This window comes from Aythya fuligula, chromosome 1, assembly GCF_009819795.1.
Source record: "Aythya fuligula isolate bAytFul2 chromosome 1, bAytFul2.pri, whole genome shotgun sequence".
NCBI classification, from domain to species: Eukaryota; Metazoa; Chordata; class Aves; order Anseriformes; family Anatidae; genus Aythya; species Aythya fuligula.
Genome location: NC_045559.1, coordinates 160,477,250 through 161,053,965, shown reverse-complemented (window position 1 = coordinate 161,053,965; position 576,716 = coordinate 160,477,250).

The following is a 576,716-nucleotide window of genomic DNA, read 5'->3' as shown; positions in this document are numbered from 1 at the left end:
TGTTGTTTTGTTTTGTTTTTAATTTGCCTGCAAATTGGAAAATTAATGTTAACTCATATTACTAGTGTCTTTGCATATTAATACATTTCAGAAAGATTTTAAGTCATGTTACTGTGTACTCAAGTCTCATAATACTTGTGTAGTAGAAAGCTATGGAATATAAAACAGCTTTTGTATTTCATAGGAAATAGTCTGGAAACTTTGTAAACACTGAAACCTAAGTTAAAACCAAAGTGATTCTGTTTAATACTGTAGGGTACTTATCAATTACATATGCAAACAGAAAATGTTTTTTACAGAATTCACTTCTAAATGAGCTTCTGTTTCTGGTTGAAAAGGAAATCTTTGTAAGCATTGGTGTTGCAGAAATCAGAGAGAGTAAGCTGATATTTTCTAGCTTAAATCATTAGTGCTTTGAGCTTGTCTTACCTTTTGTCACCCCCACTGGTTTGCTTTATCAACCAGCTCTTCATGTGAGGGGTCAGTTCTTCAGGGGCTTATTGTGGAGTTCTATTTCCTACCTCCCTCATTGTGTTTATAGTGTATGTACTGTTTGTATATAGAGAGAGGACATCAGAAACTCCACAACTTACTGGAGTTTAGTCTATGAAGAGCTGGTTGTAAACAAAAATGAGAAAAGATCAATTTGCTTTGCACAGGAATGCTGTGTGGTGGGTAGATGTGTTGGGTTTTTGGCTTTAGATATTCTTCTTGCAGTTTATTGCTGCTTTCTTAACCATTCAAACAATCCATAAATACTGTCTCTATGAGATATGATGGCTCATAAATAATCATTCACATTTTTAGCTTCCACTGTAACTATTCTAATGAAAACATACCTTTTTGTAACACTTTTTTTTTTTTTTTTTTCCAAACATACCTACTTGTCTCAGCACAGAAGCGCAAAAGACTACAAGATAGTCCAGATGCTCCAAAGTACTACTCTGTGCCCTGACAATAGTACAAATCGTCAACTGACAACACTGCAAAGAAGGTGTATAGACGCACTTGGGGCTCATATGTCCATGACAGTGTCTTAGCATCTTATTTAGTTCCAAATTGCTGCTGTCAAGGGACTGTGTTGCTGAAGAAAAATAGCTGTTCGGAATTAGAATAGGAAAGTACTTAGTGCAGAAATTATGATTAATTTCTTGTCTTTTGTTTTAAATGTTAATGGATTAAATTCAAAGTGTTTTTATTTTTGATAATCAGGGTATAAACTGTTATGTAAAAATTAAGTAAATAGTATTACTATTAAGCAAAATAAAACTGTTTAAAAGCACTTTAATCTTGGGGTCCTCTTGTAGAGTCAGTTAAGTTTTGTTTTGTGGTGATCACTGTTGATCTATTTAAAACAAACAAAAAACTTTTAGTATGTTTAAACTTTTCTCTGCAGTAGATTATTTCATAAAGTTTTAAATGAGGGAAATCAGAATTTTCCTGTTTTAGAAACCTTTCTCTAAATTTTGAAGAGCAATTTATAGTTGTCCTAAATTAATTCTTCAACTATTGAGTTCAATGCAGAAGAAAAAATTCAGTCTTCATATACTCTGAATACCTCTGGAGGCTTCCTCTCTTTTTTCATTGACTGTGAAGGAAGCTTTGGATGACAGTATTCTTAAAAGAAGCATTCAAGATGTATAAATTATAATTCTTACAAATTAAAATGTTAGCATTAGCTAATTTTGGAGCTCATAATCTCCAGAGAGATTTCCACATTGTAAATATAATCTCTACAATGTATGGAAAAACAAAAACAACAACAACAACAACAAAAGCAACAAACAAACAAACAAAAAAAACCACTGAACATGTTTGTTTCTTTTTGAGTTACTAAAATATTTAGCAGACATCACCAGAATACACAGACTTTAGGACTTACAGCATCAACATGGGACAAAGGTATAGCTGGCCTATGCAAGAGGTTAATGGATATGGTCTACTCTGGCCTGATTTGTATGTTTCGTGCACCATGCTGGGGAGATGGTGCAGATAAGACTGTTCTGGCAGCAAGAGCAACCTCATCTCCACCTCTGTCTTCTTCAGTCATTTTCCAAGTCATGAGGCCATCTGCTGTGTGTGTACTCCATCTGCACAGCAGAACTGCCCTATGCATGCTCAGAAAGCCAGAGACATCTTGGCAAGCAGTTGTCTTCCTGTTCATTTGTTTGTGGCATGCATGGGAAATACAGCATTTTCTGAAGATGCATAGAAAGAATGAGTCTATATATACTGGAGGGATACCTCCACATTTTTCCTCCTAATTTTTTTATTTCTATTGAGAAAGTTTCTAGTAAAATTTTCTGGTTTCAACAGACTGCCTTGGAAGAGGTACATTTTGATATATGGATGTTATAATAAAGAGCAGTGAAACCGCTGGAAGATTCCAGGGACTTTTCATTATACAGCCTGTGTTACAGGAAGAATTAGATTTACCTCAACCTGGTCCATTAAAAAAATACAACTGTAGAACCAACAGAGTTTGCAGATAAATCAATTTATTTAAAAGTTACCTTTTAAGATAGAATGAATCAGACCTAAGGTCGGGCTTTTAGGAAAATTCAAAATATCATATTACTTGACTCATAGTCTTTGAGAGTTCATCGTTTCTGGAGATGAGTATTTAGTCCTTTCTGAGGAAAGGACTCAGAGATAAGTACAATAAAATAGTTTAATTTGGGTCAGATTATCAGCTGTGAAGACAAGCTATGTCTCTGGATATTTCCTGTGCATAGTTTTAACAGTGACTGGTTATATATTTCAAAATATCTATTAACAATAAAAGTCCATCAGAGAAGCAGAGAAAACATTTTTTTCTAAAATAAGTAATATCTCTGGAATTAAACATATACATATAAACACACACAGCAAAAACAAACAGTTTGCTGACTTTAACGGAAAAATCTCATATTTAAAGGCAAGGAACTTGAGAAGATTACGTAAATTAGATAAAAGGTATGTGCCTTGATTGTCTGGGAATACTGATGTCTGAATTTCTGCAAAACAGGTTGATAATTTGAAAGATCTGTGCAGCTAAACCAAGAGATTGAAGGAGAAACAACAGTAATGAAATAAAAAATGGTAATAGGCATGAAAATAGACATGCAAGAAATGGCTGGTTACTTCAGGCATCTGAGAGAAATGTAATAATGCTAAGAAAAGTATCCTTTCCATGCTGTGTAATGGAGGCTTTGGCATTCTTGTATATGCTTTTACATGGACTTTAAATTCCAGTCAAAATAGGTCTGTGATTTGCCTTAGAAGTGAAAATGTCTAAGATGCATATTTTAAAATGTTCTTTCAATTCCACCCTTCACAATTCATGTAGTCTCTGCTTTAGTTTGCAAAGCTGAGACAGAGGTTATTAGCATCATAGGTATGAAAGGAAGATTACTCGTTTATCCCAGTGCCTATAAATAGATAAAGATCCTTTAGTAGCCTCTTCCTTTCCTTCTAGTATATTAATAATAATAATAATAATAATAAAACTGTAAACAAGGCATATCTCCACCCAAAAAAGTTAAAACAGATTCTGACAGATGTGATCAGGTGCTTCATTTTAACATTTGGCTGCTTAGCTATTTCTTTGAAGTCACTCCTGCTTCAGGTAGTGAAAGCTGAGTGCATGTTATTTTAGCTATTTTAGCTCCCAAACAGGAAGCAGTTCTTTTATAATGTGCATTTTTTATCTTCTGATTTATAGGTTTTGTTTGTATTCCGTATTGTACTTTCTTTGCAGAAAAATAATAAAATAAAAAATCTACTGCATACCTTTGTCTAAGTTGTTTCCTATTCTTTACGAGATCTGCAACACTTTTATTTATTTATTTATTTTTAAAAAGTTCAGACTTCATTGAACTGTAAGCCAGATATTTAACCAAGTATATTTTTATTTCACCTTTGAAACAGATAGCTGTATGTTTTATTTTTATTTTTTCCCCTTGGCAAACTTAGAATATAAATTTTCAGGAAATTTGAAAGGAATGGGGGAGAAAGCACCTTTAAAAATGATACTAGTTTATTAATTTCAAGGATTATTTCTTGTATTATTTCATAATGAAAGTATCTCTAATTTTCTTTTACCCACTGAAAACAATGTATCTCCTCAGATACAACACATCCCATCCCATTCAAGGAGTGAAATAAACAATATTATAAGAGAAAGAGAAAGAAAATGATCTATAAAAGTACAGGTTTTAGGATCATTTTGCATATACTTATGTGTCCTGATTTATTGTATATTTTAAAAGGTAATGTAAAAAACATTCTTTCAAACAGCAATCTGATAACTGTGCATTTTCTGTTTAGCATATTTGTGTTGTGTCATGTCTGTTTACTCAAAGACTACAAAATCATTGTCTAATTTCAGGAGGCTGTTGGATAAAGTCACGACAGCAGTTTGGTTCTGTTCCCTGGCACAGATATATTTGTGGGTTTGTTGTATTGTTTTAACAGAAGATGAAGTCTATCAAATTAGGGAAATATATCTTTAATATTAATCTTTTTTATATTATTATATTAATATTAATATGTAGGTTGAGCAAATCATTTTTTCTCATTGGAGTCAACTTTTTTCTATTCTTAGAAGAAATGTACATTACCTTATGGCTGCATATCGATAGCCTACACTTCATTGCTCCCAAGTTGCTTTTTTTTTTTTTTTTTTTTTTTTTAATCTCAAAATAACTTCAGGCATTTTAAAACATCTGTTATTGACTGTGTCTTTTGGGGGAAAAACTATGTTAACCTCTGGTCACTGAGAACTTAGTGTGCTAAAACAGTATAAAAGCAGATGTACAGTAACAGCCAGAAGGATGGAATATTTTGGCTACTGCCTCTTCCTTGGTAACAGAAAATGCTCATGGCATAATCTAAATATTTTTTGTCATTCTTTGCCTGATTCCAGCATAAATTCAATATGGCAACACTTTGTTCTCCTAAAACATCCATGTTCCACCTAACTTTCAATGATTTTGTAGACAAACAGTGCTTTTGTACTGAGTTAATGAAGGGAAATATTTCCTTTTGTGTTTGAATGTTTTTCTTTTTTTTTTTTTTTTTTCATTGTTTCTATAGTTTCCAAGAGTGCTTAAGCTAATACTAAAGTTCTGCTTTGTGTTTATTGTTTATGACCTTTATGAATGTAAGATTAAAAATAAATAAATAAATAAAATGTATCTGTCTAGCCTTAACATCTTTTTAAAAGTCATTCTTCTCCCTCACAAGGAAGTATACTTATTTGTTTAAAATAAATCAATAGAATTTCCTTATTTTCTTGACACTCTATTTTTCCATCACTTCGCCAATAATATTATATTTTTATGTCTTTTCAAGCAGATGGTTGAACTGAATAGAACCAGACTAATCCAATTTTATATAAAGAAGTTTTGGATCTGTGTATTTGAAGAAGAGACTATTTAGTCCAGTTGTAGTCAGATTCATAACAAATGCAGGGAAATTTAGAAAGAAATACACAGGTAAAATACTCCTGAAGAGAACACAATGAAAAACTTATCAGACATTTTTACAAAATTTTGAATTGATCTAATTGATCTTCTACTATCCAGAGTGTGTTTGGACATGACCATAAATTAAAAGGAAATTTTTTTGTCTTTTTTTCTCCAACCATCAAGAAAACATATTTGGTTCAGGTGGTATTTCTGCTATTAAACAATGATAATGGCACATGCTATCAATTGATAAAAGCAGATTCCATTTTATGGGAAGAAATGATACTAGTCCCTTGAACATCTCTTTATTTCTTCCCCTTTCTTCTCTCTTCCTTTTTTCCTTTCTTCTTTCTTCCTTTTTCCTTTTTCATTTTGTTCTTTCTTTCTCCCTTTTTCCCTTTTTCTTATTCTCTTCTCCTCCAAGCTCCACCCCCTATAGTACTAGTACATTCTCTTTGTTATACTAGAAATTCTTCAAATGCAATCTCCCACATTATGGAGCAACAGACAAAGACTTGTCTCAGGTATGCACGTTTGACATTTCAATTTCCCCAGCTTCCAGCTGTGTAGTTTATTTTATCTGGCTGTACAGAATGATTTGGGATATCTGTTATCTGACTTAGCATAAAAGAGTAAAACTCAGTATAGTTGGATCTCTGTGAGTTTTGCTTTGACACTGAATACCTGAAGGAAAACTATGCATCATGACTGAGATGCAAACTCCTGTAAGTTGCAAAACTTCTGTAATTATATAGCATATATATATATATATATATAATTATTTTTTTTTCCTAACAATGCTGTTTTAAACCCTCAAGAGCTGATTTTTAGTATTTCTGATTGTATAGTCAGGTATAATAGCCTGAAACATTGCAATGCCTCAGTAGAAAAATTATCCATAAATTTCCAAGTTACTTTGTCAATTCATACAGTGCTTCAACTAGTTTGACTAGTATGGAAAATATTAGGTATAGTATGTATATAAATGTATAGCATGTATAGCATGTATACATTTATACGTCTGTGCGATATGCTTTAATTCAGTGGCAGAACTCACAAACAGCTTTGTCTTTCCCAAATTATTTTTTTCTGAATAACTTAATTGCATTATCCAAACAGGAATTTGTTCTACAGCTAAGATAAGTGATACTTCCTGGCATTTATTTTACATGAGCAGCCTTCTTTTTACAATAGTGTATGGTGTTCATTCAAATCAAGTTTTCCCTACCCCATATGATGGCAAACGTTTACACGGGTAGTCTGAGTAGGAGATGGTGTTAATTATATGTTGTGTATTTCTGCAGCTACCTTAGCAGCTACCGCTTTCCCTTGCAACAACTTTTGCTACCCTTTTTTAGATGCAGCAGAACTTAACTTCAGGTTTCCCAAAGAAGAATGTATTGAGAAGATGTCAAAAATGTCAAGGCTAATATTTGGTATTTTCTTTTGATTAGCCAAAGGGACTTGGCTGATCTTTGTTGCAGAGTGTCATACAGGTACAGATTGTTATATAAACTTTATAGAACTTTCTGAAAACTTCTTAAAAGTTGTCCCTTCATCACTTTTTATAATTAGTGCTTTCTGTATAGTTGTATAATAATCATGTTGCATCCCAACTTGGAAGGAACCCACAAGGATCATTGAGTCCATCTCCCATCTCCACACAATGCTGCCTCCAAATCCAACCACATGTCTGACTGTGTTGTACAAATGCTTCTTGAACTCTGACAGGCTCGGTGCCATGATGACTTCCCTGGGGAGTCTGGAAGGGTGCCAAACCCTCTCAATGAAGAACCTTTTCTTAATATCCAGCCTGAATCTTCCCTGTTGCAGGTTCATGCCATTTCCTTGGGTCCTGTTGCTGGTCACAAGAGAGAAGAGATCAGCATCTCCCCTTCCTCTCCTTCTTGTGAGGAAGTGATGAGGACTCCCCTCAGTCTCCTCTTCTCTAGAAAGAAACTGAAAAAAACAAGTCAGCTCAGCTGATCCTCATACGTCATCTCCTTCTGGCCCTTCACCATCTTCTTAGACCTTCTCTGGACACTCTCCACTAGTTTTATGTCCTTCTTATACTGTGTCACCAAAACTACACACGGTGCAGTGAGGCCACACCAGCACAGAATATAGGGGGAAATAAGTAGATACGATGTTTGCCCATTTTCTTCTGTATGTCAAATCAAAACTCTCAGAAGAGGCATGCAGTTTAAGAGCAGTCATATATGGAGATATCATGGTCCAGTACTGATGTTTTACAAAGTCGTTGCTTTACCATATTTGTTTCTCAGAATTTTCTATGCCAAATCAATAGTAATTTTGGGTCAACAATTGCAATTACAAACTTTTTATGCAAATTCAGCCATTTTTGATTGTCAAAAAAAGTTCAAAAAGTATCAGCAAACTTGCAATTGCATATACATGGTAATAACAGTATTTGTAACATAGAGCTAAAAGTACGATGTATGTTGTACTTTCCATTCCATTCACAAAATCTGTGTCATGCATCAGCATTTATTCATCTAACATTTATAAGGAATGCAGTAAGGATATCCACACAATGAATACTTTTGATAAATTCTAAACCAAACAAGGAGAATCAAGAATGCATTCAAGGTAATTAGAACAAACAGTATACCAAACTTCTTATAGATGAAGTATTCCCATATGCATCTATTTATATCTTCAGGACAGTTGTTTATTTAAACTTTCTTTTTTTCTATTAAATTTAAATGAAAATAATAAATAATTAAAAAAAAAAAAAGCAAAAATACTTACAATGTTGGAAAATAAACTTTTTTTAAAGCTAATTCACAGTGTTACATGACAAACATGGTGTTGACAAACATCTAACAAGATTTTCATGCCAAAAATTTTGCCTAGAATTATAAAAGCTCAGAGATATATCCAAGCTTATTTAATTTATTTGCCACAATAGAAAGTAACTGAAAGTACTGTCACATATACAGTATAACATAGTAAAGTTTGGCCAAAATCAGTTCACTATGCTTTAGCAAAAACCCTACTTATTAAAATCAAACTACCTGCCCTACTGTGCTCAATGTGAGAAAGGGCTTACGGGCTTACAGGTCATTTTGCTTTCAGTTCTCTGGTGACTATTCTGGATTCCTTTTTACTGTACATGCTAATTTATTTTATTTTTATTATGCTATTAACTTTGATTTCTATTGGTAAAAAATAAGTGCTCAGAACAAATTATCGTCACTGGGACAAGACCTGGAAAGACCTAGTAAGACCTAGTGGTATAAAATCATTGCAGCATGGGGGAACTTCTAAGAATTAAAGTAACCTGCTGAGTTTATATATCTCCTCTATCCTATAACTTCATAAAGAGAAGCAAAGTGGAAAAAAAATGGACAGAAATTAAAACCAAAGGTATCTTGAAGAAAGACTTTCTCCATGGGTTCTTCTTTTTTTTTAAAAAAAAAAAAAAAATGGATTTGTAAACACTAACATTTTCATATGCTTTTTTTGCAAGATGGAGTGTATGTACTTTTTACAACGTGCTTTAATATTACTGTTTCAAAAAGTCATTTTATTTTAGAAAGGCAAGTGATTTACAGGAAATTCCAAACTAAAATCAATAATTTAGGAATATTTTGTCAAACATGTTTAGTGTTAAAAACATTAAAAGATAAGCAGACACATAAAAAGAGCTCAAAGAAAGTAAATACATCTGAACTTTTTACTTTAAATACCTTAAACGTCTCCATTTAGAAGTTTAAAAGTCATTTTGGGATGATTTCCATTTAAGTAATAATTTCAGTCAGAATGTCTGAAATGTCTGTATCTGAGAAAGGAGATTTGACACAATTAAACACAGCCTGGAAGACAAGAGTAAGAGACAGTGAACCATATACGGAAGATGTTACAATAGTCTGTAAAATTTGGTTGCAAATCTGACTTTTATTTTATTATTTTATTTTTTTTTGGTTGTTTTCACAGTTCTAAATCAACACTGGGCATCAACCCACTTGCCGAAATATATGGCTTGAATGTGGAAGATTCAAAATCAAGCTCTAGATCAGGGTTATGCAGCTCAGGGACATCATTAATGCTGAAGCATAATACAACTATAACAGTGTCAGAGATGTGTATTTATATGCAATGCTCATGAAAATCACAAACAACACTAATTCTGTTTTATTTGAGAGTCTTTGATGTTAGTAAGAGATAGGCTTATGCCAAGTCTGGCACATCAGAGTCTGAATTGTATAAAGGCAGCAGCCACAGCAGCTTTGTTCTGCATGAAGGCTTACATGTTGAGAGATTGTGCTTACAATTGTGAACAGTGTAATAACATTTGCAGAGGCTGTAATGCTGTTTCATGTCAATTATTTGTTGAACAGGTCTGACAATCGACCAGCTGACAGTTTTCAAACTAGTGGGAAATGAAGCAATGGATTTCAGGCTTCAACAATGAATTCTGGTTTTATGTCAGAGACTTTAGTTAGTTATTTGTTTGAATTGGAAAGAGTTCTTTGAAATTGTTCTAATTTATGATCTAGTTAGAGATAAATATTCATAGCTTCCATCTTATTTTGGTTTCACTTGGAAAAAAATCTTATTTTCCAACTAGATATATTAAACATTACTTTTGTTTTGAAGAGGAGGATGTTAGAAAACCTAGTCATATCTGTAAAACTTTTCAGCCACTCATAAGTATAATTTGTCCAGAACTTTAAGTATGGCAGTTACTGATGCATTTTTTTAAATATATATATATATGTATTATATATATGCATATGCATATATGTATAAACTGTGTATGTATGTGTGTGTGTGTATATATATATATATATATATAACTTTAATTTGAAACAGCTTGAAACAGCTATCATTACCTATCAGACTGAAATATATCAATGTTTGGGGGATTTTTCCAACCCAAAGCATTTCTATTTTTAGGTCTATTTAAATTTCTGTAATAATGTTTGGAGTCAGCATCACTATACACTTACCTAAGTTTAGGCATCTAAAACTTAGTGGTCAGCACTTTGATTTAGTGTTTAATTAAGGTCTAATTTGACATTATTTTTAATGGAAGTCTAGGGCTTGATTCAGTTCCTTGTGCACTGACACCCATTAGAACTACAGATGTACCTGGGTACAGAAGATATCTGGCAGTTACAGTACAAGACCTGTGGGAGATCCACACACTTCTAGACCCTACTGAAAGCAAAGAAACAAGAGCACATCAACATCATACACTTAGGTGCGGGCAGCTGAATTGATGATCCTCATGGAGCTGAGAGAGGTATCCAGATGCCTCTGCACACAGAATGTGTGCAGTTTAGAGTGATCTCAGTAGCTTTCTAAATCTGTGTTGCTGAGATCCCCACTGATTATAATAGGAATGTAGGTGACTACCTCACATGTAAAAATCTGCATTTTGACAGTAGAGCTCAACCTAATCCATCTTTCCAATGTATGTATTCAGTTGTCTAAACAGGCAACTTATCCCATTTGATTCATTAGAACATTCAAGGTTTCTGCACAGGTCTGGCATGACACCTACAGGAGAGACACCTCTTTTCTACATGCAGTTGGAGATGAGGCACAATGTTGGACATCCAAATTAGTAGAAGTGCCTTTGTTTTTATAAATTATCTGAAACCAAAAAGTCTGCAGCTTTCCTGTATATTTTCTCTTTTAGGAGCAGTTTTGAGGACAGCCTCTGAATAATGTTATGCTCTTTATTTCTTTTTCTGTTTTGCAAAAAGGACATTCAATATTTAATGATATCTCATTTCAAGATAAACATTTTCACTAACTTGGTGTACACTTTAAATATTTAAATAAATATAAATATAAACAATAGCAAAATTATTATATAAATTAATATTAATTATATAAATATACTATATATAATTATATAGTATATATTATATAGTATATAGTATATACTATAGTATATACTATATATACTATATATAGTATACTATATATATACTATACAGTATACTATACTATACAGTATACTATACTATATCTATATCTATAGTATATATATACTATACTATATTATATACTATATATTATATACTATACTATAGTATATACTATATATTATATAGTATATATAATTATATAAATTAATTTATGTAATTATATAAATATAAATAATAGCAAAAATAAAATGACATTGGGAAGTAGGAAATGATGAACCTGATATTAATAATATATTTTGGAGGCAAAGAAAAAAAATAAATTTTCATTTAACTGTACTAATTCAGTTGAGTTCTGTGGCTTTGAATAAAATTCCTCAATATGAAATGATACATCTTCATTATTGTGTCAGTCCTTACAGTATTATTGCAATTTATCATTGTGAGCATTCTTATAAAAGAACCAGTTTTACACATGGTATTGAGCATAGTGGGAAAGTTTATCAACTTATATTGTGATCCAAACGTCATCCTTTTTCATATCAGAGATGTTTGACAGAGATCTAACAGGACAAAATCTGAGAGTATTCTCCACCATTTGTGTTCATGCTGTCACAAACACCATTTTTTTTTTTTTTTGTCTAGCCATCTCACTTAGAGATCATTTGTTTTTTACATATCATTATTCCATTCCCTGCTTTTTCCAGTTTCTATTTCTCCTTTCTCTCCTCATTTTTCATGGCCTCATGACTTTCAGCTGTCTTTCACACTCTCTATGGTCAGGTAATTCCAAATAAATGATTAGCTCTGTTCTCATTACAAGCAGTTTTTTGTCTCCTTTTTATAGTAGCCTTGCTATAACTTTCCTGCCTCTATTTTCCATGTCCTTCTCCTCCTTTTCATGTTGTCTGCCATCTCCATCTTCTGAGTTAACTTCCACAGGCTCTTTATTTTTGATTCTAATGTCTTCTTTTGAGAAACTGTCTATACTATTAACCTATATCTGTTTAAGTGGGGACACTGAAACTAAGTAATGAGGAATAGTCGAACTCCTCTTACTTGTCTTATTCTACAAAACACAAAGCCTGCATACAAACAGTCTGCTGTCAGTCTTTCTTGAACTAAAGTCATGAAAGAAACTCTTCTAACAATTTATCTTAGCCAAGACTGAAATGCTTGGGAGCTATTCAGTTTACTAGTGTAGACTTAGTCTCTCTGTTCTGAACTTAATTTCTGGGGTTCTTTTCTATTGACTGTCACTCAAAAAAACTTTCTCCCTAAGTCTGTAAGCATATCAAGCCCAAATCAAAGCTCACGCTCTCCAGTGGTTAAGCACAAGATCTCTTTATTAATATTGTATTAATATGCTGAGAGTATTACAGCATATGCCACAAAAGGGTATATTGGATTCAACCTTTGGGGAATACTAGGGGAAGACTGGCGTAACTCTTAGTGCACATTCAGGCATGCATACACCTACACTATAAGCAAGACAAGTAAACCATGCCTGGGTGAATGTCTTTTGTATAAGCTGTCTGTCCTGCTCATTAAGAGTGCTGGCAAGTGTGTAACAGGAGAATAGGCAGAACTAAATTCTTCATTCACAGAAATCCTACCTGGAAACTCAGTAAAACTCAGTTTAAATTCAGACAATTCCAATGTTGTCTGGAGAACAAAATTTCTAGCTATTAGAAATAAAAACATTCTGAAAGTATGTATGATTTGAATTTTTAATGAGCCCAAAAGGTTCACCTTTAAAATTTCATGCATAATAAGATTATCTATGTAGTCTGTTCTTAGAAGGAAAGAATTTAGATACTTCAGAATATATCATCTCAAATACAAAACATTTGGATAACAATGAAGAGTTACATAAAATATTAAATACAATATTAAAATTTAAAATTATAACATCATTACATAAAAGTTAAAATTAAACCAATCACATTATTTAATGTAAAAGTTGTATCTTTCCCCAAAGAAAGTGTTTTTATACTAGCAAAATAACATCAAGTCTGAATGCTCTGATTCAGTTTGCATTTTATCCCAAAGTCGACATATTACCCCAAACCCACAAATTCTTATAGAACTAGTTTTGCCAATGAGATGCATTTTATACAGTCCTAGCATTTAAACTTCTAACCAGAGATGCTTTTCAGCTCTTCTAACCAATTTGAACTGGTGAAATTATTAAAATCTGAGAGACACAATGCACTCATGCCCTGGGTAGAGAACCAGTACTTACTTCATTGTAACACATATATTCTTCTGGAAATAATTAAAAGAAGCAGAAAACCTGCAAATATTTAGAAAGGGTGAATAAGATTACTGATGAAAATTATTTTCCTTCAAACACAGCTTTTAAGAAAAGCAGTATCTAGAAGCACTGTGAAGTAATTCAAACTGTATAATAATAATGGTATAATAATGAAAGTATGGTATAAATATTAAGTTAGTTCTTAGTTTTATTCCTATTACATTGTTTATATCAACTCTTTTTTATTTTTATTTTTAAGAACTGACAATTAAGATGTGATTTTTTGATCCAATTCAAGATTAAAAAGCCTAGCTCATAATGCTAATGACTGAACATCGTTAAGTTATGCTATGGTTTAACACAGCAGGTACCTAAGTACCACACAGCTGCTTGCTCATTCTCCTCAGGTGAGTTGGGGAAGGTAATCAGAAGGGTAAATGTGAGAGAACTCATAGGTTGAGATAAGGATGGTTTATTAGGTAAAGCAAAAGTTGCATGCACAAAGCAAAACAAGGAATTCATTCACTACTTCCCATCAGCAGGGAGGTGCTCAGCTACATCCAAGAAATCAGGGCTCATCATGAGTAACATTTTCTTGGGAAGACAAATACCATCACTCAAAATGTCCTCCCCTGCCCTTTTTCCTTCTTTTACCCAGCTTTTATTGCTGATGCCATGTGCTATGAAATATCCATAGTTCAGTCTGGTCACCTGTCCTGTCAGTGTTCCCTCCAATATTATTGTGCACCCCCAGCCTCCTTGCTGGCAGGACAACATGAGAAGTAGAAAATTTCTTGATTCTGTGTAAGCACTGTTCTGCAGAAACTAAAACGTTGGTCTGTTATCACCACTATTTTAATCAGAAATCCAAAATACAACTTCATACAAGCCTTCATGAAGAAAATTAACTCTATCGCAGCCAAAACCATAACATGGTAAAAACACGGTAGTTTAGATAATAGCATAAAATATTAGATAATAGGATAGAACATTAGGATAGAATAATGTGGAAATTAGGGTAGAATAAAGGAATCAAGATTCCTTTTAAAGTTTCCTGAGTTTGGTTCTAATGACATTTTTAGCAACAGTATTGAAGTCCTGCTTCATCACCATGGACCATGGCTATTTGATATAGTTTAGTTGCCCACTTTGGTAGTTTTTGTATCTGGGAGGAGCTTGGTCCATAGGCAAAACAGAGTTTATTATTGAGTCATGTTTAAGGTTTGGTTTCAATCAATTATGCTGAAACTACGCTCTTGAGGTTATAGATATATTTCAATGCAAGTCCTGGAACAGACATTACCAAAGGTGATGACTTGGAGTTTAAATATTAAGTCTGTAAATGGAAATGTAAATTTCATCATGATAAATACACAAACAAATTAATTCTTGTTGCTTTTTTTTTTTTCTTTTTATTCTTCCTTTTAATTTAATACTGAGATAATTTTTTGCTAAATACATTGGGGAAGAGGTGGGTGAAACTATTAATTTTTGAGTCTTCTGGCCATGGAGTCTTTATTATATACACACTCTATTGGTATTCTATTTCACAGGCTTCTAGAAATTTTTCACTGTTCAGCAGAAATAACCACTCTGAACAGCCAGAAGTTATAATACCATATGGAGATGCATCTTAGCACATAAAAATGCATCCTCCAAGTGAGATATATACTGTGTGAAAACTACATTCCTACTATAAAATTTCCTTCCTTCCTTCCTTCCTTCCTTCCTTCCTTCCTTCCTTCCTTCCTTCCTTCCTTCCTTCCTTCCCTCCTTCCTTCCTTTCTTCCTTCCTTCTCTTTCATGAATGGGTGATATTTCGCTATTCAACACTCACCTAAAATGTGTAGTGTTTCTTGCAATCCTCACTTTTCCATTCTCATGCTTAACTGGTAAGGTAAAGGTTAGAGACACCAGAGTGAAACACTACGGTAGGGAGGCAGGAGGCGTTATTTATCCTGATGTGCGGAACGTGTTTCTATGCCATAGCCATAAAAGCACTTTTTGCAAGATGGCAATGCTCAGCAGTTGGAAGACAACATAACTAATCCAGACACGTTCAGCATGTAGAACTACAGAATCTCCCAGTCTTGGCCTTTCCTTATGAGAAACTGGAGCGAGATCCATTTTTTCCCCAAAGACAAATGAAAGATTATAAGTTATATCCAGGCTAGATAGCATTCTTGCTTCAAACAGCTTCTCTCTTTTGAACTCAGGGAGAAAAGAAATCATTTTACAGTGTCAAAAAAAAAAAAAATCAGGAACCTTGTTGTTGCAGGGAAGTTTTGCAAGAGCAAAACAAAAATCTAAGCTCTTCATTTTTCTCCATATTATTCATTTTTCTCTGAACTTCAGCCAAACTGTCAATTTGAAACTTGTATCATGGCTTAGCAAATAAACTTACAATGTGAAATAATAGAAATGCTGTCAACTGCCTTATTAAAAGTTATACTTCTCAATAACAATGATTTTTTCTAGGCTACTCACAGATCAAAATTTTTGAAAGAATATCCTGAAGAAAGTCTAAAGAATATTTCCAGTCCAAATAAGATTACGCAAAACAAAAAACCAAAAATACTGGCCTGTTATGTTAATGGAAATTAAAGCTAGGTTACATTAAATATCCTTTGCAATTTAAAAGAAAATTGATATAAATACATTTTAAATATCATTTAGTCTGCCAATATTTAGAAATCAAAATAATTAAGAGAATTAACTCCTGTTGTAGTGTTGTAGTCAGTATATATGTACGTATTTTTGAGAGGAGTTAATTTATGAATTTTTCAAATGTATTTTTTTCTTCAGGCAGTAATTGAGTTTTGTGTATGTCTCCAAATCCAATAGTAAATATATTCAATAGAAGTCTTTATTTATTTTTTTTTTCTCTTTTTTTTTTTTTCTCCTTTTGAATATTTTACTCTGAATGGTTCTTGGTTTCTTTATTCCTGGTCTCTTGGAACATGTAAAAAAAAAAAAAATCCTACTGAGTGACTGTGTGCGCTCTTTTGTGTTGCAAAGAACAAAGTGTATACCTTATGGTGAAGAATTTCCTTTTTTTTTTTTTTTTTTTTTTTTTTTTTAGTATTTGGTTTAACTGTTTAGGATGTACAGCTACTGTGGAAGTTTTCTAAAACAATGTAAAAGATATAATTCCCAGTAACACAATTCACAGTATAATTCTCTAGAATTTTATCAGAAACATTAAAATAGATGGTTATCATCTTTCCGTGATGGTACATCACATAAAAATGCACCACATGAAAATGCTTCAGCATCATTTCCATTTCATGCACATATGCATGTACACAGAGATGAACTGGCACTCTTCTTGTGACCAGCATTGTTTCTGGTGTCTTATAATTTAAACTAATACTGCATTTTTGTGGCCTTCTCTTGAGGACATTTTTTTATACTTGTGTTTAAAAGGAAATCTTAAAGGGCAAACTAGAAGCATTTGTGATTTTAATCATATGCTTTTAAGAGACAACAATCAAAGCAGTCTGATTTGATAGAATACAAAAACATAAATAAATACCTGCTAATGCTGAAATTTGCAACTAAAAAGTTAATACTTCATATATTGCTAAGTCAGGTAGTATATGTGGGGAATTGCAAGAAATGCTTTTTAAATTACAAATGACTTCCCTGGTACCATTTGTCATTTAAAAAACATTTCTTTCTACTCCCTGTTTCTGCCTTAGGCACAGGAGTGTGAGTTGACTGGTGGAAAAACCAACCTTGAAGTTATCATAGCATATCTAGCATTTTCCTTCTACCTTCCCTATGAACACTCAGCCTGCTCTGTTTCTTGATAAGGAGTTTCCTGAAATAATTGCATGAATTTATGTAGCAGAAACTCCTTGTCTTACAAGCTTTTTCTCTTGCTTGGGTAATGCTGCTGTGAGTAATTGATTAAAAAATTACAAACATTATCTCACAAACCCAAGCACTGATTTGGGTACCTACCTTTAGGGACTGATAAGAAGCAGTGTGTATTTCTTCCTTTTCCTGCCATCTTAGTAGCATGACAGAATTTTATTTTGCTTTCCACTCTGAAGCAGGATGGGAAGCACCCTCTACAAAGGATGAGTGGAGAAAACTGAAGTTCTTGTTGCAATTTAGCAAATTCTTGCCACAATGTTCCTGTACTGGAGTGCCTTGGTTGATGCTGTTCTAAACTTAAAGTGAAGATCACAGGACAACTTTCTGGGTAACTCTGGAAAGAGTGATGGGGAGATGTCAGGTTCAGTACAATTTGTTTCACCTAAATTTAGACATGTATAAAGTATATGTATACACCCGAACTAGCAGACAGATGAGAAAAAAGGGTAAAATGTGAAGTTTGTTATTTTATGTTTTTGCTTTACGATCACATAAATCAGTCCACACTAGCCTCTGCTGCTGATAATGATTAACATGGATATAATTATCCTGCTTCAGATACCTAAAGTTACATCAAATGAATTGTGTCTGATGTCTGATTTAGAAAGGCTCAAACTCTTTTCTTCACTTTTACCATCAGAGGACATAGGAACACTGCATCACTTCTGGGATGACCAGGGAGACTGTGGTGAAAAGGAGAGCACTCTCAGAAGCAGCATAATCTCCATTACTAGATTCTTTCCCAAGTAGACAAGTAAAGCTGTACAGGCATCATGACTTGTATCTCCCCTGTATTAAGACAATGAGTAGTAAAGAAAGAAAACTAATTTCTCTTGTAATTTTTCCTGTTTGCTTTTTATAACTGCAAAATTCTGTATTTTTAAGAGTGATCTTGAAATTTTAACATGAAGGCACATCAGATTTTGGTAGTCCATGCAAGATGATAAAATCTTTTGGGGTTGTGCCTTTGCTTCAAACAGAGCTCAATATACAGATAATTTTCAGTAATTAATAAAAATGAATAATTTGAATGATTAATAAAAACAAATAATGAATAAAAATGAAAAAATGAATATCAAAAGATCATGCTTTCTGCCTACTTTGTTTCTTCCTCATTTCTTTTTCTTTGTCTTTTTTTTTTTTTTTTTTTTTTTTTTTTTTTTGGTTTAGTTTAGTTTGTATAATTATATTCTATTATTCCTCCTGGAAGCAGTAAGCTCAGCCACAAAAATTGATCTTGAAGAGGCCTGATATACACTAGGTTTTTCATTCATTCAGTTGTCTTGTGTTTAATTTGCTCCTCCTAGTTAGTTTTAGATGGAAATTAACATAGTAGAAATATGTGTGCTTCCCATCCCAGAAAACTGCTTATGAAATTATTATTTTAGAGCTCACTTTTTATTTTCCTATGTATTCTTCTATCCCAGGTGAGCAGCTGACTTCTAGTCACGGAAGACAGTAGTTTCTCCCTGGCAAGCTGTAGATTCCCCAGTAAAGAAATAGGAAAAGTTAATTACTGCATATATTCCTTTTTCTTTCCTGCCATCTGCTTCTAATGCCTTTTCTTCTAAACTTGCCTTTCTACTGCTAGATCTTTATTTGATTCTCCAAGGGAGTTCATCTAACATCAAATGTCTTTGTAAATTGAAATTACAGTAAGCTAATGTAGAAGAGAATTAGAATGCTCATCCAGGCTATCTGTTCATTCTTATATCTGTGAAACTACTTCCTTGAATCTTTTCTCCCAAAGCCCAAAAGCTACTGTTATATCACTAGTAGTTGCCACAGGGCCAGATGTTGGTAATAACATGCCCCACAGCTCCAAATACAAGTATTGACCCTAAGTGTTGATTGTGCCAAATCCTTTAATATTATAAAAGACATAAAATCTAAGGAGCTAGTGTCAGGACTGGATAAGACAATGTTTTATTACTGTACTAAGACCAGAATTTCCAAGAACTTCATAATCCTGAAAGGAGCACAGTCTAAATGCAGGATATGGAAAAGGATGTGGTATTTTTTTTCCTCTTACACACACAAAAATGTACATACAGATGCTTCTTGAGTATTACAGAAAATCCTCTTAGGACACACAGGACTTCTGATCTTATCTGGCTTTGAGTTTCACCCTGTCTATACCATGAATACAGAGATTTCCAAAGAAGATAAGGAGCAGTGAAAACTGGAGCCTAAATTATATTTTATCAAACATCATTTTGTTTCCACTCTTTTTATTTTCAGATCAGATCCAGAGAAAAATGAGGATTTCACTATTTGAAAGACATCCCCCCGCTCCCTTTAAAGATAATTCTCTGGGAGGAAGAGATAAGTACCAGAATATTTTCAGCATCCACAGATTCTAGAGGCAAGTACACATAACTTCATTTTAAAACAATATTAAGTAATGTATTTATTAATAATATATATCAATACATTTTATTAATAATTATTAATAAAATTTATTAATAATATTTTAAACGATATTTAATAAAATATACTAGTTCATCAACAAGGAAAAAAATACAAAGTAATAAATATTATCTTCAATAAATGCTCAGATGAGCTCAACTTCTGGCATAGTTTCTTAGTGAAGAAAGCCAACAAGTCCCATTCACAAAATTATTTACATTTCTTGTGAAAGAATTACCGTTTCTAATTTCTAATGACTTTTGAAAAACAGGTCAGATTCACTGTCTTCAGTGCTAGTTCTTTAATCTTGCATGTGCTAAGCTAATTACCCATCAGAGCTGAGAGTATTCAGCATTAGGACCTTTCCCAGGCTCTGGGCTGCGCTCTTTCAATGTACACTGCCAGTCTATCAGCTGTTCACTGGGCCTTGAACAGCAGTTGCCAGCAACTGCAAACATCCGGCCTCTACTGAGAGGCATAAAGAACCAATTGATAGGAACAAACTTCAGGATGCATAGGAATGCCTGCGCAATTCTAATTAATTCTTTGAATTTTAGTAGTCTGAATGGAATGAGAGAAAGATAATTTATTATTATTATTATTATTTTAAAAGGGAGCTGATGTAAAGCTAAGTGAAAGGGTGTTATATTGATACTATGTTCCTGGTTGGCCTGAGATGATTGCAGTAATTTTAAAACGTTACTGGAGTTTACATGGATTTAAACCTTCCTGACCTTCATTTCCTATGCATCTACCCTTACATGCAAGTTTCTGCAATACTCTGATAAGCTGCTTAGCCAAACATCTTTTGGCTCTAACACAGGGCTGATTTGTTTCCTTGTCAAAGGAAGCTAACCCAGTTATTCTGCCTCCAAAGCATCAGGTGATAGAATTTATAGATCTGTTGCTCTTACATGATTGTGAACTGATGCCCCTGCCAAACTAACTTTTTTGTTATACTACTATTACTAATTTTAAAAATAACTTAATGACAGCTTAGACATCTGAGCAAATGAGTGTTGTTTTGTCAGGAGAGATCTCTGCTGACTGAATTAACAGTTTCAGTAACTGTTTCAGATAAATTAACAATTCTATCAGATAGAATTTCTTAGTAAAATACTTCCACAGTTGAGATGATTGCCTTTTCAAAAAATGAAAAGAAGAAGAAGAAGAAGAAGAAGAAGAAGAAGAAGAAGAAGAAGAAGAAGAAGAAGAAGAAGAAGAAGAAGAAGAAGAAGAAGAAGAAGAAGAAGAAGAAGAAGAAGAAGAAGAAGAGCAAGAACAAGAACAAGGACACTAGAAAAACCCTTTTAGTCCAATAGTGCTAAATATGAGTAAGTGGCTAATGGTCATTTATTGTGACAAACTGGCTCTTCCTACAGTTAATGCAACATTTCAAAATGGGTTTTTATAAATTATTAGCCTTGAGTTCATGAATGAAATATGTTCAAATAGAGGAAAGACACATTTAAATAGTTACATTAGGAACTCTGGTGGACAAAACGAAGACAATTCAGACTATACATTTTTCACCAATGCCTATGAGAACTTAGAGACGAGAAACAGCATGAGCTTGTAATGGAATGTCATCCTTGACTCTGAGTTGCCTGGCAGACATTTATCTAAGTCACAGTTTTAACTTGGATTAGGTTTCTTCCCCTTCCCCTTCCCCTTCCCCTTCCCCTTCCCCTTCCCCTTCCCCTTCCCCTTCCCCTTCCCCTTCCCCTTCCCCTTCCCCTTCCCCTTCCCCTTCCCCTTCCCCTTCCCCTTCCCCTTCCCCTTCCCCTTCCCCTTCCCCTTCCCCTTCCCCTTCCCCTTCCCCTTCCCCTTTTTATTTGTCTTTGTCTACTTTTTTCTATAGGTCAATCTTCATTAATATACAAGTCCAATCAACTCCTCTTTATCCACATATGGGCTCTTGGCAGGCAACCTAATGTCTTCTTGCTTTGTATCTGCAGACAAGGAGGAGAAGCATACAGGGTTAATACTCCCAGCAGGGCATAAATCCCAGCTTTATGCAATCTGCCTATATAGGAGCAGAAAGGCATTGGAAAAGGCCAAATGGGCCAAGACTAATTTGGGGCCAGAAAATCTAATACTGAAAAAACATTTCCACCCTGCCTGTCTATACAAAGGGATGAAAAAATCTAGCAAAGATAACTCCAGATGCCAGTCTTTGGTGGATTCTTTGGAACAGATTTTCTCCTCCCCTTTTCCAGCTGTGCATTTAACAGCTTTTAGCCATAGATTCACATTAACAGTTATATCGTCTGTTTTTCAAAAGAGTGGGAGTCCACATCTTATCAGTTACAGTAAGTCAGGCTATTTCTCGTCTAACTCTGTTCTTCCTGTTAGCAGGAAAAGATTCCAAAATGTGGCCTTCAGCCAAATTTTGACGGCTGTGAAGAAAAAATTCAGGATGTGTTCTTGGGGTTTTCACATTATCAGTAAAATTATTGTGGTCAGAACTTCACTGATTGTTTTGCTGTTCAGCTAACATGAAGACCTGACACTGAGCACACTACTCTTATGCAGGCAAACCTTCTCTTGAAACAGGAGGTGTTGTTGCTAACTTGATTTTGGGTATCTAAAAAGTAGATATTTGCATCCAAGTACCTATTTAGACTACTTTTTATTCAACAGAAGGAAATAGACCTTTCTGTAGTATAAGTCATTGAACTTTACTTAGGTAATTAATCCACGATAAAAAGATTTTCTTCTCAAAATTATGTTCTTTACCTATAAAAGAACTCCAGGTGAATAGCTAAGGTAAATCAGTTTGCATTGTAGTAGGGGGGTGACTTCTATCTACATATAAGAACTCTGGCTGTAAAAGAGGTCCTGGAAGTGATCAGAGCTGGTAGAGACCCTTTAGCGTACTGGACAGAAAACTCAGACAGAATTTGTTTGTATTTTTTCCCTAAGATGGAAATTTTATTATGTGAAGTCAGTGGAAACTGTAGGAATTCAGCCTCCTCAGAGATTCAGTGGAAAGAATAAGGCAATTTTTATTAGTACTTTGGGGCAGGTCCCTGCTTGCCTTTTTCTCCCTTTTCTTCCTGCATTCTTGTTCTTGCTATTAAGATTAAAGCATTTTATGCAATGATTCTTAAATGTTGTAAGTATAAGGTCTCTGAATGAGGAAATGGAACTTAAGACCCCCTTCTTCTGCCAAAGGAATGCAGGTGTATTAACAACTGGGCAATTCTTAAGCTCTCTTTTGTTTATTTTATCAATCTAGTTTGGCACAGCAGGCCAATATTTAACAGTCTTACAACTGCAGTACCACTTTTGCACACAGACTGGTGATTAGACCAGTCTTCTTCTCTGGAAGAAGAAATGAACACAAACAGTCCAGGGCAAACACTCTTTCTCTACCCTCATTCTCTTTCTCTCAGTGCTGTAAAATGGCTGTCTATGGCTGTACATTATTTGATAAGTGGTTGTGCATTATTTGGTGCTGTGAATATTCTCTAGGTATGGTCTAATTCTCTTCCTCTTGCCTCCCTCACCTCCTCCTCCCACAGCCCACAAGCATAGGCACAGGTAAGTCTCTTTTGCCTGATCCAAACAGCTTGAAGAATGAGATAGACACCAAGATCCTAGGCTCAGACACAATGACAATATTTCTAAATGAGTATCAAATTATGCAAACATGAATTGATTCCACACCTGTTGTCAATGACTTTTTAGGCAGCTAAGCTAACTGGTGCCCTAAATAAGTCATAAATTCTGTGTACTCCTCAGTTGCTCAGTTGCCTTTTGCTTTTTTTTTTTTTTTCTTTTTTTTTTTTTTTTTTTTTTTTTTCTTTTTTTTTAATCCTTATTCATCAAACTAGTAGACTTTAGCAAAATCCTTTAATGTTTAGGAAACAGACTGTAGTTATTGTTGAAACATGTATAAATGTATTTGGCTTTAAAGGAGCAAAATACATATAAAGAAAGATTTTTTTTTTCCCTGTTTGTTTTTAATATAACTTCTTACTTTAGTATGGCCCATTAAGTTTTCTAAACTGAGGTTTGTGGTATTTGGCATTCTCTGTTCTTTTGATAAGTACCTAAGCAGGATGTCCTTGCAAATTAAATGAAAAACAGTCTTGGAAGTTTTCCTCCCTCAGGAATAAGTGTTAAGACTGGCAGATGGTTTAAGTGGAAATACACAGGAATTTATTTTAGCCAGTACTTGAAAATAATTCCAGTAGATATTACTAAGGTAGACTCATGAAGCTCCATCAGAAATCCTGTGTTGAATCAATTTTTAATGGCCTAGAGCAAGACATTTAATTTATTCCACCCAAATTGTTGCAAAACAGCCTCACTCTAAAAAAGAACAATACATAAATATCCTAAAGTAGTAGTATTTTCAACCAATTTTATACCACAGGAATGTCCTTACAATTTCTTGGTAAGGAAGGTTGTGGATATACCCTAACTAGTAATCATCTCTGAAAACCTGATGCAAGCTGTCTTAAGTCTTCAGGGAAACTTGCAGCTGAGTTCAAATGCACTCGTGGTCATTCATACAAGCATCGAGTTTAACATATCAATGTGTGTGGAGAAGGTATTTGTGTGGAGAGTGTCTTTGTGTTATAAACTGCAAGGAGCAGATTCTTACATATTTACTTGGGCATATCTGATCCCATCACCAGAATTGTGCATTTCAAATCTATGCTCCATAAGAACTCATTTAGATCCTCTGAGCAGTGTCCAGTGGCAAACAAGCAAAACAAAGCAATGACAAACTGCCAGAAATAATACTTGTTCTTTCCTGCTCCAAATTCTTCTAGCATTAGCCATACAATTGGCAAGTAAAAGAAACATAGTATCTACCGGCCCTCTAGTGGTAAAATATGAGCTTTTGGGAAGATGGGAATTAGGGCAGAAAATACAGCTCCTCTGATCGTGGAAGAAGGGAAAATAAAAGATAAAATATTGCAGTTTTTTATATATGATGGATGGATGTATAGATAAATGAAAGTCATAGCTAACTGAAGTCATTTTAAGAGACTTACTGGATTGGATCTTAGATGGTTTGAGGGTCACCACATTCCATTGGACAATACTAAAATGCCCAATGACAGTACTACCATTGTTTTCACAACAAATAAAGTCTGGATTTCCTTGGTTGAAGCATAAGAAGAAAAATGACTGTGCTGAATAATTTAACACTGCAAACAAACAAGCAAAAATGTACTTTCTTCTTCTTCTTCTTCTTCTTCTTCTTCTTCTTCTTCTTCTTCTTCTTCTTCTTCTTCTTCTTCTTCTTCTTCTTCTTCTTCTTCTTCTTCTTCTTCTTCTTCTTCTTCTTCTTCTTCTTCTTCTTCTTCTTCTTCTTCTTCTTCTTCTTATTTTAATAGATGTATTTAAGCAAAGAGTTGTATATCCGTTTGTCCCCAGCAGAGAAAGAAGAGATGAAAGTAGGGTTTGGAATTTTGCTCATAACCTTGCAATACTTCTTTTAACTCACTGTGATTAACTCGCAGGAGTAAACAGAGAGGCTGGAGATTTCTGTTTACCTCTAAGTTTCTTTAAAAGGAAAGGGATACTCTTGATCTGGTAAACAGGAATTGTGCTTTTTGTTGTAGTTAACTTCATGTAGTTGAAGGGATTAATTTATTTATTTATTTATTAATTTTTTTTTGGTAAAGGATCTAGTGGCAGTATGATGAGACATTGTGCTATTCATTCCAAAGCACTTCTCTGTAGTAAATGAGACTGAATTGCTGTATCATCTGCATGAAGTTCAACAAGGCCAAGTGCCAGGTCCTGCACCTGGGGCGCAATAACCCCAAGCAGAGCTACAGGCTGGGAGAGGAATGGTTGGAAAGCTGCCTGGCAGAGAAGGACCTGGGAGTATTGGTTGATAGTCAGCTGAATATGAGCCAGCAGTGTGCTCAGGTGGCCAAGAAGGCCAACAGCATCCTGGCTTGCATAAGCAGCAGTGTGGCCAGCAGGGCTAGGGAAGTGATCGCCCCCCTGTACTCGGCTCTGGTGAGGCCGCACCTCGAGTACTGTGTTCAGTTTTGGGCCCCTCGCTACAAGAAGGACATCAAGGTGCTCGAGCGACTCCAGAGAAGGGCGACGAAGCTGGTGAGGGGTCTGGAGAACAAGTCCTATGAGGAGTGGCTGAGGGAGCTGGGCTTGTTCAGCCTGGAGAAGAGGAGGCTCAGGGGCAACCTTATTGCTCTCTACAGGTACCTCAAAGGAGGCTGTAGTGAGGTGGGGGTTGGTCTGTTCTCCCACGTGCCTGGTGACAGGACGAGGGGGAATGGGTTTAAGTTGCGCCAGGGGAGTTTTAGGTTGGATGTTAGGAAGAACTTCTTTACTGAAAGGGTTGTTAGACACTGGAACAGGCTGCCCAGGGAAGTGGTGGAGTCACCATCCTGGAAGTCTTTAAAAGACGTTAGATGTAGAGCTTAGTGATATGGTTTAGTGGGGATTGTTAGTGTTAGGTCAGAGGTTGGACTCGATGATCTTGAGGTCTCTTCCAGCCTAGAAATTCTGTGATTCTGTGATCATCTGTTCCATGCCATCTGGAAACTGTGATGTGAAATAAAACAGTAAACACAGGTGCTACAATTTACAGTCTAATTACTACCATACAACAGAGTATATAAAGAAGATAATATTAAATGGTTTAACTCTTGCAAATGTAGTTCAAAGGGTAAATTAGACGATGGTGTGAATGAAGCTACTTATGGAAACACTGACAATGGGCTTAGTGTTATGATAGTGCTAGGATTTTCCTTTTCAAAGAGTCGAGGAGGATTTGGTATTCCATGTCAAAACTCTTTTGTATAAAACCCAGTTTGACTTGCATTTTATACAGAGACAAAATTCTGACTGACTCTCTAAACAGTAAGATAGGAACTGTATTTAATCATATGCAGTACTTTTCATCAAGGTTTCTCATTTAATATATTAAAATATATTCACTTACTAAAGCTTCATGAAAGTATACTAGAAAATATTAAATGTTACAGGCTAAACTTTATGGATGTGCATAACAGTGTAGTCAAAGAATTTTAGTTTATATTACATACTTGGAAAAAAAAAAAAAAAGTAAAACTGTAAGTTTTTATACTATTAACTAGATAATATGTCATGATTATGTTTTGTCCTGATCTTTAAGACTCATGACTACATATTAAGGAAGGTGGGCACATTTTAGAGGAAAACTTACCCTTTTAGTACCTTTCAGAACCAATATGAAAGAAATCCACTAAACTAATTCAGATAGGTTTAGGTGACATTGCATATCAGGTTTTAGTGTATAGAGCCCATATCATTTATGACATTGACATACAGTTAAGATAATAGGATCCTTGGTTCTGATGTAACTAGTACTTGATCCCAGCCTTGAGTAATTAAGCTATACCATTAAGTTTAAATTACAAGTGAGGTTACTGGGTATGTTAACATGTTTATGGTCAAGTACTTGCTCAAAAACCTTACAAGATCAAGATAAATCAAATATTTTATCATGGCTATTAATTTGACACTGACTTAAAAAAATCATCACTATCTTCAAAATTTCTAGTTCTCTTCATATGGGACATTTCTCCCTTTATTTTAGGCTTGTAAATGTTAAACATTCAGCCTGGACACTTCACAATAGTTTTCTTAAAGTCAGTGGAGAGAAACAGACAATTGACCTGAAATTGTCTCAGATCTCTGATGATGAGAGAAAATGGACTCTACTGACAGTACAGTGAACACAATGTCATTGTCATAGATGTTGATGTCCAGTCTTAGACTTTTATGTGAGCTGAGTCCTATCCCTGGAAGTCCAACTTTTAGCCAACTTTTAGCATTTTCACCTATTAGTGAAAAACAAAAGGTATCCCTGTCTATCTCTAGCTTTTTTTTTTTTTTTTAATCTATATTTTTATATTTTTCTTTTTAAAAAAAAAAAAAAGTTGTTTCTTGATGTCTTTTTTTTTTTTTTACTAATTAAAAGTCATGTTTTAATTTATGTACGTTTGGTTATACATACAAACACATACACAAAAACACATATATGCATGCTGTTCAATTCTCAGTTCAATTCATGAACTTTTTTTTTTTTGTATGCTAAAATATTAAGACTGAACTTTAAAACTGTTGCTTAACTGAACTATAAGAATACATTGTAATTCATATTTTGATTTATTATGGTGTTTTGCTGCCAGTATTACTTTCCAATTAAAACAGCAAATACCCTGAGCTCAGCTGAAATTGCTTCCTGCCATATGAAATTTCATCAGTGTATATATCTGTCAACATATCAAAAATAGTGTATGATGCATAGAATAATAACTATAGTGCCACAGTGTAGTAAGTGTTTAACAGTGAAGGCCAAGTCTTTGCTGTTGAAACATTTCCTCATAGGAAGAAGCCTGAAGGCTTTCTTAAGTCCCCGATATTCCACTAGGATTCAACAATCTATTCAGAACAAGCAGCTGAAGCCTTTCCCCAAAGGACTTAAATGCAGGGAAAATTTTGTTAAATGAAGTTGGTGATTTCAGTGAGTGCTGGATCAAGCTCATAATATGGTGAAGATAAAACAGGTATGTATGAATTGGCAGATAGGCTTATTTTTATATTGTGAGACCTGAAATTATCATTGCATAAGCAATTTAAATATCTTTCCACTATCATATCTACACAATGCATGTAAACATTCTTCAGAACAAAAGGTGTTTTGTGTCCTACACAATAAACCAGGAACCCAGATGAGAACAAGTATGCAAAAAGTGTTTCAGTGCAGCTGTGTGCTTTCCAAACTGAAGGTATAGCATAAAATTGATTGTGATAAAACTGTTAAGATGAAACACTATTGAAAGACTGGTTTTAAAATATTTATCCTGTAACAATATGTTAAGTCTTCTACAGCTTGATTCTGATGTTTGTACCTATTTTATAACTATTATCTGGAAAGTAACAGAACTACATAATTGATTCAAAGAATGGTGCTTAAAAAACATGTCTTGTGATATTTTACCATCCCACCTAATAGATTGTATAGCAGAACTGGAAAAAGTACACAAAGGTCAACCGGCTAATCCATGGTATGGAAAGACTTCCATATGAAGACAATGTAAACAGAAGAGGAATCTTCAGCAAGAACCAAGTATGAAAGATATACAACAGATCTTTATAATCCTAATTGGACTGAAGCATGACCATTGATAAACTGAAGAACTGGACCAGAGTTCAACATAATCTTGATTTTTGAGTGAAATTAACTAAGAACTGAGGGTGATATTTAGAAAAGCCTCTGAGATTATAGTGGACCAGAATTTCACTATGGCATACTTTTGTGAAAAAGGCAACAAAATGGAGATGTATAAATGGCTGCAAGATATGTAATGTTTCATCTGCTGTATTGAGAATTATTAAAGTATCAGCTGGAATACTGAGTTCAAGATTGGGTACTACAGAACCACGATGTGTGGCCTATGGTCTTAATGAGAGCAACAAAAATATGCACAAGTGTGGGAAATGTCATGTGTGAGGAATGAATGAAAGAAATACTATTGCTTACCTTAGGAATATTTGGAGAGTTCATGATAACTGCCTTCAAATATGTAAAACAATTTTCTGAACAATGAAAGAATAATCTGTTTTCCATTGACCATGGCAGATAAGAGCAGTAATAAGCTGCTATTGTTTCATAGGAGTTATTTTTTTTAGCAAAATTAGGTTAGATATCAGGAAAGTTTTATAAAAGTAAAAGAAGTAAAGCCCCAGTTGTATGTTGTCGTAGAAGGCTGGGTTGTCTATATCACTGGAATACTGTCAGAAATAGATATACATGATCATGCCAGGTCAAAATTAGATAGACATGATTTCTGAAGTCATGGCAACCTTATTTTCTTATTATTCTTTCTCACAAAAATCTAGTGATGTACATCAGTAACGTACATCCAGTAATGTGATAATTTAAAAAAATACAATAAAATAATAGAGCTCAGAATTACAGGTAACAACAATCCGAAAGTATGAATAGCTTGAAGAAATGACAAAACCCTATGATAGTCAGTTAGTAACTAGAACAAGCTGTGGTATAATGCTTTAATGTTTGTCTAGAGTTGCTGCATCACCCAAATATACTGGAAAGATTAGGGAAATGATCATACCATTGTATTCTGCTCTGGTGAGGCCACAGCTTGAGTACTGTGTTCAGTTTTGGGTCCCTCACTGCAAGAAGGACATAGAGGCCCTGGAACCTGTACAGAGAAGGCCTATGAAACTGTTGAAGGGCCTGGAACACAAGTCCTATGAGGAGCAGCTGAGGGAACTGTGGTTGTTTAGTCTAGAGAAGAGAAAGCTCAGGGGAGACCTTATTGTTCTCTATAACTACCTGAAAGGAAGTTGTGGGGAGCTGGAGGTCAGCCTCTTCTCACAGGTTAACTAGCGACAGGACAAGTTACACTAAGGGAAGTTTAGGTTAGAAATTAGGAGACATTTCTTCTCAGAAAGAGTGAGGAACCAATTGGAATTGGTTGCCCAGGAAGGTGGTGGAGTTACCGCCCCTGGGGGTGTTTAAGGAAAGGTTGGATGTGGTATCTTCCATGGAAGATATCTTCCTAAAGATACCTTCTGGAAAAATATCTTAAATATCTTCAATATCCTAGTGTGTACCCTGGTTTTAATTTTTATTTTTATTATTTTTATTTATTTTTCCCTGTCCTTCTGTTATTGACTCACACTATTCATGTATTTATTAAAAAAAAAAAAAAAAAAGAGTTTTCTGTATGTATTCTATATGTATAATATAACAATATGCATTCTGCTGAGTCCTTTAAATAATGTTTACTGCAGAAGATCAGTTGATGTTTCAAGTACAGGTTATTAACAGTATTTGAGGCAGCAACTCCAGTTCAGCCTCCTCTTTTGGAATGGGCAAAATGTAGGACACCTACAAAACCAAACAAACAAAAAACAACACAAAACCACAAGATAAATAGCTACTCATTTGGTTTTTGATAGTGGTACAGACATTTTATTCCTTGAGGGAGAAAAGAGGAGGGAAAGAGAATAAAAGCTATTGTATCATATCTTGTCAACAGATATCTAAAGGATGTTGTTCCTTCCCAGGGAACTGAAAGAATGATTCTCTGTCATCATAGGAGTTTGGAGATTATGTGATTGGAAATGCCTCTCCTCACAAAGTAGAGACCTAGGAAGTTGGTGAAAAGAAAACACACACTATATCTGCAAATTGAAATGTAGGGTACAGTTACCAAGAAACTAAGAAGAAAAACGTATGAGTTAATTAAATATTTTTTGTAAGTAAATTTGTTTATAAGAACTTTTTTTTTGTCATTATTGTTTTTGATTTTGTTTAAACTTCTGAAAACCTGCTGGATCCAGAAGCAGTAAATCATTTTTGTAAAATGGCCTGGAAAATAATATTTGAATATAAGGAAAATTTAAAGTAAATATCAAAGTCTTATAATGAAAGAAGTTGTACTTTATTAGTGCACAAAAGGAAAGCTAGAAGCAGGGTGTAAATTTTAGAAAGAAGTGAAAATTGAACAGTGGATGTTTCTGAGATGACTGAAAAACTTTAAATGTAGGGTGGCTGGAAGAATTTAAAGATATGAAGTTCACCATTTTCATACAATTGAGACACGATTTTCATACAATTGAGACACAATTGTTTGGTGTGCTCCCAAATGTAGTAGCTGAAAATACTGCTGCAACTTAGCAAATACATTGAAAAGCAGCTCCAATTCTTTGTTTCCTTCAGTGACTCAATCTGAATACAATTAAAAGCTATTGTTCAGATTAGAGGCACTTGCAATTAATGCACATAATTATAAAAAAAGAACACATCTTTATATCAGAGTTTTGTGTATATTCTTTTCTGGGCTCTTATGACAGAGTGGTCCTGGGAGACCTCAGGGAGACAACTCTTTTCAGAATATTTAAGAGACTTGTCAGGAAATGAAAACTTAGGGAATTTCTGTATGGGTGGGCGAATATGAGTTCCTGTTTCTTGAGGTTCCAGTTGAAGTGGCAGGACAGTGGAAATTTGTTTTAGATACCTTTGAGATCTATTAATGTGGTACAGTGCCACAATAGGTATATCTCATGTTACTCCAAAACAGTCAAATATATCAAGGAATTGTGTTTACGTAGAAACAACACAAGGCCAAAATAGCTTTGCAGTCTGTTGATTAGAGTTGTCTATCATTAGTCCAGGTAGCAGAACAAGAAAAAGAGATCATGTGTTTCCATTAAGATAATATCTGTGTAGACCTCATGCTATTATCCAGCTATATGAGTGAGGAGCACTATGTTTACTCATGTTTATTCATCTCAGCTAATATGCTAATATATTATTGATATATAGGTATGTGCATGATAATTTTAATATACTATTTATGTGTATTCATATATATGAATATGAATTCAAGGATATGTCAGCAGATAAGTAAATGATCTTTATTAAGATCTCTTCCAACCAAAGATTATGATTTGACAATATATTTCATTCTAAGATAAACATTTAAGAACAGTCACATGAATCACTGCCTGTGAAAGTTTCCTACAGAATCTTTTTGTACTCAACAAGCTTAGACAGCTATCTTAAACTAGATGCCCATTTCTGGACAGTTTAACATGACATGGAGTAAATGTATTTTACACTGGAAGCATGAATTTTGAGCTTACTTCAACATACAGAACTTCACTGGTTTTTTTTTGTTTCTAATTATTATTTTTTATTTTTTAATTTTTTACCAGTTTACCTTTATTCCCCCCCCCCCCCCCCCCCAACACACACACACTTTACCAGGGAATTGCTTTGTTATGCTCAATTTCTTTTTTTCATACTAATTGAACAACTCATAAGCAATTGATAGAGAAAGACTATCTGTCAATTCAAAGAAAAACAAGAGTTGGTAAGCCTAGACAGAGAGAATTAGTCTAAAGTGTATCTGTTGCTCATCCAACGCACACATGTTAAGTCACATTAGAAAGACTGGAACACAATGATCTGCAGAAGGAAACAGATGGTACTGAGGACCTGGTATGTCAACACTATATGCATGCCAGGAGATTTCACTAACTCTGGGTTGGTCCCAGGGGTTAGATGTCCATTAATGGTTGGAATAAAATAAGTTTCCCCTTAGAGCACATCTTCCATTTTACTTTCAGATAAATTAAATTAATTTAGTACTCTTTAAGATTATATTGTGAGGAGATGACTCCACAATAAACAAGTGATTTAGTTTCAAAAGTGTATTTCTGATCTGAACTAAAACTCAATTTTAATTACACTCAGTATATTTTGCACCAACCGTTTAGGCCTTTTGGCATATGTGTTATGGAATTTAAGCACACTTTTTAAAACTGTCTAAAATCTAACGAAGTTGAAGCTGTAGTCAATTGGCTGAAAGAACTGTATTTGTCAGTGTTCTAAAAACTGCTGCAAAACTTTATTAAAATGGCAAAATATAAACTTGGGGGGTTGTATGAGTATTACATCAACGTGCTTTCAATCATCTAAGTGCACATGATGATGTGTCTGTTTATCCCATCACTCTCCACTCCCAAATAAATAATAATAATAATAAAAAGGAAAGGAAAATAGGGAATATAATAATAATAATAATAATAATAATAATAATAAATATTAATTAATAAAATGCAGTCCTGTCTCAAACATATATATGTGTGTGTGTGTGTTTATGTATATTCATATATATCATTTGTTCATGTCACTTCTAATCTTTAAAAAAAAAAAAAAAAAAAACCTTTCAATTGTGGAATTACATTCCAGATATTTTCTTCTATTTCTTGTCTACATTAATAGTTGATAGCTGCTCATGCACATGTATTTTACTTTACTTTTTCACAGGAGATCTAGCAATGACCTTCTATGTCCCCTTTCCCCATCCCCTCCCCCCAATAATTGCTGGACAGGCGGCAGAAGGCATCTGCTTCTTGCTGCAATTACCAGGTTTCCCTAGGCTTGGACTTGAACAGTCCAATCCCCTTCAGGGCAAGTTCACTGAAGTGCAATGGCCCACTTTGAGAGGGCTGTGTTTTCTAACACCTGGGTGTTGAATGGAGTTTCCAGCTAGTAATTAGACACTTCTTGCAGGCTGCAGAAGAGTCCCTTTTTGTACATTGTTTTCAAAGGTGGGGGTGGGGATGGGGAGCTTAAAAAGTAGAAAAAAGAAAGCTTCCTATATGGTGTTTCATGTTAGGTTGCACTCTCAGGAAGAACACTCTGGGACTGAAATTAGTTTCATATTAAGTTTCATAAGGGGGCATTCCTTCTGAATTCTTGACTGATTTTTCAATCTCTTAAAACTCAACATCATATTACAGGTATTGAAAATAAATGTATCTTGCAAGGTAGTGGGTAATGAGGCACTTAAGAGAAATCCCTGGACCCCTACATCTCTCTGGAGCCCAGAGAAGTTAGCATTCATTGACAACTCAAAGGGGATTTATTTAAGCCTAAAACAAGTATTTCTTTGGATTTAATAATAGGAAGTGCTTAAGCTGCTGAATTCAAATGCCAAAAGGGATTCATTTAGTCTGAAGTGAATCTTTTCCTGCTCTGAAATTAAATCTCTCAGAACAGTTTGAAACTAGGAAAAAAAACAAACAAACAAACAAACAAAAAAACAACCAAAAACAACCAAAAACAAACAAACAAACAACGACAACAACAACAAAAAACAGCATCAAAAAACTTTATCCCTGTATGCAAAAAAATCTTTCTCTGGGAAGCAGTTTCTGTTCACCTCCCTGATGGCTTCTGATATTGATATGGCATACCTTTTTTTACAGTAATAATCAGTAAACCACTGACAGTTCAAAGAATTTAATTGTTTGAAAAATAGTGTCTTTTATGGCTTCTCTTTGTTTTCATGTGTATTTACTTTCCATGATTAACACAGGAATGATTGATTATTGGTTGTTAAATTGCATTTCTCTTTCACTCTCTCATATAACTCTCTCATTAGAACTTGTATGTCAGAAGTTCTGACAAAGTGCAGTTTCAGGGAGTGGAATGAAACTCACTGAAACCAGGTATCTGGCCCTGTTCTGTTAGCAGATAGAAAGTTGAGATAGATTATAATAGCCTAAAGATCCAGTATCACTTGCATACACAAAGATCTACATTGTAAGTCCCCTTAACTGTACGAGAACATAGGTATGCTTACTTGGAGTAGTTATATTTGGGGCATGTTTCTGTTCAGTTGGACCCATGTAACTACATTAAAGAACCGTTGCTGTTTACTTACTTGTCTTAAAGCATTTTGTATGGAAAATAGAGACTTGTACATTTGTGTATTTGTTTGCCCTACCTAAATATATAACCAATTGTCCTCTCCTGGTAGAATAAATGGAGGTAGCAAATACTGCATCTCTGGATTTTTTTCTCAGCCATTTTTTCTACTGTTTTGACAATGCGATTAGTTACCTGTTAGCTTTGCCCAATGTACCCAGAGTTGCCTAACCCTTCCAGTCTATGCCACCTTGTGTATCCAAGTCCATCTCTCCCAGAACTTGTTAATAGTGTAACAGCTGTGAAAATCTTCTAACAATAGCATAAAGAATTTCATATACATGTTTTTGTGTGGTGAAATAGAATCCTTTTATTTTGCTCTGTTTCGAAAGTAAAAATGTTTTATGTTCATGGTGAGTCCTGATGTAGGAACTGATGTTGCTGACATGCAATCTTCTGAATTTCTCTGAATTCTCTGAAACCACTTGTATCAAATTGCTCTGTACAGCCAGACATACCTTAGCCATGTGGAAATCAATGTAACCAAAATGGCATCAGTTAAATGAGCTACTTCGTTCCTTATATTTCTTATGATGTTTACCTCTCTCCACTTCAGTTTTCTATTTATTTATTTATTTATTCTGTCACTGGAAAGCATGGTTTCAGAGAAGAGGGGATGAGGGAAAAATAAGGAATTTTGCATTGCAGTAAGACCTCGAACCCTTCTTCTTAACCACCTTTGACAGAATGAGATGAGTACTGTGACAGAATGGAGAAGGGGTTCTTCTTGTGCATAGGCAGTTACTATCTGGCAGTTTACACATACACATACATATTTTCCTCATTTGACTGGAAATCTAAGGGTTATACTGTAGTCAAAACAAGCATATATATATAAATAACATCTGACGTAAGGAAGAGCTGCTCCCTTTTTATACTAGTATTTACTTCTGCTTCATTAGAGCAGAGAACATTTGCTGAATGGACATATGAAAATTCAAAACTACTGATAAGAAACAAAAAATAACTCAAGCAGATTGAGCTACATTATGTATGCTGCTCAAACGTATAAGAGCTTTGCTATATTTTATCCAGAATTTTCATTGTTAATAATAAGATCATAGAATCTTAGAATATCTGAGTTGGAAGCTTCCATTAAATATCAGCATTATCTACTGTTATAATATTTAATATTGTTAACTCTTTGATATCATACACATCTTTACATACATAAACACTATGTTTTATTATTAATTAAATTTTTAAAAGCTGAGTCAAAAATACTTGGGCAATATTTTTTTCCAAAGTCAAGTGAAAAAGTTTTTCAATGTATTGTTGTGCCTTTTGATCTTAGTATGATTTTAACCTGATTTTAAGCTTACTTTTATATTGTGTGCCTAAAAGGGAGAAAGATTTCTTAAATTTCTTGTTTGCATACTTTTTAGTACTGACACAGCATCATACAATAACTAAGAATTTCAAAGAACAAAAGAAGGAAAGAAGCACATAAAGCTAGATGGCAGTAATCATTAGAGTTCATGTTTGAAAAGATTGCTGTTCTTTTTTGAACTTCAGAAAAGATCTGTTTTTTCAGGATCTGAGGTGCATTACTTTGCACATTTGTAATATATCAGAAAGATAAATTGTGTCAAACAGTATATATCTGAGCTTTTTTTTTTTTTTTTTTTTTTAAAATAAAAAAATTAGAACATATGCAGGAAGATTATAAGTAAGTACAAATGTATCCATTTCAGGATTTTGTTTCCTTTCTTTCTCAGGTAGTGAACTGCAGATGTTACTCCTAGGCATTCCTTCTCTCCTACTTGAGGACTGGTATTTAATAATGACATAAACTGGAATTAGCAATGGAATAATTTCAACTCGTAACATTAGGAGAAGCAGAGGCACAAATAAGGGGAACACCTTGGAAGAATACCACAGCAGCTGCACACTGTGTAAATGAATTTGTAAAAAAGGGAAAGATCAATTGTCTGATCTTTGGTGCTCTTCATAAAATACAGTATGTACCCTTTCAGTAAGAGGGGCTAGATGTACATCTTAAGATAAATTTGACCCTGTTCAAGGAGGTTGCAGCAAATCCTTTATAGAATTCATGTTTAAAACATGATTTAAATACGCATTCTAATATAGGTAGACGGCTATTTGCAGATTTAATTTTAATTACACTGATCTAGCTGGATCAGAAAACCAGATATTCTAAGTAGTTATGTAGCAGACAAGTTGAATAAAAAAAAAAAAAAAAAAAAAAAAAAAAAAAAGATAAATTATCAAATTCTCCAGTTCTTTATGTGACAAAATCTATAAAACCATCTTATCATCTTATGTATGTGTTCTTCAAAGACAGACTTAAGCAGAATCTCAGTTTTCATTAGAGTAAGTGTAATATTTGTCTAAATCTTTGAAATATGTTTCATTTTTAAATGTCAACTCCCTGAACTCCACCCAGAGATTTAACATTTGTAGGCCTGCTTAGTTTTCTTCATGAAATACAACTTGCAAAAATGAAGCATAAACAACTAAATTCTGTTTCTAGAGGGTCTTGTAATGTATTTTATATTTAAAATAGAAATAGAAAAATGTGAGTGAAAGTAATAGCAAAATAAAAAGTCATGTTATTACTTTCAGTAACTTACAGATAAGTACTTCAACGTTCAGCGTGGAAAAATAAACCACGATTCAGTACTGAAACACTGTAATGAATGATGGATGTAATATCATAGTTGTGGATATGGACAAATCTTGTCAAGTCCTTCCAGATTTCACAGAATCACAGAATTGTCTAGGTTGGAAGAGACCTCAAGATCATTGAGTTCAACCTCTGACCTAACACTAACAATCCCCACTAAACCATATCACTAAGCTCTACGTCTAAATGTCTTTTAAAGACCTTCAGGGATGGTGACTCCACCACTTCCCTGGGCAGCCTATTCCAATGCCTCACAACCCTCTCAGTAAAGAAGTTCTTCCTAATATCCAACCTAAAACGCCCCTGGCGCTACTTTAGCCCATTCCCCCTCGTCCTGTGACCAGGCACATGGGAGAATAGACCAACCCCCACCTCACTACAGCCTCCTTTAAGGTACCTGTACAGTCTTCCCTGAGCCTCCTTTTCTCCAGGCTGAACAAGCCCAGCTCCCTCAGCCGCTCCTCGTAGGACTTGTTCTCCAGACCCCTCACCAGCTTCGTCGCCCTTCTCTGGACCCGCTCAAGCACCTTGATGTCCTTCTTGTAGCGAGGGGCCCAAAACTGAACACAGTACTCGAGGTGCGGCCTCACCAGAGCCGAGTACAGGGGGGCGATCACTTCCCTAGCCCTGCTGGCCACACTGCTGCTTATGCAAGCCAGGATGATGTTGGCCTTCTTGGCCACCTGAGCACACTGCTGGCTCATATTCAGCCAACTATCAACCAATACTCCCAGGTCCTTCTCCGCCAGGCAGCTTTCCAACCATTCATCTCCCAGCCTGTAGCTCTGTGCCCCAGGTGCAGGACCCGGCACTTAGCCTTACTGAACTTCATACAGTTCATGCATTTCACTTCAGGCTTCCTAAATCAAGTGGTTGATACTCAACATTCACCCAGTTTAATTCATATTTTGACTCAATGTACACTGCGTACTTTAGTATTTTATGAAGTAAGAACAATTAAACAACATGGTGCATCTAGAAATTTGTGTAGTATGTCAGTTATTATTAAATGTCAGAAAATAATGAAGATATTCAGTACATTTTAGCTACACTGAAATCAATTTTATGCTGTGATACTTTTGCCTTAGAGCTTTAGAAATATTTTTATTTGAGGGCATAGTGGAATGTGTTTGTATCTTACAAAAAGTCTGAGTTGCATAAGTGTAAAATATTCATGTGGTAAGTCATAAAGTTAACTTTAATTAGTACATATCTTTCCAGGTCAAAACTTACTGAGAAACCTTCAGTTCCAAAAACTTGCTGAGAAACCTTCAATTCCAAACCTACTTTTACTTCACAGAGTGAGATTTTCCCAATGTCTCCGATCTTGTTTCTTTTCATTCCTTAGCCAGGTTTTCAAGGAAAGATTGTTTTAACTATATAAATAAAGATCAGTGTCAAAGACAGATTCTTGGGGAAAGATTTTCAAACAGTTTTGCCCATCATTCCAAAGTCAACCCTTTGATTGTCTGATACTTCCACACTAACTTTTGCTGATCAGGAATGGCATCCTTAATGCTTTCTGATCCTTAATTATACACTGATTGTAAATACAAGCTGTTTAACTGTCTAATGCTGTGTTGTGGTTCTAGTAAAATAATTAACAGCAGGGTATTAAATCTGTATTTGAAACAGTAAAAGTCTGTTGTATCTTGTCTCTGGTCATCTTCCCTAATCCTAAAAAATAAATAAATAAGTGTAAATATATATATATATATACTTATATATATATATATAATGTGTATATTATATATATATATACTTATATATATTTATATATATAAAAATAGTTCTTAATAACTATTCAGAACAAAAGTGAATAATTGTAGTCAATCTTATTAACCACATTCTATCTAGCTGTGATCATGACCTGTGCATTTTGTAAGCAATGTAATCAAGTGTTGTTGTTGTTATTTTCTTGATTGCTTTGGGGTTTTATTTTTATTTATTCTTGTCCAGAATAATCACTTCAGGATTTCACACAAGAAGCCTGGGACACGAAAGATGATCTATCAGGAAATGGAAACTTATATGTCCCCAAGGAAAACTCATTTCATTAGGGGATTTAGAGCAGATGTTTACATTGTTGCTGCTTTTGAGGAAAAACGTATGTCTGTTGCACTGATTTGTTTATCAAATACTGGTATTGAATAAGTTTGTTCCTGTAGTTCATACTGAGAAACAAAACAATGGTTTAGAAACCAGAAGAAAAGGAAATAAGAAAATCCACTACAAACTTTGGAATAAAGACTTTTTTTAATTTATATGTTTGCTTTTTGAGAATAGTCCTTAATTTGTAAAAATAAAAAAATAAAAAAATAATTTTATATTTAGCTTATGTATGTATCTCTATATATTTCTATATATAGATAAATATACAATCTATATAATATATGATATATACAAGTATGTATCTAGTAGATCTGTAGGTGCTTGTATACGTCTAGTAAAGCCTAGACAAGGAGTAAATCTTCATGACCTTTGCTGGTTGTATCATCAAGGATGGAGATTTGCTTCTTTATTGAACAGACAGCTAAAGAAATTCATCAGATCAACTAGAGACCTGGGCTGTTACATAGACTATTTCTGTGTCAGATGCCATTGGTACAAATCTGTCTTTTGCTGAAATTATTGTTAAATGCTTAGTGCAGCATAAGGTTATACTAATGTTGAGGAACCTAAACTTATACAAATTTTGAGGAACCTTTGTGAGAACAGCAAACACAACAGAAAACAATGACACAGGTACTGTACGTTTTCATGTTCTGTGTCCCTTTCCTTACTTATAAGTCAACACAGACTGCTCTGCAAAGGTCAAGATACTATATACTGCACAGGTACATAACCCTTACCTCCGTTCCCCAGGGGAAATGGTGATTTATGTGTTGGGAGTACCCAGGCCCTCCTATGTAATGTTTTTGTTGTTGCTGTTTTTTTTTTTTTTTTCCCCTGATATGGGGAAGAAAGTGTATAGTGGCTCATGACTTTTTTGTTGTATTTATTCTAAGCATTCATCCTATTTTTCTGTCATTCATAACTAAAAGGCTATCAGTAAAAGTAGTGCAACTTCTTGGCCTTCATTAACCATATTGTAGGTTATCCATCTTGAAAAATCTCCCTTTTTTGTCTTATTCTGTGTCACTTCATGGGTTAAGTACTTCAGGAAGAAGTAGATTATCCATTCATGGCTGCTTGTGTGTTTCCCTCCCTCCTCCCCCCCCCCCCCCCCCCCCCCCCCCCCCCCCCCTTCTGTTCCTTTCTTTGCTCTGCCTTTTCAATTTAAGATGGAAAAGAACAAAGAGATTTGGACAAAAGTCAAGCTAATCAGGTTGAATCCCCTTCGTCTCAGATATGCAGGAGTTAAGTTCTGCAGTTCAGGCTCTGAAGCTGTTCAATAATTTGAGAAGTGTATGTTGGGGAAGGGCGGCGGGGGGGGGGGAGGGAGGAGGGGGAGCTGGGCTGAGATGGGGTGAAGCCAAGGAGAGCATTCTTTTATGGCGTTTTGTAGCCTCTGGGAAAGGAAAGCATTGCTCTTTCAGAAGAGTCAGTTTAGTGCTCTCCTTCAGGCACCTCATCTGGAGAAACTTTTCCATGGCTGACTATAATCACTGTCATCTGGAAAAGAAGGGAAATGCTGCTTTTATAATGAAGTATATGATTAATTTGGAGCTGTCCAGCAGGGTGTGGGCTCATTGACAGATTTTCATATTGTTGCAGCCACTCTTCCTTCAGTAATAAACCTATTGAGAGGGCATGGAAAGGCTGGAGTTTTGTATAGTTCATGTAAAATATGAATATGATATCAAAGATAAGATTGCTGCATCAGTACAGAGGGAGGAAAGGACACGGGCTTTTGTTTCTAAGAGATTATATATAATTGTGTTTATGGGCTTTAGGCATAGAAGCAAATGCACTGAATTCATCCTGACTATTCATCTATTGTAAAGATAGGAGTGTACCTATTACTGTATTGGGTTTTGGTTTTACTGTTGTTACTTAACCATTATTTTTATGAACAACTTAGAGGATACTATTGCCTTAATATTCCTCAAATCTCTAAGGTTTTACACTCAGCTAATTCCAATCTCTTTATCAGTTGCCTAGTGAAAGAGGGGGGAAAGTTCAAATAAATCTGTTATTCAAGTCAGTCAGGATCAGATTTTTTTGCCCTTGTACACAAAGAAAAATGTCTTCCACTACAATTGCCCAAATGCAACAGATCATAAATAATGCAAACACAAGTCAGCAAAGTTTTGTACTGTAACATTGTTTTAGTACCTTTCTTCTGAAGATGAACAAGATTTTAACATATATCCAGAATCACTGCAATGGATTCAATATTTCTATAACTGTAGGAGAGCATTCTTCTCTGACAGTATCCTGATATGGTAACATTAACTTGTAAATACACCATTTTTCAATAATATTTTTAATAATCCTGTGTTATATAGTGTTATAAAAAAGCAAGACATTTTATGTTCCACAGACTAGGTGTTTTTGAAAGAGAGAAGAATAGATAGTATACTGCTATAATGAAAAATGAATTTTTGTTCATTTTATAGCTGAGTGAAGTCTCCCAGTTTCTGCTACAGTGTTTTACTAATTTTCTGGTCATTTATTTAATTTCTCAGTCTAAAACAAACAAAAACTAATTCTTCAAACAATGAAAAAAAATGCACACAATATGCATCTACAGTATACCATAAACTGATCTTGCAACTTAGTGCGGAGTCATAGACAAGTATGCATTTAAAATAAATGTGATTTATTATCCAATGATCTTTTAGAAACCATGTTTAAATGACATAAGTTTTATGCACAGAATCTAGTTTTTGTAACTTTCTTTTTCTTTCTTTCTCTCTTCCTTTTCTACAAAAAGTAATTGTGAAATTTAACAACTTATTTTAACTGAAGGATGCCTGTAATGAAGTGTAGAGTCTGAACATGTAGCAGGCTACGTAGGCATATCTCTGCACCTGCCCAGGTCTCTGATGAAGTTATTACACATAAGCACAACTGGTGTATTAGTGACTGAAATGGTGATAGAGCTCTCTCTTAACATCATAGGCTGTATTACACAACATGGCTCCACTCTTGCTCTTTCAAGATTGGTTCTGAATGGACATTTAGGACTCTAGAAGTGTTTTTAGATATGTGAATTATGATGAGGAAATACGTGAATTATGCATGAGGAAAACAATTTGTGACCATGTCAGTTTTCTCATATTGATCACAATTTCCAGAAATTTTCAAATCAGAATTTCTGTATTGTAACATTGTAATCTAGATTTGTGAACGGCCATTATCAATGTCTGACCAAATAAAGGAAAATAAGTTTGCATTTAGAAAAAGTGTATTAGTATCACTGAAACTAAGATCTTTTAATGGCAGTTGTGTAGATTATTTTTATTGGATCTCTGCTGGGTTTTTGAAGATGTCTGAGTTTTAACTGACATGAACCTGAATGTCAGATTCTTAACACTTACCCAATGATATGATCCTATGATTTAGCCCTGAGATTGCCATCAAAAACAAATTAGGCAAAAATACTTTTACTACTTTCCTAATATTGATAGTATTATCAAGGACAGAAATTTTCTAAAGAAAAATAAAAAGAAAATCCATGATTATTTAAATATAATTCATGTGAAGACAAATCTTTCCTATGTCTTTTCCTATCTCATAAAAATGATCTAGATTTTTGATCTGAAACTATGTAATCTTTCTAGAGATTTGCAGAGTATCTTCTATTTGGTATGACTTTTTTCCTCAATTTGTTTCCTAATCATAAGGCTGCCTTGTTGTGATACTACCACTACGTATGCACGTAGTGGGTTTATGTGGCAAGGTTTTGGTAGCAGGGGGCCACAGGGGTGGTTTCTGTGAGAAGGATCTAGAAGCTGCCCCATGTTTGGTAAGGGCCCCACTGCTGACCAGAGCCGAGCCAATAAGCAATGTTGTTTTGCGCCTCTGTGAGAGCATATTTAAGACAGGGAAAAAAAAAAAAAAAAACGCTGCACCACACAGCAGCTGGGAGAGTGAGAGGAGTGAGGAACAGCCTTGCAGGTGCCAAGGTCAGTGAAGAAGGAGGGGGAGAGGTGCTCCAGGCGCCGGAGCAGAAGTTCCCGACGGCCTGTGGTGACGACCATGGTGAAGCAGGATGTCCCCCTGCAGCCCATGGAGTACCACGGTGGAGCAGGTGGCTCTGCACCAATGGAGGCTGTGGCCTGTGGAAGACCCCTGCCTGAGCAGATGCAAGGCAGGACCTGTAGCCCATGGAGAGGAGACCATGCAGGAGCAGGTGACCTGGCAGGAGCTGCTGCCTGTGGGGGACCCAGTTTGGAGCAGTTTTCTCCTGAGGGATGGACCCCGTGGTACGGACCCATATCTGGAGCAGCTCTGGAAGAGCTGCTGCCTGTGGGAAGCCGATGCCAGATCAGTTCATCAAGGACTGTATCCCATGGGAGGGACCCCACAGCACAGGGGACGAGAGTGATCGAGAAGGAGTGGCAGAGAAGAAGTGCTGTAGACTGACCATAACCCCCATTCCCCCGTTCCTCTGTGCCACTTCGGGGGGGGGGACGTGGAAGAGGGTGGATGGGGGGATAAGGTGCTTTTGGTTTCTTTCCTTTGTTTCTCACTTCTCTAGCTTGTTAGTAGTAAGCAATAAATCTTACTATCTCCCTATGCTGAGTCTGTTTTGCCTGTTACAATAGTTACTGCGTGATCTGCTTGTCCTTATCTCAAACTTTGATCCCTTTTCATCTTATTTTCTCCCCGTTCCTCTTTGAGAAGGGGAGTGAGAGAGCGGCTGTGGTGGAGCTTGGCTGCCCACTCGAGCGGAACCACGACAATGCATAGTGTCAATATTTTAGGCTTCTGAGTAATTTTTGCTGGATAATTTCAACAAATACATAAACTCAGGAGTTGATAGTCCTAAGAGGAGAGTTAGATGTTTCATTTTGTGTATGATTTTCTTTAAATATAGGTGAGTTATTTTATATTTGAGCATATTGAATTTAGTCAAGAGATGCAAGGAGGCACAGGGGGAGATAATCCAAACTCTTGTAGTAGATGACTTTTACAGACAAAGTAGTTGACAGTTTCTCCATGTCACTATCACTGTCTTCCAGGGTTACCATTGCTTTCAGAGAGGTGATGACATCTCCAATGCAATACACATAAGCAAAGATTTCTGTAATTATTTTGCAGAAGTAATTTAAGAAATATTGAGGGAGAAATACTCCAGGCAACAAGAAACTTCGTTAGTTAATGCCTGATTGTTTCTCATAAAATTTAGGCGTCTTTAAGAACATCTGTAAAACTTAATCCAAAACCAGTAAGGCTTGTGAGTCCACCTATTATATGGTATTTTATTTTCCACCTGTCACCTATTAGTGCTGACTGCTATTTATTCATAGAGTGGTATCTAAACTTCTTAGTAGGTTCTATGGGAAGGCAGAAGCTTTTGGTCTTTAGGTTTATTGTGCTTTGAATGTCAGTTAGAATAGATTTATTTTAATTTGTGGCTTTACAACTTAGAGAAAGTTGGGGATAACAACTGAAAGGAAAAATTAGCACAAAAAATGGACAAAATATGATCATGTTCAACACTTGAAATGATATAATGCTCATAATAGCTCAAGTACTTCGGCATGGAACTTCATTTTTGAGGATAGATATATACTAAGAACTACCTAACACCAGTTTGTCGCCTATTCTGCTGTTATACAGCTACTAATACTACTGGAATTTTTATCTTTTTATATTCTGCTCTCAATTTGCATTAGAACCAGAACTCCTTTTTTCATTCTCTTAAGAGAATGGTGCTTAAAACTGTATTTGCAACCTTTTTACAATTACTAAATTGGAAGACATCTGTTAGAGTTAATCTAGGTCATCTCTCTACTGCCCTTGAAGGATTTGGAGAATCTGAAACTTCAAAGAATCTAAAAAATTTTAATTACTCCTTTATTGTCCTTCTGCTTCATCTTTAATAAAGCTTTCAGTCTAAATCATTTCTCTCTTATAAATTTAGCTACAGTATCCAGACCTTGATTAATTGTACAATTTTCCATGTTTTAGTATTTCCTATAAGTGTTAGGTGATATAGGTGATACCTATATATTTTATATATGCAGAGAAAGGCGAAGAACTTACAGTCTGAAAAATATATATATAAATATATATAAATAATTCAATTAATGATAGGATTTAGATACCTATTAATAACGCTAAGACAGTATTTGAAATAATGGGCCTATGAACATTTTCAGAACTCATTTGCACCCTCTAGCTAACCAGGGAAACATTCAAAATCCATAGAAAACTGCATTTCTGGTACTGGCAGTGCACAGAGCTGCTCAGCTCTTGGCATAGTCTTTCTGACCCATAACTTTCTGACCGATACCTGCACTTGCAGTGGGATTCTCACATTGCTTATTTAATTCTAGCAGTAGAGCTGATAGACCATTCAAAACAGTCAAAACAGGGTCAGAAAAAAAAAAAAAAAGCAGGGAGATGAGGAATATAGCTACTCCCTCTTGTCTGAGGGCCTTTTGCCTAGGCTACCAAAGTACTAGTAAAGGTTCAAAATAGCTCATCTGCCCATGTCACAAATGTTTTGCAGGCGAGTTTTAAAGTTTGAAAGATAGAAGCATTCTCTAAGGTTGAAATTATTCCATTCAGAAACAAACAAACAAAAAGACCAGGGGAGCATGAAGACCCTTTTTAGATATAGCACACCCTAAGTACCACAAGACTTAGGTTTTCTGAATGTCCATTAGCTTATCTGTGATATACAAAGACAAAAACGTAAAATTCCTTACACTCCATGTCCATCTTTCTAACCTATCTTCTACAATTCTCACTTGATTATTTCTTTTCCTATCTTCCTTTTGCTCACAGTCTTTATTGTGTTTCTCTTTTCTTTTTTTTTTTTTTTTTTTTAACAGTTCTATACTGTCTTTTTCAACATCTGTTTCTGATAGTCGCTTTAATAAATTCAGTTTTTGCATCTCTTACTTAAAATATTCTCACCATTATAGTACAAAATTAGCCCTTTACTAAATGGCTCATGGTTCTGTTTTATGTTATAAATTCTTCACCTGCTGAGACAGTTGGGATTATTCAGCCTGGAGAAGAGAAAGCTCCAGGGAGAACTTACTAGCAGCCTTCCAAGACCTAAAGGAGGCCTACAGGAAAGCTGAGGAGGGACTCTTTGTCAAGGAATGTACTGACAGGACAAGGGGAAATGGATTTAAACTAAAAGAAAGTAGATTTAGATTAGATATAAGGAAGAAATTCTTTACTCTGAAGATGGTGAGACAGCAGAACAGGTTGCCCAGAGAAGCTGTGGATGTCCCATCCCTGTGAGTGTTTAAGGCCAGGTTCGATGGGCTTTTGAGCAGTCTGGTCTAGTGGGAGGTGTCCTTGCCCATGGCAGGGAGGTTGGAACTAGATGATCTTTAAGGTCCCTTCCAACCCAAGCCATTCCATGATTCTATGGGAAAGCTTAAACTACATGCTGTGGGATGTTCTGATTAACAAATTTTCATTGCTTTGAAAATACCTTGTTATAATTAAGGTCCCTTTATTATAAGGTCCCTTCCAACCCAAATCATCTGTGATTCTATGATTCAATGTGATGCGAGCCTGTCTCATAGTTCCTGGTAGCTCTTGTATGTGTACCGTCTCTTGATTGAATGTTGAGATAGTAATTTGTAGTGTATCATTAGAAAGGAACCTGTGAACTTAGGTGGGGATATAGAATCATAGAATATCCTGAGTTGGAAGGGACCCTTAAGGATCATCAAGTCCAACTCTCGACACCGCACAGGTCTACCCAAAAGTTCAGACCATGTGCCTAAGTTCACAGTCCAATCTCTTCTTAAATTCAGACAGGCTCGGTGCAGTGACCACTTCCCTGGGGAGCCTGTTCCAGTGTGCAACCACCCTCTCTGTGAAGAACCCCCTCCTGACGTCCAGCCTAAATTTCCCCTGCCTCAGCTTAACCCCGTTCCCGCGGGTCCTGTCACTAGTGTTAATGGAGAAAAGGTCTCCTGCCTCTTGACAACCCCTTACGAGGAAGTTGTAGACTGCGATGAGGTCTCCCCTCAGCCTCCTCTTCTCCAGGCTGAACAGGCCCAGTGACCTCAGCCGTTCCTCGTACGTCTTCCCCTCAAGGCCTTTCACCATCTTCGTAGCCCTCCTCTGGACACTTTCCAACAGTTTCATGTCCTTTTATACTGTGGTGCCCAGAACTGCACACAGTACTCGAGGTGAGGCCGCACCAGCGCAGAGTAGAGCGGGACAATCACCTCCCTTGACCTACTAGCAATGCCGTTCTTGATGCACCCCAGGATACGATTGGCCCTCCTGGCTGCCAGGGCACACTGCTGGCTCATATTCAACTTGCTGTCTACCACGACCCCCAGATCCCTCTCTTCTAGGCTGCTCTCCAGCGTCTCATCGCCCAGTCTGTACGTGCAGCCAGGGTTTCCCCGTCCCAGGTGCAGGACCCGGCACTTGCTCTTATTGAACTTCATGCGGTTGGTGATCGCCCAGCTCTCCAACCTGTCCAGATCCCTCTGCAAGGCCTTTACGCCCTCATTTGAGTCCACAACTCCTCCAAGTTTGGTGTCATCAGCAAACTTGCTCAAAATACCCTCTATTCCTACATCCAGATCATTTATAAAAATATTGAAAAGTACCGGCCCTAAAATGGAGCCTTGAGGGACCCCACTGGTGACCGCCCGCCAGCCTGACGCAGCTCCATTTACCATAACCCTTTGGGCCCTGCCCGTTAGCCAATTGCTCACCCATCGTATGATTTTTTTATTTAGCTGTATGGTGGACATTTTGTCCAGTAGGATCCTATGGGAAACCGTGTCAAAAGCCTTGCTGATGTCCAAAAAAATCACATCAGCTGGTTTCCCTTGGTCCACCATACGGGTGATCTTATCATAAAAGGAAATCAGGTTAGTTAGGCAGGACCTACCCTTCACAAACCCATGCTGGCTGGGACCAATGACTGCTTTGTCCCCCAGGTGCGCCTCAATGAGTCCGAGAACCAAGAGTTGTGATGTGAATAAGTTAAGGACCAGTACTAATTAAAAAGTTGTTACTCCTCAAGTAGAGTTACCACCCTTTGAAATGGCTTGCAGTAATTTACTTTATGGGTGCCAAGCTTTTGTGTAAATATGAGGCACAAATGCTATGTGCTTTTTGGTTTTGTTTTTTGAAGGAAGGTTACCTCCTTCAGGAAATAGTTCACAACACCCAATGGTTAAAAGAGTCTTTGGTAGACCCATTAAGGTTCTTGATCTCTGGGGAAGTTCAGAATTTGAGGTTTCCTTTTGTACACATTTAGGTCTGCAGTTTCCTACCCAACACATCCAAGTTTTCAGTATTTCCTTTTTAAAGTGCCTAAGCCTTAATTTTGGATTTGCTTCAGAGTACCAGGTGTCTAGAAAACAGAACCTGCATGTTTTAACTATAAGGCATCTAAGGTGCTTTTTAATAATTAATAATAAAATAAGCATGCTGACATAATTATAATAATAATTATTATTACGTCAGCATGTTTAGCCTTTAAACTCAGTCTTGAAAACTTTTAGATAATTTTATGTATGTGTGCACATATTTGCATAACCAGGGTATTTTGATACACATGACGTATAATAGAAAGTAATTTTCAGGTATTAAGGTATCAAATAAAAGTAATGTAAGCATTTATCTTGACTGCCTTTACAACAGGAAAGACCATGAGGGCATACATTTTCCTGAAGTCTGAGACTATTTATCATATAATTCTTGCATGCAATAAATAAATAAATAAATAAATAAATAAATAAAAAGACAAATTCTAAAGTTGTACATTTAGGTTGGAAACAATTTTCTGGCAAGTTAGGAAATCTGGAAAGCACCACAAAAAGAAACAAACGGTGCTGAGATCTCTTAGGGATCTTCTGTTATTTATTTAAATCTGAATCAAATCCCATTGTAATTCTTCTGAGAGTAATCATTTTCAATGTGCAAATCAGATAATAATAAATCAACCAATATGCCATACAGAGCCCCTTAAAATAGCAATGTGGATCCCATGAAAATGGTTTTATTGAAGCCAGGACCCAATAAAAGAGCTAAGACCAGAGAAAACACTGTATTTACTTCTAATTTGATGTAACTCTATGTCTTAAATTACCCAGACTACAGAATTTCATGAAGTTATGAATCATTTATGGTTTCCTCTGGTTCAGGTCACCAACTGCTCATCAAAATACATAACTGCATTCTTCTGTCACTTCCATGACATTTTAACTTACTAATATCCCTTTTTCAGATTATCACTTCAGGAGAGATTCAATTTTATCTTATGATAAAACTTATCCAACTTAATGATAAACAAAGTGTGTAAGAATATTTTCAATAATACAAAGGTCATTGCAGATATTTTTTTTTTTTTTTCAGGAATGCTGAACACAAAAGTGAGGTAGAATTCTTATAACAGATGTGTTCTTGGCTCCAGCTAACTAGTCACAAAGGAGAAATATATTTTAATTTTAAATGCAGGAGATTAGGTTGTTTCTGCTTAAGGTACATTTAGGATTTAAGAATATGCAGGATTCTCTTAAGCTGTATTTTGCCTCAGCACTTGTTTTCTGCTGTTTTCTCAACAGAAGACTACAGTGAAAATTAATGCATTCTACAAAGTAATAGTATGAGACATAAAATCAGTAGAATTTTTAATTATTTTGTCTGTCCAAGGATGCTCAGTCCATATGTAAATGTATTTGTGTATTTGGATTTTTTTTTTTTCAGATGACATCCACAGATAAGAGACATTTAGAGTCTGACACATTTGAAAAAAATGCATCCTATTGTACTGAACAGATTTCAGACATGCGACTTCAGTCCTCTGCTATATTGCAGACCCCTCAGACACATTGGAAAAAAAAAAAAAAAAAAAGTATAAATTTGAACCTTAATCAGAAAAATAGAGTTTCCATGACGCCAGGGGGATCCTCGTATTTCATAAAACTGATGTGACATGCTGCCTAATTTATTATTTGTGTGCATAGGGAATTTTACTGTGACAAAAAATAATATGACTAGCTCCTCCTAACATTTTTACTAAGCACTCAGACATTGTGAAGACTTAGGAGTCTTTAGGAGTCTTAGGACTCTTTTGTTAGTTTTACACCAATACTATACCATGAGATAAACTGTTCAATCCTCAGCTGCAGTCAATCTGCTACTGGACAGTGAGTTTCATTAACTGTTGAGTCAAACCCCAAAGGATGTGTGAGGTTCCTCTTTGTGGACCAAGGGCTCTTAGCAGTGACAGTAGTAAGTCATTTGAGCAACTCACCAGTAGCTGCCATGGGTTCAATATTCTCTCAGTCTTCAAGACTTCATTTCCCTTTCATAATTGTGGGTACCAGCTGGAGGAAGGAAGCCCTGAATACTCTGCAAGTATTTGTATTTCATGTACTGTGAATATGGCTTTACTTACATTCAACTGCAATATATTCTAGCATACAAGTTAGTATTTCATAATATACTTGGGGAATGCAGAAATTTCCTAAGAATTATATGATTTACTCTTTGTAGTCCAGCAACACTTTGAAAGTTGCCTATAAGTTTCTTTGAGGCTAAGGAAGCAGAATGCATTTGTGAATTACTGTAATAATTAATCTTCTCTGGTATTTGATATGCATTTAAATAGCCAAAGATTAAAAGTTCAGTAGTCTAGCTAAAGGATTGAACTCTAAGAACCAACATTCATTCAGATATATTACTGCATGTGGTGATTAATATTTGACAAGGCACGGAAGAGTTATATAAAGGACAAAGTAGAAGCCCATTACAAGTGCTGCAAGTCATTTGTCAATTGCTTCATATTACGCTCATAGTCAAATCTTCAAATTTATTTGCATTATTCCAGATAATATATAAAGTGTCTGTCTTGATTTTAATAATATCAGAAAGAACAAGAAGAGTAATTACTATCACTGATTCTGAAAGATGATACCTACAAATAAGGTAACTGCACTTTTACTCTCAAATTGCAACCAAAATACTTATGTCAAGTATGTCAATTATCATATTTAAAAAATTGCAAAACTATTCTCTGCAGGGTTCAGGTTGGCAATCATGGAATTTAAAAATCCTTTACCTTCCTCTAAAAATATTTTTGACTTGACATAAATAAAATAAATACCCATGATGTATAATCAATAACCTTGATATTGTCTGACAAAAAATAATTAAGATGAATTGAATTAAAAAATACGGAATGTAGAGAATGCCAATACTAATAGGGAAACCAATATTTATTTATTTTTTTGCTTTTCCAATTGATTATGTTGACTTTTATTACTGTCCTGTAAGTAGTATAAGTAGAATATGCTTAAATTCAAAATGTCATCCATCAACCTCTCCTTGTGTCTTCCTAGCTGTATCTGAGCTCTGGATTACTTTTTGTTATAATAATTACGAAGGCCTTTGGGACATATGATTAAAAGAGAGTGTTGCATCCAGTTCTTGGCTACTACAGGCCATTGCATAATCCTGTTAGTAAACGCATCCAAGTTCATCTGAAAGTTCCATGTATCTTGGTGAAAGGCTGTTCAAGAATCTTGTTCCTTTAACAGTTAGAATTGCTGTTCTAATTTCTAGCCATAAGTTAGGTATGGTTATTTTGTACTAATTTATTCTCTTTTTTGCTATTATTCCTTTACCCTTGATATATTCACAGAAATTAACAGTGTCATTTCTCAGACAAATTCTCCTCCATTCTGTTATTATCTGTTCTTCAAGGTGAGCCATTTTGCAAAATCACAGCAACTCATTTGCAAGGCACAAACTGTGTTTTATTTTAACAGTGGCACAGGTTCCTACAATGCCTACAATGTCAATCTTGACTTTTTTATTTTCATTTTTATTTTTATTTTTATTTTCTTATGTCAATCAATGTAAATTGGGTAGGGAGTTAAACTTTACCATCACAACATCAAAAAAGTTACAGTTCTACAGGGATAACTCAGGAGCAGGTACATGGAAAAGTGATTTAAGTTGAAGCTAATGCAGTTTAGGTTCAGGTTCTTTTGAAAATTTAATCTCAGTTGTTGTGTATCCATACATGTAGGTGCATCCCATAGTCTTGATTAGAGAAGTGTTACAGAGCATGATAGCAATTTAAATGGAGTTGTGATGGCTGAAAACCTACTGGACAATATGGCTTCTTGTACAGAATCTTCCTTGTGAGATGATTCTCATTCTTTGGCTACTTTTCTCTAGAACACCTGGGTGCTCTTGTAGGATCAGTTTGTTGCTCTTGAAGTCTTAGAGTGATCTGAAAGACTTTATTTACTTCTATGTCACAAGAATGTGTGTTTTCTGACAGTATTTTTCTGCTTGTGCTTTATGCAGTGGTGCTTACAGGAGAAAAGTGATTTTGTATACTCTGTTATACAGAAAACAGCACTGAAGTGAAAGCTCTGGGAAAAAAAAAAAAAAAAAAAAAGTGTTTACAAGTTCATAAAATGGACTTCTGGTGCACATATTGTGGAAGATGGAAATGATGGATAGGGAGTTCCAAAGTTTCCTTTCCCCTTCCCCTTCCCCTTCCCCTTCCCCTTCCCCTTCCCCTTCCCCTTTCCCCTTCCCCTTCCCCTTCCCCTTCCCCTTCCCCTTCCCCTTCCCCTTCCCCTTCTCCCCTTCCCTTCCCCTTCCCCTTCCCCTTTCCCCTTCCCCTTTCCCCTCATACAATAATTTCTCAGCCTGTACCATAGATTTAAATCTTTATACATTAGGCAAAATTTTCAAAATTAGTATCTTGAGCACCAGAGGTGAAAACAGTGATCCATCTAGCCAGTATTCTTGTGGTTTTGAAAGCAGTCTGCATTCTCCTGAGTTAAGTATGCTTACCATATAAGAGGAAAATATCCAGACATTGACAGTCCAAGTAGAACTGGTAAAACAAAGGAAAAACTAGAAATTCATGATAATTTAGTTTATTTCCATCTCTAACTGGACAGCTACTTCAAGGACATTTCATGTCTCTTTTCTGTCAATTGCTGACAATGACAGAAAAATAACAATTGTGTTACATTCATAATTAGGCAAAATTGAAACTAAAATAATCTTTCAATTAGACCTCCAAAACCTGCTTTTCTTGAAAAAATGTGTTGAACTTCAGTATATCTAATCTCATTGCCTTTAGTGAACTTGAAATGTGTACATTGGGACCTCGCTTTCTGAGTTAATGAGTATCTGCATCTATTTTTACATAATTTGTGTACTCATTTCAACAAAAGTCTTTCTGATTGATATGTAGAGACTATAAGGAACTGTATACAGTTCATATACCCAATGCATTTCATTATAAGCATGCATCTCTTCGAGGTCTCCTCAAAGTTCAGATACTACATTTGAATATTTAATTTTGTTGTAATTTTTATCTTTAAAAGTTGTTATTTTGCATCACATTCAGCTAACACTTCGACACTAAATGTTGAATAGTCACAGCTTTCTATAATTGCTGTAGTATTTTCAGGAATTTAAACAAAATACAGATTAAAAACCTTTCAGCAATCAATTTTTCTCATGTTTAGTTCTCATGACAAAGCTGCTTTTAGTTGGCTGTTTTGGGAAATGTTGTATGTTTCTCCTTATGATCTTAGGATTTTGTGTACTTTTCCAGGAATTATCCAATGTTTCTTAAGATCTAGTTTCTGCAACTGAAGCTTTTGTCCATTTGCAGGACATGCATATGCTTAGAAGGTAATGCGATCGTTCAAAAACTGACATTTGTTTTTCTCAAGTTTAAACCATTACTCCGTAAAAAGCTTTAGAAGGCTTTCCCACTCCTGCCAGAATGTTCTTCCTATGTTTTATGGAAATAAATGAAGTCATCTAAATACATGAGTATATCTTAAAATTCTCAAAATGTGGCTTAGATCATTTAGTTCTTTTTGAAAATTCCCTCATGAACTCACCATCTGAAAGGCATTCTGGAGAACTGAAATAATTGGAAAGGGTGTCATATTTTTTTTCCTTGATCTTCTCCTATTATTTCATTTTGTTTTCATGTTACTTATTTTTTGTTTGTTTCTTAGTCAAAACCTGTGCATAATTTTTTCTCTTCACATGATATACATGAAGTTTAGCATGCAAGAAGGTCAGAGGTTGGACTCGATGATCTTGAGGTCTCTTCCAACCTTGAGATTCTGTGATTCCTGTGAAGAAGTCAGTAACTATCCTGAGCTATTTGAGCATTCTGTTTTGTTAGGTCACTACATAAGACTGCTTTTTTAAAAAACCCAAACAAAACAAGACAAAACAAAACAAAACAAAAACAAACAAACAAACAAACAAAAACACACACAAAAACAAACAAACAAACAAACAAACAAAAAAAAAAACAAGGTATTTTCAAAGCAATGAAAATTTGTTAATCAGAACATCCCACAGCATGTAGTTTAAGCTTTCCCATAGAATCATGGAATGGCTTGGGTTGGAAGGGACCTTAAAGATCATCTAGTTCCAACCTCCCTGCCATGGGCAAGGACACCTCCCACTAGACCAGACTGCTCAAAAGCCCATCGAACCTGGCCTTAAACACTCACAGGGATGGGACATCCACAGCTTCTCTGGGCAACCTGTTCTGCTGTCTCACCATCTTCAGAGTTAAAGAATTTCTTCCTTATATCTAATCTAAATCTACTTTCTTTAGTTTAAATCCATTTCCCCTTGTCCTGTCAGTACATTCCTTGACAAAGAGGTCCCTCCTCAGCTTTCCTGTAGGCCTCCTTAGGTCTTGGAAGGCTGCTAGTAAGTTCTCCCTGGAGCTTTCTCTTCTCCAGCTGAATAATCCCAACTGTCTCAGCCTGTCTTTGTAGGACAGGTGTTCCAGCTCTTTAATCATCCTTGTGGCCCTCCTCTGGACTCGTTCTTATACTTCCATGTCCTTGTTGTGCTGGGGGCCCCAAAGCTGAATACAGCCCTACAGGTGGGGTCTCACAAAAGCAGAGTAGAAGGGGAGAATCCCCTCCCTCGACCTGCTGGTCACACTTCTTTTGATGCAGCCCAGGATACATTTCTCTGTTGCAAGTACACATTGATAGCTCATGTCGAGCCATCAACCAACAGTCCCAGATCCTTCTCACCAGTGTTGCTTTCACTTCATTCTCTGCCCAGCCTGTATTTGTGTTTGGGATTGCCCTGGCCTACATGCAGCAGCAAGCCTGCTAGACCTCATGAAGCAGGTGGACAATGCTCTCAGACACAGGGTCTGATTTTTGGGTGGTCCTCTGTGGAGGCGGAAGTTGGACTAGAAGGGACCTTGTGGGTCCCTTCGAACTTGGGAAATTCTATGATTCTGTGATTCTATGGGAATGCTGTGAATATCCTATACTCAAATATCTTTGGTTAGCATCTTCACTATGAAACGGCTACTAATTATTGCTGTGTGAACTCTTTGTTTCGTTGACCAAAGTGCTAATAACAGTTTTGCTTAAAACAATACTATGAAGGGTTGTCCTAGGAGCTTACTTAAAAAATTTGTCTGTCACTAAATTTGTCTGTTAGTAACTACTATTCAAGTATTTTTTCAACTAGTATTATATCTGTCATCATTCATCTGACAGCGAATCCTAAACAAGGCTTTGTGAGCTATGCCAGGTCTACTGATTCACCCATGTACAGTAGGCCCATTAACATATACAGAATGCAAAGTATACACATTATACACAGCTGTTGATTGGTGTCCATGACATCAATTTCTGGTCACCTTATTATTACTATTGTATTAATGAAGTGACTGTTCATGAACTTTGTCCTTTGTTTTTGTACATTCTGGATTTGGGATGACTTTATTTATTTTTAGTGTATATAATATATCAAAATAATTAAATAATTATTATATAATTATTCCTATTAATAATATGAAATAATATAATTATTTTCACTTATATGAAAATAACAGCATATTCTTTGAATTTTTTTAAATATCATTAATTTCCATTAGTTTCCTACTACTATTCTGGAGGTTGTGTTAGCAGATTCATAGTTCCAGAGGATGAATTTCTCCGATTCTTATCTACAGAGAAAGAACTAAGTTGTCTAGATATTCTACAGTCCATTTTTTCCTCAGTAAGTCACTTGTTGTAACTTACTTTGGAAATTTAGTCTTTTTTATTATATTATTATTTTAAGAATCTTTCAGTTCCCATTCTATTCCTTTATGCTCATCCTTAGATACATATGTTTATTAACTTTTTAAATTTTCAGATAATTAAAAGGGTTACTGGTGCTGTTTCCTATACATTTACATTTGTGCTTGTAACTGAGAATTTGATCATAAGAATTACAGAATCATTAAGGTTGGAAAGGCTGCCAAGATCATTTGGTCCCACCATCATCCTGCTACCAAAGTCACCCAATAAACCATGTCCAAGTGCCAGGTGCAACCTTCCTAAATATCGCTAGGGATGGTGACTCCTCCACCTTCCTGGGCAACCAATTCCAATGCCTGACTGTTCTTTCTGAGAAGAAATGTCTCCTCATTTCCAACCTAAACCTCGCCTGGTGCAACTTGAGGCCATTCCCTCTAGTCCTATCACTAGTTATCTGTGAGAAGAGGCCAACCCCCAGCTCCCCACCAAATATAGCAGCACCAGTAATCCTTTTAATTATCTGAAAATTGAAGAACTTAAGAAATGTGCTTTTACTACTGTCTGCTTTAGAAATTTGGGGAAAATTATAAACCAGCAAAATTTCTAAGTTCTGAAGTTCTATATAGAACTAATTGGCATCTGACTTGTTTCAAACAATCCTTCCTTAAGCTTCTTATGCTTTGTTTCTATGAAACACTACACTATCTGATTACTCCTGTAATTGCAAATTTGACCGCAGACAAGAATTAATAGTCAGAAGAATGCAATTTTAGAGCAAAGCTTGTTGCCTTATAAGTAAATTGGAGCAGCATAAATACAAAAATAGAAAGTGGTTATATATTGGCTGCTTTTTTTTTTTTTTAATTTCTTTTTCTTTTTTTTTTTTTTTTTTTTTCTTGCAAACAGACTGAGACAGGTACCTTCATCTGTGCTTAAAACAGTGCTGACAATTATTCATTATTCACTGTGGCAGGATTAATTTTCTTCCTAATAGCTGGTATGGTGCTGTGTTTTGTATTTAGGATGAGAATAATGTTGACAATGATGAAACTGATGTTTTACTGGTTGCAGAGCAGTGCTTACTTAGTCAAGGACTTTTCAACTCCTCATATGGACCTGTCAGCAAGGAATGAGGGGACAGGTGACCCAAACTGGCCAAAGGAATATCCCATACCACCTGGCAGCATGCTCAGCAATAAAACAACTGGGCAGGTAGGCCAGGAAGGGTGCTGCTGCTCACAGACAGTGTGGGTATCAGTCATCTGATAGTCTTACACACCATTGCATTGTGCGTCACTTGTTTTGTATATTCATTTATCATGATAACAGTAATTATTTTCCTTTTGTTTTCTGATGTATTAAACTGTCTTTATCTCAAACATGAGTTTTATGTTTTTAGTTTTTTTTTTTTTTCCTGATTCTGTCCCTCATCACGCTGTGGGTGGTGGTGGAGTGAGTGAATGGCTATGTGGTGCTTTGCTGCCTGCCAGGTTAAAACACAATATACACGATCTTATTACAGATTGGGTTTGAACTGTTTTTAAACAGTGACTCTTAAAAATGTGTTGTAGGAAGCAAGTTGACTAGTTTTATTGCTTTTAAACTGAAGCACTATTAAAATATGTGAAGGGCACTAATAATTTTCAGACGCTGTTACTGTTAAACTGTTTGTACTCAGAAATGTGGTGACTTCCAAATGGAATAATTCAGGGCACTTCAGTCTGCATGTCAGTAGTATTGAAAATATACAGCCTTACATTTAGAAAAAAGAGGAACATGTTCTTTAAGTACACCTTTATTAATTTTGGCATAACAAAATATTGTGTAGTTCAAAAATTTCTTTACTTACACACAACCTATTATTGAAAACATTGAAAAAATATTCACTGCTGTTAAATGTGTTATGATACATTTATGTATCATAATGGAAAGCAATAATACGTTTTTCTTCTTTTTTATTTTCTCTCAAGTCTTTCATTTTCTTCAGAGTAATTTCACTCCGTGTACCAAAAACATGCTTATTTTTTTCTGTTTCCTTTAAATTTTTTTTTCAAATAAATTTTTAATGAAATAATTCCTGTTGCATAAATATGCAACCTTGTTGAAACCATGCTGAACTGCTATGCTTTTAATGGTATTGTGCTTGGTTAGAGGGATATTAGGGAAAGGGTAATGGTGTAAAGGTGAAAGAAATCTATTAATACAGTTAAATCCCTACTTTATGTGCATGGATAGGTGGGTTCAGGATAAGTGAATATCAGTGAATTCAATAGCGCCAATATGCACGCACACACATACACAAACAAAGTAATAATTGCTTCTAAAATTCTTAAATTCTTCTTGCTTCACAGTAAGCATCTGGCATGCCTATGAATGAAGGTCCATCCAGCCATCAGTGGGTTTATGACCTAAATTATGACTTGGTAGGTTATTTCTGAAATTTGACACCATTGTGTCCTTTTAACAAAAGCAAAAATAAAATTTTCTTTCTCTTTACTAGGCCATTATGTTTTCTATCACATCAAATGTGATTTCTCAGGCTCAGATGAGTATTTTTGGAAAAAAATTAGTCTCTCACATGCTGCTGTGTCAGCAGTGTAACTCTACATATGCAGGGAGATGCACATTCCAGGAGATGTCATGAACAATTCATACCTTGATTTTTCTTTATTCTTGCTTTAACAAATTACAAATTCCTTGCATATGTATTTTTTATTTTATTTTTATTTTTTTAGAAAACATGCTACTCTGATGACTCAGACATCACCAATGCTATGCAAACTTTCTGAATATAGTTTTCTCACTCTTTTTTTCTAAAGATAGCAACAAATTAAACCCACTAGAAAACTTGAGGAGTAGATATCTGTTTGAATAAAGTCTTTTAATTTTGTAAAAGAGTCTTGTAGACAGGAGACACTGTCTCTGCTTTGGTGGAGAGACAAAACCTTCAGGAGAGAGACGAACATACAGCTTGGGACATTTATTCCACAAATCACATTCCCAGAAAGATCCGTGTCTATGCTTACAGGATTTCAGAATATGTTCAGACTGCTTCAGGTGATCAAGTTACTTCTGTTTATCAAATTATCTGCTGTGAAATGAGCCAAGACAATTAACATATGTGTACCTTCTTTTCTCTGAACTTTCATGACTCTCCACAAGTGAAATGAAATACTTTTTTTTTTTTTTTTAAGAAGATATAAGCACATTAAACTGTTTCAAGGTTACATATCATGATTAAACTAATCAATTGACAAATAGTAACTTGTTAAATTACAATAAATATAGTGATTGCAATCATGTGAACAAACATTTAAAGTAATAAATAGGAGCTAACATTACGAAGTTAGACAGAAACCAAACTAGCAAAGACAGTTTTTAAATGGTAAGGGAGAACTGAAAACACAATCATATGACATTAGCTTAGCAAATTGCTGTGTCAGTTTAGCTGGGGCAATTGCCTGTAAATGCAAGGGCAAGTTAATCAGCAATGATGGAGAGCTATGTTGGGTTTCATTGCTAGTAATTTAATCTATAAATGCAGATATAGACAATAGCTGTGCTCAGCAGTCTCTAGGTGCCGTGTTTGTTTAAGGCAATTTGATTTTAGTTGAATGATTTGTGATTTCATTTGCCATATACTTATACAAACAATAAAAATAAGTTGTGTTTCACAGTTGTGATGTCACCAGAGTTATTTTGGCTATGCCAAACTCGGTTGTGCTTACCACTTCCCAGGTCTGGATATTGCAGTGCTACAGCCTTTGTTAGGATGAAGACTTTGACAGCAGCAAACTTCTTACAGTGTGTCATCTTTTATATGCAAAGGACCTTTTGGATGTTCTCTGAATATCAGTTTGCATATATTACAACAGGGAATGTATGAAAGATGCTCCCACTGAAAAACATGCTGCATCACATTACAAAAGGTAAGTTTAGATTACTTGGCTCCTAGTTTCATGAAATAAAATAAATTTTATTTTAACACTTACAAGAAACTTATGACTTTACTCACAGTTAGACAACCGGTGTTCTTTGAGATGATTTAGCATATGGGGTCCAACCACCACTCTAGAAGGGCACTGGTCTCTTTGTGTGTCCTATTGTATCTGCAAGATCTGTACAGAAATCCTGGATATCTACAGGTTTTTATGTGACACTGAGTGTATTATGTGTGAGCAGTTAAGCCCATAATATTATTTCCTATCTTAAATTAGACAGGTTAAGACAATATTTTCTTCTTAACACACTAAAAAGAGTTCAGGCTCTGACTGTAAATACATGACTGTATGTATGTATTTTGGGATGTCTAACTCCCAGAGTGGTCAAAATGAAACTCTAAGAAGCCAGTGCCATCTGGAGAAATATTCTGCTCTCCTTACAAAGACACCTATATTTTCTAAAATGAGTATCTGTCTGATATTCTGTATTAGCTAGATCTCTATGAAGATGATAAAGACATAGATTACTAGATGATTAACTTAGATAACTAATTTATCCCTTCAGTATTTCTTGTAATGTTATTTATATTACCTTAGGTTTGTATGCATAAAAAAAGATGCAGACAAAAACAATTAGACATAATTGTGGGTTTAATTTTTTATTTTTTATTTTTTTTTTCATTTAAATTAATACTCATTACACTACAACCTGTTTTACTATGGTAATTAATGAATGAATACTTCAGGGGTCTTTATTCAACATGAGTTTTAAATGCAACGTGATATTGTTATTATTAGAAGAATGTAATACATTGGCTAAATGTGGTATGTTTTGAGTTCTACCATTTCCCCCAGTACTTCTTAAAGCATCCCCTTTACTGCTAGAGTTGTTCTGAATGTAAGAGAACCTTCTGAGGTTGATCTTTAGTTGATCTGTAAAGAGAAGTTGATCTCAGTTTTAAGAGGTACCCCCAGAACCCTTATTACACTTATTACCCAGACAGAAAAACAAATCTCTGGCATATTGTATAATAAATTTGAATAAAAGTAATACTGTGGAATATGTAGTTTGATATCTTTTACTTTAATAAAAACAAAAAAAAAATGTGTAAATCTATATTATTATTATTATCATTTACTTTGGTTTGAGACTATGCAAAAAAGGTATCCACAAATAAGTGTATAAACAAATAGAATTTATTTTCATGAATATTGTTTATATGCAGCTTAAGAATTTTGAAACATTTATATCTGCTAATGGATAGGCAAAAAAAAAACGATAATATTACATATCCTCCTAGTAGAGGAAGATTGAAAGTTTAAAGCCTTCATATAGTGAAAGTTTAATGTTCTGAATCTTAATATTCTGAATAAATTCCTCTACCTAAAATAGCAGCAATCAAAAAAGGCCCTTGAAGTTTGGCCTGTTAGCCTAATATATATATGTTAAACTATTTAGGACTTCTACATAATAGGAGGGCAAGGGAACCCCCTAGTGCATAAAGTAAGAATTAAACATGGAATTTACCTGAAGCTGTATCCATCAAATGTGTATATTATAGTAATCAAACTAGGTTTTATAATATAACGTAAATCACACGTGTATGTTTTTCACTTAAAAAATAAAAAAATATTTTAGTTTTGAAACAATCTAAAAGCATAAAAATTAGAGAGATTAATGGTGATTAATTTGATTTGTCTTTGTGGACAACTATATATATATATAGTTATATAAATACATGTTATTTATATATATGTATGTTTGTATGTGTTTTGCTCTTTATCAGAAATTTTCACCAGGCTTAGTTAACATTAAAATAAACATTACTTATTAGATCCAGCATGAACTCCAAAGTCATAAAAATTATGTAGAACATGATATTTTGTGTCTCTTCATATTTCTCATTATTGTCGACTTCACAAATTTTGAAAGACCACAAGCTCTGGTGTGGGTCCTTATGTTCATTCCTACTTCTGTTTCCTTCATTCCTCATGCTCTTTGTCCCTTTTAGTAACACTCTTTTTGCTTTTCTGTTTTTAAAGAAAAAAAAAATCTTTCTGATAAAAATTCTGCTATAGAAAAACTGTGGATGTACCAAAAACTTATATCTGGAATTATTATCAAACAATATTATCCCTTCACAAATGAGTGAAGATTTCTAATTCAATAGTTGATGCATACAGCATGGACCGCTGTCAAAGATAGCACCAGACTCCAGCACTGAAGAATCATTCACCCTTAATAAATATTCTAGATTAATCTGAGTTATATTTTTACCACAATTTTATACAGGGACTTTCTTTACTGACTTCACTAAAGTGACCCCTCATCCCAACAGTCTTTGAGATCTAAATTAGCTTCTGTGTTTCTGTCTGGATTAGATCCATGACAAAAAATAAATCCAAACCCAATCCAGTTTGCTTCTGTCCTGGTTTCAGCTAGGATAGAGTTAATTTTCCTCCTAGTAGCTGGTATGGTGCTGTGTTTGGATTTAGGATGAGAATAATGTAGATATCATGGCCGATGTTTTAATTGTTACAGAGCTCGTGCATACACAGAACCAAGGACTTTCACACCTCACAGCCAGCAAAGCAGGCTGGGTGTACACAAGAAGCTAGGAGGGAACAGAACCAGAAGAGTTGACCCAGATTGGCCAAAGGGATGCCTCATACCATGTAATGTCATGATGAGCAGTTATATGGGGTGGCTGGCTGGAGAAACACTGCTCAGGGACAGGCTGGGCATTGGTCAGCAGGTGCTGAGCAATTGCATTGTACATTGCTTGCTTGTACATATTATTATTACTATTATTATCTTTATATATATATTTTATTATATCTTTCTGTTCTTTCCTATTAAATTGCCTTTATTTTAGCCCACAGGCTTGTACTTTTTTTCATCCCACTTCTCTCCCTCATCCTACTGGGGGACTTGGGGGGGGGGGGGGGGGGGGGCAATGAGTGAATGTCTATGTGGTGTTTAGCTGCCTGCTGGGTTAAACCACACTTTCCAAGGGTGCAGCTGCATTCTGTTTGCTTTCCAGGTTGCTAATAGGATTTTCAAAGGCTTTGGTGGTTTTAGCCCAGTTCATAACCTATCTCATTGTGTTGATTTTTAGATCTTTTATGCACTCACATTTTTATTATCACTGATCTCAATTCAGAATCTGATACTTGGACAATTTTGCCACTTGTAAAGATGACCTTAAGTGACTGGAAGCTGTAACATAACTCAGTGTATATCCTAAGTAAAATCTTAAAGAAACACATTTATTGATAGATTTTTTTTTTTTTTTTGAATATGTATCAGCTTTTCTTATATGGTTTTGTCTTTAGCATCCTGATATACACTATAATGGTTTTTCTTGTATGAGTCTTTTTTTTTTTTTCATTTTTTTTCATGTATGAGTCTTTTTTTTTTTTTTTTTCAGAGACCTCTATTTTTATTTCACTTCCACTTCCCTCACAGTTCTGCTAGTTATCCTTCCCTCTCCTCAATTTTTTCAAAGTTCAGGAAGACTGACAGTAAATATTTTGCTGCCACATTTTAGTGCTGGGCCAGCTAAGAATACTGCATACTTCTCTCAATGTATTCATTTCACCCTTCAGCTGCACCCTGTCAAGGGACATGCTGAGCAGGAGCTGAAATAAATAATTATACTCAGTCATCAGTTTCGGAAAGAGAACTAGGGGGAAGTTTTAGAAATAGGTCTCCTGCCCACTCAGCAGAGAAAAGAACATTGTAAAGCAGCAAATAGAGGTGAAACAGAGAAAAAAAACACTGAGGGCAGACAGCCAAGACAACCCAGTGATGAAGGAGGCCAACCAGAGAGCTGGAGAACTTAGAGTAAAGCCTGAGCATCCAGCCAGAAACCATGACTTAACCAGTTCTTGTGGGAAAGCCTGACTGTTGGATTGTAGCACTCATCAGGAGCCCAACAAAAAAAAGGAAAGACAGACAGGTGTAGAACACTGAACCTCATAAGTCATTCTGTAACCACAGTCCAAAGAAAATAAAAACCTCATTAGTACTGGAAAGTTTGACTTTTGCTGTGCTCACTTGACCAAATTAAGTACTCATACCAAAAAAATATCAAGCTGTACTGGTCAAATGCATTGCATAACCTCATTCTGTGTCAGGTCTCAATTGGTGTAAACTTTGAAAACTCCATTAACTCCAGAGAAATTTTGTTTACACAAGCCAGCTGAAATTCTAGCTCTCAAAATGCAAAATTAATTTGTTTTATTACTTTTAAGCTGCATGTTCATGGAGTAGCAATAGGAAAAAAAAAAAAAAAAGAAAAAAGATTTCATAAGAACTAAATAATGTAACCACATAATGAGGAAACATATTTCTAGCATGTATGAACAATCACTTATAGAGTATTTTGTTAATAGGCGTTATGTTTGTTAATGGGCATATTATTACTAAAGATGATTAGTAAGGGTGCAAATTAATGGCTATTTCATAGCAACAGATTTTCCCCTGGTAGTGGTGAAACACAACTTTCAAGTTTTTATTTCCTGTTGGCATGTATTTTTTTTGGCATGACCAGGGACAATGTTTGTGTGTGAAGGGAGGAATGCTCTGCAGAGAGTTTAAAATGCCTCAGTTCCATAGACAAATAATATTCAAAACTTAAATAAGTTTAAATAATGTTTAAAATCAAGAGTTAACAAAGAGAATTGTTAACAATAAGAAAAAAGATGTAATTATTATTATATTAAGATAATGACATTATTATGACATAATTTGCTGTTGTCCTGGCTTTGGCTGAGACAGAGTTAATTTTCTTCATGGTGGCTGTTATGTTGCCATGTTCTGGATTTAGGAGAAAAAATAATGCTGATAACACAACAATGTTTTGGTTGTTGCTGAGCACTACTTATACTGAGCCAAGGACTTCTCAGCTACTCATGCTGCCCTACCAGTGAAGAGGCTGGGAATGTACTGGGAGGGGATAGAACCAGAACAGGTGACCCAAACTGGACAAAGGGATGTCCTGTGCCATGTGATGTCATTCTGAGTAATAAAAACTGGGATGAGTTGGCCAGAGAAGCATAGCAACTGCTCAGAGGCTGATGGGCCATTGGTCTGTAGGTGGTGAGCAATTACAGTGTGCATCATTTGTTTTATATATTATTATTGTTTATTATTATTACTACCCTTTATTTTCTGTCCTATTAAGGTGTCTTCACCTCAGCCTGTGAGTTTTATTTTTATTTATTTATTTTTTTTTCCGATTATCTCCCCCATTCTACTGTATGGTAATGAGTGAGCAGCTGTGTGATACCTTGCTGCCTGCTAGGGTTAAATCACAATAATTGTTAATAAAATAAGGATCCTCAAGATCATGAAACTATTTCAGAAATACTACTATTTAACCTAAATAAATGTTTAGGAAAATTATCTAAATTGCCATGGACTGACATTTATTCCAGAAAATAAAATAAAATAAAATAAAATAAAATAAAATCATCTGATATTGTATTTTATTGCCAACTTGATGAGCCAAAATAAAAATGTTAAGTTTCTCCACAAAACTGGAAGGGACAACAGCTCTGTGATCACAGTATTTGTGACAACAGTTAGTTGTTTGCTGTTTATTAATATGGATTTTTATGTTAGGCCTACACCAATATTTAATGAAACAGAGATCAGTTTCATGATACCTGTAAAGTCAAAGAACCATGTGAAAATTTTCAAAAATGTGTGCCTCTGGTTATTTATTTTTTGTGTGTGTGCTCACACACTTGTTATCTGATTTTATAATGTAACACTGAGTGCGGCTGTTGAAAATTATTAGTTCCTCAAGAGCTCTAGCTCCTCAGAGTTCTAGCTCAGCTTCTCTATAAACAAATATTACTTGAATAAATAGATTTTTGAATGGGACCCCAGCTATCTATTTGTATTATTAAAAGTGTAAGCTTGCAGCCTGATCAAGGCTGTACCTGGAGGGAGACTGATGCCTCTTTAATCTCACCTAGGCATTTATCTCAAGAAGATATGAATTTATTTTGGGAGATGCCTCCTTGAGAGACATCTCCCAAACATCTCAAGAGAGACATCTCAAGAGAGTTGACAATTGGGGGAATCAAAATTACTAGACCTCTAATTTTTAGATGGTTGATACTGATGAAATGCATCCCAACTCAGATGAATGCATGGTTCAAAACTGCTAAATTTATGACACATATAATTTTGTAAGATGAAGATTGTATGTTTGTAATTATTGTTCTTTCCTCTTGGTGAAGGAGATATAATAATTGTCATCAAACTGCAGTTCTTATTTTATAAATTATTTCTCTGTACATTTCTAAATTTTCTAAGAGAATAAAAGAATAACAGCATTTATGAAAATACTAGCTGTTTAAGTGTTTTAAAAAGTAAGATTTAAAAAATTGTTTGATTTCCTGTCAAATAAGATAAGTCATTTCAAGTGATGAGATCTAACTTTATTCAACACATACTCATTCATTAATGTATTCTTATAAAGATAAAGCCACTGCATTAGGAACAATCAAAAGCTATCAAAGACAGAAAGGGTAAGTTGGTGTACAGAAGATGGGCATCTCTGTGACAGATTTGTCTTTGGAAACTTCTTTGTGTAAAATCAACTCCCCAGTCTCTTCTAACTATGAAAGAAACAGCAGGTGTATTTGTTTGACGTAGAAAGTTTTTACTTGGAGTTTGCATGCATTTGTGAAAACCCTGAACTTTTCTGCAGACATTTTGCTGCAGGAATCAGCATTCCTGCTGCATGGAATGTTCAAAATGAGCTACTAAGCTATTAGGTAAAATGGATTAAGTTGTTAAAAAAATATATATATATTTTTAACTGGAATTTTTATTTTCTTTACCCTTTTTCCAGCTGTAAGCAAGTGACCAGTTGTTCCTTAGAGCAATAAAAGTGAACAGATGAGAAACAGGTGAGTCTAGTCAAACTTAATTTCATCTCATCAAGAGGCTTCAGTCACATGAAGGAGTCACATTAGAGCATATGAGTAAGTGTTTCACTGTACTTTTCCATTTGAAATTTCAGTGATGAAAAGAGAGATTTTGGATTAAAACAGAAATTGTAGGTTTGTTTAGCTTATTTTGTAAAAAATGTGTGGTCTTATCTGCTTTTTTATTTTTTAATTTTATTTTGTAAGGACAATCTATCTTTTGGTGCCATTTATTCTAGTTCGTCATTTGATCCAAGAGTTTTGTTTTGTAACTAAGTTGTATGCCATTCTGAAGTTCTTTTATTTTAATTAATTATTATCTCTTATTCCAAACAATAGATTTAAAAAGATAGAATTAGGACTCATCCAGACATAGCTTGTTTATTTTCCAAGGACTCTTAGGTCCTCCAGGCTAAACATCTATGAAGCCTACACACTCTGCTACGGAGTTACTTCCTCTTCAGAAGCAGCCATGTAATATTGAATTGACATTACAGCCTTTGAAGCCTGCACCATTGCCAGATGTGAAATCCACCCAAGTGTATACTTGAGTGGCTCAGAAGTGCTTGTTCACAGGGATGCTGTAGAAGGATGGTTTATGTCAATGTAATAGAGATACAAACCTCTTAAAGTTTTGATACCTGGTCATTTCAGTGGATATTACACCTTTCTTGGATATGCTCCTTTAATTTGTTGAAACCTTCTAAAAGCTTCAATGTAAAGGAGATGCTAAATAATGAACATATCTCAAAGCAATCAAAATTCACAGTCCCTTAGTGCTGCTCTGTATCTTAAACTTTGTAAAACTAAACTGCATTGTTTAAATTTTACTTTTGTACGGATTCTATAACTGTTTTAATCAGTGAAATTTAACACTTCATGCTGTCTAAGGTACCCAGCAAAATAACCTTCAGCTTCTTCATACATGGGACCACAGTAATATCTGAAAATGAAATTATATAGACTGCAACTTCAAATAACCTTCCAAAACCTAGACAAATAATAGTAATAATAAGCTGATATGAGCAAATATTTAAGATACCTGTATATCAGCTCCAGTGACTCTCTGAAAATTGAATAAATATTTGTATTTTTGTTGAGAGTGGTGACAAATAAAACATCCCATACAAAGGACCCCTTTGCTATTCAAAATCTGTGATCCAAGAGTATCTAAAAATGTGTTGTCTGCCAAGTAACCATAAAGCAGAATCACTGATTTAAAGTTATGGAACAATGTGAAATCACAAAAGTTGTAAGGATAAATGAGGGAGAAATAATGAATTAAATGGTAGGACAAGACAGCTGTTCAATCCCTTCTATCTATTCTAAATTTTAATCAGCTATCTGGCACTGAGTTTCTCTGGTACCTTAATCAGCTTCAGAAGGTACTAATTGAAGGGCAGAATGGGCAGCAGCAGGCAGGAAGAACTAGCAGTAAGCTAAAAAGGTTGAGTCAAGAAAAACAGAGTAACTGAGAAAGTGATAGGAAACAGGAACAGATTAGAAGGGGTCAGTAATTGGAAAGTGTAACAGTGGAGAGGAAACTTGATTTGAGTGGTGTGTGCAGACAAAGAATTGTAAAAGAACTACTGTAAACTTTTTTATTATTATTATTTTTATTTTTTAAACACAGACATTTCCTGACACACAATTAAAGTAGATTTGGGGGATTAAGAAATAAATGTCTTGGAGCCTGTGGGAATAGAGTTGTTAGATCTAGTGTCTTGGCCACATTCCAGTTTGGATATTGCCCCAGTTTTTTAAAGCTGTATATGGTAACTCTCTGTGCTTCCTGTCTGAACTGCCAAGTCACTTCACTTTATGTTGTCGAACAGCTGCTTATTCTTAAGTATTTTATGAGCGTTTGGTATGAATGATGGTATATGCAGCAGTTCAGGTCAAATAAATTGCTTGAAGTTGCCAATAGGAAGTTTTCCATGGCAAAACTAATAAAGGTAAAAACTTCCCAGAGCTCCTGTTACAATGGGTGTGTCCAGGGCAGGAAAGACAAACAGCACAAGTAACACAAGTATTTAACATTTTGATTCTGGCAATTTGACTTCTATTTTAGTTCTGGTTGGATTTAACAAACTTCTTTTTGAGAGAAGGCAAGGGATTTGGAGTCCTTCTGATGACTGCAAGAGGTGGCATTCACACGTGTTGTGCGTGAATTTGGATAGACCAACTTTCATCCACTCAACAACATAAGAATTCTGATTTTACAGATCTGAATAAAGTAATGTTTATATATAAATTTTAATCATGAAGCTGAACACTGACCTCCTTAAGTCTTTTCCCAGGCAGCAATCTGGGTAATGAATTTTGTTATCATCTTTACAAATGTCATTAATGGGAAATTAATCCTTCCCTTAGGAAATAAGACCTTCTGGTTGCCATTAGTCAAAGCTGATAGACTTGCTTGCCAGGACAAATTTCTTCTGGCTATATTTGCAGAAGCACAGACATCTTGACTTTTATGACTACTTGGCCAGTGCAATAATATATAATTATAATATCAGGAACTAAAAGGGACGAAAGGGAGTAATCAAATAATTACTTCTTTTCTGTTTGTGCCTGAGGCCCTTTTACAGTTTTTTTTTTTTTCCTCCTATCTCTACTTAGCACTGTTTCCATTATGATGATTTTCAGACTCCGTATTTTTTTCTGCACTTAATTATTATTAATATTTATTTATTTAGTGAAGTGAAAAAATAAAATCCTACCAAGAATGCTGTTGCAAACTTTACTTTCATTGCAATTTTTGTGTTTGCTAAATAGCTCTCTCTGCTGTTTCATTCCTCCCCAGGTTGATGAGTGTTATAATGGATAGTTTGGAGGGTTACTGGGTGAAGGTAAAGCTCAGGCAGGTTGCCTTCTGAATGACCCTCAGTGACAGCTGTAAATGGGGCAAACAGTTCTAAAAAGCATTACAATGGTCCACTTCACCATTTGGGGGGTTGGGAAGGGAGGAATGGCCTTTATTAGCTGAAGAGATTGTGCAGCCAAGCAGTTCACATATTAATAGTTAATTTTAATGGACAGGTTGTGACATTATTTTGAAAGAAGTTAAAATAACATTTTCACAGCCTGAGGAAATATAAAGAGACCTACTGTAAAAATAAATAAATAAATAAAAAATCAGTACGATATCAGCAGAAAAGTAACTTTTTACCTGGTAGAAATTTAGCAATTGGTATACAGAAATAAAAGAATTAATTCTCACATTTTGCAGTTTGCATTTATTAGAGATATTCTAAAACTTTTTGTAATATAAATGACACATCATTCTATGGGCAAAGTCTGACACTATTTAGTGTTATAGAGGCACTAGTTAGAATACTGTTGTCCTTGGGACACAAATACTAACATCCTCTAAGATATTGTATTATTATTTTTCTTCTTCTTAAGATGTTTTTCTATGTTGTAATAAGTGTTTAAATTGAAAGGGATTATTCATTGTTCATATCTGTTTTTGCTAAACTGTGTGGAAATATGAGGTTATTTGAAAATTGCATGAAAAGGGAGGCTGTAGCGAGGTGGGGGTTGGCCTGTTCTCCCACGTGCCTGGTGACAGGACGAGGGGGAATGGGCTTAAGTTGAGCCAGGGGAGTTTTAGGTTAGATGTTAGGAAGAATTTCTTCACTGAAAGGGTTGTGAGGCACTGGAACAGGCTGCCCAGGGAAGTGGTGGAGTCACCATCCCTGGAAGTCTTCAAAAGATGCTTAGATGTAGAGCTTAGGGATATGGTTTAGTGGAGGGCTGTTAGTGTTAGGTTGGAGGTTGGACTCGATGACCTTGAGGTCTCTTCCAACCTAGAAATTCTGTGATTCTGTGATTCTGTGAAAATGATGAAGTGTGAATGTTGATGTCTGCCCCACTGGGATTTCAGCAATTTCTTATGTGGATTGTTCCTGGTGATGAATATAAAATATCAGGACCTATGTTATACAAAAAGGTATGTGATGGAAGCATGGATAAAAATGAGAGTGCACTGTGATTTAACATTCCAGTAGGAAAAATCCTAAAGGGAATACTTTTTTCCCCCTTCCCTTCCCCCCCCCCCCCCAGTGTAATTCAAAAACTGAATTTGTCTCTGTGAAAACTGTGTCTCTCCATACAAGATACACAACTCTACCCTTATAACAACATAATTAATTATCTTATGTCCTCATTTTATGGCAGAGGTAGGATTGTCTGAATGACCTAAATGATTATTTTGATGCCTACACATATATGGATTTATTTAAACAGATTCTTTAGCAGGTATTGTGTCAATGCAATCTTATTTCTCTTGTTTATTGTATTTATTTAATCCTAAACTCAGCTCAGTCTAATTTCAGTCTGCAACAATTGTGCAGGCATTGTCCCAAAAATGTACATAGTCTACATTCAGTGAGAATCATAAACACATGCAAAGTATCAAAATTGACTCAGAAAAAAATATATATTTTACTGTATTTATAAATTTAGGAGTAATATAAGCAAGTTTGTGGGAGATATATCATTACCTGTTCTGTTACCAGAAGACTGCACAGAATAATTATCTGTATTGATTCAGGTAGAAGTGCACAGGCAATATATTTAAGAAAGATACACTATTTTGTAATCTAAGTTGCTGAGGAGGCGATGCATACAAGCCATAAAATAAAAATTGGCACGATTTGTTTTCTCAGCCAACTGCATGTTGTTTAGCAAGTTAACTGGGGAGAATTACATGGGTTATATATAATGGAATGTCTGAACAGCTGCTGTCGTGAGAGCAGTTGACAGGTCTGTCGGCTTTTAGAGTAATTAACCCAGCAGTAAATAGATTCCCAGGTGACTACTGGAAGGAATCGAGTTTGGTGAAGCAATGATGGGTGAGAAAATGACAGTGGAGATGTATGGAAACATCTCTCTCTTTTTATAGAAAAAGTCACTTTCCTGAAGTTTATGGGGTTGAAATATAGGAACAAGGGTTCTTATGGGAGGATGGATGACCTCTGGATAACCTCCAGAGGATTCTTAGGCCACCAGGCTGGTCAGACATAATTTGGCCTTAGTGAAGTCATGCTGGCTGTCTTGGTTCACCTCCTTGTCCTGCATGTGCCTTGACATTGCTTCCAGGAGGATCTTTTCCATGATCTTGTCAGACACAAAGGTGAGGCTCACCAATCTATAGTTCCCCATTTCCTCCTTTCTACCCTTTTGAAAAATGGGAGTGATGTTTCCTTTTTTTCCAGTCACCAGGATTTTCACCTGACTGCCAGGACTTTTCAGATATGATGGAGGGAGGCTTGGCAACTACATCAGCCAGTTCCCTTAGGACACTGGGATGCACATCATCTGGCCCCATAAACTTGTACTTGTTAAGTTTCATCAGATTGTCTCAAACCTGCTCTTTGGTTACAGTGGCAGAGACTTTGCTCTCCCAGCCCTCATATGCATGTTCAGGCAAATGACATTTAGTAATACTAATGAAATACTAATACTAATGAAACACTAATACTATGAAATAATAGCCATTTTTGTGTTGATCAATATGAAATGTTATTTCACAGGAAACACATATTTTAAAAATAAATTAAGGGAATAAAATAAATAAGATCAACCAAACCTATTGGTTCATTGAGGAGAAGCTCAACATGAGCTGGCTGCACTTGCAACTTAGAAAGCCAACTGTATCCTGGGCTGTATCAAAAGAAGTGTGGAAAGAGTTTGTGGATGTCCCATCCCTGCAAGTGTTCAAGGCCAGTTTGGATGGGGCTTTGAGCAACCTGGTCTACTGGGAGATGTCATGGCAGGGTGGTTGAAATTAGATGATTCTTAAAGTCCTTTCCAACCCAAACCGTTCAATGAATCTCTGAGTCCAGTTTTGGGCCCCTCACTGCAAGAAAGATATTGAGTTGCTGGAATGTGTTCAGAGAAGAGCAACAAATCTGGTGAAGGGATTTCATAAGAAGATGTATGAGGAGTGGTTGAAGGAACTGGGGTTGTTTAGTCTTGGGTAAAGAAGGCTGAGGGGAGATCTCATTGCTCTCAAAAACTACCTGAAAGGAGAATGTAGCAAAGAGACTGTTGGTCTGTTTTCTCAGGTGACAAGCAATAAGATGCAAAGAAATAGCCTCAAGTTGCATCAAGAGAGGTTTAGATTAGATGTAAGGAAGAATTTCTTCATGGAAAGAGTGGTTAGGCATTGGAACAGGTTACCCAGGGAAGTGGTACAGTCACCATCCCTGAAGGTATTTAAGAGATGTGTGGATGTGGTGCTTACAGACATAGTTTAGTGGCAGACTTGATAGAGTTAAGTAATGGTTGGACCTGATGATCTTAGGAGTCTTTTCAACCTAAATTATTCTACGATTCTATGATTATACTGAAGAAGGCACAAGTTAAAACATATTATTTGGAGGTAAGGACTAACTGCAGGCAATTCTTATGCTTCACAGATTTTACATTTGAGCTGGGCCTTGTGATGTTCAGTTTCTTGAAGTTTCCCTCAGTTTTTATAAAAGAATGCAGTGAGGCATGTACAGAAAACCAAAGGCTGGAGAGTGGGATAGGTGCTATTCCACTTTTGCTTTAACTGTGATTCCAAATGGATAGATTTCTAAGAAAAAGTGTTTCGAATTCTTCTCAGGCAGATTTCCTTTACACATCAGAAAAATCTCTAAACCAAGAAGGGATATGGTTACTGCAATACTAGATATTGGAAAACCTAACTTTCTGTTTCCCATCCCATTGCCACATCCGTATTTTAAATTAGGTGCATAAGCTGCTTTTAAAATATATAGAGAGAATTAGATGCCTCAGAAATGGATCAAATAGAGCAATCAAAATGCTAGAAAAACAGTTTTGGGCCACAGGATTCAGGCAACAACTTTAAACTACATATTTTACAGACTGTTAGCCAACTTTCATATAAGGTATTCCTTTATATTTTTCTATTGTGACATTAAGAATAGCATGGTATCTAGATATTTCACTGTTACATCATGTAAATTCACTTCATGCGCCAAATCAGAACTAACTGTGTTCAATTTTTAAATAAAAAGAAAAAGAAGACCCATAGCCATCCACTTGTAGAAAACAATATATGACTAAGAGGAGACTTAAAGTATTTATGAACAGAAAATAGAGATATTGAATCATACTGAATCATCATCTCATTCATACTGAATGAGTATCACATTATTTTCTTCTGTGTCTGTAGTCTATTTTAATACACATTACCAAATACCCAGTGCAGAAATGAAGCAGAAAGGCTTATAATACTCTACATCTTCCTGCTGGCTTGGCATTCCTGGCTGAAAAGTTGAAAAAGTCATTACATTCTGTGCTTGAAAAGTACTTTAGGACCCTGGAACCCTGATTTATTATATTATTTTGGGACCTTTGTTTTCTTACTAATTTTTCTATTAGCAGCTCAGCCACTTTTGGAAAAAAACTTTCTCACGTTATGGATGTATTGATTGTCACTTTACATGAAAAATATCCTCTTTTCTGTTACCACCTTAACCCTGTGGGACCAGGCAATCTTTAGCAAGCTGTATTAAATTTCTATTTTCTGATCTATGTTGTGCCATATTTTATTCACACTTCATTCTCTTACTACATATATATATTTCTATATCTATATTTCTATGCATATTACTATATATATAATATTTTATTTATATTTACCTTTAATTAAGACAGATTAGCTCTTCCCAAAATCTACATTTCTTTAAGTTATGTTATGATTTGGACCAAAATACTTGTACAGAGCCTATGAGGATGTGGGTAATTGAAATGCGAAAAGGAACATACAGATGGCTTGAGAGCAAGATACTTTTCTCTCTACTATATGCTTCATCTCATCGTGTTCCAGTTGTAATCCAATTCAGTACTGGGCCAACAGCAGTTTAAGAGGGTGTGTAAACCACTGTTTAAATAAGTCAGTGCTGGAAAGATAAGCCAAATATGATAATAGGGTAATTATTTCTTGTTAATATTTTAAACGAGAAACAAACAAAAAATACCCTAGAATTCTTAACATTGTTCACAATGATTTAAAAACAAAAATGCGCCATGGTAACAATTATTTTGGAAAGAATTAACAATGTTTTCAAAAAAAAAAATAAAAATGAGCATACCATGTAATAAGGAAAACAGTTACTTAGAAGTTTAAAATAGAATAAGGTACAAGATTCATCAAAGAAGTTATCAGTACTTGAGTTGTATCTTTACAATATTTTTAGAAATGCTAAGTAATGTTATAAAGGTATGATCTACATTATCTACAAACCAGTGAAATTTATGTGGTTTCACATTCAAATATTTGAAAAATAACTATTTGGATTCGTATTGTAATACATGTACTTTTTGCCTTACTCTTACTGGACTCTATTTGATATATATATATGTGTGTGTTAGTTATGTTTTATGTTTATATATATATGTTAGTTATGTTTTATGGAACTTTCCCCATAAAATTAGTTAGATATGATAAAACAAGGATAAAAAAGTGAACATCTAGTCTTTCTGTTTAAATCTGCAATTCCCATCCCTGGTTATCAGTAGAGGAAGGGGAAAAGTAGAGCTACTTTATAGATCATACTGATAGAAAGACATTATAGAGATAAAGCGAGTGCATGGATCTTTTCTGGAGTTTAAAATTTTATTTGCAAAGTAGTCTGATGCCATGTTTTAACAGCTCTCACTAATCTGTTTGTCAACAGCAAAATTGGAGGAACTTCTATTTTATAAAGAATATTTTGTTTCCTTAGACTTTGGTTTCAGCTCAAATTTGGCTGGAAGTTTCTAGGGACGTGCACCTGCAAGGGACTGTCTGATTCCCATTTCACTAAAGAAATGCAGGAAGGCTGCCAGGCTCTGCAGCAGCTGGAGTAAAGTCAGACTTCCCTTACATTACAAGTCCTGAAAGATCTTTTCAAGAATCCTAGCAACCATGCCCCAAGCTCTTTGAGACATAACCCCAAAATTCAAAACCTTAAGAAGGCTATCCAGATTTCAGGATAATTGTTGAGGACTCAAAAGCTGAGTCTGAGTCAATTTCTGTATTCCACAGAATATAATACAAAAGCTTTTATTTTAATTTCTCCTAAATCAGATTCTAGAATTGCTGTATCTAGGTGGAAGGTGTGATCCAGGGTAGGAAGTGCATTTCAGTGTTCCCAGCCCTATGATGGACAAACCATCAGTCCAGCAGATGCTTTATTTGGAAACTTAGTTTGGATTTAGTGAGACTATCAAAGAGCTTCAATGAAATTCTTTTGGTCTAGAACACACAAGAAAATCTTTAGTTTTGTAAGTCTAACAGTTTTGCATTATGCACTGTTTTTGCTGCAATTGTAACTTACAGTTTTTAACTTGATATGTTAAAAGTGATGCTTTATGTTAAATGAGATCTGGTAAGCAGAGGACATTGACCTGAAACGGTCCATCTTTTTTTCTGTCAGTAGAAACACATAGCGCATCATAGTGCATTTTTGGTTGTGTGCTTTTTTTTTTTTTTCCTCCTCTATAAAAGATTCTAGTTGTGTGGAAGTGAACCCCATCCTGGAAATCATTGGTCTTCTTTTCTACCTCTGTAATTTTAAGTTTAAATATTCCTCTTTTATGTTAGAAAGATAGCTGTGCATTCACACGTTCACTTTCAGCTGAAAACACATCTGTAGTCTGAAGCATATATATATATACATATATATACATATATATATATATATAATTTGCAACTATCTTTTCAGATAAATTGGGCTGGCTACCCCATATGATGACTGCATTGTGACCATCTTTGTTCCAACAGAAAAGATTTATAGGACACAGAATAGAGCAAAAGGTATAGTTTCTGCAGCAAGTTTCCTTCCCTAGTAGGTTGCGTCTGTGAAGTTTTCTTTCTTCCTCTCTCTTTTTTTTTTTTTTTCTTCTCTCTCTTTCTCTCTTTACAACAGATAACGCCTGTTCAAAACTTTGTCCTGAAAAAAAATACATGAACTGGCAGGAAAAAAAAAAAAAGAAAGCACAGTTTTCTGGCTTTTTTGACCTTCATAAACACCAGATTCATTACAGCTGGAGCCTAGAAAAGTTATCACATCCTGTTAAGTTCCGGATCTAAGTCTGGTATCATTGTCAGAGCAGAATTAGAGTAGAAGCCTCCTGATTTCAAGATTTCAATTTGAATGTCTGTGCATTTGTCCAAATAAAAGCCCAGTGGACAAGTGCTTTCTCATATCATTATTTGCATTAGTAAACTTTGTATGATGGAGAGCCTTTTTAATGAGAAAGTATCACTTCATTAGTATCCTGTGATTACGTCTATGGAATTAGAAAACTATCAGAACATTTCTGTCACCTGCTTCTGAATGCACAGCTCTGTCCCACTAGTGTGCTGTTTCTACACAGGTGTGACATAGCAAGTGTGACAATCACTGAACCCCAGCTAAGATAAAGCTTTAGATTGGAAACAAACTTAAAAAACAAGCTGTGTGCAATTCATACACAGATCTAATTTTAATAGACATTTAATACTCAAGTAGGCATAAACACACAAATTAACTGTGTATGCAATTTTTCACAGGGAAAAAAATGTAAGGGATAGTTCTTCACTGTAAAAATATATGCTAGGTCCTCCTGCTCAGATGACATTGTTGGAAAAAGTGGTTCCAACATGCTGCCCTGCTCCTGGCTGGGGTGATGGGACATGCCCTTGATGCCAGGCCCTGCCCTGACGACCCCATGTGGAAGCCTCTAGGTCCCTGGACCACAGGAAGCTGTTGGCCTGTGTAGCACCCAGACAGTCACTGGTGGGCCATCCTACCCACAGGAAAATAATATAATAATGTTGTGACTGATTTGTACCAGACAGAGACTTCTGAGAATATTATGCAGGAAAAATGTTTAATAGTTTGGCTAATATATCTGTGATCTACAGTCACAGAAATTGTAACTGGAATTAACCTTGATAGTTATATAAATGATTTCTTTGCTTTCAGATTAACTATGTCCAAACTGTTCCTACCAAATATTTGTCAAATCTGTCCTTAAAAACCTGTGATGGATTTTTTTTTTTTTGGTATTCCCTGTGGACACTAAGAATAAATTATTCCATTCGTTATAACAATCCTTATTCATAAAAAGGCTATGCCCTCAGTCTTTCACAGACTGAACTGTCTTCATACCTACAGTTATTCCTTGTAGTCATGTTTCCTGTACTTCTGCACATTCTTGTTCTCTGGATTCCAAGCACAGAGAATATATTTATTTTTTTCAAGTACTACAAAGAACACTCATACATTTTGGCTTTCCACCCCCCTTTCTTCTTTTTTTTTTTTTTTTCTTCAACTTGACAGGAACTGACTTAGGATTGGAGTCCGTCAAAGACAGACTGAAGATCCCTGCTCAAACAGTCTATCATTTTGATAATTAACCTGTGATTTAATCATCCTGTGCAGTTTTCCAGCAAGCTTTTCTTTCACACTATGATTTTGTCTTTGTTTTGCACCATGTCCTAAGTGTTGCTATAAGATCATCTGTGCCAATGGTAAAAGGTAGTAACAGACAACGACTTATTTCTCTCTTCTTGTAGGGCCTGTTTATTTTTCATACCCGTCTCCCCCTCCCCGCAAATTACATTCCTCTTAGCTGATCTGTTCTTAGACTGTCCGGAGAGGTTGTGGAGTCTCCTGCCTTGGAGAGAGCTTCAAAAGCTGCCTGGAGATGGTCTTGGGCAAGCAGCTCTAGATGTCCTTGCTTGATGTCCTTGGGTTGGACCAAATGACCAGAAGAGGCCCCTTCCAACTTTAGCCATTCTGTGTTTCTATTATTATTATTATTATTATTATTGTACATCAGTGGAAGAATAGAAAGTACTGTCAGTATTTTCTTGCACATCCCAGTGAAGAAAAACCCTGAAGCCACAGGAGTTATTTGTGGAGGGAAAGGTGCTCTGTAATGTCTCAGTGAGCAGTTCATTAAGATCTTGGCCTTCTACTGTTCAAAGTTAGCTTTCACTAAATAGACCCTAATATTTCATGCAAAGCTTTCAAAATAGTTCTGCTCAATCCCATTCATTTGAATAATTTATAAGAAGCCCTAGGACACTGTCTCAAATGTTTGGATAGAGTTAGTCAGAAACAAAATTCACCAATATGTCAGGTGTTCATTAATCAAAGTACAAATGGACAGTGGGACAATACTGCTTAACTCAAGCAGTAGTTCTGACTGTTGTGCCTCTTACATGTTTCCACTAGATGGCATTCCGTACTTCAAAACTGATTTTATTTTTATTTTTTTTTAACATTGTGTTTATGTAACTAGGCTTGAATGATATTTTTTTTCATGAACACCTCTAAAGATTTGGAGTAGCAGAAATAATATAGTAGCATATTTATAGCTGGCTATTAGAGAATCAGAAGTAGAAGCCATGAAGCTATCACTATCGTCTAAGTTTATACAGATGCACTGATTCAAGATCATTCTCTGTACCACTTTAGTATTGAGATGGTACCACTGAACTCAATGAGGTAAGAATTATACTATTCTGTTACTGCAGTAGTTCTAAAGATTTCTTAGTCAAATTATTAGCATTGATCTGTTTAGACTTTATTAGTTTATCTTTATTTAATATGACACCTAACCCCCCCAAACATGAAATTCCTCTGATTAATCTACCTTGAATTCTACATTCTGCTTTATTCCTGAACTACTTATTCCTAATTGTTTCGTAATTCTATCCTAAAAAAAAAAAAAAAAAAAAAAAAAAGCTAGTAAATTGATTTTAATTTTTAAACCGTCGATTAAATCAAAATGATTATTTACTTTCCTAATACATCCAAAGATAAGCTTTTGTTTTCTCAGTTTTCTCATAAGTCTTGGAACCCAAATCATTACCGCTTAACATCTTACTATTTAAATTACGTAGTTATATCATAACTGTAAAATAGCTAAGATGATTCCTGGTTGTTACTGTGCAGACAGGTTTGGTATGCGTTGCAGAAAACATCGGTGATACTAGGGGCACTCCTCTGAGGCATGGTCTGCTCATATTGGGAGGATACTTCAACACAATGGGGAAGTGACTGGATAAACTGTAGCACAGGAGGAAGAGGGTAAGATTAAATCAAACTGTTAATGTAGGAAGATGAGGATCATGAAACCCTGAACGTTTGTGTTAGAGGAAAGGAATATACAACGACGTCAGAAAAAATAACAAGGAAGGAAAGGAAGTGTATAAGATAAAACTAAAGATGGCAATGAAAGTTTATGGAAAGTGAGAAAGAAAAATAAAACTAAGGACTGAAAAATAAACATGTAATTCAGAAGCCCCTCCCAAATTGTCAAAAACATCTTAGTTTGAGATGAAATTGTCCTGTTAAATACTTTTCAGCTTTGTCTATGTGAGATTTGTCTCACATAGCTTCCAATTGGGAGCTTCCAATTAACCCTGGCCTTTCTTTCCCTTTCCCTTTCCCTTTCCCTTTCCCTTTCCCTTTCCCTTTCCCTTTCCCTTTCCCTTTCCCTTTCCCTTTCCCTTTCCCTTTCCCTTTCCCTTTCCCTTTCCCTTTCCCTTTCCCTTTCCCTTTATTTATTTATTTATTATTCTGATGCTGCATTTAAAGTTAGCGATGATTTTAGTTCCATACAAAAGGTAAATTCATAGGAAATAAAAAATATCTACCATACTAGGTCTTTGTTCAGATGACATTTTTCTTTCAATAAGTTTATAATTTAAAGAGTTTCATCTTAAAAATAAAATAAAATAAAAATTTACATTAATAAAATGAAATAAGATAAATAAAATGAAATAAAATTAACAAACAAAGCAAGCAAACAAAATAAACTCTCTAAAGGAAAAGAGAAAAATGACAACAAAACAACAAAACAATATATAGATTTCTATATGAAGTGTAGTTTGTCTTTTGGAACAACAAAAAATATCTACACTTCAAAATGCAATTTAAATTTAAAAATATGAAATTAAATTTGGATTAGATTTTTGGAATAAAGTGCTTACAGTGAGGCACTGGAACAGGTTGCAAAGACAAGATGCGAATGCCCCATCCTTGGAAGTGTTCAAGGCCAGGTTGCTTTGGGCAACCTGATCTAGTGAGAAGGCAGGTTTGAATTAGACGATCTTTAAAGCCCCTTCTATGATTCTCTGATTCTATAATTCCAGTAGCTTCAATATTTTTACACAGATATTTTGAATTCAACTTTCCTAAAAAATTGGTTCTGAAAGTGAATAAGTGAAATTCTGGTTCTTTACCAGATCTAGGAAAACAAGCAAACAAACAAAAACTAACAACAACAGCAATGACAAAAAGCTAATTTTAAAAATAACTGGAAAATTCTATAGAGGTCATCCTTATACTTGTATAGAAAACAAACAAACAAACAAACAAACAAAAAACAGTGTATCAGTAAGACTCAGGTAAACAATATCTGAAAATATAAATCACTTGATATAGCACACCTTTTAGGCACATGCTGATCTTTTATTCTTTTAAGCATTTCTTTTCTTTTTTTTTTTTTTTATTTTTTTTGAATTTTTTTGCACAAGTAATCTTGGAAGGAAACCAAAAAACCAACAACTTATTTCTGCACAGTCAGCTACTGTGAGATAAACAGACCTGTGCTACAGTGGGTGATGAACTGGCTCAGTGGTAGAGCTAAAAGAGTTGTAGTGAATGCGACAACATCTGTCTGGCAGCCAGTCATTAGTGACATTCCTCAGAGCTTTGTTCTAATGCCAGAATCAACATTTTCATCAATGGTCTGAATGAAGAGGTTGAAATCTGCTGATGATACTAAACTGGAAGGTGCTGTTAACACCTTGGAGGGGCAAGAGACCTTGCAGAGGAATCTAGATAGATTGGCACATTGAGAAATCACCCATTGTTGAGCATGAAGCTCAACAAAGGAAAATGCCACATTCTGCACCTGGTATAATGACAGATAAAAAAAGAAAAGTGGCTAGTGAGGAGCTCTGCAGAAAGGGAACTGGTCAACTCAATGTGAGCCAGGACTCATTTCCCTTATTAGATTATTGTTGTTGCTCCTCTGTGATCCTTCTTGTCTGTGGAGATGAACATAACCTAACAGTGTCAGTACAGTCCTTCCTTCAAGGAAGAAATAAAAATATTAGTCAGCTTAGAACATTATGTCAAATATACAGTTTTCAGTGCATCTGGACTGGTATGCCCTGAATGCGTGTATGGAATCAACAAAACAAAACAAAACAAACAGAAATAAAAAACAATCTGGAACAGATTTACTAGAAATGTGGTTGATGCCCCAGGCCTGTCAGTGTTCAAGAGACATTTGGACAATGCCAATAATATTCTTAAGCTTTTGGTTAGCCCTGAAGAAGTCAGCCAGTTGGACTAGATGATCTTTGTAGGCCCCTTCCAACTGAACTATTCTATTCTATTCTATTCTATTCTATTCTATTCTATTCTATTCTATTCTATTCTATTCTATTCTATTCTATTCTATTCTATTCTATTCTATTCTATACAAAACAATGAAACAAGAGCAACAACAAAAACATAGCAATGTATACATTTTAATATCTCAGTCTACTCTTTTTTAGTGTTTTGAAAATCTGTACTCATTCAGAATTTCAGCCAGGTTAGATTTTTATTGCAAATGCTAACTGCAGTCTTTTTCAACGATTCCTTAATTAATAAAATTTCCTAATTTTGATGTTGAAATTATGTTTTAATTTAACCATTTAACATTTAAGCTGCACTTTCATTAGAGTGCTTTATGGATTCCAGTGTATTTAACATACTCCAGGTTTTTACATGAACCATAATCTCCAGAGTATTTTATACTTTATAAGATCAGAAGACCTTAAACATTCACCATCACCTAGCATTTTATTACACTAAGTCTGTTTCCTAAGGTGATTTCTCTGGTTGCCACTGTTACAACTGATAGTTATTCATTGAACAGTAGAGGAGTAGACTTACTCTACCCTGAAATGCTTAAATGCTGCTTTAGTTAGTGACAGTAAAATGAATATAATGGTTGAACTGTGAAGGAAACTGAAAGCTGACTAATCAAAAGTCGTTTTATTTTATTTTATTTTATTTTATTTTATTTTATTTTATTTTATTTTATTTTATTTTATTTTAATTTTATTTTATTTTAATTTTATTTTATTTTATTTTTAAACAAGGGCATTCCTACTTCTCTGAAGTTTCTTTTCATTTTATATATAACTCATCTGAATATCCACTGTGTTCTTCTACATTTCATTATCTTTGCTTTTGTGGATAGGATTTTCTGCTTTTCTACTTAAGCCTTGTTTCTCTTTCCACATGTTAGAAACTAACCCTTTAGTCAGATTGCACAGCTATAACAAATACTTCAACTTCCTTTTTCTTAAGGTAACTGAGATGTTGTTAAATACTTCCTATTTCTTGATTTTAATACCTTCTTTGCAACTATTTAAAAAAAAAAAAAAAAGAAAAAAAGAAAAAAAAATCTTTTGTGGAGTTTGAAAACAAAATTCATTTTACAAGGTGTTCTTCAGGGATGGAGAAATAACACATGGACACCCTTGAACTCATTTCCAGGACACTGCACATCTTATTCTGTCTCATTCTTTTGACTAATTACCATGCAGTAAGAAAGCAGTATTTCTTATTGCAAAATTTTGGAAAGAAAGTTGTCAGTTATGAAAAATGTGAAAAAAGCTATCCTGGTGACATGAAGCTTTTTCAGTCAAATTTGGGTTTGAAATAAATTTTTCCTAATACAATGGAGAAATCATGTTGCAAGATAAATAAAAGATGCAATGACATTATGGTCAAGGATTTAGGACCTGAAGAACACAGTAGGTGAGTTTCTGTTTCTTGCCCAGCTTACATTTGGACTGGTATAGTATAGCATAGTTATCCCATATGGCTGAATGGAGCTGAAATGAAGATTTGAGGAGAAAGAAGGGATGGAGAAAGAAAAGGAACTGCAAAGACCTACAGTTTATCTCTGTTGAACATGAGACAACAGGACTAAGTGATAGAGTACACAAATAATTTTAAGAAATCTAAGACCTCATAGTATGCCTGAACATAATAAAAAACAAACAAATGTTTTTTATTTTTTATTATTATTATTTTTAATTTTTACTCCTTATTTCCACAACTTTGAGATTAATGGAAAAGAAAGTCATGAAAAGTCAGATTCTCCCCTCTCCCCTAAATTACCTGAATTCTAATATCTGAAATGACTATGCTGAAAGGGTGACAGATGCTAAATGCTTTATATTATTAAACTAGTCATGCTTCTTTCTAGTATTTTTAAATTATTTTTATTACTTTTTTTTTTGTTAATTTTTATATGCAGTATAAACAATATTTAAAAGAGAAAATAAATAAATAAGCTTCAAATCTGTTCTTGACTTTCCCATATTTTGTGAGTGAATTATGGATAAATCCATACGATAGGTTTCTTTGGAAGAGAAAACTAAAGAAGGCAGATGCAGATACATTTTTTTACATTAAGTAGATCAGAGAAAGAATGTATGAAGACAGCTCTGGCTATCTGAAATTATCTACCTTTGGTTAAAGCTGGTTGACCATAAAGTGAATATTCAGAACAGTATATTTCATGGCTGGCATTTTTTCTTCCAGTCAGGAATCAACAGTCTCATGTCTCTTCAAAATACAGAAATAAATTTCACTATGCAGCTGAAGCTTGCTTTACAGACATTCAAAGGCATCTGTCTCTCTCCATTAATTCTGATGGGAATTTTATGAAACTGTCTCACTCTCATTAAAATTTTGGAATGACTATGTCTAAAAGTTAAGCAGACTGGATCATAGTCGGTATTGGTATTTTACAATCTTTAAGCCCTATGCTTTCTTCTGTATTCTAAATCTTCCTTCTGAAAACCTCAGGGGAAAGAATGGATTCCTTTTCTCCTGTGTAAAGTAACAGTTTTATTTAAACTGAGGGAGAACAATTTGGCATGGATCAGAAAACCAATCTCTGAGTCACTGATTTTCTCCAGTTGAAATATTTTTACATTAATATTGGTTACTTTCTTTTGATCTTTGAAAGTAAGCTTCACTGAAGGATAAGTCATTTTGACTTTTTGTTTCATAGATTTTTGTTTAGCCTTCAACCTGTTAAGGACACATTAACTTTCACAGAATCACAGAATCATTGTAGCTCATTTAATTTAGCCACCATGCTCAGACCATGATCAACTACTGCAGGTTGCTCAGCATCATGTCCAGTAAGCTTCTCCAAGGATGAAGACTCCACAACTTCTCTACACAATCTTTTCCAGTATTTGACCACTGTCACAGAAAAAAAAAAAAAAAAAAAAAAAAAAAAAAAAGTGATTTTTTGTATGTTTAAGCAGAATTTGTGTCCATTGTGTTGTCACTGGATACCACTGAGAAAAGTCTGAGTCCATCTTCTTTAGTTTCCTACATCAGGTATCTATATGCATTGATAACCTCCCCCTGAACCTTCTCTTCTCCAAGCTGAACAGTCCCCTCTCCTCAGTCTCTCCTCAAAGGACAGATGCTCCAGTCCTTTAATTATCTTTGTGATTCTTTATTGGACTTACTTTACCTCACTTATCTACTTACCTAATCTGTATTTCTTCAGTTAGTCAATGAGAATGTACTAAATTCAAGATAAACTTTTCCCTCATCCACTGAGCTAGTCCTTTCTTTTTTTCTTTTTCTTCTATTTTTTTTCTCTTTTGTTTTCTTCCCATAAAAGGCTAATCAGGCATGATCAGGTTAATCAGGCATGATTTCCACTTCATAAATACATGTTTACTTCTGACAATCACCTGCATCTAAATGGTTTCTAGAAAGATTTCCTTCATTGATTTCCCATGGACTGAGGTTAGGCTTGACTGGCTTGTATTTCCCTGAATCCTCCCTCCTGAATACAGGAGTGACATTTCCTTTCTTCTGGTTCTCAGAAATCTGCCACAACCACCACGATCTTTAAAACATAATCAAGAGTGCCACTGAAATGGCATCAGCCACCTCTCTCTGCACCTGAGATTCATGAAGGCCAGTCTTACCAAGAAAGACCAAGACAAAGAAGGTAATTGTCACTAGGCTCCTTGCTCCCCTCATCTAACTTTTGCTGCTCGTACACCTATAGAAACCTTTCTCATTGCCCTTCCCATCCTTTGCCAGACACAATTCCAGGAGAGCTTTGGCTTTGTTAACCCCATTTCTGAATGCTAAAGAGTGCCTCTATAGTTTTACTGGGTTACCTGACTCTCCTTCCACATCTTATGTTTTCTTTTTGTTTTGTCAGGAGCCCTTTGTTCATCCATGCAAGCCTCTGGCCACCTTTGCTTGAATTTCTGCATGTGGGACTAGACTTGAACTTAAAGGATGTGATACTTGCATATAAACAGCTCTCCTTCTGAGACCCTCTTCCCTCTAGAACCATCTCCTCTGGGTTCTTTCCTGAACAAATGGAAGTTTGTTCTCCTGAAATTCAGAATTTTGATCATCATTTTTACCTTCTACCTTCCTCTCAGGATCCTGAATGACACTATTTCATGGTCACTGTGGCTTCCTCAGTCTTCACAGTCATAACTAATTCTTACTCTTTTGTAAGTATCAGGTCTAGCAGAGTGCCTATCCTTGTCATTTCCTTGATCTTCTGCATCAGAAAGTTGCCCTTAATGCACTCCAGAAACCTTCTGCATTGCTTGTGCCATTGTGATTTTCCTTCCAGCAGCTATTAAGTTCAAGTTCCCCTTGAGGAACTGAAAATATGAAGCTTCTTCCATTTTTCTAAAGAAGACCCCATTTACTTCTTCCTATCAGGCAATCTAGAGCAGACACCCATCCCAACATCCCAACCATTGGTTTGCCCTTTAATCTGGTGTGTATGTTTGCTATAGTTGCTTCCTTCAAATGCCCCTTGCAATAACTGACTGTTAAACAGCATTTTGCCTTGAGGCTACCTTTTTTTTTTTTTTTTTTTTCCTACCCCCCCAATTCTCTCTAAAGACCAAATATTCAATACAATGGATGTTTTGATGGACACAACTTTTAAAATATTTTTAATTCTACCTGTAGATTACACTCCAGAGCTCTACTCTTTTCATCTGATTCCTAAGAAAGAGAGAGAAAAAGAAAAACAATCTCTTTCAAAAAGCTAAAGCACAGCACAAATTTCTAAAGACTACTTTTCAATGTTATCCAAAATACAATGAATGGATGAATAAATAAATAAAAATTCTATCAAATGTTAATTCATTATGAAACCACTCTTTTCTTTGTGTACATATCCATTGGTAACATACATCCTATTACCAACTATCTGTGACGAATTGTAGCCCTGCATGTTTCCTCCCATGTTTTATTGTGCCAAAATCTCCAATTCTGAAAACATAGCTTTATCAAACAGGGTACGTTGTTGTCTGCCAGTATTTCCCACTTTTTATTGTCTATATTATAGACTACTCCATTCAGAAAGATAGTCTGTTCCCTTTTGTTAACTAATTCCATGTTTCTAAATCAGCTGTGGTTCACCTGGAAACTTGTTTATCATTTTCTTTCAAAGCAGAAACTTCTATTATCTGTGCAGATAGAAATATTCCAGGCAGGAATATGTTTTAATAAGTCTTGATTAGAATGTTCAAGATTAATATTTCAGATTCTGACTGAAAATCAGTAGGAAGAATAACACTGAAAAACTGTAGGTGTTGGTTTGGAGCTAAAGAAAATATGAGAATGTTGAACAAGCATCAGACAACCTCAACATTTGAGATCCCTTTGTTCATTCACAATACCACATCAAAAAGCACATTGCCCAGACTCGGTTAGAAACCCCTTTGGGTATGTGTGAAACAAAAGTCTGCAGCAACAATGCAGTAAGTGGACCATCCTACAGCCTTGCAGCAAAGTAACATGGCATATGCTAAAAAAGCTAGTCAGGTCATGTGCCTGCACAGCCATTGATACACAGGAGCAATTTTGTGCAGAAGATAAATGATCCCCTGTTTTGTGTATATTCTAGTGCTGGCATGCTGGTCAGTGAATTACATAATCATTACACAGATATATTTGCTGGTGTTGGTACTTTGTTACCTGTAAGTGCCCTGGGACTCTATCCTAGCATTTGCTGGGACAATATTGGAGGACTACACCAAAGACAGCATGCCAAAATAGTGTATCTTCTTTTATGTATTTATTTATTTATGGTGCCTGTTGTTTACATGATTTTGCTTACTGCAATTACTCAAACATTGTTCATATATCGTTTGGAAAAATGAAATTTGAAATAGGCCCAAACTATGCTAAAGAATGCAATTATTTGACAGTATGGAAAGCAATATCCCAGAACCTGAGCATACATGTATTGCCCAGAACTGATTAATGTAGATCTAGCCTCTCTAACCAGAAAAGGCTCAGATCACTCACCCTTAGAAGTAACCAAGTATTTATGTAATTTTTTTTTAGAGTGGCTACACTTTGGATCATGGTTTTATCATCACTGATATTAGATTTTTGTGAAATAAAGCAGTACAATGGAAGCTGACACCAGATTATTTGCTAATATACTTCTATCAATATGCATACACATGCACAAGTGGCAATTGAAAACACAAATGTGGTATCTTGTTCATTATCTCAGTGATACTATGTGCTGCTTTTCATTCATCCACACTGTGCAATATGAGATGACAGTCCTGCACCACAACAGCTTTTGGTTCTCAAGGTCAGGAAAGGCTCCAGAGAGGGTTCTTTGAAATTCTTTGTAGTTCTACTATAACACTGCTTGCACACTACAGCATCATCTGTTTATCTGCAATCTGTTCTGGGGATTGGTAGTATTTTACTAGTAGCAGCACAGAGAATTCCAAATAATAAACATGCGGTTAACAAGGTAAAAATGATAGTAAATATGTGCTAGCCAAAAACTGTAAGTCCCAGTTGTGGAAGACATTTAGCTGGTTTGAATAAATCACTTAGTCAATGCCTTCATGCTGATTTTTTTTTTTTTCCCTGTGTTGAGAATTTAATGCAGCTCTTTTGCAAAGAAACGTTAAGTGTTCACAACAACAGTTGTACTCTATTCTGTATTCAACTTTCAATATGTTTTGATATTCTGCAATAAGCGTTCTGAAGAAACAGCTAAGGGATTGTAAAGTAGGTGCCAAAGTTGACATTTCTGGCTTAAATCTCTCTGGATAGTCACAAGTCAGTATGATAAGACAGTCCAACACATGTTTTAGTGTTTATGAAATCTTTGTGTGTTATAGTTATGAGCAGCATAGAACTCAGGAAAAAATGAATAATTGTCACTCTCTGGAGTTATGATGGTGTATAACAATAAGAAAATATAAGAAAAAAAAAAATAAAAAGGATGTCAACATTTAACTGCTGTCTATCCTACTTACTGAAATCAGTTAGGATTCTCCTGGGAGGCAAAAAATTTCCTGACAGTAATAATGTAATTTGCATCATTGTGCATATATACATTGGATATAAGGAACAATTTATTTACTTCTTTATTTTTTACAGTGAGGACAGTTAAGACACTGGTGCAGGTTGGCCAGAGAAATTGTGGATGCCTCATCACTGGAAGTGTTCAACATCATGTTGGACAGGGCTTTTAGCAATTTTTATCTAACAAATAGACGTCTCTGCTCAATTCTGCTCAGCTTTTGGCTAACACAGCACTCGTGATAAATTCTAATATAAGCTGTGAGCAGGACCTTTGGATCAAAGTGAGAGCAACACATGCCCAGGGAGGTGGTGGAATTCCCGTCCCTAGAGCTGTTTAAGGAAAGGTTGGATGCGGTACTTAGGGACATGGTTTAGTGGGTGATATTGGTGGTAGGGGGATGGTTGGACTGTATGATCTAGAAGGTTTTTTCCAAACTTAATGCTTCTATGATTCTATAGGCAGGACAAAATGGACAGGAAGGTCAACATCCATCCACTAAATTTTCTAAAATTAAGCCTTAAATTTTATCTGAAGTGAACAACAAAAAAGTGTTGATTCTCACTAATTACTAGTATTGTTCATTGCCTCTATACTAATGTGTTTTTCTTTATGTGAAGCATAAAATGTTGATCTATCTTTGACTGTCCATTGCCATAAGTTTCATTCAGAGTCTGTGCCTCAAAATGTGAGCAATATCCTTCACTTTTGAACTGGATCATTATATTGCAGTAGTACTGTTCCCCAGTCAAGTATCTTCAATAGGTTTAAATTAATTTTAATCTATTTTTCAACAGTTTATGTAAATCTTAAGGGTGACTGAATCTAAAGTGTGACTAAAAGGTGTAAAAATAGAAGATACAATATAGAATGCAACAAAACAGACTTAGGTAGTTCAGAACTTGAACTTATTAAACATTTTCAGCACTAAATTCATATAACATGTAGAGTGAGTACCATTAAAATCTTGACACTTAACACTGATGGCAGTTAAACTTCATATGGTATTTGCAGTAGTCCCCATTCCAAGCATAGGGGAACTGCAAATACCTCAATAATGGTAAATACCACAGGGTGTTAAATGTCAAGACTTTAATGGTTCACTATAATTATTATGGGATAGATTCTGATAACTTTTCTCTGAATAGGTAGAATCTTCCTCCTCTGAAGAATGTCAACAGGAGTATTTTTGATAATGTTTACTACAAGAAAGAACTCATCTTTGTAGGCTCGTTACGATGTATTTGCAAATCGAATATAGAATAATGGTGCCATGTTATGTTCTCATATGCCATTTAGCTTTTCTTTAAACTGTTTTTGTAGATCCATTTCCCAAACAGGAAAGGCCACTACAGCATAGTTTAACGTAATGCCTGCTTGATATATTGCAGCAGGTTATGAACATGCATGAAATACATAAACACAGCATGGAACTTTGAGCAAAATAAATAAATAAATAAAAATCTCCTGGGGGGAACATATATTTGTTTGGTCTTGAGCGTTGGGTTATACAAGCCATGTAGAATTTTATTAGTGTATTAGTTGTAAATAGTAAGATTTCAGTAGTGACTGGGGAAGGCAGGGCTGCACGTGGGGCTTCTGCAGGGCCATTGCCCATCACAGCCAGTTCCTGACAGCTCAGGCTAGCCCAACTCAGGCCCAAACTGAGCTTGTTGGAGGAGTTTATGGCACCTTAGTGAAAACGCATTAAAAAAAAAAAGGCAGAAAATGCTGGAGAAAGAGAGGAGAAAGAGACAAGGCAACGGAAAGAACAAGGTCAGAGGAGTAGGAGGTGCTCCATGGATGCACCATCAAAGGGGCTGCATACTCTAGAGGGTCCATGCAAGGGTATATCCACAAAAGGTTTTGGAAGACCCACACCATAGCATAGAAAGAAGGAAGGAACAGCAGAAGAAAAAAAAAAAAAAAAAAAAGAGTGAGAAACGGTGCAGCAGGAAAAAAAAAGGTCAGTCACTGACCCCAGTATCCTGTGTCACTTGCTTTACTGAAGGCACTGGGTATAATCTACAGTCTACAATCTATAATCTAATCTACAGTCTACAGAAGGAGAGAGGTATCTGGAGGTTAGGAAGCGGGATGAGGAGAGCTGCTAACCAGGGCCAACTGGCTAGTATTTTCCTAGTTTATGCTTGCTCCTCATATAGTATGAATGCATACATTAAGTAAAGCAAAGGAGTATTGAATTCTTGTATTTCTGTTTGACCCCCAGAGGTTATTGGGGTTGTCTCTAAGATCGCTTGGTGGGTAGTGCATCTATCCACTTAGAATCACAGAGTCACAGAATCACAGAACTGTATGGGTTGGAAGGGACCTCGAAAGATCCAGAAGGTCCAACCCCCCTGCCAAAGCAGGTTCCTCAGAGCAGGCTGCCCAGGTAGGCGCCCAGACAGGCCTTGAATATCTCCAGAGAAGGAGACTCCACAACCTCCCTAGGCAGCCTGTTCCAATGCTCTGTCACTCTCACCGTGAAGAGGTTCTTTCGCATGTCAGTGCAGAACTTCCTGTGCTCTAACTTGCAGCCATTGCCCCTTGTCCTAACCCCACAAACCACCGAGAAGAGGTTGGCTACATCCTTCTGTCCCCCACCCCTCAGATATTTATATACACTGAGGAGATCCCCTCTCAGTCTTCTCTTCTCCAGGCTGAACAGACCCAGGTCTCTCAGCTCTTCTTCAGCTCATCTCTTCATAGGGAAGATACTCCAGGCCCCGTATCATCTTTGTGGCCCTCCGCTGGACTCTTTCCAGGAGATCCCTGTCTTTCTTGTACTGGGGAGCCCAGAACTGGACACAGTACTCCAGATGGGGCCTGACCAGGGCAGAGTTGAGGGGGAGGATCACCTCCCTTGACCTGCTGGCCATGCTCCTTTTAATGCTGGCTCATGGCCAACCTGTTGTCCACCAGGACCCCCAGGTCCTTTTCATCAGAGCTCCTCTCCAGCAGGTCGTTCCCCAGCCTGTACTGATACTTTGGGTTGTTCCTTCCCAAGTGCAGGACTCTACACTTGCTCTTATTAAATCTCATTTGGTTTCTTCCTGCCCATCTCTCCAGCCGGTCCACGTCTCGCTGAATGGCAGCACAGCCTTCTGGCGTGTCAGCTGCTCCTCCCAGCTTTGTGTCATCAGCGTACTTGCTGAGGGCAGACACTATTCCCTCATCAAGGTCATCAATGAAGATGTTGAACAAGACTGGACCCAGCACCGACCCCTGCGGAACACCGCTAGTCACAGGCCTCCAGCCAGACTCTGCTCCGCCAATCTGAGCCCTCTCAGGTCTCTGGCCCTCTGAGCTCGGTCAGTCAGCCAGTTCTCAACCCATCTTGCCATCCACCTTGCCATCGACCTTGCCGTCCACTCATCTATTCCACACTTTCTCAGCTTTGCTAGTAGGATGTCATGGGAGACAGTATCGAAAGCCTTGCTAAAGTCAAGGTAGATGACATCCACTGCTCTCCCCCCATCTACCCAGCTGGTGATGCCATCATAGAAGGCAATGAGGTTGGTCAAGCACAACTTTCCCTTGGTGGATCCATGCTGACTAACTCCTCATAACCTAGATTTAGCAGAAGTTCTGAAATTCATCATCTGGATGATCATATTAACAATATGGAAATATAGAAATGTAGAAATATAGTTGCTTCTTTTCTTTGCTAGTACTTTTATTGCCATGGTAAAAAGGTACATAATTTTCATAGTGGACAATTGGCTTGCCACTTCATTTGCCAGTCACAAACTTTTGTATTAGAAATTGATTCCACAGAAGAAATAGCTTTCACTACACCCTGTAAGGAGATATGGTCCATTCATTTGGAGCATTTGAAAAGTAAATCTTTTGCCTTTTTGTTGTTTTGACATCTTTTTATCACTTTGCTTTTAAATACAACTGAATCTGAAGGTAAATCTTCTAATGAGCTTTTAGACTATTTGTATAGTGAAGAGAAGGCTACTTGCTAAATATACAGGCTTTGTTAAAATCTTGTTTAGATGTTATGATGTAAAATAAGCGTTATGTAATTTTGAAGCTATTTATTTTCAGTCAAAAAAAAAAGCTTAACTCTCACTAGTTCAAGGATATTGAAACGATTCCTTTCTGGCCCTCTGCACCTCTAATTTTTTCCATCTATATAGAAGATGAAAACTAACAGTGTAAGGCTTCAGGGTAGATTCTGTTGTGTAGTGGTTTTACTAGTGAATTCTGTAAAGTGATTGTGGCCATACAGTTGTGCAGATCTGTAAGTAGAAATATCTTTCAACTCCATGCTTTCCACATGAGTGAACAACCTTGTAAGAGTGGAGACTTGAAATCTAGGCTCTCATTACCATCTTCTGTCTTATCTCCAGCTTGAAAGTATTACAAAATGTCCTTTCATTATACCACCATGCAGCATGCTATTCAGCAAATACAATACAATGAAGAAAGTAAAAGACATATCAATACAAAATAGCAGTTGACATCTGGAACACACAAAAGTCAGTAGAGTCAAAGTTATGGTTCCCAAAGAAATCATATCTCGCTCACATAAACATATTCAATATATGTGCACAAATTGGCTGAATTATGGTATCTATGGGAACAATATCTCTGGATATAAAAATGTCATTTCTCTATGTAGAGCACTCAAGTAGGAATTGTCTTTATTAATAACCAAAGTTTCTTGGATCCCAGAAATGCATCCATAAAAGTGGCATGAGCACCATGAACCCATAAGTAGTTTCCCTGATTCTTCTATTTAAGATTTCTATGACTGTTAGTTTAAACTTTTCCCTTTGGTCTTAACTGATGAGCTTTATGTCATTCTATGGAATTTGCCTATCATTCACATCAGAACAGGGAGTTTTTATTGCTCAAATGTTCCAAGACTCTACATCTGTATGACAACATTAATGGATGCAATAAGCTAGACAACAGAGGCATTCAGAGGTTTTATAACTGTTAAAATTTAAACTCTGGTACTTAATGTGTGATTTGAAAAGTACAAAAAATCATGAATTTTCTAGCACTGATTTTGCAGATTGAAGATGACATGGTCTAACAATTTGTGTGAAACAAAAAAAAAAAACAACAATGAAATGTAGGGTGCTAATTAGCTGTTGGCACAAAACAAGTAATGCACTTTCAACAATAACAAGGAATTGCAATTTCAGGTTTGTAGAATACATTAGAGAAAATATAAATGGTGAATCAGTATTCATATCAAAACTCGATAATTAAAAACTTTATTTTAGATGTTCAGGTTTTATTCTTGTTTGTTAGTTTTCTGAGTATCATTGAAATTTCCCTTTTGCTCATGTTGTGGGCTTTTTGTTATTTTTATACTTTTGTGTATGAAAATTAACAAAGACAGCTCTGTATAACCTACTTCAAAATTGTCTTTCAAAATTCTGTTTCTAGAGGATGGAAGTATCAGTAGAGGATATAGTAAAAAGCAAAGTTGTCTTACATACTTTGTTTATGATCTGTATTGCTCTAATACAACTCTGAAAATTCCTTCACAGATTGTTCTGTTTACATAGCATTGGTTTTTCTTTCAGAAGTTGGTATAAAAGGAGAGATTTGAAGTTAAAAGTTTAATATTTCATTCTCCCTTTCATATAGTTATCGTATAGGATGCAGTATTGAATATGAAGAATTTATTACAAGTTTTCAAATGCTTTTTTTTCTTCTGGAAGAAGACAGAGTAGAATATTGCAGTGTCCTACTTTAAATTTTATCCAAAGCTTTGTTTTTTACTTACAAAATTATATTAAGTGAACACATTCTGATTAAATAAAAGATCTCATCAAACTGATGATAATGTATCATCAAACATGATATGAATAGTTTCCAGACTTATTTATTTATTTATTTATTTATTTATTTATAATTCTGGCCCTGGGCCATTTTTCTATTTTGTTTTCAGTATCCAAAAATAACTTATCAGGCGACTCCAAATACTTTAAATGTTCATATTATGATGCTAAATCTGATTGTTAAATTTTAATAGTTTTGACTATTATCTTTTTAATTTATGTTTGAGGTTTGGTACCTCAGAAAGTGTATACTATCTCTAAAAATAAAGGATGATAACCAGAACATTCCAATGCCCACTAAGATCAGTGAGATTAATTCAGCTGAGTTTATGTCTGGTTTCTTGCGAAAAGAAAACAAACAAACAAACAAACAATACAACACAAAAAAAAAATGGGGATCCATTATGTTTCAAAGAGATGCACTGCTCAAGACCAAGTACCAAACCTAGAAAAACTCAAAGTAATGCATTTTCTGATTTCATGTGTTCAGTTTATGAGTCCTCTGTCAGAAGACTGATCACAATAGGATCAAAATATTAGAGATTAGATATGAAATAAAAAAAATGGCAGACTTCTTCTTGGGTTTCATGCTCAGCACCTAGTACAACAGAATGGAGAGAGAGAAAAACTTTTGACTAAATTAGGTATCCAAGCTCCAACATATTTGTGTTGATTGATACAGTAATTTTGTAAATGGGGTTAGTATGATATGTAGATTGCTAAATATGCATTATTGTTTTCAAAATGTTGAATACGAATAGGAATCTGTAGGACAGAATTTATCTAACCTTAATAAAAATATTAAAATTTTCAGGCAAATTGTTTCCTAAAAGTGCCTATTTGTATTCACTGACAATAAACATAGTTTAGCTTAGACGCAGGTGTAGACCTGTAGGCCTCCAAAACCAAGTGACACTAATCCTGCTTGCTATGTTTGTTCTTATTTTTTTTTCCCTTGTTTTGACCTTTCCCTTGATTTGACCTTTCCCAAATCAGCAGGGTAATCAGGAGATTTTTTTATTAGAATTTGTTTGCTTGTTTTTGTTTTTTTTTTCTTCTGTTATGTTACTTTGAATCTCTTCATGTTTAGAAAATTGCTGGTAGTGCCATCCTTGAGAAAGCAAGGGAGGTATGAATAGGCAAAATATTATGTATTTATTTTATACAATCGCTTGACTTTCTTTACTATTTTAAGATCTTAGTAGAACAGCAATGTAAAGAGTAGAGGAATAGATACCAGAGGCATTAAAAAAATTACCAGATTTAACATCTGCTGTAATGAAATGGAGTATGGGTAAAATGATAAAAGCTGTAGCCTGTTTTTATACAGAAAGATTAAGGAAGATTTGTGATCTTGAAACAGAAAGTGATTTTTATTAATTAAAGAACAGTCTATTACAACAACATTTTTTGTTTGTTTTCCAGTGGAAAAAGGACTGTGGTGGTTTTACTCAGGTGGGCAGCTGAGCTCCACCACAACCACTCTTTCACTCCCCCTCTCCTCAAAGAGGAAGGGGGAGAAAATACAACACAGAGAACTCGAGGTTTGAGATAAGAAAGGTTTAATTAAAGGGAAAGGGAATGGGGAGGAAAAAACAGAGACAAAAGAAGCAATCAGTCCGCGCGGAAGCACAGAGAGAGAAAAGATTATTCTCTACTTCCCATCAGCGAGCAGTGTTCGGCCACGTCCTGGGAAGCAGGGCCTCAAACGCGTAGTGGTTGTTCAGGAGGAACAGCCCCCTCCCCTACGAGAGCCCCCCCTTTTATTGCTGAGTGTGACATCAGGTGTTATGGAATATCCCTTTGGTTGGTTTAGGTCAGCTGCCCTAGCAATGTCCCCTCCCCATCACTTGCCCACCCCCAGCCTACTGGCTCTTGGGGGCTTGGAAGGAGTCCTGATGCTGTGCCAGCACTATGCAACAATAGACACAACACTGGAGTGATATCAGTGCTGTTCCAGCTACGAGTGCAGAGTACAGCACTGTGCGGGCTGCTGCAGGGAAAAGGTGACTCCAGCTCAGACAGACCCAATACAAATGTACATGCTCTGATTCCCAGTTTTAATCTGGTACAGGATTTAGTGATAATGTGCAACATATGGTATAGAGGCAAAATATCAATGCTGACATAATGACAGTTCCATAATAAAGTAAAGGAGTATCAGTGTATATGATATTGGATACTCAGTTCATCATATGAAGACTCAAAGGTATGAAAAATAGAGAACAAACCTCCTCTGTCACATATATAGATGGATATATCTAGCTTATATATATATAATATATATGGATATATCTAGCTTATATATATATATATATAAGCTAGATATATCTATCTATATAGATATAGATAGATATATCTATATCTATCTATATAGATATAGATATAGATATAGATATAGATATAGATATAGATAGATATAGATATAGATATAGATATAGATATAGATATAGATATAGATATAGATATAGATATAGATAGATATAGATATATTCATATTCTTCAACCTCAAACACTGTTAGAACCTTTTGAACCTTTTAAAGTCCTGGAAAGCAGGCCATGAGTATTTGGATCACCCTATTACATGATTGCATCATGTACCAACTTAATTGAGCTAGAAGGTTTTTCTTTATATCCTTTAGCTGTTTATGGAATTCTCAGAATGATCCTAGATACTAGAAATAGATTGATAAGACACCTTTTATTCAGAACCACCCACAATGTCAACAAAACAACCAAAAAAAAACCACCAAAACTGTACATCCATTACATAGTTATTATATTTTCTTATGGAGTATATGTAAGTGCAGTACATAAGTGCATGCCATCTGAAGCCTCTTACATCATAACATCATCTTATAAAGGAAACCATTGGGTTATGCTTCTAATTTTCTTTCTCGTACCGTTTTCAGGATATTTTTTATTTTTTTTTATTTCAGCAAGGCACAACAAACCCATGGCACGCTACAGGCTGGGGGAAGAGTGTCTGGAAAGATGCCTGGCAGAAAGGGACCTGGGGTGTAGGTTGACAGCTGCCTGAATACGAGCAGTGTGCTCAGGTAGCCAAGAAGGCCAGTAGCATCCTGGCTTGTATCAAGAATAGTGTTGCCAGCAGGGGGTCCCACCAGGGGGTCCCCATGTACTCAGCTCTGGTGAGGCCATACCTCAAATACTATGCTCAGTTTTGGGTCCCTCAGGAAGGGACCTCATCGAGGCCCTGGATCATGTCCAATAAGGGCAATAAAGCTGGCGAAGGGTTTAGAAATCTAGTCTTACAAGGAGTGGCTGAGGGAACTTAGGTTTGGCCTAGAGTAAAGGAGGCTCAGGGGAGACCTTATCACCCTCTACAATTACCTTGAAGTGAGCTATATCAAGATGTGGATTGGGCACTTCTCCCAAGCACCAAGTGATAAGATAAGGGGAAATGGACTAAGTTTTCAGGGGAGGTTTAGGTTGGATATTAGGATAAATTTATTTACTGCAAGGGTTGTGTGGCATTGGAATACACTACCCAGGGAAGTACCTGAATGATTCTATGACATTTATTTATTAAATTACAAAGTGGTTAAGGCACAGAAGGCATGTGTCCTTCAGTTGCTGATGGTGTAGCTAAGCAGACATAAATATACAAAAAAAGCTTAATTACATAACTAAATGATTTGAAATTGGCATCTCTGCCAATTTTGTACAAGTTGTTAGTCATGGAAAATGCCTTTTTTATCATAATCAAATGAATTCATAGAATGCATCCCAGAAAACCAACATAAATGCTATTTACTTTTGTACAATTGCTTACATAATTTATGGAAATGGCAGACAGGTTGACAGCAAATTGGTGCTAAGACAAATCTGCTTCACACAACTGCAGTTAATCAAGTTGTCTTCTGGATGTACTGAATGGAATGTTAGCTGATATAATCCCCAAAGAAATTAAGAAACTAAAATTATTTGAAAAAATGTTTATCCAAAACATGCAACCTCTTTCAAATCTTGTTTGTCTGAATACTAAAAGTGAATAAACTTCCCTCTAACTATTATGTAACAATAATATATTCTTTCTTCTACTCTGTTTGGAGGAAAATACATCTCATTTATCTATCTATGCTCTTAATTCTAATTTTGTCTTTCCTTGGAGAAACATGCTTTTAAAGTATATCTTAAAGTCCCAGGGTCTTTCTTATTTATACAAAATCACAGGTTCATAGAAAGTTTTGGAACAAATAAAAAATTTTCTTGGTGCTCTTCTGAGTTAATAAACTCCTGTTTATATTCTGTTAAAATGTCTTCTTGCCCTGTCTTTTTTTTCAGTTAATGAGTATAAAAACACATACAAATCATAGAATGTCATATAAGAAAACAAATACTAAAATGTTTTATCTCCAATTCCATATCTGAGCTATGATTTAAATGATTTTTAAATACATACTTTTGTAAGTAATATGAATACAAATTTTAAAATGTAAGTTTGTTAGCTTGTCAAGTGTGGAGATCATGGAATCATAGAATCATAGTTTATCCTGAACTGAAAGGGACCTACAAGGGTCATCAAGTACAACTCCTGTCTTTGCACAGTACTACCTAAAAATTAAACCATATGTCTAAGAGTGTTGTCCAAAAGCTTCTTGAACTCTAGCAGTTTTGCTGCTGTATCCACTTTCTTGGGGATCCTTTTCCAGTGCCTGACCATCCTCTCAGTAAAGAACCTTTTTCCTAATATCCAACCTGAATCTCCCCAGTGCCACTTCATGCCATTCCCTTAGGTCACCAGAGAGAAGAGATCAGCGCCTGCCCCTCAGCTCCTGTCCATGATGAAACTGTGGGCCATGATAAGGTTGCTCCCTTAGTCTATATTTTCAAAGCTGAACAAAACAAGTGATTTCAGCTGCTCCTCATACATCTTGACCTCTAGACACTTCACCATTTTCATTGCTTTCCTTTGGATACTCTCTGATAATGTCCTTTATATACTATTGTGCCCAAAACTGCACACAGTACCCGATGTGATGTTGCACCAGTTCAGAGTAGAGACAATCATTTCCCTTGACTGGCCAACCATGCTGTGCTAGATGCACCACAAAATACGGTTGGCCCTTTGGGCTGCCATGACAGACTGTTGATTCATAGTCAATTTACCAATGGAGAATACTCCCAGATACTTTTCATAAGGGCTTCTCTCCGACCTCGTGTACTTCATACTGTATGCATATCCATGATTACTGTGTCCCAGTCACAGAATCCTGTGACTTGGTCTCATTAAATTTCATGCAGTTATTGATTGCCCACCACTCTAATTTTTCAAGATTTCTTTGTAAGGCCTCTCTGCCCTTGAGGAAGTCAACAATTCCTCCTAATTTAGTATAATCTTCAATCTTACTCAGTGTGCACTCGAGTCCTGCATCTAGATCATTTAGAAAAAATCATTAAAGAGAACTGGCCCTAAAACAGAGCTCTGGGGTTCCCCACTAGTGACTAGCCAGCAGCCTACAATCCTTTGAGCCCAACCTTGCAGCCAATTGTTAGCTGTATGCTAGACATTTTGTCTAGAAGGATTAGTGTGAGAGAATATCAAAAGCTTTGCTGAAATCCAAAAGATTACATATGTTGGCTTCCTTTAATCAACTAGTTGTGGCAATCTTGTCAAAAAAAATAAAAAACAAAAAAAATAAAAGCAAGCAAAAAAGCAAGTTAGTCAAGCAGGACTTTCCCCTGTTGACTCTGTGTTGACTGTGAGCAATGACTCCATTGTCTTTCCAGTGTTTTTCAATAACTCCCAGGATAATTTCTCCAAAATAGGACTAGGTGATCAAAATTGGACTAGGTGATCTTGTCATCAATCTAGTCCTCAAAATTGGACTAGGTGATCTTGGAGGTGTCTTCCAACCTAGATGACTCTGTGATTCTGTAAAAATTTTAACAGGCACTGAAGTGAAGCTGGCAGGCTTGTAATTACCAGGGTATTCTTTCTTGCCCTTCTTGAAAATTGGATAATGTTTGCCAATATCCAGTTGACTGTGACATCTCCAGATTCTCCAAACCATTGAAAAACATGAGAGATGTCACGTGATGACATCAGTCAGCTCTTTGAGTACCCTGGAATGAATCCCATCAGGCCCCATAGACTTATGTGTGTCCAGATAGAGCAGCAAATCCTACACAAGTTAGGGGTTGGCTTGGAATTTATCGTTCCTGCAGTCTCAGTCCTTCTTGGGCCAGGCACCATCAGGTGCCATCATGGTTCCAGGCACCATCATGGTTCCAGGCACCATCATCAGTGTTAAAGATAGAGATGAAGAAGGCATTACATGCCTTTGCTTTATTTATGACCCTCTGTGCTGTGGCCTCACCAAGTAACAGACCAAGGTTATCTCTGGTCCTTCTTTTTGCTGTTAATAAATGAACTCCAGGTCTGGAGTCCCCAGCACAAGAAGGACATGGAACTGTTCAAGTGGGTACAGTGGAGGGCCACAAAGATGATCAAGGGGCTGAAGCTCCTCTCCTATGAAGATAGGCTGAGAGAGCTGGGAGCGTTCAGCCTGGAGAAGAGAAGGCTCCATGGTGACCTTATTGCAACTTTTCAGTACTTGAAGGGGACTTATGAAAAATATGAAGATCAACTCTTTGCTCAATCAGATATTGACAGGACAAGAGGGAATGGTTTTATGTTAAAAGATTTAGATTAGAGGTTAGGAAATTTTTCACTCAGGGTGGTGAGGCACTGGAACAGGTTGGCAAGTGAGGCTGCAGATGCCCCATCCATGGAGGTGTTCAAGACCAGGTTAGATAAGGCCCTGAGCAACCTGATCTAGTGGGTGGCATCCCTGCCTATGGCAGAGGTATTGGAACTAGATGATCTTTGAGGTCCCTTCCAACACGAGCTATTCTATGACTCTATGATTCTATGAACTCCTCCACTTGCCTTTGGCCTGGCTAGAAGCAAGGGCTTCCTACTACAGTACTTCCTATAACATGCAACTGAAATCATGGATTATACTGGTTTAAAGGCCTATCCCTATCCTTGTCCTTTTGGACCAGGCCATAGTGTTTAACATTGCAATGAACTCCTCCCTTCACCATGCCCCAGACTGGGCAGGACATAAATAAACTTTCTATGCCAGATTCACCAATAAAATAATGCTAATTCGTAAAAAGAAAATGGACAAATCATTCCAGTTTAGCTGAGAAAAATACTACGTACAACTGTGGTGGTTTTACCTTGCTGGACCTTCACCACAAAGCTTGCTGAGCTTCACTACACTCTCTCAATCTCCCTCCTCAGAAGAAAAGGGGAAGAAAATACAATGCAAAGGTCTCAAGGGTTGAGACAAGGACAGGAAAATCACTCAACAGTTATTGTCACTAGCAAAACAGAATCAGCACAGGGAGATTAATATAATTTATTACCTATTACTAACAAGATAGAGCAGTGAGAAACAAAAGAAATAAACTAAACACACCTTCCCCCCACCCACCCTCTTTTACCTCCTCCCCCAAGCAGTGCAGGGGAACAGGGAATGGGGGCTGCAGTCAGTCCCTAATGTGTCATCTCCACCACTCCTTCACAGTCACTCTCAGCCCCTGCTCCAACTGGGGGTCCCTCCCACAGGACAACAATCTGCTTCACCGTGGCACCCATGGGCTGCAGGGAGACAGCCTGCTCCACCAGGGGCCTCTGCACAGACAACAGGGGAACCTCTGCTCCATGGCTGGAGCACCTCCTGCACTCCTGCTGCACTGACCTGGGGGTCTTCAGGACTGGTTCTCACTCCTCCCTCTCCCAGCTGCTGTTGCACAGCAGGTTTTTGTTTGTTTGTTTGTTTGTTTGTTTTTTCCAATCTGCTTTCCCAGAGGCCCAACCAGCATTGCTCACTGGCTCAACTTTGGCCAGCAGCAGGTCTCTTCTGGAGCCAAATGGAGCTGGCTCTGATCTGACATGGAGCAGCTGCTGGGCTCTCCTCACAGAGGTCACTCCTGCAGGCCCCCCTGCTACCAAACCCTCACCAATACACTCTTTGAACTTTTCTAAAATTTAATCTCTTGTTTCCTAACTGGACCAGCAGGAAGACTCCTTTAACCAGAGAAGCATGTTCATCTCTGTTTACTTCCTTGTTTTCCAAATTGCACCCCTGTAGAACCTGGCTAAAATAAAAGGATTAACTGAAACTGAGCCAATATAGCAGATGAAAACTGCAAGAATGCTGGCAGAAATGGTACCCAGCTTCTTGTTTTTGACAATATAAATAATGTTAACTGCTATGCAAATTTTGTCATGAAACTGCTGCTTATCCTACAAAAATTTGTACAATCCATGAAGGTAGCAGCTGGTAACTGTAGTTAAAGCTATTCAAAACCAAACTGGGAGTATTAAAAGAAACTGGACTTAATGCGTGCACTGATTTGTGGATTTAATTACTTGTTTGCTTTCCTTAAACGTGTATTGTATAACCAGATAGTGAATAAAGTGACACTGATGAGTTTCTGGGAAAACATTTCAAACATTTGGAAGGCTGAAGACTTATAAGCCTTAACATATATTGGAATAATATAGGCATTATCAGATATTTGCTATCACTAATGATGCTCACACTAATGTATTTTAGGCAAAATCAGAACAGGGTAAATGGTGGCCTACCTCAGATAATTATCTGACATTTGAGGAAGAGTTATTTTCCCAGTTTCTTAATTCGCTAGTGGCCCGTTTCATAATACAAGGTCTGTCCTACTTTTCCACTAATTTACTTTTTTTTTTTTTTAATCTAATTGATACGTAGTTTCTAAGCTTTGGAGGTATGTGTATATGTGTATAATGTGTATATGTATATTTGTACTTGTGCTACATACTTGTGTTACAAATATATATATTTGTAAGTGTTACTTCTGGGAATACACTGTCATACATTCTATAATAGGATTTTCATATATTGCAAAACATTCCATGTATAGAGAAGGGAAAGGATAAGCTGGCTGGTTTTCCCTTTAGCTTTCTTCTTGAAATGAACCCAAGCTTCAGCTAGGAAATGTATTTCAACCCAAGATACTTCAAGGTTCTTCAGTTTAAATTGCATGTCTCAAAAATTATATATACATATATATATGTACACACACATGTATTTCTAATTTATTATTTTACTATATAAAAGAGGAGATTGTAATGAGGTAGACAGCTAGTATGAATTATTTACTCTATGCTGTGTGGTGATACTACTGACCTTGTACATAAAATAAATAAATAAATATATTAGGTGCTCCTTCTACCATTTATAACACACTGAATGCATGTTCGATAAAGATTTTGCAGTATTGGCTTTCAAGTAACTCCAGAAATAGCTTTCCATAGCTTTCCAAGAATTTCTAATAATGTTAAGAAGTTCAAACAATTATTATTATTTTAAGTTGATGTGAGACAGCATAGCATTTTCAGGGATTATGGCTATTTCAACTAAAAATGAGTGAATCAACTCAGATAAAACAAGAGCTAACCTAGCCTTTGTCCATTCTTTGAATTAAACTCCTGTTGACATTTGTAAATGTCATAACATTTACATTTTTTCAAACCATTTTTTATGTCTTGACTACTGCTTTGGAATGATGAGACCAAGATATTGTAAATGAATCTGACTTTAAAAAGGACTGTGTTCCTATATCCTGAAAAAATCTATTGTCTCAAAAAGACACAAGAAGAACTGGGCAAGAAAAAGATTTTTTTTTTTTTTTTTGGCATCCTGCAAGTGTTTCCTGCTGTGTATCAAGATGGATCTCACAACTTTCAAGGTTTGAAAAAACAACAACAGCAAAACAAACAGAGCTATAAGGCAGCCTAGCACACTTACCTGGGTAAAAAGAGGTTGGCTTCTCATCCAAGAAGCTGTCTATTTGAACTTTATTATTTATTTATTTTTTTTAATCCCTTACAATCTATTTCAAATGCTGAGGATACTATTTCCTCTCATTTTCTTTGAATAGAAATACTGTCTGTGTCATACTTGTGGAAGGTTCTAGTACCAGCTTCTTAAAAATATTTCAATTTGATAAATTTATATTTTAGATTAAAAATTATTTATTGAAATCATTGCAGTCATAGCCTATCGCAAGATGAATTTTGAAATCTGAGGAACATAAACCATCAATTGTAGCCAGATTTTTTCATTATTTAAAGAAAAAAAAGGAAAAGGACCGAACCTCTATGTCTTTATTAATTAATTATTATTATTATTTTTCTCAAGAAATGAAACTGTAACCAACAACGAGAAAAAAAAAATAAGAAAGGAACGGTCCATTCAAACTCTCCGTATAAATACATGTGTGTGTCTAGATTTACTATGATCTCCACCAATGAGATCTAAATCTTGGCTATATTATAGATATGATGTATGACGAACTCAAAGTAAACCATATATCTAATCTCAGTTTGTTTTAAGAACGTCTGTCATCTTTTCTTTACTTTAAATGCTAAACTGTTTTTCCTTGGTAGCTGGGAAGCTAGCCTCTACTTTAAATAAAGTTTGAAACCTAAGTAATCTTTGAATAGATTCCATTTCCCTTATATCCAGAGTATTTTATTTAATTTATTTATTTATTTGGAAGCAAGAAAGGAGTCAAGAATAAATAGGAGAAAGATAAAACTATCAATTTTTATTTTTTCCCCTCTGTTACTTTTGAAGTATATAAATGAAATTGCTTTCTGCCAAGTGTAAAGGAAGAGAAAGAATATACTGAACCCCAAGCAGAAATAGGAAAGAAAGTTTTCCACCATTATTTTAGCTTCTGGATGAAAACCAATGATAATATAATTTGAAAACACAATATGGCATAAGGACATTGAGGCCCTGGAACCTGTCCAGAGAAGGGCTATGAAGCTGATGAAGGACCTGGAAAATCCTTTGAGGAGTGCCTGAGGGAATGGGGTTGTTTAGCCTGGAGAAGAGGAGGCTCGGGAAATGTTATTGCTCTCTACAACTACCTGAAAGGAAGTAGTGGGGAGCTGGGGGTTGGCCTCATCTCTCAGGTAACTGGTGGTTGAACTAGAGGGAATGGCCTCAAGTTGTGCCAGGAGAGGTTTAGATTAGAAATTAGGTGACATTTCTTCTCAGAAAGAGCAGTCAGGCATTAGAATGGTTTGCCCAGGGAAGTGGTGTCATCACCATCCCCGGGATGTTTAAGGTTCAAGGAAAAGTTGCACCTGGTGCTTAATGGACATGGTTTAGTGTGTTACATTGGTAGTAGGGTGATTTTTTGGACCAGATGATCTTGGAGGTGTTTTTCAACCTGAATGATTCTATGATTCTATGATATTGAAAAATTAAATATTTATTTTCCACAAATGGAATACAATGGCTACTAAAAAGGAACAGTGAGTTGAAAAATTGTTTCTGTCAACAATTAAATTAAAGGTCTTTTTCAGTGGAAGTTTTTATTGTCTGAAACAAGCATCATTCTGAATTTGATTTTTACCTCTAATTCTGTAAAAAGAGCATTGGTTTTGTTCCAGGGAAACTGTGCTGCTAGAGGTCGAAGAAAAAGAATGTCCCCTTCTGAAAACAAACAAACAAACAAACAAACAAACAACAACAACAACAACAACCAAAACGTACAAATCGTTTATTTTTACATAAAGAATTTACACTTGCATACCAATATGAAGATTCTGAAAGAGGTTTATTTTCTCATAGCCTTCCATGCACATTTGAAAAAATACAGGAGTATCCCATGGTATTCAGGGACTAAAGATATCTGAAAGAACACAGACTAACTGCCTCCCACTATTGAGAGAGAAAAGGCTATTTACATCCATAAATGTTACCTGTTTTAGTCTATAGGAACAGCTTCAATACCTGAATATGGAAGGATTGAAAGTGATGAGCATTTCCACTGTAATGTCACTAGATTTTAATTATATTATGTATTTCTATTTCTAATTATAATTATACATTTCTATTATAGGGTCTCTTTTCCATCCATATAAACCATCTCTAAACCATCCATCTTTCTTCATTTAATCTTACAAATTTATCACTCCTCAGTGATTTCTGCAGTAGACAATCTTATACTCAGTAACAAAAACCATAACAACTTAGATAACAGAAAAAAAGGAAAAAAAAAAAAAAATCTCCCGTTTGTATTTTGCTTGTCTGATTAAAAAGGAATTAACCATTCAGAGAGCATCAGAGAGCAGTGTAAGTGATTAGTCCAGGACAGAAGCAAGCTGGACTACAGAATTTGGAGAATTTCACTGCAGTGGTATTCCTACCTACTCTTGTCTTTGTACAGCAATAAGCTCAATTATGAGAGAGGGACAGGGCTTTTCAGAGCCATTCTTCCATAGAAATGAGATTGTAAATGGAATAAATTGATAAAAATGTTTCAGTTTTATTTCATCTCTTTAATCTGCCTAGAGTAAGTTTTTTTTTTAAATATTATTATACTGAATTTCTACTTTCATAGTCAGGAATGTGTTCATAATTTTTCAGTGCGTATTTATTATGATTTTTTATATTTGGTTTCTAATTTGAGCTTTGAGCTTTGAGCAAGACACGCCCATGATTTTGGTGTTATTGTTTCCATGGCTTTACTGAAATAGATCATTGCAGATATTTTATAAAGCAAGCTTTGAGGTGTCTGGACTCCTGGTGTTTAGCATCCCTTTTGTGTTTCCCAGTTCTGGAAAAAATAAACAAACTAATTTGGATCTGTTTCATTGCAGATTTAGACTGCAATCGGTTATATTTCTGTGGCTGCTGCTGTGCCAGAATGAAATAGTTTTGACCTCCACTTGCACTCAGTTATTAATCACTGTCCACTGACACCTGCTATTTTAACTGTACACCTCAAACTTTTCATTTCTAAGACAATCTGGGTTAAACAGAATACTTTCAGTAGCAGAGTTTTAGACAGAAATATGTATCAAGTAGGACACAGTGGAAGATTTTAAATGGTGTATGTAAGGATAATTGTTTGGTGGTAGATTTTAAACAGGGTATGTATGGATGACATTTTGCAAGGGGTGAAAAGCAGACGTCAGAGCAGCAAAAGTCACCTTCAAGTTTGGTTCAGCTGGAACCGCAGTGACAAGACTGTCAGGAATGGCATTGAGCTAAACAAAGCACCTCTAAAAACTGATCATGAGCTTAGAAAAACCTGAGACCTCTACTACTGCTGAAAACAGATGTAGGTTCCTGCAAGTGCTTGTAGCAGCTATTTCACAAAATTTCATGATAATCAGTAGAAACTACTAGCAGAGTGAAAACTGAACCTAGAAAAAGCTACATTTGGGGGGAAATTTAACATTGCCTTCTGAGTGATGGAATGGATATTTTGTTTTTTATCTTTATTTATTTTTTTTAAACTCAACTGAAGTTTTAATAATTAAATTGTCATATGAATTAAGGAATGTAAGAATGTTAGATCAAAAACAAAACAAAACAAATCACGTCTTTTTTAATATAATTTAAAAAAAAAATCAGAAAATCATCAGAATGAGAAACTGAGAGAACAGATTACATTAATGGAAATTGTTATATATTTTTAAAAAATCTGTAGTATTGCCTTCTTATGTTTTAGCTTAAACAGTTTTCATGAACAATGCAGAGTATCCTTTACTTCCTGTTTAAATACAGGAGATGAAAATATTCTTTATATGGTAAACTTTTTTTCAGTAACTCATTGAAAAATTTTCTCATGGTCCAGGGCTGGGATGTCCACAGCTTCTCTGGGCAACCTGTTCCAGTGCCTCACTACCCTCAGAGTAAAGACTGTCCTTATATATAACCAAAACCTACCCTCTTTTACTTTAAAGCCATTACCCCTTGTCCCATCACTTCACTCCCTTACAAAGAGTCCCTTCCCAGCATTTCTGTAGGCACCCTGTAGGTATTGGAAGTGCACTATAAGGTCTCCCCAGAGGCTTCTCTTCTCCAGGCTGAAAAACCCCAATTCCCTCAGCCTGTCTTCATAGACATTTAGATTAGAGGTTAGAAGGAAATTTTTCACTCAGAGGGTGGTGAGGCACTGGAACAGGTTGCCCAGTGAGGTTGTGGATGCCCCATCCCTGGAGGTGTTCAAGACCAGATTGGATAAGGCCCTGGACAACATGGTTTAGTGGGTGGCATCCCTGTCCATGGCGGCGGGGTGGATCTTTAAGGTCCCTTCACAGTCAAGCCATTCTATGATTCTATGATATCCTACTTTTTTTTTTTTTTTTTTTTTTCAATAAAAATCTTTTTAATCAAGAACACATTTATTTGAGGAAGAAACAATGAAGTGGAATATCAGAATGTTTTCAACATGCAATTATTTAAATCGTAAATGCAATATCTTTTCATTAAAACTAGGTAGTAAGACTATATGTCTGATAGTCTTTATACTTGCAGTTAAATGTTTTCTAGAAAAATGTAAGAAGTATATTTATTATGAATAGGCTTTCCTCAAGATTTTAACAGCAACAACGAATAGCAGCAACAAAAAGTATAAACTTTTTAAGACTACAGAATTTGCTCTCATGAAGATAAGCTAATTCACAAGAAATTTTATGAGAGGAAATTTATAGAATGAAAATCTATGGTCTGTCTCTTCCATTTCTGCCTTCCAGAAGGTGACTATTTCAGTCCGTGCTAGCTGTTATGGTGAACAGAAGAAAATATAAGCACGGTAACACTCCAACAATCTAGGGCACTGTATTCATAGGAGATACCTTCATTCTAATTATCTCAAAGGAAATCTAGATAACTTTCTTGAGTTTTTAACAGTTAAGTTCGCCACATAAAACTTTCCCAAAAACGGACAGGACATGGAGCAAAGACTGGATGATACTAACAGTGACAGCAATGGACATTACAATTAAGTGATCTGTTTTTCTTCAAGAATGAACAAAAAGAAATATCAGTAGATACGCATACAAAATCATGCATAAGGGTTAAAGATTTTGTAAGACACAGGAAGAATGAACCAATGGTTGCACTGTGACTTTGTTCATCTTATAGCTGGGTGAACAGATAAGTAATGTGTGAAGACCTGAGGTTACCAAAATCCTTTGAAAACTTGTTGAGGAAGAAAAGTCAGGTAATTCCCAGGAGAGCTGAGGATGAAGCAAAAGCTGGGCAATAAGCTACTTCTGGAATGTGAAACCAAGCAATTAAATAGAGGCAGTCAGACTAGAGGTTAACTGTGATCTTTTTGTCTCGAAAGTGATGAATTGGATAAAGCCTGGGTCAGACATTCTCTCAGTGATCAACATACTTATGAGATTAAAAGGTGTTGTGTTTATTTAAGGGAGAAAATACTTTCGGAAAGACAAAGGGTCAAATACGTCAACTTGCAGTAACTCAAAATTAAACAAATATTTAAGTTTTGTGCTTTTGAATATATCTTACAGAGCAACATGAAAAAATGTACATTAATAAAAAATGTAAAAAAAAATGTACACTAAAAATGCGCATTAATAACATTTGGATAATCATCCACTATGTTACACAAATAAATAAATAATAAATAAATAAACTACTAGAAAACCATAACAAGGGAAGGGAAGGGAAGGGAAGGGAAGGGAAGGGAAGGGAAGGGAAGGGAAGGGAAGGGAAGGGAAGGGAAGGGAAGGGAAGGGAAGGGAAGGGAAGGGAAGGGAAGGGAAGGGAAGGGAAGGGAAGGGAAGGGAAGGGAAGGGAAGGGAAGGGAAGGGAAGGGAAGGGAAGGGATTTATCTCTCTCTTTTCTCTCTTTCTCTCTTTTTTCTCTCTTTTATTTCTCTCTCTCTCTCTTTCTTTCTTTCTTTGTTGCTTGCTTTCTTTCTCTCTCCCTCTCTTTCCTTCATTTCTTTCTTATGCAATATACATAGACAAAGCTGAAATGAAATGGAGGATGTTATGAGTAAGGAAAATATCACTGATATAAAACAGTTGCTGATATAAAACAGTTGCTGACAGCCTGTGGTCTGCCAGGTACATCAGCTGATTCCTGGTTCATTTCTCCAATTTGTGATATGATGACATTGGTGATGGTTGGACCAGATGGTCTTGAAGGTCTTTTCTAACTTTAATGATTCTATGGTTCTATGATATGGCTGATATTTCTGGGTCTGAGTAAGAACTGCCTGTGTCATTTCACTTCATTTTGCAGTAGAATCTCACAAGATGGTGAAAAGCAAAAAAAAAAAAAAAAAAAGCAAAAAAAAAAAACAACATGGGAGTTGGGAAGGAATACATAGAAAATGTATAAGAAAGCACTCAGGATTTGTTAGGCTGATTCTTATGATTAGTGAATGGGCAATTGCTAGTAACTCCCACTCATGAACTAAATTCAAGACATTTCAATAAGTCTGATGGTGTAAAAATGTACAAATGAAGAAGAGAGTCACAGGAAAGCTAAGCCATCCTCTTTTTACTCCTCCTGGAACTTTCAATTCTCCACTTTCTATTTTTTTTTTTTCCTTTCCTGAGAATACCCCAATGCATGGGAGACAGAATAAGATACCCCACTTTTCCCCTCTTTGGTTCTGCTGTAGACCTAATTTTTCATTAATGGATTTCCAGAGTTAGACTCTTTGTATTTATTAAGAGCACTCTAGATATAGAGTCTAGAGATAGAATCAATGTATGTTTAGATATTTAGATTTTAAATCAACAGCCTTAGGTTGCTTCTAGGTCTACCTGAGGTAATCAGATGTACTGTCAGTTTTGCTCTCTCTATAGATTTTGTTTTTCAGCTTTCTGATTAGCATCTATCATTATGGGCAACTATGACATTTTAAAAGATTCCATTTTTGTTTACACAGTCATCTTTGATATACACTGACTCTTCATGAACACAACAGTGACCTACATCTTTCATCCATCTGTGAGAGCAAGGTACTAAGAAAATTTTATTTATTTATTTATTTATTTACACACATAAAAGAAAATCTAGTTCATTGGACCTCCTAAATTTCTTCAGTATGGAATTAAAAAAATAGGTTAGAGGAATTAGAAAACTAAGACTCTACTGTGTAAGTACCAGGGTTATGCATGTTCTTTGAAGTTCCTAGATGAACTAAACCGAAGTGCTGTCATGCTCTAGTAACATTCAGATGAACAAAAGCACTCCAGCTGTTCCCCTTGCCCTTTCAAACATTTACTTTTAGCTGTCATCTAATTTATTGCAGAATAGAAAAAATACTTCCCTCTTCTCTTGGTGAAATGTAACACATTGCGGCACCTTTTCATGGATTATACTGTTCACAATTGCAATTTGAGATATGGTATTTGTATTCAGACACAGCCTTATTTAAGCCTAGTAGCAGAAGCCTAAGAGTTAATCAAGTTTTTTCTTTAGAACAAAATAAAACAAAACAAAAGTAAAAAAGGAAGCCTGAAAAGAGATAATCTCTCTCTTGACATTTAGTAGATAACAGCAAGATAGTTGATATGTGGCAATTGGTAAGTTCATATTTTTTGTTATGTTTCAAAAATAATGTTTAAAAATAATGTTTTAGGAAGATTAGAGTGCATACCAGTCTCTACCAACTAACTATTCCTATCTGTAACTTGAGTTAGTAGTCTCTAGTCCTACACAATATCTTTTAGATTTGGAGTGTAAAAGTTTTAATCTGAAGTAATAAGGAAGTTGAGAGATTGACGAAGTCATGAATATACTGTGAAGCGTGAAACGTATTTGCGAATCTCTTCTATGCAGGACTGTTGGTGCCCTACACTACATGTACTCTGCCTAAATGGAAGATGCTAAAAAAGCTGTAGCGTGGGAATGGGTAGCAAAGACTGAGCAGCATAAAACACAAAATCCATGGCTACCATTGCAAGATTGACGACCACAATATGTAAGTCAAGTGTCAAAGTAGGAACAGCTGGCCTCAGAACTGCCTCATCAAAGGAGAAGACTGTTAATGTTAGTTATATTTTAGGAATTAAATATGGTCTGTTACTTTGTCTACTTTTTTTTTTTTTTTTCCTCACTCTCCTCCATGAAATATTGTTTGCTTGTATAACTGACCTATGTTTGCAATACAAGAAAACTGAGTATCACAAGGTATAGCTTAATCATCTGATGTCTCTGGGTGGAGGCTTGAATCAATGCTTTGTTAGCTATCCAAATTGCATGAACATTTCCCTCACTGTTGCCAACCAACACTTGACAGAATGATTACAAGAACAGACATTATTTCTAATAATTTTATTTATTAGACACATTTTTGTTAAGACCAAACAGAGCGTGGCCTTAAGGGAAAACAAACAAACAAACAAAGAAAAAAACATACAAATAACAACGACAAAAACCCAAACCAACCAACCCAAAACAAACAAACAAAAAAACAAATAACAGAGCACACTAGTGATAATCTATATTAATTAAAATTCCTTTAGCAACATTCCTACTGATCCTTTTATTAGTAATTTATAGGGAAAAAAAATAATCTCTGGTTTAAGCTACAGATCAGCAGAGATATGAGAAGAATGGACCAAAGTATAAAAGACAAATAATTCAAAAAGTTCAAATGCTGTGCTAATTACTTGAGAAACAGAATACCATCAGGCCAACTGCTTGCTCCCTGTTGTTGCAGGAAATGGCAATAGTGATTGTATCAAAAATGAGGAAGAATCTGTAAATGAGGAGAAACACAGGTGGTGAAATGATTAATGTTGGATCTAAACAGTACAGGTGTCTGGCAGTTCTTGAAATGCCCAGGAAATAAATGGGATATTTATTCTCCCTGACAGGAAGAGGAAAAGCCTGTGCTTGATTCTCCTTTTCAGCAAATGAAGTGTTGAGTAAACTGTTCTGTTGATTTATTATAGCGGTATCAGCTAAGACTCCTACTGAAAATTTTCCATTGGTATTTTCTGTATAAACCACTATTTCAAGAATCTTCCCTCTAATCTAGAATATTAACAATAAAAATATGCTGCAGTAATTTTGGTAAAAAGGATAGACATGAGAAACGTCTGATACAACTACTATTGCTCTCTCTTTATATGTATCTATCTAAGGAAAAATAATATTCCAATGCCTGAATATTTTCTCAGTTGTTTGATCTAGTTAGTCTTGGACCTGTCCCTCTGCTGTATATGCTTGTTGCACCAGCATTTATTTGTTCTGAGTTCAGTCCATGTTCATCCTCTAATGACTTATCCCTATGAATAGTTTCCCATCTGAGGTTGTTTCATTATAAAGGGTCTGGGACTTTGTCACATGGAATTCCATTATGGAGCTTTAATCTCCATGTCACTTTGTAAATGGAGATCAGGGATCTTTCATCCCTATTTTATCAAAAGAGAAGGCAAATGAAGTATAACTTACTTTGAAACTAAGATTTTACTGATGACATCAGTAATTACACTTTTTTTTTTTTTTTTTTTGTGTGGTATAGAAGAATAATATTATATATGCTTTTTAGATAGAGTATTTATTTCTCATATATATTTTGAAAGTTCTTATTTTTTGTCTTCAGATTAAAACTTTAGTACAAAACCTAAAAGGGATAGGTAGTCACTTTAATACTGTGTTTGGTAAAGCTTTTGAAATACTGACCTCTTTGTGTAGGTAAACCACAAGATAATTGGAAAGTAGTAGGGGAGGGGGAAGTTGTCCAGAATCTTAGGAGGAGGAAGACCACATTGGATCATAGGCTATACAGAAACAAATATATTACCTGGATTGATATTCTTCTAACTATGCATTACAGATTCAACTTAGAATCACAGAGTCATAGTATATTTTGAGTTAGAAGGGATCCACAAGGATCAGCAAGTCCAACTCCTGCGTCCACACAGAACCACACAAAAATAAATCATATGTCTCAGAGCATAATCCAAATGCTTCTTGATCTCTGACAGGCTCAGAGCCGTGACCATTTCCCTGTGGAACCTCTTGCAGTGACCAACCACTATCTCAGCAAAGAACCATTTCCTAACACCCAGCATGAACTTCCCCTATCACAGCTCCAATCATTCCCTCAGGTCCTGTCACTGGGCACCACAAAGCAGAGACCAGCACCCCCGCCTTCTGCTCCTCTTCATGAGGAAGGGGATGAGGTCACCCCTTGGTCTCTTCTTTAGGCTGAACAAAATAAGTGACCTCAGCTGCTTCTCATACAGTTTCCTCTCGAGACCCTTCACTATCTTAGTAGCCCTCCTTTAGACACTCCCCAATAGTTTTATGTCCTTCTTATATTGTGGCACTGAAAACTAGTACCTTAGGTGAGGCCACACCAGCATAGAGTAGAGCAGGAAAATCACTTCCCTCATCTGGTTACAATGCTGTACTTGTTGCACCCCAGGATGCACCTGGCCTTCCTGGCAGCCAGGGCACACTGCTGACTCATGTTCAATTCACCATTAACCAGAACCCAGATCCCTTTCCGCAAAGCTGCTCTTCGAGCTCTAGTCTCCCAGCCTGTACATATATTCAGGGTTGTCTGGTATAGGCACAAGTTGGATTATTAGTGCCATCTGTTTGATGAAATTGCTTATATTTATAATGGTAAACCTGAGTGAGACAGTAGTAGATGGGAATATAGTTGCTCCTAGAGAAGAATTTGTTGGCATACATCCATAAAGTTTATCTTTGCAGCCTTTACTAAATTGAGTTCTTTTCATTTCCCCTTCAGTCTGTAATGTCAAAAAAAAATAATAATAAAATAAAATAAAAAAATAAATTAATGTTAACTTGTAACTTGTTTACTTTGAACATTTTTTTTGGAAATAAGCAATAGAACAGAAGTTACTATGAATGTACCCTGTAATGGCATTGCAAGATGATGAATGAATATGTTTAAAAAAAAAAAAAAGTTTATAATTAAGATAAAATATGTTATTTTCATATTCTTCCTTTCTTTATGATAAATGATTCCTGGAAAGATTAAAGTTGTTATTTACAAAATGAAATGAAGCAATAACCTCAACTACAATTTTTGAAGTTTCATATATATATAATTTTTAGAAATAGCTATATTAGAAGTGGATACTTTCCACATTCAACCCTTTCCAACTGCCCCACCCAAACCCCCACCCCTGCAGGGAAATCTGGGAGATTCATCTCCAAAATGAGTTTGCAAGCAATACTTTCTAAATAAGAAGAAAAATAAAATAATATTAATTAATTTGTTCAGGAAATTCTTCTGAAAATAGGCTCTTTTTGAAAACTACAGGTAGAAATATTAAGGAAAAAGTTTAAGAGGAAAAAAACCTATGATTCCTCAAAACTTTATGAAATAGCCTGACATTGCATACATTCATAAATTCCTATGCTTGTGGGAAAATACTTCAATTCGTTATTTCAGTACTGTATTTTTGAAAAACTAACAAGATAACAACCCTCAGAACTTTCTTATCTGATGTAAAGCTGCTTAACATTTAACTTTCTGAGAAATAAGATACTTTAAAACCATATGCATATATTCTGTTGTAAACTTACAAAAAGTGTGCATTACTTTTTTTTTTTTTAATATTATTATTATTTTAGTTGACCACATAGAAACATTGGTTAGAAGCTTAAAAACAGTATTGAAAAAATAAAGTTTATTAAGAATGCTAAAAACTATTGAAATTCTTGGAATTAGTCATTCAATAGTCTTCTACACTATCGCTATTTGCGCTATTTATAAGTTTTGTAAATGTTTCAGGTAATTAGTATTACAAACAAAAGCTACTAACTTTAAGTATTCCAAGCACAAATACAGCCTGGGTGGAGAATGGATTCAAAGCAGCCCTGGTGAGGGGCTGTGGGTGTTGGTTGACAAGAAGCTCAACATGAGCTAGCAATGAGAGATTACAGCACAGAAATCCAACTGTATCCTGGGCCACATCAAAAGAAGCGTGGCCAGCAGGTCTAGGGAGGTGATTCTTCCCCCTCTGCTCTCATGAGACCCCAGCTGGAACACTGCATTCAGCCCTGGAGTCACTAATGGAAGGACATGGAAGTATTAGAACAAGTCCAGAAGAAGGCCACAAAGATGATCAAAGGGCTGGTGCGCCTCTCCTACAAAGACAGACAGAGGGAGTTTTGGTTGTTCAGCCTGGAGAAGCGAAGGCTCTGGGGAGACCTTAGAGTGCAATTCCAATACCTAAAGGAGGCCTACAGAAAAGCTGAGGAAGGACTCTTTACAGGGAGTGTAGTGATAGGATAAGGAGTAATGTCTTTAAACTAAAAGACGGTAGGCTTAGGTTAGATATAAGGAAGAAATTCTTTATTCTGAGGATGGTGAAGCACTGGACCAGGTTACCCAGAGAAGCTGTGGATGCCCCATGCCTGGAAGGATTCAAGGCTGGGTTGGGTGAGGCTTTGAGCAACCTACTCTAGTGGGAGGTGTCCCTCCTTATGGCAGGGGGGTTGGAACTAGGTGTACTTTAAGGTCCCTTCCATCTTGAGCCATTCTGTGTTTCTATGATTCTATTTAAGACTTTTTTGATACAGCATCTTCTCTCTTTTTAGTTAAATAAAATTTTGCAATGGAGATTAATAAAGACAGTTAGGAGCTATTTTATGTATTCCTGGAGATTTGTTTTCTATTTGTGTTCTGTTGATTTATGTACAGAAGAAAATAAATAAATAATCAGGATTTTGCACTGTATGCTATATTATGAAACATCTTTTTCTGAACTCATCACAATTCTTTGGTATAAAGTTAAGACACTTCATTTAGAAAGAAAGGAAAGAAAGGAAAGAAAGAAAGGAAAGGAATGTAGGAAGGTAGGAAGGAAGGAAGGAAGGAAGGATGGATGGAAGGAAGGAAGGAAGGAAGGAAGGAAGGAAGGAAGGAAGGAAGGAAGGAAGGAAGGAAGGAAGGAAGGAAAGAAATAAATCTGTTTTCATTTTATTAAGCAAAGTAGATGACATTCCTTATAAATATACCAGATGACATAAATATGTTTTCACAAAATGCTGTTTTAATCCAGTCAGCGTTTTCCAATCACAAAACTTTCCACTCAAGCTTCTTATAATGTTTAATAGCATTTATTTATTGTTATTAAGAACAAATTGTTGTTGAGTGTATAATTTTTCTCTATTTATCAACACAGAAACTGTGTTCTCTGGATATCACCTGTTTCTCTAAAATATATTGAAATAAAGTAAGGGTAATTTGAATGATAATGTAATGCTTCTTATTTAAAAGGCATCTCTATCACTTAAGGCACCATGCCACGTACTCCTTGTTTAGAGCAGTCCTGTAAAACACCTATTAGTGTCATTTATTTTTAAGGATGATGAAATTATCATCTCATTATATAGTTATATAATTATATAAGTAGGAAGCTCTTCACAATGTTTCTGTTGCTAGTCTGATTATCATGAAAAAGCTTTAAATACGATGATTGACAAAGGAAAACTTGTAAGAAAATGACAGATGCCAACAAGATTTTCAATTAATACCATTACAGAATACTAGTGCACTGTCTTTTCTAGAATTTTCTCTTCCTGGCTTTGATGTTTGATTTCAGTCTTCTTTCAATCCCTTATTGCCCCCACAACCAACACCACACCTCAGTCCTGTTATGACCCACTTATTTTGTTGTCACTTATCTTAGCTGCTTGTTGTTTGTGACAAAGTTAACTGAATAGTCTTCCTCCCTCCTCCAACCTTCTTCCAACCCACAGAGCAGATGGTCTCACTCTAGCTTTGTCTAACATTCTCAGCTTAAAACCCAAACATTACAGAAAACATAAGGGTCTAGTATTCCTCCCCCCTTCCTCGTCACTGATGCCATGATGCAGAAGCAGCACAAAATAGAGAAAATCTTTTACTGTATTTCATACAAAACTTCTTATACTTAGAGATTATAGGCTACTGTGCAAAATTAACTCCATCAGCTAGAAATACCGATCTGGAACATAACCTCGTGGTTATGACATGCAGGCTCACATCATTCTTGGTTATCCATACATCAGGAAAAGCAACTTGAGGAAACTGTGTAGAGCTGACATCCAGGGACAATGATCTTACCCCCAACACTCCTCACAATATTCATCGAAGCTTGTCTGCAGGATCAAAAGAAAAAATATTTTATCAAAACAACAGTGAGTCAACTCTGAACACAAGGTAACAGATAGACTCAGTAACTTTAAATCTTTCTTGTTTTGTCCTGTGAAAGGTAAGATGTTTTAGGTTCTGGATTGAAAGGTTTTGACATAACCAGAGGAAGACAGAAGCAGACACCATTTGAGGGAGATATGGTGTCATTAACATATTTACTAAACTGTGAAGTTATTTACCATTGAGTATATGGTAAGGTTTTGGTAGTGGGGGGTCTGCAGAGTGGGGTGGCAGAGGGAACATCAGTGTCAGAGGTGGAAGAGGTTCTTCAATGCACAGGAGATACTCACTGAAGGAAGAGCCAACATCAAGGAGAGCCAACAATGGTGCAGATTTTTCCTGACAAGAGCTACAGTCCATGCAAAAATCCATGAAAGAGCAGCCTTTTTTAGACTTTTTTTTTTTTCCTTTTTTTTCCTTAAGAAAAAAAAAAAAGTTTGTGGATAGCCCAGTTTGGAACAGAAGAAAAATGTGAGGAGGAAGGAGCATCAAAGAGAAACTCCTTTGAAGGACTGACTGAAACCCACCATTGCCCCTCAGGGCAAGGGTACAGAACTCAGGAGTGGAGGAGTGGTATTGAACTTGGGAAAGGAGGGAAGAAAGATGTTTTTTAATGTTTTTATTTTGTTTTCCACTACCCAAATTAGTAATTACATTTTTATTTTAATTGGCAATAAATAAATTCTTCCCAAGTAGTCTATTTTGCTGCAGTGTTAGCAATCTACCTGTCTTTATTTTCACCTAAGAGCTTTTCCTTCTTTTTCTTTCTATTTTCTAACCCCATCCTACTGAAGGTGGGATGGAACAAGCAGCCAAGTGAACATTTGGCTGCTTGCCAATGCTAACCCGCCATGATACTCTAAGGATGTCTGCCTCATTCTTGCCTCCTAAACATTTAGTTGTTATATATCTCTACTAAAATAACACAAACAACAACAACAATACAAACAAAAACACACCACCACCACCAAAAACAAAACCAACAACAAATAAACAAATGCAGAAACAATGAATCTGGTTGGAAATAGCAATATATCAGAAGAGCTCAATGTTTTCACCTTGGACATGTAAATTATCCTCCAAAGTACAACTGTATTGTAAATAAATTTAAATATGTTCTAAGAGATTTTGAAAACTTTGAATTTAAAGAGACTTTTTTTAGTGTAGGTAGACTGGATAATTGTTGCTCAGAAGGTTTTGTCTAGGTTTATAATCTTTAGAGACACCACTACCCATTTTACCCATTTTCTTCTCTTCCCTTTGTGTCACACTTTAATTTTCATCAGTCTTAATATAATGAATAAAAACCCCACCAATAGTATTAGATATTATAACAATATCTGTCTAAGAATTCCCAGTTATGAAGCAGTTGATGTGATATGTGCAAAATGTATTTTGCTTTGGTCTAATGGAGATGTGTCTCTGATTTGGAATGTATTGTCTTGCTACTTGTGCAAAAAAAATACAAATAATTGCTTGTAAACTCTAAGAATAATAACACATTAATATCATTAATATTGTTACTTGTGTGATAAAAAACAATCAAACAACAACAACAACAACAACAAAAAACACTAAACTAGTTTACAATCTAGGGAAACATATTGAGTTCAGCAAGTTAATATTTTATTTTAGTTTTATTAAAATATCAATATTTTTATAGCAACATGTTCATGCCAATGTACTTGAGATGGTGTCAGCATTACCATTACAAATAATTTAAGGATTTATAACTCAGTAAAAGAAGAACACTAGTTTGGCCACAATTTAAATGAGTTATTTTCTCAATGTATCTTCAAGGATTAAGGAAGTATAATATTAAACTTACATTTTAATCTGAGAGCATTCATAAAGATGTTAGATGTTCAGCTTTAACCAGATAAATTAATTTTAAAAAGGTTCCTCAATGCTACTTTGAATGCACAGCTGGTGTAAATATGATGTAGCTACACTCAGGATAGGATGATTTGGGGATGTGTTCCAAGAACAGACTCAGCAGTGACTACCACTATTATTCAAATACAAAATAATAAGAATGCTGTTACATAATACAGAGGATAAGTGAGAGGCCACAGGAAGGAAAAAATATTTTTTGTTAACAGATTATCCAGGAATTCTGTGTTAGCATTAGAAAGGAGAAAATATATGATGTTGGTCCAGGCCCCTTTCCAAAAAAAGCACTTAAACATTTAATTTGTTTGTGTGTTAATGATAAGTCTTGCTGATTGCATATGAAATACATGGCTAAACTGAAGCCCACATTTAAAGAATTGCTGAATTGTTGCTGAGATGTGGGCATAATTAGGAAGCAAAAGAGCACTAGTTAGGTTGAAGCTAGCAATGATGTTCATTAACTCGGTCAGAATGCTACAATCATTCCCAAAGTTTTGCAACATTCAATTCTGTTTTTCTGAAGGACTAGATCCACACAGGAGATCGTAATCAGAGGAAAGTGGAGAATGAGTGAAGTAGTCATATGTGAAGCAGGATTCACCAGGTTTATTTTTGAATAAAAAGAGTTTTGATGTAGCAGGTTTTTTTCGTTAATGGCTGTAGAAACATTCTGAGGTATAAGTTACTCTGTTATGGTTATCTGAAGTTTGGTGATATGAATACTAAATGGCATTTTTTGTTACTCTCACTTTCTTTTGTCAAAGTGTAGGTGAGGAAGTAGAATTAATGGAGTTAGGATTAACATAAGAATTTGATGATAACTGTTGTGAAACAAAGGGATAGTGTTTTGCAGTGGATGAGTTACTCCTGGCCAAATGCTACATGCATCGTTTAACAAAAATGTACACTGAATGCATGACATCATTCCTAGTCTTTTTTTTTTTTTTTTTTTTTTTTTTTAATTGCTATTGCTAGGGCAATAATTATTACACACATATGCAAATATATATATATAGTGTTCTGAAGGAGCAGAGGACATTTTGACTAACCTTGGAATTAAGTAAATGCTAGGCAAAAAAGAAAGGTGTGTAGTAGGCGCACCTGATGATTTACAAAGTTGTTTTTTTTTTTTGTCTCCTTCCCTAATGAGGTACTGGGGAAAAAAAAAATAAAAAATCATTCCTTTTGTGTTAAAGCACAGCCTGTTTTGTCTACATGGTATGTCCATATCACTTGAAGTACTATTCTAAATATCCAAATTATTCCAATCCCTTGAAATCAGCATGAACAGATAGAAAGCTTTCATTCGCAAAACTGATGAAGAGCCATTAGGTAGCCTCAGAAAAGATTCTGAAGGGATAAACTATTGTTGTTTTAGTAAATTGTCAGGTTTAAAGTTCCAATTTCTGTTTCACATGGTGCAGGCAGATCACCTGGGGAGCTGAAGAGGCTGATACTCTTTAATTAAGAGAAAGACTTTATTTTCTTTAACTCATAGTTTTTCTATCAATTCATAGGAAAGAAGCTTTGAAACTGCAGCTCACAGGGCTTTTAACATTTTGTAGAGACTGCCTGATGAGGTTATGCAGAGATGCCTTTATAGAATGATGTGATAGTCTCCCAGAATACTCAAATAATCCTTCAGAAATAGCTGCTGAAGCTGTTTTACTTCTTGCTGTTGCACTTTATCCCACTGTAGTTTTCGACTTCTCCACAAATTTTGAAAATCTCTAACCATATTTCTTGTTTGTAAGCTAATCATTTGTGAGCTGGACAGGGTTCTATTTCAGCACTTTGCTTTGGTACCTTGAAAACAGTACTTTGAAATGTATCTCATTTATAATCATAGTACATAGAGCTTTAATTTACAAATCTATTCTCCATATAGGGAGATTACGCTACTAGAATGTTAAATTACGCTATTAGAATGTTCAATGCAGAGGTTGCTTTAAAACATGGAGATGCAGATTTTAATACTATTCCATTTCCCCTGGCTGATGTTTCAGAAGATTTTTACCTGTTCTTCACAGACTTTTGGAACACAGGTTTTTCCATCTCAGGAAGAGTGTTCCCATCTATTTCTGAGTTTGGGAGCATGGCAGTTAATTTGTAATAGTGCTCTTTACTTTTTAACTGACCTTAGTCATTACTGTTGAACCTTAAATCTCTACAGAAAGGTTAGAAGATTATTATCATGAGACAGGACTGTGCCAATAAAACTAATAGAATGAAGCTGTCTTGCAGATGCACCCTCCCACACTGTTGCCTCCACCCCTCCATGCAAAATAAAAAAAAAAAAAAAAAAAAAAAAAAGGAAAAGAAAAAGAAAGAAGGAAAAAAAAAAAAAAGAGAGAGAGAGAGAATATTAATCAGTAGATGGCAGTATGAGCAAGCAAAAATCCTAAAGGCTAGTCTCAGAGACATTTTGCACATTAATCATACATATAGCACATTCCACAAAGTACAAGCTGACAAAGACCTTGCTTTACCACAATCAATCTTTATTCACCACTAGATTACAGTGGTTAGATATATTTGATTGCCAGAGGTCCAGGACAAAGCTTATTTATAACTATATATGTAATCAGCTTAAATCTTTGTCATTGTATTTTTGGTTTTGTTTTTGTTTAAAACTGAGATTGGGGTGCAATCTGTTTATTCTTAGCTTTGCTATATGAAAACCCAGCCCATCTGTCACCTTGACTGCAAAGCTGTAATTTTAATGTTTGGCTCTGTAAATGTTTAAAATATCATTCTATTATTTACAAAGGGAAGGATACATCTAATAGAGTGCAGTTGAAAGAGAACTGTCTCAGCTCACTTGTCTTTACTCCAAGACTTTTGCTGCTGTGTGGCTCTGTTTTCAACTGAAATGGTATCACAACAGTGGAGTAAATGCTGCATTACACTGCAGGATCCATTTTGGACAGCTCTATTCTCTTGCTCGCTTTGCTTTTCAGAAACTCAGAATGTACAAAGGATGTTGTCTTCATTCCCTTGGGAAAGGTATCAATGCAAATATTTTCTTAATATGCACTTAACAATACAAACTCTGTAAGGATAAATAAAGAGAAAATAAAATAATGATGTGGAATTATTTTCCAGCTCACTATATATAGATATTTAGGAATGCATGTTTAAGTTTCTGTAAATCTGCAGTCTTTTTTAATGGCTTAATTAACATGAAGTATCAAGTCCACACTGTATTTCTCTATTTATTTGTCCAATCTATGTATTCATGTACCAATTGCTCCTGTTTTTTTTTTTTTGTTTGTTTGTTTGTTTGTTTTGTTTTGTTTTGTTTTTCTTAATTTACCTTATCATCCCTTTCTCTGTGAAAATAAAATCGCCATTTTTCTGCTTCCCATTCAATCATACAAATGCGCAAGAATTTTGTAGCAATCCTAAAATTTATTGCTAAATAAAAATATTTTCACAGCATGATAATACAATAGCATTATGTAAGGTCAAAAGTAAATATATATGTATATATATATATATATAAATGCCAGATGAAAGAGAAATTATTTGTGGACATATTTTCCATAGGATATATAAAACATTTCCACAGGAAGTGAGTAGGGTCAGAGCACTGGTTCTGAAGAACACATAAACCTGGGAAAAGAGTAGTTAATAAAGAAAATAGGTAGCAAGAGTAAGAGATGCATATGCATGCACAAAGACATATATATTATATATGAACATATATGAATGTAGTTACAGGTTTTAACAGGATAATTAATTTCTGTCAGTTCTTCAATATTAGGAACCATTACATGGCTTCTGAGTAGCTACATTTGCTGTGGGGTGCTTACATTAATAAATTCAAATACTATGGCTCAAACATAGATACAGAAATGAATTCCACACAGTAAGTGACCCTATTCTCTTCACACAGGCTATACTGATGTTTTATATTCTGTTGAAATCAACTGAAGTGTATCACATTGGCATCCAAAGAAACAACAGGTGGTGATTTCATATTTCCCAGGTGAAGACTGTAATCAGTTGATCAAACTTCAATTGCTTTTTTACTCTGGGGTAAATACAAATATGCATGGATTGTTTTTTGTGGTCATGCTTCACTGGTATTCAGCTAGCTTCTGACATCATCAGCTTCAAGTGCATATCCTTTACAGGCAGATAATTTTATCCTTTTGCCAAGGACATTCACATTAGTCACAGCATTTTGTATCTGCCTTGGCTCTTTTAACTTTGAGAAATAAATATATTTTACTGACAATTTCGATTCTAATATTTTTTGCATCATTCATATTTCTTTATTATTTTATGTGTTCTCTTCTCTTTAAAGCTAAAACAGAGTATTCCTTAATAAATAAATAAATAAATATTTCCTTTAAGAATCTTGTGCCAAAGACTGCACAATAGACTTTAGTAAAAGCTGAGATTCATTCATTGCAAGTATAAAACATTTGAGGAGCCTGCAATGTAATCTCACCCCCACCCCCCTTAGTAAGCAATTGGTAGGCTGTAGAAAGCTCTATCCATTTTCTTGATTAATACAGTACAATATTACCTTTGGTTCTCTATCAACATGAAGTTTAAAAAACATAGTAGCATTCATGACATGGACAATATCTCAAACAGAAGACAAGAATGTTAAATATGTATACTTTTTTTCACAAAACTGTTGATGCAGGACTAAAGAGGAGGAATAAAATACCCTCCTGATATTATACTTTGTGGGGGGACACCACCATCTTTGTACTTGAATTTTTGTTTGTTTAGTTGTTTGTTTTTATTTTTTTATTTATATATATATATATCGTTTATATTCTGGCAGAATATCTGGAGCATTGATCTATTTTAAAAATAAATAAATAAATAAATAAATAAATAAACCAAACAGAATTTCACTAATATTTCTTTTTATTTCATGTTCACAGACTGAAGCTTGTTGCTGTTGTGAAGATGATCAGCAGGTCAGAGTGAATTTTGTTAAGTTTTATGTGAAAAGTAATAACTGCTGGGATCAAAGTCTATTCCACCTTATTCATTCAGAATATAATCAGATAAATATGGGCTTAACAGCTTCTCTCTTTAAGCACAAATTCAAAAGTTTCATGTGAGTTCTACTATCTTGTCAGTATGGAAATATTGAGAATCACCTTCCTTGCTGTTGCAAGTTTTATACTGGAATATTATAATGCGCTAATATCTATCTTGGGAAACAGGTGTTTATTATATTAATTCAATTCTCATTAGTATCATAACTTTAGAACTAATGGCAAAATGATGTAACAAGATAATGCAGTCTGAAAGTGAACAATAGAAATTATGTTCTCCACTCCAGACAATATTAATATTTTTAAAAATTAGACAATTTGGAGAAAGGCAATGAGAATCTGCAAGCCATTATCAGTATTTGATGATGAGGAGAAATACAGAGGAAAAGAGAGAGTACTGGAGATGAAAAAAATAGAGTACTGACTGTACAAAAGTGATTCTCATGTAGCACTCTGAATTAAGGAATTAACCTTGATTTACCTTGTTACTTCAAAATATTGATATTTAAAACAACCACTCTGCTATGAAAATAAGTTTTATTCAAAAGGTTGCAGTATCAGCAGTATTAAATTACAAAATTATTTTATGAAACAGAAAAGATTTGAAGCTTTATTAGTTGTTCAATTAACAAACACATTTTATTAAAAAGATTCATGTAAGACATGTTCATCTTATATTTACTGGCCTGCAACACCGTTGTGTGATCTAACTGTCCTTTGTATACACAGTTCTTTCTGCTAATTGCCATTCAAAAGACAGGTAGCAGAAAATATCTTTATCTGTCTGTCAGCATACTCAATCATCTGAAAAACATGCCGTCTTCACTTGAAACAGTATAAGTCAATGTAAAAACATACTGAAACTGTCATTACTTCCTAGATTTTTATCAAACTTAGAGTCACAAGACAATGCATTTTGAGACCAATTATTTTTGCATGTGGCTATTATTGTATTGTCTACATCAACAGGCTGTCTGTTGGCAAACCAGTTCACTCTAGAAAAACTGCATGCTGTTATCCAAGACATTATGGGCTTGGTATAGACATAAATGGATTATAAAATGGGTGGGAAAATGACAATTCAAAGGTCTGACAGTGCAAAAACCGTTTGGTGGTCAGCTACTTAGAATCAGAGTAACAGGGTCAGTACTATTCAATAGTTTTGTTAACAGTTTCAGTGATGACATATTATGTACTGTCAGTGAGCTTAATGAAAACACCAAACTGAGAGTAGTTGCTGGAGTAGTCCCTGTAGTCCCTGTAGGGTAGGGCTGTTATCCGGGAGAAATGGTCTGACACAAAGGTCCTGAAGTTCACCAAACATGAATACAACATCCTGCACCAGGGAAGGAAGAATCATATGTGATAGCGTAGGCTGGGGACTGGTTGTCTGGAGAGCGGCTTTTCTGAAAAAAAGACAAGAGGTCAACAAAATTTGAGTGAGTCAGGAAGATGCCTTTCAATAAAGAAGGCCAACAGTACCATGAGCATAAATAGCAAAAAATGCGTCTATCAGGTCACAGAAAGTCATTATTCCCTTCTAGCACTCATGAAACAGCATCTCAAGTACTTAGTCTGCCTTTGAGCTCCCCTCAAGATGGACATTGGCATACAGCAGGAGGCTACAAAGGTCAGGAGCTAGATGGAGCTGGATGGAAGGTATTTGTTTTGTTTGGCCTTAAGAAGAGAAAGCTAAAAAGGGAATATTATTTTCTTCACCCAACTAGGGTGAAGGGTATGAAGAAGTCAGTTCTACTTTTCCCAGCGTCTCAGTCTGGAAGGAAGACAGGCAACAGATACAGAAGGAAACATGGAAAAATCTCAGTATAGGAAAAAATGGTTTTACTGTAACAGTGATAAAACATTTGCCTGTGCTGCCTAGAGAATATCTGTCCTTATCTGTCTTTCCTTTCAGAAAGTGAAATTTTGCATTTGTTGGTTGTCTACATGAAAACTTATAATGGGGGTTGAGGGGGGAGGGAAGAGAGATTTATTCTCAGAATACGAAAAGTTATCTTAATAAGAGATGTGGTTTTAGAGAATGTAGGACAACAAAGTTCATTTCACCCCCCTCTCCCCCCAAAATAAATAAATAAACAAATAAATAAATAAAAGTACAGTTACTGTAAACAGGAACCAGTTTCTGCTGTGCTGAGACAACATATTTATGAACTGTAAATGACCCAGTGTGTCATGGGATATTTTGATTTGTCTTTAAGTTTCATTTAAAGGATTGTCTGTAAAAAACACACTTTTTCTTTGTATTACTAGCATGCATTCTTAACAACGCCTTCCTTCAGAGTGACTCTCTTGCCATTTACAATTACTGCAAATATTCTGAGGACACATCTGTCTTACATAAAGCAGTACCATGTCTACACACCTAATATACTGCTTGATATAGTGTGTTCATTAATAACTAGTCTTCACATAACTCCAGATTCACATAGCAGTACTGTTTCAAGACAACAGTTCGTTGGACAGTGAGTGATATTCTAAAGAATGTCACTTAGTCTAGTCTGATGCTATGGAGCATGTACTCACCAAATCTCCCTCTCTTTCAATTTTTTATTATTATTTTTTTTTCCCTGGTGTCATGATCCTTCAAAAAATAAATAAATAGTCTAAATTTCGTTGACATTTCATACCAAACCAAGAGTGGGGAGAGTCAGGAAAGCTTGTAACTGTAATAAAATACTTCTACTTAGAACGGGAATTGAATAAACAGCTGTGAAATGTGAGAGTGAAACATTTTACTTACTGTTTTTGAAAGTTCATTTTACACAGAAGTTAATAAGTTTTTATTTTGAAGAATCTTTCATTCGTTTATTAAGGGTTTTGAACAATGAAGATCTGTCTAGTGCAACTGATTTTCTATTTTATTTTATTTAAAAGGGGGAAGAGAAAGATACTGAATGGATTTATGTTTAATTTTAAAAGTACCAAAAAGTGTATTTTTAAAGGATCAAAATCTATTTGTGGTTTCAAATTTTATATTAGGAAATTTAGAATATGCCATGGTAGAGGACATTCCTTCATGCATGTTCAGTATGCATCTTTAATTGTACATTATATATTTTTATTTCCTGGAACATAATAAATTTTCCCTCAAAAATCCTTTATAATGGTGCTCCAAAAGCAGTCTTAGCTTTTCTGTTATATAAGTAGGCAAGTCAGCCTACACCCCATATCAAAACCACCTCCATCATGTTGTCATAGGTGACTGTTTACTGAGGGGAACAGAGGGCTGACTGGACCCAGTCCATTATGCTGACTGGACCCAGCCCATTGGGAAGTCTACTGCCTCCCTGGGGCCTGGTTAAGAGATGTTACTGGAAAACTCACTAGTTTGATATAGTCCTCTGATTACTATACATTTTTATTTTTTTTTATGTAGGCAGTGATGAAGTAGCAAAGAGAAGTCCAAGGGCAACCAAAAAGGTGTTTAGGGCTTTGGGGCAATTGGTTAAAGGATCAGGCACATAGGTAGTGTTTTCCTCTGTCTTTCTAGTGGAAGGGAACAACAATGAACAGGCAGACCCAGATGATCAATATATGACTCTGAGGTTGGTGTCACTGGCAGAATTTTGGGTTACTCAGTCATGGGATGGTCTACACATCACCATTCCAGCTGGTGCCTGAGGTACCTGAAAGCTGGTACCTTTCCTAGAGCAGGAAAAGGATTTTTGTGAAGCAGTTAGCAAGGCTGATCAATGATTTTAAACTAAATTTGAAAAAGGAAAGGGGGTAAAACCAGGCTTGTCAGTGATAAGCCATGGAAAGGCATGCCAAAATTTGAGGGTCTGCATGCTAGTGAGATCCTTCAATATGCTCCATGGGGTGCTGGGTACAATGAAGCACATTTGAAATGTTTCTACACCAATGCATGCAGTATGACGAACAAGCAAGAGGAACTAAAAGTCTTAGCTCAGTCCCAGAGCTTTGACATCATTGGCATAAGTGAAACCTGGAGGGAAGAGTCCTGTGAGTGGTGTAAGTGGTGTCCCAAGTAGACCATTTTAGGTTTTTCAGAAGGGACAGGCAGAGCAGATAAGGCAGGGTGGTGGTGCTGTATGTAATGGAGGGGCTGAATAGTGAAGAGCTTGCAGATTGTCATGGCATGGTTGAGAACCTCTGGGTAAGGATTAAAGGACAAGCAAATAAAGCAGAGTCACTAAGACTCTACTGTAGACAATCCAGCCAGGTTGGTGACACTGATGAATTATTCTTTAAGGAACTAAGAGATATGTATAGATAAGACACCCTTGTCCTTATGGGTGACTTCAGCTTGCCAGACATGAAATGGGAATGCCACACAGCTGATGCAAACATGTTCAGGAAATTCCAAAAACACCTTGATGATAACTTGTTGGTACAAGTACTAAGGTAGCCAACTAGGAAAGGCTGCCTCCCAGATTTGTTGTTGAGACAGAGAGGGTCTTGTGGATGAAGTGACAATTGGTGTCTGTCTTGGCCATAGTGACCATGAAGTAATTGATTTTAAAATCTGTGGTGATAGGAGGAAAACTGCCAGGAAACCTCAAACCTGGGCAGAGCAGGCTTCAGAGCACTCAGCTAACTAATTAGTCAGGTTCCTGGGAAACTGCTTTTGAAGACATCAAGGTCCACCAGTGTTGGTCAATTTTTAACTGCCAGCTCTAATGAGCACAAGAAAAGGCAGTTCTAAAATGTTGGAAGGAGGTGGGGCAGAAGTTTGGCTTGGCTAGGCAGGGATCTTATTCTAGAGCTTAGGTGGAAAAAGAAAATTGTATGGTCACTGAAAACAAGGTCAGGTGACATGGGAGGACTGTTCACCATAGTATGGAGAAAATTTGTGAGACCAAAGCTCAATTAAAATTGAATTGAAGCTAGCCAGTAGACAATAAAAAGTATTTTTGTTTGTTTGTTTGTTTTGTTTTGTTTTGTTTTATGTAAACAGCAAAAAGAGGAATATCAGTCTGTTGCTTGATGGTCACCTCACGAGTAGGGACACAGACAAAGCAAAGACATTTAATGCCTTCTTTACCTCTGTCTTCAACACTGATAATGGGCCCTGGAACTCCCAGATGCCATGAGTTGGAGGACCGTGACTGTGGCAACAACAAACTGCTAGGCAACCTGGAATTGTGTTGGATTTTCTGCTCCAGAAAATCACAAAAGTCTATGGGGCTTGATGAGATTCATCTCAGGGTACTCAAAGAGCTGACTGATGTCATCATGAAACTGCTCTCATTGTTTTTCAATGGTTTTGGGAATCTGGAGAGGTCCAAGAAAGCTGGAAAATGTTGTTCCAGTTTTCAAGAAGGGCAAGAAAGACGACCCTGGTGATTACAGGCCTGTCAGTCTCACTTCAGTGCCTGGTAAATTATGGAGAAGATTATCCTGGGAGTTATTGAAAAACACCTAAAGGACCGTCATTGGTCACAGCCAACATGGGTTCACAAGAGTAAAGTCCCTGGTTTACAAACTTAATTTCCTTTTATAACAAGGTCACCCACCTTGTTGACCAATGGAGGCAAGTTGATGTAATATTTTGGATTTCAGCAAAGCTTTTGAAGCTGTTTCTCACAGTATCTTTCTGGACAAAATGTCCAGCATACAGCTAAAAAAATACGTAATACAATGCACAAACAAATAGCTGATGTGTCAGGCTGAAATGGGGTTACATTGGGATAGCAGCCAGTCACTAGTGGGGTTCCACAGGGCTCCACTCTAAGGCCGTCTCTTTAATATTATCATAAATGACAGGGCTGCAGTTCTTGAAGGTAGGACTAAGTAAGTATGTGGACAGCACTAAATCTGGAGGAGATGTTGATTCCCTTGGGAGTGACAGTCGTTGCAGAGAGGTCTTTATAAATTAGAGGGCTGGGCAATCACTAACATTACGAAATTTAAAAAAATCAAGTGACAGATTCTGCACTTGAGACAAGATATACATGTATGTACAGACTGGGGGATGAGAGGCTAGAGAGCAAAACCACGGAAAGAGATCTAGGGGTTCTGGTTGCTGGTGAACTGAACATGACTCAGCAGTGTGCCCTGGCAGCCAGGAGGGCCAGCTGTATCTTGGGGTGCATCAAGCACAATATGTAGCTGATCAAGGGAAGTAATTGTCCCACTCTACTCTATGCTGATGCAGCTTCACCTTGAGCAGTGTGTGTAGTTTAGTGTGCCACAATATAAAAAGGACATAAAACTATTAAAAAGTGTGCAAAGGAGGGCTCTGAATATGGTGAAGAGTCTTGAGGGATTAGATAAGGAGAGGCTGAAGTCACCTGGTTTGTTCAGTCCAGAGAAGAGGGCATTGAGTGGAAGCCTCATGGTGGCCTGCAGCTTCCTCACGAAGGGAGTGGAGGGGCAGGCGCTGAGCTCTGCTATCTGGGGACGGCGACAGAACCTGAGGGAAAGGCATGGAGCTGGGACAGGGGAGGGCCAGGCTGTGTATTAGGAAAATTTTCTTCACCCAGAGGGTGGTCAGGCACTGGAACATGTTCCTTGGGGAAGTGGTCACAGCACCAAGCCTGTCAGAGTTCAAGAAACATTTGGACAAAGCTCTCAGACGTATGGTTTGATTTTTGTGTAGTCCTGTGTGGATACAGGAATTGGACGTGATGATCCTTGTGAATCTCTTCCAACTCAGAATATTCTATGATTCTATGTTTCTGTAATTGCAATTGTAATTCTGCAATGCAATTTTAATCAGATTTGTATCTTTATTTGACATTAGCTTACAGGAAAATCATTTCTTAGTATAGATTGTTTTGGCAACCACAGAGAATGCATTTTTAAGTGGCCTTGTTTGATGAATGACTTGCAGATTGCCAGTGAAATCAATGATAGAGTATAATAAAACAATTAAAAATCACCTTCATAGAGAACCTTTTTACTTTTCTTTTTCTATTCTGATTCTCACTTTGTAATTTTCTTAAGTAGGAAAAGTTTTTGTATTACTAGTAGTAGTTTGTATCTAACACTAACTGTTTTAACTAAGAATAGAAAGAAAGCTGTCATAGCTGTATTTGTAATTTCAAATTCAATGCCAAAACTGGGTCATGACTTCAGTGACATATAGTCCTGGATGCTGCAGGTATTGAACCAAGAACACTTGGAGTCAGTTTTAACATTTATATTAGCAAAGGTAAGAAAGGTGAAGGCATGTTGGCATGAAGGCAGTTTTGAAGGCATCTATCCCAGTTTAGAAAGGGTTTCTGGTGCGTTTGAAAAGAGACCTTTAAGCTATCCCCTAGCATCCCAGCAAGAGCATATATCTGCTCATTTCCATTTGCTGTTATTTTATGCTTTCTAAGTTGATGACTTAATTACTTATCATTCCATTAATTATGCTGAAAAATGTTCTATGATACTGGGGCAAACACTTCACTGAATTTCCAATCTTGCAGTTTATGCTAGTTGCTATCACTTTCCTTTTGTAAAAATAAATAAATAAATAAATAGTCTTCTAGGTTATTTTGGGGTTATTGTTGTACGAACATGTTCATTTAGGGAAAAAGAAAAAAAAAAAGTTAATTCAGATCATTCAGTTTCCCCACGGAAGTAGTCACGGCACCAAGTCTCTCTGAATTTAAGAAGCATTTCGACTGTGCACTTAGTCACATGGTCTAAAATTTTTGGTAGACCTGTGTGGTGCCAGGAGTTGGACTCACTGATCTTTATGGGTCCCTTCCAAATCAGGATATTCTATGATTCTATGATTCTACCTTTCGTACTATTTTCTAGGACTTCTCATTTGTCTGGGTTGTACAACTCCAGATGTATTTGTCTCAATCCTTTATATAATAATGCTATCTACCTTTTGCTTAAATGCTGTTCAATCACTTGCTCATTCCTGTTTCAAATTGCCTTTGACTTTTCATGCTTCAGGGAGAAGGATAATCAGAAGGATGTTAAGAGAGTTATTACTTAATTCTTCAGAAGAATCCTGCAAGAAGAAGTAAATAGTTTACTATTTTTGGAAAATAAACACTTAATGTAAAATGTGTTTCTTCATTAAGAAAGGACACTTTTTTGATTATTTATTTGTAAGCATCTACTTTGATTAATACTAATTATATATGAAATACCAAAAATTTTCAAGTTAGAATTTCAGAACTTTGGGAGCATAAATATTAAACTTTCTTCATTTATTGAAGAAATTCATTTATTCATTTATTCAGTCTATGACTAAATATGACTTCTGTGTACCATCCTGAACTCAGTGTTTTTCTGTTGGCACGCTCTGTACATGTCTCATATATACTTCCTTAGGGGAAGTGGTCAGGAGAAAAACGTCTTGAATATGATGTGGAAATAAAAAAATCGTGGATGGATATTGTGTTGATAACTGTCAGACTCGTCAGTTCTTGGGCACACAACATAAGGTCTTTAAGAAATTTTAGAAATGCGGTGTGAGGCAGCGATGGATCCTCAGGCATACATCACTTGCATAGTTAGTGGATTTTTCTCCTAAATATCTACATGATTCTTGTTGATTTGAGCTTTAATCCATTGAACTCTATATTCCTAACAACTGGCAGCTCACTTTGGGATGCAGACAAAGATAAAGAATATTCAAACACCAGCAGAATCCTGAATTCATCACTGAAACTTACATCTGCTTGTTGGATCTCAGTCTACACATTCTCCAGTGTACAGATAATGAAGTGACAGACCTTTCAGAAATCCTAACTGACAGACATGCAATTGCTTGGGAAATAAGTTTTTCAGTTCGCACTGCTACAAATATATGCAGTAAAGATCTGACGTTCCTTTCAACAGCAATAGTTTTACAAGACAGTTCTAAAGACAGACTTATTTTCCCCAAACAAAAATACCGTAAGTCTCAAAATCTTCTACAGAAAACATAATTCTGTTTAGTGTTCTCTAAATATCACAGAAAAGTATACGGTTTTATTTTTCTCTTGCCTTAGATGCTAATTTAGAATTGTATGAAATGTTTGTTTCAACGCAGTATGTACCACATTAGTAAATATATTAAGACAACTTCTAGGGAATGTTCTGTACAGATAGATACAGACATCATTATTCAGCCTTTCTAGATGCTTAATGAACTAGCTCTCGATGAAGCAGATTCCTACCTACTTTGTTGTCCCCTTTGCCTTCTCAGTTTTCACATTTGGACTGCCCTTTATGCCACTGTCTACGTTTTGCCAGATGATGCAATTTAGCTTGCAAAGCGAGTTATTCACCCCAGGCACCATCCCAAAAGCACTTCTAAATTTGGAGCTGTAATTTTGGATATCAATGTCTCTACAATACTTGTTTTTATGAACAACAAATTTTGAATTCCAAACTTTCTCTAAGTATCAGCTATATTTTTTCTTCTGAAAAATAGCTAACAGAGCACACATGGCAGTTATTAAAATTCATAAGAACTTCACAGTGGTCACAGATCATGTGTCTTTCATCTATGCAGTGCTCTGCACAATTTTCATCAGACAGTAAGAGAAGTATTTATTCACTTCTCTCCACTCAGAACATACGCTTTGTACCTAAATTCTGGGAAGTGATCTTGTATGAGCTGGTGTGACATGTTATAGAACTCAGTGGGGATGAGAGGCACAAATTGTACTCATGACTTGCTCTGAGTTCCTAATGGACTAGCAGGAACAGCCCATGAACTTACCAAAGTGTGGTGTTCTTTGTTGTAGACTAATCAATTTATGTGATAATGTTCATTGCTGACCTGTCAGTGTAGCATCTGCCTGGTACTTTTACCTTTCATTGTAAATCTAATCTAGAAATACAGAAATATAAAAGATTAGTGAAAAACCTTGCACAAAGGGAACACACAATAGATTTTTACACAGTGCAAAAGTAAAATAAAAATAGCTGAGAGCAAGCCCCACAGGAGTGCATCAATAAAAAGCTACCCTACTTATTATTCTGCAGTACTGTATTATTGTTGATACCTCCTTTGTTGACTCTTATAAATCTGCTAACATAAGCTCTGCCTGGTGTCCTGTAGGTAACAGATTAATCTTATTTTATTTTTATTTTTATTTTTATTAGTTTCACAAAACTTTTTCTAGCATAATAAATTTATCTCCAGAAGGAATACTTTATTACCTATGGCAAGATAAATTTCAATGCATAGCCCACGTGCTGCAACAGTGTTTCATTCAGCCAAAGCTTAACTTCTGAAAATACAATTTTCTCTATTGAAAGTTTTAAGCAATATAGATATCAGTTTTTCCCCCAATAATTATATATGCCATTGTTTGTAGCATATGACTGGTGAAACTCCCATGCTTTTTGCTTATCTGGGAAGATCTGGGTGAGCGTGTTTTATCAGCAAGGCTATGAACTCACCAGTGAATCTGTTAAAATAGAAAATTTCTACCAATTCCTGTAGACTGCATCAATAACATTCTATATGGTCTCATTATTATTGAGGGGTTTCCCCTTCCCTTTGATTGCTTTTTTAATATTTTCTTAATGCTTTCCCCTTCCCTTTCCCTTTCTCCTTAACTTTCCTCTTCCTTTCTTTCCTTCCTTTTACTAACATTTTGCATCTAAAGATGTAGTTTTAACTTACTTTATGAAAAGATAATATGACAGGAAAATTAGTCAGTTATCAACAAAGAATCTATTTGTTTATTTATTTAATTATTTTAAACTTAATGTTCATGTATTATTATTATTTATTTTTTTTTGCAAATACACAGATTAAGTTGAAAAGGGGCAAAATATGTCTTTTTAGAGCTTCCCAAATAAATGTGGGAAAATTACACCAAATGTGTAACATGTATTGACCATCTTCTAAACCCTTACTGGACATTTTTTTGGAATTGAATTAAGGCTAAGTTAGAGGGAATAAAATATGAGTGAAGTTCTTGCTAAGAAGATTTGATGCTCTTCCATACAGATGCAAAAGCTAGTTGAAGATAGAAAAGCTAGTTGAAGACAAAAAGTTACTGAGCAACCTAAATAAAAGGATATATGGTTATCGAAAAATAAAGACTTAAGGAATCCCAGAGAAATTATTTTTAAGCAAACTGAAAACCGTACTGTCAAGGAGGCCAATACTGCTGAAGCCTAGTATTGGTTGTGCATGATTTTTGTCCTCTTAGTACAAGTTTTACATCATATCTGTGAATATATCATTCATGGAGCTCAGATGTCCCCTTTTTAGATACTCTTTAGATATCTTTTGTATCTTTAGATACAGCTAATAAATACTATATAAAATATAAATTTGACTTTTCAAATTGTTTTAGAAAACAGTTATAAAATTACCTACATACATATCATAATTTTCCATGTTGCAACTATGACTATTGTCTCTTGTCCTTATACTGTGTACCTCTGGGAAGAATCTTGCTTAATAACTTCCATTACAAAATGGAAATCTGCAACAAAATCTTCTGTTTGTTTCCCAGGCATGTGTGTCCAGGTGCTTGAGACAGTCCACTGTCACCCTGCTTTCTCAGGGTCATAGAGAAATTTTTTATTGTGGAGATATTAGAGATATATATGTAGATATTACAGATATCTATCATAGAGATATTCTTTATTATGTCCCTGATGTATTTTCACCTATTTTCAACTTCTTCACTTGCCTATGAGTATTTTATCATGCATTGAACCTAATGTCACCAACTACCATTCCAAAACATAAAGTAAATATTGAGGTAATAAATAATAATAATAATAATAATAATAATAACAAACCCTACTAGTCTATGGCCAATTGAGAATGCTAGTCTAAGTAACATATATGTGTCTATGAATTTAACTAAAACACAGAAAGCAGTCACACCTGACAATCACAGAAGAGAGGATATGGGGACATACGATCAATTTTTGTTTAAGAATTCAGAGTAAACAAGGCATTCAAGGAGAAAGAGGCCTAAAATAAAATAAAATAAAATAAAAAAGTAATCAAGATATTTTGAAGATTAATTGCCTTTTGAGACAGAAAATATCTGAATAAATGTTCAGTTGCTCTTTTGATATTTGTTCACATACAAAATCTAAAATAAAAGAAGAAAGTAATGCTAATTTGGTAATCTTGACTTAGAGGGATATCTAGTAATACCTGAACAATAGAAACATTGCACTCAACCTAAACGACACAATAATGAGGTTCTTAGCCACCCTCTAATAGGGAAATATTCTAAAAGTCAATGCTGTCAGTAACATTGTGTTTACCTTTTGAGTATTTCCTAAACATGAAGAATAGGGAATGATTCTTTTTTTCTTAAACTCAACCTGAAAACCTTTTTAAAATGTAATCTCCTGTGCAATGAAATGAATAATATGCTAACAAATAGAGGAGTTGGAAATGCAGTCCATGAATTTCATTTCAGTAGTAAGAGCCTTTTTGAATGTCCTGCAGGTAATACTCCTCTTAAGTCATGTAACCACTTGGTAGGAATGCAATTTGTGGGTAATAAAAATAATACAAATACAAATAGTTTTTGACGTACAGACATTCAAATTCCTTACATTCAGCTCAAGAAGATTATACATAAACTAGCTCTTTAGCAATTGAGTATTTATTTCGTATTTTAAAGCATAACAAACATAAATCTCTCAACTGTGTAGTTGCCTAGCTATTAGTCCTTAAAGCTCTCTAAATTATGATGAAGCTAGGAGTTTGCTCTTTATTGTGACCATTTTTTATATTGAAAGGAAACAAATATTTATATCAAGAATGGAAGTATTTAATTATTCTGCTTGTCAAAATACAATTTTTCTTCTATTTTAAATGGGGAATGTCTACATAAAGAAAAAAATGTACAATTAAATTTATTTCTGAATTCTAATGCAAAGGGATCTTCACATTTGCTCCATTTTAAAGTTTTCTTTGCATAAGAATGTTATCTTTCTGACATCATACAAGTGAACACTGGTTTGTGAATCATAAATGTTGCAAAATAGTTTGTATTTATCTAAGCTTTCATGTCATGATGATTTGCTTTGAATTTCTACCAAAGCTGGCAAAATTGTAATTGGCATTTATTTTTAGAATCAGATACAACTTGTGTTGAAATGCATCCCCATCCTTCTACCAGTCAAAATCTTTGGTTTCCCTTACTAGGAGATCTTGTCCACCTGTGAAGGAGATGAGAAATCAAACAATTTATTTGATCAAATATGACCAAAACCAAAGAAACAGTCTTCCTTTTAGAGTCATGTATCACACTATCACACTATCACACTATCCACATGTTTTCCTCATTTTATTTTGAAAAAAAAGTAGTACAAAAATGTCTACTACGGTTTTCCTTGATGTCTCTTCAAGTATCAGGCAGGGAACTAATACAAGAACAGTGTATTTCTTTCTATCCAGGTTAGTCTCTTTGTGACACCCTAATACTTAAGCAGACTATGAAAATATTTATGCTGAAGAATGAGCTTCCTCTCAGATTATAATACAAAACTTGATATTGTCTGTTGTTTTTTTTTTGTTTGTTTGTTTGTTTGTTTTTTACTTCTCTAAAATCTTCAGAAACATATTATGCTTATCTGCATAACAGATAAGTGTGAGAAAGTTCCATACTATGTAGCAGTAACATAGTAACATACCCAGTATTTTCGCCAAATTGTGGAAGAAAATTTCTCAGTTCTTCCAAAGTCTAACTGAGAATAACATTAAAACTGACTTGGCCCTGGTATACCACTAGGAAAACAAAGCAGAACAGAGCAAAACAAAACAAAACAACCAACCAACCAAAACAAAACAAAAAAAATCCCCACCCTTTTTAACCATAAGAAAATGACATTTAAATGTAGAGGAAACAAACAAACATACAAACAAACAAACAAAAGAACCCAGCCTAAACAACTCTTTGTCTAGTAATAAAGAAAGGTTAGAAGACTTGATGAATATTTTTATTGACTTTGAGAGAGATAGAATGTGTCAAAGTACATGAGAACAAGTAATTGGTCTTTTATGACAACCAACAAATTGTAGCCCTACCTCTGCAGAGAATGTTCTCCTTCAAACCTATTTTTTATTCTTACTTGATCAGGGAGGCACATAAACTGTTTCTGTAGTGACCAAATGCTAACATTCAACAACACAATCACAGCATGACCTAATACTCTCACAGGATCTTCCTATATACTTACTTCATGTTCTTCTATTCCTACAAGAAGTCACTGTCCTTCCATTTTGAACCCTCCTCTGTTCAGAAGGCTGAATTGAAAGGAGGGCAAGATACAAAATAGAAATGAGACATAAGCCTAACAGCTTTTCAAAAGACTATCTATCCTGTGACTAGCCAGGTAAAAGCTTGCCTACCATGTTATGGAAAATGGAGACTATATAATAGCTATGGCATCTTTTGGACCCCATGATACTGTCTCCATACTTTTCTTGAATCTGTGGTTCTCTCATAAATTAAAGGTTCCGGTTCCGGTCATCTGTTATAGAGGTCACAAGTGCAAGAATGAGAACTTGTTCCATACCAGGAATATGATTTTCTAGTTTTCATTTTAAGTTATTAAAATTAAAATAAGTTATTATTAATAATAATAACTTAGACCCATGACTAGCGGTGTTCCCCAGGGGCTGGTGCTGGGTCCGGTCTTGTTCAACATCTTCATAGTGTCCACCCTCAGCAAGTACACTGATGATACAAAGCTAGGAGGAGTGGCCAACATGCCAGAAGGCTGTGCTGCCATTCAGCGAGATCTGGACAGTCTGGAGAGCTGGGCAGGAAGAAACCAAATGAACTTTAACAAAAGCAAGTGTAGAGTCCTGCACCTGGGAAGGAACAACCCGAAGTATCAATACAGGCTGGGGGACGACCTGATGGAAGGGAGTTCTGTGGAGGTTCTTGGGAACGTCCCAGGTTCCTGGAATCTGGGAGTTCTGGTGAACAACAGATTGACCATGGGCCAGCAGTGTGCTCTGGTGGCCAAGAAGGCCAACGGGATCCTGGCATGCATTAATAGGAGCATGGCCAGCAGGTCAAGGGAGGTGATCCTCCCCCTCTCCTCTGCCCTGGTCAGGCCTTACCTGGAGTACTGTGTCCAGTTCTGGGCTCCCTGGTATAAAAAAGACAAGGATCTCCTGGAAAGAGTACAGCAGAGGGCCACAAGATATGGTGTCTGGAGCATCTTCCTTACAAGGAGAGGCTGAGAGACCTGGGTTTGTTCAGCCTGGAGAAAAGAAGTCTGAGAGGGGATCTTATTAATGTTTACAAATATCTTAAGTGATACAAAGGGATTTGGCAAACCTCTTTTCAGTGGTTTGTGGGGACAGGCAATGGCCACAAAGTGGATCACAGGAAGTTCCGCACCAACATGTGAAAAAACTTCTTCACAGTAGGGTGATGGAGCACTGCAACAGGCTGCCCAGAGAGATTGTGGGAGGAGTTGTGCCCAGGGAGGAATCTCCATTTCTGGAGATATTCAAGGCACATCTGGACGCCTGCCTGGGCAACCTGCTCTAGGGACCCTGCTTTGGCCGGAGGGTTGGACCCAATGGTCTCTTGAGGTCCCTTCCCACCTCTACAATTCTGTGATTCTGTGAATAATAAATAAATAAATAAATTATAATAACAATAACAGCAACAACAATAATAATAATAAAGAATATAAAAACATCAATTTATATATAACAAAGGAGTACAGATTGAGATTTTGAAATACTAGGAAACACTGAGAACTTGAAAAGTGTCAAAAATTAGGTCATTGGAAGACTAAACCGTCATTGTTGCTAAATTAGTGCTGTGTTTGTCGTCTTCAGTATTTTTAAAATGATATACTCATACAGTCTCTCCCCTCCAAAGAAATGTAATAAAGAAATAATCAGTATTTTGAGGGAGAAGGATGACTACTTTCAATACTTGTAGATAACATCTTCTAGAAAAAGATACTTCAAGTTATTCTGTTAGAACTACATCTGAATCTGAAAATGAGTAAAATTCTGTATGTGCAAAGTTAATGTATTTTTAATAAACTGATCATTAATATTTCAAACTTACTTCATTATAGTACTGCATAAGTACAACTATCATATGTGATAAACATCTAGTCTATTTAAATTGATGATTTACCAGTAATTGGACAAAATAAGTCTCTTTTCCTTGGCTTTGTTATTTGCCTTTCTAAGGAAAAGTGTTATTCACATGGCTGAAATTGGGGCTCTTGCAAATGCCTTCCTCTTTTCATTAACTGTATTGAATTTTACTCTAAATGTTTTTCTTTTTATCCACTTAGATACTTAAATGTGGTCAAATGCAGACTGTTTGAATATATCTCCCCAAAATGAATGCAGACCTGTCAGAGACTAATTAATGTCATTCCCATTAGGGATAATTCCACAGACTGCTTGTAGGCTCAACAACATCTTGGAGAAAAAAAAAAAAATAAATCAAGTTTATTTGAAAGTTCTGCCTTCATCTCATTCCTAGCATGTAAGCCTTGGGCTATTTCCAGAATAAATTTATTCTTTTTAGACTAAATTGCATACATTTTTGCTGTAGAAATGTAAGAGCAATCTTTAATTCTGGTTATTGTAGAATTCAGTGTGACTAAGCAAAATGCCACCTGGAATTCCTGTTCCATTGTGATTGATGACTACTATAAAACTAATTTGTACAGTTAGAGTAAGTGTTTTCAGGATGTGGGCATTAGCCTATCTCCTGCTTCTTATGTTTGTTTGCTTTTTTTTTTTTATTTTTATTTTTATTATTTTTTTTAAGCTTCTGTCATAGCACCTAACACCCTCATAGCTATAATCTTATTTGGACTATTAATAGCTTTTATTGACTGGTACAAATAATAAAAAATTAACATTTAGACTTAGTAAACATTTCTCTAAATGCTTGTAAGTTACATAATGAACTATAACCAGATTTCCAATTTCTAGTTCTGAGTCACTCTAACACAATGAATAAATAATAGCATCTAAAGGTATAAAGCATGACTTCCAGTTTTAGCTACTTCTACATTTCCTATCCCTGATTTTCTATAATAGCAATGATGCTCCATTTTTCTTCTGATGTTAGCAGCCTCAACAGGAAGGAATGTGTCATTAATCTCATGAAGCCTGCTTTCATTGCACTCAGAGTGTTTTCTTATGTAATCAGAAAATTTGGATAATTTGTAAAAGATTTAGATGAGCACATTTTTGCAACCCTATGGCAATTCAACTACTAAAGACTTTGAAGTCCACCCATTACTGTTGGGACTTGACCAGTATGGTTCACAGTCTGTCAACTGCCTATATTAATAAAGCCAAGTCATTAGTTGCACTGTCTGGATGAGGAGTTTCCAGTTTAATCCATACTATATTTTCTGCATGACTGCTATTGACTTTGAAAACTGACTATTCAGCTGGGAGAAGGGTTATTCTTCTGAATGAGATAACAGAAACCCAACTGAGTGAATTTAACCTACTACAGGTTAATACAGGTGAATATGTTCCGCTATTCACATTTTTAATGTCAAGTTTCTTTTGAAGTGTCTAATGTGAAGTGACATTGGCAGTAGAGATAGAAAACTAGGTTAGGTTGAGCACTTTGATCCCAGATGTAGGGATCAAATGATCAAACTGGCAACTACTCAATAAATGTTTCTCCAACTTAATTAAAATATTGAACAATAATTCTAAATATGTATTTGACAATATGATGACTTGAGTTTCACTTGCCATTTATAGCCTTCAGAACTTTTCACAAACATCTGGAGTATAGAGCTGTATCTCTGCATTTCAGAGTAACTACAGTGGGATATAAAGATAAAATAAGTAACAAATGTAAAAAGAACTTATTTGTTAAGTTTTATGAATGTAGTTTGATGGCTTAAATGAGAGCAGCAGTGGTTGTGCATAATAATTTCCAAACAAAACATTTCAGAAAGGGATCTTTAACTCCTTTCTTTTAGACTAATACTGTCCCAGTTATAAAAATTGCAAACAAACTTTTTTTTTTTTTTTTTTTTTTCCATAGAGGGAAAGGGAAAAGGTGACCTTGTAAATACTTTTTCATCCTCTTAGATTCCAAAGTAAGAAGAAGGTTCACAAGGCCATAGAGCATAATTATTATAATCATCAGCTTTTAAATGCCTATCCAATCTGTAGGAGAGATTGCATTAAATGATATCAAACAGTTAGAATGATGAAGGCACATACCCAGGGCCACTAGAATCCACGTTGCTGGATCTGATCTTCTATTTACTTTTTCTTTTTTTTTTTTTTTTTCCTTTTATTCTATGTGTTGTATGCATGAATGGAAATAAACGGCTGAAATGGAGAGTATATGTAGGAGCTTAAGCAAGACACGTTACTCATTCTTAATTTAACTGCTGCAAACTGTACAGTCTATTACCTTGCAGATGCTGATATTAATATCTGTAAGTCATTGCCTCAGCTGTGTTTTTGCCAATTGAAAAATAATGCAATAGCATGAAGCTTTTGTTCTCTTCTGGATCTCTGAAAATGCTAGAAATTCACTCTTAATTTAGTGTTAACATACATGGGTATGTATGTTAACATACATGGGTATGTATGTACATGGGTAACAGCCTTTCTGCAGTTTCTGTGGCAGCCAATACATCATAGTTTCAGATCCCACCTTACAGTAAATGTACTACAGATCAAGTGTTTCATCTCAAGGATGCCAAAAAGAAAGCATCCTTCTGTAGCAGAGAGTTAAGAATGGTAACAGGTTCTATGGTGATACAATGTAAGCATCATAAAAGTGATATATTTATGTAGAGACAGATAGGCCAATATTAAGCTTGAATGGCTCTATGAAGTCAGCTTCATAGTAAAAGATTAAGTCTAATGCACCTAAGGATCACGATTTGACTGAAAATTAAGTAATAAAATGAAGACTTAGACTGTATGCTTTACTCGGGAAACTAAAAGAAGTTCTTCTTTCTATAAACATAATGTATTGCAGACTTTTTTGTTTACACAAAATTAGTTACTAGCTACATGAAGCTTACATTTCACTTCATTGTTTTTTGTTATTTGTTTTGAGTGAAAATTGTGGTGTTCTTGATAAAAATAGTATGTTTTTCACAAATAAAATCTTCCATCCTTCTTATCCACCAAATTTTTGGCATTTCTTTACCCTTGCTCATTTCCACCTCTCAAAATTTTTCCATGGATTTTCACAGTAATTTTTATACCTCCTGCAGAGACAAGTAAGGCCTGAGAATCCTGAAACTCAATGAGAGATGAAGAGGAACCAGACATTTCTCCACTTTGTATCCTAAAACATCATGTGTTCTTTTATAATTTTGTCACATGTACACATAAGAAGGATGTGTTTTTTGTTGTTGTTGTTGTTTGTTTGTTTCTTTGTTTGTTTCTGCTTTAAACAGAAAGCATGGGAAAGTAGGCAAGGGCAATAGAACCTGGGAACCCTCTCTCTCAGCTCTGCTTTCATTTGTTGGATCTAAGCAATTCTTAGGGCATGTTTATACAGATAGATGTAGGCAGACTCAATATCACCTGCCCAAACCTTCACTGTGAGCTATGTAAATGAGCTATTTGTACATGGGAAATACATTAATGCAGGAAATACATATTTTATCTTTTTGATCAATAGCTCTACTCTGACTAGCTTTGTACATATACAAACTTTATGTATTTGTGCACCTATCCACCTCCTTCCATTCAATATGCTTTAGTTTTTCTAAAGTACCAGTTACTCTAGTAGAAATTATCTGCACAAACTCAAGATTGACCTAGTTTTGTGCGCAAATAGTTAAAAATTCCTTTGAAAAGCTCTAATAAAATAAAGAAAACAACAACAACAATAACAACAACAACAAAACAATAATAATAAATCCCAGGAAATGTGAGGAAAAAAACAAAAGAGGTTTTTCAAGCTTCATACTGATCTTTTATTTATTTTATTTATTTTTTTAATGTCAGTGCAATTTTTTGTTTGCTTGTTTAATTGGGATTACTTCTGCTTGACACTGCAATAAGAAAAAAAAAATAGAATAAAGTCTGCTATTAAAAGAACATTAAGCATAAACTATTTTTTTTATTAATTAACCTGTTCCTTAGTAAAATGTAGCCTTTGCAGAGCAAACACAACAGGATTTAAAGAGAATCAAAAGACAGCAAATGTTGTGTATTCAAGGGTATAATTTATAGCCATTTCCTAAACTGTTGGTGCTTGCTTGAACTTGCCTGTGAAGGAGTAAGTAGACTAATTTGTTATCTGTTTCTTTACACAGGAGTTAGCATTATGCTGTTCACTAAACAGAGTAATTACAACACTATTCTTTAAAAATGCATATGCTGTAGGTGTGTTTTGAAAAAAAAAAAAGTTTGGTTCACCATTAATATTGTAAATAAATATTAATGAAATCAATATTTAATAATAATATTCTATTTTAAAATTAAATATATTATAAATATCAATAAATGTTAATGTTTAATAATTATAGCTCATATATTAATAGAAGAGCTATTATTATTATTAATTATTATTATTATTATTATAAATGTAGCAAGCCTTTTTAAATATATGTATTAAGAGGGTTCCCATGCACCTGTAATACTTCAGGCTCAGAAGACATCTCAAAACTCACAGAATCACAGAATCACAGAATTTTCTAGGTTGGAAGAGACCTCAAGGTCATCGAGTCCAACCTCTGACCTAATGCTAACAGTCCCCACTAAACCATATCCCTAAGCTCTACATCTAAACGTCTTTTAAAGACCTCCAGGGATGGTGACTCCACCACTTCCCTGGGCAGCCTGTTCCAGTGCCTCACAACCCTTTCAGTGAAGAAGTTCTTCCTAACATCTAACCTAAAACTCCCCTGGCTCATCTTAAGCCCATTCCCCCTTGTCCTGTCACCAGGCACGTGGGAGAACAGGCCAACCCCCACCTCGCTACAGCCTCCCTTGAGGTACCTATAAAGAGCGATAAGGTCGCCCCTGAGCCTCCTCTTCTCCAGGCTGAACAAGCCCAGCTCCCTCAGCCGCTCCTCGTAGGACTTGTTCTCCAGGCCCCTCACCAGCTTTGTCGCCCTTCTCTGCACCCGCTCAAGCACCTCGATGTCCTTCTTGTAGCGAGGGGCCCAAAACTGAACACAGTACTCGAGGTGCGGCCTCACCAGAGCTGAGTACGGGGGGACGATCACCTCCCTAGCCCTGCTGGTCACACCGTTCCTGATACAAGCCAGGATGCCATTGGCCTTCTTGGCCACCTGAGCACTTATTTTTGCTTTAAATAACTAGCTGTTATGCATAAAAATTTAAATACAGGAATTGAGTATTAATCTGATAGTTTTATTCATGTAGGTATAAAAGCAGAGCAAACAGTTTGCTTCTTTTCTTGTATGTTTTCCTGTGCTTTATTTCTTTTTTTCTGTGTGATATATCCCCTGCAGGGTCTCTGGCAAATTCTCTCTTGTTGTACAACTAATGAAATGTCCTCTTGTAATATACTGCACCATACCTCAGCAGCAGGCATCTTTCCCATGTCCTTCAACATATAAAGTATTGCAGTAATTATGTGCTTGAAGGGGGAAAACCTGGGAAGTTTTTGTTAAAATTCCATCACTAAACTAAGTGGAAGCTTAGGGTGATTTTTCATCCTCTGATGAAATTTGTGGATTTGTGCAAAATGTGAAACCACTTCTTCCAGAGATTAATTATTTCCAGATTTTTAATACAATTGCCTTTGAAGAGCAAGCTCTGTGCCTGTTGGATAGGGCCAAACTGCATCAAAAGGCAGATTAAAATATGTATCTCCAGGTTTTGTCATGTTGCCTTTATTTTATTGATAAGTAGCTGTTGGATTTTTAATTATTATTACTTCATTATTATTATTTTTTGGTGAAATGATTGAATTTTTCTTCCCTAGTTATTTAGTCAGTTTGGAGATTATAAGGGACTTCAATGAAATTGATAAACTTACTTGTGCATTGTTATAATACACCTGAAATTCTGACACACTCATTTTATTAAAAATGAAACAAAACAACAACAAAACCAGTAATTCATTATTTTAAAATACACAAGATGGCCCAGTTGTTATACATAAGGGAGTTAATAGTTTTCATTATGTCTTTGAAAACTATAGTGCCTAATGATTTTAACGTTGGATGAATTCTTTTGAAGGAAATGCAACAATGATAGTTTTTTTTGTTTTTGTTTTTGTTTTTTTTTTTTCAAATATTTAATGATATTAAATTTAAATTTATCGGGTAGAAAGTAGCAAGTTAAAAGATTGTTCATAAATTGCTCTTTCCTTAGTCCCTTTGCATATCTTAAGGTTGTCACATCTCTTGGTCCTTCCTGTTATAAGGAAGGTGGAAATACTAAGAGGATTAGGGACAAAAGGGAAAAAAAAAAAAAAAAAAAAAAAAAAAAAAAAAAAAAAAAAAACAAGACTGATAGAGACAGAAAATTGTTTTTTTTTTTTTTTTTTTTTTTTTTTTTTTTTCATTTGTTTCTCTTTTGTGTTTGTCTTAGCTTTATTTTGTTTTCTAAGCAGCTGGGGATTCCTATCTTTCTGCAATAGAATACTGAAATAGAATGGGATGTGTTGTCATAAGGTAACATGAGGTTTCAGACCAGTTTTAACGATATACTGAGGGGTCAGCTAGAAGTGTTGAGAGCATAAATCTGGGACTGTAGGGAGATTGTAGGGGTGTTCAAATGCAAGTGAGAGTGGAGGCTGCAATCAGTGTAATTGGGTTTAAGAGATAATGACTTTGCAGTATTCCCATGGCACACAGAATCACAGAAAGATAGATCTGGAAGAATTTTAATGAGTCTGCTTATTTCAATAATGCAGAAAATGAAAGATATAGTTAATCCTGACATTTCTGAGTAAGACTGAGATTCAGTAGTTTGGCTGGAATAAAATAGTAAGCTTTATTAATAGAAGTTGTAGGAATGTTGTGATAAATAACTAACTCCTTGACTAAAAACACTATCCAAATGTCTTTCATACATATAATTTAAAGAACTACAAGAAATCCAGCTCATGTAAATCAATATACTCCCACTGGGTTCAATAGAACTAAGTCAATTTACAGCAACAGAGACTTTAGCTCCAGATTTCATGATTTAAACTCACCATAAAACAGTGAGAAGAAATTTAAGGCAAAAAATCTACAAAGTTAAATTGATCTACAAATGTGAAGTATTTCTCAACATAAATTAATTTGTTGTCAGATACTGGCTACTATCACATAATGTCAAGAAATTCATTTAGCAGTGAAAGAACTGAAGAGTCAGTCAATTGCAGTTTGTTCATTTTTACCTTTCAGCATTTCTTGTATAAAAGACTGAAAATAGGTTTTGTAATGGAAAGCCTGCAAAATCCCCATAACAACATCAGTAAAAACAGATTCAGCTGCAATAAAATAGCATAAAGCAAATTTACTAGAATAATATGTGGGCAGTTCATCATCACAACTGTAACAACATTTTAAATAACAGGATGTCTGCTCCCTGGACACACTGCAATTAAAATGGGTTTGCAATAAACGTGTTCATTAAGTTGAATCACAAGGTTGTAAATAGAGTCATCAGACAGATGACTTCAATGTAGTTAGTTTCATTTGTTTCATTTTTTCTCTTCTCCCCCTTTTATTTTTTTGTATTTTAAAGAAAGAGAATTTTCATTTATACACACACACTTTATATGATAAATCATAGTCATTTCATTGATTTTTCCTACATAACTTTCACATGGGAACCTGCATTTCTTCTGCTAAAATTCATGTTGTTTATTCCTCGGACAAGATTACGTAAACGGCATAGGAGTTAACTGTAAGTATCTCATGTTACTATTTTTTATATCTATATCTTTTTATATCTATTATTATTTTTTCTAAACACTGGCTGTCTTTTTGTCAGATACGTGAGCGATATTTTCTGCAAATTGTATGGTAGAATTTTAGTACTCTGAGAATGAAAAACGTGTAACAGCCATTTAAAATCTGTTTAAAGGATCTGATTAATCTAATAGCGGAGCAGATGAGATATCCTTTCTTTCTGTCCCTTCCTCTGCTTTATTTCCTCACTCACTATTGACTTTTATTATGGTAATTTATCTAGATCTACCAAAGCTGAAGGGGAATGTAGAGGAAGAAGTGTCTCTCTGTGTAGTTAATAGTTACCCTATGGTATGAATAGCTGTTTCGGGTTACAGAAAGAGTGATGAAGCTGATACAGCTTCTAGTAAATGAACTCATTTGAGCTGATTCTATTCTTGCTGATAAATTATGTAAATTGGGAGTAGCTCTGGGCATACATATAAAACTGGTGAAGGTTTGCTGAAAATCAGGACCAGATGCTATCTCTATAATAAACCATAAAACTGAATGACTCTTTTTTTTTTTTTTCCATGCTTGCAAAAGAATCCAGCTATTTGTTATAAGCCTGTGGAAGCTGTAATTCTTTAATACTAATTGTTTTGAAAGTACAACAACCATTAAAAATGAAACAGCAATTTAACAAGAAATATGAAGTAAAAAATTTCTGAAAAAAAAAAAAAAAAGTAATGCTGGAAAGTAATGCTGGAAATTAGGTTCCTATATCATACATTCTAGAAGTAAATGATATTTTATTAATTTTTGGGTGTCTAAATTGAGACACATGTAGAGATACATTAGACTTTTGGGATACTTCCTGGTCAGCATGGAACTCAATGTACAACCAGAAACTTAATATTTCCAGAAAACACAATACAAGGTCACCTACTCACAAAATGCTGACATTGTTTTTAAGCTTGTATTTTCCCTACATTTCCCTATTTTCACTCCACCACAATCCCTCTCTCCCTCACCTACTCAGAAGAGGATGGGAAGAAGAAAAGAAAAAAAAAAAGTTGAGATGAGAATAATTTAATTAAAGGAAAATAGTCATTAAGGTAAAGTTATTATTAAAGGAAAAAATAATTTAACTAAAGGGAAAAAGGAAGAAAAAAAAAAAGTCCATGTGGAAGCACAGAGAGAGTGGAAAGAAATTACTTCCCACCAATGAGCGATGCTTGACCATGTCCTTGAAGCAGGGCCTCAATGCACATAGCTGTTCTTTGTTGTTCAGGAGGACAGTCATTTTCATAATGACAGTGCACCCCTCCCCCCTCCTTCCCTTTTTCCACCTTTTATTGCTGAGTGTGACATCATATAGTATGGAATATTCCTTTGGTCAGTTTAGGTTAGCTGCCTTGGTGATGTCCCCTCCCCACCTCTTGCCCCAGCCTGCTGGTTCTTGGGAAGGTTAGAAGGAGTCCTGATGCTGTGCCAGCACTGCTCAGCAGCAGCAGAGACAACACTGGTGTGATACTGATGCCGTTCTAGCTACAAGTGCACGACACAGCACTGTATGGGCTGTCACAGGGAAAGCTAGCTCCACTCCAACCAGACCAAGTACAAGCCATCCAACCTGGCCTTGAACTCTTGAAGGCATGGGGTATCCACAACTTCTTGGCACAACCTTTTCCAGTGCCTTAGCACTCTCATAGCAAAGAATTTTTTCCTAATTTCTTTTAAACCTAACATTTTTAGTTTAAAGTTATTACCTTTTCTTTTATCATTGTACTGCCTGATAAAGAGTTCCTCTCATCTTTCCTGTAGACCCCTTGGTAATACCAGAAAGCTGCCCTAAATTCTCACTGGAGCCATCTCATCTGTAGGCTAAATTACTCCTAATCCTAAATTACCCTAATTTAACCTTAAAATACCTAAATAACTCTCTGCCTCTCTTCATAGAAGATGTGTTCTAGCCCTCTGATCATTTTGTTGTTGCCCTGGTTTTAGCTCAGATAGAGTTAATTTTATTCCTAGTAGCTGGTATAGTGTAATGTTTGTGATTTAGGATGAGAATAATGCTGATAACACACTAATATTTTTGGTGGTGTAAAGCAGTGCTTACACAGAGCCTAGAAATTTTTAGCTCCTCACACTGCCCTACCACCAAGGAGTCTAGGGGTGCACAAGGAGCTGGGAGGGGACACAGCCAGGACAGCTGGCCCAGACTGGCCAAAGGAATATTCCATGCCATATGATGTCATGTTGAGAACTAAAACTAGGGGTATTTGGCTGGGGCAGTCTGCTGCTGCTTGGGGACTAGCTGGGCGTTGGTCAGAAGGTGGTAAGCAATTGTGTTTACAATCGTGATCACTTGTTTTTTATATTCTTTTATTATTATTATTATTATTATTATTATTATTATTATTATTATTATTATTATACCTTCCTTCTTCTGTGCTATTCAACTGTCTTTATTGCAACCTATGACATTTACCTTTTCCCAATTCTCTCCTTAGTCCCACTGGGGAGGAGTGAGCAAACAGCTGTTTGGTACTCAGCTGCCTGCCAGGTTAAACCACAAAGTGATCCTTGTCTGCATCTACTATACCAGGACCACATCTCTCTTGTGCTGGGGGTCCAAACCTGGATGTAGTTTTTGAGTTGCAGATGGGGTGATCCAGGTGGGGTCTCAAAAGGGAGGATTAAAAGGTGAGAATCACTTCCCTCAGCCTGCTGGCTACCGTCATTTTGATGCAGCCCAGTATAAAATTGGCCTTTGTGACATCAAAGAACATCTTGGGATCATATCTGAGTATACTGCTGGCAGCAAATACACTTTAGAACAGTTTAGTGGTCCTTGATCACCACTTTGAGAAGGGACTATTCTCGAAACATTCTCTCAAACTTAAGAGAGAACTATCTCTCTGTATCCCAAATGGATGTAAACCTCTGCTTACAGCACTGAGTATGTGTTTTTCAATGTCTATGTGTTCTATGACTTGAGGATGTTTTCTTTCCAGCACTCTCATTTTTTTGCACCATTACTCTAAAGAACCAGTCCTACTCTGCACTGTAAAAAATACTCAGAAAACCACATGGGGTTCTGGATTCCACTTCAGGGACAACTTGCTTTAAAGTGAGAAACCAGTCTACCTAACTTATGGGAAACCACTTCCTTAATTGGGCAGATATTTGTAACTTAACATTGAATAGTGCATCGTGGACTATGGAATCCACAGATGGGTGTACAGAGTCTGAGTATTTATGAATGCAAGAAGCTAGCATCTTTGAATAACACCCAAGTCAAACAGTGCACTGGACATATTGAAATAACAAATACTGATCTTTGTCTGAAGTCTTAAATCCTAGCCCTTAATATGCCATGAGCTTTCATGAAGAATATCTAGCCCTTTGTGATTTATGTGTGAAACCCTTTCCCTGAAAACATGTAACTATGCCTTTTCTTTTATTGTCTGTCTCCCAAGTAATTGGATACAAATTAGGCTAAAGTGACTTCTCTTAACTGCCAGGCTTAACCACAGCTTCTGCTGTGCTAAAGCAGGCACAACCTCTAACTGTAGGCAATTTTCTATGGGAGGGCATTCCACTCCTGTTGTGGAAGTTATCTCAGTATGCAGAAAGAAACCTACAGTTTCTTGGCTCTAGTCATCACAACAACTGTGCAGAAAGTCTGGTTTCTGAATTTTGATCTCTGCTTCAAGATCTACTTCCCTATGTAACTTAATAGCTGCCTAGACCATTAAGGGAAAAAGCCATTTGACTTGTAACATACACTTACTCAAAAATCTCAGCCTTCAATCTTATGAGTACACTGGAGTGGAAATTTAGGTTCCCAAAAGATTATATTGTTTGCTAGGATATAAATAGAAAAGAATAAATAAATAAATAAATAAATAAATATCCAGGCACATAGTATAGCGAGCAGGTAGGTGAGAGAGAGAAAAAGAGAGAAAGAGAGAGGGAGATATTATTTATTTTAACTGGTTCTCTGGTGACAGCTGCAATATTGTATGGTGATTTTACCCGGGTGGACAGCCAAGCTCCACCACAACTACTGTCTCACTCCCCCTCCACAAAGGAAAAGAGGGAGAAAACATGATGCAAAGGGTTCAAGAACTGAGATAAGGACAGGGAGCTCACTCAACAATTATCAGGATGAGCAAAACATTCAGAGTAGGGAGATTAGTAAAATTTATTGCCTATTACTAGCAAGCTACAGAAGTGAGAAACAAAGGAAAGAAACCAAGAACACATTCCCCCCATTCACTCCTCCCCCCAAGCAGCACAGGGGAACAAAGAATGGGGATTGTGGTCAGCCTGTTGCATTTTGCCTTCACTGCTCCTTCATAGTCACTCTCTGCCCCTGCTCCAAACTGGGGACCCTCCCACAGGATGCCGTCCTTCCTGAATGTGGGCTTCCCACAGGCAGCAGCTCTTCAAGAACTGCTCCAATATGGGTCTGTCTATCCATCAGGAGCAAACTGCTCCAACATGGGTCACACACAGGCGACATCTCCCCCCAGATCCCCTGCACTGGCATGTAGATCCTCTCCACAGGCTGCAGCTCCAGCCTGTGGCCTGCTCCTGTGGGGGCTCTCCATGGGCTGCAGCCTCCTTCAGGCCACAGCCACCTGCTCCACCGGGAGCCCCTCCATGGGCTGCAGTGTGGAGATATGCTCCATGTGGGACCCATGGGCTGCAGGGGGACAGCCTGCTCCACCAGGGGCCTCTCCACAGGCCTCAAGGGAACTTCTGTTCTGGCACCTGGAGCACCTTCTCTCCCTCCTTCTGAACTGACCTTGGGGTCTGCAGGGCTGGTTCTCACTCCTCACTGTCCCTGTTGCTGTCATGTAGCAGGTTTTTCGTTTGTTTTTTTTTTTTTTTTTTTTCATTTTTTTTGTTTATTTTATTTTATTTTATTTTATTTTATTTTATTTTATTTTATTTTATTTTATTTTATTTTATTTTATTTTATTTTATTTTATTTTATTTTATTTTACTTTATTTATTTTTTCCCTTTCTAAAATCTGCTCTCACAGAGGTGCAAACAACATCACTTGTTGGCTGGACTCTGAGCAGAGACAGGTCCCTTTGAGGCCAGCTGAAACTGGCCCTTATCTAACATGGGGCAGCTTTTGAATTCTTCTCACAGAAGCCACCCCTGCATTTCCCTGCTACCAAAACTTTGCCACATAAACCCATCACATATTGAATGAGAAGCAGATGTTATACAACACTAGTAAGACAAAATATGTATATGGTGGTATATGTAGCTGGGAAACCTGTGTATTCTAGAATGTAAAATAGAATCATACAATAATCTAGGTTGGAAAAGACTTTCAGGATCATCAAGTCCAACCATTAGCCTGACCTACCAAGTCCCATCACTAAACCATGTCCCTTAGTGCCACGTCCAAATGACTTTCAAATACTTCCAGGAATGGGGACTCCACCACTTCCTTAAACAACCCATCTCAATGCTTAACCATGCTGTCCATGAAGAAATTTTCCTTAATATTCAATCTAAACCTTCCCTGGTGCAACCTGAGACTGTTTCCTTACACTTGTCACCTGACAAAAGAGACTAACACCCTTCCCTTAGCTTCTTCTTCTCCAGATTAAACAAGAACAATTCCCTCAGCCCCTCCTTAGAAGCCTTGTTTGCTACTCCCTGAACCAGCTCTGTTGCTCTTCGGTACATACATCTGAGCAACTCAACATCCTTCTTGTAGTGAGGGGCCCCAAACTGAACACAATATTTGAGGTCCATTTTCAGCAAGGGGATGATCACTTTCCTAGTCTTGTAGGCCACACAATTTCTGATTCAGGCCAGGATACTATTTGCCTTCTTGGCCAACTGAGCACAGTGCTGGCTCATGTTTGGGCTGTAAAACACCACCCCCATGTCCTTTTCTCATGGATAACTTTCTGATCTCTCTTCCCCAAACCTGTAATACTGTATGGTGTTATGACCTAAGTGTAGGACTTAGCACTTACCCTTGTCATTGTCATGTGACTGCACTTGGCCCATTGACCTAGTCTATCCAGATTCCAATGCAAAACCTTTCTACCATCAAGCAGTTCAACAGTCTTGCCTAACTTGGTATCATTGTTGAATTTACTGAGGGTACATTCAATCCCCTCATCCAGTTTATTAATAAAAATGTTAAAAACTGGCCCCAGTACTGAACCCTGAGGAAAGCTACTGGTGGCTGGCACCAACTAGATTGAATTCCATTCACAGTGACTCTGTCAGCCTGACTATCCAGTCATCTTTTTACCCAGAAAACTTTACACTTGCCTGTTGCATGAACAGCCGAAAACATGACAGACACTAGTATGGTCAGATCATGCTCTCTCTTTATTACCCAAATAGCCTGACTATTATAGCAAACTTAACAGGGGCGGATAGTGTCTCAGACAAGATTATTGGTCAAAAGCAATCAGAAAAACAACTGCAAGAAAACAACCCCACCTGCAGGAAAACAACCCCCTTGTGATTAGCAGTCACGTAGATCCAGTCCTTGAAGCCAGCTGCTGGCAACAATATTTTTTAATTCCTCAATTGGGAGATGTGGGAACACTGTCATGGGAATTTCTCATGACATGTCATGGGAATTTTCCTGGTAGCTTGGTTTGCTCAGCCACAGCAAGTCATGGGATCTTTGCTGTTTCAAAAATCCCTCAACACTTGCCCAAGCTACAAGTTTCTCCAGGAGAATACCGTCAAGTTTGCAGATGACTCAACTTGAGTGGTGTAGTTGATACCAAAGAAGGAAGAGATGCCATCCAAAGGGACCTGGACAGGCTGGAGAAGTGGGCCATGTAAACTGCATGAGGTTCAACAAGTCCAAGCACAGGGTGCTGCACCTGGGTCAGGGTAATCCTGGACATGAGTACAGACTGGAAGAAGAACTCATGGAGAGCAGCTCTGCAGAGAATGACTTGGGGGCTTTGGTGAAAGAAAAACCCTACATGAACCAGGAGCATGTGCTTGCAGCCCTGAAGGCCAGCTGTATCCTGGGCCACAGCAGAAGAGGTGTGACCAGCAGGTCAAGGGAGATGATTGTCCCCCTCTACTCTGCCCTTGTGAGGCCCCACCTGGAGTGCTGCATCCAGGTTTGGGGGATAGGGGGCACAAGAAAGATGTGGACCTGTTATAGTGAGTCCAGAGGAGGGCTACAAAGGTGCTCAGATGGCTGGAGCACCTCTGCAATGAAGAAAGAGGAAGACCTCATTGTGGCCTTTCAATACTTACTAGGTTTTATAAAAAGGACGGAGAAGGACACTTTACTTGATAATGATAAGGCAAGGGGGAATGGTCTTAAACTAAGAGAGGATAGATTTAGATTAGACATTAGGAGGAAGTTATTCATTGTAAGGGTAGTGAGGCACTGAAACAGGTTGCCAAGAGAGGTTGTGGATGCCCCATCCCTTGAAGTGTTCAAGGACAAGCTGGATGGAGCTTTGGGCAACCTGATCTAGTGGCCTATGGCAGGGGGGTTGTAGTTAGATGATCTTTAAGATCCTTTCCAACCCAAACCATTCTATGATTCTATGATTCTGTGACTGTAGGAGATGATGTCAAAAGCTTTGCTAAAATTCAGGTAAACAACATCCACATCCTTTAAGCTATCTTACTTGATTGGTTTACCTTGTTTTGTCTGAAACCCCTATTCCCCATTCCCCTGCACCACTTAGTGTTTTTAGTTTGCTTTTAGTCTCTTAGCAACAAGCAATAAATTATATTAATTTCCCTACACTGAGTTTTCTTTGCCTGTAATTGGTGACTGATTTCCATGTTCTCGTCTTAACCCTTTAGCCCTTTTTCATCATATTTTCTCTCCTAGTGCTTTTGAGGAGAGAGAGTGAGGAATGGTGTGGTAGAGTTTAGCTAGCCATCAGTGTGAAACCACACACTCCTACCCTTCACAAAGTGTCTTGGCATGTTCCTCAGGGACATGTCCTGTGAAGAGAGGGGGAAAGAGAAGGAGAAGGTAGTCATTAGAAACACAGAATACAGGAAAAACAAACAATCAAACAAAACAAAACAAAACAAAACAAAACAAAACAAACAAACAAACAAAAAAACACACCACCACCACCAAAAGCATGGAAAGTCATGGAGATAAAGCTGAAGGAAGAAAAAATGGGAAACTTCAGGAATACCAGGTCCCAGAGACCATTCTGAAAGTCTGGAGCAAGGAAAATGTATCATTGGTGGAAGAGGACCAGGTCAGGGAACAGTTAAGCAGACTACTTAAGTCTGTTGGCCCTGATGAGGTACACTCATGAGTGCTGAGGGAGCTGACAGATATGATTGCAAAGTGACTATAATCCTATATAAAGTGTCCAAAGACTGGATGAAAAGTAAATGTTATTCCTATCATCAACAAGAGCAAGAACAAATATCCAGGGAACTACAGGCCAGTAAGACTCATTTCAGTCTCTGGAAAGGTGACAGAACAGTTAATCCTGGAAACCATTTCCAGGCACATGTAGGAGAAGAAAACCCTCAGGAGCAGCTGGCATGAACTCACCAAGGGGAAGTCATCCTTGACCAACCTGAATGATTTCTATAGTGATGATCCACCAGTCTGGTGGATTAGGGGAGAGCAGTGAACATCAGTCAGCAATGTGTCCGTGCTGCTAAGAAAGCTAATGGTATTTTTGGCTGCATTAAGTAAAATATTGCCGGCTGGTCAAGAGAGGTGATACTTCCCTTCCGTTCATCATTGGCGAGGCCATACCTGGAGTGCTTTGTCCAGTTCTACCCCACTCCCCACACCTCCCTTCTCCAGTATGGGAAAGACATAGACATACTGAACAGAGTCCAATGTTGAGACACTAAGATGGTCAAGGAATTGGAGAACCTCCATGAGGAAAGACTGAGAGAACTGGTAGTATTCAGCCTGCAGAAGAGGAGGGTCAGGGTGAATCTTATCAATGTATATTGATAAGGTGTTTATAAACACCTGAAAGGAGGGTGCAATGAAGGCAGAGCCAGGCTCTTTTCAGTGGTGCCCAATGCCAGAACAACAGGCTATGGGCACAAACAGGAACACAAGAAGTAATGTGTAAACATCAGGAAGCACTCCGTTACTGTATGGATGACGGACCACTGGCAGAGGTTGCCCAAAGAGGTTGTGGAGTCTCCCACCTTGGAGCTCTTCAAAAGCCACACGAACATGGTACTGGGCAGCCTGCTCCAGGTCTCCCTGCTTGAGTAGTGTTGGGTCAGATAACTTCCTGAAGTCCCTTCCAACCTCAACCATTGTGTGATTCTGTGATTCTTTGAAAACCCTGACCAAGCAACACAATGGGAATAAAAAGTCCCATATCTGTCAGGAGCCAAACCAATGCCTTTCAGTCCACGTTCATTGATCACCGTAGTGAAAGTTATCAATAGGTAAATGAAAATTACATGACTCCTAGCAGTCCCTTGTCCCCTCCTGTTCAGGTCTCTGTGTTTCCTGACCAGACCCTCCTCAGGACTTCGTTTCCTAAATGTGACTTGTCCCAGTCTATCTCCTCCAGCTCTTTCAAGTCTGAGAAATCCTGATCACATGTCCCATGCCACACCATAGAACCCAAATGCAAATTTGGCAAGAGTGTCTTCCCTAGCTGAGGTATGCTGGGCACACAGTATGCAGTGGGCAGGGATGCTTTATACAAAAATAGCATTTATTGCAGACAGTACAAAATTCGGTGATCTCTTTGGATTTTTCCCTCCCTTAAATATTAAATAATCTTCATGTATCCATGACTCAAGTGGCTATGAATCAATTTACAATTGGAATGTTTATTCAACCAGTAAGGTGAAATTTTGGAACGACATTTCAAAAAGAGCAATAAATTCCACCAAGGGGAAAATTAAAAGACCTATCTTCCTATGGAGCAATATATAATCTTCTTAGAAGCCTCTATGATACATAACTACAGAAACAGAGAATTGGATAATATTTGCACTTTCTTTCCAATACCATATCATTCACTAAAATCTTCATCTCTTTCTGTTGTCCCCTCCTCACTGAATCAAAAGGAGCAATGCTGAAGCCTTATCCAAATTTTACATGTGCTGACTTGATTTCCAGTACTGTCCAGTACTGTGAACAGCCATTCTAGAAAGAAAGATAACTGCCATGATCGTATTACAGGTTTTCTGTCACTGAGGAAGCTTATAGGGTCTCTGTCTACTTCCAACACTATTTTTTCATGAAACTTGGTGGAATTTTGTATCATTCAAGACTTCAATATTAGTTAAAATTTATCAGCAGGCTTGAAGGTATTAGATGAGTGACTGAAGGACATGCAGTTACCATCATTGTCTAGAATGTTCTATATCTTCAGGAAAACAGACTAAAAGTGTCTCTGTGAGGATGGCCTTAATTGGTTTGAGGAAGAAATAGTGTTTGTTAGTTCTGTGCTTTTGCTTTATCATACATCCTCAAAAGTGAGAATGAAGCTGTGTGTCTAATAATGAAACAGGGAAATCTGTTGAATATCTAACAAACTCAGCTCCAGTAATAACAACCTGAAGAGCTATTAAAATAACTCATTTAGTACATAACTGTACATAACACAATTTAGCATTAAATTTGTTACCACTCTGCAGTTATATCTGAATAGTAAGATATAAATTTAGTATAACACATGAAAAGAATTATGATATTGAAGAAACACAGCCTTGCAAATCAAACTCTGAATTAGCAATCTCACGTAAATGAGAAAGATAAACAAAAAAATGCCCAAAGAAGAAAGCAGAGAGTTAGTTTTTCCATATATCTGCATCAGTAAGTAAGTAAGTAAATAAATAAATAAATGAAAGGAATTTAACGTGACTTGAATTTTAATTTAATTACATTAGAGGCTAACAAACAGAACTTTGTGTTTGGAAAACATGTAGTTTAACACTGCTGGGATGAAGAATGAAAGCCACGTTGTGATGTTTAAAATAGATCCCCTTGCACTGGGCTCTATCTATCACTAGTATATAAACACACCACTTAGCCCATTTCAGTTGAAAACATATATACATGAAGGGATTATTTAATTGTCTCTCTACACCCATTTCCAATGATCAAGCCATAAAACACTTTGCAATGTGTTTGAGAGAAAAAATAGTGAAGAACATTTGTACTTGGAGTGGGTTTTGATATTTATGAGGCATCTTACTTCAATAACTACTAACTCCAGTGGACAGCGCTTAATTCTTAATGAGAAAGAATCACAGATTGATGTGATTTGCAGAGGACCATGTAAATGGGAGTCAATAATGCTAACTCTGGGGGGAGTTCCAGAGGATACTCTATTCTGCTCTACTAGTTTTCAAAAAAACAAAAACAAAACAAAACAAAATAGATTCTTTAGAAAATGTCTGACTGTAGATGTGAAACTGGATTAGGTTTTGTTTGTGCAAAATTTTCAGAATTAACCCAAAGGGGACACATGACACAAGAAAAAAATTATCCTTTCCTTTCCTTGACTTGCCTTGCCTTTTCCTTGGGAACAATGACAACAGATATTTTGTCACCAGAAGTGAGATGAAACAAATGATTTGTACAGTAGACAGCAAAGGAGAAAGAATTGGGAAGCTGATATATAATTTGTCAAAAATTGAAATCAAAATAAACATAATTTTCCTCTCAAGGTCCATCAGTAACCCCAAAAATATTCAGATATTTCTGTCAGTACTGTAGATCAGATCTCAGTGAGAGGGGTTTGGATTGTTGAAGGAACTGAGCCAGGGAACATTCATGTCATTGTGCAGCTGTCACAAGAATTTGATGTCAGCCACCATTTTTCCTGAATGTGCTTAAAGGCAGCAAAAGACAAGGTATTTGCCTCAGGTTATATGTAAAACTGGTAGAATTTCTGCTGCTTGACCCTAACATCTAAGTAAAAAGAAGTATATTATCTGCATATTTTCTCTGTGGTAGTTTGTCTTGGTTTCAGTGACTGTATTTACTTTCTCAGGAATAAATTATGATAGTGGATTTCTCATTGTCTTGAGTATGTCTTAAGTTTACCAATCATGGACTAGACAAAGTTCTTTTATTCTCATTGTTTTTGTCTCCTTTGATTTCCTTCTCTTTTCTTAGATTATGTTAATTTAGACTTTAAGACTTTTTAAATCCTTTACTGAAATAGAAATGCCATTGTTAAAAACAAAACAGAACAAAAGCAAAAAAAAACAAACCACTAGCACATTTTCAGTAGCGTTACACTGATTAAACTTTGCAAAGACAGCTTGAGAGTTAGAGAATGTTAAGAGACCATGCTGAAGTGCTAAAAGTGCTGGAAACACCTGGAAGTGATGTCTTTCACTTCCAGGACATGACAGGATAACCTTCATTTAATCTATGATCATTTTCACCATTGTGAACCAATGGTGAAATAAATGGTGAACATTTCACCAATGTTCACCATGAAAAAAATTATCCTTTCCTTTCCTTGATTTGCCTTGCCTTTTCCTTGGGGACAATGACAACAGATATTTTGTCACCAGAAGTGAGATGAAACAAATGATTTGTACAGTAGACAGCAAAGGAGAAAGAATTGGGAAGCTGATATATAATTTGTCAAAAATTGAAATCAATTTCACCAATGTTCACCATTTCATTTTCTAAACATTTATCTCTGATTTTGGAAATGTGATCTTATTTCTCCCTAATTGTATGGCTTCCATAAAACATCTATAAAAGACAAAGAGGAAAGTAGGCACAAATTCACCAAACAAACAAACAAGCAAAACCCTTCAAAATGGTGAGGTAAGGAATAATCTATTGTGCCTTTAGGTAGGTAACTGAAGTTCGAATCTCATGAATGCTTTTCACAGTATAAATTCCATAGGTTATCTGCCTACCTGCAGTGTCTGAAATGGAAGTCAACAAGACCAAACTTCACCTGGAACACACTTTCCCTGAAAACTGGAGGGACGAATGTTTTATTATCAAATATGGAAACAAACAAACAAACAAAATCAAAATCAAGAACTATGACTCTAATAATCTTTTGACTGCAGACGGGGACATAAAGGAAAGACTGGACTTTCAGCCTGCTGTCAGTGCAGAGTCACAGGGCTACAGCTGCTACCATACTACTACAACTCCTTGAGACCCACCTGGGTCTGGCCTACCACTGCCAATGCATCAAGTTATGGGTTTCCGCTAAAGCCTATCTATTATACCTGTCAGCTCCAAACAGTGTCTCAAAAGGTGCCAGAAACCTTTATGTGGATAACTGAATTCTTGATCACCTGCATAACCCTTAGGGTCCCTGAGTATATTGATGAAAACAGTTTTTCTATCTAAAAAAATAAAATAGTATCTAATGTCATCATGATGCCTTAGCATATCCTGCTTGGCCTCCAGCTGACCCTCTACAAGATCAAGAATCTCTTGTGGGTTCCTGTTTGCCAAGCTCAGATATCTGTCTTAGGTCCTTGGTATAAGACTCTTAATTCAAATTGCTCTATACACTTAGACAGATCTGATAAATTGAGTCCTAGATTTTTTTCATAGACTCTTCCTAGACTCATAATTCTTAGACTCTGATCTAAGTAGATGAGGACACCTATGGTAGAGACATCTGACAGTATACCCCTCAGCCTGAAGTATAATCCTAACCCTTGGGTTGTCTAGTCTGAAGAATAGAATGCTAAGAGGCAACCTGATTGCTCTCTACAAATTCCTAAGGAGGAGAAATGTAGAGGGAGGTGCTGGTCTATTCTGTCTAGTAAACAATGACATAGTACTTATGAATGATACAAAGATGCACCAGGAGAGCTCAGAATGAACATTAAGAGTGTGGCAAATACTGCAACAGGCTTCCTACAGAGGTGACTGGTGACCCATGCCTGTCAGTGTTCAAGGGGCATTTGGATAATGACCTTGTTAATAGGCTTTAACTTTTGGTTACGCCTGAAGTGTTCAGGCAGTTGGACTTGATCTTTGAAGCTTCTATTCTATTCTACTCTATTCTATTCTATTCTATTCTATTCTATTCTATTCTATTCTATTCTATTCTATTCTATTCTATTCTATTCTATTCTATTAACTTTTAAACCCACGGCTACATTAAAATATACTTATGAGAGAGTTGTACATTTCTGGAGAGAAAACTGGGGTCCAAGCAGAATACCTATAGATGGATTTCATGCATGATCACTTAGGTAACAAAATGAGAACATAGATTACAATATTTGGAAGTTTATTTCATTAAGAAGCACTGCTTGTTAGAAAAAAAACAGCTAACCTATGCCTTGGAACTGAATTATCTGGACATCTAACAAAATAGAGGGAATCTTTAGAACTTTACAAGCCAATCAAACAGATCAGTGGCTTATTTCTGCAGAAATAAAACCTTGCACTGAATATGACCATCTGCATTCCATTCATTCATTTTCAGTAAAACATATCAAATTTGTGTAGTATAATTCAAAAATATTTCAGCATAGCTTGTTTTGAATAGTAAAAGCTAAAGTTTATGCGATTGTATTTCCATAATTTAAAAGCATTCTACCATAAATTATTAATTTTTAAGAAATATTTGCAAAGTGAAAAACCTAGAAGCCAAATGGTCCTCTTAAGTTTTGCATAGGAACTATGGGCAAGAAAAATATTGGATGAACATTTTTGCATTAGTTTCATTCCTGAATGTATGTGCAGAACTGAAAATAAATAAATAAATAAATAAATAAATAAATAAATAAAAATCTGATATTTGTAGTGGATATTTGTAGTTTTCGTTTATAACGGAAATGATTAATATGTCACTTTTTTTCAGCACAACTGTAAAAAGATGCTACACTTCAATGCCTTTATTGGAGCCTTAGGGAAATATATCTTCTTTTATGAACATCACTTAGTAATTTAAAAAACTCCGTATTTTAAATTTAAAAAAAATCCCTATTTTAATTTTTAAAAAACTCCCTGTGTAGTTTCTTGAAGACTTTTAAAATTAAGTTTATTCTGATGGATAGAATTTAGTAAATTTTAAACTATAGTTTTACAACATGGAATTTTCATATTTATTTTCAGTGCAAGAGTAGCCAGAATACTTCATTATGTGTGCAATTTTAAATTTGCACATATAATTATAATTATAAAGCAATTCATTTATATACAGTTGCCAGTATTATCACAGGAAACAAAATGAAACTATTTTCTAGGGATGGAAAAGGAGAACTATTGTATTTGTATTCTTTAAGTATACTTATAATGTTAAAATAAAATTAAATGTAGTCCTACTAGGATTGGTCAATTCAAGTTGTCTGTCAGTATTCTGACAAAGTCAGTACACCTTCAATGATATTTGTCATGTTGTCATGTTACATTTTGTTCATTTCTATTCTGTTTTTCTTGTGAAAGAACAAATTGACAGCAACAAATTGTCTTCTTATCAGATTTGTAGATTGCATTTCATGTACATGCACATAATAAATATATATATTTTGGTACAGAGTATACAAATCAATATGAAAAGCTAAAAAATTAATGTGGTTATTGGTTATTTTGGCTTCTAATACATGAATGAGAAATATTTGTAAATATTTTAGAAATTCATTGATATAATAATATACCTAGACTTGAATCAGATAACTCTTAGCAATAATTTGGATGCCTTTGACAATTTTGGCAAGTATTACAGTCATTGTAGATTCTCTTCAGATTTATTTTGAGTAAATAGATATTTGAAGTAAAAAACAAACAAATAAAAAGCCACATACATACACAAACTAAAAAAGGTTGGATTTTTTTCCAATTTTTCCCTCTAACACTACATTCAGTTAGTTACAAATGCTGAAAAAATAGTCTGCGTATTTTGTATTTTGCATTAACTGCATATAGTTTAAATCATCTTCTAAATGACCCTTTTCTTTGAAAATATCCTTCACATTTGTTCTGGTTTGTGTTGGAATTAAGTTAATATACATCATAACAGTTTGTATGCTTTGGATTTGTGATTAAAACTGCTAATAACACACTAATGTTTTAGTTATTGCTGAACAGTGCTAACAGAGTCAGGCTTTGTTTCCTACACTGCAACTAGGCTGAGGGTGCACAAGAAATTAGAAGAGGACACAGCTGGGACAGCTGACCCGAATTGTCCAAAGGGATATTCCATACCTTATCATGTCATGCTCAGTAATAAAAACTGGGGGAAAAATAAGGGGGAGGGCAGAATGTTTGGACTTATAACATTTTTATTCTCAAGAAACATTATGTGTGATGAAGCCTGTAAATATGTGCCTGCTGATGGGAAGTAGTGAATAAATTCCTTTTTTTGTTTTGTTTACATACAGCTTTGCATGCAAACTATTAAAAACTCTATTAAACTGTTTTTATCTCAACCCATGAGTTTTCTCACTTTTGCCCTTTTGATTCTTTTTCTTTTTGATTCTTTTCTCACTGCAGGCGAGTGAGTTGAGTGGCTTTTGGGGGCTTAGCTACACACTAAGGTTAACCCACAAAAATTCTTCATCTGTCTTACGCAAACTCCCTCCCTCCCCCACTCCCTATTTCTGTTTTTCAAGAAAAATTCAAGAGTACTTTTGCACAACTTTTTCTGGGGGGAAAAAAAAAAAAAAGTAATATTCTTTACAACAAAGAGAGACAAACTAACCTTTTTTTTTTTTTTTTTTTTTTTTTTTTTTTTAAGTTGAAATGCTTATTTTACCCTATTATTTATTGTGATTGAAGATTTTGTGTTTCATCCTCTTGTAGTTATAAACAGTGGCTGAACATCAAGTTGTACTTCTGTTTACTAATTCATTTTTATTTCTATATTATATACTTCTCTATTTTTAATTTAGTCTTTGTCTTTTTAACTTTTTGACAAAAGTGTTTTTTGTTTTTTGTTTTTTGTTTTTTTTTTTTGTTTGTTTGTTTTTGTTTGTTAATTTGTATTTAAAAATAACTGAAAAGGAATGTTTTCAAAAAAATATAGCACCCACCAAAGATATATCTAGTTTTTAATTAGAAAAATGCATATCAAGGTTTTTATTTCACTTTTTCTTTTGTGCTTCAGAGCTTTGTTGATTGAACCTGTCCACCCTTACTCTTCCTAAACATTCATTTACCAAACTTGCATATTTCACATCAATTTATCAAGACTTGAAGAGACCATATATCTGAAGGATGGAGAATTCACTTTTATTGCTTGGCATTTCTCAGAAGTTTTTAGATATGTCTCCTCTCAAATAAAATTTGTATTCCTGGAGGTGATAATATACCTAGTTATAGTTTTTTAACAGTCTGTATTAGCAATCAAAAAATTTTGCCACCCATACCCTATTTGTCAGTTATTAAAGACTATCATAATATGTTTTTATATTCCTGTTTGTATTTTACATCTAAAGAAAGTACATTATGGAATATAAGTAGAAAACAAAGCTCTTTATCCATTTGTGGTTCATGTGAATGTTTAGAATGGTAAAGCTGATGCTTTTGACTGATATCAAAAGCTCTGATGCAAAGATATCTGAAGTTAATGAATGTTAGCACTGAGACAGTTTGTAGTCTGTTCTAATAGCATAGACTTTTCAACAAACAACAAATACAACTATTAACTGTGTAACATTGACATGGCTATGTTAGACAATACTGGCTGCATCTATGTTATGTTTATCCAGTCCAAAAGTTCAGTACCTATGCCCTAACAATGTGTCCCTGACTGTCGCTTTTATTGCTGTGACAGAAAATGTGTTTCCTGTTGGGGATCTGTGGACAAGAGGAGGCTGATATCTTGATGGCCAGATTTAAGTTTATGAGAAAGTAATGGTCCCTTATTCTCTACTGATTTGTTTGAAATTTATCCTGCCTTTAGAAAGGGTGGCTTTCAAATTCACAAGTATGTTGGTAAGCATATCTTGGATTAAGGTATTCTGAGATTGATCAAGGTGATTGATCAAGAACAAAACACAATAAAACCCAATTAAAATGCTTACAATAGCTCAGATCTATTTATTTTTTAATCTCTATCTAGATTATGAAACTTTCAAGTCAACTTATTTGCTAAAGTAAATTAACTTTTTCTTTCTGTCTTTCATGTGAATAGTTTCTTTTTCTCTCTCTCTCTCTCTCTTTTTTTTTTTTTTTTTAATTTATATTTAAAGAAACAGAAAATAAAGCAGCACATAAAATTGCAATGATTTGCTGATGTCTGCAAAGTACCTTTGTCTGAAAACATATACTAATATAAAACTATAGTGTTCTTTAACATATGGTAAAGAATGAACTGGTGGTTTGACATGAAAAGAGGTAAACTGAAATTGGGAATAAGTGGTATATTTTAAAGAAAAGAGAGTGATTAAAATGCAAAATGAACCTGCCCAAATATTGAATCTACTCTGTAAATTCATTGTAAGGTTCAACTGACATAAAAGAATGCAGCTTCACTGACTGAAACAATTAATATCATTTGGATATCTACTTGGATATAATTTACCTCTATGTGTTGCAGTTCATCCATGTTTTTCCTAATAATGTAGACCAAGCTTCTACTGCCTTTGTCATCTTCATGATCATATTCTCATAATTATTTTTTCCAATGCTTACAGATGATAAAATGGCTAATATACTTCCATTGTTTAATTTATATTGTCTTCAGGCCAGATTCTGTTCTTTTTGAACTATTGCTGAAAAAGAATGATGAAATAGATATAAAGTTTGCCTATGTGCTAATTGAACACATCGAAATTTTGCTAATATGTATCATTTTCTGCTACAGTGTTATTTTATTTTATATATATTATAAAAATTAGAGTGAGAAGAGCATTCAGCTAAATCTTTTATTTATGCTTTACTTAGTGTTTTTCCCAATGGACAGTAGATAGCATTTTTGTTGCTTTGGAAATTCTGTTTAATTACTTTTATTAGGATTCATGTTTGTTTACTCAATTCAAGCAAGTTATGTCCTCATAAAAAGCTGTTGTAATTAGTAGAAACAAAATGTATAATACATACAATATATCTCAATTTGTTTATATTTCAGCCTGAAGTAAAAAAAAAATAAATCAAAATATTCGATTCATCTAATAAAATTTAATCTCTCTAAGAGGTAGGATGTTTGGTCTGAGAGAGGCATTTTACTTCTCTTTGCCCGTCAGCAGAGACAAGTATCACTAATGTTCAATTCATTCTTACAATGTGATGAATCACCACCTGAATGTGACTACAGTCTACTACTGACTTCTGGGAGTACATGCATTTCAGCTCCTAGATGAATAAAATTAGTTAGGATGAACCCCAACCATAGAGCTGTTTATAAGATTAAAAACACAGAAAACTGAAAACTATATTGATACATAGTCTTGATTACATTCTGGTATTCCAATCTCACTTTTTCACATTCTTTGTTTGTGCATTTTCACTAAATTATTTCAGCAGATTGGTTCATGAGGTAAATAAATTAGTCATATATAAGAAAGTCTGTCTGACTTTGAGTTGCATGTATATATACATATATATATTCTGGAGATCGTGGAAGATAGCTTCCTGACACAGCTGGTTAGTGAGCCTACCAGGGGAGGTGCCCTGCTAGACCTTCTCTTCACAAACAGAGAAGGACTGGTGGGAGATGTGGTGGTCAGGAGCTGTCTTGGGCAGAGTGACCACGAAATGGTAGAGTTCTTGGCAAAGTCAGGAGGGGGATCAGTAAAACCACAGTCTTGGACTTCTGTAGGGCTGACTTTGAGCTGTTCAGGACACTGGTTGGTAGAGTCCCTTGGCAGGTGGTTCTGAAGGGCAGAGGAGTCCAAGAAGGCTGGGCGCTCTTCAAGAAGGAAATCTTAATGGCTCAGGAGTGGTCTGTCTCCATGTGCCCAAAGACGAGCTGGCGAGGAAGCAGACCGGCCTGGCTGAACAGAATGTTATGGCTTAAGCTTAGGAGAAAAAAAAGGGTTTATAATCTTTGGAAAGGAGGGCGGGCCACTCAGGTGGACTATAAGATTAGATTATAAGATCCTAATATTAGAAAGGCCAAAGCTCATCTGTAGCTCAAACTGGCTACTGCTGTTAAAGATAACAAAAATATTTTTATAAATACATCGACACAAAACAGAGAACTAAGGAGAATCTCCATCCTTTACTGGATGTGGGGGGAAACTTAGTTATAAGAGATGAGGAAAAGGCTGAGGTGCTTAACGCCTTCTTTGCCTCAGGCTTTAGCGGCAAGAGCAGTTGTTCTCTGGATACCCAGTACCCTGAGCTTGTGGAAGGGGATGGGGAGCAGAATGTGGCCCTCATAATCTATGAGGAAATGTTTGGCAACCAGATACAGCACTTGAGTGTATGCAAGTTGATGGGGACAGATGGCATCCACACGAGGGTACTGATAGAACTGGCAGAGGAGCTGGCCAAGCCGCTTTCCATCCTTATGAGGAAAGGCTGAGAGACCTGGGTCTGTTCAGCCTGGAGAAAATAAGACTGAGAGGGGATCTCATCAATGTGTATAAATACCTGAAGTGTGGGAGACAGAGGGATTTGGCCAACCTCTTTTCAGTGGTTTGTGGGGATAGGACAAGGAGTAATGGTCACAAGATAGAGCACAGGAAGTTCTGCAACAACATGCAAAAGAACTTGTTCACGGTGAGGGTGACAGAGCACTGGAACAGGCTGCCCAGGAAGGTTGTGGAGTCTCCTTCCCTGGAGATATTCAAGGCCCATCTGGACGCCTACCTGGGCAGCCTTCTGTAAGGAACCTGCTTTGGCAGGGGGGGTTGGACCTGATGATCTTTTGAGGTCCCTTCCAACCTCTTCAATTCTGTGATTCTATGATTCTATGATTTATCAGCAGTCCTGCTATCAGGGAAGATCCCAGTCGACTGGTGGCTAGCAAACGTGACGCCCATCTACAAGAAGGGCTGGAGGGTAGACCCAGGGAACTATAGGCCTGTCAGTTTGACCTCAATGCCAGGGAAGCTCATGGAGCAGATTATCTTGAGTGTCATCACGCAGAATTTGCAGGGCAACCAGGCGATCAGGCCCAGTCAACATGGTTGAAAGGCAGATCCTGCTTGATGAACCTGATCTCTTTCTGTGACAAAGTGACATGCTTAGTGGATGAGGGAAAGGCTGTGGATGTGGTCTACCTTGACTTCAGCAAGGCTTTTGACACCATTCCCCACAACATTCTCCTCAAGAAACTGGCTCCTCATGGCTTGGACTGGCTTACACTTAATTGGGTTAAAAACTGGCTGGATAGCCGGGCCCAAGGAGTTGTGGTGAATGGAGTCAAATCCAGCTGGAGGCCAGTCACTAGTGGCGTCACCCAAGGCTCAGTACTGGGGCCAGTCCTCTTTAATATTTTTATCGATGATCTGGATGAGAGGATTGAATGCACCCTTGGTAAGTTCACAGATGACACCAAGTTAGGTGCATGTGTCAATCTGCTCAAGGGTAGGAAGGCTCTGCAGAAGGATCTGGATAGGCTGCACCGATGGGCTGAGGTCAACTGTATGAAGTTCAACAAGGTCAAGTGCTGGGTCCTGCACCTGGGGCTCAACAACCCCAAGCAGACCTACAGGCTGGGAGATGAGTGGTTGGAAAGCTGCTTGGCAGAGAAGGACCTGGGAGTATTGGTTGATAGTTGGCTGAATATGAGCCAGCAGTGTGCTCAGGTGGCCAGAAGGCCAACAGCATCCTGGCTTGTATAAGAAGCAGTGTGGTCAGCAGGTCTAGGGAAGTGATTGTCCCCCTGTACTTGGCTCTGGTGAGGCTGCACCTCGAGTATTGTGTTCAGTTTGGGTCCCCTCACTGCAAGAAGGACATGGAGATGCTCAAGAGAGTCCAGAGAAGGGCAATGAAGCTGGTGAGGGGTCTGGAGAACAAGTCTTACAAGGAGCAATTGAGGGAGATGGGATTGTTCAGCCTGGAGAAGAGGCTCAGGGGCGACCTTATTGCTCTCTATAGGTACATTTAAGGAGGCTGTAGCAAGGCGGGGATTGGTCTGTTCTCCCACGTGCCTGGTGACAGGACGAGGGGAAATGGGCTAAAGTTGCACCAGGGGAGGTTTGGGTTTGGGTATTAGGAGAAATTTCTTTACTGAAAGGGTTATGTGGCATTGGAATGGGCTGCCCAGGGAAGTGGTGGAGTCACCATCCCTGAAGGTCTTTAAAAGACATTTAGATGTAGACCTTAGTGATATGGTTTAGTGGAGTACTTGTTAGTGTTGGGTCAGAGGTTGGACTAGGTGATCTTGGAGATCTCTTCCAACCTAGACGATTCTGTGATTCTGTGATATTAACATGCTTCAATATGTGTGTGTGTATAAATATATGCAATTCAGTACATAAACTTTCCAAAGACAAAATAAATTTCTTCATAATCATAGAGTTGCTGAGGTGGGACAGAACTCCATTGGTCATTTACCCCAACCCCACTGCTAAAAATAGGGTCTCCTGGTGCTGGTTGCTCCAACACCATGTCCACCCAGGTTTTCAGTCTTCAGGGACTGAAAAGCCACATTCTACATAGGCTACATGATCGAGAGTTTAACCATCCACACAATAAAAAGTTTCTTCATGTTTAAATGGTCCTTACTGCATTTCAGTTTGCATCCTTTGCTTTTCATCTTACCACCTGATAACACTGAGAAGTGTCCAACTCCATCATATTTAGTCCCTCACTCTAGGTGCTTATACACATTGTTATGATTCCTCTGCAAGCAATTTCTTCATCTGTCTCAGGCTCTCCTCACATGAAACGTGGTCTAGTCACATAATGATCTTTGTGGTGGTGTACAAACACTAGCCCCAATATGTTCACATATCTACACTAATGGAAATCCCAGAAATGGATACAGCACTTGAGACCTAAGCACTAGTGAAAGGGAAAGGATCACCTTCCTCAGCCTACTGCCAACACTCTACCTAATGCAGTGCAGGAGGTTGTTGGAGTTCTTTTCTGTGAGTGGTGTTACCTTGGTATCCAACAGGACCCCAATCTTCTTTTTTTCTTGTACCTGAAAGCTACTTCCCATTCGATTCATCCCCAGCCTGTACTGCTGCATGGGGTCATGCTTCTACAAAGACAGGGCTTGGTATTTCTTTTTGTTGAACTTCATGATATTCCTGATGGCCTGTTCCTCCAGCCTATTGACATTCTTCTCAACAGCAACACACCTCTCTGGTACACCAACCCCTACTCTGAGTTTTGTATTGTATGTGAATTTCCTGAGAGTACACTTTGCCCTGACCAATAGCACACTAATGAAGATATCAAAAAGTGCCAGAACCAGTACCAGCACCTTGGACACATCACTAATGACTGGTGTCTAAATGAACTTGATGTTTCTGATCATAACCTTATAAACTTAGAAGTTTGGGTAGTTTTCACTTCACCTCACTGTCCATTTTCCTATTGTGAAATTGCTTGCATATGTCAACAACATAAAATATCTTCCTAGTGACCTCCTACCTATAACCATTTAACACTGGTAATTGTTAGGGATAACAGTACAGTTACTAGAAACTGCTCTTGGCTTATTGGGATATACAGTTCAGATGGACCTCATTAGCATGGCAAAAATAGTAACACAGTAGAAGGAAGATAAATATGGATCAGAAATTATAATTAAATAATAATTATTAAATTATTATTTCTTTCTTGGTCCTTTGCAAAGATGTTATCATCAGGGCTTTAAAATTATTGTCAGTTACTTAACTGGTAGATATCTAAGGTCATCTGATAAAGATCTTATATGGACGAAAATAAGATAAACATTGTGTTTTCTGAATTTTCTTCTTTTGAATGATATGAAAAGACTAAGCCGAATAAAACTGCCTAACACTAATTACATCTAATTTTAAAATGTTTGTGCATCAGCTTTTATATGTGGCTCCCTGTACATTTTGTTCTCATTAAAATGCCCCAGGGAATCAGTTTTGAATAAAACTAACTAAATAACAAAGCCATGCTTGAGATTAATCCTCTTTGTTGAAGAAACACTTAATAGGCATACACATATGAAATCTATTTAGTCTGCTCACAATAATAACGATGATCCTTTTTAAGAATATGAAAACAGAAATGTATGAAACTTATTTTGCATTTTACATTCCATAAATTAGCATAAAGTATAATGAGTTATGAAAGTATCTCAAAGTTTGCATCAGTTTAAAAGCCAAGTTTAAATATATTGAGCTTCACTGCTAATGGTAAAACAATTTGAAAATTCATAAAATATCAGTTCCACACTTTCTGAATTTGATTTCACTCTCACAGACATTTATTTGCCTCTTTATTGATAATATAAAATCATTATAATTATAATATTTGAGAGTTCTGACATTAATTTTAAAAGATTTGTTTTAAATATATATTTTATTCAGAAGTTGGATATGTATGTATACATATATATACATACACATACATACAAACACACACTCTCCTGATGACACCTTGGCGTCATAGCAACTATGGTGTTTTCACTGCCTGAATGCTGCTGAATTCTACTCTGCTGCTTGATCTGGACTAGTGCCAATGTTCCAATGACATAGCAAGGTAGACCATTGCAGAAAATTAGATGTATGGCTGGAATAGAAGTCTGGATGATTAATGAAACCCGGGATATACTGAGGAAAAATAACCACAAATGCACCAAAACCAGTGAGGTAGACTGATTTAATCTCCTGTTCATATTGCTCTCACAAACGTCTAGTATACACCTCATAGCACACTAGTGCTAGGCTTACGAAAATTCTGATAATAAATTTGGACATAAAAAGTAAACAAAGTGAAAATCTTACCTCTAATGTTAAAATTCACAGGTCACTTTGCAGTAATCTTAAACTACATTTAGGACAGCAAAGACAGTTGGGAAGGGAGGTTTCCTTGCCATAGGAGGATATAGTGATTACAAGACATTTCATTGTGGTGGTTTTAATGAGAGAAAAAAATCTGTGTCTTGTTTGTAGGCTGTATTGGATCCTTACTCATAATATTTCCATAGACAAGCCAGGCATCTAGCATTGCCATATTTAGAAGCATGTACTCCTTTAGGCCACAACTACTTTCCACCTGTCAGAGAGAGCAATGGAGCTTTACAATTCACTGTTCTTTACAGAGACCACAAACATTCCAAAACTGATTAAGTGTTCATGCAGAAAATTTTCCAGAGAAGTAACAAATTACTTTGGGTACTTTACTTCAAACCCCAAGTGACTCTTTTTCATGAATAGAAACATTTATGAATCTCCTTTAAAACAAACAAACAAACAAACAAACAAATAATGCATTGATTTTGCCTTTGCAACATATACCAGAATATCAACTGCAGGGAGGCATTTAAGCACCTTTTTTTAGACCTTAGGATTCTTAGATGTAGAAAAAATCCAATCTGAATACCTCAGATTGTATCCGACAGTGAAGATACAGCTTTATGGAGCAGATCCTTGTAAGACCAAGGATACCCTGACATTCACAGAAAATCTTTTCATTTTTTCATTTTGGGGTTTTTGGTTGTTATTACTGTGGGTGGGAGTTGGGGAATAGGGATGGGGATTCATACCAAGTTATCTGTGAAAACTAAATCGACGTAGTTACAGATAAACAGAAGATACTGTGGAATGGTGTGAAAGTTCTGCACAAAACAGTGTATATGTATAGTCACAGATGCATCTTTTTCATTATGGTTATAACAATTGCTCAGCATTTTCACTGATCAAATGCTGACCTAAATGTTGTGTAGTCACCGAGGAGCTTTTCTCAAAAAGAAAACTTACAAACTTTAAATTAAAATGTTCTCTCCATGGTAGACCTTTTTGTACTTTACAGTTACCTCAAAGGAGGTTGTAGTGAGGTGAGGACTGGGCTCTTCTCCCAAGTACCAATGGCCTCAAGTTGCACCAGGGGAGGTTTGGGTTTGGGTATTAGGGGAAATTTCTTTACTGAAAGGGTTGTGCGGCATTGGAATAGGCTGCCAAGGGAAGTAGTTGAGTTGCCATCCCTGGAGGTCTTCAAAAAACATATAGATTTAAAACTTAGTAGCATGGTTTAGTGGAAGACTTGTCAGTACTAGGTTAAAGGTTGGGCTAGATGATCTTAGAGGTGTTTTACAACCTGAATGATTCTATGACTTTGTGATTCTATGTACTCATTAGCTGATTTTGACATTGATTCTTAACTACATAAATTTTACTTCACCTTATATAATAAAAAGAGAAAATGAGAAACAAGAACAAGAGTCAAAATTAATTAATCTTATTTTCATATTTTTCACTGCTTTTGATACCTCTAAACCTGTGTGATTCTTCATTGTGTAGACAATTGACTACATTAGCTACAGAAATTGCTTATTAGCTTGGTTTGCTCTGACACCTTCTACTGGAGGTACCACTCTGTCAATATAAGTTTGTTTAACCACATTTTTACTTCATACAAAGCCCACTGGATCTCATCTGTAATCTGCGTTTCCAAGTTGCATTCACATCCTGTCTACCTTTCCACAATATGTGCAGAAGTAATGTTTCTCTCTTGGAACTGAAGCTTATTGATTGGTATAAAACACAAAATCTGTTTCTTGCTCATCTCATATTTTTCTAGCTTGGAATGAAGAAAATCAGTGTGAGAATTGTTGCTTAAAAACTATCTGTTAGATTTGGGAATTGTGATATTGCTTAATGTGATAGTTACAGCAATGGTGCAATTACAACTAAAAATAGCTAAGGTAACGAAACAGTACAAAAAATTTCCAACAGTAATTAGTCCGTCTGTCCGTCTATCTGTCTCTCTGTTTCCCTTCCCCCTTTCTGAATATAGAGGAAATCCTGATTGATGAACTCAGACACAGAAAATTATTAAAAGCTGAAGTTTTCACTGATGAATCCCGTTATTTAAGAACTGTCTCTTATACTTGTTGTCCATGCACAAACAGCTTGGATCTCACTATTATGCTCTCTTGTCTTACAATTGCAGAGTAAATTGACTTTATGGATTAAAAATTGTCTCTCCTTCTCTTCCTACATACACCCTTGAGAATAATAAGTCATGCCATTTGGAAAAATACCTCCTTTCTCTCCAGCAGCAGCAGTACCTCAATCATTCTGGCTACCACATGCACATTGAGAATAAGAAAGGCCAGGGTCTTTAACTTTAATAGTATCTTTAACAGTTTGTGATTGCCCTATGTGTACTCAAAAATCAATTATCTGAGAAGATCTAATTTCTCTGATTCCCTTCTTTACGGAGGAGCAAAATATCACCATATGGAAGCTAACAGAATGTAAAAACAGCTTTATTCTCTGCTGTCTGGTTGATCTTTTTTAACAGAATTTATAATTTATTTTTAAAATTAACTAGAAATAATACCTACCACGAGCTACAAAAGACAGGAAAATTCTATTAGACATCCAACTGTATCTTTAAAGCACTAAAACACCTTTGAAATGCATCTTTCAGTTTCTGACCATGCTAGCCAAGGCCTTGTGTCCGGTGTCTGTACCACGATGCTGGCAGCAGGGGTCTCCTCGGTGAGGAGAGGCTGGGGCTGCCCCATGATGGACACAGCCATCTCCAATGGCGCCAACACAGGGCCCAGCAACCAAAGTGGTGACACCTCAGAAAAAAAAAATGATTATGGAAGGGCAGAACACTGGACAATTGTGTAGGGATAGAGGGAAAAAAAATAAATATGTGAGAACCAACTACGTAAACACCAAGGTCAGAGAATATGGAGGGAAGGAGTTGCTCCAGATGATTCCCCTCATGCCTATACCTGCAGCCCATCGATGACCCCATACTGGAACGCATGGACATGCGTGAAGGAACTTTGGTCTGCGGAGAGCCTATGCTGGAATGGATTTATCCCAAAGGACTGCATCCTGTAGAGAGGACACACACTGGATCATGGTAAAAGTGTGAGGAAGAAGGAACAATGGAGAGGAATTGTTATGAACTGACAAAAATCCCACCATTTCTTATATCCCTTGTGATGCTCGGATGCATGGAGGAGTTTAAGACTGGATGTGGTGCTTAGTGACATGGTTTAGTGGGTTATCTTGGTCGTAGGGGGACAGTTGGACCAGATGGTCTTGGAGGTCTTTTCCAGCCCTAATGATTCTATGATTCTTTGAGTTAAGAATGAAGAGGTACAGCTGAGCCTAGGAAAGAAAAAAGAAAAAGGAAAAAAAGAAAAAAGAAAAAAGAAAAAAGAAAAAAGAAAAAAGAAAAAAGAAGAAAAAGAAAGAAAAAAGAAAAAAGAAAAAAGAAAAAAGAAAAAAGAAAAAAGAAAAAAGAAAAAAGAAAAAAGAAAAAAAGAAAAAAAAGAGAAAAAAGAAAAGATGTGTTGCAGGAGAAGATACTTCAGAGCTTTTGTGTGTGTGTATATGTGTGTATTTTCATTTCTCACTATACAAATTTATTTTACTTGACAATAAATGAATGTTCCCCAAGTCAAGTCTCTTTTGCCCCCATTGCTAAATGGTAAGTGATCTGTCTGTCTCTATCTTGACCCATGACCATATTTATTTTCTCTTTCAAGAGAAATCCTTGTTGGGTGAGGAATGGCAGCAAGAGCAGCTGGGTGGGAGTCTGGGTAGGAGTTTGACAACTGGCCAAAATCAATCCATCACAGTTCCTTTTTATAAGAGGGTACTCAGTCCATAAAATGTATTCCCAGAGATGATGATGATGTTGGTGACGATGATGATGATGATGATTTAAGAAGTAGGAAATTGTGACTGTTAATTTATATGCATTGCTACTTACCAGCCTGGATGTTGCACAAAATGAAAATACTGTCTCTGTCAATTCTTGTTATAAGCACGAGGATTTATGAAGCAGACTCTATGAATGAATGAATTTAATACAATAAAATTATAAGCAGTTTCAAATGTAAAATTAAATCAAAAGGAGATTTTTTAGCTTATAGACTTTCAGAAATTATGATTCAGTCAGAACTACTCTAGTGCACCTTTAACTCTAACAATAAATATTTTGAATGACACTTGTCATGAGAGAATATTTAGGAGACTATTAAGGAAGATCACTAGGAACAGAAAAAGGAAATAATTTGCAAAGTCACCCTAAATCTACATAATAACCTGCAGTAGAGAATAATATATGATAAGACATTTTTGGATCAGTCATTATGAAATGAACAGACATTAGCTGAAATTCCTTTACAGTTTCACTTTCCTGTATCTTTTTACTCAAACCTTTGTACAACAAAAAACAGCTAAAGTAATGTGTAAACTATTTGAGCTGGAGAGTACACGATGAATCAAGATCAGGACATTCCTCAGTGAATCAAAGTGGAAATGTCCTTTGTGAAACTCAGACTCACTGTGAAGCTCAGTGAAAAGAATGAAAACAGAAATAAAACAGGCAGTATAATCTACATTCATCTTGCCTTAACTGAGCACCAGCTGATGTACTTAATTTAACAGCTTAGCTCATTTACACTTTCCTACGCTCACAAAAGAGAGTTAGGCACCTCTGAAGAACAATTTAAATCTTAAATTTAAATTACTTTTGACAGTCCTTAGTTAGCTGTTTTGGATAAAAGCCTAAAACTTTTTTTTTTTTTTTTTTTTTTTTTTTCAGTATCTTTAAAAGTCTTAATGAATATATTAAAAAAAAAAAAAAAAATCACCAAAATTATCATTTCCTTATATTAAAAGTTACGCACAAGTCTTCTTAACTTCTCCTCTCTTCAATATACCTTAAATTAGCTCCTACTTCCTATCAAAACAATGGATAAATGGAAATACAAAGCACACTTATTTTCTACACTTTTAGCATTTAGATGGTCTATTATTAGGTCTATTCCCATTCTTGACCATATAGCTGGATTTACATGTCCTTGCACATGTATATTTATTTATGGAGTATGACAAGTATTTTGTTGGAATATAAACACTTGGTAAGAAACGTTTTTGTTACTTGCCAACCTCATGGCAAGTAGATAGAAGACAAGTTGCATGAAGTTTCTGTTGACCATATTAAGTTTTCAGAAAGTTATGGCCCGGCCCTGTATTTACTGGTACTGAGCAATGGTTTGCATGCTAATATATAACTCTAAAAAGTTACTATCGAATCCTTCTATATTAAGTGCTTGCAGACATACAGCATGAAATATATTGTTATTAATCTACTTCTGGATGTCTGTGAATCAGTGGTTATGTCAATAAAGTTATTAATTATTTGCATTTCAGAATATATCTTGCCTGCTTTGCTGAAACTGTATATAGTTATGTTTCATTTACAACCACTAGTTGTGCATGAACCAGCTATCCAGCAGCAGCAGCAGACATCCTGAGAAGGAACACAGGCAGCTGCTGCTTGTGTTCTCATCTCACTTTGAAGACTAGAATAGAATAATAATGCCTCCATCTCTTCCATTATCTCCTCAGGACAGTACTTGCTCCAGGTAATAAGTCAATAAGGAGGGAAAGTGCAATCCCAATATTTCTCTAAATCCAGTGTTTGCAATTGCCTTCTTGATTGTGTAAAGAAAGCTAATATTGGTATGGCTTACTGTGGACCTGAGTCCAGATTTTCCTCAACTGTTGACACTGCTCTATGTTTGGACTGTGAGATATGGAAGTATGATTTAAGATTGGGAAGAGAAGTTTCTATAAAACATTCACTTGCATAATATGTGCAGCAGTAATAAAGGGGGGTGGGGGAGGTGGGGTAATGAATCAATTTAAATATCCAGCATATCACTTCTCCAGCTTTTCTTGATAAATCAGTGATGACTGCTAGTCCTAGTTCAAATGTTTTGATAATATAATTACACACCACACAAACTATTTGTTGTTGTTGTTTTGTTTTGTTTGCTTTTAATTAGATTTCCAGTAGCTCTTTCAGGACTGACAATCTTCAGGCCAAGTCTCTGTTTCAACAAATAGCTGATTTAGTAAATATGAAAGACAGCATTTGTAATAGAAATTATGGTAGAATTACAGGAAAACAGAAAGGATAATTTGTAGATAAAAATATCCAGTTTCACCCTCCACTCCCCCCCCCCCCCCCCCTTTTTTTTTTTTTTACTCACCTTTCTCCTCAGGAAAAAATAAATAAATAAGAGAGTTTGTTGTCAGCAGAATGGATTGAAACACTGACACTCTGGCCTTATTACAAAGGAAGGCTGTGATCAGTGGATTAGTTAATTTGCATGAACATATTTTCCTACATTTAAAATAAAATATTTCTGCCTGTGAATGATGAATACAAGTTGTATGCAGGGTGGTGTGTTATATTTTGTATATATCATGCATCATACTGTATGTGTAGTTCATTCACTGAAAAAAATAGAGACTAGTTGATCAATTGTTAGAGAATATTTAAAACATTTGTTCTAAGCACTAATACACTCCTTCTAGTACATTTCTTAGCACATGAAATTGAATATTGATGCCTTAAAAACAGGTCTTAGGTAGATAGGATTTTTTTCTTTGAATAGCTGCAAAGACATCTACTTCTTCTCAATCGGCTTATCAGGTACAGAGGAAAATCTTAGTGTAAGAAATGATAAGCTATTGTGTTCCAATTCTTCCACAACAGAAAGCAATGCAGAAGCCTTGTAAGATTCAACATGAGTCTGAGTAGTTTCCCCTAGAAAGACGGAAAGGAAAAATTTCCTACATAACCTTTTTTTGAGTGAAGGCAGGGGAAAAACAGATGAGAGAGGACAGTGACATATGTGGAGTTATCCCTTCCCTTCCCTTCCCTTCCCTTCCCTTCCCTTCCCTTCCCTTCCCTTCCCTTCCCTTCCCTTCCCTTCCCTTCCCTTCCCTTCCCTTCCCTTCCCTTCCCTTCCCTTCCCTTCCCTTCCCTTCCCTTCCCTTCCCTTCCCTTCCCTTCCCTTCCCTTCCCTTCCCTTCCCTTCCCTTCCCTTCCCTTCCCTTCCCTCTGATTAATTAACCAGGGCCAAAACCCTTTTTATTCTTTAACTACTTATATAAAATTTATAACTATTAATGTTAAATGGGAAAATAACTGGAAGCAGTATTTTAAAGGATCATTAAACAGAAAATTGTCTTAAAAGAGGGATTTCAGGTTCACAGAAACTGAATTCTTTCAATACTTACTTTCACTCTCATTTGAATCCTGGCAAACATTATTTTCAATGACACAGTGAACAGGATGAATGCCACAATGGATGAATGTCACACTGAACTGCATCCTGTGCTTTTTTTTTTTTTTTTAACCTTTTTTTCATGCAGAGTTCAAGGGATTTTTCAAGATTTGGTAGTTCAAGAATACTACCTGTCATGATCCCTCAGATCTTTTAAGTCTGTTTCAGACTTACCAGACTCCAGCTGTTATCCATAGGTTCATGGCCCGTGTGCCTAGCCAATAAGCATAAGATTTGGAATCCACACAAAGGCCTTTTGTTTCATTAATTCTTCAGAATCAGGTGCTTGTCCATCTCTTGCAAAGCAAGCACACCTCTGACTTGAAGTGCTGTTATTTATTCACACCTCATTATGGGTCAATCTAGAATCTTCCTTCAGGCCACTTCCTCATTCTTGCTTTCCTCTCATCTCCTTTGTTTTCTTTAATTTAAGGATACTTGTCTTGTTTTCTTTAGCCCAAGACTACAGTTTCCCCCTTTGAGAACTTGTTTTAAGGCTTCATAGTTCTCAACTTTGTTCACTTCTTTTTTAGAAGTACTCTATATTATCTATGTATAATCTTGCCAACATTATTTGCTTAGATTGGCTGAACAAAGCACTACACAAAATTAGACAGATAGGCATGCATTGCAAGCCACAACTACATGTGATTACTATGACTACAATTAATGCAACAAATAAAAACAGTTGTTTTAACCACATAAAGTTTGGCAAACATGACATGAGCTATGAACAATCTAGCCCATTGTTAATGGCTGCATCCTGAGATACTTGGTGAAATAAATGGAATGCTTGCCAGATTCAATTAATAACTGTTTGGATTTGCTTCTTCTCATTTACAAAGACACAGCAGCTGTAGTTTATCACAGCACAGACACCTCCTTGTGCCACGAGTAGGCTGTCTAAGGCAAGACAATTTTCCAGGGCTATTTTGGATACCTGTTCAATTTCTGTTTATATTTGATCAAAAGCATTTGTAGAGACATTGCTTATAACTTCCAGTGCTGCAGAAATATTTTTTATTGCCTTCTCATGTTCTATTACTCCCAACGAGGGGATTAAAGCCCTCAACAAAATCATAAAAACAGATATTTCTGTGTGAGAGGGGATTATAAATTTCTCATTTTTTCCTTAGGCATCATAAAGATAGCTTGTGATCTTAGCCAGCCCCTTATGTGTGAATAGCTTTGGAGTCTAACATCCAGAACTAATTCTCCCAGGGTACAGGTTCCATACCATCCACAGGAAGTGCTTTATGTGTCTGTGGGCCATATAGCCAGCATACTCCTTCTGGGGCCAATATACTCCTTTCACTAGTGGAGGCCTATAAGCCTGTTGACATTTCCATATTTTTTATGATGGAATAAATTGGTAGTTTCAATTATAATAACAGTTCTACATTGTCCAGTCAGATTCCTGGATGGCATTCTCCTTATTGGTCCTGTTAATTGAATACATGGCAGATTTTGCCTTTTAATAGGATACACAGAGATAGAGGGAAACTGTGGTGGGGAGGAGATACTAGTATAGCTCGAGTTTGATAACTCCCACACGTCTGTCTTATTCACAATGAGTGGTATAGATGGGAATTCTCTCATTTACTGAGACAAGTATATGAGTGCACACCCAACAAGATGCCATATTTGAAGAACAGGTCAAGTTTAAAGCTATCTGAGCTATAGAATTCTGTGTCCAGAATTGGAAACATATTAGACCCATATTGGAACTGTAGGTGAATTGTTTCAAAATAAAAAATGAATAAAAATCAATACAATCAAATCCCCCTTTCTTCTTCACCTCTTCTTCTGAGGAGTGGGAGTGAGAGAGCAGTTGTGGTGGAGTTCAGTTTCCTAGCAAGCTAAAACCACCACACTGCTTCCCAGATTCTCTTCAGCAGCTGTTCACACTTGGCCTTGACTTTAACCAGTCAATCAGTTAATGTGGCTCACAGATCTATATCCTATTCTTGACAAACCACAACATCAGTCAACTAATGTGGCTCAAGGGTCTGTATTCCACTCTTGTCAAACCACAGCACCTACATGGGAGGCTGACAATTTGCTCTCCAAATACACCTATGGAAGATATAAACTGTACTCACCAGTCCAAGTGACTTTTCCCTTATCCCCAGATTTTTGATGTTTTGCACTATTGTATCATTCATTGGCCCCACAGTATTGGGGGATCAAGGTTAGATCTCTGATAAAATCACCAGTTCACTCTTGGTCACTGGAGTTCTCTCCTCCAACACTGATTCTGATAAGTAGGAATGGAATGGGCAAGGCTACTGTAGGGTCCCATCTGGGTCACCAAAATTGTTATCTATAGCTTTGAGACTGGTGCACCTAACCATTAAGTAAACAAATCAGAATCTACATGAAGGACTTTTGTTTCATTAATTCTTCATCATAAGGTGTTTTGAAATCTTTTGCAAGCAAGTATAGCTCTGACTTGAGCTATACTTCACAGCCAATTTATGAAACTATTCCTTGCTACTTCTGATTTGATTGGTTGTCCTAATTTGCCTAGCTTATCTGCTATTCAACATGTGTGTTACAGAGGAGCAGAATGTGTGTGTGTTGGGGGGGAAGCAATTCCAGCATTTACACACATAGAATCATAGAATATCCTGAATTGGAAGGATCCTACAAGGATCAGGAATTTTGACTCCCGGCTCCACACAGGACCACCCCAAAATTAAACCATATGTCTTAGAACATTGTCCAAATGCTTCTTCAACTTGGGCAGGCTTGCTGCCTTGACAACTTGCCTGGAGACCCTGTTCCAGTGCCCAACCACTCTCTCAGTGAAGAACCTTTTCCTAATATCCAGCCTGAACCTCTCTTGATGCAGCTCCATGCCGGACACTCTTTAATAATTTTATGTCCTTCTTATATTGCAGCATCAAAAACTACACAGAATACTTGAGGTGAAGCTGCACCGCCAGTGCAGAGTACAGTCAGGACAATCACATCCTTCAAACAGCTACAATGCCATGCTTGATGCACCCCAGGATGTTGGCTGCTATGGCACACTGTCGACTTATATTCAACTTACCATCAACCAGAGACCCCAGATCCGTTTCTGCAGTGCTGTATCCCCCTTGTCCCCCTTGTCCCTCTTGCCTCTTGTCCCCCAGTCTGTACATATATCTGTCCCACATGCAGAATTTGGCACTTGCTCATGTTAAACTTCACAATGTTGGTTACTGCCCAACCTTCTAATTTGCAAGATCTCTCTTAAAGGCCTCTGCACTCGCAAGAGAGTCAACAGCTCCTCTCATTTTAGTGCCTAATAGTTCTAATAATTTATTTAATAGCTTTGTTTAATATTTAATAGTTTATTTATATTTATTTAGTTTTAGTTTTAGTTTTAATTTATTTAGTATAGAATTCAGCACTTGCTCTTGTTAAACTTCATGTGGTTAGTAATTGCCCAACAGTAACTTGTAAAAATCTCTCTACAAGGCCTCTAAACTCTTGAGAGAGTCAACAGCTTCACCCAATTTAGTGTCATCTGCAAACTTACTCAATACAGCTTCTAGTCCTGCATCCAAGTCATTTATGAAAACATTAAATAGAACTTGCCCTAAAATGGATCCCTGGGGAACCCCACTAGTGACTGTCTGCCAGCTTGATGTAACTCCATTTACTATAAACTTTTTAGCCTGACCTATCAGCCAATTACATTTCCATTTTTATGGAAACATTTTTAATATGCTAATGATCCTTAATGATCCTTAATGAGCAAAAGGTTACTCTGGGTCAATCTGGAATCTTCCTTGAGGCTACTTCCTCATTCTTGCTTTCATCTCTTGTCTCTTTGTTTTCTTTAACTCAAGGTTATTTGTCTCCTTGTTTTCTTTAGCTCAAGACCACAGTTTGGAGCAGAGATCATGAAATCTGAAACACTAGTCAAAACTGGACTAGAGACAGGTTTCCTGGATTATCAGACTCCAAGATCTGGCTAATCATGAATTCAAAGCACAGAACACCCTACCACTCTCCATATTTGACTTCATGAGAGTTGAATTTTTATATTCAGATAGTTTTAAGCTAACCAAATTGTATTTGTAGATATGCTAATTTTATATTAGCAGGCCTAGCAGGTGCTCCGATCACAGTTGTCATGTCCACTTAAACCAGTATTTTGGAAATAAATGACTATGGAGTAGGTGTGCTTTTTGCTGCACTGCGTAAATTCTAAGAAGAAGAACATTCACCTGCTTGTCTTTTTGAATAATGGGGCTTTGAAAGACATGTAAAAATAGTGTCACTGAGGAAGGAATTTGGAGTATAAAATTTGTCTTGCCCTTGTATGCTCTTCTCCATCCTGTTCTCTTCCTCCTAACTAGAAGTGTTATACAGCTTTCAAAATTGAAGACTCAAAGGATTGACTGCCAGAATTGAGGATTGCTGTGCATATTCATTATGATTCTTTCAGTAGTTGAATAATTTCCTGACATTTTTTCCAATGAGACCTGCCACTAAATGTGCATATGTAATGTAAAATTTATCAGCACTATGTAACATTTCATTTTTCTAATCTTTATGTAATGCAGTAAAAAATTGCAGATCTTAAAAAATGAAACAAAACAAAACAAAACAAAAACCAACAGTTTATATACACTGTATCTGTACAGGTTTATTTATTTATATATTTATTTCTATCAAGAACACTTATAATCTCATTGAGAATTAAATTGTATTTGCATAGTATATCCTGATGTTTACAAATCATAGGTGACCATCACTGACTGGAATTTATATATCTCCAAACTTCAGCTGGAAATTAGTTTAATTTCCAGGTTACTCAGTTGATAAATTTGTAAATCAGAAATACTCACTTAGATCTCTGAACTTCATCAACTATCGAAATAGCACATAGTGCTCAGCATGACTTTTTTTTTTTTTTTTTTTTTTGGCAACACTGACAATACTATGGGATATTTTTCAGATTTTTTTTTTTTTTTTTTTTTTTTTTTAAGGTTATATACATTTTTTCCATCTAGAAGCCCTCTACAGCCTGCCTAGGAATGTTGTCCTGAAACTGCTTGAAAAGTAGTTTCTCTTTCTTTTCTAGAAAGAGAAATCAAATCTGTTTGTGCTACAAAGAGAAAAAGAGTTCAAAAGACTAAAGGACTCCTTGATATAGCTAAGTATGTGGCAAAGCAACAACAACAACAAAATATTATTTATGTTTTTTTAGGAATGGAATGCAAAATAGAAAATACATGAGTAAAAGAATAAAATGGAAATTGACTCTGAAAGATAGAAAAGAGACTATACTGCCACCAAAAGTAGAGAACAAAAAGATTAGATCACAGAGGTGCAGGAATTTAAAGGAAGACATAAATATTGAGATACTACTAAATGAGTGTTACGGGATCATTGGAATGGAGGGAAAATGAAAACAAACAAACAACAACAACAAGACACTCTATCAAGCTAGGTCTAGCAAGAGAAAGTCAAATATGCTCATAACAAGACACAGTGAAAAGAATAAGGGAGACAATATAGCTTATTTTATTTTTCTATTAATTTTATAATTGTATTTTTGAGGCAATAGAAAACTTTTACACTTATTAGCTTTTATTTTGCATCTAATCATTGTTTAGGTGTGTGTATTTATGTCTGTGATGAGCATATAAAGGTCCTTTTAATGCCACTTTTCTGAATTTTGGAAGTTATTTTATTCACTTAAAAATATTAGTAACTGCTAGTCTTTACTATAAATTGCCTTTTTTTAGTACATTTTAACTGAGGAAAGAGTTCCTTCTTTGGCTTATTTTCACTGTTGTTTTGAAAAGTCTTTAATTTACTATTTCTGATTTAATATATATATATGTATATGCCTTTATTTTACTGTATTTTAAGGAGTTATTAAGAAATATAGATTAACAAAAAATCCAGAGGAAATCCAGCCACAATCCTCAAGAATCATTCAACAATCCCACTCTCCAAAAATGCTGAAGGAAAACTACCATAAAAGTAGAAAATCGTGATGGACATGACATAGAAATCATATTCCCGTAAATAAAATGTCAAAAAATATAACATTCAGATAAAGTAAAATTCAAAAGCATTAAAATGAGATTTGTGAATGCATTCTAAAACATTGCTAAACAAACACAAAAGAAGACAAATCAGTGAGAAATAAGATTGAGTTAAGCCGAGATTAATACATTGATTGAATGCAACTAGCTATTAATTAGACAATAGTATTCAGTATGGGAGGAAGTTTTTAGCACAGTAAGCAAAACACATGTATTTTTGGTTCACTTACAATGCCCTATAACTCGTCTTTGCAGTGAACAGAAGTCTCTTTGCAACCAGTGGTATCTGGTGCATAGAATGGTGCATACTGGGACATCACAGGTGAACAGATGACTGGAGACTTGCTAATGTGATGCCCAGCTATAAGAAGGGTCTTAAGGAAGATCCAGGGAACTACAGGTCTAACAGCCTGGCCTTGGTGCCAGGAAAGGTGATGGCACAAGTCATCTTGAGTGTAATCACACGTGTAAGACAGCTAGGGGATTAGGCCTAACCAATGTGGGTTCATGAAAGGCAAGCCCTGCCTGACCAACCTCATCTCCTTCTATGACTGGGTGACCCTCCTGGTTGATCAGGGAAAGGCTGCTGATGTAGTCTAGATATCAGCAAAACCTTTGACACGGTCTCCCACAGTATCCTCCTGGAGAAAGTGGCAGTCTGTGGCTTGGACAGGTACACTCTTTGCTGGGCTAAAAACTGGCTGGACAGCTGGGCCCAGAGAGTGGTGGTGAATGGAGTGAAATCCATCTGGTGACCAGTCACCGGTGGTGTTCCCCAAGGGTCAGTGTTGGGGCCAACCTCTTTAATATCTTCATTGATGATTTAGAGAATTGAGTGCACCTTCAGTAAGCTTTCAGACAACACTAACCTGGAGGGTAGTTTCGATCTGCAAGAGGGTAGCAAGGCCCTGCAGAGGGACCTGGACAAGCTGGATCGAAAGGCAGAGGCTAATGGGATGAGGTTTAACATGACTAAGTGTTGGGTCCTGCACTTTGGCCACAACAACCCCATGCAATGCTACAGGCTTGGGGCAGAGGGGCTGGAAAGCTGTGCAGAGGAAAAGGATTTAGGGGTGTTGGTCAATGCTCACCTCAACATGAACCAGCAGTGTGCCCAGGTGGCCAAGAAGGCCAATGGCATCCTGGCTTGTATCAGGAACAGCGTAGCCATCAGGAACAGGAAGGTGATCATCCCCTTGTATTCTGCTCTTGTTAGGGTGCACCTGTGTTCAGTTTTGGGCCCCTGTCTACAAGAAAGACATCAATGCCCTGGAGTGTGTTCAGAGAAGAGCAATGAAGGTGGTGAAGAGTCTGGAACACAAGGAGTGGCCGAAGGAAGTGAGGTTTTTAGTTTGGAGAAGAGGAGACTCAGGGGAGACCTTACTGCTCTCTACAGCTACCTGAAAGGAAGTAGTGGGGAGCTGGGGAGCCTCTTCTCACAGATAACTAGCAATAGGACTAGAGGGAATGGCCTCAAGTTGCACATGGGGAGGTTTAGGTTGGAAATGAGGAGACATTTCTTCTCCATAAGAGTGGTTAGGCATTAGAACAGGTTGCGCAGGGAAGTTGGTGGACTCACCATCCCTGGGGGTCTTTAAGGAATGGTTGGATGTAGTGCTTAGGGACATGGTTTAGTGGATGATATTGGTGGTAGGAGGATGGGTGGACCAGTTGATTTTGGAGGTCTTTTACAACCTTAATGATTCTATGATTCCATGAATCTATAATGGACAGTGGTCAGGAAGCTAATTATACAGCCACTGTCACTTGCAGCTCACTATCTCCTGCAGCCATAATCCTTGCAGGTTTTTCAGAATCCACTAATTTGTGGAAATAGTGTAGAATTACAGGACATGTTTTATAATAATCACAACAGATCTTTCAGAAGCTTAAATCTGTCAGAAAATCAAAGGAAAACAGTTTACTTTTTAAGTTTCCATTAACTGCCAAAACAATTGGCCTTGGGAAACCCTTTCAAAGTACCAGGCTTTTTTTTTTTTTTTAGTTATTATTATTTTAAACTTTTTACTTTGTATTTATTCCTTTTTTTAAAAAAATATTATTATTATTATTAATTTCCAAATATATTTATTCAAAATTATTTCAAAACTTCTCGATGCTTTTTTTCTGTAGGAGGAAATACATCAAAAACTTAGGGCCCTTATGACCACTTCTGGTTTCAGTATTCAGTCTAGCACAACATGTAAATACCCTGAAATCATTGGTCCTCTATGTAAGGTTAAAGAAAGTAAACTACCTGACTTCCAAAAATCCTTTCAGAAGCCATCTATACACTTGGAGAGTATACTGTAGTATTGAACATATTGAACAGATAAATGGAGAGAGGGTTTTTTGCAGTAAAACAGAGAAGAGATCTTTAATGGTCCTACTTGCTGAAGTCATCAAAGAGAACAAAGTGAAATAATACAAAGTGATTAACAAAACAGAGAAGCAAAAGACACAATGTTATTAGGTCCTATCTCTCCTGTCTACAGCAGAAAAATGTCTGTCACATTACTTCAGGGCAGCTGTTGCATGTTGCTGGGAGTAGGGTGGAGGAAAAAATAAAGAGGTCTGAGCTGTGTTCCAGTCTTCAAAGAAAAACAAAACAAAACAAAACAAAACAAAACAAAACAAAACAAAAAACAACAAACAAACAAACAAACAAACAATAAGATGTTGTAGCTTTTCTGTAGCTTTTCAGACTGGTAAATTTGACTTACCATTACTAGTAGCACGCCACAGGCTTGTACCAACTGGAAGTTCTCAGAACAAGAACTTGCCAGCTGTGATTTGCTTATGCTTGCCTGGAGCTCATTTTAATTTTTTTCAGCAATAGCATAAATTGTCTAGCAACCAGATGACAGATTATTATTGCCTAATCATTTTAATTTTGCTTAACTTTGAATGACTATATAGTGTGCTATATTACTTTTGGTATAGGTCTCTAATTAAAGGTGAAACAATTCTCATCTGAGTAGTGCATGCTGTGACCCCAAAATAATAATGTGGTGTAGAGGACTACAAACAGAATGAGGCATCAAAAGTGTGAGCACAGGATGAAAACAGAGGCTTCAGGGCTATAAACTAATCATTAAGGCTCACTTACTATTTGTTGAAGGAATACCACCCTGAGAGCTGGGTAAAATTGTGATTGGAAGAGAAAATGAACAAATAGGCAATGTATAAAACACATTGTGTAAATTAAGGTATAACATGGAAATGGAGACCAATTTATAGACATTTTTTATGCACATTTGTAGTGTGTAATGGAAAATGTGAATAAATATCCCAAGGGAAGTACAGAATGAGGAGAAATAAATCATTGCCATCACAATTATTCTTTTTTTTTTTTTTTGTGAAAATGTCCAAAACTGATGACTTGCTAGTTTTCCTTGCCTTCTGGAGGAAGAGTATCATTATCAGTCTTAGATGCATTGAAACTGGAGGGGTAAAAAAAGGGTGAGCACAAAAGCGGGGGACTGTGTACTTCAAGTTTTGTTTGTTTGTTTGTTTTGGTTTTATATATATATTAGCTATATTAAAAATGATCCAACATAATATAAATTAGGTGATTTCAACTGAAGAGTATTTTTGTAACTGGACTAATGATAATTAATTGATACTAGGGCTAGATATTTATTTGCACTAGCAAGACATTCCTAAGTTTGCATAAGAGGTATGTTTTTTAGCCCACATATATTTTAAAGGGTGGAAATCCTGGTTACCTCAGAATTGGCCATTAAATTTAAATGTGCTGTTGTAGTACTTGTACTTGTCAAACACAAGGATTTGCCTACCAAAACCAAAATGACTCATAAGTGCTCCATCTTTTTTCTTCATCTGTTCAAAGCCTCTCCATGTTATTCCCACATGCATGAATTTCTTCCATCCTGATTAGGTTTCCATCCTTGACAAAACCATCCCTTTCATTTGCACAGAATATTCCTTTTTTTTTTTTTTTTTTTTTTTTTTTTTTTCTGAATAAACATTTAGAGAAACAAATAGCCTTCCAAAGCTCTGTATAGACAGCAAACAAAAACATTTGCATTAGAAAATCTCCCAGTCTTCAGCTTTGAGATGTGCATCATCCTCTCAGAATAACCAGGAAGAACATCATCAACTGTTAGGCATTTTTTCCCTGATTAATCTTCAGTGATCTTTATCTTTCAGATTTTTATGTGCAAGCCTTTCATCGGGACTTTTTTTTTTTTATATATAGTTAATAGGAAGAAACAGACACATCTAAGCTGTGCTATGTCTTCTGTCCAGATGGCCAGATGAATTGTACTTGAAAAGTGCCTTCTACTTCTCTAGTAGAAGAAGGAAAGAAAGTATATTAAAAGACATATATTTCTGATTTGCAGTTTACAATGAGAGATAACTCAACCAGCACATATGGATGCTGTGGACATGTGCAAACAGTATATATGTGTAAAAACAGTATATTTTATCCTGACTGACAGCTGATAGCAAGTTTGCATGTAGCATCTTATTTTGAAGACTTTACTGTTTGTAAATATAATCATAAGCTATTTGTAACATTTAGCCTAATATGTGGAAAGGTCTTTGAGCACTAAATTTACTGGTGTATACATATCCTCACTGGATACTTGTATTTTCAAAGTTCCTTTCCTGAGAAAATTTATTTTCTCAGGAATTTTTACAGGTTGAAAATTTATTCAACCTGTAAACCCAAATATCCAGTGTACAGGTTGGCAAGGCATCAGTGAACGGTACATAAAAGAGGAAGAAAAACCTCTCATGTGGATTTTTACAATGGAGACATCTACATCTGAATTAGTCATTCTAGGCACTCTTTAAAAACAATTGAAAGTAATAAGTGATAAGTCTTTAAAAACACTGGAAAGTAATAAGGCTTCTTCTTATCCTAAAATATAACTTTAAGATTGGTTAATTAAATCTTAGACCAGAAGACACATTTCTTTCAGTTTTAAACTACAAAGGGTATCTAAAGTGACTACTAAAATTTGGACACTTACATTATATTATGGTAGGAGTTATTCAAGATGAATCCTATTACTCGAATACTCCTTTTCATTTATTTATTTATTTATTTATTTATTTATTTATTTTTCCCCCAGAAAATTCTGCATTTTCTGTCATGAAGAGACAAACAGCATCTTGCAAATACTTGGCTATGTCAGCAGGTGATAGGATTTGCCACTTTATGCCTCAATCTGTGTACATTTTTTCGACCAGTGTTAGAATCCAATCCTTACAATGAGTATATGTTGTACTAAAGAAAGTAAAGAGATTTATTTTGAAAATTTAAAACTAAGATATTATTTAGGAATTAAAAAAACTGCTCTTCACTACTTTGGTTAAAAAAAAAAAAAAAAAGGAAAAATTGGGAAAACAATTTCAGAAAACACAAAAATTTTTTTACAAAAAAATTATCCTACTTGCAGAGGTAAAGAGAAATATATGACCTTATGCCTATAAAATATTTGGAATATAAAAAGAGAAAGAAGATGAATAGATCATTAGAGGAAATAATTATATGTTCAGGTGTGGTGGTTTTACTTAGGTGGGCAGCCGAGCTCCACCACAACCTCTCTCTCACTCCCCCTCTCCTCAACGAGGAAGGGGGAGAAAATACAACACAGAGAACTCGAGGTTTGAGATGAGAAAGGTTTAATTAAAGGGAAAGGGAATGAGGAGGAAAAACAGAAACAAAAGAAACAATCAGTCCATGCAGAAGCACAGAGAGAGAGAAAAAAGCTATTCTCTACTTCCCATCAGTGAGCGGTGTTCGGCCACGTCCTGGGAAGCAGGGCCTCAAACGCGTAGTGGTTGTTCAGGAGGAACAGCCCCCTCCCCCACGAGAGCCCCCCCTTTTATTGCTGAGTGTGACATCAGGTGTTATGGAATATCCCCTTGGTTGGTTTAGGTCAGCTGCCCCGGCAATGTCCCCTCCCCATCACTTGCCCACCCCCAGCCTGCTGGCTCTTGAGGGCTTGGAAGGAGTCCTGATGCTGTGCCAGCACTACACAGCAATAGACACAACACTGGAGTGATATCAGTGCTGTTCCAGCTACGAGTGCAGAGTACAGCACTGTGTGGGCTGCTGCAGGGAAAAGGTGACTCCAGCTCAGACAGACCCAACACATCAGGAAAGTGTTCAATGGAAAAAAAAAAGAAAAAAGAAAAAAGAAAAAAAAAAAAGAAGTATCACTGTCCTTTTCAATTGGTTTGTATAAGTATGCAACAAGATTTTACTTTATTTACTAAATGAAAACACTGAGATGGAAAGTAATACTAAAATAAGAATATGAGAGAGGACATACTCTTTCATATGAACCTAATAACTATTAGTCATTGAAAAAAATATAATCAGAGTTATTTTGCAGCTGCTGTTTTGGAAAGGCTACTTCACATGATTGAAGGGAAGACAGGAGAATTACTCCTGCATGCAAGGGCAAATATATGTGGTATTGTAGGCATTTGAATAAGGTATTATAATTCTAGTGAATGACTGTATGTCATACTTAATGCCTGTCAACTTAGTTAAATATCTGTATATATTTTTAAGCTGGTAGTTGTGCATCACATCTGGACTGTGTTGTGCATCACATCCATGAACCACCTATCTCTGTGAAAACTTGCTTTTCACATAACTCTTTCCAAATTCCCATAGCAGAGTATTATTAGCACAGAGGCCTGGATTTGCCTACTCATAAAACTAAAAAGGAGTAGCTCTCCTTTGCCTATATACAGGAGCTGACATAAATGATACATGAGGAAAGAGTCAAACTCATAAATAGTTAGATGTTTTTTTCCAGCTTAAAGGAGACAACTATGATTATGTAAATGAGAAGTTAAATGTTGGATGAGTATTAGGAAACAAACAAACAAACAAAAAAAAAAAAAAAACATCAACAATAACAACAAACAAGCAAACCTCACAATGAAATCTATTCCACTGTGGACCTGTTTTGTTAATAAAATGTCATCATCCTCTACAGGAACTCAGACAAATGTTCACCATGAGTTCATCTCTTCAGCTAATATTCGACTTTTACCACTAAAGATTGGTGCTCAGTTTGGACTGTATGAACTTCTAAACACCACTGAAGCTCAAATGCATTTCAAGTTATCATTAGAGCATATCAGGCTGCTTGATACACATTTTAGGAATCTCTAATAAAAGGCAAAGACCATTTAATACAGGTTATTAAAGTTAATCATGCACTTAAAACGCAATTCTTCTGTAGATGATACTAGTCTTGAAACTTTCCAATATATTTCTATGCAGTTGCTTCTAGAAAATATTGGACTTGGTACAAGCTAACATGAACACACAAGATGTCTGTGAGCAGACTGGAATTTTAAGATTTTTCTTTATTTTTCCAAGTACATCTCTTTTTAAAACAATCTATGATGCAAAAACTTCAGAAGAATGACTGAAAAATTCAAATGATTTGAACAAAATGCCATGTTGTTATGCTTCTATACAATGGACATAGAGGTTGGATAATATACCAGTTCATAATGAACTTACACAAAAACATCTTAATTTGTCTGAAAAAAAATCTCGTTGAGTTAAATATGGTGTAATTCTTGTCAATGCAAATAGAAATGTATTTCTACTATGACCCAAAGAAAAACTGAATCTATCTTTTGACTGAATATGCCATTGTAATTCTGTTCTGAAAAATAGACACTACGTTGCTCTATACATTAAAGTGTTCTGTGGTTTAAGCAACTTATATAAGTCATTAAGCTCCAAACTAAGAGAGTGTCAAAATAAATTATTGGTGAAGGCTAGTTGTATAGCAAAGGGATTATAAATTATAAAATAGAAAATATCAATAATGCTGAAAATGCTAAATGCTAAAAATCATATTTTGCCTAATCTATTTATAATAATACAATTATTATATTGCTATTATATTAATGTCTTGCTATTAAATTACTTTTCAATCATTAAGATAATGATTACAGTGCCATATATGGAATCCTGAGTTCAGTGATTTTATTTTGTAGAGTGCAGATGCATATGGTTCAAAGATTTAACTGTAGCATTATTTTCCTATTATATGGAACTTAATAATGGTAAGAAACTATTGCTAAGAAAAAAAATAAAAAATTAAAAAAAAAAATTAAAAAAAAAAAGGAAAAGCGTGCTTTTTGCTGAGGATAGCTAGTGTGTGTTTTAAATCACATTTTCATGTTTTGGTCAGTGGTACAACAGCAACCTAAGAACATATAACTGATCACCAGCAACAAGACACAATAACACTGATGGTCTCCTCTCTTATTATTTCACTGTTGAGCTTCTGTACTCTATCTTCTTTGAAGTTAGTTAATTTCATTGTGGTGAATATGCCTGGTCCTCACTGAAACTCCAGACAGAGACTGTCGTTTGTCAAAGCTTTCCAAGACTGAATAAATATGAACTAGTAGAAAGCCAAATTTTATCTCAGTGGAATTTAACATGGACCACTACCGCATGTTTTAGAAAGTCTCATCTGTAACTCTGAACATTATTCACATCTTTATCCAGTATCAACCCATAACTTTCCATTAGCTCTCTTAGAACTTCCCAGGACACTAAGCAGATGGAAGGAGGGAATAGAGTCTGACAATAAATAAATAAATAAATAAATAAATAAATAAATAAATAAATAAATAAATAAATAAATAAATGACAGCTTGTCTCAAGTGCCTCCCAGATAACCCAGATAACTGAAATTGTGCTCACAGATGAGTATTAATAGTCCATAACATGGAAGACAGTTCAGAAGACTTATATCATGTATTTCATTTACCATTAATGATAATAAATCAATCAAAAGTATTCATTAAATAAAGATAAATAGATCTGAAAATAGACTGGCTAGTACACTAGATCTGGGTACTCCTAAAGTAGTTTGTTACAAACTACATGCCTCTTTGCACTCCCAAAAGGATTGATTGAACATTTCAAATAGACCAGAAATATATTTCCTTCAGGAAATGAGATTACATTACAATATGAGATTCACTGGACCAGGTGACAATAGGATTTGCCGTAAGTGAACTAGTGCAGTACCATGACTTACACCCTTGTCGGAATAGAATGATTGTGCCAATATTCTCTTCTTATAACACATCCCAGCCTGAACCACATTTTGACTTCATTTGGGAGAGTAAAATGATGCCAAACCACACTATGAAGCAAGTTAACAGTTAAGCATTGAGGAAGACTGTGGCCCCTTGCATGGACTGTGCCAGACATGGCACAGTCAGTACCCCTTCGCTGACCCACTTGACCTTCCATCTGGACCATGTTGTCTCCCCTGCAGGAAAGGGGAACATTAAATAAACCTCTGACTAATTATGTTTCTATGTCTGAGCCCCTTGGAGTCTTTACATTGCTTCAAATTTTTCAAGGAAATCATATCATACCCCAAACTATGACAGGGACTCGTGATTACACAATCTCTCTCTCTCTCTCTCTCTTTTTTTTTTTTTTTTTTTTTTTTTTTTTTATCCCTCTTCATTTATCTGGTTTTGAGGCTGAACAGTCTGCTGTTTCACATATGAAATGACTCTGCCACTTAGATCTCTCTTCATGATTGATTCCTGTAGATTTTTGTTTTACATTTGCTTATGCATCTATTTATTCTTGGTAACTCTATCCAAATAGCTTAGTATCGCAAGTGAACTTTGCCATCTTTGCCTCCACTCCCTTTTCCATCAATGTGCAGAGGAAATCAATCACTATTCTACTAAACAGAGATAATACTTATGTACTGTTCTCTGCAGTTCAATATTAAAGGATTTAGTTTGTGGCTTTCTGAATACTTAAGTAAAATACATACAGTGTTTTATCGGCAGTCTACTATAGAGTCAGACTAATTTTGAGAATTTAATTTGTTCAAATGTATGAATGTTTATCCCAGCAGGGCTGTCTGATTGAGGACTTCTAAATTGGGAGAAAATGACTAGATACAAACCTTCCAGTCTCATTAATTTATGGGCAATCAGACTGTGTGTACTGCTTCAAGGAAGGATGAACCTTGCAACTGATAAGAGTGAAGCAGGGTGTCCCAAACTGTGGGGGTTCAGAAAGCTGCAGAGCTCTGCAAACCCATCAAGGGGTGTAAAGGGGGAAAGGGAAGTAAGAGGAACAACATGGGGTGAGGTTGAAAAGGGTGCAAAAGGGACAGTTGCATGTAAAATGGGGTTGCTCAGTACATTTGTGTGGCTAAGCCCTGTACCTGATCACTGCAGTTGGTCTTATCTTCTTATATTTCCTCATTATATCTTTTCTTAACTCTCAGTGTATTCACACTTTCTATGGTGTGTATGTGTGCTGCAAGAACTATATGCCAGCTACTGGCAGGGGTGTCTGTGTGTGAGTGAAAGTTGGTGCCAGCTACTGGAATCAGGTTGAGGAGTAGAAAAACCTGGCCTGCAGTGGTAGCTACTGGAATAAGTATGGGGGTATCGGTGCCAGTCACTGGTGGGACATCTTTGTGTGTGTATAAGTGGAATTGGTGTCAACTACTGGAGTCAGGCCAAGGTGTAGGCCCATGGACTGTGATACCAGCTATTGGAATGAGTGGGGGTCAGTAGCTGGAGAGGCCATAGCTCTGGATCTGAAAGGGTGCTACAGACTGACCGTGGAGTGCCACCTACTGGGGGACCTGCACTTGTTAAGTGGGTGCCATCTACTGATGTCACACCTGGGCTGTAAGTCCCCTGGACTGTGGTGCCACCTACAGGAGTGAGGGGGTCCTAGCATCAGCTACTGGAGACCCCATTCACTGGCTAGAATGGGGTCTTCTTCCAGTCACTGGGACAAGAATGGTGTCTGTTCCCAAACCAGCTACTGCAGGGAGTGACTGGCATGAGTAAGGCAAATGCAGGGCTCCTCACCTGCGGCTGGAGCAGAGCTGCAGGTCACAGGCCTGGTGCCAGCTGCTGGGGACTGAGTATCTGTATCTTCCCCAAACTGGTGTGTGAGGGGTGTCTGTGTGTATTCACTTAGAAAACTTTAACCTGGACTAGCCAGAGAGGAGCAAAGGTCTCGAGTCTGAGCTGAAGCATTGGGTGGACAGGGAGACCATGCTGGTACGCCCAGGGGAATTGCAAATATGGTGTGCATGAGGGATGAGGGTGGGAGTACTCTTAGTTTGTAGCAAACTTCAAGCTCAACTAGCTTGTGAGCAGGGAAACCCTGGAGTAAGGGGTGCTGGATGGACAGAGGTGCCAGGTACTCGGAGGATCTGCAAATGTGTGTGCGCTTACGGAGAATGCTGTGTGCCCGCAACAGTTCCAGCTGGAGAAGAGTAAGGGGTTTCAGTGTCTGTTTAACATGAGTCCTTTGTGTAAAGCAGCCCTTAGCTGGGGAAGCCTGTGTGACTGTTTCTGTCCCTATCCTATCTTTGTTTGTGTGTGTCAGTGTGTCTCGGGTGTATGTGCTCATATTTGCTACTGCCTGGACCTGCAAAAGGGAAAGCATCAGCAGTGTCCCCCAGATTGGACAGAGACCCTTGGTTCCTGGATGCTGGATGGGGCCACAGCATTCAGACAGGAACAGTCCTGGGCCAGAATGTGTGCCACATTATTTTATTATTTATTTTACTTTATTTTATTTTATTTTATTTTATTTTATTTTATTTTATTTTATTTTATTTTATTTTATTTTATTTTATTATTCTATTTTACTTTGTATTGCAATAAGTCTAAGAAATATAAACAATAAATTAGTTTATTTTAGTTTATATGATACAGGTTAACTCCACTTTTATTTTTATTTTTATTTTTTTAATTAAGACTTCTTACCTAAAGCAAACTGGCCTATATAGGTTACAGTCTATAATCACCTGTAGCCTATAACCGTGCAGCATTGCTATAGAGTTTTTGAACCTTTCCAGTTACTACTGAAAATTATTTGAGTATGGGTAATACGAAAACCAAGCAAGATTTTCAGATTTTTTTTGATCTTGAACATATCCACTATATCTCATTCCTTGTTTTCTTAACATAAATTAATGTATGTCTATGTCAGACCTACAAACAGCATTTTGAGTTACAATATATAGCTATGAATTTATTTATTTATTTATTCTCATAATAAAGATGAAACTTAAATTCATTATTTAAACAAATTAACTCTGAATTACTAAAAAAAAACTATTAGAAAAAACTCTGAACTGTTAGAAAAATGTATGCTGAATAACTATTTGGAATACTGACAGTAAACTTACAACTGCAAAACCTGGATATAAATTAATAATCTAGGTTTGTTCTGAAAATGTTATTTCAAATATTAAAATGCAGAATGATGAAGGCATGTTAGCATACTTTATGATATATACAGTTGGATTATTATAATTGGAGTATTATAGCCTTGCACTGGCACAAGTATAGATATTTGTCGCCCATATGTAACACAGAAAATGATAATCCACACATAATGAACAGTCACTAATGGTTTGGTGCTCTGGACAATTAGTTTCACTAATATGGTAGAACATAGTCAAGGTCATACTTAAAAACAGATTGATGAAGCAGCAATGTCAGTGAACGACACTCTTCTGTCTAAGCAGGAAAATTCATTAATATCTGGAGCAACCAGGTACTAGAGGCAGATAAGATTCACTAATTTCATTATCACAGCTTTGGAAGGGATTAGAAATGAAGGAGCATAAAATTATCCAATTATTTCGAACTGCCTACTTGTGGGTGAGTTGTAGGTTGAGAACATAATTAAATTAATAGCAAGTTCAATTATATTTATATTCATATAATAAAGAAAGATTTTGAAAAATAACCCTTTTCGACTTAAATTATTTTTTGTTGCTATGCACTGTAGATTTTTTTCAAAATCTCCCCTATTTATTTCAGAGATGCCTCCTGCTCATAGTTGGTATTTAAACATAAAATTTCCATGTTTCAAACAACTCACACTAATTATTGAATTTATATTTCATCTTTTTTTTCAGAGAACAGTACTGTCTAAATTAGATAGAAAACTTATTTTTCATGTTATTATATTTTTGTTTGTTTCAGTCTTTGTAAACATAAATTCAGGGGCAGAAAAAGTCTCAAGCCATCCCCTGGTACTCAGAGGATGTATTGCATCTGTATTACAGTGATGTATTGCAAATGTTTAGAATAATGGAGGTAAAGCTATGGCACTCCCAGGAAGAGTAAATATTACAAAAATTGGGACTTTATGATATAAACAATGCAATAAGGCACAAGAAGAAGCAAAACTACCTTAAAGCTTTGAGTGGAAATGTATAGATATATGTAATTTACTCACCAACTATTACAACTATATGTTAAGCTCAACCGTCATTTTCACTAATTCCTGCTTTCCAAGAGGGTTGACTAATTATTTAAAATGCAGATAATGAACTAATAAATAGATCAAAATATTTGAACCAGAGATATATATCAGAGGAAAAAAAAAAAAAAAAAAAGATATAAAACATGCCATTTCTAGAAAAAATAATAAAAAACAATCTTTCTAATTACATCAGGTTTATAGGAGTAAAGAGAAAAAAGAAAAAGAAAAAAAAAAAAAACACACAAAAAAACAACACAACAAAAACACCTTTCTGTAAGTACAAATGATGACACATCTCACTAAGTGAAGCCAACATTTCACTTCCCCTGCTATTGCTGTACCATTTTTACCTTTATTATCATACACCTCTTATTTCCCTGTTCCTTCCTGTCTTCACCTGAATAGCTGCAGAACCTTGGCTCACAAGAACAGGTCCATGATTTATTCATCATTTATACAATTTATACTTTCACATTAATTGCTGGCTTTACGGTGATATTCTCTATTAAATCTGTTATGAGCAAAAGGGAAAACATGCTAAATATATGCAGACTAAGAATGTATTTAGTGTAACTAAAGTCTTAGCAATCTAATCAGAATATATCAGTTATTGGTTCAGTTAAAGTGATGCTAATACTCCTCAAAAATATCTACTTGTTATCAGAGGAACAACTCTTCAACTATTGTCGAAGCATTGAATTTATTACATATACACATCCTAGAGTCTCACTGGAGCCTGAGGCTGACAATGCCAGACTTCGTCAAGGGGTCTAGGAAGAGAATGGATCATGTCAAATCATCAACATCAAGAGGTCTTTGCTTGGAGGAATATAATGCTTGTTTGATTGCTGCTTCATCATCCTTCACGTTATTTTTACACTTTAAAAAAATAAAAAAATAAAAAATCTGCTTTTCTTCTAGTTGGTTTCTAACTATCCATTCTTTTTTGTTCCTTGATAGCTGTAAAGGTCTTACTTCTTCACTCTGGGACAATTGTATTATGCTTTATTCTAGAGTCATAGACAGTTCATTCTACAGGGAATAATTACTTGTTATCTATTAACAGTAGACTTCATATCACACAATTGTACAAAGTTGAACAAAATGCAAAACAGATCAGTTACAAAACAGATACAAAGCAGTTACCTGACCACTAGGCAATTGGTATGATAGCTGAAAAAAAGGTAAAACCAGCTCAGGCCTACACACATCCAGGGGAATTCTAAGACTTAGTACTGTCAGGCCAGTAAAAATCTTGTGTCTTTTAACTAGCATAATCATACTTCCAGAGATACATGTCCGGTTATGCTTCCCTTATTTATTTGAACACTCTCCTCCAGTAAAGTAAAGGATGGAAACTGAACAGTGCCAGAATTTCTGATCATACAAAATAAGATCAAATTTACCAGCAAGTTTGGAACAGGAGAATAACTGATGTTAAATCTAAGTCTTATTCTTGATTTGACATAATTATTAGTAATAGTTACTTCTGAGCAAACATAGTAAAAGCAACAGGAATGTAAAGAGAAATATATATGAACAAAACTCCAGGCTTATGTATGCTGTCACTACTAGTGACATGTCAGTCTTAAAAAAAAAAAAAAAAAAAAAAAAAAGATAGCTTTTATTGTTCTGTGTACTAGCTTGGTAAGGGAAAACCTCAGCTTCATGATAGCTTCCTCTTAATGAAAGGTTTTTCATTAGCTGGATCTTCTGCCTTGTGTGTCCTTCCTGATGTTTGCATTCTCTATGATGAGGATGGCTGAAACAGATTTTCCTGACACTACTGCATCAACACCGTGACCCAGGCTTTGTGCTTTTTCTAACAGAGGCAGAAAGGACCTTTCACATTGCATTAAGGAAACTGTCTGTCTATAAATGTATCACTTCTGCTTTTGGGATGTTAGCAATATAACTTGAGCTGTATTCATCTGGGGTATGAAAACAATATTTCAGATTGTAACAGTCATTTTTCAAATTTAAATGCTATGTCACTTTCCCCTGGGTTTGGATCAGTAATGGTTTACAAGTTTCTTCAAAGAAAGTTCTTCAACAGATAGAAATACAATGTATGCTTTACTGAAAAAAAAAATAAAAATGACCTTGCAAACCTCCTGTAATTTGCTTACAACATTGTTATAGTAATTCGTCCTGCTAAGGTACAGGTACAGAAGCTAACTGAAAGGTCATTGTGGCCAAAGTAAATTTTCAGTATAAATAGTTAATGCAAACAGTTGGGAGGCTGAAAATTTAAAAACAAACAAACAAAAAATAGCCAGCACCACCCCTCACCCAAAACAAACAAACAAACTAACAAACAAACAAAAAGTTAAGTTTTCTACAAATAATAAATAGCTGAGGCAGGGAGACAATTTCCTGACTCTAAAAAACTTGCAGTTGGAGTCTTGCATTTCTGAAACTCTTCTAATTTTTACCATATTTGAATCTGGCACATAAAAACTGTTTAATTAAGTTTTATCTGAGAATTCAGTTCTCAGTTTTGAATAATACTTTCATAAGACATATGGCATCATGATTCATTTAATCCTTCTTATAAATGAATCCTTAAATTTCATAATAACCAAACAAGCAAAAAACTTCCCCATTAAAAATTAAATTTTAAAATTTAATTCTTCAGATATTTTGTTGTTAGATTTCTCTCTCCATAAATATGAAATCTCTTCTCTTCAAATGTGAAAAGCTCTTCTTTATCTATTAGGTTAGATCTGCTTTCAACATTCATTCTCTCTCTCTCTCTTTTTTTTTTTTTTTTTAAATAAAATTATTCCATATGTTTTATCTACCATACTGATATGGCAACTTTTCATATGAAATTTTAAGGAAAAAATTTTCAACAATCCTTGTCCAGTGTGTTGCAGTTCATTCAGTTAAGTCCACTTAGTGACATACCTGTATGTCATATATGCATGTAAATAAGGAAATTATGTACTGAAAGTTCAAGGTCATTTAACCATTCATTTTTATTTATTTATTTTTAAGAAAAATATGTCTAGAGAGCCCTTACTTTTATGAAAATCATAGGAAATATGATCAGAATTACAAGCCTAAATAAGGAAAGAATTTTTATTTTTAAATAAAAATGCACAGAAGATAATACAAATGAAAATTAATTCCATCTTCAAATTACTATAGATTATCCTTATACTAATATATCAGTAAATACGTGTATTCTATACATGAAACGTTTCAGGTACACCAAGCCATAAATACAGTTGTAGGAAAAACTAAGCTGATGTTAAACAGTTCACTCAAATACATTTAAAGAAGTTTAAAGAAAGAAAGAAACTACTTCCTAACATTTTCTATGTATGTGCCTTCATGCATTTACAGTTCATACTTTGCAACTCTTCTTTTCTTGATTCCTCATGGGAGAGAAGCTGTATTATTTCTTCTTGGACACTGTCGCAAACTGGGGATGAGAACATCGCAGGGGCATTAGCTGAAAGAGACAGAAGTAAACATTTGTGTATGAGAAAGTGTAATAACATGCGAAACGTCGAATAAATTGAGTGGCAACATTTCTAGGCTAGCCTCTTGTCTGGTACTTCTTACAGGTTAGCAGCCTGGATTGTGCTAGTGCACCTTTCCTAACTTTTCAGAGATGCAGCATACATACCAGCTTTGTCTTGTCAGTTGAGAATCAGAATAATTCAATCTGAAGCTTGGAAGTTAGTGGAAAACATGGTAAATCAGGGAAAAATAAAGAAAATATAGGGAATAGAGGAAACTCTGAATGAAATATTACCCTAAATGGAAAGAAAAAAAAAAAAAAAGTAACAAAAATAAATAATAGTGAATATATATATATTTAAATAAAGGAAACTTATTTACAGTTTTTATATCATCATTTTCTGAAATTTCTTCTTCCACTTTCACATGAAGTTTAGAATGAGTAATACTGTGTGAAAAAATACACTTTTCATCTGTTTCTCTTTTCTGTCCTCAAAACAACATGCTTGCAAAACAGTTTTTATGGTCATCTTCATTTATATTAATGAAAACATGCTGATTTTCAATAATGATAACTAGATGCAGGCAGAGTATAGGAATCCTATCTGTTAGGGAAGAGTGTCTTCAGTTGCAATAGATAGACAGACAGACAGACAGACTAGGAAGATGGAATAGTCTTAGGAATATGGAATAGTCTTTTACAAATATTAAATGTGATCCCTTTCCAAGATAAAGTTGCTAAATCCACTGAACAGGAATTCTGAGGAAACCCTATGTACCTATCCCTCCCAAAGATTAACAATTTAGTTCATTGTACCAGTAACTGCATGGTGACTTGTAGATCACACTGGAGTGCTACAGATCAGTCTTCTTTCCTGTCATAACTTAGCACAGTTAACTCTGCACTTTTTTCATTATCAACATCATGGAGTGCTTCACAGTCCCACAGCCAGATGGTATGGATAAGTTCATTGTATAATGTGCATTTTTAGTGCAGATTATCCTCTGTTGTGATATTAACTTTGTGCTATCACAAAGAAAACAGCTATTTGTTTTTCTACAAACTCATGAGTGCAAAATAGGCATATACTGCCTATTCCAAGAGAGTTATGAACTGGGATGAAAGAGGAAGCAAAGCCATGTTGTCAATATAAACTTGCAAATGGGAAGTTTCATCTATGCCTGATTACAGCACAGTCTTTGTTAAAGATGCAGTGTTTTAGTTATAAAAACTCCACAGGCTAGATTGTCAGCAATGTTCTTTAAAATCACTATTGGTGTGTATATGAAAACATGCTTTTTTAGACTTGCAAGTAATCTTCCTGGGAATTCAAAGAATCATTTATATTGCACTTATTTAATCTTCTAGATTTATTATTTTTCAACTGGATCAATATGTGACTAACTATACTTACATTGGTTTTACTTAAGAATTAAATGAATTGTCAAATATTTCAAAGTAACATGTCAGTAACAGTGAGGTACTCGAAGTGCTAGAATGATCAGAATAGTTGTTGTTGTTATTGTTGTTTTTCCTCCAACTTACAAAATAACACTTTCCTTTTAAAATGTCCTATTCCATTCCCTTGGGCCATGTGGGGAAAGGTTCTAGGCTATCAAGCAAACTCTATTGAATTACTATAGCACATGAATCAGCTTCATGTACAAAATAAGGTAAGAACAGGTCTTTCAAAAATAAGAGAAGAGAAACAGAATAGCACTTTTATGAAGTCAAGAATGTCTGGATCACAATCCTAATAGCACTATCCACAGAGTTGTTTTTGTGGTGGGTAATTGAGATGATTAATTTATAATTTATTTGCTTGTAATACTGTCATCTCTACCTATAGCTCTACATTCCTAGATTTCCTTGTGCCAGCATGAATGTTCATCAGAGGAGTTGTCAAGGGCATGTGGCTAATAATTCCTTCATTTTTTCTATTATATTTTCCAAACTGTGGTACTTAGTTCCATACTTACTGTTTAGTTCTTCTTTGCAAAAATACTGCCAGGAATAATGGTTATTTGCTGTAAATATGATGTTTCACTAATTTTATGTAACTTAGTCTCATTTTTCATGGTAATACAAAAGATTGTGTTTCTGATTGTAATTTTGATATGGGTAGAGTTCGTTTTGAGGCAGGCATGTATAGAGGACGTGCTGTTCTTTTACACGAGACAAACTTTACATGATATTTTTGAATGAGTTCAGATCCTTTACTGACAAGGAAACCACCAAAATATTTTGTATAATTTAATCTTCTTGAAGTAAAATGAATACATATGATTTCAGTTTTTTTCAATGCTTATTATTTAAGTGAAAATCATCTTTTAATATATTATTATTTATTATCCTTAGAATATTTGGATACATTTTTTATCTTCGTCTGTATACTGACATACCAACGTACTTACATGTAGAAAGGAATGCATCTGTATCCGAGGGTATTTATGTTATATAGCTGCCCAGTTTGTTTTTGGGTTGTGGTTCCCTGTGGTTTCTTACATTTTGAAATGAACACAAGCAAACAAAAGCAAGAAACCTGTGCTCTTTTCTAACTTCTCTTTTGGAATCAATTAACATATTTCCTTTGAAATAATACTTGCATGCAGGTTTGGGCATAGAGTAATTCATGGATTGTTCAAAATTCAATTTGGGTATCACTGCACCAGTTTATCACTGCACCTATATAATTCTCCAATGCTCTCTGAAATCTTCTCAAGACCCCTCTAAAAATTCTCTCAGATCAGAGGTTTCCAGAAAATATTCATTATCATCTCTCCAGCTGTTTAAGTTCATTTTGTAAGACAACTTCAAGTTCGTTTTGTAAGACAACCTTTTGTAAGACAAGTGTTTTCAAACAGATCTGTTATTGAGTCATTCTTCTGAAACTTGTTCTTTCTTTAGAACTATAGAACAGTTTGGGTTGGAAGGGACCTTAAAGATGATCCAGTTCCAACCCTCCTGCCATGGGAAGGGATGCCACCCACTAGATAATGTTGGCTAGGGCCTTGTCCACCCTAGGGCCTTGTCCAACCTGGTCTGGAACACCTCCAGGAATGGGGCATCCACAGCAACCTGTTCCAGTGCCTCACCACCCTCTGATTGAAGAGTTTCCTCCTAACCTGTAATCTAGACCTCCTCTCTTTCAGTTTAAAGTCATTCTCCTGTCATTGTCTGCCCAAGCAAAAAGTTACTCTCCATCTTTTTTTATAAGTCCCCTTTAAGCTTTGAAAAGCTGTAATAAGGTCACTTCTGAGCTTTCTCTTTTTCAGGCTGAACATCCTCAGCTCTCTCAGCCTTTCTTCATAGGAGACTAGGATTTATGTCTACTTATCTTTTATGTCTGCTTAAGACACACATGATTTTCTTGGGACCCACTGCTTGGGCCCATTGCTTGAGTTCTTATGGCATGCCTACAACTAGGATTTTTCTCTGACTTGTGTTCTAATTTTATGTTAAAATTGTCAAGTCCCGGAAAGACCTTTACTTTGAGAATGAACACTAAACACTACACTGACTGGTTAGGAAATAGATTTTTGTATTTCATATAGTAGACCAACACAACAGAAGAAAAACTAAGCAGTAGTCAGGACAAATGAAAGCCCTGCCATGTTTTGCAGGATGTATCTGGTCAAACACCACTAAGGAGATGAATGAACTATTTGCTCAGATGCAAATCATGTAAGACAGTTGTTTGTTTGTTTGTTTGTTTGTTTGTTTTCTTTTCCCAGTTTTGGATCGATAGTATTGAGAAAATGCAAATTGAACTGCTATTTGGGAATTCTTGCTGTGAAGAAGGAAACATTCACTTATATTACTAATGCTAGTTAAGCATTGGACAAACAAAGCCATTTGAATTACCAGAATTTGGATTTCCTTAAGGCCTGTTGGAGAAAAGATTTTAAATATCACAGGTCTTCCTTCAGGCACATTCAGCTTATAATTTGCTCATTAAAGGAGAAACACAAATGCATAAATTCAAAATATCTGTGGGCAAAGCAGTTTTACTGCTCTTTAGGGATAAATAAAGAAGCTAAGAATGTCATGTGACTGTGTTCAGAGACCATAGCCTAACTATGTAGAGTCTGTCTCAGGTATTGTGTGTATTTCCTTGTTGACTGTCAGACTGATTCCTTTAGTACTTCCTAGTTGTCTCACTGACTTTGGATTTTATATGACTTCTGATCTCTTCCATAGACAAGGCAACATGATCAGTCCTTTTTTGTTTTCCCTCTACACACGTATGATTAAAATAGAATGACATGTCATTGGCAAGAAATGACTAGTTATAGCAATGTATAAGGAAATAACCACTTATATAATAGGGAAGAAAAAGAAGAAACAAATGCAATAAAAGGGAAGATAAAACACTTTTTTTTTTTTTTTTTTTTTCCTAACCAAATAGAAATGCATTGAAAAATCCAGATGTGGAATTTATTCATATAGCTTCTAGGGAAATCGTTTTATTTAGTTATGTACTCTCTTAGCCTTGATACTCAAAGTACAACATTATGTAACCAATAAAAATGAAGACAAACATGACAACAGACAGTGATTTTAGTTTGGAATTCTGAGTAAATAATAACAAAGAGAAATGCAGAAGTGCAGCAAGTAATAAAGTTATTTGAACTGCAAGGGTACTGGAGAAGAGATTCCCACACCATAGCATAAATGTAGTGCATAAAGGGAGCAGTTCTACAAAATACTGTTAGGCCCTCTTCACAGAAATGGTACTCAGGAAAATGAATGATCCTTTTATTAAAACTGAAAAAAAGCATTGCTTGATTTTTTTGAAATGAAAGATGAGGTAGCCTAAAAGCGTGTCCTAAAATGCTGGATTTTTTCAAAATAAACTAATAATGAGAAGCCATTAAGTATTAAAACAACTTTTATTAAAACAACATGTATTAAAACAACTTTTGCAAAAATTGTACTATTTTGTTTAAATAGTACAATAGTTTAGTTTAAACCAGAATCCATGTTACAAATCCGGTTGTCTGTCTTAACTCCATTGACTTCACTGAAGAATATTGTATTGAACTAACTGAGGATGTGATCTGATGTTAGTGTGAAAAGAAAAAACAAACAAACAAACAAAAGGGGAAGCAAAACAAAACACCTTCCTGCTGCCTTTTTTTAATTGTTGTTGTTGTTCTTGTCATTACCAAAATGTAACAGATGAATGCAGCAATAAATGAAAAACACACAAATGCATTCTGATTACTTATTACTCTACTTTTATTGTGCAATTGTGAATTATGTGTGTTTTTTTGTTTTTGTTTTGTTTTGGTTTGGTTTTGGCATCCTAATTATAGAGGACACAACAGATGGTGAAAGCTTACTCTGTATTAAAATAACTTCAGCTGCCTACTGACTATACACTTTAAGCAACAGATATTTCATAATAGAGTTAATTGTTCAGCCAAACACTTAGCACATTCTATGGAAATTCATAGAATCATAGAATCACAGAATGGTTTTGGGTTGGAAGGACCTTAAAGATCATCTAGTTCCAATGCCCCTACCATGGGCAAGGACACTTTCCCCTACATCAGGTTGCCCAAAACCCCATCCAACCTGGTCTTGAACACTTCCAAGGATGGGACATTCATAGCTCCTCTGTGCCTCATCACCCTCAATTTTTATAAAAATAATCATTGTGAACTATGTGGCTTCTACATTATTTTTTTTTTTCTTCTAATTTAATTTAATCTCATCATTTAATTTAATCTGTTATCCACTGCATAGATAAGTGTTAGATTGCTAAATTCAAACAAAGAGGACAGTAGTTTAGTTTCTTGGGTATGTGTGAAAAGGTGAAACAGATTGTAAGGTAAAACTCCCAATTCTAACCAATTCTAAACCATTTTAGAAGTGGAAGCTTCAATGAGGTTTCACCTCTGTTGTCCACATACACTTCATCCAACAAAAAGGTCACCTTACATTCTTGACAGCAATTGGGTTTTGCAGTAGACAAAGAAAGGTATATCTCCTAACCAGAGTTTCCTGTAAGGTCTCCTATGAAGACAATGTTTAATATTTCCTTTTTCCTAAGATGTAAGAGTGATATATGGAAAGCAGAACACCAGAAAATAGTGATAAAACAAGGATACCAGGCTATCATTTTAGTTTTCTGTGGAACTCAGAAGCATTGGCCTGCTTCCCCTGAATATTTTAGATGGCCATTTCATAATTCTATATGTTCTCAGGCTAGAAGAGCCGATTAGGTTCATCTAATGTAGCTTCTTCAAAGCAAAGATTTGGACTATCCAAACTAATCTGTAGGGAACAGTTTATTATTCTATGCAGTGCCGCACACTATTGTAATAATGTGCATTCACTCATACAGAAATTATGGTTTTATGCAAAAATTAGTGGATGACATTTTTCCTGCTATGTTATGTGGATAGACTGAATAGCTTAGATGTCAGGTTAGTAACTGTTCTTTCTGATTTGAAAATTGGTAAATAAACCTACAAAACAAAAAGGTTGGGGAAAAAAAAAAAAAAAAAAAAGTAAACAAAGCCAACCAGCCAAACAAACAAAAAACTACTACCACTTAAAAAACTATAAGGTGGTCTACTGTGATGCTAAATAGAAACTGTCCTGTATAATGGTATCAGAGATAGGATACAGGGCTGTTGTCTAATTCCCAGGTCTCAGTGAACCCATTAGCTATGTTACAACAGTTTACTAGGGAATATCTGAAATTGAATTGCTAACATAGTATAATATGTTTCTTTTGGAAGAAAATCTTTATATACGGAGTAGAAGGAGCTGTAGTTTATTCTGATATCCCATTCCACCTGACAGCAAAATATACCACCTACCCCAACATTATGGGACTTGATTTTTAACCACTTTGACCAAACTTCACAACTATTTTTCTAATATCTCCATGTCCTTATCCTGCTAGAATTTAGCAACACATTACTTATTTAATACATGAAAAAAAATTACAGTAATTCACCACAAGGATTTCTTTCCTCTACTTTTTCACATACGTCATGAATATCAAACAAACAAATAAGCCAAACGTGTCTTTAATCTCTATATTCAAGAATTCATCTTTTTAATGGGAGACAGGACTATGTCTCCTGTTTAAAGAACCACACCTTTTAGGAGTGATCTCATCAGGATAAAAGCTATATAAAATGTCGTTATCCATAAAATGCAGATAAATGATATAAGCTGGTGTAAAATGGAAGTAGACAAACACTGTTCCTTTAATATAATGACCACCCTCTTAAATTTATATTCAATATCTCTGTTGCATCTGGAATTGTTTACTATTTTATTCTGTATAACAAAATGAATCTAATAAGTATGTGACCTTAAATTATATAAAAACGCAAAAAATAGTTATGGGAAAGAATGATTTTTAAATTTCAGCTTTGTAACAAATTGTAAGTAACACTAACTATATGTGATGCTTGTATTAGTAGTATTTTAGTTATACATAGCTGCATGGCACTGCTGCTTGGTAAAATGTAGACTAGAATACCAAAGAAGATCAGAGTAAGAGCATTTGTAGCTCACTTTGTCAGATATTGATACAGTGATACAAACAGTAATTCAGTAAATATATCAGGTGATATATATGCCTGATATATATATATACCTGTTGCATATGACCCTGAAATGGAGATTGTAAGGAAGAAAATAAAAGCGTGGGTGTGGTTGTATTTTTCAGTCTTGAGAGGTTCTGAGAGAAAATAAATAAATAAATAAATAAATAAAAATTGTAAAAACACTTCCAAATTTTTCAGTGTGACAATAAATAAAAAAGTTGTTAATATGGATATGATCTGGATTAATTCAGAAAATACCTGTCTTATAAGACATAATTTGAATGTAGGCTTTTTTTATTATAATGGTTTATATTTGGTATGTGGTGAAACATGCAGCTCCATGGCCCCAGCAGGGGCTGAAACCCTCTGCTTTACCATGAAAAAATATAAGCAGAAAATTAGTAGCTAAAAAAAGAAGTAGATGATGACACTCAATCAGTAGAGATCAAGCTCTCAAGCCAATAAACCAGTCATGCTTCTTTATATTAAGCAGGCAGAAGTTATTGAAGTGTTTTCTGCATGCTGAGCATATACTGGAGCTTTTGGAAAGCTTGTACTGATTTTGCTAACTGACAAATAACGTTTTTCAAACATACTGCTGAGGGCAATATTCCATTTTTTTTTTTTTCTGGGGAAAATGAGGTTGCAAATGCAAATTCAGAACAACAACATTCATATACCAGCATTTATCACTCAGCAGTTAGAATTGATTCAAATATGCTAATATGTGCTAACATTTCCCTACAGAGTTGTAGTAAAATGCTTTTACAAATTACTTTTTTTTGTTTGTTTGTTTTTCTTCCTGCTTTTTCACATTGGAGCTACATACTGTTTTTTCCTACTATACTTGCTTGTTTTCCTCATATCCAGGAAATGTTATTGCTCTGATTCTCTGCAAGTACAAAAAGTGTAGCAATGTTGAACTCAGTGAAGAGCTGGCAAAAAGCAGCACTACTGAATATGCAAACCTACTGAGATCTGGTCTTGTACCAACAGATTCATTGTTCTTACTTTTACCTCATTAGCACCTAGTGATGTGAAGCAAGACTGATGTTGTGTGAGCAGTTAGCTGCAGGTGTGTACATCCAATATGGAAATAGTTTGTGACAGCAGTTCCCCAGTGAAATAGGATTCCTGTTTTTATAAGTCTGATCATGAGCTAGAGAAATTAAATTACAGAAATAGGGTCTGTAGCTGAAAGGAGCATATGAGTCTATGTATGAAAATTCAGAGTGCAGTACAAATGACAAAATCTGAATATCACTGATATGCAGGGAAGACTATGCCAGCTCAATGAAAAGTGCAGGATGCTGTTCTACTGCTGCTAGGGAAACCCCTGAAAGCTGACCAAACATATACTTACTCATCCTATCTGCAGAAGGGTAGTTGTAGAGATCATGCAGTATCTGCTTTAAATATTGGAAAAGTTAAACCGACATGCATACACTAGGGTGATTATTTGAAGCAATGGTCTATATTCAGACAGGGCTGCTACTCTGTGTAGCGTTGGCTATTTAGTCACGGTCTATATAGAGAGTTACCAGTTTCTTAAATGACTAAGCACAGGCCCTCCTTACAAGCATGTAACTATCCCACCCTAAACAGGCAAATGTTCTCTAATGTAAAAATGAGCAGACACCGTATGCTCTTGAGACTGACATAAACTAATACATAACAGCTGTACCTTGTAGAAAACAGTCAGTGATTATCAGAAAGGCATGCTCCTGACACATACTATTACAATAGAAGGAAAAGAATCTAGCCAGAATAAAGATGTGCTTTTTTGGAAGACAGCTGAGTATCGATCCTAAATTAATTTTTGACATGCTGGTTAATAAGTCAAATTTTCTCAAAATTCACAAAATTTGGGCACCATAACCTTATCAAAATACATCTGACATTCCTATTTACTTCCATTAATTGCAGTATTCACACAGGGTCAGATTCAGGTTCCCTTGATACCACTGAAAAAACAAACAAACAAACAAAAAACAACAAACCACCAACTATCAATTTTAACAGAAGCAAGGCAGTTTCATAGATTTTTCATGCTAAGTGAAATTAGAAAAACATAAAAAGCTCACAGAACAGAATGTTATAAATCTCAATGGAAAATCAGTGGAATACTGGTTTCAGAGTTGTGAGCATTTTTATGCTAGAGGTGAACTACATTAGCATAGATGTGAGATCTTACTTGCCATCAGATTCACACGACAACAAGCCATTGATTAGTTAGGAAGATGTCATAATCTATACCAAATCAAATATCACTGTTTGGATATATAATTTTAATAAAACATACAGCTTTCTTATATCTCTAGAAAAATAGCATAAAAATATTATTCTTAAAAGCAAGAAGAGTAGTTTTAAAACAAAAACAGTAACAAAAAAAGAAAATAAATAAGTCTATTTTTTCTTGCTAAAATACATTTTTGTCATGTTGGTTGATCTGTTATGCATTTGAGTTGATAGACATAAGTGGATTTGTTTCTATAAATTTCTATTTCAATACTTTGTCATCCCACAGCATCTGAGCTATTATATTACAATGTAAACTCAGTACTCTTTGAAGTGACTTTCTAAGTACCTATTATCTTGGGATGGACTATATTTACAGGTTGCATGATGTTGCTGTGGTATCCTCACACACAAATTATTGATACTGAATTATTATTCTATTCATGTTGTTCAATTTAAGGCAAGATTATCATACTTTTCAGTTTTTATGTCATTTTCATTGCCTGGCCTGCAAAACAAGAGAAAGTCAAGGATGAAGCACTCTCTCTGAATTAGCTTTTTATTTTATAGCTACCATTCTTGCTCATCTAGTATATAATTAATGAAAAATAAAACTGTAAAAAACTGTAATATTTTATGGTTTTAATTTTCTTTTATTTTGTCTAGGGTACACCAGCCCTATTTGTCTCTTTCTTGTAGTCCATCATTCTGAATGATTAGCCAGTGCACAATACTGCCAACTTTACTACATAATATTTTATATTACTCTCTAACAAACCTGCTGTAATCATTTATAACTCAACTCATAGCATCTGGACAGAGTCCCATGTCCTATATTTTGTCCTTATATCTCTGTTATTGTGTATTGTTTGCTATGTCTCACATAAATGAGATGATTCTGATCCCCTAAATTAAGATTTTTTCTTCACAACTATTCTTCGACAAAATACATTTAGTTTGCTGCTATTTAGTGAATTCCTCCTCCTCCCCCTCCTCCCTCAATAATTCTAATCTACTCATTTTTTCTCCTTCATGAACAGTTCGTTATCACCATCTGTTTATGGCCCGTAGAATCCTCAATTTCTCTAAGCCTTTCTGTCACTAATCTTCCTCTAATCCTGCCTGTCACTTCCTTTCTTCCATACCTCCTGTTTAGCTTTCTATGACCTGTCTTAATTCAGTTTACTACTGCAGCAGAATACAGCAGAAAAAAAAAAAAAAAAAAAAAAGTTTACATACTGATTAGTTCAGCAAATTTTGTTGCTAAGAGATTCATTAATCTCTCCACTGCCTTTTTTTTTTTTTTTTTTTTTTTCTCATGTCTCCGCCACAATCTCACAGATTTTGGAATATACTTAAACAGTCACTATGCTTGTCTTGTCATTATTGCTATATTGAGCATTTTATTACCCAGTTTAAGTAAGGGATATATGTTGGGATATATGTTAAACTTATTTCAGCAAATACCCTCAGCATTATCCCTATAAAACAGACATTAAGTAGCCTCTCCTTTCAGTTGTTTGACTTGTTAGCCATTTTCATTTCCTTGTAAGTTTTAGTATTAGAAGCTCTGGAAGCCGGATATAATAGGGAAGAAATATAGTAAAGAATCATTTGTGGAAACAGCATTGTTATTTAGGATTTAAATCATAATTGTACTATTGTACTGTTCATTCTTTTCTGTGAAGCATAAGCTTCAAATCTCTCTCTTCAAATACTTTTGCAATTCCTTTATGTGACACACCACTTATCTTATTTATGTGAGAAACTGTCCTACCATATAATTTCTGTACAAGCAGATCTTTGAGTATTTCTTCACATCTTTTTCACCACCACCCTTTCCTCTTCTGCATTTGCAACTTTTTCCCCTGCATTCAATTCTTCTTTTCAGCATTGAACAACAGAAATGTTCTCTTCATTAGAAACTGTTCTCTTACCTTAGCATTTCCCTCAAATCCTACTTACACAAGAATCTTTAGTTTCTACATGATAATTTCTTTCTACTTCTGATAAAGAATGGGTGTTATATATATAAAGTTACATATGTAGCACCACCTTTGTCTTCTTTCAATAGAATATCTATATATCTCTATAGATATATCTGTATACTAAAATACTACAACGATAATAAATACTACTATATAATATATATAAATAATATATATAATATACACATTATATTATATATAACATACATAATACTACTATACAATACATATATCACTATATTACTATATTAATATATACGACTAATAAATAGAATAATAATAAATACTACTATAATAATAAAATAAATACTACGATACTACTAATACTATTAATAATTAGAAAAAGACTATTTACTAAGAGGCTGGTTGGGCACTGGAACAGGCTCCCCAGGAAAGTGGTCACAGCACCAAGTCTCCAAGAGTTTAAGAAGTATTTCAACAATGCTCTCAGACATATGGTTTAATAAATCAGGCAGTACTGTGTGGAGTCAGCTGGATTTGCTAATCCCTGTGGATCTCTTCCAACTTGGGATATTTTACTATTCTGTGATTCTATACGCACATATATATGCATATCATAAGGGAATTAGAGATTACTGTGATGGGAATGTCTGACTTCCAAGACTAACAAGTCACATCAGTTATAAATTTTAAAACAATTAAATAAATTTTAAAACAAAATTTTAATTTTAAATAAATTATAAATATTTAAAATATAATTTTAAATAAATTTTAAAACAAAACTAATATTGGGCAACAGCACACTTTGTGCTAATGATAATTTCTTACATGTTGAGACTACTACTACACGTATGTGTACAAAACTGCTTGTCCTTAGCACTCATACCTTGTATTAGCTGTGAGCATACAATGCCATGGATCTGATGCCATAGAGTTAGCCATTATGGCTAGAGTCCTTGGTGGTCCACAGTCACTGAAGAAAGGGTGCTCAGGCCAGAGGGCTCTTTCACGAGACAAGTCTGATCTGAAGCATCTTTTTTTTCCTTCAGTTTGTCGTGTGGTATTTTATGCTACTTGTACCTTTCCTGAAAGGGGGATGCCATCTACTTCCATGATGCATACCTTTTTTTTTTCCTTTTCCGTTCATCCTTCTTGTGTTTTAGGCTCACCTAACTGTGGTCCTTCATGTTTATCTTGTTATTTGTTCTTCATCTTACAAATTCTGTTACTCAGGTTGTTATTTACATATTTTCCCATGGCTCCTAAGTACTTCAACACAAGTATTTGTTTGTTACTTTGGTGGTCAGAGTGCGCACATACTGTACTGTGTCTGGCTGGGATGAAGCTAGGACTTTTCCTGCAGCAGCCCATATACTGGATGCTGTTGGGATTTTCCCTGCAGCATATGTTGTGCTCTGCTCTTGTAGCTAGAACAGCGTTAGTATCACACCAATTGCTGAGCAGTGTTGGCACAGCATCAAGACTCCCTCCAAAACCCACAAAGCCTGGCTGACAGTTGGCAAGAACTGTGGAGGGCACATCAGGAGTACAGCTGAGCTAAACCAACCAAAGGGATATTCCATACCATATGCTATCACACTCAGCAATAAAAAGTGAGAAAGGGGAAGGAGAAGGGGACTCTTGTTATGAAGCTGTCAGTCCACTCAAATAACTGCTACGTGTATTGAGGCTCTGCTTTCCAGGATGTGGTTGAACATCGCTTGTTGATAGGAAATAAAGAATAATTTTATTTTTCTTCCCTATGTACTTCCAAGCAGACTTTTTCTCCCCTCCTTCTATTCCCTTTGATTTAATTACGCTTATCACAACCCATGAGCCTTTTTTTTTTTTTCCCCATTGTCGTGGTTTCAGTTAGGACAGAGTTAATTTTCTTCCTAGTAGCTGGTAGAATGCTATGTTTTAGCTTAGGATGAGAAGAGTGCTGATAACACACCGATGTTTTAATTGTTGCAGAGCAGTGCTTATACTAAGCCAAGGACATCTCAGCTTCTTGCTCTGTGCTGCCAACGGGCAGGCTGGGGGTGCAGTAAGAGCTGGGAGGGGACAGACCCAGGACAGCTGACCCAAACTAGCCAAAGGGGTATTCCATACCATCTGACATCATGCTGAACAATATATAGGGGTGGCTAGCCGGGGGAGGGGGGGGGTGGACTGCTTGGGGTTAGGCTGGGCATCGGTCAGCGGGTGGTGAGCAATTGCATTGTGCATCACTTGTTTGCACACATTATTATTAGTAGTAGTATTATCATCATTATTGTTATTATTGTTATTATTATTATTGTTATTATTATTATTGTTATTATTATTATCTTCCTGTCTTAATAAACTGTCTTTATCTCAACTCACAGGCTTCAATTTCCCATTTCTCTCCCCCATCCCAGAGAGGGAGGGAGGAGGGTGAGCGAACGGCTGTGTGATGTTTAGCTGCTGGCTGGGTTAAACCATGACACCCATCATACTTTCTTCTCCTCCTACCTCTTCTTTTGAGAAGGCTTGACATAAGGAGAATAATATTACTTATTGCCTATTACTAAAAGACTAGAGCAGAGAGAAACTAAAAGCAAAATAAAATCACCTTACCTCCCCCCATTCCCTGTCTTTCACCACCTCCTCCTGACCATGAGGCCTCCCATTCCATGGGAATGGGGGTTGTAGTCAATCCATAACACTTCATCTTCTGCAGTTCCTTTATCTCTCTTACCCTGTTTCACTTTGGGGTCCCTCCCATGGGATATCATCCTTGCTGAACCGATTCTACATGGGCTCCCCAAAAACTTCAGTTCTTCAAGTACTCCAACATGGGTCTATACCATGGGGTCCATCCTTCAGGAATGGACTGCTCCAGCATGGGCTGCCCATGGGTAGCAGCTCTTGCCAGACCACCTGCACAGCTGCGGTCCTCTCTCTATGGGCTGTTGTTCTGGCCTGAGTCTGCTTCTGCGGGGGCTCTCCATGGGCTGCAGGCTTTTTCAGGCCACATCCACCTGCTCCACCAGGGGCTCCTCCATGGGCTGCAGCGTGGAGATCTGCTCCATGTGGGACCCATGGGCTGCAGGGGGACAGCCTGCTCCACCAGGGCCCTCTCCACAGGCTGCAGGGGAACTTCTGCTGTGTGCCTGGAGCACCTCCTGCCCTCCTGCTGCACTGACCTTGGGGTCTGCAGGGCTGTTCCTCTCTACATTTTCTCACTCCTCCTTCCCAGCTGCTGTTGCACAGTGATTTCTTTCCTTTTTTAAATCTGCCTCTCACAGCATTGCTCATTGTCTGAGCTTGGGCCAGCTTTGAGTCCCTTTTGGAGGCAGCTGGAGCTGGCTCTTGCTTAACATGGGGCAGCTTCGGGACTCTTCTCATGAACGCCTAAACATTTTGTCTTGCTATGCTATCACAGTGATATAAAACAGTTATATGCTGTTGTTGATTACACTGTTTTATAATGTCTATATTGAAGTTCAAGTCAAACTAATACTATTAACTATACTGTCATTAGTGCAGCTATAATTTCTAGTGGTCACCAGCCTGCCAATTGGCTGAGGCTTAGCCTTTCTTGTAAAAAGATTCTGAAGAAATGAGTTTGGAAAGCTAACTATAATGCTTTGAACATAATATTTTCTCAAAAATTTTGTTTTAGTCATCTATATATGATCTGCTCCTCCACTGATTTGTCACACAAATTAATTCACTCTTGAATTAAGTTGTCTTCATTCAGTCAAGTAGGCCATAAGATTGAATGATATGGTGTACTTCATTCAGCATTCCTCTTCACCTTCTTTTATCACGTATTCTGTTGAGTTCTTGCATTGTTTCTATTTTCTTTACAGCTGTATTTGTTTTACATGGAAAAGGGGTAGGGATGGGGAAAGACTGCAAGTGAGGCCTCTAAAAAGAGATCAGGAGCTGAGCCCATGTCAGACACAGCCAGTTCCAGGCAGCCCCAAGACAGTCCCACAGCTGGCCAAAGTTGAGCCAATCAGTGACATTGGTGCTGCCTCTGTAATAATCTATTTAAGAAAGGATAAAGGTCACTAAAAACACACAGTGAAGCAGCTGTGAGAGAGAGGAATGAGAAAAATGTGAGAGAAACAACTTTGCAGACAGCAAGGTCAGTGAAGATGGAGGGAGAGTAGGGTGTCCAGGTGCAGAAGCAGAGATTTCCCTGCAGCCCAAGGAGAGGACCATTGTGAAGACAGTTGAAACCCTGCAGCCCATGGAGGACCACATCATTGCAGATATCCAAAATGTAGCCTGTGAAGACCTCACACAGGGGCAGGCTCCGGGTAAGGAACTGCAGACCATGAGAACACTGCTGTCTTATGCTGGAATAGGTTTTCTGGCAGGAATTGTGGCTGTAGGAGACCCACACTGGAGCAGACTTTTCCTGAAGAACTCTACCCTGTGGAAAGGAACCATACTGGCACAGTTCTTAAAGACCTGCTGTCCATGCTGTCCACCCATTTGGGAGTGGTTCATGAAGGACCGAATCCTGTAGGAGGGACCCTGGAGCAGGAGAGAAGTGTGATGAAACAGAAGCAGAGATTAGGTGTTAGGTACATGTACTCACGGCAATCCCCATTCCCTATTTTGTGCTGCTTGCAGGAGGATGAGGTGATAGAAGGGAACAAAAAAGTTGGACCTGGAGATAAGGGGGTTAGAGAGAAAGCAGTTTTAGTTTGGATTTGTTTCTTCCTATCCCACTGTATTTTTAATTGGCAATAAATTAACCTTCCCAAAGTCAAATGTATTTCACCAGCATTGTTATTGAGCAATCTCCCTGTCCTTATCATGACCTTGTACATTTTTCATCATGTTTTCTCCCTGTCTTGCTGAAGAGTTTGGTGGGCACCTGGAAGCCAGCCAAGGTCATCCCATCACAGCCATATATTAATGAGGTTTGTTCTGAAAATCAATTAAAACAGTTTTAAAAGAGTTCATAAAGTACTGCCATACTCAGCATAGACAGAAAAGCCTGACTTAATTATTAGTTTTGAAAGCAGGAAGAATTGTGAAGTCTATACCTGAGCAATTTCGTAGCATTGCATTTCTGTCAGAATGTCCTACTGCAGTCATTGAAATTTCACTACAAACCCTCATAATAGGATCTTAAACATCTTTCTTCTGTCCAGGATGCTTATGTGGATATTTATATCATGAGAATGATAAAGACAGACCTTATACAGACAAATGGACTTATGATTGTTTCAGCCACAGGTGACAGATTACTTTGAATTTGATTATTAGGCTCTACAAACCTCATAGAGGGAGAAGAATAAAACAGCACCTAATCAGCAGTTTCAATACATGAAAAATATTATTTATTTTCATTATAGTGAAGAAGAAGAAAAAAATAACAAAACAAAACATGGAGGACAGAAAAAGAAAGAAATGCATTTAATCTAAGAGATTTATTTGCAAATGATACAAAATTGGAAGTGGTTGATATATAATATACCAGATGACTGTAGTGCAGTTCAGGGAGATCTCGACAGTCCAAAACAATGTAATGACAGGAATCTCCTAATGTTCATAAAAGGAAAATGCCAAGCCCTGCATCTGGAGAGAAATAACTCCATGCACCAACATAGCCTGAGGACTCGTATGGGGTTTACACGGCAAGGTTTTGGTAGTGGGGGAAAAGAGAGTGGGTGGCTTCTGTGAGAACAGTCCATCAGCTGTCCCATGTCAGATCAGAGACAGCTCCAGACGGCTACAAAAGGGACCCACCTCTGGCCAGAGCCAAGTCAGTGGGCGACACTAAATCTGAGCAGATTTAAGAAAGGGAAAACAAACAAACAAACAAACAACAACAACAAAACCTGCTGCGCAACAGCTGTTGAGAGAGGAGTGAGAACCAGCATTGGGGCTACGTGGTTCAAAATAGAACCAAGGTATGTAACTCTTTGGGTGATCAGAAGTCCAGAGTTTAAGCCTATTATTTAGCCTCCTTTTATTTACTAGAAAGGACATCTTTCTCATTTTAATACCAGAGAATTTTTGGGCAGAAGAACCTATATAAAAGTGAAAAGAAGTGCTTTTCTCTGTTTTATCATTAAAAAAGAAAGAAAGAAAAAAAAAAAAAGCCATGAGTGTTGTTCAGATGGATAACTGTTATTGCTTTCCCTTTTTCTCTAGGTTCCCATAAGTTCAAGATACAAAACTACATACTAAAGAAAATACCTCTTCTTTGAGTGTCTTGACGTACTGGTTTATTTCCCAATACACAAAATGTTTTGCTATTGACATTTGCTAATGTTAACTGTATTTCTTTTAGGAGTCGTGGTATATGTATTCTTTTGTTAAAATTTTGACTTTTCTTATACGTTCTCTACTATTATGTGCTCAACCATATCTATTCTTCCTTCTCTTACCTCATGCTACTTATTGATCTCATCAACGGTTTCAGTATTCCCTTTCTATAGACTATTTTTTCTATGCTATATACAGTTTAGTGAAAGCTACTCACCCATGTCTTTTACCTGCCAGTTTAGTTGCTTATACCTTTGCAAAGCTGTCTTGCCTGCTGTTTTTTTTTTTTTTTTCTGTGTTATTCATGTTTTCTTCATTTAAAATTCTTTTTCTTCTGCCAAGAAACTGATTATGATTTGTGTTTGTAATTGGGATGGATAGCTCATTACACTTGCTAAATGGAGCAGTTCCTATGACCTTCAGTTTATAATTTTCTATATTCAGAGCTGTCCTTTCTAAGAAGGGCATGATTTTTAATACACAGACTGGAGACTTCATATCAGGTATGTGAGTTTGGGGTTACTAAAGAAGTTACCTAGTCATACTTAAGCAAGTGTTTTTATTTCTTAGATACATAGGTCAACCTGAGCAACCACCATCCTGCTTTGAGAGAGTTTAATCTCACAAAAATTCAAGGAGGAAATATTTCCCTATCATTATGAACTGTATGATTTGTAAATATGCAAGCATTTACATAGTTTTTTCTTCTTTCCTGCAATTCCTTGTTATGTCTGATGAATACTAATATGTCAGAAATATACACCTCTAAGGCACCAAAATTTTCAATAGCTTGCCTGTAACATGATGCAAAGTCTTAGGCAAACACAAAGGAACTGAATGGTGGAAATTTTTTTTTTCACTACAAAACATTTTTTATTTTAAATTTACTACATATGACAAGACAAAATTGAAGTATCAAAAGATCTGAAAAAAACAAAAACAAAACACCAAACCCAACAGATTAATTCCTAATATTCCAGAAAAGTGAGGATCAAATAAAAATTGAGTGTTATTGCTGTTGTTTCTTTTTTGCTTTATTCTTTTTAATTCTTTTACAGTCTGAATGAGCTCAGTTTCGTGAAGACCTGGTGGGAGAAAGATTAGTGAGAGAGTTATTCTTCTGCAAATTTTATTTTATTTTATTTTATTTTATTTTATTTTATTTTATTTTATTTTATTTTATTTTATTTTATTTTATTTTATTTTATTTTATTTTATTTTATTTTAATTCTGGAGAGAGAGACAATCTGGAGAGAGAGAAATCTTTTCGATTTCCCCTTCCTCTATTGTGTTATTATGGCAAATCACCAGAAGTGCCAATTTTTATTAATTTATTTCTTCTTGTATGCTTATTCTAATTCTTTCAGAGAATTGAGTGAAAATGTGAGTATTCAGTAAAGCAAGTAATTGTAAACTAGTTACGTTTATAATCAACACAAACCAAGCATAGATTAGTATGGTTGAATGTAGTTAAAACTGCCAATTCCTAGTCTGTTAAAATACAATCCAAGCAGGCTTTAGGATGCACCTAATAGTCTAATATTGTGCTAAAAATAAAATCTGTAATATTCAGTGCTCAGACAACACCCATCTGAAAAAAAGCTTCAGAGATTAGCAGATTATATCTACGTATAATTGGTAAACAACTCCTTGCAGCTAAGCTTCAAATTTGACTGAAGCTGACTTCCTTCACTGTGATTCACTATCTTTTATAGAGATAAATATATGAGTGTTTCTTTTTGGGTAACTATGCTGACAAAGATTGTTCTGGGAACTGTATCAAAGAAACAGCATGCCTCATATCTTACTTATTAGCGATAGAAAAACAGGTGTAAGATCATCCTTTTGCAACACTGAAAGTCCATATAGACCTTAATCAAGAAAAATAAGGAATAGAAAGAAAGAAAAAAAAAAAAAAAGTACTCCTTGGCAAAACTTTTAACATACAAATCCCATGGAATTTAAATTTGCTACATTAATCTAAGCATTTTTTCCTTTCGACAATTTTGGAGTGAGTAATTCAAAGCTTATAAGCACAAGTTGAATATGAGTGCTGAACATGAGGCCACAGTCTGGCAAACAACAGGGCCAACCATGTCCCAGGGTGCGATTGTAATTGCTAGTTTTCTAAAATATTTTGTAAATAGATGGGTCTACTTTATTTTGGGATAGAAGTTTGTGAATATACACATATGTTTTAATAGAAACTTCATATTATAATTTCACAAATCATAATATTTTGAAGCATGGAATTTTTGAAGATATCCAAGGAGGGAGACTCCACAACTGCTCTGTGCAATCTGTTCCTGTTCTCCATCATCTGCACAGCAAAGAAGTGCTTCCTGATGTTCAGGAGCCTGGCTCCATTATCTTTTCACCCTCCCTTCAGTTATATATTGATGAGATCCCCTCCAATCCTCCTCTTTCCTAGGCTACACAATCTCAGCTCTCTCAGCCTTTTCTCATAGGAGAGATGATCCAGTGCTGTAATCATCTTTGTGACCTCACTTTGGACTCTAAATTATGCCCACATCTTTCTTGTTCTGAGGGACAAGGAAGTGAGCAGAACTAGACACAGTACTCCAAGTGTGGCCTTACCCGTCCTGAGGAGTAGGATCACCTCCTACAGGAGGAGTAGGATCACCTGCTGACAATCCTTTGCCTAATGCAGCCCAGGATATAATTAGCCCTGTTTACCCCAAGGGCAGATTACTGACTGATGTTCAACTAGGTGTCCAACAGGACACCCACAGGTTCTTTTCTGCAGAGCTACTTTCTAGATGAGTAGACCAGCAGGTATTGCTACTTGGGGTTGTTCTTCCCCTGGTACACAACTTTGCACTTCTTGTTGAAGAGCAGGATGTTATTACTGGCCCATTTCTCCAGTGTGTCAAGGTCCGTCTGGATGGCAGCAAAACTCCTATTGTTCCTGTCAACCTGTCATTGCTCCCTCTAATTTTGTGCCATCTTCAGACTTTCTGAGAGTACATGCTGTGCCATCAACCAGATCATAAATGCAGACATTAAGCCAGACTCAATCCAGTGCAGACCCCTGGCGTACACTGCTTGTTACTGACCTCCAAGCAGACTTTCTGCTACTGATCAAATCCCCTGGGCGCAGTCATTCAAACAGTTCTTAAGCCACCTCACTGTCTGCTTATCCAGTTCATACTGCAACAACTTGTGTATGAAGATCTTACAGGAGACAGTGAAATAAGCTTTACTGAACTCCAGGTAGACAGTATCTTCATCTACCAACCCTGTGATTTAATCATATAGGTTTATCAAGTTGGCCAAGCGTGCCTTTCCCTTGGTGAATACATACTGACTACTCCTGAGAATTTTCTTTTTTTTTTTAATGTGCCTGGAAATGGTTTTTAGGACTAGCTGCTCAGTCACTTCATTAAACTCAATCACATAGTTACATAATCAGCAACAAATCTGTGTTAAAGCAAATCTACTTTTGCTAAAAAGTTAGTGAAGGACTCACACACTTAGTGAACACTAGCTTGTCGTGAATAGCTTTTCACAAAACTTTGATCTAGTAGCAATTTAAGATTTATTAATATTTTATGGTAAATCTCAGGATTAGATTGCGTGATTTTTAATGGCACTTAATCATCAGCCAGTTTAACATAATTATTCAAAAGAATTTTCTGTTAGAGTATTTGCTATATTAGAAATAGGAACTACTTGAGGAGTCAGCCCTGAGAGACATTCCACCTGAAAGGTGTCCCAGCTCACGAGCAGATGGAAGGTCACAGCCCACTGTGATAACCAAAGAGCTCATGGGGTTCTTCAGTTAAGGACACTGTGTAGAGCCATGAGATGACTGACTGTTAGTCCGTACTTTTCCATCCTGACTACGGTTCAGATAAGGCAATTTTGATATTTTCCACCATTCCACCCTGCCATTGCAGTACCTTCCAGAATGTACAGTTCTGGTAGTTCCCAGATCAGGTTGTGATCCAGGCCTCAAGGTCCAAGATGCAATCAGGAAGTGGCCGTACCTACTCACTTGTTATGCCTGTTACCCACTGACATTACAGGAATAATATGGCATTAGATAATCTTGAGCTGAACTGGGGAAAGAGCTTAATATTAAGTAAGTGACTTTAGCAAATCTTCAGTGACTGTTATCTGATTAGTCAGATATAGACATCTACATTACACCTGTTATGTGAGATAAATCCCATTCCACCTAAAAAGTAAGTGAAAATTGTAATGCAGACCTTGCTTGTGTCCTTCTGGTCCTGCAATAGGAATTGCTAGAAGGAAAGAAATTAATTAAGAAATTATACAAACATAACTTACAAATTGAATAGATATTAATTCCATAGACTATTCAATTTTTTAAGCCTTCTGCAGCAAGAGTAATATGTCGGATTTGTTCTCTTCCATCTATTTCATTCAGTATTTGAAGGAAAAAAATGTCTTTCTTACAAAATGTCCTGAAGCTTTCTGTAATAGAGAGCTGAAAAAAAAAAAAAAAAAAAAAAAAAAAAAAAAGCTTAAATGTTAGGAACATTTTATTTTAACATTCCCATCTCCTTTTTCAATATGCAGTGTTCAGAGGTGGCAATCAGCAAGAAATCAGACCGTTAGCTATGCTATACCTTCAGTGCAAGAGGAAATATTTCAGTAACATAAAAGGAAAGTGAATGTGTGGGAACATAATGGCTTTATGTGTCATGTTACTAATACCAGCTTTTCATAGTATACAATAATTGGCTCAACCCAGAATGTACTACAAAGTGTTGCATTTCCAAAAGGGACAGTTGTCCTTGCACAAACACACCCCTCTGGATATCTGACTGTGGGTGTTATCTTTCTCCTTAATAAATGGTATTCAAATTCATTAGTGATGTATTCTATCAAAACAAAGCAAAACTTTCAAAATCTTTAATTAAATTATTTTATTGAAACTTTCTGGAAACCAGTATTATGAGTTAGTTAAAATTTGTCTTCTTCATAAGGTTTAGCTTCCCCTGTACTTGAAGACTTTACTCTGTTGCATGCATTGTCTTAAATTGTTGCCTTATATCACAAATCATTTAAAAATCATACTGCTGTTTGATGTCAACCAACTTCAAAAGTAGGACTGCTGGCTTAAAAGAAGTCCTTAACTTCTGCATCATTCATTCACCGAGTCAGACACAAATCCAAAAGAGGTAAAAGATTACTGATCTAAAATTCATTATACTTAATTATTCATAATCTAGAAGCTAAATATCAATAATTTATAATAGTTATTCCACTAATTAATCACATGTAATATCCAGAAGTGGAAAAAAAATCTAATTAAAACCGTAATACAAGGAGTGACAGAGAGTGATGACAGATTAGACTGTATATCATGAGACTTAAGGTTCTTGAGTAGAGTGACGATTGCAAACATATTGCCTGTAAAATTTCCCAGTTTCTTTTTACCTTAATATTTTCACCTGAAAGATGTGATAATCCAGAATATGCTTCAGAACAGCAAACTCTGACGTATGTTAGGCAGCTAGGAACTGAAACAATTTCTGTTTTCTGACTGTAATGCACTAGATGTAGAGTTTCTAGAATTAATGTACTCAGACAAAACTTTATAAACTTGACAAAAAATAATATTTTTCTGTACTAAACGGCAGACTTTCAATTTTGTATGTAAATCACTTTTATATTTCAAAGAAAAATTATTTACTACAGCTTTTAAAGATATTTTATTCACATTATAAATTGGTGAGATGTCTACATCTAATTAAGACATCTAATTTAGACATATCTATGTCTACATGTAGACATCTCATATGTCTCATATGAGACACTCCAATGTATTCTACTGCGTCTAGCTCCTCTTGTAGGAGATACTGGTCCTGATCTATCAGCCCCAAGCAGATAACAGAGATATTCAATTGGGAACCTCACAGGGATTGGCTGCAGCGAGCGCTCCTGGCAGGGAGACTAACGAAGTCAACACCAAACCCCTTAATAATGCGGAACAGAGCCACAGCCCCGGCCCCTCCCCACTGCCCAAGCAGGCAGGAGCTGTGCTTGTGCCACCGTGGGCATTGATGTGCTGAGTGTGGAGCCAGGGGTGACAACAGCCCACCCACCCCCGGTGCTATAAAAGTAGTCCCTATGGAGCGCTGCAAACAGGACACGCTAACAGGACTGGCTTGGCAGTTAGCGCAGACAGTTTGCACAGGGCAGTTCAAGGGGGGCAGGGAGGAGAACCTAGACCTCGCCACAGTGGGCACCTGCCACAGCAGTTGGTCCAAGGCAGCAACCCAAATGGAGGAGATGCTGTCTCTCTGGGCTCACGTGGGCACCAAGGTGGATCCCCTGAGAGGGGAGGTGGAAGTCCAGACAGGTGACTGCAGGGAACTCCAGAATCTGGAGGCCCATCTGGGCCATGAGGGAGGAGAGCGCTGTCACAGGTGCAGGTGTGCCCTACTTCAGGGACTCCTCAAGCAGGTGGTTGGGCTGCAGCAAGAAATTGGCAGCCTGAGAGAGTCTCTGAGGGTGACAGATAGGAGGGGTCTCCCTGCCCCTGCTGTTTCTCGGCAGCCCTCTCCTATGTCCTGACAAGGGGTAGACGCTGCCCCCATTGAACACATGCAGAACAGAGGGCCAGACTGTCCACAAGGGACAAGGAGCTGAACCCTTGTCTCAGCGTGGAGCAGAAACAAATGTCTGCCCCCAACACCCACGGTGACACCTACCCCCACGGTGTCCCTGGGAAACAGATTTGATGCTCTCAGGGAGGTTGCGGAAGATTCTGAGGGTCTGGACAGTAGTCCGAGCCCAGGAAGCAACCCTGAGAAGAGAGTCAGGATTGGGGGAAGTACAAAACATAAGGATCAAGGCCAGATGGAGCACCACATTGTAACCTGTGCCACAAAAAAAGAGCAGAGAGGTCTGGTGATTGTCCCACCACTGAGACGTGGTGGGACAGCTTGCATGACTGGAACGCTGTCATTGAGGGGTATGTCCTCTTTAGGAGAGACAGGCTGGGGAAGCGAGGGGGTGGGGTTGCCCTTTATGTAAGGGAGCAATTAGAGTGTACCCAGCTCCAGCTGGGGGAGGATGAAGGACAAGTGGAGAGCTTGTGGGTAAGAATTAAGGGGTGGGCTGCTATGGGAGACATGGTGGTGGGGATCTACTACAGGTCTCCAGATCAGGAGGAGGAAGCCGATGAGGCCTTCTATGAGCAGCTGCTAGTAGCCTCACAATCACGAGCGCTGGTCTTCATGGGGGACTTCAGTTACCCAGACATCTGCTGGGTAAGCAACTTGGCCAGGCACGAGCAGTCCAAATGGTTCCTACAATGCGTTGAGGACAATTTTCTGATGCAGGTGGTGGAGGAGCCGAGAAGGCAAGGGTGCTCCTGGACCTTGTTCTTACCGTGCATCCCTAAGAGTAGGAAATCAGGGAATGGGGGCAGGAAACCTGCGTGGATGAGGAAGAAGCTCACCAGTAAGATCAAAAGGAAGAGGAATTTCTATGAAATGTGGACAAAGGGCGTGTCCTGTTGGGAGGAGTATAGAAGTGTTGTCAGGGCCTGCAGGGATGCGATGAGGAAGGCTAAAGCCCACCTAGAGATGAGGCTTGCGAAAGAGATAAAGGATAATAAGAAGGGATTTTTCAAGTATGTAAACAGCAAGAGGAAGACTAGGGATAATGTGGGTCCCTTGCTGAATGAGGGAGGTGTCCTGGTCATGGGAGACGCTGAGAAGGGAGAGATACTGAATGCTTTCTTTGCTTCAGTCTTTGCTTCAAGGACACTCCCCCGGGACTCCTCGCCCCTGGCAATAGGACAAAGGGTCTGGGAAATGGAGGGCTCCCCCTGGTGGACGTGAGAGTGGTTCGGGAGCGTCTGAGTGGGCTCAATGCACACAAATCCATGGGTCCCAATGGGATGCATCTGTGTGTGCTAAGGGAGCTGGCAGATGTGATCGCTGAACCGCTCTCTATAATCTTTGAAAGGTCCTGGAGAATGGGTGAGGTGCCTGAAGACTGGAGGATAGCCAGTGTCACTCCAGTCTTCAAGAAGGGCAGGAAGGAGGATCCAGGAAACTACAGGCCAGTCAGTCTCACCTCTGTCCCTGGAAAGGTGTTGGAGCAGCTAGTTCTGGATGCCGTCTTCAAGCAATTGGAAGAGAAGAAGGTCATGAGGAGTAGTCAGCATGGATTCACTAAGGGGAAGTCATGCTCGACCAACCTCGTTGCCTTCTATTATGGCATCACCATCATAGATGGGGGGAGATGGGCGGAGAGCGGCAGATGTCATCTACCTTGACTTTAGCAAGGCTTTCGATACTGTCTCCTGTGACATCCTACTAGGAAAGCTGAGAAAATGTGGGATAGATGAGTGGATGGCAAGGTGGGTTGAGAACTGGCTGACTGGCCGAGCTCGGAGGGTGGTGATTGGCGGAGCAGAGTCTGGCTGGAGGCCTGTGACTAGCGGTGTTCCCCAGGGGTCAGTGCTGGGTCTGGTCTTCAACATCTTCATCGACGACCTTGATGAGGGAATAGTGTCCGCCCTCAGCAAGTACGCTGATGACACAAAGCTGGGAGGAGCGGCTGACACGCCAGAAGGCTGTGCTGCCATTCAGCGAGACCTGGACCAGCTGGAGAGATGGGCAGGAAGAAACCAAATGAGATTTATTAAGAGCAAGTGTAGAGTCCTGCACCTGGGAAGGAACAACCCAAAGTATCAGTACGGGCTGGGGGACGACCTGCTGGAGAGGAGCTCTGACAAAAAGGACCTGGGGGTCCTGGTGGACAACAGGTTGGCCATTAGCCAGCACTGTGCCCTTGTGGCCAATGGGATCCTGGCGCGCATTAAAAGGAGCGTGGCCAGCAGGTCAAGGGAGGTGATCCTCCCCCTTGACTCTGCCCTGGTCAGGCCCCATCTGGAGTACTGTGTCCAGTTCTGGGCTCCCCAGTACAAGAAAGACAGGGATCTCCTGGAAAGAGTCCAGCGGAGGGCCACAAAGATGGTACGGGGCCTGGAGCATCTTCCCTATGAAGAGATGAGCTGAAGAAGAGCTGAGAGACCTGGGTCTGTTCAGCCTGGAGAAGAGAAGACAGAGGGGATCTCCTCAGTGTATATAAATATCGGAGGGGTGGGGGACAGAAGGATGTAGCCAACCTCTTCTCAGTGGTTTGTGGGGATAGGACAAGGGGCAATGGCTGCAAGTTAGAGCACAGGAAGTTCTGCACTGACATGCGAAAGAACTTCTTCACGGTGAGAGTGACGGAGCATTGGAACAGGCTGCCTAGGGAGGTTGTGGAGTCTCCTTCTCTGGAGATATTCAAGGCCCGTCTGGACGCCTACCTGGGCAGCCTGCTCTGAGGAACCTGTTTTGGCAGGGGGGTTGGACCCGATGATCTTTCGAGGTCCCTTCCAACCCCTACAGTTCTGTGATTCTGTGATTCTGTGATTCTGTGATCCAGTTCTGAGGCCCACAGCACAAGGATCTCTTAGAGTGGGTCCAGAGGAAGAGCCATGAAAACAAGCTGAGTGCTGTTATACCTCTCTTATGAAGCAAGGCTGAGAAAGTTGGGTTGTTTGTCCTGGAGATAAGAAGTACTTATTACAGCTTTTCAGTACATAACGGCGGCTTATAAGAAGGATGGATAAAAACTTTTTACAAGGGTTTGTAGTGACAGGACAAGAGAAAACTGATTTAAATTGAAAGAGGATAGATAAAGACTGAATATAAGGAAGACATTTTTCACAATGAGGATGGTAAGATAGTGGAATGAGTTGACCAGAGAAGTTGTGAATGACACATCATTGGCAATGTTCAAAGTTATGTTGGATGTGGGTTTGAGCAAACTCATTTAGTTAAAGACGACCCTGCCTATGGCAGAAGTTTTGGACTAGGTGATTTTTAAAGGCCCCTTCCAACCCAAACCATTCTATGATTCCATGACTGGTGCATGCCTATGACTAAGAAGTCAAGCAAAGGGAGCAGAAGACCTGCATGGATGAGCAAGAATCTCCTGGCAGAACTAAAGCAGAAGAAAAAGTATACCTAAAATGGAAAAAGGGACAGGCCGCTAAGGAGGAATATAGGAATGTTGTCAGAATATGCAGGGATGTGGCAAGGAAGGCTAAGGCCTGTTTGGACTTAAATCTGGCAAGACATGACAAGGACAACAAGAAGAGCTTCTTCAAATACATCAGTGGCAAAAAGAAGACTAGGGAAAATGTGGGCCTGCTGCTGAATGGAGTGACCACCCTGGTGCTGAAGGAAACATAGAAAATTTGATATAAAAATATAAAAATAAAAATAATAATTAAACTTTCTTTACTTTTAGTATTTACTGTTAAGGCCAGCTCTCAGGAATCCCAGATCCTGGAGACAGGACAGAAAGTCTGGAGAAAGGAAGACTTTGAGGAGAATCAGGTTAGAATTAATCTAGGCAAAACTGATATATGAAAATCTATGGGCCCAGATGGGAAACACCCGCAAGTGGTAAGTAAAGAAGTAAAGGTATAAAGGTGAAAAAAAAAAAAAAAAAAAAAAAAGGAAGGCTCCTGTGTGCTACAGTCTGTACAAATAGCCAAGGTTGCCCCATCCCAGGTACGGAGTCCAGCACTTCCTCTTGTTGAACTTCATAGAATCATAGAATCATTAAGGATGAAAAAGATCTTTGAGATCATCTGGTCCAACCATCACCCTACTACCAATGTACCATGGTACTATGTACCATCACCCTACTACCACTAGACCATGTCCCTAAGCACCAGGTCCAACCTTTCCTTGAAACATTTCACTGCACTCCAGCCTTCGTACACATAGCCCATGCTGATGGCCGGCTGCAGTCATGGCTTGAAGGTGTTCCTGGAGAGCCCTCAGTAGGCACCAAGAAGCTCATCCACCACTTCCTCCAAGGCCTTACACATGTCAGTCATGTTTGGTGCCAGACACTGGAGGCAATCGGCCTAAACTCTATCCAGACCCCATGTGTCATCAGATTCACTATATTCTTTGACTTCTTCCTCCTGCTCCTTCCCCTTCCTTGTGTAGCATCCTGACTCATCTGCTTTGCACTCTGCTGCATGAGCTTGTGTACACCCACATCCATATGGTCTGCCACCCACTGTGTCCTCTGGGAGATGCAAGGAAGATCATCAGCAACATGGACTGCAGGAGGTGTGTGCCACACTCACTGATGGCCAAGGCCACAGTGTGGCAACAGTAGCAGTTCTACCAACACTACCAACACTACCAAAAGATCTTTGAAGTCCCTTCCAACCCCTACAGTTCTGTGATTCTGTAATTCTGTGATTCTGTGATATGCTGATGAGTTTTAAATGACACTGGATGCCAGTCTGAATTCAGCTAAATTCAGCCCTAGTTACCTAAACTCCCATTTGTTGAGCGTAGGTAACTATCAGGTGAATCAAAAGTAGATATCTAGTGAAATTTGGTACAGTATCAAAGACACCTGCTTAGGGCTGACAGATAAAACCTATAAAAACCTGAGCGCTTCTGAAGACAAAGCTGATTGCCATATAGGGCTTTTCTAGTAACATTAAATACCTCTGTTTAAGCAACCGATTCAGCTCCTAATACTGTATAAATCCACATTTGGTCATATGAAACCTACATTAAATGTCATTGTTTTCTCTAGGATAGCTGTTGTAATCACGTAGTTTTGACATCTATATAAAAGCTATAAATGAATGATGCTAATTTTTTTTTTTAAGCTACAGTTGATGTTTTTAAATATCAATTTAAATAAGAACAGTGCTTCATGCACATTTTCAGGAAAACAAAAAAAATGAAAAAACAAACAAACAAACAAAAACAACAAAATGAGGGCTAGCATCGTTATATATTTTTACAGTCAGATTTGACTGCAAGTGATTTTGATTTTCTAACAAACTTTTATCCACTAGTTCCCAATAAAGGGGTCTAACTTCTCTAACTTCTTGTCAAGTAGGAAAATATTTAATAATAAAAATCCTATATTCTTAAGATTTTCTATTCCAATATTAAATTACTTTGAACCTACTTTTTCCACAACATTTGAACCCCAGTCTTAACATTTTATGATGAAACCAATAAAATAGAAATATTAACCATACAAAACATTTTGGTTCCAAATGGTTGTTTGGTATTATTGCTCTTTGAATAGGAGCAAACATATTCTTGATCTGCTGCCTTCTAAAAGACCCAAAGCAAAATGTCTGTAGAATCAGTTTAACTTTTTCTTCAGTGATATCCTAACCATCCCCTTGCATCAAATCTTCTGACACTGCAAATGCATTAGTTCAAAATTATATCCATACTGAGTTTCTCGGCATATACTTTATTTTATTTTTTCTGATCAACTGGGAAGCTTTGACAGATGTAAGAGAACTGAAAAAAAAAATAACATTTTCTGCACAAGCATATTTGATTTATTTTTTGATATAGCAAGTGAAGATGGAATGCCCAGTTGAGATCAAGGTTCAGTAGGAGATTGAGTTTTCAAAGAGTAAACATTGTTTCCCTCCAGAGTGCAGAGAAAAGCAGAGAAATATAGCAAGTTTAACTATGTCTGAAGTATTTCTCAGCCAGCTAGGAGACTCCATTCTAATCTGGATCAAGTTGCTGTGTTGAATCCAGGCTCTGATTTCCTGCCAATCTCAAATGCAGAACAGGACTGTTTCTGGTTAATAACACTAGTGCTTTAAGCCATGAATCATCAGTCACTTAGTGTGAAAGATTTTGAGGTCTTTTTCTCACCCCAAAAAGCATTCTGATTTTAATTTGTATTACTTTTGTTTGCTTGCTAACATGACTATTTATTCCTGTGTATTTTGTTGTGGTTATCATGATAATCTTCTGTGTTGCTTAGTTAAGACTTGGTTGGTCAATGTATTTACGCACTGCTATAAATGAGAATACTATTTTAAATGTGGTAAAACTGTATGAAATTTTAGAAAGTAGAATATGCTTTTTAATGTATATGACAGGCTGCATTTTAAAGGTGCCATCAAAATGTTCTGACTGCAGATTTGGAAGTAAAAAACATTGGAAGTGCTGTGTTTTTTTTCTTCTTGTGAGAGGTAGAACTCAAAGTGGTCACTGAACAAGATGGTTGTGCAGTTTCAGGACCCCCATAACAATCAAAGTCCCAAATAGGTCCTCTTTAACAAACTAAATAAATAAATAAAAATCTGAGTGAGATAAGTTAAATGAAGGGCTTTAAATGCTCTAACATCCATCCTCCATAGCAACAGAAAATTTCAAATAAGGTATCAGGATGATATTAAACGTTGTTTTCTGATTTTTTTTCCCAGCATATTTATTTTATATAATTTATACATACTGTACATATGATTTTAAGCTTTAATTGTAATCTTTATACTGTTTCACCAAATACATTTTATATTAATTAATTCAGTTCTGGAATAAATTTATAAAAAAATCAAAGAAGCTGTTAAATCTCCATTAATGCTTTCCTTTCATCCTTTCGTCACAAAGCAGGCAACTGTAATTTTCACTGTATAGTATTTTCACTGCCCCTCTGCAGCCTCAGTGTCACCTGTCAGAAATAGCTGGTTAGCCCACCAGGTCTGGCACATGGGATCTGAAGGCAAGACAGGTTTTTTGTCACTATGTGAAAACACTGACATCTGCCCACCTGTTAGTCCATACTGCAACCCCACAATGACCGTGGTCTGACATGGAGTTGTGCCTCCTGGTTGCAATAAGGAGCTGCACTTCTACAACTGCATTTCACACAAGGCAGACTCAATCAACTTTTCTGGCTGCATTGTAGATGTAAGGGAAGATCAGAAGCAATGATCATCACTAAAGCAGCTATGCAACATGGAAAGAAGACCTAAGCCATTTTATAATCAAAAGCTTGAAGGCAAAAGTTGCTTGAAATGAGCAGTATTGCACCTCAAACAAAACAAAACTAAACTAAAAAAACATTTGCTTGCCATTAGTCTGATTGATTTTCTTATTCTGTGCACTTATAATGCATTTCTATGCATCTAAAAATCCTTTAATGAAACCTTTCTCTTACCTCTTAAGATAAGTACCTTTTAGACTGTAAGCTCTTCATGGCAGGGACCAAACCTTTTTTTTTTTTTTTTTTTTTTTAACGTACGTGATCGTGTGTTTTAATTTATTTTTTTTAAACACCATGAACCAACTTTGGAAATTATTACTTTAATAAGTAATAATAATGCTGCCCAAATCCTTAAAACTGAGGTTTACTGGAAAGTTTCTATTGCAAAGAAAATGACAGGTAAAACTTCCTCAGATGAACAGCACCAACACAGAAAAGCATCAGAATAATTGTATTAGCTAAGTTTTGCTGGGTGTTGTGTTATGAAATGAAGCCAGTGCCTGCTGTGACCAAATAAATCAAGTATTGCTTCATAATATGCAGCTGTATTTATTCAGTCAGGTTACTCATAAAAGTGCTACTCCCATCATGGCCATCTTGAACAGCACATTCAAAAAAATTAATAAATACACAATATGCTAATTTAATTTTGAGATGACTTAGTAACAATACGAAAAATGTGCTCAGTTGCTGTGGTACTAAGCAGAGGAACACTTCATGCTGGCCAGAAAGCTGTAATCTATCAATCTTTGTATTTCAGTTACCCAAGGTCAAAAGAAGAATCTCATCAGAATTATTTCTTCCTCATCTGCTCTTTGGACTTGATGCCCAGAGGCAGAAAACTTTTTTTGTCCAATGTTTATCTGAAATGATGTTTCAAGCATAGCAGGAAGACCACTCATTTTCCAAAGGTCACATTCAGAATGAGTGAACCCATACTACACACTTTTCAAGGCAGTTTCCACTAAGGGAAATGCCCCAGTATGTGATAGTGAAGTTTGGAATCAGACAGAGATTCCATATCTACTTGTTATCATTTGGGTCTAGGATTCTCTTAGAAATACAGTAATAAAGATAACAGGTACAATAATGAATAAATGATCATACTCAGCTAGAATGTGGAGGTATGTCAAGGAAAATCCAAGTATTCTCTATTTATATTTAAAAATATGTCATATAGAGATCGCAAAATCTAAGGAGAGGTGTATGGCTGTAGGTGCCAGCATGAAAACTAGTTCTCTATACTAATGTAATGGGCAGTGAAGGAACAACTGAATTGCTAATGTGAGTTTGTAAGGGTTAAGATACCTGAGATTTCCTAGCTGTGTAGAACAGATGTGTTGGGTTGTAGAACACACCAAAACCCTTCTGTAATTCAGGGAGTACTCAGTGACATCCCAGGTGATCCATGGTGAAGCAACTGAATCACATTTACAGTGGTTATAATTCCATCATTTAAGGAAACATCTATATTTAGAAATTTATGTTTAGACACTTACATATGGGAGATGGAAATCCTAGTTTTAAATACATGCCTTCCTTTCTAGAGTAACTGGCTGTGAGGCAAGCTTATTAATACTCTGATTGTGTCACATTTCCTCTTGAGTTGCCCAGATGAATAGCTAGTACATAAACATAAAGCTTATACTCAGACTGAATCAACACATATCTTATCCTTTTTCATTATTCCTCTTACCCAAAACATTTGTTCCATGTTTTTTAAGACAATGTTTAGTAGTAAATGATTTTCAGGTACTGACAAAACTGTGTGAAAAGCTGAGATAATAAACATTACATTTCATATCTGGGGATTTATTATTTTTATTATTATTATTATTATTATCAGGCATAAGAAAGTATTATAAAGTGATTTATTTCATGGAGGTCAAAGTGTCTTTTGTCTCCTGATTCAAAAGATATGGAAAGCTCTAGGAAAAAAGCGTGTCTTTTTGTGGAGAAGATATCTGTCATTATTAGTAGATAATTTAGTACAATTAAGGTCAACAAACTAGTAAATTCTCAGAAGAAAAAAAAAAAAAAAAAAAAAAAGACCCTCATTTAGGTAAAAAAACGACTATTATTTAAGAACTTGAAGTTTCTGTATATAAAATCTTCCCTGACTTTTAATTCAACCTAAATACAATTTGTGTTTATTTATACTGTTTATTCCTGGCTGCCGTCATGCATCTGCATATCCAAAAGACTTTTACCTGACAAGTTATTTGCATATCAAAGAAAGAACATTAAGCTAAATGTGTGTTTTTTTTTTTTTTTTTTTTTCAAACGAAAATAAAGCATTAAGCAAAAAATAAACAATGTTGAATGGAAAAATATGGGAAATTTAAGGATAAACAAAGTAATGCTTTGGGAGTTCAGGCAGACTGTTTGATTTGGCAATAGATGTGTTGGGCTTTGAATCAGAACTCTGGGACTGAATTTGACGTAATTTTTAATCACTTTTGGTAGAATTCAGTCCTACAAAGAGATAGTTACAAGTACCTATCAGTAAGTCTCCTAGAGGAAACCTGAGCTCTTCTGAAGCAGAATCAGTGGCCAGAAGAGACACCCAATGGCACCATGAAAAATAAACAATAAAAACAACAAATGCCAGGTTTCCAGTAACCAAATCCTAATCCAAAAAACACACACCTAACAATATCTATGTCACCCTTAACTATATAACCATTTTTGTCTTTCTTGTATATGATACCTTGATCCTTTGAGATTTTAGATAGATGCCCATGTGTTTGGGTAGACTATTCTGTTAACAGTTAATAGGAAAGATTGTTTGCTTGCTTGTTTGTTTTAATTTTACTTTTAGTATACAGCATACATTTTCAATATAATATATTTAGAACTATATGCTCAGTACAAAATTTGTTTTCCTATGAACATAAACTTACAACTCTATTAGCTGTAAAGAATTAAGTTTTGTTTTTTATGTATCAGTAAATGGTGTTTCACTTGAAAGATTAAGCTTTAAATGAAAGAATTTGTATTAAGGAATTATTAATAATGCCATACATCTTCAATGTCTTGTTTTTTGAAAGATTTTTTTTTTTGTGTGTAAACGTTCCCATTGAAGGTGGTGGGTTTTGGAAGTACTTGTAGCTCAAGGGGAAAAGTCTTACAATTGATGTTTGCCATGGCTGACAGTGCAAAGAGTCAGCCATGCAAGGAGTCAATACTCCATACATTGTTTATATTCCCATTTGAAACAGTCAAGTGTTTCAGACACAGCTGTAAGAAAAGTTTCATTTTTTTTGCAATCCTGGTTATGTCTGCTTATAGTGCCTGTTCTCCACAGCAAGACATGGCATATAGCATATCATAATGGTTAGCGTTCCTTCTCTTTTCAATGCTTTTCTATAGCTTCTGATGATTTTGTCACAGCTCCTCCATTACAGTAACCAAATGTTTTAATGATTTGATTTTTGACCCTTAGTGAAATTGTTGTAAGACTCCTCACAGATCCAACAAATTAAATACTCAGAGGAAACAACAACAAGAGAAAGTTCTGTAAGTCTCTGCAGGTCAGAAAATTCAGTCACCATAAGGTGCTTTTACAAATTTAGATAGATAGATAGATAGATAGATAGATAGATAGATAGATAGATAGATAGATAGTTCACAAATCCAGATTGCCTCTGCAACCTACGAAAGGAAAAGCAGATAAAAGGTTTTAGATTTTTTTTTCTATATTTCTTCTTCAGGATTACAACATATGTAGATTCCACAGAACAATAACAAGTAAGAAAAAACATATAAGAATAAAAAGTGTCCTTTTATATAATTATAAGTTTCCAGACGAAGCTGAAAGACCTATAATTTTAAATTTTATGGACATTTGATAACACAAAACTGCATCTTATTCTTAAGGGAGGAGAAGAACCAAGTGTGTATCTGCTTTTTCCAGCTGCTCTGGCCAAAGACCACTCTTGCCTGACGCCAGGGGTCTAGACCAGTGCTTGGGGACCCAGGGTCTCTGCCCAGCCTGGGAAACACGGCTTCTGCTTTCCTCTTTGCAAGTTCAGCCAGCAGCAAAGCTGAACTGTATCCCAAAGTCATACAGATACACACAGACAGACATGACACTAACATGCCTGGTCACACAGGCTGCCCCAGTTAAAGGGCTGCTTCCAATAGCTTTCATGTAAAACAGACAGATAGACAAGTCTCATTCCTTCTCTCTGGCTGATAGAGGTGGAAGTTCATTAGCAAAGGCATACACACAGCACTCTCTAGACTCACAAGCACACATGCATTCATGGATCCTTTGCATACCTTGCACAGCTCCTGTGTCTGTTCAGCCCCCTGCCTGGATTCCTCAAGTTCTGCCACAGCTCCTTTTTTGCCCAGCACCCCTGCCCTGATCCTGGACCTCTTACCTTCTACTCACTGGCTAGTCAAGCTTAAAGTTCCCTGCAAACATATACAAACTCAAACACTCATTCCTTATGCACACCACATCTGCAAATCCCTCAGGCAGTATCAGCATGTACACCCTCCCCTTCCTATTAAGACCCTGTTCTGGACCCGAGGCCCTCACTCCTCTCTGGCTAATCCAGTTTAAAGCTTGCTAAGCGAATGCACACACACACCCAACACACACAAGGCTGGGAAAGATACAGACACTCAGCCCCCAGGAGCTGGCACCAGGCCTGTGTGACTCACAGCCTAGTGACTCACCAGAAACCTGTGGAGACCTCCCTGGTTGCCTCACTCTCACAGCAGGTGGTTTGGGAACACACACTACTCCCACAATAGTGACTAGGAGTAGAAGACACCCACTCACTCCAGTCACCAATATCACACACACACTCATGCACGCACACATGCTGCCTCTTGCCAGCAGCAGGCATGTAGTGCTTGCAGCACACATAGACACTGCAGAGTGTGCAGAGTATGAATACAGAGTGAGAGAGTTAAGATTTAATGAGGAAATACAAGAAGATAGAGCAAACTGTAGTGATCAGAGCTTGGCCAGATGAGCGTCATGACTGGCTACAACTACATGCAGCCAACGATTTTTTATTTTTATTTTTTTAACCTACATTACCTCTTTGTTCCTCTTGCTTCCCCTTTTACACGTATACCCTCAAGGTTTTGCAGAGCTCTGCAGTTTCCTGCACCCTCCTACTCTGGGCCCTTTGGTTCGCATGCTGTCTTACCAGTTCCAAGATGCATCGTTCCTGGAAGGAGTCCTGTAGCTTCTTAGCCCACCAGTTAGCGTGACTGGAATGTTTGTTCCTTGTGATTGTCTCCCAGATTAGAGGTTCATATTCACATGTCCTTGCTGGCATAAACATTCCTGCATTCCCACCTGCTCTCATAAAATAATGTGACTGCCCAGACTTGGTTCCCATCGCTTCCTCTATTTTATTTTATCTCTTTTTTACTGTCTTGGGTTTAAGTAGCAAGGACTTGGTAGCAGGATGGTTCCTGGGGATGATGGTTCTCTGTGAGAAGAGCCCAGCAGCTGTCTCGTGTTTGACCAGAGCCAGCTCCAGATGGCTCCAAAAGGGACCTGCTGCTGGCCAGAGCCAAGCCAATAAGTGATATTGGTTGGGCCTCTGTGAGAGCATATTTAATAAATGAAATAAATAAATAAATAAATAAATAAATAAATAAAATGCTGCACAAAACAACAACAACAACAACAACAACAACAACAAGAGAGAGATGAGAGAGTGAGGAGTGATAACCAGCCCTGTAGACCCCAAGGTTAGTGCAGAAGGTGGGCAGGAGGTGCTCCAGATACCAGAGCAGAAGTTCCCTTGCAGCCTGCAGAGAGGCTCCTGGTGGAGCAGGCTGTCCCCCGGCAGCCCATGGCACTACCATGGTGGAGCGGATCTTGACACTGCAGCCCATGGAGAACTGAAACAGGTGATCTGTTAGGAGCTGCCACCCATGGGGATCAGTTCTGTAACAGTCTGTTCCCATGGTAAGGACCCATATTGGAACAGTTCTTGAAGAGCTGTCTGTGGAAAGCCCACACAGGATCAATTTGGGAAGGACGGCATCCTGTGGGAGGGACCTCATGTGGAACAGGGTTAGAGAGTGACTGTGAAGGAGCAGCATGGATGAAGCCTTAGGGACTGACTGCAGCCCCCATTCTCCGTTCCCCTGAGCCACTTGGGGGAAGGAGGTGGAAGAGGGTGGATGAGGGGAAGGTGTTTTTAGTTTGCTTTTAGTCTCTCAGTGCTCTAGGCAGCTAGTGATAGCCAACAAATTCTATTAATCTCTCTTCGCTGAGTCTGTTTTTTCCCATGACAATAACTGTTGAGTGATCTCCCTGTCTTTATTTCAACCCATGAGCCCTTTTCATCATATTTTCTCACCCTTTCTCTTTGAGGAGAGAGAGTGAGAGAGTGGTCATGCTGGAGTTCAGCTGTTGCATAGCAAGGTAAAACCACCACATTGTCTTGGAAAAGGCCCTAGACCACAAAAAAGGGGCAGACACTCTTTCCACATACTCTTACACTAATTATCACTTCCTTTCTTCAGGGTGGCTGACTACACTTGTGACAAAGATTGGAGTACACTTGAGCCAATCTTGGAGAAATGGAGATTCCAGTACAAGGAGAAAATACAGTATCTGCTTGTGGAAATTTTGGTGAGTGCTTTGATGCTGAAAATATACATTTGTATTGCAAAGGTTAGAAGATTAAAATCCTTTAATTTTGAGTTTTTATAGGCTATATAAAAAGAGAGGGCAAGGAGAAGAGAGGAAGAGGAATTGAGGAGGGTTACATATATTTAAATTCCTTTAGAATAATACAGAATAATGCAATTTGAATAACATTTATAAATGCAGCAAGGAAAAAAAAATATTTTTTTTACAAAAATTCACCGAAGGCATTGTTTTAGGTATTGACGACATATGACACATAAGAAAGAAATTAAAAATAATAGTTACAAAGATTAATACTTTATATGGAATATGGTTATGTATATGGTTAGATAGTGAACCTCTTGACATTTAATGCTATAATTAGAAGAAAAAGAGAAGTTTAGAAAACAAGATAGATAAAGAAATGCTTTGAATGCTTCAACGTTTTGAAACACTCAAAAATCACAAAATAGTGTCATGTGGGTAAAGGATGAGACGAAAGCTGCCTTAGATCTGAACTGATGTATTCATGTCCTAATCTAAAAGAAGAAAATATAGGTACTAATTTTTATGCATTTTATGGCAAAAAAGACAATTCTCCGAATGAGTTTGCTGAGAACAAAAAAGGTTGAAACAAATATAAATAAATTCTGTATTTAGTTTCAGTGTCTTTTATTTTAAAAATAAAAAGAGAAAAAAATTCTTTCTGTGACAATTTATCATTTGTGTAAAAGAAGCCACTGCAACATTTAGGGAAATGGAAAACCTCAATCTATGCTACTACATCAACATTTATACAATTAATCTAGCTGTTTTCGTTTACCAGTATAGTCAATCTAGCTGTTTTTGTTTACCAGTATAGTCAAAACCAGTTATTATATTTATATTTAAACAGGGATATATTTAACCAAGATGGGAGATAAGTGTCAAATGCTTTTATATCACCTACTTTAGGAAAAACTGTAAATATGGCTTCATAAACAAAAAGGTAATTTTGCATTAAAGCTGTTTCTTTCAACTGGAAGCCAATTTCACATGTATTATCTTTAATGTCCTCCAAAATGTCTTTAAAATTTTGTAAAGCAAGCACAAGAGTAATATTCCTCTTCTGTGGAGACCTCTTTCAGGTATTTATTCCCATTTGGTACTAGAACTATTTAAACAAATGTATTCATATGGAGTTTAAGTGCTGTGTTAAATTTAACCAAACATGTGAAAAGAAAATGTCATATATGCTTTAACATTTGTGGCAATTCACCAGACATCTATGAGACAATTTAGCACACCCTCTCTCTTTTGCATTTGCATTTACATTTGCAATTCTATTTGAATTTATGTAAGCTGCTTGCTCTTCTGGTGGTTACTATTTGTGTTTTCCCCTTTGGAGGGCATGTTATGCTTTTCTTATTTGTTTAGATATGATTCATGTTTGCAATGAAAAGGAGTATATAAAACTGCACCATCCATGAGCTAGTTCATCTATGACTTGTAAGTCCATCAGCCAATTTCAGCTAAATTTACCAAGGAGGCTAAAAGATAGGACATTCCTACCAGTTTTGTGACACTGGTAGCTGAAAGCAAATGCTTTCAATTCATACCATAAAATGGTATTTTTATCTCAGCTTCTTACCAGACAGGTAGCAGTCAGATGACCAGGCAGCACTTGCTTCTTGCTTTTAGGCTGGTACAAACATATCTCCAAACCACTCACATTATATATTGCAGTTTGTTTAAAAATGGAATATAAAAACTTTTTTTTTTTTTTCCCTCTGTGAAGGAAAGCAAAACAAGAATTGTTTGTCCTAGAAGACAATATGGCATTGATTATTGTTACTCCTGCTGCTACTCAATTTTGTTAAAAGTGGGTTACATCTTGACATCTAAGAAGGAATCGAGGTCTCTGTGTTCCTCCCAGGTTACCTGTCATTGCTTCCATACTCTGTATACTTCCTTTCTGTGTTTGAGTTTGGCAAGGAGCTTCATGTTCATCTGCGCCAGCCTCTCATCACTTTTGCCTGACTTCCTCTTGGTTGAGATGGACAACTCTTGACCTTGGCAGAAGTGATGCTTGAATATTAACCATCTTTCTTTGGTTCCTGAGGGCTGCACAAACTGCTGCATCTGTTAGCTGCCTCTATTAGCTGCATTCTCAGAGGTTTTCTCTCACTGGCTGTTTTTCTTCTTGTGTTGACCTTTGCAACTATGGGATCTTTATTCTAATATTTTCTTGTAAAGTTAACAAGCTTCAATGGTCCTATAACATTTTCAAATACCTAGAAGAACTAAATTCCTGCCTTGGATACCCTTAATAGACCATGTTTTCAAGCAGAGTCTATATGAAAAGAATGAATGTTTTGATGGGAATGGAGGGAAGAAAAGAGCATTGAATGGAAAAATTCAGCCAAGGTTATGCTTGAGCAGATAAAGGTCAATTACTCTCCCTAGCTAATTAAGCATTCTGAGAGGGAAGCTTCCTTTTTCTGAACATGTTTCAGCTTTTTGACTTTAATTTAGTATCTGCAAAATGTTGATATACATATATACCCCTTGCTTACTTGCAGGAAGTGTTTTTCTCGGTGCAATCTTGAACTGCTGCTACATTTCACAGGATGCTTTTGATCTGCAACCATTCCTTATGCATCACCAGATGATTCACAGTCCCTTCTATGTCTGTCAAGTTTAGGTCTGACCTCCACATGCCTTATTTGGACATAGTAATTTTATCTTAGCAGTGCTAAATAAAAGCATGAGTAGAAGTATCTCCAGAGTTCATTTACCTCTTGCATTGACCTGTGATTTTTTATTAACAAGGGCCCAGTACTGAATGTGGGATATATTTCAGCAGGATCGGGCTAATTTTTTTGATCTAGAGTTGGAGGTACATCAGTGCAGTGGTAAGAATTATCAGAAGCTGAAATGTGCCAAGGAAAGGTGCAAAAACACATGGGACACCATGAAGAAAGTGTCAAGGACCTTTATCAGTTGGTGGAAGGAGAAGTAGAAGGGGTACTCTGAACAAACAGAGGAGCTGTTGCTGATCTGAAAGTAGTTGTCATTTTCACTGAGCCCAGCAAAATGCTGGATGCAGCACTTGCCTCAAGTCCTAAGAAAAGCAAGTGAAAAGCCAAGAGCTCAGAGTGCCCTATTCTAGTTTTCCAGAAGCCATTGTTTGAGGTGTGAAGTTTCTTTAGAAAAAAAAAAAATCCCAAAGAAATTGTGGAACATCCCAAAAAATATTGCTTTCTGAAGTGAGTTCAAGGTTCTTTTCTTTGACTTTGTCTCTGCAATTTACATTACAACTTTGTTATATGAAGCAATAAATAGAAAAACAGAATTCATACGTGCCTATAAACTTCTGCAAATCATAGCTTTGAACAACTGCCTTGCAAATATGTCTCAGAAGATGCCAGAACTCACACAGCACAGATGTTACTTCTGCCTTTAATGCAGGGCTGCTTAGATGCAGCAATGATGAGCACCATATAAAACTTTGTGTTAGATGGAATTAGGATATTCTCAGATGGAGTGCAGTCCATTTTGAAAATGTGAAAGAAAGACCACGTTCCACTTCGTTTCAATTCAACTTCAATTAAAACCCTTAGAATATGGCTGAAATGGAATTTGAATGTTACATTCAAAAGTGTTTTGGCTCCTTTTTGTAGAGTAAATTTTACCCATGGTGAATCAATGACAGGTCTAGCCTACAGTCCTTCATGGTGAAAGAAGGAATTCATAAATTCTTCATAGCTTTTCTACTTCTAAATTGAAGTGTCTCTCAGTGGTAAAGATAACTAGCAAATCATAATCAAGTCACGTGTTTCCACACAAAGAATAAACATTTTCTCTTGGCTATTTTCCAGTTTACATTATGTAAAGCGAGGAGTCCAACCCTGAACACAATATTCAAGGTACAGATTCTCTTGGGCTGTGTACAAGGGGACAGACATTTCCCTCGTCCTGCTGGCCAACTATTTCTGATGCGGGCCAGGATGCTGTTGGACTTCTTGGTCAACTGGACAAACTGTTGGCTAAGGTTCATATTTTTGTCCCTCATTTTAAACATATAAACATTTTATAAGTACTAAAGACATCAAAATCCTGTTGAATTTTCAAAAGATGTATATCATATAGAATAGAGCGGTTTTGACCACCATACAAGGTTTTTATAGGGCTGCCTATAATATGATTTACATCAGTGACAGTTGTAAGAATCTTCTGTCTTATTTTCTACTCAAACAAAGATCTAAACAATTGTTCCTCATATTCATCTTTGCTTGAATCTCTGGTATTTTATTCTATTTCCATATTGCTTTAAAAAAAAAAAAAATACTATTCTTACTATTAAAAACAATAAAAAGTAAACAAGCCTGAAAACCTGGAATAGAATTCATCAAATTATTTTTAATCATGCAGATAATATTCTGCACTCAGTTCTGTTATCCACACAGGGCTATCCACTGTTGTTTTAGGCATTCCTGGGTAACCTGCCTGGGCTTCAAGCCCTGCTGTAAATGAGAATGGCTCTGAAAGGCTCTGTTTGATATCTGCAAGTTTTGTCTCATTTAGTACCTTACATCTGAAATTAAAACAGACAGCTATGTCTAGGCAACTGTAACCCATCTTTAAATCTGCATGAGCTGAACCTTCCTGAAGCTGTTGGTGTAAGTTTGCCTTCAACAGCATCTTAAAATAAAAGATGTACTTTTCATAGTCTGTGGAAAGAGACAGGAAATGTCCAGAGAGAAGTAAAACAGATGTGGTATACATGTATAACCTTTTAAGCCATCTACTGCTTTTGAAATATTTCACTTGTACTTTTTTCCAGGAGTAGACCAAAAAATACCCTCATTAATTTTCCTTTTGTTGTTGACAAGTGTAAGCACAACAATAATTTAAACTGTTCTGTTTTTTCAGTTTTCAATATTATTTAATGTCCATCAGCTCTCTTGATATAAATAAAAATGTTACTTCTCCAATCCTTTTGTGTGTTATTATGTAGAACCAATGAAAGGTACAGCTATAAAGTATAAAGGACATTCAAAACTCATCAACAACTGGTTATTTTTGCCTGTGTCATAAACAGAACCTTGAATAATTTATGGTTATATGTGAATGATATAGACTAATGAGTATATCTAGTTTTCTGCAGCAATTGTTATATTAGAATGAGCCAAGAGATGAAAAAAAATGGCATTAATAAATAAATATAGTAGTTTAATTAGAAGTAGAGACAGAAATGTAGTTATGATATTCTAAGGCAGTGTGCCATAATGAAAATCACAATTTTTCTTCAGAAGTGAAACCTCAAATCAAATAGTGATGTTAACAAAGAAAAGTAATTGTACTCTATTTTCAACAGAAAAAAAATAATATTTTAAATTCAAACCTCTTTTAAATGTATTTTCAATGTTTTTCTTGCTTTTCTTTTAGTTTTCCACAAAACACTTAAAGAAAACCCTGCAATTTATAGTTTTGAAAAGTCCAAAAATGGGCCTGAGATATAGGAAAACAGTATTAACCAGGATATTTTTGATGGCAGGCAAATATATTTTAGAGAATATATTAAATATATATCACCTGAGAATCTGAGTATCTGTGTTTTAGCAATTTTGTCAGAACTACATTGTCAACAGTTTGCAGTTTCAATCATGAAATTAGAACAGCTTTTGAAATAGTAAAATATGATGAGAGGTTTCTGTGTGAAACAGAAATAGATAAATGATTTTATGGTAGTTTCAGACTGCATTGCAAACAAGACACATTGCTAGGTATTCTTGGTTAGCTGTCTTACACGTATTTTAAATACCCATCGTCTAGTCTGGTGATGCCAAGTTATCTGTTAGTGGAAATTTTATGATAACTGTTTTTTTCTTGTAAGTCTGCTCTTTCCTGACAGAATGAAGTACTTAGCAAAATTCACATCTTAACTACAATTTCTCTAGACTGCATATTGGTCACCTCTGTGTCTCATACTGTAACAGAAATACATATAAATTTATATATATATATATACATGTATATTTTCCATCTCTCTCTCTCTCTCTTTTTTTTTTTTCCTTTCATTTTTGTGCCCACCTTTGAATGGTTCAGATTACACTTTTATAGAAGTTATATCAAGTTATATATCATTGAGATATATAGATATATCATCGAGTTATATCAGCAGTGTCATAACACATTGCATCATGTTTTTGATAATGTGAACATCTTGCAAGTAAAAAAAAAAAAAAGTCTTATCCCAATCCTATCTCAGTGCTAATATATTCTCCACACAGATACATTTTACCTGTTCAATTACTCTTCAGAGACTTTGGGGCATTTTATTACATTTCTCTCCTACATGAAAGACTGAACTATTGGGACCAATTAAGCAAATTTGTGTTCTTTTTTGTTTGTTTGTTTGTTTGTTTGTTTGTTTTTAAGATTGGTATTTGAGACCTCTGCCTGGGCCTAAGTGTCCTAAAATCCCTACTGGATTTTGAAGTTAAAGTTCCACACATTATTGCAATGCAGTTGTCATCTCTTTATTGTAGCTTGGACTACTACAAAAAGAAGGCAACAGAAAGTGTCAGCCAAGTCCAATCTGCATTTCCTTAAATGGGAAGGATAAAAATAGAAAGAAGAGAGTCTTAACAAGAATTAGAACCAAAACTCATGTCAGTTGAAAAGGTGATTTAAAATAAATGATAATATTATAGCACAAGTAAAGACATGTTGATATTTCTGGGGTCATTCATGCTTCTACAACAGATTTTGATGAAAAGCGAGCCACAAAGATGGAGTTACATTCTGGATGAAGTTAATCAGCATTTTAAAAAGGGTTTGAAATTGGCAAGGCTTCATTTGGAAAAAAATCCAAGCTAGCTTTTGTATCTTTTGTATTCTGAAAGTGCCAGTAAAGTGAGAGGTTCTGCACATGAATTTCTATAGGGGTAGTGTGGAAGGATTTAAAGAATACTGAGATGAAGCTGAATGAGTCATACTTTCTCCACTAAATTTCATTCTACTCTTTCTTTTATCCACTGTGCACCTCAATAAGGTAAGTAGCATGAGTTGATGATGGAAGTTACTCTCCTTGGAAGGGAAGAGGAGCTGTTTGATTTTGTGATGGTGGACATAGACAAATAAAATATGCAGTAAACACTTGAAGACAACAATATTAATTTAACACTGAATACATGCTTCATGTCTGGTAACTGAAGAGCTATGTGTCTTTAGACAACAGATAGCTGAAGAATTTGAAGACAGAAATCTTTGTTGCCCAGGGAGGTTGTGGAGTCTCCTTCTCTGGAGATATTCAAGGCCTGTCTGGATGCCTACGTGGCCAGCCTGCTGTAAGGAACCTGCTTTCACAGGGGGGTTGGAGCCAATGATCTCTCGAGATCCCTTCCTACAACTCTGATTCTGTGATTCTGTGATTTGTACAAAAGATTTCTAGAGTCCTGAGATTGTATCTAACTTCCCTTCAAATATTCATTCAAGGACTTCCTATTTTATGAACCACAGAAATGTAACAAAGAGTCATGCTGGAAAGAATAGAAGGACATATCACTAACACATGAAATGCAACAGAGAAATTGTTTTTATGACATCAGTGAACACGTTTAAAATATTCAAACAACTTTAAAAGTATCAATGCAACAAAATATATTTAATATATTTAAAATATCAATGTTATAGTATTTATTGACTTTTCTAGATTACAAACCAATCTTTTCGCTAACCTTTCTAGATTCATAATATTCTAGATATCCTGACTATATGAGGTCATTTTATTCCTCAGGAGACATTAATAAAGAAGGTACATGTTTTCAAAGATCTACCTTTAGTCTTCAAATATTTTTTTTATACATAATATGAAATCTTGTGAGATGCTGGAGTAAATACAGGAAGCTGGGGTTTTACCAAGGATAGACAATATAACTTTCGTAGTTTTCTTTCTTGATGATGAATCAGTAGTATAAGTATTTAATACAGATAAACCATATTTTTATCCTTCTTGTGCTATAAAGAACAGTTCTTTTTATTATGATTGAATATAGTTATGGATTATGGAATACAGTCCAATATACCAATTTACGCATCTAGCTTGCACCTGATTTTACATTGTTAGTGGATGAATCTGCCATTGGAAAGAAGATGTTGAACCTTCCTTTATAATATACTTGTATAACCAGAACTTTGTAATATACTTGTATAACCAGAACTAGGCATAAAATGTTTCCATTGATTCCATAAAAATTAAATTTTAAAAGTTATACATCATATGTCTAAAAATATAAGTGGTTCCTAAGCTTTATGGTCTAAAGCACAGTGTGTCTGAACTGAGTCCAAAGAATTACTCTAATCAAGTATTTTTACCATTCCACTCTCTGTCACAAAACTATATATCATGTCTAATCTAAACCTACTTTTCTGGAGATATATATCAAGTTTAGCTAAAGTGACCTTTGAAGAGTTAAATGATCTGAGAAAGGCAAACGTCTTCACCCTATACTGAGTGTTCCTGCTGTTTTCAATTAAATTATTTTTATCTGAAGTAAAATTATTTATATATCATATACATGTACATTATATATAAATAATTTTATATATATAATGTATATTATATAATATATATAATATATTAGATATTAGATATATTATATATATTATATAATATACATGTACATTACATATATTATATTAAATATATATTATTAAATATATACATGTTATATTCCATATGTATATAATATATATGAAATATATATATTATACATTGTATATAATATATATTTAATAATAGTTTTTTAATATATAAAATAGTTTAATATATAAAATAGTTTTTTAATATATAAAATGAGGTATTTGATTAAAGACTTTTGAGTTTCTTTATTGATTCCACATTAATTTTTTACTATACTGAAACTATAATTTTATTTTATTTCTTATAAATGCAATTTATTAATAAGGCAGATATGCAACAGAAATTCTGCAAAAATGCACATTTGAGGTGTGGGCAAAAAGCAAAATGTATCAGCTAGCAAAACAACTTGTTTATTATGTTTTTGTTGTTGTTGTATTTTCTCTTTTTTAATTATAATAGAAGTGATAGCAAAATTGTTTACTGGTTAATAAACCACTCCCAAAGGTCTTCAGTGAAATGAGAAGTGAAGGTAATTTAAGCTGATGTCTCTGCAGACAGCACTGCCAGCTAAAAATCTGTAAATAGTAATTAAAAGGACATACAAGCAGTACTTTTTATTTTATTTTATTTTATTTTATTTTATTTTATTTTATTTTATTTTATTTTATTTTATTATTTTATTTTATTTTATTTTATTTTATTTTATTTTATTTTATTTTCATATTTTATTTTATTTTCATATTTTATGATGTTACAAATAAAGTTGACAGTCTTGATTTACCACTGAGTGAAATAGTGGCAGCATTTTATTTTAACACAGTAATTTTTGCAGTAAAATTTTAGTTGAATTTGTATATATTGTTTAAATGCAGCTTCACCTATAATTCATTGCTGATTTTTTTTCTGATTTTTTTTGATTAACATATTCTATTACCAACAATAAAACAGCAGGAAGTTGGAATTTCTGTTTCTTATGCAAGCTGAAATCATTCTTACTACTTGAAATTCATACTGATAGTTCAAAATAAATGATGTGTTTAATGTAAATTTCTGACATTCTATATGAAATCGTGTTGCTTTCTGGTCAGAATATGTCACATTGTGTCAGGTCACAAAATGTCCTAAATACTATTACTGTAGCAAGCCATGACAAACCAATGAAACATATTAAAAGACATGAAGTATTTTTAAGACTATTTCCCAGTCACTGAAATCACAAGCATCCAGTTTGAATATTATATATCAAACAGATTAAAGTGATTTTAGATGCATTTGTGCTTAGCTGTCAAATTAAGTTTCCTTCCCTTGCACAGAATTTTCCTTAATGTGTATGCAGGTATAGGTAATATAAATACACATTTTGTGTGTGTGTTGCTATCTAGATCATTTAACTCCCTATGCACAGTGTCTTGTATGGAACCTATGACTGAAGGCAGGTTGTCCAGGCTTTATCAATGTAATAGTATTAAAAAGCAAGCAAAACCACAGCCAATGAAGTAGTTTTAATGGATTCATCAACATTCAGAGCAGACCTTCTGTGTGAAGGTTCCTTTAACTAATGCTTGAAGTAACTTCCTGTGGTGTTGCTACTCCATTCTTGCCTTTAAGGCAAAAAGGACAAAGGAACCTATTTAAAAGCTTCAGTTAAACTACAAGTAAGTGACAATTGCTGCACTGTACTTCCCTGAAGGAAATATATTAAAGGAAATGACTGTTGCACTCAGAACAACTTATCTAAAAGGACTGGACAAGGAGTACGGCTCAGCCTATAACCAGAGTTTATATGGGCATAAGCAGAACTGACAAGAAAAAGTCTTTAATAGATGTCCAAGTAAAGATTGTTTCAGAAATATTCATAAAGATTATAAAATACATTACAATTTTAACTTCTCTCGAGGGTATTACATCAGAAAGGGAAGTTTTTGAACTGTCTTCTCTCAACTAGCACACTTTCAAATCCTAACTGGAAATAAATATTCAGAAGCAAGCACATTAATTATGTCCAATCCAGTTAGTTCTATCCTAGAGAAATCTGCTTTAGAAGGATCTATCTGAAAGTCTTGCAAACATGAGCAACTCGATCTGTTCACCTAAGGGTCACTGATGGTCTTTGGCTTTCATATATTTAGCAAAATAGACATACTGAGTTGACTCGTGTTTCTTTTTTTAATTAGTTATCATACCACTTATTTTCCAAAGTTAAATCTTCCCTTATCTTGGCTCTTTGTAATTGACTATAAAGACATTCTTCACAATCAAGAGCAGAATTTCTAAAACATCTGAACTATATTTATACAAATAATAGTAAATAGATATTAGCTATATTAGCTAATACTGTAGTGGGTTTGACTCCAAACTGTGTCATTTACATTAATTTTTAAGTTATGTTGAGAATATGCTTTATTTTCAAGTTATATTCCATACAAATATACAACATATATGAGAATAGAAAATCTAAGACCCTAGATTTAGGGATATAAAGTTTCTGTTGACATATACACATTGATTCAAATTAGTCCCTGATCTTAAAGGTGGCTCTACAGAAATCTTGACTTCAGCTGGTCTAGAACAGCATTCAGTCATCAAACACAAAACCAGATGTACAAACATCTATTGGGTAAATTCCTCTTTGGGGATAAACACTGACTAATAGAATGGAGTTGGCAGGGCTGATAGATAGGGCTTTAAACTAGAGTCGAAGGGGGAAAGGGCTAAAACCAGGCGCGCCGGTGAAGACCTAAGGGATGGTACGCTAGAATCAGAGGGGCTGTGTGCCAGTGAGGTCCTTTGGTCAGATCCACAAGGTGCTGAGTGTAAGGAGACGCACTTGAAATGCTTTTACACAAACGCACGCAGTATGAGGAATAAAATAGATGAGCTAGAAGTCCTGGCCCAGTCCCGCAACTACGACATCATCAGCATAAGCGAAACCTGGTGGGATGAGTCCTGTGACTGGGGTGTTGCGATAGATGGTTACAGGCTCTTCAGGAGGGACAGGCAGGGTAGGCGAGGTGGTGGGGTGGCGATGTATGTGAAGCAGGGGCTGGACTGTGTGGAACTTCAGGTCGGCGATGGCAAAGTTGAGAGCCTCTGGGTAAGGATCAAGGGACGAACGAATAAAGGGGATGTCGTTGTGGGAGTCTATTACAGACCGCCTGGCCAGGACGATAGCGCCGATAAATTATTCTTTACAGAACTAAGAGAGGCCTCGAGATTAACTCCCCTTGTCCTTATGGGGGACTTCAACTTGCCGGACGTTAACTGGGAGTGCCACATGGCTGACACGAGCAAGTCCAGGAGGTTCATGAAGCACCTAGATGATAACTTCTTGGTACAGGTGCTAACGGAGCCAACTAGGAAAGGTGCCCTCCTAGACCTGTTGCTAGAAACAGAGAGGGTCTGGTGGGAGATGTGGTGATTGGTGGCCGCCTCGGTCATAGCGACCATGAAGTGGTTGAGTTCAAAATTTATGGTGACAGAAGGAAAAGTGCCACCAAAACCTCATCCCTAGATATGGGGAAAGCGGACTTCAGGCTGCTCAGGGAACTAGTCAGTAAGGTCCCCTGGGAAACTGCTCTTGAAGGCCTCGATGTCCACCAGTGCTGGTCACTCTTTAAGCGATGCCTCCTAGAAGCACAAGATCAGGCAATTCCAAAATATCGCAAGTCAGGCAGGCGGGGCAGGAGGCCGGCGTGGCTGACCAGGAATGTTCTAATGGAGATTAGGCGGAAACAGAGAGTGTTTCGCTACTGGAAGGAGGGCCAGGCGTCATGGAAAGAATACAGGGATGCTGTTCGTGTTTGTAGGGAGAAAGTTCGAGTGGCCAAAGCACAGCTAGAGTTGAAGCTGGCTGTGTCTGTGAGAGAAAATAAAAAGGGTTTTTTTAGATATGTAAATGGAAAAAGGAGAACTAAAGAATACATAGGGCCGCTCCTTGATAGGGAAGGTCTCCTCACAGACGATGACGTAGGCAAAGCAGAGATGCTTAATGCCTTCTTTGCCTCTGTCTTCAATGCCGATGATGGGCTTCGGGACCCAGGGTGCCCTGAGCTGGAGGACCGGGACGGTGGGGATGACAAACTCCCAACCGACCCTGAACGTGTGCGGGATTTGCTACTCCACCTGGATCCCTACAAGTCCATGGGTCCGGATGGGATTCATCCCCGGGTGCTGAAAGAGCTGGCGGATGTCATCGCGGAACCTCTTTCAATTATTTTTCAACGATCCTGGGAATTTGGAGAGGTCCCGGTAGACTGGAAGCTGGCAAATGTTGTGCCAATTTTCAAGAAGGGTCAGAAAGAAGACCCTAGCAATTACAGGCCTGTCAGTCTCACGTCAGTGCCTGGTAAAATCATGGAGAAGTTGGTTCTCGGACTTATTGAGGTGCACCTGGGGGACAATGCAGTCATTGGTCCCAGCCAGCATGGGTTTGTGAAGGGTAGGTCCTGCCTAACTAACCTGATTTCCTTTTATGATAAGATCACCCGTATGGTGGATCAAGGGAAACCAGCTGATGTGATTTTTTTGGACTTCAGCAAGGCTTTTGACACGGTTTCCCATAGGATCCTACTGGACAAAATGTCCACCATACAGCTAAATAAAAACATCATACGATGGGTGAGCAATTGGCTAACGGGCAGGGCCCAAAGGGTTATGGTAAATGGGGCTGCGTCAGGCTGACGGGCGGTCACCAGTGGGGTCCCTCAAGGCTCCATTTTAGGGCCGGTACTTTTCAATATTTTTATAAATGATCTGGATGTAGGAATAGAGGGTATTTTGAGCAAGTTTGCTGATGACACCAAACTTGGAGGAGTTGTGGACTCAAATGAGGGCGTAAAGGCCTTACAGAGGGATCTGGACAGGTTGGAGAGCTGGGCGATCACCAACCGCATGAAGTTCAATAAGAGCAAGTGCCGGGTCCTGCACCTGGGACGGGGAAACCCTGGCTGCATGTACAGACTGGGCGATGAGACGCTGGAGAGCAGCCTAGAAGAGAGGGATCTGGGGGTCGTGGTAGACAGCAAGTTGAATATGAGCCAGCAGTGTGCCCTGGCAGCCAGGAGGGCCAATCGTGTCCTGGGGTGCATCAAGCACGGCATCGCTAGTAGGTCAAGGGAGGTGATTGTCCCGCTCTACTCTGCACTGGTGCGGCCTCACCTCGAGTACTGTGTGCAGTTCTGGGCATCACAGTATAAAAAGGACATGAAACTGTTGGAAAGTGTCCAGAGGAGGGCTACGAAGATGGTGAAAGGCCTTGAGGGGAAGACGTACGAGGAACGGCTGAGGTCACTGGGCCTGTTCAGCCTGGAGAAGAGGAGGCTGAGGGGAGACCTCATCACAGTCTACAACTTCCTCGTAAGGGGGTGTCAAGAGGCAGGAGACCTTTTCTCCATTAACACTAGTGACAGGACCCGCAGGAACGGGGTTAAGCTGAGGCAGGGGAAATTTAGGCTGGACGTCAGGAGGGGGTTCTTCACAGAGAGGGTGGTTGCACACTGGAACAGGCTCCCCAGGGAAGTGGTCACTGCACCGAGCCTGTCTGAATTTAAGAAGAGATTGGACTGTGAACTTAGGCACATGGTCTGAACTTTTGGGTAGACCTGTGCGGTGTCAAGAGTTGGACTTGATGATCCTTAAGGGTCCCTTCCAACTCAGGATATTCTATGATTCTATGATTCTATGATTCTATGAATGCACAGTGCCTTAGAAATCAGGTATACATACTGATAACTGAATCAGAAGTTTTCTACGTACATGTATTTTTTGTGATTTTCATCAAACAACATCATCCCTTCTCTTTAGTGCCTACAAGAAGGCATCAGAGATTCACTAACCTTTATGGGAGATTTTTATAACTTAGTACCTTTCCTAGAGGACTTTTTAGAGCTTCCTGTAAAATTTAATTGAGAATAGAACTGCTAAAATATTCTTCAAGAGATGTGAAAACTTAAAAGAAAGGCAATTTTCATTCGGTTTCATAGATAGAACTTCCACAAATTTCTCCTAAAACATTATTTTCCTAAATGTTGTGGTGTAGTTTCTGTTAGCACATATTCTTAGTTGCTCTGAAATTTAAGAAAGTATATTTGATATTTAAATGCTAAGAGACAGTATTTTAATGGAAATGCTAATTTTCCTCTTATTCCTCACCTCATGTTAAATTATATAAGGAATATAAATTTAATAGGTTTGCATTTGAAACATCTTTGCATATCCTTGGGGGTTATGGACTTGGGGGTTATGGTGAATGAAAAGCTTGAAATGAACCGTCAGTGCATGCTTGCAACCCGGAAGGCCAGCTGCATCCCGGGCTGCATCAGAAGAGGAGTGGACAGCAGGTCAAAGGAGGTGATTGTCTACTTTACCCTTGTGAGGCCCCACTTGGAGTACTGTGTCTGGAACCCCCAGCACAAGAAGGATGTGGACCTGTTAGAGCAGGTCCAGAGAAGAGCCATGAAGTTGATCAGAGGACTGGAGCACCTCTCCTTTGAAGAAAGTCTGAGAGAGGGAGGGCTGTTCAGCCTGAAGAAGAGAAGGATCTGAGGAGACCTCACTGTGGCATTTCAGTACTTAAAGGGGACTTATAAAAAGGATGGAAAGTGACTCTTTGCTCAATCAGATAATGACAGGAGAAGAGGAAATGGTTTCAATCTAAAAGACTGGAGATTTAAATTAGAGATTAGGAGAAAATGCTTCACTTAAAGGGTGTTGAGGCACTGGCACAGATTGCCCAGAGAAGCTGTGGAAGCCCCATCCCTGGAGGTGTTCAAGACCAGGTTAGATGAGGCCCTGGGCAACCTGATCCAATGGGTGGCATGCCTGCCCATGGCAGAGGGGTAGAACTAGATGATCTTTAAGGTCCCTTCCAATCTGATCCATTCTATGAATGAATGATCCTGACATTCATACAATCAGATTATGTCAAATTATAAAACTTTCTTTGAAAACCTTTGAATTTCTTAATTTGTAGCTAAATTATATTTTGGGTTTTGTGGTTTAGTTTGCTTATAATATAGCTGAGGTGTACAGACTGTATTATATTTTCACAGAATCACAGAATCACAGAATTTCTAGGTTGGAAGAGACCTCAAGATCATCGAGTCCAACCTCTGACCTAACACTAACAGTCCCCACTAAACCATATCCCTAAGCTCTACATCTAAACGTCTTTTAAAGACTTCCAGGGATGGTGACTCCACCACTTCCCTGGGCAGCCTGTTCCAGTGTCTAACAACCCTTTCGGTAAAGAAGTTCTTCCTAAGATCCAGCCTAAAACTCCCCTGGCACAACTTAAGCCCATTCCCCCTCGTCCTGTCACCAGGCACGTGGGAGAACAGACCAAGACACGTGGGAGAACAGACCAAATATATATATATATATATATATATATATATATGTGTATATATATATATATAAAATAAAAAATATATATTTTATTCAAATATATGAATAATCATTACCTCATGGACTTCTCAGGCTTCTCAATACATTTTTTCTGGTGTCATTTCTGAAACTTTTTATAAATAAGCCACATTTCATAAACAGGGCTTATAAGAATTTATGGAGAAAAGAACTATCAACAAAACAGTGATTTTTAATTTTTATTTATTTATTTTTTTACATTTTACTTATCTGTATATCTCAAATATATGCTAAGTAAGTTTGCAGATGATATTAAATTAGGAGGACCTATTGACTCTGTTGAGGGTGGAGATGCCTTGTAGAGGAGCAGAGGGATCTGGACAAAGAAGAGGGCTGGGCAATCACTGACCACATGAAGTTTAGCAAGACCAAGTTCTGGATTATGCTGTTGCGACAGAACAATCCTGAATATACATATAGACTGGAGGACAAGAGGCTTGAAAGCAGCCCTGCAGAATTTTGAAATTCTGATTAGAACAGTCTGGAGGTTCTGACTGACAGTAGATTGAAAATGAGTCAACATTGTGTCCTGGCAGCCAACAAGGCCAGCCATATCCTGGGGTGCATCAAGCACAACTTTGCTATCTGGTCAAGGGAAGTGATTGTTCTGCACTGGTGTAGCCTCACCTCAAGGGCTATGTGCAGTTTTGGGCACCACAGTATACAAATGACATAAAAATAGTAGAAAGTGTCCAAAGGAGGGCTACAAAGATGGTGAAGGTTCTAGAGTGCAAGGTGTATGAGGAGCAGAAGTTGCTTGGTTTGTTCAACCTGGAGAAGAGGAGACTAAGGGGAAGAGACTTCATAGCAGCCTACAGCTTCCTCATGAGGAGGAGAAAAGGGGCAGGTGCTGGTCTCTTCTCTCTACTGACCAGTGACAGGATCTGAGGAAATGGCATGAAACTGCAAAACAGTAGGTTCAGGTTGAATATTAGGAAAAGATTCTTCACCAAGAGGGTGGTTGGGCACTGGAACAGGCTCACTGGGGAAGTGGTCCAAGAGTTGGACTTAACTGATCCTTGTAGGTCTCTTCCAAATGAGATATTCTATAATTCTTTGATTTTGCATCTTTAGAATGAGAGCAGACAGGTGCCTACAAGGATAGTACACAGATGTTGTTACTATTAGTTAGTTAATCATGAGAAAATTCTTCAAGTTTCTTAAGTGCATGATTCTTTCTATATACAAAGTTCGATAAATAATGTAACGTACATTTTTATAGCTTCTTATACCCTTTATGAGACTCAGCATGCTGCATAGTATATGCACATCCTTGATTATTTCATCATTGATTTGTAAGGGCATATAGAGATGGAAATTCAGAAATAGTTTTACAACTCACAACAGTAATAGGCAAAAGTTACCAGTTTCAGCTAACTCGAGTTGAAGCTACTATCACATTCTGTAATGTCAACTGTTCTGCTGATCAAGAAAAATGGAAGTACAACAGAAGCTTCATGACAAAATGAAGTATTTCCAAACATACTAATCCATAGAATGCAGATAGCAAACATTTTAGAAAGCATCAACAGCGACAACAACCAACCAAGCAACTAACTAAATAAAAAACCAAAAACTTTTCACATGGAATGATATCTATTTCAGTTGGAAGTTTTCCTGTGTGTTGTAAAGAAAATGCAGCACAGCAAAACTGTCTGCAAAGTTGGAATAATTTTTATTTTTATTATTTTATTTTCCTTAAAGAAAATAAAGAAAATACTGTTTTGGAAACTTGTATCATCCCTACAAAAACTGAAATTATGTATATGGAATACGATTCTTGAAGTACATTACAAATTTGGCTATCCCATGGATAACATCCTTACTGAATAAAATCCAACTCACTGCCATCAAATTGAAAATACCATTCTCCTAAAATTCTAATGTTCTACAAGAAGAATTATAAAGAGGAGTAAACAGTAGGCAGACTGTGAAATCACAAGAAGACTATACAGATATGCAGATGTATAAATGGCATGATAAGTTTACTATCAGAGTTTGCAGAGTAATTTTATTGTATTTCAGTCAGAGAGAGACACTTCATTGCATACATGAAGGGAATCTCTATCAACACTAAGGCTAGAAGAAAATTTTCCTCAGTGAAAATGTATCCACTTCTCATATTTCCAATTTTAGTATTTAGATTAATGCATATCATGTATTTGGCTTCTGTCTATGCTTTTTTTTCACAGCATAATTTTTGCAACAGATTTGCCCCGCAGCATTAACTACCCTTGATAGTTTTCTCTGTTACTGTCTGATTATTTGCTTAGTATAATGACTTTTCTGCTTTTTTTTTTTTTTTTTTTTTTTTTTTTTTTTAATTAGTGTTGTCACAGGAATTACTTGCTAGAAAGCTGACTTAAATACAGTATGATGACATCAGTAATGGGAAAAACATACACAAAGTTAATGTAACTACATTTCAGCTGTTCTTAGTAACCTTTCAGAATTTTCATGTTTTATTTTGACAGTTAAATTATAAATAAACACTAAAAATATTCAGAACTACGATATGAAAATAATGAAACACAGTTGAAAATTTCCCAGCAAAATGTTTTTCCAATTAGAAACAGCTGAATTAAAAAAAAAAAAAAGCCAGTCTCATTAAAAATATATTAATGCTATCTGTGTTCCACTATAACTAACTTGACTTAGCATGATAAGACATAAATTATGATCATATAAACCATGTTAATATATGGTTTATATATAACCATATAATTTATAATAACATAAAATATGGTTTATAATACATATACCATATTAGTATATAGTTTATAATATATGTTAAATTTCAGTAGCATAACTGCCTTTATATGTATATGTTTATGTATATGGAATATGATTCTTGAAGTACATTACAAATTTGGCTATCCCATGGCTAACATCCTTACTGAATAAAATCCAACTCACTGCCATCAAATTGAAAATACCATCCTCCCAAAATTCTAATGTTCTACAAGAAGAATTATAAAGAGCAGTAAACAGTAAGCAGTTTTCTCCATTACAATTATATTATAAATTATGCATGAATTGCAAAATATGCATAATTGTATTTTTATTATTTTAAAAATAAAATCAAACAATTATTTGATATTTTCAGAACACTTTTCTGCAATATATGTCTGAAATGAGCTCAGAACTTTAATTTCATTGTGAATTTTTAATATTTTATGTTTTATTCAAACACAAGGCATATTTTTTTTTTAAAAAACAGAATTTGCAGTGAACACAATTCAAATTTCTGTTCCACTCTGTGACTGTTATGACACAATAATGTTGAATATTTTTCAGTCATTGCTTCATTTGATTTTATTCATATGCAAAAATATTGAATGAATTCTGGGGCATGGATGAGTTCTGATTCAATAACCACAGTTGACAGTGAATAATTTTTGCTGTCAAATTTTTACTACTATGGTCAGTGATAAGTACAAGCAATATTATAGTAAAAACAAAACAACATTTAGAGGAGAGTAAATATTTCTTGTTTCCCACTGATTCATGTGAAAATCCACCCGAGGATACTGAGAGAACTGGTGGAGGAGCTGACCAAGCCGCTTTCTATCATTTATCAACAGTCCTGGTTATCAGCGGAGGTCCCAGTCGACTGGCGGCTAGCAAACGTGATGCCCATCTACAAGAAGGGTCAGAGGGCAGACCCAGGGAACTATAGGCCTGTCAGTTTGAACTCAGTGCCAGGGAAACTCATGGAGCAGATTATCTTGAGTGTCATCACGTGGCACTTACAGCGCAACCAGGCAAGCAGGCCCACTCAGCATGGGTTTATGAAAGGCAGGTCCTGCCTGATGAAACCGATCTCCTTCTATGACAAAGTGACATGCTTAGTGGATGAAGGAAAGGCTGTGGATGTGGTCTACCTTGATTTCAGTAAGGCTTTTGACACCATTCCCCACAACATTCTCCTCAAGAAACTGCCTGCTTGTGGCTTGGACTGGCATACACTTCCTGTGACTCCACCACTTCCCTGGGCAGCCTGTTCCAATGCCTCACAAGCCTTTCAGTAAAGAAGTTCTTCCTGTGTGATCCTGTAACATCTAAAAATCTCAAGCACACCCTGCGGCTGGAACTATGTTTCAGCACATCCATAAGCAGATTGGATTTGCTGGACTCATTTCATTTGCAAAGAAGATAAGCTTTAATTATCTTCATGAAGAGGCCTGCTAGAACATATTTTTGTTTCCTCCCTTTGGAAGGAAATCCACATGTGCAGTGGAGTGTTGAGCTAACACAGCTCCTCACAATATAAAGCTGAGACAGCAGCAGAATATGCTTAGTGCCAAAATTGAAGGATACACTGCAGGGCACATTCACCTTGTAGAAACAACATTTAACTGTACTGTACATATTGGATAGTTATATAACACCATCCTGTTCCTTTTTATCACGTGACAGGTCCTCATGGATTAGATCATCACAAATTAATTTTGGGTCATAAGGTAAACATACACAAAATGTCAAAACTCACACAATCCACAAACCAGTAGGAAGAACTGTTTCTATGTTTAAACTCTCTTACTTTCCAAAGCATGGAAGTATCTAGCATGAATTGTCTGTTCTCAGTGCTAAAGGTCAAATGATCCTTGGGATTTTTTCTGGGAGAAAACTGGCTACCACAGGCTAAACTGCCAAGGATCATTACAGCAATGGTAACAGGATAGTTGATAGAGTTCCAATGCCTTGGAACTTACCCCATTTCTATATAATTTTCTAACAGAGATGTAGTTGTTATATATTTTTACTGTTATTATTTTTTAAGGTGAATTCTTTTGCACATTTAGGAAGTGACTAAACTTTTCCCTTAAGCTGCCCTGTGACATGCTCAATATTTAATTAATTAATTAATTAATTTATTTATTTATTTATTTTTGTAAGGACCAAGCAAACAAAGATTCTGAAACTACAAATTCAGCAAATGATGAAAAGTAAGACACGAATCATCAAGATCCCACATGCTTCAGTATGTCGGGCAGTTTATTAATCCACCATCCAGGCCCACCGAGAAAGACTGTTCAGAAGCTGTCTACAGCAGTGAAGTGGAGGGGACACAAAGAAGAGGTGGAGCATAAATGGAAAATAACTAAAAATCAGGAGGACTTCCCTCATATCCAGTATCATTTTCTGACCATTTAACAGTCTATATATAGCAGTTTAACTTCATAATTTGTTAAAACATAGACAAGCAAGCACACTGTTCTTGGGGTCTCTCTCCATTTTCTCCATATGTATTTAAGTGAAAAAATATAATTTACGAAATGAAAATGATGTATTTGATAGTTCACAAAAGTACAGATAGGATTCTCCATTCATGAATATAATTTAAGCATTCAGCTGAGTGTTGGAGTGTCAAAGTCTTCTGGCAATTGAAAGAATTAATCCCTGAAAAAAGGGTAAATATTTTCACATTATATGGAGAGAGAATTTAAAACACATTCACAGAAGACTAATGGACAACTGCCATTTTTAGTGATACTAAGTTCTGTTGCAGTTAGGATGGTTGCAAGTTCATAAGACCATGAACTTTAATCTACCTGTTGTTTAAGTAGGCAATTTATGCCCAACCTCTTGTTTCAAACAACAGAATGAACATTTAATAGTTTTTGTGAGCTGAAAGAAATGGATAGCCAAACTATACAAACAATCCATCAATTGTCAAGAAGTGCAGCATGTCTAGAAGTATCCTCTTTTAACTACCAGCAGCAGCAACAACAAAACAGAAACCAAAAATACAGACTGAAAAACCTGACACCAAAGCGGTAAACTCCATCTAATCCCATTATTAGGAAAATAAAAAAATTGGCCTGCCTATTTTCTTCGACAACTCAGGGAAGCTGTGTAAGGAACTGCCATCTTTCCCACTGAATGGGGAAGTCATGTAATTTATAAAATCTCATACATCATTGATTAAAGTGTTTTGATGTCCTTTTTTTTTTTCCTTCAGATATTCATTTGGTCTTGGACCATGACAATTGCATCATTACAGAATGAGTGACCCAAAAGAGACATTTCTGATAATAGAAAGAACACAAGCCTTCCTCTTTTATTCATTTTGCACATGGTAGAAAAGTCAAAGTATTAAAGGTAGGACTAATAAATGAAGAAAACATTTTCTTAGCCTCTGGATTACCTACTGTAGACTTGTTGGAAGATCACCTGGTAAAAATTCCACTTGAAACAAGACCAATTTCAGTGTTATGTCCAATGCTCAGGACTGCCAACTTGAGTTCAGATTAGCTCCAAGGATGGAGATGCCCCAACCTCACTTAGCAACTCCTAATGCTTTATTACCCTCATTGCTAAGAGTAGTTTTGTTTGCTTCTTTGTTTACTTTTTTTCCTTATGAGCTTTCAGAATTTCCTTTGCTTCAACCTCTGGTCACTGCCTCTTGTTCTTTTGTTCCATACAATGGGAAAAAAAATCTAAAAGTTTTTGCCCCCTACCAGGGAATAAATAGTACAGAACAAATAGTTGTATCTTTACATACATATTTTGTGATTTCAATGATACAAAATTAAGCAGTAGAAGCAAATAGTTTTGTTTGTTGAAAATCTCTACTTTCAGAATTCTCTGTCAGTAACAATAATAGCCAACATTTCTGGGGCAGTATTAAATTACTATCAATAACTGAAGTCACTTTCAGTAGTTCAGGTTATGCACCATGTGGCCCATTCTACAAATTAACTACTGTGAGAGTAAATAGTAAGAGGTTTTATTTTAGAGATTTAGAAATATTTACAGCATTTATAAATATCATACATCTAATTTTTTAATTTTATAGCTTTTTTTTTTTTTAAAAAAAAAAAAAAGAAAAAAAAAAGAAAATATTACCTCTAAATTCACAGCTATATGTGTAGATAGAGAGGATGCATCATCTCGTTGTGGTTAGTTTTACAAGGTGGTTTTGCTAAGCATGTTAATATATTCTTCTGTTTGGCCCTCCTTAAGCTCAGGGAGGAACCTGCCCACCTCACAGAAGTGACAATGTGAAGCAGAATAGAGAAAAAAAAAAATTAAAAAAGGCTTATTTCTTATAAAAGGAAGTAGATGGTAATGGAGAACTCTGCGTCTTCTATATTTTTTGGAAAATGCTCTGTGCACATTTGTTTGTCCAGGATAAAAAAATAATTTGCAATCATAATTTACTTCCTTTAAATCTTTCTAAAACCAAGAGATGCAGTCTTTATTCCACTATCACATCTATCCAGATCTATCACATGGCTACCTACACAGTTCTTCAGAACAACTTTAAACACTGCTCTCAGTTGGTACAAAACACATGTAAAAGGTAGAAGTTTTTAAGCTAATTTTCTCAATATAATCTTTAAAACTCTGTGAAATTGTTTTGCTACCTATTTATATCCTCTGATACTCCTAACATAAATCTTTTGTTTTTTAAAGTTTGTTTTCCAATTTCTTAGATAAGTATTTTCATTTTTGATGTTTAATCTCGTTAAGAAAACAAAAGAAGTTATTTTCTGCACAAAAACTATATCTTATAAATAATACTTCCAAGATGTTTAAAAAGATGGTTTGATTCATATAGCTTCTAGCAACAATAACTGGTTCAAGGAGAGTGAGATTATGCAAAGATATAAAAAATATAAGTTCTCTGATCATAGTCAGGAATAATACCCTTGTAAAAATTTTTGTTCTTAAAACACATAACTTGTGGGTTGCAACCACGTATGGCACTAAAAGTAGAGAGACATATAGAATGGAATCAATCTTATTGATTTGGGTGAAACACTCTTTTCTTTTCTTTTTTTTTTTTTTTTTCTTTTTGTTTTCTTTTTTCTATTTTTTTTCTTTTCTCTTTCTGTGTAAACAGTATTAATCTTCCAAGTGAAATTAATTACACTTTGTCCATGTTAATCTTGGCAAGAGTATTTAATTCCTGATTTTCATTAATTCTACAATCAATATGTTTTTCCTCACACAGACATTTAATTATCAGATATCTGACAGCTTGCATGTATTTATGTCTGTGTATCTATGAGTGCATACAAGTGTGTATAAAGTATACAAAGAACATACAGTGAAAACAAAAACAAAAACAAAACAAAACAACAACAAAAAAAGGAGGATTTTATTTATTTATTTATTTAGATTATTAAGACTGGTTTGACCTCAGCCTTAGGGTCAAACAGCAGAAATAATTTCTAGATGAGTTTAAATTGAAGCAAACTTAGACTACCTCTAGGAAACAGTAATACCTTCCTACTTGTTTAATTCTAATTGGAGTGAAAGTCATAAACTATACATTACAGCTTCTCCCCATATATTCTTAACTTCAGACTGATATGGAGAAGAAGAAGGAACCAAACTGGAAATTTCTTATTTTTTTATAAGAAGGATTACACTTTCATATACTCTCTTTTGGATTGTTGTGGTTTAACTCAGCAGTCAGCTGAATACTACACAGCTGTTCACGCACTGTCCTATGAGGAACCTGCTTTGGCAGGGGGGTTGGACCCAATAATCTTTCAAGGTTCCTTCCAATCCCTACAGTTCTGTGATTCTGTGTGATTCTATCGCAGTTCCATGGGGGAGAAAATTGAAAAGTACAAGAACTCATGGGTTGAGGTAAGGGCAATAGGACTGCTAAATAAAGGGAAAACAAAACAAAACAACAACAAAACCAAAAATAAATAAATAAATAAACAAAACAAGCAGTGCACAATACAGTTTCTCACTATCAGCTGACCAATGCAAAATCAGTCCCCGAGAAACAGCATCCCACCCCAGCCAACTCAGTCTCATAGTTCAGTTCATCATATGGTATGGAATACCCTTTTGGCTAGTTTGGGTTAGCCGTCCTGGCTTTATCCCCTTCCAGTTGCTTGTGAACCCCCATCCTCATTGTTGTAAGGGTGTATGAGAAGCTGAAAAGTCCTTGACTTAGTGTAAGCACTGTTCTGCAACACTAAAATCCTTGTTGTGTTACCAACATTATTCTCATCCTAAATCCAAAACACAGCACTATACCAGCTATAAGGAAGAAAATTAGCTCTATTCCAGCCAAAACAAGGACATGGATGTAGTTTTAAAATTTAAAAGAATTTGCAACTCAACAGTATTTACTAACGTGTAAGACACAAGTAATTAAGAAAAAAAAAAAAAAAAGTAAGATGATAGCCTTGCCTTTGACTGCTACCAGATTATTCACATGCAAATTAAACATATTCATAAAGGAGAGTTTTCAGGTCTAGAGCCTTAGGCTACTGTTTGTGATGTCTGATTTGCAATAAAAATATTTTCTTCATTGTGCCAATTACTTTCTGAACAACTTACAATAGCTTCCAAATAGATCATTAGCCAAATAACAACCACCTTGGGCAAAGAATGCCTCTTAACAGTGCCCAAACTATTTGGCTGATGTAAGTGGTGCTACTTGTTACATTAAAATGCAGTTTAAAAGGAGGTTTTTAGCAAAATACTTACAATTTTAAGCAATTTCAAATTTATTTTTTTTCAGTGTAATTTTTGGTTCCAGGCATGTTATAATTTCAGCATTAATGAAAAGAGAATTGCATTATTATTGAATCATCTATTTTGGAAAATTTGATGTCCTGTAAAGCAAATGCATCAGGTGTTGGTTACCCACAGTTTTATTTTAATAAAACCATTCATTATAAGCCTAGAAAAGTGCTAAAAATTAACAATCCTAAGTAATAATAATAATAAAAATAAAAATAAATAGAACTGATGACTATATACCTGTTACATTCATCTAAATTTATAAATATTTTATGATTCAGTTATAGCCACTTATTATATACAAAGACACTACTAAAGAACTAAAGAATCATCTGCAAAAAATTATGCTAAATCTTAGAAATTACTGTTTGAGTTAAAAAGCAATTATTTTTTTCCATTGTTTTTTATTTATTTTATTTTATTTTATTTTATTTTATTTTATTTTATTTTATTTTATTTTATTTTATTTTATTTTATTTATTTATTTTTGGTATTAAAACTATAGGTACTTTCATGCTGAGTACTATGAAATCTGAAAGAAAATTATATTGATCATAAACAGAGCTAGAACTAAACAGCTATATCAGTTTGGTATCTTTGTTTTATCATTTAAACATACTAAGATGTATGTGGATTTATGTTTAAGGAACTAGACAGAGTAGCAGCAGTCTGGACTTAAGTTGCTGTTTATGTTAGTGGTCTGTTGGTAAGAACTCACTTAATGATTCTTCCCATCCTTAAAAAAGAAACAAATAAACAAAAACAAACCACAAACAAACAAACAAAAAAAAAAACAACACAACAATCAAACTTTTTTTTTTTTTTCATGTCCTGAACACGAGGTGTTGCTAATAATGTATGTTATTCTGTATCCCTGTAGTATGATTTTGTCATTGGATTTGTACTAAGTTTTCAAAGCGACGGCACTAAGGCTTTGCTTTGTCTGAACTTCTCTTGACCTGCTTGAAAGTTGTTTTCTCGGTTTAGTAGAAGCAAAAATTTTAATTTTGTCCAAGTGGCATTCACTGATTTCTTAAATTCTTGCTTACTTGTGCTCACTACAACTACCTGAAAGGAAGGTGCAGAGGGAGCTGGGGGTCAGCCTCTTCTCACAGGTAACTAGTGAATGGCCTCAAGTTGCACCGGGAGAGGCAATGGGGAGATGTGGATGGTTGTGGTTAGTTTAGAAATTAGGAGACATTTCTTCTCAGAAAGAGTAGTCGGCATTGGAACGGGTTGCCCAGGCAGGTGGTGGAGTCATCATCCCTGGGGGTGTTCAAGGAAAGTTTGGACCTGGCACTTATGGACATGGTATAGTGGGTGATATTGGTAGTAAGGTGATGGTTGGACCAGATGATCCTGAAGGTCTCTTCCAATCTTAATAATTCTATGATTCTGTGACTTAATGATAAGTTTTATGAAGATACATGTAGCAATGCCCATTTTCTTTACATTTTGTATAGAAATTGATATTTGCAACTTTAACAAATGATGTTAGTATAGAGAAATACAAAACCAATAATGAGAATAGAGGTCTTGAGAAGCACCAACACAAGATGTAGTTTGGAGGAGCATGGGCACATTTTTAAACAATCCCATTACTATAGAGAATATGCAATGAGAATTAAATAAGAAGATAGCTTGGGACTTTGCAAATGTAACTCCCTTCCTACTTTATTTTAGACATAGTTGCTGTGCATCTATTCCCAATTCCATTTTACCTGAGAAAATGGGCATTTAACAGGCTATCTGCAGAATTAAAATTGAGAAGAAAAAGTCACGCACTAATCTACATCTCACTCCCTGGATTGCACTGAGGTGAAGTCTGGAAAATAAATCCCTTAACTCTTTATTTTCCCTAGGTATTCTGGAAGCCAGGGAAAAAGTTCCTCCCAAAAAAAGTGAGCCAGCCTCACTTTGTAGCTCCTGGCTCTTCTGCCCTGTACCTAAGATTATTGTGCCTCACTTTGTAGTTCCACCTTCAAGTAGGGGAAGAAAAGCATATCTATTCCTCTCCTGAAAACATGGTAGCCTTCAGTACTTTCAGTGCAATGCGTTAGGTCTCCACCCATTTCTTCCCCTAGGGAGTATGTAGGTTTACTTGCTAAACAGAGACCAAGAGGGAAAGAGGGAGGTTGTGACCATATTTAATTTGAAGCCTACAATTTCTTGGGAAAAGAGACCGCATGGTCTGGCTCTAGCATGTTTCATTTATTCATATCCTGAGGGAAACTGAGACACTCTGGACTTGCTGTAATGCTATTTTGCATATGTGGATATTTTGTATTTATTTATTTTTTTTAATTACATAATTACCCCAGGCAATATTAAATTCTAGCAGAATCTTAGTCCAAAGACGGTTTCAGAAAAGGCTTTATTGGTCATTTTTTGCTGTTGGTGTTAATTTCCTGGTCAAGCATTCAAATTTGTTGATTAGAAAATGCTAGTCACTAATTAATTTTATGTTTTATCTCCATTATTTTATTTCTTATCTCCCTTCTATTGGCTCACATGGAGGAAAACAACCTGCTATAACTTTTGGTTATTCTTTGTTCAGGCATTAGGTGACTTTTGCAATAGAAGAATATGATCTTGTACATAAAGACTATATAATGATTTTACGTTTCTTCAATAGAGAAATTTCCTGTTAAAATTCTTTACTTAGTTTTGGCTGAAAAGTAAATGAACAGATAACCTTCACAAGTTGGATCAAAATGCAGATGCATTCTGAGGTAGATTTTAGTTAGAGCAGTTAAATTTGGCAAATTGCAATTGACTGAAAACATGATGTCACCACTGCAAATGTACGATAGCCCTATAAAATGATTATAAGAAAATATCTCTCCAGAGATCACTTTCAAATGAAGATTTCTGGTTCCTATAAGGTTTTTAACTATTAGAACTAGGAAACTATTATGACATAAATCACACTATAATCTGTGGTATTTTTAACCCACTGAGCAGATAAACTCCACCACAACTACTGTCTCACTTCCCCTTCTCAAAACAAAAGTTAAAGAAGAAAGTATGATAGAAAAACAAAACAAAACAAAAACAAAAACAAACAAACAAACAAAAAGCTCACAAGCTCACAGGTTGAGATAAAAAAGCTCACAGGTTGAGATAAGGATAATTTAATTAAAGGGGAAAAAGAAAAAAGAAAAAAAAATAACAGGCCAAGGCCACATGGAAGTAAAGAGGGTAGAAAAAAAAATCACTACACATCAACAAGCAATGTTCAGCCACATCCTTAGAAGCAGGGCCTCAATGTGTAGCGGTTGTTTGGGAGGACAGACATCTTCATGATGAGAATCCCCTTCTTCCTGTTTCCCACCTTTTATTGCTGAGTTTGACATCTTATGGCATGGAATATCCCTTTGGTTGGTCACCTTCCATCATTATGTGCCCTCCCCGCTTCTTTTCCACCCTCAGCCAGGCTTTGGGGGATTTAAAGAGTCTTGATGCTGTGCCAGCACTGTTCAGCAACTGACAAAACAGAGGTGTGATACCAATGCTGTTCTAGCTACAAGTGCAGAGCACAGTGGGGCTGCTATGGGCTGCTGCAGGGAAAGTTAACTCCATTCCAGCCAGACCCAGTACATAGTCTAAAAATAATATCATTGAAAAAAATTAGTGTGGTCAATAGATTAATGATGAATCCTATTATCTATAATACAATTTGGATGGAAAAATCTATGTATTATACTGTAATTATACCTTTGTGCTGAGTTTAGACCAAACTACTATAGAACTCATACAGAATCTCATGATTGATCAAAAGTGTGGTTATATCTGAATAATTACCTTGCAAGCAGTGTTGTTTGATTCCTCAGTGTTTATCACAATTTGCTGGAACTTCTGCCTACTTGTTATCAGAATTAATACATATATACCTAAAAAAGAATAGTAAAATAAATCATATATTTGTGTGTATTATATAAAAAAAAAAAAAAAAAGAAGAAAAGTCAGTATCAAAAAACATTCTACAATTAGATATGCAAAGAAGAAATGTTTCTCTCATAGAATATAACTTCATGTGTATTAAACTTTGTTTCTTTAAGTCTAAGATTCTATTTTTTTAAGACTCCAAGTTATTTAAAAAGACACAGCCATCTTGCTTTCACAAGATGGATGAGAAAAAAATACAAGAGTCATCAGTCATGTAGATGCCACTTTCTTGGCAATATATCGAGGATACACAGAAATAAAATTAAAATATTATTCAGTCAGTAGGTAATTTCATAAACTCTATTGATATTCATAGTAATTTATCTAAACTAGGATTTAAAGGATTAAAAGTGATTAGAAAGGATTTTAAGAAGTAAAAGAAGATATCTGTGAATATACCTTAAATGTGTTTCTAAAGTTTGCATTTCTATATGAAAAAAAAAACAAAAACACAAAGTTGTGGTGAGTGCTTTTCCTAAAACCCCAAATCACTAGAAATTATTTTGATGCTATCCACTCTTAGTTTAATGAGAACATTATGAGCATTTATGAGCACATTATTTTCTAAACATATAGGATTTTTCAGGTTATCTTCAGAATATCAAGATAGTTTATTTATTTATTTATTTTTAATAGCAGCTGGCTACAAAGCAAAATATCTGCTTCATGCTAATATATTGGACTACATAAACACATTTATCAAAAAGGATATTTGAATTCTTACTAGTTTTTGAGAGGAAATTTTCATTTTCATTTGTATACTGTTGGTGTCATATTAGAAATAAAAGAGGTTTTAATTTTCTGTTATGAAATTGTCTCTATAATTTTATTATCCCCCATGGTTACCATTAGTGCCTGAAATCTGTAACATTTGTATAAATTAGCTAGGTAAGAAAGAATCAAATTTTGAATTACTAAATTAATAAAATTCAATTATGATTATTGTGATTAAGATATACATTAAATTGCTGTAGCTAAAGGTTTATAAATATTTCACTGGCCCCTGATGTGCTTTGCCAAGACGATCTCTACCTGGTTTTCCTTCTCTGAAAGTGTACATTAAGAAACTAATAAATAAATTTTAAAAATACTTTTTTTTTTTTTTTTTTTTTTAAGGACAACCAACAGCAACAAAACCACCATCAACAAAAATTATAGGAAACCTTCCCTTCCCTTCCCTTCCCTTCCCTTCCCTTCCCTTCCCTTCCCTTCCCTTCCCTTCCCTTCCCTTCCCTTCCCTTCCCTTCCCTTCCTTCCCTTCCCTTCCCTTCCCTTCCCTTCCCTTCCCTTCCCTTCCCTTCCCTTCCCTTCCCTTCCCTTCCCTTCCCTTCCCTTCCCTTCCCTTCCCTTCCCTTCCCTTCCCTTCCCATGGGAGTGAGTTTAAATCCTTGTGCTTCTGTTCCCAAATTCATCTTCTGATAACAGGGTCTTATTAAGCTCTCTGATTTTGACAACTCAAGGGAACAAAACAAAACAAAACATTTTGAATTGACAGATATTTTTAATTGAACTGGCACATTGGAAGAATAAGTTCCTAGGAGGTTTTTCAAACAACTCAGTTCGTATAGTATCTCAATACTTCTTTGAGGGAAAAATAAAATATAAATAAAAGTAAATTAAAAATTTTGAGATTTCTCCATTTTCAAATTGGCAAGTATTATAAGTATCAGGAAAACAAACAAACAAACAAACAAACAAACAAAGATAGATATTAGACCTTTTTGTTCACCTCCAATTCAAAGGTAAAATATTTGCTGCTCACACAACTTTAGCAGTTATTCTCCCGCATTCCCTGTTCCTGTCACACAGGCTCAAACTGGATCACAACATGCTTTTCTGTATGGTCTTGTTCTAGCAGTCACCCACTCACATGAGGTTGCCCTTGGATTTCCTTCTAGGGCAGGACAGCACTCCTGCCTAAAGAAAACAGAGGAATGCTTTTGTAAATGGATAGATTTAAGGAGTATTCCAATCAGTAACGGGGACAGAACTGTAATAGATACCACATTTCATTTCCTATGCCTGACTTCCAGCATTTTTCTCTATGCAGCTTAATACAAAACTTAGTGACTAGCCATAAAAGCATAAGTATAGTGTGCTTTCAAGGCCTCTGTTTCATTTTATTGAAATAAAACATTAATTCTTAAAAAACATGGCAATTATTAAAAGACAGACCTAATAAGTCTCAGAGTAGACTCCACAGTTCTTTCCAAAAGCAGAAAAATTAGCTGTCACAAGACACCTACATTGCAGTTAGGAAAGGAATTTAGACCAAAGTATTTGAACATAACACTGAAAGTTCCACTTAAAACTTAGTGAAGTTGTATAATGTTTTCCATTATGGTTGTCAACAGGAATACTGGTAGATATATGGCATGTAGGATACATGTTCCTGTTAGACAGGCTTCTCCCCAGACAAGGTATGTGGGAAAATTATCAGGTCTAAATGTTACAACAAGCATTGTGGTTTGTGGAATCCACTAGTCAGCCCCATCAGACCTTAAACATTAGCATTATGGACACTAGTTGTGAGACACTTAATAAAAGAGGTAATAAGGAACAGTTTATGCAGTGGCACACAGAAAGAGCTATAAACAAACATATAAAATGTAGTTCAGTCACTCAGTAGTTTGAAAGTTGATTCAGCTCACCCTACAGTGGATATCCTCCTTTTTACTGGGCCTTGCTGGAATGGAGTCAACTTTCCCTGCAGCAGCCCATATAATGCTGTGCTCTGTACTTGTAGTTAGAACAGCACTGGTATCACAACAGTGGTGTGTCTGCTGCTGAGCAGTGCTGGCACAGCATCAGGGCTCCCTCCTACTCCCTCAAAGCCAGGCTGGGGGTGAGCAAGAGGTGGAGGGGGAAACAATCAGGGCAGCCAACCTAAACCAACCAAAGGGATATTCCATACCATGTGATGTCACATTCATTAATAAAAGGTGGAACAGTAGAAGGGGGTGCAGGGCTCTTGTTATGAAAACGTCTGTCCTCCTGAGCAACAGCTACACGTATTGAGGCCCTGTTTCAGGTACGTGGTCAAGCATTGCTCTTTGATGGGAAGTAGAGAGTAATTTCTTTCTCTCTGTGCTTCTTCATGGCCTTTTTTTTTTTTTTTTTTTTTTTTTTTTCCTTCTGTTTTCCCTTTAATTAAATTATCCTTATCTCAACCCATGAGTTGTTTTTTCCCTTTCTGGCATACTTTCTTCTTCCCCTCTACTAAGAAGGGGGAGTGAGGGAGCTGTTGTGGTGGAGTTCAGCTGCCTGGCAAGCCACCACAACCTTTAACTGACCTTGAATTTACTTTGAGAATCCATTACATATGTCAATCGTAAGCCATTTGAATGTATTTAAGGTTTCCAAGACAAATACACATGACCAATAGGTACGGCATGGGATTTAATGCAGATCTTAGCTCTTGTGGACTTGCACCTGGAGGTCAGGGTATACCGTGAGGCATATCAAATTAAACCAGACAGCTATATGGGAACAGTTGAATCATTAGATATTTACTGCCTGTATTGTAAACCTTGTTCAAGTGTAGGTACAAGAGAATATCTTGAGCCAAATCTCTCTATTAGTGTTTTCAGTAGAGTCCTGGGTGTGAGAAAATTTGAAAAAACAGCAAAAATTGAAAGCAAGAAAATACATTTTCTTATGATTTTATGTGATGGAAAAATATTGTTGAGTTGATCCATGTATTCTGACATAAACTGTAATGGCTACAACTAACAGAAACATATATGCTAAAAGAAAAGGAACAAGAACTCTAAGGTGTGATATAAAAAGTTTAAGATATTATTTTAAATCCTCTTCAAATTTTTATATATATTTGCAGAAATAAGACAGGAGATTAATGTGGCTAAATGTATTAGCTACAAGCATGATGAAAGTAGAATATATACTGACATCATTAGCTAAATTAATGAAAAGAACATGCGTTTCCTAGAGATAAAACTGCTTGTTCTTTGTTTCCTAAACTTTACCATAATTTAAGTATCCAGACATTTAGCAAAGTTAATATCAACAGTAAAATATGCATAAAAAAGTAAGAAGGCACTAAGATTGTATTCTACATATTCATGATATCCCAGAATACTAAACTATCCTGTTATAAGTTGCCCCCTTAATTAATTTTCAGAGAGCATTGCATTAATAATAGAAAGGAATTTATTGAGTAAGCAACAGCAAGCAAAACAGCGCTGGGCGGCCGGGGAGTCTCAGCTCCGCCAACGGCGCGCACCTCACCCCCGCCAGGGTCCCTTTTTATATCTTGGTAATTCCGGGATTACGCAGCACATCCTGGTATATTCTGCAACTGCGCACACTGTTGCTAGGGGGTCGTCTCTGTCCCTCTGGTGGTCGTGAAGATGAAGGCCGTAGTCTTCCTCAGCGTTGTGGTTCAACTTCTTTTTTTATTTGGTCATGTTGGCCCAGCGTGAGACAGGAAGGCAGGATGTTGATACACTAGTTTAGCAACTTATCAGGAGATGGTTACATGAACTTTGCAGCAGTGTCTTTGAACAAAAGAGGCAACTGAGATGCAGAAGGAGAGAAGGGGAGGGGGTTCTCTTTTTTGTTACATTAAGCAAAAGAATTTTCATAGAGTCTAGCCAAGTATTATACATCTCCTTACTTCAGCAGGAAACTTTTGCAACTCCTGCTCCTCAAACGGAACTCCTTGTTTTATAATACAAAAGGCAACGAACAAACATTTATTGTGTATTACATATCCAAAAATATTGGCTTGGTGATTAATACAATATCATCATCAGAAATATATTTAATTTTTCAAGACCATTCCGCAAATATATCCCTGTGTTTATTTTTTTTTAACTAATTACAATGTATTGCTATATGAAAACAACAACAACAAAAAAGACAACTCTCAAATGCCATCAAACCAAAGCTAAGATTTTTTTTTAGATCTCTATTTTTTCACAGTTGAATAGAAAAGTTTTTGGCACTTAGGCTCTCTAGCCAGAACATTAATACCTAAGAAAGGAAAAGATGTAGCAAAAAAAAGGGATCAGCTACAGTCAACATGTTGAACAAAGAACTCCACAAAGCAAGGCATTGTAGTAATCTCAGTGCAGATCCAAATTTCAGCAAAAATTAAAATTCTTTAGCACATAAGTTTTTCACAGAGCTTAGCATGAGCAATACTGAATGTGAGATTAAATAAACATTTGTGAGATGTTTTGTAATAGTTCTTAAATTCAAGCATGTTGCTGGATTTTTCTTTGGTCTATGAATCAAAATAGTCTATCACACATTATGTGCTGTAACCAGAATGATAGAATTTCTCAATGGAACTGTGTGAAATACCAGGAAAATGAAAGAAAAATATATTTGTATTAAATGTATGCTTTTTAATATTACAAATTATGAAAACTCTCAAAATTTATACCATATAATATCATGTATTTCGAATTGTTTAGATAAACATTTCATCAGTAGCTTTTAGAAAGAGACTTCTTAGTAAAATCATTGATTTATTAGATTATTTCCCAAGGGGATTGTCACCCTTAATACATTGTTTCCTAATATATGGGGAAAACTCTCTAAACTAAGTCTTAATATCAGAAGTGATATTCTGTAGAGAATTAAATTAAATTTAAGGAAGTAAAACTACTTCAATCAAGTTATACTGCCTGTGTCTTCATTACAGATATCTGTTGCCTACTATTAAAGGAGTTTTGCTATTTTTATATAATACACACATCTCAAAAGTAGTTCTCAATGAATAATGAAACAAAAGTACTCTTAGAAGAAAGTTAAATAGCAGTTTCAAGTAATCTATAAATTTTATTTTTTTGCACAAAGGCAGAGACATAAAATGCTGGAAAAATGGTACATTATTAAATATTTTTGCAAGAATTATCACAATCTTATATTCAAATATTGAAAATATATGGATATTTTTATTCAAATATGTTCAAAGATTATGATCAAGTCTGTAAAGCTAATGGAGTTTAGAAAACTATTAATCTTAACAGCCATTTGTCTTTAATTGTCTATAAAGGAAAATTCAATCTGTAGAGACTAGGATATATAGAGTCCTGAATTTTGGTGTTCTGTTTTGGTGTTCATATTAACGGATCCCTAGCTAAAACCACAACCACTAGAACTAGGTCTTTCTGGACATTCACTAGACAAATATGCACAATTCTCCATGTTCTGGATACAACTAATGGAAAAACATCTGAGAATTCTCTGTTTTTATTTTGCTAATATGTTGCTATAAGAAGAATACCAAACATCAATATATACTTAGATTATGATGTTATTTTTCTGTAACAATAATAAATCACATCTATAATAATTTGTATATTTCCCTTTCCCAAATGTAGAATTTATTTAACAATCTGGGGTTGATATATAATATAGTGGTTTTAAGATAGATATTTTGTTTTCCTCTTCACTTCACAGCTTTCTGATTCTTGTTACCCTTAAATTTCCATGCATAAAAACAGTGTAGTACTTCTTGCATTGTGTTACTGTCATTTTGCTTTCAGAGTTGTGGTTTGATTGCTGTCTTAGAACGTTGGGTGATCACAGATTTTGTGCTACATTTCTGATCTTTCTCTTTGTGTCTTTCTGAAGCATTTAACAAGAGTTTTTTTTCAGCCTTTCAGGTTCAGTGAGAATGTGAAAGTTGCAGCAATGTCAGTTTCCAATCTTATGCCTTGAGAAGCAGAGGAATTGAGGTGGTTAGGGGCTGCTGGGCAGCAAAGAGCTATTACAGTATAAAAAGTAATAATAGCCTTGGCTCACTAAAGAAGGTAGCAAGAGAATACAGAACCCAGCTCACAGCTAAACAAAGAAATATTGTCTTCATAAAAGTAAATAGTACATACAAACCACAGAAGTTTTCTCAAAGTAGTACAGAGATTGGGTCAGACTTCAACAAACTTACTTCAAGCCAACTAAATTAACTATATGAGATTATTTCTTTCCTGTAACATTTCAGGATATTATATTGTAGATAGACAGCCTGATAAATCTCTGTTCTCTGATTCTCTTTCTTTATATTATGTTTAAAACCTGCACAATATTATTTCAAAAGCTAAACCACATGTTGTCTAAAAGGGATGCATCAGTTGAGAGTGCATTTGCCCAGTAATTGTTACAAATAAATGTAATTTTAAAAATCAGGGGAGAAGCACTATCAGCAAAATATTTGGTGACTGAATTAAACGTGTAACAATAGGGAGGAGATCTAAAAATGAAAGAAAAAAAAATCTTTAAAAACTATATTATGTATTTAAGGTGTGCAGTGGTTTTATCAAAAATGTCAACTTGGCTGCCTATCCTAACAACTGTTAGAAATAGACACAGCATCAAAATTAGGACTGATCACTTACTGTTTATTCCAGCTATAACACTGTGTAGAGAAGTAGATTCAACCTGTAGAAATATGACACAAAACCCTACACTTTGGTTTTTGGTGTTGGTTTTCTACAAGGGTACAAGCAAAAATAACTTGTACCCTTCTGAAGAGCTATGTCAGTTAGTAATGCAAAATGAAACACCTTTCCAAATACTTTTCCTGTTAATATAACTGTGACAATGCAAAGTTTTCAGTTGTAATGACATCACAGATTTTATTTAATGTGTGTTTGAGATCTGGGTAAGTTCTGCCAGGGAAAATTTTGTTTGTCACTACCTTTAGCCATTCAGAGCTTGCTTTCCAGTTCACACATTTCACAAGAAATACAAAAGGACAAAAGAGGTCATTTTCTGCAGTGAATGGGAATCTACCTGACCTACTGAGTACAATTTAGCTCCTTACAGGAACTGTTAACTTTTCTTTCCAAGTCTGGGGGCAATGTTCCCATAGTCACTATGCTGAATGCTTGTGTGAAATTATTTCCTTTGTGGTAATACTACACATAGAGTGAGTACATTATTTAATTTGATATGAATGCAGCACTAAAGAAGATCTTGTCTTCCCTTTTATCTCTGCCTGTCTGTTGCTGCAATCTTTTTCTTGGTAAATTCTTTTTCTTTTTCTTTTTCTTTCTTTCTTTCTTTCTTTCTTTCTTTCTTTCTTTCTTTCTTTCTTTCTTTTCCAAAATCTAGACATATGATTTAAGAAATTATTTAAAAGATATATATATATCTTTTAAATCACACACACATATATAATATATATTATATATATTATATATATCTTTTATAATATATATATTATATATATATATACTTAGAAAAGTGAGTAACAGTCTCTTCTCAAGCAATTTAAGTTGAATATATCATACTAGATTATCTTATTGTTGTAGATACCCAATGATGAAATCTCAGGCTTAATAAATGCTAATGCTAACATATATATTGGTGATATTTTTTATATATATTCCACTGAATTTTCATTTCTTACTTATGTTCATTTGTATCTCTTATTTTTTGTCTTTGAATTAGGTAAACTGCAAAACCTATTTTGCACAGTATGCAAAATAGAGTATTGGCTATTTGCACACCCTACTCCTGTTATACTGTATACAGCACGCTGCCTTCTTAACCATCTGAATGCTTCCCCTCACTGAGATTTATTGTTATGCTAAGGGAAAAAAATAATAGTGAATCGCCCTAGGTTAACACCAATTTGTGCAGTGAAATACTGCTCAAATTTAAATTCATAGAGATAATAATAGTTGTTGTTTGTTTGTTTGTTTGTTCTTTAATTTATTTTACTCATTTTAATATTTTTATGGTATTCTGGTGACAGTTCAGATGGAAGACTACAGAATTCCTTCTTCAGATCTGTGGAATTGATGATGAATTGTCTTTTTTTTTTTTTTTTTTCTTTTTCAAGTATACCCTTAATTAAAATATCTTATCTGCATAAGATTTTTCTTGTTAAAATATAGTCTTTCATGAACTTCTCCTCAACTACTTTATTCATTTTGCTTAAGTTGCTACTTACAGAAAATTTTGCCTCCCAGAAGGTATGTGACATCTCACTCTGTTGTAACACACAGGTTAACTTCCTTTGAAAATTTTCTGATTCTTCTGGAGGCTATCCTAGTTCCATACTTCCATCTGAAACAGTCATGATAGTCCACGTTTTTTTTTTTTTTTTTTTTTTTTTTTTTTTTTCTCATTCTTTTCTTCAGTGAATTGGTCTAATTTGCAGATATGTAATCATTAAAAGTTATTTTTTTTCCATCATTATTTTCATTTCTAACTCAGTGATCAATGGCAAATAATCAATTTCACTTTTAAGTTTTCATATCCAGTGCTGGCCAACTGTGTATTATAGCACTGGGATTAACAACAAGACAGTATATCCTAAGCACTGAGAAAAATAAACAAAACAAAACAAAACAAAACAAAAACACTAAGATTCAGTAGAATGCTGATAAATGTCGAGTAAAATGTTATTTTAAGTATAAAGCATCTAGCTTTCTTTGAAGGGATGAGACATGCAGTGGCTTGCTGTTTTCTCCCAGGTGCTCTTTCTGCCCTTTGTCTGAGTTATGCTGAGTTTGTTCAGCTCATCTAGCAAGTTTAGATAATTATCCAAACTTTGGAGGCTTGGTCACAGTTTATCTGAACTTCTTGGTTTGGAAATCTGACATAAATTTTATGCTTATTGAGATCCTCACTATCCTTTAGGAAAAGTCAGTTTGCTTTTTTATATTTTATCTTTTTTTTTTTTTTTTTTTTCCAGTTTTGAACACAGTTCAGTAGATTGGATATGTAGTATAAAAGCATTAGGAGAACTCCTGTAAAACACAAAGTGCTTCTGATCTCTTTTACGTTTAAAGGAAGAAAATAAGAATTTATCATTAGAGGAACTCATGTAATGAACAAGTGAAGGTAATATATTGGCTGTATTGATCCAACTGTAGGATCTGCTTTCATATTCACAATACATTGTTATGTATTACCGTGGTTTATTACTTGTTTTTTTTTTTTATATCACATACTGCTTTGATGCAGTCTAATGTCCATTAATAGGTATTAGAATGTGAGAGATGCTCAGTTAAACATGGATCTTTCCATGAAAATATTTCAGCTTGAATATGTAATCACATGCTGCAACCAGATATTTCCTAGACAAGAGCCAGAGGAATGGGAATCTTCCAGGCTTGATTTGCTCCTCCTTCCTCTAACAGCAAATAAGCACAAATCCATGCATTTGTCTTGTTGCATCTCAGAAGAAATATTAAATCCTGTAGCTTTTATTAGGTTGATACCCTGCCCCCACCTCCTTCAATATAGACATCAAGTTTAGATTTTCAAAGTAAATAATCCCATCATATAAGAAATTAACGTGCATCTTTGCTTCTTTATTGGATTATCTTTAAATACATTTTATTCTCTATTATTTTATTCACTGTTTTTATATTAAGCATATGGAAGTTTCTTCTTTGTAATATTACTGTCATTATAACTGTTAAATCACTTTAAGATTGCATGAACAACAACATTCTATTTATCTCATTCTCTATACATGCATTGTTTCTTTCAAAAACACATTTCCTCTGTAGAATAAAAAATAAAGCACATGAAAGGTGACATATATAAAATTCAAAGTATCACTATAAATTGATCTAAGTCATACAGTAATCCCATGAGATCAGTCTGCATAGACAAAACTTCCCATTTATTTATAATAAATTTATCCAGCACCAGGTCACAGGTACAAAACCAAACAGGATTGTACACTGCTGCTTTTCTGAGGTGTCAAGTTAGCACCTAGTAATGTTTTATATAATCATACATAAATAAAAAACTATGAGAAAAAGCAAGTGGCAATGGAAAAAAAAAGTTTGAATAAATTATTTCATTAAATAATGAAACATGAAGAATAATAAATGAATAAATAAATACATAAATCTCATTTGTAATTCATCTTATTCTCTCATCTTTCAAATATAGGTTTAATTTTGTATGACACCAGACAGGTTTATATTTCCATGTGAGATGTTGATGCTGTCTGTACAACATGATATTTCTGATATTTCGTTCGTTCTTCTGATGTCACATAAGACTTTGCTATATAAGAAAGGAAACACACTGTAAGAAACTTTCAGAAGGAAGATTACATATGTTGCTGCTTATGCTGTTTTAGTGGTGTGGCAAAGCTTATAGCAGAATGAGAAAAAGCAGGGAAAACAAATAATCAAAGAAACAAAACACATTATTCTATTCCTATTCTATTCCACATGTCAAGATTAACAGGTATTTGCTTTATATCATTTTTGGCCTTCATAATACTTTTCATAGCACCTTTAAAGTGTTTAGTGTTTTTTTTTGTTGTTGTTGTTGTTGTTTCTTACTTCACCATATTTTTTTCTCTCCACATTTTCTGACATTTATAGTTCAGTATAGTGTATGAACATGCATTTTAAACAATACTTTTATGTAAGACAGTATGACAATTGATTTTCTCTATGAATTAAAACCAAAACTCTTCATAATTGGTGATCACACAATGTTTTAATAACATATTTTCATAGTTAAAAGAAATGCCATATTTTTCTTTATCTTTTTAAAATTGCACATTTGAACTGTTTTAACTTCTACCTGATTAGCTTCTAAACAAGATGCTCCTGAATAGGTTGGCATTTCTGATACTAAGCAGTGTGCTCTCTTTTACCCCTTTACTATCATATATATATATATATATATATATATATATATTTTTTTTTTTTTTCAGCATGTCAAATATCCCTTTCTGTTATAATCGTATTCCTGCTTTTGATTATTTTGTTCTAACTTATTCCCTCCTGTCCTATCATCTTTTCTTCTTTCTTTATGGAATATGTCTTGACTGCTTTTGCCTACCTTATTATCCTTCTCCTGTCACCTCAGATCTTTGTTTCATCATTTCTTTTCTTTCTTTTATATTTCCACTTTCATATTCTGTTTTCTCTTTCTAAAGGAATATTCCAACACTTTATACTGTTGCCTGCACCATTAATTTTTCCTCCAAAGCAGAGCCTGCATTCTAGCTCTACATTCTTGAGAGTCTTTGTCATTTAAATTTCTCTTCTATTGCCCACCTTCATATTTTTCTACTCTACTATCCATTTAATTAATGTTTGTATATGTGTGATGACGTATTTTCTGTACTTTGAAAAATATTTATGGCAAGGGCATCCATGGTACCATCGATTTCACGTATTTAGATTTCTACAATGCAGATGTCTACACATATATATATATATTCATTATTTCACGCTCCTTTCACAGATAGAAGCAGAACCTATATGATAGACAAGTCACATGAAAATATCTACAATTAGTCTTTTAGCCTTTTCTGCAGGTGTGAAACTTTGATTTCAGCCATTTCTGCTTTCAGAAAAGTACACCTGAAATGAGGAGAAATATCCAACACATGAATTTTATACTTATAAACATTTGAATCAAGGGACATTTCTGCATAAGATTAGTCACAATTAAAACCACGTCTATGAAATATTTTTCATGAAATTAAGTAGTGCCAGCATGGATACAGCATAACTGTTCTTTATGTCTGATTGTCTCGGTTTATGCAGAATAGTCTTGGTCCTTTGAATTTGGCATGCTAAGGCCACCACATTTCTCTAGACAGCTCAGTTTTTATTTCTTTCTAAAAAGCTGTTGGTGGAGATTGTGAGCTGGTACAGCAGTCCTTTGTTGTAGTTGTATTCTCATACAAAATCAAGATGTGGTCATGTATTTTGGTATTTTAGAAGTACTCCAGGTCTAGTAACGTAGGAGACATTCAAAAACAGTGCATAGCTTTATTTATTTATCTATTTATTGTAAATTTCCAGAAGCTTTGGAAAAGAAACATTTTAATTTCCTCTTGGATCTTGTTTACAATGAATCTCAGTCAGGCTTTTAACTGAGGTGCCTAACTTATAAAGCAAGGGGGCTGATTTATCCTGTACTACCAAGGTTCAGGACATACGTACATAAATATCTACAGTATAGTTCCAGCATAACAAGAATTTAGTATGCCTTATTTACTAGCATCTGTCTGGAATGAGTTGCAGTAAATGACTGCTTGAATACTCCCAAATCATTAAAATAAAATAAAATAAAATAAAATAAAATAAAATAAAATAAAATAAAATAAAATAAAATAAAATAAAATAAACATTTTAATTCCATAATAGTCAGATATCATATCATTTTAAAATAGTGTAAAAAGCAAAGAATGTGACATCTGACGCCAATGTGCCAACCAGTGATTATTAATTTAAGTCACACAGCAGGCAGTACACAAACTAGTAAGCATTATGTTCAATCTCCATGTTAGTAGATCATACTGCATCCTAACTATGACAGACAGGTAAACAGATAGGAAGTGATATCTGATAGTGCTTTTATGTATCCAGAATTGAAATGGATGTCAGCACTTGTAATAAAATCAAGAAGGCATTAGGGATATTTTGACTTAATACTAGTCAACAGGCTTAATTTGTAATTTATCATGATACAGTTGCTTTAGTTTTGGGTTGTAATGAAACAGACTAACTACAAACTGCTAATCACATCAGAAACCAACCAACCAACCAACCAATCAACCAACCACCACCAACAACAAAACCAACCAAAACCAAAGAAACAAAAACCTGAAAATTAGAAGCTGTTGGTAGTCTAAGGTCACATAAACCTTTAAATTCTACCAGGTCACGGCTTGTTCAGGAAATTGAGTTAGAGTCAGTATACAATGCAAAACACATTTTACTCATTATCAGTAGAAACCTTTTCTTTGTAATTGGCAAATCAGTGGTAAAAACAAATGACAGCCGCTGTCCACATTGTATGGTACTTTCTGACAGTTTTTCAAGATTACTTAACTTTTCTTGCCATTCATCTGAAAGCTTAAGGAAAGTTATTGAAAAAGCTGCCAGTCTGTTCAGTGTCACAAGAGCTGTACATTTACTTCTCTGAAAGGAAGAAATTCAGGTAACAGTGAAGATTGACACTAACGGTTATAAAGTATATGCAGGGAATATAAAATAAACATAAAGGTGTTTTATTTATTGCTGGTAAATAAAATCATTTATTTAAGAACCCATTTTAAAACATTTTTTTTCCCATCACACTGAGGTTCTGTAAGTTTTTTATAGAATGATGATATTAGTAATTGATTATTTGGACAAGTATATAATCATTCCTCTTTTCAAATAATTTTGTTTATAATAAAATGAAGTTTTAAAGGTGTTTTTTTTTTTTTTTTTTTTTTTTTTTAATCTTTAGCAAGACTGTAAATTACAGATGACAAGAATCTTATTTTCTTGAAAGAATTCACCTTTGTTTCCTCTGTCAACCTGTGCTGAACCTGTCTTTGTTAATATCCTTAAAAAATTATACTTTCAGAATATGGTTTGAGGGATGATATCAATAGAGAAACTAAGATATACACCACTTTTAATGAAAATAAATGTGATATACCGCATCATTGGATATCTTACTATTATAAGATCTCATAGAAATTCCTGGATTTCAGTTTTACATTTGTTCAGTATCTTCTAAGAAGTCCATAAGATTTGGAAGCAATTATGAGAGGAACATCATATAATAACTGAATTTTAATGGCTTTTAATTCTGAGAAGTGGTAAAGCCATGCTTCTCAGAGATTTCAGTTAATGAGTGAGATTATGTGACCTAATTTCATTTTGAATTATATTTAAATATGTATGTGAGAAATATAAATATTTTTATGAAAAGTAATTTTATTGTAATGTTAGAACCCCTTTACTCTGAAATTCTCAGCACCATATTGTGATGCACTACATACAACAGTATTCATCTTAAAATAAAAGTTTTCTGTTAAGGAAAGAAAAAAAAAGTGGTCCTGATGTAATTTTGTAACCCATGTTTGTAATTTTAAAAGGTAAAATTCTATCTTGAGTTTTGGTGTTCTTTGTTTTTCTAATGCAATTTATATATACATATATATGTATATATATATATAATTATTTTATAATTTATTTTACTTTATTTATTTCATTATTTTATAATTCATTTTATTTTAAATTTTTATTTTATTATTTTATATATTATATATTTATTTTTTTCTAGAGAAAAAGAATATAACATTTTAAATTTGTGACACAATGTGAAAATATAAATCTTTTAATTTCTATCTTAAATGGCATTTCCAATTATTACATGTAGGCTTTGTCCCATATGAATAGGGATAGAAAGTTTTAAAACATAAGAATATATTGTAATTATATCAAAGAAATACATATATATATATGAGCATAATAGTATTAAAACACAGTGAAATGTTAACAGGAGAAGGAGAAGGAGAAGAAGAAGAAGAAGAAGAAGAAGAAGAAGAAGAAGAAGAAGAAGAAGAAGAAGAAGAAGAAGAAAAAGAGCTTCTTTTGCAAAAGTGAGATAAAGTAGAAAAAATGACAGAGGAAGCTCACATATTCTTACCTAGCAAATTGGCAGGTGGGCTGCTTTAGAACATTTTTATGACTCATGTGTTAGTATATCCAAAGGCAGATGGATGAAAATGCCATACGTATGTGAAGAAGGTCAACAGCAAAGATTCTTAGAGAAAGAAAATGCAATGTTTTTGCTAACATTTTTATAGCACTCTGTGCTATATAGAAGTTGGCTTCTTAAGATGGCTAGGAGGAAAAATCTGAATAGTCACTTCTGCATTATATGGCATAAAGGTAATTTGAATGTACATTAGCTCTTGTACTTTTGTATAGTTTATTTATTTTTTTCCTGCTTCTCAGATATTAGTCCTGAATAGAACTACAAAAATACGTTTATTTATAGCTCTCCATTTTACAGGTGTCAAATGATACTTTTTTAAGTTTGGGAGAGACAACATGCCACTTTTTTCTTATCCCAGAATATTAAAGAATTGCTAAAATTGAAGGACGAAAAGAGAGAAATCTCCAGTCACCTTTTCCATGTAGCGCAAGTTTATTAAATGATTGTGGTAAAACTTCATCACAGTTATTAGAGTAAAATGTAGGAAGTTCAGGAAAAATCTTTGTATTATTCCAAACTTTTGCATTTGACAGTAGGAATCTTCCCTAGTAAGGTGTCAATAAACAGAAGTATATATCTGCTGAAAGAAAAATGTATTTTTCCAGCATAGATTTAAAGAGTTTATCATTAACTCTCTTGTGTAAGTATTTCATGTAAGATTTGCAGGCTGTAAATGACTGAGAATAGTACCGATTAAGTATGACATTGCTGTACACTTCTGGATATGCTAGGAGAGAATTCACAAAGACCACTATCTACCTTATGTTTTACCTTAAAGATTCATGATAGATATATAGAAAACATTCCCATGGCCATTATCATCTCTGTACAGAACCCAAAGATATCTAACTCTAAGCAGATTTGGAGACTAAGCTCTAAAACTTGACTACAGTTTTGAACATAATTGCAATCTACTGTACAATTGTTAGCACCATTTGTCCATTCTTGTTGTCAATGAGAAATGGGAAAATTTCAGCCCCATCTTTAAGAAAGAGGTTTAAATAGAATATACTAAAATATATTTTATGCAGAGTAAAGGTATGGTACTAATCATAGGGCAAAAATTAAAATCATTGGATAATTCAGCTTCTAAATAACTGGATGATGCATTCTAATCCCAGATATTTAGTATTTATGAAATCTTATGCTGATGTAACTTTCTATATAATTTTGAAGTAATAGGTGATGAATTTTCCCTAATAATTTTTAGTTTGATAATATAGTATTATTATTCCACACAGTGCTTTATAATAAATTTATGCAGTGCCCCAAAGGAGTCTTTTTAGCAGTTCAAGTGAAGTAGTGGTTCTCACTAAACCTTTATAAGCTACCTTATAAAATGAAGTACCTTGAGGCACCAATTTATAGAAGTAGTTCCTAATGCTAAAAACACTGCAAAGCAGAACATTTTTCTGTAATATGCTGGAGTAAATTTCTTTTGTTAGACCAGAAGAGTTCTCTTCATAAAGTATCTGCTGTCAGTGACCATCTGATCTTAATAAAAACATTCCTATAAAATAATTCTTTTGAAGCATTATTACTTCAGGCTCTGAACTCATTAGTTTTTACAGCTATATAGAGAAGTTTAGATGGAATATCACTAAACCAGCGTGCTGGTGCTTGTCGTGCTGGTAGTTTTAAATCAGGTACAGATTTTATTTGCAGAGATGTATCTAATTCTATTTATCGTTTCTCAGTACTTCTCTAAATACAAACTTAAACATTTCATGCATACTTGTACACTTCTTGTAGTTTAACAGTTTTCATCAGATATTTAACATTTAACCAACTATTTTTATATTTTATTTCCTTCATTCTGAATATATTTATATTTCCTGCAAGTTGTCTGGAAGTAATTCTCAGACATAATTCAGGATCATTCTAATGTGGACAGGTAAAAATATTTAGGATCTGTGTAGCTTCAGTTCTCAGCTACATATTTTCTGTTACCAGTCTGTGAACAGAGAATTTCTTCCTTGTGGTTCTTATTTCCCTTTCTAATATGACCCTTATAGCATAGCCTAATCAGCTACAAAGGTAGAATTCATCTGACTTAGTACAGATAACAGAATGACAGAACCACAGAATGGTTGAAGTTGGAAATGACTTTTGGAGCTCACCTGGTCTAAGCCTCCTGTTCAAGCAGGACAACCTAGAGCAGGTTGTCCAGGACCATGTCCAGATGGCTTTTGACGATCTCCAGGAACAGAGACTCCACAATGTCCATAGGCAACCTGTTCCAGTGGTCAGTAACCTGCAAAGTAAACATTTCTGATGTTCAGATGGAACTGGACCCAGTACTCCAGGCATGGCCTCACCAATGATGAATAAAGGGGAAGGATCACATCCCTCAACATGGCAATCCTTTACCTAATGCAGTCCAGAATGATGTTAGTCTTCTTTGATACAAGGGCACATTTTTTTCCCACGTTCAGCTTGGTGTTCACCAGAATTCCAGGTCCTTTTCTGCCAGACTGCTTACTAGCTCCGTGGCCCACAGCAAGTACTGGTGCCTGGAGTTCCTCCCCAGGTGCAGGACTTTGCACTTTTCCTTATTTAACTGCACGAGATTCTTGTCAGTCCATATCTCCAGTTTGTCCAGGTCTCTCTGGATAGCAGCATCACTGATGATAAGTCAACCACTTCCCCAGGTTTTGTGACATCTGCAGACTTACTGAAGGTACACTCTGCTCCATCATCCAGATCATTAAAAATAATATTAAGCATGACTGGAAACTGCACTGACCACTGGCGAATTCTTCTTTTTACTGGCCTCGAACTAGACTTTGCACTACTGATCACCAGCCTCCAGGCCCAGCCATTCCACCTGGTTTTGACCTACTTTATTTTCTGCCCATTCAGCCCACAATTCATTATGGATATCTATATTGTAAAATTCTTCAATATAGACACTTACACTGTAAAACTCCAAAGCTGAGTTACTTGATTAAATTTCTCACAAAAACAGTGAAGATAAACAGACACTTCTGAGATGTTCTTCATCTTACTTCAGATTAGATATCTACGCCTGATCATATATCTATATCAATTTATAGTGTCTGTTTCTCTCCATTATCTATATAGTGAAAATGCTTGATCAAAAATAGCTGCCTACTTTATGTGTAAAATTAAGGAGAGTTCAATTTTTCTATAGAAAGTTCCAAAATCTGTCCAGAATGTGGTTCTGCACCTTTTTGTTTGGTTCTGTTGTGTTTGTTTTTGTTTATGCTGTTTGGTGCTGCAGGTTGTTTTTTGTTTGTTTTTAATTAACTCTGAATACATCCTACTAGTTGGTGGTACAATTAATGGAGGGTAGTCAGTCTGGACTGAGGTAAGCTAATAGAATAATGAAAGAGTCACTCAGAGATGTCCCAAAAGACCTAAGTGATCAAAGTAGTATTTCAAGCAAAAATTAAAATATATACTTGCATATATATATATATACATGTATATATATATTAACTGCAGTTCAATTTGAAGTTCCTGTATCTTATCGGTTTCTAGTTTTCTTTCTTTAATTGAACAGTAACTGTCTCTAGAGAGCTCCTTTTGGACATACATGATAATGCTTTGGTCCTAGTATGGCTGAAGACCTCAAGACACAGCTCATACTTTTTTTACTTTTTAATATTTTTTTTTCTTTTAATCCAAAAATGAAATATGCTGAAATTATTTTGACTGAATGGATTTAATATTGTAGACTTTCTATGTCAATAACCAATGTATTTCTAAAAAAAATGTGTTACACAGAAACATGGAAAGATGTCTATCTCTCTTGTTTTTTCAGTTTTGCATATATGAAAGGATTTATTCTTACAGTATGCCTACTCCTAGTTCCCACTGTTAAGTATCATTCCATTTATTAGCAGCTGCTTGTTTCCAAGTGGGTTTGTGTGTAAAACCTAATTTCTTATACAAAGAATAAGAAAATATCCAGTTAGACCTTCAGGATTTGAGCCCTCAAGGAAAGAATGTTAAACAAGCTAAAGAAAAAGAGACATTTGAAATCTCTCTGTGATTTAGATAACTAATTTATGGTCAAATTTCATCAGCTAGAACATCCTTCTGGATCCAGCACATAAGTAATATGGGGAATACAAAGTTGACCTTCACTTTTCCCTGCTTCAGGACTTATCAAAAACAAAAATGAAGTCTTGTTGACCTACATACTAGGTAAGCATTTTAACTATTAAAAATAAATAAAAAACACAGTAACTAGAGAATAAAAGAATTTCTTGCCTGGTTATAGGGGGAAGGGAAAGAAGGATTAAGTGTTTTTTCTGGGCACCAGATCTCAAGTGCAGCACCTCTGAGTAAATTACGTATGCGTGGAGAACTGAAAGAAAATTTCTATTATCGATCCTTCCTCACTTACTAACTTTGGACAGCATTCTTCTTAGTAACTACCTTTTCTCTCTGGTTCTGTGTTCACCCTCACATTAGTCCTCTGAGTCCTAACATTTTTAATCTTGCTCAAGAGGAATGGATGTGGGGTGTTGGTTAGAATGAGCTAGAAATATGAAACCCTCCGCAGTGTAAAACAACTGACAGAACACATTGCTTTGACAGTGCAATTCGATTCTCCACCTTCTATAAAACATATTTTTTTTTCTGCCAATGGCTGAGACTCGGATACTTCAGACCCATTATTAACTAACCCTTTTCATCACCTGAAATCTTACAAGATTTATCTTAAAAAAATGTGTTAAGTGGATACAATAACATTTATTTTGTATTGTCTAGTTAAACAATTTATACAATGGAACAGTGATCAGCTACTACTCTGAAGGATTTTTGTTGTTGTTGCTATTGATTTTTTTTTTTTTTATTTTAGAAAAAAACTACCAAACAAACAACAATAACAACAACAACAAAAACCTGTACAGAATCTCACGTTTGATTTGGACATGAAAAATAATAGCAAAATAATGCTATTTAGAGTATTTAGAATATTTAGAGACACAAGACCTTCTGTATCTTTGTGTACAGAAGCAATTTTAGGATAACATTCTGATGTTTTTGGTGGTCAGAAGAGGGAGCTCTTGAACTATGGCACAGTGCTTCTGATAGATTCTAAACAGTACACCTTTATTCTTTCTACAATTAAAATTAAACTGTGTAATACTTAAAATACTTGAAAATAGCCCACTCAGTCAAAATGGTGTGTACAAGGTGTTAACATGGCCTTTTAAATATATATAAACAAGGCTGTAAGAAAGAGTTAAGAATTGCATAACCTTCAAGCAAAGATTAAAGCAGAAATAGTCTCTCCTACTACAGACAAATTAGAAACATGTTTATAATCAGAGATAAAGTATTACTTAGTTTAATTAAGTCTCTGTAAGATGTTGGTGAGAAAAGTTATTTGTATTTAATAATATTAGAAAAAAAAATAATAGTATATATATATATATATATTTGGTCTGTATCATTTATCTATAATCAATCAGTCAATCAATTGATTGATCAATTTTAGTAACCTGTTTAGATCTGGACAAAGGTTGTCAATATGAATACACCCATTACTCAAATCGAATCTGATATCCTACCGTCATTACTTAGGAAGATTTTTCAAGGCTATGGATAGGACTTTAAAACTACTGACAAATGTAGTATGTATGTCACTTAGGACGGAATTTATTTTACCTGTGTCAGCCATCTTGGAGTTAGGTATCTAGTTGTTGAAATTCTCCCTATTGGCAATGTAATGAAAGAGGTAATAACTGGCTTATCCTGATATCCTAGATATCCCAGATAGTTGGAATGAATCATCCTTTTTTTTTTTTTTTTTTTTTTTTTTTAAACTTGGTTGTTTAAATTAATCAGAGAGCTCAAAATACTTTGGTTTTAGATTGCTAAAATGCTTTAAATGCCTTCTTGTTACTGATTAAACAGGAAATCATCCTTAGGTTATCCAGGCCATCTACACAGAACTGTAATAAGACCTATGCTCTTTTAAGACCCCTGTATAAGACTGTATAAGACCCCATGCTCTTTTGGTATCTTGAGCCAGGCCTCAAGTCTCAGGTATATCAATAATAACAGAAGCTTCTGTTACTAAATTGTACACTTGAATTAGGTTATTTGAAACAGGAGCCAAATGTTAACATTTGTGAGCATTAATTGTGAGCATAAAATTGTGAGCTTTAAAATGGAAGTCTGCATCTATCAACATTTAAATCATAGAAAAACTTATTTCACAATACATTTTTCACCCTTATCTATTAGTCCAGTTACTGAAGAAATTGTCAGAAGATATCATTCAAAGAAGTGAACTAATTTAGTACAGCAGCAATGGAGGTTAATACTTTACTAGACTGCACCAGCACTAAGGTCTCCAGTAGGCTGAGGAAATGAGTGTTTACCTGTCTGATGCCTGCAAGTGCCCCATCTAGAGTACCAAAACCTGAAACGGTTTTGGCCTCATCTGGAGTACGAGAAAGATGGTGACATAGTGAAATAAGTCTGGAGAAGAATCACCAAAATAATTAGGAGATCTGACACCTAAAATGAAAAATAAATAAATAAATAAATAAAAAATATTGAAAACTTGGCAAGATTATAGGTCACATGATGTACTTTTGAAGTTTGCCTTTGCTTTGAGCAAATTAGATGATGTGACCTTCAAAGGTGCCTTCCAATGTAAGCTATTTTATGGCTGTATATTTTTATATAGATCTTGAGGGTTGGTTCTGAACCTATCAGGTAATTCATGGTGTATCTAAATGTCTGTATGGCTTCTCTGATATTTTACTAATGTCACCTATTACAGGTGACATTAGGGTGGGAGAATATCTGCCTTGTATTTGTAAGTACTTTCAGTTGAGAACATACTAAATCCACATGCTTGCTTATTTGTAAGTGCATGAATATGGCAAGAATGAAAATGGCTTACCATAACAGCTAATCAATTTCCTACGCAATTCAAGTCACAATGCTATACTTTTACCTATTAACATTATAGCTCTTCTTGTGACAAAGGTGGGATCAGGAACAGACATACCAATCTCTCTTCAAAGCTCTCAGTAAAAGATTTAATTCATTACTAGATGTAAAGGAGACATATGTTTTCTTGAAACTCAATAAATATAATAAAGCCTAAATATAGGCTTCATTTCCCAAATGAATAAAAATATGAGGTTATATATCAAAAGGATCAAAAGCCCTAAAAGAAACATGAAATTAAGTGGTCAAATAGTTCCATAATGAACAGCCGGTCTCCTGAACTATCATGTCATCCATGTTATGTATTAAGGCTTAAAATGGCAGGGGAAGTTTAGGCTGGACATCAGGAAGAGGTTCTCCACCAAGAGGGTGGTTGCACACTGGAACAGGCTCCCCAGGGACGTAGTCACTGCACCAAGCCTGTCTGAATTTAAAAAGTGACTGGACTGTGCTCTTAGCCACATGGTCTAAACTTTTGGGTAGACCTGTACGGTGCCAGGAGTTGGACTTGATGATCCTTATGGGTCCCTTCCAACTTGTGATATTCTATGATTCTATGTATCTATCTACATATTTATCATCTAAATCTACATCTATGTCTGTGTAAAATAAAACTTTGATAATGAATGATCAATAAATAAAGAAAAATTTAGAAGCACATCCTTTGTTATAGTTAAGAAATATATTTAATGAACAATTCTGTATAATGAAAAAAATGCGAACAGATATATACAGAAAGTTAGAAAATGTATCTTAAGCTACAAGAAGGAAAATCATCAGTGGTTTTGTTCTTAGTGGTTTTTTTTTGTTTGTTTGTTTGTTTAAAAAAAAAGTATTTTCTTAAAAATATGGACATACCTGCCTAGTAATAATTCTACCAGATTTCATGATAATAATAATAATAATAATAACAACAACAATAATAATAATAATAATAATAATAATAATAATAATAATAATAAATAAAATGAAAGCTTTTGTTCCAGGAGCTATCAAACTTTGTACCAGATGGCTCTCTGCCATTCGTATGTGCTAAAGTGACATTTATATAATTCATTATGTTATGACATCTCTGGATTAATTAAAGGCACTGCTCACTGGTAAAACATATTTTTAGCAATTAAAGCAATTTAGGAAAAGCAGGGAGACAAACTATCAAATCTGATCAGTAGTGTCTCCAGTGACCATGAAGCACAGTGTGAGAACCACTACATTAACATTTTTTCTGACCTTTTTGTTTATACTGTAATGCTCTTTTATCTAACATCCTCTTGATGTCAGAAGGATGAATTACTTCTAGCATTTATCAAATAAAAATTCTTTATCTCAGACAGATCTACCAGTCCCCTGAAAAGTTCAAGGATGCTTTTTAATACACTCTATGAAGTTTGGTGTCAAGGTTAAATTGCTCTGATTTTTTTCTTCAGTAGATGCATTCTGACAGGTATGCATTTAAACACCATAAAATAATGAAATAAATAAATAAACAAAGTCCTGTTTTTTATAAGTCTACAGGGCCTGGAGAAATTATTCTAAAAATAACTAAATGTGTCATTCCTTTAGCTATTTTATTTCCAATTTGATTAACACACACACACACACAAAGCTTTTCCAAAAGCAGTTCATTTTTACATATGCTCTTCCAAATCACATTTTCACTCTCTCTCTCTCTCATATATTCCCCATTATGTTCCACAGATGTGGAATTTAAAAGATAAACTACAAAAATATTTTGCTATGACTTCCTATATAACACCGTCAATTTCTAATGAGGGATGAAACATTGATTAGTCATTATGAGGAATCACAAAAGAAGCAGAACACTTCAAAAGACTTTTCTGGTGTTCACAAGTGGCTATTTGTACACAGTAGTAGAGAAGATGGACTGCATAAAAAGCATAGCCAGCAGGTCAAGGGAGGTTATTCCCACTCTCTACCCACCTGGAGTACTGCATCCTGGGCACCCAGGTGGATCCCCTGAGAGGGGAGGTGGCAGTTCAGACAGGTGATTGCGGGGAACTCTGGAATCTGGAGGCCCATCTGGGCCATGAGGGAGGAGAGCACTGTCACGGGTGCAAGTGTGCCCTGCTTCAGGGACTCCTCAAGCAGGTGGCTGGGCTGCAGCAAGAAATTGGCAGCCTGAGAGAGTCTCCGAGGGTGACAGATAGGAGGGGTCTCCCTGCCCCTGCTGTTTCTCGGCAGCCCTCTCCTATGTCCCGACAAGGGGTAGACGCTGCCCCCATTGAACACATGCAGAACAGAGGGCCAGACTGTCCAGACTGTCGGCGTGGAGCAGAAAGAGACGTCTGCCCCCGACACCCACGGTGACACCTACCCCCACGGTGTCCCTGGGAAATAGATTTGAGGCTCTCAGGGAGGTTGCAGAAGATTCTGAGGATCTGGACAGTAGTCCGAACCCAGGAAGCAACCCTGAGAAGAGAGTCAAGATTTGGAGAAGTACCAAACATTAGGATCAGGGCCAGATGGAGCACCGCACTGTAACCTGTGCCACAAAAAAAGAGCAGAGAGGTCTGGTGATTGGGGACTCCTTGCTGAGGGGCACTGAGGCTCCTATCTGCCACCCAAATAACCTAGCTAGAGAAGTGTGCTGTCTTCCTGGGGCATGTGTCAGAGACTTTAGGAAGGCTCTGCCGCGACTCATTAAACTGGAGGACTACTATCATCTCGTAGTCATTCAGGTTGGATCCTAGGAATCTGCTATTAGAAAAATGAAGAATATTAAAAAGGACTTTGCATCCCTGGGGAGGTTGTTGAGGGGATCGGGGGTGCAGGTCGTGTTCTCCTCTGTCCTCCCACTGGGTGACTGGGATGCAGATAGAAGGAGCAGAACAGGACAGGTAAATGACTGGCTGAGGGGGTGGTGTCTGGACCAGGGATTTGGGTATTTTGATCTTGTGCCATCCTTTGAGAGGCCACGTATATGGGCTATGGACAGACACCAACTGAGCAAGTGGGGCACAAGTGTGTTGGGGAGCAAGCTCTCTGGGCTGATTACCAGGGCTTTAAACTAGGTTAGACGGGGGAATGGAGGGGAGCTAAAGGTGACAGAGAAGGGCTGGGAAAAGTCACCACTACTGTCACTGTTGAAGACAGGGAAAGACTTCTGTGCTCTCCCATAGGATTGTTTGAGGGCTCCTCGGAGAAGGTAGCATTCCTGATCCCCTGGCCAGTATCTTCTTCTTGCATCCCCCCAGGGGTAACTGCACCTGCTGCTTCCCTAAAGTGCCTGTACACCAATGCACGGAGCATGGAAAATAAACAGGATGAGCTCAAGATCTGTGTTCAGTCGCAGGGCCACAATCTCGTTGCGATCACTGAGACGTGGTGGGACAGCTTGCATGACTGGAACGCTGTCATTGAGGGGTATGTCCTCTTTAGGAGAGACAGGCTGGGGAAGCGAGGGGGTGGGGTTGCCCTTTATGTAAGGGAGCAATTAGAGTGTACCCAGCTCCAGCTGGGGGAGGATGAAGGACAAGTGGAGAGCTTGTGGGTAAGAATTAAGGGGTGGGCTGCTATGGGAGACATGGTGGTGGGGATCTACTACAGGTCTCCAGATCAGGAGGAGGAAGCCGATGAGGCCTTCTATGAGCAGCTGCTAGTAGCCTCACAATCACGAGCACTGGTCCTCACGGGGGACTTCAGTTACCCAGACATCTGCTGGGTAAGCAACTTGGCCAGGCACGAGCAGTCCAAATGGTTCCTACAATGCGTTGAGGACAATTTTCTGACACAGGTGGTGGAGGAGCCGAGAAGGCGGGGGGTGCTCCTGGGCCTCGTTCTTACCAACTGGGATGGCCTTGTTAGGGATGTGAAGGTTGAGAGCAGCTTGGGATGCAGCGACCATAAGATGGTGGAGTTCCAGATGGAACTAGGCAAAGGAAGTAAGGCTAAAAGCAGGATTGCTCCCCTGGATTTTCAAAGAGCCAACTTCGATCTCTTCCGGGACCTGCTTGGGAGTATCTCAGGGGATAGGTTGCTAGAAGGCAAGGGTGCTTGTGAGAGCTGGGCTACATTTAAGCAGCACTTCTTCCATGCTCAGGATTGGTGCATCCCTAAGAGTAGGAAATCGGGGAACGGGGGCAGGAAACCCACGTGGATGAGGAAGAAGCTCACCAATAAGATCAAAAGGAAGAGGAATTTCTATGAAATGTGGACAAAGGGCGTGTCCTGTTGGGAGGAGTATAGAAGTGTTGTCAGGGCCTGCAGGGATGCGATGAGGAAGGCTAAAGCCCACCTAGAGATGAGGCTTGCGAAAGAGATAAAGGATAATAAGAAGGGATTTTTCAAGTATGTAAACAGCAAGAGGAAGACTAGGGATAATGTGGGTCCCTTGCTGAATGAGGGAGGTGTCCTGGTCATGGGAGACGCTGAGAAGGGAGAGATACTGAATGCTTTCTTTGCTTCAGTCTTTGCTTCAAGGACACTCCCCCGGGACTCCTCGCCCCTGGCAATAGGACAAAGGGTCTGGGAAATGGAGGGCTCCCCCTGGTGGACGTGAGAGTGGTTCGGGAGCGTCTGAGTGGGCTCAATGCACACAAATCCATGGGTCCCAATGGGATGCATCTGTGTGTGCTAAGGGAGCTGGCAGATGTGATCGCCGAACCGCTCTCTATAATCTTTGAAAGGTCCTGGAGAACGGGTGAGGTGCCTGAAGACTGGAGGATAGCCAGTGTCACTCCAGTCTTCAAGAAGGGCAGGAAGGAGGATCCAGGAAACTACAGGCCAGTCAGTCTCACCTCTGTCCCTGGAAAGGTATTGGAGCAGCTAGTTCTGGATGCCGTCTTCAAGCAATTGGAAGAGAAGAAGGTCATGAGGAGTAGTCAGCATGGATTCACTAAGGGGAAGTCATGCTCGACCAACCTCGTTGCCTTCTATTATGGCATCACCATCATAGATGGGGGGAGATGGGCGGAGAGCGGCGGATGTCATCTACCTTGACTTTAGCAAGGCTTTCGATACTGTCTCCTGTGACATCCTACTAGGAAAGCTGAGAAAATGTGGGATAGATGAGTGGATGGCAAGGTGGGTTGAGAACTGGCTGACTGGCCGAGCTTGGAGAGTGGTGATCGGCAGAGCAGAGTCTGGCTGGAGGCCTGTGACTAGCGGCGTTCCCCAGGGGTCAGTGCTGGGTCTGGTCTTCAACATCTTCATCGACGACCTTGATGAGGGAATAGTGTCCGCCCTCAGCAAGTACGCTGATGACACAAAGCTGGGAGGAGCGGCTGACACGCCAGAAGGCTGTGCTGCCATTCAGCGAGACCTGGACCAGCTGGAGAGATGGGCAGGAAGAAACCAAATGAGATTTATTAAGAGCAAGTGTAGAGTCCTGCACCTGGGAAGGAACAACCCAAAGTATCAGTACGGGCTGGGGGACGACCTGCTGGAGAGGAGCTCTGACAAAAAGGACCTGGGGGTCCTGGTGGACAACAGGTTGGCCATTAGCCAGCACTGTGCCCTTGTGGCCAATGGGATCCTGGCGCGCATTAAAAGGAGCGTGGCCAGCAGGTCAAGGGAGGTGATCCTCCCCCTCGACTCTGCCCTGGTCAGGCCCCATCTGGAGTACTGTGTCCAGTTCTGGGCTCCCCAGTACAAGAAAGACAGGGATCTCCTGGAAAGAGTCCAGCGGAGGGCCACAAAGATGGTACGGGGCCTGGAGCATCTTCCCTATGAAGAGATGAGCTGAAGAAGAGCTGAGAGACCTGGGTCTGTTCAGCCTGGAGAAGAGAAGACAGAGGGGATCTCCTCAGTGTATATAAATATCGGAGGGGTGGGGGACAGAAGGATGTAGCCAACCTCTTCTTAGTGGTTTGTGGGGATAGGACAAGGGGCAATGGCTGCAAGTTAGAGCACAGGAAGTTCTGCACTGACATGCGAAAGAACTTCTTCACGGTGAGAGTGACGGAGCATTGGAACAGGCTGCCTAGGGAGGTTGTGGAGTCTCCTTCTCTGGAGATATTCAAGGCCCGTCTGGACGCCTACCTGGGCAGCCTGCTCTGAGGAACCTGTTTTGGCAGGGGGGTTGGACCCGATGATCTTTTGAGGTCCCTTCCAACCCCTACAGTTCTGTGATTCTGTGATTCTGTGATTCTGTGATCCAGTTCTGAGGCCCACAGCACAAGGATCTCTTAGAGTGGGTCCAGAGGAAGAGCCATGAAAACAAGCTGAGTGCTGTTATACCTCTCTTATGAAGCAAGGCTGAGAAAGTTGGGTTGTTTGTCCTGGAGATAAGAAGTACTTATTACAGCTTTTCAGTACATAACGGCGGCTTATAAGAAGGATGGATAAAAACTTTTTACAAGGGTTTGTAGTGACAGGACAAGAGAAAACTGATTTAAATTGAAAGAGGATAGATAAAGACTGAATATAAGGAAGACATTTTTCACAATGAGGATGGTAAGATAGTGGAATGAGTTGACCAGAGAAGTTGTGAATGACACATCATTGGCAATGTTCAAAGTTATGTTGGATGTGGGTTTGAGCAAACTCATTTAGTTAAAGACGACCCTGCCTATGGCAGAAGTTTTGGACTAGGTGATTTTTAAAGGCCCCTTCCAACCCAAACCATTCTATGATTCCATGACTGGTGCATGCCTATGACTAAGAAGTCAAGCAAAGGGAGCAGGAGACCTGCATGGATGAGCAAGAATCTCCTGGCAGAACTAAAGCAGAAGAAAAAGTATACCTAAAATGGAAAAAGGGACAGGCCGCTAAGGAGGAATATAGGAATGTTGTCAGAATATGCAGGGATGTGGCAAGGAAGGCTAAGGCCTGTTTGGACTTAAATCTGGCAAGACATGACAAGGACAACAAGAAGAGCTTCTTCAAATACATCAGTGGCAAAAAGAAGACTAGGGAAAATGTGGGCCTGCTGCTGAATGGAGTGACCACCCTGGTGCTGAAGGAAACATAGAAAATTTGATATAAAAATATAAAAATAAAAATAATAATTAAACTTTCTTTACTTTAGTATTTACTGTTAAGGCCAGCTCTCAGGAATCCCAGATCCTGGAGACAGGACAGAAAGTCTGGAGAAAGGAAGACTTTGAGGAGAATCAGGTTAGAATTAATCTAGGCAAAACTGATATATGAAAATCTATGGGCCCAGATGGGAAACACCCGCAAGTGGTAAGTAAAGAAGTAAAGGTATAAAGGTGAAAAAAAAAAAAAAAAAAAAAAAAAAAAAAAAGGAAGGCTCCTATGTGCTACAGTCTGTACAAATAGCCAAGGTTGCCCCATCCCAGGTACGGAGTCCAGCACTTCCTCTTGTTGAACTTCATAGAATCATAGAATCATTAAGGATGAAAAAGATCTTTGAGATCATCTGGTCCAACCATCACCCTACTACCAATGTCACCCACTAGACCATGTCCCTAAGCACCAGGTCCAACCTTTCCTTGAAACATTTCACTGCACTCCAGCCTTCGTACACATAGCCCATGCTGATGGCCGGCTGCAGTCATGGCTTGAAGGTGTTCCTGGAGAGCCCTCAGTAGGCACCAAGAAGCTCATCCACCACTTCCTCCAAGGCCTTACACATGTCAGTCATGTTTGGTGCCAGACACTGGAGGCAATCGGCCTAAACTCTATCCAGACCCCATGTGTCATCAGATTCACTATATTCTTTGACTTCTTCCTCCTGCTCCTTCCCCTTCCTTGTGTAGCATCCTGACTCATCTGCTTTGCACTCTGCTGCATGCGCTTGTGTACACCCACATCCATATGGTCTGCCACCCACTGTGTCCTCTGGGAGATGCAAGGAAGATCATCAGCAACATGGACTGCAGGAGGTGTGTGCCACACTCACTGATGGCCAAGACCACAGTGTGGCAACAGTACCAGCTGGTGGCCCTGATGTCAGCCCCTCCCCCCCCCCTTCCATCGTGACTTCTCCTTTGTGCTGTCACAGGCCCCACAGCCACATCACAGCACTCCCTCTTGCCTTGCCTTGCACCTGTCACACCACTTATATCCAAACTGAGCCTCCTCTGACGCAGTACTCCAGGCGGGGCCTCACGAGGGCAGAGTAGAGGGAGACAATCCCCTCTGTCGACCTGCTGGTCACATCGCTTTTGATGCAGCCCAGGATGCAGCTGGTTTTCTGGGCTGCAGTTGCACACTGCTGGCTCATGTTGAGCTTTTCGTCCACAAGTCCCTCTCCACAGCGCTGAATTCTTCTCCCAGTCTGTACTCCTGTCTGGTCTGGCCTCCTCTTTGTGGAAGCCATCTGTAAGCATGTGGAGGAAAAGAAGAAGGTGATTAGGAGTAGTCAGCATGAATTCACCAAGGAGAAATTGTGCTTAAGCAATTCCGTAACTTTCTGTGATGGAATGACTGTCTGGGTAGATGAGGGGAGAGCAGTGGATATTTTCTACCTTGACTTAAACATTCTGTCCTACAACATCCTCATGGGTAAGCTGAGGATGTGTGTATTAAATGAATGGACAGTGAGGTGGATTGAGAACTGGCTGTATGTCAGATGTTGTGGGGTTGTGCTCAGTGGCACAGACTACATGTAGTTGGAGGTCTGTAGCTAATAGTGTCTCCCACAGTTCAGTACAGGTTCCAATACTGTTCAACTTACATAATAATACAGTGTCCTCCAGAGGTCAGTACTGGGTCCAGTCCTGTTCAACTTATTCATTTAAGACCTGGATGAAGGGACAGAGTGCACCCTCAGCAAGTTTTCTGATGATACAAAACTGGGAAGAGCTGGTGATACACTAGAAGGTTGTGCTGCTGTTCAGAAGGACCTGGACATTCTGAAGAGTTGGGAGGACTGGAACCTCGTGAAGTTCAACAAAAGCAAATGCAGAGGCTTGCAGGTAGGGAATAATAACCCCAACCACCACTACAGGCTGGAGGTTGACCAGCTGGAAAGCATCTCCGAGGAGAAGGACCTAGGAGTCCTGGTGGCCAATAAATTAACCGTGAGCCAACAATGTGTCCTTGTGGCCAAGAAGGCCAACGGTACCCTGGCGTGCATTAGGAAGAGTTGCCAGCAGGTTGAGAGAGGTTATGTTCCCCATCTATTCAGCCCTGGTGAGACCACATCTGGAGTATTGGAACAGGTTGTCCAGAGATGTTGTAGTCTCCATCTCTGGAGTGTTCAAAACCTAATTGAACATTATCCTGTGCAATGTGTTTTAGGTGACCTTACTTTAGTAGGTGGGTTGGACTAGATGATTTCCAGAGGTTCCTACCAACCTCAACCATTCTGTGATTCTGTGACTGATAAAACTCCCCCACCAATCTGAATAAAATAAGCACTGTAAAACCAAGATTTGGAAATTTGGCAAAACACCACAATATGCATGTAAGAAAGACATTTTAAATCAATTAAAGCTGCACATTTATTTTAGTTTAGTGTGCTTAAGTAAGCCAAAGGATTTAAGAAGATAATGTATATCTATATATTTTTCTGTTGACCCATGAGATTTAATGGATTCATTAACCCATTTTATGGAATTAATATGGAACAAATAGAAACCACAATGTATTTCTCAAAGAAATGAAAGAAATTATTGAATTATCAAATCTTCTGGTTGTTTGTGTTCATGTCTTAGGTGTCCTAGTAGAATATATGATTGATTGGATTAAAATTTTTCATTATTGCAATTATTTATAAATATAGATTTATTGTTAAAAGATCATAATGATTTTGTTGTATAAAAGGTTAATTATTCAAATTAATTTTATTACTGTTGAACTTTTATTAATATTTTGATAGAATACATAATTATGTACTGTTCACAGACTACTATACATGAATCACATAAAGTTTTTATTAAAAAAAAATAACACATAGCATAATTTTTTGAATGATTTTGAACTAATAGGGTATTTACTTCTGTGGGGAAAGTGGAGAACTATATCCTAAAATTATATGCAAATAACATAAAGAAAACAGGTATTAAACCACTTTACACATTTCCAATACAGCTTAAGGAAAAAGAGTTTTTACTGCTTCTATATTTTGATATATGGCCTTCATATTCAAAAACCCTATCCTAAATTTCCGTCATATCTATTTCCAAAGAAAAAATCGTACAATCACCCATATTTCTATAAAACTGAATACTTGATATCTTCCTTGTTTCCTTCTCAAGAGGCGTATTTCCCTTTTTCCTTTTTTTTTTTTTTTTTTTTTTTTTTTTCTGTATGCAGTTGAAATGGCAAAGAACACTTAGCCTAATCATAGTCACAGAATAAGAACTCTTGTTGTGTTTAGCTAATCACAATTTCATTGCAAGAATAATAAAAATATAGACTGAAATATCTAAGTACAAATTAACTTTCTTTTTGACTGAGTCATTGAAATAATTTAAAGAACACTGCTAATTGCCAAGACACGGGACCTTTCTGGCAGATTTTCCCTGTCCCTTATGAACTGGGCAATTTCTCTATTTCTCTTCTAGCACTTGGACTAGCAGTTGAAACAGAAGACATGCCAAAGAAAAATGTGGTTTTATATTAGAATCTAAGCATCTTACGTCAGTAAGTGGCTGTTACTGCAGGATTTTTCTGCTGGCAAAGATAGGTTATAGCATGATACAGAGTAAGCTCTGACTTTTCATTTTTTATTTATTGAAAACTAGCTAGTTTTAATTATCACACGCTTACCTTTGTGTCACATAGGTCATTAACTTTTAAGCTAGGGGAAAAGAAAACACATCAAAAACAAATGTAAGTTACTGTATATCTTGTATACACCAATATATCTCAAAACACTTCAGTATTTTGCAGTATTTCCTTGTGTGTTTATCTCATAACTGTACTTTCATCAGGGTTTACATGTATATGCTGCGAGCTATTACTCCAAATTTTCTAATTTCTGTAAACTATAAATAATTCAGAAATAAAAAGCAACTTCTGTTTATATCAAGTTATGTCATGTAATGTGGATGTTTCATTATCAGAAAATTTGAAGGTATTCAGAAGACAGAATTATTGATTACAACATGCAAGTAAATGAAATGATATAATTAACTGCTAATGAATTTAGCATTTTCTTATTTTACATACTTTGAAGAGCAGGTCAAAAGAAAGTTAGACATGTATGTTTTAAAGTGCAGTGTAAAATTTCAATTTATCTTCTAATTAAAATTGTTAGCAATTCCTAATAAAACCACATATTACAATGGTCTATTATTTTTTAGATTTGATACTTTTTTTTTTTTTTTTTAAACATATGTATAAAAAGAAGTAGTTATAGACGTCTGCAACCAAATTTTCATTTCAGTCATGATTTTTCAGTTCTTTGAGCTTATGTCCTATTTGGATATGACTATATCCTATGACTATATCCTATGACGTATGTCCTATTTGGATATATACATGTAGAAAGAGATCATAGAAGGAAAAATAAATTCAACACAAGACATTCATAGTGCTTGATATTTCAACCTTTACAGTATTGTTGTTTGTAAAAATGTTGAACGTCTTCAAGTGACTAAGACACTCTCACCAGTAGCAAGTGCAAATTATAAAGCAGTCTTTGAATGAGGTGCCTTAAAACACTGAAAATACATATTTCATGAATAGACAACTCAAGCAAAAACACCTAGAGAACTCCTTGATTTAATGAGTACAGTTAAAATGGCATCTTGGCAAATACTCCTCAAACAGATCTTCAAATACCAAGTTTAAAGGTCAAACGGAAAAGTTCAGTTTGGCAAAGAAGTGACACTGTCACAAGCATATGTAAAACCTATACATGATGATGCAATTATTTAGAAAAAAAAAGTATGGATCTTATTAAAAATGGGAAAAAATGTCCACAATAATTACAAAAATGTGAATTTAGTTTTATTCAATTGGGTTTGACTGTATGGTTTTGACATTTTAGACTAATTTATACTGGGTTTTTAGATTAATACCGCACAAATATTAACCTAGAAGCTTCAAAATTATTCCTTTTGACACTGGCCATTGTAAAAAAGGCAAAAACTAGTTGTAGATACTTATACCAACCAGTCACCCTTTAGTATAATCATAGAATTATGCATGAGTAAAAAAATTAATAAACAATTATTAAATGTAAAACATGTATGTAAATTATTAATCCATATTATTAATAATTATATTACTAATAATTATCAAATTAATAATCATGTAAAACGTTGAATATTAATTTAATAAATAATTAATAAATGTAAAATACCTCTGTCTTTACAATAACTTCCAAAAAAATAAAAATCCCCTAGCCAGTTGGAAAAATCATAGAACCACAGACTGGCTTGGGTTGGAAGCCATTCTTAAATATCATCTAGTTCCAACCCCCTTGCCAGGGGCAGGGATACCTTCCACTAGACCAGGTTGCTCAAAGCCCCATCCAGCTTGGCCTTGAACACTTCCAGGAATGGGGCATCCACAACTTTGCTGAGCAACTAGGTGGTGCCTCACAGTCAATAATTTCTTCCTTATATGTAATCTAAACCAACCCCCTTTTAGTTTAAATAATACAGGGATGCTGTTCGTGTTTGTAGGGGGAAAATTTGTGTGGTCAAAGCCCAGCTAGAGTTGAAGCTGGCCATGTCCTTGGGAGACAATAAAAAGGTTTTTTTTAGATATGGGAGCAGAAAGAGGAGAACCAAAGAAAACATAAGTCCGCTACTTGATGGAGAAGGTCTCCTCACAGACAATGACATAGGCAAAGTAGAGACATTTAATGCCTTCTTCACCTCTGTCTTCAATGCTGATGATGAGGAGATGATGAGGGTACCCTGGGCTGGAGGACCATGATGGTGAGAATGACAAACTCCCAGCCGACCCTGAGCATGTGCAGTATTTCCTGCTCCTCCTGGATCCATACAAGTTAATGGGTGTGGATGGGATTCATCCCAGGGTGCTTAAAGAGCTGGCTGATGTCATCGCGGGATCTCTCTCAATTATTTTTCAACACTCTTGGGAATCTGGAGAGGTCCCAGTAGACTGGAAGCTGGCAAAGATTGTGCCAATTTTCAAGAAGGGCAAGAAAGAAGACCCTAGCAATTACAGGCCTGTCAGTCTCACATCAATTCCTGGAAAATTTATGGAGAAGATAATCCTTGAAGTTATTGAAGTGCACCTGGGGGACAATGCAGTCATTGGTCCCAGACAACATGGGTTCACAAGGGTAGGTCCTGCCTACCAAATTTGATTTCCTTTTCTGATAAGATCACCCATCTAGCTGACCAAGGGAAACCAGCTGATGTGATCTTTTTGGACTTCAGCAAAGCTTTTGACACAGTTTCCCACAATATCCTACTGGACAAAATGTCCAGCATACAGCTAAACAAAAACATCATACACTGGGTGAGCAATTGGCTGACAGGCAGGGCTCAAAGGGTTGTGGTTAATGGGGCCTGTCCTGGTTTCAGTTAGCACAGAATTAATTTTCTTCCTAGTAGCTGGTGGAATGCTGTGTTTTGGCTTAGAATGAGAAGAGTGCTGATAACACCCCGATGCTTTAATTGTTGCAGAGCAGTGCTTATACTAAGCCAAGGACATCTCAGCCTTTGCTCTGTCCTGCCAACGGGCAGGCTGGGGGGTGCAGTAAGAGCTGGGAGGGGACAGACCCAGGACAGGTGACCCAAACTAGCCAAAGGGGTATTCCATACCATCTGACGTCATGCTAAACAATATATAGGGGTGGCTAGCCGGGGGAGGGGGGGGGTGGACTGCTCGGGGTTAGGCTGGGCATCGGTCAGCGGGTGGTGAGCAATTGCATTGTGCATCACTTGTTTGTACATACTATTATTACTTTCGTATTATCACCATTGTATCATCATTATTATTATTATTATTATTATTTTCCTGTCTTATTAAACTGTCTTTATCTCAACTCACGGGCTTCACTTTCCATTTCTCTCCCCCGTCCCAGAGAGGGAGGGGGGAGGGTGAGCGAACGGCTGCGTGGTGTTTAGCTGCCAGCCGGGTTAAACCACGACAGTCTTTTTGGCGCCCAACGTGGGGCATCGAAAGGTTGAGATAACGGCAGATCTGACCAGAGTGTGTTAAACTAAAATTGGTATAAGTATTAGACCTGCTTAATAGTCACTTGTCATAATGCTGATTGCTTTAATCTCAACTGTGCTGCGCCTGTTTTCCAAATTGAGTATTATAGCACGTTATTTTCCGTATGTGCTCTCTGTCATGTTGTTTATCCTCTCCGGGCCCTGGTTTCAGACCATTATGGTACTGTGTGTTGTATCAGTGGCTTATGAGATGATGAAATATCTGGCCATGACTCTAACCTGGTATTTGTACTCAGTAACATCTTCGATTCTATACTTTGGAAACTGTATTTTGGAAACTATTAGCAATTGTATCTGTTGCCTTTTTTCATTAGGGAGTCAATCTGTGGAGGGGAAAGGGGAAGATAATTTTTCTTACTTGATCACTCTCCCTTTCTCCTTCACCACCCCTGTACCCTCCTTGATCACTCTCCCTTCCTCCTTCACCACCCTCTTATCCTCCGAGTTTATTACAATAGCTCTCCAAGATATTGAATATCCTTGGGATACTCAGACCAGCATAGTCCTGTTGTTCTGCCTCCTGAATGCACTTCAGGTTCTGCTTAAAGTTAAACAACTACTTAGGAAGCTCATCCGGAGATCTGCCCGGAGGCAGTACAGTTGTGGGTGGCAGGGAGTATGGGAGGATATGGGCAGGCATCTAGACCAGTTGGCACCCCCAGTGTTTTGGAAATTCACCCCTGAACAAGTGCAAAATCCTCAAAAACTGGCAGAATGCTTGAATAAAAGGTGTCGCGATTCGGGAAGTTCCAAAGTAACACAAATCATTGTAACATGCTGGGGCCTGGCTTACGCCTATCGAGCTGCCATGGATACTGCTATCAACTTAGTGACAGACCCTGCGGCCACTCCAAGTCCCGTGACAGATCCAACGGCCACTGTGACCCCTACGGTGGACTCTGCAGCCGCTCCAGTCCCAGCTTCTGCAGATGCTCCAGTCCCAGCTTCTGCAGATGCTCCAGTCCCAGCTCCTGCAGCCACTCCAGCCCCAGCTCCTGCAGCCGCTCCAGTCCCAGCTCCTGCAGCCGCTCCAGTCCCAGTTCCTGAAGCCGCCCCAGTCCCAGCTCCTGAAGCCGCCCCAGTCCCAGTTCCTGCAGTCGCTCCAGGTCCAGCTCCGGCCGCTACTCCAGTCCCAGTTCCTGCAACTGCTCCAGTCCCAGCTCCTGAAGCTGCTCCAGCTCCAGCTCCTGAAGCCGCTCCAGCTCCAGCTCCTGCAGCTGCTCCAGTCCCAGTTCCTGCAGTCGCTCCAGTTCCAGCTCCGGCCACTACTCCAGTCCCAGTTCCTGCAACTGCTCCAGTCCCAGCTCCTGAAGTCGCTCCAGCTCCAGCTCCTGAAGCCGCTCCAGCTCCAGCTCCTACTGCTGCTCCAGTCCCAGCTCCTGCAACTGCTCCAGCTCCAACTCCAGCTCCTGTAGCCGCTACAGCTCCGGTTCCTGCAACTGCTCCAGCTCCTGTAGCCGCTCCAGCTCCTGTGGCCGTGTCAGAGAAACGAGCTGTAGCAGTGCAAGTTGACCCTGCAGAGGGCATTCCAACCCCTGTGGCAGACCCTGTAACAAAGTCAGAGAAACGAGCAGTAGCAGTGCAAGCTGCCCCTGTAGAGAAGGTGAAAATATGGTATAGAAATTCAAGTCGTTTAGAACGCAGAGAGTCTTCTGCCAATCCAGGTAAGGCTTCTGCCAAAACTAAGTATAGAGATGACGAAGATGATGACGACGCTGGGCCGTCAAGGATTCAGGAGGAGGAAGATGAGGATGCCGAAAGAGCAACAGTAACTACCCGAAGCCTAAACGAGCGCGAGCTACGAGATGTGCGAAAAGATTTTGGTCGCTGTATAGGTGAGCAGCTTGTCACCTGGCTGCTCCGGTGCTGGGACTCTGGAGCCAATTGTGTGGAATTAGACGGCAGGGAAGCCAAGCGGCTGGGATCCCTTGCTCGAGACGCCGGCATTGACAAAGCAATTGCAGATGGAGCACGACCCACCAGCCTCTGGAGGCGTCTCCTCTCAGCTGTGAGGGAAAGGTATCCCTTCAAGGAAGATATTTTATGTCTACCAGGCAAGTGGACCACTATGGAGAAGGGAATCCAGTACCTGAGGGAATTAGCCGTACGGGAAGTGATTTATGAGGATCCAGACCTCAAACAAACATCCACAGATCCAGATGAAGTCAAGTGTACACGACCCATGTGGCGGAAGTTTGTACGGAGTGCACCATCATCATATGCCAGCTCATTGGCAATAATGGCCTGGAAAGAGGATGAGGAACCCACAGTGGGTGAAGCGGCTAAACAACTCCGGCAGTACGAAGAAAGTCTCTCCTCTTCCTTACAGGCCTGCGTCTCAGCTGTGGAGAAACTTTCTGAAAAGGTTCACCAACTTGAAGAGAATCTATTGTCCTCCCCACCTGAACCAACCAGTGCCCACCGACCAAAGGAGAACACTTGGGAGAAACTTTCTGAAAAGGTTCACCAACTTGAAGAGAGATTATTCTCCTTCGCACCTGTACAAAGCAGTGTCTCAGCTGTCAGGGGTAGGCGTTCACCCACACAAGGAAGACGATATGGTGGGTACTCACCCCGTGCCACCCTGTGGTTTTACTTACGAGACCATGGAGAGGACATGAGAAAGTGGGATGGAAAATCTACCGCGACCCTAGAGGCACGGGTACGTGAGTTGCAAAAGAAAACAATCAGGAAAAAGGGATTCTCCGAAAAGTTTGCTGCTCCAACTTCCAGCAGACAGTCCTTCAAACACAGAAACGAGGAAGATTCTGACCAGGATTAGGGGGGCCCTGCCTCCAGCCAGGGGGAGGAAAGGGACAATCGAGTTTATTGGACTGTGTGGATTCGATGGCCTGGCACATCACGCGCACAGAAGTATAAGGCTTTAGTAGACACCGGTGCACAATGTACTATAATGCCATCGAGCTATAAAGGACCAGAGCCCATCTATATTTGTGGAGTGACAGGGGGATCTCAGCAGTTGACTGTATTGGAGGCTGAAGTGAGTCTGACTGGGAATGAGTGGGAAAAGCACCGCATTGTGACTGGTCCGGATGCTCCATGTATCCTTGGCATAGACTATCTTAGAAGAGGATACTGCAAGGACCCAAAAGGGTTCCGGTGGGCTTTTGGTATTGCTGCCTTAGAGACAGAGGGCATTAAACAATTATCTACCTTGCCTGGTCTCTCAGAGGACCCTTCTGTTGTGGGGTTGCTGAGGGTCGAAGAACAGCAAGTGCCAATTGCTACCACAACTGTGCACCGGCGGCAATATCGCAGCAACCGAGACTCCCTGATTCCCATCCATAAGCTAATTCGTCAATTGGAGAGCCAAGGAGTGATCAGCAAGACTCATTCACCTTTCAATAGTCCCATATGGCCAGTGCGAAAGTCTAATGGCGAGTGGAGACTAACAGTGGACTATCGCGGCCTGAACGAAGTCACGCCACCACTGAGTGCTGCAGTGCCGGACATGCTGGAACTTCAGTATGAACTTGAATCGAAGGCAGCCAAGTGGTACGCCACAATTGATATCGCTAATGCATTTTTCTCCATCCCTCTAGCAGCAGAGTGCAGGCCACAATTTGCCTTCACTTGGAGGGGAGTCCAATATACCTGGAATAGGCTGCCCCAGGGGTGGAAACACAGCCCTACCATTTGCCATGGGCTGATCCAGTCTGCACTAGAGCAGGGGGAAGCTCCTGAACACCTGCAGTACATCGATGACATTATTGTGTGGGGTGACACAGCAGAGGAAGTTTTCGAGAAAGGGAAGAAAATAGTCCAAATCCTTCTGAAAGCCGGTTTTGCCATAAAACAAAATAAAGTCAAAGGACCTGCACGGGAGATCCAGTTTTTAGGAATAAAATGGCAAGATGGACGTCGTCAAATCCCAATGGATGTGATCAACAAAATAACAGCTATGTCTCCACCAACTAACAAAAAAGAAACACAGACTTTCCTAGGTGTTGTGGGGTTTTGGAGAATGCACATCCCAAATTACAGTCTGATTGTAAACCCACTCTACCAAGTAACTCGTAAGAAGAATGAGTTTGAATGGGGCCCTGAACAACGACAAGCCTTTGAACAAATCAAGCAGGAAATAGTCCATGCAGTAGCTCTTGGGCCAGTTCGAACAGGACCAGATGTAAAGAATGTGCTCTACACTGCAGCCGGGGAGAACGGCCCCACCTGGAGCCTCTGGCAGAAAGAACCTGGGGAAACTCGAGGTCGGCCTCTGGGGTTTTGGAGTCGGGGATACAGAGGATCTGAGGCCCGCTATACTCCAACTGAAAAGGAGATATTGGCAGCATATGAAGGAGTTCGATCTGCTTCGGAGGTGGTCGGTACTGAAGCGCAGCTCCTCCTAGCACCCCGATTACCGGTACTAGGCTGGATGTTCAAGGGAAGGGTCCCCTCTACGCATCATGCAACTGATGCTACATGGAGCAAGTGGGTTGCACTGATTACTCAGCGGGCTCGAATAGGAAACCCCAGTCGCCCAGGAATATTGGAAGTGATCATGGACTGGCCAGAAGGCAAATACTTTGGGATATCATCAGAGGAGGAGGTGGGTCGTGCTGAAGAAGCCCCACTGTACAACCAGTTGCCAGAGAATGAAAAGAAATATGCCCTGTTCACTGATGGGTCCTGTCGTATTGTGGGGAAGCATCGGAGATGGAAGGCTGCTGTATGGAGTCCTACGCGACGAGTTGCAGAAGCTGCTGAGGGAGAAGGTGAATCGAGTCAGTTTGCAGAAGTGAAAGCCATTCAGCTGGCTTTAGACATTGCTGAACGAGAAAAATGGCCAGTTCTCTATCTCTACACCGATTCATGGATGGTAGCAAATGCCCTGTGGGGATGGTTACAGCAATGGAAGCAAAACAACTGGCAGCGTAGGGGCAAACCTATCTGGGCTGCTGCATTGTGGCAAGATATTGCTGCTCGGGTAGAGAACCTGGCTGTGAAAGTACGCCACGTAGATGCTCATGTGCCCAAGAATCGGGCTACTGAAGAACATCAAAACAACCAGCAGGTGGATCAGGCTGCTAAGATTGAAGTAGCTCACGTGGACCTGGATTGGCAGCATAAAGGTGAATTATTTATAGCCCGATGGGCCCATGACACCTCAGGCCATCAAGGTAGAGATGCAACATACAGATGGGCTCGTGATCGAGGGGTGGACTTGACCATGGACGCTATAGCACAGGTTATTCATGACTGTGAAACATGTGCTGCAATCAAGCAAGCCAAACGGTCAAAGCCTCTTTGGTATGGAGGACGATGGCTGAAATATAAATATGGAGAGGCCTGGCAGATTGATTACATCACACTCCCTCAAACTCGCAATGGCAAGCGCCACGTACTTACAATGGTGGAAGCAACCACCGGATGGCTGGAAACATATCCTGTGCCTCATGCTACCGCCCGGAACACCATCCTGGGCCTTGAAAAGCAAGTCCTATGGCGACATGGCACCCCAGAAAGAATAGAATCAGACAATGGGACTCACTTCCGAAACAACCTTATAGACACTTGGGCCAAAGAACATGGTATTGAATGGGTGTATCACATCCCCTATCATGCACCAGCCTCCGGGAAAGTTGAACGATACAATGGCCTGTTAAAGACTACCTTGAAAGCAATGGGCGCTGGGACGTTCAAAAACTGGGATACGCATTTGGCAAAGGCCACCTGGTTAGTCAATACTAGGGGATCTACCAACCGAGCTGGACCTGCCCAATCAAACCTGTTACGTACTGTAGATGGGGATAAAGTTCCTGTAGTGCATGTAAAAAATATGCTGGGTAAAACAGTCTGGGCTACTCCTGCCTCAGGAAAAGGCAAACCTATTCGTGGAATTGTTTTCGCTCAGGGACCTGGATATACTTGGTGGGTAATGCAAAAGAACGGAGAGGTCCGGTGTGTACCTCAAGGAGATTTAATACTGGGTGAGAATAGCCCATGAACTGAATTGCACCATGTTAAATAGTATATTATACTGTATATTATCACTACCATGATTACTATAGGTGACTAATTAGAATGTATGGAAAAGAGTGTAACCTGAGCATGACATAAATGGTATGGAATAAGGGGTGGATAGATGTCCTGGTTTCAGTTAGCACAGAATTAATTTTCTTCCTAGTAGCTGGTGGAATGCTGTGTTTTGGCTTAGAATGAGAAGAGTGCTGATAACACCCCGATGCTTTAATTGTTGCAGAGCAGTGCTTATACTAAGCCAAGGACATCTCAGCCTTTGCTCTGTCCTGCCAACGGGCAGGCTGGGGGGTGCAGTAAGAGCTGGGAGGGGACAGACCCAGGACAGGTGACCCAAACTAGCCAAAGGGGTATTCCATACCATCTGACGTCATGCTAAACAATATATAGGGGTGGCTAGCCGGGGGGAGGGGGCCGGACTGCTCGGGGTTAGGCTGGGCATCGGTCAGCGGGTGGTGAGCAATTGCATTGTGCATCACTTGTTTGTACATACTATTATTACTTTCGTATTATCACCATTGTATCATCATTATTATTATTATTATTATTATTTTCCTGTCTTATTAAACTGTCTTTATCTCAACTCACGGGCTTCACTTTCCATTTCTCTCCCCCGTCCCAGAGAGGGAGGGGGGAGGGTGAGCGAACGGCTGCGTGGTGTTTAGCTGCCAGCCGGGTTAAACCACGACAGGGCCACATTTGGCTGGCAGATGGTCACTAGTGGGGTCCCTCAAAGCTCCATTTTAGGACCAGTCCTCTCTTCAGTGTTTTTATAAATGACTTGGATGTCGGACTTGAAGGTGTTTTGATCAATTTTGCTGACGACACCAAACGTGGAGGAGTTGTGGACTCTGATGACGGTGGAAAGGCCTTGCAGAGAGATCTGGACAGATTGGAGAACTGGGCGATCACCAACCACATGAAGTTTAACAAGAGGAAGTGCCAGGTCCTCCACTTGGGATGGGGCAACCCTGGCTATACGTACAGATTTGGTGACGAGACACTGGAGAGCAGCCCCACAGAGAGGGATCTGGTGGTTGTAGTTGACAGCACGTTGAATATGAGCCAGCAGTGTGCCCTGGCAGCCAGGAGGTACAACCGTATCCTGGGGTGCATCAAGCATGGCATTACTAGTCGGTTGAGAGAGGTGACTGTCCTGCTCTGCTCTGCGCTGATGCAGCCTCACCTTGAGTACTGTGTGCAGTTCTGGGCACCACAGCACAAAAAGGACATTAAACTGTTGAAGAGTGTCCAGAGGAGGGCAACGAAGATTGTGAAGGGCCTAGAGGGGAAGACATATGAGGAGTGGCTGAGGTCAATTACAGCCTGTTCAACCTGGAGAAGAGGAGGCTGAGGGGGGACCTCATCGCGGTCTACACTTTCCTCGTGAGGAGGAGTGGAGAGGCAGGTGATTTATTCTCCGTAAACACCAGTGATGGGACCTGCAGGAATGGTGTTAAGTTGAGGGAGGAGAAGTTTAGGCTGGACATCAGGAAGAGGTTCTTCACTGAGAGGGTGGTTGCACACTGGAACAGGCTCCCCAGTGAAATAGTCACTGCACCAAGCCTGTCTGAATTTAAGAAGCAATTGGACTGTGCACTTTGGCACATGGTCTAAACTTTTGGGCAGACATGTACGGTGCCAGGAGTTGGACTTGATGATCCTTATGGGTCCCTTCCAACTCAGGATATTCTATGATTCTATGATTCTATTTGTTAATAAGTATATATGTCATAGGTGGCATGCTCTAATGTTTGTTACAGATAGATCTCATTGTTGATATCCAATCCTGTAAATACTTAATCATGCTGGTAATTTTTCTGTCACTGAGGATTGAGTTCGGTCATAATCTTAGCCTTCCAATATCTAATCCAGACAATCTAACGTGAAGATATTTGACATAGTATTAACATAGAAAAATGACAAAGCCGGGATTCCTTTGACCATTGGTAACAGTGGTCTGAAACTGCTTGTACCATTAACATAAACTTTGTTTACTTTGTTTAGACACATCATAAATATATTTACTTATTTAAGTGATTACAGAGGAAGACTGACACAAAATGTGAGTGTAGTGACATAATAACCTGGAAGTGTCTGATATGGAGCTACAACTGAAAACAAGCGAACAAACAAGGTATGAATATATTCTAAAGGAGGGTTCTGCAGTCTCATCTGGTAGCTGAAAAATGTTTTTTAATATATTTGATCCAAAAAGATTTGAATGTGTGGTATCCAACTAAATTAAAGTGGTCTATTTAAAAGATTGGAACATATTTAGGGAAGGAATTATATGGCTTCTCTGCCAAGGAATACTGGAAAGTTGGTGACTAGAACAAAATGTTTAAAGACGTGACTTAAATTTTACTGAGAAAAGGATAAATGTTTTATTTGTATGTAATGTCAATGAATAGATATTTTCTAAGTCAGACTATTAATTACCTTTATTTACCAAGAGATTATGCATGTAGCTGAAGAAATGACCAGTTGTAATTGGTCACTACCTCAAGGGAATGATGGATGATTCTTGTTAGACTGGAATGACATATAACTGGATCATTACCAGTTGGAGCAGACTTTCTTTCTTCAATATGCCCATATTTCCCTGCTGAGAACCCTTCTGCCAGAACAGGCTTCTGTCAAAGTTCTCCGTGTGCCTTGTCCATCACCATGATGAATCAGCATTTTATTATGTAACAGGTTTCTACTGAGAATTAGCTATTTAGCTGCTTCTATCTTTAATGAAGAATGATTTGCTGTACTGGGTCTGCCTGCAATGAATTTAACATTACCTGCAGTGGCCCATATAGTGCTGTGATCTGCACTTGTAGGTAGAACAGCTGTGGTATCACACCAGTGTTTTGTCTATTGATGAGCAGTACTGGCACAGCACCAAAACTCTCTCCAAAACAGCTCAGGCTTGCGGTGAGCAAGAGGTGGGGAGGAGACTTCACCAGGGTCAGTTTATTCCGTACCATATGATGTCACAGTCAGCAATACAAGATGGGAAACTGGGGGGGGGAGGATTGGGGGGTAGAGGGAGGTGCTGTCCTTATGAAGACATCTTCTTGTGTGTTGAGGCCCTGGTTTCCAGGATGTGGCCTAACAATGCTCATTGATGGGAAGTAGAGAATAACTTTTTTTTTTTTTTTTTTTTTTGTTATTTCTCTTTGTGTCAGCACAGCTTTTGCATGTTTTTACCTCTTTTTTACCTCTTTCTTTTCCCTTTAATTAAATTATCCTTACCTCAATCCCTGAACCTTTTTCTTTCTTTGGGGATGGGGGGGAGAGTGAGGGAGGGGAAGCAAGAGAGTGGTTGTGGTCAAGTTTAGGTGCCTGGCAGGGTAAAACCACCGTATATGCATAACTATTTAAAGTCAAGTTAGAGTCTAACTAGTTTGTTTAAGGATTATATATATGTGTGTGTGTGTATGTAGGTCTTCTCTCATATAGATATGTCACATATCTGCCTTAGAGAGAGACGTCAAGCCAGATTCTGAAAGGGATTGACTGTACATTTGTTATACATAAAATCTATTTATGTCAACAGAACAGTGTTATTCAAATATCAGGAGATAACAATCATGTAGTATCCAGTACAAATATAAATTAAATATTACCATTCACAACAAAAAAAGTCTAATTTGTAACTTCTTATAGATTGTAAAGGTGTGTACCTTTCAAATTACATTCACTAAAAGGTACTGGAACAGGCTGCCCAGGAAAGTGCTTGAGTCACCATCCCTAGAGGTCTTCAATAAACGTGCAGATGTGGTGCTTAAGACCTGGTTTAGTGGTCAACTCAGTTACTAGGTTAAAGGTTGGACTAGATGATCTTAGAGTTCTTTTCCAACCTAAATTATTCCATGATTCTGTGATTAATTTATCATTAGTTTCTGTTATGATTGTGCTAGACAAAATGAAAATTATAACATGATTTCTTACTTTGTTCCATTTTTATTGAGAAAACTATGTAAAATCTTAAACTTTGGCACAAAGAGCCAGTGGACATTCAGTTAGGCACCAGGAAACTCTAATTAAGTTCTCTGGTTTTTTTTTGTTTGTTTGTTTGTTTTGTTTTTTTGTTTGTTTTGCTTTCTGATTTTTTTTTTAAAACTAAATTTCCCAAATTAAAAATAATTTTGTTATTGTTTCCTTCATTCCTTCAAAATTGTTTAGATGTGCTTGATATTGCAGTTCCCAATGCTGTATATGCTTTCTCTATTTTGACTTCATCAGACTAATTTATTATATTTTATTTTTTCTTTCCTTTAGTTTTTACTTGTTCCTTCAAATAAGCGATACTTTTGTTCAGTTGGTGGTTTTGGTTTTGATTTTTTTTTCCTCAAACCTAATTTAATTCCATAGACGGTGGAAATAAACTGCCTGACCAAAATATCTTGCCTTCGTAATAATTTCTGGCAAAGGATAAAGGGAGAGATTTTAATTGGATATTTTCCTTTTTTTCTAAGACACAGTATTTCAAACCAATTTGTATGTCATTTGAAAGCTCCATATCTCAATAATCCCTTAAATGCACTCTTAATGTCACTGAAGGTTGGGGGTTTGGTGGTTGCAAGAACTGCCATTTAATCCAAGGTTTTTTTACTGAGTGGGAAGGGTAGGGAGTAGATAATTTCTACTCTAAGATTTCTCTTCTAACCCATACAGTCTCATGCACACACAGACTACACACTGTAATCACCTCCCCAGCTGCTCTGGTCGAGATAGGACCCGCAGTATGGATCCAGAGGAACAGGAAACTCACTCTGACAACTCAGCATGACAAAGACCCAGTCACAACACACAACATTTCCACCCTGCACTTTGTCTTTAGAATGGACTTCAAAATCCAGTTATGGAGTTCACCCCCCAGGGGTCATTGTCTTCACTATTTATTGGTTCCTGAATTAATCAGGAACCAATTAATGGTCTCCTTTTCCAAATGTGCAACAAAGGTATGAAGCTGACAAGTTAAATAACAAAGTTAACTTTTGCTTCTTTGCTGTCGAGTGCTGGATTAATGTAGTCAGTCAGAGCTAGGCAGCTGTCCAGGTCTCATTTGCCTCAGTATGTCCAGATATGCATTGCCCCATGGTACTTAAGTACTACATTATTTCCTTATTCTACCTCACTGGTGTTTTGTAATTTATCAACCTTCTTACACTGTGTCATTTAGGCCTCTGGTGGACAACAACAACAACAAAAAAAGTGTATAGTGCATACATCAATAACAGTCCAAGTCTATTTCTGTGCTAGAAAACCTCCCATCCATAGGTTTGAAGAACCCTATGCAGAGACGTATCTTCTACTATATGGCTTTTCCAGTTCTCAATTTGTATAGATGTATTTGATTTTCATTTTGACTGGCTTTGCAACCTCTTCTGATTCTCATTTGCAAATATTTGTCAAGGAGAATGTTTATTCATCTGAGTGTTCAGATAAATGCCAAATGTAGCTGGAATTCATTTAATTGCATACAGAAATTTCAGGTATAAAACTGTATTGAATTGCACAGCTGGAACATCAGCTCTTAAATATTGAACTCCAAAGAGGGATAGTTAACCAGTAAGCCACAGGGTTGACTAGTTTTGTGTTTTGTTTTGTCTTGTTTTGTTCTTTCACACAAAACACTTGTCAAATAAAGGCAAATATTTTCATATTTGAAAGCAATAGCTTCATAACAGGAATTCTGGCAACAAAATAGGAACAATTGTGATTATATATGTGTGGGTTTTTGTTCTTGTTGTTGCTCATTTGTTTTTCAGATGAACCTATAACTTCATGATACTGGTTTCAAGAACAGTAATCAGAGATCCAAACTGTAGGTCTAAATAAATAAATATTTATGACAGCATTTTGCTCTGCATAAAGGAGTCTATATTTTATTTTCTAGTATATTTTTTTCTGTCCATTTTAAAATACATTTAATAAACAAACAAAATCACAGATGTAAACATGTATATGCAACTAAGATTTTGAAAGTTTCAGAACAACATAAAAAATACAACAGAATGAAATAGCAATTGGAAAAAAAAAAAAAACACAAAAAAACAAAAACAAAACAACAGTCAGCTTGGTAACTCTCTGTCATTATCCTTTGCTTCTTTCAAAAAAAAACAAAACAAAACAAACAAAACAAAACAGATTTTTTTTTGTTGTTTTGTTAAAGACTCATTATTTTGGTAATCCTAAAACTCACAGAATATATTATTAATTTTACTCTGTATTGGGTTTACGTGGCAATGGTTTCTTAGGAAGGGGCTGCTGGGGTGGCTTCTGTGACAAGAGTCCCCTGTTAGATAAGATCCAGTTCCAGTTGGTGTCGTGGTTCCGCTTGAGTGGGCAGCCAAGCTCCACCACAGCCGCTCTCTCACTCCCCCTCCTCAAAGAGGAAAGGGGAGAAAATATGTAAAAAGGGCTCAAGGGTTGAGATAAGGACGAGAAAATCATGCAATTATTATTGTAACGGGCAAAACAGACTCAGCATAAGAAGATAGTAAGATTCATTGCTCATTACTAACAAGCTAGAGAAGTGAGAAACAAAGGAAAGAAACCAAAAGCACCTTCCCCCCCCCAATCCACCCTCTTCCACCTCCTCCCCCCAAGTGGCGCAGGGGAACGGGGGAATGGGGGTTATGGTCAGTCTACAGCACTTCTTCTCTGCCGCTCCTTCTTGGTCACTCTCGTCCCCTGTGCTGTGGGGTCCCACCCATGGGATGCAGTCCTTGATGAACTGATCTGGCGTGGGCTTCCCACAGGCAGCAGCTCTTCCAGAACTGCTCCACATATGGGTCCGTACCACGGGGTCCATCCCTCAGGAGAAAACTGCTCCAACCTGGCTCCCCTACGGGCAGCAGCTCCTGCCAGGTTGTCTGCTCCTGCGTGGTCTCCTCTCCACGGGCTACAGGTCCGGCCCGGAATCTGCTCCGGCAGGGGTCTTCCACAGGCGGCAGCCTCCATCAGTGCAGGGCCACCTGCTCCACCGTGGTCTCCTCCACGGGCTGCAGTGTGGAACCCTGCTCCACCGTGGTACTCCATGGGCTGCAGGGGGACATCCTGCTTCACCATGGTCCTCACCACAGGCCGCAGGGGACTTCTGCTCCGGCGCCTGGAGCACCTCTCCCCCTCCTTCTTCACTGACCTTGGCACCTGCAAGGCTGTTCCTCACTCCCTTCACTCTCCCAGCTGCTGTGTGGCGCAGCGTTTTTTTTCCCTGTCTTAAATATGCTCTCACAGAGGCGCAAAACAACATCGCTTATTGGCTCAGCTCTGGAAAACAATGGGGCCCTTCCCAAACATGGGGCAGCTTCTAGATCTTTCTCACAGAAACCACCCCTATGGCCCCCTGCTACCAAAACCTTGCCACGTAAACCCACTATAGTTGGCTCCAAAAGGGACCTGCTACTGTTGGTTGTACCTCTGTGAGAGCAGATTTAAGAAAGGGAAAAAAAAAAAAAAAAAAAAAAAAAAAGAACACAAGAGAAAAAAATAAAATAAATAAAAATAAAACAACAACAACAAAAAACAAACAACCAAGCAACAACAAAAAAACAGCTTCTGTGGGACAGCAACTGAAGGAGAGAAGAGAGAAAATGTAAAATAAACAACCCTGCAGACCTCCAGGTCAGTGCAGAAGGAGGGCCGAAGGTGTTCCAGGTGCCAGAGCAGAAATTCCCCTGTGGCCTGTGGAGAGGCCCCTGGTGGAGCAGGCTGTCCCCCTGCAGCCCATGGGTCCCACATGGAGCAGATCTCCATGCTGCAGCCCATGGAGGAGCCCCCAGTGGAGCAGGTGGATGTGGCCTGGAGGAGGCTGCAGGCCATGGAGAGCCCCCGCAGAGCAGTCCCTGGGCTTGAGCTGCAGCCCATGGAGAGGAGCAGTAGCAAGGGGGCTGGGGGGAACTGCCGCCCATGCTGGACCCATGCTGGAGCAGTTTGCTCCTGGCAGATGGACCCCATGGTACAGATGCATGTTGGAGCAGTTCTTGAAGAGTTGCTGCCTGTGGGAAGCCTGCACAGGATCAGTTTGGGAAGGATGTCATCCTGTAGGAGGGACCCCACAAGGAGCACGGGCAGAGAGTGACCATGAAGGAGCAGTGGTGATGACTGACTGCAGCCCCCATATCTCTTTCCCCTATGCTGCTCGAGGGCGGGAGGTAGAATTGGGTAGATGGGTGAGGGAGAAGGTGTTTTTAGTTTGCTTTTAGGTTCTCACTGCTCTAATGTTTCAGTAGTAGGCAGTACATTATATTAATCTCTGAATGCTGAGTCTGTTTCGCCCATGATAGTAGTTGGTGAGTGATCTCCCTGTTCTTATCTCAACCTTTGAGGCCTATCAGTCATATTTTTTCTTCCTTTCCCTTCGAGGAGGGGGAGTGAGAGACAAGATATGGTGGTGTTTAGCTTCCCAGAAGGGTAAAAATACTACAGACTGAAAACAAATAGCAATGGTGATGAAAAATATTTTCAGAATTCATAAATCATAGAATCATTCAAGTGTGAAGGGACCCCAGGTGCTGTCTAGAGTAAAATCTCCTGCTGAAAGTGTGGTTGACACTGAATTCAAACCCATCACTCAGGGCTTTCTTTAGCACTTTTATTTCAATGAACATTTCAAAGGCCTGGGATAGCTTCATAAGCTAAAGAAATTTCTCAAAATATTTATGTATTTTTCTCAACATGTAAATACATTTCCTAAGAATTATTGATGAATACTCTCCCCAAAATAGTCCATTTCAAAACATAGAATCATAGAATGTTATGGTTTGGAAGGGACCTTAAAGATCATCTAGTTCCAAGCCCCTGCCATGGGTAGGGACACCTCCCACTAGACCAGGTTGCTCAAAGTCCTGTCCAACCTGTTCTTGAACAAACACGTGTCTGTTTTTTCCAGGGAGACATTAAAGATATATAAGTGAATTCTCCAGTAAAACTCTAAGAAGGGAAATGGAGAGGTCATAAGGAATGACCACTATCTAAGACAGCATAAAAATGATTGAAGGATAACATAAATGCTTAAATATAAATATAAATTATATAGAGTATTACAAACTCATGATAACAGCTATTCTGTGCCTATCTTTACTGCTGTCATGTAGTCTGCTACTCTTGTGTATGCAGTACCCTTTTTCTCATTCGCATATGTTGCTGTGTGCTGCATTCCTTTAATGAGATATATTTCAGTATATTACTCCTTAATAGTATGATGTGACAAGTAGTTGACTATGCTTTTACAAAGATGGAGAAATCAAAGACTATTCACTGGCTTAAGACAAATATCTTACTTAAAGGAAACATATTTTATGGTACTGTAAGGATTTTTCTTTTTTTTCTTCTTTTTTTTTTTTTTTATTGTACATTAAATCTTTCAGACAAATCACGCAGTTTCTCATTTACACTGCACAAGATATATACCTTCTGCTCTGCATTATATAGCCAGCATCCTACTGTTTTAATCTGTTTCTGTTAAAAGAACAGGTGCAAAACATTTGTATACCAATAAGGTTCCCTTGACACCTTCAGTCTAAAAGTATGAATTGATAGCAGCTTTCCTGAGTCACAAACAGCTTTTTGTTGAATATATTTTGTCAGGGCACTAGCATCTTGTCATGTAGCTGTGTCATGTCTTATTATATTGTACAATATGATCTTATAGAAACAAAACAGAACAAAACATTCTCACATGAAATCCTATCTTTCTTCTGAAACCAAAAAATGATTAAAGCCAGTTCACAGCATTGGACCCTGAACACACCATGGTGCTTGTTGGCCTGTGTTCAAGGATTCCTTAGACACAACAAACAGATGACTGTGAGAAGGGCTGGATGAGAAAGAGCTGCAGGAAGCCTGTCTGTGACCTGTGACCTTTGCATAGGAGCAGCATTTCTATGCAGGTGCTCACAGTGGGTCATTGCGAGAGTTAGGCTTCAGCATTGCTACAGTGATCCTGGACCTGCTTCATTGACACAACTTCCCATGTGGCTGCAAGTCACTGAGGACTTGTCTACTTATCAGGCACCCTTGTCACCATCCACCTCCTATCCCTGCTCTGCTAGCTGGGTACCATGGGATTGTGCCCCTTGGCAAGTCGTTGCCTTGCCAGCCACCTCAACATAAGCTTGGGGCTTTCTGGCCTTGCAGGTAGCCCAACCTCATCACTCCCTAACATCTAAGATCATTTGCAGGGTCTGTCTCTAAAACTGAAAAAATAATGTTCCTAAGGTTTTGGTCTGTGCTTTAATATCAAAGTTGAATATTAGAATTGATAAATAGCATAACGATTTTACATTGCCATGAGACAGAAATCTGTAGTAATAACATCATTTTTAACTTATGGGAAAAGTACTTTTATAATTAGAAAACACTGATGCAGAACCATTCAACTAATATCCCAAAATAACTTTATCTTGCTACATTAAGTAAGCCAAGTTTGCTCACTGAATAATGAAGAACAAAGAAGATTGAGAGTGATGTGCTGGGTCTTAGTCCTATGGAGACATACTTTTATAGTTTACTTAAATTGGTCCGTTAGTTATAAAGGGCATATGTGATACTAAGGAAAAACGAAGGAAAAGTCATCAGTAATATTGGCATTCTATATCTCTGAAAAATGCCTCATTATGTATCAGAAGCTCATCCATTACATTAAAAGCTAGGCATTGTGTTAATGTTAAACAACAGATAATAAAGTTAGATTTTCTTTTGAAATTACTGTCTCAAGAGGAAAAAAAGTAATAAAAAAAATTGGTGCACCAGCCATTCTGTTCTCTGGATTCTGAATGATGAATATTTTTAATTGTTTTAAAAGCTTCTAGAAGTTCTCATATTAAAGAAAGAGGGAAAGAAAAATGGGAACAGAAAAAGCACATTAGATAGACAATAAAAAGTCTTTTTGCACTCATAATTTAAAGCATAAATAAGATGTTTCAAATAACAAGTTCTGATACTGAACTTGAACAACAACAACAACAACAAGTACTGGAAGCTTATCTAGTGAAAATCAATAGGATTTATGACAAATCTGACCAATCTAGTGGCCTACTGTGATGGAATGACTACATTAGTGGACAAGGGAAGAGCAACTGATGTCATCTACCTGGACTTCTGTAAGGTCTTTGACCTGGTCCCACACAGCATACTTGGAAAGACACAGATTTGATGGATTTGATAGCTAAGAACTGTCTGGATGGCTGTAACCAGAGAGCTGCAGTCAAAATCAGGCTCAAAATCCAGGTAGATCAGTGATGAATACTGTCCCGCAGGGATCAGTACTGGAGCTGGTACTGTTTAATGCCATTATTAATGACGTAGACAGTGGGAAAGAGTGCACCCTCCACAAGTCTGGGGAAGACACCAAGCTGAGTAGCTTCTATTGTGTCAGTACCAGTTCACATAACAGAAAGAAGGGATGGAACCCAGAGGGACCCTGAAAGCCTATATAGAATCGTAGAATGGCTTGGGTTGGCAGACACCTGAAAGATCATCTAACTCCAAATCCCCTGACATGGGCAGGGATGCCACCCACTTGGTCAGGTTGCCCAAGGCCCTATCCAGCCTGGCCTTGAACATCTTCAGGGATGGGGCACCCACGACTTCTCTAGCCAGCCCAGTCCTGTGCCTCACTACCTTTACAGGGAAGAATTTCCTCCTAATGTCTTATCTAAATCTATCCTCTTTTAGTTTAAGACCGTTCCTCCTTGTCCTATCATTATCTACCAGAGTAAACAGTCCTACTCCATCCTTTATACAAGACCCCTTAAAATATTGAAAGGCCACAATGAGGTCTCCCCAGAGCCTTCTCTTCTCCAGGATGAACTTCCCCAGCTTTCAGTCTTTCCTCATAGGAGAGGTGCTTCAGTCCTCTGATCATCTTTGTACCCCTCCTCTGGACTCACTCTAAAAGGTCCACATCTTTCTTGTGCCAGGGACCCCAAACCTGGACATGGTACTCCAGGTGGGGTTTCAAAAAGGGGACAATGCCCTCCCTTGACCTGCTGGTCACACCTCTTTTGATGCAGCCCAGGACGCATTGGCCTTCTGGGCTGTAAGTGCACACTGCTTGCTCATGTTGAGCCTTTAGAAGGGAAAAATGCAAAACAACTCAGGAGAACAAGCTCCAGTTCAATCTACTCATAGTCAAAACCTTGGGGGTGGAGGTGGGAGAAGAAAGAAAAAAAAAAAGGGGGGGGTGAGAGAAGTTCAGGTGCAGAGTCTTGAACTTCCTCTTGTTGAACTTCCTAGAATCATAGAATCACTAAGGTTGAAAAAGACCTTCAAGATCATCTGGTCCAACCATCACCCTACTACCAATGCCACCCACTAGACCATGTCCCTAAGCACCAGGTCCTCATTCAGCTGCTTTGTGCGCTGCTGCATGTGCTCCTGCACATCCACATCCACATGGTCAGCCACCTACCACAGCCTCTGGGCAATGCAAGGAAGATCATCAGCAACATGGACTGCAGGAGGCGTGTGCCACACTCACCGATGGCCAAGGCCACAGTGTGGCAACACTACCAGCTGCTGGCCCTGATGTCAGCCTCACCCCCCACCCCCCATCGTGACTCATCCTCTGTGCTGTCACAGGCCCCACAGCCACATCACAGCATTCCCTCTCGCCTTGCCTCGCACCTGCTCACACCACCTACATCCAAACTGGACCTCCTCTGACACAGTTTTTGCTAATACCTCAGGTCCTGTCACTGTCCCCAGAGAGCAGAGCTCAGCACCTCCACTCCCCTTGTGAGGGAGCTGCAGGCCGCCATGAGGCCTGCCCTCAGCCTACTCTGCTCTGGGCTGAACAAACCAAGGGACCTCAGCCCCACCTCCTACATCTTCCTCTCTAGACCATTCACCATCTTTGCATCCCTCCTTTGGACGCTCTGATAGTTTTATATCTTTCCTATACTGTGGTGCCCAAAACTGCAAGTAGTAGTCAAGGTAAGGCTGCACCAGTACAGAGTAGAAAGGGACATTTGCTTCTCTTGAGATACTAGCAATGTTATGCTTGAGACAGCCCAGGTTATAGCTGGGCCTTTTGGCTTCCAGGGCACACCAGTGACTCATATTCAACTTGCTATCTTCCAGAATCATGTTCTGCAAGTCTGCTTTCTAGCTTCTCATCCCTTTGTCTGTACATATGTCTAGGATTGCCCCATCCCAGGGGCAGAATTTGGCACTTACTCTTGTTGAACTTCATGCACTTGGTTATTGCCCAGCCCTCTAATTTGTCAAGATCTCTCTACAAGGCCTCTCAACCTTTGAGGGTGTCACTGCTTCTCCCCGTTTAGTGTTGTATGCAAACTTACTATGTACACTTTCAAGTCCTGCATCCAAGTCCTTAATGTCCAAGTTCTCCTTAATGAAAACATTAAGGACAACTTTCCCTAAAATGGGCCCTCTTAGAACCCCAGTAGTGACTGTCCACAATTCTGATGTAACCGCATTTATTATAACCCTCTGAGCCCAACCTATTAGCCAATTGTTCACCCATCATATTATGTATTTGTCTATCTGTATGCTGGACATTTTGTCCAGAAGGATACTATATTTGAGAAATATTTGCCCATTCCTGAAAGTGTTCAAGCTCATCCATGCCCCATCCCTGGAAGTGATCAAGGTCAGGTTGGACAAGTCTTTGGGCAACTTTATCTAGGGAAAGATGTCATGGCAGGGGGATTGGACTAGATGATCATTAAAGGTCCCATCTAACCCAACCTATTCAATGATTCTATGATTATGTGATTCTATGATTATTTAAATAGCTCTTGTTACACTAACCTAGTGCCATTTTTCATTGGATTAACAATGCAATTAATAAAACCAGTAATAAACTTCTGTAAAATATTATAATAATTTCCATACATACACAAAAAATGACAATGAAAATAAATAGAAGAACTTAAAATCAATACAGTACAATCAATCCATTGTATACATTAAAATATTAAAGATAATAGACTAGACTCCAAAAAAACTGCTAGAAAATAAATAGCCAGTGCAATTTCTTCTGTGCAACAACTTCTTAATATCTAGCTACAAAATTATCTTTAATTCTTTAATCTACGATTTTAAAGAGAACATTTAGTTTGCAGATTATATGAATATTGAATGGACAATTTATAGTGAAAGCATCTTGTCAATCCAGAACATCCTATCTCAGCTTGATACACTGGAATATATGTCAGTACAGTCCATATAATTCCAATCTTCCAAAAATACAGAATGTAAGACACATATAAATGTCAGATACTGGGATACTGCTGTGAGAAACAGCTTTGAAAATCTCACTGGTACAACAGTTCATTGGAAATCAGTGGAGCCACCAGTGAAACCAAAGGTGATCTGACCGTTTTGACCTGATAAGCAGATGGTATTACACAAATAATACTGTTTTGGATTTCTTACTGGGATTTGATTTTGATTGGATTTGAACAATGGGAATTTGATTTTTTTATATTCTTTCCGTTTCTGACTTCAGGGAGAAACCACTGGGAGTTTAAAATACACAAATATACATCTGAAAATGCTACCTTCAAAATACTCCTCCCCTCCCTCCTCCCCCCCCCCCCCCCCCCCCCCCCCAGTCCTTTCCTTTGGCAGTCTATGTTAATGCAGCACTTTGCATTATGTATCACTGCATATTTCACATTGACTTTCCCTGTTCCCTGTGGTCCACCAACAAACAAGGCAATTATGGAGATAAACAACAGCAGAGAAAGAGAAAAATTTGGAGGCACCTCAACAAAAAAATACATTCTACCAAAATCTGAAATGAATTGGAAACTGAAAAAGGTAGAAAGGTACAGGTTCCAGATAATCAGAGCTGCAGAAATGTTTCCTTGTGTGTTAACTGCATCAATATTTTATGGAGAAACAGGAAACTAGTGGCTGATGAACAGGAGATAAAAATCATCTATATAGCTACTCTGGCACACTAAAGTTTTGTTTGTATTTGTGTTTGTGTTTGTGGTACATAAAGTCTTTTCACAGCATCACTCATGTTAGAACTTGATGTAGAACTACAAACAGAAGAAAAACAGTATTACTAACTTCCCAGGATTTCTAATGAAAGCTGAAGTATGAAGAAAAAAAACTGCTAAACTGAAAGTTAAGCATGTTAAGGCGGGTTGTGCAAACTGATGTCATGTGGCTAATACCAAGTGTCCATTCACTACTTTGGAGAAGGCTGAGAGCATGTCTAATGGCAGCAGGAGGATGGTTGCTGCTTCTTCCACAGACCTGCAACAACAGGTTCTACATCTTAGTGCTACACACAAACAGAAGAAAGCTCTGCCAGGGGGAGACACAACGGTGGGCCATGCCTGAGCTTTTCATCTGCACTGGGAGGAAGTAGTGGATGATAGTTATGGGAGACTCCCAACTGCTGTGATGGAGGAGAGCACCTGCCTACCTGACTTCTTGTCTGAGGAGATTTATTCCTTTTTAGGGATTCTAATCATGGATGCTGTGGATAGACTGCTGAGGCTTGTCCAGCCTTCAGACTGTTTCCCCATGCTGCTTCACAGGCACCAATGAAACTGCCAGGAGAGATTAAAAAGTCTCATTTAAATTGCAAGGATTGTGAGCACTGGGGCCTAGGTGGCCCCAACCCTGCCAGTGAAAGGGTGAAATAGTAGACAAAATAATATAGAAGAATTACCAATGTTCATAGAAGTAAATTGCAAATATTCAGGTATAGGAACATAGATGCTTTTGAAAAGCTGAAGTGAGTGAGTTCCTACTCCAAGTAGTGCTTACCATGATGATGATAGGTCAGTAAGCAATATAACTAAAATGTCTATCAGTTGGGCAAGAAAAAAACAGGCTTTTAAGTTAATAAAGAAACTTTTGAAGTTCCTTAATTTACTAAATGTTCTTAAAAAATCTAATGGGATTGTTGCTGTTTTGAGAATAATCTCAACAGTGGGAAGGTGCATCATATCAGGTAAATAATTTACATGCCCATTTATATTTTCTTTTAGCCCCTGTGCTTTATCATAGTTGCTTCTTTCTATCTGCCACATTAACTAGGGGATTTTTAAAGCCATATTATGGCACATTTTTTGATAGCATAGCATGTTGCGTTTATCTCTTTAGAACCACTTCTTGGATTATTCACATGGATTGATAGCATATATTCCGTCATCAGTTTACATGAAATGTTTGACAGAAAACATACAGTACTGATTTTCTTTTCAGGAAAAAGAAAACAACAAAATTTCCCTCCATGTCAAGCTGTGGAATTCTGTCATTATACAATGGTAAAACAAAACAAAACAAAAACAATTATTTTCTTTCTTTTCATCTATTCTAGGAATATGCAATGAAAGACAATTGAATGAAAGTGTTTGTTTGTTTTTTGATAAAAAAATATAAGTTTATCATCACTGACTGGAAGAGGAGAAACATAATGGCTGTTTTAAAAAGGGAAACAAGGAAAACCCAGGGAATTAGAAGCCAGTCAGTCCACCACTGGGCCAGGTAAGATCACGGGGCTCATAATCCTGAAAATTATGTTAAGACATGTGGAAAATAAGCAGGTGGCTGGTGACAGCCAGTGTGGCTTCACTGAGGACAAATCATAACTGAAAAATCATGGGAAAGTCAGGAAATTTTTCTCACAGAGGAACTTGAACTTTGACAGCTCCAGCTGGTAAAGAAAGGGTGTTGTCTTTCAAAATATATTATTAAAAAAAAAAAAAAAAAAAAAAAAAAAAAAGTATGTTCTATCTGTTAAAATATTAGATAAGAGTATAAGTCATCAGTAAACTCTAGAAAAAAATGTTGTTTTTGTTATCTTGAAAACAAAATTAAGTAGAACTTTATATACCAAAATAACAAAACAACACAAATTCAGAAAAAAAGAATCTTAGAAACCTGAACTGGAGAAAAGGTTTACAGGTTGCCTAAGCATGTGAAAATACTTGCTGAAAATATAAACTTTTCTTTCATTCAGTGTAAAATTCTCTATACAGAAATTAATTTCCTATTTTAATTCCTCTCTGTAATACTTCCTAAACTTTTTAAAACAAAACAAAACAAGCAAACAAACAAAAAGGAATTTTGGATTTCTGTAAAGCTTTGGCTACAGTTTCTCATAAGATCCTACTCAACAAAATGTCCAATTACTGCTAGATAAAAACATCATGCAATGGGTGAACAATTGGCTGACGGGTAGGACTCAAATGGTTATGGTAAATGGAGTTACATCAGGCTTGTGGCCAGTCATCAGTGGGGTCCCCCAGAGCTCCGTTTTAGGCCTAGTTCTTCTCAATGCTTTTATAAATTATTTGGCTGGAGTACAGGTGTAAAAAGGTGTTTTGAGTGAATTTGCTGATGATACTAAACTGGGAGGAGTTGTATACTTGGCTGAGGTTGGAAAAGCCTTGCAGAGAGATCTGGACAAATTGGAGAGCTGGGCAATCACCAACCACATGGAGTTTAACAAGAGCAAGTGCCAGGTCCTTCACCTGGGAAAGGGCAACTTGACTGTACATACAGACTGGGCAACAAGATGCTGGAGAACAGCCCCACAGAGAGGGATCTGGGGGTTGTGGTTGACAGCAAGTTGAATATAAGCCAGCAGTGTGCCCTGGCAGCCAGGAGGGCCAACTGTACCCTGGGGTACATCAAGCACGGCATTGCTAGTCAGTCAAGGGAAGTGATTGTCCTGCTCTTCTCTGTGCTGGTGCAGCCTCACCTCGAGTACTGTGTTTGGAGTTTAAGAAGCGTATGGACTATGCTCTTAGTCATATGGTCTGACTTTTTGGTAGACTTGTGTGGAGCCACTAGTTGGACTCGATAATCTTTGTGGGTTCCTTTCAACTAGGGATATTCTATATATGTGCCACTTTCTGATTTTTTTTTTTTTTTCTGAACTTACTGTAATAGCTTTAGAAGCACTAGCTATTATATTAAATGACTCTGCTTAGAGACTTTTTTTTTTTCTATTATTTACTCGTTTCTTTTTCAGTGTTCTTCTGAACAATTTAGAAAGAATACCTGCCAGCATAAAATCCTTTATTACTTTATGAAAAAAAAAAAAAAAAACAAACAAGCAAAACAAACAAACAAACAAAAAAACACTTTCCCCGATGTACAAGATGACAGCTGCTGTTGAACTGGGACACAAGTTATTAATGATCTTAGAACAGTTATGACTAATCTGTGCACACTCAAGGAGAATCTGGAGCCATGTAGGAAAAGCAGCTTCTAAATATTATCAGGCTCCTAAAGGTTGTTTTTTGAACATAGTTTTTTGAGTATAAATGTACAGAACAATAGGTGCTTCCAGGTGCTTTCCAAAAAGCTTTGTCACAGCCTATTGAGGGGAAAGGAAAGCCTATCTGGAATTTCTACCTAGGCAACTTCTCAAATGCAGGTAGTCTTGAGATGTAAGTTAGTAATTATTTTGATTTTCTCTCTTTTTGTCTGTAAGTTGAGGAGGTTAAGAAAGACAGGATAATGCTCTGAACTCTTATATTATTTTCCTGTTCTCTTGTTTTCCCGCAGTTTATTTGCTTCTCATGCCATGCTAAGTCAAGGACAAGTTTTCAAAGAAAGGGCAAGCTGTGCATCATCTTTCTGCAACCAAACCTAAAATACTCATTCTTTACTACACACAAACTTTTTATACTGCTTATACAGAATGGCTGTGTGGGAGTTGACTAAGAATGTAGAGGAACTTAGAAAATTATGATAAAATGTTTTCCTTTCCCACATATTAAATGCAAGAATATACATGTACACAATATTCTGTTCTTACACAACAAAGAGTACAAACTTAAACATCTGCTATACATACTATGTATTATGCTATGAATCATGCATTCAGTATATTCACACACAACATTGACATGTAAGTCCTAAGTATTTAGAAACAAAACAGCTTTAAAATAATAATAATAATATTAAGACTATTTAATATTTGAGATTTCTAATCTGTTATAAAGCAATTTCCCCAAACCATATGTTGTATAAGAGCAGTACTGTGCACTAGCTGTGCTAAGAGATACAAGAAATAACTGGTAACAATAAGTAAAAATATTAGAATAGTGTTATTAGATGTTAATTGTCCAGAGAAAAGCCTATTTGAACTCTCTCAGGATTGCAACAGGCTGGTATCTCTGTGGTGGAGTAGCTTTCTCCAAATCTCAGCTTTGGCTCAAGCGTAACTAGTTATGTCAGTCCTCCATTGTCAATGGTCAACAGGCATAACTGGTGAGTACACACAGGCACTCCTTTATTGCATCTCTGACCCTGCAGCCTAGACTGTAGCCCAGCCTGGGGAGTGACAGAACTTTGTATTCTGGAAGCTGACGGAATGGCAAGGTTGGTGGAGAATACCAAAATTGCCTTATCTGAACCATGGCCAGGATGGAAATGTACTAACAGTCAATCGTCTCGCAGTCCTATAAATAGTTGTCCTAAGCAATGAGCCCCATGAGCTCTCCACAGGCCACAGTGGGCTACACCCTCGATCGCCTGAGCTGGGATGCCTCTCAAGGTACCCCTGAGGGAAAGTGCACCTCAGGGCTGACTCCTTGAAGAACAAGTTTATCCACAGACAAACACTGAAGCAGGGTGAGCAATTCACTCTAGGGAGTATTTTGTAAGCATGCATAACTGGATTTAAAAACCTCTCAGAACTTGCAGAAAGTCTCTGGTGAACCTTGCCATTCTCAAACCTTTAACTAAGTCACTATTCCTATTGTAGCAAATCCTGTTGAAATCATTGTGTTAGGTCGGCTGATGATTTAGTGCTGATAAAGTACTGTTAAAAATCATGTTATCTAACCTTGTTAATTACTTTAAAGGTATAAAGTAAGTCCTGAATTGCCCTAACTCAAAGCTATGTAAAATCAATTCCGCAACAACTCTGCGCTGGCATGCCCTCCCCTCAAATACTGTGGTGCAGTTAGGGCACCACAGTATAAGAAAGATATAAAACTATCAGAGAGTGTCCAAAGGAGGGCTGAAAAGATGGTGAATGGTCTAGAGGGGAAAATGTGGCAGATGGGGATGAGGTCTCTCGGTTTGTTCAGCCCAGAGCAGAGCAGGCCGAGGGCAGGCCTCATGGCGGCCTGCAGCTCCCTCACAAGGGGAGTGGAGGTGCTGAGCTCTGCTCTCTGGGGACAGTGACAGGACCTGAGGTATTAGCAAAAACTGTGTCAGAGGAGGTCCCGTTTGGATGTAGGTGGTGTGAGCAGGTGCGAGGCAAGGCGAGAGGGAATGCTGTGATGTGGCTGTGGGGCCTGTGACAGCACAGAGGATGAGTCACGATGGGGGGGGGTGGGGGGTGAGGCTGACATCAGGGCCAGCAGCTGGTAGTGTTGCCACACTGTGGCCTTGGCCATCGGTGAGTGTGGCACACACCTCCTGCAGTCCATGTTGCTGATGATCTTCCTTGCATTGCCCAGAGGCTGCGGTAGGTGGCTGGTCATATGGATGTGGACATGCATGAGCGCGTGCAGCAGCGTGCAGAGCAGCTGAATCAGGACATGGCTCAGCTGGTGTATGAGGTGGAGCAGAGGAGCTAGGAACAGAGTTGTGTGGCTCTGGGAGCCCTGCTCTTCACTGTCTTGCAGCAGTGGCAGCTCTGGGCCTTTGCTGGGCTCCTCATCTTGCTCTTTGGGCTCTGCTGGTGGCTCAGGAAAAGGAGCCATGAGCAGGGCAGCAGGAGCAAGCATGGAAGCTCCACAAGGATGGGTAAGGAGCAGGAGGAAGAGGTCAAAGAACATAGTGACTCTGATGACACCTGGGGTATGGTAGTTTGGGATGATTGCCTCCAGTGCCATACATGGCTGACAAGTGCAAGGTTGTGAAGGAGCTGGTGGATGAGCTTGGTGCCTGCCAAGGGCTTTCCAGGAACACCTTCAAGCCATGGCTGCAGCTGGCCATCATCGTGGGCTACCTATATGAAGGCTGGAGTGCAGTGAAATGTTTTAATGGTTTAGTGCGTGACATTGGTAGTAGGGTGATGATTCATGGGGTAGTAGGATCATGGTCTCACTAGACCATGTCCCTAAGCACCAGCTCCAACCTTAGGGATTATAGTCTGGGATTTAATGTATTAAATTCTTCTCTTATGTTTATTTAGATGGCCTGTCACCAGTTAGCTCTTTTCAGTTTTGTAAAGCTAACTCATAATCCTAGGTGGGACATAAAGTTCACACTAATGAAGTAAATCTTGTCAAGGTCACCTTGCCAAAAAAATCAGATGTCATCATTTACTTATCACAGAATCATAGAACTACAGAATTGAAGGGGTTATGTATCAATTTTGAAATTGAGTAACACTATTTTTGATTAAAATTGATTAAATTTATTAATTTGATTAAAATTGATTAAAATTGACTTACTCTATTTGTATTTTTCACCATGTTAGCAACCTTTCACCATTCTGGTCTTGTCCCAGCTGCTGGAAAGTCAGTCCCAGCCTCTAGAGCCCTATCTGGCATGCCAGAGATTTGAGGTCTCAAGGCACCTGCCTTCAGCAGCACCCCTCCAGACCTCACACACCACACTAGCACAGACAGCCCAGTTCTCTCCTGCCCTCAGGCTGGTGCAGACAGCAGCTCCCTGGTGCAGACACACACATCCCCCCCTCCAGGCTCACCAGCACATGCATGCTCACAGGCACCCCAAGCACCAGCAGGGCCCCTCTGCCCAGCCGGCACCCCTGTCCTCATCTCACCTGTCCCACGGGTCCCCTTCCTGCTGGCTGCTCCAGCAAATGCACACACACACCATGCACCTGGTGGTTTGGAGCAGACACAGACACTACCCTCAGCAGCCAGCACCAGGCAAACCAGCTGTGACCTGCAGCCCCTCACTCCCCTCACATACCCTATAGCTGGTGTGGGGGCACACATTGTTCCTACACCAGTGGCTGGGAGGAGAAGACCCTCACAGGCTCCAGGATCTGGCACCACTTTCTGCTCACACACACACAGGTCTCACCAGTAGCTGCACTGTGTCCTTGCAACATACATACAGGACAAGCTACTGGGGAGTCGGTGCAGGGCTCAGCCAGACAAGCAGACTGACCAGCCCAGTTTGCTTTTATCACCTCCTCACTTGTGTTTTATCAGTCATGTTTATCTTTGCATGTTCTGGTTTATAACTCCTTTGACCAGGTATCCTTAAAGGAGTATCTGGGAGTATTGGTGGATAGTCGGCTGTATATGAGCCAGCAGTATGCTCAGGTGGCCAAGAAGGCCAACAGCATCCTGGCTTGTAAAAAAATCAGTGTGGCCAGCAGGGCTAGGGAAGTGATTGTCCCCCTGTACTCAGCTCTGGTGAGGCTGCACCTCGAGTACTGTGTTCAGTTTGGGGCCCCTCACTACAAGAAGGACATGGAGGTGCTCGAGCGAGTCCAGAGAAGGGCAACAAAGCTGTTGAGGGGTCTGGAGAACAAGTCCCACGAGGAGTGGCTGAGGGAGCCACTGTTCAGCCTGGAGAAGAGGAGGCTCAGGGACGACCTTATTGCTCTCTATAGGTACCTTAAAGGAGGCTGTAGCGAGGTGGGGTCTATTCTCCCATTGTGCCTATTGGTCTATTCTCCCATGTGCCTGGTGACAGGATGAGGGGGAATGATGTAAAGTTGTGCCAGGGGTGCTTTACGTTGGAGATAGGAAGAACTTCTTTACTGAGAGGGTTATGAGGCATTGGAATGGGCTGCCCAGGGAAGTGGTGGAGTCACCATCCCTGGAGGTCTTTAAAAGACGTTTAGATGTAGAGCTTAGTGGTATGGTTTAGTGGGGACTGTTAATGTTAGTTCAGAGGTTGGACTTGATGATCTTGAGGTCTCTTCCAACCTAGACAATTCTGTGATTCTGTGATTCTGAGCACGCTCCTTGCTGCACTTACAGGCTTTATTAAATCATATATAAAACAACTGAAGATACCGTTCCATTGTAGTTTGTACTCTCCATCATCTTCATGAATGACAAAACAACTTTCTGTTTTCTCATGTATATTTTGTATCCCCATAGCTTATCAGTTATTTCCCTGTTGTTCCATGTTTATTGTTCTGATTTACATACTTGTTTTGTGAATTACGTCCCTTAAAATGTATACTGCACACATCACAGTTTCTTCATAAAATACATGTATTTAAAATTTCATGTTACAATTTGTTGAGAAAAAAATACATACATTTTGTTAGAGGTAATGAAATTATGACCTTAATGGAAGCTTTGGGACAGGATATCCACTGATGTAAAGAAGCACTGCTCTACTGACTTTATTGCTCTGGGCCTATAAATCCATGTCTTGTTCCCTGCTTGTATATCCTTGTCTTGCTTTATTGTCTTTCAACTTTGATGAGATGCATTAATACAATATACTTATGCCCAAGAGGTGTTCAGTTTTCTGTGTTTGTATTACAAAAGAAGCATTTCTTTCTAAAATGGATTGATAACATCAAATGAAAAGATGATTGCATCAGTGCTTCATTACCTTGGTGACTTATTTTTATTAAAATAAAAAGGATCTATGCATTTACTTGTTTCAGAAAAGAAAGACCAATCTTCATACAGATCTACTGGGCATTAGATTGCATTTTGTAGCCTATCAGATGCTTCATGACTGGAAAGAAGCAAGATACATGGAAACGTAGATACTTACTAGCTAAGTAGATAATTAGAAAAGAAAGCAGCTTTGCAGCTGCACAGTGAAACACAAATGTTCCTCATTTTCCTGTTAAGCATCTGTTGTTTTATTGATGGGGATAAGAAACCAGAAGCTTCATACACCTTAGAAGGTATATAACCAGAAGCACTGAGGCATTTATCCTTTGTTGGACATAGAATTTCAGTGTCTGCAGAATTTGTGTGTATCTATTATTACTTCGCTGACTGGCTTGTCTTTTTGCCTCCAAAAGTCTGTGTTGCTGATTCTGGCTCAGTCCAGAAACACAAGTCCAGACCCACCCCCCTGCCCCCTCCCCCAACAAAAAAACAAATACCCCACCACTTTCTAATGTATTTAAGCTGTATTTAGGCCCAAGAAGGAAATATGGGAATAACAAACTATATTCCCACTTGTTACTATCCTTAGCAAAAAATACAGGAAAGTTTTTATGTCCCATAGCATTAAAAGATTATGAGGTAATTGAAGTCTCCAAATAGGTCAAAAACAGTTATAATTTTCAGACAGTAATTTGGGGTGTATAATTAAGTAGCAAAATCATTATCAATTTTAGAGACATCACAATGTGCTGAATTTACGTATTTCAGCTGCAAATACAATAATATGTATTTATAGATAATTTATTTAAAAGTACTGATGGAGTTTCACCAATCAATCACCAAATATACTCATATTTTCTTCAAAGGATGACTGCTAAACATGAAAAGTACTTGAATGTTTTGAAAATAAAAGAAAAAAATATAAAGTTTTTGAACATCCTTGATTTATTTATACCTTTGACCTTATGAAACTGTCATACATTTTTCATTTTAAAAGTGATTTCCTCTTTTGAACCTTGCTGTTTCACTCAGTGTGTCCTAAATCTTTCATTTCAGGTAACAGATAATGCACTACAAATAAAGAATTTTAATTTTCTCATACTGGATGAATCTGATCATTTACTGAAGGAATAGTAGAAAACTCTGATGAAGCGGCTTTCCAGCAACAAATGCTGTGAACAAATATATAACGTAAATGATTTTGATATTCTATAACTTTTTAATGAGTTAAAAAAAGGATAACCTCTGATATCAACATTGCCTTTCTAATTTTGTAGCAGAATATATATATATATTCCCCTCCTCCCTCCTCTTTTCATATTACAAATTGTCATTGAAACAGTAGATTTAAAAGAACATTGAAATAAAGAAACTTGAAAGGACTAGAACTTTCACGTTAGCATAATTGAATTTCATGTGAAGAAGGCTATATTTTTCCCAGCTTTATGTATATCAAGGAGAGCCTGCCACACACTGGCTCTTTTTGCTTTTCTTCATTTATTTTTGTTAATAATTATGACTGTAGACTCACTGAGATCAAATAACACCATTAACAACATCCAAAATCAAAATGTAAACTTCCAGTACACATGGTAATAAGCACCAGTGATCCTGGATATCTTGCCCAGCTCTTCTTTACTCCCACCTTTTACTGAGGCTTTGAAGAATTTATTATAGCTTGGACTGACTAATATGGACCCCCCTATGAGACCCAAAAGGTACATTGGCTTTGAAAGATTGAAATCTGTAGATTTAAAAACCCTTAAGGTTCTATTAAGAAGTGCTTGCAAGCATTTCTTTCTTCACAAATTCAATTATATCAAATTGACCCTGCTACCTGACTAGTCCTTATTTTTTGTGTCTTATGTGAGTTTAAATAAAATGAATTTGTATCTCAGCTTTTTCCATCCTAACAGCATTCTTTCCACTTTGATTTCTCAATCATGCAGAGAAATAGGGTTCTAGAAAAAATGCCATGCCTATAGTCTGGCAGACAAAAGAGATCCAGGCAGAGGGTCCTTCACTTTTTCATCAGATATGTATACAATAGCCAGAGTTAGATGAGAGGAGCCTCATCCTCACAGTTACTTGTTCATGACATCTGCACATATTATTTTCTCATGGTTGAATAAAAAAATTAGGGCTGTCTGTTAGGGACCCCTGGACAGTCCTGGTCAGGCAGAGACCATACTTTACCATTCCATTTCCCATTTCTTCCTGCTCCGTTTGCTGCCTTTCTGCCTCCCTTTCAATGTCACAATCATCTTCTAAGCAAACAGCCCACCCTCAATTATTTTTTTCTCCTCTAATACCAACTTTAGTATTTCTGCTAGTATTAATTAGGTTTTCTTTACTTTTCATGGTATTACTATTGGGGTTACCAAGGCTGTGCTGGACTCTGCTCTTGAAAGATCCCTCAATGATCTCCTTCAACTGTCTATCTTGAATAAATCACACTCTGCAGTAGAGCTAGCCTTCATGGTGTGATCAGTGGTTTTATGGAGCACACCACCTTAGAGTGTGGTCATGCAGCGCATATGGGACAATAAGGTGATCAGGCCCAGTCAACATGGGTTTAGGAAAGACAGCTCCTGCTTGACTAAGCTGATCTCCTTCCATGACAAAGTGACCCATTTAGTGCATGAGGGAAAGGCTGTGGATGTTGTCTACCTAGACTTTGGTAAAGCTTTTGACACTATTTCCCACGGCATTCTCCTGGAGAAATTGGCTGTTCATGGTTTGGGTGGGTATATGTTTCTCTGGGTAAAGAGCTGTTTGGGTGGCTGGGACCAAAAAGTTGTGGTGAATGGAGTTAAATGCACTTAGTGACTATTCACAATTCCTGTCCCCAAGGGCTCTGTATTGGGACCAATTTCTTTTAATATCTTCATCAATGATCTGGATGAGGGAATCACGTGCACCCTCAGTAAGTTTGCAGAAAACACCAACACCACAAGTGTTGATCTGCTTGAGGGTAGCAAGGCACTGCAAAGGTATCTGTATTGACTGGATCAATGGGCTAAGATCAACAGTATTGGGTTCAACAAGGCTAAGTGCCAGGTCCTGCATGTGGGTCATAACAAACCCCATGCAGTGCTACAGGCTGGGGGAAGAGTGGCTAGAAAGCTGCTTGGCAGAAAAGGACGTGGGGGGTATTGGTCAACAGAGATCTGAATATGAGCAAGGAGTGTGCTCAGGTGGCCAAGAAGACCAACAGCCTCTGGCTTGTATCAGAAATAGCATGGCCAGCAAGACTTGTGAAATGATTGCCCCCCTATAATCAGCTCTGGTGAGGCTGCACCTTGAATATTGTGTTTAGTTTTGGGTCCCACACTACAAGAAACCCAACAAGGTGCAGAAGTGTGTCCAAAGAACAATGAAGCTAATGACAGATCTAGAGAACAAGTCTTATGAGGAGCAGCTGAGGGAGCTGGGGTTGTTTAGCTTGATGAAAAGGAGGCTCAGAGGAGACCTTATCATGATCTACAATTACCTTAAAGGAGGCTGTAGCGAGGTGGGGATTAGGCTCTTCTCTGAGGCACCAAGTGAAAAGACAAGAGGAAATGGCCTTAAGTTGCATGAGGGAAAGTCTAGAATGGATTTTAAGAAAAAATTCTTCACCAAAATGGTTGTGAAGTATTGGAACAGGCTGCCCAGGGAAGTGGTTGAGTTTGGTTAAACACCTCTGTAGAGGTACATGCATTTAAAAGATGTGTGGATGTAGTGCTTAGGATTCTGGTTTAGTGGTCAATCTGGCAGTGCTAGGTTAACCATTGGACTAGATGATCTTAGAGGCCTTTTCCCACCTAAATGATTTCATGATTCTATTCTACTCAATCTGTTTCTCACATTAAGGTTATTGACTTTTTTTTTTCTTTTTTTTTTTTTTTTTTTCTGTCACATCACATGTTATTCCTTGTGCCAGGTCCTGTGATGAAGGCATGACTAAAATTCAGGTAAACAAAAACAAAACTGATTCATATTGCTTGATCATAGGTAGAAAGTGTACCTTCTGCTATGGCTGTCCTAAAGATCATAGGAAGGTATAGATCTGGATTGAAACAGAGCATCATCAACTTTTCTTGTTTAAATAAAGCACCATAGACTTTCTGTAAAAAAGAATCCATGCTTTTCCAGATGACTAATATATTTTGGCATGAGGTATGTACCTGGTCTGGCTAGGTTGTAGACAACTTTCCCCACAGAAGCCCATATAGTGTTGTGCTCTGCACTTGTAGCTAGAATAGCACTGGTATCACACCAGTGGTTTGTCTGTTGCTGAGCAGCACTGACACAGTACCAAGACTCTCTCCAAACCTCCCAGAGCCAGTAGACTGGGAATGGGCAAGAGGCATGGGGGGCACATCACCAGGGCAGCTGACCTAAACCAACCAAAGCGATATTTCATATCGTATGTTGTCACACACAGCAATAAAAGGTGGGAAAGGGGAATTACAAGGGGAAGAGGGGAGAGGAAGATGGGGGTGCTCTCATTATGCATACATTTGTTCTCCCAAACAACTGCTACATGTATTGAGGTCCTAGTTCCCATGATGTGGCCAAATATCACTTCTTGATGGGAAATTATTTTGTACTTTGACATATTTTAAATTACTGATGATGCTTCTGGAAGTTTTCACACCATTTTGCCACAAAGAGAAACATAGAAGGTTCTCTCTGAGAATCAGGAAACATTTTTTATTTTTTTTTTTTATTGTGCAAGAAGTGTAGTCTCCCCACTTGGAGATCTTCAAAAGCCATTTGGATGTGGCCATGAACCACATGGCCTAGGCCTTGCTTTTGCACAGGAGGCAGACCACATGACCTCCAGAAGTACCTTCCAGCCTTAACTGTTCTGTGATTCAGTCATGATGACATTGCTTACATTTATTTGTTTACAGTACTTAAAATCTGATTTACACAGTTGCCTTTATTACTCCACTGTCTTCTTGACTGCATGTCTTCCCCACCTGGGTATTCTGATTCATTCGTTACTAACTCTCTTAGACCTCTGGGCTGATTTATACCAACAGATATGGGACTGCTTATTAACTGTAGCAGATATTTTCTTTGCTTCTGCATTGATAGATCAGAAACTCTGTTACACTTTCTAAACTTCTAGAAAAGATACACATTCAACACTGGAGTTTCCAGGCTAAAAGCAGAAAAACTAAACCTGAAACTTCTCTGGCTTTTGGATTTTTATCTTCTTACCCATGATTATATTAAAAACAGATCAGAAAAATATTGCTATAAAATTGCATGTATCTGCACTGCCTAAAAAAATAGTCTGTGTTGACAAAGTCAGAGAGAGACTTCTGTATTTGGGATACCTCCTGTTATGTTAGATGAACTCCATGCAAGGATTTTCTACAGCATACAAGGGCTTACAGTAGGACCTAATCAATCTATCCCAATTTCAAGCAAAATATTACACATCCCTTGCTGCAAACACAAAACCTCTGTTCACTGTGAATAATAATAGGAGGGTAGAAGGACAAAACTGCACAATATCCTAACCTCTGAAAATTGTATCTTTGTATTTTCTACTTCGATACAACAAAATAATTTAAATATATGAATCAGAACTATCAGCCGTAAATGTGCAGTTATAATGAACTGCATCAATGTTGTTTTCAGATTACTTTTAAATGGTGTAGGGGAAGGGAAGAAATAACTAAATAGATAGCTACATTGAAGTTCATTACTTCTTTTTCCCCATAAAATTTATCTATGCTAGTTTTTAACCAAATGACCATTTTTAGTGTACACAATATTTATGACAGTCATGATTCACACTGGAATGAAATGATGTGGATGCAAAATTTTACTGATAATTACAGTCTTTCAGCATTATATATAAGCATCCATGCACAGCCACTGAGTAATTGTCAGCATTTCTGGGGGCTGTAATGTACAAGAAGATTTATTAATGCTCATCAGAATTCTGACTCACTGTCTTTTATTCATTGTGCTCTTTATGAACATGTTTATACAGATTTTTATAAACATTCCCATCCACTGCTGTATATAAAAGTAGTAGGCAAGAATGAAAAACTTAGAAATCAGTGACCTATGATTAGCATTGGTCAATATATTTTTGGTGTTCAATGAATGTAGTTAGTATGAAACCTGGTCATTTTTATGAGATGAACTATTATGGAAAGGATTTCACACTTTTCATTAAAATAGATGATCATACTTCATGCAGTTTAATGCATATACATGAAATTAGGATATGAATTATTTAAAATTTATTGGAAGGGTTCTCCATTTTAGAAGTTAATAATTGGTTCCCAGGTGAACAAACTGTGAGGCCAAGGACTGAATATTTTGTCCCAATAAGACATCTGAATTTTTGCTGAAGAAAATTGAGTTCATTCCTATTACAAGTATTACTGTGCAAGCAAAATAATTTGCTGTTCCATTAATAAAGGAGTAATGATTGATAAGCTAATAAGAAAACTCCCTTTTGTATGCCAACTCAGCACACCATTAATGTAATTTTAATTTTCCATCTCCCTTAGAATTCATAAACATTTCAAAGTCATTCCTGCAATATATTTTCTTTCACCTTTGTACATCTCTATCACCCTTTGTCCCACAAAATCTTAGCATACAAACACTAAATAATGCAACAGTATCTAACCTTCATTCCAATCACCTCTACCTTATTTAAAAGATACTATACTATTTTTCAAAAAACTAGGACATTTTTCTGCATTTCTTGTTCTAAAACAAGTCTGCAGTTATTCTACATATCTGTGTCATCAATTTATGTCTATAATCTTCTTTAAATGCATAATAAAATCTTCTACAATCATAACAAAATCAGTATCTGTTTTCCACCAAATACATAAATAACAAATGGTTTTCATTTTGAATATTTATCCTTTTTAATATGAATAAATAGGTGACATTCATGAATTTTAGACAAACCCATTTTACTGGACTTCACCCACAGTTGTCTTTAGAGAAACTATTTTTTATTTTTTTTTTTCTCTTTTTTAATCTTCCTCTTCTGTATGGAGTGTTAACTACAGTCAGACATGGGATAGCATATTAGATAGGCTACCAGACTGTTTTCATTAGGCCCATTTATGTTTTCCTCTTTCCCAGTGAAAAAACTGCTGACAAAAATAGTGTGTATCATCACTTCTTGTAGAAACTCTACTTACACTTGAGTGTAAAATGTGTTTTACCTTCATCATGTTATATTCTAAGATGTTTTTTCTCCAAACTAAATCAATATCAGAACTCTTAGATTCATCAGTAATGTAGGACTAAGTCTAGGTCTATGAAGGTAGACATAAAAAGACAGGAAGCTGAAAATCCTAATTTCCAATCAATTTCCTAAAAATTAAATGAATCACAGAAAATGTATATATGTATTATTAAAAGGAGGGGAAAAAATCTACCACCATCAAACATTTTTGCTTAATTGCAAATTCTGGCTTTGCAAAATCTGGCTCTGAAAATATGATTCTGGCTTGTTGCTTTCTCTATCTAATTCAGCTTTCTAGTCTGGCATATCTGGAGATTTGTCTTTTTGTCTACCATTATCAAAGTTTCTGAAAGAGTCCTTGTATCACAATAGCTATGTCTAGTTCTTTTACTAGTTTCCTGCATAATGAACGAATGTCTAACTGCAGTGCAAGAATCTTGCAGAAGTATTCACTTATGGTCTGCAATCAAGGACTATACATAAACATAGTTATAATAAGTAACACATTTCCTACCTTACAGCTATTTTTTTTTCTTTAGCACTTTCTTTTGAATAGACTGAATTACCCTAATCAGTGAAATAATTTTACTGTGAATCTAAATCTCTATATGATTTCAGTTTTCTCTGCCTGTTAACTAGGTCACGCTTTGGAATTTATTTATTTATTTATTTATCACATGTGAAATCACCTTATCTTTCTTGTCTTTAATATTTGTCATTGATATTCATTTCAAAGAATGGAAATGTGAAACACTGTTGTTGATCAACAGTTTCACTAATAAATCATAGAAGCATAGAATCATAAGACTGAAAAGAAACAAATAATTAAGTTTGCCAAAGATCTCCAAGATCTAGTCCAACCATCGCCCTACCACCAATATTGCCCACTCAACAAGGAGATATGTCTTTATATGCATATGGTGTTGGCACTTTTCTTCAGCAAATGTTTGTGGAAGAGGTTATGTTTCCTTTGTTTTCTATTCCCTGTTGATGTTTAATAAAAATACCGCAACACAGTATTAAAAATTACAAAGCATATACATATAATAGGATGATGATGATGATGATGATTATTATTATTATTATTATTTACTTCTACTTCTGTTTTCTTTTGGTATTATTCAAGACCTCTTACTGAAAGCAACACCACCAGATTTTTGATCAGCAAGCTGTAGCTATATTTCTTAAATTTATGCATTAGAATTTATAGTAGGAAATAAGTTTGACCACTGTCAACTGTTTATGAATTTAATTAATACTAGGTGAAGTTAATTAATTTGTAGGGATTTCTAATAAAATGCCAGAATACATCTGAATACACTGTTCCTTATCTTGCAAAAGGTAGGATATTTATTTTACAAAAGGGAGAAAACTTGCTTTGCTGTACTTAGGTATGAAAATTAAACCAAAAAAGTTTTTAAATAATTTGTCTAAATCAGTTTAAAAAGCCTGTGGTAAAACTAGAAATAACTACAGTTTTGCAGTCCAGGTTTTGTAATCATTTACTCAATTAAATGGACTTTATAACACTCTATAGCTACTTTTATATACTATGCAAATATTAGGACCCAAGGGAATGGTATGAAGCTGCATAAGGAGAGATTGAGAAAGGATATTAGGAAAAGATTGTCTTGCCCAACACCAAGAGCGTAATTGGGCACTGGAAGAGACTTCCCAGGAAAGCGTTCAAAACAGCAAGCCTGCTCAAGTATGGCTTGATTTTTAGGTAGTGCTTTGTGGAGACAGGAGTTGGAATCGATATTTCTTGTGGGTCTCTTCCAGCTCAGGATATTCTGTAATTCTATGAACTCTGTTGTTTTTTATTTTTCCTTCTAGTTTAGATTTTTTTTTTCCTCACATAACATTTTCTATCATTGAGTTCCCTGTTGAGCCAGGCCAGTCTTTTGTTTCAATTTCTTGACTTGTAGCATGCCTACTCTGTGATTTTAAAATGGGGTTGTTGAAAGGCAACCAGCTCTTGTACATCCATAAGCCCTCTAGAACAGATCCTCCAGGGACACTGCTAACAACTCCCTGAGGAGCTTAATATTTGCTCTCTTAATGTCCTGGGTGGCAACTCTGCTGAACTTTTTCTCTCCTTACACTAAAATTTTTAAATTCTACTATTTCATGATCTCTGTGGCCGACAGACATCCCACCACATCTTCCACAAGGCCTTCTAAAACAACAGATTTAGGAGGACACCTTTCTGGTTGGCTCACTCTGTGCTTGTGACAGAAAGTCATCTTTGACATGATTTAGGAATTTTCCAGACTTGTTTGTTGAGGCAGTGGAATGTTCCCAGTCTCTGTCTGAGAAGTTGAAGTGTCCCATAAGAACATAAGCAATTGATCCAGAAATTTCCTGTAGCTGTCTACAGAACAGCTCATCCATGTTATCAGCCGGGGGGCCTGTCGATAGTAGACACCCATGAAGACATCTACTTTTCTATCCATTCTCTTAATCCTCCCCTAGAGGGTCTCTACCACATCACACCTAATGGCCAAGGCTGTACTGTCTAATCCCTCCCCTACACACATCACAACACTTCCACATCACCTGCTTTGCCTATCTCTCCTGACCAGCTGATAGCTATGTATCTTAGCACTTATTCTGCCAAGTTTCACTACTACCAATGCTATCATAACTGCAAAAGGAGCAAAGCTTCCAGCTTGTCTTATTTGTTCCTCATCCTGGATGCTTTCTTATACAAGCATTCCAGATGTGCTCCTGAACTCTCACCACTCTCTGGAGTGGCATATATGTTCCTATTAGCCTTGGCTTTTGTCCTGTCACTGGACATCACTGAAAAGAGCCTGGCTCCAGCCTCTCTGCACCCTCCTTTCAAATATATATATATTGGTAAGATTTCTCCTGAGTTCTTTCTTCTCCAGTCTGAACAGTCCCATCTCTCTCAGCTTCCCCCCTTAGGAGAGGTACTCCAGTCCCTTGATCATCTCTGTGGCTCTACTTTGGACTTTTTCCACTATGTCCATATTCTTTTGTTACTGGGGTTGGGGGGAGGGGGGGGGGACGGGGATGGACAGATGGACAGACGGACAGGAATACAGAACTGGATACAGTACTTCATGTGGGGCTTTATCAGTGCTTAGCAGAGGAGAAGGATCACCTCTATTGACCTGTTGGTAATACTTTGCCTAACGTTGCCAAGAATTACTGTTAGTCTTTTTTGCATCAAGGGCACAGTACTCCCAGGTCCTTTTTTGCAAAGCTGTTTTCCAGCTTGTTGGTCTCCAGCATGCACGGGTTGTTGTTGCTCCTTAGGTGTAGGATTTTGCACTTCTACTTGTAGAGCTGCATGGAGTTCCCTCAACTCATTTCTCCAGCCTGTAGAGGTCCCTCTGGATGGTATCATGGCACTATGGTGAATCAGCTACTCCCCACAGTTTTGTGTAATCTGCAAATTTACTGAGGGTACACTCTGTCCCATCATCCATATCATAAATCAAAATGTTAAACAGGACTGGACCTAATATGGACCCCCTGGAGGACTCTTCTTATTATTGGCCTATGAATAGGCTTTGTGCCACTGACTAGTACTCTCTGGGCCCGGCCATTTCGACAGTTTTTGGTCCACATCAGTGTCTGTCCCTCTGCTCCTCCTGCACGTGACATCTGCAATGTTGTTTCACATTTTCTCACTTCTCTCCCTCACAGCTATTGTGCAGCAATTTTTATAAATGCCACCACTGAGGGACCACCGGCATCACTGACTATCTCAGCTTTGGCCAGAGGCAGGTCCCTTTTGTAGCTATCTGGAACCATCTGTATTCAGCACAAGGGCAGTCCCTGGTTTATTCTCATAAAGTTCACCCTTGCAGGATCCCTGCTACCAAAACCCTCCTATGCAAACCCAATACAAGAAAATTGGACTAAATTATTTCCATTAACCATAGATATTTTGTTTTCATGGTAGATGTAAGACTTTGAACAAACTAGGAATTTTTAACATCATACATATCAATGCTTTCTAAAATAGTTACTTTGCCTAGAAGCTGTCATATTTAGAAAAATAGAGCATAAACAGGATTAATGGGAGTCACAGATAAGTGCTTGAAGTATCTTTCTTTTTTCTCTCTTCTCCTCTTGAATAGATGATGTCTGAATGAAATTTCTGCACCTCAGATCTTTCTCACACATCTTTCTTATTGTTCTCATATCTTGCACATCTAGAGGTATTTTCATAATTCAGAGATCACTTAATTTCCCTTCAGGATTATTTTTTCTTCTGGGGAATGTTGACTAAGCAGCATAATTCACCAGAAAGAAGAACAGTACCCAGCTTAATCCAACCAAAAAGATCTTTCTGTAGAAAGAGATATGCTCAAAATTTATAACCATTACATTATGAACCTTTGAATATAGTTCTCTCTTTTTTTCTCCTTTTTTTTTTTTTTTTTTTCAGATTTACTTTCTAAGATAGACTGCCTCAGAAACTAAAGAACAGTAAACCTATTCTTAACTACTGTGAATTTAAGATAAAGTGTTTAGTGCTTCAACTAAAGAGTTGGACTTCATGATCTAATGGTTGGTCTTGATGATCTTAGAGGTCTTTTCCAACCTAAATGATTGTATGATTATTTAAGTTCTTTCCTTATTCAACACTTCTTGTTGAGGCAACCCAGTAGGTGTATTTTACAGGGGAAAATAGAAATTTTCCATGAAAAGGCTTCTACTCTTGCTTTATTAGATGATTAGCTTGTCATGATGTGTTTAACTTTTATTTTTATATTTTTAATATAAATTAAACAAATTAATATTATTTTTATTATTTTTTAATATTTCACATTTGAAAGTAGTCTGTCAAAATCTGTTTCAGTGATTGTTAGAAGATTTTAGTTAGAAGTTGCAAAATTTTCCTATAATAAACCTTTTTTTTTTTTTTTTAGTTTAAATAGGTACTTGATTCTGCTACAGTCATGCTTACGGAAAAATTTGAGTGAAGGAATTAAAAACAAGTGGCCCCAAACTGGATAAAGTAGGAGTTACCATTCTAAGCTTTTTTTTTTTTATTTTTTTATTTTTTATTTTCAGAAGCAGACAAGGGATTTTTGTCTAGGATCTTTTTCTCATTGTTTGGAAGAAACATGAAGTACTTTCTGCTCTATCTTCTGCATTCCTTCTCAAATTGTCTGTCATTGTAATTTTTTTCACTTCAATGTTGTTGTTGTTGTTATTACTTGTTAACAGAAATTACGTAATGAGAATGGACACATGCCTCATTTTATCTCTTTTCATAAATTCTTCTGGGGTGGCTTTTACTGGAAAGAGTAGTGCGAACTACGACAACTTATGTAGTTTATTATTACTAAAGACTCTGCCAATTATTATTTTTAAATTATTTTTATTTTCTTGGTAATCATTTTAATAAATTGCTTTTCTTTTCTCATATTTCATTATAAACTTAACAGTAGAAGGCTTCATGCCTTTGTTAATGGCTGGGTCTTGGATATGGAAAGATCCTAAGTCATTCCCTCCCCCTCCCTTTTTTCTTTTGTTCATGCTGAGGGTTTGCAAAGGATTTTCTTGAGCTTGCATGCAGCACAAGATCTCATGGGTTTTCAAAAAATGTAATTCTTCCTGTTCAAAAAGCATACAATACCATTAAGGATGTTATTGAAGTGATTTGGTGTTGTATGAAATGCAGTTCAGAGTGTGTAGATTGCAACCAATTTAGTATGTGCACCTTATCTAAGCCATTTAGTGTAACTGTGGAATTATTAAAAGAGACAGGGCATGCAAGACAGCTGTTCTAAATAACTTTTTCCTTGAATAAATCTCAAAGGAGTTTATGTCAGTTGTTCCAGACTTTGTGCATCAAGGATTTTTGTTTTTCCTTTCCACAAGATCTTGAGCATGCAGAGCTGTGTTCATACTGAGGGGAGCAAAACTTTTTTTTTTTTTTTCTTCTGTACTGCTCTGTTACTAATGCAATACAATATATAAGATGCCTTGTTCGATTATTTATGTCACACTGATCAGATCACCTATGTCATCTGTCTTAACTGTCCTATCTAGGTTACTGATTACACTAATTGTGGTTTTTACCATCTGAGTTAATACTGAAATTCAGGGTTAGAAAATTAGTTCTTAGTTCTGAGTTTAACTAAAATGTAGCATGTAAGACCTTTGGATTTTTTCTGGTTTTGTCTTCTTCTTTGGGCAAAAGTAAAATAATTCTTTCATGCTTAATCAAATTTGTTAAAAAAAAAAAAAAAAAAAAAAAAAAGTAATAGTAGAACTGAAGAACTGCTTTCCAGCTTGGTGGTCCCCAGAATGTACTCATGCCCGGTGTTTATCCTCGTTGGGTGCAGGCCTTTGTACTTTACCTTGTTGAACTTCATAAAATTCTTGTCTATTTACCTCTACAGATGGCTAAGGTCCCTCTGGATGGCAGCATGGCGCTTTGGTGAATCAACCAATCCCTCCAGTTTTGTGTAATCTGTGAATGGCACTAAATCCATACACAAAATACTGCCTTACAAAACCTGTTCAGTTTGATGTATAAGCCAAAATGCCTTGTAAAATGTTGTGCTGATACTTTTTTTTTTTTTCTTTTCAAAATCAGGAATTATTTCATAGTATCAAAGGGCAATTCAGATTGGAAGGTAACACGCAAAGTCTAGTCTAACAGGCTCAAAACAGGGGCAACTCTGAGGTCAGGTTACTTAGGGCTTAGTACCGGTAGGTTTTGACAACTTCCCAGCCAAGAAACAACAGTCTCTCTGGGCAACCTGTTCCACTTCTCAACAGCCCTCATGGAAAAAATAGTTCTCCTTATATCCAGTCTGAAGTTGCTTTGTTTCAAATTACGCTCACTGATTTTCATATTCCCACTGTGCCCATATTGAAGGGTTTGGTTCTTTCTCCATTCTAATATCCAATAGGCACTAGGCTACTTTTGTTAGGTTCCCCCCAACACAACTCTTCTCCATGTTGAATAAGCCTTGGTCCCTCAGCCTCTTTTCACAGGACAGGTTCTTCAGCTCTGACCATGCTGGTGGTTCATTGATATCTTTCCTGTACTAGATACATTATGTATATATGGTCTAATCAGCACTGATTAATCACTTCCCTGAACCTGCTGCCTGTGTTCCCACTCATTTAGCCTCAGATGCTCATGGCTTTCTTTGGTGTCTGGATGCACTGCTGGTTCATGTTCAGCTTCCAGCCCCCCAGGGCTTCCCAAGGCCATTCTCCCAGAGCTGCTACCCAGTCCATCAGTGCCCAGCCTGTATTGCTGCCAGGTGGTCTTTGTTCCTTGGTACAGGACTTTGTTTTTTGCTTTGCTGAGCTTCGTGAAGTTTCTGTCAGCTCATTGCCCTAGCCTCTCTAGGTCTGGATGGTTGTCTTGGCCTCTAGTGTATTAATTGGTTCCATCTCCAGTCAAAGCTAGTGCCATCTTCATAAAATTGAATAAAAGTTTTTCTGTTCATAATAGTCTTTTTAAATTTAATGCTCTTGCTCATAGGATAAAAATGTTCGGTAAAACAAATGCTAAAATATCAAAAATAGTTAATATTTCTACTCCAAGTATTAATCATTGTTTTTCAGTCTGCATAAGATCATGCTCAAATTGTTGCATTACCTATAATGATTGGTAGAATAATTTAAAATGAAACTGAAGAAATATGTTTTGATACCACTAGAAAATTCTGCACATTTTATGCACCAGATTACTTTACAAATGCATTTCTTAAAATCTGCCTTTAGGCATCTGGAGCTGATAATATTCCTATTAATGTTTTGCTGCAAGCAGACATAGACAAGAACTAGATTTATATATACACTACTCAGAACCACAAAATATTTAATATGATGCAATCTTCCATAACATAGTTTTCCATAAACATAAATCAATGTGACAAAGAGTGACTAGATCAGGAAAGTCCTATCTACTACTTTAGTGATGAAAAGGGGTAGGTCTTACTTTCTTAAGTTAAAGGTATCTTAGTTTCCGCAAAAATGAATATTATAGTAGTAAATATTTTTTTTAGTAGACATGTGAAAAGGACTTAATTAAATTTGAAGATTTAAGACATATATTATAGGTAATTCATGCTGTGAAGACTCTCAGGTGTTCACATAGAAAAATGAAGTTTAGTATTCAAAGAACCAAAACAGTCAATAAAATAAAATAAAATAAAAATACAAAAGTTACCCTCATTCATTAGACCACACTTTAGGAATTGCAGTGTTACACTTGGAGATCAGACATGAGAACTTGAATTCTTCTGACAGTATCTAATGCCCTAGAACAAGCTTGATTTCCTCAGTGTGTCTCTAAAGATTATTACACAGAGCGCTTAAGCTGCCATAAATCTCCCATAAAACTATGCTGTGCCAGGAAAAGAGTGAAAAGTAAATGGCACTTTTCATGATTTTCTGTGTAAAGTAAATTTAGTATTTCTGAGATATTGTCAACAAATTCTACTAACCTATAACATTTATTTTTGATTTTTAACAAAACAATAAAATATATAGGCATTGTACAAGTGGCTTTGCATGCATTACTTGTGTCTGTTGTTTTGGTCTGTGATAAGGACATTGATGATTAGAATGAAATGTGGCCACTCTGTATGTTCAGATCATCAGCAAGTATTGAATTAGTTCTTAGTAAAGTGCGAAAACCTTTCCATTAAAAATGGGCTGTCACAGAGATCTTACAAGGTTATTAAATGTTCTGACAAGTCCACCACTAACCCATGCTACTAAGTTCTACATCTACACATTTCTTGAAGGCATCCAGGGATGATGACTCAGCTGCTTCCCTGGGCAGCTTATTCCAATGCCAGACAACCCTTTCAGTAAAGAAATTTCTCCTAATATCCCACCTAAACCTCCCTTGGTGCAACTTGAGGCCTTCTCCCTTCATCTTGTCTCTTGGTGCTTGATAAAAGAGCCTGATCCCCACCTTGCTATAATCTCCTTTAAGTTAATTATACAGAAAAAAAAAAAAAAAAAAAAAAAAAAAAAAAAAAAAAAAAAGGAAGTAAAATGTTAATGTAATTTAAAATATGCCCTCTAGGTGATGTTATTTACCATTACTGAGTTACATCTCTAGTAAAGAGCATGGGAGAATACAGTTATTTTTACAGTATAAGGAGGATAATGCTAACAGTTTTAATCCATTTATCAGGAACCTAGAGCTAAGAGATAGGAAAGACCTGTTATAATGTTTAGATAAGCTTTTTGTAATTACAGGATTATTACTTTGCATTGCATATGATATGTTTTCCATTAATTTTGCTAGAAAAGCTTTAAATCACATGCAAAACTTTCCATTTCTCTCAGTAAATTGTTTCAATTTCCCTGGCATTTATACTGCTCTCACAAGAAAATAAGACATAAGGCAAAGAAACTGCAGACCAAGCAGAAAGTCCACCACAACTGCAGTTCTAAATTTGCTAGGCCACTTTACCAAATCCTGGACACTTCCTGAAGTCTGGTGTGACTTGTTGACCTAGACTTCTTTTCTGTGGTACCAGGCCTGGTAAGCAGGGCTGCTGCATGCCAGGTTACTGGACTGATAAAAAATCATGACTAGGTACCCATCAGGACTTAGGAGCTCAAAGCTGTTCCAGGACTGGCAATACAAAACCTTTGCAAAGAAAAATAAATAAATAAATAAAAATAATTTATTAAACAGGACTTAAAGTTGTGCTCTAGAACCCTTTTACTTTTTGTGCCATAAACTAGGGTTGTGTTTATTAAACTATGTCATATTTAAAGATAGAAAAATAATAATTTTATGATAGCACTGATTTAACCAGTGTCAGCTGCTTACTTCTACCTATTTCAAGAGGGTGCAATGGTGATTCTGGGCTATTAGTGACTAATGCAGCACTCATTTTTATTTATTTATTTATTTTATCACCTACTTGATGGAATATCACTCACAGCAATTTTCTTTATTATTGTTGTCTTCTAAAGAATGCTACAGTCCTTTTACATCTTACATTTTTACCAAACTGCCGCAAAAGCTGGAGTTTATTGTGAAAGAAAATATTGAATAGAAATAAAAACTGCACTAGCAGTGTAACAAAGAAGTTCTTAGAAATCTGTGGTCATGAATCAACTGTGCATAATTTTCTAAGGAATTTTAAATTAAGCATATCTGCAGTACTGAATTTAAATTATTAGAGCTGTCTATTCTCTTCAAGGCTCATACCCACATTATATGTAGTGAATTCTTGAGAAAAGTGCCAGCAACATGACCTCAAAAAAAGACTGTCTCAATGAAATAAAGATATGCCAGTACTTAATTATACAAGGAAGGTTCCCCCCCCCCCCCCCCCCCCCCCCCACACACACACACACATTTCAAGGACAAATATTGTCTCATAAAGCACAATGCTTCTCTTATTCTGCCCTGTAAGCTGTTTAGGCATTCCACTTTTCCACTTTATAAAGTGCTTGGGTAAAATGCATAAGTAGAGCCTGGGAGAAGGCACCTGAATACTTCTACTACACGTCTCCTTTTCCAAGCTATGCATAACAAAGTTCTCTCCCTGTGTCTGGCCACATGAGTCTTGTACACGGGTACCTCGGAAGAGCATCCCTCTGGTTTGAATTCTACTACAGCCAACTGGTTTCAGTATTCTGTTAAAAAGTAAGCCCTGTGGCTTTGAAACCACAATGTTAAGAAAGGCCAGATTTCTAAGTTTCCTGATTTGTAAGTGAGCCTTTGAAACACTGTGGTAATTCACAAAAAATGAGGAGACAGGTACATGGCATACTGAAACTTCAGATAATCAGGAACTCAGAAAATAGGCAGGACAAGATCACTTACATTCAGCCCTATTTAAGTTCCTACCCAAGATATGAATCTGCTAACCAGTGGATTAGCTAACTGTTAACTGAGCACTGTGGGAGGTTTTATATTCCTCTGACTTCTGATCATAGACACCACAGCCATGTTGTTACTATAGATCCAAAAACCAAATACAGACTTCACCTAAGTCAATGTAAGTGGCTAAATGTTGTGAAAAAGTAAAAAAATAAACTTTGACCTGTATAATCATTAAGGGATTCTCCTGAGAAATGATTTTGTTGCTGTTGTTGTTGTTGAAATAATATTTATTAACTCAAATTTAGCAAAGACAAGGTTTTTCTGCTTCAGTGACTGAGACCATGAATGTGAGCTGTGCTGAGCTGTGTGACTTACCACCTTAACTGGCACTACCTTGGAGATCGTTGTTCGAGGCCATACAAGAAATCTGGGACAAATCGTGTTAATAAAAACAGATCTTAGCGTCACATTTTCTTTCAGCAGAAATAAATCCCCATCAGTGCATTATCCTCTGTATGTCAAAACTGTGAGGTCCTGTCATAATCCAAGCACAGACAGTTCAAAGATTTTTGACTGTGAAAAGAGGTCTCTTGGTAAATCATAATAAATAGCTGTTTTAATTTTTTTTTTTGTTGTTTTTAACAAAAACAGCAACAACAACAAAAAAAAACAAACATGGGCCACTAATGTCAAAATATTCAAAACTGTATTAAAAAGTCATTCAGCTGACTGTTTCACATTTGTCAAAGGTGTTTTTTTAATTAATATTCTCAAGGCAGTTCTTTGAATTTATTCCAAATACAATTAAATAATGTTCTGAACAGTGGTGAAATAAGCTACTGATCCCTAGCTAAACATATCTGACTCTTTTTGTAATATCATTCTGCTAACTTTGAAATCAGTGAACAAGATGGCAGAACCTCTGCAATAAAGGCAAGGAATGTATTTTACAGACTCTAAAGCAACTGAACTGAGAGAAGTCTGTTTAATCCATGATATGGAAGGCTTTGTGCTTTGGACTATAAAGATACAAGTTAATTGCTCTTTTATCAAGAGGCTGAGAAAGCTTACAGTTTTTTAAGCTTCCTGTGAAGAAATATAACAGTTTAATGTTGTTACACAGCAGCTCTCTCTTCCAGCACTCAGCATGGTACCTTGTTAGTGAGGGAGACAACAATGTTCTGCATACCCTGATAAAAAAGACTAAGAGGGGCTTATTTTTTTCCCCAGTTGCTCCATTCCCCCACTGAGTTCTGCTGAATTTGTTAGAGTTGAGCCCTTAAAATGCCAAGAGTAGGTTTGAAATGTTACATACACATTATTTTTAGCAGTGAGTGTCCTTGATAAAATATTGCAATTCATGTATATGCAACATGATAAGTATACTCCAGTGCTATAATCTTGATTTACATTTGTAACAGATGATAATTAGTGTGCCTGGAGGAAAAATAAAAAAGAGAGATGCTGATGTGGTGAAGAACTTGATTAGTGACAACTCTGAAGAAGCTGAGACATGAGAGCAAAGAACCTCATCAGCTTTCCTTCCCTTCCCTCTCTCTTTCCCCCTTTCCCTTTTTTTTCCCTTCCTGTGGTGGTTTTACTCAAGTGGGCAGCCAAGCTCCACCACAACTGCTCTCTCTCACTCTTCCTCCCCAAAGGTAAAGGGAGAGAAAATACAATGCAAAGGGTTCAAGGATTGAGATAAGGATGGGGAGATTGCTCAGCAATTATCATGATGGGCTAAACGTTCTCAGAGTAGGGAGATTGTAAGATTTATTGCCTATTACTAACAAGCTAGAGAAGTGAGAAACAAAGGAAAAAACAAACAAACAAAAAACAAAACCACCTTCCCCCATCCACCCTCTTCTACCTCCTCACCCCAAGCGGCACAAAGGAACAAGGGAATGGGGGTTTCAGTCAGCCTATAAGCACTTCATCTCCACCACTCCTTCAAGGTCATTCTCTTACCCTGCTCCATATGTGGTCCTTCCCATGGATTGCTGTCCTTCCTGAACTTATCCTGTGTGAGCTTTCCACAGGCAGCAACTTTTAAAGAACTGCTCCAATATGAGCTCATACCACGGGGTCCATCCTTCAGGAGCAAACTGCTCCAACCTGGGTCCCCCACAGGCTCCTGCCAGGTCCACCTGCTCCACCATGGTCTCCTCCACGGACTGCAAGGGAAAAACCTGTTTCACCATGGTCCTCACCACAGGCCACAGGGGAACTTCAGCTCTGGCACCTGGAGCACCCCTCTACCTCCTTCACTGACGTTGGTGTCTGATCTGGTCTAATAGAAGGCGTTCCTGCCTGTGGCAGAGGGATTGGAATTAGGTGATCTCTAGCATCCTTTCCAGCACAAACCATTCTATGATTCTATAATTTATTAGATTGAAAAATGCAAAAGAGAAATTAATTGAAAAAGAAAACAAAGCGACAAGGAAGAAAATGAAAATTTCCTTGTAAGAAGACAGGAGATTTTGGAAACTGAGAGAAGAGATGCTGAGTGAAGGACAATATATGGAAGACGTTGAAAAGAATGGATGATAAGTTGTTCTATAAACAAAAATAAAAGAGAAAGAGAAAGGGAAGAGAAAAACAACACTGGATTTAAGAACTATTTCAAGAGCAGACAAAAGGCTACGTGATCTGAGATTGCTTGGAAAGAAAAATTAATAGGATGGATAGAGAGAAAAGAAGCACAGGCAGTTAAAAAACAGTGATAAGAATGTGAATCCAAAGTTGAAAAGGCTCATGATAGAAGTAAAAAAATAAACCTTAATGCATACTTCATTTTGCACATTTTTTTTTTTTTTTTCAGCATTCTGGATAAAGATGACAGCAAACATATTAAGTACTCAAAATAACAAATATTTAGGAGTTCCTCCATGGGTTTCCTGAGCAAAAGAGGACAAAGCAAAAATAACATATGACAGTGAAAGTGAGCAAATTTAGCAAAGTGACTCAATAATGAATAGTGAGAGGCAATTTGCAGATGCATGCCTTCAGTGAGACTTTCAAGAAGATGTATGAATTTATCCCAGTGTCTGGAATCAGGAATAATAATGCTAATTATTAAAAGAAATGTTGAGAAATTGAGGATAAGAAGACAAGAAAGATTTTTTTTTTCTCCTATATTGAGTTTACAAGGCAAGGGTAGCGGGGGGGAGGGAGAGGGGAGGGGATGAGGGGTGCAGGGGTGGCCTCTGTGAGAAGCATCCAGTGGGAGGGACCCCGCATGGAGCACAGGAAGAGAGTGACAGTGAAGGAGCCAAAGACTAAGCGTTAACACCTGACAGTGTCTCCCATTCCCCATTCTCCCGCACTGCTCGGGGGGAGGACATTGAAGAGGGCAGATGGGGAGAAGGTGTTTTTTGTTTGATTTTAGTTTTTAGTGCTTTAGGTTTTTAGTAATAGGTAATAAATTATATTAATCTCCCTATGATGAGTCTATTTTGCCTGTGACAATAATTAGTATTGATCTCTCTGTCCATATCTCAACCTTGAAGCCTTTTTCCATATTTTCTCCTCCTTTTTCTTTAAGGGAGGGGAGTGAGAGACCAGCTGTACTGGACTTCAGCTGCCCAGCTGGGTAATACCACCACATTTTCTTTATAATTACCAAAGCTGAATTTGATTAGATGATATCAAATCTATAGGCATCTGTTTGTTACCTATTTTTATAGTAGAAATGACTCATGCTGCTTAACATGCAGAAGATCTTACCTTTGTCCTTGTCTTGCTCTAAGTTCACTATTTCTAGGTCTGGACTGTCACTGCACAGCTTTATCAGACTTTCCTGGGTATTCATGAAGAACAGTTGGAATAATACTTCATCTTAGGTTCCTGTGAAGTTGTTAGTTCAGTACTACTTGTCTCTACATATGATACAATGGCACAAATGATATATGTTCATTTAACTCAGGGGGTTTCATGTTTCCAAACAGAAGTTATATAAAGTTTTTGTGAGTTTTGAATGCATCCATCATGCTGAAATTTTGTGAGTAATAATGTCACTGTAAAATCAACAAAACAAATCTGGTGTTCTAGAGGAAAATCAAGGAATCAGAAGTTTTCAGGATGTGATTTGAATTTAACTTTCCAATGTTATTTTATGATTCACTTTATCATTATAATTCTCTAGCTGGCCAATGAAAAATCAAGGATTTAGGGCCAAATTATTGTGGCTTTGACTAATACAACAGATTTATGAGATTACTGAAACAGCAAGATTTTTACTTGCCAACACCTGAAAATACAGGCAACCACAGTTAGATAATGAGTAATAAAATGAGGTACCTCTTATCTCATTCTGACTTGCTGCTTTGAAGCAAGCTATTTGATGGGTTGCATTATTTTCAAACATTCATGCATAAAATTATTTACAATTTGACACAATTTTAGTAGACTTCCCTACAGAAAATTACAACTGTATATATAAAGTTCTACCCACAAAATTCATTATTTAGGAAACATTAAAGTAATTTCCTGCACCCACAATAGGAAAGAACGCTTCTGCATCATTTTCACTTCTTGTTTAAAATGTTGTTAGGCATTCATTTTCATTTGCAACCATGACATAGACCAAAGAAAAATAATTTATCTTGCCTATGCTTAATACTGTACCACTATTTTAAAATATAAGACAATCTTTGAAATATTCTTCTAAGTATAAAGCTCATAAAAGAAAATTCTTGTTCCTTTTCCTTTGTTTCCTGTAATATTTATTAGATGCATTTTGCTACTGCAGAGATCCTTTTTATTCTAAATCATTTTTCTGTCTTATAAAAAGAATTCCTTTTTCAAAGCACTTCATTATTTTTCTCCTACATGTTCTATGCATCGAACAGAGCGCTTTTTTTTTTTTTAACATATACTTTTTTACTAGACGAACATTTCCAAAGATAAAAAGACAGCTCTGATATAATATTAATTTCTATACAATTTGAAAAATATCGGAATGATATTTTTGAACTATCACTAGCACTCCTTTAACCATAAATCCATTTATCATTTCTGAGAAAAAATATTTTTGGCATTTCACAAACAAAGCATTAATCTCCTAAAGAGACTGTAAATTATTTATGGTGTAATTCCTTCAATAGAGGTCATAAACACTAACATGGCTGCATAGATTCTTAATATTGTATTCACAATTCTTTATACTTCATTTAAAAGTGTTTTGTTTCCATGGTCAAACAGAAAGAAAGGAAGACAATAAATAAATAAAAATCAAAGATGATAATACAAGTCATTTCTCTCTCCCTCCCTGCTTAATAATCAGAGAATATTGCTGTGATTCACTCAAGCAATAAATAATTTAGCAACTTCTGCTATAAGGAGAAGGAAACTCCTAAAAAAACATAAGCCTTGTGTTCATTAGGATATTACAGCCCTATAATGTACCCCAAATGTTTATATTCTGTATTCTTTAGATTCTATCACTTTTGTTTTTGTCCTTTCCCTTCTGCCTGTCCTCTACTTTTTCCTCTGCATACCCACAGTAGAAAAAGTTCATGGCTATAAGCTCTACAGTCTACTCATGTACCCTTTTTTAACACTTTATTATGAACATTGCTGATTTTGTCATTGTCTTGGTTTGCATGATTGTATCTAACTAATACCTGATAAAAGGCTAATTAAACAAAGGCCAGGTTCAGAGGTACAGTGGAAGGTGAAAGAAGAAGTTAGTGACCTAACTGGTGAACTGTGAACACTGTTTTGGCTACATTTTAGGCCATCCAAGGACGATGACATGGGAATTAGATCTCTTGTCTTTCTGCTACCTACAAAGAGAATGAGGAACCAGCCAGCAGCAGCCTCAGTCTTCCATCAGAAAGGCGCAGGAGAAATCACTTGGTCCTGGAACCTGGGAGAAGACAATCCCCATTAGCCTAGTCAAATAATTTATTATGAGGTATTTTCCACTATAATTTAAGAAACACTCTAAATAACCAGCTATCATCTTATGTCCATATTTTTTTCACTGTTATGGTTTCCATGGTGTTCAACTATTATGCAACCTTGAATAACTTTTACTTCTGTGTCTTTTATTTTTTTCACTCTATGTGTAAAACTCTACATGTAGTGTCATTTTCTCTCCTCCTCCCTGACTTTTTCTCTCTCTCTCTTTCCCCCCCCCCCCATGTTTATTTAAACATGGATTTTTTTAGATTTTCTTTTCCATACACAGTGAAAATCCGTCATAGTAATGTCAGATGCATCCTAGACAATGCTTATGTGGCAGTCTCTGCTACTCAATAACAAGAACTCCAAAAGGTTATTAATTTTCCATAGATGAACTATCAAGGCCTTGCCCATGCCCATGATCAACCCATTCTGGAGTAAGGTGTCTCTATCCCTTCCCCAAGTTTATGGTGTCACTCCTGATTCAACAGAACATTACTGGTAGTTAGGTTCTATTTCTGTCCAAAGTTTTTGTTTGTTTATTTGTTTGTTTGTTTTTAGATGTGTTTTTATTGTCTTTGCACTACCTTGTCCTTTCCACTCAGGATAATATATTTCATTGATTTTTGTTACTGCTATAATTTATTATATAGGAGTCAAAGCTGAGGACTAAGTAGGTTTTGCATGGGCTACTGGAGAAGGAGGGAAAGCTTCTGAGCTTGTGAGGGACAATAAAATCCTCACACAGGAGTTCATTTAAAAAAATATCTCTATATAAAATCTTATGTGCATGCAGTGTCTTATTGTAGACAATAAACAGACAAAATTTTTTAGGACAAAACTTGTCTTTTTGTAAAGTTAATACCTAAACTAGATAAGCTGCTGTGGTGTAAATGCCTGAAGTAACTAGGAAAATAAAACTAACATTCACATTTTTTAAGGAAAAGGTACAGCATTGAAGAGGCTTTCAGGGTAGGGCATAACTGCTTTATCTGAGCATTCCCTAGGCTCCCAGCCTTAGATGCTATCGCTCTGGGGAAACTTGGTGAGCTAGCTCTAAGGAACAGTACGGAGCATAGAGTGGAGTGGAGACACCACGGCTAGGCTCTGTAATCAGATGGGACCTCGATTGTTCTTGTGCACAAAGCTGCACTTTTTGCCACCCTGAGCCAAAGACCTGTCATGTTTTGACAAATGCTGTACCCTAGTGTACTTTTTGCTCATTATAATATCATTATAATACCAAAACACACCTCCATCCCAAAAGCTACCCGCCTCCAAGGTGCGACCACCCCTCACTGAGCATGCGCTCTGAATTTCTCGGTGCCTATTACTTTAAACGGAGACGGGAAAACTTTACACCAATCATAACTAAGATATGCTTGACTAGAGCCACTCAAGCTCCACCTAAAAGACAGAAAATAATATAAATTGGCCCAAGAGAGAGGGGATGTCAGGGAAGATACCACTGTCAGGGGAGATACCATCCCAAGGGAATACAACATCCTTAGGACCTCCTGACTCCTGGGATCAGTCGACGGGCTGAGCCTCTCTTCCCCCCCCATTGGGACGCCTTTGGGTGAGATCTGAATACTTGCTTATAAACCTCTATAGAGTCTTTGATCCTTTTAACGCGTTTATTTCTAGGCTGCACACCTGTGACACCTGTAAACACCTGTAACATCTGTAACACCTGCAACACCTATAACCTCTGTAACATCTGTAACATCTATAACACCTGTAACATCTGTAACACCTACAACACCTATAACACCTGTGTATTTTATGCATACTAGCTTGCTTTTGCAGACAGTCACTATCGCCGGCAATCCAAAAGAACCTGATTATCTGTTGCTGTAATAAACCATACTTGATTGCATTGTGATAACTCTCATTAAGTGCAACGAGGGTGAGGGTGGTTATCCATGATAGTTCAGTGTTCTGAATCCAACCAGACCCCCAGGCGGTTAATGCATTTTTGGTGAATGTCCAAACAGACCCCCAGATGGTTAATACGTTTTTGGTGAATGTCTGAACGGACCCCCAGACGGTTAATGTGTTTTTGGTGAATGTCCGACTGGTTCAGTACCCTGAATCTGACCGGGCCCATAACGGTTAATCAGCTACACCCCTTAACGCAACAGCTGCATTGAAACTAAAAATGCTCATATAAACCATTAGCTATGAAGAGGCCTGACTGCCTCATACACGGTCGCATACCTGTTAAAATTCTGCACTTCTATTATCCATTTTTTTGTTTGGTAGACAATATGATAAGTGTGAAGTTATTCTATTACAGATGTTGTAGAATCTTCAGAGGCCCGTATCTAAGACCTGTTTATCTCCTCTAAAATGTGTTAATACAAAATAACCATATTTTATGTCAAAAAGGGTAGCAGTCTTTGAGCAAGTAAACATATTGTTGTTTGAAGCAATGTGCTGTTGTATTTATCCTCAACACCCAAACACGTGTTTCCCATAAGGCTTTATAAATTTTATACTCTCTCCTCAGTACAACACTGTAAATAAATAAATAAATAAATGAAAAATATTACAGCTACTCTTGATGGCTTAGTTTAGAGAAGATTTGTTCAGCTTGTTTGACAAAAAGGTAATGAGTCATAAATCCCCTAAAAGACAACTGGCAAACATCTGGAAAAGGCAAGAAATACCTGATTTGACCTCAAATTAGGAATGATCCTCACAGATGTACAGTAAAGGTAACATCACTTTTCAAGTGAACAGACTTACATATTTCTTTCAATTCTTTTAACAATTTTCACTTTTGCAGTTTTCCTGAGCTTACAGCACAAGGTGATTCCTCTTTTATAGAAATTTTGCTATAATTTTTCAGTTATGGAGGATATTGAAATGTCTTGTAAATTAATATGTAGGTATTTAAATAAACAAAGAATTCCTTGTTCACTAAATGTTGCATGAATATTGAAATTAGACCATTCCATAGATTTCAGGCACTTTAAGTAAAACATGGCTTTTAATAATATGAAGTAACTATCAAATTCTCACCCCATTACCTTTGATTTAGATCACAGTGGCACTTTATTCCTAAATGATTTAAGAGTTCTTCTCTTTGGTGGTGATTAAAAATGATATTTTCTAAATGTTTACATCAGTGGTTGAGTGTATGCTGTATACATGTCTTCAGCATAAAAGATCCTCAGATCTCTAGGGAAATTTCATGCAAAGATCTAAAAAGTAAGACTACTGGAAAATTATTAGTGTTCTGTTATGTGAAAAATGTTTATTCTAGGCTGCATCATTTCAATAAGCTTTTTTAATTATAGTGCTATTAATTTATTCGGTAGAACTGCATAAAAATTTCATTTTTAATGTCTTTAAAGTGCAGTAATATTAGGAAAATCTATAATGTAGAAAGGCTGTTGCTTGTGGCTTTCGGTCTTCTTGTTGAGTACTACTTGCTTCAGAAATAATCTATTTGCAATCCATTTGGACTACTCTAAAGTGTAATGGAACTCACAAGGTGATGACACATTTCCAGAAATCCAGTCTATAACTTGACAAGTAATTTTCTCTTCTGGCAAAACTGATTTAAAACGTGCCCATCCTTCCTTTTCTTTATCTGCTTACACATACCAGCATCCACCTCTTTGTGAATAGCATAACTGCATTTGCCTCATGGGCGCATTGGAAGCCTGGCTACTATCATAATCTAGGCTGTCAATTTCAAACTAAAATTAGATTAGATTAATCACCCTTTTTGCTTAGCTATTTTTTCATAATGTCTAAGAAAACTTCAATTTCTTCCTTTTATGTGTATAGGTGGAAGAACTGAAAACAGGAAGGAAAAGGAAAAATAAAAAGGAATTTTTACTCATGTATTCCACTTTGTGGAAGAAATACACATATATTTATATACTTGTATATATATTTGACATCAAGAATTCAATCTGACAAGTAGAGCAGCTCTGATCAATGGTGTTCCTCCCTGATGAACTATAAAAACTATCCATGTCATCATAATATTGTGTATGTGTCAGTCTCTTTCTCTCTTCTAATATTAATCATTATCAAGGACTTAACTCTTTGACTAATTCTGTGGTCTGAACTGCTATGATAATGCCTATAAAACTTCCTAAAATATTTTGTACTTTTGTTTCTCCTTGCTAAGCTTTTCTACCATTTTCCCCTTCCACCTTTGCTTCATTGTTTTTCTTTTTAAAATAATATTAAATAATATATATATACATACATATATGTATGTATACGTACATACTACACAAAAGGTAAAGTTCCTTGTCTGAAGTTATACACAGTTTCAAAATATTTCTGGAGATCGAGTAAATAGACATGAAGTAGTCAATAAATAAATATTGAATAGGACAAGGATGTTATTGATTTTGAAAAAGAATTCATATTGTTATTGAATATGTATTTGATTTTTTCTTCGCTTCATGTCCAATATTAATGCAATCTCAATAAATATTCAAATAGATGATACAAAATAAGTTTAGACATCCAATTTGTTATTGCTGGACAGATCTACAACTTTTGAATGATTTAAGTAATTAGCTGCAAAACTTTGCTACTGAAATTTCAGTGCTGCTTGCCAAATGAGGCTATTATGTATGTAATGCAGAAGCTGGCACACACCAAAGCATAAGAGATACTGAATCATTAAAACTAAACTTTCTCTCCCTATAAAAGAAAATCATTTGAAGATTCCATGTAAAGAACTTTATAATCTGTTCCTTCAACTATTTATTTCTTAGATACCAGATGAATAATGCAAAATAAAAATCACACTGCCAAAAAATCTTCTGAAATGACTTTTCCCTTCCCTTCCCTTCCCTTCCCTTCCCTTCCCTTCCCTTCCCTTCCCTTCCCTTCCCTTCCCTTCCCTTCCCTTCCCTTCCCTTCCCTTCCCTTCCCTTCCCTTCCCTTCCCTTCCCTTCCCTTCCCTTCCCTTCCCTTCCCTTCCCTTCCCTTCCCTTCCCTTCCCTTCCCTTCCCTTCCCTTCCCTTCCCTTCCCTTCCCTTCCCTTCCCTTCCCTTCCCTTCCCTTCCCTTCCCTTCCCCTCCCTTCCCTTCCCTTCCCTTCCCCCCTTGTTCTTGCCCTTTCTCTTCCACTTCTGCTTCCCCTTCCTTTTCAGTAAGCTGTTTGGTAGCAACAGTAATGCATTTGTGGATGGCTTGCCTTCATGTTTTGGAATTCATTATGTCATTTTTTTTTGGTAAATTAATCCTAATTTGCATTTTAATTTGACAGTCATCATGATTAAAAACAGAATACAGGAATTGCACCTGTCTTCCCAGTTCTAGTGGCTTTTAACTTTATTTCACATATTAAGTTCATTATGGTAATCTTGCAAAATTTGCAGAGTGAACTGAAGCTTCGTATAGCATGGAGTTTATTGTGTCCAAAAACTAAAAAGTGATTTTTAATTTGTGAATTTTCTCCGCAGTTTTAGATAGTGCTAAATATGTTGAATTATTTGATACTATCATAGTGAAAAGAGGTATAATATAGATATGTAGATTATTATTGTGCTTTGTGCTTTCTGTTCATAGTGTTTAATATCAGATACTATGAAATATTTGTCAATTCAGAAAAAAATAAGGAAGGGTAAATAACCTTAGTGTGATAAATAGTATAAATACACATAATATAAAACACATGCAAATACTTTTACTTCTATGTCTTTTTTTTTTTTTTTTTTTTTTTTTTTTTTTTCCCATTATCTGGTCCCAAAAATGCAAAACCAGTCAAAACACTCAAAGACAGTCATTTACTGGTTTGTATCCATTTAATTATTTGAATCACTTGTCAATACTAAACATATTATTCAACTTTTTCCACATTGTTAAAAGCTGAATATAATAAACAGCAATTAAAATCATATAAAGAAGACAAAATCTGCCAAAACCCACAATAATAACCATAATGAGGCCTATCTTACACTAAAAGATAGATGAATGTAATCCATTTCTGTAAAATTTAAATGACTCCAGTGTTAAATTGATCACTATGGTAGATACAGCTGTCTAGAATCAGAGTTCAAGTAATGATATGAAGCTATGTTCTTCTTGGACACCCTATTGCTCCTCTACTACTGTCAAAATAACTGTATCTAGAATAACATTGACTGTTATTGGAGTTCTGAAATTCAGCACACATATAAACATCTACATGTAGATGAGTACATTTTGAATGTCCTAAACTAGATTTGAATCCCAGTCCTATACATTACATAGAAAGAATTTGGTATTAACTAACTAGATTCACAGATTTCACACAAAGCACTGTGCAACCAGGAGTCATTAAAAAGAAAAATGTGTATTCTCATTGAGTTATAGGCATTCTGGACTGTAAGGTTATTGAACAGAAAGGTTTCATATGACTATATGGGATGGTAGGGCTTGAGTCGTTGCTGACAAGTTATGGTGGCAAACTTTTTGAAACATGACAGGGTTTTCTGACCATCCTCCAGCTTCTTCTGAAAAAAAAAAAAAAAAAAAAAAAAAAAAAAGGCAACACTGAAAATGTCTGTAGATTCTGTGCTAGGTCTGTTGGTCTGTTAACCCCGACAATGGTGACGCTCTCACAATACCTCGACCATCTGTGTGTTTACCAGTATAGTCTCTGTCTTTTGGAGTCCCAGATACCTTTCCAAAAGGGTGTGGTTCCTTGTCATAAAGCTTCTACCACCTAGAAAATTATACTAGAAAGTTATGCCATTTCTTTATGAAAACCAGTAATATGTAAAAGTGCTGTATCTTGTCTGACATAAATCTGATTTATTTTAAGCACTTATGTTAAGCCATATACTTCCATATCCTTCCTCCATGCTGTCCTTCAAAGAGAAATGTAACTTAAAATACCATTTCATTGAACAGTTTCCAAAAGAATTGTGATGTTTTTCTCTCCTTCTCTTCGAGTAATTACAAATTTTCCGATTTAATACTGAAGTGTCACCATCCACATAATTTGCCATATACCCTCTCTGACAGTATACTTGTACCTACTCTGACAACATGACCTTTCACCAATAACTCTGCTCAAGTGATAACTGTCAGTGGTAGTCATGATGGCTGCATCTGTCTCATTTGGATTTTGGGGAGACAGATAACAAAACAATAGCGAAGGGCTAATTGAGCATCCACCAGCCAAATATGTCTGATACACAAATATGACTATTTGTATATCAAATATGATTATTTGTAATCATCTTACCCCCTAAACAGGGGACAGATAAGTACATTGAGCTCTTCTGCAAAGCAGCAAGCTGTGTGACTGGATCTCCCTTTGAGCTGGGACACATCTCAAGGTTACTCTTTGAAGTCAGGAGATCCTCAGTAAATGGTTAATGGCATGCTGAAATTTTGTGTGCTTTACTAAGTCATATTTTAGATTGTTTATGTGCAAAATCCTTTTGGTCTTCTTAACGAATGTCTGGCCCTGCCCTCTATGCAGTAAATAACTAAGTTTACCTTGCCATTAAATCTTGTCAAACCACTCTCCTATTTATAATTAAACTTTGTTAAATCACTGCTTTTCATCAATAAATATTGTTGCTTCACTCTTGCAACTGAAGTGTATTTCTGGTCCATTACAACCCTCTTCAACGAGCTTTTTTGACTGTAGTTGACATTTTATTTTCCTCCAGATTCTTACCATCCACAGTAACCTACTGGTGATATCTAAATTGTTTTCACTCTTCTGTTCCTAGTTCACCTTCTCTTCATTTCATAGCTGTTATTCTCAGGAAAAGAATATCAGTTGGAGCAACTGAGCTTCAATCACTCTTTATGTTTGCTTCAAATCTCCTGTGACTTTCCTTTTAGAAATGTTTTTAAACAGTGTATTTAAACAATAATTTTGTCTTTGAAATCCAGAGTTTGCGTGACTTCTAACTATAAGTAGCAAAAATGTTTTAAATGTTTTAAACTCCCCTCAATCTTCAAAAAGCTTCTATCTTCATAGTTATTTATATCAGTGATTGCAATCTGTTATAAGCTGAATCAATTAAAACAATAATGGTAGGGAGAAAACAATTCCAACTAATCAGAAAAAGAACTTCCATTGATTTCCTGTTAATGATGAGTGTTTTAATATCCGAAAGCATGTTAATTATATCTCTGATTAACCACAGTGATTTGTCATCACAGCATTTAAATACTTTCATATATCTCACAAGAAGTTATAGTATACTGTTTGCATTAAAAAGATAAAAATTCCATGTTGTTGTGTTGAAATGGTAATTGTAAACACTGTAATGGTCATTTTCTTCACATTGTAAAAAAAAAAAAAAAAAAAAAAAAAAAAAAAAAAAACAAAAAAAAACTTTAAAAGAGGAAGAAAAGAGGAAGGTCATATTAAAATACTCACTTTGTTAAATGGAGTGGTTAATAAACGCAAAGAAAACTGTTTCCAGATAATTTCATATGACAAGCTCAGTGAGCACAAGTGGAAATGAAAGAAAAACAATACAGAATAGATGTTAAAAAATATCTTTTTAACTACACAGTAGCAAATATACAGAACTATCTAGCAGACAAGGATGTAGCATTAGAAATATGAGGATCAGTCAAAGAAAACTTAGAATATATCCAAGGAACAAAACAGTTTATGAATGTGCTTAGAAGACCTGGGAAAAGGAAAAGGAAAAGAAATAGGAAAAGGAACATCTTAAATATCTGAATTGAAGTATTTCACCTGATATTTATTCTCCCTATTATATATAGAGATAACTCTAACAGTTTACCTCTATTAATGAAAGAAAAAATCCATGAGAATATGTAATTGATACTACATAATTATAGGCAACATGAAGGATATTTTTATCAGCTATTAAGATGTAAAACAAACAAACAGACATTTTCTTTATTTTAATAATAAAATATGACAGTAAATATTTTTAAAATAAAAATAAATATTTTAATATTGTTTAAATAAATTATTTTAATAATAATAAAATCATGATATTTAGTAGAAGAAAAATATTGCAATTTTAGCTTTCTGCAATATGCAGAGGTCTATTAAATAAATCTATCTTTTCTGCAGAATTTAGAATATGGAATATAGAATTATTTAACACTGATAGTAGTTCATATATATATGTGTATTTGTGGTAAGTAATGAATATTACATGTTATCACTGATTAATAGAAGATCAAGCTTTCAAAGTACCAAGTCCAAGAACAGAAATCTGCTGGTTCAGGTAAGAAGTCCTGATAAGCTTCTTTATTTGTTTCTTAACTCATATTTTTGTGCAGTGTTAATTTCTGGATACATCATTAGTTTTGCATGCTTTGCTAACATGTTGGTTAACTCTTGCTTGTTGCTGTGTTTTGCAGGTCTGTTAGTCCCATCCCTGCTGCATCACAGTGCTTTGCCAGAGGAATGTTTCTTTCCTCTTTCTCTTTGTAAGGATGCATGGGTGGCCCCCCTTTGGTGACCATGACCAAGCAAAAAGAAGTGCTAATTCTAAGTGACCACATGGGAAAACAAACAAACAAAAATGTTAGCCTCACAAAAGCCAAGAGTAATTTGCTTTCTAATGAGGCTGCTTCTGAATATGGTGCTAACCTTGAGAATAAGAAAGCTGAAAAAGTATTCCTGCATAGCAACAGGATTGATATTCTATTTATGGAAGAATAGAGCTGGCTAGGACACTAGATGGAGGGGTCATGCCTCAGTCACATGTTTTCTTGAATGATTCATTGTTCAGTCCCAGTCACATGGTTTTACTAAATCGCATTATTTACAACATATCCATATAACTATACATTCATGGAAAAGATTAAAATCTGTTCTAGCAGAAGAGGATAGATTCAACAGCACTATTTGTTGCATGATAGCCTAAAGAGATACTCCTAGTTATTCCTATTTCTCTCTGGTCTCTTTGCCACATATTTTGCTTCCTTTTAGAATTTGCATTTGTGCAATCAGGCAAGCAGAAATAGGAACAGAAAATTGAATGAGTTTATATAATGGTGTTTTAAAACATTTTCTCTTTTCCTCTTTTTTTTTTTTTTTTTTTTCTTTTTTTTTGTTACATTCATTTTTTATAAAATTCATATATAGATGTGTATAACTATATTTCCTTTTCTGTATTTTTTTCTTTTTCTTAGCTATATTAAAATGTTTGTAGAGTAGAAAACATTATATTTATGATTATGTAAAGACTTAAATCCCTGTTTCTCGTCTATACAACAGACTGTATATGCAGGCAAAACTAAACATGAATATATGTTTTGTTATTTCTTTTCTACATTCTTATATATTTCTTTATATTGTTATATACTTTTTTTTTCTATATTCTTCTTCATAGAAGAAGTGCTCCAGCCCTCTGATCATCAATAAAAAAGTACATTGTGACTCTGACAGTCACAGTTCCAGTTACTTTCACAAAGATATTTAACTACAATCAATGATATTTATTACATTTTATTTAAGAAACATAGTTTTTTATCTATGAGAATAAATTTCTGGTGCCAGATTGTTGAATTCCAGGGAAAATTAAACAATCCATTTTCCTGTTTCCTAAGGCTGTATTTGGACATATCTATTGGAAAGAATACATAGAAAAAATCTCACCAGCAGATGTTACCATTCCCACCAACATATAGGAGAAAGAGAAAACGTATCTAAAAGGCTTTTGGAGGGGGAATATAAGAAGCACTTTCCTAAACTTAATCCTTTATTGCTATGAGGCTATTAGTAGACTTTAGAGTGAATTCCCTGCTGTGTTGTGCTCAAAATTAGGAATGCAAGCAACAAAGGAGCTATAGATAGAGATCTCTTACTTATATTAAAATCTAAGCTAGAAGAAATTAAATAAATAAATTTACAAAAAGTAGTATCTCAGAGACTTGCAATTCTGGATTGAAGGTGTAAACATCAGGGCTGTTGAAACAGAGAAGAAGCATGTTGGATAAGCTTGTTCATCATATAATCTGTTACCTGCTTTAATAGTATACTACAGAAAGATGAGAACATAGAAAGTATCATGAACATGTTTAAAAGATAAATAGCAGTTATTTTGTGTTACATGCCTTCTATGTTGGTAGATGGGCAGGGCTTGTGGTTTGTGCTTAATAGCAGTAGGTAAAAAAGGAGGTTGAATATCATAGATGATACCTAAATTCCTCCAAGTAGCTCAGTATCCAACAAAGTTACCCATATTTCTGTTAGATAACAAGAGAGAAAAACATCTGGAGAGAAATGAGAGAGGAAACTTCAGTGACTGGTGATGTTTGTACAGGATTATAGTCTTCAAAATGAGGCCATTGGCTCATTTGGCAAGTTCCTTTGTGCTACATACAGAAGAGATGTGGAAAGAGATCCCAAAGGATGTATCACCAGCTTTTCATGCTGAAAAATCTTTAAAAATCATCAGTACTTAGTGAGTGCTGAGGAAAGTATTCAGCAGATGTAAACTGCATGAAGAAATGTGGTTGCTGATATACACATAGATCCAAGATAAGAAACACTATAAATGTACATGTATGCAGTGGGGAAACTAGACTAGGGTTCTGGCTCTGTTATTGTTTGCACTTACACAGAAAAAGAACTTCACTTCTTGTTTCAACTATACAGCAACAAATCTTCATTAACCACAGAATAATAAACCTTGTCTATATTATTGAGAGTTTGGTGCTGTGGGGGCAAAATGAAAATAAAATGTTGAGTCCACAGTGAATCTAAAAACTGCTGCTCCAGAAGAGGTATTAGATCTTTGCAGAGGACAACATGTGTATAGCCTGAAGTCCTATGTGCCTTAGGTGCTGGAGACAGATTCTTGTAAATTAATAGAGGAGCTGGCTATCTTTTGATAAGTTTTAGGAAGTTGATTACTTTAATATCTACTGTGACTTGAAGCAAGCCTTAAATGTCACATATACTTAAGCAGAATTTCCAGAAAATCAGCCGTTCAAAAATTCATGCTCCAATAATTTATTATGGCATCAGATCCAGGTAAATCAATGAGTCTGTGTCCATGGGATTCTAATCTAAGAGTTCAAGAGATATTATTATAATCTAAATGCAAGGGTGCAGTAGCAATATAGTTCAATAAAAAAATCTCATTCATAGAATCACAGAAAGAGAGAATCACAGATGTGTAAAGTCAGTAGTGGTAAAGAAATCATTGAGGTTTGTTTGTTTGTTTGTTTTTGTTTTAAGATTGGAACTAAAAGGGGGTTTACATGATTTAGAAACCAATTTTGGTAAAATATCTCTCATTACATTTGAAAGTCAAGTAGATTTATGTGTCTAAGGCCATTTCTTGATGACAAAATGAAACGTTAGAGACTCTCAAGTTATCCCATAATAATCTGATGTCTTCTTGTACAGTTTAGCTTTGGTGAAGTCTCAGAGCAGTTGCTGCATTAGAAGGTAGTACACTCTTTACCTCTGCTCTTGTGCTGATGTGCAAAAGTACAAAGTCGTGTGCATTAACTTGGAAACTCTGCTTTGTGTTATTTAATATAGGACAGGTTCTTCTGCAATTTGTTAGTTATATACCAATAATGGCATAGGACAAAATGAAACTTTCTCAAAACTGAAGTCAATCCTTTCAATTATGACATTATGACAAGTATGTCACGTTTGTGCTGAAGAACAAAGACTGCATATATAGGTACTTAAAAACAAACAAACACAAAACAAACAATATTTTTCTACACTTTCCCATTATAAAAAATTAGAAGACTTTATTTTGTTGATGACACGTAGTAGGTAAGTGACAAATACCTGTGCTCTCACTCATGTTTCCTTCCGCAAGCAAAGTATAGCACTGAGAGTTAGTTAGAGTATTGTTAAACATCACTGCCAAAAAAAAAAAAAAAAAAAAAAAAGTCTGTCAGAACTTATACTTTTTGTCTTGGTGCAACTGTCGTCATATTTATCTCACATATTTATCTCATAAAACTTCTTACTCACTTGTACTGGGTCTGGCTGGAATGTTAACTTTCTCTGCAGCAGCCCATACAGTGCCGTACTCTGTACTTGTAGCTGGAACAGCAGTGTTATCACACCAGTGTTGTGTCTACTGCTGAGCAGCAGTGGCACAGCATTGGGCCTCTCTCTAACCCTCCTAGGGGGTGGGCAAAAAGTGAGGAGAGAAACATCACTAGGGCAGCTGACCTAAACCAAACAAAGAGATATTCCATACCATGTGCTGTCACACTCAGCAATAAAAGGAGGAAACAGGAAGAAGAGGGGAGGGGTGGGCTCTCGTCGTGAAAACATCGGTCCTCCTCTCGAACACCGGCTGCGTGCGTTGAGGCCCTGCTTCAAGGACGTGGTCAATCATCACTCATTTGTGGGAAGTAGAGAGTAATTTCTTTCCTCTGCACTTCAACATAGCCTTCATTTATTTTATTTGTTTGTTTTCCTCCCTTCTTTTTATTTTCCCTTTCCCCCTCCCTTTCCCCCTTTCCCTTTTTATTTCCCTTTAGTTAATAATGTTTCGTTCATAATAATCTTTATTTAATTATTATTTCACTTTAATTAAAGTATCCTTATCTCAACCAGTGAGTTGTTCTTTGCTTTACTTCTCCCCCTCCCCATCTAAGTTGGTCTATTCTCCCACGTGCCTGGTGACAGGACAAGGGGGAATGGGCTTAAGTTATGCTAGGGGAGTCTTAGGTTGGATGTTAGGAAGAACTTCTTTACCAAAAGGGTTGTTAGACATTGGAACAGGCTGCCCAGGGAAGTGGTGGAGTCACCATCCCTGGAAGTCTTTAAAAGACGTTTAGATGTAGAGCTTAGGGATAAGGTTTAGTGGGGACTGTTAGCGTTAGGTCAGAGGTTGGACTCGATGATCTTGAGGTCTCTTCCAACCTAGAAATTCTGTGATTCTGTGATTCTGTAAAAAGAGGGGGAGTGAGAGAGCGGTTGTGGGGTTTAGCTGCCCAGCACGGTAAAACCACCACATCACTTCAGACCAGGAATACTGCAGCAACCTAATGGCTTCTTTCCCACTTGTTGCTGCATATGGTTCAAGGAAAGTAGTTTTTACAAGGAACAAATAAACAGAGTACTGCAGCAAACTCTTAAAGAAAGAATGTAGATGGGTTCATCCAAAACTCTTCCAGGTCAAATGCTGTCTTCCCTTCCAACAGCTAGACTTTCATCTTTGCTGGCTTGTCAGGGATCTGTATGCAGCAGCCTTCATTACACATTATGGGGATCTAACTTGTGTGCCTCTCCTACCTTGTGGGTAGGAGAGCCCTTATTATACCCCCAGTGAAATTTTCCTGAGTCTTATTTCTGTCTTGGACTAACCATGGATTGCACATGTATTATCACCAAACCCTGTACCACAGCACAAAGGAAAAGGAAGAGTACTGCACCTGGCCATTGAGAAACATAGCTGATGAAAAATATTAGTCACTACTTGTCTATGTGCATTTAAGCACAGTGAGAAGCAAAGAAAACAAACTAAAAATACCTTCTCCCCCATCCACTCTCTTCCACCTCTTCTCCCTGAGCAGCACAGGGGAACAGCGTATTGGGTTTGTGGTCAGTCCCTAACACTTCATCTCTGCTGCTCCATCACAGTCGCTCTCTGCCTCTGCTCCTTGTGGGGTCCCTCCCATGGGATGCCGTCCTTCCCGAACTGATCCTGTGGGGGCTGCCCACAGGCAGCAGCTCTTCAAGAACTGCTCCCATATGTGTATGTGCCAAGGGGTCCATCTGTCAGGAGCAAATGGCTCTAATGTGGGTCCCCCATGGATGGCAGCTCCCCCCAGGCTCCCTGCTCCTGCATGGGTTCCTCTCCATGGGCTGCAGCTCTGGCCCGGGGCCTGCTCCTGAGGGGGCTCTCCATGGGCTGCAGCCTCCTCCAGGCCACATCCACCTGCTCCACCGGGGACTCCTCCACAGGCTGCAGGGGAATTTTAGCTCCTACCCTCCTTCTTCACCAACAAGTTTCTCATGTCTCACTCTCCCAGCTGCTGTGTTCTAGCATTTTTTTTTTGTTTGTTTGTTTCCTTTCTTACACGTAAATCTATTCTCACAGTGGCACAAAAACAAACAAACAAACAAACACAAACAAACAAACAAAAAACTCACTTATTGTCTTGGTTCTGACCAGTGGCGGATTCCGTTTGGAACTGGCTGAAACTGGCCCTTATTTAACATGGGGCAGCTTCTTGATTCTTCTCACAGAGGCCACCCCTGCAGCCCACCATTACTAAGACCTTACCATGTAAACTAATACAATATTAAAAGGTGTGACAGAGATTGTTCCCTTCCTTATATTACCTAGAAATTGTTCTTGGTTCATATGAAATTTGAATCTCTAAAGCTAAATTTATGTGAACAACAACAAAAAATATATATATATGATATATATATATTATAGTATATATATAAAATATATATAATATATATATATAAAATATATATAACATATATATATATTTTTTTTTTTGGGGGGGGGAGGAGGGGAGTAAGTAAATTGTTTTGATGAAAGCAGTAATTTAATTGTCTCAGCAAGTTCCATTCAAAATATATCAGATTGAATGATGTTAGACCTAATTTAAACTGGACTCTGAGAATCATAGAATCATAGTCAAAGAATCACAGAATCATAGTAAAGATCATCTAATTCCACCCCCCCCTGTCTTAAGCAGGCACACCTTCCATTAGACAAGATTGCTCAAAGCCCCATGCATCCTGGCTTTAAACACTTTCAGGGATGGGACATCCACAACTTCTCTAGACATCCCATTCTTGTGCCCCTCCACTATCATAGTAAAGAATTTCCTCTTAATATCCAATCTAAATCCACCCTTTTTTAGTTTAAAGCTATTGCTCCTTGTCCTGTCACTACAATCCCTGACAAAGAGTCCCTCTCTTTCTTTCTCGTAAGCCCTCTTTAGGTACTGGAGAAAATCCGTTTGGGATTCTTAACAAATATAATACAAAACACAGGTCACAGCGATCTGGATGAAAGTTTGGTGAAGCTGAACTGTCAAGCCTTTAACATAGTTGGAGACCTTAAAAACTGATGGTTTCTGGTCTTAGAACAACTATACTAAATGTGGGGCACACAGAATATTAATCTAATAATAAGAAAGACAAACAGACAAAGTTTTCCCAAACTCTTAAGAGGTTTTTAATTATATCAAAAAGCATTTCAAACTCACACAGAAGAAGAAATATTTAAAAAGCATAGACATTCTGTTTAAAAGGAGAGGAAATCTGCTCCAGAAATTCAGAATAATGGTCAATTATAACAAGTACGATTGTGAGCAGGAACACCTGTAAAATACCTTAAAAAACAAACAAACACAAAACAAAAACATATCCAAGGGCTGGAGATGCACTTTATTTCAGTAGTTACATTACAGCACTCAGAATGCACAAATTAGCTCACTAAACATACCTCTGTATGTATAGCTTGAGACTTTTGTCAAAGTGACAAAACAGCACGTGTGATGTTCGTCTTCTCTTGCCTCTATTTTTTTTTGGAGGAACTAACACTTAGAAGGACTGATTACTGAAGTCCTGGCTGTTATTAAGAAAATAGCAGGATGAGTGATTGCCTTCTGATTATGTGAGAAAAAAAGAGGGCTACCGTGACTTATAGCTGATATATATTCTAATCATATTTGATGCCTCTTACAGTTCAGGCAGTTTTCATCAAAATCAAGAAAGAGAGAAAAAAGAGAGACGTTAAACTTCTCCTAAATCATAGTTCATACTTTGGAGTTTGTCTAAATTGCAAAGTTGCGTGGTTTTTTTTTTTTTTTTTTTTTTTTTTGTAGTTGGTGGTGACTTTTTTGGGGTTGGGATTAATTTTCTCATCCTTTTCATCAGGTACTGTAATGAGTTAAAAAATATCTCTATCTTAGGTATCTTCTCACACCTATCAAATTCATTTTATCTTTGAACTAAACCTGTCCCAGTCATAAATAGTTCTCTCTGAAAAGCTTCCAAAAATTTGCAGAGCCTTTTGGAGATATTTAACTTTTTTATGGGAAAATAAATATATATACATATATGCACATATGTCTAGAAATAGGTGTTTTATGTATAAAATCAAGCCTAAAGCAGCAGTAATTTTTCAGAACAGATTTGAATAATGAGTTTTTATTTCTTCAGGTTAATACAGTTGTCATATTTCAAGGAAGCATATTTTGGGAATTATTTAATCAGTGAACCCAATTTCTGTAAAAGAGTGTACCAAATAGAATGATCTATCTAGGTATCATGGTTTTGGCTGGGATAGACTTAACTTTCTACGTAGAGGCTCACATAATGATGTGTTTGGGATTTTTGATGAGAATAGTGGTGTTGGATGGAAACCCACGCATATGGATGGGTTTGGTTGTTGCAGATCTGTGCTTGCACAGAGATTTTTCTACTTCTTGTACTGCCCTACTAGCAAACTGATTGGGAGTGCAACAGGAGCTGGGAGGGGACACAGCCCAGACAGGTGTCCAAGGCTGACCAAAGAGATATTCCATACCAGATGATGTCATGGCCAGCAATAAAAGGTGGAAAAAAGAAGGATGAAGAGGGGAACATTCAGGGTGATGGTGTTTGTCTTTGTGTTGGGTCTGTGTAGGATGGAGTTACCTTTTCCTGAAGCAGCCCACACAGTGCTGTACTCTGCACTCGTAGCTGGAACAGCACTGATATCACTCCAGTGTTGTGTCTATAGCTGCATAGTGCTGGCACAGCATCAGGACTCCTTCCAAGCCCCCAAGAGCCAGCAGGCTGGGGGCGGGCAAGTGATGGGGGGAGACATTGCCAGGGCAGCTGACCTAAACCAACCAAAGGGATATTCCATAACACCTGATGTCACACTCAGCAATAAAAGGGGGGGGCTCTTGTGGGGGAGGGGGCTGTTCCTCCTGAACAACCACTACGCGTTTTGAAGCCCTGCTTCCCAGGACGTGGTCGAACATCGCTCGTTGATGAGAAGTGGAGAATAACTTTTTTCCTTCTCTCTGTGCTTCTGTGCAGCCTTATTGTTTCTTTTGTTTCTTCTTCTCCCCATTCCCTTTTCCTTTAATTAAACCATTCTCATCTCAAACCTTGAGCTCTTTGTGTTGTATTTTCTCCCCCTTCCTCTTTGAGGAGAGGGGGAGTGAGAGAGCGGTTGTGGTGAAGGTCAGCTGTCCACCCGAGTAAAACCACCACAGTCTTCCTAAAAATACATTACACATGATGAGTCCCATTTTCCTAGAAGTATCTGAACACCTGCCTGCTGATGGGAAGTAACAAATGAATTAATTCCTTATTTTGCTTTATTTGTGTGTGCAGCTTTTGTATTTCCTAGTAAATTATTTTTATCTCAATCCATGAATTCTCTCACTTTTACCTTTCTGATTCTCTCCCCCATACCACCTATGGTGAGTGAGCCAGTGGCTGTGTGATACACCTAGTTACCTGCATAGGTTAAACCACAACACTAAGCTGTTAAGAATCCAATGAATTGGAATGTAGTCATCTGTATCTTCTTTCTAAATCCTTTGTCTCTCAGAAAGCATTTGTACATTTTAAGCAATTACTTTTAAAAAGTGAAAGTAAGGAAACTCACATCATCTAACTTCAAATACTTTATACCACTGTAACTGTATGTAATTCCATCAAAATTGGTTAAAATTAAGGTAAACCAAAGAGCACAAAGGACACTAAACACAGCAATTCAATCAGTCTAGGAAACTAAATCTGTAAGAGAATGGAACAAAAATAAAGACAAATATTTCACTCAGCTTTATTTAATAAGCCGTAATTAAAAACAATTTTCTGCTCCTTTTCATAAGATGAGAGGTATTAAGTTTAATCTTCTGCTTAAATTGCAGTTTGAGTATTCTGAATTTTTCTTTTCTAATCAGGACTCTTTATAAGTGGAATGAGATTTCCTTCCTGTTACATATATCATTGTAGAAGAAAATTTAACCTCCAGAGTCCTACTCATCTTTAATCTTTTCTGATTTCATAAGTTAAAAAGCTATTAGTACTTTCAAGTATATGTTAAATACTTTCAGTATACATTCTTGTCTATTTAGGCTTCTGAGTACCTCATAATTATATAGCTTACCATTCCTTGCAATAGATTTGCTTTCTACTGATACTTTGTAGGAAATAAAAAGGGACATTTTTATTTTAGAATAAAAATCATATACTCCTAGACCCCACATGATACTACTAAAACAAAGACCAAGTCTGAAGTGCACCTGAGTAAGAGATCACTCATTTTCAATAACAGAAAAAATAGAATAAATAGAATTAAGAATTAGCTCATTCCCTGGTTTCAGATTGGTTCAGCTCACCCTGGTGCAGGCAGATTTGCTTGGTCTGTCTGACCTAGAGGAAGGCAGTTCTAAATGGTACGAATGCCAGCCATGCATACCACTTATATTCAGTTTGACTTCTGCAACCTGAGGCTATGATTACACCAGCAAATTTAGCATAGACTAGACACGGGATTAAGCACTGGTTAATGTATTATGTTTATTTGTTAAGTGTATCCACTGGTGCAGGGTCAGTAAGCATTCCTACAGTCCACAGGTGTAAAAGCCTTTGGCAACCCTCAAGGGATAAAAGGGGCCAGATAAGTACTGATGAAACCAGTTTGAGTTTTGAGGGAAAAGAAAAATTCTAAACTCAGGAGCCAAGACACAGTATGTGATGTTTTTTCAGGAATATCAAGTGGAACCTGGTTGCTTCTATTTATCTATTAGACTTTGGCTGAGAACTTAAACCTGTGACAGTTATGCATTGGACATAATGAGGAGAATAGAAGGAAGACAGAGGAGAAGATACTTATCTAGCTTTTCAGGGGTCTGAAAAAAGATCTGTGGGGAACAGGAAACAGATGAGAACTAAAATACTGAACACAAGAATTTTAAAACTGGTCCATACAGCAAGTCTGTACCAGGAAGTACATGCAGACAAGGAAAGGTATGGCCAGAAAAACATGAAGACAGACATGAATATTTTATGGGCAGCATCTTTGACAGAAAAAAAAATAAAATAAATGGGGTGGGGGGAGGGGGGGGGAGAGGTGTCAATTCAAGAAAATTGACTTTAGGCTAGGCATGGTATAATAGCATTATGAGAAGTTTAAGATATCTTTTACTTCAGGCAGTGAATATACGTAGAACAATCATAATCTAAAACCTCTAACATTACAGGGATGCTTGAACAGGTGGAGAGAAGCTATTTGGTCAATCTCTTCCTATTTAACACGCTACCCCTTTTTCAGATAATACAGAAGTATATCCCTTTAAGAACACAACAGAAGCTGAGTTTACAGAGGCACTTTCATGCTGGCCTCATTTTGGAGACCTATGCTCTGCTGGGATCAATTCATTTTTCATGACATAATGCTGTGTTATCCTAGGCACAGAAGACTAACTCTTATTTTGTAAATTTCAGGTATCACAAATACCTTAAAATTTTGTTATCTTTTGACTCTAAGCTATTTGTTGCTTTGAGAGCAGCATGAATTTTTAAGCATAAATTCTAGGAACCCATCTGCCATGTAGGGAATTCAGTATGTTTCATTTCCAGGATCCTAATAATCATATTTCACTATCTGATAAAGATGTTCATTTAAGGGACTGAATGAGATTTTTTTTTTGTGCCACCAGTTTAAAATGCTTCTAATTTAAAAACAAAGAAACAAAGTTAAAATTTTCTTACACTATCATGGTATCTGAATTATTCCCCAGAGTGAATATACACTGTCAACAATATAACTCATTATTTTTTTATTTTTAATTTTATTGCTATTTTTGTTTCCAAGACTTTTTCAGCCTTAGTTAGTTGGAAGTCTTAATGAACTGAAGAAAATGACTTGAATATAGTTTTCCCCAGTATTTCCACTTATTAAATTCGTGAAAAATGGTAAATTACTCTTAGGCAGTCTACTGCAGATATATGACAACTTTTTATTTCCCTTAGGTGCTGGTTAAAATGCTATTTGTTGGTTCAGCTGAGAGGCACAATTAGGATAAAAAGAGTTATTCAGATTTTTCTTCTGACCTTTAAATGTGCACTTATTCATGGAAGTCTGTGTCTTGAAAAAGAATGAACTAAATGATAACTATACCTTATACGACTAAATGTTGCCTATTACAAGATAAGCACTGAAGCTTGAAAAAGTTCATAACAGAGTGAAGGAATTCTAAGGCAAAGAAGTTTTGTTGAAGTAGTTCTGGTACTACCTTTTTGTTCTCTCAAGGCACATATTTAAATATTGTGATAAAATACATTTTTGGGTGAAGGTATTTTCTTTCTTTGTCCATAGAAAATACATTATTGCTCTACATATTGAGATACAGTGAGGTACAAAAGATTTCTCTGCCCCCCACTCCCCATGTAATTCATTGCATGTTTCCCATATGTCTCACTGGAACAGGAATGAGTTATAGACAATACTGTATTAGCAAAGTGCTTAGGCTTCACTGTACCTGGTAAGTATTAGGAATGGAAAGGTTGTGAATGGCTTTCTGAGTCACTATTAAAAGTTAACTGGTTGCTTAAAGCTATTTACAGCTTTGTTAAGCATGCATATGTATAACACTGTGTTGGACAAAGATAACCACAGAGCTATTATTCCAGTCTGCCTTTTAAATCAGATTTTCCTAGGTTTCATTCTAACTTGCAGATTTTTCATCTGCACAGGAAAAGTTTTGTAAAATTACATTGGGCTTATTACAAAAATAATTTCATTTTACCTCTGTTTGTTTGTTTGTTTGTTTGTCTTCTCTGTTGAGGCTTCACTGTGTTTTACAAAAGAGATCTGTTTTTGTATTTAAGTGTAATATTTGGCAAAATGAAGCCTTTATGTTTCTTAGAATCGTAGGATCATTTAGGTTGGAAAAGACGTTTAAGATTATCAAAACCAATTGTTAACCTAGCACTGTCAACTCTACCACTAAACAATGGCCCTAAGAACCACATCTATAGAGACTTAATAAAAATTTTACAATTCGACCATAAAACAGAATATTTTCATGTATGAATATGATGGACTTTTCCTATCTAGTTTAACAAAAGTTAACTACTACTTGTTATTTTTCTCTTTTTAAACTGATTTATAACAGGATAAAGATATAAATGTGATTTTAACAAGGACTTTTAAATCATCATTATGAATAATAATAAATTCTAGTCTGTTCATGAACTAAGAATAGCAAAGAACAGAAATATTATTATATGTTTGCAATTTTGGGCTAGTATATTTGAGAATAATGTGAAGATTTCCAAAGATAAAAATAAAAATAAATATAAATAAATAAAAATAAATGGTTTTGCACAGTTTTAGAATAAAGACTCCATAGCATTTGTCATCTTTTTTTCAGTAACAATGAGGGGACTAGAGAGACCCTAATGCTCAGGAAAGAATTGATACAGTTTCGTAGCATGCTTGGGAAGAAGAGAGAGACTTAAGAAGATGACAGTACTATTAAACTTGTGTTTAAAAGCTCAGATTTTGATTAGCTCTCAGCTCTGCCCAAATCTAAATCAATAAAAAATTTTCTATGAATTCACATCGAAATATACATCAATTCTAAGCTGAAAGAGAATAAAGAACTCATCTGGAATGATGGCCTGATGCATGTAACTAGCTCCCATAATCTAATAATTACTAATAATCTAATCTAATATTCTAATAATCTAATATTCTATTAATCTAATAATTAGTAATAATTTAATAATGCTATTCTATATATTCTCCTTTGTCTTAAACGTGTCCACTTGCGTTTGCAACGTGCACACTTTAGTGTGCAATCACTGAATCTTCATTTTAATTAAGGAGTAAGTGCTTCAAGACAGGAAACAAATCTTTGCTAATGTGTGCTATTTTTATATCATAAATAGCACTGTCAGGGTTTTAATGAATGCGAAGAAAATATCTGCAGAATTATTTTATGAATAATTGCTCTATCTAAAATTTGCAAACAACTTTTTTTTTTTTTTAATTCTTCAGTGAGATATTACAAAATGTAATTTTAAAGTAGTGTTTACCTTGAAAAGTAATATTTGCAAATTGCTAAATGCCCAGATGTAATCTTGATATTACAAAGCACACCTTTGTATAACTTTTACTTTAGTATTTTCATTACGTTCAGATTTATTATTAAAACATTTTTTTGAAGTTTAATGACATTTAATTTTTATAGCCACATCAGAGTGATAAACTATTCATTGATGTCAGTTTCATGTAAAGAGTCACTTCCTTCTATCTAATAGAAATCTACTCTTTTTTAGTTTAAAATTAATACCCCTTGTCTTATTGCTTGCTCTCTGATAAAAAGTCTTTGTCTTTCTTGTAGGTCTCCTTTAAGTGCTATAGGCTGCTATAACATCTCCTTGGAGCCTTCCCTTCTCCGGGTTGAACAACCCCAACTCCTTCAGCCAGTCATAGGAGAGGTGCTCCAGCCCTCTGATCACCCATGGCCCTTCCCTGAACTTTCTCCAATATGTCCATGTTCTTCTTATATTGGGGGCCCCAGAGCTGAATACAGTATTCCAGGTAGAGCCTCACAAGACAGTATATGTACTGAATTATCTCCTTCCCTCTAATAACATCTCTTTAATGTTGCAAGCAATGCTTTCTTTCTGTAAAATAACACTTTTCAGTCTCCCACTCTATTTCAGTTAAATGTTTTAGCATATTGAGCTTTTAGTTTCTTTGCTTTCTTTGAACCCTCGCATATTTGCATATATGAGGTACAGTTCACAGCTGGAGCTATTCCTGGTCCCAGCACGGAAATTGCCACTATTGCAGTAAATATCAGGAAAAAAAAGCCATTCAAACATGTCTAGAAAATAGCAGGCCAGAGAAAGAATGAAGCTGAACATTAGATCACAGATTGTTCACATTGCACAGTTGTTAGTTAGTATTCTGACAACATTTCAGATTGAGCTAGATAGAGATTTTTTTATTATTTTTTTCCCCCCACTTTAGTAGAGGTAGTCACTATGTGGGCTGACCTCATTATCTTCCAATGGTTAACATGATGAACATGTATTTTTATTGACATCACTGAATAAGAAATAATTCCTGATGTGCTTAATCTCTGAGATCACTGGTTAATGGAGACACAAATATTCTTCCAGAAGGACAATAACAATAAATGTAAAATTAAGTGACTTTTTTTTTTTTTGATGGGATAAACCACTTTATATATACATGATTCTCTCTTATTGTCATTTTTTTTTTGATTGGTTAAAATTAATTTATTTTCTAGTATTATACTATAACCTTCATATTTAATTACACCAGAGACCAATAAATAAATAAATAAATAAATAAATAAATTGCAATATTAAATGTGTCTTTATTATTGTAGAAATGTGAAGACATTTAAGTCATCCTTCCTGCCTCTGTGCTTATTCCTGAGTAGCTATAATTGTATTGCTCTGATAATTTCACTAATTATAATTAATTATTGAATTGATGATTAAATTTCAGTTCCATTCTTTTCTTTCTCTGGGAGAGGGTATGAATGGGTGATTGTTAATATCTTAACATCAAAATATTAATGTACTCTCTTTATTCATTCTTTTAATTCCCACACCTACAAGGTAGTGATGATTCAAATCTACATTGGATTTTAGGATCTTTGTATAAAACTAAGCCAAATTACCAGTTTTACAGAAGGATTTATTTTAATCTTTGATATGGACAGGATAGTTGTTGTTTCTCCAAGTGCTTTCCATATCATTCTGGTAAATGATCTTGTTGACAGAATAAAGGGGAAAAAAGTTCATCCAGGTGCATTCACTGACCAAAACAAAGAAAAAAAAAAACAAAAAACAAACAAACAAACAAAAAAACATCAAAAGAAAACCACCCCAGCGACCTATTTGCATAGCCTGATCTCTTTGCTAAGACTACAAAGGACAGATCAACAGACCCTCAACATTAAACATGCTGAAGTTTAATAGATCAGTAACCCCGTGTATTCTGAATATACCTACATTTGTGTATGTAATTTCATTAATTTCGTATTATTTTCAAAAGCATAGTTATGTCATCCTTAGTCCCAGAAAAGACCTCAACCATTTTATGTACCACGTTAATTATGAATAATTGTGATACTCTAGAAGGTCTATAAAAATACAATAGCTTTATGACAGCAGTCAGCTGTCCCACTGCATGATAAATACATTTTGTTTGTAGGGGACATTAGGATACTTCTATAGATCATATCAAATTACTCTTTGTCATTAGGTAAAGTTTTTGAATGTTGATGTTGCCAAACACATACAAAAGCTAGGAAATTTTTTAGTCCAGATAGGAGGCTGTTTTCAAGGACAGGAAGTTAGACAACCAGACATAACCAACAAATCCATGTACTAGATACAGTTACATAGATACTCAGTGTTGTCTTCATCTGTTTCAAAGAAGACTCCCCAGACTGTTGTTCTGCTGAGTTTCTGTATGCAGGTGACCCATATTCCTATGTTGCCATACCAGTGAATCGAAGTTTCATCAGTCCTGATGCTATACACAAAACATCTAACTATGTACAGAAGGCTATCCTATGTGACAACTTCTACATCTGACAGAACAGTTTATGCTATTTACACTTGTCTCATCTAAGTACAATTTGGTCAGTTTTGTAGGTGTATCCTTTGTGCTTTTGATACAGGTCTGCACAGGCACCATTTGTTTCCCATGCTGCTTCTCTGCAGGTAAATGAAAGGAAATTTATACTCCTCCATTGCCCCTTGCCCAAGTCAGATCCAGGACATCCTTGACCTTCAAGTTCCAATGTTTCAAACTCCTCAGTGAAGCAAAGTGCTAGACTTGCAGGGCACTTGTGAGTCCTATGCAGCCAGTTCTGGGGTGTCTCCAGATTTACTTTCTGTGACATGGAAAAATGAATCTGATTTCTGCTTTCAGGGTTATGGAGAGTTAGAGGAGAATACCAGGAGGGAAGTAGGGGCTCTCACTTTACCTGTGGGGCAGGGCAAGCAGGTTCTTCATCTTTTTGGCCAGCACTGGTAAGAGAAGGGTTGAAGCAGAAGAGGCCCAGGACGAGTGGTGAGTGTACTCACCAAAAAAAAAAAAGGGAGATGCATGTCTGCGTAGTCATAGGGGAATTAGAAGCTAAATCTGAGAGACAAGCAGGACACAGGGAGTTTGCAGCAGAGAACCCAAATCACATGTGGAGACTCCACCACTCCCTCAACAGCCCAGGCAAGTCACACCTCTCCTCTCAGCCTCAGGCTATGACAACTGTCCCCAAGTCACCCCGATGGCCAGGAAAGGGACAGATTTGAGGACAACAGAGGGTGACAACCCCCAGACTCAGCGGGGATTGACTCAGGAAACAGCATCTTTGTTCCAGCCCTCCAAAGGACAGCAGCAGCTCCTGTCCTCCCATCTTCTCCCCTCCACAGATGAAACATGTAAGGATATTTCAGACTGCACAAGATGTTTATTTTAATTACAAGTACTGAGAACTTCACTTACTCTATATATTAATACATATGCACAGATCACATCTAAACACCCACAGCACAGGATTCAACTGTCTGAAAATAAGCTCTGGAGTGTCACCTCAGTAAGGAATCTTACTTCATCAGAGCTACTGCTCCACAGCAGTGCGAGTTTAATATAAATATAGTGCCACGTAAGCCTGCTCTGTTTAGATGTCTCAAATGCTCCGTTAACTCTCACATGGCACTGTTTTCATAGATTCAGTGTCAACAATGCTAGGTCTATGTAGATATCTCAAGTATCCTAGGACATCTAAAATGGTACTAAATATATAAGTTTAGGCATTTAAATTGTTTTCCTATGTTTAGACATCTACATTTATTTATATATAGTCTGGTACTGATTGATACCAGAAGAAATTCAATTCTGTTCTGTTCTGTTCTGTAGTGTTTTCAATTAATCTATTTTTGAACTCTCTGTCAGGATGAAATTAACCCAGTCCTTTTTTTTTTTTTTTTTTTTTTTTTTTTGGGGTGGGGGGGTGGGTGTTGCAGGAAGAACGTCTGAAAACACAACAGAGAGTAGTATGGTCAGATCACGCTCTCCCTTTATTACCCAAATAGCCAGACTTTTATAGCAAACTTAACAGAGGCGGATAGTGTCTCAGACAAGATTATTGGTCAAAAGCATTCAGACAAAGAACTGCAAGAAAACAACCCCCTTGTGATTAGCAGTCACATAGATCTCATCCTTCAAGCCAGCTGCTGGCAACAATATTTTTCTAAATTCCTCAGTCGGGCGATGTGGGAACACTGTCATGGGAACTTCTCATAGTCATCCTGCTAGCTTGGTTTGCTCACCTGCAGCAAGTCATGGCCTCCTTGCTGTTTCAAAAATCCCTCAACAGGGGGGGGACTTTGTCACTGAAGATGATCTTGTGTTTTGAGTTTTGACAAGCACAGCATTTCATATACCAGAGTGTAATTACATGAATGGCTGTTGAATTGCTTATGGCAGTATACATGTATTTTACAGACTCTGGAAAACATAAAAAAAATTTCAGATTGCCCTGAAGAAAATAATGTTGCAACAGTGTAGCAGCAATGTAGCTTAGTACCAGACCTCATGGGAAGGAAAGATGAATATATTTTAAAAGAGAAGCAATGTCAGTCTCTCACACTCATATACATGAGACCCAAAACGTGTGCAACCAGTCTGAAGCATGCAGGCCCTGTACTGGGTGGTCTGTGCAGGGTTGATTGCAATGACATGGAGGACAAGGGGTATCAGGTGTTGAGCCCATCCCCACACATCCTGGCTTCCTCGTAGGAGCATGCTGCTTTTAGATGTGATACCTTCATACCTTTCATGCTGAGAGTGATTAATCTCTCTAGATTGCCCCACCTCTGTGAGTCCTTAGGATTTAGTCACTGTCTCTGTTTCAGAGCTTGTTGTCCTGAGCAATTGCAGACAGAGGTGTACTAGGATCTTGTTGACCTGCTACTGTAGGTGTTGGCAACATGTGATATTTTTAAAACCCTTCTCCTATGAATATTTTGCCCTTGTATGTTCACATTGACTCTCCGATCATTCCATTATAAAATATTTTACTGCAATATTCCATAGTTCTAAAAGAATAGACCATTAATTTACTAATGCATTGGAGGCACTTTGATACCTCTTTGATACCTTCTGGTAAACAAACAAACAAACAAACAAAAACAAACAAATAAACAAAAGCAGAAAGATATATTTTATTCATAGGTTTTCTTCTCACAAGTCTATTAAGCCAGTCTATCAAGCTACTGTGTTACCCCTCAGTATTTCAGCAGTATAGTATGGTATTCTTTCCACTTTTCTGTCCCAGGATTGCAAATGAAAATTACAATTCAGTTCCTTCTATGCAATCATTTAATTCATAAATTCCAATCTGATCAAACATTCATGTTGTCCCTCTCTGCTTAATAGGAACTAGTTGAGTCTTATGGTTCGCCTTCTCACTTTTTCATGTGTCATTATTCATCTTGCACTACAATTTTTTACGAAAAACAAATTAGAAAAAAAAAAAAAAAGTTTAAAAGGAGAGAGAAAAGACACTTGCTATTGATAAGATAGAGGAAATCTGTTAAGTGATGGAAAAAAAAAAAGATTTTATTTCACTTGCAATTAATACACTGAATGCTCTTCAGTGGCTGTTCTGCTACGTATTTAAAAAGAGCATTGGCTAATCAGAACTTGATTGGTTGTAGTAGAGATGTCAGGAGATAAGTGACAGGGAAAGTAATAGACCTTTCTCATGTCTGTTGTTTAGGGCCAGCTCAGAGAACTGTGGACTTGCTTGGTTCACTTTGCCCTTGGCAATGTCCCTTGGCATCATTGTTAGTTCTAGCTTCTGTGGTCACTATCAGCTTTTCCAGGCCACGGTATATTCTCCTTTTCTCTTCCCATGCCTGTCAAAGACATCCACCAGTGCTGCACTGTCTGGAGGGACACTGCCACCAAATAGGAGTGTGACAATTTTGCTACCCTGGACACCAGTAAGTGCAGAGCTGGGTTAACTCAGCATCTACCAGGCTAGAACCAGGGCCAGGTAAATCCTAGTGATGGATTTCCAAGGTGGGCTTGAAAGAGTGTCTCTGTCCCCAGGAGGGCTACAGTGTGTGAAGATGTGCACTTATCTGCATCTCCTGACAGCTCCCAGCACACAGTCAGAGCTGGCTAGCACAACCACAGACAGAGAATTTGCCTTTTTCCACACCTATTGATGCTACTTTGGACAAATATTGACCTGCTTAAGCTAGGTATATTTTTTTATAAAATGCATGTCAGTATATTGGTCTTTCAAAGAAGGCACCGTGTACTTATTTCAGTAGGTTTTGGGTCTTACCTTTCACTTTTGTTCAGTAGGTTAGCTTTCTCTGACAGCTATTCTTCTAATAAATTGTGGACACAAGAAGATTTTTTTTTTTTTTTTTTTTTTTTAAGTCTAATTTTGGTTGGCTTGACATGGAGATTAAGAAAAAACAAATCCTTGCTTGTGTGTGTGCTTATATACAAGTGTGGGGATGAATCTTTTAAGTAGAAGATCTTTACAGATAACAGTATTTTGTAAGTGTGGTGTAATTGCCTGAAGTAACTAGAAAAATAAAACTAACATTCACATTTTAAAGAAAATGTACAGCATTAAAGAGGCTTTCAGGGAAGGGCATAGCTGCATTACCTGAGTGTTCCCTAGGCTTCCAACCTTAGATGCTATCACTCTGGGGAAACCTGATGTGCTAGCTCTAAGGAACAGTACGGAGCATAGAGTGGAGTGAAGACACCACGGCTAGGCTCTGTGACCAGGTAGGGACTCGATTGTTCTTGTGTACACTGAGACTGATAAGCTACACTTTTTGCTACCCTGAGCCAAGGACCTGTCATGTTTTGACACATGCTGTACCCTAGTGTACTTTTGCTCATTATAATATCATTATAATACCAAAACACACCTCCATCCTAAAAGCTACCCACCTCCAAGGTGCGACCACCCCTCACTGAGCATGCGCCCTGAATTTCTCGGAGCTTATTACTTTAAACAGAGATGGGAAAACTTTACACCAATCATAACTAAGATATGCTTGACTAGAGCCACTCAAGCTTCACCTAAAAGATAGAAAATAATATAAATTGGCCCAAGAGAGAGGGGATGTTAGGGAAGATACCACCGTCAGGGGAGATACCATCCCAAGGGAATACAACATCCTTAGGACCTCCTGACTCCTGGGACCAGTTGACAGGCTGAGCCTCTCTTCCCCCCATTGGGACGCCTTTGGGTGAGATTTGAACACTTGCTTATAAATCTTTCTAGAGTCTTTGATTCTTTTAACACATTAATTTCTAGGCTGTGCACCTGTAACACCTGTAACACCTGTGTATTTCATGCATGCTAGCTTGCTTTTGCAGACAGTCACTATCGCCGGCAATCCAAAGAACATGTGTACCTTTTGCTGTAATAAATCACACTTGATTGCATTGTTATAGCTCTCATTAAGTGAAACTAGGGTAAGGGTGGTTATATGTTATTGGTGAATCTATGACCGTGATAGTTCAGTGTTCTGAATCCAACCAGACCCCTAATGGTTAATGCATTTTTGGTGAATCCAACTGGACCCCTAATGGTTAGTGTGTTGTTGGTGAATATCTGACCAGACCCCTAACGTTTAACGCATTATTTGAGAATCCGACTGGACCCCTAACAGTTAATGTGTTATTGGTGAAATCTGAGACTGTGATAGTTCAGTACCCTGAATCCAACCGGGCCCATAATGGTTAATCAGCTACACCCCTTAACGCAACAGTAAGGAAGATCAAAACTGGGTCACCCACCTTACAAAAAACAACTGTCCTTCAGACCCTTTAACATCATATAGGTCATGCTTGGCTGATTGCATCTCTGAAGTCTTCTGTCACAAAACAAATGGAAATAGATTCTGTTACAAAGAACAAATTTTGCCTCTAGTTACTATCCTGTGATATTTTATGAAAGGACATCTTTATTTTATTTATTTATTTATTTATAGCGATGGCAAGTTTTCAATTATTTATTATCTGAAGTTTTTATTCCTATGTTTCTTTTCATATGTAGGGTTGGCTATTGTACGTTGATACATGCTTATTTCCAGCATTGTTTCATTTACTTAGGATAGAGAAACATGTACTTAATAATGATAATAAGCACTACAACACTCTTGAAATCTGAAGAGCTTTAACATTAAACTATATGTCCAAAATAATTTACTCATACCTTGGCATTGACAATACTGGATCTTGACTTTCCACAGTGAGCTCAATTCTAGATTAAAGGCAAGGACATCAGAAATATATTCTGTAATAATAATATGAACTCTATCAAAAGTAGTTTTGACACTGTCACATAAATTCTTTCTTTAACTGGGGCTCTTGAATATTGCAACAGCTATGAAAGAATCATGGAATCAAAAGCTGTACAGCAAATTGCTTTCCTTGAGGCAAAGTAACTTAGTTCATTCCTTATTTCTGAAGCTGCTGAGATTTTGGCATGCTTATAGAAACGAAAACAACAAATGGGATGGCCATGTTATGTAGGACTCAAGGTGGTATCTATGTTTCTACACAAGTACCCAAAATATTATGCAATAGAAGACATAAATTACTATTGATCTCTAATGTAACACTATCTGGAGTCCCCTGTAGAACTCATGTCAAATCTGTATAAGTCAGATCTTTCCCTTATTTCATTCAGGAAAAAAAAAAAAAAAATAAAAATCTGTAGATTTTAGGAAATTTAAGGTAACTTTCCAGAGAGCAGTGTGATGGGCAGTGGAAAGTAAAAATATTTCTTAATGTAAATTCTTTGTGTAAAAATATAAAGAATTATCTTTATAGTAGTTAGTCTCATACTTTTTTTTTTTTTTTTTTTTTTTTTTCCCATGAATTTCAGCCAAGTTACCATTTTCCAATGCAGTTCTTTCTTATTGAGACCAAGCTGAAGAAAACTTTGAAGAAAGATGAGAAGGGAAAATGTGCTCATTAAGCTCAAGGAAAATTGTAGGGTGGCTGACCACTGCGTTGGGTTTACATGGTAAAGTTTTGGTCAGAAGGGCTGGAGGGGTAGCTTCTTTGAGAACAGGTCAGGAGCTGTCCCTATGTCAGTCACAGCTGCTTCCAATTGGCTGCATTTCTGGCCAAAGTTGATCTAACCAGTGATGCTGGTGGTGCCGCTCTGATAACATATTTAAGAAAGGGTAAAGAATGTTGCATAATAGCTGTGTGAGAGGGGGACAAAAAAAAAAAGCACAAAACAAAACAAACAAACAAACAAACAAAAAGAGAGAGAGAGAAAAAACTCTGCAACTACCAATTTCAGTGAAGAAGGAGAAGGATGTGTTCTAAGCACAAGAGTAGACAGTAACTTGCAGCCTATGGAGAGCATCATGTAGAAGCCGGTTGCCCCCCTGCAGAGCATGGTGTACCATGTCAGAGAAGATTCACTCTGCAGCCCATGGACACCACACCACAGCAGCTTAATATGCCCTGAAGGAAGCTGAAGTCAGTGGAAAGCCCATGCGGGAAAAGACTATCGTCAGGATGTCAATATTGTCCATAGGGTACTCAGTGCAGTCTGTTCCTGAAGAACTACACCCAATGGGAAGGACCCACATTTGAGCAGTTCTCAAAAAACTGCAGTTTGTGGGAGGAACCCCACAGTGGATCAGTGGAAACATGTGATGAGGAAGGAACAGCAAAGATGCTGTGTTATTAAATTATTGCAGCCTCCCATTCCCTACCCCCTTGTGCTGCTCAGGGGTGAGGAGGAAGAAAGTCACAAATGAAGGGGTGAAATTGAACCTGGGGGTTGGTAGGGAGAAGGAGTTCATAGTTTTGTATTTGCTTCTCACCACCCTGCTCTATTTCTATTTGACAAAAAAAAAAAAATAAAATAAATTAATTAAACTTCCTCAGCTCAAGTTTGCTGTGTCTTTGATGGTAACTGGTGAGCAATCTCCCTGTCTTTATCTGATTCACAAGCTTTTTCTTATTTTCTTCTCTTGTTCTGCTGAACAGGAGGAATGTGACAGTGGGCACCTGGCAGCCAGCTAACATTAAAGCACCCATCACAACAAGTTATTAGAAATAAAGCTGTATTTGTTCCAATGCAATAAATAAATAAAAATAAAGAAAGCAAGGATTCAGAGTCAAATTGAGTAAAAGATAGCACATCTATTTAACTTAATAATTATACTATGCAGCAGAATAAAAAGGGACTCCTGGACTTAGAATTTCTACTCAGGTATCTGCTTATATATTTTAAGCTAATGACTATTTAAAGCATTATCTTTCTGAGGGGAAAAGATAAGAAAGTTTATAACCACAACTGTATGAAATGAAACTATCATAATCACATCTTGAATTAAAAATCTTCATGCTGTTTACACAATAAATAACCATATGGACTTCTAGGGAGAATAACAGCTCTGTCTCTTTATATGGATAAGCCAGGTATTTCAGCTTTGAATAATTTTTTGAGATTTCAAAACAGAGTTGTCCTTGAAACATTTCCTTTTAAGTAGGTCTTGACAGCTTCTTGCTTTCTGTAAATAAGTGCAGCTAGTTGTCTATCACTCCTTTAGAGTTATAATGCACTTACCGCCATAATACAGATACCACTTCCCAAGGCAGAGAAAGATTTTCTAATCTTTGAAGGCCTGGTTCCTTTATTGGATTTAGGTTTTAAATCTATTTTTTTCCTTAATATCAAAGCCCAGTGAGACCAAAATCATTTATGAAAAGAATGCCTTAAACTTTCTTCAGGATTTTTTTTTTTTTAATAGCCAGGAAAACTCTTGGGAAACTGCTAGAATACACTGTTTTGAACAAAATCTTACTTAATAACTCCTGCTAGAGGGATTTCGTCATATTTTTGTAATGTATGATATAGCATATACACTTCAAAGACTTATTTTTAGCTGTGTTGTGTTTTTTTCTTTGTTTGTTTGTTGTTGTGTTTTTTTTTTTTTTCCACTCTGAATTGTATTTCACATGCAGCAGTTGTTCCAAGTCCTTCAAGTCCCCTCTTGTCTTGTTTTCATCACACTCTATAAGTTTACATATTCCTCCTCAAAACAGCGGCCATTTACTTTGCTCAGTATGGACAAAATACTGAACATGAAAATTTATGGATTCTTATCTGTATAGAATCTAGAAAACATTACATATGAAGGATTTTTGCTGTTTTATTAATATTTTATGACACCAAGAAGTCAGAAAAAGCAAGCAATTTCAAAAACTTTGGAAACTGAATAGCTGAGCATCTTTCTTTTGAAGCTATAAAGACCGCTTAATAATAGATAAAGAGTGGAGAAGTATAATTACATTAGGAGCCTTTCATCTCTCAGTTACTAATTCAAGACCAACCTGCAACAATATTGACCTTATTGACAAGAAGAATATGCAAATGTCTTGTTTAAAATATGTTATTACCTCAGTCCTCTACCTAGCTGGCCTTAAAAGATCATCATGATAATAACTTTTGCACATTATCAAATATTAACAATAATTTTCACTACATATTCAAAGTAGTCAAAAGATTATAATATTGAAAACCAAAATGTTACACTAATTCCCAAAGCATATTAATAACAATGTCAAGAGAAGTAGAGTAACATAGGATAGTATTTTTCTGATACATATAAAATATACATATATCTACACATTAAAGAAAATCTTTCTTTGAAGAAAGTTAACTATTATACAAACAAAAAACTAAAAACTAATAAAATAAAATAAAATAAAAAAGTTATGATACTGTATTTGAGGGGGAAAGGATATTCATTTAGTACCACACTCATGTCAGTTGTGTTTGACGTGATCTTGAGGAGCTACTGTCAGCTAATAAAAAGATGGTGTTTTATGTGACAGGAATAAATGTTCCTTTTCTGTCCTTGTCAACAGTGCTATGTTGCTGACCAAAATAATATTTCTATAGTGCTAGAAATGAAATGACAACATCTGTTGAGCATAAAAGTACAGACTTCCCTGCAGCAGGTGGATAAAACATTGATATCTGTGCATGAAGACGTTCAGATGACATAGTGATTTTCTTACCAGTGCAAGTTCATGTTATTCAACAAAATAAACAAATATATTACATTTCCTTCAGGAATTAAAGGTTATGTATCTGAAAAAAGTGGAAGACAGAAGCTTTACTAATAAAATACCTTCTGAATCTCTACAAAAGGTACAGTTATTTCTGAATTTTTAAAGGTACCTCTGATCTCACCGGCTTATTGTGATCACTCCCCAGAGATATATCACAAATATAATAATAATGATTATAATTATGTATTAATAATATATATATATAATATTTTTGTATACATATATACACCTATATATAATTATATATACATAATATAATATATATTATATTATATATATATATAATATTATAAATTATATAATAAAATTGATAATTATAATAATAATCAGTATCTGTGTAAATATGTCTTAACCACAAACCATAACCATAACCACAAAATTAAGTATTTATTTACCCATATTCCTTGACCTGGAAATGTTCTGATACATATCAGACAGATATAGAAAGATGAAAAATGTTGATGTATTTATTCACAGCTGGCTCAGGAAAGCACTGTCTAGCTACGTATTAAAACATAACCAACCCCTGAGTAGATTTCATCTTGGGAAACATAAGAGAGGTTGTTTTCTTCCTGTAGTAGAAGTAGTAAGGATGTAGTCTATCCTTATAAAAAGTAGATTCTTAAGAAGTGTACTTTCTCTTTTCTTTTACGTCCATTAAAATAGTAGTAAGCAATAGAAAGCAAAACAAAACAAAACAAATAGACTTTCATATCATTAACTCACCTTCAGAAATATTCAGTTTCAATAATCAAAATTTCATAGTTTAAAATTATGGTGCTGAAGAATTATAGTCTTGGACAAAATTGTTATTCACAAATCTAAATATAAGCATATCATGTTTATTTGGGACCTATGGAATTAAATCATGGATAGACTACTGGTTTTCAAAGTCTTGTTAGTAGTCATCCTGGTTAAACCTACTAATTAGTAAAGTATGGATGCATATCTAGTAATTCATTCCACAATCTCAGAATATGTTGTCTTCAAATATTATTTATTGATTTTATTCATTTATTTCTGGAAGCAGACATAATGTAATGTTCCCTCCCCCCCTCTCCTCATCCCCTATAAACAGAAGTTGAATAGAAGTTGGTATCAGCTTTTTTAATTATTTCTACTGTAAAAAATGTGAATTTTCTAGTGAATATTTTACACACAATTATAGATGACTAATAAACCAGGCGTCGTATTTGGTACTTAATTTTCATTTACATTTTGATATATATAGGAGGAAAAACAGAAAATATACAAAGAACTGAATTTATAAGATAGACAATGGATACTCTCTGGATTTAATTGTGTCCAGGGAATTATTATTATTTTCATTTTTTATTTTTCCTGAAGGTTAAGTGAAAAGACTATGTGGTGCACAGATGCTTCCCTTTTATTAAGGCTACAGCATTACATAATTTTATACCTTTTATTTATCTATTTATTTATTTATTTATGACTGAACTGTTGGTCTAGAAACTAATTAATAAATCCACTGTAAAATGTGGCACAGGAATCAGGGTCAAGGAAACACACATATCAGCTGCAAGGAGTGTTGTAGAGTGAGATATCCGTAAGCTTCTTAAAGGCCTCAGAGGCACCCATTTCCTCCAGAAATACAGTTCCATGTCACAGTATTGTCCATGTATTTTAGTTTTGTTTCACAATCCTTTCTTGTTCATTATCTTACATTCTCCCACACAAAAGGGCTAGATTTTTTTTTCAGAAGGTTATTATTTCTGATGTTGTTTGCCATAGTTTATTATCATTGCTTGATTCTACTTTTATAGTTTATTATCATTGCTTGATTCTACTTTTAACTGAAATAGCAAATTAGTGTGTTTCTTTGTGATTCTGCATCTTTAAGGAGAACTAAATCTGTGGGGAAAAAAAGAAAAAAAAAAACAGTTAAGAGTAAGATATTCTACACAGTGTCTATTGTCCCACAGGTTTAGCTTGCTAAATTTAATTAATATTAACATTCGTGTGTGTGTCATGTGTGTCCTTTAGTAATTATATACTAATATTTATATAATATATATATAATATTATATATTATTTATTATAATATTAGTATATAATATATACTAATTATTAGTATATAATTATAATTATATACTAATAATTATAATATAATTATATATTATATTATATATATATTAATATATATATTAATATATATAATTAATATATATATTAATAATTATAATAATTATAATAATAAGTATAATTATAAATATATACTAATATTTATATAATATATATATATAATATTATATATTATTTATTATAATATTAGTATATAATATATACTAATTATTAGTATATAATTACTAAAGGACACACATGAGAAAAACAGACTTGTTTTAGACCCAAGACTATGTGAAAATTTCACAGGAGACACAATCTATCTATATTTCTTTCTTTTCTGTAGATCTAACCCTAAACTTAATCCTTAGATTTAATCTAACCCTTAAACTTAATCTTAAAAAGAAGCTACAGGGCTGACCTTGATGACCCTGCTTGGCTTGCTATTTTTAGCATGAAGCTCAGCATTCTCAGCCTTTGTCTTCGTCCAGACTTCAAGCATCAAAAATTATAAGATGTATCCTGATTCCACATACCCACCCCAAAACAAAACAAAATATTGACCATAAACCCATCTTTTTTTTTTTTTTTTTTAATTTTCCTTATTCTAATATTGCTTCCTTTATTTCCCCTTAATTTCTTCAAAACAATGCAGCACACTTTTATACCATTTCTGTAGTGCTTGAAATTGTGGAAATTGGATATGTTCTCCTGTTTATTATTTCACAAAGTTAGTTTTTAATAGTTCTTTAATTGTTAACAGTTCTTCAGTAGTTGATATTTTGGGTATTTATTTACTTTTCTTCATATAGTTTCTGAGTGAGTTTGATTTTTAGAGATGACAAATCTAGTTTCTTCTTCATAGATATATTCATGTGATGCAAAGTGACACATGTTTTCTGCTGGCAGGTAAAACACCTGTTATCATGTAAGTGTATGTCAATGTATATTACATGAACTTTTCTATACAATGTAAAGAAGCTAAATTCCAAATAAATATTGCCAGGTTTTGTTTATATTTACATTGTTGTTGTTTGTATTTTAATTTTCCTTTGAATGTCTTACACTAGAATAATTTTACATTACATATGTATTTTCACCTGAAAGAATAATAACCCCAAAGACAGGCATTCTAAAACCATTTAAAATATTAAATCAAAATTAAACATCACCACAGGAAATTCTCAGAATGAAAGGAAATGGAAATTCTCAGAATGAAAGAAAGTTTGAACTGGTTTCTATAATAATATCAGATTCACTTGGTTACCTACGTGAACTGGCATATATATTAATTTCATTTGCATGCTCATTTTATTTAACTTGTTCATTTTTCCTTTTTTAAAGAATAACTTATACCTGTGAGAACCATAGGCAGAATTATTTATACCTTCACCTTTATTTAATTCTGCCTTAGTATTCTAAAGTAATAGATATTACATAATATATCCTTGAAAAATCAGCTGGATGACTATGGAGGATAGTTGAATCTGTAAGTTTCTCAAATACTATATGCCAGCAACAGAAAGTAATCATTCTACTCAGCTGCAATGATTCCTCTCCCTGAGAAAAACAATAAAAGTGCTTCTTAACAAGGTGGAATTAAACAAGGGTCCATGTACAACCAACTGTCATTGCAAGGATCTTCAGTATTAAAATCATTATAGTAAAAGTAATAGTGAATAAAAAATTCTGCATATTATCCATTGTACTGTTTCCACATCTAGGCCAAAAAAAAAAGTAAAATCTTATTTTTTAAAGACATCAGAATATATTTGAATATATATATAGCTATAAATGTATTATTATTATTATTATTATTATTATTATTATTATTATTATTATTATTATTATTATTATTATTATTATTATTATTATTATTATTATTATTAATAATAATTATTTTGTGTGTGTGTGAATAATGCTGAAATATAGCTATATCTTTTAATATGATGATTCCAGAAAAAATACTTCTAAGAAAGTCAATGACCGGGAAAAAAAAAAAAGGTAAATGTCACACCAAACTTCAAGAAGGAGAAGAAGGAAGATTCAATGATTTATAAACTGGTCAGCCTCACCTAATTCAATGAGAATGTCATGGAACAAATCTTTCTGGAAAATGCTTTCAAGAACTTTAAAGATATTATGCATCAAAATATGAGGCAGAAATAAGTGGTTCATTTTAGTCCACTTTATTTTTCCCTGTGAGGTCAAGCTCCACTGGGTCTTTAACCACATGATGCTTATCAGTCTATGAGTCTTCCATGTCTGATCATTCATGAGTTCTATTTTCTCTGAGGCCAACCTCATGAATGAAGACTTTCTGGGTCAGCAACCCAGAGTATTCTCTGTAGATCTGATATAGCACCTGGAATGTGACAAATATGTCAAGGACTATAGTGAGAGTCAATGAGTTGAAAATAGATCTCAGAGGGCATATTGAAGCCAGTACTCTTAGAACTCATTTCTGAACATATGGTTACCCTACCAACAGTTTAAAGTCAGGCATTTCTCAGGTAGCAAACCTGACTTTTTGCACCCATCTGAATATGAGAGGGCACATCTTTACTGTGAAGCTGACAGAGCACTGGAACAGGTTGCCCAGAGAGGTGTGAGCTTTCTTCTCTGGAGATATTCAAAACCTGCCTGGATGCCATCCTGCACAATGTGCTCTCTAGGTGATCCTGCTCAGCAGGGAGGGTAGACTAGATGACCTTCAGAGTTTCCTTCCAACCTCAACCATTCTGTGATTCTGTAATTCTTTGATTCTATGATTCTGTTATTCTGTGAATCAGTGGCTGTAATATTACCTAGTGTTTCCTTAACAGTAATTTTCTCCTTTTAAGGGTGTGAGAACTAGTGAAAGAAACAGCAGAAGACAGCTCTATTTCTAGCAGTTTTCATTTGTTAAGTCCCAGAGGCTTTGGTGTTTGTCTTTTTTACTGTTTATGTGTGTGTAATTTTTTTATGTGTGTAATGTTTATGTGTGTGTGTAAGTTTCTCCCCTGCCCCATCCCATTCTTAGTCTGGCTGTTGCCTTGCTCAAACACTAGCTATTGCACCCAAGGCCTTGCTCAGACAAATAGTGACCAGTGTACTAACTACACTCAAGGTTTTGCTCAGGAAGATAGCAATCACAATATTGGCTCATACTGGGTGACGGAGAAACTCACAGATGTCTAGCTCAGCAGTTGAGGGCCAAACGAACATGAGCCAAAAAACATTATGAATATATTAATCATCTCACACCATAAATAATGAGCAGACCAAGAACCCTTTGAGCTCTTCTGAATATCAGCTGGCTGCATGACAAGATCTCCCTTTGAGTAGGGATGCATCTCCAGGTCACGCCTGTTACAAAGATCCCTTACCCCTCATGAGAGATTTCTTGATGAAACAGATTCTCAGTAAGTGATTAATAGCTTGCTAAACTTTGTAAGTGATTAACAGCTTGCTAAACTTTGTAAGCTTTACTAATATTATATGCTGGATTGATTGTGTGCATATAATCCTTAGACATAAACCATTGACCAATTTTGGGACTGAGTGGATTCAGCTACACCTGGGCTCCTTAGCTCTTTGGTTCAAAGAGTTTAGAAATAAATGGGGTCCACTTTGAACCTTGGGACTCAACAGAAAGGTCTCCCAGGACTCCCAGGACTAATTTACCCTGCCTCTGTGCAACAAATAATGCAGTGTATCTTACCTTCCTGAATCTTAAGACCCTGCCTTATTTATGATTAAGCTTTGTTAGCTCACTACATTAAATCAAAAAATATATTGCTGCTTCTCTCTTACGAATGAAATGTATAATTTCATCCATGACATTTTGTGATTTGGATTTGTGAGTGCTTTCCTAAGGAGTCAGATGCAGATGACCTCTCACACTTCCATACTCTCCCTGTTAACAAACAATAGGGAGTCCACCACTCCATTCTCTCACTTTCTCCTCAAAGGAACTGTAGGAGAAAACATGATGAAAAAGGGCTCATGCTGAGGTAAGGACAGGGAGATTACTCACTAATTACTGTCATGGGCAAAAAAGACACAGCATAGGGAGTTTGTTGAATATAATAAATTATTCATATTATTTATTGCCTGTTACTAAAAGACGAGACAAGAAAATAGAAGTAAACTAAAAACACCTTGCCTCCTCATCCACCCTCTTTGACTTCCTCCCGCAAAGTGACACATGGGAATGGGTCAGTGCATAATGACTTGTCTCTGCTGCTCCTTCACGATCACTCTCTTCCCCTGCTCCATTGTGGGGTCACAGCTGCTGTGGCACAATATTTATTTATTTATTTATTTATGTCTCTTTCTTCAGTATTATGCTGTTTGCTTTGCAGCATAGTGGTGCTGAAGAATTTCCTCAGTAAGATTATTCTGCTTCAGGGACAAATTGTAAATAATTAAATCATAATCATGGTATAAATGTGCAAGACATTTATATGTGTTATTAAATGTGTTATTAAATGTGTTATAACACATTTCTACTGCACAATCTTTATTTAAGTAACTCAAAAGAGAAAGAGAAACAGTGGCTTGTAGAAGAGTAGGGTTTGTTACTATGATATTGTATCCAGCAAATGGTGCTATGTCCTTTTAAGACAAGGAGGTTACATTACTCCTATGTCTACCGTGTAATGAGCAGTATACCACAAAAATTTAGACTTTTAAGGAAGTGTAGCAGTATAAGCAGGATGAAGTGTATCACCTGTCTAGTTAATGCCACCCTGTAATGATCAAAACAAAGATATATGAAAGCACTACTGTGTACTAGCTAAACTTTTTATTATTATAAATATATTTTTTACTACATCATCCATTTTCAGAAATCAGTTTAGCACCATATGACAAAAAGACATACAGATATCTTAGAGTCTGAATAATTTAGTGTCCCTGTACACAGAAAAATCCCATAGATCAAAGTTTCTCATCAAAATAATAAGAGTAAAATAATACATGGAAAGGAGTGTCATGGTTTTGACTGTGGTAGAGTTAATTTTCATCATAAATGCTCATGCAATGCTGTGTTTTGGATTTTTGATTAAAATTTTGATCATAACACACCAATATTTTTTGTTTGTTGCTGAGTAGTGTTTACACAGAGCCAAGGACTTTTGTACTTCTCTTGCTGCCCTGATAGCTGACCAAAGAGATATTTGATACCATATGACGCCATGTTCAGCAAGAAAAGCTGGGGAAAAGAAAGTTGGGGGTGTATGTTTGTGATGGTGCTTGTCTTCCCAAGAAACTGTTACACATGATAAGCCCTGCTGAAGTGGCTGAGCACCTGCCTGCTGATGGGAAGTAGTGAATGAATTCCTTGTTTTGCTTTGCTTGCACTGACTAGTAAACTGTCTTTATCTCAACCCATGAGTTCTCTCACTTTTAGCTTTCTGATTCTCTCCCGTATCCCATCTGGAGAGAGTGAGTGAGCAGATGTATGATACTTAGCTGTCTGCTGGTGTTAAACCATTGTAAGGAGGAATTGATTTCTGATTATATTTATAACTCATATGTTAGAATACAGATAAATAATACTATTCTCACCCAGAATATGAAGACTATAGATGTTACTGCAGTAATTGGATCACAGTATGAAACAAGCCAGTGTCAAAATTCTCTGGAACTGTACTATCTTTTCTTTTACTGCTTATATACCTCCTAGAAAACAGCTATTTATTATTTTCAGTGAGGTTCTTTGATAGTCCAAACATAAGTTATAACTCTAGAGAAGGCCAGAGCAAGAGAATCTTTAATTATACCTTTAAATAGAAGTGCTAATGTTTTGCTAACATCTTGTGTTAGAGTACATCTTCACTAATTTTCAGTGTAGAACAAGGTAATACTTTAAAACTTGGAAAAATAATATTATGTCCTACCAAGAAGTTTTTATTTTTAAAAGATTACAAGAACAATTCTATTATAATGTAAATTACTTGTTTTCTTGGTATGAAATACAAATATTCATATAATGATGTATATCTGTTGTATTATCTTGATCAATAAGCAAGTCAGAAACACTAACCCAACAACATGCTACATGTAAATACAACTCTGAATTTGATAATAACATTGTCTACAAAGTCTTAAAAACACTGTTTTATGCCTTTTAACTGATAGTAGAGAGAATGCATTAACTACTCTACATAATTTGATCATTTATTTATTTATTTATTTAACCATAATAAATGATTCCTAAAGTGGGAACTTTAGGGTAGATAAAGGTGATATATTTCTATTATTATTTCCCATATATTTTAATCTAAGGTAATTTTGTTAGCTTAGCGGTGTTTCTTTTTTTTTTTTTTTTTTTTTTTTGTTTGTTTGTTTTTGAGCTCTTCCATAAAGTTACATAAATAACAAAGGTACGTTTGTAACTGCATGTGAAGACTGACATCAATATCTTACATAAATTTAATATTTCTGACCAATCACATGTATCTCTCTACATATTTTTCTGTTTCAGAGTTTACTGATATCCACCAGAAATCAAAAAGGAATTTTAAAATCATTGGGTATGTTAATCAATATTTTTAAAATCCTCACATTAATAGAAAGACCATGTGAATGGTCATATTTGGTCATATTATTTGGATTTGACGTCTCCCTCAGTGCAAAGAAATTTTCATCTTTTTTAGCTCTTTACTTAGAGTGTTAGATCAAAAGTGCATGATGCTGTCATTCTAAAGTTTATAATGACTACGTGCAAGTGAATTAACAGATTTCATGATGATTCAGCATCTTCAACCTGATTTGAAAGTATATGAAGAACATAGTTCAGAAATGGTCCATATCAATCAACAGATAAATAAATTTATTTCAAGCTTCTCCCACCAAAACAACCTTTAAACATACAAAATAAAATCCATTATGATATGAGCTAGGTATTTCTTCTCCAAAAAGTGATCTTATTAATTTTATGAAGAATAGAGTATCTGACCAAATTATGTAGAATATTAGAATTATAGAATATCCCGAGTTGGAAAGGTGCCACAAACTCCTGGCACCGCACAGGTCTACCCAAAAATTCAGACTATGACTGAGAGCATAGTCCAAATGCTTCTTAAACTCCAACAGGCTTGGTGCCGTGACTCTCCCTTGGGAGCCTGTTCCTTTGCGTGAGCACCCTCATGGTGAAGAACCTTTTCCTGATATCCAACTCAAATCTTCCCCGTCACAGCTTTACTCCATTCCCTTGGGTGCTATCGCTGGTCACCAGAGAGAAAAAATTGGCTCCTGCCCCTCCATTGCCCCTCATGAGGAAGATGTAGACCGTGATGAGGTCTCTCCTCAGCTTCCTCTTTTCCAGGCTGAACAAACCAAATTATCTCAATTGCTCTTCCCTTCTAGGCCCTTCATCATCTTTATAGCCCTTCTCTGGACCCTATATTTTATTTATATATGTATATGTATATGTATATGTATATGTGTATGTGTATATGTATATGTATATATGTATATATATAAATAAATATATATATATTTACACATATATATTTATTTATGTATATATACATATGTATATATGTATACATGTATATATGCATATATACACATGTTAAAATATATTTATTTATATAATATAGTATATATATTATCATCAAATAGATTTGACTAATTGAGTGTATATAATGTACACTATAAATATACACTGTATACAATGAAGAATGTGTTAAAAGTTGATCTTCGAAAAATACCATTTTTTGTTTCAAGGGGGGATTTTACATTATTTGCTTATGTTGTTTCACAGTATCTATTAATTACCAGTATCATAAATATGCAATTATTTCAAGATCAGTTATATAAATATATCAAGTAAAATTGTGTCAATCAAAGCATACTTAGTGCCATTACACTTCAAAATGTATAGAAGGAAAATACATCTAATAACTAGTTTAGATGAAATACGAGAAATCTGAGGAAAATTTCAGATCATTACTTTCATTTTTGAAATGTTCAGAGGTTCAATTTTTATCAAAAATCATAATGAACTGAGGATGAATTAAACTATTAATTTTCCTTATTATTTGGAGTCCTTAGAGAATCAAATAGAAAACTTTAAATATATGTTCAAATAATGCACTTGGTGGAAGACTTGAAATAAAAGTCTTCAGCTCTATTCACCATGCAGAAGTAATATCATCTGGGGGGGTCATAATTATATCACCATCCACATAATTATATCACCGTTTTGTAAGCTATGGTATTTATAAAATATCTAATAAATATTTTATACAACATAAAAATATGTTTGGATTTCAGGGAGGAGAAAAGGAACTCCAAAATATTTTAAATAAAACATGACTACTGTGGCTGTAATTAATTGCATGCAACTTCTGTAGTGGAATTCTGTAAGTAGGATCAATATCATTCAACTTTTTTTCAGACCTGACAGTCTACTATATATGTGTTTTAAACTTTATATAAATTTTCCTACATATATTATAAATATGAATATTATGTATTCATATATAAATGTATATATTTTTTCCTACATTTCTTTGATAACAATATGAAGATATGAAGATCTGCATAGCTTATTTTACCATCTAGTTATTAATGTAGTTTTAACGTTTGATATTGAAACTAATACAGAAAATTGCTAGAAGGATGATAACATAAACAAACAAACAAACAAACAAAAATTATTACTTTAAAAGTAATAAAATTATAAGTTCCCCTTACTGCATGGCATTATGGTTTATGTTGGAATAGACCTGTGAGTCATTAAATTATTTTTTTTCATATGAGATGGAAATTACAGTCACCCACAGCTTCATAGAGACCTAAAACTTTCATCCTACTTTCTCTTGTAGGACAACACATCAAAGAGTCTGCTAAGAAAAAGATTATATGGTATACAGCTAGCAAAAACAAACAAACAAACAAACATGGTTTCTTAAGATGTGGTTATATCCCCTGCAGCACAGATTCTGTGTTTTCAGTTTATAGCTTTATGATTACACGAAGAGACAGACAGATTCCTTGAAAAGCAGTATATTGGATTGTTGGAACCAGTCTTTTTTTGTCCTTCAAGACTACCATAATCCCCCTTGCCCCCCTTCTTCCCCCCCCACCAAAAAAAAAAGAAAAAAAAAAAAGAGAGAGAGAGAGAAAAAGTGAGATGGAAAGAATCAGAAAAAGGTATTCTTGAATCCTGTGCTCAGGTAACACTGATTTAAATATACATATATATATATATATGTATATATATATACATATATATATATATATGCAAGAGGTCAAACAGTTTCTGGAATTTTAGAGACGGTTTAATATATATATATATATATATATATATATATTAAACCGTCTCTAAAATTCCAGAAACTGTTTGACCTCTTGCCACTTTGTATTTCCAGGAGGAAATGGCTGCATACATTTACTGCTGCAGTTTAATTTCAGACCTATTCATAACAGAATGAAGAATTGCCTATGCCCTCTATATTCAAGGAATTGCTTCTGCTTCTTTACACATTTTCCATCACCTTGATCCACAGAAGGAAGTTTTTTGAATATTTTAGTTCACTAGTGTTCTGATTGCTTCAGTTTCCTTGTATTTAGCATTCAGATTTCACCAATTTCTTTCTTCCTCACTTTTATGTACACTAATCAATACCACCCACAATAGCAACAGTCATGGGAAAGTGGGAGTAAGGATGCTGTCTTCAACAAGCCAAGGACACCCTGGCCTCCCAAGACAGACCCTGTGCATGCTGGGACTTTATAGGATAGGTGCAGGGGAGAAGAAGCAGGGGTGAATGTTAGGGACCTAGTAGTTCATTGGAATATCCAACTCAAAATTGAGAAAATGAGGTTTATCTAGAAGGTGATTCATTTTACATTCATTTCTCTTTGATCTGTAGACATGATGCTTAAATGGTATTCAACTAAAATATTTGATGATTCTGGCATAATTGTCTTCAGCAAGTACCAACTTTTCAAGTATTTCTCAGATACCTTTCATAGTTAAAGGACCTAGGGTTTCAAATAACAGAATACACCTTCCCAGGAGAACTGTTACAACAAAATCTTGAATTACATCTATTTTTTAGTAATGTTTAATTTCTTTTAAGTGAAATTTGAGACTTATCACTTACAGGATCAAGAAATCCATATTAAATTTCCTCTTGGAAGTGGCACAGTACTTAAGGACATGGTTTTGTGGGTAATATTGGTGGCAGGGGGATGGTTGGACCAGATGATGTTATAGGTCTTTTACAACCTTAATGATTCTATGATTCTATGGCTTCAGGAGTGAGAAAAGCAGGATAGTGGAGTATGTGAAGCACTAAAATCAGTGACAGAAGAAAAATGTTCAAAAACAATCAAACAAACAAACTCCCTCTTCAAGTTGATGTCCACATCAGAATCCCGGATTCATAACTTTGCAGCTCCCAGGTTTGAAGTGAGACCTGGCCACACTGTGACCAGACTGAGACATGGACATGCTCAGGGGCTGTACACTCCTGCAGGGCTGCAGAGCTATCTGCAGAATGATTTGGAGGGAAAACTGAGCTCTCTGTGTAACTACTTCTGTAAGGAACAAAAAGTGAATTAGCAATGCGACTGTCATAATGTCACCTGTCTCCAGTTTTGCTTGTTTATGATTTTGCTTATCAGAGTCATATTGCTTCAGCTTAGAAGTAATGAAAACTGGCACAAAATAAAAACACAGAATAGGAAAAAGGCATGAGAACCATTAATATACTTATAAAATATTAATGGGATCCCAAACTTTATGGGAAGAATCTCAGGTCTTTTCTAAAATTGTCAGACAGCACATTTTTTAACAAAATCTGAGATGGACTCAGTTTCAGAAAGGAAGGGAAGCTGGTTCATGTGTAAAAACAGACTTAAGAGAACATAGAAAAGGTATTTTTTGTCTTCAGTGGAGCTAGATGTTAGGAAGGCTCCAGTATCCATACTGCATGGTCCCAGGGAAAATAAGCAATTGTACTGGGATTGTATACAAAATGAACACTACAGGTACTGTAAGAGGAGGGAAATTAAATGAAGTCTGGGTTCTTCTTCTTATTATTATTATTATGTCCATATAGTGTCGTGCTCAGCAATAAAAGCTAGAGTAAAGAAGGGTGGAAGATAGGGAGTAAAGGGGATGCGGATGGGTATAGAAGGGGTATTCAAAGTGATGGGTTTGTCTTCTCAAGAAGCCATTACATGTGATAAGCCCTGCTGAACTGGTTGAACACCTGCCTGCCAATGGGAAGTAGAGAATGAATGAATTCCTTGTTTTGCTTTGTTTGTGTGAGTGGCTTTACTTAATAAACTGTCATTATCTCAGCCCATGAGTTCTCTCACTTTTACCTTTCTGATTCTTTCCTCCATCCCACCTGGAGAGAGTGGGAGAGCATTGTGTGGTACTTATTTGCCTGTTGGGGTTAAACTACATCACACATTCAGCATACAGAGAGTTTATGGGATGAGCTCAGTATTATGATAAGCTTATTATTTTCTAACATCATTATCAAAAGAATTGGACCATGAAACCAAGGTGATAAAAAATAATAGTTGAACTGAAGAAACAACTGCAACATCAAATGAAGCATCTAAGTCATTTTGTCATCTCTCGTTTGACCTTTTTTCACAGTTGGATCTTTAATAGACTGAGAGACGGTACTAAAGTAATGTACTGTGCTTTCAGCCAAAGAACGTATCAATGCTGTCATAGATTTCATGACCATGAAGAGTTCAGATATGTACCTAGCACTCAGATTTAAATCTATCTTCTCCCTTTCTCCTCTTAAAGTAACTTGAATTTTTTATCATTACTATACTACTTTTATTTTTCTATCAGCTATCACAAAGTCTTGTTTAAAACCAAAAATAAGATTAAGCTGACTTCATTTTTACTTAGTCCCACTAATTGACAGGGATAAATATAGAACATTTAATGAGAAATTTATTTTAATTCTGCTAACTAGTACATGTGTACCCATATTCAGAAAAATATAGGTAGGTCTATTAGCATCAATTGGATTGTTAATATGCCTAAAGTTAAACACTTATTTGAAAAGAAGGACCTTACTTGTACTGATAACACAGTAAGACCACAGTACACATGCAGACCCATCAGGGTGAAAAATTATGCTTCAGTAGTCCTTAAGAATGTTTAACTCTTATGGAGAAGAGATGGTTTATATAACTACATCACATTCATGACTCTCCTGTGGATCATACGTGCATTGATTTCTACAGATACCTTAACAAGCCTTGGAAATTAGACGCCTGGTATAGAAATACAACTTTGTAAGCTCTAAAGTGATCACAAGAAAGAAATATACCCCGAATAACTATTTCTGAACAGTAAAATAGCCCACAGGAACAGCAAGGATAATATATTTTTTATTATTTTCAGAGAAGCAGAATAAGTATTTCACAGTAATAAGCTGAAATAAATTATTGTTGTCCTCCTTCCTCAGCTGCATATCTGGGTTACAAATCTTGTATAGAAAGACGGAAAGACAAAAAGACAGGAAGACAAAGAGGAAGGAAGGAAGGAAGGAAGGAAGGAAGGAAGGGAGGAAGGAAGGAAGGAAGGAAGGAAGGAAGGAAGGAAGGAAGGAAGGAAGGAAGGGAGGGAGGGAGGGAGGGAGGGAGGAAGGAAGGAAGGAAGGAAGGAAGGAAGGAAGGAAGGAAGGAAGGAAGGAAGGAAGGGAGGGAGGGAGGGAGGGAGGGAGGGAGGGAGGGAGGGGGGGAGGGAGGGAGGGAGGGAGGGAGGAAGGAAGGAAGGAAGGAAGGAAGGAAGGAAGGAAGGAAGGAAGGAAGGAAGGAAGGAAGGAAGGAAGGAAGGAAGGAAGGAAGGAAGGAAGGAAGGAAGGAAGGAAGGAAGGAAGGGAGGGAGGGAGGGAGGGAGGGAGGGAGGGAGGGAGGGAGGAAGGAAGGGAGGGAGGAAGGAAGGAAGGAAGGAAGGAAGGAAGGAAGGAAGGAAGGAAGGAAGGAAGGAAGGAAGGAAGGAAGGAAGGAAGGAAGGAAGGAAGGAAGGAAGGAAGGAAGGAAGGAAGGAAGGAAAAATTTATTTTTTGTAGAAATAATGGAGGTAGAGACACACGATTTCACAGGTCTGAGGGACCTGAGGCTATCACTTACATCTTCCTTTGTGAAGTTGTAAGGAATTACATTGATACAGTATGAGTATGACCTGTACCCATGAATTTATGGTTTTGTTCTGTATTTTTTGTATTAATTTGTCTTGTAAGGATCTCCCACTCTTATAAATCTACATTTATGGAAATGTATTTGATTATATATAGTTGTATATATCTGCTTGTCTTTCCAGCTCTTTAATGGAAAAGAGAGACCTTTTTTTAATTATTATTATTATTTTTTTTTTTTTTTTTTGTGAGAATTAAATGTCCTACAGCTGAGGATAGAAGTAGTGTGGTTTTGAACCTCATGAGATATTTTGTAGTTTTATTCAAACAGGAAAAGGCTTTAAATGTTTGTCTAAATCTATGTATTATTTTTCATAAGAAAAACTTTGAAAATATATTATTGACAATTCATACTTGTAATATTCCTACTAAAACTGGGGGACATCATATTTCATCTTTAATTAAGTCTCTGAATAGACACAGATTGTCATCTGGTGAACTTGTTTAGTATTAGCTCTTTCTTGGGGTGAGAGATTTCATATATTGATGAATTCCCTTGCTCCAAATCTGTATGTGCTACCATCTAAAATAATTTTTAATCCAAACTCTATAATTAACCAATTCAAGTATGAATAACCCCCCCCTCAAAAAAAACAAACAAAACAAAACAAAAAAAAAAAAAAAAAAAAAAAAAAAAAAAAACAAGTCTCTGTTTTACTGAATTGTACATAGAACTACAATTGCTTTAAACAACCAGCAAGACCCATGCTGACACGGAGTCCACAAAGATATGAAACATAGTTATTGTTTTTCACATAATTCTGTGGGGGAAAAAGAGAAGTAGAAACCTTGTATCCTGTGTTTCACACAGTTTATACAGTTCATATTCTGCCTCATGTTCAGTTACAGTTTTGCAGTAATTTCAAGGTGATCTGTGATACATTTAAAAATCTAAAAGATTTTGAACCTTTACTTATATAACAGCACCTTACATAAGTAACGTAATGGGGATATTTATGGAACACTGTATCAGTAAGGAAAGGTTCCAAAGAATAACTGCAAGATTTTCCTTTTTGTAGAATGTATTTTCTGTCTAATTAGGTAATAATGGACAATCTTTCATAAACAGTGGTTATTTCCCCTTGAACAATCAGAGCAAATATGCACACACTGCTGCCTGTAAAACAGACTATTCAGAGCATTTAAACACTCATTACTCTGACTTCCAGCTGGCCATGAATACTTTGTAATTACCAAAACACTCAAGGTTCTTTTCCTTAGTCTCTGATTTGGTTTCTAGCTTTGAAAAATAAATAAATAAACAATAAATAAATAAACTTGCTTATATAAAAACTTTGGACCTACAGAGATACAATAGTTATAGGATTTATGTGGTTAAATGCTTTAAGTTTCCCCATAACTATTCAGATCAACTTTGTGTCTTTACGCTGTTTCAAGACATTTTTACTCTGGCTGGACACTCTGGTGTGTGGAACAAACCACACTTGCTCTGGTGGTGATGACATCCACTAAAACCATTGAGCTAACCATCACACATCTGTTAACCACAGTTATGTGATGAGGCTGCAGATTATCTGAGATCTTTAATTTGGATCTGCCTGTTCTTCTGCATTAAGTAAGCACATCAGAAATACTGAAAAGGTTTCTAATCTCTAATGCTTTATTTTATAGGAAACAAACAAGCAAACAAACAAACAAACAAACAAAAAACAACAAAGAATAAGTGAACAGTTTTGACAAAGAAAAATAGAAATAGTCAAGGTAGGCTGAAATATGAAGGGTATGAAAAAACAAAAAATTGGCCCTTCCAGAATGAATCCTCTCTCTCTCTCTCTCTCTCTCTCTCTCTCTCTCTCTCTCTCTCTCTCTCTCTCTCTCTCTCTCTCTCTCTTTTTATTTTATTTTATTTTATTTTATTTTATTTTATTTTATATTTTATTTTATTTATTTTATTTTATTTTATTTTATTTTCTGAGACTATCAGTGTTTAGGAGCACTTTGGATCACCACAAGATCTAATAGGCCTCCATGTATAGAATAGAGGGCTATTTCATCTGTGCCTCCAAAAAACAAAACTATTGTCTGCTTGTTTTCTACTTGGGCTATTCAATTTTCTTAGAGAATATTCTGTCTTCCTCATTTCTCCAGATTTCTTCCTACCTTTGACCATCTGAGAGGAGAAAGCTTTCCTCTTTATGACCTGTGGAACAATTCTAATGATACATACCATAAAAACAGTGGGCAAGGAAACAAAAGAGACAAATCAGTCTTGCCTATTGTCTATCCAGATATAACCTTGAAAGTTAACCTCTCCCTTGGATCAAAACAGAGGCAGAACTGGAGTAAGAATTAGTTTAACAAAATTTAGTGTATTGTATTATATTTAATATATTGCATAGTATTTTATGAGTGGTTAAAAATGTGAATATACAATTATCTCAATTAAAAGTATGAACATACAATTGACCAGATGGGTGAAGTATATTTACTAAATATACAAGCTGCTAACATTTTTCCTGTATAATAAACTATTATGTATATCTGTAATATAAACAGACACTAGTAATATTTTTTTAATTTTAGTCTTTACCAGAGAAAATAGAATATTATTTTTTGTAGTGTACTATAATATCCCAATATACATAGAATAGATATGGTCTTTGCTTTGGTATAGGAAGATTCTTTGTCACTAGGAAAAAGACAGATAAAGAATTGGATTGAGTTAATAAAAATCTATTATAAAAATTGTTTCTGACACAAAGTCCCCCCCTTTTTTTTTCTATAAAAAAAAAAATTCTTGTTTTCCCTCTTAGGGTGTATAACCATAGTTTTTGTTTATCCTGCCCTGTCATCAACATCTTAAGTTTAAGTTACAACACTTTATGTTGTTGTTTTTCTTTTCTTTCTTCACCACCAAAATTGTTTGGGAAACCAACCAACCAACTGGCCAAGTAAGCAGCCAATCAAACAAACAAATAAAAACTACCTCAGGTGTTTTAAACAGTTACGTGAGTTTTTATGGATATGTTGCTAATAGCTATTGGCATGAAAATTAAGATAGCTTTACCAAAATTGGAAGAAAAAGAAGTTCAGAATGCACACTAAAGTCAAAGAATTATTTCATTTTGACTTTGCCCTTCTCAAGAGTCAATGTACTACAGAGATATCATGACTATGTTGCCTGACCCATGAAATTGTCTTTTTTTATTTATGCATACGTTAACAAACATTGATTTATTGTGTCCTCACTGTACTATATGGGCCAATGGTAATATATTGTGACATAAATATATGGGAGAAAAGGGAGGAGGGGGAAAGTTTCTTTTTGTTGCTTTTTTTTATTAAACATAATGATTATATTAGTTAAAGATTGTTAAATATTTAAAGATTAGTTAAAGATTGAATTGACACATGACATAAAACATAAAGTTAGAAGCTGAATTTGAAACATAAAATAGAAGTGAAGAAAAAATGGAATTATGAGCTGTCTTTAAATAGAAATGTAGAAGTCACATAAGTCATGTAAAATATTATTTTCTTTAAATAGACAAGTTCCTTGTGCAATACCTAGAAGAGTTATTTGATTTTGAATAACTTTATTCGTGATCACATCTAAAGTGGATGTAGTTAGTGACGATCCATTCTCTTCAGTCACCAGTGATAGGACCCACAGGAATGGTGTCAAGCTGAGGCTGGGTAGGTTTAGGCTATACATCAAGATGAGGTTCTTCACTGAGAGGGTTGTCACACACAGGAACAGGCTCCCCAGGGACATAGTCACTGCACTGAGACTGTTGGAGTTTAAGAAGCGTTTGGACTGTGCACTTAGTCACATGGTCTAAACTTTTGGGCAGACCTGTGCGGTGCCAGGAGTTGGACTGGATGATCCCTATGGGTCCCTTCCAACTTGGAATATTCTATGATTCTATGATTAACACCTCTCTCCCCAAATATGCAGTTCTGTAGAATTAAAACAAACATCAACAAAAGTAAACATAGACACCTCACACCATTCTTCCCAAGGTTTTAAGACATTTCCACAGACTTTTCTTTATGGTTATGATTTGGAATCTCTCTGTCAATAATATACTGAGAAGTAAAACATCAACAAAATAGCTACCTGCTGGGCTGTTACATCATTTTCTAAGATTGAATGATGTCTCAGTGATCCTTAAGTTGGCAAGAGCTCCCCTCCCCTTTCTGCTATGGCAGACCACTTCCCTAGGGCACTTGTTCCAGTGCCCAACCACCCTCCCAGTGAAGAACCTTTTCCTAATGTCCAAGTGAACCTGCCCAATTCTGTTTCATTCCATGCCCTTAGGTTCTGACACTGATCACTAGAGAGAAGATATCAGCACCTGCCCCTCCACTCTCCCTCATGAGGAAGCTGTAGGCTACAATGAGGTCACTCCTCAGGTGTCTGTTTTATACATGTAGTCTGAACAAAGCTCTGGTGACCTCAGCTGCTCCTTGTGCCCTCTAGACCTTTTACTATCTTTGTTTCCTACCTTTGGACACAATTTAATAGTTCTGTATCCAACCTGCACATAATGCATTTCTGTAATGGTCATTATTGAAAAGAATCACAACTTTGTTTCCAACCCCAAGTTGAAGCCACGCCACCACAGAGTGGGACAATCACAAGGTCTGAACTGGTATCATCACCCCAACACAAACTTACCCAAAACATGGTGTGCTACCTCATAAAGTTTCTGTTTTGAGGGAAAACAAGAGGACAAATTGGGTTTGTAATAATGTTTACAATGATTTTAAAATTTTTGTAATCAGAACCTGAGTTTAAGGTATAGTGAAATAACTATCTTCTTTGTAAAATGAACAGATCTTAGGGTGATGTTTATTTTCTGCTTTCTTTCATTTTCGTTTTCTTTCAGATAAGACTCATGAACAGGAACTGTTTTTCTGCTTCCAGTTTTCGATATTTTGATTGTGTGAAAAGCTTGACTGAAGTAAAAAATTGTTATTGATCTTGTTATTGTTTTTATTGTATTTACAGACACTGCTTCAAATAAACCTGGTTCTTTTTATTATTGCATATTGATCACAGTCTAGTACTCTTGAACCATGCTTGGGAGTTGCCTGGGACAATGCTATCTGTAATAGTAAAGCACTGCCTAAGCCTGCTAACAGTGTAGTATTGTAAACAGCTAAGTTCCAATATCTTGTAAAGTTAAGTGAAATGTTTATGAGTGAAAAGAAATTAAAAGAGATTACTGAGAAACTGAAATTTACATCTTAAATTAAAATAACCTTATATAAACTTATATAAACAAGAAGACATTTTTCCCACCTTTCTATTTCTTATATGGCAAGGTATTTTTATAATACAAAAAATGTTTACGTAAATGTTTGAATAACTTTCATTGACATTGTTATGAAAATTAGTGCAATTGTGGACTTATTTTAAAAATACAGATCTACTGTTCAATGTTAAGAGGAGTAGTGAAATTCAAGTTCCTAAGAAACAAAAATGTATTAAATATAATCATATTTTTTAATATAAAATTTTATATTTGACATGTGAACATTTGATATCATTAATATTCCAAGTTTAAATATTCTAAAGCTTAACTCCTTAAACTGAAAAATGTTCAACTAAATATATTGCAAGTGCAATAATACTAGAAATGTGATTAAAATAAGATTATTTTATTAATGACTTAATATGACTATAACCAGACCTCACTGACTTTAGCCTGCCATTCCAGAGGTCTCTAATAATGCCAGTCAATCATACAGTATAAATGAACAGCCTATTAGATGTCATTTTAGAGTAAATATTTTATATGCTTTTGATCCTATTTTTTTCTATTACTTTCTTGTAACACTATTCCCAAAAGTTCTAGTGAAGGAATATGTGTTGCAAAAAAAAGTATAAGATGTACCTTATTCAAATCAATGATCTATTTCTGGAGAAATCAAACTGCAATATAACTGTGGTGTCACTGCTTATAAAGATAAACTTTCTGGGAAAAGTTTTTCTGGGAAAACTTTCTGTATCTCCTACATAGAAAGGTCCCTATCATCTGAGCAGCTTCAAATGATCATGAAGAAAACCATAGGTTTGAGTGACTTCTCACTAATAGATTGTAAATACACTGACCTCTGTGTTATTTTCAAAATTCTTATACTAAGTGAATATTTTCATCATAAAAAAAATATTTCTATAGTAACTTACTGATTTTTGTTATAATTCTTCCGGGGAAAAAATAAATTAAATTTTAAAAAGTATTTGACTTGAAAATAATATAAATATTAAATATTATATTTTCCATAATTCAGTTTTAATATTCTATGTTATGTCTTAAATTGTAAAGCTTATCAATTTGATTAACATTTTAATTAGATATTTCCGTTATCTAATAGATAATATCTATATCTATAATATCCTTCTATGACGGAGTGACGCGCTGGGTGGATGAGGGAAAGGCTGTGGATGTGGTCTACCTTGACTTCAGCAAGGCTTTTGACACCGTCTCCCACAGCATTCTCCTCAAGAAACTGGCTGCTCTTGGCTTGGACTGGCGCACGCTTCGTTGGGTTAGAAACTGGCTGGATAGCCGGGCCCAAAGAGTCGTGGTGAATGGAGCCAAGTCCAGTTGGAGGCCAGTCACTAGTGGCGTCCCCCAGGGCTCGGTGCTGGGGCCGGTCCTCTTTAATATCTTCATCGATGATCTGGACGAGGGCATCGAGTGCACCCTCAGTAAGTTCGCAGATGACACCAAGTTAGGTGCGTGTGTCGATCTGCTTGAGGGTAGGAAAGCTCTGCAGGAGGATCTGGATAGGCTGCATCGATGGGCTGAGGTCAACTGCATGAAGTTTAACAAGGCCAAGTGCCGGGTCCTGCACCTGGGGCGCAATAACCCCAAGCAGAGCTACAGGCTGGGAGAGGAATGGTTGGAAAGCTGCCAGGCAGAGAAGGACCTGGGAGTGATGGTGGATAGTCGGCTGGATATGAGCCAGCAGTGTGCTCAGGTGGCCAAGAAGGCCAACGGCATCCTGACTTGTATCAGGAACAGCGTGACCAGCAGGGCTAGGGAGGTGATCGTCCCCCTGTACTCAGCTCTGGTGAGGCCGCACCTCGAGTACTGTGTTCAGTTTTGGGCCCCTCGCTACAAGAAGGACATCGAGGTGCTTGAGCGGGTGCAGAGAAGGGCGACAAAGCTGGTGAGGGGCCTGGAGAACAAGTCCTACAAGGAGCGGCTGAGGGAGCTGGGCTTGTTCAGCCTGGAGAAGAGGAGGCTCAGGGGTGACCTTATTGCTCTTTTTAGGTACCTCAAGGGAGGCTGTAGCGAGGTGGGGGTTGGCCTGTTCTCCCACGTGCCTGGTGACAGGAAGAGGGGGAATGGGCTTAAGTTGAGCCAGGGGAGTTTTAGGTTAGATGTTAGGAAGAACTTCTTCACTGAAAGGGTTGTGAGGCACTGGAACAGGCTGCCCAGGGAAGTGGTGGAGTCACCATCCCTGGAAGTCTTCAAAAGACGCTTAGATGTAGAGCTTAGGGATATGGTTTAGTGGAGGGCTGTTAGCGTTAGGTTGGAGGTTGGACTCGATGACCTTGAGGTCTCTTCCAACCTAGAAAATTCTGTGATTCTGTGATTCTGTGATATAGATCCCAGATGGTTCCTTAACATTAAAGCTGACAATTCTGCCTTGAAGACATTGTTTTGATGAGTTTATTAAGAAAATTAAATTGTACTGAATACCTTAAATTACTGATTTTCAAACAAAAAGTAAATCAAAGTTATCTGTTATTTCCCAGGAAAAATCCTAACAAAATATTAAGGATTATCAAAAAGTTAACTAATTGTATATCTCTTTCTGCTGTCATAAATGTATAACACAGCTAATGAGATTGGAATTCTTACAAATGCTGATATTATTTATTATCGTCAGTATGATTTCTTTAATCATGCACCACTGTAGACAAATTAGTATACCCCCAAAATACTGTTTTACTACCAATATCTTTGAGAATATAAATATGCATTCTGACATACCTAAAGTAATCTAAAAAGCTCATTCATGTCTGCACAATTTGATTCATTACATTCTGTGATTCTATTTAATGACAGAACTTGGTAGGTAAGACTGATAGTTGGACTTGAACTTAAAGGTGTTCTTTTTATTATTATTTATTTTTATTATTATTATTATTATTTTTCAACCTAAATGGTTCTTTGATTTTAACTGAATAAGTGTTTCTCTGTGCCTACAGCCCAGAGTGGAAATGGGGATTTTATTATCAAGTTCTATTAGTGAAATAAAAGTCTCACTCCTGTCCAAGACCATAATAATCCAGAAAAATAAAACAAGGAAAACCAAAAACTCTGGAAGACCCTATATTTTAATGACCCACTTTAGACGTTACCTAAATTATTTTCTTTATCTCGTTCTCTCTTCTATCAAATATTGTAACATTCCAACACAATTAAAAAAATAATGAATCCATGAAACAGAAACCAGCAACCAGGACCTCTGGCTGGTAAAGAGTGACCAAATGATCACAGAGTACGCAGATAGCTCCTTGTTCTCTGGCCTTATTTCTGTGTATCTAATTGTTACTTTTACAATGGTCTGAAACATTATTCTTTGGGTTAATGTGAAGGACATCTTCATTTTAACATGAAGACTGAACCCAAACCATACAAAAGAGAAAGTCTTGATCTACTCTGTCTAAAATAAATGCTCAAACACTTAACCATTTTTCAAAAGGTAATTGCCATTATTATTAGCAGTCTTTTAGCTACTCATTTAGGGATGCAATTCACAAGACAACTGTCCAGACTTGGTAATGTCCATATGGATGGAAAAATCCTGGCCTCTGAGATGATATTACTTCTGGGCCTTTCCTAATGACTAGATAGAAGCAGCTCCCCCTACCCTGTTTCCATATTGTTGTTCAAGAGAAATAACTCCTTTCTTGAAATGTATATGATGATAATACATTTAACTGTGATGTCAAAAATAATGAGCTAAAACCAGACAAGGTGAGAAATGGAATGTGTCATAAGAATACTAATCAAGGAGTAGACATCATCTTTGAAGTGTGACTGTTCATGTAATTTTGAAAGGTGAAACTAATACCAAGTATGGAATAAAGAAAAGTAGGTATCTTGGCATAGAAGCTTTTCATATCACAGATTAAAGAAGTAGGATTCTCCAAGTTAATCACTGCAACATTTATATGAGCAATAAAAAAGGTCCAGGCACAATCTGAAACTCAGCCTCGCAATCATACATGGAGCATAGTTACTATGCTCCTTGGCATGTTTTTAACTGTGGCAATTAAAATTCTTCCACATATGAGCACAGTTCTTCTGAATTTAAGTATAAACATGTAGGCAAAATGTATAGGCATGTGAGTTCAAAAAATGAATGCCACTTAAAATCTTAGACAGATATGACTTCTTACATATTATCTACAAATAGTAGTGCTTGAATCTTAAGAACAGATACCTCCACACCTCCAGCTTTACTCCAAAGGTCAAAGTTATGTATACAGTGACTGTATGTGCCAGGGAACTCACAGCATTAACAATAGTAGTAGCAGTAACACTATTTTATTTTATTTTATTTTATTTTATTTTATTTTATTTTATTTTATTTTATTTTATTTTATTTTATTTATTTTTATTTTTTTTTTCTTCCAGATAAATGAATTCTAATCTATTTAAGTTTAGATCACAGGAATATATCAGACATGGACATAAACCTCAGTCTTCTGCATGTGTTCTGCAGATGGGTGTCTCAGCATGTTGAAAATCCAGAGGATAATTCATTGCAATGCTACAGGAAAATACAGTTTTGTATGTTTTGCAAATATACATTTTCTACTTGTTTTTGACCAACATTCTTACTAATTTTAAATCCCCATAAATAAAAAGTAAATAAAGAAATTAGGGTTATTGACAAATATTTCACCCACATTCCTTATTTCTCAGAGTTCTGTCTTATATTCTTTTATGTGCTCCAGTGTGATTAAATGCTCCTTGATTTAGTAAACCCTCTTTGATTTAATAATAACAACTTGGTCCCAGCCTTCTGTTTTGACTTATTTTCTATCTAGTTGATTGTATAGTGTCACTTATTCAGTGTCTATTGTTAAACTATTGTTTATACTTCACTTAGAAACAGCCATTTATAGTTATTACCAGGTTTAAATATATAAATATATACATTGATCAAATATTCACCCTACTGAGTTTTCACAGAATCACAGAATTTCTAGGTTGGAAGAGACCTCAAGATCATTGAGTCCAACCTCTGACCTAACACTAACAAGTCCTCCATTAAACCATAACACTAAGCTCTACATCTAAACATCGTTTAAAGACTTCCAGGGATGGTGACTCCACCACTTCCCTGGGCAGCCTGTTCCAATGTCTATCAACCCTTTCGGTAGCGAATTTCTTCCTAACATCCAACCTAAGCCTCCCCTGGCGCAACTTTAGCCCATTCCCCCTCGTCCTGTCACCAGGCATGTGGGAGAACAGACCAACCCCCAAAATGGTTTTGAATCATTATAGATCAATATTTGTAGAACTCACAGACCATCCAGAATTGTGGAATAATTGCATATAATAAATTATAGTGGTGTTGGTGGTGGTGGTGCTTTTTCAAAGTGAAAGCAAAAACTATAATAAAATACCTATGCACTACAAATTTTATCATTGTATATTTGATTTTACCTTCAGTTACAAATGCAAAAATACAATAATTCCTGTAGGCAAACTATACAACATGGAAATTTTCTGAAAACCATCCAGTTTCTTGCAACAAAAAACAACCAAACAAAAAGCACATGCATTTTTAGGTCAGAACATAGGTTCCAAATGTCTTTGAAAGTATTGCTAACCTAATTCTTTCTCAAAACTTTGACTTCAAAAAGAGGGATTTATTTGCCTAAACACATACAGATCATTGCAGTAGAACATAGGCCAGTCTTTTCCAGAGTGAAAGGATATAATTTAGATTAATTTTATGTAGATTATCCTCTAGATGTGCCTGTTTCTTTCCAGTATTTTAGAGAGAATAGGGCTCTTACAGATACTATATACTGTGTCTGTGATGCCTATACACAGGCACTTTGTGCCATTTGAGACACCTGTGAATATCCAAGACACGAAAATGCAGATGAAAAATATGATAAAGCAAATATGTATCTTTATGAGCCAGGGGTCAAATATCAGCCCATGTACTCCATGGCATCTCAACTGGTGTGATGTATCTCTGGATTCAGATACTTCAGTATAAATGTCTAAAAGTAAGCAAACACACACTTTACCAAATAGTAAATGGTGACTATATTGAATACACGAAATATAGAATGATTCTTCTGCACATGTATAGGCAAATATTGCAATCCAAGGTGCCTTCAGGTGATGTATTTAAACTTTTCACAGAACTGATATGTGTATATATATATAAGAGAAATAGAGACTAGTGTGAAGGGAGTGTGTAAAATACTTATAAATCAAACCAGTTTTAAACATTAAAAGAAAACCTTAATAGGCTGGCATTTATTTACAATATATTTCATGTTGATAGTTCTTATTCATTGTCAGTCATTATCTTTATGTATTCAAAACTGTCACTCCTTAGCATTTATATACTACATAAACCATGAATATGCACTGCCATGGAAGTGATGTCATGCAGATTGGCACTGGTGGCTACTGTCCTTTGAGGATTTTAATTGCTGATGTCAAAGAGGCCAAACACAAGAGCTCTTTTACAAGGGAAACAGTAACCGAAGTGTGTATTTTCTTTCTTCTTCCTCCTGCAGTCTGGGAGTTGTTCTTTTGAAAGAAGTTTAGCTTCTTAGACAACTACTAGCCCTTGACCCCCATCTCTGGACTACACTTTTTGTGATTCTGTGTGAGGAGTTACTTTTCCAGGCTACATCAGATGTCTTATTTTGTTATTCAGCTGCTTTTTTTTTTTTTTTTTTTTTTTTTTTTTTTTTTTTTTTGTTTCTTTGCTTCATTTACTTAGCTATTCCTTCTTTTCTTAAAACAAAACTTGTCTTTTCTCAGGTCTTGAGGTAGCACTTCTTCAGTGTCCGGCACTTGACCATCACTGAGTTGTTAATGGTCACTGAGCCACTGCCTTCAGCCTATGCCAATATTTTCAAGACCTTTTCTGCTATTCCAGAGTACATCATAGCAAGAGACAATCACTACCAAGCTCCAGTAGGCACTAGTATTGGGGTGTTGCTCATTCAGCATAGGGCACAGTTAGCACAAGTTCCATGGCCTCTTACTAACATTGGTAATGTTGTTTTCTATGGAATAGAGTGTACAGAAATGCTTTTACAGATATGTTGTATTAATGTGCTTAAGGCTGGGTCCAAAACAAGCAAATATTCTTGTCTGGTTAAAGTTCATCTGCTTTTACGTGTATAAAAGACTTCTGTGTTATCTATAATATCCGCAGTGTTTCTTTTTAATATCATATATATGTCATGCTTCAGAGATGTCATAAATTGTTCAAATGTGTTCAGTAGCCACTGTATTCTTGACATTAAACTCTCTCAATAGCTTCTAATGTTTCAGTGTTTGCTTCTATTGGTAATAGCTATTGTTTTATTTATTTAATTTTATTTTTATATAATGTTGCTTGATCTGACTGATAATTATAGCAAAAGATAAACAATACTCATCACAATCTTTCCTTCCTCTTCCTTCTTTTCTGATACTTCTAGTTCTTCTAAGAGCCAAAGAGGCTTTCCTGGTAGTTCAGAAATCTTTGTAGACTAATACTCTGCTGTGTAATTCTACAGAGAAATGTTTAGGTTTCTGAATTGTGTCTTTTTAAGAAGCCATTCCACATTGAATGTTGTTGTGTTGCTTACCCTGCAGGCAGCTAAGTACCACACAGCTGCTTACTCACACTCCTCTGATAGGGGAGAGAATTTGAAAGGTAGAAGTGCAAGAACTCATGGGCTAAGATAAAGCTACATGCAAGCAAAGCAGAACAAGGAGTTAATTCATTTGCTACTTCCCATCAACAAGCAGGTATCTATAATTCTATCCATTACATATATGTGTGTATATTTTCCTATGTTCTAAACATAGGATGTTTATTATTTTTCATATATAGTTATAATGACTAGGCAAATAGCATTTTTCTTTCTAAGCTTTAGTTATGTTTCTTCCAGTCTGAATATTTTAAATAGTAATCAGGTAAGGGAGGTACAGAGTCTAAACTTTTGTCATAGGGCATGAAGAACTCACGTTTAGGTATGTTTTATGTCTAAGTGAGAAAATGTAGGCCCCTATAATATTTTACTCAGATAAGATATTTCTCCTAGCATTTGCCATTTGCTCTTCTATCAGTCAGGACAATTAAGATTATTCTGGTGGTCTCTGCTATCAACTCCCACCTTTTCTATGCTAAACAAAATAATATCTCACCAAAAAGCACCCTTTTTTTCACAGATCATTTATAAATATAATGAATGAGACAAGCTGCACCACATTTTCCTGTGAATCTACTGGTCTTACTCTCAAGTGATAATGCCTGTACTTTGTTTTCAGCCAGTCGCTATTGCGTACCTATTAACCTATCCACAGAATATTCCCTGGAAACATTTTTATTTGTGTTTTATTTTTTGAGAAATAAGATATTGGGTAAGCAAAACACCAATTCTAGTTTCATTAACTGAAATACTTTGTATATAAAATGGAAATTACCATTTTTTGCCTTCCAAAAATCTCTAATATTAGAGAATTAACTTTACACAAATGAAATTTGATACCGTTATTATATGAACTCATTTATAAAATACATATTTCTTATCAAGTGCTAAAATAAACTAGCATGTGATCTAGGAATGTATTAAATCAAGGAATTTACATTTGTCTTCTGATAAAATAAATTTGAATTATTTCAGCCCACTAGATTACAATAGATTAATTTCAAGCTATACCTAAGAATATACAACTCATATGAAAACATACAAGGTAATAGTGAGAACCAAAATTTCAGTGAACCATGAAGGAATGAAGAAAGCATTTTCTCATCTTAATGTTTAATGTTTTTTTGGTTTTTTTTGTTTGTTTGTTTTTTGTTAATGGAATTTAAGAAGACTTTTCTGTTTATTTCACTGAAGCCTCTGTACAAGATGGACATCAATAGAAAATAATGAATATAACTTGGAGTTATACTGTCTGGCCAAGTTTTCATACATATTTCATTATAAATTATTTAACTACACAACGGCAGAAATCAATTTGGTGTGGTTACTTCACTGCTTCACTACTTTTCAGTGAAAAGCTTCTAAATTACAGAGTGTTTAAAATTCATCTGAATAATCCAGGGACATTTTTAAGTTATTAAACATATTGAGCGCACCCATTTTTGGCCACAGAATAATTTTGTCTGTGTGTGCAATGGGTATAAATTAGATAATAATAATAACCTAAAATGAAATCACACTCTTTTGATTTGGATCCCTGCCTAAGCCTGACTTCAAGAGACTATACATCACATTAATTTCATGATATGCAGAAATGCTTGTGAAATACAGATTCTCCAAATATGCTATACATAGCTTGGAATGAGACAATGTCTGGGGAATTTTTGATATCAGTAGAAAGACGAGGTGAGAAATGAGTACTCATAAAATCCTTCCAACTACCTTGTCACAGAACATTTAATCAAATCAGAAATTCACCTCAGCTGAAACTTCCCAACCCACATTTTATCCACCTTTTGCAGGAGCATGCTTATTTTTCTCTGCTCTGTAATACATATTTTATCAAAATTATTTAAAGGGAAAATGAAACTGCAGTACTAACCATTCACAGAAAACAACTCAAGCTATCAATAGATGGATACCTATGATATAGATAATGATATAGATAATAGATATCAATGCTAAAACATACTCTTCAGTTATAGTAACTACTGTTAACCTCTTTTGAAACACTTCTGCTTGTAGTGTGTTTAAACCAAAATGCAGAGCAATCTATGCAAAATTTCAGAAACTCAGGACCAATGTCCTAAGTATTATCATGACAACAAGTCAGAGACAGAAAAGAATAGCTATGCTAGAGACATGATATTAAGTTTTTTGACATTAAAAGAAAACATTTCAACCTGTATATTCGCTTTTCTTAGAGAAGGTCTGCCATTGGGCGTATTGTTCTGCTCCAATGCATATTTTATTGTCTCTGGGATGACACAATAAAATGAAATGAAAAATCTTGTGTAGTGATTATTTAGAAGAAGATCAAGAAGAAATTTTTATAACAAATTTTTTCATAAAGAAGGATTCGATCCAATGACTTATTTCTTATTTTCTGTTGAAAATGTATATCATTGTATTATGATGGGGAAAAAACAATTTAAAATGAAAAATAAAAGCTATGTTTCAGTATTTATTTTTATTTTCAAAAACAAACATAAACCACTTTTTATTTGAAATAAATCTTTATTTGGAAATTCTACAAAATTTTAATAGAATTCTGTGAGTAGATATTTTATTGTGCAAATTTAATTTTTAGTTGCATTATTGCATTATTATGTTCTTGCTCTGTCTTTTTTTTTTTTTTTTCTTCTCCAGACAAACAAGCAAATAGTTCATTTTACACTTTAAAACTCCCCTTGATATTCCCTTCTGCCATTGTTCTTTTACAGTGATTTTGAAAGGATGTGAAAACATACAAAATTAACCAGAGATAATAGAATTATAAATCTATTTTATAGTGAGTAGAAAAGAATCAAAATATATTTTTATGGCAGTTATTGAAATTATTCCCCTCCCCTTCCCTCTCCTCTCCTGTCAATGCATCAATATTTACATTCACATTTACTTTCCGTGTTAAGGTAGTCTATAAAATGTTGAAAATTTTGTTTCGAAAATTTTGAAGTGGCTAAACACCTGACTGCTAATGGGAAGTAATGAAAGAATTCCTTGTTTTTATTTTGCAGTGTGTGCACTGCTTTTGCTTTACCTAGTAAACTCTCTTTATCTCATTCCATAAGTTCTCTCTTTTACCTTCCTGGTTCTCTGCCCCATCCCACCTGGGGAGAGTGAGTTACATCTGAGTGGTACATACCTAGCTGCCAGCTGGTGTTAAATGACAGCACCCTTCATATATATTCTTTCTTTTTCAAAAAGCTTGGTTCTCCCCATATGTTAATCTAGATTAGCCTTCACCTGTGACTGCTTTTGAACATATCTCGATAGGGGTACTTTTTTTTCTAGTTTTGCAAATATTTTAGCAACTATTTTAATAGGACTACCTACAAGCTACATAAAACATAGAGAAATATAGCTAAATCAGGGATGTTTCCTTCCTCTCTAGGAGGAGTCTATCAACCTTTTTTTCACCATCAACTAAGTGGGGAGAAGCTGAAACTATATAACAATAATCTACACAAGCATTTAAAATGAGATTTACACAGCGTATAGTATCTAGTTCTGTAACCTGTCTAAGGTTGATCGTTTTTCTTTTGCCAACTGTTTATGACTTTCTACTACCAATCTTCTGAATATGATACTATTCTGAAATGTCTTTAATCTTGGAAATATTTCTAGACTTTCAAATGTACAAAGTTAACCTTTGGGCAATAAGTCACAAGAAAATACCAAAATGTTAAATAAAATAATAGACAAAGGTCAAGCAAATTAATTTCACTACTGAGCTGTCACTTAGACATGTCATAGACTTGTCATAGATTTATCAAAGCTATATATGAATTAGTATTAGTGGTCTGTGAATCATAAAGTGAGAAAGCAGTCATGTCTTCCCTCAGCAGAGGAATTCAGTGGGGGTGTGTGGACCAGATGACCTCCAGAGGTCCCTTCCAACCTCATCTGTTCTGTGATTGTGTGAATTTTAGAAAGGGGGAGAATGGAATAGAGAAGAAGAATGGAATAGAGAACTGGAAAAGAAAAGCAGAACAATTAAATTTACCCTAGAAAGCAAAATAAATTTTATCTTAAATACCTAGATTTTCTCTGGGGGAGAGGGGAAGTTACATAAAAATAAAAACAAACAAACAAACAAACAAACAAACAAAAAACAACCAACAATTGGAACACCCAAAGTTGTCCAGAACTGCAGGAACAATTGATCAGCCTCTCTTGAATCATAAAAACTCTTCCATAGTGATTTCCATCTCATCTTTGAGACATTCACACTAAAAACAGTATAATTGAGTGTTCATTGTCAAGTTGCAGTCAGAGAAAAAAAACATTCTTTATGGTTTGCAACTTATTGAAGTACTGTAGAATGTATCATGTAATGAACACTCTATGTACTGACTGTTGTAGTACAGAACAAAATCTTAAAATATAGTGACTTTTCTATTTCTTATATATATATTTTCTATTATTATTTTTTCCCCCAAATTAAACTATAATAACCCCAATTCTTATCATGTTGTAGTAGTGAACTGCAGGATTGAAATATTGAGTCTGTGTGGTACAACATAGACTGCTCAACATCACCTAGATTTTCAATGTTAGTAACTTTTATAATCAGGCTAATGCTATAACTTTTATTTTAGTCTCTAGAACTATTGCATTAGCTAGGAGCATTTTTCCAACTAAGATCAGTGGACTTCTGTGTGAATCACATGGACAGGCAAGAAGTTATATTTTTTATTCAACTTGTAACCCTGAATAAGAAGTGTATTTCAGACTACTACTAATGATACATTATATTATTGTTTTGGTAACATTATTCCAGAAAACCTCTATTATACATAGTTCAGATTTTTTTTAATATATATAGTTTTATATATAGTTTATATTTATTTATAGTTTTTTAAAGACATAATAAGTTAAATCAGTTGGTACCTGAAAATAATTGGATGATTAGACTTGAAGCTTACTGGAAGAGGTCCTGAAATAAAGATTTCTGGAAGATAAATTTAAAAAGCAAATAGGATAACATATATTAGATGGAGTAATGTATTTTAATGCCTCTTGTGAACAAAATTGACCAAAAAAATATAATAAAGAAAAGGGATTTTCTCTTATTGTAGATTTACAGATGTGGGTGTAACCCTCGTATCAATATGGAAGATGGACATTACATTTCCCTCCACATTGAGTCGCTTTATTTCCGATTTAAAGGAAATGTGGGCAAGGTGGGCAATATTTCCAAGAGGGTGTTCTTGGATCTAAGCTTGACCAACAGGTATCAATGTAACTATTTTTTAGAAGTTGCACACCATCAAGATATTCTTTTTCCTTGGAAGAGGAAATGATGTGTTAACACCAGGGCCCTGAATAAGTTAAGTAGGTCTTTATAATAAATCCTTGACTTCCATCACATGATAAAATGGAATACATGGTAATGTGCTGGTTATATCTTCCTAGGAGAATATCTATGAAAACCTTCAAGTCTGCAGCTGATCTTTGCAAGACCTTTAATAATCTTTAGATTTTTCTCACGGAGAAAAATTGTCTAGAGAAATATACTAGTTTTCTACTACCAGTAGGAATTAAACCAGTATCTTTTTTTTTCACTTGCAAGAGGAATCATATATTCTTAGGCAAAGTCCTTAATTTATAACAGTTCTTTGCCACACACAGACTTGTGGTGTACTCTATTCTTCTACAAATTCTACTCTATTCTTCTACAAATTCTTCTTATACTCATCCAGTATGTTCCTATTTAGTGTTGGGGTTCATGGGTTTCAGTGTTAAAACTGATTGCTCTCTAAAGTAATATGATTAGAATAGATACGCAATACTGATATGCATGTAATGAGGTAAAACTGTAATGAGGTAAAAGCAGTTATAAATGAAAAATAGATTGCAATAATCTAATATCTGCAAAAGATTTATTACAACAGTAATTTCATTTCTGGTAAATATTCAAGAAAGGCAGTGCAGTTACAGCAAGAGATGAATTTAGTCTTAATTCTAAAAATAGGGAATTGATATTTCACTATTTCTTCTTTCTATTATATTAGCAGAACAAATATTTTTCTCAGTTAACTTGCTGTAAAATTCATTATGGAATCAGATTTATGTCTTCATCCAGAGTCTTATCCTATGTAGAAAAATACGAAAAAATGGTCCTTTGGCAGTTTATTGTAAAATTAAGCTTATTGATTAAAATAAAGTTTATTGATTAAATTAATTCACACCATTACTTTTTCTTGAGGAGCCCCTCACCAACCCTCAATTCCTTTTATGTAGGTACCCTATGTAATTCTCCAAGGTGTTGGGAATATCACAGACCCTGGCTGGTCAGATTTTGTACTCATGCCAGATGTTTGTCTGCTAAATTTGCTGCTGTTCACACATACCATTAAAATTAAGACCATTCATTTTGTTATGTAAACCAAAACATTAATTTGATCACCTTACCCAATTTCACCTCACTTTCTGGTCCCTTCTACACAATAAAATAAAATAAAATAAAATAAAATAAAATAAAATAAAATAAAATAAAATAAAATAAAATAAAAATATCCACTTATCTTGCCCAACGATTCCATTCTACCTCCTCTCCCTAGGCTGCAACTGATCCTACATGGGCTTCCCATAGGCAGTATATATTTTAATATAGCAAATCCATTTGAAATTTGGCATTAGTTACATTTTTTAGATCTCTCTTTATTTTTATTTTTACTTTTTTAAAAAAAAAAATAAAAAATAAATAAATAAATTAGCTGATATGAATATCCCTGAGAAGGTTATATTTGTGATTTAAAATTAAAGTATTCTCTTTATCCTCAGGTTCATATCACAATATTATAGACACCTAAGTCAGGAACTTGGTATGGGACCTATTTCTGCATGACTTATGCACCCAGTTTGCATCCAAATTTCATTTAACCAGACCCATACTATTAAGATGTTCAATATTTAACCAGTAGGAATTAACCACTAGAACACTTTAACAGAAATGTATAGAAATGTCTAAAAATTCTTCAAATCAAAATTGAACCGTTCTCTATAATGTATATTGTGATAAGTTCAGGAATTAAAAAAATGATGAAAATGTACTGAAGTACTGTGGCCATCTTTGCTGGAAGCCTCATGACTCTGTTAAAGTTTTTGTTTGTTTGTTTGTTTGTTTTTTTCTAACTTTAATTAAAAATTAATCAGTTTATTGTTTTAAAGAACTGTCATAACACCAACTACTAAGTTCTCTCTATAGTAAGAATGATTTTTCACAGATTGGCTACAAAAAATTCTGCAAGTCAGTTGTTATTTTCTGTCATTCAATAAGACATCTCAAATATCCAGTGAAATACTGAGCTATATGTAATTTGTGAAGAAGAAAATAAATTAATTTTTCAACTTAATTCTTTCAGCACTAAGTTCTGTTCATTATTAGTTATTAGAAAACAAGAAGATATTTTTTTCTGTGACCTTTTTTCCCTACTGTTTTAGAAGTAACCAAAATTTGAAAGTTGTTTCACTTTTATATTGATTTTAATATTAATAACTCAAATAATTGCTTCAAGATGCCCATTGTTACTGGCTTTATACAACTCCATTTGTAATTGAATACTCCTGTAAAATAGAGAGAATATTTGAAGTTTCTTTTTTTTTTTTTTTCTTTCTTCTTTTTCTTTTCTTTTCAGGGTATTGTACAGTCATCGTCAAAATATCTTCAGGGCAACCTCTGTCTTTAAATATTTTACTCTCTGTCATTTTACATTATCTACAGACGATGCTTTTGTTCTTTGTTCTTTAGGTGAGATACTTTAATTCTAATTGATTCTTACAGAAAATCTAAAGTCAGAAATCACTATCTTTTTATTAAATCATATTTTGGAGTGATAAAACAAATACTTTTTAATTCTTATTTATTCTTATTTTTATTTATCTCTACTCAAAATCACATACAAAGAAAACACTTTACCACCAAGCAAAAAAAAAAAAAAACAAGTTAGTATTTTCATCATGACTACTCTGGTACTAAATTACATATTCAATTATTAATTTAAAATACCATTTAAAAAGTTAGTTTTTTTAAAAAAAAAAAATGTATTTAATGAAATACTGCTTTTGATTATTGGAGTAAAATACTGCAAGCAGTAAAATACTGTTATATCTATGGTGTGAGATGTATAAGTGTGAAATCAATGTATTACTGCATGAATAAAAAGTATTTAAAAATTAAGCAATTTAGGAAATATATAATCTTCTTAATTGAATGTACTGAAATAATCATTCATTTTTCAATCATTCATTCATCTTCATTCACATGAAGAAGGAGAAATATTTTCATGTTTTTAGAAAGCATAGGCCTGGTATGGCCCTATGTCTGGCCCTGTGTTAATGTACCAGAGTTCATGCTTCAGGACCACAGCCGACATTTCTCTGCAGCATGTTTAACTTGGTAAGTCTGTTAATTGTGTATCATCAAAATACAACACAGTGTTTATGACTTTTCCAGGTTCTTGATATATATTTCCTTTAATGCTCTAATTGTTAATCAAAGAATTAAAACAAAACAAAAGAAAACAAACAGAATATCAAATACTCCCTTCCCTTCCCTTCCCTTCCCTTCCCTTCCCTTCCCTTCCCTTCCCTTCCCTTCCCTTCCCTTCCCTTCCCTTCCCTTCCCTTCCCTTCCCTTCCCTTCCCTTCCCTTCCCTTCCCTTCCCTTCCCTTCCCTTCCCTTCCCTTCCCTTCCCTTCCCTTCCCTTCCCTTCCCTTCCCTTCCCTTCCCTTCCCTTCCCTTCCCTTCCCTTCCCTTCCCCCCCCAAAAAAATGCTGTTTGTCTTGCCTCCTGTACAACAAGTCTTAGCAAGAATGAATGATGATAGTTCATAGTCTTTATTATCTTTAACTCAGGAGAATATGATATTTGGATAAATCAAGAGTTATAATATATGACAATACATTCCATACTAGATGTCTCTCTGAGGAAAATTTAACTCGTGTAACTGCAGAGAAAAAAAGAATATTAGTATTTTTATTGTATCTGCAAATATTATGTAATAAAATATCTGCTAATATCATGTGTCACGTCATTAATACATTTAAGACTCCTTTCTGAAGATTGCCTCTGAAAAATGCAGAGGCAAAAAAAGTCTTATCATGATAAGATTTTTAATTAGCGTTGTAGAGAATGCTAATTAAAAATGACATAAGCAGGTTCATTATGTACACACACTTCACTTAAACAGTATTTGCTGGCATCACATATTTAAGGAATGCAGTATTAGTGACTTTTGAATAGTTACAATAGCTTGAAGATTAGATTACTATTATAACATTCAGTTAAGAACCTTACATTCTGTGTTTTCCTTCTTAAGATACAACGGAATGTATAATCCACTAATCTTTTAAGTTATTTTTCAGCTTTGTAGAGACAAATGAAAGATGACAGAACAAATTATACACATCCTACAGCAATTTAGGGATTTATTTATTCCTACCTTAAACCATACTAAAATAGTGAGAGTCTTAGATAAGATTTCTTCCAATATTAAGGGAATGGGGGAAAAGTGAATGAGAATTATGGTTTAGACTAGATCTGATTTGTTCTTCCCATTGATATTGAGAAAACTAGATGCATATATTGTGGTATTCTCACTTTAAGATCCATTTAATTGTTGTTCTGTCACCATTAAATGAAAAGTAACAATAATAATAATAAGGCAGCATTAGTTTATTGTAGAATCATAGACTGCCTTGGGTTGGAAGTGACCTTAAAGATCATCTGGTTCCAAACCCCTTGCCATGGGCAGGGATGCTATTCACTAGAGCAGGCTGACGAGGGCCTGATCCAACTTGGCCTTCAACACTACCAGGAATGGAGTATTCACAGCTTCTCTGGGCAACCTCACAACCCTCTGAGTAAAGAATTTATTCCTTATATCTAATTTAAATATATGTTCTTTTAGTTTAGAGCCATTACTACATGTCCTACCACTAAACTCCCAGATAAAGAGTCCCCCTCCAGCTTTCTTGTAGGTCTTCTTTAAGTACTGGAAGGCCACTATAAGGTATCTTTGGAACCTTTTCTTCTCTAGGCTGAACAACCCCAACTCTTTCCTTCTTTATTCATGGGAGAGGTGCTTCAGCCCTTTGATCATTCTTGTAACCCTCTGGACTCTTCCTCTGGACAGGTCCATTTCTTTTGTACATTGGGGGCACCAGAGTTGAACACAGTACTCTAGGTGGGGTCTCGTGAGCAGAGAATAGGGACAGAATCACCTCCCTCAACCTACTGGCCATGTTTCTTTTGATGAAGACCAAGATATGGTTGTCTTTCTTAGATGCAAGTGCACATTGCTGGCTCATGCTGAGCATCTCATCAACCAACACTCTCAGGTCCTGCTCCTCAGATCTGCTCTGAATCCATTCTGCACCCAGTCTATATTTGTGCTTGGGATTTCCCTTACCGAGATGCAGAACATTGCACTTGGTGTTGTTGAATTTCATGAGATTTGAACACCTCTAAAACATGTCAAGGTCCCTCTGGATTACATACTTTTCCTCCAGCATGTCAACTGCACTACACAGCTTGGTGTCATTAGCAAACTTGATGAGGGTGCACACAATTCCATTGTCCGTGCCACTGACAAAGATGTTAAATAGTTATGATCCCAATACTGACTCCTGAGGAAAACCTCTCCTTACTGATCTCCACCTGGATATTGAGCCACTGACTGCAACTGTTTGACTGTGACCATTCAGCCAATTCCTTACCCACTGAGTGCCCCATCCATTAAACCCATGTCTCTCCAATTTAAAGACAATGATATCATGGGGGACAGTTTCAAATGCTTTGCACAAGTCCAGAAAGACGATGTCAGTTACTCTTCTGCTCTCCATCAATGTTGTAGCCCCAACATAGAAAACCAACAGAGTTGTCAGTCATGATTTGCCAACTATTTCATGATCACTGCAGCCAAGGCTGCCCTTGAGCTTCACCTTACCCACAAGACCCTCCTTGCTGGTGAGAATGAGGTCCAGCATAGCACCTCTCCTCATTGGCTTCTCTATAATTTTGAGAAGGGAGTTATCTTCAGTATACTCCTGGAGTCTCCTGGTTTGCCTGTGTTGTCCCTCCAACAGATATCAGGGTGGTTGAAGTCCTGCATGAAGACTGGGGCTTGTAAATGTGAGGCTGCTTCTCTCTATAAGGCATTTTCTACTTGGTATTCCTGATCTGGTGGCCTGTAGTAGACCCCCCCACACACTATAATGTCACCTTTCCTTGACCTCCCTTTAATCCTCCTTTAATCCCATAAGCTCTCATTCAGTTCTGTGTACCCAGAAGACTAAAAAGCAGTTAAGTTCCATTTTCAGTACCTATACCTTGTGAACAGAAAGAAAATATCATAGAATAGTAGAATCATTAAAGTTGGAAAAGACCTCCAAGGTCATCTGGTCCAAACATCCACCCACCACCAATACTACCCACTAAATCATGTCCCTAAGCATCACATCCAACTTTTCCTTAAACACCCCCAGAGACAGTGACACTGCCACCTCTTTGGACAACCCATTCCAATGCCTAACCACTCTTTCTGAGAAGAAATTTCTGATAATTTCCAACCTGAGCCTCCCCTGGTGCAACTTGAGGCCATTCCCTCTAGTCCTGTCAGTAGTTATCTCTGAGAAGAGACTGACCACCAGCTCCCCACAACTCCTTTCAGGTAGCTGTAGAGAACAAGGTTTCCCCTGAGCATCCTCTTCTCCAGACTAAACAACCACAGTTCCCTCAGCCACTCCACAGAGGACTTTTGTCCCAGACCCATTACCAGCTTTGTAGCTCTTCTCTGGACACACTCCAGGGCTTCAATGTCTTTCTTGAAGTGAGGGGCCCAAAACTGGAGGTGTGGCCTCACCAGAACAGAGTACAGAGGGTCCCGGCTACACTGCTCCTGGTACAAGCCAGGATGCCATTGGCCTTCTTGGACACCTAGGCACAATGCTGGCTCATGGTCAGGCGAGTATCAGTTCAGCACCTCCAGATCCTTTTACTTTGCACAGCTTTCCAGACACTCTGCCCCAAGCTTATAGTGCTGCATGAGGTTGTTGTGCCCCTACTGCAGGACCCAGCACTTAGCCATGTTGAACCTCATCCCATTGGCCTCTGCCCATCGACTCATCCTGTCTACATCCCTCTACAGGGCCTTCCTACCCTCTTGAAGATCGACACTTCCCCCCAGCTTGGTGTCATCTGAGGGTGCACTCAATTCCCTCATCCAAATTATCAACGATATTAAAGAGGATGGGTCCCAACACTGACCCTGGGGAACACCACTCATGACCTATCACCAGCTGGATTTCACTCCATTCATCATCATTCCATGGGCCCAATTTTTAACCTAGCCAGTTTTTAATCTAGCAAAGAGTGTACATGTCCAAGCCATGGGCTACCAGCTTCTCCAGAGGAATACCGTGGAGGACTATGCCAAAGGCTTTGCTGAAGTCTAGGTAGACTACATCAACAGCCTTTCCCTCATCTACCAGGTGGGTCACCCAGTCATAGAAGGAGATAAGGTTGGTCAGGCAGGACTTACTTTTCATGAACCCATTTTGGTTGGGCCTGATTCACTGGTTGTCTTGCACATGTTGTGTGATTGCACTCAAGATGATCTGTTCCATCACCTTCCCTGGCACTGAGGTCAGGCTGACAGGCCGGTAGTTCCCCGAGTCCTCCTTATGACACTTCTTATAGAAGTCACTTCTTCTGGAAGTCACATTAGAGTGTCTCCACTCATCTGGGACCTCTCTGGTTGACCATGACTGCTGATAGTTGATGGAGATTGGGTCAGCAATCACATCCACCAGCTCCCACAGCACCCTCGGGTGGATCCCATCTGTTCCCATGGACTTGTGACAGTCCATGTGGAGCAGCAGGTCTCTAACTGTTTCCACCTAAACTGTGGAGGTTTCTTCTGCTCCTCATCCCAGACTTCCAGGTCAGGAGGCTGAGTACTCTGAGACTAAGTGGTCTGTCTGACTAGTAGAAATGGATTTAAAGAAGGCATTGAGAATCTCAGCCTTTTCCTTCTTCTAAATAGTCCTGTTCCCCCCTACATCCACTGAAGAATGGAGTTTTGCTTGGCCCTCCTCTTACTCTTAATATATCTGTTAATAATTTTTTATTATTGTTTACCACAGTGGCCAGGTTGAGCTCTTGCTAGGCTTTCACCTTTCTGATTCCTGAATATGCTGACAACTTCCTTGTACTCTCCCCACATTGCCTGTCCCTTCTTCCACTAGACATAAATTCTCTTTTTCTCCCAGAGACTCATCAAATGTTCCTTGTTCAGCTGCACCAATCTTCCCCATCAGCTTATGGCACATAGGAACAGCCTGCTCCTGTGCCTTTCAGACTCCCTTCTTGGAGAGTGTCAAGCCTTTCCAGACCTGTCTGCCCTTTGAGGACTAACTCCCAAGGGACCCTCCCTACCAGTGTCCTGAATAGTTCAAAGTCTGCCCTCCTGAAGTCCAAGGAATCTGTTTTCTGGCCCCCCATATAAAATTGTTCTCAAATTATATGTAATTGTTATTTTGCTGACCCCCCATACATCAGAGAATTACAAAATCACAGAATGGTTGAGGTTGGAAGGGATCTCCAGAGATCATCTAGTCCATCCCCACCCTGTTCAAGCAGGGTCACGTAGAGCATATATAATTTTTCTCAAATAGTTTTTACAATATTTGCTGAAATTTATTTGTAAGTACACTGTCTCATCCATTAATAAACTCATCCTTAAAGAAGGAACACAGTCTGTAGTCTGTGATATTAAGTACAGCAGAGAATCTGAAAAGTGTTTTTCTTTTCTGAAGATTTTTTTTTTTTTTTTAATCTGAAGAATTAAACTCATTGTAATCATCTAGGCTTTGGCTGTATATGTTGATGTTGATGCTGTATATGTTGATGTTTTATCTAAAGTACTCTGTATAATAAATATTCATATAGTTTAATATATTGACGACTATATGGTTAGCATTTGTAATTAGGTAATACTCTCTTTGCATCTTACTAATCTTTGGGTACAGTCTTTAATTAATTTTTACACTGTGTACTGAAAAATGCAATCATCCACACACATAGACACTTTGTCTAGTGTGACTCTATAGTTGCAAGTGAGAGATCCTCACTCTTGATGACAACTTTTCATGAAGTAATGATTTCTGCCATCAGAGGAGAAATGTTCAGACCCATGTTGGAGTCCATAATAGTAGCAGAACTGCTTGCTACTGTATAAAAACTGCAGCTGGTGGGCTACTGAGGCCATCAGTCAGCACTGAACTGTGGGAACCATGATCTAGTGCAGACCCTTCCAGCTGCTGATCTAATGCTGTCAAACCTTTCCACATAAACAAGTCAACATTACTATTCCATTCACTGTAAGGACTCAGTGGAATAATAAATAGTTTAATTTGGTCAAAACAAAATGGATCTATGGAAACTGTGATTCCTTACTTTTTGAGGGCTTACTGCCATCAAATGTAAGCTTCATTGCTGTTTTGGAACCTAAATATTTAGGGTCCCAAACCTATTTAGATTATTTTAACCATGACTTTTCTAGATGGACTGGCTTTCACAAGTGGTAAATTTTTGTTAATCAAATTGAGCTATGTCATCAGAAGAATATGGGGAAGAGTATGAAGAGCAAATGTGCAAGATTTAAAAATATGCTATTAAAATCGTGACTATATTTATTTTATTTATTTACAGTAGCCTTTTAAGTTTCTGCCTAATAAATTCTGATGCTTCTTGTATTAATAATATGAAATACATTCTACATTGATTAAAAAAAAAAAAAAAATTAAATGCTCTTGAAGTTTCAAGAACTTTATGTATACATTTATAATATCATGTTATCCTGGGAAATATTTAAGCAACAGTGTTGAAATAGCCTTACATTTTCCCTAAACATATCTGTTACCTTAATATTATGTATGGTAGCATAATAATACTTTTAGTGCTGAATTTTTAACATATTCATATTTCACAGACATTATAGAAATGCCTTCAACTTCAAATAAAAGAACAATAAAAAAGGTGTTTTGAACACCAGTGGCACTTATTTTCCATAGTCTTCTCTGGCCTGTAAAGTAAATGTAGAAGTAATTTTTTAATATTATTATTATTATTATTTCCATTGGTTTTCTTATTTTGAAGAAGTCATATGCTTATTAAATATACTTTTTTTTTTTTTTTTTTTTTTTTTTTCCTAAGATACTGAGTGGCAGTTCAATATTTCTGCAAAACAGTAATGTTTGGGTTATATTTTCCACTGCTGATATTTAGAATAAACATCAACATAATTCTATAGAATTATGTATAAAGATTAAAATAAAAACAATCTGAGAACATGGAAGACAGATAATGATTATCGATCTGTGAAGGTCCTTTGTACAGAAGTTAATGTTTATGATTTCTAACATATAAAAGTTAAGCCATTAGAAATTAATATGCAAAAGTCTAGATTTACGTAAATGAGAACATGACCTGTCAGGGAAAGAATTACTTACACTTCATTTGAATGAGCAAGTGGGGTATATATTGCTACACAGATGCTGGATAGACAGTGGTATTACTGATTTTTTTTTTTTCCAGTTTGTTTCCAGACTTTCCATGAATGCGTTTTTTGATATTTAAGTTCATTTAGAAAATCAACTAAATGTTATTTTTAAATTTACCATACCTTCCTTAGATATTAATAAGGTGATATGTCCCCTGAAATAAGCAATTCTATCTATATTATGTAATATTAAATACAACATAGAGTCTGAATGCTTATCAGCGAAGACATGAATGCAGCCATGAACTTACAAGTACACAGTGTAAGTACATGAAGGTACAGTTCCACGGCTTTAATGATCTGTATTTATAAATCTCTTCTGACCATGAAGATGCTTAAAGGACTTTTATGACTTACCTAAAGTATAGCAAACAATGTTTACTAACATTTCTAAGGTGAAATTCAGAGATACATCCACAAGTCCTCTGTCTCAATTAAGATATACAAAATACCGGTAAGTTGCATTAAGGGTTTTCTACCTTTTTTTCCCCTCCCCTCCCCTCCCCTCCCCTCCCCTCCCCTCCCCTCCCCTCCCCTCCCCTCCCCTCCCCTCCCCACCCCTCCCCTCCCCTCTCACCAAAAAACTGTGACACTTTTTTACTAAAGGTAATCAACATTTTCTACTCTAAGATAGAAAGTTCTTGACTAGTTCATTGAATAAAGTTGTCTTCTTTTTCTGAAAGTTTCAGAACACAGGATTAAGTAACAACTGCATGATTCTAGATTTCTTCTGTGTTTTCCAGAAGAAAGAAAAAAAAACAACTCCACTGCATTCTTTTCTTGGCCTTCTTTGTATTAGAAATCACTTTTTTTTTCTCTTTTTTTCTTTTTTTCCCTATTCCTTTATATATATAAATATATAGATATATTATTTAAATATATATTTTAGTGTGACCATTAAGGACAAGTAAAACTGTTCTTGTTGTCCTCACTCTCGCTCATGTATTTGCTTTTTGTTAGTTAATTTATTTTTTTATTTTTTGGGGGTGGGGGTGAGGGGGTGGTTGGGAAGAGGTTAATTTACTTCTATTTCCTGCACTGGAAATGAGAAGTCCAAGTCAACAGCAAAACATTTCATCATATAAAAGTCGTAATGTCCAAATCTTTCCATATTATGGAAAGAATACATGAAGCAAAAATATAACTGAATAAGAATTTACTATATGTTAAGCAAATACATTGAGTAGAAAGCTCTGTTGGCTTTAAAATCATTAAAATAAATTATTATAAGAAGAACATAATAATTAGAACTGTCAACAAATAAATAGTACATTTTATCAAGGATAGTATGAGCCTATAATGTCAACCATCAACACTTTTGCCAGACTGTTGGTCTATACCCCCCTGACTTTGTAATGGGAGAGTCAAAAAACAAAAAAAAAAAAAACAAACCAAACCAAAAACAAAGCAAAGAAACAAACAAAAAAACACAAGACAAAACAAAACAAAAAACTACTACCACTTCCATTTTCTCCATTTTCTTTTCTTTTTTTTTTTTTTTTTTTTTTTTCCCCCCTTCATCATCTAGACTGTGTACAAATACTTCAAAGATCTATTCCTGTTGTTGTTTTTTTCCCTAACTCTTCACCTTACGGCTATTCGTTTACACAAGCTGTTCTCTTTTCTGATAATGATTTTTCCTTTTTCAATGTAAAAGTGACAAACCCTAGGTAATGTTCAAAGGCATTGTGTCTTATCTTTTGACATTACATTATAATTCTAGTTACAAAACTATTCCATCTATCCAGTGATGAATCTTTATTTTGGGATATACATTATTTTTGGGGATATACATTATTTTTTACAACACCAACAAGAAAAGATGAATCCTTACAGAAAGTCTATTTTGACAAAATAGACAGAAAGTCATTTTGACAAAGTCAATTTGACAAAATTTGATTAATTCCTTAAGGTTGTGATTCCTTAAGGTTGTGATCCCATAAAAACTTGTTCTAGGATTCTATGCATATTTCTTTATGTGTATGTAACTGTAATTATAGGCAAAATATGTAGTTTCCCATGAAAAGAGCTTATTGAATTCAACAAAATGCTTGGTGCTCTCTCTTTTTTCTTAGTCATCTAATCATAGAGCTTGCTCAGGTTGCAGAGTTTGTGTGTATAAAAATATATGGACTACTTCTGGAAGCAGGAGAGCAATATTTGAGTTAGTATGATTTAGTACCTCCAACTCACTCCTCTTACCAGAGAAACCAAACTCAGCAAGCACTTCTTCACAGACCTCTTGCCCTCTTTCTCTCTGTATGCTACATCTGCCTCTGCCATTTTTCAAAGTATAACCTGCTGTCTGTTTGTCACTGTTTGGGTCTGTTTCATCATTCACACAGATACTCTGCAGGCAGAATAAACACAACCTTGAAACACAAAGTAATTATGTATTGGCTAACACACACACTGGTTGTGTGTGTTAACAATGTGTTAACACACATTGATCAGATAGAAAAAGCTCAGTATCTGCTTCTACTTGAGATGGTAGTATTTGATTCAGTATTTGATCAGTAATTTGATGCTGCTTTTCTGAAACTTTGATGCTGCTTTTGCTGCTTTTGTACTGAAACTACACCACATACCTCTTCCCTTCCACCTTAGGATTCTATACATTTTCACTTCAGCACTTTTTCTCATGAAATTTTGAATCCTCATTTCAATAATCCTACCTTTATCTGCATATTTTTATTATTGTTATTTTGTCTTGCATAATCTATGTGCTTTCTCAGAATTTAGCAACTTCTTGAGAATTTTCAGGAACCTAGCTTAACAGTCCAGTTCAGCTTAGATGTCTTTCTGAAGCACTTCATACAAACATGTATTTCTGGGCCAAGGGCTACTTTAAAAGGCAGATGATTTTGATGTATTATGGCAAGTAATAAATTATTTCTTTTCTTCCTTCCTCTCTGTGAAAAAAAAAATAATGAGGAAGCCATACCTTTTCAATATCTCAAGAGTATGCTAATCATACTTTTATTCTTCTTTTAGCAACCTAAACATGACATGTTTGCTTGGAATGCATTTTTAAAAATTGCTTAGTAAAATTACTGAAGAAAATACAGCTGAAAATTCATATTAGAAAAAAAAAATCAGAGTCAGAAAAATAATAACTTCTGGTATTTTATCAAATCTTACAAAACTGTTCTGGTATTAAAATAACAAAATTGTTCTATGGTGTCTCCTTAAAATGAGTGAAGTGTACCAAAAAGTGAACTACATAAGCATGAAGAGTAGGGTGATTCTTCATCAGCTGTATGTGGAAGGCTAGTTGACCTTATTTCTATAGATCATGAACCAAGAACCAACTAAATCACTGGCAGAATTGCTAATACTAGCAAACAGGGATATATAATAAAATTAATTCCTATGCAGGAGCCAAGTCCATGATTCTTTTAAATAGTATACTTTAAATGTAAGACATTAAAAAGCCTGATGGAGAAGTAATAGTTGTAGTATAACTCTTGTGAAAAGAATAATTTAGAGAAAACATTTTTAAGACTTCTTATCATCAAAGCATGTAGGTTAACTACTCTCAACTTATAAGCATACTCATGAAGACAGTTAAGAAATTCAGGTGCTCAAACTTGTAGAATTGGTGGATTGGCCAATCACAGTGATGAAGATGCTTTCTGTTGCTTTCAACACACAGGTATGATCAAAACCAAGAAATTCTTCTTATTCTTCTAAATAAGAATACGAAGTATTAGAAACATATATCTGAAATATTCACCTTTTAATTTCACTTCAAAGACAGTCTATATAATCTTATGAAATTTATCAATATTAAGTGAAAATATGCATTCCACTTGCTCTTCATACAATATTGAGAAGTGTTTGCTATTAGTATTTCTGATTTGAGATCAGTTTCTTAAATACATGGCCTAGGTTTAAAGCATATTTTTTATCTTTATTGAAAAATGACATTTCCTAAATTTGGTGTAGGTGCCTATCCCAAGCTTGTGAAAGTCAAAGAAACTCCTCTACATCTTACAGTGGAATAAATTGTTATGTCTCCAAGGAGTTCTATGAGTGTTTGCAGTTTTTTTTTTTGTTTTTTTTTTTTTTTTTGTTTTGTTTTCAAAAATATAGCTTTAATTTTTTCCAAAATATACTCAAGCTTTAAAAGCACTGGTGTATTGTAGAAAGTAAATACAAGGAAAGCAGAAACCAAACTAAAATCATGTAATCACAGAATCATCTAAGTTGGAAGAGATCCCCAAGATCACTTAGTCCAACATCTGACCTAACACTAACAAACTGCATGAAGTTTAACAAGGCCAAGTGCCGGGTCCTGCACCTGGGGCGCAATAACCCCAAGCAGAGCTACAGGCTGGGAGAGGAATGGTTGGAAAGCTGCCAGGCAGAGAAGGACCTGGGAGTGATGGTGGATAGTCGGCTGGATATGAGCCAGCAGTGTGCTCAGGTGGCCAAGAAGGCCAACGGCATCCTGACTTGTATCAGGAACAGCGTGACCAGCAGGGCTAGGGAGGTGATCGTCCCCCTATACTCAGCTCTGGTGAGGCCGCACCTCGAGTACTGTGTTCAGTTTTGGGCCCCTCGCTACAAGAAGGACATCGAGGTGCTTGAGCGGGTGCAGAGAAGGGCGACAAAGCTGGTGAGGGGCCTGGAGAACAAGTCCTACGAGGAGCGGCTGAGGGAGCTGGGCTTGTTCAGCCTGGAGAAGAGGAGGCTCAGGGGTGACCTTATTGCTCTTTTTAGGTACCTCAAGGGAGGCTGTAGCGAGGTGGGGGTTGGCCTGTTCTCCCATGTGCCTGGTGACAGGAAGAGGGGGAATGGGCTTAAGTTGAGCCAGGGGAGTTTTAGGTTAGATGTTAGGAAGAACTTCTTCACTGAAAGGGTTGTGAGGCATTGGAACAGGCTGCCCAGGGAAGTGGTGGAGTCACCATCCCTGGAAGTCTTCAAAAGACGCTTAGATGTAGAGCTTTGGGATATGGTTTAGTGGAGGGCTGTTAGCGTTAGGTTGGAGGTTGGACTCGATGACCTTGAGGTCTCTTCCAACCTAGAAATTCTGTGATTCTGTGATTCTGTGATTAATTGGTTAGCGAGGAAGTCCCAAGTAATGAAATGAAGTAATGAAATCCCAAGGTAAGTCCCAAGTAATGAAATGCCTATGAAATTCCCGGAAAGAAATCTATGCAAAACTTCCTTTGCCTTGAAACATACTCACATCTTCCTTGAACTCCATGACAAGATATTATTTACTTTAGAATGGGGTTTGTTTAGTTCAGTTCATTTTCACTTATTTAATGATCACTTAAGTCTGTCTAAGGTTAAATCTAGCTATGATTCTCTGTAATTTGTGCTACATAGATCAAATGAATGTTGCATATGCATTTTTGCAATGCCATGAGTTAAAGCAGTAACTTCTGATCAAGAAACATCTGATACCCAGCAAAAATAAAACCTAATGAATTTTTTAGTAAGTCTTGATTAAATTGAAAATAAGTAGCCATTAACCTAGAAAGCTAACTGATACACAATTCGAGAGAATATATCTTCACTTGAAACACTTGAACAAATTAGTTTCATGTAGTGGTTAGGCTGCCCAAGTTGGTTCCTGTTTTCTGCATCAGCTTTCAGAATAACATCAAGGAATTTGTAGTCTTCTCTATGTAGAACAAGCCTCTGTAAAACCATAAATTACTAAAATAATTACTTGGCAACAATGATCCAGAAGTTTAAATTATGTTTAAACTTCCTGAGGCTTTCTTTCTGCTAAAATTACTGAATCTGTGATGCTGCAGTAGTAAAATTTATTTGGGTTTTCTGAACATGTATTTGTTATTTTATTTAACAAAGATCAAGATTTCAGTTAACTAATGGACTGATGGCAGCCATCCAAACTATCATTTACACTTAAGGCCAATATTAACAGAGTTGAAAAATTCAGTTATCTATAAACATGGTCTGTATAATTAAAGGCTTTTGGTAAGAGACACATTTACGTCTAGCTTAGTATAAACAAACAAACAAACAAAAACATTTAAATAATTCATACTTACACCTTTAACTTTTTTTTTTTTTTTGCATAGTCATGACTTGGTTGCACTTTCTCACATGCATAAAGATCAACACAATGCTTCAATACTTGTTTAAAAAAAAACAACACAGAAACAAACAAACAAACAAATATGCCTTTGTTTAAACCTTTGTCATTAAATTTCTTAGGTACTTAAAGTTCTCATTCAAGGAAGGAAGAGAGGGAGGGAGGAGGAAGGGAAAGAGAGAAAGAGAGAGAGAGTAAGAAAAAGAAACAAGAAAGAAAGAAAGAAAGAAAGAAAGAAAGAAAGAAAGAAAGAAAGAAAGAAAGAAAGAAAGAAAGAAAGAAAGAAAAAGAAAGAAAGAAGCTTGTCCTAAACAATAAGCTTAAATCCTATGTAACCTTCCCCTTAATAGACCACAGGATCAGGAAATGAAATGTTTCACATTTGCCTCCATATTACTGGACAGACCACTCTCCTGGAAGACTGAAGTTTCAACTATGTTTGTTCCAGTGAGCCTGCAATTTGCCATTGCAATATGAAATTTCATTTCAGGGAGGTATCTCCTAAAAATAGAGTGTGTTACGGTCTGGCTTTCTGGGAAACCTACATCTTTAAATGCACAGTATAGAAAATATGGATATATGTTTCTGGAATTTGGATTTCATTGTTGCTTTTTGTTTTTGTTTGTATGTCTTGTTTTGAATATGAGATTGAAGTTTCCTCTTCCAGAAAACATTTACCTTCAGAAAATATGTTACAATTTTTATTTTGACATGAAATTGTTTAAATTTCTTTGCTTGTTTTTCATTCTCCCCAATCAACTATGGTAGGAGAAACTTAAGGTATTGTTTATTTGAATACTTAGATCTCAGGCTGTCAAAGCATCTTGTTTGAAGATTTTATTGCTTGTTTATATCATGATAATAATATGATCTTTAGTTAGATAGCACAGGTATTGCTAAGACATCATAGAATCACAGAATCATAGAATGGCTCAGGTTGGAAGGGACCTTAAAGATCATCTGGTACCAACCGCCCTGCCATTGTCAGGGATGCCACCCACTAGGTCAGGTTGTCCAGGGCCTCATTTAACTTGGTCTTGAGTACCTCCAGGGATGGGGCATCCACAACCTCTCTGGGAAACCTGTTCCAGTGCCTCACCACCTTCTTAGTGAAGAATTTCCTCCTAATCTCTAATATAAATCTCCTCTTTTAGTTTAAAACCATTCTCTTAAAACCATTCTCCCTTGTCCTACCATTATCTGATTGAGTAAAGAGTCACTCTCCATCTTTTTTATAAGTCCCTTTTAAGTTCTGAAAAGCCACAATGAGGTCATCCTGGAGCTTTCTCTTCTTTACGCTGAACAGCCCCAGTTCTCTCAGCCTTTCTTCATTGGAGAGGTGCTCCAGCCCCTTCATCATCTTTGTGGCTCTTCTCTGGACCCGATATCTCTCAAAACATTGTTGTCTTCCAACTGATAACGAATACAGAGAAAGAGACTCTGTGAAACAATTGCCTTTAGAAAAAAAAAAAAAAGGCACAAAACCACAAGTATGATATACATTTCCTGCTTCATTCCATATTAGCAATTTACAATGCTCCACAATTCTGTAATGCAGTGTTAGATATTTGTAGATCTATTTTTTGTTTGTTTTATTCTCCATTTACAGAGATGTAGACCAATGAACGAATCTACTCCACATTTCATTCCCTGTTTTTTACTTTGTTTTTGATACAGTTATATTGCATTTATTGTCCGACGGACTTTGCATAAAATATCCACAATAACTGTGCTTTAGTTTAACTTACATGTACATCTGTGGATCTTCTCTTAAAGGTCTGGTTTAATGTTTCCCATTTATTTGTTTTTATAACAGGACACTTTTAGCAAATCAGATGAACTGTATTTGCTTTTCCCATTTCTTGTACAACTCATATTTCATGAGTAGATTAAACAGCTAATTACTTACCTCTGAAGTTGGGTTGTACAATTTCCACAGTAGATCTTTAATTAAATTATTTTCAATTATTATAAATGATGTATTGGTTCTAAAATATTCAATTAAGCTACATTCACTATGATTAATTTATCCAAAGGTATCTTGATGTAAATAGAAAAAAAAATCATTTTGAAGACAGCTTTGGTTAATAAGAACATAGAAGATGATCAGATGTCAAATTAAATCTTTTGCAGGAAAAAATAAAAATGGAAGAATTAATTTAAATAAAGTAAAAATTGTACAAACTTCATAAACCCAAAATTTGCCCTAGATTTTGGAAACCTAAGCGTATGTTTAGAAAGATTCCTTCAAGGATTGTTCTTCACTGTGAAAACACTCTTAGCTTTCATTTTGGGGCAACACCATCAAGAAACGAAGACAGTAAATGATAAACTTCAGAACAAGAAGATAAACGAATGGCTATCGTCAGATGTTTTCACCAGAATTGGACCTCTCTACCCTATTAATATGTGTAGAACATAGAAAAATGTATTACAAAATCTGTTCAAATAGTATTTGTTCATATTTTATGAAAATCTGGGATACGTATTTTCTCCTGATACAATTTGAGTTAAAAAAAATAATAATATCTCACTACTATCTTGCTACTATAACTTGTTACTATGGAGAAAAGAAAAAAAAAGGCAATAACAAAAACACCTAAAAGTGGAAATTTGTTTATCTGTTTCTGTAACCTCAGTTAAGTGGGAAGCCAGACCAAAGTCACCGTTGGTCTTTGAAGTCTCTTCTTTTTGGATGCAAGTATTTCAATTTCTATTTATACTGAAGGAAAAAGAACTAAAAATTTGACCTTTTATGTCTGAGAAAGCATCAAATTTCAACCCGAGGCCCCTTTCACCCTGAAAGTTTTAGACTTTTATGGCAAAAGAGATCATTTTGATCATTTAGTCTCATCCTCATGACAGAGAAGAGCAATTTCTTCATCCAGACCATAAATTCTGTTCAAGCTAGTATGAAGTGGATTCACTGGGTCATTCATTTGGTTCACTCCAACAAGTTCCATTTCATTTCACGGAACTAGAGCAAAAAGTGTATCTGCTACCTTAAATTAAAAATAAATTAATAAATAAAATGAATCAGATAGAAACTACACAGCTCACATCTCCCTGTAAGTACTTCTGGAACTTATATGAGCTGCTCAGAATTCTCTCTGACAAGAAAAGATGCAGCAGATAAAACTGCTTTAAATCCACTGATTTGTTACACGTTTAAGTTTAAACATGTTTTAAACATATTAAAATTAATGGGAATCAAATGCTGCTAAGTGTTTTGCTGAAGGGGACATACTGGTGAACTGGGACTTTTTCCTCTACACAATACTTAGAACATTTTTTTAATGTAGATTAAAATCACAGTCCCTCAGAATACAATAGTAACAAATTGGATATAAACTTGAACTGTTCCTGTTTTGTGATAATTCCCTTTTTTAATAACTGTAATTACTGCAAGAGCATAAAAAAGAACATTAATAAAGCAACACTAATGTGATTAACATGGAACTGGCTCTGCCTTGTCTTATTGTGAGCTATGGGCAACAAAGCAAATCCATCCTGGTCTGCTAATTGTTATTATGGAGAAAAAATAAAAAAAAAAAAAAAAAAAAGCAATAACAAAAACATCTAAAAGTCTAAAAGTTCAGTATGCTTAACAAAGCCTCAAGATTTCACAGTGAGATAAATCCAAACGTGTAAATAGTTCTGTTTACACAAATATTGTGTTCGGGTAAGTCAGGTAGTCAATCTTACGAGCACCAATAGGAACAATTTCTAACATCAGTATGTGCTGTGTGTTTTTCTTCCCAAGTGGAGAAAGCTTGATGCAGAAGGAGCAGAGAAAATTGTTAATTCCGCTTCATAGAAACATAGTCATTTAGGTTGGAAAAGACCCTTAAGATCATCAAGTTCAACTACCAACCTAACACTAACTAAGTGCACCACTAACATTGTCCTTAAATGCTACTTCCCCGTGCCTCTTAACTACTTTCAGGGATGCGACTCCACCACTTCCCTGGGCAGCCTGTTCCAATGACTAACCACCCTTTCCATGAAGAAATTCTTCCTGACATCCAGTCTAAACTTTTCCTGACACAGCTTGAGGTCATGTCCTATCTTTTCCTACCTATCTACCTATCCTACCTACCACACCTATCAGGTGACCTTGAGGTCACCTTGAGGTCACCTGAGAAAAGAGACCAGCGCCCTCCTCACTCTTTTAGGTAGCTGTAAAGAAAAATTAAGTCTCCCCTTAGACTCCTTTTCTCCAGACTAAATAAGCCCAGTTCTCTCAGCTGCCTAGTCCCTTCACCAGCTTTGTTGCCATTCTCTGAACGCTTTCAGCAATTCAATATCTTTCTGCCCCAAACTGAACACAGTTCTTGAGGTGCAGTCTCACCTCAGCACAAGGGGACAATCACTTCCATAGTCCGGCTGGCCATATTGTTTTTAATACAAGCCAGGAAGCCACTGGCTTTCTTGGCCACCTGGGCACACTGCTGGCACATATTCACCTGGCTGTCAACCAACACCCTCAGGTCCTTCACTGCATGGCAGCTTTCTAGTCAGTTTTTCCCATGCCCATACTGATGCATAGGGTTATGACTGAAGTGCAGGAGCCAGCATTTAGCCTTGTTGAATGCCATACAGTTGGATGTGGTACATCTATCCTGCCTATCCAGATCCCTCTGCAGAGCCCTCCTACCCTCAAGCAGATCAACCCTCCTGCCTAACTTGGTGTCTGCAAACTTACTGAGCATACACGAAGATCACTGATAAAAAAATATTAAACAAAACTGGCCCCAGTACTGAGCCCTAGGGAGCACCACTTGTGAACAGGCACCAATACATAATGACCCTTTGGGCCCGGAAATCCAGACATTTTTTTTTACATAGTAAACAGTACATCTGTCCAAGCCATGAGCAGCCATTTTCTCCAGACTAGAATTCCAGAATGGAGTGTTTATGGTTGCAACAGCAATAGCTGTTCACACAAAGAAGTTGTAACTTTTTTTTTTTTTTTTAATGTGTGACAGAGTATCATAAATAAATCTGTACAAGCAACTTATTGCTGGAGACCCCATACATGAATAAATGTGTATTAATTTCCCACACAAATAGAAAAGGAAAATGTAAATAAATTAATTAAAAAAAAAAAAAAGTCTGACTGATATAACACATATAAGAAAACTCTAGTGATTTATGATAGTTTCCAGTCAATTTGTAAGCGTTAAGGAACAAAGATACTTTTAAGATATGTTGCTATAGTGATAATTTTGTATTTTGCTTTCTAAATTCTTCCTTAGGATGTTCTTCTCATTAAAACCACAATGAACAGAGAACAGCGGGAAAATCCATTGAAAATCCATTGAACTCTTGCACCAGTACATGACAGAGTTTAGTACATGACAGTGTTTAGTAGAGATCAAGCATTTTGATCTCTTTTCCATATATGAAAGAAAAAAGCTTTTTTTTTTTAATTTATTTTATTTTTTTTTTTTTATTTGAGAATGCTACAGTCTTGTTAAATGAATTACAAATGAATTTAAATTTCAAAACAGAGCTTTCAGGTTTTCATAATTCTGGAATATTTGATACTAGAAGTTTGTAGGAAAGTTTGCCAGTTTAAGAACTTTGTTCAAGTTGATTTCTCAGTCTATGCTTTTAGTTGACTTTCTAAAAGGAGGCTAGCATTTATGAATACTTCTGGTTTTGATGCTCAACTTTATATGGCTTTCAAACTGGCTTATTAAGACTTCATAGTTTCAATATACAGACACGTGAACTTACTTCAGCAGCATAAACACATGCACCAAGTAACTTATGAGATGATCACCTACAAAAAAAGTAATCAATAGAGAAAAAATGGACCCTTATTTTCTTTTTCCCAAGAATAAAACTTAAGCTATTGGATTTAGCACGGATACAAACATTTATATAGATTAGTGTATATGTTACTGACAACAAAATGAAAGTATGACATGTACTACATGAAGTGTTATGATACTCTGATCCCCAACAATTGTATTATATTTAAAGAATAAAATTTCTAATACTTCCTAGAACTTCTCCAATTAATGCATCACTTCCTGGGCAAAGGGAAAATGGTATAGTCAGATGACAAGAGAATATTTGGTACTCCCGCATGCACTCTTTGGTGACATATTCAGTGATATAAAGGACATACATTCACATAACTAAGATGTAGAATAGAAGAACAGGAGATGATTTTTTTCCTTGCTTGTAAAAAGCCACCGGACCTTGGATAAGCTTACTGTAATATATTGTCCTTCATTTGTTTTGCTTGGATGGATTTTCTAGGTCATTAAAATGTGGTCTTTATATACATGTATTTGAATGTATTTGAATAGGTATAAATACCAGGATAGGAAGCTTGAGTACTAAGTTGTGTTTTTTTTGTTGTTGTTGCTTTTGTTTTTTGGAACATTGCCATCAGATGCTATTTTCTTATCACAGAGGTTGCAGTTGAACTCTCTTTGTAACTTGAAAAGGAATCAAATTTAAAAGACATAGCAATAACAATTCCATAATTAAAGATGGTAGTAATAAGTGGTTAGGAAGGTATAATGCATATGTACATATATATGTACACACATTCACAAATATTCACAAATATATTATTATGACTTGAAATTCTGGGGGCTCTGAGAAGTAGTAAGGTACACATGACAAAGAATGTATTATCTTGAAGTGCCAGTGGAGGAAACATCATTCTGAGAATATGTCTTATTGTTATTTAAAATAAAATTAGCTGTGCTACCATGGATGAGCAGGTTAACAGTGAAAGTGTACTTTGAGGGATAGTCCACAGAGTGGTTGTATTAATAAACTGAAGAAAAATAATATTTTCTGGAAAAAAAAAAAATATATATATATTTATATATTTACATAAATATGTATATATATATATATACATATAAAGATGACAAAAATTAGCCATAGGGAGAATATATCAAGGTTGACCATAACTAATTGCACAAATTGGCTGCCTGTAAATTATGTGTATAAAACTGTAAAACTCACATAACTGAGCTGCACAAGTTTTCTTTAGAATCAGGCATGCAAAATCAATCAGTCCAGTGCCCTATATTGATAAAAGTTGACTATTACTTTATTACCACTGTTATAAATGGTTCAGTCTTCAAAATAGAATTAAATAAAAAAATAGGATTTATTAAAAGAATAGAGGTAAGCAAACAGCGCTGGGTGCACCGGCAGTCTCCGCTCCACCAGGACGCACCCCAGTTACATCAAGTAGCTGATTTTTATGCTCCTAGACTAATACATATTCATTACTACTTCTAAAAACAATAGATTATTATAATTAGCTTCCGGGGTCCAGTCCCTCCTACTGGAGCATGCGCATCAGTCTCCTCTGGGGGTCTCTAGGGGTCTTTCATGCTGAAGGCTCGTAGTCTTCCTCTCCAAGTTTTTTCTCATCCTTCCCCTTTGTACTCCTTTGGCACCGTACCAAGTTTATAGAACATTTTCTGCAGGTCTTGTCTCCCAGCCGTCCTTCAGCTTCTTTTTTCTTCTTCTTAATCTCTTGGCCACCTGGCCAGGTATCAGAGGCCTGTGTAGTATCACATAACAGTCACTAGTTGTTATCAGTTGTTCTGAAACCCCCAGACATCAAAGACTTCATACAAACACAAATAGCTTCCTTATTGACACTTCACGAGTAATTAAAACATTCTTCACCAGTCATTCACAGGGACAGTCACACCTATAGCCATGTTAAGTCAATCTCAAAGAAGACAAAAAAAAGGCTGTAACTGTTAGAAATAGAAGTCCGGAATAACAAAGGCAAACAGGTTCATAAATTTGAGGAGTATTTTCTGAAGACTTGATAAATTTACTAGAATGAGGGGGAAACTGGGACACACTGCATCTGTGGTTCAAGAATTAAATTGCCAGTGCAGGGCCCAGAGGCAGACAGGACTGTTCTTTATTGACACGAATTGTTAAAACATTTTTAACACCACTAAAGAAAAATACATATTCTACCACTATTTAGTCTGATAGCCTGCCCTTAAAGCTTGGTTGTAATTTAGATACAATACTAGGACATGTGCTATTTCCTTGGGTCTATGAGCTTTCCCTGTCTGCCAAGGTTGTGCCCTGGTCACAGCACAGTGCAGCTCTGAGCATTGCATTTGGGTTCACTGGATGCTGGCAGAAAGGCCCTACCCAAGTATCTAGGGGCTGTCTATTTACCCTTAAAGGCCCAGATCCTGTCCCCCAAACACAGGCTGATGTCCTGTCCTGGCACTGTCTCTAGGGAGGTGCCCAGTACCCAGGACTCGGGATGCCCTGGTACCAGACCCTGCCCTGCCATGGCAAGACCCCACAGATCCCAACACCCACAGAGCTTCCTGAACACATTGTGTTCTGTTACCTTATGACCATTATTTTTTCCAGAGTTTGAAAGGAGATTTCTCTGGAGAAGACAATAAGAACCTGTCATTTGGCTGGACCAAATGCCATATAAATACATAAAATAGTAACAGTCTAAACCAAGACTGCTAAGTTTAGTATATTTACTTCCTATTTTATTCAGTAAGTACAGCTATTTATATTAAATTTAAGTAGAAGGGGGTAAAACAAACAAAAAAAAAACAGGGAAAAATAAGATTTTGAACAGGCATGTGGCTTGAGGCTGACTGTGGTGACATCACAATGTATTCTGGGGTGAATAATATACTCTGGATTGAATCAGGTGCTTAAGAAATGATTTATTGATATTCAATAATGTAATTAATAAAAATATTCAATAAAGTTTACCAAATTTAATAATCTAATAGCTAGCACTTTGATCATAATTCAACATTTATGTACTTTACAATCTACATTTAATAGTAAATCAATATTTAATGATAAAATCAATGTAACAATAATTTTAAAGAAATGAAAATAGTGCAAGTGCTGTATGTGTGACATCAACCTTAGATTACTAAATGCTGCTTTTTGTTTGTTTGTTTGTTTGTTTTTTATCTTCCAAAACAATAACAAATACACACTACACTTTAATTAAAAATAAAAATAAAAATAAAAATAAAAATAAAAATAAAAATAAAAATAAAAATAAAAATAAAAATAAAAATAAAAATAAAAATAAAAATAAAAATAAAAAAGCCTGGGGTCTCTGCCCAGGCAGTGGGACATGTTTGCCACTTTGCCCATTGCAGTACCAAGTAGCCAGTACCAAAATTGTGCACTTATCTTAGAGACGCCTGGGGATGGGAGGAAAGTGTTAGAGCAAGAAAAAGAAAAGGTGGGTAGAGAGAGAGAAAAGGAGGAAGAAAAGGGGGAGAGGAATGGAGAAAGAGAGGTGAGGAGAAGGAAAGGAGGGGTCATAAGGGGAAGGAGGAGAGAGCAGGGGAGGGAAGAAGGAGGGAGGAGAAGGAGAGAAAAGGAAAGCGAATAAAAGAGGAGAGAGAAGGAAAGGGACACATCAGCACCCACAGAGGACACTAACAGGGCAAGTCACACAGACTGTTACTGACCAGGTGCTACCTTCAGCAGCACCCCTCCAGGCCTCACACACCACACCAGCACAGAGAACCTAGCCCCCTCCTGCCCTTGGGCTGGCACAGACAGCAGCTCCCTGGTGCAGGCACACCCCTCCAGGACCACCAGAACATGCTGTGCCCCAAGAACCAGCAGGGCCCTTCTGCCAACTTGGCATCCCTGTCCTCATCCCAGCCCCTCTCACCTGGCCCACGGTTCCCCTTCCTGCTAGCTACTGCAGTGAATGCACACACACACTGTTTGGGGCAGACACAGACACTGCCTGCAGCAACTGGCATCAGGCTGTGTGTGTGGCCTGTGGCCCTGCTCCAGCTGCCAGCACAGCCCTGCACTCACCGCACTCAGCCCCATCCCTGAGCAGGTGGTCTGGGGAGAAACACACCACTCCTTGCTCTGGGGGCTGGAGGCTGAAGACCCCTACCCATACCAGTAGCTAATGCTGAGACCCTGTGGTGGTTTTACTTGGGTGGGCGGCTGAGCTCCACCACAACCGCTCTCTCACTACCCGTCATCAAAGAGGAAAAGGGAGAAAATACGATGAAGATGAGGAGATCGTGCAGCAATTATTGTGATGGGCAAAACAGACTCAGCATAGGGAGAGTAAGATTTATTGCCTATTACTAACAAACTAAAGAAGCGAGAAACAAAGGAAAGAAACCAAAAGCACCTTCCCCCCAGCCACCCTCTTTCACTTCCTCCCCCTGAGCGGTACAGGGAACGGGGAAACGGGGGTTATGGTCAGTCTATAGCCCTTCTTCTCCACCGCTCCTTCTAGGTCACTCGCGTCCCCTGTGCTGTGGGGTCCCTCCCATGGGATGCAGTCCTTGGTGAACTGATCTGACATGGGCTTCCCACAGGCAGCATTCAAGAACTGCTCCAGATATGGGTCCGTACCATGGGGTCCATCCCTCAGGAGAAAACTGCTCCAACCTGGGTCCCCCACGGGCAGCAGCTCCTGCCATGTGACCTGCTCCTGCGTGGTTTCTTCTCCATGGGCTGCAGCGTGGAACCCTGCTCCACCATGGTACTTCATGGGCTGCAGGGGGACAGCCTACTTCTCCATGGTCTTCACCACAGGCTGCAGGGGAATTCTGCTCTGGTGCCTGGGGCGATCTCTCACCCTCCTTCTTCACTAACCTTGGCACCTGCAAGGCTGTTCCTCACTCCTCTCACTCTCACAGCTGCTGTGTGGTGCTGTGTTTTTTTCCCCTTGTCTTAAATATGCTCTCACAAAGGCACAAAACAACAACATCACTTACTGGCTCAGCTCTGGTCAGCAGTGGGGTCCTTACCAAACACGGGGCAGTTTCTAGATCCTTCTCACAGAAGACACCCCTGCAGCCCCCTGCTACCAAAAACCACTACAGACCCCACTGTCTCCAGTCACTGGCAATCAGGGCAAGGGCACCCCTCCCCTGTTTGAATCCAGGAGCTGGCACCCTGAGCCACAGTGAGGCTCGTTGAGGCTCATTTCCTTCCACATACACAGGTCTTACTTACCAGGAGATGCACTGAGTCACTGCTGCACATATACACGTGGTATAGAGTGACAATACACAGTTAAGAATGAATAAGGTATAAGAAGACAGGACAGACTATGGTGATCAGGCACAAGGCTTAAGCCAGACAAGTCCCCATTTTACGTGCAACTGGTCCCTTTTATACCTTTTTCATAAGACACTGCTACTCCACCAGGTTCTTTTAAAGAAAATAAAGTTGTAATCGTCCAACCACACTAGATTCAAAGATATACATAGCTGTAGGTGTATATTTTATGTTTTATTTTTTAGATGAAAAAGTCTTCTCATCTTTTCATAATCATGATATCTATTTTTTGTTGTTGATTTTATTGTTGCTTATTTGCTTTTCTCATTCTTTGTTCTTTTGTATGTTCCTCTCTTACAATTCCCTGCTTTCCCAAAGTCTTACATCCTTTGGCAGCAATTCACATTTTTTTATTATTTATTATATATTTATTATTATTATTTTCTAGAGATATACCACTACTATCTGTTTCAGCAATTCCTGTAGTATTTTTGCTTTGGGTAGCTATTTTTACTGGGGAAAATATCAGGTTTCACATGAAATATGCCTCATATTTATTCTAAATGAAAGTTGCATTTTTTCCCACTGGCTTAAAAATGCTTCAGCCAGCCTCATCCATTTTTCCAGCACAGTGATATTCTTTTAAAGAGACATGTAATTGTGTTGAATTTTGAAAGCATTGTAAATTATGCACAATCAACAAAGCTATTATGTGACTCTGCAGAATGTACAACTAATGAAACACTAATCACCAGACCTTATCATTTTAGCTGAAGTTCTAATTTAATAATACAGTTTCATATCCCCAAGAGACTTCTAACATTTATTTGGCATGCCAATTTCCATTACCTAATTCAAAATAATTGAGTTGATTCTCCTACATTATACTAATAGCATTCTGGAAAGGTCTACAGTTTCAAAAATGTTATGACAATGTACACATATACATCACATTAATATGTACACGATGTAGTATACCTAATTAGCAAAGGGTTTTAGAATGTATAATTTAACCTTGCGGATGTAGCCTGCTGTGACCAGGCCACAGATTCAATTGGTTTCTTATCCCCATAGGAAAAGAATACATGAAGAGCACTGGATTTTCATCTACTCTATTCACTTCAGATAGTTGCTTGTATACATGACTTTCATTCTCTTCATGCTCTACTTCTGAAGCTCAGTTCAATTTGGAATTTAAGACTTTATTTCACAGTCATAAAATCAGTGGCAAGGATCTATAATTATTATGAAAATATTTCATAAATATTACAGGACTTGCCTTAACTGGAAAAAAAATAAAAAATAAAAAATCCTTGATCCTTTTGGATCAAGGAGGGAGACAGAAATGATTGTTGGTGAGGAAGGTTGGGTGTAGTTTGTTCAGAAAACACAGATGACTGGTGTGGACCCCCTTACCTGCCACGTATATCTTGAAAACATAGAAAAGGAATCATTTCTAAGCACTCTTGATAGTACTTTCCATTCTAACATTAATGCACAAAACATTTTGCTGAAGGAACTGCTATAAGGCAATAAACATGAAAAAATCAGTAGTAATAAATTTACCATTCCCATTCAAGCACATTATTATATTTTTCCTCTAGTTCTAAGTAGTAAGCTTCATTCTTGATGAGTGGTTATATTGCTTGCCTTTTTTTTTTTTTTCTTTTTTTTTTTTTCCCTCCCATGCTGCAATATACTCATTCACTCTTTATTAAAGAGGGATAAATAATCTGAAGATTCCATGTGATCCTTCTTCACCATCTAAGTGAGTTTTGTTCCACCTACTGTTAATATATTTGTTAGAATCTAACCCAGGGTAACATAGGGAGTTTTTAATAATTGCTCTCTGTAGCTTGAAGTGGCATCTAAATGCCACCTCAAGCTGTACCACATATAGTTCAATGTCTCTGAGATACCTGCTAAATCACCAGGATGAAAAGATTTTTAGAGCTCTAGCCTATTCACAAAACAAAACATCCAGTTTATTTTGTTTTGATTTTTACTTAAAATCCCTGTATAGGCTTTTGTGTTTAAGTTTATTAAGTGATAGATCTGATAGATTCTTTACAAGATCGTTGTTGCAGGTGTCCTTTTTATTATCAGCCAGTATGTAAGTTATACAAAGCTCAAAACATAAATCAGTTTTGCTCAGAACTTTCTTACAGTTAAACATGTCTAATAACTGAAATGCAAATGATGTCTCATTCAGTTGTTTCCTTTACTTCCAAAAATAAGATGCCTGAAGAAATTTCCCTCGTTAGTGATGCATCTTCCTGCTCACCAAGCAAACTGTCAAAAGTATTATAAAAAGTTTCTGTTTACATTGATAAAATTAGATGTTTTTCAGTCTAGTGAACTAGATTCCAGACCACTCTGTTCACAGAAGTACTTTAATTCAGTGTGGTCATGGACATAAGCATAAAGAACAGGTTTGCCTGTTCATGCCTTGCAGAAATGGGCAAGAGTGCTTGCACTTTTCAGGACTGGGGTCTTCAGCAGAGTTTATAGTACCAATGAACCTTTAAAAAAGCTTTTGTTTGTTTGTTTGTATGTTTTCTTAAATGGACAGGTGATAAATCAGTTTATTTGATTAATATCATATCAATAATTACACTAATACTTCATATTTTGTAATCATTGTTCTGCTTTTGGCATGATATGTTCGTAAAATGTAAATTCCACAAAAATGTAGGGAAAAAAATAATAAATAAGAAAGGTTTTTCTACTGTTAACAGCTATCAACTGCCTCAGCTGATTGTTTACTTGCATTTTGAGTAATTCAGAGGAATAAAATACTAGAGTTGGTATAATAAAAATCAATTCTCTCGCTGTTCTGTTCATACTGTTTTGCTCAGGTAGTACTGCACTGTTTTCCTGCATAATTCAGCTTTTCATTATCTAGTATTTTCTACAGCTCTAACTGATCTTAAATTCAAGGAAAAGAGAATGAAAATACATGATCAGACATCATTTCACCTAACATTTTTGTTTCCACTTGTCAGAAATTCTAGAGATTAAATCCAACATACTTATGTTTAGTAGAGCAGGTCATTGATTGTAAATTGGGGCATGAAAACAAATCTGTACTTCTTTTATCTGTTCTGGCCATACTTGTTTCTCACATAAAAAGGTGCAATTTATCAGACATTGGAATGGTGAATTTGGCTGTTAGATTTTGTAGACTTCTTTTAGATTTCTTTAGAATGAAACCACTATGACATAACTATATAATCAAATAAACTGTTTTCAAATGAATTGCTTGTGCTTATTATTTTCTCAACTTTCTATGTGTGTTTTTGTTGCATGAAAATCTGCTCACCCAGGTATTGGTAATGATCTGTACAAAATATTTTGGTCGATAGCAGGTATGATAGAAATTACCATGTCTAGGCATTATTTTTGTGTACACAAATTCCTGTAGAGTGGAATACAAAAACTTATATTCCTTTGTCCCAAACACACAGACTACTCACAGTGAGAGAGCAGATAGGTGGGTGTCTGACAAGTGTATCAACCCTTTAGTTGATTCAGTATGGAGAATACTTCCATAGCTTCTGTTTGAATAAAAAGAAATGAACAGACATGTTTGTAAACATTTATAAACCTCTATATTAACTAGGATTAAGCTCCCTTGAGTTAAGCATGTTAGCAGCTTTTCAGAAAATACAGAAATCTCTACATATCCATTACAGGGGCTTAACATTTTAAAAGATAAAATAATGATGACCAGAATGATAACTCTCATTTATTTTTCTTCACTGTCCACTGGGGATAAATTCTTTTTGTTTTGTTTTGTTTTGTTTTGTTTTTCCCAATCATGATTTCCTGAAAAATGACTATGGACATCAGGTATGTAGATACAAATGCAGAAATATGAAAACTCACAGAAGATGTTTTATAAAAAAGGATTTTTTAGTCTTTCCTCAGTTCAATATCCCAGCTTAAATGTTGAAACTGTCAATGAAAAATGTCTTAACTTATAAATCAGCTCTTAGGCTGTTCATGAACTAAGAAAATAACCTTGCCACACAAATGTTGTCAGCAATGAAAAGCAGAATGTTTGTTTGTTTTGTTGAAGACCATTGTTATTGATTGAAATTTAGATGCTCTATATTGCTATAGTATATCTAGATAAAGTTATCATAAGCTAGAGAAATTAGCTGAATTGCAGTGAATAAAAACAGGTGTTATATTAATCATATTTATTTTTATTATTATTTTGGCTTATTTGACAGCTTGTCAGTCAGTTACATTCCTCTTGATATCTTTTAGATTTTCCATACAACTTACATTCCATTTTTTTTTTTTAGAATCTAAAGCCACTTTAGAACTGAAGTAGTTCTAAAGAAGAGTGTAGGTTATACTGTGATTTTGTCACTGGAGTGACCCTTTCCAGGGTCCTCCTTCTTGCCCTTTTTGAAGACTGGCGTCACCTTGTCTCTCTTATAGTCCTCAGGCACCTTCCTGGTTCTCCACAACCTTCCAAAGATGATTTGGAGTGGCCTAGCAATAACATGGGCCAGCTCCCTCAGCACCTGTGGGTGCATTCCATCAGGGCCCATGAAGCTGTGGATGCTGGGTTTTCTTAGATGATCTATCACCTGATCCTCTTCAACCGAAGGAAAATCCTCATTTCTCTGGACTTTCTCTCTTGTCTCCAGGGTCTGAGATTCCTGAGGGCTGATCTTAGCAGTAAATACTGAAGAAAAAAAAAAACAACTGTGCCTCCTCCATATCATTTGTCATCAGGGCACCTGCCCCATTTAGCACTGGACCGACATTTTCCCCAATCTTCCTTTTTCCACTGATGTATTTTTATTCCCCTTCTTGTTGCCCTTTATATTCCTTGCCAGATCTAATTCCAAATGGGTCTTGGCCTTCCTTGTCACATTCCCATGTACTTTGACAGTATCCCTATATTCCTCCCAAGTGGCCTGCCCCTTTTTCCACATTTTATAAAATTCCTTCTTCTGTCTGAGTCTTGCCAGGAGTTCCCTGCTCATCCATGTAAGTTTCCTGCCCCCTTTGCTTGCCTTCTTACACATAAGGATGCACTAATCCTGAGCTTAGAGGCAGTGATACTTGAATACTGACCAACTGTTTTGGACTCCCCTTCTTTCCAGGGCCCTAACACATGGAATTCTTCCAAGTAGGTCCCTGAAGAGGCCGAAGTTTTCTCTCCTGAAGTACAGGTACTCAATCCTTCTTTTTGGTCTGCTGCCTCCTCGCAAGATAACGAACTCCACCATATCATGGTCACTGCAGCCAAGGTCCAGATGCACACATCTCCAACTAGTCCTTCCTCACTCATTAATACAAGGTTCAGCAGTGCACATCTCCTTTCTGGCTTCTCCACCACCTGGGTCAACAAGTTGTCATCAATGCACTGCAGGAACATCCTGGACTGTTTGTGCCTAGCTGTGTGGTCTTCCCACTAGATATCAGGGTGGTTGAAGTCCCCCATCAGAACCAGGGCTTGTGACTGAGAGGCTACTTTGAGCTGTCTGAAGAAGGCTTCATCTACTTCCTCCTCCTGATCAGGTGGCCTGTAGCAAACACCAACAACAGTGTCAGCCATGGTAGCCTGCCCTAAATCCTTACCCATAGGCTCTTGTCTCACTCTTCATTGACCCCTTGGCAGAGCTCCATGCATTCTAGTTGCTCACTTACATAAAGAGCAACTCCACCACCTCGCCTTCCTGGCTGGTCTTTTCTAAAAATCTTGAATGGAAGAGAAATATATGATGGGATGATGGGTTTCATAGAGTCATGCTATTTGAGTGTATAATAGTGGTAGAGAGAAAGACATAGAAAAACCACTTTAAAAAAAAAAAAAAACACTTTGCTTTGGAATATACCCAGAAGTACTATTTACTCTCAGAACAGAAGCAAACTCTTAGTGACTTCATATTTGTACAGACTGCATTTTGAAAATTCATGTCTTAAGTGTCAAGCTGGAAACTGCTGTTACAAGAAACCAAAATTGCATATTATACAGTGACATTGAAAAAAAAAAAAAAGGCAAAAAAAAAAGTGAGATGTCTTAAGTATTCAGCTATGGCTAGATACACTTTAAGAAAAAAATAATTTGTAGTCTGTAGATTGGGGTGGAAGGAGTAGTAAACTTTTTTCTGAAGTTATTCTAATTAGTTGAAAGTGGATGAAATAAGTGTGGATATTAATTTTTAATTAACTACCAGAATTGTAAAGGACATTCCCATTGAAGAAAATGTTGCACCATTCATCCAACTTTGCTTCATTCATCCAACTGTGTGGTGAATTAAAAATAATTCAATGTCCCCTTTCAGGACACGCACATGTCTCATTCATCGTATCTAATATATTTTAATTTGTTTCAAATTTTCTACAGTAAGAAGACCACTGGTTACATATGTTGCTTCAGGTTGGAAGAGATCTTACAAGATCCATAGTCCAACCTCCTGCTCGAAGCAGCATTGACAATTAATGAAGTCTATGTTGCTAAAAGCTTTATGTTTTTGGGTGCTGAAAATTTCCGAGGACAGAGACTGACAACTCCTCAAAGCAACCTGTTCCCCTACTCAGCTGTTCTCATTGTGAATATGTTTTTTGAATTGTCAGGTCAGGGCCTCTAGTTTTACAGTATGACCATTGTTTCTTCTCCTTATGCACCTCCTTTAAACAGCCTGCATCTATATCTTCAATAAGTCCTTCTTAGGTATTGGAGTCTGCTATGAATTCTACCTCTTTGATCAGAAGGTGTCTCTTGTGCACTGTGAACAAGCCAAATGTTCTCAACCTTATCTCATGTTGGATGTGATATAAACCATTACCATGCTGATGGCCCTGTGAAGGACACTCTCAAGACTGCCAACACCTTTCTATTATTAGTCTGTCAACACTGTTGATAATTATTCAATGATTAATAACAAGGAATAAACAATCAGTAGATTGATTCTCTTGATCTACTATATAACCTGTATTTTGGTGATACAGGTTAAGTATGCTTTATCTTTCCTTGAAAGGCACACTGCTAACTCACATCCATGTCACTCTTACACTGGGGAGACCAGAGCTGGACACAGTACTCCAGGTGCAGCCTCACCATGGCTGAGTAGAGGGAAAGGATCACCTCCCTCAACCTGCTGGCAATACTTTGCCTAATGCAGCCCAGAATACTGTTAACCTTTTCACCAAGGGCATATTGATGTCTCACGTTCAAGTTGGTGTCCAGCAGGAACCCCACAAGTTCTTTTCTGCAAAACTGCTTTCCAGCTGGGCAGCCCTCAGCATATACCGGTGCCTGGCCAGGGGAAGGACTTTGCTCTTCTCTTTCTTGAACTTTTTGGGGTTCCTGCCATCCCATTTATCCAGCTTGTCAAATTTCATTTGGATGGCAGCACAATCCTCTGACGTATCAGTCACCAATCCCATTTATGTGCCATCAGCACACCTGCTAAGGGTGCCATCCTCCCTGATGCCCCACCATCCGAAGACGATGTTAAAAAGGATTGGACTCAACATTGGCCCTCGTAGTACACTACTAGTTATTGGCCTCCACCTAGAGTTTTCACCACTCATCACTACCCTCTGGGCCTGGCCATTCAGCCAATTTTCAATCCAGCTCATTTTCTGCTTATTCAGCCCATACAACAAAAACATACATGTATGTTTAAGGATCTTATGGGACACAGTGTCAAGGCCAACAGAAGTCCAGATAGATAATATCCACTGTTCTCCCCTCATCTACCTGTATTGGGTTTATGTGAGAAGGTTTTGGTAGCGGGGGTCTGCATGGGTGGCCTCTGTGAGAAGAATCCAGAAACTGCCCCGAGTTAGATAAGAGCCAGTTTCATCTGGCTCCAAAAGTGACCAGCTGCTGGCCAGAGCATAGCCAATAAGTGATGTATTTTGTGCCACTGTGAGATCAGATTGAAAAAAGGGAAAAAAAAGTCTTCTGCGTAACAGCAGCTGGGAGAGTGAGGAGTGAGAAGCAAACCTGAAGACACCAAGGTCAGTGAAGAAGGAGGGAGAGGAGTTGCTCCAGGTTCCAGAGCAGAAGTTCCCCTGTGGCCTGTGGAGAGGCCCCTAGTGCAGCAGGCTGTCCCCCTGCAGCCCATGGTGAATCACAATGGAGCAGATTTCCGTGATGTAGACTATGGAGGAGCCCACAGTGGAGCAGCTGGATCTGAGGGGCGCTGCTGCCTGTGAGGGGCCCATGTTGGAACAGTTTGTTCCTGTTAGATGGACCCCATGATACAGACCCATATTGGAGCAGTTCTTGAAGAGCTGCTGCTAGTGAGAATTCCATGCAGGACCAGTTCAGGAAGGATTGCATCCCATAGAAGGGACCCAGTGTTGGAGCAGGGGCAGAGAGTGACCTTAAAGGAGCAGAGGAGACAAAGAATCATGGACTGACCACAGCCTCCATTCCCCATTCCACTGTGCTGCCTGGGGGAGATTTAGAAGATGTGGATCGGGGGAAGGTATTGTTAGTTTGTTTTTAGTTTCTCACTGTTCTAGCATATTAGTATTAGGTAATAAATTTTATTATTCTCCCTATGCCAAATCTGTTTTGCCCATGATGATAATTATTCAGTGATCTTACCCTGTCCTTATCTCAACCCTTGAACCCTTTCCATTGTATTTCTACCCCTTTCCCTTTGAGGAGGGGGAGTGAGAGAGTGGTTGTGGTGAAGTTCAGCTGCCCAGATGGGTAAAACTACCAGCTGACTACTCACAATCAGTGTCTTGTTCTTCATGTCCAGATCTGGAAATGTTTTCAGGGATTAGTTGTTCTGTGACCTCCCCAGGGATTAAGGTGAGGCTGACTGGCCTGTAATTTGTCTCACTGCACTAATGAAAGTGTAGGGCCAATTTTAAACCTGTGAGCTTTAAGCGTAAAGTTTGGGTGGCTTTACAAATCTATACTTTCTTTTTGCCCCCTTCTGATTCTGATCTTTGTGGGCTGAATCTTACACCAAAATATTGAGTAACTGCTACAAAAACAGACAGACAAAAATGATAAACACTGTAAAGGTTTACAAATCCTTTCAAGACATTTTCTTTTAATAATTCACTGCAAGATGAAGAGCCTAAGTTTAAACACATGCTAACATGGCTATCTTGCTTCTGAATTCAATTCTACCTCCTCTATCTATGGTCGCACTGTCCTTCTGCATAGCACTATAGTGTAACATTTGCATCTAAAAGAAAATTGAGGGTTTTCCATAGTGTGGAAACTACATTTCTTTGCAATACTTTTAATTTATTTGAGTATCTATCAGTTCTAATTTTCATCATGATTGAAAGCTGAAAAATCCTGCTGTTAGGGTGTTAGTTTTCTTAAAATTCTGTCACAAATAACCTTGGAAGTTCTTATGTAGAATGTTATCCTTAATGCTATTTAAACAACAGAAACATAAATAATATTAACAGTATGACTCTAATAAGTATCTTTAGTGAGCAAGTATGTCACTATCTTGTCACAGTAATTTTACTGTTCTAAGAATCTTCCAAACCATATATTTTTTGTAAGCTGGTGTTCTGTTCAATTGTTGTACATTAATAGATTACAATGATGGAAGCTAAAGGGAGCTACAAATGCCTGCAGTAAGTAAGGAATTGCTTTAGTCTAAAAACATGGAAGACAGTGTCGGAGGTGAGCAAATGAACCTTATGGTCTAAATGTTCATGTTTCCCCCACACTTTTTATGCTAAAGCTTTGCAAATAAGTTATGAATAACATTAATTGTGTAAGCATGAAACCTTATGGCATCTATTGAAGATATTGAGTGGTAGTCATGGTGCACTGAATCTATGTCAGATCACATACTTTTACTCAATGGAGCTTATTAAAATGCCAGTAAAACAAATCATTAAGCTAATGTTAATTAATGTTTAAGCAAAAAATTAGCCCAGCAGGTGACCAGTTTATCTGCTTGAGCTGAATATCAGCTTAATTTCAGCCTCAAGTCTTTTTCTTGCAATTAGATTATAAAAATAATTTTAACTAAGTATAACAAAATTGTTAAGCATCATTATTGCTTATTAATAGCTATAGTCTATGTTTGATCTCCATACAAAATAAATTGAAGTCTCTGCATAGAATTGTAATGACTTGGGCTTTCTGTAAATATAATAAAAGATGAGTTGGAATTTCATGTTTAGGAGAGAAGAACAAAATTAAATGAGACAAAATGGATCTCAAAACCGTAATGGAGACTGTAAAGTAACTAGCAAAGTAATTTAAATATTCATTAAAAGGAAGAGATGTGAACAAATAACCTTCCTGAAATTGTTGTACTTGTAGCAGAAAGCTTCCCCCCACCTCTCCACAGCAAGAAAATTAAATGCCTATAGAACACAGTTGAGAACTGGGTGTATAACTCACATGCTTTGTATTAGTATGACCCCTTTTCTGATTTAATCAGAGAACCAAGGGAGAGAAAAGTTGCAAATTCTGGAATCAAAGACATCTCTGCTCATACTTATTTCTGTCATTAATATCTGTTGTAGTTTTTAGATGCTGATAGGTGCTGTTCCATGAAAAGCTCTTAAGAGCTCATGTGTTATTGCCAGGTAGAGATCATTGAATAATGTTCACCCAGAGGGACAGCTGGTTAGACTGTAATCTCCATTTCCAGCATCCATGTTGACTATAGAGGGAATTACTGCACAGCTCCTTAAAAAAAAAAAAAAAAAAAAAAAAAAAGGGAACTAAAAGCAGCCTTTCAAAGAGACAGAGCTGTTACATCCTTTCAGCTGTAGTTGCAAAGAGAGAATTCTTTATGGAAGTACAACACCACAGAAATAAAGAGAACAGCCACCTATTTCAGTTTCAACTGCCAAACAGGTTTTGAGTTGTGGAATTAAATGCTTCTTAGAGACTGATTTGGTTTGATTTTAAGTTTTATCATGTTTAAAAGACTCTCCAAATAAAGTAATATGTCTGCAGATATTCACTAAAGTATGTATTTTTCACTATAATTCATGGATGCAGAAATATTGGAGATGCTCTCAAGTTGCACTAGAAAAGGCTTATATATAGGATATTAAGAATTTATTCACAGAGAGAGTGGTCAAGCATTGGATCTGGCTGCCCAGGGATGTAGTGGTGTCCCCATCTCCCCATCCTTGGGGGTATTTAAAAGATACTTAACTGGTCTCATGGTCTCAAAGTCTCATGTCTGTAGCATCATGAGACACTAAGTGATGGGAATCAGTAGATCAGACTGTTCTAGTTAGATTCTGGGGACTAAAGCTGATAGGTTCAGCCCAGCAAGGATCAGACAAGAGCTATGTATGTATATAAAGGAAGCAAGCTATTTGGGGATGTCAAATACACTCACACACACACACTTGAACAGCGATAGAAAAAACAAATAATTTACTAATGAGTTAGCTTGTTAACATATCAACCCCAGGGTGATGACAAAAGTACCGATGAGTGTGATGCTCTTCCCAATCATTGATGTAGCAGATGCTTACCCAGGTCATGGTCTGCATCCTGTCGGCGCAGTAGGCATCAATGTCTTGCAGGCGTCCCCATGGAGGCAACATTGACCTCAGTTGATGTTCATGCCTTGCCAATGCAGAGCAACTTGCCCTGTTTTTAAGTTTTGCCCCTGCATGCTCCCAGTCCCAGAGCAGTGCACGATTGGCTGCCCCAGCCTCAGGGGAGAACTCAGCAATCCTTGATAGGCTACTGCAATCACGTACAGCTGCATGGCCTGTGCGTGCTGTGCAGATGACAGTATTGTCTCATGCCAGATGACTTGTGGCCTGGTGCCAAATCACTGAGCAACCAATATGTATCTTTGCAACGTCAGAGTTTCACCTTGCTAGTCTTACAACAATGCCTGTTTCACATCGGACCAAACCTAACAGTTCTTAACCCTAAAATACAGGCTGATGGTTGTACTTGGTGACCTTGAAGGACTTTTCCAGTCTTCATGATTCTATGATTCTATGACTGGTATTTCTGATCTTTTCTAATGTGGTATCTGAAAGTTACCTATACTGTTCAAAGTATAATGTGGAGTGTTTACAAACTTTTCAACATTGATATATTCTTTATTATTACTATTATTATTAATTAATTTATTTTATTTTATTTTTCCTTTTGTTTGACTTTTTTTTTTTTCCCTGAGAAATTTGAATATTTCTGTCCTTGGATATTTACTAGGCCTTTATTAATATTTACTAAGCTTTTATCTAAAAAAATAAAAAACTTTGTTGTGTATTATTTGTTTAATAAGCAACATAGCTTGGAGAATAAAAGTCTGAGAGGGGATCTTATCAATGTGTACAAATATCTGAAGGGAAGGTGTCAAGAGTATGGGACCAGACATTCCAGTGGTGCCCAGTGACTGAACAGGAGACAATGGGCACAAACTGAAACACAGGAAGTTTGGCTGAATATGAGGAAACTGTAAGGGTGACAGAGCATTGGAACAGGTTTTCCGGAGAGGTTGTGGAGTCTCCTTTTCCGGAGATATTCAAAACCCACCTGAATGCCATCCTGCTCAATATGCTGTGCTTGATTGGGGGTTGGACTAGATCTCCAGAGGTCCTTTCCAACCTCATTCTGTGACTGTGTACCCCCAATACCCATCCTGTAGTTTTGTGCAATATTTCCTGATAATTTTGAGGTGACAAAATTTTGGAATGCATTTCAGCAAAGATCTGTAATGCAAATTAAAATGAAGAACAACAGTAATTTGTAATATTGCTTCAGCATTTGCTGTTGCAAAACCAGCTTCATAGAAATCTTGATATTTAGAGTATAGAATCCACATGAGGTTCTTAGTGTCATAGCATTTATTTAGCTTATTTAGCAAGCCTCATATCTGCTTAGAAAGCTGATTTTTATTCTTTTTTTTTTTTTTTTTTTTTTATTGTGAAGAAAATAAAGCAAATTAAAATGTACTTGGATTTACAGATTTACTGTATCTTCATAGCATACTGAAATTTCATATCATACCTATAATTCAGAGGCAAAAGAAGTATCTTCTCATACACAGACAAAACAATAAGTCTATACATTTTCTTTTTGTGGTATTTCTTGGACCTCTGTTAGTTTTCAGTTAACATATTCAAACTGTTATGAAAGGAAAGCAAGAAATAAAAGCATCGAGGAAAAATCAAGTCTGAGTCTTGGAACAAGATACATGTAAATACATGTAGATATGCTATGTTGAAAGTAAATTTTTAAATTCAAAATCTATTGTATCCACTCTAACCAAGGAAGGTAGAGTGGATACTGACTTGAAGCCCCCTTCCCTGAGACCTAATATCCTCTTTCCAAAGTCAAAGAATGTGATACATGCTCATACTTTGCTTTCTTTGAGAGCCATCATGCAGGTGTAACAACTAACATAGAGATACTTCAGTATATGATGGTTATACATGGCATAATACTTCAGTGTTATATCTAAGGATACAGTGAAAACAGAAGATAGCACTATGAGTCCCTTGTCCATGGCACTTTCATGTAAGAGTCAGATAAAAATTCATACTTATGTTTTAAATATAGAGAGATTGTTGTTACTGTCTCATTTGATCTTCTGTAGTACAAAAGCCTAGGACTTCCAGAACCTGTTATCTAATTTCAAATGTAATTTCAGAGTAAGGTATCTTGTATATAGATAACTTGTTTCTGAAAATTATACTTGGATAGAAGGCAAGAATAGTGACCTCTCTACAGCTACTTGGGGCATTTGTATTTTTTGTTGTTGTTTCTCAGCAGCAGTGAGAACCAATTATTTAATTCCTGAAGCTGTCCTTTAAGTGTCCCAATTTAATTTCATTAAACACATCTAGGAGTAAGTTGTTTATCATATGTTATTGTGCTGTAGTAGTTCCAGATGCATAAATGTGCTAATGAAAAGAAATAATTTCCAATTTGTCAGTAAGAAGTATATTCAGGATTACTTTTAGTTGTTACAGAGTCCCTGTTTTCTGGATGTGTGCAAGAAATGTCTTGGATAATTAAAATGCTGTACAATTATTTTGTATTTTTTCCTCCCTTTTCTTTCCTCTTGTCTTTATGATCTACCAGTTACCACGGTTATTTTTTGTTTGATTTCTGGTAGAGTTCATAGTGATCTTAGTAAGGGATATAAATCTTAAAACATCAGTTTCTGAGCTAGTAACATCATTTTGACAGATTGTACTAATTCTCTTATTTTCCTTTTTTCCTTCTTTACCAGAAAGAATAAGAGAATTCATCACTTGTTTGTTTATATTTCTTGGTAGAGGGAAAGTAGTGTTTGGAAATATTCTTCATTCTTGAATAAACATTTCTCCATACTGTGTTTAGTTTAAAATTATCTGACTGTCCCTCAAATGTATTTGTATGTGTAACTTTAATGGGTAGGAGAAAAAATGATACTGCACAAATTGTGTACAGGATTTGTGAATACCAGGAAAAAAAAAAAAGTGTCATGGTTGTGGCTGGGATAGAGTTAGTTTTTTTCTTAGAGGCTCACACAATGTTGTGTCTTGGAGTTTTGACCAAAATAGTGGTGATAACACACCCATGTTTTTAGTTACTGCAGAACAATGTTCACACAGAGCGAAGCACATTTCTGCTTCTTATGCTGCCCTGCTAGCAAGGAGGCTGGGGATGCACAAGAATTTGGGAGGGGACACAACTAGGACAGCTTACTAGGACTGACCAAAGAGATATCCCATACCATATGGCTTCATGTTCAGAAATAAAAGGGAAAAGAAGGAGGAAGGAAGGAATGCTCAGTGGGATGGTGTTTGTATTCCCAAGAAAGCATTACGCATGATGAGCCCTGCTTTCATGGATGTGGCTGAATATCTCCCTGCTGATGGGAAGCAACAAATGAATGAATTCCTTATTTTACTTTGCTTGTGTGTGCAGCATTTGCTTTATCTAGTCTTTATCTCAACCCACGAGTTCTCTCACTTTTACCTTTCTGATTCACTTGTAAGTCCCACCTGGGGAGAGTCAGCAAGTGCTTGGGTGATAATTAGCTGCCTGCTGGGGTTAAACCACCACCACCACAGCAACAAAAAACAAAACAAAACAAAACAAAACAACAAAAAAAAAAAAAAAAAAAGGAAAGAAAAGCATATGAATTGTTTGGAAATTTGCTGATTTTAAGAAAAGACATTTTAATTCTCTGTTTAGAATAATATCTGGAAATAGAACATGTATTTCTCACAGGCTAGTATTTTGCTTCTCTAACTAGAGAAGAATTTCTATGCTGTTAGTGTACTTTGGTGTATCTTACCTTTGCCCAAAAGTAAATGTACTACAAATTCTTCTGTATTTAATTATTTTATGTGTAAAATTTATCTTTAACATCCAGTTCTTGCTATACAGAATTGCTGTTTTAAAGACAGTAGAGGGAGCACAAATCATTGGATTTTACCTGATAAAATAAATGAAAAAAAAAAAAAAAAACAAACATCAGCAGCTTTTTATGTTCTAAATGCATTTTTATGTAATTGATTAACAAAAAGTAGTTAATTTTTTTTCATTAAATAATCAAGCTTTTAAAATGGTTTAGTTATTATGGTCATTCTGAAAATACTAGTATGCCACTTTATGAAATTTTAGAGCGAGGTACCTGCACATAATTTTCTTTCACGGACAAAATTATTGCCTGACATTAGTCATCTGCTGGAGTTCTCATAAGCAGTCCTTTAAAATCAATTTGTTCATAATCCAGAATCAGTCTTTACCTACTTAACCTTTAAAATCTACATTAATTTAACTCAAAGGTGATCATCAGAATAGAGATAAATTCAGTATTGCAATTAATATTTCACAGTGATTTTCTTTTTAAAATTTGCAAGTGAAAATGTATTTTGTTTTTAACATGTTCTTTTTGTTTGTTTGTTTGTTTTTCTGCCTATGCATTTTTTTTTGTGAAAAATGGGCTACAAAAACATATGCATATTAATTTCAAGGTAATTTATCTGTAGATACATACTGAATAAGCAGAAAATATGCTAAATGGGTTTATTCTATGATTTTGAACTGAAATAATTCAAAAATTTTTTACTGGTTTTGTAGAGGTTTCTGAACATACCCTATTACTGTTTGCTCCTGCTCTTGTTCTTTAAAAAAAAAAAAACAAAAAAAAAAACTCTACTATATCATTTTCTTTGTTTATAAAACAAACAAACAAACCTCCCCACAGATTTCTACTTCAGTATCAATTGACTGAATTCAGTATCAATATGCTCTATTACATATTCCTATATCTTTTAAAATCTATATAGCACACAAGAAAGAAGCATACTGTTACTTCTGGGTCAGACTAGGACACAAAACTAGTGCATGTACTCTTGCGTGTAATTGGCAGATGTTACCATGAGTGAACCTGTTAACTCTCAATATTGTTAGTGCTTCTGATGTCAGAAAACTCCCTTAACTGTCTTCTTTATTTCTCAGTACCTTTGATTTGTCTTGCATCTTTAGACTTCAAGATGAAGAAGCAGTATCTGAGCAGGCAACAAAAAATTCAATTTCTCATATTTCTGTCCCAGTTTATCAGTTTATTGTTCCAGAGAAAGACAATGTAAGCCCTTTTTTATTTTATTTTATTTTATTTTATTTTATTTTATTTTATTTTATTTTATTTTATTTTATTTTATTTTATTTTATTTTATTTTATTTTATTTTATTTATTTTATTTTATTTTATTTTATTTTATTTTATTTTATTTTATTTTTTTAGAAATTATTTTGCAAAACCAGAAACCATAATTCATAAAGTATTTTAGTGCAATGGCATTGATTTATAACTTTTTTTTAATTTATTTATTTTTAGGGGGTTTGGGGAATATTTTGTTTTCTGTGTTGTGTCTTCTGCAGTGTAAGCCTGAACACTCACTAAGTGCATATTGTAGTTAAAATCCAGCCTCTGATATTTGTCTCAGTGTGTCTCAGATCCTTTCAGGAGCTACAGCCACCCTCTGCTGTACTGTCTGATTATAACTTCCAGTGATTTTAAGCATATTTGGAAGCTTCATTGATGATTAAGACTGTTTATATTCCTGCATATGAAGATGTGTGTGCATTTACATTTTAAATAATGTAGATTATTGTAGATGCTCTTGTTTTTTTTTTGTTTTTTTTTTGTTGTTGTTGTTTTTTTGTTTTTTAAAAAAGTATTCTGTTCTATGTCCAAGCAACAGGGGACTTCTGATTTCTAGATAATATCATCACTGATACATAAACAATAAAATTATATTAGACTAGACTAGACTAGGCTAGACTAGAATAGACTAGAATAAAAAAGAATAGTTCAGTTGGAAGGGACCTACAAATATATATCAGTCCCACTGCCTGACCCATTCAGGGCTAACCAAAAGTTAAAGAATATTAATGAAAGCATTGTCCAAATGTGTATTCCGCAGTGGCAGGCATTAGACTTTAACCACCTTCCTAGGAATGTCTGTTCTGGTGTTTGACTACCCTCACAGTAAAGAAGTTTCTCCTAATACCTATTCTGAACCTCCAGTGGTACAGCTTTGTGCCATTCCCACACATCCTAACATAGGTTACCATGGAAAAGAGTTTATGTCCCTCTTCACTTCCTCTGCTCAAGAAGTTGTATACAGTAAAGAGATCACCTTTTAGCCTTTTTTGTTTTGGTTTGGTTTGGTTTTGTTCAGAGTAGACAACGCAAGTGTCCTCAGCATCTCCTAATAAGATATACCTTTCATCACTCTCACCAGCTTTGTTGCCATCCTCAAGATGTTTTAAAGTATCTTAACATCATTTTTACATTGCAGAGACTAGAACTGCACACAATATTCAAAGTGAAGCTGCACCAATGCTAATTATATACAGACCTTTTTTGATCTTCTCACTGTTCTGTGTTTAATGAATCCTAAAATGTGGTTTTCCCTCTTGGATGCCAGGGCACACTGCTGATTCATATTGGGCCTACTATTAACTGGCACTCCCAGATATTTTTCTGCATGGATGCTCTTAAGCCACTCATCTCAATCTGTACCTGTGTTTGCTACAGATACAGAATCCTGGTATTTACCTTTGTTAAACTTTGTGTTGTTGATGATTGGCCAATACTCCAGTCTACCTAGATCTATTTGCAAGTTCTGTCACCCTCCAGGATCCATCAGCACATCCCAGTTTACTATCATAGGTGAACTTGCAAAGGATGCATTCAACTCCTGCATCCGGATCACTAATAAAAATGATAGAACTGAGCCCTGAGGAATATAATTAGTTGCATGCTGATAGACAGATATTGCCCCATTCACTATGATCCTTTGAGCTCTGCCATTCAGCTTGTTCATCCCCCAGCACAGTATGAACCTGTTCATTTTACAGTCGGACAATTTGTCTGGACGGATATTGTGAGGGATGGTATCAGGTCTTAATAACATCCAGAATGATTACATCCATTGCCTTCCCTTCATCCACCAAGCAGGTGACCTTATTGTAGGAGATCAAATAAAAGGCAGGACTTTCTTTTGATGAATCCATGTTGACTTACCTCTTTATATTTAGTCTGAAATTTCTCTGCCCCATCTACCATTCTAGTAACTCCATATGATGAAGTAAACACATTCCCAGAGCTAAATAAAACTTTTATTCTAATGTTTTCTGTTTGCAAAATAAACATCCTATTCTGGGAAAAGCACTAAAATGAACCCTGGTATAAGAGCCCTGGTATCAAAGACAGAGAAAGAATCCATTTATAAATAGGTGTAAATTAGAACCTACTATCAATATGAAGAATTTTGTGCATCTCTTAAGCTGCCGATAAACACATTCCTCATTCATTCATATTTCTCCTGCCTGTTGCTGCCTTTGCTTTTCAGGAACTACTGACATAAATCATGGAAGTTCTAATGAACCTCAAACATATAGAAATCTGACTATTCTGAAATCAAGTCAGTTAAATTTCCTTACAGAAAGACCATTAATAGACTTCTAAAAATAGTTTAATATAGGAAAAAAAATAGTAAATCCAGTGCACCTATTAATCTTCATTATGAATGAGTTGACTGAGAGTTTAACTTAATAAGTTAAGTAAATATATGATTGGATTTTTTATCTATGTTTGTTCAGCACTTTTCGGTGTATAACTAAGGAGTTGCTCAATTTCTGCACATTCTTCCTTTTTGTTCTGAGACTCAGAAGAACTTCTATGGTCATAGAAATATATATATATATACATATATTTATCTTTTTTTTTTTTTCATTTATTTTTTTTTTTTCTTTTTTTTTTTCCCTTTTTTTCATTTTTATTGATCTTTTTTTCTCTTTTCTTTTTAGAATATAGCATTTATTTTTTTTTTTTTATAAGGTGGGCTTGATATCAGGCTTACTGAAATCAAAACTATCAGTTTTCACCATCTCATTGACTTCAGAATGCTTAGTTTTGACACTAAATTTCTGTTTTTCTCTAATTGAGATTTCAATTGTACAGGCAGAGTAATCTCTATTTACTGAACTAGAAATTTCTACTTAAAAATTCAGTTTTTTTTTTTTTTTTTTTTTTTTTCTTCATAATCCTTTGGTATTTTCTTGTAACTCCATAAAGCCTGCAATCAAGTCATTCAGCAAGTTGATTAATTAATTCCCTTAACACAATGTTTTTCTTATCATTCTGAGCTCCTGTCTTATATATCTTAAATATTCCAAATATTTTCTTACCTGCTTTTATAACCCGGACTTCATTAATGATTAATTTTCAGCTTAATGATTAATTATTCAGCTTAATAATCTTTTTTTTTTTTTTTTTTTTTTTTTTTTTTTCCTTTTTAATAGCACTGGGAAAAAGAATGAATGTAGAAGTTTTGTTATTTTAGAATTATCATTGATCTAATTTCACTCATCATCACTTCTCTTAAAGTATCTATACTGTACTACTAGTTTCTTAGTTGGTGAATGTATATATATTTATATATTTCCCTAAATTTTCACAGCAAGCATAAAGTTAGGGAATTATTATGTTGTATGATCTCCTTAAAGAAGGACATGGAGTTTTTCAATGTAATCAAAAATCCTTAATAACACAAAGTCCATTTTACATGGACTTTGCAGTTATATTTAAGCAATGAAACCACTTCAACATCCAAGTGTCTATTAATTGCTGTGATTAGATGCAGTTGCAGCACATTGTCAACATATTGTGGGTCAGATTCTTCCAGCTTTAGCCAGTGTTCCCTGTGAATACAGTATAAGAAAATATATCTCCAGGGGATTATAGCCTTACCTAAGATATGACCATTTTTCCCCACATCCTGTATTTTCCCTTTCTTGTCTGCTCTTGCATTTCCTTTTATAAATTTAGACAGGCTATTTAATTTCTACAGAACATTTATTCATTTCTTGCACAAAGGAATAGAGTCACAGAAACAAACTGGAAATCTGGTTATTTCTTTTCTGCTTTTTAATTTCCTCTGTCAGTCTGTGCTTCATGTTTTGGGAAGAAACATTCATACGCTAGACCCATGCTTACTCTGCCTGTTGTCCTCAGGTTGCTGGTGTTTTTCAGGCCAGGAATCTTTATTTGGTTCCTGTTCTCTGTTCTCGTTGTTGTTGCTGGTGGGTGGTTTATTTATTTTTGTTGGTGGTGTTTGTTTGTTTTGTTTAACATTGCAGTGACAAGATGCAATGGCTTTATTTTTGTTCCTTCTTGTGCAAACATCTGTGTCTGTAGCTAACACATTTATTTTTTTTTTTCAATCTGCTCTTTGGTCTACAGTCTAGGATACATGGGAAAAAAAAAAATACATGATTGCTCAAAGAGCTTTTCTGTTGATAAAACATTAATCCAGCTATCTCTCTTTCATATATCTTACAGTGTACATAATCATAAAACAAAACAAAACAAAAACCAAACATACAAAAAAAAAAAAAAAAAAAAAACAAAAAAAAAAAAACAATAATTTTGCCTTCAAATACTGTTTGGAGTCAGTTCCAAAATGAAAATCCTTATCAATCTTCTCAGGGGAACGTGGAATGGGGGCTGAGGTCAGTCCCCAATGCTTCATCTCCGACACTTCTTCATGGTCACTCTCTTCTGCTCCAATGTGGGGTCCCTCCCATGGGCTGCCGTCCTTCCAGAATGGATCCTGCATGAGTACAGGCAGAAGCTCTTTAAGAACTGCTCCAACATGGGTCTGTACCATGGGGTCCATCTATCAGCTGGAGCACACTGCTCCAGCAGAGGTCCCCCATGGGTGGCAGCTTCCCCCAGATCCCCTGCTCCTGCGTGGTCTCCTTTCAACGGGCTGCAGCTCCGGCCCCGGGCCTGCTCCTGTGGGGTTCTCCATGGGCTGCAGCCTCCTCCAGGCCACATCCACCTGCTCCACCGGGGGCTCCTCCATGGGCTGCAGCATAGAGATCTGCTCCATGTGGGACCCATGGGCTGCAGGGGGACAGCCTGTTCCACCAGGGGCCTCTCCACAGGCTGCAGGGGAAATTATGCTCTGGCACCTGTAGCACTTCCTGCCCTCCTTCTGCCCTCCACCTTGGGGTCTGCAGGGCTGTTTCTCACTCCTCACTATCCCAGCTACTGTTGCACAGCAGAATGTAGATATATTATTTGTTTATTGATTGATTTTATTTTCTTAAATGTGTTTGGTGCAAACAACACTGGTTATTGGCTCAGCTCTGGACGGCAGTGGGTCCCTCTGCAGTGGGATGAAACTGGCCCTTATCTAACATGGGTCAGCTTCTGGATTCTTCTCACACCTCTGCAGCACCCCACTACCCAAACCTTGTCGCATAAACCCAAACAACTTCAGGTTACTAGTTTTGAATCTAGTACATATCTTTTTCCTTGTAAGATAAAATGTTTCACTGAGACTTAATTGTGGCCAGAAAAATTGACAATGGCGCTTCAGACAGCACACACTAAAAATAGGCTTTCCTCTGTGCAAATCTATTTGTATATGGGAATAGATTACTGGTGCAAAGTTTCACCTGAATCTATCTGTGTGGAAAACTAAGACTTTCACAGCTAAACAATAGGTAGAAAACAAAAGTCTGAAAGTTAGTTAAAGTGAATTCAGGACTGAAGTGCACCTGGAAAAATAACTTGAGAATGTGGAACATGTCTAGATAACAAGTTATTCCAGTAGACTGAGTAGCTACCTGGAAGCTTTGTGAGGTCAAAAGGCCAGAATGTAGCTCACTGAGGAGAGACACAGACTGCCACATCCTAATTTGTGTGCAGCATGAAGTGCAGAGTTTTTGCAGCCATGTTCCTTGAAGAACCAGTCTGAGGAAGAGGCTAAAGACATATAGGGAAAGAAGGTTAAATAGTTGGGTATGAAAGGTAGTAAAGGTTGTGGCTTTTGGGGTCAGTGTAGAGATTTTATCATTTTTGAATATTGTGTGTCTTGTAGCTTGAGCCATATATTTGTGTAAGTGTTGAGAAGTGACAAAAGGCACTTTTTTTTTTTTATTTTTTTTTTTCTTGGCCATCTTACATCAACAATTCTGAATTCACAAGAGAAAAATTTTTATTCTCTGAGTTGGTATTACACATAAATTAGAAACAGTAGAGATATATTTTACAGATTGGTCAGAAATAAATTGATCAAAAATATGAAATATTATTTAAGGCAAAAATTCATTAGCATAAAATAATTATTTAAAATTGTACATCTGACACATCTGATCCTCTTTCTTGCCATTAGCGAGCTGAATCACAGGTGTATATTCTCATCTACATAGGTGTATATTCTCATGTAAGTTTAAAACATTTCCAAATAAACATAGAAATGCTTGATACTTCCATTCTTATAGAACTGGAACTGAGGGTGGGGGAATACATTTGATCAAAACAGACAGTTTCAGTTACAGGACCAGTTCTAAAGTCTTCACCATTGACAATACTCAGGCTGCATAGAGCTTGAAATGTTACATAATACGTAAATTATGTATAATGGTAAAAGATTAAGGCTAGTAACACAAAGGCTGAGCAAAGGGTGTCTAAAATGTCCAGCTGTCTAGGAATAGCAAAATACTTGTCAGATCATTCATTTTTATGTTAGTATTTCACATAGGAAGGATTGGGAAATTGAAGGATTGGGAAATTGAAGTCTGACAACAAACTCTTGGCAGCTTGTTTTGCATCTCTGTCAGAGACAGTCAGGATGGGAGAAATACATGTCATGGTGTTAAGAAAAGGCTGAGAGAAAGCCAACTGAAGGAGAAAGCTTCCTGAACACACTGGAGACAGGGCAGGGACAGTGGAAGGAAGTTACAAAACTGCAAAGCTACAAAGCTTCCTTTTGTCCTTTCTTCTCCCACCTTTGATGAGCAGAGGTCTGAAGAAGACACCTTCCTCCTCTTCTCAGAAACATCCCATAATCCTTCAAATGCTAGTTAATGCTATTAAGGGTAAAAGTTGGTGCTATTTTTACCTGTATCAGCTTTTTATTTCCCATGATACCTCTATTATCATATTTTCTAAATAATCATGTGTAATATCAATGCCAATTGCCTTTTCAACTAAAGGAAATTTCTCATCTATTTGTAAAGCAAACTTTACTCTCCAAATGTATGGTCTTGGCCATTTGTATCAAATTTATACAGTGAAATATATATATATATATATTTTTTTTTTCTTGTTTGTTTGTTTTGTTTAGGTTAATTTCCCCTAAAACAGTAATGTTCTTAAAGATATATATATTATAATTTTCAGATAATTTAGCTTTAATATTTTAATTATCTTCATTTAAATGTATATAAGCTTTGTCAGTAGTTATACCTTAATCATTGTAGCCATTTGGAAAAATGTATTATATACTAAGAACAAACATATGGTATTATACTCCTTCAAAAAGAAACATATTAATGCATTACTTTATATAAAAATTTAAAAAATAAAAAAAGCTTTATTTCTCAGCTGCATATTTCCTGAATAACACTAAACAACATATTTTCAGAAAGCATTATTGTAGTGTTTTAAGAGGTTTATTGTATGAGAAACAAACTATTAATAAATAATTTCTGATTTAAATAAGCATGAATCATTCTTTATTGCAACAACATCTAATTTATATAGCAATCTTCACATAACCAGTTTGCAGGATACTTTATAGGATCAGATAAAACAAAGAATCATAAAAGTATTTCCCAATAAGTGGCAAAAGCAAGCAAACAAACAAAACAATAAGAACAGAGAAGAAAATCCAAGCTTACAGTAATTCAGAAGCTCATGTATTATTTTACAATGTTTTCCTTCAAGTAAATGAATGTACCAGGATTCCAATAATTTCAATTTATTATTGCATTTGAAATTGTCAAAATTATTACAAATCTGATATGCATTATGAGATTTTACTTTGCCCAGGTTTAGTAGAATTTCAACATATCCTGTTCAACAGACAGTTATTGGGAAAATGCTAAATATAATTATATGCTGTTCATTTCACAATTTGAATTTCCATATGTCTTCTGAAGAAAACATTACATTATGCAAATACAAGACATAGCAGAACAAAAATATGGGAATATAAAAATTAAACTCGTAGAAATATGATTGATAAGGTCTTTATAATTTACAAGTTGATATATAGGTGAAATACAGGTGGGAAAAAATAAATAAAAAGTGCCTATTAAAATAAATTGCCACAGGGGTGACTGCAAAGCTTTTCAGAAGACAATTTCTACTTTATAAGCATTGTTATCATATCGTCATTGATTTTCAGAACAGTTATCTGGATGCACAGCAAATGACTGTAACTTGAATGAGCTGGAAATGAATTGACAATTTTGTAAGTAAGGACTGAAATACTTCGGTACATTTTGGAAAGAGTATGCACTATTTCAGAAATAATCAAAAAAGACTGATTCAGTTTACAACCATTATTAAAATGACTGTCTCTAAGACTACTTTTGTCAGGATAGTGATATTTTTTGGAAAATATTTTAAACATCAGAGAATTTAAAAAAAGACCAAAATCCACCTTTGATAGTAAAAGATACAGTTTGGGGAAGTTCTACAAAATGGATTTTAAAATTTATCTCAGATTTTATTATTAAAAGAAAATAACTTAATCATATATATATAATATAATTCAGTCAGGATTATTCAGTCAGAATAATATATTTGGAATTTCCATGCTAAATCAATACTTACAGGTAGCAGAAGCACAAACTAAGAGATTTATGGACAAGAAAGTATATCAACAAATTGTAAAGCACAAGGCAGCCTCTGAATACTATTCCCATTTCTGTAATTCATACAATGAGTTCTTAATCTGTTCCTAGATGTCTCAGCAGTTCTGAATGTAGTAATTCTTAAAATATTATTTTTCTAGTTAATTTTCCTAAGTGCAGATTTAACAATCACAAATATTATCCAAACTGTTCATTCAACTGAATCTAATGAATTTATAACAGACCACAACTTTTCCTCTGGTTGTTACAGTTGAGTTTGTCATCAGCTTCAACACCCAAAACATTTTTTTTTTTCTTCTTCAAGAGTAGCAAAATTCTCATTTAAACAACTTGTTAATCATCAAAGTCAAACAATTGTCCTTAACATTCCCCAGAAATTTCCAAGACCACTTGTACTCCTTTCTAGGAAATGCTGGTGATTAAAGACCACTGTGAGAATGAGGGCTTGAGACTATTAGACTTTGTCCAGCTTCATGGCTTCTTCCACTTGTCTAAGTTTATCATGTTTTCCTGCCATCATATCTTAATGGTTTCAGTTCATGGTTCATTTCAGCCTTGTTTTAGGCTTTCCTTAGTTGCCTTTGCTTTCCTAATTCCTGATATAGCTATTCTCAGAAGCTTCAAATGTTGTCACCTTGGTGAACGTGTTAGTCTAGGTGTTATAAATACATACAATTTTTATAACCTTTTTTTCTTTTTTTCTTTTTTTCTTTTTTTCTTTTTTTCTCACCAAACTTCTTTTCTGCCATGCCTTCTGGTGCCCTCCCATCTGAAACTTCCCATTCATTCATTCATTCGTTAATATCACTTTTTCTGTCTCTCTTAAAGATTTCCATATGTTTAATTTAAGCATTTTTATGAGTAATATCCTTTTTTCCATTCATGAATAAGTAGCATCACAGTGCTCTTGCTGAATTATGCCTATATAATCTATGATCATTCATAATCTTGTAGAAACTGTCTATATAAATTATAATTTACAGTGTTACCAAAGAAAATATTTTGTAATGAGTGCTTTAGAATTTCTTCAGCATTTCTGAGAAAAATAAAGCATATACATTTCTATATGTTAGCAGAAACATACTTGTGGAGATTTAAAATGTTTCTATTTATCTATACATACATACAGAATCATGGAATATCCTGAATTGGAAGGGACCCACAAGGATCATTGAATTCAACTGTGTGGCTCTACACAGGAGCACCCCAAAATAAACCATATGTCTAGCAGTGTTGTCCAAACACTTCTGGAATTCTGACAAGTTTGCTGCTGTGACCACTTCCATGGGCAGCTTGTTCAGTGCCTGATCACTCTCCCAGTGAAGACCCTTTTAATAACATTCATCTTGAACCTCTTCTGTCATTTCTTCGTGTCCTGTCACTGTCACCAGAGAGCAGAGATTAGCTCCTGCCCCTCTGCAACCCTTGTGAGGAAGCTGTGGGCTTCAGTGAGATCTACCCTCAGTCTCCTCTTCTCTAGACTGAACAAACCAACTGAACAAACGAGCTGCTCATTATATGTTTTGTCCTAGAACTTTCACCATCTTTGTTGCCCTTGTTTGGACACTCTTTAGTAGTTTTACATACTTCTTATATTGTGGCACTCAACATAGTATTTGAGGTAGGGACACACCAGTTCAGAGTAGAGTTGGACAACCTTTTCCCTTGATTGGCTAGCAATGCCATCCTTGATGCACCCCAGGTTACACTTGGCCCTTTTGGCTGCCAGGACACACTGTGGACTCATATTTAACTTGTCATCAGTCAAAACCCCTGGATGCCTTTTTGTGGTGCTGCTCTCCAGCCTGTATATATATATATCCAGTGTTACTTCATACCAGGTACAGAATTTGTCATTTGCTCTTGTTAAACTTCATGGGGTCAGTGATTGCCCAACCTTCTCATTTGTCAAGGTCTTTCTGCAAGTCCTCTCTACCCTTGATGGTGGCAACAGCTCCTCTGAATTTAGTGTCATCTGCAAACCTACTTAGTATTTTTCATCATAGAAGTGGCCCTGCATCAAAAGAGGAGTGGACAGCCAGTCAAGGAGGTGATTTCACCCTTCTACTCTGCCCTTGTGAGGTCCCACTTGGAGTACTGCATCCAGATCTGGGGCCCTCAGAACAAGAAGTATGTGGACCTGTTACAACGGGTCCAGAGGAGGGCCATGAAGATGATCAGAGGGCTGGAGTACCTCTCCTACAAAGAAAGGCTGAGAGAGCTTTAGGCTGGATGTTCAGCCTTAAGAAGAGAAGGCTCCAAGTAGATCTCATTGCAACCTTTCAATACTTAAAGGGGGGTTATAAAATAAAGATGGAGAGCAATGTTTTGCTCAGTCAGTTAATGAAAGGACAAGGGGAAATGATTTTAAACTAGGGAAGATTTAGATTAGAGATAAGGAAGAAAGTCTTCACTCAGAGAGAGGTGAGGCACTGGAACAGGCTGTCCAGAGAAGCTGTGGATGTCCCATTCCTGGAGGTGTACAAGACCAGGTTGGATGAGGCCCTGGGCAACCTGATCTAGTTGGTGGTGCCCCTGCCTATGGCAGAGGGATTGGAACTAGATGATCTTTGAGGACCCTTCCAACCAAAGTCATTATATGACATTATACTAACAACATACAAAAAGTATTCTGAGATAAATTCAAGCCATTCATGACTCTGACCATTTCATTAATTTGATATTTCTAGTCCACGTAATGAGAAAGAAATCCAACTGTGAACTGTCTGTTTGAAATCAGTAACTCTTCTTTGTCTAACCTCTCTGAAAGTTTGATAACTGCTAAATCTGGTTGATGGAAAAAAAGAAGCCTGTCCAGAATGTCATGTATATCTAACTGGTGCCCTGTCTAATCTGGCAGTTATGGTTTAATGTCCATAGTGCTGTACTTAAGTTTAAAGTCAAGCAAACATTTAAAATATTCAGTTACCATAGTCAGCTGTGATGAGTTGTCTGTGGTTTGCAGTCAAGTACTCAACCAGCTGCTCATTCATTCCCCTTCTCTCCACCAGGATGCTGAAGGTGGAGAAAACATGAAGAATGTGAGCAAGAAAGCTTGAGGGTTCAGACAATCAAAGGGTGATCATTTATCAGTTGCTACTGTGGACAAAACAGAAAATAACCTAACTTATATATATGCATATAGTTATATATATCTATATATATATACAACAATAACTTAAGTAACATATATATATATATTTATGTATAATTATTGATTTAGGTATTGGCAAACAAAAAGGTAAGCATTAGGGAAATGCATAGGGAAAGCATAGAGGAAGCATAGGGAAAGTATATTTCCACCCTTTTCCTCCCAAAGTTAGCTTTGCTCTATCACTCCAGACACCTCTTCTCCCTCTACCTTTTTACATTTATGGGTTATATTCAGTCCCATCATTGAGGTAAAGACATAAAGAGTGTTCGTGTGTGTGTGTGTGTCTGCACGCGCACATGTGCGCGTGCGCATAGGGGTCGGGGAAGAAGAAGGAAAGAAAAGGCAGAAGAAGCAAAATGGGATGCTAGTCCTATGATCTTGCACATAATATTGGACTTTGAGAATAATAACGTTATATATACCAATATTCTTAAAGGAATTAAAATAATTAATAGCCAAATAAACTAAAAGTAATAAAATTTAGATACTTGGGGCTTAATTAACCACATTAGTTTTACATATTTCTAACCCACATTGAGAATGATTGTGTAAATATATGTCCTGGTTTCAGTTAGAACAGAGTTAATTTTCTTCCTAGTGGCTGGTAGAATGCTGTTTTGGCTTAGGATGAGAAGAGTGCTGATAACACCCTGATGTTTTAATTGTTGCAGAGCAGTGCTTATACTAAGCCAAGGACATCTCAGCTTCTTGCTCTGTGCTGCCAACGGGCAGGCTGGGGGTGCAGTAAGAGCTGGAAGGGGACAGACCCAGGACAGGTGACCCAAACTAGCCAAAGGGGTATTCCATACCATCTGACGTCATGCTAAACAATATATAGGGGTGGCTAGCCGGAGGAGGGGGCCGGACTGCTCGGGGTTAGGCTGGGCATCGGTCAGTGGGTGGTGAGCAATTGCATTGTGCATCACTTGTTTGTACACATTATTATTAATAGTACTATTATCATAATTGTATTATTATTATTATTATTGTTATTATTATTTTCCTATCTTATTAAACTGTCTTTATCTCAACTCATGGGCTTCACTTTCCATTTCTCTCCCCCGTCCCAGAGAGGGAGGGGGGAGGGTGAGCGAACGGCTGTGTGGTGTTTAGCTGCCAGCCGGGTTAAACCACAACAATATACATGAAAGATAATTATTATTATTGGAGTAAGTGATACAGTCTATGTGATTCAGGAAAATTTCTGAAATTCTGTACTAGACTATGCAATAAATAAGTTAATAAAATAAAATAAAATAAATTCTTAAATAAAATTCAGAACTCGGCATTTTAAAAATTAATCTTTTGAAGATTTATGCCCTTTTCTTAACATTGTTTTTATGTTTGTTTGAAAAGAAGGAAAGGCTGAGGAAAAATGTACAAAGATTCCCTTTTTAGCAGAGGAAGTGGAGGAAAACAGTGAGCTGGTACAAAGATGAGGAGTATATATACAATAAAATCACCTAAGCTCCTAATTCATTCGTTAGTCTTTCTGGTCCAATTCTCTCAGGCTCCTTTGTCACATATGCATTTAAGATCCTCTGTGGAATGTAGTGAAGACATAATACCTAAACCAATAGTTTGTAAAGGTAAAGGGAAAGCAGAAGGGAAAAGATTAATAACAATTCTAGCAGAACTGGTAATTATTATTTATTTCTAATTTATTAGGTACAAAACCAGTGATATCCTCTTGAAAACCTAGCTGTTGTAAATTTCACAAATAACTAGAGGGGGAGAAAAATGATAGAATTTGTTCCTGTTCTTTAAAAGCTTTGTTTGAAAACAAACAAACATACAAACAAAAACAAACAAAGAAAAAAAAAACACAACACTTGCTAGATACACAATTGTTTTCATCGGAAAGGGTCTTGCTATGCATTAAAACTCTAATGGGAAAGTCAACTGTGGGATGAAACAGAAATAAGCTTAAAATGCCAGTATGATGTGTACAAATTAAAAAACATACAAACAAACAAAAATGTATTATAAAAATTCAGGACTTCTGAAGCAAATCACATTCCAGTGCAACTTCTGATTTGGTATTCAAAAGTATTGCTTCTAAAGTGTTACTATAGTATTTATTTTCTCTCTCATATATATATATTTAAGAACCATCTAAAGTTAGGGTGTTGTTGGCAAAACAAAACAAAAAACAAACAAACAAACAGAGAAGTATATTTATGAAGGAAATAAAATGAATATTAGAGAAACAAAATTTAACTGAAGTTATGTTCAGACCCAGGGGTATACATTCACTTGTTGATATAAAAAATTTCAAGACATGGTATTTGAAATCAATTTCCAAATCACAATTTACCCTTTTTAAAGATCATCACAGGTTTTAAGAAAAAAAAAAAAAAAAAAAAAAAAAGAAAACAGGATGTTAATCCATCTATTTAAATAACTTATTTAACTTATTTTCCTTTGTTCTTCTAGGTCTTTAATGCCTGGGAAAAAAATGTTGTTTATCATCATCATCATCATCATCTCCAAAAAAAATTCTCCTTATAGGGAGAAAACAGAAAGGTTTAACAGTGATGAAGTCTACTTTGTAAAAAAAAAAATCAGGTGTATGTATTATCAGTTTAAAAACCTAATCTATTTTCTTTATGCTAGTTGTCACCAAGGTTGTTTTATTTTTTTTTGTTTGCTTATTTATTGCATAAAGATTAGATTTTAATGACTGCTGGTTTTGTTTCCTTTTGTTTTGCTGCTTGTTTGCTTGTTGCTTGTTTGCTTGTCTGATTGTTTAAAATACCATTTTACCCAGGAAAACTCTCCAAGCATGGTATTTTCTTCAGTACACCTGCATGGCACATCTCATGGAGTATTCCAGCTGATAGTGTCTGCCTTACTTCCATTACAGCATCTTCAGAATATATCTTTAGCACTCATCATACATTTACACCACATTTATTCTGTTATTGGACTACACATATACATTAGCTAAGGACCAGTTTATGATATCCCTTAGCCAAGAGTGGACCTTTACAGTTCACTCTTCATCAGCAAGCTGAGACGTGTCCTCTTGTGGCCAAGAGGGCTAATGAGATCCTGGTGTGCATTAAAAGGAGTGTGGCCAGCAGGTCAAGGGAGGTGATCCTCCCCCTCTACTCTGCCCTGGTCAGGCCTCACCTGGAGTACTGTGTCCAGTTCTGGGCTCCCCAGTACAAAAAATACAGGGTCTCTAGAAAGAGTCCAGCAGAGGGCCACAAAGATGATACAGGGCCTGGAGCGATCTGGATGTAGGAATAGAAGGTATTTTGAGCAAGTTTGCTGATGACACCAAACTTGGAGGAGTTGTGGACTCGAATGAGGGTGGAAAGGCCTTGCAGAGGGATCTGGATAGGTTGGAGAGGTGGGCGATCACCAACCGCATGAAGTTCAATAAGAGCAAGTGCCGGGTCCTGCACCTGGGATGGGGAAACCCTGGCTGCACATACAGACTGGGCGATGAGACGCTGGAGAGCAGCCTAGAAGAGAGGGATCTGGTGGTCGTGGTAGACAGCAAGTTGAATATGAGCCAGCAGTGTGCCCTGGCAGCCAGGAGGGCCAACCGTGTCCTGGGGTGCATCAAGCTAGTAGGTCAAGGGAGGTGATTGTCCCGCTCTACTCTGCACTGGTGCGGCCTCACCTCGAGTACTGTGTGCAGTTCTGGGCACCACAGTATAAAAAGGACATGAAACTGTTGGAAAGTGTCCAGAGGAGGGCTACGAAGATGGTGAAAGGCCTGTAGGGGAAGACGTACGAAGAACGGCTGAGGTCACTGGGCCTGTTCAGCCTGGAGAAGAGGAGGCTGAGGGGAGACCTCATCACAGTCTACAACTTCCTCGTAAGGGGGTGTCGAGAGGCAGGAGACCTTTTCTCCATTAACACCAGTGACAGGACCCGTGGGAACGGGGTTAAGCTGAGGCAGGGGAAATTTAGGCTTGACATCAGGAGGGGGTTCTTCACAGAGAGGGTGGTTGCACACTGGAACAGGCTCCCCAGGGAAGTGGTCACTGCACCGAGCCTGTCTGAATTTAAGAAGAGATTGGACTGTGCACTTAGTCACATTTTCTGAACTTTTGGGTAGACCTGTGCGGTGTCAAGAGTTGGACTTGGTGATCCTTAAGGGTCCCTTCCAACTCAGGATATTCTATGATTCTATGATTCTATGATCTTCCCTATGAGGAAAGGCTGAGAGACCTTGGACTGTTCAGCCTAGAGAAAAGAAGACTGAGAGGGGAATCTCATCAATGTGTATAAATACCTGAGGTGTGGGAGACCAAGGGATTTGGCCAACCTCTTTTCAGTGGTTTGCAGGGACAGGACTTGTGCCCAGGTAATGGGCACAAGATAGAGCACAGGAAGTTCCGCACTGACATGTGAAAGAGCTTCTTCACGGTGAGGGTGATGGAGCACTGGAACAGGCTGCCCAGGGAGGTTGTGGAGTCTCCTTCTCTGAAGAAATTCAAGGCCCATCTGGATGCCTACCTGGGCAGCCTGCTCTAAGGAACCTACTTTGTCAGCGGGGTTGGACCTGATGATCTTTTGAGGTTCCTTCCAACTCCTTCAATTCTGTGATTCTGTGAAAGTTGCCTGAAGTGGCAGCTGAGGGAATGAGAAAAAATTAGGAGTCTTTCCTTCTTTTCCTGTGACATCTGTCTCACTTCTACTCCATTTCTGATGTCTTTGTCCTGACTGTAGGTTTTCAAATCCTCTTGATGTTGGTTTCAGGGCTAACCATCTAAGAACTAATACCTCACATAATTCTACCTCACTTTTACAGAGGGAATCCAATACTCACAGGCATACTATCTTCAGAAGGGTGAGATTGCATAGCTCCAGTCATTCTTCAGATCAGTAAGATTAGAGTTACCATCAAGCCAGCTTGAACATCATTATAAACAAGTGCTCTAGCTGTGCAACAAGGTTTATGAAAAAAATAACATTGATGTCTATATAGGTGGGATTAAATCAAGAATAATTAGATGTTTCAGCAGAGAGATAAAAAGGAATAAAGTGAGAAATATACAGGCAGGAACAAAAGAAAAGTCTCTAAGGGAGTATGTAAACAAACTTTAATTATTTGGTGTTTCTTGCGGGCTAAGACCTACTACCTATGTACTTACATGAACTTACTTTGACATCTGTGGATATCCAAGTTCACAGGAAAACATTAGACGTGCACTGCTGGGTTAGTTATACCTTATTAATACTATGTTAGAATAATGTCTTAGGAAAAGAGCTTTGGATTTGTTTTGCTCTGGGAGGTTCTGGTTCATTATGATACCAGTAAAAAAGGCAATTAGACTATGTAAGGTGTTATTTAAAATGCTATTTATTAGAGGTAACACTATAATAAGAGAATAGCATAGATAACCTTACATGCCTTTAGATGCAGGAAGCTGTGAGTGGTGTATTGTAAAACAGGATTCCAACCCACATGCAGTACACCATGCAAAACCCTATCCAAATCAGAGATTTGCTTTTCAGTCACTCAAGTTATTACAGGATTTTCTTACAAGGAAGCAACTCTATTTATGATTTTTGCAGTCAAAACAGAAACAAGGTTCTCATGAGAATTTCTTACTGCACCATTAGTGAAAGGCAAGGCCATACAGGTGGCATAATAACTAGTACCAAGGGGGAGCTGCTTACAGCCTCTTCTGTTACCAGGAACTGGCTTTATTCATCCAATAGCCAAGGAATTTCTGCAGGATAGAATCAAAGAATCATAGAATCATGGAATATCCCAGGTTGGAAGGGACCCATAAGGACCATTGAGTCCAACTCCTGGCACCACACAGGTCTAACCAAAAAATCAGACCATATGACTAAGAGTACAGTCCAAATGACTCTTAAACGCTGACAGGCTTGGTGCCATGACTACATCCTTGTGGAGCCTGTTCCAGTGCGTGATCACCCTCTCAGTGAAGAACCTTTTCCTGATATCCAACCTGAACCTACCCTGACACAGCTTGACACCATTCCCTTGGGTCTTATCGTTGGTCACTAAAGAGAATAGATTGGTGCCTGCCTCTTCAGTCTCCCTCATGAGGAAGCTGTAGACCACAATGAGTCCCCTCAGCTTCCTCTTTTTCCAAACTAAACTAGACTGTTCAGCCTGTAATTGACCTCAGCCACTCCTCATACATCTCCCCCTCTAGGCTCTTCAACATCTTAGTAGCCATTCTATGAACACTCTCCAATAGTTTCACATCCTTTTTGTACTGTGGTGCCCAGAACTGTACACAGTACTCAAGGTGAGGCTGCACGAGTGCAGAGTAGAGCAGAACAATCACTTCCCTCGACTGACTAGCAATGCCATGCTTGATGCACCCCAGGATACGGTTGGCCCTCCTGGCTGCTAGGGCACACTGCTGGCTCATATTCAGCTTGCTGTCTACCAAAACCCACAGATCCCTCTCTGTGGGGCTGCTGTCCATCATCTCGTCACCCAGTCTGTATGTATAGCTAGGGTTGCCCCTTCCCAGCACTTACTCTTGTTAACCTTCATGTGGTTGGTGATCGCCCAGCTCTCTAGTCTGTCCAGACCTCTCTGCAAGGCCTTTTCACCCTCAACAGAGTCAACAACTCCTCCCACACTGTACTTGTAATATAACACAGCAAAGCACAGCAGAGTCCTGGGCATGCTTGAGTTAAGTGCACTGTGGATCACTGACTACTCAAACCACAATACTCTTACAGCTAGGATCAAGGAAAACCAAACATTTGAGAATGCCCTCAAGGTAGGTAGGTCTCCATTTGTTGGTGTTTTTAATGAAAGAAGACAGTGAACATAGAATTTGTTGTTTCATCCTTATCTTCAACCAACAATTTAACTTCTACATAGCCAGAACATGATGGTAGAAAATTTCAGTCTGTAAAATGTATCAGCTGCATCTGCTGCTAGACACTATTTTAACTGAAAATCCGTAAGTTACTATCAAGTTGTTCAAAGACTGCTATTTTGTCCAGAAAGGCAACTGATATCCGATTTGTCAACCCAACTCTGTTAAACATTGTTAAATGCAGTTAAACCACAAGATGATATGATCCTACAAAATACATTTTGATTCCTTTTTAGTAAGAAGATGATGTGTAAAATTAGACATTTCATTATACTCTTGAGATTGTAAATGTAGTTATTACTTGTAGAACTAGAACATATGATTTGCAAATCAAACTTCAAATTACATGCATTTTTTTAATAAAAATACATTTCTTATATGCAGAAATGTTTTGGGCATGCTGTTTTATTTTTTTTTTTTCTTATTATTTTTACATATTTTTAAAAAGTAACTATTGTTCTTTTAAATACCATGTTATTGCAAAACTGTCCTTGTTCTTGCTTTTTTTTTTTTTTTAATTTAATTATTCCTCATTCCTATATCTGAAACACAAAGCAAACATTGGAATGCCCATATCTCGTGAAATAGAAAATTAATTAGAATCAGCTGGATATATATTTTTCAGAATAAATTCTCATTTTTCATATTTTTTCAGATTTACATTTTCATTCCAAAATAGTAAGAAAAACAATCTCTTAGGAATGCTTTTGAATGCTAAATGCAGAATTCCATGGCAGAATAATGCTGCTGTTTATCATAATCTACAGGTTAAAACAATTTGATGTACCTTTGATATATATTTGAAACATCAATAATATCAATGTATATTTTTGTATATTATTCTGCAAATACTAGATTACTGTAACTGAAAGTGTGTATTATATTTGCTATTAAATATCAAGTATAGTTATATTTGCTATTTAATATCGAAACAAGGACAAAAATGAACCAGAAAAGATAAGGTTCCTTCCTCAGCATCACCAAAAGATGCTGAGGAAGTCAGAACACCCTATACCAGTGCAACCATTTCAAAGAAAAGCTGATTCAAGATTTATTTTTTTTTTAATTTTGTCTTTGATTAGAACCCTTTAGGTTTTGTTATAGTCTAAACCTTGCTTTCATCAATATAGGGCATAAAAAGTCATAAAAGCACCTGATCTGGGATCATAACTATTTATATCTCTACCATCTCTCAACATCTCTATATGACACAATATGTCATAGCTATCCTACTGTAATAAACAGAAATATAAACAGTCTTGGACAAAAAACTTTTTGACATCTAATATATATATATATATACATACACACAATATACATATAATATATATAATATTATAATAATATATATATTATATATTATTTAAAATAAATAATAATATATGTGTGTGTGTGTGTGTGTGCGTGCGTGTGTGTACCATATATATACATATCACAGAACAGCTCGGACTGGAAGGGACCGTAAAGATCAGGCCATGGGCAAGGATGCCACCCACTAGATCAGATTTCCCAGGGCCTCATCCAACCTGGTCTTGTACATCTCCAGGAATGGGGTGTCCACAGCTTCTCTGGACAACCTGTTCCAGTGACTCACAACCCTCCGAGTTAAGAATTTCTGCATTACGTCTAATCTAAATCTATCCTCTTTTAGTTTAAAACCATTTCCCCTTGTCCTATCATTATCTGCCTGAGTATAAATTTGCTCTCCATTTTTATTTTATAAGACTCCTTTAAGTATTGAAAAGCCACAATGTGGTCACCCCTGAGCCTCTTCTTCTTTAGGCTGAACATCCCCAGCTCTCTCAGTCTTTTTTCATAGGAGAAACATATATTTTATATATAATACATATAATAATTCTCCTAATATTAAATTTTTTCATCCACCTCAGTTTTATCTATATCTTTTTGATCATGAGACTCCAGATGTATGCCACAGGGATTACAGCAAAAAGATGAAGAAATTAAACTCTTTTCTTATGTTAAATTCAGTTCTTCTGTTCAAGGTATTTTTGAAATCTATACCTTTCAGAAGAACAGCTAATCTTTTGGGGAACAAAAACTTTTATTCAACAATAATAATACATAACAATAAAAATAGCATTATGATCTAGAAAACAGTTACAGTCAAATTTTACATTACTAATCTTTATCTTCAATTTAATAGCTATATTTCTGAAAATTTGTCAAGTACCTACAGTTTAAAAAAACAACTTAACATAGAAAATCAGCATTTCCTAGTGTTGCTGACAGCTATTATAGGTTCTATCTATTCTGCAGCAAAAGATTTTCCAAAAGGAAAATTTCCAAGTGTCTGGTAGCTCAAGAAGATTAAAGAAATATTAAAGTATGTTAGAAGAAAAACCTACTAGACCTAGGGCAACAATGCATGCATTAAAGTTAAGTACTCATAGATATTTTCCTAATTATCAAGGAAATCAATCAGTCAAACAAACCAAACCAAACAAAAAAAAATAAACTAAACAAACAAAGAAAAAAATAAAAAGACTTTTTTTTTTTTTTGGATGTTATTGTGATACAGTGAAATACATCCTGCAGGATATAAAATCCCTTACTGAAGAAATTTAATTTATTTTTTTCCATGTATGCATGATAAACGAAAAATGTAGAAAACTGTCCACTGTGCTCATTTTAAACTTAATGGAGCAAACAAAATCCCATACAGTTCCTTTATTTCAGAAATAAGAATTTGTAAGCTTTATGGTATATTTATATCATGTCAACCATTAAATTTCCTTTTTTTTTTTTTTTTTTTTTTTTTTAAGGTGGAAACAAACATAAAAAATAATTCATTATAATCCAGGAACTTAATTCTCTTTATCAGTCCACAGTCCACGCTATATATTTGTTTCAGTGGAAGAAAGTGTGCAATGCAATTTTCTGAATTTCTTCAAGACCATCATTTTCAACTCTTGCACCGCCTTTGTTGTGACACATACATAATGAACTCTTGAGACTTTTCTGCTCAGTCCCATAATAATATGATGTAATCATAACCAAATTAATTATATTCTCTCCAGCTGTTTGTTGTGGAGTTGTGGTAAAATATGCCTTCCAGTGTAAACATGCAGACACTTCAGTAGTAAGCATTAATCCAATCGTGTTTTGTATTCTATTGTACTTTTTGAAAACACGATTTTTGTTTTCAATTTTTTATATTAATGACAATTTTGAAAGGGGTGCTGTACGTATTTCTGTCTACCTTAAGATTACTCAGAGTTCCATTTTCACACTTTCTGAAAGACCATTAGGTAAAATTATTACTGTATTAGTAGAAAACATTTTAGTTTTACAGATTTTCTTTTGGATCTCTGTAGTGAAGGAAATGACACTGTTCAATCTTTGAAGACCACAATTGCCTACATATTTCACTGTATTTTTAATTCTCTTATGTGTAGGCCCCTGCTGCACACATTTTGTAGATAGACGAATTGGCATACAAATAGATGAAGAGTGTCTTGACAGCCATAAAAATAGAAAAATACAAATTCAGACTAGACTTCAAATTTTATATGCCAGTTCAGCACCTGAAACCAAGGAAGAACAAATTGTCAATTATAGATAGACATAAAGAACCAAAAAAGGCATGATCCTATCCTTCATTTCTGAGGGTTCTGTGAATATGGGAACATACATTTAATCATGATGAAATCAGGAATTTTGTCATTTACTTTTCCACTATCTTGAACTTTGGGCTTTATCTTTAAATATTTCTAATTTCTATTGTCATATATACAGGTGCTTTATATGATTTGTGCATGACAAATGCATGTCCAGACATATGAAGTGAAATTTTATCATAGGTTGATTAGTCCTGTAATAAGCTTCATTGAATAGCTAATTATTAGCCTACTCCTTTTGGAAATACGCTAGAGATACGAGCTTTACAATGTACTGAATATTACAACTTTTACAACTATAAATCTCTCTCTCTTTTTTTTTTTTTTCTTTTCAGTTTAATTTCTTACACTGTCTTTGTCATTATTGTTTTACAGACATAATTGTGATTATTAAGATGTTGAAGGATAATAAAAAAATACAACATATCGTACATATCTATGAGATATGATTTTCTGCAATAATATGCATTATTGCCTAGAACAGTAATTATCATGACAGTAAATGAAACATTAAAAAATAATATGTAACTGTGTTAGTAATATCAAGACTGTTCACATTTCATGCCAATCAAATGCCCTTATTCCCTCTTAATGCGTGTTCAAGGCTCCAAATTGAAGAGCAGAGATAATTATTTGTAGAAGAAAAACTGTCGGAATTTGAAAAGGAAGTCTTAAGGGTAGAAGGTATAACATCTTTGCATGTTCAGGGATATACCTATAATATTACAAAATGTACACATACACATTCAAGCAACAGTTTATCTACAACAGCTGAGTTTAAAAAAGTTTTGTGGTCTTAAAAGTTTACAGCAACATATACAACTATTAGAGAATCTAAACTACTGGATAATGACTCTTTCTAACAACTATTAATTGTATTGTTGTATTGTATTGATTGTGTCATGCATTTGTTTCTCTCTATATAGTTCTCCAAGAAATATTCCAATCCGCTAAGGTTTACAGCTTCAGGTATGTCACAACTGAATTTGCAATTTCTTCATAATTCAGGATATATGTCATTTACTTTTCCATTATCTTGAACTTTGGACTATATCTTTACACATATTTAATATCTATTATCATTTATATAGGTATAAACAACACAGCTGCAAAGAAGCAGTGAGTCAAGTTCAGTATCCTTCTGTCATATATGGTAGGTCACTCTGCCAAATTGTGTTCAAATAACTGCTTTACTCATGTTCATTAGTCTTTGATCTTAAATAAATGTCTTTTTCTCCAGTGGATTTTATTTACGTAGTGAGTTATTCTCTCTGAATCAGTATATAGGCTCTGAAATGTATCAAATCCCAGAGGGCAGATAATTCTATCAGAGATCCATTATCCTTGCCTAGTTTACCTGCCTTCTAAAGAAATCAGATTTGGGTTTTATTCCCTTCTCCAAACATCCTAATCAAATTTGTGTATCTTAAGTTGAACCTTAAATTTCATTCTCCTGGCAAACTAGATTGTATGAACTGTTAAAAGTGTTCAGCAATTGTGTTTAAAGAAAGATAGAAATCAATTCAAAAATGTCTTCTCAAAGAAAACTTAGTTTCTTAGTAGATGTTTTGTTCAGAAAGGGGTGCAAGGTTCTTTGTGGATCTCAATAACCAAGGCACAGAAGAAATTGGTGTAATATAACCATAATAATAATTATAATGATAATAATGGTAACACCACCACCACCAACAACAGCAACTACATTAATGGAAATAAGAAATGTAGATAGCTAGTTAATATTAAGTCCCTCCAGATGCTGGGAACCACTGTGATGCAGCATCAGGTGGACCCCTGCTGGACAGTCATGACAGGCTGTGCAAATTCCAGCCATGCAGAGGTTCACCATCATGGCTCTCCTTGCCCCTCCTGCCCACTAATGGAACTTTTTATAACTACTATAACAAACAAAAGTATCCATCTTTTTTGATAGGTAAGAGTGCCATGTTCTAAATGTTCAAAAAAATTAGTCTTTTGAGCAAAACTGTAAGAATTCATTTCTTTTTTAAAATCAAAATACAATAGCTGTAGAAGGTTAATTTAATTTCAGACAATAAGAAATCTGACTGAGGACTAAAAGTACAACATAGGACAGTTAAATGGGTGAAAAAAGCTCAAAAAAAAACAAACAAACACATTTGTATCATTTAACAGAAAATTCTGTGCAAAACTTTCAGAGAGCTTAAAACTTTTTTTTTTTTTTCTTTCTTTCAGAAAGCATAAAATCACTTTACAAGACTTTGTAATGGACTCCCCATTTCTGAAGACTTTAGTCAGAGACTGAATATTTTGATATGTTTGAAATAAGAATTAATTCTTAAAAGTGGAGAAAAATGCAGAAAATCAAAGCTTGATTAAAAAAAAATAATAAAAATCTTATTCAGTCTTACTGAATGTGTTACTTTTTCCTTACAGTGATTAGCTCCTGTTGGGATGGCTTTGCTCATAGTGAAAATGTTTGGAGGGAATGTATGGAAGACAATGCTCCCACATAATTTTTCTTCCTTGATTTTTTTTGAACCTTGCTAATAATATCTTGTTCTTGTTCTTGTTCTTGTTCTTCTTCTTCTTCTTCTTCTTCTTCTTCTTCTTGTTCTTGTTCTTCTTGTTCTTGTTCTTCTTGTTCTTCTTCTTCTTCTTCTTGTTCTTCTTCTTCTTCTTCTTCTTCTTCTTCTTCTTCTTCTTCTTCTTCTTCTTCTTCTTCTTCTTCTTCTTCTTCTTCTTCTTCTTCTTCTTCTTTTTCTTCTTGGTATTACATAAGTAAGCAATACGAAACAAATTAACTTTTTTATTATTGTTTGGTCTTTATGTTATGAGATTCTACAGTCTGACAGTTATACACACACAGAGTACTATAAGTGAAAAGGAATATGGAATACTTCTTGAAGAAAGTTCTTTTTAAATGCCAATGGCTGTATGTGAGTATAGACATACAGACATATATCACCATGAGGCCTGGAACAGATTGCCCAGGGAATTAGTGGAATCTCCATCCTCAATCCTCAGTTTTCTTCCAAAACTTCACTGGACAAAAGCCTTGAGAAGGGTGGCCTGAATTCAATGTTGTCCATCCTTTGAGCAGTATTTTAGCATAGAAAACTCCCCAGGGTTAAAACTTGAATAAATCTTCAATATTTTAATGGTGTTTTTGTTTGTTTGCTCATTTGTTTGTTTTGTTTTCCCCTATAAAACAACAACAAAATATCAACATAGTTTCCTCTACCATGTTTCATCCCAATATTTGTAGTTTTTCCAATATTTCCCTCTGTACTAGAGGTGGAACACTGAAATACAAGTCAGATTTGAAATTTCTTAACATAGGCTAATACCTCTATTTGTTCTTGAGCACATCACAATACTTTTTAACTGAATCAAGATTAGGAAAGCAATGTATAGGAAAAGCTTGGACTTTATCTTCTGTATAGCTAACTTTCTATATAACCCTTCTATTTAGCTATCTCAATATGATATTTTTTAATTTTACTCAATAAGAAATCTTTACATACATTTTTATGTAATATAACAAGCTAAAATATACCAAATATGCCATATGTATTTCAACAATTCAGTTTTTGAATGGTCATTCTCAAAGTAGCATTTTCAAACCCAAAAAACTGAACACATTTCTAAAATGTGTCTTATCATATCTCTTCTTCTGTATTTAGGGATTGATTATTTCATAGTGTTGTATTGGGTTTACATGGCAGGGAATTGGTTTGCCAGAGCGTTGGGCCTGTAGGAGTGGTCTCTCTGGGAATAGTCCAGAAGCTGCCCCATGTTAGTTAAGGGCCAGTTTCAGCCAGCTCCAAAATGGATCCACTGCTGACCAAAGATTAGCCAATGCTCAATGCTGGTTGTGCCTCTGTGAGAGAATATCTGAGAAACGAAACAATGGGTGCACAACAGCAGTTGGGAGAGAGGGAAGAGTAAATGCAGACAGAGGCAGTCCTGCAGACACCAAAATCAGTAAAGGATATGTTGCAGGTGCAGAAGCAGAAATTCTCCTGCAGCCCTTGGAGAGGCCCATGGTGGAGCAGTCTGTCCCCCTGCAGCCTATGGGATACTACGGCAGAGCAGATCTCCATGCTGCAGCCCATGGAGAGGTCCACATAGGATTAAGTGGATCTTGCCTGAAAGAGGCTGCGGCCCTTGGAGAACCCCCACAAAAGCAGGCCCCAGACTGGAGCTGCAGACTGTGGAGAGAAGCCCATGCAGGAGCAGGGGATCTGGCAGGATCTGTGGACCCTGGGGCACCCATGTTGTAGCAGTCCACTCCTGAAGGATGGATTCCATGATACAGACTAATATTGGAGCAGTTCTTGAAGAGTTGCTATCTGTGGGTGTCATGGTTCCGCTCGAGTGGGCAGCCGAGCTCCACCACAGCCGCTCTCTTACTCCCCCTCCTCAAAGAGGAATGGGGAGAAAATATATAAAAAGGGCTCAAGGGTTGAGATAAGGATGAGAAAATCATGCAATAATTATTGTAACGGGCAAAACAGACTCAGCATAAGGAGATAGTAAGATTTATTGCCTATTACTAACAAGCGAGAGAAGTGAGAAAACAAAGGAAGAAAAAAAACAAAAGCGCCTTCCCCCCCATCCACCCTCTTCCACCTCCTCCCCCCGAGTGGCGCAGGGGAACGGGAGAATGGGGGTTATGGTCAGTCTACAGCACTTCTTCTCTGCCGCTCCTTCTCGGTCACTCTCATCCTCTGTGCTGTGGGGTCCCACCCACGGGATGCAGTCCTTGGTGAACAGATCCAGCATGGGCTTCCCACAGGCAGCAGCTCTTCCAGAACTGCTCCAGATATGGGTCCGTACCACGGGGTCCATCCCTCAGGAGAAAACTGCTCCAACCTGGCTCCCCTATGGGCAGCAGCTCCTGCCAGGTCACCTGCTCCTGCGTGGTCTACTCTCCACGGGCTACAGGTCCAGCCCGGAATCTGCTCTGGCAGGGGTCTTCCACAGGCGGCAGCCTCCATCGGTGCAGGGCCACCTGCTCCACCGTGGTCTCCTCCACGGGCTGCAGCGTGGAACCCTGCTCCACCGTGGTACTCCATGGGCTGCAGGGGGACATCCTGCTTCACCATGGTCCTTACCACAGGCCGCAGGGGACTTCTGCTCTGGCACCTGGAGCACCTCTCCCCCTCCCTCTACACTGACCTTGGCACCTGCAAGGCTGTTCTCTCACTCCCAGCTGCTGTGTGGTGCAGCGTTTTTTCCCTGTCTTAAATATGCTCTCACAGAGGCACAAAACAACATCGCTTATTGGCTCGGATATGGAAAACAGTGGGGCCCTTCCCAAACATGGGGCAGCTTCTAGATCTTTCTCACAGAAACCACCCCTATGGCTCCCTGCTACCAAAACCTTGCCACGTAAACCCACTACAGTGGGAAGCCCACATAGGATCAATTTTGGGAAGGATGGCATCATATCAGAGGGAACCCATGCTAGAGCTGGGGAAGAGAGTGAAGATGGAAGAGCAACAGATGACAAAGCGTTATGGACTGACTACAACCTCCATTTCCCATTCACCTGTGCCAGGAGCAAGAGGGTAGATAGGGGAAGGGTGGTTTTAGTTCACTTTTAGTTTCTCACTGTTTTAGTCTGTTAGTAATAGGTAATAAATTATATTAATCACCCTGCACTGAATCTTTTTTTTTTTTTTTTTCCACTTACAGTAATTGGTAAAAAATCTCCATGTCCTTATCTCAACACTTGAGTCATTTTTTGTTGTATTTTCTCTACCTCCTCTTTTCAGGAGGGAGTGTAAGAGGGTGGTTGTGGTGGAGCTCAGCCAAACAGAAGTTCATAATAAGTTTGCATCACAGAGCAGTCATACTTTCTATGTTCTGGGGACATATTTCTGGAATAGACACGTAGTCAACATAGTAAATAAATGAAATTTGATTTTTTTTTCTGTAATTCTTAGAACATAATTTCATTTAAAAAAAAAAAAAAAAGTCTACTCTGAGTTCTCCTGATCTCTATGATAGAATCATAGAATTATTTAGGTTGGAAAAGACCTCCAAGACCATCTGGTCCAACCATCCACATACAAACAATATCACCCACTAAACAATGTCCCTAAGCACCACGGCTAACCTTTCTTTAAACACCCCCAGGGACAGTGACACCACCATTTCCCTGGGCAATCCATTTCAATGCCTGACTACTCTTTCTGAGAAGAAGTTTCTCCTAATTCTTAACCTGAACCTCCCATGCTGCAACATGACGCCCTCTAGTCCTATCACTTGTTATCTGTGAGAAGAGGCTGACTGCCAGCTCCCCACTACTTCCTTTCAGGCAGCTGTAGAGAGCAAGAAGATCTCACTTGAACCTCTTCTTCTCCAGACTAAACAACCCCAATTCCCTAAGTCACTCCTCATAGGACTTTTGTCCCAGACTCTTCACCAGCTTCACAGCTCCCATTGGCCTCTGCCCATCAGAGATCTGTGGTAGCTTTATTATATTGAAACTATTTTTACCCTTTTCCATAGAATATTCTCTGTAAAAAGAGAATTTATCAAGGAGACAGGATATGCTGAATTTTGAGACAACTTACATTATTTTCAAGCTAAAATCAATATCGAGTCCCTGAAATAATATTCTGGAACCTCACTGACTAGGAAAATTTTGCTAGCATGGTTTGAGGCAATTACAGTAGCACACAAAAGTATTTTATAAGGATAATCAGCAAACTGTCAAATGATAAGGTTTGCATTCCATTTTGACAAACTAAAAAGTGACTGTACATTAGCCTTGACTCACCTCCTTTGCTTTCTCATCCACTTAGCTGCAGTATTTTAATTCCCAAACTGCATTACCTACTTTTGCATACTGTCATTATAACTTTCCTTGGAAAGAACCCGTGATCACTGCAAAAATGATTCTGACTTCACAACAGAAGGCTGTTTTTTGAAGAAGGAAAAATTATTAAAAAATAATATCCAAAACTTCCACCAGTCTTCCTACAATAAAATTCTTGAGAACACATTTTTTTTTCAATGAAGATGTCAACATCTTTTGGAAAGAGAGACAGTATTATCAGAGTCTTTTCACAGACCAAACTAACTAACTATTTAAATAAAGTGTAATGTATCTCAGTTTTACTTATCTCTCTGCAAAGCTCATGAAAATATATATTGCACAAAAATACATTCAGCCTTTGGAAGTCTGTAGTATATATGCATTACAAAAAATACAAAGTTTTTGTTTGTTTGTTTGTTTGTTTGTTTTTAATATTCACTACATAATTTACATAGTTTAACATCACCTGCATACAAAAGAGGATATAAGATCACAAATCTTTTGCAGAGTCCTAGAAGAATACAAATATCTTGGAACCTATATTCAGAAAAAGCAAACTATTCTTTAGACAGTTTGCTTTAGTTATATGGAATACTGTGTGCATTAAAATGAATACTTGAACTGAATTAACGGCAGACACATTGCTGCTCTGATGTTGCTATAAAGGCAAGTCATGGAATTTTATGTTAATGCAAATCTTTTGCACAATTCACATAGAGTCATAGAGTGAAAAGGGCATTTATGTCATCTGTCCTAGTTTAAATAAAATTAATTCATGAAGAGAGTCTAAGTACCTGAATGATAAAGGATAGTGACTAAATTCTTCATAACCAGGGGTGAGCACTGATCATCAAAGTAATCAAAAAGACATTGATTGACTCCAAATACCTATGTTCAGAGGACACTGATGTATTGGGTGCAGGCGGCAAAGCGTTGGCAAATGTGGAGCTTCATCTGAGAAGAAGCTAGGGGCTGCCCTGTGTGAGCTAGCCAGTTCTAACTGGCTCTAATAGTCCCACAGCAAGGCACAACTGAGCCAAGATAGTGGGGTCTCTCTGGAAATGTTATTCAAGAAAGAGCAAAAAATGATGAACAGGTAGCAAGTAGTGGAGAAAGTAAAAAGAAAAAAAAAAAAAAAAAAAAGGAAGAAAAAGAAAAAAAAAAGAAAAGAAAAAAAGAAAAGAAAAAGGAAGAAACAAAAGAGGGAACACCAAGGGGAGAGGAGAAGAGGAGGAGGTCCTTCACAAGTGGGAGTTTGGCAGTTAGTCAAGGCTTACCCAGCACAATAATTCCAAAATCTACAGTGGACAAAAAGTATTTCACAGAATTCTACTTCCAAATTCAAGCTGTATATCAGGAAATATTTGAAGGTGAAATGAAAGTTTGATGCAAACATAATCAAAATAGGACTTACACATGCAATACATGTGGAAGAAAGCACCCAGATGCTAATCTGCATCTGGCACTGTAAAAATCAGGCTAATGTTGTAGAACTTATTAAAACAGCTGAAGTTCAACCCTGTTTTTGCAGACTTCTAACAGCTTCAGAGTTGAATATTATGCTATAAGAAACCTGTTAATCTGAATGCATATATTTTTATACATATGTGTGTAGGTATTTGGATGGAAATAATGGTAAATAGATTGTTTTTATTTTGTGCTTTTTTTTTTTTTTCTAACATATTTTTCATTTTACTTTCACTAAAACTGTGTAGATACACTGCTCTTTATTTTATCTTAATACTGATTTGCTTTAAGGATAATTTTATGAGTGACAGGTCCTCAAACAACTGTTTTGACAAATACTTTGTGTAGTGGGTTTACCAAAACCTTGACAAGGTTTTGGTAGTGGGGGGCATAGGGGTGGCTTCTTGTAAGAAAAATCCAGAAGCTGTCACATGTTAGATAAGGGCTTTGCTTCTGGCTAGAGCCGAGCCAATAATTTATGTTGTTCACACCTTTGTGAGAGCATGTTTAAAAAAGGGAAAAAACTGCTGCTCAACAGCAGCTGGGAGAGAGAGGAAGGAAAAACAACCCTGCAGACCCCAAGGTCAGAAGAAGGAGGGCAGGAAGTGCTCCAGGTGCTGAAACAGAACTGTGGCCCGTAGAGAGGGCCACAGTGAAGCAGGCTGTCCCCCTGCAGCCCATGGTGTACCAGATTTCCATGCTGCAGCCCTTAGAGGAGACCTTCTGACCTGAAGGAAGCTGTGTCTTGTGGAGAACCCCTGCTAGAGCAGATTCCAGGCCGGACCTGTAGCCTCTAGTTAGGGGACCATGCAGGAGCAGGTGATGTGGCAGGAGCTGTTGTCTGTTGGGGACCTGTGTTAGAGCACTTTGTTCCTGATGAATGGACCGCATGGTATAGACCCATATTTGGAGCAGTTTTTGAAGAGCAGCAGCCTGTGGAAAGCCCATGCAGGATCAGTTTGGGAGGGTCTGAATCCCATGTGAGGGATACCATGTTGGAGTTGGAGAAGAGAGTGAATAAGAATGAGCAGAGGAGACGAAGTGCTATAGACTAACTCTGACCCCCATTCCCTCCTTCTCCTGCACCGCTTGGGGGGGAAGGAGGTGGAAGAGGGTAGATGGGAGAAAGGTATTTTTGGTTTCTTTGTTTCTCACTTCTATAGTTTGTTAATAATAGGTGATAAATTTTACTATCTTCCTACTCTGAGTCTGTTTTGCCTGCCACAATAACTACTGAGTGTTCTCCCTGTCCTTATCTCAAACCTTGAGCCCTTTGCATTGTATTTTCTCCCCCTTTCTCTTTGAGGAGGGTGAGTGAGACAGCAGTTGTGGTGGAGCTTGGCTGGCCACCCAAGTAAAACCACCACACTTTGATATTCTGTTTAAAGGAATGAAGAAATTCTTAAGGCATACTTTCTGCACCACAACAAGGGCAATGTTACAGCTGGGTTTTTAACAATTAGCATATGAATAGTAAGTCACATTCCTCCATAACACCTCAGGAAGGACCAGAAACTTATTTACTTCCAGCAGGATGGGAAATTGTACTTAAAAAAAAAAAAAAAAAAAAAAAAAAAATCATTTCTAAAAGACCTGATCTCAAAGGTATATATAACTATATATATATATTTACGCAACTTCTATGTAAAAATATAGATCTCTAAAAATATAGATCATGCCTACACATTTTGACTGGGGGTCAAGCAGTGGCTCTCAAAAGTTTTTGGACAATGAACATTTCCAATTAGTTATTTGATGGAGAGCAAGCTTTTGGAAAGGTGCGAGTGTTGAATAGCATGTGTACAGGACATTTTAAGCCAGCTGGTCTCTGTAATATGAAGCTGTTCACTGCAGCCAAAGGTCCTGACTATGTTTGTAACAGGACAATAGGAAGGATCTGGCAAGTTATTCAAAATACCTCTGTCCTGGTTTGGGCTGGAATAGAGTTAATTTTCTTTACAGTAGCTGATCTGCTGCTATGTTTTGGATTTTTGATGAAAATAGCGGTGATAATATTCTGATGGTTTACCTATTGCTGAACAGCTCTTACACTGAGTCAAAGACGCTCCCTGACAGTGAGGATACTGCGGTTGCACAAGAGGTTGGGAGACGACACAGCTAGGACAGCTGACCCAGACTGAACAAAGGGATATTCCATACCATACAGTGTCATGCTTAACAATAAAAACTTTGGGAAAGAAGGAGGGAGGGGGGACGTTTAAAGCAATGGCACTAGTCTTCCCAAGTAACCATTACATTTGATGAAGCAAGCCGTGCTTTCCTGGATACGGCTGAACACCTTCCTGCCGATAGGAGCCAGTGAATGAAAAACTTAGCTTTGCTTCTGTCCTGGTTTCAGTTAGAACAGAATTAATTTTTTTCCTAGTAGCTGGTGGAATGCTGTGTTTTGGCTTAGGATGAGAAGAGTGCTGATAACACCCCGATGTTTTGATTGTTGCAGAGCAGTGCTTATACCAAGCCAAGGACATCTCAGCCTTTTGCTCTGTCCTGCCAACAGGCAGGCTGGGGGTGTAGTAAGAGCTGGGAGGGGACAGACCCAGGACAGGTGACCCAAACTAGCCAAAGGGGTATTCCATACCATCTGACGTCATGCTAAACAATATATAGGGGTGGCTAGCCGGGGGGAGGGGGCCGGACTGCTCGGTGTTAGGCTGGGCATCGGTCAGCAGGTGGTGAGCAATTGCATTGTGCATCACTTGTTTGTACATATTATTAGTACTAGTACTATTATCACCATTGTATTATTATTATTATTATTATTATTATTATTATTATTATTATTATTATTATTATTATTTTATTATTATTGTTATTATTATTTTCCTGTCTTATTAAACTATCTTTATCTCAACTCATGGGCTTCACTTTCCATTTCTCTCCCCCGTCCCAGAGAAGGAGGGGAGAGGGTGAGCGAACGGCTGTGTGGTGTTTAGCTGCCAGCCGGGTTAAACCACGACAGTCTTTTTGGCGCCCAACGTGGGGCTCGAACCCACGACCCTGAGATTAAGAGTCCCATGCTCTCCATACAGCAGCCTTCCATCTCCGATGCTTCCCCACAATACGACAGGACCCATCAGTGAACAGGGCATATTTCTTTTCATTCTCTGGTAACTGGTTGTACAGTGGGGCTTCTTCAGCACGACCCACCTCCTCCTCTGATGATATCCCAAAGTATTTGCCTTCTGGCCAGTCCATAATCACTTCCAATATTCCTGGGCGACTGGGGTTTCCTATTCGAGCCCGCTGAGTAATCAGTGGAACCCACTTGCTCCATGTAGCATCAGTTGCATGATGCGTAGAAGAGACCCTTCCCTTGAACATCCAGCCTAGTACCGGCAATCGGGGTGCTAGGAGGAGCTGCGCTTCAGTACCGACCACCTCCGAAGCAGATCGAACTCCTTCATATGCTGCCAATATCTCCTTTTCAGTTGGAGTATAGCGGGCCTCAGATCCTCTGTATCCCCAACTCCAAAACCCCAGGGGCTGACCTCGAGTTTCCCCAGGTTCTTTCTGCCAGAGGCTCCAGGTGGGGCCGTTCTCCCCGGCTGCAGTGTAGAGCACATTCTTTACGTCTGGTCCCGTTCGAATTGGCCCAAGGGCTACTGCATGGACTATTTCCTGCTTGATTTGTTCAAAGGCTTGTCATTGTTCAGGGCCCCATTCAAACTCATTCTTCTTACGGGTTACTTGGTAGAGCGGGTTTACAATCAGACTGTAATTTGGGATGTGCATTCTCCAAAACCCCACAACACCTAGGAAAGTCTGTGTTTCTTTTTTGTTAGTTGGTGGAGACATAGCTGTTATTTTGTTGATCACATCCATTGGGATTTGACGACGTCCATCTTGCCATTTTATTCCTAAAAACTGGATCTCTCGTGCAGGTCCTTTGACTTTATTTTGTTTTATGGCAAAACTGGCTTTCAGAAGGATTTGGACTATTTTCTTCCCTTTCTCGAAAACTTCCTCTGCTGTGTCACCCCACACAATATGGCCACCAAAAAGACTGTCGTGGTTTAACCTGACTGGCAGCTAAACACCACACAGCCGTTCGCTCACCCTCTCCCCTCCTTCTCTGGGACGGGGGAGAGAAACGGAAAGTGAAGCCCATGAGTTGAGATAAAGACAGTTTAATAAGACAGGAAAATAATAATAACAATAATAATAAAATAATAATAATAATAATAATAATAATAATAATAATAATAATAATAATAATAATAATAATAATAATACAATGGTGATAATAGTACTAGTACTAATAATATGTACAAACAAGTGATGCACAATGCAATTGCTCACCACCCGCTGACCGATGCCCAGCCTAACACCGAGCAGTCCGGCCCCCTCCCCCCGGCTAGCCACCCCTATATATTGTTTAGCATGACGTCAGATGGTATGGAATACCCCTTTGGCTAGTTTGGGTCACCTGTCCTGGGTCTGTCCCCTCCCAGCTCTTACTACACCCCCAGCCTGCCTGTTGGCAGGACAGAGCGAAAGGCTGAGATGTCCCTGGCTTGGTATAAGCACTGCTCTGCAACAATTAAAACATCGGGGTGTTATCAGCACTCTTCTCATCCTAAGCCAAAACACAGCATTCCACCAGCTACTAGGAAAAAAATTAATTTTGTTCTAACTGAAACCAGGACAGCTTACAAGCACAATGTTTACTTTATCTATTAATTTGTCTTTATCTCAACTTTCAAGTTTTCATTTTTACCTTTCTTATTTTCTCCCTCATACCAATGTGAGGGGAATGAGTGAACTGCTGTGTTATACTTAGTTGTCAAGCAGGGTTAAACCACAGCAAAATCATTATTAGTATCAATTCAGCTTTCTTAACTAGTTTTAGGCTTTGTTTCTTGATCAGTTTGAAATTGAGCAACAAACTGAGCAAGACTTACTAACAATTATTACAAATATCAAGAAAGAATAGATAAAGGACTCTGGCTTCTATGAATAAAACTCTTATCTTCTACTCTTTCTGTTATCCAGTGATATGTATGGCAATGAATATCTATTGTAGTTGATTTCTTCCCACACAGTGTTCAAGTTTTGTGATGCAAAATGAAGGCTTGATGGAAACAGAGCTAAAGCAAGGCTTACGTCAGGTCTGCAGTTTGTACATGGAAACATATAGCAAAATCAAGATATTCCAGCATAAAAATCAATTTTGAAGATGAAGCTTTTAGCAAAAATATGGATACTTTTGGGTGCGAGATATGGATCCAAAATGTGTAGATTATTCAAAACAAATCAAAACTAAATCAAAAGTAAACAACAGGAACAACCACCAAACAAACAAAGCCAGAAAGTTAAATTACTCAAGGACTGAGATAGAACACCGTTTAATAGAATGGGCCTGAATTTTCTGAGAATTACATATGTTGTAAAGCCATTGTCCTGCCTACAGTTATCAGTATTCTGATCATGTTGCAGTACTTTCTTATCTTGATAATGATACTTTTCATCTGGGTAAAAGTGTTCACTTCAAGTCTGTGTATATTGTTTGTCATCTCATTATTCACTAAATGCTTTTAACTTTACCACTATTCTCTGCTACTAATTGAAGTCATTTGATATTTCAGGTTTAATTAGGCTTTTCTGCCATTTATTCTGTTTTTCTTTTATGTTGTTGTTCATACCAGGCAGTTGTTCCTAGCCATTCAGACTGTCTTCATTTGTAACAATCTCTTTTTATTTCCTTCAAGAATATGAAATACCTACATTATCTTAATTTGAAGAAAGCATAATACTTTGCAGCCTCTCCAGGGATAAAGTTTATTTGTGTTTGCCTTGACAGTGAACTTCTCATTATATAGACCTGACCTTTTAGTCCATTAAAAATCTGCATTTCAAATCTAATTGATCATTTTTCCAAGTTTATTATTTCTTTATTTGATTGTCTAGCTGAGACGAATTGAGTTTATTGATAAGGTAGCTGCCATAAAACAAACAAACAAACAAAAACAACAACAACAAAAACTGAAGATGAAGATAATTAATTCAGATAACTTTTGTGCAGAATAGGTTCTGCTCTATAAAGGAAAACTATAAACCATGGAATCCAAATACATAATAAAAACATGGTAATTTATATTTTATAGCATGTCTGTATTTACTAAATTGTGTGATAATACTATAATGATCAGGACAGCTTACCAAGTTTCCATAATTTCTTCCCTATAGGCCCCATATGAGTCAACCACTGGAAACGATTTTTTTATTGCCAGAATAGTTGTGCCAAACAGATCTCTTGAAGTCTTTGCACGTATCAATGTCTTGATACCTCTTTCACTTCACATATACTACTACTATATATGATGTTGACCTCCAACCAAATTTTGATGAATTTATCCAGTACAGTATCATAAATTGAGTCATTATATAAGAATATTTCCATTAATTATTTTTAATGTCCCTTTAAAATTATTAACATAGCATGCTATCATTTTATAGGAAATAGCAAACTTACATGTATATGAATAAAGCAAACATCCTCTCTGGAAATGAAAAAGGAGAATCTCCATCTTGTCACTGTCCAAGTAATGAAGGTGAATCTTCTTTTTAGGCTAGTACAGTCACCTGCATCATATTACAAAACAGATTATGAACTGGCAGAAAGACACACTAAAGAAGGAAAACAACCCTTACTAATATTGTCACATTAGTTCTCAATTCTTGGAGAAGTCAGGAAAAAGGCAGTAAAACTGCTACCTTGGACTTCCAGAGGGTAGACTTTGAACTGTTCAGGATGCTGGTAGGGAGGGTCCCTGGGGAGTCAATCCTGAAGGACAAAGGGGTCCAGAAAGGCTGGATGCTCCCCAAAAAGGAGGTCTTAAAGGCACAGAAGCAGGCTGTCCCTGTGTGCTGTAAGGTGAGCCGTTGAGAAAGAAGACTGGAGTGGATGAACAGGGAACTTTTGTTGAGTGTCTAGGAGAAGAAGGGACAGGTAACTCAGAGAGAATACAAGGAATTTGCCAACATATGCAGAGAGAAAGCCAGAAAAGTTAAAGCCTAGCATGAGCTCAACTTGGCCACTATAGTAAATGATGACAATATATTTATAAATATATTAATGGTAAAAGAGAAAGGTAAGAGAAGCCAAAGAGAGTCTCCATCCTTTACTGGATGCAGAGGGCAACACGACTACTGAGGATAAGGAAAAGACCGAGGTTCTTAATGCCTTCTTTACATCTGTCTACTAGTCAGACAACTTATCCTAGGGGTATTCAGCTTCCCAAACTGGAAGTATGGGATGAGAAGCAGAAGAAACCCCCACAGTTTAGGTGGAAACAGAGATTTGCTAATCCAACTGGACTATCACAAGTCCATGGGGCAAGATGGGCCCAAGGGTGCTGAAAGGGTTGGCAGATGTGATTGCTGAACCGCTTTCTATAATCTATTAGTGGTCATGGTCATACGGAGGAGTCCTGGACAACTGGAGACTTGCTAACATGACTTCCATTTATAAAAAAGGGTCATAAGGAGGATCTGGGGAACTACAGCACTATCAACCTGACCTTGGTGCCAGGAAAGGTGGTAGTGCAGGTCATCTTGAATGCAATAACACAACATGTGCAAGACCAACAGGGGATCAGGCCAACATGGGTTCATGAAAGGCAAGTTCTGCCTGAGCAAATTCATCTCCTTCTATGAATGGGTGACCCACCTGGTAGATGAGGGAAAGGCTGTTGATGTAGTCTACCTAGACTTCAGCAAAGCCTTTAACATAGTCTTCCATAGTATTCTTCTGGAGAAACTGGCAGAAGCATGGTCAGGTACACTCTTTGTTAGGTTAAAAACTGACTGGACGGTCAGGCCCAGAGAGTAGTGGTGAATGAAGTGAAACCCAGCTGGCAACAGGTCATGAGTGGTGTTCCCCAGGAGTCAGTGTTGGAACCTATCCTCTTTAATATCTTTAATGATGATTTGGATGAGGGAATTGAATGCACCTTCAGACAACTCCAAGTTCGTGGGAAGTGTTGATCTGCCAGAGGGTAGGAAGGCCCTGTAGAGGGACCTAGACAGGATGGCTCAATGGGCAGAGGCCAATGGGATGAGGTTCAACGTGGCTAAGTGCCAGGTCCTGCACTAGGGGCACAACAACCTCATGCAGCACTATAAGCTTGGGGCAGAGTGTCTGGAAAGCTGTGCAGAGGAAAAGGATCTGGGCATGTTGGTTGATACTCACCTGAACATGAGCTGGCAGTGTGCCCAGGTGGCCAAGAAGGCCAACAACATCCTGTCTTGTAATAGAAATAGTGTAGCCAGCAGAACCAGGGGGGTGATTGTACCCCTGTACTCAGCTCTGGTGGGGCCACACCTCGAGTACTGTGTTCAGTTTTGGGACCTTGTCCTACAAGAAGGACATTGAGGCCCTGGAACATGTCCAGAGAAGGGCTACAAAGCTGGTGAAGAGCCTGGAACACAAGTCCCATGAGGAACAACTGAGGGAACTGGGGTTGTTTAGTCTGGAGAAGAGGAGGCTCACCACAGACCTTCTTGCTCTCTACAGCTACCTGAAAGGAAGTTGTGGGGAGCTGGGGGTTGGACTCTTCTTGCAGATAACTAGTGACAGGACTAGAGGGAATGGTCTCAAGTTGCACCAGGGAAGGTTCAGACTGGGAATTAGGAGAAATTTCTTCTCAGAAAGAGTAGTCAGGCATTGGAACGAGTTGTCCAGCGAGGTGTTGGCATCACCATCCCTGGGGGTGTTCAAGGAAAGATTGGACCTGATGCACAGGGACATGATTTAGAGGGTGATACCAATGCTAGGGGGATGTTTGGACCAGACCACCTTGTTAAGGTCTTTTCCAACCTTAAATATTCTATGATTCTATGATTCTTTGATCATTTTCAATCTGGCTGATTTTTCAAAAGACGTCCTACTGTCAGAAAAAGAATGCTGTTTGCTGAGAAAACATAAGAAAACTAGCCCCTCTGTTACAGAGCCAAGCAGTTAAAATCTGATTGAAAACTCTGTTGAGTAGTTACATGCAGATGTACATACATATATTTTCAGGACTGATGAAGACTGTTATGGTTTGAATCCTCACTGGGCTTCACCAGTTCTTTACATAAATGGAATTTTCTTAATGTTAGTATATTAAAATCATTTATTCCTTTTTCCTTATGTTTTATTTGTTTGTTTGTCAGTGTTGCTGTGCATAAAACAAATTATTCTTCAGCTTGCATTCACATATCTGAAAAGATTTTTGCTCCTCCTATGTGCTCAGAATTTTAAGACACTATAAAACTGTTGGTCTACTGCTGCAGATCAACTGAGCACATATTCACCTGAAGCTGAATGAGGCTGTCCCATTCTATGTAGAAAGGAAATTCTAATTTGACTGGATACTGGATTTTTGGTTTCCCAAAAAGGAATACACTAATTTTAACTTGCTATTATATGTCATTAAGAAAATGCATGATAATTGGGTACTTTGGACTGTGATTCCCATTGGCTGATAAAGGCTTAAAACAGCAAGAGATGGCATAGTTCTATTACCTTGTTCTTGTTTTAATGGTTCGTCCTTCCTTTGTAATTTAAGTACTCCAGCCTGGGAGAATGAATCTTCCTTCAGAAGACTGCAAATTTGAACTTGTCCAGACAAGGTTAGAGGTGGTTACAGTTGTGTTAAGGGTAAGTGGCTGACAGAGGCCTTCCCACTAAGTCAAAAGTTTCAGAAAGGACCCCCTTGCTTTCTAAACTCCTCTTTGAGAGGAGCCTAGGTGCAGATGGATCAGGTCCTAGACCCAGACTTGGTCAGTGGTTTATGTCTAAAGGAATATGTAGCCAAATATCAGTCAATGCTTGCCTGTTTCAGAGCCCTGCCAATGACTTTCACTGAGACAGTTTCACAAAGTTGAAGAGATAGGTAGTTTCCTAAGGCGACAGATATAACAGATTCGTAATAGCCATTGGTAAATTCACTTACTGCAATACTCAAGCTTGAGTTTATTGTTCAGCACTTTCACTTGATAACTTCCAGTTATCAATATTTTCCCAGGTAACATCCAACATAGTTAGAGATAAGAGTTGGAGATGCCAAAGAGACACCCCTACTTGGGAAGGAGAGAGATCCAGACCTGTCAACTCATCTGATAATTGGAATTCTCATCTTCAGAAGAGAAGTTTCTGAATATCAGATTTATACTGTTGGTAAGGTGGGACTAAGTAATTTATCATGTGTTGATTGGCTCTCAACAAGACTTGTTGCACTGTCGGTCAAGAAAATAGGGAGAGGAGATGATACCAGTAGATAGTTATCTCTGTTTTGTGTGAAAGAAATACAATATGTACTTTGAGGAAAGGACAAGATGACCCAGGCTTTGGAGATGTCTAAAGGATGATTAATTTAGGAGCTGCTAATCAGGAAGACCATATTTAAAATAAACATGGTCTTAATAATAATAATAAAATTGTTCTTGATTGTGCTTCTAATCAACTTGTTAAGAATAATTGGCTGAAAAACAAAGATAAGCATATTATATTGTGAACCATCTGTGAACTATCCTCATTATAATATTAAAAAATCATGCCCCTAGGTTGAGAGGCACTGGCCTAACAAGAGGTCCGTCTGAGGATGCATGTGCAGAAAGATTTTGTCATGTTAGCAGTATGCTAATTATGTAACCAATTAGAAGTTATAGGAATGTGCAAAAATGTAAATGTATTGATAAGAGATTATATAAAGAGTGGTATGGAAAATCTGTAGGTGTGCCAGCTTTGTAGGAAAACACCTGGTACCCATATTTGCACAATTTTGAAAGGAACAATACCTCATTTCCTGGAATCAGAATCTTGGATTTATCTATTTCAATTCTGTTTAACTTACACATTAAACTACAAGTCGTTTTTTTTTTTTTTTTTTTTTTTTTTTTTTTTTTTTTGTGTGTGTGTGTGTGTTTTTTGTTTTTTGTTTTTTGGTTTTTTCTTCATTGTTTTGTTTTGTTTGTTCGTTTGTTTGTTTGGGGGGTACTACTTAATAGTTTCATCATTTTACTTCTCTTTCATAATATGAAGGTCATTGGAGGATTGAAGGTTCCTGTTTTATTTTCACTGTCAATAATAAACATGTGCTAAAAATATTTATTGGAATAGAAAGTGATGCAATGATTTCAAATAAATTTAAACTAAAGTTGCTGGGGAAGGGGGATCTCAGTCTAAACTCTTACCAGTTTGATGTCAGTGACAGACATAGATGACCAGAGCCTGGAGAAGAGTCATGGGTCAGCAGGAAAGCACCTGAAGAGCAGCACAAAGGTAATTCCAACCACTCCAGCCAGTAAGTCATCTTCATCGGGGCACAACTCATATGTCTCTATGCTAATGTGTATAGCATGGACAACAAACAAGACAAGTTAGAGATGTACACATGTTGCAGGGATATGACCTCGTTGGCATTATAGTGACATGGTGGGATGCCTTCCATAACTGGAGTGTTGCAACGGAAGGATACAGGCTCTTGAGGAAAGACAGGCAGGGAAGTTGATGGGGATGTGTTGTCCTCTATGTCAATGAGAGACTGGAGTACATGGAGCTCTTTTTGGGAATGAATTAGAAGCTGACAGTGAGCTTGTGGGTCAGGTTTACAGGAAGGGCAAGGACAGGGGATACTGTAGTGGGAATGTGCTGAAGGTCAACTGATCAGGAAAACCAAGCAGATGAGGCCCTCTATAAAGAGATAGGAGCTGACTCACATTCACAAACTCTGGTCCTCAGGGGGGACTTCAACCACTCTGATGTCTGTTGTAGGGACAGCACATAAAAGCACAGGCAGTCCAGGAGGTTTCTGTAATACACTGATAACAACTTCCTTCTCAAAGTGATAGAGGAGCCAATTGGCAACAAGAAGGGGTGAGAAAGTGGAGAAGGTGAAGCTCAAGTGCAGCCTTGCCTGCAGTGATGATTAAATGGTGCTGTTTAGGATCTTGATGGCAGCAAGGAGGGAGCACTTCAATCTCTCAAGGTAAGAGAAAGTGTAACTCCCATTGCTAACATGGGAAACAAGGAAGACCTAGGGAACTAAGCCCAGCCAGGCTCACCTCTATGCCCAGCAATACCATGAGAGAGATCATCCTGGAAACTATGCTAAGGCACATGGAAAATAAGGAAGTGATTTTTGACAGCCAACATGGCTTCACAAAGGGCAGATTGATCATGCCTGACAAATCTGGTGACCCTCTGTGGTGCGTTTACAGCATTGGTGGATAGAGGAATGGCAACCAACATCTATATGGACAAGTGCAAGGAATTTGACACCGTTCCCCAAGATGTATTTGTCTCTAAATTGGAGAGACATGTATTTGATGCATAGATCACTGGGTGGGTAAGGAATTGTTTGGATGGTCACACTCAAAGAGTTATAGTCAGTGGCTCAATGTCCAGTTGGAAGTCAGTAAGGAGAGGTGTTCCTCAGGGGTCAGTACTGAGATCAGCACTGTTTAACATTTTTGCTGGTGGCATGGACAGTGGGATTGAATGCACCCTCAGCAAGTATACCAGTGGCACCAAGCTGTGTGGTGTGGTTGACATACATGAGGGAAGGGATGTAAACCAGAGTGACCAAGACAGGTTTGAGGGATGGTCCTGTGAGAACTTCATGAACTTCAACAAAGCCAAGTGCAATGTCCTGCACCAGGGCTGGGGCAATCCCAAGCACAAACACAGGCTGGGTGGAGAATGGGTTAAGAGCAGCTCTGAGGAGGAGGACTTGGGGGTGTTTTGGTTGATGAGAAGCTCAGCATGAGCCAGCAATGTGCACTTGCAGCCCCAAAAGCCAACTGTATCTTGGGCTGCATCAAAAGAATTGTGGCCAGCAGGATGAGGGAAGTGATTCTGCCTCTCTACTCTGCTTCTGTGAGATACCATTTGGAGTACTGTGTTTGTCTCTGGGGTCCCCAGCACAAGAGAAACACAAATGCATTAAAGTGAGTTCAGAGTGTTATAAACAGCTCAGTCTTCAAAATAGGACTATAACCAAAGTCTACAATTTATTAAAGGAATAGAGGTAAGCAAACAGCACTGGGTGCGCTGCTCCACCAAGATGCACATCAGTTACATCAAGCAGCTGATTTTTATGCTCCTAGGCTAATAAGTATTCATTACTACTTCTAGAAAAGTAATGAACAGGGTTATTATAATTAGTTTCCGGAATCCAAACCCTCCTACTGGAGCATGTGTCCGGTGTTCCCTCTGGGGGTCTCTGGGGGTCTCTCGTGCTGAAGGCTCATAGTCTTCCTCCCAGGCTTTTTTTCTCGTCTTTCTCCTTTGTCCAACTTGGCTGTATGTCAGAGACTTGTGCAGCGTCCCCTGCAAGCTTTGCCTTTTAGTCATCCTTCAGCTTTCCCTTTCTCCTTAATCTCCTGGCCATATATCCAAGACTTGCATAGTGTCTCATGCAATAGTCATAATAGTTAGCAGTTGTTCTGACCCCACCCCAGATGTCAGAGACTTCAAGGAAAAGCCTATAAATACATTTCCCTTCAAGCTCTCTATTGATATGAATTGCTAAAACATTCCTTTGCTAGATGCAATAACTATATACATTAACCACTCTGTTTTTCTTAGACTTGTGGTTATACAAGGGTATGTAAGACAAAAGGTCACATTCGTCATACCCATGCAGCCCTAGAATTGTTCCATATTGACATGAATCAGATGAACACATTTCACAAGAGGAAGGCCATGAAGATGATTAGAGGGCTGGAGCACCTCTCCTGTGAAGACAGGCTGAGAGAGTTGGGATTGTTCAATCTTGAGAAGAGAAGGCTCTGGGAAAACCTTATAGCAGCTTTCAGTGCCTAAAAGAGGTCTACAGGAAAGCAGGAGAGAGATTCTTTGTCACGGAGTGTAGTGATAGGACAAGGAGTAATGGCTTTAAACTAAAAGAAGGTAGGTTTAGATTAGATATAAGGAAGACATTCTTTACTCAGAGGGTGGTGAGGCACAGGAACAGGTTGTCCAGAGAAGCTGTGGATACTTCATTCCCGGAAGTGTTGAAGGCCACGTTGGATGAGGCTCTCGACAACTTGGTCTAGTGGGTGGTAATCCTGCCCAAGGCAGGATGGTTGGAATTAGAAGAGATTTAAAGTCCCTTCTAACCCAAATCATTCTATGATTCTATGATGCCAATAGTGTTTTTGTAAATGTCCTTACATAAGCAGAGAAAACAGTACAGGTATACCGTATAATAATTATATCTTCCAAGATTGGGGATGTCATTTATGCTTATCATTTATGCTTATATTTCATGAATATAAATTTTAAAAGCATTCTAAAGAATGCTGTAATTTACTACTACCATGCTAATTTTTCTTCCTTTTATTTTTTTTTTTATTTTTTTTTTTCCCAGAAAATCTTAAATCTTCTCTATTACAAATATAGTGCATCTAATCAAGAACTCCAAGGAGCCAAGGAGAACAAGAGGTGGGGAAAGAGCTTATTTAATGCTTAATTTTTCATAGCATCAAAAATGCAAAACAAAGTATTAAAAATATCCAAAATATGCTCTCTTTTACTTGCAAATTCACATTTGTTCTGTAACCAATAAGTTTTCTAACCAACCAACTTGTTTAACTGACGTGTTAAATTTGGTCAGTCAGATCTCTGGTAATTTCTATGAGATATCTAGAATAAGATGTATATTCAATGATATCTTCCTTTATAACATAGCCTCTGTTGTTTAACTTGGCAGAAAAAATGCATGAAATCAGCAAAAGTAAAGACTACAGAAGCATCTAGGAATGTAAAAAATGTTGCTTAACCAGCATTATTGCTTTGGCTGCCTGCAGGCTAGTTTAATTAGTCTACAATTCATATGCAAGAAAGTAGTTCTATAATTATCATCAGATGATCAAATCTAAGTTTAAAACCAAAAGAGTATTATGTATTCCCAGTAATGAATCATACTGAAATTGTTTAGCATTTTTTAGCTAAGATACTTTTTTTGTTGTTGTTGTTTGGCAAAAATAAATGTAAAATATATCATAAAAATACATATATTCATATATTAGATACTTTTAAAGAATACATCTGACTTTGCTGGATGTAACTGAATATTCTATTAGATGCATCTGTCAAATTTTTCATCAATTCATACAGCCATATTTTTAGGGGTGGAAAAGCTTAATTACCAATTCCAGCTTAAAAAACATATGGCTTTTAAACATAAATATTATCAGAGGAAATTTAATATTAAGGATTAAGAAGAGAAAAAAAAATCTGCCACGAGTATCTTATCATTTTCCTATTCTTATTGTTTAAGAACTTGAATGATGCAGATGTTGGATATTGCCTTTAGTGCATCACTAGTTGTTTTTAAACCACCCAAGTTTACTCACATTTTTATCTTGTTGACTATAATCTTTAAAGGAAAGAGGCTCTGTTAAGCAAAGATGTATCTGGGGGTAAGAGGAATTAAATTATTTTTTTATTTAAGATCAGGATATTATTGAAATTAAACCTGTTGAATAAGAATGTGCTTATTAAACAAAGAAAGACTGGAAGATATAATTAATTTTATGAATGTCTAGTTTTAAGCTTAATGTCACAGTATATGAATTTGAAATATTGGCCTAATACTTCTGATCACCATAAATTTAAGTGCTCAGAAAAAATACTATATTAGGAAATGGTTACAGAATAATTAGTAAACAACTTTATTATTATTATTATTATTATTATTATTATTATTATTATGTGGAAAAATAGGCAATATGAAATAGTTAAGTATGCCAGAACATTAATAGCTGGTGAAGATTTACATTAATCCTTCAGGACTTCAAGAGTGTAATTTCCTCAGAAAACCATCTCAACTAATATCCTAAAAGTATTTCACCTAGCAAAGATAATTACCAATTTTCCTCTTCATTTTCTATAAATATTAATCAGTGCTGGTATTCTGTATTGTAAAGCAAAGAATGAAGTGTCAAATCCCAAAGTTTCTTTGAATGTGGAATAAGCTGATTCCACCCCTCCTCCTCCCCCACCCCCCCCTTTTTTTTTTTTTTTTCCTTCAGGTTTACCTTATTTTCCAATGAAATGTAAAACTAGTCATCAGTTAAGACCCATGGAATATATATATATATATATATTTCTAAAGAAAATACTAAATTCCTTAAGTAATTTTACACTAGAGGTTGTTTCAAGAAGAAAATTAATACTGCTTCATCTTTCAAAACCTGGTATAAGTGCTTACCCTGAAGAAGTGGATGAAAATAAAGCCCTGAGGAGGACACCTAGGTTTTACTGAAGCAGTTTCTTTATGCTCTAGGCTATTCTTCACACAGCTTGAATTTCTTGTGCCCCTATTCTCTGACATCTGATTGGAAAATAACTGGAAATGTAATTAGTATCTAACTTAAAATTTGTGGTATTTGTGACTACAGACAGAGAGAATTTGCCAGAATTTTCAACAGTAGGGCATCGCAGAACAAGAATTTGAATATATTCGCATGCAGTTCAAAAGAAATATAATATTTTTATTCCATAAGAGTCAAGAGGAAAATTAACAATGACAAATATTGTATATAAATAGATATAGTAGTACTAAATTTGGCTTGTATATATACATATATTATATAGTGTTATATTAAAACAATTAAATATAGCCACTAGGGATGGCTACATTAGGGATGTTGTAAACTTTGAAATACAAGGGATTTAATTAATTTATCTCCTAACTGATGATATATGTGTTTAGCTCCTGGTACTAATATGAACTCTTATCACAATTATTGTCTTTGTTCAACAACTCTGACATTTATGTTTGTTTGTTTGCTTGCTTGTTTCTTTGTAATTAACGTATTTTGTACAATTCTAAACTTTAATTCCCTCTTCTATACAACACTGCCACTACACCCAATAAAAAGAATTAGTACACTAGGATACATACCAAATTTTGAAATATAAGTTCCATTAAGATTGGAGGAAAGAAAAAAGATGGAAAAGATTAAACAATATATTCACTTTAATCTACCTTCAGTCCTCAGAATTTTTAAAACTGTTTCTCAGATTAGTTGTATATTAAATTCATCCACTTTTGAAATCACTCCCTCCCTCTTCCCACCCTCCCCAAGAAATTAAATAAATCATTTTGCTGACTGTCACAGGCACACGACGGTGCTTCTAGGAGTGTTTCTAATAGTGTTTCTACACAACCTTTTACAAAACCATTGTACTAAGCTATGGAAAAAGCTTAGTTTTTGCTCTGAACGTTTTTTTTTATAGTTATATATAGAAAAAGGCTAGCATATTTGGCCAATATTATTCTACTTAGTTACTCTTCTGTGAGGGGATAATAGTCAACAAATTGCTCTGGCAAGCAAATGTTTTGCTCTCTGGCTAGACTTCCTTCCAAAGAACTTCCCATTATCTTTGTAGCAGCAGTTTCTTCATTGTTACTGATAAATAATTGTCAGGTACCTTGAGGACACTCTTCTCCATGGATTAAATATTAGCATAGTTATTGTAGCAACTCTGATGCCTTTTCTCCTGAACTGTAGCAATAAATTAAGCTTTGTTATTTCAGTGTTACGACAACATTCTCAGAGCAGATGTCTGTCAACAGGATTAAAATCTGCTTTGGAAATTCAGAAAAAAATAATGTTTTGCCGTAGATAGCAAAAACCAGTTAACAACTAGCAGTGTATGACTGACTTATTTAATTTTCCTTTATAATTTTCTATATTCTGTATTCCTTCAGAAAACCTATCAAAGTCTTTGACATGCTGTTTTCTGTGTGTTAATAATTTTGATATACATTCAAAAAGAACATAGCTGTATAAAAACTTGGAATAAATAAATCATATATTAATGAAATATTAAGTACTTTGAAAAACTGTTAATTTATTTATATTTTTCCATATTTTTTCTCTCTATCATTACAATGAAAATGGATCTGCCTAAGCAATGTTTTCTTTCTTACTTTGTAATCTCCTTTGTTTCATTAACAACCATACAAATCATACAAATATATAGAAGTATGTCCCTTAATTGTAGAAAAAAGAAGTAAAAAGAAGTATTGAAAAAAAAGTATAAAATAAAATATACTTCTTTTATAAAAATAAAACGTGGCACTTAGCCACGTTGAACCTCATCCCATTGGCCTCTGCCCATTGAGCCATCCTGTCTAGGTCCCTCTGCAGGGCCTTCCTACCCTCTGGCAGATCAACACTTCCCACGAACTTGGAGTTGTCTGAAGGTGCATTCAATTCCCTCATCCAAATCATCATTAAAGATATTAAAGAGGATAGGTTCCAACACTGACTCCTGGGGAACACCACTCATGACCTGTTGCCAGCTGGGTTTCACTTCATTCACCACTACTCTCTGGGCCTGACCGTCCAGTCAGTTTTTAACCTAACAAAGAGTGTACCTGTCTAAGCCACGGGCTGCCAGCTTTTCCAGGAGGATACTATGAGAGACCGCGTCAATGGCGTAGCGGAAGTCTGGCTTCATTTATTTAATGAACCAATCATGTTTCTGATGTTAAGTATACATATAAACCTTGAAACACGAGACAACCAAAGTGCCAAGTCAGAAGTCACTCACTCATACACATACCAACTAAAAAAAAAAAAAAAAAAAGGAAAAAAAAATAGAAAAATGGAATTTAAAAAGCAAACAAACTAAAATTATGTGTTTTGTTTTGTTTTGTTTTGTTTTGTTTTGTTTTTCTCTTTCATCAAATAATATATTTTCTATGGAAATTTTACTGAATCTTTTTAAAGTATGAAGTTACCCCTCTAACAGTTCTTAACCTCAACCAATGTGACTTAAATATATTAAGGTTTCCTTTAATAGAACTTTGAATGACACCAGATCAGGAATCTGGAATTCATTTCTAACGGTTTCTTTAGATTAAGTTTTTGTAGAACAATCTAACTAACCTTATTTTAATAATACATTTCTTGTAGTTCCAGTTTAACCACCCTAATGTTTTGTCTGAGACAGAAAAAAAATAATAACAATAATAATTCCAGGTGGTATCCTTTCTTGATCTTAAAAATATCATAATTGTTCTGGAAGTCCTTTAATCTTTTTTAATAAATTTCAAGATTTATATTAGCTTTTATATAAGTGACAAAGAATTCTTTGTATAGATCTGTTAGGGATCTTGGACAAACATAATTCAAGCTCTCTGATTTTAAATGGTCAAGTTTAGCAAATGTTATTATCATTAGCTACATCTGTGCATGTGCCCAAGGATAATAATTCCTTAAAAGTGCAAGGAAAATTGCACACTAATTTTTCCTGTTACTCTTAGAGAGGACAGAATAAATTCCAGTCTTGTAAAGCTTACCTTAAAGTACAGTTCTGATGACGAATGGTCAATGAGGTAAGATTCTGATTTTTCTCTAGGGCAGTGTTTATCTGAAGTATGTTGTTAAAATGCTAAATGAGATCAGAATCCTCCATAGAGAATAGAATAGAACAGAACAGAACAGAACAGAACAGAACAGAATAGAATAGTAGACCTTCAAGGATCATCTAATCTAACTTCCTGACCATTTCAGAGCTAACCAAAAGTTAAATCATATTACTGATGGCATTATTCAAAAGCCTTTTGAACACTGACAAGCATGGGACATCAACCCTAGGAAGTCTGTTCCAGTGTTTGACCACCCTCTCCCAGTAATGTTTCTCATGAATTGTGGACCCCAGAACTGCATACAATATTCAGAGAGTTGTATTGGACTGTTAGGTTGGTAGGTTTCCAAAAGTCCTTCAAGGATGTCCTTCCTTCATTGGTTGTTCATACAGTCCTGTAGTATTTTTCTGCATATATCAACTACTACCTTCTTAGACATGATGTGAATTGTACAAATTCGTTGACAATGCTTGTTGTTGCTAGTGGCCTTGGACAGAGGTAACAGACTGCTGATATTTTAAGTTCATCTGTTCTCATTGACTCAGCCAAATTGTTACAGTCCAGAGCTGATCAGGTACAAAGTGACTTTCACATTACCTTTCAGGATGTACTCTTCCAGTTTTAGGACTGCTATTTTCCATCTGCATAGCTGTTTTTCCATCTTCACCCATAGCCACCTGTGGAATCCATTCACACTAACTTATACAAAAGAGGCATTTATGGTGTCCACTCTCAAGCCCACCAATAATAAAGCTTTGGGCAGGTTTATGTATATTAAAGCCAAATGTTTGTTTTATATTGACCATTGGCATGTGGGAAATCACTCCTTTCTTCCCCTTTGCTGGATAAGCTACATTCAAGATGAGCCATAATGCTGTGCTTGTTTATCACAGAATCACAGAATCACAGAATTTTCTAGGTTGGAAGAGACCTCAAGGTCATCGAGTCCAACCTCCAACCTAACTCTAACAGCCCTCCACTAAACCATATCCCTAAGCTCTACATCTAAACGTCTTTTGAAGACTTCCAAGGATGGTGACTCCACCACTTCCCTGGGCAGCCTGTTCCAATGCCTCACAACCCTTTCAGTGAAGTTCTTCCTAACATCTAGCCTAAAACTCCCCTGGCTCAACTTAAACCCATTCCCCCTCGTCCTGTCACCAGGCACGTGGGAGAACAGGCCAACCCCCACCTCGCTACAGCCTCCCTTGAGGTACCTAAAAAGAGCGATAAGGTCGCCCCTGAGCCTCCTCTTCTCCAGGCTGAACAAGCCCAGCTCCCTCAGCCGCTCCTCGTAGGACTTGTTCTCCAGGCCCCTCACCAGCTTCGTCGCCCTTCTCTGCACCCGCTCAAGCACCTCGATGTCCTTCTTGTAGCGAGGGGCCCAAAACTGAACACAGTACTCGAGGTGCGGCCTCACCAGAGCTGAGTACAGGGGGACGATCACCTCCCTAGCCCTGCTGGTCACACTGTTCCTAATACAAGCCAGGATGCCGTTGGCCTTCTTGGCCACCTGAGCACACTGCTGGCTCATATTCAGCCGACTGTCCACCATCACTCCCAGGTCCTTCTCTGCCTGGCAGCTTTCCAACCATTCCTCTCCCAGCCTGTAGCTCTGCTTGGGGTTATTGCGCCCCAGGTGCAGGACCCGGCACTTGGCCTTGTTAAACTTCATGCAGTTGACCTCAGCCCATCGGTGCAGCCTATCCAGATCCTCCTGCAGAGCTTTCCTACCCTCAAGCAGATCGACACACGCACCTAACTTGGTGTCATCTGCGAACTTACTGAGGGTGCACTCGATGCCCTCGTCCAGATCATCGATGAAGATATTAAAGAGGACCGGCCCCAGCACCGAGCCCTGGGGGACGCCACTAGTGACTGGCCTCCAACTGGACTTGGCTCCATTCACCACGACTCTTTGGGCCCGGCTATCCAGCCAGTTTCTAACCCAACGAAGCGTGCGCCAGTCCAAGCCAAGAGCAGCCAGTTTCTTGAGGAGAATGCTGTGGGAGACGGTGTCAAAAGCCTTGCTGAAGTCAAGGTAGACCACATCCACAGCCTTTCCCTCATCCACCCAGCGCGTCACTCTGTCATAGAAGGAGATCAGGTTCGTCAGGCATGACCTGCCTTTCATAAAGCCATGCTGACTGGGCCTGATCGCCTGCTTCCCCTTCAAGTGCTGCATGATGACTCTCAGGAGGATCTGCTCCATGAGCTTTCCTGGCACTGAGGTCAAACTGACAGGCCTGTAGTTTCCTGGGTCAGCCCTCCGGCCCTTCTTGTAGATGGGCGTCACGTTTGCTAGCCGCCAGTCGATTGGGACCTCCCCCGATAGCCAGGACTGTTGATAAATGATGGACAGTGGCTTGGCCAGCTCCTCTGCCAGTTCCCTCAGTACCCTTGGGTGGATCCCATCTGGCCCCATCGACTTGTGCACATCTAAGTGCCGTAGCAGGTCACCAACCAGTTCTTCATGGATAATGAGGGCCACATCCTGCTCCCCATCCCCTTCCACCAGCTCAGGGTACTGGGTATCCAGAGAACATCCGGTATTGCCGCTAAAGACTGAGGCAAAGAAGGCATTGAGCACCTCCGCCTTTTCCTCATCTCTTGTAACTAAGTTTCCCCCCGCATCCAGTAAAGGATGGAGATTCTCCTTAGTCCTCCTTTTTGTGTTGATGTATTTATAGAAACGTTTTTTGTTATCTTTAACGGCAGTAGCCAGATTGAGCTCCAGATGAGCTTTGGCCTTCCTAATTTTGTCCCTGCACAGCCTCGCTACTTCTTTAAAGTCCTCCTTAGTGGCCTGCCCACTTTTCCAAAGCTTATAAACCCTCTTTTTCCTCCTAAGATCAAGCCACAATTCTCTGTTGAGCCAGGCCGGTCTTCTTCCCCGCCAGCTCGTCTTTGGGCACGTGGGAACAGACCGTTCCTGCGCCATTAAGACTTCCCTCTTGAAGAGCGCCCAGCCTTCCTGGACCCCTCTGCCCTTCAGAACCGCCTCCCAAGGGACTCCACCAACCAGTGTCCTGAGCAGCTCAAAGTCAGCCCTCCGAAAGTCCAATACAGCGGTTTTACTGGTCCCCTTCCTGGCCTCGCCAAGAATAGTGAACTCCACCATTGCGTGGTCACTCTGCCCTAGACAGCTCCCGACGATCACGTCCTCCACCAGTCCTTCTCTGTTTGTGAAGAGAAGGTCTAGCGGGGCACCTCCCCTGGTAGGCTCACTAACCAGCTGTGTCAGGAAGCTATCTTCCACGCTCTCCAGAAACCTCCTAGACTGCTTTCTCAGGGCTGTGTTGTGCTTCCAGGATATGTCAGGGAAGTTGAAGTCCCCCACGAGTACAAGAGCTGATGATTTTGCAACCTCTGTCAGCTGCCTGTAGAATTCCTCATCCGTCTCCTCATCCTGGTTCGGCGGTCTATAGCAGACCCCGACCAGGACACTAGCCTTGTTGTCCCTGCCGATCCTAACCCAAAGGGACTCGACCTTGTCATTCCCAACCTCGAGTTCTACAACCTCGAAAGACTCTCTAATATAGAGAGCCACACCACCACCCCTTCTATGCTGCCTGTCCCTTCTATAGAGCTTATAGCCAGGCATTGCAGCACTCCAGTCATGAGACTGGTCCCACCACGTCTCCGTGATGGCAACCAAGTCGTAGCCTGCCTGCCGCACGATGGCTTCCAGCTCCTCCTGTTTGTTACCCATGCTGCGTGCATTGGTGTAGATGCACTTCAGCTGGGCCATTGCCTTATCCTCCGGCCTTGCCATTGTTCCCCCTGGCACAGCCCCAACAATCCTAGCCTCAGCCCCATCCCCCTTCCTACCTAGTTTAAAGCCCTCTCAATGAGCCCTGCCAGTTCCTGGCCCAGGATCCTTTTTCCCCTAAAAGATAGGGACCCGTCTGCGGCCATCAGGCCAGGTGCTGAGTAAAGTGCCCCATGATCAAAAAACCCAAGATTTCTGCGTTGGCACCAGCCCCGGAGCCACGTGTTTAACAGGTGGGCTTTCCGTGTCCTCTCTGAACTCCTCCCTGCCACCATAGGGATGGACGAAAACACCACCTGCACTCCCGCTCCATCCACTAACCGACCCATTCCCCTAAAGTCCCTTTTGATAGCCTTGAGGCTTCTCTCTTCGATGTTATCACTGCCCGCCTGGACTATCAAAAGGGGGTAATAGTCAGAGGGGCGTACCAGGTTAGGAAGCTTCCTGGCAACATCCCTGACCCTGGCCCCAGGGAGACAGCAGACTTCCCTATGGGTAGGGTCCGGCCGACAAATAGGGCCCTCTGTTCCCCTAAGAATCGAGTCACCAACAACAATAACCCTCCTGTCTTTTTTGGTGGAGGCAGTCCTGAGGCGCGGAGTCGACCTCCTCGCTCCAGGCATCCCCCTGGGAACATTTGCTACCTCTTCCTCACACACCGGCCTCTCAATCTCTAGGGCCTCAAACCTGTTGTGTAAGGGCACCTGGGAAGGTGGGGCCGGAAGGGGAGAGCATCGCCTGCGATGTCGAGCAGGGACCTGTTTCCATTCCTCCTCAGCTCCCAGATCCCCTCCCTCTGCCCAACGGGGACAGGGCAGGGGGTCCGCCCCCATTTGGGGAGTCTCACCTCGGCACCTCCCCTTGAGGCCCTGCAGGGAGTTACTCCAGAAGTCTATCTCCCGCTCACACTCCCTGATGGCCCTCAACCTCTCCACCTCCTCCTTGAGCTCCGCCACCATGCGGACCAGGTCATCCACCTGCTCGCACCTCACGCACGCAGTTTCTCTGCCTCCCGCCGATGGCAGCAACAGGCTCAGACACTCCTTGCATCCGGTGACCTGAACTGCGGCATTTTTTAACGGGTAGTCGGTCTGCGTGTGTACCGACTTTCTGGAGAGCGCGCCACACCTTCAGCTTTTATATACCAGACTTGTAACTTCTACTTGCCCTCAGCAGGCTTTTTTTATGTTTTTTCTAAAGTTGCGGGCTTCATTGTTATTATTATTATTAATCTCATACTAGAAAGCAATAACAACAAAAAACATGCAAACAAACAAAACAACAACAACAAAAGCTTTGTCCATTTTGCTGTTTTTGTTGTTGTTGTTGTTTTGTTGGCTTGTTTGCTTGTTTTTGCAAAAGCTCTGAAGGGCTGCTCTTCCTGGAATGGACAGCAGAGGGAGAAATCTTCAATCCTGACAGGATGTAGTTCTTCCTTTGACACCAAATCTTTTTACTTCATCACTGATTAACTACAGTATGAGTAGTATATTCTTATTACTTATGAAAATTAATGAGTATATGACAATATTCAAGGCATCAATGTTGAATCAGGCTAATGATATGCAATACTGTTTATATTTTGATTTCTGTAGCAGCATTTAAAATCTGAGTTTTTCATTGGGTAAGATCTGTTTTCCACCGTGCATTATATATACAGATTTCCTAGGGATTATCTTAATATTAAATACTTGGAACTTTAGAACATCTTTAGAACATGCATTTATACATACTTACTTGGTATGCCGGGTAATGAGGGACATGAGGCAAATACACCATTGTTAAAAACAGATATAAATACCTGGAAAATATATTTCTATCTGTTTTTAACAATGGTGTATTTGCCTCATGTCCCCCATTACCCTGCATAGGTTTGGGAACCTCACTGTATTTCATCATCCACAGTTAAGTACGTAGTTTCACTCCCATAATTTGTCACTAATATTGGTGAACAAGAAACACGGTGACCTAATCTTAAATTCAATGTCATTATACATCTAGGACAGCATTACTGTATAGAGAATGCAGTGAGTATATCAGAAACAGAAAGTTTGCTTTGAAGTTACTTCTCCCTGCAAATTTATTATATTTGCAGGGAGACTCCCTGCAGGGATTCCCTGGGTGGTGTAAAGAATTATTCCTCAAGAAGATATTTGTTTTATTACAGGGGTTCTCGGATCACTTTTCTTGTTGATTTTGCCTTTCAAACAAGCAAGCAAGCAAACAAACAAATGTGATGCTTCCAGGACTTCTAGAAGTCCATCAGGACCACTTAATCTTCTATTTGAATGCTGGGTGCATCATTTACTTCTTTACTTTACCATTTACTTTACATATAACTCATTTACTTTATAAACCCATTGAAGATAACCACCTTTGTTCTCTTCTAGGCCTACATCAGATAGATGCAGCTCATTTGTTATAATATTTGATACATATTATAGCAATATTCAAAAAAAAAAAAAAAAAAAAAAAAAAAAAAAAAACATTATCTGTTCCAGAAACACATTTGATTTTGCATTTGTATATTACTTTGCAGAGCACCTCTGCTTGTTTAATCAGTCACAGAAATATTTTGAACATCACTTTGGTTTATGTTTAAAAAAAAGCTCAATATATATTATGAGAAAAATCTACTGCTCACTTTTTTTTTTTTTTTTTTTTTTTTTACACACATCTGCTAAGCAGACTGAATTCTACTTACAAAAATAAAATAATTTTGGGGCATGTATTTTTTGAATAGACTAAAATTTAGAGTAAAGTCAATACATTTCAGTTTTTATCTCATTGTGCTCCAGTTAAGAGACATATACTGAAAAAGGCAACACAGCTTTTCTACATACTTTAAATCTTTCATTTTTAATATTGTTTAGCTATTGAAGGGGCAAGACAACTTCTATGACTTCAACATTAGCACCACACTTTCTCCTAGATAAATACATTTTTCTTTTAGTCACCAGAATTATTTACCTTCAAAATAGAGAACTTTTTAAATTCAGCTCACAGCAGTACTGTGGAAACATTGATCTGCTATCAACTGTTGACACAGTTATTTTGCTTAAGTTGCATGTTTACTGAACTGCGAACACAGCAGTATTAAAGGTATATATAAGAATTGTTTCCACCACACACAGAGCAATAATTGAAAACTCTTAATCTAAATGTCCACCCTTGTGTTTTACTCTAAATTTCATTTTAACCAGAAGCTGCTTATGAAGTAGATTGTTTCTTTTTTTTTTCTTTTTTTTTTTTCTTTTTTTATAATAGAGAGCATAATGTTATGACAATTTTTCTTCCACTAAATTAATTTAATTTTCCTTTAAGCAGGAAATAAGGATAAGCTGATTAAGAAAACTAAGATTTCTCTGAAGACTTATGCATATGGTCTTGGAGGGACACGTCACAAATGTCTTTTTCGTTAAGAATCCCAGTTTGCAGAACAACTTTTAAAAACTTCTGATAATTAAAATTGGTTGGGGAACTAGCCAAGTCCCTTGCCATCAGCAGGTCTGCTCCACTTTATTTGACATATTACATTCGTAAAGACCATATTTAGTAACAGATTTGATAGGCATATCTCCACAGAAATTTAGTAAAAAACATTACTATTTATTCTAGAGATTAATTAAATTTTATGAGAGGTGTGGTGCACAAAGTGTGTACATGTTATCTATAACCTTGAAGGGATTAAAAGCATTGCAATTCTATAGAAATGGTTCTGAAATGTACAGCCTTTACAGAGAAAATAATACATATCTATTAAATGTACGCACAAATAAAAAGTGTTAATATATGGACAGCAAAACATTTAGTATCAGTGACAGCAAATGTCAAATGCACTTGAAAATTTGTCATCAAAGCAGATAAGCCTACTTTACAATTAAACTGAGAATAACAAAATATGAATAGCCAAAAATGCAGTATAAAGATGTGATTGGTAATTGAGTACCTTATTCCTCAAAGTCGAGTTTTGAAATGACTTCTTATTATTCTCATCAAGGATGTCTGTTCAACTAATTATTCTGTTAATTGCCCTCTACACATAAAAATTATCTCAAATTGTTTTCTGCATACAAAACTAATTTAAATTGCAATATATATATATTTTCCTGCATAAGACATAAATCCTTCTATAAATAAAGTGTGTTTGTTTGTTTGTTTGTTTTTGTTTTCCAAGCTGTTTAGTCAGTGTCTAACTATAAAATTCAGTGAAGACAACTAGTTTTTTGCTAACACAAAGTGTTGCACACACACACACACTAAAATAAATAATTAAAAAAGGAAAGCAAATTCTTTCTGTGTAGAGTTCTGATGGCTCCCTTGTGATTTTCAGTAACACCTCTGCCCTCCCTCATGGCGTTCAGAGGCCAGGGAAGACTCTTCTCATGTTTTACCAATAAGAACATAGTTTCAGCACACCCAGCAGCACAAATTGCATGGTATTTGATGATTTGTCTAAATCAAACAGACTATTAGAACTAACATTGCAGTGACAGAATATGTAAAGGAAGACAATCATAGCACTATCCTTTCAGTTAGGCTTTTCTGGGAGAATAATGACGAAGGAACATGTTGTACTCTCTGGAGAAGGCTAGTAATCAGCCTGCACCACTGTCAGGCCAGGGAACTCACACATTTCATTGTTGTTGTTTGAACTTTAATGTTTTCTAGTGGTGTTGTGGTTCCGCTCGAGTGGGCAGCCGAGCTCCACCACAGCCGCTCTCTCACTCCCCCTCCTCAAAGAGGAATGGGGAGAAAATATATAAAAAGGGCTCAAGGGTTGAGATAAGGACGAGAAAATCATGAAATAATTATTGTAACGGGCAAAACAGACTCAGCATAAGGAGATAGTAAGATTTATTGCTCATTACTAACAAGCTAGAGAAATGAGAAACAAAGGAAAGAAACCAAAAGCACCTTCCTCCCCATCCACCCTCTTCCACCTCCTTCCCCCCGAGCGGCGCAGGGGAACGGGAGAATGGGGGTTATGGTCAGTCTACAGCACTTCTTCTCTGCCGCTCCTTCTCGGTCACTCTCATCCTCTGTGCTGTGGGGTCCCACCCACGGGATGCAGTCCTTGATGAACTGATCTGGTGTGGGCTTCCCACAGGCAGCAGCTCTTCCAGAACTGCTCCAGATATGGGTCCGTACCACGGGATCCATCCCTCAGGAGAAAACTGCTCCAACCTGGCTCCCCTATGGGCAGCAGCTCCTGCCAGGTCACCTGCTCCTGCGTGGTCTCCTCTCCACGGGCTACAGGTCCGGCCCGGAATCTGCTCCGGCAGGGGTCTTCCACAGGCAGCAGCCTCCGTCGGTGCAGGGCCACCTGCTCCACCGTGGTCTCCTCCATGGGCTGCAGCATGGAACCCTGCTCCACCGTGGTACTCCATGGGCTGCAGGGGGACATCCTGCTTCACCATGGTCCTTACCACAGGCCGCAGGGGACTTCTGCTCTGGCACCTGGAGCACCTCTCCCCCTCCTTCTACACTGACCTTGGCACCTGCAAGGCTGTTCCTCACTCCCTTCACTCTCCCAGCTGCTGTGTGGTGCAGCGTTTTTTTCCCTGTCTTAAATATGCTCTCACAGAGGCACAAAACAACATCGCTTTTTGGCTCAGCTCTGGAAAACAGTGAGGCCCTTCCCAAACATGGGGCAGCTTCTAGATCTTTCTCACAGAAACCCACTACAAGTGGGGACTAAAATGTGAAATGTGAAACATATAATCTGTCTTAAATGCAGAAATTGGAAAATATAGATGCAATAGTAATGTTGCCTCTATGATTTATAAGCTTCTCTACATATAATCTTGCAGTCATTATATGTTCGAATGAACATCAAAATAAGTTAAGTTTTGCCTGATTAAGATCCAAATATTCAGTTTTATAAATTCTATTATTTTATGTCTACAAAGTGAATACATTCTAGCAATATCAAGATGAGATCTGAAAGGCCCTTATAATATGATAATACTACATGGGCTGTTTTCTTTAAATGTGCTAGACATTTCAGATGACTATTTTATGTTGCTTTGATTATATTCCTTACTAGTCTAGTGGGTGTGTATTTTCCAGGTGTAGCTGTATAATTTGTTAATTTAATTGGTATGGTTTATTTGAAGAGCTGTATCTTCCAAATCAACATTTTTATTGGTTTGTTCAATATTTGGGGCTTTACATACTCTGCTAATTCTGTTGCTCATAATGACAGATAAACTGCATATCTTACAGAAACAGCTGCTTCCTATGATCTGGTTCAATACTAAGGTATTCAGAGTTTTAGATATGTTACCTGTCAATCTTGCTGCATGATTCAGCTAATGCTTGTTTACTTTAATAAATGAATTAATTAACATTTGAAGTCATTGTACCTGTCACCTAGTGTATAGCAGTCCATTGGACACATATTTCTGTACAAACTTCAGAGGCACTTTAGCTCTGTCTTGTTAGTTAGAAGGAAAATTCAATGGCAAAATACTTAAGGTGAAGGCTATAAAAAATGTGCATCTCTAACTAAAAGAATAGCATTTGTATTTCCACATAGATTTAGTCCGTTACTTTTCCTCATGTTTCCTTTCGTGTTCATTTTATTTTATTTATTTATTTTTCCTAAATTTCCCCTTTGCTGTTCACTGCATGGAAGTAAGTGATGCTTTTTTTTTTTTTTTTTTTTTTTAATTCTGGTGTTCCACATTAGATAACATATTCTGGTGAAGTTTAATTTGGATTAATTTCTTTCCCTCTTGAAATTCTCTCTGATTATATCAGTTATGTTCACGGTTGTTCTTCTCATTTAAACTACATAACCATAATGGTATTTCAGGGTTGTTAAAACAAACAAACAAAACAAACAAACAAACAAAACTGTCAAATTTACCTTGATCAGTAAGTGAAATTATCTTGGAGTTTATTTTTGAAAATATTTCAAATTTTTATGGTATAATGCAGCAATGTGTACATATACTATTAATAAATGCAAACATAATTCAATTACATAGATAGTTGTTGAATGGTACTAAATATACAAAATCCAAAAAATACATGACAGTGGAAGCATGAGAAAACCCACAACACAGAGAGCTTAAGATAATAGTAATAGAAATCGTGTGGTATAGTATTGAACAAAAAGAGGACTCCAAATAACTGGTTCTAGATTGTTGGGATATATAAGTATTTGTAAGGAAGTCCAGGAAAAGAATGCTAAAAACCTAATTGGAATATGAAAACTACAATCCTCATTACTGTATAATATCTATAAAATATCTTTTGTTTTTATTCATTTTAAATTTCTAGTCTCCAGAAAATGGAGACAGATGTGTGAACTTGTTGGTGAAAACATAAATTCAACCCCTAGAAGATCATAAATACATGATACCACTTAGTACATTAAGAAATACAACTACTCTACAAATATGCTCTAAGCAACAAAATCTTAACAAAAAATAAAAAAGAAAGAAAAAAAAAAAAAAAAAACAGAAAAAAAATGTAAGAATTAGAAATTTGAAATTAATTCTAGTCACTATGTGCCTTCTTCAGGAATGTCATACACCTAAATATCATTCAAGTTTTAAAGATTTATAGATTTATAACTGAAGTAACACAGTGTCCTTAACTCTTGATTTCTTTAAGAATTTTTGCTACAATATTGTTTACTAATACACTATTTACTGAAAAAAATTTCCAAAGTAAATACAATTTGAGGACAAATTAATTCCACTTTAATGTTAAGTTTTAGTCATTGCATGCAGCTTGGAAAAGCCACTAAGTTTTCAATGTGTTTTGTTTTACACAATTTTCTCTGAAAAAAAAAATGAAATATATATATATATATATTTTTACCTTTAATACATACAGAACAGACTCAAAAATGAAATTAGTTGTTAAATATTTCCTAAAGTAAGTGTATATTTACAGAGTAATTGGTACTTAAAATATATAATTAATGTTTGCAAACAATTTGTTGGAAAGCAGGGTAACAGCTTAATTAATTTATTTTCTTTGTACACATAACTATATTGATGTGTTACTCTTTTATCTACAAGCATTTTTTGTAATTTTTGTAAGTAATGTACCAGGGTAATTTTTGAAATTAATGACATTTTTCTTTTTTTTTATATTGATAACAGCAAACTATGCATATTTATATAGTGCATATTTCTCTCTTCATTAATATTAGAACATGAAAAAAATGCAATTAACAAAATAAATTAATATAGAACAGATAGTAGTAGTAGTAGTAGTAGTAGTAATAATAATAACAAACAATAAACTGGATACAAGTAGAATACTGTCCAGTGGGCAGAAATAATATTTGGACCTTTTAACTTTCTACTCGTGCTCTTTCTTCAATTCCTGAACTGTTCTTTTCATTATTTAAGGGTGCAGATGACTCTCAACTTATATTCCCTTGCCTGAAATGTAATAATCATGTACAGACATTTTTTTTTCATTCTCGGTAAGCATCCAGAGTAAAAAATTCCAGATGAAACAAACTCGTTTAAGTTTAAAGAAACAGAAAACAGGGACTTATGAATGTAAATTTAAGAAAATCAAAGGCTAAGAGAAAAAATAAAATGTTTAATTAAAAACAAAAATATTTCAGAAGTACAACAAAATATTTTCTTCACTACTGCAGAATAATTTGCAGAGACACACAGACACACAGACACACAGAATTTCTAGGTTGGAAGAGACCTCAAGATCATCGAGTCCAACCTCTGACCTAATACTAACAGTCCCCACTAAACCATATCCCTAAGCTCTACATCTAAACGTCTTTTAAAGACTTCCAGGGATGGTGACTCCACCACTTCCCTGGGCAGCCTGTTCCAATGCCTCACAACCCTTTCAGTGAAGAAGTTCTTCCTAACATCTAACCTAAAACTCCCCTGGTGCAACTTTAGCCCATTCCCCCTCGTCCTGTCACCAGGCATGTGGGAGAACAGGCCAACCCCCACATCGCTACAGCCTTCTTTAAGGTATCTGTAAAGAGCGATAAGGTCGCCCCTGAGCCTCCTCTTCTCCAGGCTGAACAAGCCCAGCTCCCTCAGCCGCTCCTCATAGGACTTGTTCTCCAGACCCCTCACCAGCTTCGTTGCCCTTCTCTGCACCCGCTCAAGCACCTCGATGTCCTTCTTGTAGCGAGGGGCCCAAACCTGAACACAGTATTTGAGGTGCAGCCTCACCAGAGCCGAGTACAGGGGGACGATCACCTCCCTAGCCCTGCTGGCCACACTGTTTCTGATACAAGCCAGGATGCCATTGGCCTTCTTGGCCACCTGAGCACACTGCTGGCTCATATTCAGCTGACTATCAACCATCACTCCCAGGTCCTTCTCTGCCTGGCAGCTCTCCAACCACTCATCTACCAGCCTGTAATGCTGCTTGGGGTTATTACGCCCCAGGTGCAGGACCCAGCACTTGGCCTTGTTGAACTTCATACAGTTAGCCTCAGCCCATCAGTGCAGCCTATCCAGATCCTCCTGCAGAGCTTTCCTACCCGCGAGCAGATCGACACATGCGCATAGCTTGGTGTCATCTGCAGACTTACTGAGGGTGCACTCAGTGCCCTCGTCCAGATCATTGATGAAGATATTAAAGAGGACCGGCCCCAGCACCAAGCCCTGGGGGACGCCACTAGTGACTGGCCTCCAACTGGACTTGACTCCATTTACCGTGACTCTTTGGGCCCGGCTATCCAGCCAGTTTCTAACCCAATGAAGCATGTGCCAGTCCAAGTCAAGAGCAGCCAGTTTCTTGAGGAGAATGCTGTGGGAGACAGTGTCAAAAGCCTTGCTGAAGTCAAGGTAGACCACATCCACAGCCTTTCCCTCGTCCACCCAGCGCGTCACTTTGTCATAGAAGGAGATCAGGTTCGTCAAGTAGGATCTGCCTTTCATAAACCCATGCTGACTGGGCCTGATCGCCTGCTTGCCCTGCAAGTGCTGCGTGATGACTCTCAAGAGGATCTGCTTCATGAGCTTTCCTGGCACTGAGGTCAAACTGACAGGCCTGTAGTTTCCCGGGTCTGCCCTCTGACCCTTCTTGTAGATGGGCGTCACATTTGCTAGCCGCCAGAGAGAAAGAAAAAAAAATGAAAATAATTAAATATATACATACTGGGATGGTCAAGTTACTTAATAGATTTTTAAAATTCACTTGACAGCAAAAATCTGAGGTCAAGTGCCTGAAAGAGGAAAAAGTAGAAGGCAAAAGGACAAGCTCATCATAGATGTTAATAACTCACTAGATACTGTCTCAGAGTTCATACCTACAGCCTTGTTTATCAAATACCTTCAGCTATTACCAGCGGAACACAACTCTTTCTCCTTACATAACAGTAAAGACATGAAATGGATTTTTTTTTTTTTTTAAAGTGCCAAAAATATCTGCCAGTTTGAAGTGTGTCACCTCACCTATCCTTTGTGCTGTTGACTTTCAAATATCTGTTTCAACTGATTTGTTTAATGAGAATATTCAACACTAGTTCAGAGAGACACACACCACTTCCATATTCAAACTACATGACCTAGATGATACAAATAGTATTCTTTATACAAGAAGTTATCAGCACACTATGCAAGGACTGGTCAGATAACAACCCCAAATTCTTTACAATCCAACTGAAACAGAACTCTGTCTACAAGTGGCTATGTGAAGAAAGAGAATTTTTTAACATTAATTCAATAAAAAAATAGAAAAGCTGCAGAACTGAAGCAATAGTTTCTGAATGGTGGGTTGATTCAAGTGTTTTCTAACTTAGTGTGAACTCAGGTATGAAAGGCACCAAAGAAGATACTTCTAGTCACATAAGATGGTGTGTGTGTGTGTGAAGATACTTTTATTCAAGAAACAGTAATATATTAAACTGTTAGAGTTGAAATCTTCAATGGAGGAGTACATCATCAGTACACACTGACCTTGAAAAGACTGCAATGTAGTACTCAGGAAAGAAAAAAAGAAAGAAGAGATAAGTTGCTTAAGTATTACATTGAGGGTGAAGCATATGCATCAAGAATGTACATCTTGTTCCTGAAGTTTAAAAGAGAATGTCATATGGTGAGTTGCAGAAATTCTGTTGACACCTAATAAAGGAGTGAGTTAAATGGAGAACATAATGGTATAGACTTAAAATCTCTAAAAATTGCATCTGATGGAAATTGTGTTATAAGATCAAAGAAACAAAACAGAAGTATGTCAAAGTCTGGGAAAAATCATTTTCTTAAACATGCCTATACTGTGCATTTACCTTATACTCTATGGTTTCCCAAGGATTTTTCTCATGCAGTATTTTAATTCTGTAAATCAAAGATTGAGCATTAATAATCACCCAGACAAAAGTTCTGGCACCTGCTTATTTTCTGAACTTCATGTTCTGACATTTTCCTGTGATATCAGGTGAAGCAGATTAAAATGTTTATACAACAAAACATATGAATATATCTCTCTCTATCTTGAGAAGTACCTAAATTTTGCCTGCCTTCAGCTCACACTTACTTCATTCCAAAATGTGAACGTTACTTTTACCTTTTATGTTTTGTCCCAGACAAGGTTATGGTTCTGCCTAACTCTAATTATCAAGGCTGATGATTGTAGTTTCAGATTTTTTTGTGTTATTCATATAACCAACATGATATAATAGTACCAACAGGAATAAGAATACATATTGTACATGCTTTAAAGAGTTGGTACGTTAACATATTCCAAACAGTGTATAGAAAACTTCATTACATCCCCATTTACAAAAAAATATAGAAATACTTCTGGCTGACTTAAATATAACTGGATTTTATAGTAATTATTTTGCAGGGTCAAAGCACTTGAGGACTGTGAAGGGCTTGTGAACTATTTTGTAATGTAGTTATAGAAAATGAGATTTTCAGACTTGCTTATAATTTGTCATTAATGACAAATGCAGATGGTGTTTTTACTTTTAAATCTCTCTTCCATCTGTGGCCTGTATGTATGCAAATAACTAAACTAATTTCAGATAAGAGGATTCTGTTAAAATGTAAAATCTCAACTAGTCTTCTTTCAGAGAAGATGCATCTTTTTATGAACGTATTTGGCTGGAGAATTGTTCTTTCATTCAAACAGTTTGAATCCAAAGACTATGAATTCCATTTACCAGATGGATGAAGAATTGCTTTAAGGTTTTTGCAAAGTTTGTCAAACAATGCAACTATATACACAAACTGCAGAAAGCACACAAAATCCAATATTGGTTTTTGATGACAACACCATAAAGTAGTAGGACTAAAACAGCAAAAGAAACTTGCAGACACATGTAGCTATGGTTCTAAATTAAGACTTCTATTTAAATAAGATACGTGTCATATACTGCATGAAATCCAGATCTCTCATTTGTTTCAAGGTCTATTATTTAGTGTAATTAATTTACATCTTGAGAATTTTATGTCAGTGATATAACTCCATATTCAAATCATACTCTACAGATTTTTTTATTTCTTATTTATTTATTTATTTAAGGAATCTAAAATTACATTTCATTTTGTATCTTATGATTTTGTTGCAGGAAGAATGGCCAAAAACATGACAGACACCAGTATGGTCAGATCATGCTCTCTCTTTATTACCTGAATAGCCTGACTTTTATAGCAAATTCAACACAGGCAGATAGTGTCTCACACAAGATTATTGGTCAAAAGCACTCAGACAAAAAACTGAAAGAAAACAACCCCACCTGCAAGAAAACAACCCCTTGTGATTAGCAGTCACATAGGCCTTGTCCTTGAAGCCAGCTGCTGGCAACAATATTTTTTAATTCCTCAATCGGGCGATGTGGGAACATTGTCATGGGAACTTCTCATAGTCATCCTGTTAGCTTGGTTTGCTCAGCTGAAGCAAGTCATGGCTTCCTTGCTGTTTCAAAAAATCCCTCAACACGATTTCATCTGTTTTCAGTAGTGTGTAGTTTCCTTAAATTAAATTGATTTCTTTGCTTATTTAATTTTAAAAGTTCTTTCAAAACCATGCACTACATTCTCAGTTGCTTCAGTAAGACCTGTTTTATTTATTTATTTATTTATTTATTTATTTATTTATTTATTTATGATAGTCTGTTTGTTGAATACAGCTGGTAAATGCTGAACTGCATAAAATGTTTATAGACACGAAACCACCACAATTTATGTATTTAAGCTTGTCTGATTTTATTGATGTGGCAACGCAGTGTCACAGCAATAACATTTCTTATAATACATAAAAATTAAAGTTCTTTAATGGTTGAAATTTATAATTGGTTAAGTTAGAAGAAATCCTTTTCTGTTACATTGATCTGCAAGCTAACAGTGTCCTTTGAAAACTTCTTTTATTTCTTAACTTTTGTTGATGTTTATAATAATATAATCTTATTTGCATTATTGTGAGAATTGACAGAGTTCAATACTCTCTGATCAGTTTCTTTTAGATAGACCCTGTCTGGAGGGTGTAATGTTTGATACAAAATTTACCTGTTTGAATTTATTTGATGTTATATAGAATTTTTGATTAATCAGTCATACAAAACATACTGAAATTGCAATAAAATTGTAAGGTATGACTAGCCAAAATAGAACATTGCAAATCACAGTACAAATGTGATCTCCATTACTGTGGTGTTTCCACCCTGATGGACAGCTAAATCCACTACAAATTCTCTCTCATTCCCCTTCCTCAAAGAGAGATAGGTGTAAGAAAGCAAGATGTGGGGAAAAAAAAAAAAAAAAAAAAAAAAAAAAAAAGTTTAATGGAATGTAATAATTATAATTTAATTAAAAGGAAAAGAAAGAGAAAATAAACAAACAAAGACCACGTGGAAGCAAACAGAAAGAGAAAATAATTATTTTCTATTTCCCATCAATGAGAGATGTTCAGCCATGTTTTTCAAAGCAGGGCTTCAATACACATAGCAGTTGTTCAGGAGGACAGGTGCTTTCCTAATTAGGGCCCTCCCTTCTCCTTTCCCCTTCCCAACTTGTATTGCTGAGTGTGACATCATATGGTATGGAATATCCCTTTGGCCAATTTAGGTCAGCTTCCCTGGTAATGTCTCCTTCCCACCCCTTGCCCACCCCCAACCTGCTGGCTCGGGGACAGGGGGGTTGGAGAGAGTCAGTGCTGTGCCAGCATCACTAAGAAATAGACACAACATTTGTATGATATCAGGATTGTTCTAGCTGCAAGTGCAGAGTGCAACACTATATGGGCTGCTGTGAGGAAATTTAACTCTATCCCAGCCAGACCCAGTACAATTACTGGTCTCTACTATACATGTATATTCATCATCACAATGTTGGGCAAACCCAAGCACTGGGAAGGAATACATATGTTGATGCCAGCTCAAACCCATTGTTCTCTTAAAAATCCTTTTGTTAGTTGTTTAACTTTTATACTCGATGTTGGACTAAGCCGTGTATTCAATACCCTCGTGCTGGTCTGCCTAACTCAGAGAGTCATTTGATCTCTTTTAACAAACCCAGGTAGAAACATTTACACCACCAGTTGATATGCTCAGCTGTGATATAGTCAGTTGATTCCCTCTACTCACTTAGCTGTCTATCTAAAAGTCCACTTTCTATTCTCTTTTGTGTTGAAATAAATTCACATTATTTTCTGATCTGCATGGGTACATTGCCCTTGTCCATCCCTACCGAGTCATTGCAGGGCTTTATTAGTCGGTGTCAACAGCAAGTGTTTATCTACACCATGATGGAATGAAATCTTTGTTCCAGAATCAACCTACAACAATTCAGTGCCACACAAGACAAAAAAAGAAAACCCAAGGCCAAAGAAAATTAAATAAAACAAACTGAAAACCTGAATGGAGGCACAAAAGGTGCCATCATGGAAATGGCTGAAATGATCTTTCTTTATATCATTTACCATTTCTGTCTCTCACCTTTCCCTCCAATCTCTCACCTCTGTTTACACAAAAATACTGCTGGAGCAGCTTGCCTTTAGAGACTGTGCCACCTCTGTCCTTGGAGGTTTGCAAGATCTGACTGAACACAGACCTGAGCAACAATGTATAACTTCCTGTGGAAGCTTGAAATGACCTCATGAGGTGTCCTCTCACTGGAGTGATTCTGTGGTTCCACAGTTATATAATTCTGTGAGTCTCTGAATTCCTGGATTTCATTTTTTGTTGTGGTTACAACTTGAAGAATTAAGTACCTTAAAATTCTCCTCCCTTGCTCCAATTCTTTTCCCAATTTCATTTACAATTTTCCCAGTAAGAGAGTACTTCCTAAAGGAGGGAGAATTTAGTAGGAAAGAATTTAAATTCCTTTACCGGGAATTTATCCAATCCCTTTCTTAGAAGAAAAGAAAAAAAAAAAAAAAAAAAGAAAGCCTAACCTAAATTTTCTTCTCAGTTCTAAATACAGACGATTTCAAGATAAACTCTTCTGCACATGTGGAAAGCCTTCTACGTAACATGAGGATTAGCTATTAGAAATAGAGTCTATTAGAAATTCTGATTCTGTCTCTATTTATAGACGATTTTAAAAAATATATATTTATTTTATTTATTTATTTATCTATTTATTTATTTTACTATTAATCACTCTAGCAGCTTGTACTTTAAATAGATGTGGAAATGAGAACAAAAAGGGTGATGCTAATTTTCAAATGACATTACCAAAATCAAGTTGTCTACATTGTTATTATGCCAACACCCAACAGCAATCAAACTGGGGAGGGTTTATTGGCTCAGCATATTTAATTTGCTCATCTAGCATAAAAGATTAAACACTTCTTTTGCCAAAATTTCAGTGATTCTAGTTTGCTGGACAGATGTCAATGCACATGTCAGATAACACTGTGGATATACCACTGGGAGGATATTTGATTTAAATGGCTTGCCAAAGCTCAATTATAAGCTTTAGATTCTCAGGGAGCATCTCCTGGCATCTAAACTGATGCCAGAGGCACTGTGAGTTTATTAGCTGAATACCTTAAACTGACTGTTCATCTCAAAGGCAGTCTTTTGTGAGGATTCTGGATAAACATCAATCATCTGTGATTTTAATAGCTCAGTCCATCTAGTATTCTTGGTAACTGTCAAGAGAAATTTCTGTGTTGTAGTATTGCTTTACTGGCAGAGCTTAGGGCACTTTTTGGCTTATCAGTTGTTACTTTGAGGCACGTGTACTTTATTAGCTTTTTAGGAAATGACCACTTTTCTTTCCAATAAAGTTGATCTAACACAATCTATTTTTTCTTGATTTTCAGAGGATAATGCTGGCTTTGATTTGGCCAGCTGTTCCTTTTCTAAATTTGGAGTTGAGGCAAATAGGCGGGAGACAAAGGAGGCATACTTTTAAGATTATTAAAACAGAGTTTTTGTGTTTTTCTGTACAAACTTTATCAGTTATTTAAAACCACTTTTATTTTATTTTATTTTATTTTATTTTATTTGTTTTCTAACAGTATTTTTTGTCTCATTTCAAACCTTTAACTCATCAGTATAGCTTGCTGTCTAATGTATTTGTAAGGAAGCAAATTCAATGAGATAAAACCATCTTGTTTCTTTACATTATTTATACCGCTATTAATGACTTATTTTTGTCCTTACAGCAGTTAGATTTGTAACAAATAAAGTGTAATCTAGGACAAAACAAAGTTCTGTCTTCCATTCTCATATGATGCAGTGTTGAAGAGCTGTTTATGAGGACCTGATCTTTATGAAATCAACAAAACAGGCTGCTGAACTGGTAAGACTGGTACCAGTGAAGGCCTGCTGATGTTCACCTAAAATTTATCTGAGTGATGTCATCACAGACCCATGTGAGGGTAGGAACTGATAGTTCCTACCTCTAGATTTTTTAGGCTGATGCACAGTAAAAATTAGTTATCCTTATGTTAATTTGTCTTACATGGAATAATGATCTTCACATTGGCAAGAAAGGAAATGTACCAGGAATATTAACAGCTATGTATTTTTTGTCTTCAAGACAAATAAGCCAAATAAGCCATGCAATGTGAAGTATGACTAATATCATCATACTCCAGTTTTACTTGAAGCTGTCTTTTCCTCTGGTGCTCTGGTCAAAGGCAGATTTGAAGCCTATGGCCCTTGATTACAGGAACACTAAAATTTATGCTGTTGTTTTCCAAACCTTTAAGATACACAACCTTTCTTCCTGTATAATTTTATCAGTATAAATTCCTCTCGAAACTACACTTCCAGAACTCTCCTGAAACTTTTTTTTTTTTTTTTTTCCTTAAATTGTATCTTAAATGTTTCTCTCTTGCAGACTTTAGAAGTGACTGTTCTTTGAATACTAAAATATTACCTGTTCTTAGTGTCCCATTCAATATATAGGAACAGACTATTAGTATCTACTACACATTTAAGTAGTGTCTCTACACACTTTGGTGTAGAGGACTATGTGTGTAATCAAGAACATATGTGTAATCAACAGACTGTCAAAAGTTTTATTTTAAGAAGTAATTAGTTCAGCCTTGCCCTCCACTCCCCACAATCTCTTATATTGCCTAGGAAGAGAGAATGGCTTCAAGTGTCCTCTAAGGAAGAAAATGACATGCTTTAAGCTATTTCCAGTGTCCGGCTTTCTGAAATAGAAAACAAGGAATCATTGATTACTCTGTGAATCATCTGCACAAAATATGTGTATCCAGGACATCAAATGTCTTTCTTAACATTTAAAAGGAATGTACATTTTCCTTGAAAGAAAATTATTTTACATCTGAATACACTAATTTGCAACTTGTTATAATTTAAATGCTATCTTTTATCAGTTTTACAATACAATAATGCAAAAGAACATTTCTATACAAAAATTGAATGACCTTTTTCAGTCTGAAAATTGGCAAGCTGATAGAACATATTAAACTTCTTCCATAGAGAAAGCAAGGAGCACATGCAAAAAGTGTTTTATTTATTTATGTAATAAATTATTTTGTAATATGTTGGTTACTGTTTTACTCCCAGCACAAAACCAAATAATAGAATTAAAAATAAATAAATAAATCTTATTTTGTTGTTTTTGTTTTATAGTTCTAGGTAATCACTCAGAAAGGTTTACCAGCTATTTGAAATATAGTACATTTGACTTGATTTGCTGCTGTATTTTAATCTTCTGTCCTGATGCAGACAATACAAAATGAATTAGTTGAAGTATGCATGTTAAACAAACAAATAAACAACAACAAAAAAAACACACACACATCTGAATGTTATTTAGAAAACTATCCTTCATTAAAAAAAAAAATGAAAAAAAAAACTTCTGACCAGCAGAGTGTGATTTGTTACTACAGTAATTTGTGCAATTTATGCTGAAATTATGAAACCAGATTTATTTTCTTATTACATTTCTGAAAAGAACCTTCTTTGGACATTATCTTCAGACTATTTCACATATAAATTATCTGATAAGGAGCTTTTCTTCTACATTTCATGGACTGGGAATTTAAAAGAAAAGTGAAATGATGCAAGATCAACTATTTTTCTGTCAAGCACAATGCATGGTCTGCACTTGTAGTGCTTCTGGCTTAGAGCAGCAAAAGTAAAGACAAAAAAAAAAATCCTCTATAATTTCATAGTACAACTAATGAGCTTATTGTACATAAAATTACTAAAGGAAGAAAACATCTCAGTACAAAATTCCAGGTCTTTCCATTGCTTCTGTAAGCTAGCTAACTCGAGGACTTTTTGTTTGTTTGATTTTGTGTGTGTGTTTGTTACTGTTGGTTGTACTGTGTTTTTTGTTTGTTTGTTTTGTCTTTTTTTTTTTTTTTTTTCCAATTCTTCTAGCCTGGTTCTTATGATGTTTTCTGTGCCGCATGTTCTCTCCCTGCCCACCCCCACACACACACAAAAAGGGGGGGGAGGTGTAGGATGAGTAAAAAAAACGTTAATTTTACTATGTGAATAAATGTGCAATTAATATGTATGAGAAAAACGGACTTTCGTTGTGGTTTCAGACTGCCAAACAATCAAAAAAACCCAGGTTATGATTTGACCATAGCAAGACAAAAAGAAAATCTAGTGATGTACTTTGTGACGTGATAAGGACTGAAGAAACAAAATGACACAAAATAGTTTGAACAAATGAAACTGTTTATTGACCAATAAGATGGGTCAATGATGACTAGATTCTGCAATGAAAAATACATTATATCTGACATACATTATTAATATGTTTGGGAAGTGGGATGGAGATACTATTGGTTAGATAACTGGTCAGCACAGAGACAATTTAATGTCTTCAAAGAAAAATAGATGTAAAACTCCAAGGTTTGTTCATTTTGTTTTATTGTTTTTGGTTTTATTTTTCAAATTACTTATTCCTAGAGCTGTCAGACTGAAGAAAGGTCAGTAGAAAGAATTACTAGCAAATTTTGACTGGCCATGAAAGAGAAAAACAACTAATCAAACAAACAAACATAAACAAACAAACAAAAAATATACTCCCAGCAAAAAAACTGGTCCAGTCTAACTGCTATGAATTCTGAAGAATCTGGTACTACGTGAGAGAACAGGGAAATTTAAGTTCTGAAAGGAAAATAAAAAATTAAAGGGATGAAGTAACAGATACAGCAATACTTGGTTTAGAGTTTGCTTATTCAATTGATTATCTTCTTTCCTAGCTCTCAAAACTTGTCTTATTATTCATTTCAATTGCTCCATCTTATTGCCATGCTATTCATTTCGCAAACAAAAAAAAAATAAATCTAAATTTGTAGACATTAAATTCTATGCATCAGGCAAGCTGTTACTAACTTTTCAAGTCATTAATGTAATGTAAGAGTAAAGAGCCAATATCCTTTATAAATCTGCATATATCTAAATCAATAATGTAACCAATAAGCTAAGTTGGTATAGATACCGTCTGATCTGACATTTTTTCTGATTTTTATATATATATATTTAATATAAAGACAATAACATCAAAAACTATACTAGAAATTTGATTAAAACTATAATGGAAATTTTAAGTTCATTCATATCTGTTAGAATTATAGAATATCCTGAGTTGAAAGGGTGCCACAAGGATCATCAAGTTCAACTCCTGGCAACACATAGGTCTACCCAAAAATTCAGACCGTATGACTAAGAGCACAGTCCAAATGCTTCTTAAACTCCAACAGGCTTGGTGCCATGACTACAACCCTCTCAGTGCAACAACCCTCTCAGTGAAGAACCTCTTCCTGATGAACCTTCCCTGTCACAGATTGACACCATTCCCCCGAGTCCTATCACTGGACTGATGTCTAAACTAAAAGACTATAACTAACTGTCTAACTAATATAATAACTAATGTCTAACTAAAGACAATAGATCAGCACCTGCCCCTCCTCTCGCCCTTGTGAGGAAGCTGTAAACTGTGATGAGGTCTCCCCTCAGCCTCCTCTTTTCCAGGCTGAACAGACCAAATGACCTCAGCCGTTCCTCATACATCTTCCCCTCTAGGCCCTTCACCTCACTTTTTTTTTTTTTTTCTTCCTTACAACACCAATTTTATTTACTCAGATATACATTTGCAGTTTTATTACAGTTTTAATACAATTCTACATAAAACACTGCATTTGTATCATTGACTATTGAGTATTAATACATTTACTTATTAATAATTTTTCCTACCTAAAAGTATTCCTGCCTCCAACGTATTCCTAATTTGCAAGAGAATGAACGTTTAGTAATTTGTTAATAACGATTATGAAAAAATACCAAATTATTGCACTAGAATTTTTATATCACATTCATTTGCAGGAAGAAAACAGATGATCTTTCATCCATTTAATTCTGACATTAATTTGATTAATTTGATTAAAGAGACAATATCTCTATGTGAGATGTAAACTCGATCCAACCCCTCAACTTTATTGTATATTTTCTTCAGCTGTAAAATCATGAAATCAAGATTAGCATTTCCCTTGCTATTTAAACAAAACCTGTGTCATGAGTTTGGCTGGGACAGAGTTAATTTTTGCCCTATAGGCTCACACATTTGGATTATTGAGAAAAATATTGGTGATAGCACACTGATGTTTTCAGTTGTTGCAGAGGAGTGCTTATACAGAGCCAAGGACTTTTCTGCTTTTCATGCTGCCCTGACAGCTAGGAGGCTGAGGGTGCACCAGCAGCTGGGAGGGACACAACATGGACAGGTGACCCAGATTGACCAAAAGGATATCCCATACCATATGATATCATGATCAGCAATAAATGCTGGGGTAATGAAGGAGGAAGGGAGAGACTTTCAGAGTGATGGTATTTTTCTTCCCAAGAAACCATTATGCACGATGAGCCCTTCTTTCCTGGAAGTGACTGAGCACCTGCCTGCCAATGCAAAATAATGAATGAATTCCTTGTTTTGTTTTGTTGGTCTGTACACCTTTTGCTTTACCTAGTAAACAGTCTTTATCTCAGCCCATGAGTTCTTTCACTTTTACCTTTCCGATTCTCTTCCCCATCTGGGGAGAGTGAGTGAGCAGCTGTGAGGTGCTTGGCTGCCTGCTGGGGTTAAACCACAACAACCTGCCAGGTTCTTTTAGAAATGGCAATGTTTTCAAATCAATGAGAAAAAAAATGATGGAAAATATAAAGTATTGGTCAGCTATCTATTCTTACCAATACCAGTACTCTGTTTTCTATTGCTTGTGTTGCACTGTAAGTGAAAAGTGTCTCTTGGCCAACTGAGAATTGTGATTATACTAGTTTTTCAGAGTCTGCAAAGCTCAGATGCCTACAACATTTTTCTCAAAATTCCCTCTTGGGGAATTCAGTAGCCTTCAGTAGTCAACTGAACAAAATGAAATGTAGCAAATTCCGTTCTCAGGAGGAAGGATGTTATTTAATGTTCAACAACACTGTATCCCTGACAACAAGGCTTGGAAATCCCTCTCTCTCTCTCTCTTTATTTATTTATTTATTTTACGTTAAATATGCTACTGCCTACAATTCTGTTTGATTAATTTTGTGCTTGGTATCCTGGGACAAATAATGAGTCATTCAGAAAAGCTGTTAAAGGAGTATTTCAGGTTGTTGCCATTTTAATAGTGGTCATTAAGTACAAAAAGATTTTTAACATTGTTCTCTATATTTTATGGTTTAGAATATTGGAAATTATCTGAATTAGTGGTGAGAACTGAGTAAGATATTAAAATAGATGTTTGAGATTTAAAACAATGAAAAAATATATATTCCCCTCCCAAAATAAACATCATTTATTTAGATGCTTAAAAATGGGGTCTGATATGACCTGGGGAATGATATTCTGGGGAATGATAGTGATGGTACCTATGCAAACTTAAAACAAAACTAAACAAAACAAAACCCACCTCCTGTAAAATATCTTTATGTATCTTAAATGCTAATTAAGTAGTATAATTTAAAATCCTACTTAAGAGCCTCACAGGAATTTTTTTTTTTATTTAATTTTATTTATTTCCCCGTACTATTCACACACACATGCAAGCACGTACACATACACACTGGCTATCTTAAGTTTATTATTTTATAAAATTAATTTATAATTAATTATTAAATAATTATTAAATAATTAATTTATAAAATTTATCTGATTTAAGGTGGATTTCAGGGCTACCTTTACTATCAATGAAGAGAGAAAGTGAAAGGAAAGAACTCTGAACAAAGTACTCATCATCTTAGATAATTGCCTTTATTAATTGTCTTTCAGGCATAACTGTTGTGGTCTATTGTTGCCCCTAATATATTTGTGCACAGTGTGCCTAGACAATAAACAGAGTCATTATGCAAGTCTTTATTCTAATTCTGCACAAAATTAGGTGCATGGCAATCTTTCAATATCACGTACACTCTTGACCAAAATTATTGTGATTTATACATACCTGTATAAATAAAATCTATGTACCTCTACAATTTCTGATTGGTTGTTCTGAACTGCCTAATTTAACCATACTGGGCATGCCAATTACAGGATTAAAACACTAGATTTGTGAGGGGTAGCTGTTGCTTTATTTCCATATTGGTGGAAGAATTTTGTTAATATGTTAATGACTATTAAAGATTACAGTATAAAGGTTACAGTGGGATGTTTTGCTTCTGGTCACTTCCTTTTTCTTCCTTTCCTTCTTGTGTTTTATAATTTGGGATTAAAACTTCCTTTGTACTCTCTGTTTCCTGAAATCTGAGACTACACTATAATTCTGAAACACACGAACCCAAATTGGATCAAAAGTGGAGTTACAGGTTTTCTCTGTCACAGAAAGAGTAATTTCTTACAATTCTTTGATGATTATCATATACAATATCCACAGGAAACCATATATATATACAAGAAAATATCATCTTGGAAGGTGAGTTCCATGATTAATTGATTTTGATATATATATTTTTCATGAAATGATAGCTATACAGTACTAGAATTTTGAGAAAGAAGCATATTATCATTCTATTATATTTAACAAATGTTGTAACAGAAACCCTTTTAAACATAGGATAAAGCCTTACTGCTGTATAATAAAACCATACTTTCTAGATGAAGCCAGCAATCCAACATGAGGTAGAACTGAGGTTTAGTGTCTCCATCTGTTTTTACAAATCATGACAATAAATAGGACAAGAAACAATAAATTAAAATCCCAACAAGGATGATTCAGGTTGTGCTTATAAAATACTAGAATGGTGAAATACTCTAGTGCTTTATTTAGAAAAACAGTAGAATCATCATTGCCAAAGATTTTTAAGAAAAGCATGTGTACCTCAAAGCAAGACCAAATAAATCAGGCTGCTCAAAGCCTTGCCTAGTCCTACCCTGGGCTTATTCAACCTTGCGTGTATGACTTTGTACTTGGGTTTGCTGAGCATCACAATGAGGATCCTGTCAACTAATTTCTATAGTTTGTCTATGTCCTTCTGAAGAGTAGCCTGTTTGTCTGTCATTTTGAGGGCCCCCACAATTTGTTTTAATATGAGAGCATAGTAAGTCCTATTGTCCCAGTCATTGTCCAGATGATTGATAAAGATATTAAATGGTATTAGTCTTAGGGTAGATCACTGACATGCCACAACTGACCATCAGCGTCACCCTGTCTGAAAGGTCACAGCCATTTGATATGATGATATGTTTGATGGTCTACATGTTTTCCAGTCACTTCATCATACACATTCCTTTCCTTGTGCTTTCATATATTTTGGTTTCAGAGGAAAAAGTTTTAAAATTTTACCAGATATCCTCTTTCGTACTGTGTAGAGATGAAAAATCCTCGCTCTCCTATAAAATGGAAAGTTTAGACAAATTGTCGATTTTGAAAAAAAAAACAAACTATTTCTTCTTTTGCTATACTAATTTTTTGTTGTTGTTTTTATTTTACCTCTTTCATTATCTCTCCATGAACAATTATAAAATCACATCCATACATTCTAGAAAATAAATAAATATCTGTCTGAAATGTTCCCAGAAGATGATGATAATAATAATAATAATAATAATAATAATAATAATAATAATGGCAAAACCAGCAGTCTTATTCATTTCTTGGCTTGCTTGTAATCTTGTTTTGTCTGTGTTTTCCTGCTTGTGTGTTCATTTACTTTTTATTTATTTATTTATTTATTTATTTATTTTAGTTTTCTTCCAGAAAACCTCAAATTTCTTTTCAATTTCAGCTCTAAACAAGCTGAACAAGGTTAGATATGATATTGGAATTAATTTTAAGTAATGATTTACATTGTAAATGTGTGTAATTATTAACAACATTATTAGAGGGCACTTGGAAACTGTTATTATATGTAAACCAGGAGGTGAGGAATACCTAGTCAGTTGTCTGAAACTTATGATTAGAATGGAATTGTATAAAATGGATGCAACCACACACACAAAAATAAATACATAAAATAAAACAAAATAAAATCTCTTCTTTCCTTTTATCTACAGGTGGAATTCATTATATATAAAACATTTCAGACATTTATTTCTAGCCGTATTTTTAAAACTTTGAGTGCTGGAAATTCTATTACTCACTGTTGTGTACTTACCTGTCCCCACAGATGGACTTTTTTCCTCTTAATATTTAGACTGAATATCCCTTAAGACATGTAGGACTGTTATCTAATCCTATCCTTAATAGAAATAAGTTGTCTCATCTTCAATGAAAACAATAAGTTTTAACTTGTATTAAAAGCTGTATTGGTCCACTGTTAATCAAGATATTTCAACTGAAAGTAGATTTTTACTTCATGGGACTCACAATTTAAAAACTATTAAGACCTTTACAAACACAAGATACAAGACTTTGGGGCAGTTTCAGAACTCTCAATAAGGCAGTTAATTCAACATTGATCTTGATAGGGTGATTCACAGCACCAAAGTTAGATATCTGTGTTTCCGTGTCAGATAATTAAAAGATCAAAGAAAGATCTTTGTCAGGTAAATGAAGGATTGGAAAGTAGGAAAACATGTACACAAACATAATCTAAACTCCTGCTTTTGCTTCAAATGTAGGGATATGAATCACCGAGGTGATCGGCTCCAGAGCAGATGCAGTCTGCAGCTGAGCAGGGGATTGCAGCAGGCAGAGGGTTTACTGCATCAAGGCCACCACCAGGACCTGGCAGCCCTCACAATGGTGGCTGACGAGGAGTGGGTGGAGCCAGGAAGAGCCCACTCTGTCCTACAAAGGCAGCTCCTGGGGAGTGCGTGTGGCCAGGAGTGCTGCAGTCAGGGAGTGGCATGACAGTTTGTGCGGCAGGATGCGCAGGGTGAGCAGGGAGGACACTGAAGGTTGGCCAGCTTGACCAGGGAGTGCTGGTGACCACCTGTCAGAGGGCTGTGGCCTCACTACAGCCAGTGCAGTGTCCCAGAGTTCTGGTGGGAACATACTGCCACCCAGGTGTGCCAGTATGTTCTGGGTGTGCCCTATTCAAGCAGCTACAGGATGGCAGCTGTGGGAGGTGTGCCCAGGCTGAATAACTGCTTCACCTGGTGGCAGAGCTTTGGGAAGAGGTGGGCAGGTTGAGGGGCATCAAATAGTCAGAGAATGAGATTGACTGGTGGGGTAGCACTCTGCCATCCCTGAGGCAGGCTCCTCAGTCAGCCACAGGCGCTGCACAGGAAATGAATGTTCCCCTATCCTGGCTGTCAGGCAGAGGGAAGAGATCTAAGAGACGGGGGAGTGGAAGCAGGTTCCTGTTTGGCACAGCAGATGACCCCCCCCCCCCTGCTGCATACTTCACCTTCCCATGTGCACCTACAAAACAGCTATGAGGATCCAGAACTTGATGGACAAGCAAATGACGATGTGGATAAAGGGCCATCCACACTGTGGGAGTTGCCCACATCAGTTCAAAAGGATTGGGACATCAGTGTAAGAGACAGAGGAGAAACGCTTTCTTGTCATGCTGTTTCCTCCAAAGCGACATTTACCTCTGTTGACATGGAAAGGTTAGTAGCAAGGCTGACAGTGTTTCAAGTACACAACAGAGAGGTAGCTCCTCTCTGATAGGGTGCAGTAGTGTATGCAGCCAGAAGAATCCAAATGAGCTGTAATTTCCTTCTATACCCAGTTCAAGGCATGTGCCTAAACCAATTCTATAGAAGCAAATACTCTCCAACTTCAGTCTGTCTGAAAATATAAACAAGCAAACAAACAAAATGTCACTGTGGCTGCTTTTAGGGAATCAACAGAAGTACATCTGAGAGATTTTCTTCTTTATGTATTCCAAACCTTCAGGTATGTTCTTGTCATAATGGTGTTCTACCTCCAGCGGGTTTCACATTTCACATTTGTTCACTGTACTGAGCAATTTAAAAAAAGAAAGAAAAAAACAAAACAAAACGCACAGACTTGCCGATGCCTGTATGTATTATCCTTTTTTCCGTTTTTAATTTCAAGATGTGCAAACACTCAAAAGGAAAATAATAGGAATTTTCTAAACATATTATATTACAATTATGCTCATTTACTACACATCTCTTTTTCATTATTTTAGTTAAACCTTCTAAATGGCTGCACTAAGGAATACCAGAACTAAGTGTGTGTATATATATATACACATATATATGTATATATACACATATATAAGTGTGTGTATATATATATGCACATATATATATATGCACACAAAGTATATACCAGAATAATGATGTTGAGACTTTTTAACATAATTGCTTTTTGTTGTGTTTGTTGTTGTTGTTTGTTTGTTTTTAGGAAAGATCACTTGTACTGAATCCTCTATATTCCAATAGCACTTTGTTGAAGATTAGCATAAAACAAAATAAAAGGCATTAAAAGAGAAAGTCTGTTTTCTTTCAGAAGCAAAAACAAAATTCATCAAATCACTGCAAAGAATGGTATGTGTTACATGAGTTACATACTGCATCCACTTATTCTTTGAAGATAAACATTCTCGCTTTCAACTTCTGCAGGTTAGTCGAAAAGATTTTTTTGAGTAAAATAAAATACATAGAAAAACATAACCATACAAGGCTTCAAATAATCCCTATGTTCAAAATGAAAGGCACAAAATTGTTATTGAAACAATAAAATGCACAGCTGCCACTTTTATTTATTTATTTATTTATTTATTTATTTTGACTTTTGGATTTCTTTCTACATCATTAGGGTGTTTTCTAACTTATGTTATTGGTGAAACTAGACACTTTGACAGGGAACATGGAGACTTGGTTTTCCTCTAAGAGTGGCTCTAAGCTGAGCAGGGATCTATTTATGCTTTGAAGATACACCTCATTCAGGGAAGAAAAATGCCTAAGATGCTAGGCGTTGAGTCTTATGGTCACTGTCTCTCTTCAACCCTTAAGAATGTTAAACTCCTGTCATCGAGATGGGGGTTCTGTGTACTCAGACCTTCCAGTTTCTATGGAAACAGCTCTAGTGAGCTGTTAGCCTTGTAATCTGTATGACCAGTTTTGTATTTGTTAGCATGTACAGTGCCGTTTTTTTATGCCTGGGTCATGGTGTCTTTCTTGAACAATGGTATTTGATTTTTCTGTTTTTAGCTACATTAAGTCTTTCAGGACAAAAATCCAAAAGAAACAGTAGATTTCTTGAGTTAAATTTCTCCACAAAACAGGAATTGATCTTTCATGACTTCCCAGTAGAGGAAGAAACTGTAATGAACAATGACAGAACCAAAGCAGTTGGTATAGCGTTTGGATGTCCTGTTTTGTTTTATAGGTTGAGACAATGGCCTATTTATTCCTCATTATAATAAGATATCTGATTAAACTACTGTGTCCAGTTCTGGGATTCCCAGTACAAAAGAGACTTGGAGCTCCTACATGTAGTTCAGTGAAAGGTTACTAAAATGATTAAGGGAGTGGAGAATCTCTCGTATGAAGAAAGACTGAGAGAGGTGGGCCTGAAGAAAAGAAGTCTCAGGGGGGATATGATCAATGTATATGATTGATCATACACAGGAAAGGGAGGATCAAGAGGACAGTGACAGACTATTCTCAGTGGTGTCCAGTGATAAGGCAACAGGTATAAACTGCAACACAGGAAGTTCCATCTGAACATGAGGAAAAACTTCTTTACTCTGATGCTGACAGAGAACTGGCACAGGTTGCTCATAGAGGTTGCAGAGTCTGCTTCCCTGGAGATGTTGAAAAGCCATCTGGACACAATCCTAGGTAATATGCTGTAGGTGACCCTGTTTAGCAGGGAGGGCAGGGAGGTTGAATTAGATGGTCTCCAGAGGTGCTTTCCAACCTCAAACATTCTATGATTCTGTGTGATTCTGTGAAATTAGAAGATCTGTTTCAATTTGACTAATGGCCTACATATATTTGTAGCTGTCTGGGGACCTTGACTGTTCTATATGCAGCTATGAAAGGATTTGGGCCTCCCACAGGTCCTATGTCATATCTGTAACCCAATTCAAATGTCCTGTAAATTTTATGGAATCTAAAATGCTAAATTCCTGTACATAACAACAATAGTCAACATAGGAGTGAGATTAAACCCCAAAACTTAGGTGTCTATTAAATAACCTACACCATTTCATTCAGCATGGGGCTTTCCTTTATTTGCAGTATATTAATATTGACTTTATTAATTCTATTTCTTTTCATTATCTACATTATTCCTTTTGTAATTATCAGTGAGAACAAAATAAGAGACTTGGTTTCTATAATTAGTAGTGAATTGTGAGGTTTCTGAAATGACATATGTCTACATTTTTTGAGAGTATTAGTGTTGGATACACGTGCTGAGAAGCTGAACAAAAAAAGTCACATGTGAATTAGTTATGAACAGTAGTTTATTCAATTACTGTAATTATAACTGTGTACAACCATATGCACATCTTATTTGAGTTTGTTTTTTTTTTTTTTAAAGCAACTGATATTCATATTTTTTAAAAGCAAGTTTAAAGAAAATAGCTGAGCACTTTCATATATTTCTATGATACTCAAAAGAATTCTTAAATATTTTCTGTAAATCCTTTAAGATGTGTCTACCTGGAAACTTTCAGAAAATTTAAGACCACTTGGCTCAAGTTTGCAAGATAATATCAGTGTTCCTGTATGGATATTGTCATTCAGAAATCAAGTGTCCTTAGTTTGCTGTAACTAAATCCCCCCTCTAAGGGGATCATGTGTTGAACCATGACCACTTTACCTGACTGACAGCCTACAGAGAATGGCCTAATGTTCTTTAGCTTTACAATTCTAATGATTCATTCCATTTTCTAAAGTGTTCCTTTATTGCCAAGGTCTAATATCAAATAGAATTATGTTTTATGTAGTACCTTTCAGAATCAAGAATAGAAAGTATAAAAAAATAAAAAATAAATTCAAAAACGCTTTGAGAGCGAAGAATCAAATATGGCTAATCATTTATTTTCTTCACTTATTTCTCAAATATTTCAGCCCACTGTAGTTAATAGTCAGTGTGAATGAAGGTAGCAGAATATATATCTTTCATTATAACTATTATTGCCTAATTTTATGGCCATAGTACTAAGAAGTCCTAATCAAGACAGAATCCTCATGTACTAGTCACATTGCAATAAGAACAGAAATAATGTTGCCAATGATTATCTAAGTAGAAGAGTCATTAACTATTACAGAATCACAGAGTGGTTAATGTTGGAAGGGACCTCTGGATGTCATCTTGCCCAACTGTGGTGATTTTACTCAGGTGGGCAGACAAGTTCTGCCACAGGCTCTCTGTCACTCCCCCTCCTCAAAGGGGAAGGGGGAAAATATGGCACAAAGGGCTCAAGGATTGAGATGAGGATTGGGAGGTTGCTCAACAATTATTGTAATGGGCAAAACAGACTCAGAATACGAAGATAGTAAGATTTATTGCCTATTACTAACAAGCTAGAGAAGTGAGAAATAAAGGAAAGAAATAAAAAAAATGCCTCCATCCACCCTCTTCCACCTCCTCCCCCAAGCGGCACAGGGGAACGGGGGTTGTGTTCAGTCTATAGCAAAAGAACATGGGGGGGGGGGGGGGAGGGCATAGGGCCTTGGCACCTGCAAGGCTGTTTCTCATTCCTCTGTCTCTCCCAGCTGCTGTTCCACTTTTTTTTTTTTTTTTTTTTTTTTTCTTCACTGTCTTAAATATGCTCTTACAGAGGTGCAAACAATATTGTTTATTGGCCTGGCTCTGGCCAGAGGCACAGCTCTTACCTACCATGGGGAAGCTTCTGGATTCCTCTCACAGAAGCCACCCCTATAGTCCCCTGCTACCAAAACCTTGCCACGTATACCCACTACACCAACCTCTCTGCTCAAGTAGGGTCACCTAGAACAGGTTGCCCAGGACCATGTCCAGATGGCTTCTGAAGAGCTCCTATGAAGGAGACTCCATAACCTCTCTGGGGCAACCTATGCCAGTGCTCAGTCACCTGCACAGTAAAAAAGTGGTTCCCAATCATAGAGTCATAGAATACCCTGAGTTGGAAGGGACCCACAAGTGTCATCAAGTCCAATTCCTGGCTATACATGGGACCAACCAAAAATCAAACTATATTTCTGCAAGTGTTGTCCAAATGCTTCTTAAACTTAAGCAGACTTAGTTCCATGACCACGGCCCTGGGGAGCCTGTTCCAATGCAAAACTGACTGCTCGGTGAAGAATCTCCTTCTAATACCCAGCCTGGCCCCTCTACCCTGATGCAGCTTCATGCTGTTCCCTTGGGTCCTGTCACTAGTTGTTGGAGAGAAGAGATCAGCACCTGTCCCTTCTGCTCCCCATTGTGAGGAAGCTGTAGGCCTTGATGAGGTCTCCCCTCAGTCTCCTTTAAGACTGAACAAAGCTGCTCCTCATACTTCCTTTTCTCCAGACCCTTCACCATCTTTGTAGCCCTCCTTTGGACACTTTTTGATAGTTTTATCATAGAATCATGGAATCACAGAATGTCTCAAGTTGTGGACAGGATGTTAAAGATCACCTAGTTCAACCCCTCCTGCCATGTGCAGGGATGCCACCCACTAGATCAGGTTGCCCAGGGCCTCATCCAACCTGGTCTTGAACACCTCCAGGAATGGTAGGCCACAGCCCCTCTGGGCAACATGGTCCAATGCCTCACCACACTCTGAGTGAAGAATTACCTCTGATTCCACCAGATGATCTCTTCCTCTGAATCCCTGATGCTCCTCAGCCTGCCCACCTCCTCCTGAAGCTCTGCCAGCAGGCTGAGCAGTTCTTCTACTTGTACATACCTCCCACAGGTATACTCACTGCTTTCATGAGACAATGATAGAACATTCAGGCACATCCTGCAGCCTGAGACCTAGAGGGCTACATGTTCCATTCAGAGTTCTGTCTGGCTAGCTGCATCAGTTCATGTGGTTGGAGAGACCACACAGGATGCAGAGGACTTGGCTTTCTTCCAAGTGGAGACTGTGACTGGAGCTCTGCATGAGCACATTACAACTGCTGTTGGAAGTGGCAGTGACAGTGCACTCCCTGTGTGCAAAATGTTGTACAAACTGCCATTCCATGCAATGGCTGACATGCCACACCCTGTTTGCTCAAAATATATACTGTGTTTCCAGTCATTGCACACCCTAGGGGCTGCTTTTTTATGCATGGGGTAGCCACCGCTGTTTCTGGACCTGCTCAGTCCTCATTGCTGCTCTTTCAAGAAATGATGGGTTCTAGTGGCTCTCTCCTTTACCTAGGATTGCCTTGGTGCAGAACCCCTGGGGGTGGAACCCACACAGTGATATCCTGCTCCACTTGGGTGGAGTTTTTTCAGGTTTTGCTAGTTTTTATGTTTTTAGATGGAACCTCTTGTATTTCAACTTGTGTCCATTGTCCTTTTGATGGAGGCCACTGAACTGAGCTCGGTTCCATGTTCATTGCATCCTTCCTTGCCTCTTCCCTGATGAGACCTCCTCTGACTCTTTTCTAGGCTGAACAGTCCCAATTAGAACAATACCAGTCAAAATATAGGATCAAAGATGAATTCTTGGTTATACTCGTTCTTTGACATTATTATTCTGTATAAGATATTTTATTTTGGTATTTTATTTTAAGTAGTTAATATTGATTTTTTTCTCTAGTATTGTTTAAAAGGCTCACATATTTTTCTACGAGTTTTGATTTTTAGTTGTGTTCATGCAACTTGCACTCAAATTTGACAACTGTGTGTGCAAAGTTATTTATGTTTATCTGCAATTTCATGGAAAATGTAAAAAAGTTATTCAATTATATAATTTCCTTGTGAAATAACACTTGAAAATTAAGTTATTGATTTGAAAAATATTAAGAATAAAAGATCTAGGAAAAAACATAACAACAACAACAACAAACTATTGTCAGGATATTTCCTTTTGAACAGTATTAATAAAATGCACTCAAATTTCTCTCGATTTCAGTGGGATTTCTTGTGAAATATGTTGCTTTGAAACCTAAGAGGCTACTTACATTTATAGAGGTGTATTAAGTTGATCAAGAAAAAAATAGAAATTGTTGGAAGGCATTATTTAAAGTGTCTGTTTTGCATGTATAACCTGGAGATAAAATTGCTACTGCTGCATTCACTAGGGGATTTAATCTAGTAAAAGATTTATAGGCAGAAAGAGAAATTTGGAGATGATTAAATCTCTCAGATTAAGTTATTATGTTTTGGCAATCTATTTTGGTAAATTTCCATTTTCAATTTCATTCAGTTGATGAAACTAACACTATAAATTTGCAGTTTTTTTTTTTTTTTTTTTTTCTCAGCAACTTAAAACAGAATTTCTCTATCAAACAGTTAAATAATTGTTTATTTTGAAACTTTCAATGAAGATCTTTCATTTGATTTTCTATAACTCCATAGGAAACCATCTGTCATATTTCAGCATTTTGGTCAGGCTAACTATGTCATTTAGGTCTAATCCCTATCGTTTCCTAAAAAAACCTTTGGTTATAAAACAACAACAGGATTAGTCTATTTTAATTTTTCTTTATTGCTTGCTTTTATTTTTATTTTTTTTCTATGACAATGTAGAAATTCTTTTATTGTGAATGTCTTTTATTCCAGACAAAGTAGAAAACAGAAGTATAAAGAATAAAATAGGAACAAAACATATTTCTGTGCAACATAGTGAATCAATTCTGCCTCAAAAAATGACATCTGTCCTCTACAGTCTAGTGGTCTTTGAGAAATTAATATGTATAGTACATAAACCAAATAATGAAAATTCCAAAATCTTACACTGCCCATATTGCATGATATGCCTAGAAACCAGAAGGGAAACCACAAAGTCATAAAAGGTCAAACAAAATCAAAACTCTTCAATATATCTCTGACAGATTGTCCTAAAATAGAGTAATTTCGTCATAATCTCTATCTTTCTGAGGAAACAGCTGGAGCTGCAGGTGTTTGAGGATTCTCCAGGGAATCATACTTATCAATTCAGTTTTCTATCAGCAACACTGCGTTGTCAAGGGGCATATGCTTCTGTGGCTTAGCATTCTACTAAACTGCATGGCTTTCAGCATAAACAATGATGATAAACTGAAAACAAGAAAGAGGATTTAGACATTAGCTTCTTATAAATAAACAACTGTCAGAAGGCTTTACTTCCTGCGGTTCAAGACAACTTCAGTGAAGCAAACTTTGGCATATATGCTGTTCAACAGCATATATTAAAGGCAATGTTATTTTACTCTGTGTTGCATTATCCACTCACACAAAACAATAGAAGAAGAATCACATCCTGTCATCTAGTCACCTTTTACACCCAAGAGAAAAATTCGATGCAATATTCAAGACCAAAATCTACCATTTCAAATCTAGCATTTTCAAAACTGTCCCAGCAGCATTTTTATATACTATTTTTATATACTTTTTATACTATTTTTATATACTATTTTTCTATCCTGAGTAAGTTAGTATTTTTGTATTGTTACGCTGGTAGAATATCACTAGAGTTGGTTCCACTGTATATATTTTTTTAATTTATTTATCAGTGTTGGTTCACCACCTGATTCACCAAAAAGCATATTGTAAGGCATATGTTCCCTGTTCATGTATCACATTTTCCTCTCAAATAAATCTGTTATATATTGTTTCTTTTCACACATGAAAAAAAAAAATCTGTATTTGAATGAACCCACCCCTTTAATAATAATAATAATAATAATAATAATAATAATAATAATAATAATAATAATAGTGTGAGGAATGTTTTAGCAATTCGTGTCAATAGAGAGCTTGAAGGGAAATGTATTTATAGGCTTTTCCTTGAAGTCTCTGATATCTTGGGGTTTTCAGAACAACTGCTAACTATTATGACTATTGCATGGGACACTATGCAAGTCTCTGATATCTGGCCAGGAGATTAAGAAGAAGGGGAAAGCTGAAGGCCAACTAGAAGACAAAGCTTGCAGGGGACACTGCACAAGTCTCTGACATACAGCCAAGTTGGACAAAGGGGAAGGTCAAGAAAAAAAGCCTGAGAGGAAGACTATGAGCCTGATGTAACTGGTGTGCATCTTGGTGGAGCAGAGACTCCTGGCGTACCCAGCGCTGTTTGCTTACCTCTGTTCCTTTAATAAATTGTAAACTTTGCTTATAGTCCTATTTTGAAGACTGAGCCATTTATAACAATAGTAATAGTAATAATAAAATGATAAATAGAAATAGTTCAAAAAATTTAAAGTCAGCAAATTTTTGTTAATGACAGTTTGTTGTCAATGACAGATATGTACAAAAAAAATAAAAAATAAGAGCTGTAAAGCTGTAAATAAATCTCCTGCTACTGTGTTTAGTTATTCTTTACTTTTGCAGCAAATCCACAGATTTTAATTAGCAACAAACTGTGCTCAGTCTCCAAATGGCATTTTGTCATTTCTTGCTGAGTCTTACATGTCCGGCTCCATTTCTAGTGCATTATCCTTTCCAGTGTCATGCTCCTTTATAGCCCTTTAACTTTCTTTTTCACTGCTTTCTCTCCCTCCCTTCTTACTGTAAACTCCACAAGCTTTTTCTACAGTGATTTGATCAATTGCAACATGGAAAGTTTTAATTCCTGTAAGGTTTCAAGGGATCCATGTGTAGCAGACAGAATATAGCAATCAAAAATTCCTCTCTGCTCCCAAATCACATCCTTTAACCAAATATAAAATGCAATATGCATGCAGTAAACTGTATGAAAATTAATAAAACACATAATGTATAATTAATAAAATATAATTGATCATATCAATAAATAACATTCTCGATCTGCTAAATATTTGAAGAATGAATAACAAAATATTCATTGTAAAAAACAGTGGAAAGTGAAAAATATATATAAAAATAAAAAATCCATTAAAAAAATAATTGGAATAATCAAACACTCTGCTCTAGTTATTTTAAATAATTGATTTTGAGATCAATCATTTTTACTGTATTTATTTTTAATTAAGATGCATTGACAGAAAGAAATTTAAACTCCTTTTGCATGCACCTTGTCACTGTATATCTTACCAAAACTGTAATCTATCCTGTTCTTTGTCTAATACTTTCCATTATAGTTAAGAATCTCTGTACATGCGGCAACTAATCAGCTCAAAATCCTTTCCTCATCACACTACAATGTTGTATGACTATCTAAAATATTGAAATCGATGTATATGCACATTGAAAGGTGAAAATATGTTTTGTTTTGTTTTTAGAGTTACAGATGGTATATTAGTTGCTATATATTTCATGAAATTTTCTGAGATTTTTATTGAATTAAATGTGTCAATTTCAGCTGTCTTCACAACAGTTTAATTCTGAATATTTTGAACAGTTTTCATTAGACACAACATTTGGTATTAATGTTGTTGAGTGCAAAGAAAATAACCTAAAGTTAAATTTAGTAAAAACATGGAATGCCTTTTACCTCATCATTTTTCAAGTAACCAGAAAGAGAACTAATATTGCTAAGAATCCTTCTTACTCATTCTAGGTTTGATTAGATCATGAATTATCTGTCTTCAATATCTGATTCTCTACACATTCTCATTATTCAGATTTTGCACAGAATAGTTCATTTAAAGCAAAGAAAGAAAACCAAAAATAGGCAAGCAAGCAAACAAATAAAAAAGCAGAAACATTATTTTCCAATAACTTTAAATGCATTCATTAGGGTGTATAAAACTTAGTGAAACCTACAATGAATAGAAATACATTTCCAGGCTTCATGAATATTTCAGATTGACACTGACCTTTTAAAGGGCTTAAGTGGGATGTAAATTTTCCATGTGAATGTGCAGAGTGAATTCCACTTTATAATGTAGCATGAACTATATATTTGCTACTTCTCATAAACATTTTTTTTTCCTTATTTTTTTTTTCTTTTTTTTCTCTTGTAGTCACCACCCAACTTGCCAAAGTGTCACAGAATCACAGAATTGTCTAGGTTGGAAGAGCCCTCAAGATCATCGAGTCCAACCTCTGACCTAACACTAACAAGTCCTCCACTAAACCATATCGCTAAGTTCAACATCTAAATATCTTTTAAAGACCTCCAGGGATGGTGACTCCACCACTTCCCTGGGCAGCCCATTCCAATGCCTCACAACCCTCTCAGAAAAGAAGTTCTTCCTAATATCCAACCTAAAACACCCCTGGCACAACTTTAGCCCGTTCCCCCTCGTCCTGTCACCAGGCACGTGGGAGAATAGACCAACCCCCACATCGCTACAGCCTTCTTTAATTTACTTATAGAGAGTGAACAGGTCGTCCCTGAGCCTCCTCTTCTCCAGGCTGAACAAACCCAGCTCCCTCAGCTGCTCCTTGTAAGACTTGTTCTCCAGGCCCCTCACCAGCTTAGTCGCCCTTCTCTGCACCCGCTCAAGCACCTCGATGTCCTTGTAGCAAGGGGCCCAGAACTGAACACAGTACTCGAGGTGCGGCCTCACCAGAGCTGAGTACAGGGGGACAATCACTTCCCTAGACGTGCTGGCCATGCTGTTTCTGATACAAGCCAGGATGCCATTGGTCATCTTGGCCACCTGAGCACACTGCTGGCTCATATTCAGCTGACTATCAACCAATACTCCCAGGTCCTTCTCTGCCAGGCAGCTTTCTAACCACTCATCTCCCAGCCTGTAGCTCTGCTTGGGGTTATTGCGCCCCAGGTGCAGGACCCAGCACTTGGCCTTGTTGAACTTCATACAGTTAGCCTCAGCCCATCGGTGCAGCCTATCTAGATCCTCCTGCAGAGCCTTCCTACCCTCGAGCAGATAGACACACACACACCTAACTTGGTGTCATCTGCAAACTTACTGAGGGTGCACTCAATCCCCTCATCCAGATCATCAAGAAAGATATTAAAGAGGACTGGCCCCAGCACCAAGCCCTGGGGAACACCACTAGTGACAGGCCTCCAACTGGATTTGACTCCATTGACCGTGACTCTTTGGGTCCGGCTACACAGCCAGTTTTTAACCCAATGAAGCATACGCCAGTCCAAGCCATGAGCAGACAGATTCTTGAGGAGAATGCTGTGGGAAACAGTGTCAGAAGCCTTCCTGAAGTCAAGGTAGACCACATCCACAGCCTTTCCCTCATCCACCAAGCATATCACTTTGTCATAGAAGGAGATCTGGTTTGTCAAGCAGGACCTGCCATTCATAAACCCATGCTGACTGGGCCTGATCACCTGGTTGCCCATGTCTTTTGTAGCAAGCTTTCATATCCTTAGCTTTGGTACTGTAGGGTGTATTCAGCCATACATTTTATCGGTAGTAGCAGTTAATTGATATGAGACCACATTTATTCATCCCTGTTCTATTATTTCTCCATCACCCTTATGAGAAAAAAAGTAGAATGTGTACACAGTTTCCTCACTCTTATTTCTCTTTGCTGTGAAAGAAGCCAGAATAAGAATTTACAGACCTACTTAACTTTTAGTAAATAAGAGGGAACAATAATGGTGTTTAATAAAGTAACAATGATAATATGTATATATATGCAATATCACTATCTGTTCTCTTAATCGTCCATTATTTCTTTCCTCTATAGGTGCAACATAAAATAGAATTCAGCCAAAGCAGAATTGTAATTGGTCATAATTTGAAGCTCATTGTGCAGAAGAAAGAGAAGGAGGCATTTTGATTTTTTTATTGGTATGTTAAACAGTTCTTCCTTTAGCATAATCATATATTTTTTTTTTTAGCTTCCAACTGTTATAAACATTGCTGCAATTTCTATTGATATTCCCTTTGAATGAAAGTCAGTATTTTAGCCAACAGAAACAGGGTGATTAGATTTGTAGCACACTGATCAATCAAAGCACTGTCTTGATCTCACAGGCCTTCAGATACTGCTTTAGGAAGACCAATTTTAAATTAAATATTTTGCCTTTTTTTTTTGTTGTTGTTGTTTGTTTTTTCTCTCTCTCTTTTTAGTAAATAAATTCAGCTGTCTGGAAGACTCCAAACTACTTAACTCTTTGTTCTGTACCAAGTGAAAACATGCCATGAGTAATAAGAATCACAAATACAAATAGAATGAGAGTTTAATGTATAAAGAATGATGCACATTAAAACTGAGAGGAATATATATATATAAAAAAAAAGGGTTCTTTTTTTTTTTTTTTTTTTTAATATACTGTAAATCTAATAGACTAATACATGAGTATCACGTCTCATTTCTTAAAATATTCTGTAATAGAGAAAATCAGGTTGTTGTGATGAGAATGTATTAGTTTCTTTAAGTGGTGATGGTGTTGTTTAACCCAGCAAGCAGGTAAACACCACACAACTGTTTGCTCACTCCCACCCCTCCCCACATTTGGATGGAGGAGAGAATAGTGAAAAAAAAAAAAAAAAAAGTTAAATCTCATGGGTTGAGATAAAGACAGTTTAGTAGTTTAGTAGGACAGAAACCAAAGGGATATTAATATTATGATAAAAGAATATTCAAAGCAAGTGATGCACAATGCCCATCCAGACCCTGAACAGCAGACCTCCAGCTTTATTGTTCAGTATGCTGCCATATGGTATAGAATATCTCTTTGGCTAGTTTGGGTCAGTTATCCTCGTTCTGTTCCCTCCCAGATCCTTTTGCACCCCCAGCCTCCTCACTGGCAGAGCAGTATGAGAAGCTGAGAAGTCCTTCACTTAGTGTTAGCACTGCTCTGCCAGAACTAAAACATCAGTCTGTAATCAGCATTATTCTTATCTTAAATCCAAAACATAGCAGCAGGCTACTAGGAAGAAAACTAACTATCTCAGATGAAACCAGGACAGATGGATTACAAGATTCTTCAACAAAATAGTGACACAAAATATTTGAAATAAGTATATAGCCTTCTCATGTTTGACACGACAGTCCATTATTTAGCTAAAATTTAGTTCTTAATCTCCACTTACTTAGCTATAAATCAGAATTTTTGAAAGAATGTTGACCTATTATAACCAAAGCAGAAGAGTTTGAAATCTTAATGAGAACAATCTCTGCATGAGTCTGCAGTCAACGATTAACTTTCCAAATGCCTTAAGCAGAAATAGTTCATAGACTTGCAAATCCCCAGAGCAAAGGGAAAAAGATGACTGTCTTTGATATAATCCTAATTCATTTGAAATTACTTTTGATGTAAAGTCAGTTTCCACACTGAATTTTAAATTTAAAAAAAAAAAAAGGAAGCTGATGTGGGTTGTGAACAGCATCCATTTGTATCTATTAACTGCAGAAATATGACTTTAATTATTCTCAGATGAATTTCTAAACTACAGAATATTATAATTATATATATATGTATTTGTTTTAAATTTAAGGAGTGAGTAACAGTACACTGTGGGTAATGGCATCTCCTTCAGCAAAGAGAGCCAATTGATCACCACTCTTAACATTAAAATAGAGTGAAACATTAAAATAACCCTGTTCTCAATGAGTAAATGACTTTATAACATGAGACATTGTTCCTCAGATTAGATAAATAAATAAATAAACCAAATAAAATATTTAGTGCTACCCGGTTTGATATATTTTGCATTTATATTTATTAGTTTATTATTAGAGAGATTCATAACATGAAATTCTGATTTAATTGCAGTTAACAGAAGTTTATATGCTCAATTCTGAGGCACAAAAGTTTTTTCCAGACTTCACTGTGGAACACACCAATCACTTTTCTCCCTATTCCATGAAAAATTTTGTCATAAACTGAAACAAATTAGAGTCTGTATGAAAGAGAAACTACTTGGTAGGAAAGTAAAAACATACTTTGTTATCTAGGACTGATGACTATTTTTTGTAAGTCTAATAAACCTATCTCCTAACTAAGGTAAGTAAATAAAGAGGAACAAAACAAAACCAAAAAATTAAAATGCTCTATCATATAGCAGTATAATTACCTAGATTGGAATTTCATTATTTTCATTTTTTCTTTATTGCTTTATGAAGTACTGTGTCCCTCAGTGTCACCTCTGAGCTAGTGTTAGATGTACAACTATATTAAGATAATAATGCACGTTATCTACTCCTTGTAATTAGAATGCTATATTTTCATATAAAAAAAATAAAAAATAAAAAATCAGTTTTTAAGAAAAACATGCTACATTTGGTAAATATTTTAGAATCTAATGCAAAATCAAAAGTAAAAACACCAAAAAACAAAAAAACAAACAAACAAAAAGCAGTTAATCATATTTGCAAAGTCAATTTCTTAAAATAATAATGCAATTTTCAGGCACTTGCATTTTTTTGGCTGAACCATCATAAAATTCAGAATGCTTAATAAAAGCTCCACATTTACTGAAAAATAAGACCCAATGAACTACTCTTTTAAAATTTACATATAAATAACTTAATATATTATTTTTAACAGCTAATTTTAAGTAATTGATTGAAAAATTTTATTGTTTTCTTCAGTGACTTAGACTTTTAATTTGAAATTAAATTGATTATTTGTAAGTCCTGTAGAAACCAATGATTTCTTTTATATTACTTTTCAAATATGCACATATGTATATATATGTATTCAACAGGTAAGTGTTTGAATTAATGGATAAGCTTTGTCATGGCATTTTTTCAAGTTGTAACTTTATTTTATTTTTAACAAGAAAGGGAAGAAAAAATATATGTACATGATTAAAAGAACTTGAAAGCTGAATATTTAGCATGTGTAGCTTGATCTTATAAATTGTACCAGGCTTGTCTTTCGCCTCACACTTGTGAGTAATCTCATTGAACTCTAGGACTTTTCTCATGATAAAGCATTAGCAGAACTGGCCCTGAGATAGTACAGGAAATTAAAGATTCATAGAATTGCTCATAGTGGAAATTATAATGCACTTTCATCATATCTGTGTGGTAAGTGACTTTGCTACGTTCCTGGCATTACAGCCTTTATTATGCTCCTTTATTTTCCCTGCAGTTGAGATCTGACATCTGATTTTACATGGGAGTGAAAATTATTTTCTAACAAATCTGAAGTTCATAAAGGCAATGTTTAACCATAATTTTTATATACATTAGGAAACTCATTTTTTCCTCACAGACACATATCAGGATCCATCAAACACACTTTAGTAACTCACAAGTCCAGTATTTGATATGGAGAATTTCTCCGCTTAAGTATTTATACAAAGACCTTATACATTTTGTTATAAGTATAAAATAACAATTTGTTGTTGTTGTACAGAAGAAGATCATAAATCATTTTAGCACAACTTTTTCAGTCTCATCAACCAGCATGGGATCCCTGTTAGTCTTTGAAACCTAACAGACTTGATGAGCATTCCTGCTGTTTTTGTTTTATGACTGACATGTACTTTCATTTGGCATCAATCAAAAAAGACTCAGGTGTTGCTTGAACTCATTTCAGAAATGGTGTTGCATTTTTCAGTTGTGTTTAAACTATATTTCTGCATACTATGCAACTAATATTTGACTGACATCTAATCTAACATAGAAGGAAAAAAATGTAATTAGCTCCCACTCAGAAACCCTCATTTTAAGTCCCTTAAGTTCCTAGTCAGATAATAAATCAACTAAATCAACTTTTTTTTTTTTTTTTTTTTTTTTTTTTTTTTGGGGGGGGGAGACACTTACAAGGAATAGGTTATTTGTATTAACTGTCACTTATGAGATGAGATTCTGTTGAAAAAGTCATGTTTAATTCAGTTCTCTGATTAAATACTGGCAACAGTTTTGACAGCTATTCACACATTTAGTGGAGTGACTTTCTCTGTAGTTTCTCTTCATTTTTTCATGGAAAAGCTTTCAGGGAAGGGAAGGGAAGGGAAGGGAAGGGAAGGGAAGGGAAGGGAAGGGAAGGGAAGGGAAGGGAAAAGAACAAAGAAAGAATATGAATAAAATGCTAAAAAAAAAGGGGGGGGGTAATAAAAAACCAACATCGAGACAACAAACAGTATGCTCCCAACAAATCTATGCTTTTCTACATTATTGTGTGCAGTTGTGGTGGGGTTTTGTTTTTGTTTTGTTGTTGCTGTTTGTTTTGTTTTGTTTTTCACTATCTCAAAAATAAAATAATAGAAAAGGAGAATATTGAAAAACAAAACAAACCAAAAAACAGTGTTTTAAAACAGTTTTCATGAATCACTGAACAGGAGGACTCAAGTTTGAAAAAGAGATAAATTAAATGGGATATGATCAAAGTCTATCAAATTATGTGTGACATGAATGGTGATCAACCCTTCACTATCTGTTCCAAAAAAATAAACAGAGACCATGAATTTAAATATGAGTAGGAAGATTTAGAATAAGCAGATCAATATATCTCCTCACAAAAAGATCTGTCTTTGACGCCAACCAATCTGCAAAAGGAGATTACTGACAAAATTTTGCAGAAGCAAAGGGACACTGAGAAAGTATTTATAAGAAAGATCCGTTAAGACTAACTGAATAGACTTCAGATATCAGATTCAGGAAATTTCCAGAGCTAAAAAAAAAAACAAAAAACTAAAAGGCCAGGAAAGTACCCATGGTTACTCACCATAAATGAGTGTTTACTTATCATCACTTTTAGGAAAAAAGAAAAAAATCTTGGGATAGACTGACTTTGGTTCTGAAGCAATAAACCATTCTTCATATTTTTTGAAAATAATATGAAAAATTTAAATCCTAATTGCTCTGAAGTGCAGCATAGTGCTTGATTAAAGAAAATTTTCATAAACACCTATATGTTACCATAAACACCTATAAGTTTCCATAACATGTGTTTCTTGACATGCCAAGAACTGCTTAGATGACAGTGACAGAGGTGGGAAATATTTGAATGAATGGCTTGTAAGACTTGAAGTTACCTTTAAGAAAGGATTTGAGAAAATGTTACTAATAAGTTATTTTTGATACAAGTATGTGAAGAACCACCATGCTCATGAAGCGTAGACTTTAATTTCTTCTATAAAAATGTTCTACTGATGATATAATTCCATTTAAATTAAATACGCAACAGTTTATTGAGAGAGGGAAAAAAGGAAAAATGCAAATATTTGTATTTAAGATATTAATGTGTTATACAAACCAACAAACAAAAAAAAAAAAAAAAAAAAAAGAGAGAGAGAGACATGTTTAAGGGCCTCCTCAAAATGATGATTTGTATTTGATATAAAATGCATAAATCAATATCAGAACAAAGAAAATAAAACAAATTTTCCATTTATGGGAGTGCTTCCTTAGGCATTAGTTCCCTTGCAAGAAATATTTCATTCTTTCCTGCATGACATTTTCAAGAAGGCAACTGAAAATGCTTTCGTTCAGTATATCCAACTGAAACAATTCTAGAGTCAACTGTGGTGCCCAAGATATAGCTTAGTGTTAATATCCACAGACATCTTTTAAAAGTACTAGATTTTCCTTATACAATCTCTTTTATAATTAAACTTTTGGTGTCTTTTCAGCTGCCCTTGTAGATGGCCAGTATCTCTTAAAATTTCTTTAGTGTGTGCATGAAGACTATTTACTTGAAAACAATTGAAATGTTTACCTGTTCAAGTTTATCTGTTTAATGTTTATCTATTCACATCTAGCGTTGTGTTTTCTTTCACATTTAACTCTGTTGCATGTTAGCTTCTTAAGAGATTAACTTCTCTTGGCAAAAAGTATATGCTACCATCTCAAGACAGTTCTCATTTTCATGAAAAGTATTACTTTTCAGTTATTAGAATCATTAATGAACTGTTACTGTATTCAGAACTGGCTTTATATAACAAAATGTCCAACTTGCAGGATAGCAACAAAATCTAAATCAGATACCATTTCTACTATCTGAAATAGTTGATGAAAATATATTGAATAATTTATATTATTAAAGAATTTCCATACTTTTAAACTGCTTGGTTTTGTTTGTTTGTTTGTTTGTTTTTCAAATATGTCTTAAATGTAAAACTCTCACTTTATGGTCTTTAGAATATTATACATGTATAACTCTTCAGAGGACATATAATTCTCAGACACATAGATTATTACACTTACACAATTATTACTTTTTTTTTTTTTTTTTTTTTTTTTTTCTGATTTATCAAATTAATGACCAGAAGTTTTACTCCATTTCTGCTGCTGAATTTAATGAAGACTGCTGGCAAACATCTTTTTCAATACTCAGAAGTCGCAAGAGTGTGTTTTCTAATTCAGGTTCTCGTGGTTTCTAATTCTGTTCAGGTGCAAACTGAGCAACATACCAAGCACTTCAGTAGAAGTGTTACTGTTTCCACTGTCATGCATAATGATGACAAACAACCATAGCCAGAAGTTCCCTTTTAATGATAACTTGACTAATTAATTGATACGTTCAGCAACATGGGGCCTGGACATTAAAAAAATTAATTATGCACAGGGATAAGCATGAATAATACAGAGCTTACTCTTTATTGAAAGTAAAGTATGCAAGCAGCTGTTCCATCATTAATAGGAAAAAAAGATAATTAAAAAGAATAAGTGTTATAGCAGAAACAAACAGCAGGCTTTGTGAATTATAATGCTCTAAATCCACTGAAACCTTGAGATAGAGTTATAGCCTAGTGAATATTTCCTAGCTTTTACATCCATGAATCAAATTCATGCATCACTATTCCAACCATTTCCCTGATACTCCTCCCACTGCTTGTCCTGTTACCTGTACCTATCCTAGGAGAATACTTGTATATAATCCTCCCACCCACTCTCTCTCTCTCTCTCTCTCTCTTTCTTTTTTTTTCTTTTTTTTTGGTTGTTTTATTTGTTTTCTATTCTTATCAAAATATCTATTCTTTAGCTTTTTCTTCCTCATATATTTTGGGGAGTATGCCATGCACTTTAGTAAAAGCTGAAATTACTTAATACAAAGCTATTCTTTCGTCCCTGGAGCTGAACAATATAATGTATGTCATCTATTCCTCTAACTTTAATGCTGATGGTACTAGAGAAGAGCATTTGAAACAGGTTTTACTAAAAGGCAAGTTTTCCCAGGATGTTAAATTTTGTCCATGGCTATTGTAACAGAATAGTAAAAGAATAATAAAAAATATACCATAAACCTAAACATTCCAGATCCATTAATTTACAAAAATACTGTTAGGAATATTTTTAAATTAATTGAACTGTTTATATCTTGTGTTCTAGACCTTGGCAGTTTTCTGGTAAAGCATCTTTTTGATCATAACTTAGATGTTTAAGACCCTGTATTTATAGCTACATAGGAAATAAATGATTGTCACCCCCCGAATCCACATATGAAGCTAACCTTGAGATATATCTTTCATACAAATAACAATCTACCTCTTAAAATGTATGTAAGAAAACCAAGACATCTGGTAAAAGCTGTAATTATAGAATTAGTTTTCTTTGCACTGAAGCAAACTCCACAAATTGACTTAAATCTTCCAATCCACAGAGAGTCTTTAATGAAGCAGAAAGCAGTTACACAGTGACCTAAAGATGAGCAGACTTGTTCTTGCTCTTTTAGTGAAAGAGCCGAAATTTCCAGGATTGTTCATTCTCTAGGTTAATACCCTACATATAGTGGTGAGCATGTCAGGAAATTGTCACCTTGCACATAATGTCCTTCTTTTTTCACAGAGTTGTTCAGGGAAAATCTAGTCTCTGAAGCTACAGATAAAATTGAAATTCCAGAGGTGTTTTAAACCAGGCTTAGTGCTGTATCTCAGTCATATTTCATTACTCTTTGAGTGGGATCCAGAAACACATTAGCATTGAATATCCAGATTTGGAAGGGGCCCACGGAGATCATTAGCCACCCAACTCCTGGCTCCACACAGGATCACCCAAAAACCGAATTATCTGACAGAGTTGTCCAAATTTTTATTGAACTCTAGCAGGCTCACTGTCATGATCTGGGGAGCCTGTTCCAGTGCCTGACCACTGGAAGGAAAACCAGGACTACAAACCAGAAGCCATCTGGATGCTGTCATATGCTGTGACATATATCTGTTCACTCTCTAGTACAATATAACATTTCTACAACATACATGCAAAAAGCTTTACAGCACAGTAGTCCACAATGAATATTTGGTTCTGAATATTCATAGGGGTAAAAAAAGAGTTATTTTAGTAGGCAGGATTATACCAAAGAGGAAGTATAGTGGTAGCTATGAATACATTAAA